We start from the raw sequence: 576,716 nt of genomic DNA, 5'->3' as shown, positions 1-576,716 counted from the left end.
ACTGTGCCACCAAGGTGCCCCTCTTTTATTGACTTTTTAAGTGTTTAAAAAATAATGATGACAATAAGAAAAAAGTATATAAAAAGGGAAATGATTCATGATGGTCATATACAATATTTGACACTTCATAGAACATTCTAGTTCTCGATTTACTCCTTTCCTGAATATCTTCCTCTTTATATTCGTCCATCCCCCAAGGCATGGACAAACAGCCAATCAAGTGCTGATATCCTGGCACTGGCTGCAGTGACCCACACAATGTTAAAAGCTGGCAGGGAGAAATAATGGATGAACCTGACTTCACTGAAGAGGCATGCCCAGCCCCAGAGAGGAGATGAGGAGAATGGGATTCTGGCAGCTCTATCAGCTGGGTTCAACACTGGGGAAGACGATGGGGTCCTTTGTAGCAAAGACTGAACATGTCCACAGCAGTGAAAAAGTCTGCTGGTTTCTCCTGCTTGGCTTTTCCCCATGGAGAAAAATCTCTACAAGAGGATCCCATTTAGCACCACACTGCTTTGGCCTAGGAGATGGGGAGATACAGGTAACAGGCTCCCCACACCTTTCTCTGGGAACTTCCTCAATTTTTGAGCTTCTTAGAGTTTTGGGTACTTCCTTTTTGTAGTCCAGAGCTTTCCCAAAGCTAATAACGCTGGTTCAAAGTTATTTATTGTTTTTTGTTGTTTTTATTGAGGAGATGGGCATGGGAACCTCTTGGCCAGCCATCTTGCTGATGTCACCCTCCATTAATGGTATACTATCTCACCCATTTAATAAACAGCTCTGATTAGTCAAATTCTAAATATGTGAGCCAGAGTACTTATTTTATGCCAAAGTTCTAGAGTTAACCAGTGTGGTTCAAATCTAGCCTCCATCAGTTATCAGCTGTGTGACTCTGGGTAAATTACTTAACCTTTCTGTTATTCCATGTCCTCATCTGCAAAATAAAGATTATATAAATGCTCTCCTCTAGGATTGCTTCAAGGGTTAAATTAAATCATTAATACGAAGTACCAAGATGCTAGTCAAAAATGCTAAACTTTAGTTATCATTATCATAAGTATGTTCTCATCTAAAATAATGGACTATGCATTAAAATTTGTCTGATAAAGCTTAAATTTAAATTTTATACTTCCTGTTAGGCATCATGAATGTCTTTTAATAAGTTTAAATCATTATCATAAGGGGAATAACATTTTTTATGTCCTTCTTCTCCTTCCTAATTTCTCAGACATTATCTAACTCCCCTATTTCTTACTCTCATCTGGTTTGTTGTAATGAGTCTCCAGCGAGGCCCTCCATGATACACCTTCTCTTTTCGATTCATTCTATGTGAATTTGCCTGGATCTTCTTTATAAAGTTGAGCTTAGCATCCTTCCTGCCTCCAGAATGAGGTTGGAATGCCTTAGCCAAGTCCCCACAGCCAGGGCAAACTCATTCCCTTGACTTTACCTTCCTCGACTTCTGCTTCCACACTGTACACATTGTCCACTCTGCTCCTAGATATTTCTTTTTTTCGAATAGGAAACCCCTTTCCCCTCCTTTTACCACCTGTTGAACTCAAAGCTCAGTGCAAGTATACTTCCCCATAAACACTGCTCTGGTTTCCTCAGGTAAGAAAAAAAAACATACTACTGTCTCTACGTCTCTATTTCATACTTACTTTCCTTTGGTTTCTCTTCATCTTCTTCCGTTCATGTTCCAGGTATTTGTGTGTATCACTGAGTATTTATATTGTTCAGGGAGGGATTGTAACATTCACACCCACCAGGGAATCTAACTCAAAGAGGCTAATGTTGGGTTGAGGGACTATAGACCTTACTGGAAAGAAAGTAAGGTATGGTATTGGGACAGAAGTAGAATGGATGAGCCAGAGAGGTCTGCAAGCCAAATTAGAATGACTAAGTTCTATTGTATATGCATTAAAAGGCAGGGAAAGTTCTCATTTTTTTTTCCACCCCAAGAAAGTTTTAATGACTTCTCCTAAGAAAATATGTTCAGTGCTAGAAACCATGTGCAAAAATTTGCACCTCCACTATTGGGAGTCCTGTGCTATTTGCACAACTTTTCCTACTTTTCAGCCTCTTGTTCTGGAACTCTCTCTAACTCTGGTCTTGCACAAAATTAATTTTGACATGCTCTTTTAACATGTCAAAATTTCTAAAAATACTTTTCCTCTGTTTTTGATTGCTTTTTTTTAAAAAAAAAGATTTTATTTATTTACTTGAGAGAGAGAGAGAGAGCACAAGCGGGGGTCAGGGGGAGAGGGATAAGCTCCCTTTGAGTAGGGAGCCATCCCAGGACCCCAAGATCATGATCATGGCATGGGCTGAAGGCCGATGCTTAACCAACTGAGGCACCCAGTGACTTCTTCAACCTATGACCTGGTCCACAAAGCATTTCAACTTTCCTTAAATGTATCTTATTACAGAAATTGTATCTTTGAGTTTTCTTAATTATATAATCTTACAGAAAGAAATCATCCCTCTCTTTTTGGTCAAGAGAAGAGAAAAGGAGAATATGTACAAGCAATAAGGGCAGGTGTTCTTAGAAACCCAAAACAAAATCAAGAACCTTTGTATATGGTTTATTCTTTCCCAGTGAAATTTCTTTATACATGTAAGGATTTTGGTTTTCCCTAAATTTCTTTTTTAAGATTTTATTTATTCATTTGAGAGAGAGAGCATGACTGGGGCAGGGAGAGAAAGGCAGAGGGAGAGGGAGAAGCATGTTCTCCACTGAGCTGGAAGCCAGATGCAGGACTCAATCCCAGGACACTGAGATCATGACCTGAGCCGAAGGCAAACACTTCACTGACTGAGCCACCCAGGCACCCCTTGTTTTCCCCTAAATTTTAAAAGAAGGTGCCACTCACTGGATTTAGAAAGGTGATATATTTGCATATTTATAAATATATTATTTTACCAGTTGTATTATTTTCTTATCATGGTTGTAACAACTTACTACAGACTTGGGGGCTTAAAATAACAAAACTTTAGGAGCGCCTGGATGGCTCAGTGTGTTAAGCCTCTGCCTTTGGCTCAGGTCATGATCTCAGGGTCCTGGGATTGAGTCCTGCATCTGGCTCCCAGCTCAGTGGGGAGCCTGCTTTCTCCTCTCTCTCTGCCTGCCTCTCTGCCTACTTGTGATCTCTCTCTGTCAAATAAATAAATAAAATATTTAATAATAATAATAATAATAATAACAAAATTTTATTCTCTTCCATTTCTGAAAATCAGAAGTCCAAAACCAGTTTCACTGGGTTAAAGTCAAGGTGTCAGCAGCCTTGTTTCCTTCTAGAGGTTTCTGGGGAGAATCCTCATCTTTTCTGTCTTCTAGAGGCTGCCTGCACCCCTGCCTGGCATCACTCCAAACTCTTGCTTCCACCATATCATCTCCTAGCTTCTCCTCTACAGTCAAGTCTCTCTCTTACAAGAATACTTGCGATACCATTTAGGATCTCATCACCTAGATGATGTGGAATAATCCCCCATTTCAAGGTCTTTAATTTTATCACATCTGCCAAGTCTCTTTTGCTGTATAAGTCAACATCCACAGGTTGTAGGGATTAGGACATGGATATATTTGGGAGACCTTAGTCAGCTGAGCACACCAGTCTTATTTCATAAGGGGAAATTTCTTATTGTTTTCATTGTACCCATTCATTTAAAAATTATGGAGTGCATTTTATAAATATATTTGAGGTGGGCACTTCGGTGGTTCAGTCAGTTAAGCCTCTGCCTTCAGCTCAGGTTATGATCCCAGGGTCAAGATCGAGTCCCACACTGGGCTCCCTGTTCAGTGGGGAGCCTGCTTCTCCCTGTCCCTCTGTTGCTCTCCATGCTCTCTCACTCTCTCTGTCAAATAAATAAATAAAATATTTAAATAAATAAACAAATAAACAAACAAACAAATAAATAAATTTGAAGCAAAACACTCTACAGTGAAATGATAACTTAATAATTGTTGTTTTGCAAACTTAGGATATCCATGGGTGAAATCTGACACTGGCCCTGACACACTGAGAACAAGGAGAAACCAAAGAAAGAGTCAGGCTACTGCAGAATGGAGGTGGTGGTGACAGGTTTAATAAGAAAAGAAACTTACACATGAGACTTGTCTTGAGTGGCTACAACACAAAAAGATCTCTGCGTCTATCTTCAGAATCTTAGAAGTTTATGTAGAGGTCAAACTGGGGTTCAGTCATATATACCAACCAGATGGTCTCAACGTTTCATTCCCTCAAGGCTTTGTCCTTGAAAATGACTCCTACTGTGGAAACAGTGGACAGAATGTATACTGCAAGGACAGGGGAGTGGGTGAGGAGCTTCCAGTTGCTGGAGTCCAGCTGACCTGTGGGTCAGCCAGCAGTCACGACTTCTCAATGACTTCCTCTAACAATAATAAAATTTCTTTGTGAGGGCTGGGCAATAATACATGGGACTATTCTTTAGAATTACTTTGGGGGCACCTGGGTGGCTCAGTCGTTAAGCGTTTGCCTTTCGCTCAGGTCACGATCCCAGGGTCCTGGAATCAAGCCCTGCATCGGGCTCCCTGCTGGGCAGGAAGCCTGCTTCTCCCTCTCCCGCTCCCCCTGCTTGTGTACCATGTCTTGTTGTGTCTCTCTCTGTTAAAAAATAAATAATAATAATAATAATAATAAAATATTTTAGAATTACTTGGAATTTTTCTGAGCTTCTCGTAAATTCTGCATCGTCAGTGTCATATTTACATTGTACATTACCTGAATGTTTTTACAAACCTACTTAACCTACTCTGAGTCTTACCTAATATCTGAGACTTACCTAAATATCTGGGCTCCCAATCCACTATGAACCCATCTTTTTCTATCTACACACAGGACTGATTCTCTAGTGCCAGACCTAGGGTCCACTTTACACTAATTTCTGAGTCCTTCCGCAAACCTAATTGACTCCATAACGCACACTCTGTCCTACACCCTTAGCCTTGGTTCTAGTTGGTTTGGCTGATTAATTCAAGGATCTTATTTTTAGCCACTTGTAAATGCAGCCTTTGAACATCACTGAAACCATCAGTTGACATAAAAATAGAGACAAAGGTGGCTTTGGCTTTGCTGATCTATCTCATTTTTACCCATGAATTAGGTGCAACTTCAGCATCGTATCTATTCTGTGTATCCATAACATCCAAACGGTTATATCACTTATGATAAAAGATAAAAATTTAAATCCAGAACTTTATTATCTAAATAATCATTTATTATTATTATAAACAACCAAATAATGTAATATATGTAGCATAAAATAGGAATCTGAAATGTCAAACATAATTTTGATATTGAGCCATTAACTCATCTTTACACATTAAATTCTTTCACTCTCCACAAAGCTCCCATGATGCTTATTTATTTCTCATAGACAATTATTATCCTGTGAAATGCAGAGGGGTTGCTTGAGGAAGCACTGGTGGAAACAGAGAATTCTGGCTCCTGGGCTTAGCTTGGCGAAGGTAAAATTATTTTAAGAGTCTCTTCTAATTAAAATGGTTTAGAAATGGGAAGAAGTAAGATGCCGGAGCCCTCGACAAGCTAGGGTGGTAGAAAATTGTCCCAAATGCTTTCTTAAAAACTTTGAGTAAGGCAGAACCATTAAGTATATAACACGTTTAGATTTAGGCAGAAAATCTGAGAAAAAAAATCATATTTTGAATTCATTGCATCCCAGTCATAAGTCTCTTTACTAGGTCAGACATAAATATATGCTTCCTTCTTCCCATTTAAAAAACCCAAATGCTTCTGCTCTCTACTAATTTGGTGTATCTTTCTGACACTTTGTTTTTCTTTTGACTGTTATTATTCATTTAACATATCTTAAATACAATGTTCCAGGTATGATAGACCAGAATCAAGTAGGCAAGCAAGGATAATTAACTCTGTGAAATATGGCATGATTTTCCCTATAATGTTAGTTCAAAAAAGTATATCCAATTCCTTTTACTTTATAAGCACTAAGCTAGAAAGTGTTGACATATTTTATCCTTCTGTTATTCTATTACTCATAGGTATCCTACCATATCAGACCATATTTGATCATTTGTTTTTGTTTTTTGTTTGTTTGTTTGTTTGTTTTTGTTTTTTTTGTGTGTGTGTGTGTGTTTTTTTTTTTTTTTCGTTTTCCCTGGAAAGATCTACATTCAGTGTGAAGAACTTGGAAAGCAGGAGATGCTGTTAGTGATGCAAAGGCCAGATGGGGAAGAGCAGATTAGTTATCATTCTGTGATCTGTTTCAAGGGAATGCCAGGCCAGCATGGTTGGAAGCTGCATATTGAATGATGCATTTCATACACTAAGTTCATTTAGTAAAAGATCATTTCTTCATGTTCAACTGAAAATAAGAATCTTAGTTAGGATGGACTGGAGGTTAACATGATGTCCTTGTTGAAGTGAAATAAGAACGAAAATATGAGAGAATTTGAGAACCAATATATCTCTAGAAATATCTGATTATTTATAGAATCCAATATGGATTGTTATTACACCTGAAATGCCTAATATCTGTTAGCTGGGGTCTTTCTTTATGGAGATGCAGCCACTTTCTTTGGCAAACCTGATTTTTCCAGTGTTCTGTAACTTAAGTATAAATAGAGGCGGAGAGATGCTACAAAGAGCTATGCTACACAAAACACTGTATAGATATAATCACACTTTATGGAATTTTACCAGTTGTGCATGCCAGTCAGACACATCTTATGTAATACATCGGATCTTAGCCATAGCTGTCATCATGGCTCTTAACCATTTACTTCTCCTCAATCTGTATAGAGAGCGGGTTAGCCTGGGTACCACTGGAGAACATTTTTCCTTCCACCTGTGCCCTGGACATGACTGAGTCTGTTGCTGAGTCTTCCCTTGTCCAGTTGAGGCAGGAGACCTGTGAGGCCTGCTCAGTGGGATTTAACAGACTGTAGGATGAACCACTGACCAATGAGATGAAGAATCTAGATCTTATGTCCTCTCCATGGACATACCAGTCTGAGACGAAGGTATTCCATTGGCTTCTCTATAGATGGTCCTATGAGATCAAGTCATCAGTTGTGCGTGATACCTAGCAGTGACCAGAGGGCTAAAGTACTACATCATAATTACTTTTCTACCTTTCCTGCCTCACTTCCCTTCCCTTTGCTTTTGATTCCCTGGGACTGTTCTTCTCAATTTAGAAGTCTCAGCATACAAGCCTTGGCCTCATGTTTTGTCTTCTAAGGAATTTGGTTTAAGATATGCAGCTGTGGGCAAAAAAAGTACCTGGTTGGGTTCCTCTCTTAACTCAACCCTTGACAGAAGTTTTGAATGAATCCAACGATTCTCTTCTCATTTTACATGAAATTCTAGGTAGTCTCCCATTTGTGCCTTCTGTCACTTTGGATGATTTATTGTATAGTTTTCCTGGCTTTGGGAAGTGGATACAACATTATTTCAAATAATGTACAGATATATTCAGCTGCTAATTGAACCCCCATAATAGATTATTTAACAGAATGAGACAATCATGGTATGGATTCTCTCATTTTGATAGGGCTAATAAACATGATATACAAGGTAAAAACTGAGTGGCTCCCCAGTTGAATAGAAGAAACATTTACTGCTCAGTCTTACCTAACAAAGGAGATGAAATTCTGCTGTAAATAGCTTCAGCCTGACTCAGGAGCTCTAAGATAAGCTGTGTAAATTGGACTCCATTAAAAATCTGAGCAATCTGGTAGAAACTCTCTGGAGATAAGAGGAATGGGCACAGGTGAGACTTGAGCACTGCAAATATCCATGCCTCTGATGCTTGGCCAGTACTTCTCTCAGCTAGCTGATGGATTCCAAGTTTTGGTTATATAATTCCATGTAACGTATAGCTTAATTTCAGTGAATCTACTGAGACCAAGTAACCAGGCATGAAGTCTTTTAGTCTATGATCCTCTTGGGCACCAGTTCTTAAATATGTTGGTCTTGAGAACTTTCGCACTCATAAAATTATGGAAAACTCCAAAGAGCTTTTGTTTATCTGGATTATAACTATTAATAATTGCTTTATTAGAAGTTAAAATTGAGAAATTATAAAATATTTATGTGTTAATTCACTTAAAGCAATAATAAACATCTGCCCATGCTGACAAAGGTAATATACTTTTAGGAAAATACATATATCTCTAAAACAAAAAATATACTGAAAAAAGTGACATTCATGTACATTTCTGCAATCTCTATAATGTCTCGCTTAATAGAGACAGCTGCAGTCTCATATCTGTTCTGCATTAAGTGTGTAATTGAGAAAAGGATAAATATTTCAGTAACTTTTTGCATAACTATGGATATTCATCTTTGGTACTACACTCAAATTGGCCAATTTTCTTAATTTTTTTACCATGTAGAATCTAAAATCCTATCAATGATCTGTGACATTGAAACACTGAAAATCATTTGATCCATTTTGCACTTTGAATGAGTCTTACCCATATATTATTTTATAACCACATGCATAGGTTAACTGGAAAATATTGGATCATTGACTTATGAGGATCTTCCAAATGTTGATATATTTTAATATACAGTATCAAAAATATCATACTTGTCAATATTAACCATGAATCTGATTTCAAAAGTATTTAAATATTGAGAAATGGTCAAATTCATAATGACAGATACATCTTTTCCATATTCTAATTATTACTAGAAAGCTTAGCTTTTGAGGCCCCTGGGTGGCTCAGTTGTTAAGCATCTGCCTTCGGCTCAGGCCATGATCTTAGAGTCCTGAGATCGAGCCCCACATTGGGCTCCCTACTCTGCTCGGTGGGAAGCCTGCTTCTCCCTCTTGCACTCCCCCTGCTTGTGTTCCCTCTCTTGCTGTGTAATTCTCTGTTAAATGAATAAATAAAATCTTAAAAAAAAAAAAAAAAAGAAAGCTTGAGTTTTATCTCTGATAATAAGTACTGTTAGTTATTTGCTGTGAATTGACAGGCTCACTTCATTCATTTTTGAGAAAATGTCTGCTGCATACCCAAATCTGCTAACCACAGTTTGGCTATTAGCTTTTTCAAATAAAATTGGGAGTGGGGGAAAGTGGGGCTAGTTCAGCTCACAACAGAACAATGACTTTAATCCCTTCCCTCAAGACAACATCAAATTTCAGTATATAACAAAAGTGCTGCACTTTCCCTCTCATCACAGAGATAAGCAAATTAAAATAGTATGTATTCAATGTCAAGATTTAATTAAAGCAATACCTTATACTGCTTTATCAAGGATATCCTCAAATGAAATAATGAAATTTGCCAGGTTTTGTTGCTGCTGCTGCTGTTGTTGTTGTTGCTAGTGTGTGATGGAGAAGAATTCAGTTATTACTACAGTTTGGTATCATTGTCTTAATTTGCACAAAGGCAACATTGCTTTTGCACCATCAGCATAAATATTAACACAGTAGAAAAGACAAGTTAACACCTTAAAGTCGTGAAAATAAGTTTGATCCCTTGGGAGCCCCAGCAGTCTCTTCCACTACCAGGCACCCACAGACTACACTTTGAGAACCTCTGTTTCAGGATATTTTGGAAATGGAAGAGGATCCAAGAAAGTACCTCCATGAGTCTGAGGTTTGGGCAGAGGAAGAAAGGGAGAATTTCTACTCGAGTCTTGGAAGCCACTAGACTCAAAAGACACATGAATCAAGAAACAAGGTAGCACCTAAGTGTGAGTTCTGCCCTGAAGTTTCCTTGAATGTGTTGCTGAATCAAAGACAGAGACTCAAATGAGAGGTCACAAACCCTAGGACCACGTTTAAATTATCTGATAAGGAGAAAAGTATTGATTAGGATGTCAGAGAGAGACAGGCTTAGGTAAATTTTGGGAAAAGAAAATGCCCTACAGCTATTTGTCTTGAGTTGTCCATGATGAAAAGAGGAGCGTTGGCTCTGTTTAAAAAACCAGTGACCATATGGCCTCAAGTGTCCTTCCAGCTTAATTGCTGGATACCTTGATGACTCATAAGTATATTCAGATGTACACTGCTTTCAGGAAATAACAATATGCACAAAATACCAATAGATAAAACAGGGGGCACCTGTCTATATTACAAAGTGGTTATTCAACATATCAAAGGATTCTACACACTGTTCCCTTCAACCCTAACCCAGGACTTCATCAATGCCTATAAAATAGGAGGTGCGCCAAAGAACTTTGGGCTTAGGGAGAAAAGCACTTACTTGAGTCGATTTCCTCCAGGGAAGTAGAAAAGTGACAACATTTCTGGTCAACACAGCTTCTTAAATGGAATACAGTGACATTAATTAGGTTCTGTAGCAGGAGAAAATAGTCAAGAAAACATAACAGTAATGTGCTATAATCAAATTCAGCAGTTTAGTAATTGTAGAAAAATTGAAACCACAAATCCCAAGGGACAAAGCTGTAAATAATGCACCCAGAAAATCTTAATAAATAATCTTGAACAATAAGATTTATAGCGTCATGCTTCATTACCATCCTCCAAAGACTCTAAACCATCTTTTATGATTTTCTTTTTTTAAATTTAGGCTTACTATGATAGAATCTATGAAGAGTAAAATTTACCCTTTCCAGGTAACATATACTTTGGCAAATATGTACAACCATGTAATCACTACCACCACAATCAAAACAGAATATCCTCATGCCCCTTGATATTTAATTCTTACTCCCCAGTGCCAGTGGGGGCAGCCTGTCACTTTATTTCTGTCCCTATGGTTTTCATTTTTCTAAAATGCCATATAAATGGAGTCATATAGCATGAGCCTTTTATATCTGGTTTCTTTCACCTAGCGTCAAGTTTTTGAAATTTATTCATATCAGTTCATCCTGCAGCAGTCTATTTCTCTTTGTCAGTGGGTAGTATTCTATTTTTAGTCCATTCAACAACTGATGGACATTTTGGTTGCTTTCGGTTTGGGGCTGTTATAAATAAAATTGATGAATCACTTTCAGGTATTAGTATAGACATGGGTTTTCATTTCTCTTCGATTAAAAGATAGAATTAGGATTTTTAGGTTAGATGTTAAGTGTATTTTTAACATTAGAAGAAACCTTCCAATCATTTTCCGAAGTGGCTTTATTATTTTTCATTCTGAGCAGCGGTGTCTGAGGGTCTTACTTATCTACAATCTCACCAGTGCTTGTTTTGTTTTTAGTTTTAGTCCTTATCCTGGACATGTGGTAGGACCAAATGCGGTTTTGTTAGACCTAATGTTGCACACTTCTCCATGTGCCTATTTGCCAACCATATCTCCTCTTTGGATGTATTTATTCAAATCATTGCCCATTATGGAGGTAAAGGGTGGATCACAGGGAGATGATCCACACAGCCTGAAGGAAATTGTTTTTATATCCAGAAATGAACATACCTCTGCTTCTATCACACAGTTAGTATGGGAGGGGACTCCATTTACTCAGTAATTGCATTGTTTGCTGTTTTTGTTGACTTCTCTTATCAGTGCCCGGGAAACTTCAAATTACTCCAGCTGTGGGCTCCTATACTTTGCATTTTCTGTGGAGCCTGGGCAACAGTGTTCTTCCTCCATCCTCGGGTTTAAGCATTTTTGTACACTTGTGTCAAGATGGGATTTGCTTTTCCATCTTACTGCTCCTCAAGTGCACTGCAGTCTTTTGGATAAAGGGAAATCAAAAGGCCAGTCCAGAGAGATGACACAAACACATAAATTCCACTTCCCAATGGGGAGACTGTCAAGAATTTGTGCACATTTTAAACCAGATACAGTAAATGTTACATTGCACTCAGTGGCAAAACCAGAATTTGAACACTGATCTCTCTTCTGGCCTAATTTTTTAATACTATGTCTACTTTCTTTATGGATATTTAATGTGTATATTGAATTATGCCCTTCCATATAAGAAGCTCAAAATTTGAAAGGGTTTAGAGAGTGCTACCTTAATCGCACATTAACATTCCTTTCTAATTACTTGGTTTTGGTAACACTATGTCTACGTGTATTCAATGAAAGCAATGCAACATCATTAACAATATTATTCCATTGAAAATATTGTATTATCTTACTCTCCTATACTGTTATCCTCCAGAGATTTATAAAAACTTTTCTAAAACAAACACACAAACAAACAAACAACTTCTCTAATAGTCACAAGTAATGAGCTATTTTTGGATTCATGTATTATCTTTCTCAGTTTTTGTGCTGAAAAGAAAGCTTTCATTTGAAAGTTATTTTGCATACTCCTTAAAAGTTAACCTGGTCACCAACAAACAACTTTTGGTCAGTTTTAGTAAAGGGGACAAGGAAGGACCTTCCTTAACATGAAGACTATAAACATTTTCACATGATAATTAAAAGATGGAATTCAAAGAGCACTGATTTGAGCTCAATGTGAATGTTTAAAGATAAACCTTTGCCTTCCTCTAGGAAGATAAATTCTATTGAGATTTTCTATCACTCCCAACAAAAAAAACTTTGTAAGACAAGGTTGTAAAAAGTTGTACAAAACTAAAAGCAAAGTCACTTATGTGTCATTAAGACTGATTATATGGTCTTTGTAGAGCAAAGATGAGACTGGACTTGTCATAACTTGCTATAGAAATCCAAGTGATTAAAGCATCCATTCCCTTTCTTAGATTACTACTTGATCATCCAAAGAACTCAAAACCACTCTTGCCATTTTACTCAATGATCTGAAGAGTATAAAAATTTCAGTAGCTGAATAGGATATTGTGCAACCTACTCTACCATTACTAGCCTATTATACAAAGGAATATAGTGTACTTTAGTGGAGGTTTTGTTGGTTTCCTGAGAATTGTGAAAAATATGCTTATTGCCCGAATCTCTGGGCATTCTGGTTGCAATACACTAAGCCACTAACTTCTCAGGCTTTCTGTTTCACAGCTGATACCATTTTAATGTGGATTCACAGCCAATTGAGATTAAGAAGTAAATACAATAAAAACCAAAACTGACCAAGAAAAAAATTAGAAGTCGATGTCTAGACAAAAACTGAACCCAAACAAATACTGGCAGGGATGAAAATAGATTAATTGCCTTTTCTAAGAGTAATTACATGGCTTTCCTGCAAGAAGAACTTTAGTTTTCTTTGGGCTGAAGGGTATTAATATGTGGATCTTTCCCATCTACAGGAAAAAAAAAAAAGAGTATCTAGACAGGAAAGGAACATTGACCAACTTATGAATGTTTCTTTTTATTTCTGTTCAGATTGTTTCCATCACACCCTAAATTCTTTTCTAAGTGATTTGTCTACATAATTTCACCAAAAAAAAAGGAGGAGGAAGGAAGGAAGGAAGGAAGGAAGGAAGGAAGGAAGAAGGGAGAGTTGCAGGTAGGGAAAGTTGGAGGAAGAGGAGGGGGCGGGGAGAAAGGGAAAGAGAAACGAAATCCTGGCATCATTCCATTCAGAGACATATATGTTAGAATACAAATACTTAGTTGACAAAATAAGGTAGATCAGTGAATACTAGTAACTATTTTTATTGCATTGGTTTCCTGTTTTTCCATTTGATCTTATTTTGTGTGTCCATTTCGATGTTGCCCTTCTCTATTTTGTGCTGCAATTTAGTATTGAATCTGTAATAGTAAATCCTTTTCTATAGTGATTCATATCTTTGAGCAGTGCACCAATGTGAACCTGGGGAAAAAAAAAAATGTTCAGGAGGGCACTAAGTGGGTTTTCAGTATCACCTATTTTAACAAGTCCCAAATCCAATAGTGTCAGCTTTCACATGTAAAGAAGTTTCTGCATAAAGAACTTTTATACATCAGAATATAGAATAAATCTCCAAATTATGAAAAATCTAATTAAAATAATATCAGGAATAAGATTTTCCCCAAATGTCTTCAATAGAGGACTGGACTTACAATGTAAAATTAATATGTGCCAGCAGACAAAGGAAAAATGATGTCACAATAGCTGGATTATTCTGAGGGTTAGGGAAACAAGATAGCTCAGAGCTCAAGTTATTTTTAATCTTCTCTATGCAAGTTTTGAGGTAGTTTAGGATGCCATGCTTTTAAATTGGCTTGGTTCATTGATATATGTGTAAGGTGAACAAATGGGTTTTAAGGAGAAATACAAGTTTTAAAAAATCTTAAAAATCAGTTGAGTAATAAAACATTGTTTTTTTGAAATTCCTACCCCATAAAGACTCCAACCTTATTTTTCCCCTGCAGAATGACATCAGGTGGCTTTGTGAGACAATGCCATAAGCAATGTAGGCATTGTAACTGAAATCCCATTTATGTAAAATAGCACTTGGCTCTCTTCTCAAATCTCTGATAATCCCTGATTTATAACACATTAAATCGCCTCCTTTAACTGACATGTTGAATTTTACTCATGCTGTGGGCTTCTGAATCTTAATTTTCTAGAACCTGCTGTTCAAATTTTAGAATATCAGAATCACCTAGAGAATTGTCAAGAATACAATTGGACCCCATGTGTCAAGGGTAACACCATGCATGTGCATTTCTAACAAGAAATCTTAGATGTCAACTGAGGCCGAACTTCATGCCCAAGGACTGCTTTGAGTATCAAAGCTCTACAACAGCTAAAGAAAATCTTCAGTTTTCAGTAAAGATATTGAGTCTTATTATATCCCAGATATAACATTATAATGGTAACAGCTACTATCTATTTTATTGGGAAGAAATACATTTCTTCCAGTGTGCATTTTCATTTTTTTTACATAAAAAATTTTTAAAAATGAATGAGAAACTCTTCATCACTCTTACTTGCTTAAGTACAAATCCTTATAGAAAGTTTTCTGAAATACTAGCTTGGTTTACATTTTGTATATACATTAAGATATAGGTATTCATACATAACTATGACAAATTAACTTTAGCTTTAGGAAAACTGAACAAACTTGCTCTATGAACAACATACTGTTAAAAAAATGCGACACTTCTGACATGTACATTGACATCAACTAATAAAACACAGAAAACCAGCTGAATTAATAGTTTTACAACTCATAGTTTCAGATATTTGCTCTAGGCTTTGCCATGTCTCATAGACCATGCTGTCTTTCTTCACCTTTTTTTAATCCAAAAGTCTTTATGAAGCACTTACTATGTACTAGATGCTCCTTAGATTTTTTGGGAGATTAAAAACTCTGACAGACTCTCAAGGAAATGCCCATTCAGGACAATATAGCTCCTCTATCCATGACCGCATCCCAAGCTGGGAAAAGTGCAGAGCGTCTGGCATGGGAATTTAAAAAAGTAATAATATTTAAAACTAGAAAAGTAATTACAGCACTATGTTGGAGAATATAGTGAACTTGAAACAGTTCACTTGAAACAGAGTGAGAACTTGAAACAGAACCTGGAACATAGGAGATAGTGATTAAGCCACTGTTAAATGGAAATGCCATAAGGCTTGGGTTTTTAAGGACACATGCAGGATCTAGACACAAGAAATGGAGAAGTTAGCTTTCCAAGTATACATAAAAGAGAATGGTGGAAGAAGGCCACTAAAAAGTACAGACTTATCTGAAGGAGTTAGCTCTATGGAAGTGTAATGTACGTCAACTAAAGATAGAGCTGGGGACGCCTGGGTGGCTCAGTGGGTTAAGTCACTGTCTTCGGCTCAGGTCATGATCCCAGGGTCCTGGGATTGAGCCCCAAATCAGGCTCTCTGCTCAGCAGGGAGCCTGCTTCCTCCTCTCTCTCTGCCTGCCTCTCTGCCTGCTTGTCATCTCTCTCTGTCAAATAAATAAATAAAATCTTTAAAAAAAAAAGATAGAGCTGGAAACTAGATATTAGATTGAGGGGGATGTCGGTTCTGCTCTGAGGATATTGGTCTTCATTTGGTAGAAAGTTGGAAACTCTTGACAGTTATGAATGGGTGATTTTCATGAAAGTTAGCCTCGCAGCATGCATAAAGTGGTTTAGGAAGAGAAAGAATAGAAAGAATAGAGGAGAATAGGAATAGAGAATAGGAGAAAGAATATAGAGAAATATAGAGAAAGAAAAGAGAAATATAGAGCAAGAAAACAGAGAATAGGAGAATGAATAGAATCTGAAGAAAAGAGGCTTTGATAATAGTAAACTGCATGATAGGGTAGAGGTGTGGGAAAGGTGGGATGAAACTAACGAGTGCTGTATGCGTAGGATCTACATTGTACAACACCAACATTTATGTGTGATGAATGAATGACCTAATGATCACTGCCAGGCTTCAAGCCTCTGTCACCAAGAGTTTTGAGCCTGATGTGATGGTGGTGAGTTAACTTGGTGGGCAAGTTTGAAGAATGTTTGAAGAATGGCTTAGTAGTCAAATTTATTCTCTGCTTTTCTAATGAATGAAAAAGTCTCCTATAATTTTTTCCTCCTATCTCTGCCCCAAATCAAGTTTCAAACATACAAACATACTGCAACTTTCTTCGACCAAGATAATAAAAAGCAATCATATTCATTAATGTTCAAATTTACTGGCTATAAAATTGCTACAGTGAAACTCCTGGCAAGCCAGTGCATTTGCAGGAATAAACAAGCACATTCTACTACTTTGTACTCATTGCCGATACTATGGTAAGCTGCAATGGCACGCTAGTCAGACTGTGCCCTGACAATCTGTTCATTCGGTACTCTCCAGAATCAGTGGAGTGGAATCATTCATATGGTGCTTGTCATTGAACATGAGAATGACATAAGTCAGCACATTGGCAAAGCCATCACCCATTCATTTTCCTTTTAGAGAAGTACTCTATTTGGCTTCTGTGCCTTTTTTTTTTTCCTTGATTCATTTTTTTCTACTTTATTATTCAAATTAATAAGATAGCTCAAGTACATCTAAAAGCAATAGACACATTTACTTGATTGTTGTGTAATTTTGATTTCCAGACATTAAGTGATACAGTTCAGGGTTTCTTAAGGATCATCGATTTGGTTGGGATTAAGGTGTAGTATTTGTGTCTTCTATGGGTATGACTAATTTATAAAAGAACTTGTGGACACTCAAAGGTAATTTTTAAGACTTCAGTATTTCAATTCTCCAGGTCAGACTATGACATTGCATTAAAATTTATGTTTTCTTTGCATTGAAGAAAAAAATTTTATATAAGAATTATAAACTTCTTGAAAATTCTAAGCATCTAAAGAAGAAGTAATTTTAAACTTCACCTCTAAGATAGTATAGATACCATAGAAAGAAGAGGACAAGGTGAGTTTGGAAACACTTTCAATGTAATGAAGCTGTTACTGATTATACCTTTTGTCTATGGATCATAAAGCACTGCACATAACAGCATTCTTTCTCAGTCCTCATGAGGTAGGAGTGTATTACCTGTATTTTACAGTTGGATAAACAGGAGTTCAATCAAGTTTAAAATCACATGGAGGGAGAGCTGGGAAAAGAGCCCAGAAGATCAGATTCCCAGTTAGTATCCAGAATCATTAGTGTTGCTCTAAATACACTCTTCTCCTTGGCTTGTCAGTGAACTGTGACCCCAGAAAATGGAAGAGAAGCAGAAAATGGAAGGGATGAAGAGAGAGGGACGAACTGAAGCAGAAATGAAGAATGATTATGAACTCACTTTATTTTTGTACAAGTATTCAACATGGAAAACATAGGCCTGTGAACCTACCTGGCAATGCCCACAGGCAACATGAACCATTAGCATCACACATGCATTCATTTATATATATATACATACATACACACACAAATACACACATTTTAGCATAAAATAATAATAAAAATACAGCACAATAAAGCCATGTCTGCTTATGTTTATTGTCTTATTCTGATACTTTGTGGTGTGATCTTAGACACATTATTCAAACATTGTGTATCTCAGTTTACTTATCCATAAAAACCAGATGGTATTTCATACATCATAAAGTTATGCTAAAAAAAAGTTCTTCATATGTAAAGAATGTGGGTTTTACCACTGTCTAGTTTTATCCAAGCACATATGCCCAAGGTTTCTTTCACCCTACCACCACTGCCTTTCTAGATTTCACTCTACCCTCCATTTTAGAACTGCAGCCAAGACTTAAAAACGGCCATGCTCTTGCTAAAAAGTTGGAGTGGAAAGTTTGGAAAAGCCCAGGTCACAGCGGGGAATCACTTCTGTTGAAGGATCCATAGGAGATATTTAGAAAGCTATTCATGGGAGATCTTAATGGGATCCCAAGGAAAGCACATGTGAAGATAGGCAAAGGGAAGCGTTCTCCTGAACCCTCCTGGGATGTTCCAATGGCTGAGATGCAGCAAGTGGCCCTGATAGGAGAGCAGTGAGGGGGTGTCAATGGTGATCTGAACCCTCTGCGGGTCTCCTCAGTTTCTTGCTCATTAATCTCCACCAATGTCACGCCCCTTCCAGCTCTCCCCACCATCTCCTGTCCCAGCCCAGCTAATTCCCATCTTGTTTTTCTGACAGTGAGCTAGCCTGGGCCCTCTTATATTCTCTTTCTAATCTATTGTGACGTAAACTCTGCCTTGATCCTTCGGGGCTTGTATCCAAAAACATTTTTCTTTGCTTAAAAAAATCAATTTATTTCAAATGGGAAACCCTGTTTTTCAGCATGTTATTCCCATCATGGCACCTAAGAGCCTGTTTTGGACATTTTCACAACCAAATTTAGTTTCTTCCTGATTTTTCCCTTTGTAATAATGCTAAGTCTCCTCACGGCAAAATGGATGCCACTGACCCAACTAGGGGAAGAATCAAGTACCAAGAAATGATAAAAAGTAAAGTACAATGATTAATATTTCAGAGCATTATTTTGTTTCATATGTGAAACACCTAATGCAATGTCAGCCACATATTAAAAATTTAATAAGCACGTGACCCTATTCCTCTAAGGTCTGGTGTAGTCTGATGTGAGTGAGCCTGGTAACGCTTTTTGCACATCTTTATGGTTCCTTATGTCATCTACAAACATTTTATTTCCTACTAAGGATTTACCCGTGTGCCAGCTGTGATGCTTGTTGCTGGGAAGTATTAAGAGATAATGCTATGGCCCCATCTCTCAAGGAGATCATAGTTTAGTGGCAGAGGCAGTCAGGCTGACATGACACGTTACTTAGCAGCACCGACTAAAGAGGGGTAATAAGAGATTTTAGGCAGTCCAGGAAAGGAAATAATGGTGAACAATGGAAGATTTCAGATTTGTCAGAGGAGGTGATGTTTGAGCTTGGTTTTGAGAGAGATAAGGCTTTCCAAATGGAGATAGATGAGAAGATCACATTTGGGCACAGGGATCCCCAGGGGCAAATGTATGGGGGTTCTAAAGCCATAAAACTACAAAAAATCAGTAAGTCCAAATAGGAATATAACAGAAGGAGAGGTGGGAGTTGGTGGGAGCCAAGAATTTGAGAAAGTGTGAGAGTCCTGATCTGTCAGAAGGGACAGTGGATTATTTTATTCCCTGTGTACATGCGGACCAATGCAAATGATGCTTTCACTAACTATCCCTGCCCCCTGACAAATAGTTCACCAAAAGCTGTCAATATCAAAGACTCATCATTTTCTCCCAATGTTTAAAAAGAATGTTAAGACAGACCACAGGAATAATATTAAAAAATGATTTTCTGCATTAAGTGTTAAAAAATCTTTGCTGATAAAGGTTAAAAATGTATTTTTTAAAGGACCATGAGAGGATAATTCTGCCTATATGAACATAGGCACAGTTTCAAACTTCTTAGGTAGAAAAATGAAAAGTGAATGTTGGTTTTTTTTCAGTGGTGAATTATGATTACTACAAGTCAAACTTCTGAATTTTTTGGTACCCAGTTTTAAGGGTCTGAGGCCCTTGAGGATTGTGGTTGGCTCTTCCTGTGTCTTCACTTCTTTGTGATGTCTGGCCCAGAAGCTGTGTCCTAGATGTCAGCACAATTAGTCACTGCACCACCATTGACCCAGGAGGTTGAGTCTGTTGGTTTTATATTACCCCTGCTTCTAGACTGTCAGAAATGGGGCTCTTGGACTCTGAAGACACACAAAAAGGCAGAAAGTAGGAATGCTTGCAGGTCGAATGGTACCGTCAGTCCTGTACTGATGAGTAAAGATCCCACACAGACTCTGCTAGTCTGCCACGGCTTTTTGTTGAGGAAATCCTTCAAAAAAACCAGAACTCCTATTCATGTACATGCCTATAATATTCCCGAAATCGAACAGAACTGCATTTAGATACTCCTTTTGGAATTATACATGTGTTTCTCTTCTTACAGTGGGTGTGAAAACACTGTTAAAAGAATTCTGTATTTGCCATTAGAAAGTACAATGTAATTATGACTTTTTCTTTTTCTCGTTGCTGCCTTTAGCCATTTATGAGCACAACTAGATAAACTAGTACAGTACTCAAGTAATTGAATAAAATCAATATAATCTTTTAGACTGACAAGCACAACTTTTCCTCACTTGATTGCTGAGTATGGTCACTGTGATGGAGGCTACCCATGTCCTAGGAGTCTCCCATCTACAGGCTTGGAGACTGCTTACTGCAAATGCCCTTGGCTCTGCCTGATAAGATATTTTCTTCCACCTGGGAATAAGGGAATAAAATCACCTGGTACACAGGATAATTTTCTATACAAATTATACATTCAGATTCAGATATGGATGCAAGATAAAGATACAAATGCATAAACATATATAGATATGAAGATAGCTTGAGATATATAACAGATGAAAGTTATGAGATATAGGATGATATTATATATAAGAGGATATTAGATATAAGATGCTATTAAACATGAGATAGGTTTATTATTAGTATTGTATTTTATCTAAAACATTTATGGGGTTAGCAGATACCAGCTGAGTAAGCCAAGTTATGAGAGACACCTGCCAGTTTTATACCAGCTTTATTTTCCTCTTTTATCCCCACTATAATAAGAGAACTTAATGTTATAATTGTTCATTTTAAAGTTATTGATTCATATTTTCCAAATAAGCATATTTTTGTAGAATTAATTTTTTTATTTGCTATCCAGTCTCAAAAATCAAGTATTCAACTTCTATGTCTTCTGAGAAAAATTAGAAATATACTTAGCAATTTCTAAACCGTACAAAATAATATGATGTAATCTCTCTCTTCTAGCTGTTGTAAGTAATGAATGGGTTGGCATATCATATAAAAAACTTAGATCATGTCTAGCACATGGGCATGTGTTATTGATACTGGGCTGGCTGTTACCAATGGACTGGAAGGTAGGATAGAGGAAAAATTCCTGTAGGTCAAATAACATAGCTAATTACTATAGTTATTTTTTTAAAATTCTGCCTTGAGTACTATATGAGGAAAAATCTTCATATAGGTGTGTTAAGTTCAGTGGAAAGAGCACCATGCTTAGACACCAAAACACTCTGGTTAAGAAGACAAAAAAAACTTTGCTTTCAGGTAATTACCCAGTAGGAACAGGGATTTGAACCCAGCTCTGTCAGACTCTACAGCCCAAGACTTTAGTGGCCACATTACTCTCCTTGCTTACAGAGAGAAATGGGCCCTGGGAGATCAGATTTCACTATCATCAGCTTCTGTATTTTGTGGATGCTAAGATAGACTCCTTGGGTAACCAACCACTGTCAAATCAGTACTTCTTGCTGGAAAGAAACTATAGCCAACAGCTGGTTGACTCCTGCATCATTAAGTTCCATTTCTCTGAAATCGCCATCCTTTTATTTTTATTGTGTTGTTTAGAAAACTTGAAGCATGCTAATTTAGCTGAAATAAGACAGAGGGGTTATATATTACATAGGATTTAAAGCTGTATTATTTGCTATCTTTCTTGCTGTCTTTTTCTTCCAGTAATAAAAGTAGAAGGAAATCCAGACTATGTATCTCAGGGAATGGTTTTAATTTACTTAACAAAACATGCTGCGGTACTGAATATTCACTAATTGAAAGTAAACCTCACGTTTATTTATTTATTTATTTATTTTAAGATTTTATTTATTTATTTGACAGAGAGAGATCACAACTAGGCAGAGAGGCAGGCAGAGAGAGAGAGGAGGAAGCAGGCTCCCCGCTGAGCAGAGAGCCCGATGTGGGACTCCATCCCAGGACCCTGAGATCATGACATGAGCTGAAGGCAGCAGCTTAACCCACTGAGCCACCCAGGCGCCCTAAACCTCACTTTTAAAAATGATCAGAGACTCAATTGAATCTAGAAAAAGGTGTATTTATACACAGTTGAGAATTTCAGAAGTTCTTATTTTTCTTCTCATTCTTATTTCTTTTTATGTTGGATTTATAGTTTGTACCTATGTGACCATATTAGTAGAAATTCTAGTTTTTCAAAGCTTGAGATAAATATTCTCACTCCTGATGGTCTACAATCAATGAAATGCAAATATAGTTAAGTGCAGGACAGATGGATTTCTGTATAAAAATAAAAAATAAGGAACAAAATACCTTACAGATAGAAATAGGGTAGAAGACATTATCATAAAAAAAATACATGCAGAAAAACAAAAAAACAGAAAATGTGTGAAATGCTATTAGATGATTCAAAGGTATTCATGAGTCTGGGAATCAACCTTAAAAACACTAGTACAGGAAATATTTGAGATTAACCAGAAACTAAAGGGGAATATTCATAAAAATTTGAAGTGCAACAAACTCAATATCCTTTTTATTTGACGTAAAAATTATTCCTCTTAATGGAGATTAAAACCAAAATTCAACATCGATTTCTTAAAACAGTGCTGAAATTCCCTCTGGCTACTACTCTCAAGTATCAGCCATGACCCAGATTAGAATTCAAGATGGATTTATCTATCTGTTTTATGCTCACACCTCAATATCTGGGTGGAAGCTATAGACTTGGTACCATGAGATCAGAACCATACCTACAGTGGTAGCATAAGTACTCACTTAAGTTTAGAAGCCAGACAGCTCAAATGCAATTTGCATTCAGCTCTTTCCCAGCCCTGCTATCCCTGACTATTGGATTGACTCATTTTATCATCTGGGTGCATGTCTGCATACAGACTTTCTCCAAAACATTGTTTTTTGAGGACAAGGAGAGCATCTTCTTTCATTATTACATCTTGTACAGTTCTTCCCAATAATATCAACTGCCATTTATAAATACCTCCTGTGTGGCATCTCATTTCTTTACATGTGTTATTTCAAGCCCTTGCTTCTCTGTACATCTTTCATCCCCATGTTTGTTAGTGATATTAAGTAACACACCCTGATAAAACAAATTTTCGTGATGACCTCATGCAGTATGAGACATTTTTCCATTTCTCACTTGGATTTCCAAGTGGTCTTTCTTGGATGGAGGCAATTCTGTCCCTTCCAAGAGCTGTTTAGAAATGTATGCAGTTGATTTGCATGATAACTACAGAATGACCTTGGTGTTTAATGAATGCGTCTCTCTGGGAAGAATAGTTTTATCCCAAATGCCAACTAGATCAAAGTAAAATAGTGGCAGAGGATCTTTGTTCATTCCTCATTTTTTGTAGGGAAATATTTTAAAAGAACTGCATCCAGCTTCATTTTGGCCACACAGCCTAATGTCAGCTAACAAAGCAAAACAAAACAAAAAAGCCCCTAGGAGAAACCAGAGAAATCGAGAGAGAATAGTTTCATCTGGATTTTTGGTTTCTGTCCTCAACATCATATCTTCCCTGAGAAATCATTTTCAGTCATTTAAGTGGCTTCTTCCTCCATTGACCCTATTAGTTAACTGATAATGCAAAAGATGTTAAATGTAATATGACTTCTCCTGACACTTCCCAACTGTGAACCAATTAAGAGAGTTCTCTTTAAATCATTGTTTACTATAGGAGTAATAAGCTTAGGAGCTCAAAATGCATTTTTATATACTTTACGGAATAAATCATTCACAAGTGATATTATGCCCGGATCTGTCTCCTTTGACAACAGAGTTGTTTGCAGTGCTATAGACTGGAAATGACACTGAAAGCATGCAGTGATTTAAGAGGCTGGCTGACTCATGCGCTAGCAATGGCAGAACTGATGGTGGGGCAGGGAGGGGTGGAGACACTGGAGATGAAAGAGAGCTTGGAATATCTGCATATTTCCATTGCCCGGTCAAGATTAAGCAGAATGGATTTAAAAGAAACTCTTGTGCATCCATTCATCCTTATCATTGAAAATCCATTCTTCTTTTTTTTTTCTTTTCCCTGTTTTGACGGCAGCAAACTTGCCATGGACTGCATGGATATTGTTGCAAAGAGAGCAAACAGTGCAAATGATAGTAGAAATCCCCCCAGCAACAGCAAAGCTTGGAGAGACAGAAGGTGATTGCGAAGGGAAGGGGTGTCTCCTAAATTCCTGTGAATTTGCCAACCAACTCCTATGCTCTATCGCACCCTCTCCTGGCTGATGGGAGAAACAGCTTCTGATCTTGATCCAGGACTCCTCCCATCAAGAGCCACAAGTCATTGCTTAGAGAATTTGGTACCCATGGACTCAGGTGTGAGACCAGCCTTGGGCAAAATGGTGTTAGCATGAGCTCTAAGCATTCTTCTCTCATCTTCTCTATCACATACACCTTGTTCTTGATCCTTGCTCCACTAGAATTTCTAGTTTAAGAAGAAAATCAATTAGAAAGCTCATTACTGCTCTTTGCCTCCTTCCTCCCAGCCTTTTATTTTTTTAATGTATTAGAAGTCACAGGAATAATGATTTTACTCATCATATTTATAAACTACAACATTCATCAAGCATTCTGTACTGGAGCTGGAGAGAGAATTTAGTGACGTTTATCACATTTCAGTGGTCTGATGTCAAGTACAACCAACATTTACTGAGAGCAAACGTGTGCCAAGTTCTGTGTTAGACATGCTTCATCATTAACATGACATCCTCTTGCTGTGGAAGAGTTTAATTCTCTCAAGCAGGTAGACAAGTAAAGAATTTTGAAACAGCAGAATGAGTGGCATATTAGGGACATGTTTACTGTACAGAGGAAGCCCAGGAAACCTATGGGGAATGGAGTATCCAATCAGGCTTTCTGGAGAAGTTTCTGTTTGAATGGTGCTATAAAGGAGTTAACCAGATAAATAAAGGGTAAAGGACTCCAGTAGAGGGGATAGTTTGCATATATGCAGAGGTAAAACATGTAGGGTGTGAGTGGGGCTTGTATGAAGTTCAGGGTTACTAGCACACTGTTTTTGAGTCTTTTGATCTGATCAAAGCTCATGCTTCATCAACCGGGCCCTGCAGAGTCCCTAAGAATTTTTAACATGGATATGACATCACAAATTTGTATTTTAACTAAAACATCTTAGAAGTGTGGGGGTAGAACCTGGAAAGAAGCAGAGAGGTTAATGAGGAAGTTTGGCAGTAATTCTAGTGAAAATGGTTAATGTCTGGAAAAGGGGGGAAATGCATAGATTTTGGAAATATTTAGGGTTTCATGGCATAGGGATTGACATAGAGAAAGAAAGGACTTAAGGGCAACTTCCAAACTTCTTACCTGAGTAGATATTGGTTCCATCAAGTGTGACAGGTAATATAAGAAGGCAAAGGGATTTAGGGAGAAAGATGATGAATTCAGCTTTGATCTTTTATAGTGGGGAGTCTCACATAATAGTCATATAAAAAGTGAAAAAGATGGAGGTGGAGATATGTATTTGGGTATCACTCTCTTTGAAAAATAGGTAATTGAAACCATGTAAGTGGACAATATTGCCCAGAAGAATGTTACAATGAAGAGAGAGGTATTTGCTAATATGACCACATTTGAAAAATGGATAAAGGGATGGAGGAAAAGAACCGCAGAAGAAGGAAAGAAGATAAGTAACACTTCATGGAAATCACCAAAGTTGAACATTTTGAGGAAGAAATGAATGATTCTATTCTATCTAAGTATTTATAGATACAGATGATATAAGTATTATAAATGTTGACTTTCAGACACCATTGATGCTTTTAGTGAGAATAATCAAAGTGGGTGAGTATGGGGGAAGGAGGGGTAAAATAACCTAAGAAATGAATGAAAAATGAAAAAATGGAAAAAAGCCAAATGAACTAGAAAATATCCTGTCAGGTGTAGATGACTCTAGAACCCTACAGGAGAGAAAGATACAACAACAGAAAAAAAAAAAGGTGTCAAACTTACAAGAGGTTTTGTCTTTTGTTTTCTGTTTGTGTGTTAGAATTGGAAGTGACCAGAAAATGTTTAGCACTAAGAAAAGAGAGTCAATCTAAAGGAATAGCTATGACCATAGACAGAGTTCCACTGATGAAGGAAGTTACCAGAGAGATGAGAGTGCTGGGTACATGAGTAAAAATGATGAAGTTGGCTTCAAACAAGGTGAAAAATACCTCATGCAACTGGAGATTAAGAATTAAAATGGAGGTGAGTGAAAAAGAAATTTGGGGAAGGTCAGAACATTAGATTGATTCATTTCCCCAAAGGCCTCCATTTTCTTGCCAATACCAATGCCAAGGTTTTCAAAGTTTGAGATGGTGATGGGATAAGAGAGTGCGCTTAAGGTCATCTGAAGTTTCCACATGCCTTTAAGTGAAGAGTCAACAGAGTTGAAGCCAGACTGTTCATCAGCAGTATTGAGGATCCATAGCAAAGAGAATCTATCCATTTCTAGAGATGCCAATTTAACCAGTTGAGTCCTTACTCACAGAGCGCTCAGAAATTCTGATTTAAGTCAAAGAGTAGATGGCTGCATTGATTCCAGACTTGAAGAATTGTTGGCTAGAAGTAAGTATAATGCTGCTGATAGAGCTTCTAAGAGAGTAAATTTTATGCCACCACACAAGAAGTTCAAATAGAAGACAGAAGAGAAAGTCAACAGATAGACTTATTCAGGGAGAGAAAATGGAGGGATTAGCACAGTGGCAGGCTAGAACCCAGGAGCCAGCAAGAATTGATTGTACACCTCTCCTTTCTACTCCGTTTCAATGACCTTATGTTGGTAGTTTGAAATAGTCTTTGCTGGGAGTATTTATGCCACAGAAATTGGCAAACACTCCAAACTGGGTGCCAGTTTACCAGGATGTCCCTGGATTAAAGGAAGGGAACATGAGCATTCACAATTTAGTAGGGTAGGAGGCCACCGTCAGAGTGTAAAATATTAACAATATTTGTAACACAGGAGGTAATGAAAAGCCAGGTTGTTCTTCTTTTGTTAGTTGATTTCATTTGTTTATTTTTAAATAGCTATAAGTAGAGGTTTAAAAAAAAATGCCACATAAATGGAGTTCAAGGCTATGGTAGTAGGCAGTTCATGAACACGATTGTTAACATTTCCCAGGCAAAGGTAAGTTTATTCAGGCTCCTATGTCATCCATTAGTTAGATGGGACAAACAGGGATTACGTAAATACCATCTATGAGGAAAAGGATGGAAAATGATAGTATGAACCACAGGCATTATTTGTGCAAAGAGTTTCCTCCTGATGTTGTTAACAAACTACCACAAACCTTCTGGCTTGAAACAACACAAATTTATTATCTTACTGTTCTGGAGGCCAGAAATCCAAAACACATTTCATGTGTTTTGGCTAAAGCCAAGGTGTCAGAGGACTATGTTCCCTTCTAGAGGTTTTAGGGGAGAATCTCTTCTGCCTTTCCACTTTCTAGAAGCTGCCTACCTTCCTTGGCTCCTGTTGAAAGCCAACAATATGCTGTTGAGGCTTTCTCATGGAGCTGCCTCTCCCTGGTTCTAATTCTTCTGCCTCACTGTACGCCATTTAAGGGCCTTTGTGATTACAGTGGGCTCACCTAAATAACCGAGGGTACTCTCTCCAGGTCAAACTCAATTGGCTAGCAATCTTAATCCTTTCTGTAACCGTAATCCCCCCTTGCCTTGTAAGATAAGGCACTCACACTTTTCCAGGAATTATGACATGGACATCTTTGGGGCAAGGGAATCATTATCCTGTCTCCCCCATAAGAGAAGAAGAGTAATGTTTCTGCTAGTTTTTCCTAGATTTGATATACCTAATAAAGATTCAATTTAACAGGCATATTCACAATATTGTGTTAGATATTAGGATGAGAAGGAGCACTTGAGAATGAATACTTTAAACCTTTATTGGGGATGTTACTTTATTTCACTTATAAAATATTTAAAATGAAAGGTTTAGTGGCAAAAGGAAGATGCCTTTTCTTAAAATGTGTTTTTCTGGACTCCACTGTTGAAAACTTGTTCCTTTAAAGGTTGCTAAGGAATTGCTAAGGGATATTGTATAGAGAAATCTAAGTTTTTCGTTACTTGTGATGATCAATGATGAAAGGAAAAAAGACATTTCTTTTTTCAAAGAGGGTTAAAAACTCACAGACCACTCCCAGCAGAGTGTTTGGTACCTACAAAGTGTCCAATAAATGTTGATTGAATCAAATTGAATGTAACTGAATGTCCTCCTCATGGAAAGATTTATTTTAATCAGGTTTTATTAATTTTTATTAATTAGATTTACTTATTACTTTATTGTGATACTATTACCTTGCCTGTGAATATTCTTTCTTTTCTTTTCTGTGGATAGGACAGCAGAATAACTGAGCAGAGAAAACAAAGGGAGACAGTTTCTCTTGGCTCAGGAAGAAAACTATAAATGCCTCCTCCAATGACAACACACAAGACCATTATTTTATTATGTCTAATTAGAGAGCTGCCCTCAGACCAGAGGTTCTTAATCTGTTTTGGAATGTGCATTAATTTAATGACACAATGAATATGGTTTATCTAACTCCCAGGGGAAAAAAAATGATTACATGTGCAAGAGTATAGAAAAAAACTCTTTCCCATTTATTAGTTACCCTTAATTTCATCCATTTGCCCTTGCTACCTCAGGACTTCTCATAACCCCTATTCCCAAGTGCATTCCCCTTCTCTTATAGCAACTTGAAGGTACTGTTTCACATTGCCTTTTGTGTGTTTGTATTAACACACTGTCTTTCACCTGACAAACTCTGCCCCTCAAAGCAGCAGCCATTCTAGGTGCTAACTCACAGGAGTTCCCACTACCAAGTGCCAACCAGACGTAGGATGTCACAGACCCTCCCTCCCCACCACTCTCTCTCATTAACATTCTGTCACTAACAGCCAAAATGTATCTGGCAGTGGGCCCTTGCTTCACAGTTATCCAGTGAAACAGTTCCTTTGATGTCTGTCTTCACTTCTCTTCAGAAGGCTTTCTCATAGAGCTGGCTCTCCCTGGTTCTAATTCTTCTGCCTCACTGTAAACCATTTAAGGGCCTTTGTGATTACAGTGGGTGTCAAGCACCGACCAATATCTAAGACAAACATCATTCTACCTCTGACCCCATCTTTTCCCAAAGCACCTCCAAAGACATTAATATCTCTTACTTAAAGACCCCAAAGATTCCATTCATTATGAAATTGAGTATGATATGAAACTTCCATATGGAAAGTATGAGAATGTGACATGGAAAAGTCCAAGGAGAAAGATTTACTGATATCTTAAAAAAAGATATGCTTCTATGGAGATGAAAAACATAAATTGAAAAACTTGGAGTGTCTCCTAAATTAGTGTGAAGGCTAATATTGGAGTGAACGATGTCAAGCAAAATCTCAATGATACTTAACAAAATCATTCTGAATTTTACCTAGATCTTTAGGCACTAATAGAAGTTAGCAATTGGGGAAAAAGTCATGATGAGAGAGAACTTTTTCTACCATATACATACAGATTTTAAAATGCCAAAGCTAAAACCTATCTCAAAAATGTGAAATTAATATATTATTATAAAATGTTTTGGCTTAGTTGTCCGAGTCTTTTGTAATGAGCAAGAGATAACCTTACAGGACAACTGGGTGGCTCAGTTGGTTAAGCCGCTGCCTTTGGCTCAGGTCATGATCCCAAGGTCCTGGGATCAAGTCCTGCATCAGGCTCCTTGCTCGGCAGGGAGCCTGCTTCTCTGGCTGCCTCTGCCTGCCTCTCTGCCTGCTTGTGTGTACTCCCTCTCTCTATCTCTGGCAAATAAATAAAATCTTAAAAAAATAAAAAAAGAGATAACCTTACTTCCGCCATATGAATTCCAGATGAATCATTGATGAGGAAAATAATAAATTGTTTTGTTATAGATACTGCTGGTGCCTTATCCCATCCTCTCAACCAACATGATTCGAATATCGTATGAACATTTTCTAAAGGTCAGCACCTGCATCAAGGATTTTCTCTCTTCCACCTGGTGATGGATGGAAATTCCAGAGAATAAAATTCAGTTCCTGCAGTATCTATTAGCCAGCGTGTAATAGGAGCTTGTAATCATTCCAGCTCTCAAGTTTTGTGGAGGGGTTAACTCTGAATGCTTCAGTTTCATAATGAGATTAAGCTTCATGTACCTACGCTAGTAACCTACCCCAAAATGCACACATTAGAGACTTTCTTCTCTCCCCATCTCACTTCTCCACTCTCTTACCAGTGTTTTCCGGGATCACCAACAGATCAATGACTCATTTTCATAGTCTATCTCATGGGAGCTTCCGGGGAGCCAAGTTAAGACACACATTCCCTCCCAACAAAGAGTATGAAAATGTACGTCATAAAGAAAGAAAAGCTATCAACATGAAAAATTTTGCCTCACAGTTATCAAAGAAATGATCATTATAAAAAGAACTAATTTTTTCTGGTTTTCAGATTGTTGTTAAGAAATAATCTGCATAGTACTAGAAGTCCTAGCCTCAGCGATCAGACAACAAAAAGAAATTAAAATCATCCAAATCAGCAAAGAAGAAGTCAAACTATCACTCTTTGCAGATGATTTGATACTATATGTGGAAAACCCAAAAGATTCCACTCCAAATCTGCTAGAACTTGTATAGGATTCAGTGAAGTGTCAGGGTATAAAATCGATGCACAGAAATCAGTTGCATTTCTTTACACCAACAACAGGACAGAAGAAAGAGAAATTAAGGAGTCAATTCCATTTACATCTGCATTCAAAACCAAATGATACCTAGGAATAAATCTAACCAAAGAGGCAAAGAATCTACATACAGAAAACTATGAAGTACTCATGAAAGAAATTGAGGAAGACACAAAGTAATGGAAAAATTTTCCATGCTCATGACTGGAAGAACAAATATTGTGAAAGTGTCTATCTACCTAAAGCAATCTACATGTTTAATGCAATCCCTACCAAAATCCTATCCATTTTTTTCAAAGAAATGGAACAAATAATCCTAAAATTTATATGGAACCAGAGAAGACCTCAAATAGCCAGACAAATATTGAAAAAGAAAGCCAAAGTTGTTGGCATCACAATTCCAGAATTCAAGCTCTATTATAAAGCTGTTATCATCAAGACAGTATGGTACTGGCACAAAAACACACACATAGATCAGTGGAACAGAATAGAGAGCCCAGAAATAGACCCTCAACTCTATGGTCAGCTAATCTTTGACAAAGCAGGAAAGAATGTCCAATGGAAAAAAGACAGTCTGTTCAACAAATGGTGTTGGGAGAATTGGACAGCTATGTGCAGAAAAATGAGATGGGACCATTTCCTTACACCACACATGAAAATAGATTCAAAATGGATGAAGGACCTCAATGTGAGAAAGGAATCCATCAAAATCCTTGAGGAGAACACAGGCTGCAACCTCTTCAACCTCAGCAGCAATCTCTTCCTAGGAATATCACCAAAGGCAAGGGAAGCAAGGGCAAAAATGAACTATTGGGCCTTCATCAAGATCAAAACCTTTTACACAGCAAAGGAAACAGTTAACAAAACCGAAAGACAACTGACAGAATGGGAGAAGATATTAGCAAATGACATATCAGATAAAGGACTAGTGTCCAAAATCTATAAAGAACTTAGCAAACTCAACACCCAAAGAACAAATAATTCAATCAAGAAATGGGCAGAGGGACATGAACAGACATTTCTGCAAAGATGACATCCAGATGACCAACAGACACATGAAGAAGTGCTCCACATCACTTGGCATCAGGGAAACACAAATCAAAACCACAATGAGAACCACCTCATACCAGTCAGAATGACTAAAATTACAGCTCAGGAAATGACAGATGCTGGTGAGGATGCGGAGAAAAGGGAACCCTCCTACACGGTTGGTGGGAATGCAAACTGGTGTAACCGCTCTGAAAAACAGCATGGAGGTTCCTCAAAAAGTTGAAAGTATAGCTACCCTATGACCCAGCAACCACACTACTGGGTATTAACCCTAAAGGTATAAATGTAGTGATCGGAAGAGGCACCCAAATGTTTATAGCAGTAATGTCCACAATAGCCAAACTATGGAAAGAACCTAGATGTCCACCAACAGATGAATGGATAAAGGAGAAGTGGTACACACACACACACACAGGAATACTATGCAGCCATCAAAAGAAATGAAATCTTGCCATTTGCAACAACGTGGATGGAACTAGAGGGTATCATGCTTAGCGAAATAAGTCAATCAGAGAAAAACAATTATCATATGATCTTCCTAATATGAGGAAGTTGAGAGGCAATGTGGGAGGTTTGGAGGGTAGGAAAAGAATAAATGAAACAAGATGGGATCAGGAGGGAAACAAACCATAAGAGACTTTTTTTTTTTATTTTTTTTTATTTGACAGAGAGAGAGGGATCACAAGTAGGCAGAGGGGCAGACAGAGAGAGAGAGAGGGGAAAGCAGGCTTCCCGCTGACAAGAGAGCCTGATGCGAGGCTCGATCCCAGGACCCTGAGATCTTGACTTGAGCCAAAGGCAGAGGCTTAACCCACTGAGCCACCCAGGTACCCAACCATAAGAGACTCTTAATCTCACAAAACAAACTGAGGGTTGCCAGGGGTAGGGGGGTAGGGAGAGGGTTATGGACATTGCAGAAGGTATGTGCTATTGTGAGTGCTGTGAAGTGTGTAAATCTGGCAATTCACAGAACTGTACCCCTGGGGCTAATAATACATTATATGTTAATAAAAAAATTAAAACTTAAAAAAAAATAATCTGCAGCATTACATGCTGATGAGAAAAAAAAAAACTGATAAAACCAGGGAAGATTTGGCAAAATATACAGTTTTAAAATGTTTATGTCCTTTTCATCACTGGGTCCACTCTGATCACTTCTTTACTAATTTATTCATGAATTAAATTAAATTAATTAAAGGGTAACTTAGGTGTGCCTGGGTGGCTCAGTCTAAGCATCTGCCTTTGGCTCAGGTCATCTCTAGGTGCTGGGATCAAACCTGGCATCAAACTCCCTGCTCAGCTGGGAGTCTCCTTGTCCCTCTCCCTCTGCCCTATGCATGCTCTCTCTCTCTGTTTCTCTCTCTCTGTCTCTCTCTCTCTCAAATAAATAACCAAAATCTTAAAAAAATAAAGTGTAACTTGCTTTATAGCATAATTTCTGCTATATTAAAATAAGAAAGGAGGGACATCCAATGACAGGCTCTCAGAGTGTTCATTTTGTTACAGGAAATCTCAAGAGTGAAGGAGGTTGGTCGGAGGAAAGAATAGAGAGAGGCTCCCTGCATGCTCTTACCCTTCTCCTTCAGCCAGGCCTCTTAGCTCTGATGCTACCCTGTCCTCCAAGTCCTGGCTTCAAACCTCACCATTGCTAACGTCTTGGCACCTCCTTCTCTTGGCCTGTTTCTGTGTCTTGACTCTCCCTGAGCTGATATTGAATTTCTGGCATTAGCCTACTTACTCTTTCCTTTACATTTAACTTGGACCTCATCCGATTCTCAGTATCACTCCTTTCACATTTCAGTGGTTGCCCATTCAATTTTGTGACTCATTATCACCCAAATTATTTCTCCATTTTAAAGAATGTTAAAATTGTTGTTCCATGTCTAAATATCACATGACAGGTGCACTATTTGTAATCCCTGTCCTCAATGGTAATGGAAGAAAGATAAAACTAAAGGACTTCACACACATATAGTCCAGAGTCTAAGAATTAACTTTTCTTAAATACAAGTATTCTTAAATACTAGATGTTGGTTTCACTTTTCTGCAAAAATTGATTCTAATCATGAAAATCACCAGTTTGTCTTTTACTCAAAAACTTTTTGTTTCTCATAAATACAGCTTTCTGTTTGAGTTTTTTAATATACAACAAATTATATGAACAAATAAAAATACAATGCTTTCTGCATTTTCAGAACATTAATTCTAAGAACTCCTAAAGATACTTCAAAACCTTTCTAGTTTTCTTATGTAGGGAAATGACATTTTGCTGAATCCTAAGTTTTGAAATGATGGACACGCTTGTGACCGCCACATACATACCCCAGGGATTCTTGGTCAAATGCTTGGTCAAATGGTCACGTGCCAAGTTGTTCTAGAATCTACAGGGAGCTTCAGATATGTCACCAAACAAGATTTATAAATATAATCTCAGTTGATCATCAGAGCTGCTGCTGAAGTTCCAGTCAAGGAAATGCCAGGCAGCTGGGCTCCAAGCTTCGACTCACATCTTGGTGAACAGAAATTTCTATATCCATCTGAAAGGGTGTTAATTCCATGAAGGTAAAAGAGGAAATAAGTCCTTTGTGAAAATAAAGGTTTTTTTTTTTTTAATTTATGGCTAGATATTAAAAATGTTTACTTTTCATTATATGTAAAAAAAATCTGTTGCATATAATAGTACATAAACTGTACAGTAAAGTATATTTATATTCCTGGTACAAATATATTTAAATGATCTCTTTGAATTAGTGATATATTTTGTGGGACCAAATTTCCATTCCAAAAGTGTGTCATTCCGACTTAAACCAACATGATCAAAAACCTCAATGTGGGAGCACCTGGGTGGCTCCGTGGATTAAAGCCTCTGCCTCTGGCTCAGGTCATGATCCCAGGGTCCTGGGATCGAGCTCCGCATCAGGCTATCTGCTCAGCAGGGAGCCTGCTTCCCTTCCTCTCTCTCTGCCTGTCTCTCTGCCTACTTGAGATCTCTGTCTGTCAAATAAATAAAAAAAATCTTTTTAAAAAAATTTAAAAAAGAGGTAAGCATCTTGAGAAAAAATGTTAAAAAAAAAAAACCCTCAATATGTCTAACGACTACATTTGACTTCATGCTTCAGTATATAATGCTCCATATATGTGCATTTAGATCTTCCACTATACCTATGATAAGACCATATGATTTAAGTGGCCTTCATACATAGATTAAAAATGCTTTGAGAGATATTTAATGTTATTTGTCAGAGGAAGTAATTTTTTTAAACTACTAGAAATAAAAAGGTATGAATGTCTTATGTTTACATAGATTTCATGCTTTCTAGGTATTTCCATTGAGCCATTTGCACTTCATGCTTTACAATATGTATAAATGTGTAAGCAAAAGGAGATCACGAATCCACAATTACACTTTCTAAATTGAACAGAGCAGAGTCAAGAATTTGTTAGAGGTAAAAACAAAACAAAACAAAAACCAATAAACTTTGTGGCTCAATGGGGACCTGAATAAGTGTGTCTTGGCTGCCTCTTCTTTGTGCTTTTCAATGCAGGTGACCTTGAAAGAGGTAACCTCCTACTGACAGAATTTTGTGGTTAATATGAATAATGAATATTTATTGGTTTTCTAGATAATATTTTAGCAAATCAGCTCTGAGTGAGACAGTTATTTACTTTACAGTGGAGATAACCTCTGTATGTGATTTATCATGCCTTATAATTATAGTTTGCATCTAATGAATTCATTTTCACCATGTACCATTGAGTTGTTTATTCACAATACTGTTTTAGCACAGCTATTCAATTAACTATACATATCGCTGGTGATTTCTAATGATTCTCCGCTTTTAGAAATGAAAAACAGTGGTTATTTGTATATTTTAATATATCAGCAGATCCAAAAAGGTTTACTAAATGACATTAGCCTATTTCATGCAAGACAGCAAGAAGGGAATCAAATGCATTTACGGTTACTTGAATAAAAATAAGTGGAGGCTCTACTCTTCGGCCAGCACTATGAAAAGTTGTTCAGCCTCTCTCTAGGAAATAGAATCACCGCATTGAACTCTGTACTATAAAATATAACAATACATCTACTGATAAACTGATCCAAACTTTGCAGAACAATTTTGCATGCTGAAGTTCATTGAATCTTCACAAGAGTGGAATAGTAGTCAACGGAGAGTGAGGGGAAGTCTGCCCTGATACAGTCAGTAAGAACCCCTACCATTTATTGGTGATTTTCTTGGTTTTGAATGAATTTCTGCAGAAATATGAAGCCAATATCCAGCGCTTTAAAAATATCTGCTTCTTACCTTCTGGAAAATGCATGCATAAAATCCTCACAATCTGTAGTCATAAACCCTTAACCAACTCCAGTATCATTTACAGCACTGATTGTAAAATATTGGAATGATACATGATACTTAAACATGGACTATGGTAGTGCATTCTTAAAAATGGAGCAATAGTCTGGGTGATAATGAGTCACAAAATTGAATGGGTGACCATTGAAGTGTGAAAGGAGTGACATTGAAAACTGGATGAGGTCCACATGAGACATTTGTGGAAGAATAGGTAGGTCAGTGCCAGAAATTCAATATCAGCTCAGGAAGAGTCAAGACACAGAAACAGGCCAAGCGGAGGAGGTGCCAAGACTTCAGCAATGGCGAGGTTTGGAGTCAGGACTTGGAGACCAGGGCAGCATCAGAGCTAAGAGGCCTGACTGAAGGAGAAGGGTCAGAGCATGCAGGGAGCCTCTGTCCATTCTTTCCTCCGACCAACCTCCTTCACTCTTGAGATTTCCTGTAACAAAATGAACACTCTGAGAGCCTATAATTGGATGCCCCTCCTGTCTCAATTCATACTTAGTACAAAGGATGTAATTAACCATAAGGTATTTTCTAATTACTAGATACTATTTTTGAATAGATCAATAGAGAATGAATAGAAGTAGTAATACTGAATTGAATGGCAGAACGTTTTTGAAAGTAAATGCATACATATATATATATATTTTCCCCCAAATCTCCTTAGCTAGAGGGGTGTACAAAACAATGTTATAGCACGGTAGATCCAAAACAAGCTTTGGAGCACATGGAGGGGAGGGGTGTGTTTTGTGATTTGTTTATTGACTTTTTAAAATTATTACGGAAGTATGTCTTCCCTTTGGTTCTCATCTGAACTCTTCCTGAAAGTGATATTTTTGTGGAAATAGTGGGTTTTATTGGTAATCCTGGGAAACGCTGGTCTGAGGGAAAGAAAGTGAGACAGACAAGTGAAGGGAGCTGATAAAGGGTAGGCTGCCACGGCAAATGATCCTTCCTATGGATGAGGGAGCTGGGATATTTGCACAACTCCTATCAGTCTGTGGTTGGGGATTGTTGGGGGCTGGGGGTTTAAGTCCCTGGCACTTCCAGCCTGTCCGGGGTGCAATGCCTAGGTGAGTAGAAGCAGGTCCTGGCTTCATTACAACAGTGTCAGCCAAGCAGAGTGGGGCAAAGCCTCAAAAGTGTCTGCTACCAGGTGGTTTGTTGTTTCTGAGTTTGCATAAAAACCTTTTCATTTTGAAGAATATTAATTCTTTGTTATTTTCATGGCAACTAGTTTTCTTAACTGCCATTTCTTTTTTATTTTTATAGAACTTTCCATTGTACAATTTTATTTTTTTTTAATTTTTTATTTCTTTTCAGCGTAACAGTATTCATTGTTTTTTGCACCTCACCCAGTGCTCCATGCAATCCGTGCCCTCTCTAATACCCACCACCTGGTTCCCCCAATCTCCCACTCCCCCTTCAAAACCCTCAGATTGTTTTTCAGAGTCCATAGTCTCTCGTGGTTCCATTGTACAATTTTAAAATAATGTGATCCTTTTCTCTTTCATTTTCTCTGTTGCTTTCCTACTTACATGTCTTTTCCTATTAAAGGATCTAACAAATAGTCACCAATATTTAAAATTCATTTTCTTAAATTTAGTGTTCAAAATACCAGGGAAAAATACAACATAAGAAGTGTACAGTATTCTGTCTATAAACATTGAGTATACACTAATATGTTAGGTGTTTGTTGGTTGCATAGTCTATAAATGCTTTCCATCTTTTCCCTTTCTAACAGAATTCACCTGTTAGCTAATTTGATGAGGCAATGTTCTCCTCCCAGGGATGGGAATGAGGAAGTCATTAACTATTCTTGTTCCTTGAACCCATTTTGCAGTTATGGTGAAGGACACAACAAAAAAGGAGAACCACACCAAAAAGAATTGCAGATGAATGGACCCAGAGACTTAACTGGGTTGGGGCTGTCACATTTTTTTCAACGACATCATCCAATAGTTTCCCCTCATTGTTTGTAGCATGTTTTAAAATTGAGGCTTAATTGACATATAATGTTATATTAGTTCCAAATATATAATGTGATGATTCTGTTTGGAGCAATTTTTATTGGTTTGCTTCTACTATCAACATGGAGTCCTGATTAAACTGAATATATATACTTTCTGTTAAGATCATATTAGGTCCACTTTTAGTTGGAAAGGAAAGTCCTTAGAGTTAGCTCTTTTTACTTGCATGCTACTTGACTCAAAGATACTTGGTAGGAATTACGTGAAGAAAAGTTTGAAAACAGAGATGGAAACACAGGATTTGTGGTAGTCTGTGACCAATGTTTTGGTCTGGCAAAGAGTTGATTTAATTGCACCACTGTGTAACCAAATGTATTCCATCCCTCCCCATTTTTCAGGGGTCAGCTCCTGCTGGTTTTCTATTGCTATATAACAAATTACTACAAATTTAGCAACTTAAAACAGCAACCTCAAGGTTCTGTAGGTCAGAAGTCTGACACAGTGAGACCGGGGTCTCTGCTCAGCGTATCACAGGCTAAAATCAAGGATCAACAGAAGCTGAAAGTTTCTCTGGAAGTTCCTAGGAGAAATCTGCTCCCCGGCTCATTCAGGTTGTTGGTAGAATCTGGTTCTTCTTTTAGTAGAACGAAATCTCACATTTCCTTGCAGGCTGCCAATCAAGGTCTCTCTTAGCTGGAGAAAACTCACACTCCTTGCCAACCCTGATCTTCAAGCCAGCCTAGTAGCACATCAAAGCCCCTCATGTTTTAAGTTTTTCTGACTTTCTCTTCTGCTGCCAGCCAGAGAAAATTGCCTGCATTAAGGGCTCTCATTGTTCATAAGGGAGAAACCCACCTGCACAACATCACCAGTAAACTCACCTGGATAATCTCCCAGAGCCATTATCACAGGCTGCGGAGATTAGAACAGGCAGAGTCACTTCCAGTGGATATTCAGAAAGGGTTGGGGCTATCTTGCTCCCCTCTGAAAGGTTCTTTTCAAGGTGTATTGTCATATGCACAACAGTCAGGTGTTCCGCTACTATCCTGAGGATCTTAGTGTCCCAGTGGCCTCCTTCTACTTTGCACTTGGCTACCCCTCAGAACTCCTGGCCCCAAAGCCTGGCTCCCAAGTCCACAAAAGCTGGCTGAATGTGAGAAAAGGCCACACTTCTCTGGACTCCCATATTCCTTCAGTCTTCCCAAACACCAACCAAGTTTCCCTGGGTATGTTAGAATTTACCGAAGGATCATTTCACTTAAGGATGAGGACCACTAAGAAGGGCATGCCTCACAGCATAGGATTTTCAAATACAGGTCTCGACTAAGATGAGACAAAGGAAGTGCTGAGGTTGCAGAACTGAAGACCCTCACCCTCAGATCAGCATGCTAAATCTGCACTCGCACAAACCTGAGTGCCTTCTGAAACTCTACACCCCTGGCATGTCACTCTCAAGGAAACAGTCACTCTAGCTTATCCAGCGCAGGGCCCTGGTTCCAGCCCGGTTCAAATCCTTAACGCAAGATATATGGCTTTACCAAGGAAACTGAATATGTTAAAATATTATTAAAGTAATAAAAGGAACATAAAATATGTGTTATAACAGATATGCTTTATTAGGAAATAAAAATATCAATAAAAATATCTTCTAGTGAACCCAATAATTTTTTCAAATATTAATCAACATGAATGACATTTCAAAATATCCACAAAAATTTTATATAATTTGAAAAAAAATTTTTTTTTGTTTGTTTGTTTTTTGAAAAATGTGTGATTTCTATTAGTGGCAAATGTTTAGAAACACTGTTCATTTTACTGTGTGTGGAGAAGTGTTTGTATTTACAATAGAAGGAAATGCTAACTTCTAATTAAATATTAGTCATGAGAAAGGGATGATGTTTTTCACCCAAGTTCACAGATTCCTTAAATCTTATCTAATGATGCCAGTACAGAACTTCTGTCCCAAACTCAATCCCAACATTCTGAATACTTAGAGATGTTGAGCAAGGGGACAAAAGGAGGAAAAAGAAATCATGTGTCCCCATACAAGAATAGACTTCAATTCGATTTGTAGAGGTTTCCTGAATACCTACTATGCGCATGACATTTGTCAAAGAAACATGGTCAAGAAAAACAATTTACTTAAAAAAAAATTAAACTCAAACAATTTTCTACCCAGTCATATTGTGAGCTTTGCAACAGGATTTCAGCTGCTCCCAGAAGGAGCCCAGTTTCAATCATTGAGACTTACGTTTGATCTAGTTTCCCTAACCTACTTCCAGTGGGCCTGGGCTTGGACAGAAGGGAGAGATGCCAAACATAAGATCTTTCTATAGGGCACTTTTGTGATAATTCAAAACACATAACCAATTCATTGAAGATTACCAAAATGTAAGATTCCTAAGCGGTAGTAAATATTTAAAGCTCTGATGGAAACGGAATTAGAAGCAGGAATTAAGTCCTCTAATCCTTTCACCTGCTCTGATGCGATGGGAAGGCTTAATAAGAGAAACCCTTGGATATTTGCTGATGGTGCACTTGTGCATTTCCCTTCCATTACTGAACACATGGAGAGAGTAATTTTTCAAATTGACATTCACTTTTGAAAATGCCTTAATGTGTTAAAATAAATCCAACAAATATAAAGAACCCATTATTTTAAGGGAGATGAAGAGTAATAAGCTGATTCATGCCATGAGAGTAATTTTATCTTAGCAAATGTCTTCTGCATATCATCTGCAAAGCTTTTGCTAAAAATAAACTTTTGAGGAATTAACCGAAACTGCTTTTTTCCCAACATGTAGAAATCTTCAAAATACTAGAACTAAAGGGGGAACTTGACCAGAGTACTAGTCACTATATTATTTTGCAAGTTGAGTTGCCATTAATTTGACAAGTTGTTTCACAGTTTATAGAAGTAAGACACAAGGTGGATGCATTCATCAGAACCTGGCGATTCAGGATTAACACCTTACTAATGGGGCTCATCTTTTGTGTCTTCATTATCAGAAAGATAGTAAGATGCTGACCCTACAGCCCTATTTCCAACACTGATCACCAGGATGCATCTCAACTATGGTCCCAGGCAGTGGTGCTGGCAGGGTCAGAAGAACTGAATCTGACTCTTCCTTTTACGAATTGGATGATCCTGAGTGAGGGCCTTATCCTCACTAAGTCTATGCATCTGCAAAGTGGAACTAATAGCTTCACTTCAAGGGCTATCCAATGAGTATCAAATGAAATAACCTATTTGAAAGGACTAATAAACGTTACATTGTAAAGTGAATTTTTTTAGATTTTAATTATTTATTTGACAGAGAGAGATAGAACACTCAAGCAGGGGGAGCAGCAGGCAGAGGGAGAGGAAGAAGCAGGCTCCCCACCAAGCAAGGAGCCAGATGCAGGGCTCAATTTCAGGAACCTGGCATCATGACCTGAGCTGAAGGCAGACACTTAAATGACTGAGGCTCCCAGGCACCACTTTACATTTTAAAATTAAGAGACTGATTGATATTTACCAAGTTATTTCACTTCTGGTTTCATTTTTCTACCCAACTTTTCAAATAAATGGTTTAGGGAAAACAAAATCTAAAAGCCGAGAAAGGACAGGTATTTCTCAAGTACTGTATATTATACCTAATGACATTTTTCAAGTATGGCATATTATACATCTAAAGAGCTTTGTATACATACTTCCAAAGACAAAGAAACTCACTTGAAAAGAAGTAAGACAGTAGGCTAATGACAAAGGTTTTGCTCATCCAAGTAAGAGTCCTAAAGCTCAAGAGTGGTTGTACTTATGGCCCATTGAAACAACCCAGCTACAAACACATGTATCTGACAAAGAAATGCTGTCCAAAACAAATATAGAGCTCCTAGAACTTAGTAATAAGAAGACACACACCAAATCTGAAATGGACCAGAGATTCAAACCAACACATCACCAAAGAAGATACACAAACCAAAAGTAAGCACAAGAAAAAAATACTCCATATCATTAGTCTTCATGAACATAAAAAAAAAATGAAATAATGCTACACATTTATATAAATGGCTAAAATTCAAACTCACCCACAATACCAAACTCTGCCAAGAATTTGAAGCCACCAGATCTCTCATACATTGCAGGAAAGACATGAAATCATACCCTTTCCACAACCTGCCTTACAACTTGCAACCAGCATTTCTAAAACTTGAAACAACCCAGGTATCACCAATGGAAGATGGGATAAAATGTGGGATAATCATGTAATAAGAAAGAGAAACAAACTACTGATACCTACAACAATAGGATAAAACCTTCATGCCTCAACGAAAAAGCATACAGACCAAACAGTTCTAGTCATATGATGGCCTGAAGCTAATCTATGGTAAAAGTAATCAGAACAGTAGTTTTTGGCTGGCATCGGGCAGAGATTGCCAGGAAAGAGGTATGAGGAAGCTCCCGGAGGTGATGACAGTCTATGAATCACACAGATGAATGCATTTGTCAAAACTCAGCAAACGTACACTTAAGATTTGTGCATTTCATGGCCTCTAAATTTTACATCAAAATTAAAAACTCAAAGTAATATGAAGCTGTCATTGACACATGCACACTGAAATATTTAAGGAAAAGCAGACTATCTGTAATTTATAAAATGCATCAAAGAGAGATTGGTGGATGGTTAGACAGATGGATAGAGAGGAAACGAAACAAGGATTGTAGAATGTAGAGTCTTGAAGTTTGCTCTACCAAGTGTTCACTGTGATTTGTTCTCTAAATTTTGCTGTCTATATATTTGAAATTTCTCATAATAAAATTTTTGGGAAAAAAAAGTAAAACACAGCTCTGCTATCATTTGTGAATACTCTTTTAAGAAACCCAAGATCCTTATTTACGTGATGTGGTATATCTTCTACCTCTGTAGCCTGAAACAGAGCCTTACACCAAAGAACAGCAGGGGGGAGTGCCTCTTACATTCAATTATGACCCACTTTAATATCTCAACTGCCCTTTAATTGAATATTCTTGCCTGAAGAAGTTAAAAGTCATGGAAACGGCAGTTCACTAGGAGCCATGATAATATTTCACTTAAAATGCAAGCTGAAATTACTCTCTGATGCTTCTTGGGATTGAGTGTAAAGTAGAGCGATGTTGGTTGAGCAAGACTGAGCCTTCCATTAAAGGAGTATGATTGCTATTATAGAGTTCAACCTCTCATGATTCTCTACTGCATATTTTGTGTCCAGTGGTGAAATTTAACAAAAGCTTTAACAATCCTAAATATACAAGACAGCCCACAAGTGAACAGAGGTTCAAGTGTGGGCGAAACTTCTTAGAAACGTGGTCAAGGTAAAAAAAAAAAAAAAAAAAATAGGGAATGACAGCGAGGAAGGAAGTTGCAGGCATCTCCTCTGGCCTTTTAATCACTTGCAGAAATAATGTCGTACACTCCCACTGCATTTTAGCTTTTTATTCCAGCCTTTCTCTGGACATTCGGTATGGTGGTTCATAATGACAGCCAGTGCGATGAAACTAACAGAAGATGTCCCACAGTGTCTGGTTTCATTTCAAATTTTTAATTTAAATGTCTTTCACTAGAACACCCACTCTTCTGTTCAAACAGGCTGGATTTCTCACATTTGTTTTACACCTGTCCAGATTTACACATTTATATTACCTGTGTTGTCTCCACACAAAATTGAATTTACTGTTGCTTCTTTGAGAAATATTTCCTCACCTTTTCCCTTATTTATTTCTTCCTCATTTCACAATAACAATTGATCCAGTTGTTTTCAGCTTAAAATTATGTTTTGTTGTTGTTCAGTTATTGGTGGGTTTAGATATGCTGTCCACATCAAGCATTGCAGAACCCACGTGTTGAGAACACCATGGGCAACTTAGGGTACTTCTGCAATATCTCCTTCCAGCAGCAGCATTTGGTGGGGGTGGTGTTATGTGGTTGCCATCCGGTCAGAACAGAAGTGTGTTGGTGACTGAACACATGATTCTTGGAATATGCAGGGACTATGTGGGTATTTTTGTATCTTAACAGAAAGGGTGACCCCCCACCCCAAAGGCAAGACATGCAGTTCCTAAGTCTCTAGGCTAAGTTCTTAGGCCCAAACATGCTCAATACTTACTCTTGGATGGTGATAAATCAATACAATCTAAGTATATTTCCTAAGGAAATATAAATAAGTAACCAAGGACGCAAAGGTAGATCTTGGGAGCTCAGATTTATCTTTAAATCTGCTGGGCTTTCCTCTAAGAAGCTTTCTACATATCCCAGTCTAAGAAAAATTGGGACCAAGAGTGAGTCCTTGATTATTGAGGCAAAGGTCCCTGCCCCCTCTTTTGTTAATTATGTCCATGGACTAAAATGCCACCAGCAAAGATAACCTACATGTACCTTTCCTTTGACGCTTGAACAAGATTCCATAAATAGGTACCTTAAGAACCCCTATATGGGTATCAGTTTAGTATTATGTCAGAATGTGTCCACTGTATCCCAGGAGCCAGCCAAGTGCCTGGCAAATTACAGGTGCCACTGAAGTCAGCAAGTATTTATGAAAGGCTCTGGCAAGAGCCTGGCCTGGGTTCTGGAGACGCAAATGCTCTCATGCTTTCCATTTAGGTCCCATTTCAATGTTATCCTGGACTTTCTACTTTACTTTGTAAAGCTTTCAAAAACCCTAGGGGTAAATGATTAGAATTAAGGGACGACATACTTTTATGAGATCATCCACTCCAACCTCCTGACTTTATAGATGGCAATTACCCTTTAAAGGCAAAATTGCCCAGAACAGATATTTTATAACTTTAAGAAAGTTAAGTCACCAATCCTGTCAGAATGGAAACGTTTTTCAGGCATAGAGAGTAATTCACATGTTTCTTCAGTTTAGACAGAGTGGAGGGGATTGGAATCTGTTATAGAAAAATACTTCATAAATGTTTTCTAAAATCTAATATTATGTGAGCAGGGTGTTATCTTGCTTATTACCAAGCCAGGAAAAGGTTGCTGCTTAACAATTCAATTCAAAATAATTAGCCTCTAAGAGGCTATGATTTAGAAATGCTGCTCCATAGCTCCCATTAACTTTAATTGAGTTTATAGCTCATATAAGGAAAAGGGGAAAAAATAGTTCTGCCTTTTAAAATTAAATTTAGGGTGAATTCAAGAATTATAGTTTCTTGTTGACCTGCTGCTTCTGCAATCGTCCCCACAATTTGTTTATGACCATTTTCGCATCATTAACTTTTATAAATCAATCAATCAATCAATTTATTTATTTATTTATCACCGGATATTTATTCTTTCAGGATTCCTAACTGGTAGACTTCTAAAATTATCTTTAAATGACTAATTATTTCCCAGTTGCCCTATTCCATCCTAAGTCAATCTTTGTCATTACTGTTAATGTTGCTGTTCCTTCTAGTTCTTTCTTCTCCTAGAGTCTCACCGTTGGTACTCCCACTTCCTGCTTTTTTCCCAAATGGAACCCTTGCTGCATATTAATATGTGAGTATAATTTTAAGTATAATTATCTATTGCCTCATTCTAGCTTTTTCCAAAGAGAGATTTGTTTGTTGTTGGTGGTGTTTTTTTTTTTTTCCACATAAAATATACTCAGTATTAAGTGCCACAGAAGAAAATCTAAATTGAAATCTGACCTTAACTTGAGGGAATTATTGAATAAAACAATTCTGGGAAGATAAGATGCTAATATAAGATGGAGATGAAACAAGTCAGGTTTGAGGAGAGGGTCTATTGTCACTTTTCATAATACACACTCTCTTCACCAAAATCCTGTAGACCTCTTGGGTTCTCAACATTTCACCTCAATGTTAAAACCTCCACTTCCATAAAATCATAAAAAAAAACCTCTAGCACATAGAAAAGTATAGAAAACAAAATCTGTTCCTTTGCTAGTTTATCCAATTTTAACATTCTTCCATTACTGCTTGTATTCATCTTCTATTACTAGATAACAAATTACTAGAAACCCAGTGGCTGAAAAGAGCAGAACTGTATTATCTCACAGCTTCTATAGATTGGAAATCCAGTGCAGTGTGACTAGGTTCTCTGCTCAGGTATCTCAAGACTGAAATCAAGGTAAGGGCTAGGTTGAATCTTCATCTAGACAATATAGGCAAAATAAAAATCTATTTCCAAGCTCATTCCTGTGCTTCTGTTCTTTGTGCTTCTGAGACATGAGGTCCGCCCTTCTTGCTGTCAGCCAGGAGCTGCTCTTAGCTCCTAGAGACTGTTGTACTTATGACCATGGGTCCCCTTCTCTTTGAACCAGCAATGGCACATTGCACCTTCTTGTGCTTTCAAGTCTCTGACTTCCTCTATTTCTGACCTCTAGACCCAGATTTAAAGGGCTCATTTGATAAATTCATCCCCCAATCCCACCAGATAATTTCCCTTTTTAAAGGTCAAACTGTGCCATTTAAGCTAATTTAATCATGGACATAATCCATAATATTCATAGTCTTGGAGATTATGCAGAACACAAAGAGTGATCAGGGATCTTGCGGATCATTTTAGGATTCTACCTACCACATGACTCCAGCAACTTCTCATTGGCTCCCAACCTTGGGAGTTTCCCAAAATGAAATCTGATACTGGCTCCTTTACACTGAGGATAGGGAAAGACTGAAGAAAGAGGCATCCCTCTCCAAATTGGTAAGTGGCAGTCAATAAGAATTATCAATGACAAAGCTTGTCTTGGGCACCATATGACAAGTAGATCCCCTCACCCACCTGCCAGAATCTTAGAAATTATATAGAGGCCTTAACTGTATTGAGGCCATCCAAATGGCCTCAATAACATCTTACACTGTCATGGTTATAACCTTGGAAATGACTTTCACTCTGACAATAGTTGACAGAAAGTACATCCCAAGGACAAGGGAGGAAGGAAGGAGACTCCAATCACCCAGGTACACCTTGCAGGTCAGCCAATGGTTATGTCCCCTCGATGAATTCCTTCAACATTTCTTAATTAATATATTATAAACCTACAAGAGCATACTACAAAATGGTTAAAACAGTGAAGTTCTAATGGATAAACATACATAATTTTTTTTAAAAATGGAAAAAGTAAGTTCAAGAGAATATAAACACCATTCATGTAAATTTTGTAAATGTTATAAAACATACATGAACAATAAATGAACCAAGCTGAGGGTATTGGTTAAGTCTGGGGAAGAGAGAAAGAGGTAGCAAGACCTGATTGCACTTGGTATTTAAGAGTTGCTGAATACAGTTTCTCTGTCACACTTTCCAGTACAGTGTCCAGAGCTCCCCATAACCGTTGAGTCTAAGTGAGCCCTGCTCTCACACCATTCTTTTCTATGGCCACAACTTCTACAAAGAAGTTGCCAAACTACCTCAGGACGGGCAAGACTCAGAAAGCCCAGTTATGTTGGACCCCAATTATCCTGCCCTTCAGTAGAGGGCCTTCCAGCAAACCCTTCCATTGATGTGCTTTTTACTTCATTTCATTTTTATTTAGCAATGAGTTGATGCTATCTTTTTTAGATAGATCTCATCCAGTTTCCTGCTGGTTTTGTTGTCACCTGCCTACTCCCTACTAATGAAGCAGAAGCTTCACTCTCTTGAGTACCTCATCCCCTCATTGTGGCTCATTCAGAAAAGAGACTCCCTCCTCTCTCACCGCCTTTTATTCAAGAGATAGTTTTGAGACCCTATTATCTGCCAAACTATCCACCATTCTTTTCTTTTTTAAAATTTTTAAAACTTTTATTTATTCTGTTTTTTTTTTCACACTATTAGTTATTTGGTACTTTTACTCTTCTCCCAGACAATTCAAGAGTACTAGAATATTTTATTATTTTTATTTAAAAATTTGTTTATTTATTTGAGAGAGAGAGAGAGTGTGTGTGTGTGCATGAGTGGGGGAGGGATCAAGGGAGAGAGTAAGAAAGAATCCTCGGGCAGACTCCCTGCTGAGCACGGAGTCCAACAAGGGGCTCCATCTCACAACCCTGAGATCATGACTTGAGCTGAACTCAAGAGTCAGATACTTAAGCAAATGAGTCACCCAGGTGGCCGTAGAACATTTTAAATGTCTCTTTTAGCACTTCTTCCTCATATGCCTCAGTTGTCATTTATTCAAACTCTCTATATTTGAAACCTAGGAGACGTTATTATTATTATTATTTACAAAGTCAAAATTCATTGGACTTATCCACATATTTTGCATTTTGCTTGTTCTTCACTTCATGCAGAGTATGGACTGCTAGTATACGAAAAAGAAAAGAAAAAGACTTTATATTTGCCCTTGTGTTTGAATGTTAATTAGGCTGAGTATAGACGAAATTGTATATTCCTTCAGAAACTGAAGACATTGTTTTATTGTTTTTTTACTATTCGCTATTGCACATTAGAGATCTAATGATAATCTGATCTTTCTCTTTTCTTCTTTGGAAGATTTTGGTATTTTCTCATTTTATATCAAGGTCTAAGATGTGTCTAGGTTTATTGACCATTCTTTAAGGGTTTGAGAATCCTGCATTTTATATTTATCTATGGAGCATATGCAAAATCAATGTAAATAAATATGTTAGATAGTAATAATGTTATGGAAAAAATAGAAATGAAGAATATATACATGTTAGGTGGTGGGTAAATTCTAGTATTCTCTATTATTATTTCACCATTTTTACTGAAAAGAAAATATTTGTTTTTCCCTCTATTCTCAGTTTTTAATTTGAACCTATGCTCCATATCTTACACTAACTCCACAGATATTTATAGAGTTTTCACTCTGTACTACATGGTAAGGAATACAATAGTGAAAAGATATACAGGGCCCTGTAGGCATAAGCAGACAATCCCAAATATCATAAGTAGACATTCACAAAAAGACAATTGCATAGGTGGGAGATCTGGGTTCTTTTTTTTTTTTTTTTTTTAATTTCTTTTCAGTGTAACAGAATTCATTGCTTATGCACCACACCCAGTGCTCCATGCAATATGTGCCCTCCTTAATACCCACCACCAGGCTCCCCCAATCCCCCACTCCCTACTGCTTCAAAACCCTCAGATTATTTTTTCAAAGTTCATAGTCTCTCACGGTTCATCTCCCCCTCCAATTCCCTCAACTCCCTTCTCTCCATCTCCCCATGCCCTCCATGTTATTTGTTACGCTCCACAAATAAGTGAAACCATATGATAATTGATTTTCTCTGCTTGACTTATTTCACTCAGCATAATCTGCTCCAGTCCCGTCCATATTGATACAAAAGTGGGGTATTCATCCTTTCTGATGGAGGCATAATACTCCATAGTGTATATGGACCACATCTTCCTTATCCATTCATCCATTGAAGGGCATCTTGGTTCTTTCCACAGTTTGGCGACTGTGGCCATTGCTGCTATGAACATTGGGGTACAGATGGCTCTTCTTTTTACTACGTCTGTATCTTTGGGGTAAGTACCCAGTAGTGCAATTGCAGGGTCATGGGGAAGATTTTATTTTTAATTTCTTAAGGAATCTCCACACTGTTCTCCAAACTGGCTGTACCAACTTGCATGCCCACCAGCAGTGTAAGAGGGTTCCCCTTTCTCCACATCCTCTCCAACACACATTGTTTCCTATCTTGTTAATTGTGGCCATTCTAATCAGTTTAAGGTGGTATTTCAATGTGGTTTTAATTTGAGGGAGATCTGGATTCTTAAGGCATTCTTGCCAGTATCTCTTGTTACCCTTTCTCACTTCATCATGAAAATGGACTTGGTCTTCAGTTTTGGCCTTCTTGTAATGGATACTCTGAGTATCTTGATATCTGAGCTACAGGTGGTCTAAAATACACTGGATTATTTTGTGTCCCCTTGTCATTTGTCATATAGTGAAGACTCAGAAAATAAAACAGAGCATTGCATTGGTTATGGTTTCTTAAGAAAATAACTCTAGACTCATTTTACCTAATTATCATTGTTGTACTGCCATTTCCTTTTCCTGTTGAATTAAAATAATAACCATCTCACTATCACTGGCATGTTCTTTCAATGAAAGAAAAAACAAACTCTTACAATGCTCATTAAATGCTGTTGGTAACTGAAAAGTAGAGCAATTCTGGGGACCAACCCCTTGGCCTGGAAAATCTGAATTATTTTGTATTTTCCTTGTCTTGCTCAGCTATCTACTAAGACATATAGCACCACAAAATTTTTGAATCATCATTTTACATCTGAAATATTATGCACAATTGTGTACGCATTTGTTATAACTAAATTATTCACTAGTGCTCCTGGGTACCTGGGTGGGCAACTGGCACAGTGCAGGCACTTAATAAGTTGATTGAATTAGTAACATATTTTTCAATGATTTACTTGCTTTCATATTTTTGAAGGTAAGACAAGCATCATTAAATATTTTTCATCAAATAAATAATAGAAAAATTATGCTTTCTAAATATGAGATAAGGCATTGTATATGTAACATATTAACAAAATAATATATGTATATATAATACATTGCCTAACATTTCATAGGTCCTCAGTAAATATCAGTTCTTTTTTTTTTTAACCTATTTGGAAGTATTTAATATATCAAAAACATAAGTTTTCTCACTTTACATTTTACTCCATTTTCCTTTAATTAAAATGATTCCTTTTCCTCTATGGATTATAGTTTTCCTATTTCCATTTATTTTTAAATCCCTTATATGCTTTCCAAAGCAAAGTCATCAAACTATAATAACCCATTTGCAAAACAGGGTAATTAACTGGGTTTATGTTTTCAAAATGATTTCTGGTATTCATGTCAATTTGCTTGTCTTATTCAAATTGAATCAGCTTTTATTCACAAAATGGCTATATAGAGGATTAGATTAAAGTTTCAGTTACTAATAGTGGTAGAAGTAGCCAAAACAGCTATGATTAAGGAACACAGTAAAATTAAAAAGATATCATTTTGTGATTGAAGAGTGTTATGTGGTTACTGCTAACTTCACTTACAATTAGGGAACAAATCATTTTATTCAAGTACACTCAGCAGGAATATCTGACCTAAAACTGAGGATTTTTACATCATGCAAAAATCATGGCATTTATGGGAAATCTTGTTTCTCTGTGCACTCACACAACTGATCAATCTAATAAGCAGCAGGAATAACTACCAAATTGGAAGAAACATACTTCTTGGTTACAATGTGATGCTTCTATTATATTTATTCTAAGGCATTATCATCATCATTCATGTTCTTTCCTTCTGATATTCAGCGTTTCCATTTTAAGATTCCATTCAACCACTAATACTCCATTATGAAGAGTCCTATTGGCTAAAATTGGCATTTATATAGGCAATAAGCTTAGCAGCATATTTTCTAAGTGGTGATCAAATTTAGTCTGTTTGAATGATACCCTTTGATGGCTCTATCCTGCCTATTTTGCTATGGATATTTCCTATTATGCATGATTAAATCGGCAAGCAAATGCAAACACATTTCCAAGACTCTTAATAACTACACTTATTAATGAGGATTGTTGCCATCTGCCCTTTCACAGACTTAGGCATATTAACTGTCGTGCACCTTAACTCACTATCTTATTTGTCATCACTTTTATTTGTAAAGAAATCGTTCATTATCTGATATAAAAAACAGTGACCTGCTTTCAAGTGACCTGCTATGTTTCAAGAACACCAAATAGATTGCTTCAGATAAGCTCCTGTCTATTACCAGAATATGATTGGAGAGACGAAGACAAAAAAGAAGAAAAGGCAACAACACAAGGGCTCATGAGGCATCTTTATCCATTGTCCACAGCTTAATAGGATTAGAGGTGGTAAGAGGGAATCTATGAAAAAAAAAAAAAAAGAAAGAAAGAAAGAAAAAGAAATAACAGGAAAGTTTTTACTTGAAAAAAAGCCAGAAGTGAAATTCAACTATACTGACTTAATAATCAACTACTAATCATTTAGTCATATTTTTAGTAGGTTGATACTAAAGCATTATAAGTCCTTCATGTGATAGATATTTTCTAACAACTATTGTATCTAGGAATTGCATAAAACACTAGAGATAAAATTATGACTAACCACCACTACTATCACAATAATAATAATAATAATTAACAACAATAACAATATAATGTCATATATTAGACCCTTCATAGTTGTCAAATACTCTGCCAAAACCTTTCCTTGAATCTCAAAACTTCTCAATTATCTAGAGCTAGCTGCATCTTACAAAAGAGGGAACCAAGTTTTAGCTGTATGATTCCATCTTTTCTTCAGTTTGCTCACCTGTGAAATGGAAATAATAATAATAATACTGCCAAATTCTCGGGATTGTCACAGTGATTAAATAAATAAGGAAAGTGTTTAGAAAAGTGTCCAGCATAAAGTAAGCATTATGTTAGGGTTTAAGTGTTCTGATGCTATCATATAAAGTGAGCAGGTCATAGAATCAAATATAAACATAAATTAATATTATAAATTGTTTTACTTGCACACACATTAATAGCAAAAATCTTAAGCCCTGAGTTGTTAATATTAGTAATCTCCAGATGGGTCGGTGAGGACCGAGTACAAGTTATAGCCTATTTCTTCTTAATGTTTTTGCATTTAGTGCTTAATGTATTTTCCACTTTTTATAAAATTAACATGAGCTTTTTTACTATCAAAAATGGAAATTTGGGGGGTTCCTGAGCCTGGGTGGCTCAGTCAGTTAAGTGTCTGCCTTCAGCTCAGGCCCTGATCCCAGGGTGCTGGGATCCAACCCCATATTGGGTTCCTGCTTAGCAGGGGAGCCTGCTTCTCCCTCTCTCTCGACCCCTCCCACCTCCCTCTGCCTCTCCTGCTCTTGTGCTCTCTTTTTCAAATAAATAAATAAAATATTTTAAAAATGGAAATTTTTAATAAAATAAACTGAAATTAACAGTAATTTACTTTTTTTCCTTGAATCTGAAAATAAGCAAAGTTATTTTAAAAGATTATCCTGAGACATGAACTAGGGCTTTGGGGGTTTTTTGTGAAGCAGTTTTTATAAACAAGTGTTTTCAAATCATCTACTCTCCCATTTGCCTAAGTTTATTTTTCTATCATAATATGTGAAAGGGTATTTTCCACATTATCAGATATATTGTTGAATGAAATAATATGAATTTCCAAAATAAAAGTTTTCTTATGAAATTAATTTTGAAAATAAATATATGCTCTTCATTACAAGTCATTTCCCCTTAGGTAATGCAAAGATGAAGAAAGTTCTATTATTTCATGCCTGCAAGATTCATATCTCAGCAACGACGGATATTCCAAGAATACCTGTAATAAACCAAAATGAAAAAGGAGGTTGATAGCATCTTTAGTTCACCTCTGAAGTGCATGCCAAGGCAAGATGAGTTCATATCTAAGGTACCTTCCTTACTGAACACATTGGATCTCAAGAGACAAAGTGAACCTAAATTCAATAAATACATTTTAACTGTTCGACCAAATATCAGGATCAACTTTCTCAATCCATCTCACACTTCAAGGCACTATTTCAGACTCTGTGGAGTCCAATAAACCATATTCCTCTTCCATAAACCTATAGTCAATTTGGAGCTTTAGGATTCAAATACATAACAGACCTAGCATAGAGAGGCAGTAAGTATGTGGTCACTTTCCACGCAAAGAAAATGACAAGAAAATTCATAAAAGTAGCCTGGTAATCTATCCAATACTAGAACAATTCCATGACACTTGATATTATTTCTTGCCAAAACATTATTCTTTTGTGTATGTTGTGCATATATGGCTATTATATCCCCCCATCCTCCTTTAACAATTAGGATACCATTCTTTTACAAAATATATGATCTGTGGCTGGAGTAGCTATGTTGAAAGCTAGCGAATGATCACTTACTTGAACAATTTTTCTTTTATAATGCTTTTTCAACACTTACTTTAATAGATTAATTTTGGGTACATAGGTTCAATTCTCTCAACCCAAAAAGATGGAGCAGTATAAATTTTTCACATGAAATCTTTTATTGGAGCTGGCAGTACATAATCTGGGCAGGCAGTTTAGCACATTTTTATTTGGCGATGCTCTCCAAATTTATAATAATATAGCACAGTTTGATTAGAAATTTAGGATGCAGGATGCAAGTCTACTCACAGTAACTCACTTGGCTCATAGTTAAACTGTGTGGAATAAGTATTATCCTATTACTCTCAGTTTATAGATGAGGAAAAGGTGGTTCTAGGAGATTACCAGACTTGTTCATGCTCTCAGACTGAGACACAAATTCAATTATTAGGGATCCAGTTATGATCACTGGGTAAGAAACTAAAAGGTTACATTCACTAGCATAATAGGAATTTAACCTTTTAAAAGAAAAAAAAAGTCTCCAATTACCCTAAATGTGTTTTGAAGCACAGTTGTAATGGTAAAGCTAGTAATTGTTGAGCTAGTAATTGTTGAGATACCATTGTTTTATAGTTCCCCCAATTTTTCCTTAAACTAAGAGACTCTTTTTTTTAAAAAAAAAGATATTATTTATTTTTTTGACACACAGAGAGAGATCACAAGTAGGCAGAGAGGCAGGCAGAGAGAGAGGAGGAAGCAGGCTCCCCGCTGAGCAGAGAGCCCGATGTAGGGCTTGATCCCAGGACCCTGGGACCACGACGTGAGCAGAAGGCAGAGGCTTTAACCCACTGAGCTACTCAGGTGCCCTAAACTAAGAGATTCTTAACTACAAAACAAAAACTAAGGGATGCTGGAGGGGAGGTGGATGGGGGATGGGCTAAATGGGTGATGGGTCCTAAGGAAGGCACTTGTGGTGAGCACTTAAAAAAAAAAAAAAAACTAATCTTGCATTGACTCTTTACCAAGAAATTCTGCAAATACATTGTCAGACCTTGGATGCTACAAACATGATTATTTGGAAAGCATTAGAAAACTCCAGGAGTGAAAGAAATCCCTAAGTCAGAATGGTATACTTGATATAGCCCTGAAAGACAGAAAATTGTTGTCAAATATTGCTACAACACCGAGGATTAACTGTTGATCATCTTAAAAGTAAGTCACATATTGCAAAGATTCTGCCCTCATTATGAACAATACACACCTAAGTATTGATCCTGATTATGGCCAACATGTAAGTGCCTTATTCAGAGTTCTCTTGGAATCTCTATGATGTCTTTTAATGTATCCTTATCTGCCGTGACATCGACAGAATGGGTGCTATCATCCTACAGTCCATTAAATGGGCCATGTTGTTTCAAGGTTCATAACCTTGGCATAAGCCCTCCCCTACCTGCACCTTCTTCTCCCTAATGCAATTAATAAACTCCCTATTCTTAAAATTCCAATTTACACTTGTTTTCCTTAGAGCAAACCCTCCCCATTGTTGCCTGGATTACTGCTGCCTTTGTATGGTCCCACGCCACAGTATACTGTTTTCTTCTTTATTCCTCATGACTTCATTCATTTATTTTTTAAAAAAGATTTTAGTTATTTATTTTAGAGAGAGAGAGCATGAAAGAGGGGAAGGGCAAAGGGAAAAACAGAATCCCCACTGAGCAGAGAGCCCAAGGTAGGGTTTGGTCCCAGGACCTTGAGATCATGACCTGAGCCCAAGGCAGACAAGGGACTGAGCCAGCCAGGTGCCCCACTTTATTCATTTGTTTATTCATTCCTTCAGTCAGTATTTACCTGAAGGTTTTCTTTATGCCAGTGGCTGTCCCAAACACAGAGAATAGGACAGAGAACACAAATGAAGGGCATTGTCCTCATAAAAATTACAGTGTTGAAGAAGACCTCAAATATATAAGAAAAGTAATAATTAAGATTATTAAAATTATGACAGTTATTTAAAGGGAATTAAAGGTGATGATGGGAATTGTGGCAGCATACATTGGATGAGGGGTTATATGAATAACATTTTTAGGAAAAACTATTCAAGAATAAACTTGAACTAAGAGATGTAAAGGATGAGACCTAGCCAGACATTGAAAAACTGGGCTAGGAGAAGTCCACTCGGAGTGGCCTTTAGACAAGAGTGATCTTGGCATGGCTGACGACCCAGAGAGCACCTGGATGGCTGAGGGTCAGTGAATGAGTGGCCCATGGTACGAAATGAATCTAGGATGCATGTAGTAGCTGGAACACACAAAGACCTATTGGATTTTTTAATTCCATTCTAAAAAATGGGAAGACATTAATAGCTTTCAAGGGAGTTTTTGTTTAAAAAATATTATTGGAAGGGCTTCCAGGTCAATTTTCCATAATCAAATGTATCAGAATAACAATCAGCTCCTTTTCCTTCTCTGTGTACTTAACTGCTCAGAGTCCTTCCTCCTCCAGTTCCATCCTCACTTTGGGGTCTCAAGATTTAGTGTAGGTTTTTCACCCTCTTCACTCTCATCTTGGAAATTGACTTGCTTCTCTCTTCTATTAAATACTTTTATCACATTTTTGTTTTCAGGATCTGTTTCCCAGGCTATGCTTTCTGTGGCACGTTGTATAATTAGTCCACAGCTATTCATTCTTTCCTCACCGTCACCATACTTCACTGCAAGAAAACTGTGTTCCTGCACTCCACCAGTCTGGGATGATTTTGGCCAGTGGAAAGTGAGCAGACATTATACCAGGTCCAAGCAGAAGTCTGAAATGCACTTACATGGTTTGGCACTCTTCAGTTTTGGAACACTTTTCTTGTATCACTTCTTTGTTAGTTTCCTCCTCTCCCCTTTTATGTTCTCCTCTTATTAGTAAGATCTTAGATCTTCTACATTGATTCCTTGGTTGTATTAACTCTTCTTTTTCTCAAGCGATTATCGTAGTTTTTTGTTTGTTTGTTTGTTTGTTGTTGTTGTTTTGCTTTGTTTTGTTTCACTTTCTGAGAATCTACTTAGTTTGTATGGCTACCCTTTTATTGAATTTAAATCTTGGTATGAAAAACTGGGTAGAGTGTGATGTCATTTACTAACATTCTTAGGACTAAAGGAGGATATTTTTATGAGGATGACTGGTAAGAGTTCTAGTTCAGGTATTAAATTTACCTACCCTTAGAGAGTGTCATGGATGCAAGAGTGTGGACTCAGATTGAAGGTTTTGGCAAAAAATATTAATTTGACTTTCATGAACATATACATGGCAGCTAAATCCAAAGGGATGGATGAAATCACTGGAGAGAATGTGGTTGAAAAGAACTACAACCATGCCATTAAGAGCTCCAACAATTACAGCATGGGTGAGAGATTAAGAGATAATCAGAAAATGAAGAGTTTCAAGCAAGCTAAAAGTGAGTGTTGCAGAGACCAAGAGATGAGTAATAAGTCAGAGATTGTATGGTGACTAACATAACACACACACACACACACACGTCAGAGATGAGTCTTCCATGTGAGATAGATAGACATCAGTGAGCCCTTGACACAAGCAGTTTCAGTGGAGTAGTTGGTAAGGAAACAAGATTTAATAAGAAACATAAGACAACTTCTAAGAAACAGTTTTGTGAAAGAGAGCAAAAAAACAAAATGTGGCTCCGAAAGACTTTAGTGTCAGTGGTTTGGGGCAAAATTTGTTGGCCGCTTTTATTACAAGCAAAGGAGGGACATAGAAGGACTAAGAAAAAAGAAGGTCCTCTGAAGACAGAAGCAGTTACAGTCATGTAGCCACAAATTAAGGAATGCTGGAGCCACCAGAAGCTGGAAGAGGCAAGGAAGGATCCTCCCCCGGGGCCTCCGAGGGAGCATTTCCCTGCTGTACCTTCATCTCTGACTTGGGGCCTCCAGACTATGAAAGAATACATTTTTGTTGTTTCAAGTCATCCAGTTTTTGGTCATTAGTTAGGGCAGCCATGGTGAAATAACACTGTCACATACAAGAAATTTGAAACTTTTGGGAAACCAGAAATTACTGAGTTGTTTTAGTTTTGTTGGTTCATTTTCCCTAAGTTCTGCTTAAAATTAATCAGACATCATCTTCTCAACACTTTACTATGAAATCTTTTGGATTTATCCCTTTTAGGTTCACTATGCTCCCTTTTCTTTCCTTCTTTCCTTCTTTCTTTCCTTCCTTCCTTCCTTTCTTCCTTTCTTCCTCTCTTCCTTTCTTTTATACATACCTTAGGGATTCATTATCTCTGGCCTGAAATTGCAATACCTTCCCTGTCTTCAGTCTCTCTAGCATTTCCCATTTTAAGCAGAGCACCCTCCCCTCAACATCACCACCAATTATATATGATTAGACTGTCCTTTCTCCAGTAGCTGAGAAGTGATTTAGTTTAGTACATCTCAAGGCAAAGCTAATAGAATAATGCTTTGTATTCCATAACTGTAGGTTTCTTTCAGCATAACAAAACGCAAGGTTGTCAGCCAATTACCCTAAAATTAGAATTCAAAATATGCATACATAACTTGCCCTCATCCTTTCTTCTTTCAGTCCCTCCCAGGTAATAGGAAAAGATGGAAGATGTGTGGGCTGTGTTGGATTTGTAGGGCTGCTGTAAAAAATTACAGCAAGCTCCATGGCTTCAAACAAAAGAAGTGCATTTGTTCATATTGTGATGAGGAGATGCTCTGGAGCTTGAGGTAGACCTGTCTCTGGGACACTAAACAGTTCACTGAGCTCCCTCATCTCCTCATCTGTGAAGTAAGAGTAAAACATCCCTAATTCATAAATCTATTAAGGGAATTAAAGGAGATAATCCAGGTAAATACTAGCTCAACAGATTGCAAACATTCTGTGAATACTAGTTATTGGTAATATTTAACATAGAGAGTGTTCCATGAATATTAGCTAGGACAATATTTTTTTGTGATACAGCAATCATCAGTTTGGACAGAGGTTGCATGGCCTTCTAAATGATAATGCCAACCCTCATTTAGAATCAGACAGAGCTGATTTGAATCTCAGCTCAACCAGTCTGCCTTGGATTACTTCCTTAACTTTTTGTAAGTACTAGTGTCCTCATATCTAAAATGGAATTATTAGTGGCACTCATAGAGTGCCTATGAATATTAAAAGAAAGAAGTCAGCAAAGGACTTCATATAGACCTTGCACCTAAGAAGGAATTACAAAACTATAATTATTCTAAAAATTGAAATTATTTTAATATAAAATATTACATAAATGATTTTTATATAAAGTATTATATAAATTATTTTAATATAAACATATAAATTATTTTAATAGAAAAATATACTTTAATATAAAAATAATCAAAATAATACCACCATTTACTCAGTTTCTGCTAAGAATCAGACCCTATACCAAGTCTTTTTGTACATTATTTCCTTGAAGTCCCCAAACAATTTGATGAGTCAAAGACTGTCTTTATCCTCAGTTCATAGTTGAGAAAACAAAACTCTTTAGTGATTTGTCAAAAGTAGCAGAGTTACTAAGTAAAAGAAAGAACTCAGGGTCAAACCCACAAGGTCTAACACACCACAACTTACCCTCTTAAACATTCAACCAACCATATATAAAGCATTTAATAGACTATAGAGGAATAAGCTGTCTGCCCCTGAGCACATTCACTGGAGAACTATTTCAGACACTCAAATCTTCATGCTTTATGAAAGGTCAGTAATCCAGAGAAAAGACATCTTAGTGAGAGGTTAGAACTTGCATCTGATACTTTGGGGCTTTGCAGAGATTGAGGATGAGGCAGAAAACTGCTCCGAGCTATAAAACCAACAAACTAGATAACCATAAAGAAAAACAAAAACAAAAAACAAATACAAAGACTCAGTGTCCCCAAAATAAAGAAACCTGGGTTCAAGGAAAGATCAGTTAGTGTAAAAAGCTGCAATTTATGTGAATCCTATTTTACTTCTCCAAATACATCAAATGATCTCTCCCCTCAAAAATATTCTCTGTGAACTTACGCACCATGGAATCTGTTATTTTATAAAAACCAAAATAAGACACAGTGTATCTGTGTATATGTATATGTAAAACATCAACAAGAGAAGTTTTGGAGTATTACAGTATTTTTGATTACAGGTTTCAAAAATTATTATTTATATATCTGCAGCCTAAAGGAGATAAAAGACAAACCAAATGTTTCTAGTTTTGAGTTTTTCTTAATAAAAGCCAATCAAATCTGATTTTTTGCTATTAAATGAAAGGAGACAAGCTTATTATCACATACATCAAAAATGTAAATCATGTAAATTTCTCCTTGCTGCTTTCCCTAATCCATGTATTCCCATTTTGAAATATATATTTACAATAGAAAGACCAGGTCATAGTTATTCACAAACTGGCATTTTCTTTCATCAAAGTTCAAACTTTTGTCACCATTATACTATGTAAGAAGCCCTGAGAATATTCCCTTTGTTAATTCCCTATTTCTAAAAACTAGAATAAGGTTCCCAATACTATTTGGCACCAGCCGAATGACCTCCAAGTACTTTCAGGCAGTTGATTCCAGAACCTTCTATTCAGGAAAGCCACCAAAGATATCAAGCAGCTGTACTCTGGGAAGTTGCCATGGCAACGTGTGAGCATGACCCCACAGATGCAGATGCAAGTATGGTCACATCCCCACAGTCAACAAAAAGGCAGCATACAACACTCAGCTGCCAGAGTATAGATTCAGCATGTGAGCCTGGAAAGAATATCAAAGGTGAGCTGTATACATGCTTCACAAACTGGGTTCCAGTAGCCTGGGATTATCATAAATCCCCTTTTTTCTGTACCTCAATATCCAATTATCCCAATATTCACATATAAGCAATTTCCATATATAACTACATATTTACTTACACATAAAATATATATCCTCCTATATTTCTTTCTCTATGTCTACCACTTTGGACCAAACCATTGTGAACTTTGACCCAGATTCAGTAGTCTCGGGTCAATTACCTGCTCTCTTACAATGTTCTCAGTCCTCACAGAGCTCTAAAGTTGAGCTTCTTCATCCAGATGCCGATTTCAAAACACCACTCTCCACTAAAGGAATCAGGTTTGGTCAGGGAAAACAAGGTGAACCTGAAGACATTTGTGCTCAGAATTAAGGAAGTGTTCAAATACTGATGGGGACATGCTGAAAGGCAAATGAGCCAGCCTGAAAGAGCGCTCACTGACCAAACATGGGATAATTTGAGTTTCAAAATGAATAACAGCCCAAATTATAAACCACTGAGAGAAACCAGAATCCATGAGTTCATGCTGAGAATAAATGAGTAAAGACATACATTTTTTTTAAAGTATGAAATAAAAAGAATCGATACTAATGTAAAAGGTATGAAAGAACTATAAAAACCAACCACCATAATAATTGATTTAGATAACTGGTATTAATGCTAAATTTTACTGAGTACAAGTTTATTAGAAAACAAGATATTTATGGGGTTTTTAAAAAGATATTATTCATTTGACAGAGAGAGATCACAAGTAGGCGGAGAGGCAGGCAGAGAGAGAGAGGAGGAAGCAGGCTCCCTGCTGAGCAGAGAACCTGATGAGGGCTCCATCCCAGGGCCCTGAGATCATGACCCGAGCTGAAGGCAGAGGCTTATCCAATGAGCCACCCAGGCGCCCCTATTTATGGGTTCTTAAAACATCTCCCATGAAAGAGAAAAATAACTTTTCAGTGGAGAAATCTAGCAGATATCACCCTAACCAAATAGTCAAAGTTAGCCTCACTAATTAATAAGACCAAGTGACATCATACATGTGCTTGGTGCTGCAGTGAGAAGGTTATAATTTCTGTATTATTCCTGTGAAGGGATATAACTTCTGTGGGATTCCTGCCAAAAACACATTACCTGAATCTAACCATGCCAAAGTATCAGACGATCCCAAATTGAAGGACCCTGAGTTTGCATCTCAACTGCCCATACTTTTTAAAACATCCATGTCATGAGGACAGAGACTGAGAGATCTGTTTCAGGCCAAGAGAGACAAAGGATATATGACAACTAAATGCAGTATTGGCCCCAGAAGGTATTCTGAGTCTGAAACTACAATTAACTTCTATAAAAAACAGTAGAGAGACAGTTGGAGAGATCAAAATATGCTGTGTGTGTTGTGATAGTAGTGCATGAATGTTACATTCACTGAATTTGGTAATTTCATTTCATTATCTAAGATGTAGTGTTTTACTTTGGAGATACTGAACTACCAGTGGTAAAATGTTAAGCAGTTTATGACATTCAGATGCTTCTAGTAGTAATAGTAGTAATAGCAATAATAGTTACTTATGTAAAGAGCAAAAGGAAACAAATATGGTCAATCACAAAGTTAGGACAAGCATATAAAGAAATGTATTGTACCATCCTTGCATTTTTTGACTTTTTTTTTTTTTCAAATTAAAAGTCAAGAATTTAAAATCCAATCTTATTAAAACATAAATCTTTCTGGTTGCTTCTTTTAAACTTCTTCAATCACTTTCCATTTCTATTTAAATAAAATTAATTTCCTAAAAGATTCTGACTACCACTCCAGCCTCGTCCAAGAGAAAATCTTGCAGTCACACTTGTTTTCTTTTATTTTCAAGAAAATGTTAAGGTATTTTATCCCTAACATGCTCTTTTCTGCATTTGCAGAGCTCGTTTCCTTCCCATCTATCTTATCATCTGTCTCTATGACTCCTTTTCTTTCTTTTTTCTTTTCTTTTCTTTCTTTTCTTTTCATTTACCTATTTTATAGAACTCCAGTGTTAATGAACATCAGCTCCTTGGAGAAGTTTTCACTGACTACTCCACTCCCATTCCCAGTTTTGACTATCAGAGTCCATCTCCTATTTCCTTGGTACTCAGCACCTCACCTATCTCCTTAGCACCACAGCACTTTCAAAAGTGGCAATTATTCTATTCAATACTCTCTTTATTGGTTTGTCATCATGGCTATTTGAATTTGTCTTTATGCTTGAAAAGATGAAGTGCCATGATCACTTTATGCTCCTCCTTATTGTTACACCAGTGTCTTCCACAGATCAGCAACACCTGAAGGAATGGGTGCCTTTAGATATCTGTTTGCCACCTGGTGGCACAGGAATGTGCAAGGTGAATATGCACAACCTTTCACTCATTCCTCTCTATTCCATTTTTTAAGAGCTCAGTAGTTGCAATGGAGCTTCTCTCTCCAACCATTGCTCCCTGGACCCTTAGACTAATGGTCCCCAGAAGGTTATTCACAGAGTTTCCTGTTCTGCCTTATAGATCAGCTTGAAAAATACAGCTCTAATGAGGTCACCCTTTAACGCTTGAATTCTCTACATGCAAAGTGATTTTACAGCCTCTAACATTAGGAACTAACCCATCCTGGGATGGTCCATTCCAGTTCTGAATAGCTTTACACATTGGAAAGCTCTTTTCTCTTGGTTCTCTTTCATTTGTCCTCATATTAACCATAGTGTTTAGCCCACTGAGAAGAAGTGAGTCCTTCTTTTATGTGATAACACTTCCCATACTTGTTGATAGTTCTCCTTTGTCTCTGAATATTTCCCCTTCAGTGTCTTCTCCCTTGGTCCAGTGAAAAGCATATCTCTTTTTCTTTGGGGGAAATTAAATGCATGTTCCTACTATATTGAAATTTTTTCTCAGATGTCTATAAGGCAAAAAATATATTTTATCTGTGGCCCTGCTCTAAATTAAAGCAAATATGAAAAGAATTTGATATTTGATCCTTCTCTTTTAAGTTATCCAAAAAAAAAATGCCTTCTATTAAAAAGCTAAGGCTATATTCCCTCTCTGAGATATTTTTTTTCCTCAGCTACATTCTCTTTTAAGTTTTTTTTATTGTGACTTAGTGTATAGAAAGTAAATAATTGTCCACATCTAGAAGGAAGACACTAACATTTTAAACACTGATTATATCAGCAATGCATTAATATGTCATTTCCTCCTGCTTATTCTACCTATCATCTAAGTATGAGTGTCCCCATTTTTCAGATTAATAAATATAGGGGTTAAATAATTTCTTCCTAGGCACACAGCTAAAAAGTGCTAGAGCTTTGATTGTTTACCTTCATTTCATATCAAGCTGATCTGAAGAAAATAAAAAACCAATTTTAAAAAATGTATTATAAATAAGTTAGCCAGATGCCCGTACTAAAAATCAGAAAATAGGATTGATAAGTTATAAACAGCTAAAACAGATGACTGAATATACTATGGAAAAGAATATCTAGAAATAATGTCTGACCACAGGTGAAATTTTAGCACATTCTTTCCTAGTGGTTTGAGGGAGAATCGATGTTGGTGGAGAGGATATGAGGAATGGAGATGATATAATGTTTTAGGTGGTAATAAAACATAAAAATGAAAGACAACATCTAATTCTTTTGGCAAGTCAGATCCTTTTACAATAGTGTGTCTAATATTGCTTATTGGCTTTTAAAAGATTCTAGAACTACTGGAGAGAGTCCAAGGAATACAAACAAAAGTAATGAAATTGACCAAAAAAAATCTAGTATAATAAGGCACTAAAATTACTTGTTAAATGAATACACAAATTAATGAATAAAATTGGCTATTTAACTGAAATAAAAAATACGAAAGGGTGACCTGATTACAATCTTCAAGAATTGAATGAAGTTGTTCTTTCCATCTGTGGGTATTTTAAGAGGTCCTAATAATGGAACTTGTCATTAGATTTTAAGAATAAGTTCTTTATCATCAAAATGATGCAATAGTGAAACAGATCTTCATGTAAGTGGTGAATATTCATAAAAAATTAAGAAAAATATAGAAAATCATTTGTTATAAATGATTTCAGCTTTTGAAGTCAGAAATGTATAGGTTTAGACTATAAGTCTCATTGTGACGCTCTCCACCTCTACAATTCTTTAATTCCCAATGTAACCATTAAAGCTGAATTAGAATTACAAAGCTGGAAAGAATCTTAAAAGAATATCTACCCAGCAAATTCTCAGTTCTTTCCATTTTGGTGATTTTGTATGGATCTGTTTTTTTGGGGGGTTTTTTGTTTGTTTGTTTGTTTGTTTTGTTTTTTCTTTCCTGTACTCTCTCTCTCTCCTTTTAGAAACAGATCAATTTTTTTTTTTTTTTTTGCTTACTCACTAAAGCTGAAAAGGACTAAAATGAGAAGAAAGTAAAAAGTACGAGAATAATTAAAAATTGCTCAAGCTTAATCTAAAAGGGTGAAGGAACATAACCAAGAAAAGAAAAGGGAGGGTATCTTATAAATTGTACTCTTTCTTTCCCTCTCATCACTTTTTGGAGCATGTCTACCTGTCCTTGGAAGCACCTCACTCAAGGACATGGTAATTGAATACACTCACAGTCTTTAAAATACATCTCTCTATCACTAAAGATCTCTACAGAATTCCCATGAAATATATTCCCTATTTCAAGAATTACTGCCAGCTAAAATAGCATATTAATAATAATGAGAGTAACAAGTAACTTCTGTGTTAGTCAAGGGCCTCTGAAGAGTAAAGGTCAAGACCGAAAGCAATGTGCAAGAAAATTTTAGGGAATACACCTATGAAACAAAATGGGAACGAAATGGGGAGATGTTGGGAAAGCCATCAGATCACAATGCATTTTGGATCCCAAGTGAAAGAAAAAGTGGAGGGTGGAAACACTTGAAACTGCAATGCATTTTTAAGGAAAATTCATCAAGGCTGTTGAAGAGTCCTTGAGCCAAAGTTACCAAAGTCAGAGGGAACCAACTCTCTCCCATTTCCCAGGAGTGGTCCTGCCTTAGCATCCCTGCCACATTCATTGGCACTAACACGGCAATAGATATCAGAGCCATTAGCTGAGGGCTTAAATCAGTTTCACTCCCAAGTCCAAGATCTGACGGACACATTTCCATGTCCACCAAGGCCATGGTTTCTTGTGTCCTAACTCCATGTCACTCACTGTGTTGAGTGTGCTCTGCAATGTCATTCGATCTTTACAGAAGTTGTTCAATACCAGCAGTGACTAAACGGTAAAGAATAGGTGTCAATCCATATCTGACTCACCACCCTGTGCTCTTAAAGCCCTCTATCTACCTCCCACTGGACTATTCTACCTCTCTTTATGGCATGCCACACTGATTACACTTTAAAAATTTCCAGAATGAGTAATCTAACCTATAATTTAGAGCTATTTTTGCTTGCTTTTCATTGTGATACAGAGGGAAAGAACAGTTCAATCTAACCCTTCAAATACTTCAAAAAGTAATCTTTAGCCATTTGTTCCCTCTGATGAATACCATAAATTCCCTTAATTGGTTTGCACAGAATTTGTGACCTCATACCTGCATTATCACCATTTACATATAGTTATATATTCAGTAGCACCTTTCAATTCTATTGTACTCACAATTCTGACTCATTGTTGTTTTAGATTTTTTTCTTTCTGGGAGTCTTGAACACAGTGAACGTTTACCTCATGTGTAATACTTTCTTCTTGCTGTCCTTGACTATTTTAATTTTGCCTTTTTCAAATATTATTTCAATTACTTATCTTATTTTTAGTGATTGCTTTTGCTTTTATCACTTAAAGACATCTTGATTACATTTGGAAGTTTTAGGACTGCTACTTGTGTTCATTCCTTCTGAGATTTTCATCTGGGGATAGAAGATCCAAATTTGCAAGCAAAGACTCCACCAACTAAATTATCTTCCCAAATATGATTCTCATTCTCTTCAGAGTGTGACTTCTTCAATTGCCTTGACTTATATGTGAAGTTGTTGACCATTTTTTTTTTTTTTTGAGGAGTTTCTCTGTACCTTGAATGCCTGCTTTCTTCTCCAAATCAGGTAAGTTCTCAACTATAATTTGTTCAAATAAACGTTCTGCTTCTCTCTATGTCTCTGTCTCTGTCTCTGTTTATCTTCTGGGTCCCTTAGTATTAGGACATTATTTTCCTTTATGGAATTACTGATTTCTTGAAGTATCTCTTTATGATCCAGGAGTTGTTTTTCTCTCTTCTTTTCAGCTTCCTTATTTTCCATCATTCAGTTTTCTATATCACTGACTCTCTCTTCTGCTTCATTTATCCTTGCTGTTAGAGCCTCCATTTTTTATAGCATCTCAGTGAAAACATTTTTAATTTTGCCTGAATAGATTTTAGTTCTTTTTTTTTTTTTCTACAGTAAGGGATTCTCTGGTGTCTTCTATGCTTTTTTCAAGCCCAGCTAGTATCTTCATAATCATTTTATATTCTAGTTCAGACATCTTATTTATATCCATATTTTATATTTAAATTCAATTAGCCAGTGCGTAGTGTACCATTAGTTTTTGATATAATGTTCAATGATTCATTACCTGTATATAACACCAAATGCTCGTTTATATCCATATTTATTAAATCCCTGTCAGTATTTCCTACTGTTCTATTTTTGTGATGAATTTCTCCATTTTATCATTATTTCCAGAAAAGAATAGAAGAAAGAGAGGAAAAGACAATACCAACAATAGGAAAAAAAAAACTAGAAGAAAATAAAAACAAACAAACAAAAAAATCAAACCAGAAACAAAAGAGAACAAATCTAAGCAAAGACATAAAGAATCTCTACTCTGAAAACTATAAATCACTTATGAAAGAAATTGAGGAAGACACCAAGAAATGGAAAAATATTCCATGCTCATGGATTAGAACACATATTGTTAAAATGTCTATGCTACCCAAAGTGATCTACACATTCAATGCAATCCTTATCAAAATATCATCAGTATTTTTCATAGAGCTGGAATAAACAATCTTAAAACTTGTACGGAACCAGAAAAGACCCTAAATCACCAAAAGAATGTTGAAAAAGAAAATCAAAGCTGGTGGCATCACAATTACAGACTTCAAGCTCTATTACAAAGCTGCTGTCATCAAGACAGTAAAGTACTGGCACAAAAACAAACACATAGATCAATGGAACAGAGTAGAGAACCCAGAAATGGACTCTCAACTCTATGGTCAACTAATCTTTGACAACCAAGAAAGAATATCCAGTGGAAAAAAGACAATCTCTTCAACAAATAGTGTTGGGAAAATTGGACAGCACATGCAAAATAATGATACTGAACCACCTTATACCATACAGATACCAAAAAACAAACAAACAAACAAACAACAAAAAAACAACTCAAAATGGATGAAAGACTTAAACGTGAGAAGAAATCCATCAAAATTCTAGAGGAGAACACAGGCAGCTACCTCTTTGATCTTGGCCACATCAACTTCTTGCTAGACATGCCTCCAAAGGCAAGAAAAACAAAAGCAAAAATGAATTATTAGGACTTCATCGAGATAAAAAGCCTTTGCACAGCAAAGGAAACAGTCAACAAAACTGAAAGGCAACCTATGCAATGGAAGAAGATATTTGCAAGTGTCTTACCAGAGAAAGGGCTAGTATCCAAAATCTATAAAAAAATTATCAAACTTGGGGCACCTGAGTAGTTCAGTCAGTTGAGCATCTGTCTTTGGCTCAGGTCATGATCTAAGTGTCCTGGAATAAACCCCACATCAGGCTCCCTGCTCCATGGAGGGCCTGCTTCTCCATCACCCTCTGCCTGCCACTTCCCCTGCTTGTGCTCTCTCTCCCTTCCTCTGTCAAAAGAGTAAATAAAATCTTAAAATAGAAAAAAGAATTTATCAAACTCAACACCCAAAAAACAAAAAAAAATCCAGTCAAGAAATGAGCAGAAGACATGAACAGACATTTCTCCAAAAAAGACATACAAGTGGCCAACAGACACATGAAAAAATGCTCAACATCACTCGGCATCAAATCAAAATCAAAATGAGATACCACCTCACATTAGTCAGAAGGCTAAAATTAACATGTCGGGGGACACAGATGTTGGTAAGGAGGTGGAGAAAGGGGAACCCTATTACCCTGTTGGTAGCAATGCAAACTGGTGCAGCCACTCTGGAAAACAGTATGGAAGTTCTTCAAAAAGTTAAAAATAAAGCTACCTTACAGCTCAGCAATTACATTACTAGGTATTTATCCAAAGGATACAAACATAGTGATCTGAAGGGGCACATGCACCCCAATGTTTATAGTAGCAATGTCCACAACAGCCAAAAAATGAAAGAGCCCAGATGTCCTTGGATAGATGAATGCATAAAGAAGATGTGGTAGATATACACAATGGAATATTATACAACCATCAAAAATGTAATCTGGCCATTTGCAACGATGTGGATGGAACTAGAGGGTATTATGCTAAGCCAAATAAGTTAATCAGAGAAAGACAATTATCATATGATATCACTGATAAATGGAATTTGAGAAATAAGGCAGAGGATTATGGGGGAAGAGAGGAAAATATGAAACAAGATGAAACCAGAGAGGGAGACAAACCACAGGAGACTCTTAATCTCAGGAAACAAACTGAGGATTGCTGGGTTGGAAGGGGGTGAGAGAGATAGGGAGGCTGGGTAATGGACATTGGGGAGGGTATGTGCTATGGTGAGTGCTGTGAATTGTGTAAGACTGATGAATCATAGACCTTACCGCTGAAACAAATAATACAATAAATGTTAATTTGAAAACAAATGACTTTCTTATAATTAATAAATAATATTAATATATATAATCTATATCTAATTAATATATCTATTTATATAGATCATTTTTAAACCAAAAAACAAATCTCTGAATTATAATGATAATCTAGAAACTGTTTTTCTACTATAATTGTAAAAACTGGCAGATTACAAAAATATTTTTATTCTGTTTTATATCACTTTTCTCTATATTAAATGGCCTAATTTTTATGTTTTAGTCTGAAAATATTTTTGTCATTATTAATAGATCTGCTATTTATAACATAAATCATAAATTGGCCAGAGTTCTTTTACGTATTTGTTTTGTACCTATTTTGATTAAATCAGCATGAGAATAATGCATTAAGATATTGCATGCATATATCAAAATGGTTTAAAGTCTCAGCATTTCAATAACATATCAAGTTGAATTATGAAGTACCATGTTTAAGTCACATAAAAAAAAAACTCATAGGTACATGTTCAAACCAGAAGTTATTTTATAAAAATTTTGTGTAAAATAAATATTGATCATATAATTCAACATGACTTTTGCATAAAGAAATAGTTTTAAATTCAGAATCAAAAAGCAAAAACCTTTGCAACTTCACAGCAGTGGAACTTAAGAATTGGCACAGATTTTTCTTCATATTCTCCACCCCATCCTATAATATGGAAATAACTTTAAACAAACTATATCTGCAATCTTCATTGATATTATAGCTTAGACATTGAAGTTAGGCATTGTGGATTTAAATTCCAACTCTGTCTTTATTTTGTATATTTATTTTTTATAATGTACTTTATCTTTTTATATCCTACTCCCTGCTTCAACTCACTTTCTCTTTCCTCATTTTTATTACTTAAAAAGAGTAATAAACTCTAATTTTGTAATTTGCCATTTGGGGACAAAATAAAGAGAAAAAAACACATGCAAATATGTAGTCTGAATTTTCTTCTGTCTCATAAATTTTTAGTTACATGATCCAAGATGATGAGTTAAAAGCAAATTTCATTAAATCCCAATCCATTGGTACCTCCTAGACCACTGATTTTCAGGACCTCATGGTCTTCTCCACAGCTCCATGAAATTCTCCAAATTTGCCTTACTCAACTCATGGATGAATATGTCCTGTGCAATCCCCAGATCCACTATTTAGTTCATATGACCAGCATGCTCTGTTTTCTGCCTCTGTTTTCCCATGTTCTCTGCTACTCCAGAGTTTGACTGCTATCTTCATGGTGCCTCATAGCTTTGAAATCTTCTGAAAAGTAAGAAGTTGAATGGACCTCATCCTCTGTGAACATGATATATGGGGGTCTTAATGTTGAATTATTTGCTCCTATCACTGTTATAATTTTTCCATATATATTCATGTCATCATGAATATAGTAATGGGAGAGACTGAGATATCATCAGCATCCCTATGATCACAACCACAATTTCCTTCCAACCGGGAGAACTATTGCTGAACCTGGTTTACCCTGAACTTGTTCTTTATGAACTTAAAGCAAACTTTCAATATGAAAATCTGCCATTCTTTATTTTAATATAGTTTTCTGTATGTGCCCACCACCATTTCTACTATAACCACTGTACTTAGCAGACACATTTGCACATGACTGAACTCTGATTAAAGACAGACATTTGGTGTTTTTATTTATTTTAATTCCAGCAAAATTATCATCCACTTAAATTAAAAATACAAACAAATATTTGGTGAGAGTCTGGAGCAAAGGATTACTTTTCTCTACAGAGTAGATGTAGATGTATCTAAATCTCAGTTCCATTCCAATTTAGATCTCTTCTAGAAAAACTTGGGCTGATAATTGATAATGTATATAAAATTCTGGGCATCAGAGCTAACATTTAATGGACATTCACAATCTGATTTTTGTCTCTTTGTTTCTAAGACTGTGAAGTTGTTTCAAATTATAAGGCACCTTTTCAGTTTCTACAGTTCATTCAGTGGTCCCTTATAGCTATGATCAAAAATAGTCAAGCATCTGTTTACTGAGTGAACAACAACAAAAACACTTGAGTAAAAGTGATAAATAGTATCTAAGAGAAGGACAAATAAAATTATACCAACTTGAAATTCTCACCATTTATTGCTATTTGCCTCATTTCCTAAGATATGCAATGAAAACATTCAGATAGATGGTACATTTCTAGGTTTTCTTATTTTTCACAAAATATTACATCAATTAGATACATATAGGTCAAACTGCAAAGCCAAAGCTGAAACAATGAATTCCAAAGCCTGACCCAAACTTAAAAAAAATAAAAATACACTTTTCAATTAATGACTGATGATCATTAAAAAGATGAAATTGTCATTTACATAAAACCACACAGATTCTGATGTCACCAAGATGGTGACATAGGTTGTTTCTAACTTTGCTCTCTTTCATAGAAGAACTAACAACTCTTCAAGAACAAGACACCCCTGAGAGAATCACAGAACATGGTGGCAAAGCTGAAGCACCCTTGTACTACAGAGATCAAGATAGATTGCATTAAAAGAGTAAGAGAAATGACTACACAGCCACCACATGTCTCCTCCCACAGACCAGACCAGCACCACAAGGAGAGGTCTCCCCAGGCCTCTGGTTCCTCCAGAGGGAGAAGAGAGCCCAGGGGAGACCATCAGCACTAACCGTAGAATTGTGGATCTCTTTACAGGAGTCGTCCTCTGATCTGATCTCTCACCAAAGCAAATCTACAGGACTCAATCACTGAGAATCTGACTGTGATGGAAAAGGGGGGAGGGATTTGCAACAATTTAGATCCAGGTAGACTGAGTTTGTACCTGTTGTGACCAAGTAGTAAACTCAACTAGCAATTTGCTAATCTGCGGAATCAAGCTGTGTGTTCAGTCTGAACAGGGAACATGGTGGAGTGCAGATGTGCTAGTTTGGGGTTCTCAAAGGAGTTTTTTCAGCCTTAGAACCCTAAAGGAGTTCCCGCCCAAGCAAGAAGCTGAATCACAATTCTCACTGTGGAGAGTAATTTCTGACCGCATTTGATCAGAAGGGCTGGTGACAACTCCTAGAAGTTATATGGCCCAGGGGCATTCCAGCTAAGAGGCAGGCAGGGCAAAGTCAGTACCAGATGTGGAATATTTCTGTGCTATGCATAGGCAGGGGGATTAATTCATAGCTAAGGCTGAGGATAACTCCTGACCCTTCCAACCAGAAATCCTGTTTGGGAAATTATTAGTAGCCTAGAGTAGCAACTCCCTCTCCTGTCAAGCAAGGAAGCTGAGATATAGTAGCTATCTGATGTAGAGAGTGTCTTCCATCCCCATCTGACCAGAAGGCTGGAGAAAATTCCTAGAAACTATTCAGCCCAGCAACACCCAAATGGGAAAGTACAGATGATAGTTTTTAGAGCAAAGCCACTACTCCTATTCAATCAGGGAACTTGGGGTGCAGTTCAGGTTGCATTAAGATAACAAAGAGCTTTACTGGCTTTAGAACCACTTCTTCTGATGCACATGGGCTGGGAATCTAATTTGTAGCCCTGTTTATCACTTAATATAGATTTCAGCCTATCAAACCAAGGGATCTAACTATGACAAGGTAGGGAACCTAACCTACCACATAGCCCATTCAACAGTCCTATTCAAACAGATAGCACAGCCTGTAGATTTCCCCATGTGCAAAGCAAAACTGGTGACCTCACCTCACCAGAGAATTCAGTATACAATACTCTGATCTGATTCAGGTCCTCAAATAATAAGCTGTTCAGAGTTTGGATCCTGTCCTGCTGCCTTCTAGGACAAGGAAGCTAACATAAACCCATCTACTATTGAGTATAATACCTAGTCCTGACCATTTAGTCCCAACCATTCTCCCAACTAGAGAATCCAGACAACTACAGAGCCCATTCTACAGCCTTACATATATAAATATAAAATGTATATTTATTTGGGTAGGAAACCAATCCATCAGTTCTAGCCAACTCTTCTCAGACTGTGGCAAACCCCCTTTTCTCATGCTCAGAGCTCAAACAGTAACCTTGCTCAAAACAGACCATATTAGCAGTCCCAACTTTGCCCAAGGACATTACAGGTAGACATACCCAGAAACCCAAACTGAGCTGACTGATGAAAAATTGTTTCTACCAAAGCAAGCCCTTAAAGTTGGAAACAGAGCCCAAATACTCAAATGCACAGATACCAATGTAAAAAATCAAGGATCACAAAATGTCAGATAAACATGACACCATGAAAGAGAATTAACAAAGCTCCCATAATTGAGCTTAAAAAATGGAGCTCTATAATCATTTAAACAAAGATTTTAGAATAATCCTTTTCAGGAAGTTTAGTGAACTACAAGAAAATATAGAAAAACAACTAAAAAATTGGGAAAATAATTCATGAACAAAATGAGAAGTTTGACAGGGAAATAACAACCATCAAAAAGCAAACAAATTCTTGGGGCACCTGGGTGGCTCAGTGGGTTAAGCCGCTGCCTTCGGCTCAGGTCATGATCTCAGGGTCCTGGGATCAAGTCCGGCATCGGGCTCTCTGCTCAGCAGGGAGTCTGCTTCCTCTTCTCTCTCTCTCTGCCTGCCTCTCTGCCTACTTGTGATGTCTCTCTGTCAAATAAATAAAATAAAAAAATCTTAAAAAAAAAAAGCAAACAAATTCTCGAGCTGAAGAGTATGGTAAATAAACCGAAGAATTTAATAGTTTCAAAATTAGACTCACGGTGCATAAGAAACCATCAACAATCTGGAGGATAAGACATCAAGATGATCATCTCAGGAGATACAGAAAAAGCATCTGACAAAATTCAACATCCATTCATGATAAAATCTCAACAAATTAGTCATAAAAGGAATATATCTCAACATAATAAAGGCCATATATGATAAGCCTTTAACTAAAATCATACTTAATGGTGAAAAGTTAAAAATACTTCCTCTCAGATCAGAAACAAGACAAGGGTGCTCACTTTCAACCCTCCTTTTCAAAATAGTACTTGAAGTCTTAGCTAGAGAAATCAGACAAGAAAAATAAATAGAAGATATCAGAATTGGAAAGGAAGAAGTAAAATTGTTGGCATGCAGTTGACATGATTTTATGTTTAGAAAATCTTAAAAACTCAACCAAAAAGCTATTAGATCTAATCTGTCAATCCAGTAAAGTTGCAGGATACAAAATTAACATACAAAATCAAGTGTTTCTATACACTCACAATGAATTTTCTGGGAGAAATAGAGAAACAGATCTCATCTATAATAATATCAAAAACAATAAAATATTTAGGAATAAATTTACCTAAGGAAGTGAAAGATCTCTACTATGGAAACTATGAGACACTGATGAAAGAAATTGAAGACACAAATAGATGGAAAGCTATAGTGTGTTTATGTATTGGAAGATTTAATATCATTAAAATGTCAGCACTACTAAAAGCCATCTATATTTTCAATGCAATACCTATCAAGATGCCAGCCATTTTTCTACAGAAGTAGAAAAAAGAATCCTAAGATCTATGTGGAACCACAAAGGACCTCAAATGGCCAGAGAATTCCTGGGAAAGGAGAACAAAGCAGAAGGCATCACAGTTCCTGATTTCAAGCTATTCTATAAAGTTCTAGTCATCAAAACAGTAAGGTGCGAGCATATAAGCAGACAAATAGATCAATAGAACAAGATCAAGAGCCCAGAAATAAATGCAAGCATATACAGTCAACTAAAAATTAACAAGGGAGCCAAGAATACTCAATGGAGAAAGCATAATCTCTTCAATAAATGCTCATGGGATAATTGAATATTTACATCTAAAAATATTAAACTGAGCCCATATCTTACACCACTCACAAAAATCAACCAGAAATGGATTAAAAGTTTAAATGTAAAACTTGAAACCATGAAGTTCCTAGAAGAAACTTTCTAAAATGAAACAGAAATAAAGTCCTCTGACAATGAATTTTTAGATATAACATGTAAAGCCAAACAAAATAAAAAATAAACAATGGACTACATCAAACTATAGATTCTACACAGAAAAAGAAATGATTAAAAAAGCAAAAGACAACAGAATGGGGAAAAATATTTGCAAACCATATATCTGATAAGGGACTAATATTCAAAATATATAAAGAACTCATACAACTCAATAACAAAAATAGATATATAAAATAAAATAAAATAAAAAATAGTCAAGGGACCTGAATAGACATTTCTCCAAAAAAGATACATGAAAGGATAAGAAGCACATGAAAATATACTCAACATCACTAGTCATCACAGAAATACAAATTAAAACCACAATGAGACGTTATCTCATGCCTTTTAGAATGGACATCACCAAAGAGACAAGAGATAACAAATGCTGGCATGAATGTAGAGAAAAGGAAACCCTTGTATATACTGTTGGTGGCAATATAAAATAGTACAGCCACTATAGAAAACAATATGGAGGATTCTCAAAACATTAAAAATAGAACTACCATATGGTCCAGGAATTCCACATCTGGTAATATATCTAAAGGAAATGAAAACACTAACTAGGAAAGATACCCACACACCTATGTTCATTGAAGTATTATTTATGATAACCAAAGCATGAAAACAACATAAGGGTCCATCAAGAGGTAAATGAATAAAGAACTTTGGTATATGTACAATGAAATATTATTCAGCCAAAAAAAAAACAAGGAAATCCTACCATTTACAAAATATGTGTGGACCTTGAAGGCATTATGCCATGTGAAATAAGTCAGAGAAAGACAAATACTGTATGACCTCACTTATATGTGCAATATAAAAGTAATAATAATAGAATAAAACCACTAGAAAATGAGATTTGATATTTTGGTTACCAAAAGCGAAAGGTGGAAGAAGGGAGGTCAGAGAAAGGTAATCAAAATGTACAAACTTCCAGTTATAAGATAAGCTCTAGAGATGTACTGTACAACATGATGACTATAACTATCACTGATATAAAACATACATGAAGATTGTTACAGGAGTTAATCCTTAGAGTTCTCATTCCAAGGAGATATTTTTTTCCTTTTTTCTCTCTTTGTTCTATCTATATGAGAAGATGTTAGCTGAACCTATTATGGTAATCATTTCATAATATATGTAAATCAAATCATCATGCTATATTCCTTAAAAAACAACGGTATAATAAGGAACACCAAAGTCTAGAAGAGCACAGAGGAAAAAACTCTACTGCATTAAGTGTGAAGTATTTATTCCTATTCATTAAAGAAGTTCCCCCACAAAAACATCGACACAATATGCTAAGATTAAAAAAAAAAAATGTAAGTTCTGTTTGTCTTAAAAATGAATTTTATTCTCCCTTTGCCAAACAAAACATCATATTTGCCTTGAGATTACATATTTATTCATTTTAAATTATTCAGAAAGGCAGGATATATCTTTGGCATATTTTCATTATAAGTGTCCAAATAACTTTGTCTTATAAGAAATGTCATTTTCAAATTAACAATTATAAAAGATGAAGGGATTTAATATTTCCATCTCAAAATTGATTTAAATATGGTGTTTTTTATGAAGACTTTGATATTATGATATCAAGTTTCTTATGTGATCATGATCTCTTCATATAGGTTAATCATATTCCCACAGTCACAGTAAATTTCATCAATCTTCTAGAGAAGGAGAAAAGTAATAAATATTATGACAACAAGAACATGTCTTAATATTCTTAGTAACCAGTCTCAGGCTAACATCAGATGACTTTAGGTCTCAGATCTTCTCACTGGCCTGCAGTAGTATTTGCAATTACGCTGATTTATTCTCTGTCATTACATGTTCAAATAAATCTAGAGTTTATAGTCGTAATTGCATTACTCGGTTTAAAACTGTGAAGAAGAGTTATAAGGAGAAGTCAAGTTATCATTTTTAGAAAACATCTGTGTGTTTATGGATAACAACTGGTGTTAGGGGGTACTTTACCTCTGTATAAATACCGTCCGTTTTTCAAATGAAGTCAAATATTTTTGGAGGCATATTTCACACTGATTTCTCCTTTTCTGTAATCCTCCTGAGTGTTATGGTGGTATTTTAGTGTTTTTAAAAGCAGTCTAAAAATTCACACAATTAGTTATATTCCACTTTAAATACTGTTATTAATAGACCCCAATAGCATGACTCTTGGTGTCAACAGTTATTAAAAGATACCAGTGAACTGATAATTGGGCTTTTTTTCCTTTTTTTTTTAGTAATTAGTTCCTGTTGTTAGCTAACTAAGAAATATAAACTATTTTTACTAAAAATCTTGAATAACCTCTCTCCACAATCCTGTACCCTGAAATAAATGATATTTCAGATGCCAGAACCCAACTTAGGTAGTGGCCCTGGGAGAGTCTCAGTTACTTTTTCAAATATTTTCAAGACTTTGAACTGTGACAGTCCAGATTTTTCTTCATTTTCCATTTCTGATGGCCTCTTCTAAAAAAGGCTCCCTATAACTGATGTATACACTTGCGCTGAAAGGAGGTACTTAAACCTTACTGGATTCTGCACAGAGAGTAGAATGATTTGTTATAGCCTCTCTGTTGTCCAATATCCAACATCCATGATGTTTTTGGTTTTTTGGGTTTTTATGTTGTTGTTTTGTTTGTTTTTGTTGTTGTCGCACAAAGAAACTTTTATTTGCAGCAAATAAAAGTGGAGGGGCTTCAGAAGCCATGATTCCCAGAAAAGGGTGAATATATTTCTTTTATTGAGGTTAGGATGAACATTTATCATATGTAGAGGCAGGCAGAAGATCATACATATGCCTTAAGGAAGGCACAGAAATAATGTATATACCTATGCATACATTGTATGTTATGTAAATTAGGTTGAGGCTCCTCCCTGGGTGGAGATGTTAGTATTATAATGAGGTAAAAGTTATTGTAGGTCATTCTAGAGGTCACTCCATGATCCATCTGCTAGATATTAGTCAAGTTTAGCTCAAACACTCTAGATGGTCTGGGCCAGTGGGAGACTTTGTGAGGGTGGTTGCCATCACCAAGGGGTAGCTTCAGGTTTAATTTGTCTGAGTTAAGGGGAAAGTAAGAAAGATCTGGAAGCCCACAGGTCATGTAGGTTTGATGTAGTTCACTCTATGTTTTACTTAATTCATGGGCTTTGACTCCATTCCCCTGTAATTCTTAAAAAAGCAAGAGGAAGTAGGACAAGTAGATACATCAATTAGATTAGGACTACTTACCAAGTTTAAGCTGGCAGCATGTTTTCAAATGTGAAAATGGCAGCAAAAACAGAAACAAGACAATGAGGGGTGCCTGGGTGGTTTAGTCAGTTAAGTGACAGACTCTTTATTTCATGGGGATATAGGGCTCCACACTCAGCAGAAAGTCTGCTGGAGATTCTCTCTCCCTTTCTTTCTCTCTCAATCCTGTCCCCATCTCTCTCAAATAAATAAGTAGATCTTTAAAAATAAAAAGAAAGAAACAAGTCAATGAAGAGGAGTCATCCTATAAATTATAGTCACAGAAATAATTTTTAATTAAAAATGATGACTATAATAGACCTTTAATATGAGTTATATATACCTAGAAAAAGATTGTTTTCCTCAAATTAGGAAGGCAAATTTAGTCTTCTTAAAGATAAATTTGAACTATTTTAGAATAATTGACTAAGTATCAAAAACTTGCCTAATTTTTAATTTTTTTCTGCAGAAAAATATCTGAAAATACTACTTTCCTGAAGTTAGTCACTTTTATCTAAGGCATTAAAAATTATATCTTCCAAGATAATTTAGTGGTGTTCATGTAGAAATTAAAAAATTTGCAATATTTATTTACTTTAAAAATATTTCAACATATTTTAAATATAATAACTTTTGGTTAAGCACTAACTTCAGGAGCCAGGGTAGGTATACCTTTTGAGCTATAAATTCTTTATTTTTCATTGTTATTCCTTAACCCTAACCCTGTGAGTAAATAAGGAATAAGATAAAGAAAAGATATTTGTATAAGACCTTTACATGAGGTTAATCATTGGAGAATATAAGGGCTGGGCAACTAGAATTTTTGTTTATATTTTATTCAACATTCATTCAATCATACATTCATTCTCCTATTTTATACTGAAATGTCTGCTACACCAGATGATATACTAGATGCTAAAGATTTAAGACTTAATGACAAATTGAGTCTTACAGCATACAATTATGATTACAAATCATCAAAATACATTATGACTAATGATGTAAAGATCAATGCTTAAGTGATACAGAACCAGAGTGGAAAGAACCATGTAATAGCTTTCAGAGAAAGACTTCATGAGGAAGGAAGACCTTGAGCTGAGTATTTTGAGAGTACATTTTGTGCACTTTGCAAATCATAGAGGTAAGCAAAGCTTAGTACAAAATTGGAAAATATAGAAATGTAAGAGGAGTAAGAAAACATAATCTTTAACAGTTTGATGTAGTTCACCCTATGTTTTCAATGTAAACAGATTTCATTTTTTGAATAGCAAAATTCATGTTGTATATGAAATATTTTAAAATAAAACGAGGCCATAAGAATGTTTTCATTTTGTTAGTTTTATAGTTTATCACTTTTTATAGTTTGTCATATTTTTCAGTTTTTTAAATCAAGGAGCAATTCCTATATGTCATACAAAATGCCAAAAAGCAACCTGGAAAATGAAAATCATGTGAAGCCTTTCTTTTTTTTTTAATTTTTTATTTTTTATAAACATATTATATATATATATATATATATATATATATATATATATATTTGTTGTTGTTGTTGCTGTTTCAATGTCTTTTTTCTTTTAATTTTTTATTTTTTATAAACATATATTTTTATCCCCCGGGGTACAGGTATGTGGATACCAGGTTTACACACTACATGTGAAGTCTTTCTAATGGTACAGTAAACTGTTTTTTTTTTCCTTGGTTTTGTTTTCTACATTTCATATGACATGTGGTAGTATATTTTATATAAAATCCCCCCATAATTTGTTGATTTCCAAAAATTTGTCTATTTTAAATTATTTAGGGTGGAACATTTTTGTTCAAATATATTTTTCGCATTTGGGATGATTGCTTGGAAATGTATTCCACAATGTAGAATTACTGGGCCACAGGTAAATAGGCACATACCATACAAATAGAACCATGGGTGGTAAAAGGGGGAAAAGAGGAAATGCATGCATCCTAGGGAGAGGAGAGTACATGCCTAAGTTACAGAGCTGTCAAAGAAGCTAGTGTACAGCCCTATTTTTGACTGAATCTCAGAATGAGCCCTCCTCCAGAACCAAAATGTGTTCCATTCTGTACAAGAGTATAAAATCACATTTACAAGTGTTGGAAACTGTTGCATCTTCTACAGACAATAGCACCGTAATTACTGATAGTTATTAGTAGCCTGAGCTGCTGAAAATGACCTACAAGCACAGCTGCAGTAATAGGAATACATAAAAATGTTCTGCTGATTACAAGAAGGCAAGAATTTTCTCTATAGTCTCAAATGATGATGAATAGTCAGGTGGCCTAATTAAGGTCAGAGAAAATGATATAATCTCTGAGGTCTCACCAACTCCAAAATTCCCTGTAGTAATAGTATCATCTAATGTTTTCCCCACTTTAGTTCTGCTGGACACCTGGTCCATGTAATTTCACCTCAGAATCTTTTGTGAAATGAGGTTGAGCATGTATAATAAGATAGACAGATAGATAGACAGATAGATACCATTTTATCAGCAGATGGGGTTTTTGAAATATTTTTATATGTATTTCTCCTAAGGAAAGGGAAAATTATTAGTTAGAACAATCAATTCAGAGCACCAGTGTGCCTTTTTTATTTCCCTAGAACTTAAATATGAGCTGGTAGCATCCAAGAAGCGTGTAGCTGTGATAAAGGATCCATTTTTTTTTTTTTTAATGCTGTTCACACTTTATTTGCTGGATGGTAAACTGGGGAGTAGTGACTACATTGAAGCAAATAGTTTTCATCTTACCCCACAGGCGACGCTTCTGCATTACCCTAGCATGGATTTGTATTAAGGAGTTTAATGAACAGAAGCTTCTATATATAGCATACGGTTATCAGGGAGTACAGACTGCATATGAACGCTGGTAAACTACCAGGCAGTCCTCTATCCTTAAATGCACTCAAAGGAACCCTGTTGTTCAAGTTTCACAGTTTCTAAGATTTCCTGCAACTTCGGTGAATAGACCAATTAAGACTTCCTCTGAACCCTATTCTGTTAGAGTTTCTGATAAAATAATTTCCATAAAATAAGGTGATCATTTACTCTATCCAATTATTGTCCTAGAATAATTATTAACAGTGCTCAGCCTCAGTAAAAAATTTGGGTGATAAATTGTATGTTCATCCTGCATATAAACATGGAGAAGAACTTCTATAAGATAATGGCCTAGAAACGTGAGGGTCACCTCATCCACTCTCTACATAAAGAAATGCTCAGTAAAATGTAGAGAATCAAAGTACATAGCTGAGTTCAAAACAAAAAAGCAAGATATCTAAATGTCAAATAGAGAAGAAAAAAAAAACTCACAGTCTTCAAAATAAGTAAGAATTGAAATTCTGTGGTGGCCACTGAGTCCCTCATGCCAGATATTAATCTAAGAACAGAGGTGTTGATGCCTGCAATGAAATGGGGTTTGGTATCGAAGATCCAGGATGAAGCTTCTTTCATTGAAATGTAACCTGGAAAAAAAGTTGACTTGCCCACAAATGATAACTGGAGAATTTCTACTAACTGGTGCAAATCTTTGGCACACAGACCATGCATAGGAACGACGTGTGACACAACATAGGTACTGACTACATTTACAAACTCATGTGGGACAGAAAACCAAGGAAGTAAGTGTAATACATTGTATCTAATGACTTCACACATCCAGACAGGACTATGAAAACTGTACCCATCAGAAGATCTCCACTGCTCAAAGGATGTGTCATTTTCAGAGGATAATTTTCATATAAACTAAGGTGAAAGACAAATATCACAAAAATTTGTGCAAGTCCAACACCAAGAAACATTGGTTAGAGACCCAGCATAGAAGACAAATGAACAGAGAAACTCAGTGAGGAACTCAAAAGAATCTCTGTAAATATTTGTAAAACTGTTCAGAAAGATACAATAATAGCAAACACAAAGCAAGAGGACATAGAAACAGATTCTTATAAAAGAAAGAAATATAACTCCTAGAATTTTTTTTTAATTATGGACATTATTAAAAAGTCAGAAAAGAAGAGAAAAAGTTAATTAGGCATGGCTGAAGAGATACTGAATTGATGAAGACAGACAGGAGAAATTTTAGTTTTTTTTTTTCCCAGTGGAATGTGAAAACTTACAGAAAAAGTAACATAAGAGTCAAAGGGAAATAAATCTGAATTTGAATCTTGACTTCACTTATCTATCACCTTCAGAAAGTCACTTAATCTGTATCTCAGTTTCCTCTTTTGTGAACTTAGAATAATTATGTATACTTATTGTGTTTTTATAAAGGTTAAATAAAATATGGGTAAATCATACAATGCATTGTTGAGTACCTATTAGCTACTCAAAAAGGGTTTTTTGTTGTTTTGTTTTTTGTTTTACTTTTTCGCTTCTCTTTTTAACAGCTGCTTACTGGACTCTTTCCTGAATACTTGGTAAATAAAACATTTACAATATAATGAGTATTTACTATGCACACCGTACTTTACATTCATTTATTCAATAATTAAACTCTATAACTTTGTATCATAGATAAATTCAGTTTATAGAACAAAAATCTGAGACAAAATAAATCTAAAGGCTCAGATCACAGTAGACAACAGAGACAGATATTTGACCCAAGACTCAACCCTCATTTTATTAACTTCGAATTCTTCTACATTTTTCTTGCAGGAACCATGGAAGATAATCTATCAATCAGTCAATCAGTCATTTTCTGCTGGTATAGCTTGGGCAGAGAGAAGTTACCAAGAGTATTGTAAAATTTCAGAGATTTTAGAGCAAGTCATTGTGTAGAAGGAGATTTCATAAATTCCATGAGCTTTCTTGGTTCCATTACTAACTTCACCCTTCTCTTAAGGACATGCAGCCAGAGATACTAAATGTGAATGGACAGCTTTAAATTAAAGGTGGCTTTCTTTCCTTTTCTTTTCTTTCCTTTCCTTTTCTTTTCTTTTTACCAATGAATAGAGGGATGAGTTGGGCCATTAATTATATCTGTTTTATAGTTCTTTTGATACCTGTGATAAGGAGGTGTTTTATAGGTTATGTTCAAAAGGGCAGCATTTTACAAAATAAAGTGAAGTAGCACATCATCACATAGGCTATTCTAAAGGAAAAACAGTTTTTATTTCTTTGATTAAAAAAATGAATCCCTAAATACAACCTTTTTTTATCTTGAATTCTATTTTTTTATGATTTTTAAAAAATTTTTTCAAAATATTTATTTTCAGAAAAACAGTATTCATTATTTTTTCACCACACCCAGTGCTCCATGCAATCCGTGCCCTCTATAATACCCACCACCTGGTACCCCAACCTCCCCCCCCTGCCACTTCAAACCCCTCAGATTGTTTTTCAGAGTCCATAGTCTCTCATGATTCACCTCCCCTTCCAATTTACCCCAACTCCCTTCTCCTCTCAAACACAACCCTTTTTTTTTTGAGAGAGAGAGAGAGAGAGCTAGAGCATGTGCAGGACAGAGGTAGGCATTTGCGGGAAGGAGCAGAGAGGAGAGAAAGAATCCTAATCAGGCTCCATGCTTGGTGTGAACTGGACACAGAGCTCCATCTCACAAATAGGAGATCATGACCTAAGCTGAAACCAAGAGTCGGCTTAACCTACTGATCCACCCAGGCACATCCTAAGTACAACACTTCTTATCTTACCACTTCTAGGAAAGAAAAAAATAAAAGCATTTGAATTCAATTTTTGAAAATTCAAGAGGAGAATAAGGAAGTTAATAGAGTGTGGTCCATAAAAAAGTACAATCTATGTCTTTTTAGTCCCAAAACCTTAACAGTGTGTGGTACATGATAGACAGTCAATAAAATTTTATTAAACTATGTCAAAATAAGATTTTATTAAATTTGTTTGGGGGATCTTTAAATTAAAATTTTCCCAAATGTTTAAAATAAATACCTAATTTTTCTCTTCTAATATTAGTATTACCTCACAGTAACATCAGAATATATATTCTGTCTATATTATAAATAGTTCTGATATGTAAAATTGTCAATTCATTTTGCCAGGGAACAGTAGCATGTGTGAGTTTTGACAATGATTTCCAAACATTGTCCTAATTGCAATAGTGCTAATATTTATGTATCTACTATTCATTGCCTTCAAAGGAAGCGCAAGACTGGGAACCTCAGATATATGAGAAAATGGTTTTTAGAACTCTCCTTATAATTGATCAGAATTGTTTCTCCTGCCGTGAATATGCTCAAGATTTGTTACTATTTTGGGGAAGTTACCTAGAAACTGATAAATGTAATCATCTAGTATAGCCTTTGTGCTTTGATTCTAGATGTTAATTTTTGTGATTCATTTGCTTCTTCAGTGAACAAATGTTCACTATATGTGAGGTACTGGGTCAGACACTAGAAATACACAGACAGGTAGGACCTGGTACCCAGCCCTAGAAGTCTATTGCTGATTGTGGGACAAATAAGGAAACAAGTCTCTAAATAGAATATGGTTTACACTATCCTATGAATTAGCACAGAATGCTCTCCAAGTGCCGGAGGGACTCATGAAGATATTGTGAGAGAAGTGACGTTTAGATCTAGGAGCAAAACCTGGAAATAAACAATGTGAGTAAGCTGTTTGTATAAAGAAAAGGAGGCGCAAACAGCACACACACATACACACATGGATAGGAGTTCAACTATGGCTGGTGTGCAGCTTTCATAGAAGCTCAAGAGGGCAGTGCTGTCCGTGTCCAGAAGATACTTGTCATGATACTATAGAGTTTGACTATGATAGTATCAGAGCAACTAGGAAACCTAAATCCATTAGGTTGGTGTGATGGTCAGTTTTATGCATCAACTTGACTACAGACCTGGTTATTCAATCAAACACTAATCTAGGAAAATAGTTTATAGGTGTGGTTGAATTCAATAACCACTGAATTTTAAGTAAGGAAGGTTATCCCAGGTAATCCAGGTAGGAGGGCTTCAATCAGTTGAAAGGCCTTAGAAGCAGAATTAAGCCTTCCCCAAACAAGTAGGAATTCCACCTGTGAACAAAAGCTTCAGCTCATGGCTCACTAAATGTGGGTTTGGTGTAAAGACAGAAGAAAGCAAAAAAGAGTAAGAAGCCAGTCAGCCACAAACAGTGGAGAGTTAGAATGCCTTTAAGCATGCAGCATAACGGTGTCACTTTAACTTTTAATAACAACTTCCCCCTAATAGCGGACATCCCTTCTGTCCATTCTAGTGTTCCACCATAAGGATGCCCAGTCATTGGCTTTACTTCTGATGTTAGTAACTGCCTCTCCTTTTAAGCTCTTTAAGAGCGCATCACCAGTCAAGGTGATGGCCTTTCAGGGAAGCTAAAGGATTTTTTATGCCCCTGACTTCCTGTCATGTCAGCTCCCCTTCTTCTAGCCCCTCTTATGCTATACCCAAGAGGAGAAGTAAGACTCTTAATGACTATAATTGAATACAGAGACTGGGTTTTCTGGACTTTCTATGGCTGAAACTTTTAAAGAAGTAAAATATGAGTTTAAGGTGGTGGGGTCCACCATCTTTCTTGATCCATGAGACTCATAATGTAGAATAGCCAGCTCACTCTCTATATTTTTCTTCTTCTAGCTCTTTTTATCCACTCAATGAGTGGTAAAGAAGTAGAATTGTTCCTAATTCAAGAATTTTTTCTTCAGGCCCACTGGGTGGCTCAGTGGGTTAAACTTCCACCTTTGGCTCGGGTCATGATCTTGGGGTCCTGGGATTGAGCCCCGTGTTGGGCTCTCTGCTCAGCAGGGAGTCTGATTCTCCCTCCCCCTTAGGTCCTCCCCCAGCTCATTCTCTCTTTCTTTCAAATGAATAAATAAATAAAATCTTCTAAAAAGAGAGGAAGAATTTTTTCTTCATACCTCTTTTGAAGGGGTGCTCCTCTCCCATGTGACCACACTTGGGGTTATTGCATTAGCCTATGAGGGTCTGGATTCCTGGGCCAGCTGTGGTATGGATATTGAAGCAAACAAGCTCTTCCTCTAAAAATAACTAACACTACTGAACAATCACTGTATGGCAGCCATTAGGCATTCAGGCTAAATGCTTCACTTGTATCTTCTCATTTAATCTTCATGGCAACCCTCTGAAGTAGAGATTCTAATTATTCTCATGGCAGGGAAGGATGGTGCTTGGTTTGAGGCTACTTGAACTTGCTTTGGAGAAAGGGAATGGAAAACTCCATGTAGTCCTCCTGAGCTCTTTTCAAACATTTAGAACAAAATCACTAGCTAATAATGAAGAGTGGTTTTTAAAAATTTTCTTATGTATGTTTTAGAACTTCATAAAGAGAAATAAATGCTCAGGAACTTCAGTTGGATGGTTCTACAGAGCCTGCCCAAATACCTCTCTGATGGTGGCCTTCACTGGTTTTTCAGTTCACTATTTCTAGCAACAGACAAACTTGCATTGAAAGGAACAGAACAGAAGTTTCAGGTTGAGATGGAGATAGAAATCCTGCCCATTGGTTAGTGGCCTTTCTGTCCCCCGGATTCTCTGGACTCTACATGTAATAAAGATATTTCCCAGAGGAACCTGGGATAGCTTTTCAACTTTGCATCTGATATCTATTTTAACCACAGATCTTTGAACATGCTGTGTTTATATGGGCTTGTCCTGTGTCTGTCTTTTTTTTTTTTTTTTGCATTTTATAAACATATATTTTTATCCCCAACATATATTTTTATCCCCAGGTCTGTGAATCACCAGGTTTACACACTTCACAGCACTCACCAAAGCACATACCCTCCCCAATGTCCATAATCCCACCCCCTTCTCCCAAACCCCTTCCTCCCAGCAACCCTCAGTTTGTTTTGTGAGATTAAGAGTCACTTATGGTTTGTCTCCCTCCCAATCCCAGATTCTTTCATTTATTCTTCTCGTACCCACTTAAGCCCCCATGTTGCATCACCACTTCCTCATATCAGGGAGATCATATGATAGTTGTCTTTCTCTGCTTGACTTATTTCGCTAAGCATGATACGCTCTAGTTCCATCCATGTTGTCGCAAATGGCAAGATTTCATTTCTTTTGATGGCTGCATAGTATTCCATTGTGTATATATACCACATCTTCTTGATCCATTCATCTGTTGATGGACATCTAGGTTTTTTCCATAGTTTGGCTATTGTGGACATTGCTGCTATAAACATTCGGGTACACGTGCCCCTTTGGATTACCACGTTTGTATCTTTAGGGTAAATACCCAATAGTGCAATTGCTGGGTCATAGGGCAGTTCTATTTTCAACATTTTGAGGAACCTCCATGCTGTTTTCCAGAGAGGTTGCACCAGCTTGCATTCCCACCAACAGTGTAGGAGGGTTCCCCTTTCTCTGCATCCTCGCCAGCATCTGTCATTTCCTGACTTGTTGATTTTAGCCATTCTGACTGGTGTGAGGTGATATCTCATTGTGGTTTTGATTTGTATTTCCCTGATGCCGAGTGATGTGGAGCACTTTTTCATGTGTCTGTTGGCCATCTGGATGTCTTCTTTGCAGAAATGTCTGTTCATGTCCCTCTGCCCATTTCTTGATTGGATTATTTGTTCTTTGGGTGTTGAGTTTGCTAAGTTCTTTATAGATTCTGGAAACTAGTCCTTTATCTGATATGTCGTTTGCAAATAACTTCTCCCATTCTGTCAGTTGTCTTTTCTTAATGTACTAGCAAGTACTCTGCATGGAATGTGGATACATCTTTTTTAAGATTAGACTGACCTTTATTATCACCAAGGAGGTAGAACATATTCCAAAACATAATGATGGAGATGGCTTCTTGTGTATGTTATGGCAAAACTCTATTATTTTGGATAGAAAAATCATTAAAAACTGAATGCTCATGGCTTGGCTCCATTTACTGATATGACACATTATTATGCTTAAGTTGTATTTTTAAAGTGTCTTCTGCAAATCCATTTGGAATGGCAGATTGTTTCAGTAGATTTTCAGAGTGTCAAAAACTCCTCTCTGGTAGATGTGTATGCTTGGTGTTCTACAAGTCATGGAGAAAAACTAAGAAGATAAAGAGAGGAAGATATAACCACCCAACTGGTACATTCAGGCTGGTTCCTATAGGCATGGGAGAACTGATTGTCCAATTTTCAGGAATTTTGCAAACTGATTGTTAAAATAGCTATTATTACAATTTAAGTAATATATATTCAAAATTAAACAAGATATTAAATAAAAAGGTAACAAATATTCCAAAGCATCATTTACTAATTATTTCACATTTTGCTAATATCTATGCTCTTGATGTCACTTATATCCATTGCCTTTACAAGGTGGGAATGTACTATATAATGGTGTGTTGCGGTGCATTTCTTCCCAATCAGACAAGTTACGACTAGCGGTGCATTTTTTCCCAATCAGATGCAAAAATTTTCATGTGCATCAAAAGTACTTGAAGGATTTGGTTCCTTGTCTGTACAGATATCACTGGGAATCTGAACAAGAGTTTCTGACTGATTTGATCCAAGAGAGGACCTGAAAATGTGTACTTTTAATAGGTTCCCAGGTGTTGCTGCTGTTGGTTCTAAGATGGGCTTTTGAGAAATATCAGCCTAAACAAGCCCAGGAAATAATCATCATTGTCTGAATTTAAAGTTGAAGAAACAAATTCAGAGATCAGGCATCACATTCATTTCTACCTAATAAATAGGTGTCCTAATTAGTTAAGACCTAACCATATATTTTTTCATACCACAGCTGATTCTTGACCACAAAGACACTCTAACATAGAAAACTGAAGTTACTTATACAGCTTAGTCATCCAGACAATAGTAAAATGTCAGTGTGACATTTTGATGACACAGAGACAGAATTCATATGCTTATCTGTAAATAAGTAAAGTTTATAGCCACTTAATTCATCATTTGTTGTGCCATCCCTCTATGTTAGGTGTTTTACACATATTGTAAGAGCCCTGACACTCTGCTATTTCTCTCCCAGGTAAATGAGGAAACAAAGGCACATAGATGTTCATGACCGCCCAAAAGATGTGTTCCATGACTACCATCCCAAGATTAAAACTATTTTTACATTGACCTGCCACAGAGTCTAATTTATTTTTATTTTATTTTATCACAAAATAATTCAAGCCCAAATACAGAATAAAATACATGATCAATCACTCAAAAGGACTTCCATCTTTGGTGGGTGCCCCTGCCCTTCTATCTTCTTCTGCGGAATCACCATGTTATTTCTCAGCCTTTTTTTTTTTTTTTTTTTTAACATGTCTGTGAATTCTTTTCTTACAATCATGAACTGACAGTTCGGTGATTCTCTAGCAGTGCTCAACAATGAAGCTTCCACACAATCAAGCATTATTTAAATGCCCAGGGGAAAAACATGTGGCATAAAATTCAAGTTTTCTTTTACCACTCAGGCTAATGATATCTCAATCTGCAATCAAATCCCAGACATAAAAGACCAAAAGTGCGTGGTGATTTTTTTTTTTTTTTTTAAGCGATAGGCTTAAAAGGACAAGCCTCAGGAAAAAAAAAAAAAAAAGAAAGAAAGAAAAATTAACACAGGTGCAAAACAGGGGCTGTTTGTTTCATATATTACTAATTCATATGGGGAATATTAAATGGTAAGATATCCATGTATTCAGAACCACAGAAAGCACTGAGCAGACAGAGAGGAACAAGGTGATAATACGGACCCATAAGTTACAACCTCATAGGTCTGACAAGACAGAGAGATCTCTGAATACCACACCAGTCAGAATCAGATACACGGAGCTATATGAAATGGGGCTGAAAATTAATATTGTTTTATCAAGATAGTAAAAATGTGTGTGGGCTTGTAGTTTTTATTTTATCTTATTTTTAATTTTATTTATTTATTTATTTGACAGAGAGAGAGAGAGGGCTTGAGAGAGAGAGCCCAAGCAGAGGGAGCAACAGGAAGAGGAAGAAGGAGAAACAGGCTTCCTAAGGAGCAGGGACCACGACTCATGCCTCCATCCCAGGACCCTGGGATCATGACCAGAGCCAAAAGCGGAAGATCAACCCACTCAGCCACCTACGTGCCCCGTGGGCTTGTATTTTTTAAACTCTTGTTGCTCAGTTTTCCTTTAAAGAAAAATAATAAGAGGTAGGTAATATTGTGACCTGTAATTAGAAATACATATTTGTTCCTCTTCCCATTTCTGGCACAGAGCTCCTAAAATGATTGGAACTTCCTAAATCATGAGAGTGATAAACGTATGTTTTGTTACATTAATGAGGTGACTTTCAGGAAGCACCTAAGATTAGGGACAGGTTGCCAGGTGATCGACTTTGTCATTAGAGGGTAGTAACTTTCAGTTCTAATCTTCTCTACCCCTTTGTCAATTGCCAATGTCCAGTGATTTTTTTTTTTATTTTTTGTTATTTATTTGACAGAGAGAGATGGCAAGGGAGGGAACACAAGCCAGGGAGTGGGAGTGGGAGAGGAAGAAGCAGGCTTCCTGCTGAACAGGGAATCCAGTGCTGGGCTTGATCCCAGGACCCTGTGATCATGACCTGAGCCGAAGGCAGATGCATAATAACTGAGCCACCCAGGCGCTCCAACCAATGGTCAATGATTTAATCAGCCATGCCTGTGTAATGAAATACCCATAAAGCCCAAAAGAATGGAGTTCAGAAAGCTTCCAGGTTGGTGAATATGTGGAGATGTAAACAGTGGGAGAGTGATGCCCTCATAGAGGGCAGCAAAGCTCCTTCTCTTTCCTCCATACTTTGCTTTATGCATTGCTCCAACCTGACTATTTCTGAGTTATATCCTGTTATAATAAACTGGCAATCTCGTAAGTAAAATATTGCTCAGTTCTGTGAGCCACTCTAGCAAATTAATCGAACCCAAGGAACGGTTGTGGGAACTTCTGATTTGTGCCTGACAGCTCAGGTGACAACCTGTATTTGAGACTGGTATGTGAAGAAGTGGCGGGGAGCAGTCTTGTGGGTCAAAGACCTTTACTTATGGCATCTGATGCTGTCTCCCAGTAGATAGTGTCAGATTTAAGTCAAAGTGTAGGAAACCCAGATTGTGTCTAGTAACTGCTTGGTGGTATAGGGGAAGCTCTTCTATTATAATTGGGTGCAGAAGCATTAATTGGTGTCATTCTCAGGACATAAGAGAAGCTGGTACATGGAGATGACAAGTATGAGTCCAGGGATATTAGAAAAGGCCTATTTTGCCAGAGTAGTGATCTCTAAACTTTAATCATGCCACTTATGCATTTCTACCTTACTTATTCCTTCCTCAGCTCACATTTATTTAATATATCTTATATTGCTACATTTTTCACTTTAAAAGCATTTAAAAAGAAACATTGTGTCTCTAAAATGAATTGAATCACAGTATGTCTCCACATCAATAGAAAAGCACTCCTAAAAATAAACACAATAAGAATTGGAAGGAATAAAATGATTTCCAAAAGGCTTCCGTATCTCAGCCTCTGGTGATAGTCATGTTCACACCCCCCTCCTTCATTCCAGCCCACTTCTCTGTTTTATGAAACTGAAAAATGACATTTGAAACTATGTTCCAGGTCAAATGTTGTTTCTTACTAGTAAAACTGTTTAAAATTAATTGTTCTCTTCTCATACCTCTTCTGCAATGCAGTAAACGTCCCACAAGTATCTTCTGTCCCACCAGCAGCTCCATATTTCAAAGCATTGAGCTGGAATAACGGGTTTGTGAAGCAGAAGTAAGAATCGCCAAAAATGAGCCTCAAAATTAAATACAGGACATATTATCCATGACCTTCAACTTCTGGTTAAAGATAAATCATCAGGTGTTTGCTTCTAAATATCCTCAATTAATCTCCACTTAGTATGTGTATATATGTACAAATTTCCTTTAAGAAGTATAATCACTGTGCTTGCACATGAACTTTACATTACATATATATTATTTATATATATATTTATATATTATATACACACATATGTATATATACACACAGATTTTAAACCATTCACTGTAGTGATTCAACACTTATATAAACACCAAGTGCACTTTTAATTTCTTGTCTTCTTGATGACAGCTATTCTAATAGGTGTGAGGTGATATTACACTGTGGTTGTGATTTGCATTTCCCTGATGCTGAGCGATGTTAAGCATTTTCTGGTATGTCTGTTGGCCATCTGTATGTCTTCTTTGGAGATATGTCTATTCAGCTCTTCTGCCCATTTTTAAATCAAAATTTTTTTAAATATTGAGTTGTATGGGTTCTTTACATATTTTCAATGTTAAGTCTTTAGCCGATAAAGCATTTGCCTATATCTTCTCCCATCAGGTAGGCTGCCTTTTTGTTTTGTTGATGGTTTCCTTTGCTGTGTAAAAGCTTCTTAGTTTGATGTAGTCCCGTTTGTTTATTTTTGTTTTTGTTGCCCTTCCTGAGTAGACAGATCCAAAAAATGCAGTTAATACTGATTTCAAAGAACTTACTGGCTATGTTTTCTTCTCAGAGTGTGACATTTAAGACTTCAATCTATTTTGAGTTTATTTTTATATATGGTTTAAGAAAGCGGTCAAGTTTCAATCTTTCGTCTGTAGCTGTCCAGTTTCCCAGCACCATTTATTGAAGAAACTGTCTTTTCCCTGTTGTATATCCCTAATTCCTTTGTTGTAGATTAATTGACTATATAAGTGCTGCTCTATTTCTGGGCTCTGCAGAACATCTATCACGTGAAAACGCGTGTCAATAGTTAGTCTTTCGATGTGAGGAGATAACTGTTACTTAGTAAATGATTAGATTAGGTCAATGTTTTTACTAATCTTTGAGCAAAACTGTCCTCTGTAGAAAAACAATTTTATAAACTGATATGATGGATTAATTAGCATTTGCTACATGAAAAATATGTCCCCATTTTTGTCCAAAGAAAGAATACCTTAAACTCCTTGAATTGATACACAGGAAGCATTTTTCTCATGTCCAAGTTCAGCTTCTACAAATGAGGCACAAAAGTATGAAAACGTGAGATATCTGAGTTGAGTTTTCTTGCTGTCAAGATTTGGTATATTTTCTTTAATGTCAACTGATTAAGTAATGCCAAAATAGCACAATGTGAGAAGTTTCCTCTAAGAAGTATACTCAACCGTGTGTTTGCACATGAACTTTACAGCTGACTAACTCTACAGTCCATAGAATTTCAGATCTTTAGTTTTATTCAAATTTCCTATGGAGTGTTTAGGTGATGGATGTGTCTGGGGCATTTCAACCAATCTTCCAGGCTCCATCTGCCAGGCCATCTGGATTTTGCATCCACAGAGAACTACTTGGTGAGTGATTACAGACTACAACTTAAGGAAGAAAGAAAGAGAAAGAAAGAAAGAAAGAAAGAAAGAAAGAAAGAAAGAAAGAAAGAAAGAAAGAAAGAAAGAAAGAGGAAAACAGTAAATTGTACCTTAATCACAAACAGAGCTAAAATCATTTTTGTGCAATCTTCAATAAAAGGGAAAAGTTAACAAGTAGGCAAGAGAAATGCATTTCATTTTTTTTTCCATCAGTCACATGAATTAAAATAACTGCCTGACCTTTTTCCATAAGATGTTTAAATGGCAGCTGTTATGGCTACAGTATACCATTTGATCAAAGCTCTTGAGGACAATAGTTTGTTTTGCAAAGGTCATGCTCCTTATATACTTGTGAATGTGTTCAAAAGGTTTACTAACTAAATATACAAGATTTTCATTGAGAATAAATTATATAACAGCTTTTGGATTAAATTTAAGCCATGCAGTCTACTGGGAACACTTGCAGAACGTTGAAAATCCATCTCATAGTTTGTGAAGAATACTGTTTTAAAACAACTTAAATTTATAGGAAATATAGGGATTTTTATTAAATGATTTGTTAAAATGATTTATGTAGAAACAAGACACTACTTAAATTTTATGTCGTACATTTAAAAAGTGGAATGACTTTAATAAAAGAGTGCATCTACTTCTGGCAGAAAATAAGATAGGAGATATTAAGAGTCTTCTCATTAATTTTTAAGACTTTATTTATTTATTTATTTATTTATTTATTTGAGAAAGACTGAGCATGAGTGGGGAGAGAGGGAGAGGAAGACGGAGAAGCAGACCTCCACTGAGTGTGGAGCCCAAGGCACAGGGCTTAACCCTAGGACTCTGAGATCATGACCCCAGCACTCCTCATCATTTTTTTAATAGCAACCTCTTCTTAACTCCTATCCTAAGAAGGAAGCCCCAAAACTGATAGCATATGTCACCATTAGAGTATAAATTCTAGAATAAATTATGTAGGTAACACTAATTATGTGGTCTTTGTAAAAACTCACTTTTGTTTTATTTTGTCACGTATACGGAAGTATAACTTGTATATGATAAAAATCTTCCTTTTGAAGTGTACGATTTGGGAAGTTTGAACTGTGGTCATGTAAGAACTACAGCAATCAATGTAAAAGTTATTTTTGTCAACCTGTAATGTTCCCTTCTGCCTGTTTGCAGTCAATTCTCTCTCCCCACATCAGCCTGTTGACTTTTTACTTATGTTTTCTTCAGTTTTGCCTTTTATAAAATGTCATAAAATGGAAACTTTCTGCATGTAATACTTTGTATCCAGCTATTTTCAATATGCTTCAGTAGTATGTTTCTTTTTATTGCTGAACACTATTTCCCCAAATTAGAAGCACAACAAATTGTCTCCATTCACTACTTGGACATTTGGATAGTTTCTAGTTTGGAGTGATTAGTCACGGTAGACATTTGCACACAAGTCTTTGGTCAGTGTAAATGTAATGCGTAACAGCAGTTAAAACCCCAGGGTTTTATTTTTTAAGTAATTGCAAGTTTATTCTGAATTTTATGGAAATGCGAAACACTAGAATTGCCAAAACATAAGTAAAAATTCAAAAGCCTGGTGTGGGGAGGAAGAATTGACCATAAAAAAATATCATTAAAAACACTTTTAAAATACTTTTCTTTTTTTTTAAAAGATTTTATTTGTTTATTTGGCAGAGAGAGAGAGAGAGAGATCACAAGTAGGCAGAGAGGCAAGTAGAGAGAGAGGAGGAAGCAGGCTCCCCGCTGAGCAGAAAGCCAAATGCAAGGCTGGATCCTAGGACCCTGGAGACCATGACCTAAGCCGAAGGCGGGGGTTTAACCCACTGAGTCACCCAGGTGCCCCTAAAATACTTTTCTTAGAGAATAAAGTAAAACACTCAGAAGAAACTTTAGATCAGGATACAACTTTTAGTATGTCACCAAAAAAACTTAGATTAAAAAAGATTTTGTATTAATATATCCCATAATTACCTATAAACACAATGAAGACCCCATTACTATATTTTTAGTAAAGATTTTTATTTTTATTTATTTATTTTTAAAGATTTTATTTATTTATTTGACAGACAGAGATCACAAGTAGGCAGAGAGGCAGGCAGAGAGAGAGAGAGAGAGAGAGAGGGAAGCAGGCTTCCTGCGGAGCAGAGAGCCCGATGCGGGGCTCGATCCCAGGACCCTGAGATCATGACCCGAGCCGAAGGCAGCAGCCCAAACCACTGAGCCACCCAGGCGCCCCAGTAAAGATTTTTAAATGATGCTTTTTATGCTTTCTATTTCTTATTTTCTTTTTTTCTTTGATAGATTTTAAATTAGATTTAGTATCTGAGTTTCTAAATGATAAATTCTCTATTTAACTTAAAATTCTGTGCTTAGTTTTTATAGAGGGAAAGTATTGGTTCTTATTCTTTAAAACAATTAACTAAACAAAATTTATGTTGTGAAATTTATGTAAGAGAACTAGAGTGAAAATAAAGTAAAAGTTATAAATAATAGGTGAAATATGAACTAACAAGGAAAAGAAGACTAATTGTCAGTTTTAATTGGCACTTTTCAAAAATGAAGTTAAATATTTTTTCAGAAATGTACTTATTTATCTAATCTCTTTCACACAGTGCCTGTCCTTTTTCTGTTGTAATTTTGGCAATGTTTTTGTGGGATTGGGATTTTCTTTATTACAATTTTTTTGACAGATTATTTTAAAGTAAAAGAGTCTAGAACAGTAAGTCTTCCTTCATAATTTTTATTGGTTTAAAGTTCTGGCTACATAATGCCAAGACAGGGGCACCTGGTTGGCTCAGTGGGTTCAGCCTCTGCCTTCAGCTCAGGTCATGAAATCAGCGTCCTGGGATCCAGCCCCACATCAGGCTCTCCACTCAGCAGGGAGCCTGCTTCCCCCTCCTCTCTCTCTTCTTGCCTATATGCCTGCTTGTGATCTCTGTCTGTCAAATAAATAAGTAAAATCTTTTTAAAAATATGCCAAAACATCTGGCTGAAAAGCAAAAGCTAAAAACAAGTTTAATGTGTTTTTTTTAAGTACATTTGAATAAAAATAGTAAAACTGAGAACTTTTAAAATAATGCTTAAATTTGTTGAGGTTAAATTTATACCAGATCAAATTTTAAAATTTTGATTCAATATTTTGCCTGCCATTGGATATAAAATTTCTTTGTGTAGCTTAGGATAAATACAAAGTTTTATGCTTAAATTTATGGATAGTTTTAAAGCATTTTTAAAGTTGTAAACTTTGTAACCAAAAATATAGTGTGGGTATATTATAGGTAGTTAGATTGGCCATGACATGGATTTTCTATATCAAGAAGATTCCCATTTCCTTAAATATATGAAATCACAAATTTGACTTTTATACGTTCACTCCTAGCCAAGATAGATAACAAGGCCTGGATTCACCTTTCTACCTTTGATGTAACCACATAGTATTTGATTAGATTCACATGACATGTCCAGAATGGATAAATCCATGGAGACAGACTGCAGTATATATAAATTATTGCCAAGAACTGGAGGTATAGGGGGATTTAGAATTTGGGAAACATTTCCTCCTTAATTTTCTAAATGATGTTGTGTAGAATCAGCACCATTTCTTTAATTGGTATAGGTTTTCTTGAGCAGGTGATGAAAACATTTTAAAGTTAAAGAGTAGTGATGGTCACACAACTCTGTAAACAATTAAAAACTACCAAACTTAAAAAAGGTGAATTTTATGTATATGAATAATATCTCAATGAAACTGTTATGAAAATACATGAAAAAAGAACCTGAGAAATGCAAAGAGAAACATACAAATCTGAAATTTTACTCAGAGATTTAATTTTCCTCTACCACTAAGTAATAGAACAAGTAGAAAATAATGAGTATATAGTAGAATTACAATATCAATAATTTGATCTCATTGACACTTACAGAATTCCCCACAGTTAGAAAAAATAAATACTACATGCTATATTTGCCAAATTAGGCCATAAAGCAAATCTCAAAAAATTTAATAGGATTTAAGTCATACAAACAATGACTAAAAAAGGGGCACCTGGGTGGCTCAGTGGGTTAAAGCCTCTGCATTTGGCTCAGGTCATGATCCCAGGCTCCTGGGATTGAGCCCCGCATCGGGCTCTCTGCTCGGCGGGGAGTCTACTTACCCCTGTCTCTCTGTCTGCCTCTCTGCCTACTTGTGATCTCTCTCTTTCTCTGTCAAATAAATAAATAAAATCTAAAAAAAAAAAAAAAGTATGACTAAAAAGATCTAAAGTGCAAATCAATTTCATAAAAATTTGTAGATAATTCCAAAATATGTGCAAACTAATTCCTTATGAAATCAAGGGTCAAGGAAGAAATCAAAATAGAAATTAAAAATTATTTTGAATTGAATTAATTGAATTATTTTGAATTGAAAATAAAAAACACAATATATCAAAATTTATGAGAGGCAGCTTTAACAGTACTTAGAAGTTTATAGCCATAAGTGCTCATATAAGAAGGAATAGTCTCAAATAATAAACTCAATTTCCACTTAAAAATACTAAAAAAAGAAGAAAAGGTTAAGCTCAGAATAAGTGGAATAACTGACATAATAAAGATTATAAAGGATACCAGTAAAAAAGAAAACAGAAAAATCACAGAAACCGAAGTGTTTTGTTGAGGTGATCAATAAAAATGATAAATTTCTAGCCTGATTACAAAAAGAAAAGAATAACACACAAACTAACAATCTCACAAATGAGAGAAATATTGTTTCTACACATATTAAATTCAGCAACTTGAATGAAATAGGCAAATTGCTTGAAAGAAACAATAGCAGATGTCTCCTAAGAATTAGATTACCTGAGTAGTCCTGTATCTGTTGAAGAAATCGTAATTATAGTTAAAATCCTTCCCACAAAGAAACTTTTTGACCTACATGTGTTTACTGAATTATACCAAGCATTTAAGAAAGAAAGAATGCCAATTCTGCATAACATCTTTCAGAAAATTAAGGAGAAAATGCTTCCCAACTTATTCAGTGAAGCCAACATTATGATATCTAAACAAAACAAGACGAAAAAAGACACTTGAAGAAAACTACAGATGGAAATTCTTTGTGTACATCACAGATTTGGGGCTCTTCTTAAGTGAGCTCTTTCCTTGAAGATAATATTGAAGGTGTTATACTTGTTTCCTGTGGCTTCATCTCTGACTGGTGAGGTCTGTCCCTTTTGCCACTTATCATCCTTTTTTTCTTGGCCCGCATGTACGCACACACACACATACATACCTGCACTGATCTAAGATTAGAAAACAGGCAGATATATTTTCTATATCTAGTGTCATTCCCTATCCATATCCACAGATCTTACGGTGAAAAGGGAACATATTACTATATCCAAATGCAGATCTGTGGAAGTATTTAATATTCACAAATAAGCAGATCATATCACAAAAAATAAATCAAAGAACTCTGAGCTAGTAGAAAGCCAGTGGTCTGTGCAATTATGATGATTGGAGGCGGGTGGCAGGAGGCGAAATTTCATCACTGAAGCTATTACAAGTTTAATGTGTCAATTTTTAAAGATCAGATCAAATTAGTGGAAATTCTGTAAACATGATTGTTAGCTGTTTCTAATTCATTAAAAAAGAGCAAGGAGGAGAAAATCATTTGGAAAGAGGTCTAATAATTGTCAGCAGGAACAGTTAATGCTCATATGTGACCTTCCACAAAATAACTATTGCATCATGCTTCCTGATACATTGGTTTGGTTTCAGCTATTAGATTAGCAATATAAAATAATTTCCTTCAAAGATAGTATGAGCTATTGATACAGAACACTAGGAACTCAGAAATATTGATGAGTTTCTAGTAATATCTACTCTCACTAGTATTTTTGCTGAAATAGAATTACTGGCAACACAATCAAATAGCTCTCAAGACTACCCATGGCATTGGGGTGAATAATTGTGTCTAGGTGGTTGCCAGAGTAAACAAAACAATCAAGTAGAGTGTTCTTCTCTAAAATAGCATCTGAAATTTTGACTGAGGTTAGATTTCCAATAAGCTTGGCTGGAACATAATTTTTACCTGCTCTCTCTTTTGGCAACGTCAACTCAAACACATCTTAGGCTTACTGGGAACTTATATTCAGCTTGCAGATCACAATACTGTAATCAAAAGTATTTGATAACATAATAAAAAATACAAGATAAAAAGTAAGCAAAACATACTTAACAATTATATCCTAGTAAAGATATAATTAAATATCTTTAATAAAATATAATTACAGGACTTATTATCTTCAAAATATGGAGTGATTTATCAATTTTAACCATATTCATTTATAAAACAATTACTAGTAAGATATAGGAACGAGTTAGTTCAGTATTCAAATGATTTTCACCCAGTGCACTTCTGTTCATTGAGCATAACTAGTTAAATGACTAAAAAATGACCAAAAACTAACTAGAAAAAAATGATTTTGCAAGATGCCCAGGTGAATGGAAGAAAAACTTGGTCCTCATCTACCAAGTTCAGAGAAGATAAAATGCAGATCAGCAATATTTGGGATTTTCTTTGTGTAATTTCTCCAAGCTCATGCATATCCCTTTCTACAGAATTTCTGAATTCCTGAATTGTAATGAAATTATCTTCTGGCCTCTCAACTATTTGTGCAGATGTGACAAAATTACATGAAGTGAAATTCAGTAATATGGATAAACAACCATGTAATGTGTGTACATTATCACAAAGTAGCACTATGTTACATAAACAAACCAGAGTCTCAGTGTACTTGCCTAGCTCTTTCCAGCCTTTACCAGTCATACATTCAGAGACAGTATCCTGTGTTTATATCCTTAAAGTGATATAGACATGCTCTAACAAGGTAGCTCATCTGGAAAGCCTTACAGATAAACATCCACCTAACATCTGCCTTAGAAACACTCATCAGGCTTCCCTGCCACAAGATCAAACCTCTTTATAGTTAATCAACTTTGTCTGCCTCTCTAGCATCCATTCCTACCTCTCCCCATAACTGCTTCCAGTTTGTAGCACTCTATTCATGTTGTCTAAGTAGGGCTCCCTTAGCCTCAGGCAGGACATAAGTATGATCAGAGGCAATCAGTGATTTCTATCTCTCTAACAGTTAGAAACCCAACAGAAACAGATGGCACAATCCAGTCAGGATACATTCAGGAGCATTTATTTACAAACAGACTAGTTACAAAGGGTACATAGGTTATAGAGAAACCATTAAAGATAATGTGGAAATCCAAGTTCATTGGAACTGCTACCACCCATAGACTCAAAGTATTTGGGGAAGAAGAGGATATAGGAAACTGGAAGCAGAGAGAACCATGGAAAGCAAGGACCAGTGGGCTTTTGGTGAAACGCAAAATGACACCAGCGGGGAAATAGAGAAGTAATTACCTGACCCATTCTTCATGCCAGTGATTTCCTGCCAAGACTCCCCATTGGCTGAGCTCAAACCAAATTCTGAGTGATGGGAGCCTGTTGATATAATCCAAACAGATCAGCCACCTACCGCTGAAAACCAGGATGTGAAAAGAGGCGGAGAGCAAAGAAAAGATAGTTAATACAATCTTCCTTGCTACAGTGCTTCAATGGGAGAGTAGAAGTCCAAGGCTCAACCAGATACTGTGATACAGTGAGCACAAAGTGTGGACCCACCATGTGGACTAAGAGAATCCAACCAGCCCATGGAAGGCAGAGCCCAGCAATGGATCCAGTTGATCTCGTAAAGTCCTGATCATATCACACGGAAGGACAGAACTCTCCACTTAAAAATTGCTTCTTTATTCCATAAGAGAATTTGAATTTTTTAAGTTTTTTTTAATTTATCTATCTATTTATCTATCTATTTATTTATTTTTACTTTCTACTGAAAGAAGCCTAACTGATATTCTATGGACATCATTGAGAGTCAGGCACAAATCTGAATTCACATGCCCTTTCACTTTCAAAAAAATTAAACCACTGAAGGGCGATCCTTAATTCCAGTTTATACTCCCAAACCTGCCCCAAATTTAACCATTTCCCTGACCTCTCCAGAAGTTCACCTCCAAGTTTGAGCTTTCTCTCAAAGTCAAACTTGTGCATGTTTTGGCAGACCAATCTCTTTAAAAAAAAAAAAAATTTAAGATTTATTTATTTCAGAGACAAAGAGAGTCAGCGAGCATGAGCTGGAAGAGAGGAAAAGGAAGAGAAGCAGCCTCCCCACTGAGCAGAGAGCCAAACATGGGGGCTCAATCCCATCACCCAGAGATCAGGACCAGAACCAAAACCAAGAGTCAGTTGCTCAAGCTCAGTGGAGCCACTCAGCTGCCCTCTAAGTTATTTTTACAAAGACTTTATGGAATACTTTTTTGTGATCTAAACATTAATTTTTATTTTATTTTTTAAAGATTTTATTTATTTATTTTTGCAAATGAGAGACCATAAAAGAGAGAGAGAAATAGCACCTTGGAGGGGGCGTGGGACAGAGGGAGAAGATGACTCCCTGCTGAGCGGGGAGGCTGATATGGGACTCCATCCCAGAACCCCAAGGTCATGACCTAATCCAAAGGCAGACACTTAACTGACTGAGCCACCCAGGCAACCTAGACATTAATTTTTAGTATTCCCCAAACCCTCAAAAATAATAGTTGATCAAAACCTGACAGCACTAACATTTCTTCTCAGTAGGAGTTTTATGACGACTTACCTACCATTTGTGAGGCGCATCACAAGAAACGTGTTCTAAATAAGAGTGCCAAACACTTGTGGATTATTTTCTTTTTCTTGAAAGGAAGTTTAATATTAACCCTATAGTAATGCCACTTATACTTCTTTGCACTCCAATATACTTTCTACAGAGGGAAAGAGATGGTGCTGAGCTGACCCAGGGGAAACTAAGGAAGTCATTCCCATCGAAAAGGACAGCTCGAACATGTGAGCTCCACACAAAAGTTTCTGAACGGAAGTGTCAGCGTTCCAGTCTTAGATTTTTTTAAATTTTCCAAAAGAAGTTGGAAATCTGAACCTTTCAATGAAGTATTATGAATTTTAAATGTTAGTAACAAATTCAATTAAAAAATATAGGCTGGCAAATAAACATGTCTGTAAGCCATAGAGTGCTAGCTACTGTTTTGTAACACTTTGTTCACAGCAATGCAGAGTAATGTATTATAAAATGAAACAAAAGAGATTTCCTGTCATTCAGACATATAAACTTCACCTAAAGAAAAACTATAGCCAGACCCAGTGTTAATTTTTCCCTTTAACATTATGGAATTATGGCTAGCAACCAATGTCTTCTTATGTACAAATCTATACTTTTTTTCTCTTAAGAAAAAACATTTGCAAGTTCTTAGTATAATTTTTTTAAAAATTGAAGCATGTAATTTTACTATGTTATTCTTTCTAAGGCATTTCCTTAGATATGCTTAGCTTTAACCCATATTTTTTTAAAAAGTCATGTTTAATTCTTGTTAATCTTTTTTTTAATTTTTTAATTAATATATAACGTATTATTTGCCCCAGGAGTATAGGTCTTTGAATCATCAGTCTAACACAATTCACAGCACTCACCATAGCACATATCCTCCCCAGTGTCCATCTTCCAGCCACCCATCCCTCCCCACCCCCAGCAGCCCTCAGTTTGTTTCCTGAGATTGAGAGTCTCTTATGGTTTGTCTACCCCCTCAGTGCCATCTTGTTTCATTTTCCCTTCCCTTCCCCCAAAGAACCCCCTCCCTGCCTCTCAATTTCCTCATATGAGAGATCATATGATAATTGTCTTTTTCTGACTAACTTATTTCACTTTGCATAATTAGATCTGCATTACTAGTTATTTTTAAATGGAGGATTTAAATACTATAATAATGACCAATAATAGGCACTTAATTGCATGTATATTCATAACAAAACACATTTATTGATTGGTGACTGGTCTTCAGTGTTAAAGATTAAAGTGACTGCAACTTTTGACATTATTTTATAAAGAACAGAAGCCCACAAATCTGTCTTCTCCCCAAATCTCACAGACTTCTTTAATTTATTTTTAATAAACATATCCCAACCCTAAGTTCAAAGAGGAATAAAGAACCCACTGGGACTTACCCCCATGCAGTTTGCTCTGAGCACTAACTCACTTTCTTTAAGTGGAGCTTAATTTCATACATTTCCCCATCTTGCATCCCTAACACAAATGTTAACTAAAAATAGGATTAACCTGCTTCTCTTACTCATTCAAAATGCCCAAATTTTACTTATTGTACTAGTATTTGCAAGTGTACAATAAAATTACATTTTTCATAAATTTGATATTGAAAGACTGAAAATTATTCCACATTACTATTTCTCATTATATATATATATATCTATATAGATATAGATAGATAAATAGATAGATAAGGATAATATATACAGGCCATATAATATATACAATATAATATAATTATATGTCATATATAAATTATATATAATAATATATAAATTATATATAATATAATATATAAGATATATATATTTTATATATAGACTAAGCAGATCTTCCAATTTTAACACATTTTCTTATACAATACTATTTTTAGAAGCACATTCAATAATACTGCCACTAGACTCATCAAAAATTTCATGATAGCGGATACAAGTTTCAAAAATTCTATTTGTGTATGAAAGTCTGACTTTACCACTAGCATTGTGTAGTCCATTGTTTCCTTGAAGAGATGACTCATTTTGTTCACTTCAGAGAAACTATCTATCCAATTACACATGTGTAATATTTTTCTTCTAGTCACTCATTCAGGTAAAATGATGTTTGGTAAGAAAAATTATATCTAACTGTACTGACAAATCAGTGGCACAAGTGCTCTGCCTTGAGACCACATCATACTTTTGCCAAGCATCAGAAATATTTTATGCCTACTTCCAATTTTGTCACACAGAACATTTGAACACAGAACATGTGTAATGAATAGTTATTTTCATTACTTCATTAAGGGCACTCTTAAGCAAAACTACCTCTTTTTCTGCCTTACCCATACTACAGTGCTTTGTTCTAGGTTACCAATTTTACTCACCATTGATTTTTCATCTACAAATGTCAACACACTAAAAAAGCCAAATAATACCTTACTATTATTATGAAAACAATAGTTTTTGCTTTCTGTGTCTCCTAAAGGAGTTTCAAAGACTCCCCAGAGCTTCACTGACTACATTTTGAGAACCATTAATATACAGAATAATTTTATTTTACATTTTTAATTTTATAAGAACGATTGGAGCGTATTAAATTTATGTGAAGGTGTGTACATTATTTCATCCTAATTTCTGTTATTCTCCATTAAAAGTGTAGTAAAATCTGCACTTCACATAGTTACCCATTTATCCAAAAGCTGGATTCTTTTCTACCAGGAACACAGTGATGTGGTTAAAATAAAAGCAATAGCAGACACAAAGTCATACCTGCTCATTCAGAAAAAATGCTCAGAGCTGCCTAATGAAGCTTTATTCCCAAGCCAGTGGAGTGAATTGTTTGTAACTAAGACTATTGGCTTAAGAGTCCTATATGTGGTATCTTCCATGGCAATATGAAAATAATTTCATTTTGTTTGTTGTAAATAGCAATAAAGAATTTCCTTAAGAAATTTTTAGAATTGGCTACACTTAAATGTGTCTGCTAAAAGCTTCAGGATAATATCAAATATAGTATAGCACAGAGATAAATGATGGAGTCAAATTACCTAGGGTCAAGTCCCACCAACTGCCTACCTATGAGAGCTGGGGCAGCTGTGAAATGGGGATAGTAACAATGTTTCCTCCTATTATTCGCATGAACATTATTATTAATAATAAAATTGTTTTCAAAAGACAACATGAATTAATGTATGTAAAATTCCCCAAACGGTGCCTGGAGTAATAAGTAGTAAATATTTCATTATTTTACTTATGAAATAATATTATTTATTTCATTTTAATTATATCAGGAAAAACTATGGAAGACTGTGAAATAGGCAAAAATAAGATTACTAGGTATCCTATCCAGTTCACTGCTTTAGATTATCTCAGCCTTTAATTATCCTTGGGCTATTTTAAAACTTTAGAAATCATAGAAACCTAACAGTAATGCAAAGACTCTTGTGAGCTAGAAAACAACTGATTATCACGCTGTGGTTATTGACTGATTTTACAACTCTGTGTCAAGTCATTGCAACATTCTTGATTGTCTATGGATATGCGCATTTTTAGAATTTTCCTTTGAGCGACTTGGAATGCCTTCCTGGTGCCCTCATTAATTAATTATAAAATCTTTGATGAGTGTTCATTTTATGCTTGTATGACCATCATGATTTTAACATTTAAAAAATTATTCTTTAATTCATTATTATTGCAAAGAAATCTGAGATTAATTAAAGTGGAAAACACATTATGAGGAGAATTAATGTAATTTCGGAATATAGTAGGACCAGGTGGCATCGCTTATTGCAGATAGTATTGAAAATCCTCAGAGAGCATTGTATTAATGGCACTGAGTTATTAAATCAAAGGTAGTTAGGGTAGACTTCTCACTACTGAAAAAGGTAGAGAAATGAATAAAATACTTTTAAGCGTTTTTGTTGTTGTTGTTGTTGTTTTAGTTGATAGTGTTTAAATATTTTATTTTAGGCTTAGTTATCCAGAATATTTACTTAGGTAAAACATCTCATTTATTGACAAAACTACATATTTAAAATGCTATCTACAAAAATTTGAAAACTTTTCTCTCTCTGGCCCTATCACTATATTTAAGTTGATTCTCTGGCTGTTGGCTGTTCTGTCCAAGGTTATAATTCTTGAACTGGAAGGAGAAAATCATCAGTTATTGTTCCACTCTCTTCCCTGGGAAGACTAAAAATCCACTGAATTCTTTGGATATTGAATTTCTCATCCATTTTATGATGGCATCTCATTTTAGCATTTTTTTAAATGACATTTATTTTATACCATATAAAATTTATAACTGATTAAGAATGTTTATCTGCTTTAAAGGGAGCTCCTTTATTTTTCCTTTTATTATGGCCCCTTTTTTTGCTTTATTTTTTTATAATTTTATTTTATTTTTCAGTGTTCCAGGATTCGTTGTTTATGCACCACACCCAGTGCTCCACGCAATACGTGTCCTCCATAATACCCACCACCAGACTCACCTATCCCCCCTAACCCTCAGTTTGTTTCTCAGAGTCCACAGTCTCTCATGCTTTGTCTCCCCTTCAGATTTCCCCAATCCACTTTTCCTTTCCTTCTCCTAATGTCCTCCCTGTTATTCCTTAATGCTCCACAAATAAACGAAACCATATGATAACCGACTTTCTCTGCTTATTTCACTCAGCATAATCTCCTCCAGACATGTCCATGTTGATACAAAAGCTGGGTATTCATCCTTTCTGATGGAGGCGTAATATTCCATTGTATATATGGACCATATCATCTTTATCCATTCATCTGTTTAACGGCATCTTGGCTCTTACAACATTTTGGCGATTGTGGCCATTGCTCCTATGAACATTGGGGTACATATGGCCCTTTTTTCCCACTACATTTGCATCTTTGGGGTAAATACCCAGTAGTGCAATTGCAGGGTCATAGGGTAGCTCTAGTTTTAGTTTCTTAAGGAATTTCCACACTGTTTTCACAAAGTGGCTCCTTCAACTTGCATTCCCACCAACAGTGTAAGAGGGTTCCCCTTTCTCCACATCTTCTCCAACATCTGTTGTTTCTTGTCTTATCTTGTTTCTTGTTAATTTTGGCCATTCTAACTGGTATAAGGTGATATCTCAATGTGGTTTTGATTTGAATCTCCCTGATGGCTAATGATGATGACCATTTTTTCATGTGTCTGTTAGTCATTGGTATATCTTCTTTGGAGAAGTGTCTGTTCATGTCTTCTGCCTATTTTTTGATGTGATTATCTGTTTTTTGAGTGTTGAGTTTGAGGAGTTCTTTTATTATGGCCCTATATTTCAAAATGCTGATACAATAAAACCAGAAAGTTAAAACTCAGTAATTTGGACATCTTAAAAATTTAGGCAGGAAAGGACTAAAATGGCATTGACTTTTATACATCTATTCATTTCAGAAGATGATTTACTAAGTATGTCTAGTATAAACCAGTTCAAACTATCTGTTTTATTCATTAAAGAATATTTCAAGGGGTTTAAGCATTCATTTCTACATAATCCTCATGATAACAGATAATTATTATTTACTAACTTAAGATATCCATTTTTAAGATAGTCTGGTGTTCTGGTATACACTAAACATTTTCACTCGCTTTTTGTAACAATATCCCATACTTTAAAGTAAACTTTCTGATAAATAAGCAAAACCTTGGGTGTTTCTTTGCATATATAAAATATAAAAATGTTTTTATCCTAAAATATCTGAGTGAAATTTTATTTGCGCAAATTTTTTAAACATATTGAATTGCCAGTTTTATAGCAAGAACTCAATAATCAATTATCTTTTTTTAAAATTTAATTTATTTATTTGACACAGAGAGAGAGAGAGACAGACAGACAGACAATGAGAGAGGGAACACAAACAGTGGGGAGTGGGAGAAGGAGAAGCAGGCTTCCCACTGAGCAGGGAGTCTAATGTTGGGCTCAAACCCAGGACCCTGGGATCATGACCTGAGCCAAAGGTGGACAGTTAACAACTGAGCCACCCAGGTGCACCTCAACTTTTCTTTACTACCATCATTTTATTCCAAGAAACAACTTAATTCTGCCCTCCCAGCCAAATGAATAGGGGAAACATATGCATCACCATGGCAGAATGAGGCCACAAAGTGGGAAACTTTCCTGATACATGTCTCCAGCTCTCACAGAATGAGAAAGCTTTAATACAGATTTGTACCCTTATGCCCAGTGTCTGACATACAATTATGTAAGTAGAAATAAAACTAAAACCTTCTGAAAAACTAGGGTTTAGCCAGCATAAAATTAAATATTTCCCAAGTGACCAGTAATCCTATATGGCATTTCTGAAAAGTATATTAATTACCTGCATTTGGGTGTGAAGCGTACTCAAATGACCTCCAGTCTTGAACTTGGACTGGTCAAAAGACTCTATGGATTGGTCAAACTCAACCCCTCCTACTTAGTAATTACCAATAAAAGAATGCAGAGAGAAAGAGACAGACGGAGAATGAGGGAAAACAATCCTGGTTTGGATGAGACACTAATGAGATAATGGGGACTTTTCATTGAATTATAAAATCATCCTCCAAACAAAAAGCTTGGTTTATCACTCTCTAATCACAAATTATGCAAGCTTGCTGCCAGTTAAGCATTCTTAACCTTGCGGGGAACTCTTAGAGACAATGATCTACTTGCAGAAGTACAGCAAGAGACAGGAGGGTCGCCCAGGCAGCCCTTGGATACAGGAAGTCCTGAAATCTATTGAACTGGAATTAGAGTTATAAATGAGGGAAACCTGTGCTGTTTTCTCAAGCTCATTCTGTGGTTGTGGATGACTGACCTCATTTAGACACTTCTTCATTCTTTTCATCTTCCCTTTAACAATGCTTTAGGTGCTGGATTTATTTAAATTTGTTGAGCTTTAGTATATTTTTATGGGTAAGAAAATGATGTCTACCTCTTTTCCATCTTACTAGAAAAGATGTGTTTGTTTGTTTTTTTCTCCCACAAATAATACATGGAACCATTAGGAAAAAATGAGTTGTCTTTCAAAATGTAAATTAGAAATTACTTCAAGGCTGGAAGCAAGAGAACTTTTTTGGCCCTATATTCCTATTACTTCCAGTAATACTCTTGCACTATATTTATATCTAAAACAAATCTCTTAAGCATAATGTATCTCCATAAAATAAAATCTGCCCTGAAGTCTCCCTGGAGTTGTGCTGATTATAAAGTGTGATGATTTGGCTAAAGTCCATATACTTATAACTGTAACATAATTGTATAAATTAAAATATTAACACAAATGATCATATTGGTTCTTACATAAAGGTTTTATTTTCATATGAATATGTTCTTTATGTTTCTGTTTCAGATATACAGGTATTCTAGTGAATCAAATAAGCTCTTTTGAGACATTTTAAGTTGTAATTATTCTAAACTATCCTTAAGAAAGTTTTCATTAATTCTGTAAGTTCAGGTTTATCTCCTCTAGGCCCAGTTGCTAAAGTCATGATGATAGGAAATTCAAATAGTAGTAAGTAGATTTTTATATGTGATGTTAGTTCTGGCAAGCTGCCTTCTGACTTTTTACAGGTCAAGTCTCAGAAATCTCATTTTGCCCCTGCAAACTGCTTTATTCACGACTTTGAAAATGCCAAGATCAAAAGGGGGTGCATTCAATTTAATTCAATTTGTTCAAGTGGACAGAAAAGATGTTCTTTTATTCAAATGACAAGGACATTTGATCCAGAAAATCTGTATTACTTCATTCTTGAAGAAGGGCATACACCTTGCTTTATGAATTCTGTTTTGAAAATTTCTTTGTTGATCAGTTTATTAATAGTCTGATCTAAATAACAGTCTAAAAATCAGGCAATTAGCAAGTCCTTTGTCCAAAAAGAAAAAAAGATGCATTTCATTATCAACAGCCCATGAGCATAAGAAACCATCTCTGGGATTCTGTTTCTCTGAAAACCTTGGGCAGGATCAATGGATGCCACATAATTTCTGAGATCTGAAAGAAAAAAAGTTTACAAAATGCCAAGAAATCTATCTAGTTGATTTATCAAAGGCCAGAGTACTATCCTCATTACCATATCTTAGGAACCAAATAAAGAAATCTATAAAATCATCTATAAAACAGTTTCCTAGATAGTACCTCTGCCATTGGCATTTTTCCAAAATCTAGAACAAATCTTAGTCTTTCTTTGCTCAGAAATGAGCTGTTTGTTTTAGTGGTACACACCAGTGCTTATGATGAAGCGCTGTGATAAAGAGACAAGGGGGCTTGAAAGCATAAAGTAAAGTAAAAGTTACATTAAGGAGTATGGGAGAGCATCATTCCTTTAGAGCAGGAGATTTGGGGAAATATGGGATTTGATACAAACATGGGACTCCAAGGAAATATGGAAATCCCATTTCAACTTACCTGAAATTTGGCACCTATCTGTCACCCTAATCAGCACCTGACATTTCAACCCCACTACGGAGAGAGTCCTGGATGTGGGGCAGGGCTCTCACCCTTGCTTACAAATCAATATCTCCTGGAGAGCTTTTAGAATGTGTTTCTGTCTGGGTCTTTGTGCATGGGCCCCAAACATTCCCAAATGCACCCTAGTGTCAGGAATCACTGATTTCAGGGGGAAATATAGGATTTTCAAACTGGAATGGCAAATTTAGGACATAAAACAATTCAGGAAATAGAATTATGAATGCCTTTTATCTCAGGACTTAACTTGACACATCCTAAATTTTGGATACCTTATTTTCTTTCTGGTATTTCCTGGTGAAAGAGGAGCCACATATGTACAATACTGCCATTCCATGCTCTCTTCTTTCCTCTTCTGCTAATCCAATCCAGGATGGCGTAGCAATAAAAACAATCATTTCACTCTTATGACACTGACAGCAGTCTTCATTTCCAACCAGTTTTCTAAGAAAGAGGGCTATAGTATTTGTTAATGAAAACATGGAACTTAAGTAAACTTGACCAGACAGACACTTGGAGTTTCCGAGTCTTTGAGATCTAATTAACTAATACTGCCTGCTGCCTTGCTGATTTCATCCTTAGAAATAGGAACCTGAGTTTCAGTGGAATGGCAAAACTGCTCTGTTGGTTGGGTAAGCAAGAATGCCATAAAGCAGAAGGCTTTACCAGCTCCAGGGTAAATAAACACCTCCTATGACAAAGTGGTTGGCAATTAATGGTCAATGGTGATAAAAGAGATCAAAGAACACTATTCAATCCTGTCTGCATCAAGAGACATGCTATTACAAAATACGGCTTCTGTCTATTCTATCTGTTCATCACTAAACATATAGGCAGTGTCAGAAGAATGAAGCACATAGAACTCACAATGATAGTGTGACTGAGGCAAATTATAGTATTTCCAAAGAATACATAAACTAATCCCTATAGAGAATATCTCTCAAATTCATATATATCATTTATGGCCAACCTAAAAAAAAAAGTATATATGTTGCCTTTTGTTAGTCTCTCAGTGCAAATTCAGAGGTAGTGGTGGAAGGACACCAAAACTTGAAGAAACTTATCCCAGTGATGACTAATTTTAAAGTTGGTGTGAGGTCCTTATGGCATTAAAATGATTTTATGATAAAAGGACACAAGAATACTTGAACTCTGCTCCAGAGCAAAGGTAATTATCTTCACTAAGTTGCCCATAGAGCTTAGCACAGAATGTCTGCAAAAGAAATAAAGGAACACTCTTTTTATTGTTTGGGCTCAAAGCATATGTCAGGAAGGCTGAGCTACAGAACATGACCCAAGTAAGAAGCTTTCTGTTACCTGAGTTCAAATCTGAATCTCAGCTGTCATCACACTTTAGAAGATAACTATATTGAAGAAATAGTAGAAATATATCTGAAACCAATGTAACTTTGTGTGTCAACTATGCTTCAATAAAAATAAGTAAATACACACATATATAATATACACATACACACATATATCAAGAAGGAAAGAAAAAAGAAAGAATAGGGAAAGCAAAATGTTAAGGAACAGTCCCTCTGTCAGTTTGTCTGGATTACGGAGAGAAAAGTGGTGAATTTACTTATTAAACTTTTTTCAGTTTGAATTAACTGTAGATTCCCAAACAGTTATAAAAAGTATACAGTGGTCCTGTGTACTCAGGATATTGACATTAGAATTCACCATTATACTCTACTTGTGTGTGTGTGTGTGTGTGTGTGTGTGTGTGTGTAGCTCTGTACAATTTTTTACATCTGCAGGTTCATGTATCCACCAACAGAGTTAGGATACAGAACAGTTTCTTCACCACAAGGATCCTTCATTTTACTTTTTTTGTAACACACCTCCATCCCTTCTTGCTAAGCCCACTTCCTGAATCCCTGGTAACCACTAATAAGTTCTCTACTTCTAAAATTCAAGATGTTACATAAATATTTTCATACAACATGTAACCCTTTGGGCTTGGCTTTTCACAGGTATCATAACAGCCTTGAAATTCATCCAAGTTGTTGCATGTATCAGTAATCTTTCCCCATACATTGGGAGCAGTGGTCTATGGTAGGGATATACGAAAGCTTGTTTAACCACTCATTTCTGAAAGGGCATCTCCATTTTGGCTATTGCTTATGGAGCTGCTTTGAACAATTGTTTACAGGTTTTTGAATGAGCAGACTTTTCATTTATCTGGACTATATGCCCATGAGTACAGTTGCTGGTTCATGTGGAATTTGCGTGGTTAGTTTTTAAATAAACTCCCAAACTGTTTTCCAGAGTGGCTATATTATTTTATACATATATTTTATAGCAATGTATGAGTGATACAGTTTCTTCACATCCTCACACCCATGTGGTGTGTTTTATTTTAGTCATTCTGATAAATAGTAATATCTCATTGTGGTTTTATTTTCCATTCTCCTAATAATGGCTAAAGATGTTGAACATTTTCTAGTGTGCATATTTCCCAACTGTATATTCTCTTTAGTGAGACATCTGTTCATGAGTCTTGCCCATTTTTTAAATTGGATTACTTGTTTGTAATTTTTGAGAATTCTCTGTATATTCTAGTTATTAGCTTTTTATCAGATATGTGGTTTGCAATTTTTAGCTTATTTTTTTGTCATTTTAATAGGCCTTTCTATAAGGCAAAAGGTTTTAATTTGGGTGAAGTAAAATTTATCAATCTTTGTTTTTTGTTTGTTTGTTTGTTTGTTTGATTTTTACTTATGAATCATGCTTTTGGTGTCAAGTCCAAGATTCTAAGGCTTTTGACTAGTCCTAGATCCCAAGACTTTCTCTTACCTTTTCAAAAAGTGTTATAGTTTTATAGTTTTATACAGTTTTATATCTCACATTTTTGAATTGATTTTTGCAGAAGGGGAGAAGTTAGATCAAGATTAAGTTTTTGGGGGCACCTGGATGTCTCAGTGGGTTAAGCCTCTGCCTTCAGCTCAGGTCATGATCTCAGGATCCTGGGATCGAGCCCCAAATCGGGCTGTCTGCTCAGCAGAGACCCCTCTCTCTCTTTGCCTGCCTCTCTGCCTGCTTGTGATCTCCCTCTCTGTCAAATAAATAAATAAATAATCTTAAAGTTAAGTTTTTTGTCTATGGACATCTCATGACTTCATAATTAACCATTTAAAAGACCATCTGTTCTTTCATTGTTATTACTTTTGCATCTTTGTCAAAAATCAGTTTTGCTTATTTGTGTTTACCTATTGCTACCTTCTTTGTTCTGTTCTGCAGCACAGGGACTGTAGTTGCTAATAAACATGGCCTGATGCCATGGCAAATGCTTACCAACTTTTCCTGTTGAAAATAGAATGGGATAGGAAAACATTAAGGGCTCTTGAATGTCATTCTCTGATGAAAAAATCCTAGTAATATTTGTTTTGTTTTGTTTTATTCTATTTTACTACTGCATTAACATACACAAGTGTAATTAAGAAATTTCAGTTCCTCGGGGAGGAGTCAAGATGGCGGAGAAGTAGCAGGCTGAGACTACTTCAGCTAGCCGGAGATCAGCTAGATAGCTTATCTAAAGATTGCAAACACCTGAAAATCCATCGGCAGATCGAAGAGAAGAAGAACAGCAATTCTGGAAACAGAAAAACAACCACTTTCTGAAAGGTGTTTTCTTTTTTTTTAATTCTTTTCTTTTTTTTTCTTTTTTCTTTTTTTTTTTCTTTTTTTCTTTCTTCCTTTTTGAACCTCTTTTTATCCCCTTTCTCCCCCCTCACGATTTGGGATCTCTTCTAATTTGGTTAAAGCATATTTTCCTGGGGCTGTTGCCACCCTTTTAGTATTTTACTTGCCCCTTCATATACTCTTATCTGGACAAAATGACAAGACGGAAAAATTCAACACAAAAAAAAGAACAAGAGGCAGTACCGAAGGCTAAGGACCTAATCAATACAAACATTGGTAATATGTCAGATCTAGAGTTCAGAATGACAATTCTCAAGGTTCTAGCCGGGCTCGAAAAAGGCATGGAAGATATTAGAGAAACCCTCTTGAGAGATATAAAAGCCCTTTCTGGAGAAATAAAAGAACTAAAATCTAACCAAGTTGAAATCAAAAAAGCTATTAATGAGGTGCAATCAAAAATGGAGGCTCTCACTACTAGGATAAATGAGGCAGAAGAAAGAATTAGTGATATAGAAGACCAAATGACAGAGAATAAAGAAGCTGAGCAAAAGAGGGACAAACAGCTACTGGACCACGAGGGGAGATTTCGAGAGATAAGTGACACCATAAGACGAAACAACATTAGAATAATTGGGATTCCAGAAGAAGAAGAAAGTGAGAGGGGAGCAGAAGGTATACTGGAGAGAATTATTGGGGAGAATTTCCCCAATATGGCAAAGGGAACGAGCATCAAAATTCAGGAGGTTCAGAGAACGCCCCTCAAAATCAATAAGAATAGGCCCACACCCCGTCACCTAATAGTAAAATTTACAAGTCTCAGTGACAAAGAGAAAATCCTGAAAGCAGCCCGAGAAAAGAAGTCTGTAACATACAATGGTAAAAATATTAGATTGGCAGCTGACTTATCCACAGAGACCTGGCAGGCCAGAAAGAGCTGGCATGATATTTTCAGAGTACTAAACGAGAAAAACATGCAGCCAAGAATACTATATCCAGCTAGGCTATCATTGAAAATAGAAGGAGAGATTAAAAGCTTCCAGGACAAACAAAAACTGAAAGAATTTGCAAACACCAAACCAGCTCTACAGGAAATATTGAAAGGGGTCCTCTAAGCAAAGAGAGAGCCTACAAGTGGTAGATCAGAAAGGAACAGAGACCATATACAGTAACAGTCACCTTACAGGCAATACAATGGCCCTAAATTCATATCTCTCAATAGTTACCCTGAATGTTAATGGGCTAAATACCCCTGTCAAAAGACACAGGGTATCAGAATGGATACAAAAACAAAACCCATCTATATGTTGCCTCCAAGAAACTCATTTTAAGCCCAAAGACACCTCCAGATTTAAAGTGAGGGGGTGGAAAAGAATTTACCATGCTAATGGACATCAGAAGAAAGCAGGAGTGGCAATCCTTATATCAGATCAATTAGATTTTAAGCCAAAGACTATAATAAGAGATGAGGAAGGACACTATATCATACTCAAAGGGTCTGTCCAACAAGAAGATCTAACAATTTTAAATATCTATGCCCCCAACGTGGGAGCAGCCAACTATATAAACCAATTAATAACAAAATCAAAGAAACACATCAACAATAATACAATAATAGTAGGGGACTTTAACACTCCCCTCACTGAAATGGACAGATCATCCAAGCAAAAGATCAGCAAGGAAATAAAGGCCTTAAACGACACACTGGACCAGATGGACATCACAAATATATTCAGAACATTTCATCCCAAAGCAACAGAATACACATTCTTCTCTCTTGCACATGGAACATTCTCCAGAATAGATCACATCCTCGGTCCTAAATCAGGACTCAACCGGTATCAAAAGATTGGGATCATTCCCTGCATATTTTCAGACCACAATGCTCTAAAGCTAGAACTCAACCACAAAAGGAAGTTTGAAAAGAACCCAAATACATGGAGACTAAACAGCATCCTTCTAAAGAATGAATGGGTCAACCGGGAAATTAAAGAAGAATTGAAAAAAATAATGGAAACAAATGATAATGAAAATACAACGGTTCAAAATCTGTGGGACACAACAAAGGCAGTCCTGAGAGGAAAATATATAGCGGTACAAGCCTTTCTCAAGAAACAAGAAAGGTCTCAGGTACACAACCTAACCCTACACCTAAAGGAGCTGGAGAAAGAACAAGAAAGAAACCCTAAGCCCAGCAGGAGAAGAGAAATCATAAAGATCAGAGCAGAAATCAATGGCATAGAAACCAAAAAAACAATAGAACAAATCAACAAAACTAGGAGCTGGTTCTTTGAAAGAATTAATAAAATTGATAAACCCCTGGCCCGACTTATCAAAAAGAAAAAAGAAAGGACCCAAATAAATAAAATCATGAATGAAAGAGGAGAGATCACAACTAACACCAAATAAATACAAACTATTATAAGAACATACTATGAACAACTCTACGGTAATAAATTTGACAATTTGGAAGAAATGGATGCATTCCTAGAAACATATAAACTACCACAACTGAACCAGGAAGAAATAGAAAGCCTGAACAGACCCATAACCAGTAAGGAGATTGAAACAGTCATTAAAAATCTCCAAACAAACAAAAGCCCAGGGCCAGACGGCTTACCAGGGGAATTCTACCAAACATTTAAAGAAGAACTAATTCCTATTCTCCTGAAACTGTTCCAAAAAATAGAAATGGAAGGAAAACTTCCAAACTCATTTTATGAGGCCAGCATCACCTTGATCCCAAAACCAGACAAGGATCCCACCAAAAAAGAGAGCTACAGACCAATATCCTTGATGAACACAGATGCGAAAATACTCAACAAAATATTAGCCAATAGGATTCAACAGTACATTAAAAAGATTATTCACCACGACCAAGTGGGATTTATTCCAGGGCTGCAAGGTTGGTTCAACATCCGCAAATCAGTCAATGTGATACAACACATCAATAAAAGAAAGAACAAGAACCATATGATACTCTCAATTAATGCTGAAAAAGCATTTGACAAAGTACAGCATCCCTTCCTGATCAAAACTCTTCAAAGTGTAGGGATATAGGGCACATACCTCAATATCATCAAAGCCATCTATGAAAAACCCACCGCAAATATCATTCTCAATGGAGAAAAACTGAAAGCTTTTCCGCTAAGGTCAGGAACACGGCAGGGATGTCCATTATCACCACTGCTATTCAACATAGTACTAGAAGTCCTAGCCTCAGCAATCAGACAACAAAAAGAAATTAAAGGCATCCAAATTGGCAAAGAAGAAGTCAAATTATCATTCTTCACAGATGATATGATACTATATGTGGAAAACCCAAAAGACTCCACTCCAAAACTGCTAGAACTTATACAGGAATTCAGTAAAGTGTCAGGATATAAAATCAATGCACAGAAATCAGTTGCATTTCTCTACACCAACAGCAAGACAGAAGAAAGAGAAATTAAGGAGTCAATCCCATTTACAATTGCACCCAAAACCATAAGATACCTAGGAATAAACCTAACCAAAGAGACACAGAATCTATACTCAGAAAACTATAAAGTACTCATGAAAGAAATTGAGGAAGACACAAAGAAATGGAAAAATGTTCCATGCTCCTGGATTGGAAGAATAAATATTGTGAAAATGTCTATGCTACCTAAAGCAATCTGCACATTTAATGCAATTCCTATCAAAGTACCATCCATCTTTTTCAAAGAAATGGAACAAATAATGCTAAAATTTATATGGAACCAGAAAAGACCTCGAATAGCCAAAGGGATATTGAAAAAGAAAGCCAACGTTGGTGGCATCACAATTCTGGACTTCAAGCTCTATTACAAAGCTGTCATCATCAAGACAGCATGGTACTGGCACAAAAACAGACACATAGATCAATGGAACAGAATAGAGAGCCCAGAAATAGACCCTCAACTCTACAGTCAACTAATCTTCGACAAAGCAGGAAAGAATGTCCAATGGAAAAAAGACAGCCTCTTCAATAAATGGTGCTGGGAAAATTGGACAGCCACATGCAGAAAAATGAAACTGGATCATTTCCTTACACCAAACACAAAAATAGACTCAAAATAGATGAAGGACCTCAATGTGCGAAAGGAATGCATCAAAATCCTTGAGGAGAACACAGGCAGCAACCTCTTCGACCTCAGCCGCAGCAACATCTTCCTAGGAACAACGCCAAAGGCAAGGGAAGCAAGGGAAAAAATGAACTATTGGGATTTCATCAAGATCAAAAGCTTTTGCACAGCAAAGGAAACAGTTAACAAAATCAAAAGACAACTGACAGAATGGGAGAAGATATTTGCAAACGACATATCAGATAAAGGACTACTGTCCAGAATCTATAAATAACTTAGCAAACTCAACACCCAAAGAACAAATAATCCAATCAAGAAATGGGCAGAGGACATGAACAGACATTTCTGCAAAGAAGACATCCAGATGGCCAACAGACACATGAAAAAGTGCTCCATATAACTCGGCATCAGGGAAATACAAATCAAAACCACAAGGAGATATCACCTCACACCAGTCAGAATGGCTAAAATCAACAAGTCAGGAAATGACAGATGCTGGCGAGGATGCAGAGAAAGGGGAACCCTCCTACACTGTTGGTGGGAATGCAAGATGGTGCAACTTCTCTGGAAAACAGCATGGAGGTTCCTCAAAATGTTGAAAATAGAACTGCCCTATGACCCAGCAATTGCACTATTGGGTATTTACCCTAAAGATACAAACGTGGTGATCCAAAGGGGCACGTGTACCCGAATGTTTATAGCAGCAATGTCCACAATAGCCAAACTATGGAAAGAACCTAGATGTCCATCAACAGATGAATGGATCAAGAAGATGTGGTATATATACACAATGAAATACTATGCAGCCATCAAAAGAAATGAAATCTTGCCATTTGCGACAACATGGATGGAACTAGAGCGTATCATGCTTAGCGAAATAAGTCAAGCAGAGAAAGACAACTATCATATGATCTCCCTGATATGAGGAAGTAGTGATGCAACATGGGGGCTTAAGTGGGTACGAGAAGAATCAATGAAACAATCTGGGATTGGGAGGGAGACAAACCATAAGTGACTCTTAATCTCACAAAACAAACTGAGGGTTGCTGGGGGGAGGGGGTTTAAGAGAAGGGGGTGGGATTATGGACATTGGGGAGGGTATGTGCTTTGGTGAGTGCTGTGAAGTGTGTAAACCTGGTGATTCACAGACCTGTACCCCTGGGGATAAAAATATATGTTTATAAAAAATTAAAAAAAAAAAAAGAAATTTCAGTTCCTCTCTTCCTTCAACATAAGCAAGGTTAGTGAATTATCAAGAAATTCCATTTCACACTCATATAATCACTTCCTAATACAAGCCCCTGTTCCTATGTATCCACTGAGTCCTGTTAGAAGGCATCACAATCCCTCAGTGTATCTAGGCATTATGACAAGTGATAGATCATGAAACTAAATAATTCCTATTCACACCTAGTTCTTATTTACTACTGTGCCCAGCTATATTGTATAAACTAGATTGCCAGATATATATCATAAATTGCAGAATGCTTAGCAGTGTAACTAAAATGCAATGAGGTAGGCAAAACCAAATTACCTAACTTGAACAATTTTAAATAAGTAAGTAGCCAGAAAATAAGAAAGCCAATCTAATTTGAGTGAAGCTAGATTACAAGGTCTCAAACAGCACAAAAGCCAGTCTTTCGCTGTTTCTCTTTTTCATTGTCTTTCCATTAAATCTACTGGAAACAATTTGATGAATCTGGCTTGCTTTCCATGCTCACTCCCTAGATCAATCCCTACAGATAATGCATGAGGTTCAATGTCTGGCTAGATTCAGGATGTATATTGAGATTGTCAGACATGCTAGAACAACATGGGATCAGAAAGAGAAAACTTTTTTTAAATTTATTTATTTATTTATTTAAGAGAGAGAGAGAGGGGGCACAAGCAGGGGGAGCAGCAGGCAGAGGGAGTAATAGGGTCTCCACTGAGCAGGGACCCCCCCCAATGCGGGGCTCAATCCCAGGACCCTGGGATCATGACCTGAGATGAAGGCAGACACTTAATTGCCTGAGCCACCCAGGCGTCCCAGAGAGAGGAAAACTCTTGAATTAAAAGGTAACTGAGTAGGCACAAATAATAAGTGGCTATCTCTAAGATGGATGAGAAGTCAAAACTAGCTCCCTTGTCCCACTTGCATCCAGTGGAGTCTCACTCAAGTGTATGCCTATGTCTAATTACTTCTTGAGAACTTACACTCCAGCCATCTTCTATGGGGAGTATTTTAGCTTCACTTTCCCAGATACCAGGGGGAGGGGGCATCTGCTTGCCTCTGACTAGGAAACACTCCTATATTCTTGCAAACTGTAGAAATGAGGACCCGAAGTCCTCAAGTTTTCTTTGACTTTCTTCCTTTTCTTTGGTCTCAGTCCTATTTACAACAATGTACTGGTTATTTCCCTTTGGACCCTGACTCTGTGGCTTCTGGCATGGGCACCTTAAGTTCATAAGAGGAAATTCTCCAAGCAAAGTTCAAAGCCAATGTATCTCTAGTCGTATACCACTCTTCCCAACTCTCACCTATACTCAGAATTTAATTTTTTTTTCTTGGACTTGAATAAATCATGACTTATTTAATTATAGCAAAAACATTCTTTTCTATGGTGTTTTTCCTGCACCAGATGGGTATGTCTCTATTTCCTCCAGGGTTCGATTTCTATCTCCTTCTGTTATTACCATCTCCCTTCAAGCAGATCTTAGCTGAGTTTTTTTAAAGTTCAACATACTTCTTCAATTAAATCCAATTTCTCTTCCACATTTGTAAGCTAAGTATTCATTAGATCAAAGTACTCTCTTCTTTATTTTTCTTTATTTTCCCCACAGTTCCTATTTTTCCTGCAAAACAAAACTTAAGTATTTTTGTTTGTTTGGTTGGTTGGTTACTCAGCTAATATCACTACTTGTGTTCTGGATAGTCCCTTCGCAAAGCCCAAGCAGTAATTCTCTCTTCACATAGTGGGCAATCAGTGCTAGTTTGTACAACAGACAGGCCCTGAAATCTCAGTGACTTACCACAATAAAAGTTCATTGATTGTTCAGATGATAATCAGAGGCTGGGTGAGTGTCCATCATCCACATTGTAGCATGCCATCTGGACCACATGGCCTCCAAGTCACCGTGGCAGGAAAGAAAAAGACTGAAAGACTTCATGGGATGGTTTTTAAGGACCAGTCTTTTAAGTGGCTTCCATAAATTTCCCCCACGTCATATTGGCTAGAAATTAATTACATGGTCTCAGTTTAACTTCAGGGGAGTCTGGAATAGTTGAATGAATACACTTATGAATAGACAAGCTGTACGACAAGCACTAATGGTCTCTGCTAATATTTATTCCCAATTCTTCTCATGTTCACATTTACTCCCTATCTCAGAGCAATGCTGATTGAACATTGCAGTGTGGCAGGTCTGAACTGCGATGTGATTTGAGTATAAAATACATGAGTTTCAAAAACAGTACAAAAAAGAAACCTCTCAATTTTTATGTTGATTACTTGTTGCAATGGTAACATTTCAGATATATTTGGTTAAATGAAATATATTACCTAAATTCATTCTGCCTGTTAATTTTTGTTTCTACTTAATGTGACCACTAGAAAAATTTAAAATCTCATATTTGGCCAATATTGTATTTTTATTGGATGACACTGCTCCTGCGATGTGTTTTCCCAGACATAGGCTTTTTAAAAATTGTGTTTAATTATGGTTTTGCAATGATTTTCTAGCTCTAAACCCAAGAGAATGACATACCTTCTTCTAATAAATATCACCATTCTTATTTAGTCATCTTGATTATTTCTTTCCCTTCACTATATATAAATCTGTGAAATCTATAACCTGGATAAGGACTTACCCAATAAATACACAACTCAAAAGCAAACTTTCACCACTGAATATATGTTAGTTATGGATTTGGCATATATGGCCTTTATTATTTGGAATCACATTCCTTCTGTACACAGTTTGTTGAGAGTTTTTATCCTGAAAAGGTAATAAATTTTGAAAAATGCTTTTTCTCCATCTTTTGAGATCATATAATTTTTGTCTTTCATGTTTATCAGTGTGATGTATCACATTTACTGACTTACGTATGTTGAACTATCTTGCATCCTTGATACATCCACTAAATCATACCACATGATTTTTTTAAGATTTATTTATTTGAGAGAGAGAAAAGGCAAACATGATGAAGGGCAGAGGGAGAGGGAGAGAGAACCTCAAGCAGACTCCACATGGACTGTTGAGCCTGACTCAGGGCTGAATCTCATGACCCTGAGATCATGACCTGAGATGAAACCAAGAGTCAGATGCTTAACCAACTGAATTAACCAGGCACTCCCATATGCTTCTTTTAATGTATTGTGGATTTGCTAGTATTCTCATGGGAAGTATTACATTTATATTCATTAGGGGTCTTGGCCTGTGGTTTTCTCTTCTTGGAATGTTCTTTTTTATTTATTTTTTATTAACATATAATGTATTATTAGCCCCAAGGGTACAGGTCTGTGAATCATCAAGCTTATACATTTCACAGCACTCATCTTAGCACATACCCTCCCCAATGTCCATAACCCCACCACCCTCTCCCTAACCTCCTTCCCTCTGGCAACCCTCAGTTTGTTTTGTGAGATCAGGAGTCTCTTATGGTTTGTCTCTGTCCTGATCCCATCTTGTTTCATTTTTTCCTTCCCTACCCTACAAACCCCTCACATTGCGTCTCAAACCCCTCATATCAGGGAGATCATATGATAATTGTCTATCTCTGATTGACTTATTTCACTCAACATAATACCCTCTAGTTCCATCCACGTCATTGAAAATGGCAAGATATCATTTCTTTTGATGGCTGCATAGTATTCCATTGTCTACATATACCACATCTTCTTTATCCAATCATCTGTTTTTTTAAACATTTTATTTATTTATTTGACAGATAGAGATCACAAATAGGCAGAGAGGCAGGCAGAGAGAAAGAGGAGGAAGCAGGCTCCCTTCTGAGCAGAGAACCTGATGTGGGGCTCGATCCCAGGACCCTGGGATCATGACCCAAGCCAAAGGCAGAGGCTTTACCCACTGAGCCACCCAGGTATCCCTATCCATTCATCTGTTGATGGACATCTAGATTCTTTCCATAGTTTGGCTATTGTGGACTTTGCTGCTATAAACATTCGGGTGCACGTGCCCCTTTGGATCACTACATTTGTATCTTTTGGGTAAATACCCAGTAGTGTGATTGCTAGGTCGTAGGGCAGCTCTATTTTCACCTTTTTGAGGAACCTCCATGCTGTTTTTCAGAGTGGCTGCACCAGCTTGCATTCCCACCAACAGTCTAAGAGGGTTCCCCTTTCTCTGCATCCTCGCCAGCATCTGTCATTTCCTGATTGTTAATTTTAGCCATTCTGACTGGTGTGAGGTGATATCTCATTGTGGTTTTGATTTGTATTTCCCTGATGCCAAGTGATGTGGAGCACGTTTTCATGTGTCTGTTGGCCATCTAGATGTCTTCTTTGCAGGAATGTATGTTCATGTCCTCTGCCCATTTCTTGATTGAATTATTTGTTCTTTGGGTGTTGAGTTTGATAAGTTCTTTATAGATTTTGGACACTAACCATTTATCTGATACGTCTTTTGCTAATATTTTCTCCCATCCTGTCAGTTGTCTTTTGGGTTTGTTGACTGTTTCCTTTGCTGTGCAAAAGCTTTTGATCTTGATGAAGTCCCAATAGTTCATTCTTGTCCTACTAAAGAATGAATGGGTCAACCAGAAAGTTAAAGAAGAATTGAAAAAAATCATAGAAACAAATGATAATGAAATAATAATGAAGTAATGATAATGAGAATGAAATAATGGAAACAAAACTGTTCAAAATCTTTAGGACACAGCAAAGGCAGTCCTGACAGGAAAATATATAGCAATACAAGCCTTTCTCAAGAAACAAGAAAGGTCTCAAATACACAACCTAACCCTCCACATAAAGGAGCTGGAGAAAGAACAACAAAGAAAGCCTACACCCAGTAGGAGAAGAAAAATAATAAAGATCAGAGCAGAAATCAATGAAATAGAAACCAAAAAACAACAACAACAACAACAAAAACTGTAGAACAAATCAATGAAACTAGGAGCTGGTTCTTTCAAAAAATTAATAAGATTGATAAACCTCTGGCCAGACTTATTAAAAAGAAAAGAGAAAGGACCCAAATAAATAAAATCATTAATGAAAGAGGAGAGATCACAACCAACCCAAAAGAAATACAAACAATTATAAGAACATATTATGAGCAACTATATGGCAGCAAATTTGAAAATCTGGAGGAAATGGATGCATTCCTAGAGATGTATAAACTACCAAAACTGAACCAGGAAGAAATAGAAAACCTGAACAGACCCCCAGTTAAGAGATTGAAGCAGTCATCAAAAAATTTCCCAACAAACAAGAGCCCAGGGCCAGACTTCTTCCCAGGGGAATTCTACCAAACAGTAAAGAAGAATTAATTCATATTCTCCTGAAACTGTTCCAAAAAATAGAAATGGAAGGAAAACTTCCGAATTCATTTTATGAGGCCAGCATTACCTTGATCCCAAAACCAGACAAAGACCCCATGAAAAAGAGAATTACAGACCAATATCCTTGATGAGCAGAGATGTGAAAATTCTCACCAAAATACTAGCCAATACATTCCAACAGTACATTGAAAGGATTATTCAGCACTACAAGTGGGATTTATTCCAGGGCTGCAAGGTTGGTTCAACATCCACAGATCAATTGGTGTGATACATTAATAAAAGAAAGAATAGAACCATATGATACTTTCAATAGATGCTGAAAAAGCATTTGACAAAGCACAACATCCCTTCCTGATCAAAACTCTTCACAGTGTAGGGATAGAGGGTATATACCTCAATGCCATGAAAGCCATCTATGGAAAACCCACAGCAAATATCATTCTCAATGGAAAAAACTGAGAACTTTTCTGCTAAGGTCAGGAACATGGCAGGGATATTGATTATCACCACTGCTATTCAACAGAGTACTAGAAGTCCTAGCCTCAGCAATCAGAAAACAAAAAGAAATTAAAGGCATCCAAATTGGCAAAGAAGAAGTCAAACTATCACTCTTTACAGATGATACGATCCTTTATGTGGAAAACCCAAGAGACTCCACTCCAAACCTGCTAGAACTTGTACAGGAATTCTTGGAATATTCTTATCCAGCTTTGGTATCAGGGTAATACTAGTCTCATAAAATTAATTTGGAAATGTTTTTCCTCTTCAGTTTTTGCAAGATTTTGAGAAGAATTGGCATTAATTCTCTAAATGTTTGGTACAATTTGCCAATAAAACTATCTCATTCTGGGCTTTTCTTTGCTGGCAGATTTTTTGTTACTGGTTGAGATATCTGCTCTGATTTGTCACCTCTGCCAGCAAGAATGCGGTCTACTGAAATCTACACACTCATTGCTGTGAGCCCCACCCCAACTTTTGTCTCTAGCTTATTCCCCCAGTGACCTCCATGAAGCAATATCTAAGTGAGCTTCCCAAGAAGCATCCCAGGATTCTGGGGCAGCTAGATGCTTTTGTTGGGATCTTCTTTTCCCACTGGAGAAACTGTAGGCCCAAGGGTACTCCTTGGTACCAGCCTGGGAAAAGGTAATGCAGCCAAGTGAATCCATTCCTTTTACTCTCCTCATGGAATTTTTCTATTTCGGTGGCCCAAGGGGATGCTTCAACCTCAGCCCCAGATTTGGAATCCTCACAAAGGCATCATGTCTGTGGATATATATACCGAGTTGTTCTTTCCATATGGGGCACCAAAGTTAGGAACCGCTGATTTTAACCATCTTGCTGAAATTATTCTCCTCTACCCATAAATCTTTATCTTGGAGGAGATGGGAAATGAATTAAGATATAAATAGGTGAAGAATATAATTTTATATACACTATTTTAATGAGCATTATAAAGCAAATAAAGAGAATTATGTTCTATAGAATAATTTGTAGTGTGCAGGAACAGGTAGTTTGGGGTGGCTTTGATTCAGATGGTCCAGAAAAGTCTCCCAGAGAAGCTTATATTTGATCTAAGAGTGGAAGATATAAAGGACCCAGGCATCTAAAGAGCCAGGGAATGTGTATTCCAAGCTGTGAGGGCAGCACTGTGCACTGAGTAGTCCCCAGGCAGAAAAATGCTTACAGTTTTTGCAAATGAAAGTTAGGGAGGTATTTGGTCAAGTGAGCATGGATCAGCAAACTTTTTCTGTAAAGGACCAGAGAACAAATAATTTAGGTTTTGTAGGCTGCATCTCTGTTGCAACTATCCAACTCCCATTGTAAGCACGAAAGCATTCATAGTTCTTATATATTCAAACAAAGCTTTATTTATTAAAGCAGAATATCACCACTGGCTGTAGTTTGCTGACCCTTAAACTAGAAGGATATGATAGAAAGGATTAAGGAGGTAGGCAGAAGTCAGAGCCAGTGAAGACTAGAAGGGAAGTAATACATCAACTCTCTCTCTCTGTGTAACAAACCACGTTAACTCTCTGTGTCTTAAGTCAGCAGCAATTGTTCATTTGTTCATAATTCTAAAATTTTGGCCAAGTTCACTGAGGGCGGTTCCTCTCTGTCCCACACACGCTTGACTGGGATAGCTGAGGTGGTCCTGGAGATTCTAAAACAGTTCACTCTCATGCCTGGTGGCTAAGCTGAGGCAGATGGAAGGGTTGGGGGCTGTCTGGGCTTCTTTTTTTTTTCTTAATAGTCTCTCAAATGCCAAGACCTCCTCCCCACATGGACTTCTTCTGCACTAAAGCACTAAACTTCCTTGGTGGTTGGCTTTACACAGTACAACGCCCCCTGGGGTGCAAAGCCTGGGTCTGGAACAGGTCCAACATCATTCTGTCATATTTTCTTGATCAAAACAAGTCATAAGGATAGTCCAGATTCAGAAATAAGGAAAACAGATACCACCTACTGATAAAAGAAATTGTGGAGAGCCTTATTTGCAGGCTAGGTTGATACACAAGAAGAAGTTTAGGGGATTTTTTTTGTTTTTCTTTTTCTCTCTCCTTTTCTTAGTTTATTTTTTAAGGTTTTTGTTTTAATTCCAGATGATATACAGTGTGATTTAGTTTCAGGTGTACAATAAAGTGATTCGATAATTCTATACATTACTCAGTGTTCATTGCAACAAGTGCCCTCCTTAACACCCATCACATATTTCATCCATCTCCCCACCCACCTCCCTTCTAGTAACCATCTGTTTGTTCTCTATAATTAAGAATCTGTTTCTTTGTCTCTCTCCTCCCCATTTGCTTTTAGTTGTTTGTTTTGTTTCTTAAACACCACATATGAGTGAAATCATATGCTGTTTGTCTTTCTCTGACTGACTTACTTCACTTACAATTATAGCCTCTAGGTCCATGCATGTTGTTGCAAATGGTAAGATTTTGTGTTGTCATGAGTGAATAATATTCCACTGTTGATAAACACCACATCTTCTTTATTCACTCATCTACCAGTGGACACTTTGATTGTTTCTATCATTTGAGTGTTGTAAATAATGCTGCAGTAAACACAGGGGTGAATATATCAAAAAAAAAAAAAAACTATATTATCAGCTTTAATTATCTGAACATTTAAATAATAGGTATATCAGAAACAAAAATGTTAACTGTCATGCTTATAAAACACCTATAAATGAAAATATTGGTTGAATACAATATTAGTTTTTTCAGTTATCTTCTCAAATAAACATGGCTAGGGGCACCTGAGTGGCTCAGTTAGTTGGGCAACTGCCTTCACCTCAGGTCATGAACCCGGAATGCCGGGATCAAGTCCCGCATTGGGCTCCCAGTTCCACGAGGAATCTGCTTCTCCCTCTGACCTTCTCCCCTGTCATTCTCTTGCTCACTCTCTCTCAAATAAATAAATAAAATCTTTAAAAATAAATAAATAAATAAATAAATAAATAAATAAATAAACGTAGCTATACAGTCACTCATCCATTTTACATTTTCAATTTTTAATCAGATATTTTTATGGATATTGTGTTATAAGCACTTTTTGTGTTTACTTATTCTTTTGTTGGAAGCATAAGTATCAACTTGACTTTAGTCCACTTTTAACTGTGATATCAATATTTATTTATTATCTCCCTCCCCACTTATACAAAAACAAATGTCTCAGGGGAAATTTACAGTGAACAATAAAGGGACATAGTTTCTGTAGTAGGTGTGTTTTCTAAAATGAAAATAAAAAGCATCAGACATCAAATCATTTGAAGAGTCATTAACGATAATGGAAATTATACAATGGCCTTATTTCTCTGCCATTGAAAATAAGGCAAAGAATTGTGCTCTAAGAGAATGATTTGAGAACAGTCTAAAAGTCGAAGGTAGCCAACCAGCTATGTTCCCTAGGTAGTAGAAGTAATAGCACAATTTCTTTCCTGTCATAGTATCAAGAGAATAGAATAAATGTGTTTCAAGCATCATCTGAAAGGGGAAATAGGAACAATTTAAAAACATTCTCATTAAGTTTAGCATGATTTCATTGTCCTTCAGCAAAACGTATTTCCTATCAGGGAACTCCATTTCACTATTCTCTTGAAACTGGCTTAGGGAGGGAGGCCTGAACAGCTTGAATAATTTCCTGCCAGCTATATGCTATTTTCTTACTATTGCTTCTCAGATTATGATATAAAAGCAGACTTGGTTGGCTTTACCTAAAATTTAGAGTGGAGGTATTATGTTTATGAATTGAACCAGGATCAGCAATGAGCGATTTTTAAGAGAAGCTTATTAAACTTTCTTTGTAAGAAAGGATTCTTTTTTAATACAAATAAGGGGTGCTTGATTTATTTACTTTGGACTTGGAGCAAGCTAGAGAAACTCATGCAGTAGGTAGAAGGAACTGATTGAAGGTTTCTACAAAGAATGAGAATGACAAGAGAAAAGGAATATGGCCAAAGGAGCTATAGGGGCAGTGTTTGAAGAATAGTTTGCTATATACATCCCTGATCCCCAATTCTTACTGAACATGGGTAACTTGTAACATTCCTTCTAAGAGGAATGCAGGCCAAACCAACAGAGTTATTTACACTCTCTGATTCACAAACAGCATCTCTCAGTATCCATGTACAAAATTTGCTATTAGTTCCAAGGGAAAGAAAGGAAAAAGTGATTTAAAAAAAAAAAAAAAAAGAGTTCCAAGGGAAAGAAGGTAAACATTTTTGGCAAGGACTCATGTAATTTCATATAACAAACTGCCATCCTGGTAACTCAAAGGCCATAGCACTCATTAATGCCACTCATTAATTATGGGACTTCCCATCAGAGGGCAGGATTGCCCAGAATGGCAACATGAGGTTGGCCAGCAGGTGATTTTATCTGTACTACTCAAAGAATAGTGCCCTTGCCTAAACTCTGTGCAGTTCATGAAAGGGGGAGAAAATGACACTGGAGCAGCAGGTAGAACGTGCTTGTCAATATACCCAACAGCATATACATGACCAGAAATAACTGAATGGTTACTTTAAAGAGTGGTTAAGTGTGTATGAGAGGACAATTGATGTGTTTCTAGTCCTCTAGCATCCATTTCTCTCTTAGCTAATAGGTGCATGATTTCACTTGGTGAATTACATCTCCTGTACATTGTGTGATGTCTTCTGCCCCTGATAAATCACGGTGACCTCCCTCAATGAAAACCAAAGGGAACCCTAAAGACTTTGACAAATCATAGTTCTTCCTGCCTTATAGAAGCAAGGGAACAGAAATATGACGAAAGTGATAGCAATTGGCCTTTCTTCCCAGCCACTTTGAAATTTGAGCATAAAGAATTAAACATGGAAGAAATAAAGGCAGTTGATTCCTCCAATGAAAGCATTAGAACCCTAATGTCAGATGATTTCTGTACTGAGATTCCCTATACTATTCCAAGTTCCTGTTTTTCCCAATGTTCTGCTTTTCTTTCATTCCTGTGAGTTTCTGTATATCCACCAATAAATTCACTTTATGCTAGAGATAGAATTTATTTCTTGTGTTTACAATAAAAACATAGAAATGGAGTATTATAAATTGTTAAAGTGAAATAATGTTTATAATTATCATGTGTTCAGAAAATCTGTCCAATTTTGTACAACATAGTTTTACTAAAAACCAGATTTTAGATGGATCATTGCTCTATCAAGCGAACAGTTTCACTGTGGTGTTTTATGGGTCTGTGACTGAATGTTTTTCGCTCTAGATTGGGTTTCTGGGCCAGTGTGTGGTATTGTATGTCAAAGACTCTGCCAGTGGGTCAAATACTGTCAGTCTTCAAATAATGGCCATGAAAGCATGAAAGACATATCTATACCAGGAATATGTACATCTCCAGTTGAGATGAATGACTGTCCATTCCAGGATCGAAGGAATCCAGTGTGATCAACTTGTCACAAAGTGGTTGACTTGTCACTTTGAGAGATGGTGCCATCTCCAAAGGACTATATTATTTGTTGCTCTCATTTATCTGCTGGACCTTCAGTAAAGGTAGTAGTTAAATAAGCTTTGATGAATGGGAGCCCAACTCTTATTCCATCAGTAGGTTCTGAGTCTGAAAAATGAACCATCAAAAATAGATTATAACTCTCTATTACCCTTAGTTTTCTTACTCCTTATAGTTGATTTTTTTTGACTCTATGTACTGAATAAGACTCTTGTCTGCCCATCTATTTTGCCCTAAGCAAAGTCATGTTCTCTCTCCATCTCAGTAGCTCTCTACAAGCAGGCCACCCTGGCTGCTGCTTTAGCTTGGCTGCCCTTTATGATACTTGTGCACAACTTACCTCTGAGTGCTAAGTGCCACCACCTGCCTCTATTATTTTGGGACTGTATCACTCCATTTTAATCAGGGAGCACAGATCTGCTACAGCATCTCTTTCCATCTCCCCTGTTCGCAGGAGACAATCTATAGTGGTGTCCCTCTCACCAACACATTCTTTATTGATAAATGGAGTGTTCCCTGGGCCCACCACAGAACGTAGTTGATTCTCTGGCCTTACACAGTATACCCTCCTAATGTGCCTACAGTCTGAGTCTTTTATTTCTTCCTCTATCATTTGCATAGCAGTTTTGCCTTTTCTCCTTCACTAAATGCAAGCCTTCATTTTCTCTAAACTTCAGAGAGCCAGTGGAGCAGCAAATTTGTGTTTTCCAGATTCCTTGCCAGGGTATAAAACTTTGTACCAGAGAAAGTGTTAACATTAACACCCCCTTACTAAACTTTGTATTCTGCCTCCCACCCATCCCCATGGTCCAGCACCTCAGGATCCAGACCCATATATATATATGCTCTTGGCTCCTGCTGTTATAGTTAACTGGTTCTCAGCTTTTTCAGGAAATGGCACTTCTACCACTCTAGCATAATACACTAGAATACACCAGTCAGGTTATCTTGTGATAACCCCAGTTAGTAGTCTATCATCGAGGAGAAGAGGTGGAAGCAATAGCTTCTATGTCCTCAAATAGATTAGAGAGGATTTAACTGGTAAGAGTGGACCAGACTCAGTGGATTCAAATATCTTGATGTTGCAACGTTCTGGTACCATCATTTCAGGTGTCCCCACCCCAGTTCTCAGGTTCTAGACCTCTCAAATCATGACCCTCACCTTGGCAACTCCAGACTTGCTAAAGATGAGCATGTAACCTTGTCTGAAGCTCTGTTACTCTTATCATTATATCCTGGTCCAATGCTCAGCTTTTTCTGGACTCCACCTGCAAAATGTGGGACTCTTTATATGCTATCAAATAAGCCTTTTGATTTTCACATTTTGACCTTAAATTGTTGATGAATCACCATCAGCCTTTCATTGTCTTTGCCCAATGCATCAGTGGTATTCCAATTCCATTGTTTCTATAATTGTTGTTTCCCCAAACCTCTCAAACCTGTGAGATTTTACAGCAACCAATATGTTGTGTTCCCTAGCATCTCTTTCCAGTTCACCACCCAGGGAAGATCTAACAATTATTATTACAGCAGGTCAGATGTCAGCAATGCTCCACCTACCAGTATTGCCTGCTGGCCAGGGTTGATCCAATTCTACATTCCTCTTTTTTTTTTTTAATTTATTTTTTATTTTCAGCATAACAGTATTCATTATTTTTGCACCACACCCAGTGCTCCATGCAATCCGTGCCCTCTATAATACCCACCACCTGGTACCCCGACCTCCCAACCCCCACCCCTTCAAAACCCTCAGATTGTTTTTCAGAGTCCATAGTCTCTCATGGTTCACCTCCCCTTCCAATTTCCCCCAACTCCCTTCTCCCCTCTTTTTGAATCTATTTCCTTAGGACCACTCTTGGCAATAAATATATGAGGCTGGGCTCCCCACACACGCACTCTAAGACAAGGGGCTGCATTCAGGACCTCCATAGGGCACAAGAACAACACGTATTAAAGAGGGAGGGGAGAGTATTTGGGAGAGGATGAAGTTAAATGTAATACATTTGCAAAAAGACCCCAGTAGTCTAGCTAGAATGACTCCAGAGGGTTGCTTGAGCTAGGATGGCCTTTCAGGGCGATCCAAAATTGAGGCCAGGGGTGGGTCTCTGTACCCCCTCCCCACATATTAACAGGTCTTAGATATGGGCTGCCCCTGGGATAGGGCTATAACTTTTGTGAACCAGCTTTCTCATGCCAACAATCCCCACAGCAATTGACAACGTCCTTGGGATGTATTTGGATGCCAATACAACGTCTATTACATGTGTACACATCACACTGGGGGAGAGCTATGGCTTTGAGGTTTTACCAAAAAAAAAGCTCGATTTGTATCTTAGTGTTACCAGTAATAAGATAAATGATTGGGTAAGACATTTAACTTGTCTTAGTCTTGGTTGTCTCTCTTGAGGAAAAGAGAGACTTACTTTCAACGTTATCATGGTCATCCTCATTTAACCATTCTTTCAGATATATTGTAGATTTACCTTGCTAAAACCCCACTAGTATCAAATTCCATCAGTATTTTAAGTGAAATAAAATAAATATATGGATTAGTTTGGAAAATAAATCTTTTCTCTTCTGGATTACTGAATTCCTTTCTTTATTCCCTCTCTGTGTCTCTCTCTCTCTTCCCCCCATGTGAGTTCTCACTCTTGCTCTCTCCATCTTTCAGACAGTGTCTTAGTCCCAGCTGCCATAAGAAAGTCCCATAAATTATATGGCTTATACATGACAACATTTTATGTCTCACAGTTCTAGAAACTGGACACCTGAAATCAGGTTGCCAGAGTGGTAGAGCTCTGGCAAGCATCCTCTTTTGTGCTGGGGGTTAAGATTTCATCAACTGGGCGCCTGGGTGGCTCAGTGGGTTAAGCCGCTGCCTTCAGCTCAGGTCATGATTCCAGAGTTCTGGGATCAAGTCCCACATCGGGCTCTCTGCTCAGCAGGGAGCCTGCTTCCTCCTCTCTCTCTCTGCCTGCCTTTCTGCCTACATGTGATCTCTCTCTGTCAAATAAATAAATAAAATCTTTAAAAAAATAAAAAAAGATTTCATCAACTGAATGAGGGGTGGAATATAAACTTCCAGTCCATTGCAGAGAGCCTACAAGTAAGTTTTGGTGTTGTGAATAGGCATTTCTAAAGATTTCTTTTAACTATTGTAGCGGTATATGTCCTCTTTTAAATTTCAATTTTTAATTTGTTGACATGGTACATTTTTATTTTTTTTTTGATGGGATCAGAAAAGTGTTCACATTTTCTAGGGAGAGATTTTCATTTATTTCCTTGGTAATACTACTTTGTCTTTTCAAACTATCAGGACTGATAGCAAGATAATATTTTCTTACATTTAAAAACTTCATCTGAAAAAAAAACTCATCTATACTGACATTTAAAATCTTCTAAATTCTAATTATATTTTATTTTGACTTTTTCTTTTACTCACTGGTCTATTTAAAGGTTCTTAAAGGATTATTGGATTTATTTCAAAAACAGCCTTCTTCATTTATTTATAAATTCAGTTGTTTTTCTATTTTCAAATTCTATCATTTCTAACTTCTTATCATTTCTTATGATTTCCTTAATTTTTCTTCCTATGTTATAAGTTAAATTTTAATAAACTTACATTGATTTTTTTTCTTGTTTAATAATAAAAGCCACTAACTCTTCTTAGAATTTAGCTTAATTTCCTTTGATGTATAGTACTGCCATTTTTATCATTTACTTATCAAGAAGATCATTCATTAAAATGGCATATTTCCAAATGGCTAAAGCTTTTTAAACATTTTAACTTTTATATTAATTTGAACTTCACATCTTTTTAGCTTTATAAAATTTATAAATTTCTAAATATATCAAAATTTTTTATGACAATACAGTACAGTCTATTTTAAAAATAAACATTTACTAAATAAAATATATAAATGTTGGTACCAAATTCCTTTAAATCCATTTTTCTCTAATCCATCGAAACTTTGGACTTTCATTGTTTCCATTATCTGTTTTATGGTACCTTACTTATCACACACACAAAAAATCATGACTATTGATTTTCTATTGAAGTTTGTCTCTTTTATCTTTATCGAATGTCATCTCTTTGTCCAATCAAGCATCTTCTTAACCTTGTCAGCCACTATCCACATGCTTTTCATTTGTGGTCGATAGATATTCATTACCTATTCTTGCAACAATTTTGCTGTATTATAATTTTTAAGTGTTCTTCATTACAAAGAACAGGAGATTTGTTGTTTTGCATTTAATACAAATTAATATTTTGTAACTGAGGGCTTAACCCATATTTATGAAAACTGATGTTTATTATTACTACTACAAACCTTTTCTTTCCTTCCAGGTTATTTTTTAACATCTGTATTTCCTAATATTCCCTTTTATGTAGAAATTTTCTAATATCATCCCACTTATGACAAAAGGTATCACTTTACTTGATCTATCATTTTCTTAATTTTGTTTATCTATTTGACAGACAGAGATCACAAGTAGGCAGAGGGCAGGCAGAGAGAGGGGAAGGGAAGCAGGCTCTGGGATCATGACCTGAGCCGAAGGCAGAAGCTTTAACCCACTGAGCCACGCAGGCACCTCTGATCTATAATTTTTTACAGAGATTCTAAAGTATTACCATATTATTCTTTAAGTAGTACATATGTTTAGATTTTTCAAATTAGACTTTCTGATGAAGAGGAAAAGTGACACACAGACATACTGATTTCTTCCAGTGAAAACACAAACATTTCCATATGTTTTTAATTCCTTATACTTTACCTCCTTACATCCGGAAGTTTTTCTGGGACCTTAAAGACAGTTCTGAAGGTTGAACATTAAAAAAATTTAGAGCATGACATTTACATTGAAAGCATCAAAGATTTATATATATCATAGTGGAATGTTTCCAGCAGATAGCAGTAATGGGTTTTGTGCTAGAAAAATCTGTCTATTATTTCAAATTCTTTAAGGATAAAAGTAAAAGGTTCTTATGCAAGAATGTCTTTTTTTGAATTCACAAGGAAGCACCACATGAACTATTCATGACTCTGTTAAATAAAATGTGAGGTATGTTTATTATAATTTTAAATAAGTCTTCTCTTTCAAGCATTGTTGCTAATATTTTTCTAAAATTTTGTAACTTCATTAAAAACAGTATAAAGAAAAAGCAGAAGAAATTTTGCTCCCAACAAAGACAGAGTAACAGAAAGCCAAGTTATTTTTCTGCCTTAAGCAAATAGCCAAACAAAATAGCAGTAGTTTCCAGAACTACTTTCAGACAAGTAGGTTTTGAGCGACAAGCAGCTCCTGTTAGTGATCCTTGGGGAGAAGAAGCAAACATGGGGAGCAGTCTGATAATCCCAAATCACTGTCTGGAGTGTCTATATACTGAGGGGCCTGAGGGAAAAGCCAAAGTAGAGACTAGGAGTCTCTAATTTGAGCAAACCAACCTAAGAGCTGGGTGAACCCAGGGCAGCTGGAAATTGTGTACAGGTTAGCAGGTAGAAGCAGCTATGGGGACAGAGGGCGGCTGCCCAGAGGGCTCTGGAGACATGTGGAAGGTTTCCTTAATTTTTAGCATGCTATTGACCAGCCCATGCATGTTAGGAAATTGAGAGGCCAAGGTAAGAACCACCAGATACTCAAATGCTGGCAAAATTCACACCCAGGAGACCTGCATCACAAGACAAGATGAAGGGAGTACTTCGTGCAGAAGGGCAATGATACTCATGCTCAGATCTTGGTTTCATTCTAGAAATGGCTGATTCTAGGACTGGGAAACAAATTGCAAGATGAACCTTGAACATCATGTAGTACCAGAAAGAGGAAGTGCTCAAAACACAGGAGGATGGAGGCATTTCCTAGAGACACTGGAACCAGGAACTAATCTGACAGAACTTCCAGTGGTCAGAATAGGAATGATCTGTGCAACAAAGTAATGTAGGACTGGATTATAAGCCAAAGTATAAAATAAATATACCTAAATCCAAACAGATACAAATAAATAATTGAGTAAATAAATAAATGAGAAGGGGAAACAAAGGCAAAACTCCCTTGGAAGAGAATTATAAATAGCATAAGACTTTATGTAATGTAGGGGTTATCATAAGAGTTTTCACATACTATGTGAGAACATTTGGGTCACTCGGTACCCTATGCATGGTGCAAGCCACGCCCCAGGTCCATGGAAATTTGGGTGGCATATGGATTTGCCAAGCTCCTTAGTTACCAAAGTAAGCTTAATCGAGTCAGAAGGAAAAGAAAGATTATTGTCATTTAAGTCCCTGGGCAGCACAACTGGAGAAAACAACAGTGCTCCTGAGCCAGCCTGAATCAAGGTATAAAAAACCAGAGAGAATAGCAGTGTTATAGAGTACTATATGATATTCTATAGGTTTACTTTCCTCAATTAAAAGTGAATGTTTTGAGGTGGTTCTTTTAGGCATGAACAACTTCCTGGAGACAGCTCAGCAAGGATCCATTTTAGTTGCCTTGAAGGGTGGCTGAGCTAGTAACATCAAGCTAACAGTCAATAATCTGCAAAATCTTCCCTGTGAAGGGAAATATAATTGGGAGTATATAAAACCACTGTCAAGAATCTCTGACCATATAACATTAAGAGGAGGCTCTTGGGAGCTATTGCTTTGAGAAACTATTGCCAAGGAGAGCCTCCACTGCCCCGAGGAGCTAACACTGGACATGGAAGCAATTGCTGGGCATTACTACTAGTGGCCAGCCATGAGAAACTGCCAAGAGGCACTGAGCACCCACCCTGAAGCCCTCCCAAAGCATATACTGTGTCTCAGTGTGTTGTCTTTTCAGCATCCTTGAAAAGCACCTCAAAGACATGTCAAATTCAGCAATGCCCTAAACCAAAATCATAGCCTACCCTTAAATCAGCCACCCTGCCTCAAACTGGCTGTATGCTAGTATTCCCTACCTGAATGATTGACAATATAAATCAAAAGTCCTCATAGTTTCATCATCTCCATTTCTCAAACCCAGTCTATATCCATGTCCAATTACTTTATGTCCTAGGTAACTCTTAATCTTGTCTACCTGTTATATCTTCATTGCCCTACCCAAATAGATGGCAATCAACTTTCTCCTGGACTAAAGCTATATTTTTCCCAAACTGGCTTTCTTTTGCATCCTAAACTCTGCACTCTAGTCAAAGATTAGCAAATGCAAAATGATCATACCGCACCCTTTTTAAACCTGTCAACATGTTCCCATTGCTCTTGGAATAAAAACAAGAATGTTTAAATTTTCACACAAGGCTTTTCATGTTCCAGACTTTGCTTATTATTTCAGATGGGCCAATAACAACACATCACTACCACCCCCTTCCAAAAACTTTCCTGTGTCAGAGAAGAGAATCCAGGCACTGCATTTCTAAGAGCACTTTTGCATGTGTAGAGTTTGGGGATGACAGGCACTTACACAAGATTCTGAAGGCAGAAGCCCATTGTTCTCATGTTGTGGCAGCAGAAGCATGAGTTGCTGTGAGAGTCACAGCAGCTTCTTCTTGAAAACTACATGCACTGCTGAAATCCTTGACAACGGACACATTTTTTCCCCTGTTTTTCAGAGGTGCTTTCTTCAGTAGCAGGTTTCCTGAACTTCTACAAACTTTACTGCTTCAGCCCTTCCAGTGGATGCATACATCCCTGTATTTCAGACCCACAAATATAGTGTTTTCTGTTTCCTTAACCAAATCCTGTCTGAGACCAGTTTTCATCCTGGAACTGGGCACAAACCTTAAAGATGGAATTCCAGGTTTGGTTTGCAGGTCTGATTCAATTTAAGGCAGTAATGACCTCATTACCTGTGGACATGGGTGTCATTGTTTGGTTTCCCCCAAAAGGGGACCCTGAAACAGAAATTTAAATGCAAATGGTAGGGTGCCTGGGTGGCTCAGGCCCTTAAGCATCTGCGTTCAGCTCAGGTCATGATCCTAGAGACCTGGGATTGAGTCCCACATCAGATTTCCTGATCAGTGGGGAGCCTGCTTCTCCCTCTGCTCCTCCCCACACTTGCGCTTCCTCGCTCTCTCTCGCTCTCTCTCTCTCTCTCTCACACACACACACACACACAAATAAATAAATAAAATCTTTTTTAAAAATAAAAATAAATAAATGCAAATGGTTAATCTAAGAGGTGGTGTCAGGGAACACTGGTTAAAAAACTGGAAAATGAGAGAGCTAGGAAAAGAAAAAATCCCTTATCTGGGCATCACTGCTGTGAACAACTGGGACTCAACAGTGCTAGACAACAGTGCAGGACTATTACTCCAACTGAGAGGGGAACCTGGACCTTTTCTCCACTGACTGACTATCTATTTTTGGTCAAAGAATACTTCCAGGGGCATGGATTCCCCAATCCACTTAGCTTGCCCTGAATGCAGATTGAGTGTGTTCCTGTGGCAGAAAGAGAAACAGAAACATAGGGCTCTCTGCTCCAAGGGGAGTCGGCTTCCTCCTCTCTCTGTCTGCCTCTCTTCCTACTACTTGTGATCTCTGTCTGTCAAATAAATAAATAAAATCTTAAAAAAAAAAAAAAAAAAGATTTCTCAGTTTCTTCAGCTGGAACTCTGTACCCAATCAACACTAACCTGCTCTTCCTCTTCCCACCAGCCTCTGGCAACCACCATCACACTTTCTGTCCCAGTGAATTTGACTGTTCTTTGTACCTCGTGTAAGTGAAATCATACACTATCGGTCCTTTTGCAACTGATTTATTTCACTTTGCGTGTCTTCACGGTTCATCCATGTAGTAGCCTGTGTCAGAATGTCCTACCTTTGTAAGGCTGCATAGTATTCACTGTGTATCTATTCCACATTTTGTTTATCTGTCCATCCATCAACGGGCATTTAGGTCATTTTCATCTTTCCGCTACTGCGAATAATGCTGCTATGTACATTGTTGTGCGAAGAACTAGTCATGTCCCTGTTTTCAATTCTTTTGCATCCAGTGAGCTTTTTACAACTGCTTGTTTCTGTGCTTTAAGCTTCAGTCTTTGACAGAAGCTTTCCTGACATTTGGTGTTCACACTTTTCATAGTTCTTTGCCCCCTCTTCTGTGTTATGTATGTCCCTCTGTACCTTGAATACATAGAGTGGTTTCTGTTTTTCTGGCTGATACAGCCACCTTTCATGTTTTGTGCTCTCTGCCACTCACTCTGTGCTACAGTGATCGTGGCCTTCATGTTCATTTTACCAGCATGCTCCCTTCCACCTCAGGGCCTGAGAACCTGCTCTTTCGGGAGCTTGGGTTACTTTTGATATACCCATCCCCTTGCAATTAACTCTTTATCTTTCAATCTCAACTCAATGCCACTTCCTCAGGGGAACATTTCTCATCTCCCCCTTATAGCTTTGAGTACCATGTCCTCTTCTTTTAGAAGACTTAACTTGGTTTCTGATTTTCCATTTTGTACTTATCTAATTAACATTTCTCGTATCATCCAGATGTTAAGCTCCACATGAATCTGAGCTCACTTTATTCCTAGCACCAACTTGCTACACTGAGTAGCAATCACTTTCTATGATTTCAAGTCATTTTGGATGCTAGTTAAAGCACTGTGAAATGTAGTAAATGCTGTGTTCTCTGGAGGGGGCATGGAGGGACAAAGTGGAGCCAAAACAGTTCCTTGGGCTGCTGTTTAAATCAACAGCTGAGAGCACACGTCAGAGCTAAGAACATACTCATTCCTATTGTCAGTGGCAAGCAGGGAATGACTCTGGTTAAGGGGATGTCGGTGTGTCTTTGTCTAGCATGATGGAGATTCGGGACTTGCATTTTAGACCTCTCTGAAGAAAGAGAGCACTGACTTCTCTCTATAAAACTTGGAGACTTCAGAAACACACGAACTCTGGAGCACCTACAGCGATAGAAAGAATTCAAACCAGACCCCAACATTTGTTAACAGGGAGTACAAATGGTTGGGAAGAAGAATTAAGTGTGTCTATTTCTTTCATATATTTTAAGCCTTTAGATCTCAAATTGCAGACTTCAGAGATCAGAAGGAGAACACAAGTGCACAGAAATGGAATAAAAGGAAAAGCACAAGTATGCCAATAAGAGACAAATTGTTTGTTTGCCTTAAGTATTTGAAAATGATAGATTGATTGTTTCTGCTCTCCTTATGTAAACTGCAGATAATTTTCAAAGATCACTCTCCAAATTTGACAAAGAGTTTCCAGTTTGAAATTCTGTCCAATATAAGTAAGGATAAGGAAAATACAACAATATACTCCTGACTTAATCATGTATGTGATTATGTTTACATGGCTTTATGCATATGCCCAACCAACTATAAAGCTGTGCTTAGACCAAACCTAAACCCTGAAAACTTCTTCTCTCCCAAACTGAGGACTAATTCATTAGATTGTAATTACAATTTTACAAGTCTAACCTTGAAGATGGGGGGGAGGTCCGATTTATTTCTTCTAGATGTCACTCTAAAGAACTTAATTGGAACTACTAAGCTACTAGTTTTTCTCCTTATTCACCCAAATTTCTGAAGTGACTAATGCTTAGATGACAGTGAAAGTTATTCTAAATAATGAAGTTAGTCACTATCTCACAAGAATCTTCTTAAGGAAAACAAACTATAATGATAAGGCCAGTACATGATGATTGAGATTTGACTCATGGCAATTCAAAGCTCTGCAAGGTTTCACTCTTATTATAGGGACTAGGTATCTGTGTTCTAGGTTATGGGTGGAAATAGGAAGAGAGTGTAGCACTGTGGGTATAGCTTGAGGGAACATCACATGAGCTGATGCAAGGACTAACACCAGAGTCAAAAGCCTGATCAATAAGAGAAAGACAGAGGCCACAGGTATTAGAAAAGAGGGGGGCACCTGGGTGGCTCAGTGGGTAAAAGCCTCTGCCTTCGGCTCGGGTCGTGATCGCAGGGTCTTGGGATCGAGGCCCGCATCGGGCTGTCTGCTCCGCGGAGAGCCTGCTTCCTCCTTTCTCTCTCTCTGTCTGCCTCTCTGCCTACTTGTGATCTCTGTCTGTCAAATAAATAAATAAAATCTTTAAAAAAAAAAAAAAAAAAGAGGAAGGCCAGAGGCAGCCAGTCACCCTTAGCAAACTGCAGACTGTCAGAACTTGAAGGAACACAGGAATGCAGGGGCAGCAGGGTTAGAGGGTCAAGCAACTAGAGGCAACCTGTAAGTGAAACAGTTGATGGTTCAGTGCAAGGTAGGCAAAGGAAAGATTCTGTAGAGCAGTGGTGACAAGGAGAAGATTCAGATTCGGTGGCAGCTGTTTCTGTTTACCTCTCACCCTGAGAGAGTTGCTTCTGAGTGGACCCAGCCTACAAAGTTGGAAGTGACAATAACAGAGAACAGCTGGTGACATAACGAATGTGTGTGGGGGGAACATGTACAGTTCTCTGGCAAGCAGACGTTTCCCTGAAAAACAGAGCTTCCCTGTAATGTTATCCTCAAGGTCCACATTAATGGTCTATGCTACAAACAAAATCATGTTATCATGAGTACCTATGTGCACATTCTCACGAACTCAAAACATCCTTGGAGGGAATTCAAGTTTGGCCCAATGCTTGATTCTAGCCTTCCATATTTCATATTATGGTATAGTTCCACTCTATGAATATGAAATCCTCAATGGAACCATATGCAATCATCTTGTAGCAAGCACATGACATAAAAGTTCTGTTTATATGACACCAAAAACAGGAAAAATGAATACCCCATCTGCCACCTGGCTCTAGGATAGAAAGCAATTGTTTATTTAGAACTACACAAAAACTATCTGAATCTTAGACTCCTTTTCACTCCAATACATTGTTGTAATCTAGATAGATCCTTAAATTAAGGTATGGAAACTGGATTTTTGAAAGACATTACTATTGAGAACCTCAAAATGGTTAATCTACTCTTGGGGATAGGTTAAGCTTATATCTATAGTGGGAGAAGTGAGGGGTGGTGTACATTCCATCTGGTCTCTGGGTTTCTGGCATTCATCAGCTTCCATAAAACAGTGTTGGTCATGATATATGAATGCACAAGGCTGCTAGCACATTTGGCCATTTTCCCATTCCTAGACTAACTCAGAAATGTTCAGAAACAAGAATAGGGAGAAGGTAGTTATGGTTGGACTGTCGAGGATGAGGATGTAACAATGAAATCACACAATTGTACCAAGTTGAGATTCCCCAGTCATAGTCAGAACATCCTCTACATGAATGCAGGTTAATAGCTTTGCTCTGTAACCAAGCTAAGTCCCTCTGCCCAATGCACAGCAAAACCAGTCTTTGAGAAGGTATCCAACAAGGAAAGAGTTTATTCAAGAGGCAGCCAAAGGAAGAGATGAGAACACAAACCTCAAATCTGCCTTCCCAAAGGGAGAAAGAATAAGGTTTTGATGATCATAAGGGTTGAGATTTCACACACATTAATTAAAAGGGTAGTTCCTCAATGGACTCAAAGTTATAAACAAATGAGAATACAACTGTGATGCAGATTTATCTATAGCAGATAATCTTATATAAGTGAAGTGCTTAGAATATGACTTAGAATATGACTTAAGGAAAAAATGACCTGGAAAAAATGTTTTTCCTTAAGACAGTTCTATTTTTAGATTGAGTGTCCTCCTAAGTTATGTGTAAGATAGCCATCTTTCTCTTAGATGCAGGTCAAACTAGACATTATCCAAATAGCATCAGCAGGGAACCCAGTTGGTGGAAGGAAGGCTTTACAGACTCCAGTGGCCTCCCATGCTATTTGGAAATCAGTACAGCACTGGTTGCCCAGTGCAGCTGTGGTTGCTATAGGGATGGACTCCTGTGAGTATTCCATCTGCTGCAAGAGGGACAGCTTGGAAGTCCCTCATAGGTCTTAAGAAGAAATGAAGCAAACAAATGACTCATCTGGTTAGGAAGACTGGTTTGACTAAGTAGCTATTTCAGCACATTTCAAGTTTATGCATGCTATGAATCTTTGGTCAAACCAGAAAAATCTTAAATTTCAAAATTAGTTGCAAAAATTATCCCATTTTCAATCAATTGCTTTGAAGCCATTCACATTACCGAAGCACAATGTGTTGCAACCTTTTTTGTGTTAAACTTAGCAAATGCACTTTTATTTAAGTGTTTAAACCATATTTTCCAGAACAATTAATATTAGCTTCTAAACAAAGTGAAGGGCTCATTTAACAGGCTCATTTTGGATAACACAGCAAAAACAGACTTCTGTGATGAGTCCATATGGAATGTCAGGGTCTCACACATGCTGGGAAAAATTAACTCAAAGTTGTCTGAAACTATTTTTAGCATTGTCTCTCATCACTAAATAGAGAGATTGATTTAAAAATCTGGACATGTACTAATATTACTTTTAAACTCTTAACATCTATCCAAACTCACAAAATTAAACAAGGTCCAATGTAGTGCATTTTGAAATATTAGGGGAAAATCCACGTTTCTTGGATTCTCAAAAGAAATAAAATATCCTGAACAGAAATTGGGCTGTTGGACACTGATATCATGAAGAATATAAAATATTTGAAAGTATGAGTGACAGTGGCTGTTACAGTGCATTTTTCTATTAAAATGAGGTTCTGCAAATTTATTTGGAGAAAATATAACATCTGCTGAATACTTTAGTTTTCATTTTACATAAATTTAAAATTATATGATATTGCTAATGCAGCAGAACCATGTTTAGATAAATTGGATCCTCAAAGTGTCTCCTATGGAAAGGCATATCTGAGTGAAATGTGATCTTTTGGAAGTTACCCCTGAACAGCCTAACTGTTCAAATGTATCACCAGAAATTAAATGTTATTCACACATTCTGTTACTCAAAAGGGTACCTCCCTAGGTGTACCTTACCAAACTCTCCCTAAACAAAATGACCTGTGTGCCCTGAAGGGTAGAGAGCTTAACTTCAGAGACTCACAAGAGAGGCAGAGGAAATATATCAATGGTCCAACATTCTTGATGAATAAAGAAAGACTATTAGCAAACAGGTAAGTTTCCATATAAAACTGATAACACACTCTTACTAATCCCGAATTGAGTGTCTTCAAGTGATTGCTTCTTCTCCTTCTCTGAAGCTCCCCTTCTGAGGTTCTGTCTTGTCATTGCTTTCACAACCATACCCTCCCAACTTCCACTGCCATCAAATTTTGACGCCATTTTTCTCAATTCCCCATGGAGTTCCATGTTAACTAATTTATGCTAAGCTGTTAATGACTGATAATGAATTCAAATAGCATCTCTCCACATGATGTATAGCAGAAACCTTGCTTTTTTATGTCATTAAATAAGAAATGATATATTTTGGGCATTAGGTAGAAGTGGCTGGGAGAGAATTTGGAGCAAGCTAAAGGTAAAGCAAGGGAGATTTGTCAATCCTTCTGATTTTTATCACATGGGAAAGGGTCTATTCTGTTTCGGTGCAGGACTGGATCTTTGCTTACCCTGAATACAATGTATTATAAAAAGACCAAAAACAGTGATTTTTTTTATATGAAAGTAATTTTGATATCATTAAATATTCTCTAAGCACCATTATACATACATTTTACATAAATGTAGTATACCTTTTATTTTATTCATTCTCTGAAAATTTGTGATCCACTGAAGATAGAATAAAGCTTAATCTGTTTAATGACGTAGAAAACCATAAACACAAGGCTTAGGATAACCAGGGACTGGCCAACTCATCGGTTTAACAGATTTTTAAATATGGAAGGGGAAGACTAAAGAAAGACGAAGTAGACTCACAAGGAAACAATTAGTGAAGACATCAATTTTGTAAGATTTTATTTTAGGCAAATATATTAGATCCCCTTAAAAATTCAAAACAACAAAAGTCTCTTAGTAGAGACTTGATACACCAAAGCAGAGCAAGCAAAGATTCATGTATCTCAAGATTCTAGAATCAGGGTCAAAGACCAGTTGGATATAAAATCTTTCCCCCTTCTCCTCCACTTCTTCCTCCTCTTCTTTTTCTCTTCCACTCTCTCTCAATCCTTTCTTTCCCTCTCTCTTCCTTTCTTCCTTCCCTTATTGAATAAATATATCTCTAAGGCAAACCATTTCAGATAATGAGAATACAGCAGTGAGCCAAACAAAATTTATTTCTCCAAAAGTGTATTATAGTTGGAGGGGACAATTAGCAATGCGTACTGTGGTGATTAGTGCTATGAAAATCATGGATCCAAGTAAGGATATGGAGTGTTGGAAGAGGTGGTTCCAGAAAGAATCTCCCCAGTGAAGTGATATTTGGAGGGGAGAAAAAGGAATTGAACCATAACATTAGGACGAAGCATCTGGGATGCAGACTGCACGGTACATTCAGAGACCCTAAGCAAGTATGACTGCCTTCTTGAGGAAGAGCCAGGAGATTGTAGTGCCTGCAGCAGAGTCAGCAAGGATAGTGATCAGCAATGAAAAGGCACAGGCCACTGAGGGATATATTGGGAGGGCTTTCTCAACCAGTCTAATAGTTTTTTTTAAGGAAGTGATAAGAGTTTTAAGCAGAGGGAAATCATGTGCTAGTTTACATTTTCAAGGGAATTTAAAATGTTTAACTACCATTGAATCCCGTAATACATGAATCTAACGTCTTACAGAAAAATATCAATTCAAATAATTACTTTCTTAAAATAAGATATGAAAGAGAATGTCACAATCTGCACAACCGGAAAGGTTCTGAAGAAATTATTTTTAAAAAATCAAGACCTAGACCTTAATAAACAGCCAAACTCAGACCATTTCAGGGTTTTGATGTTGCAAGAATCCATCAAGAAGGAATCTACAAATGATGACCTGATCTAACACTTCCATTTCACAGAGAAACAAACAGAATCCTTGAGACACAGAAAAACAAAGGCAGAGCTTAGTCAAATACAGAACTCTTCATTTCTACCTTGTTTCTCTTCCCAAAACATTCTATTATATTTTAAATGTCCTGAACATGCTAATAAAGGATTCAAATGTAAATATCCTGAACACATAGTTTGGAAAGCATGAAATAGACAGAAGTTAAATTGAAAGCCAAACTAAACAAGGTTGTTGAGGGAGGTCCACCAAGAAGGACATTAAATTGATCTAGTAGAACCCAGTTACTAGGTAGAGCATTTATTTGTTTACTTGTTTGTTTGTTTGTTTGTTTGAAATGGAACCAATCAGTAGAAGCCTGGAAAGCAGGGCTTTGGCTTTTAAGCCTTTCCCGGCGTCTGTACTTAATTAATAGCTGACACCTTTTTTTTTTAAGAGATGACATTCAAGAATCTGTATGGAGTAACCAATAATCAAATGCATGCATGAGACTACAAAGACCATGTCAAAACTAAAAGAAAAAAAACTGAAAGGAGAATACAATAAGGGCATGGTATTTGAAATATTTGAATACAATAAGGAAGTATGATATATTGATGCATAATTTTATTTATTTTCATTTAAAAGAAAAGCTAAATATATTGATGGGGAATAATTAAAAATCCATTCAAGAGATCAATAGTTGCAGCTATTTCTTTAAAATCAGATTTTAAGAAATCACCAGCCAAATCATAAGGAATAAGCATGAATTTTGTAAGCTTTTTTTGTAAGATGTATATTATGAATAAAAGATCAAATGTCACAATAAGCTATCATTTTTCACCTGAGTGCACATTCAGAATCTGAGCATAGGACAGCATAAAGAACATCCAATTATGGACATCAGCCAAAACTTCAAAATCACATTCAAGATTTCATTTGTGCTGATGATTAGACATGACAGTGAACCTATTGACTTCAAGGCATTGAAGCTGGTCTTCCAAATATTTAAAAGCATATGATTTTCTCAGAACATGGATTTAAAGAAAGGTCATCTAAATTTGCAAAATATCTTAAACTCATAAAGATGCAGGGAGTATATGCTTTTTCTAACTATTAATCTATTGTTTTTTACTGATTGTGAAAATGAAAATAAAATCAGAAATAGTCTAATGCTGGGGCGCCTGGGTGGCTCAGTGGATTAAGCCTCTGCCTTCGGCTCAGGTCATGATCTCAGGGTCCTGGGATCGAGCCCCGCATCAGGCTCTCTGCTCACCCTTCTTTCTTTCTCTGCCTACTTGTGATCTCTCTGTCTGTCAAATAAATAAATAAAATCTTTTAAAAAAAAAGAAATAGTCTAATGCTAATTACACAGTATTATACACTTACTAATTAGGTATGTACTAATATATTATGCATTATGTATTATGTGTGTACCAATTACATAGTATTTACTATTTTTCTAAGAATGGGAGGAAAACCCATTGTTTTTAGACCAAGAATTTACTCATATACAATCCTATGTTTGGGGGATAATGTGCTCAAGCATTTCAAGATTTCAAATAAATGTTAGTATAACTCTAAAATGGGAAAGCATTTACTAACTTTCAGATCTGTAGTCTTTTATGAATTATTTTAATGTGTATGGCTCACATATGTAAGTAGAGAAAGGAAATGATTTACAGATATCATCATAAAATAGGAGAATGTAATGTTCGTTCTGTATCATCAAGGTTTCAAGCTTATGTTTATGGCCTTGATTATATTTATACAATTATTATTATTACACTTTTGTTATAATATTGAATAAATCTGTATGGCTATTAAGTCTTAGAGTACTTTTGTACATAGTCTCCCATTTGATCTTTAAAACAAGACTTTTATTAAGAAATAAATATTACTATCTCCCTTTTCCACATGAGTTTCTCGAAGTTGAGTGAGTAATTGGTTGAGGGGAGAGTCAAAGTGAGAGTCATAAAACTGTCCTTTTTTGTGGTTGTTTAATGGGCGTTTTGTGATGACTGTAACTTATGTGGGAGTACAGATATATAATCCACAAGATCTTTATTTAAATAATTTATAATAATAGTTGGGAAAGATGTGCCAGAAATCCATTTGACTGATAAAGAGTATACTCAATAAAACCATTTAAAACCTCCAGTAATCACTGATTATAGCAAGATTGCAGGATATAATGTTAACATATGAAAGTCAATTGCTTTCCTACAGGCTAACAATAAACTATTGGAATGTGAAGTTAAAAACACAATCTCATTAATACAATAGCCCCCAATAAAAAGAAAAATAAAGGTGTATATCTAACAAAAATATAGAGGATCTACTTGGGAAACTATAAAAATGATCTAAATAAATGGAAAGAAATTCTGTGTTCATGCATTGAATGACTGAACATTGTCAAATTGTCAATTTTTCACTAATCTATAGGTTCAATGAAATCCTGGAAAACTATATTGTATATTCAGGCAAAGTAACTCTCAAATTTATATGGAAAGAGAAAAGATTATAACAGTAACCAAACAATACTAAAGAACAACAAAGCTGGAAGACTGACAGACTTCAAGACTTAGTATAAATCAAGACAGAATGGTTTCGGTGAAAGAATAGACACAGATTAAAGCAACAAAACAGAGCATTTTCCCTCTTAGTAAATGATTGTACAAGCAAATTAAAGTAACTTGGCAAATCATTATTTTTGCTCATTCTAAAAATCGCTATTTTTTTTTCACAGAAAAACGACACAAAAGAAATTCAGTGGAGAAAAAAAAAATATTCTAATCAGTATGCTACCCTTTCTAAAATATGAATTACTTTGTGGTTCATTTCTATAGTTCATTATGACAATGACTCTTCATTTCTACTGAACAACTGTTCCCATTCCCCTTTGATTTTCCTTGGGAAATTACCCCTTTCCCCACCTCATGTGATTTTAGTAACACCAGGACATAGAATGCCCACTCATTCCCTGGGTAGATGGGTGAGCATTTTAACCAAGTCTTGCCAATCATGGCACCGGTTGGTTCATTGAGTATAACACAAGCAGCACCAATCACAGAGCTGCTATTTCATATTACTAGCCTTAAGAGAGTTTGTCTTCCTTCCTGATCTCACATTTTGAAGATACAGACTTAGGGCTCTCCATAACTCTTCTTTCCTCCAGCATGGGAGAATGAGGTTAACCTGTGACAAGCAAATCTGAAAATGGGAAGAAAAACATTTTTCGTAATATTATTTGATTGAGCCATTGTATCAATCATGCTTAGACTTCCTGGCTACGTGAGACAAAATCTGTGGGAGTTTTTGTTGCTGTTTGTGGTGGTTTTGTTGTTGTTGCTGTTGTTTACTTAAGTCAGTTTGAGTTGAGTTTCTGTCACTTCCAACAAAAATTGTCCTTAACAAAACATGTTTTTCCTTGAAAATATGACTTTTAAATGAATAGTAATAGTAAGATAATAACAGAGCTATAAAAAGTTAATTATAGAAGAAATTCAGGATTGATTCTGTATAGTTAAATGGCCACTAAGGCGTACCTGTATTCTAATTGGTCAATAACTATGCCCAACCAATCATTTAAATATTTTGGATATCATAAAGTTAAAGAAAGAGAGACCAGAAGGACTAGGTATATGGAAACAGAAATGCTCAATGAAATAAAAAATGCTATAGAAATATTAATTGTTAATGATTTCCTTCAAATAGTCCATGGAATTTTGGACTTTTTCATTCCCTCAGTGTTTGATAAGGAAATGAATCTTTGAGAGGACTTAACATTTTCTTACCAAGTCTTACTTGTTCCAGATGAGTGAATTCCCCAAATGTTGGTGCCAATCAGATGAAGACAAGTAGGAAGCCTCTTTAATCCAATGTAGGACTATTGACAGTTTGTGGCTAAAATAGTCTAATGAATTTTCCTATATTCTGCTCTTTGAAACATAGCCTGATAATTTATCACTGTCCAAGTCATATCAGGGAATTTCATGCTTTCCATGAATCGACTTCTAATAAACAGTTCATTAAAGTCACCACCTACTTTCTCTTTCTGGATTAAGTATGCTATTAATATATTTTTTCATATTTGTATGTTTAATTTTGGTAACAGTGCCATATTTTTTAATGACTTCTATTTCTATATATATAGCTTTTTTTTTTTTAGATTTTTAAATTTATTTTAGAGAAAGAGAGAGTACAGACAAGCAGGGGGAAAGCCAGAGGAGAGGGAAAGAATTTCAAGCAGAATCACCACTGAGTGAGGAGCATGGTGGGGGGGCTCAATTTCATGACCCAGAGACCATGACATGAGCTGAAATTAAGAGCCAGAGGCTTACCTGACTGAGCCACCCAGGTGTCCCTGTACATAACTTTTATACATTGGTGTTTATATGTGTAATCTTCATATTTCTAAACTATAAGATAAAACCAACTACTTTTTTTCCTCCAAATGATCATTTTAATCAACTATGTATTTCCTTTGCTTCTTATATTTACCTATGACAATGTCCTTACATTTTGCTTTTCCTGCAAGTCTTTACATTGCACTTTTACCCTATTTTTACATTTCCATAATTTCTTATATGAAGTCTATAATAACCTTTATACAAATTGATATATAACCCTAGATTTTTAATGGTTATACAGGATAAAAATAATTTAATACTTTCTCATGAGGTTAGCACTATGTTTTCTAACATTCTTTCCTGTTTCTAATGACTGAGATATGATATGGCTCCCTAATCTTTTGTCCATGAAGATAAATACCATCTTTAAGAAATTAAGTGTATTTTCCTCTTCAAATATTATCCAGCTGTAAATATTTTTCTAATATATCTCTATCTCCTTGGGAGTCCTTCTGCTCAACTTGGAAGATTGACAATAATACCACCTGAGCCCTGTCTCATCAATGGTCAATACTCAGCTGGGTTTCAAGCTTAAAGAAACTGAAAATCAAACATATAGCTTTTAAGGTTTTGTATATGATACCCAATGGCAAGAGAGTGAATAAAAGCTCGTGATTTCACACATAAAAGCAAAATAAAATGAAATGAATAAAGGAGGTTTCAAATATTTTTTTTTAATTAGGGCAATATAATGATCCCAAATCTTAGGCACTCTAGCAGAAGCTTTGATTATCATAATCACATAGAAATGGGGCCATGGTGGGTTTGTGTATACGAATTTCTATTTTTCCTACATATGCAACCAATGGAGTCAGGTTCTCTTCCCACAACCACTCACACTGTTTTTCCCTGCAGAGACAGAAAGCAAACATTGAACCATGGGTGATTTATGTTCCAGGACCTTCTAGTTGAAAATAACCCCATGCTACCTTTAAGTCATATTGTAGGAAAATAAGAGATTTCTTTTTTTTTTTTAATTTTTTTTTTTTTATAAATATATTTTTATCCCCAGGGGTACAGGTCTGTGAATCACCAGGTTTACACACTTCACAGCACTCACCAAATCACATACCCTCCCCAATGTCCATAATCCCACCCCCTTCTCCCAAACCCCCTCCCCCCAGCAATCCTCAGTTTGTTTTGTGAGATTAAGAGTCACTTATGGTTTGTCTCCCTCCCAATCCCATCTTGTTTCATTGATTCTTCTTCTACCCACTTAAGCCGAATGTTTATAGCAGCAATGTCCACAATAGCCAAACTATGGAAAGAACCTAGATGTCCATCAACAGATGAATGGATCAAGAAGATGTGGTATATATACACAATGGGATACTCTGCAGCCATCAAAAGAAATGAAATCTTGCCATTTGCAATAACATGGATGGAACTAGAGCGTATCATGCTTAGCGAAATAAGTCAAGCAGAGAAAGACAACTATCATATGATCTCCCTGATATGAGGAAGTGGTGAAAATAAGAGATTTCTGATGTGAGATACAATAAGGCTACTCTACAAAATATTAAAATAATGGAAATTTTCCTCAATAATTAATTGATTAAATGAAAAATGGTTGTTCTGTATAAAATATCAAGATATAGAAGAGCATTTACAGGGGTGCCTGGGTGGCTCAGTGGATTAAGCTTCTACCTTCAGCTCAGGTCATGATCTCAGGGTCCTGGGATTGAGCCCCACATCGGCCTCTCTGCTCAGCGGGGAGCCTGCTTCTCCCTCTCTCCATGCCTGCCTCTCTGCCTACTGTGATCTCTGTCTGTCGAATAAATAAATAAAATCTTAAAAAAAAAGAAGAAGAAGAAGAAGAGCATTTGCATAGGGACCTTTTTTAATAGCACACACAGATTTTATGTGTCTTCTAAACTAACCTTTTCAAGAAAAGCCCTATGTATGACATTGTTTTTCTATTGCCCATATACCTAGCCTGGTTGAAAGTAGTCTAGAACTTGCCATTGGATGAATGGATGGATGAATGAATGAGTGAGAGTGATGCTACTCTCCTGTACCTTACTGTTAGTTTAAACTAAATTTCATCCATATTTTTGTACCTAATGCCAGTTAAGAATTCTTATAACAGGACAGCATGCCCAGAGACCAATATGCTAATGAGTCTGAGAAACCATTTTAGAGTGATTCAGAAAGTGAATATCATTATGAAGGAAAAAAATTTGACACATTAAACATCACAGTACAGGACACACTTTATTTTTTTTTTCATTAACAATGAAGGGAAAGGGAGAAGAAAGCATTAAGAGGCTCATCTTCAAACAAATAAAATATGAGATGTTCACAAGCAATCTATTTAAAAAGGAAATTGTCTTCTCTGACCTTTGCAGTGTCCATGAAAGAAAATATACTCGAGGCACCAGAAAGATTAAAGGTGTGTTTACTAAGAATTAAGACTAGTGGCAAAGCACAATTTTACTTTCAAACTTTGTTTTGTAAAAAGACTATTTCATTCTGACTTACAGAATATTGAATTATAAAATACTGCACCTGTCTTTGACCATCAAAAAGGTCACACAATGCAAAGGATAATAACTTATAAATATGGCATATTTCAGAGAGAAAAGAATATTTAAAAGATAATCAGCAAGTCTGACCTTTTGGAACTCCCATTCATTTTTTTTACAGTTTAAAAGCACTGATGTATACTTACTTGTCTTTTCACTTGTCTAGAATCTTTCTAATAGCCACAAGAGAAGAAAGCACTTCCCATCCCTTCCAAAACTAACAGACTTTGTCCTCTATCTCTGTGTGTTGATACACACACATGCACATGCACAGACTTTAAGAAATAAAACACTTAATTCTCTAAACTCAAAGTGATAGTGATATTTCTCTCTTCTAACAAGTCAAAGCTCCTTTAAAATGTGGATACACCTGCTATCCCACCCCTCATGTTTTCCATAACTCATTCATTCAATAAATGTTCATTTTGGACCTACTCTGTGCCAGAAATTATTGTATGTGTTGGGAAATCAGCAGCAAGCAGAGCAGACAATCCTGAGACATCTTGCATCCTTGTGTGAAGGAATTAGACTACAAACATCATGAATAAGTAAAGCATGTAGTACATCGATTCCATGGATGAAAAATAAATCACAGTAAGTATATCAAAGCTTTGAGTGAGGTAGCAATTTTTAATGAGATGGTTAGAAGATGAGCAAACACTTGATGAAGGTGAGGGATTTAGCCAAAGGGATAGGGGATAATAGAAGGATCTAGGAAGAGAGAAGAGCCAGTGTAAAAGCCATAGGGTGCAGTGTTCCTATTGAGTTTGAGAAACAACAGAACACCAGTATAGCCAGAGGACCAGGGCAAGGGGAAGTGTAATAGGAGATGAGGTTGGAGAGGGTAAGAGGGCACCAGAACATGAATAGCTTTGTAGGGTTTTGGAAACACCCATTGTAGAGGATTTTTAACACAGAAGTGGCATAATCAAACTTAAAATAGAACTTTAAAAAAAATTAAATGTTTGCTCTGTTAATGCTTCAGGTAGCATTTAATGCATAACTTAGTAGCTTAAACCAATAAATGCTTTCTCAGGTCATAATTTTAATGAGAAAATACTTTGTGCCTTACACTGTAGTAGGTGCTGTGAGCCTCCAGAAGCTGTATGAATTATAGCATTAGACCAAAAAAAAAAAAAAAAAAAAAAGGCTTAAAATTTGGATGGAAAAAAAAAAAGGTGCAGAAAAGTAAACCAAGTAGTAAATGACATGGGAAGGAAGTGGGACTCCAGCCCTGAGTATCATTATACAAATGACATGCAAAAATTCATTTTCTGAATTTAAGTCATTCCTGTGTGCAAATCAGCATAATGTTCAGATGCGATGTTGTGCATACCCTTTTATGTCTTTGAGAAACATGGAGGTCATCATGACAAGCTTTGGTGAACCTCCAAACAATGTCCTTTCTTTTTCCAAATCTGACATGTGGCCCCACCCTTATCCTTAGGAGAAGTAAGCATCAGAAAGTGTGAATGAAACTTCCCTAGTCGACCCTGCCATTAGTTTCGATATTAATCATCTCAGGAATGAAAAGGATTTTGTCTCCACAGACGACTCAAGCCCTTTTCAGGATGGGTCGTAGGGAATGCCATCTTTTTGCTGACTGCAGTAGTACTTTTTCCAGATATGAACACTTAGTTATGTCAGTATAAGTGAATTAAGATTTGAAACACTTTCATTAAGGCAACCAGATAGCTTCAGTGCCCAGTCAGTATCAAGTTCTGTTTCTAGAGGTTCCTTCACCAATACCCCCATCAGCACTACCCTGCAGGAAGATTAACAAAATAATAATAAAGGAATCTCTTAAATCCCTTTGTCCAAACTCCAAAGGCTTCCTGAATGACTTATAAACATTTCTCAAATATGCATCAAATATGAAATTATAAGACCATCTATTTTGGTTCACAAGCCATCCAATGAATAGTTCTCTCTGAGCAAAGAGAATAGTGGACAATATAAACCTAAAATGCTACAATTACATGGTAAATCATTGCTTTCCATCTTTTTTCATCTTTTAAATCCACAGGAGGGAGAAAGACCATAATAGGTGTTTTCAGAGGAGGTGGTTGCATTTCCTGGGTGGAACCCTCTCTGACTTCCAGCCGTGCTCCTATATATAGTCATTCTAGGAAAGGGGAAGGAATAGACAGACTTTAAAGCCTTAGGATACCACAATTTACAACAAACTACATCCCATTAAGCTGTAACACTCGCCACATTAGCATGAAATCCAGGGTCTTTTAGGTTAAAATCTAAAACAAGGTAATATGGTACACTTGAAAAATCCCAGCTTCTGAACCCAGGCATAGACTAGCTGTGTAAATTTCCCACTCTCTGATCTGGGTTTATCTCATTATAAATCAGCTAATCTAGCTGAGTTGTTGTGAAGTTCAATGATAGGATACAAAATGCCCAACACAAAGTCTAATATTAAATGGCAGTTGCAATTAGGAGAAATAATAACTGATATGTCTAAGTGGTAGGCATCATGTTAAATGCTATTCAAAGATCATCATATTTAACCTAGTAAGAACCTTTTGAGGTAGGTATACCTGTCATCCTTCGGTTGCAAGATGGAATCCAGAATGTCCAGTTAAATTGAAATTTCACATGCCAAGCAGTGTCTGGGACAACAGAACATTTAAGAAATTGTCGTTTACCTAAATTTAAATTTAACAGCATATTCTATATTTTTATTTGCTAAATCTAACAACCTTTTATTATTCCCATCAAATGTAGTCATAGAGTACTGAAGATACTTGTCTAGCATCACAAAGCTAGCAAGGTGCTGAAAAGAGATTTGACTCCAAGAGTGGCATGGAAATCCAGGGCCTGAAATATTATGTTATGTTATTATTATTACCAGTACCATGCTATGCAGTAGTAATTCAGAGTGCCTGCATTGTTCTGCTCTCTGACTTGGGAGACCAGAAGAGTGAATCTATGCTCTTCTCAGCCCAGGATTCCTGACTTACAGATTTCCAACAGGAATCCAGGCAGTGATACCAATGAATAGGACAGGAGAGAGATGTAGGGAAGCTTCTGCAACATTTATTCCTTACACTGACTTGATCAAGGCCAGCCATACAAGGAAACTCTTAATCCATGACCTAAAATTCCAATTCCCATCACCTACTCTCACTTTATGAGAACTACCAAATTTGCCCAACACCCACCACCAGGTAAGTTATCAAATAATAGATCCCAAACGACTCCCTATACTTGTCAATGAACATTGATCTGGAATATCCCTCTTCAATTTTAAGAAACACAGCAAGAGCCAAAAACTCTTAGCAAGTATTTTTTTTTTTTTAAATACATGATAGTGGGTTCCATCCCAGTCTGTGCCCAATACTAATGAGTGTAAAGTAATAAATGTATCTGGAAAGCTTTCTCAGTAGCTAAACTTGGTCAGCTGACACATAAAATGTGCCATCCCTGTGTCTTTCTGTTAAACCTGAAGCAAGCAGTCTTTGAGGAGGAGGCAAATTAAAGCATGATACTTTACTGAGGCTGCAGTAAATTGCTCTCTGACCTTTCTTTGTTTTCTATGCACTTTACTTTGCTCAGTAAAGCAGCCTATGGGAGTAACGCCTCTCACGTGGCTGGTGCAAACACCTAGTGGTAACAGGCTTCCTCTGTAATGGAGAAGGTGAGTGATTAATGTGGCTTGTTTCCTTGACCTTGAAGGAAAGAGGAAATCCCTAGTGTAAGGAAACAACACAAAACTTTCACCCACAGGAGGACCGCTGGTTCTGCCAATTGTGATTAGGTACAAACTAACAGAAAGGGACTGGATATGGAGAAAATGCCAAGAAAGCTTCAAACCTCATTCTATGGCTTGTTCGGTCATAAAGGCAAAATAATCATTTTTTTTTTCCAACCTTCTATATTATGTTCTCTTGCTACAGGTAAAATCACAAGCTAGAGCCAACACAAATATTCCTGTCTGTTTCCTATCATGGTCAGTGTGAATTATAGCAACTTCATGCAAATAATTGGCTTGTATTGAGATAGTCCTTGAACCTCCTAAAGGACTTCATAATTACAGAGTAAAATTCACAATGTCTGAGAAGCAAATTATGCACCAAGGTACACTGAGAGGTAGTATCCATTCTCAGCACTTGACAAGAAGTTGGCAGAATTGCTGTGGTCTGAGGTCTTTCCATACTGGTACCTGGGCCTTCTGTATAATCTTGGACAAGTCATTTATAGGAACTTCTCCAGAATGTGTATATCCATACACAACATGCATATCTTCCCTAATCCTCTGTGTTCAATGAGACTTTAAAGTCTTTGCAGATGTAATTGAGTTATGATGAGGTCATACTGGATTAAGGTGGCCCCTAAATCCGATTGCTGGCATTCTTATAAGGAGAAGGCCATACAGAGACACACAAAATAAGAAGACCATGCTAACATGAAGCCAAGATTGGAGCTGTGTGGCCACGCACGGAAAAGTCAAGGAAAGATCCATCTTTGGAGCCTTCCGAGGGAGGCTAGCCCTGTAACACCTTGATCTCAGACTTTTGACCTCCAGAGATTTGAGAGAGGTCACTTCTGTTGTTGTAAGCCACCCAGTGTGTGGTATTTTGCTCCAGCAGCACCAGGAAATGAATACAATATGCACCCATTCATATAAAATTCAGGTGAAAGGGACAATTCTGGGGAGGCATGGAGAAGTCATAAAGAAGAATAAACTGTCTCTCATCTACCATCTAATAGAAAGACTAGGTTAAATTAGCAAAACCACCAGCAACAGTACACCGAAGTAGCATCGTGTGCCAGATTTTTATGGGGCAAATTAGAAACATAAAGTATGAAATTACATTTTCAAAAAGAGGGGCGCCTAGGTAGCTCAGTGGGTTAAAACCTCTGCCTTCAGCTTGGGTCATGATCCCAGGGTCCTGGGATCGCATCCGGCTCTCTGCTCAGCAGGTAACCTGCTTTCCCGGCTCCCTCTGCTTGCCTCTCTGCCTACTTGTGATCTCTGTCTGTCAAATAAATAAAATCTTTTTTTTTAAATTTAGTTTTCAAGAAGAATGATTTAGTCAGCATATTGCAAGAGCTAAAATTTCAAGCACTTCCTTGATGGCTTGAACCTCACAGGGCTCCAAAGACCTAACCCAGAGCTCCCCGGCTCTTACCAGATATGCCTATCACACATGAGGAGAGACTCCTCACCCACCTAGTACCCATGTTTTCTAGACAGTCTGTATTTCACCTTCTTCTCAACCTAAGGAGACTCACTTTCCCACCAGCCCACACAGTTACTCAAACAAGGCAATCGCATACTCCCACAGCTACCTGACATTCTTGGTGCAGCAAAACCTGCAGGCTCACTCTGTTCCCCATGCAATCCCCATGTGGCTCCGTGTGGGGCTCAGTGTCCTTCTTCCCAGGGCTGTGAGTATATGTGACTCACAATTATATAATAAATTGTTGTCCATCTCAGCTGTCCAGTGTCACATGTCCTGGTCCCTACAAATCCCAGAACCCCAAGGCAGGAACATCTCCTTCACCAATGAAGTGAAGAAGAGGCAAATAAATCAGTAGGGAAGATCATTCTTTAGGGAAATAAGACTTCTAGGTGAGGTATGTTTGAGCAGGATCCTGGAAAAAAACAAAAAACAAAACAAAACAAACAAACAAACAAACCCACAACAACAACCACAACCAGTAAATGACCATTTGTGAAGAAAATATGAAAAATAGAAACTTAAATATGTACACAAAAGAAGAAATTAGCAAATTGAAAACAGAGGTGTCCATTCCAGTGATGGATAGCATAGACCAGCTAGAAGTGGTCAGACTAGAAGGGTGACAGAGAGCCCATTCATACCAATTCAAGAGAGAAGACACAGTAGACACGCAGGCCCAGTGGGGTTATTTTTCAAATAAAATGTCCCAGACCATATCCAGAGATGAAATATGTCTGCAACTAAGAACTATCAGAGAAAATTAATCTAGCTTTTTTCTATTGGGACACATGAGTTTCCTTTGATTTTTATGTGTTTCCAGAATTCTACAAACATCTATCCAAGATAAAACCAAGCCAGTTTTGAAGCTCTGCAGATGGCCATTACCTAAGCCCATGAAAAATGTGTCTGCAAGCTAGTATCATTTTTGCCCAAAACATGTTCTCATAAGACAAATAACAACAATAACAAAAACCCAAACCTTACACTTCTCAGTTTCTTTTCAAGATAAATTAGACAGCATTTCACTTATATTTCCTTCCTCCATATAACACTGAAATTTTCTACGGCTTTAACGAATTTGATTTACCTGTATTTTATCCAGGGATTGGGTCCAGTGCTATTGATTACCTTTGCTTTTTCTACATTTGAGGACAGTAAGGATTATAGTAGTTTCCTGATGTCAATTTTTGAGACCAGAAGGAAGATTTCTTAAAACATCCTTTTAGGCAAATGAATGATCGCAGTTTCTAAAAAGTAGAAAAATGGACTTACTTGAATATCTCTTGCATTCTGTCTCCCATTTTTCAAATGTGTTTTATGAGAATGATGAGGTGGTTACAATAGGAGCAGCTTCAAGAGAAGAAGAGAGAGTTAACAGAGCTGATTTACCCTAAATAATTACTTCCCAGATAATTTTTGAATATCAATCTTATTGAGGTATAATTTACCTCAAATAAAATAGATCCATTTTTTAGTATAAAAAAATAAAATTTCTAAGATCTGCCACCCAGAACTTGTATTTTTAGATTGTATGTGTATATGTTGTATATATATTTACAACCTCAGGAGTTTCACTTGCCTGCCAGTGTATATAATTACTCAAAAAAAGTATATACATACCACATGTATATATTATACCACACATATATATTACATCATTTATAATGATACAATACATGATACTACATTTTATTGTTTTAATTTTTTAATTATTTTTTAATTTTTATTTTAATTGAATTTAATTCAACATAATTTTATATATTATATATAATTTATATAAAAATGTATACATAAATTATATATAATATAATTTGATATATTGTGAAGAGCACAGTGCTGTCCCAAGTCAAATATAATTTTATCTTCAATTTTCCATCTTTGACTCTAAAATTTCTAACATCACAGAGATTATTCCATTTTCACATTATGAATTGGAGAAGTTATATCCCTAGAATTTTAAGGGAGGAGGGTCAGTCCTCAGCTAATATGATATTTACTCTCATCTCTCTATTCAGTAAAGCAAGGAGTTTTTTTAAGGCACAATGGACATTTTATGACTAGTTTCCACAATAGACCTGATCGGTTGGAACCTTATTATCATCAAGAACATGACCTAAACCTCATATGGTCTAACCTTTTTTTAATGCCCTATTACATCTCATATTTTTTCCAATTGTTCTCACCTTCCAGAGGTTATAATATTAATGACATGCGAGAAGAAGCTTGATATTAATTATAAACTGGTTTGAAAACTCCAGATTTGCTGACATTTGCATAATGGCTTTCTTTTGTTCCTTTCATTCCCAGATAATTGAGTTAGAATATCTCTGTTAAACAAAACAACCTTTCAGAAAGACAATTGGACTTCATTATTATTGGGTCCATGGTCAAAGGAGCGAGACTGATACAAAGTGAAAGTCAAGCAAAGCTTTATTTCGCGCCAAGCATCAAGAATCAAACTGACCAGCCAGGACTATCTCTTGCAAAGAGACGACTCCTCCCAGCCTCACAGACTAACTTTTATAGAGTAAAGGCCATGTGGTTGAGCCTGGCCACACACAGGTGGCCAACTGAATTACAATTCACCCTATAATAGTTATTTGAACTAGCCTATCACTCTGGTCAGAATTGGCGCCCAAAAGGCAGGGCCCACATTCTTGGGTGGTTAGGGAGGTGCTTTCCTGATTGGATGTCTCCACCCAGCTTGGCTCATCCTTGTATTCTGGGCTGTTTCCTCCCCCTGACCTGACACGTCCTGGTATATGGGCTCTGTTATCAGGGGCTGATCAGTCATATTTTTCTGGTTTCCCAGACTTGTTTCTAAGTAAGTTTCTCTGAGGGTGGGGGGGGGCAGGGTCAATCTAAGTTTACTGCATAAACAACAAAATGGCTCGCTCTGGCTAAGTAGGCCCTTCCTCACATTCCCCCCTTTTCTTTGGAGATTAGTCAAATCCTTGACTTTTTAGCCTAGTTCTATGTTCTTCTGTTGTAAGAGGTTATATTGAGCATGTACGATTAACATTTATTGTTCTTGGGTTTTCCATATTTTCTTTTGTACAAATGACTTTAGGGCATTTATAATGCAGGGTCCAAAAAGTAATATTAGTAATTATAAAACCAGGGGGACTGCAATTGCTGATCTTAGGGAAGTCGTCAATGGAGACCAGTTGAACAAACTTTTATAGCATCCCTATTGTGCACAATAGTACTCTGGTGGGTCCCCAGGCCCTTCCCCCCACCGCATTGGGGAGGCCCTGTGCTAAGGCACATGTAAAACTGTAAGGCATCCAAAGAAGGGTTAATAGGTGCCAGTTGGCATAAGGTTACATTAAATTGCACAGTTGGCTGATGAGTTAGCCATTTACTGCTTTGTATAACCTTTTCCACTTCTCCTAATTCCATTCGTTTAATTTCCCACCTATACTCTTCTGTCTTATGAGGTGACTTAGAAGCTCTTACAAAAACAGGTAACAATAGGGGCATCTGGGTTGCTCAGTGGGTTAAAGCCTCTGGCTTCAGCTCAGGTCATGATCCCAGGGTCCTGGGATCAAGCCCCACATTGGGCTCTCCACTCAGCGGGGAGCCTGCTTCTCCCTCTCTCTCTCTCTGCCTGCCTCTCTGCCTACTTGTGATCTCTATCTGTCAAATAAATAAATAAAATCTTTAAAAAAAAAAAAAAAACAGGTAACAATAGGAGCAACAATGAACTCATAGTCTTTTGAGTCTTAGCTTTATTCCACGGTCAGCAGGGTCCATCAGCGGCAGCTTCCATCTCTGGTGGGTGTCCTCGTCCTCGGCTCGTTTGACGTGACCTGCATGAATCCAGGCCCGGATGTCATCTACTTTCACTGCCATGGGGGTGGTAAGGATGACAGTAAAGGTCCCTTTCAGCGAAGCTCCAAGTTTCCCACTTGGTGATGGCATATCCAAACCAAGTCCCCAGGTTGGTAAGGATGTGGTTCCAGCTCTGTCTCTGTCTCAGTGTGGGCAGTTCGGACCTCTGGTTGGGCTAGACAGACTGTAATGCCTGTACAGACTGTACAGACTGACCAGTCATTTTTGCTAGGGCAACCTCTTGTAGCTGAGGGCAGAGCCGGGGGGGGGGGTCTCCCCGAACATTATTTCAAATGAGATCTCCTTGTTTAAGCAGGGTGTACATCGTGCTCTGAGGAGGGCAAAAGGAAGGAGATCCACCCATCCACCGCCAGTCTCCAGAATTAGCTTTGTCAAGGTCTCTTTAAGAGTCCGGCTCATTCTCTCTACTTGCCCAGAACTCTGGGGCTGGTAGGCACAATGTAATTGTCAGTTAGTGCTCACGGCTTTGGCCAATGCCTGTGAGACTGAACTCGCAAATGCAGAGCCATTGTTTGACCCAATCGTGAGAAGTACCCAAACCTCTAGTAGTTTTTTGGCTACCACTTCTGCCATCTCATGTTTGGCAGAAAAAGTCTCCACCCAGCCTGAAAAGGTATCCACAAAAACTAACATATACTTGTGTCTATATTTTCCCAGTTTCATTTCTGTAAAATCCATTTCCCAATAAATTCCTGGCTCCTTACCTCTTTTTCTCTTCTCTCTTCCCATTCTAGTTCTTCCCGCATTTACTGCCTGACATTGAGCACATCTATCAACGACATCCTGAGTCATACGCCATAATTTAGAAATGGGAAACTGCTTGCCCATAAGCTCCTTAAGCTTGCGTGTCCCCAAATGAGTGCCCTGATGTATTTGGCTTACTAATTTCTTCCTAGTCTTTGAGGAAGAATTAACTTTTCTGTTCTAGTCTCAGCCCAGTCCCCTTCATAGTCTAGTTTAACCCATTTTTGTAAATATTTCAAATCTTCCTCTGAAGTTTGCCTCAAGTTTTCTAGCTTAGGTAAACAAACATTTAAAGACAACCAAATCTAGAATCTAACATCCATAAAGGCATGTTATTAAAATAGAATTTTTCTCTCTAAAATAACCCTCATTTCCAGAGATAGCCAAATCAGGACTAAGTTATTTGAAAAACAAATCCAGTTTTAACAAACTTGGCCTAATTATTTATGTAAGTTCAGCAAGAACAGTGAATAATCATATAGATCTTCTAGAATCTGCTTTGCTGGAGATTCTTATAAGGAAACTCTAGGTTGAACTTTTAGTAGCCTCTCTGAGCCAGAAGCCAAGCCACGTACTTGCCATCAGATAAGCCTGCAATACCTGTCGATTTGGGTGAACTCTTCTTCCTGAGGTTCCCAAAGTATCCTGCCAGGAAGTGACATTCTTTACTCACCTGGTGAGGCTGCTGGGAACTCTGTAAGCAAGGTATCAGGCCAACGGTTCCAAAGGGCTTTACGGCTCCAGGTTTTATAAAGTCAACCTCAGTTCCTTTAAACTGTCTGGTCATATCTGAATCTTTTCAAATATGACATTCCAGTCAAACCCTTGGTAAAATAACCAGTTTCCAATGCTGTCCTGTTACAATGAGAACAGATTCTTGTTGAACTTATGCAAATGACTGATTGCCACGGAAGAAAGAATACTTACTAGGACTTTTTGGTTTCGGAGGGTTTAGATAGAAAAGTTGAATGCCTTGGTTTGTTTTGCAAATAAATATTTTTACATTTCTGTAAGTTATAGATAACTTAAGAAAAAGTTTCCCTAGTCTAGAGGAATAAACATTACAGAACCAGTAATGTTCAAAACATTAAGGGACACAACATTACAACCTTTCAGTTCTTCTAGTCCCATGTTACTAATTCTGGTTTAGTCTGAATGCAGCTCTTCCTTCTGTAAATTCTTACCCATGTCAGTTCCAGGATTTTAATATATCAAAGACCTGTATTTGTCCTGAAAGTCTCCCATATGAAGTTCTTTTAGGGCAGAATTCATCTTACAAGAGAATTAAAACAATTAAAAATGGCAAAAACTCAGAATAGATATGGTTAAATTACCAGGTGATGACCTTATTAAAACATTAAAACTTTAGGAAATGCATAGAATCTCTAGAATAGTTACAGCATTTATCCAAATGTAACCCAAGGTTTATTATTGGTTTAGCAGTACTTACTGAGTAACTTCATATACCAAGGAAAAGTCTTATGAGTCAAAGAGATCTCATTTATAACTCTGGGCTGGCAAAGAGAAAACTGTAACAGATCAATTAACTTAAGAAAACTTTGCCTTTTTAAACAGAGAGAAAACCAGTTTTTCTATACCAATGTCTTTCCTTTTGTTTTTAAGCATACAGTCTTAAGTTATGAGTTTTCTGGGTTTCCCTCCCATCGTGAATGATACCGCAGACAAAGGGAGGGGGATTTTTCAGATACTGTACCGCTTGCATCCCTCGCGGGAACTTAGGAGCATTTTAGCTAAGGTCTGTCCGTATAAACCCTGGACCAGGCTACTCCGTGGACTAGATGACCATTACGCCATATGACACCCCGCGAGACTCAGGGTGCAGCCCACTCAGACTCTGTAGCCGAAGCAGTAAAGCCACATAGACACATTGACACAGTCAGGCACTCTTCAAATTCAAAAAGGTTGGACTCCCCGCTCTGCGTTTCCCTGGTTAGTGGAGGTGATCAGTCTTGCCTTTGATTCTATAGGAACAAGGGTGAGTTTCTATGGTTACAGGCAATGGGGGATGGTAACAGGTTGTTTTCACAGTCTTTCAAGGCCAGGCCACTTTTCCAATCTCTCAAGGCCAAATGGCCCTTTTACTTGGAAGTATAATCTATGTGGAGGTATGTCAAGAGAGTGTTAAATCACCTTGGGGGCTGTTTTTCTTTCTTTCTTATTCAAACTGGATCAGGCATCTGGTCTTTTTCTTTTCTCTCTCTCTCTCTCTTTTTTTTTTCCTTAGTCTATCCTGACCATATCTAAATTTTTTTTTATTTTCTGAAGATTTCCCTTTACAAATCTTTTATAACTTTTCTTTGCATTTATATTTTGTCCCAAGCCATTTTCTTCCAAACAACCATTTCATTTAGGACAAAATTACCCTTTTTTTTACTTTCAACAAAATGTACTCCCATTTCTTAAATCTTTCTTACATATCATCTACTTTTCCACAGAGCTGTTTCCCTTATTTCCATCAGTCTTAGTTACACTTAGCAGAATGTTGTACTCTTAGAAACACCTTAATCAGTTATTAACCAATTGTGAATGGCCCCAGAATTTTTTAGATGGCAAATTTATCAATCAGTTAAGCACAAAACATGTTTACCAACAGATTTCAAAAGCACTAACCTAGTTGCAGCTGCCAGCGATCTAGCATTTTATCCCATTTGGTTAAGACCTAGATGTCCATAATTTAATTCCATTTGTCATCCAACCAAAACTTTAAAGTTTCAGGTTACCAAAGGCTTTGAAAGCTACTTCAGCAAATACCCCTTAAAACTTTGAGATGGACAATTAACCATCAGTTTAGTAATTTCTTTGCTAACAAATTTTAACAAATAACACGAGCTCATTTGACCTTCAATAAACTTCGAAGTTTCACATTTACTGCTGATAACTTAAAAGACATGTTTATCTTAATTCAACCAACAAACCTAACTTAGTTTAAATAGTGATTTACGTTCCTCCTGGGCCCTCGATCTTGAATGTTGACCTGAGACCCGGGTGGGAAGATCCGGAGTGGGGGGTGTCAGGTCTCGGGGTGGCTCTTCTTGTTTCCTGACAGTAAAGAACAGAAGAAAGTGCCGCCAGAAGGCAGAGGAAGGGTTCCCAGTTTTAGAGCTCATCAGCTCCAAGAGAGAAGCAGACGCCATGCTTTCCCGCCAGCAAGGGGGAGGGTCTAAGCAGTCCAGGTTGGGCCAGAGAAGACAGGGCATTTCCCCCAAACAAAGAGAGTTTTGGCAGCTGCTTGGGAATATTCCTTATGGTCTCTGTCTCGAGTTAGACTAACCCTAGTTGGCTCCGGTTATAGCCATTAACACAGGAAATGAGTGAGGGAGAAGCCCCACATCTATTAGGAGGAATGGAGAGATGAAAGAGCCCCCTTACTCTCTGTTTGCCCCATTTCTTTAAACACAACAAACAACACAGCAGACAACAAAAAGACAAGACAAAGACAGCCACAGACCCAGCAGCCCTTCTTCAACCAGATGTCAAGCCCAAAGGTGTGCAAGATATAATCCCAATTCAAAAACACAACCTGCTGCTGGTGGGGATTTTCTCCGTCCCCTAGATATGTTTGCTGGTGGGGATTTTCTTGGTCCCCTGATCACCTGGGAGGGCCCGTAACCCCTGGCGATCCCTCCCCAGACGGATGGGACATCCCCGCATCCACTCCAGCCCCGGGGAGCTGTGCTGCATCCAGCTTCTCCCCGGTAGGCTTTACCCTGGAGCTCCACAACCAGATAGACAGACAGGATCTCAAGGGGTCTTGAGATCTTACCTCCAGAGGCTTTTCCCAGTAATTCTAATGCTGGCTCAGTTCTTGTCAGTTTGATCGTGGATGAGCCCCCAATGTTGGGTCCATGGTCAAAGGAGCGAGACTGATACAAAGTGAAGGTCAAGCAAAGCTTTATTTCGCGCCAAGCATCAAGAATCAAACTGACCAGCCAGGGCCATCTCTTGCAAAGAGGGGATTCCTCCCAGCCCCACAGACTAACTTTTATAGAGTAAAGGCCATGTGATCAAGCCTGGCCACACACAGGTGGCCAATTGAATTACAATTCATCCTATAATAGTTATTTGAACTAGCCTATCACTCTGGTCAGAATTGGCACCCAAAAGGCAGGGCCCACATTCTTGGGTGGTTAGGGAGGTGCTTTCCTGATTGGATGTCTCCACCTGGCTTGGCTCATCCTTGTATTCTGGGCTGTTTTCTCCCCCTGACCTGACACGTCCTGGTATATGGGCTCTGTTATCAGGGGCTGATCAGTCATATTTTTCTGGTTTCCCAGACTTGTTTCTAAGTAAGTTTCTCTGGGGGTGGGGGGGGGGCAGGGTCAATCTAAGTTTACTGCATAAACAACAAAATGGCTCGCTCTGGCTAAGCAGGCCCTTACAATTATAATCCTTGGTGAACTAAGAGGTGTTAACACGGTAAAGGAATGTTTCTTTTCTCTTCTTTGGAACATAAATTCTAGAGTTTAGGGTTTCAAAGTTGGCACAGGAAATTAAAACAAAAGCAGACACTAAAACACTGTATTGCAATCTATTGGGGAATTAACCAGACAAGGGACAACAGTGACAGCCGTTTCTGTCTATGTGTCTGCTCATAAGGTTCCTGCAGTTCCTCCACCCCTAAGCGGATGTGGGAGAGAGAGTGCTGAGGTGGGACATGCGCTGATTTCACCGGTCACATTTGTTCTATCTTTCTAAGGTTCATGTGAATCCTGCACAGACCCTTTGGAACACAGCTCCCCAGAAAGACTCGAGCTCCCGAGCCATTCACGATGGTCACACTGCTTTCATTACTTAATCAAACAAATCTTTCTTAAAATTCTAAAAAGTGTGTATATATCTTGGAATAATTCTAGGTCATCAGCTCAAGGCTCACATTTATCAGTTCATTTCCTTTTCTTCTTTTAGAATACATTTCTTTTTATATCGCTGTCCTGTTGACTTTCTCATAAGAAACCACAATACCTTTTACCTTCAGCATTTGTAATTTTTCCACATCTTTGATTATCCTGTGTTTGTCATTCTTTTCTAGTGTTAGTCATTTGTTTTGCTCCTTCCTGGATGGCCCTGTTATTCTCATCCCGCTTCTAGACTTGTCAGAGTATCCTCCACAAAAGGTTTGTGAGGTCTCCTACTATGTTACTTTGGTTTAGCCGAATTACAGTTTTAATCGATTTTCATTTGTTTTTCTGATTTCAGCATTTCTTTTTGGGACTAGGAGTCTGGTTGATTTCAGGATTCATCATTTCCTTCAGACTCCAGCCTCACTGTCACCTTCCTTTCATAATCTGGTCAGCTGTCTTCTATATTTTTATACCATTTTATGTGTATTCTACCTTAATCCACTAATCTCTGGTAATGTTAGGCTATTCCTTCTCTTTTTCTTTTTCTATTAACAAAGATATTTGCACCACCTATTGCTATGCAACCTAGTAATTATTCTTTCTTCATTGTTTTCAGTCAGCATCAATTTACGTTAGGAAGTTAGTCCACTCTACCGCTGAAAGAAGAGCATGTAAATACAGTTTCCAATGAAAAATAGCATTATAAAATCTAAAACAGAAATCGAATATGGGTTTTAAAACGCTGAAAATAAAAAAAGAATACTAGAAGGGTGAGAAAGGGGAGACGAAACAAATGGATCCCATGAAAATGTGTTATTCTGCATCAAAATGGGATTTTGCTGTATACTTTAAAAATCCGTATGTTCCAACAGAATTAAAAAAAAAAGTCATAACGTATGGATAAATGGCCATATAATTTAAGATATTCGGCCTCTGGATTTGCAAGCCATACTGACCACACTTTTGTGGGCTTGCCATATGAAACATAAACCTTTACCATAGACTCAAGCTATTACCATTCGAATGAAGTGGCTCTGTCTTGTATTACCACTTCCCACAATGACAATCCCATACAATAAATTAATGGGCTATATTACTTAAGGTTTTGATTCATGCTTAATTATAGGTTCCCTCATTTAATTAGAAATTAAAGACAATAACCAAGCCTCCCTCTAAACCACTGTCTGAGACTAATGAATTTCCTATTCGTCACAGCGGGAAGCTTCCCTAATCTATTTCCTCACCCCCAGACCAGGTTGAGTGCCTTTCTTACATGTTCTCATAACACGATGTTTTTCTCCTTCATAGCCCTTAACATGATCATAATTATTTCAAAGATCGATGCAATTAGCAGCTGAACTCTGTCTTCCCTCCTGTCCCCTTCTAAGCCCCACGTGGGCACAGACCCGGACCCACCTGTATAATGCATGCCAGTGATAATGGCTCAGTAAATATCTGTGGACCGCATATGAAATGAAAGCCAGTGTTATATCCCAAAACTAGTGCTACAAAACTTCTATTACAGAACACTCAAAAGTGTTGTTGCTGGTCAAAACCAGCTGAAGAACTACCCGTCTGTGAATTAAATGTAAGTTCAAAACACATCCCACTTAACAATAAACACTCAACTGCAAATACTAGAGCAAAAAGTCAGCACTTAGGATATTTTACCTGTATGCAAAGTGTTTGGGAAGCTTAGGTAAATGCTTTTGAGTAGATAGAGTGAATGAGCCCATTGAAAAGAAAACAAATTCTGGCTTGAGAGTTTGTTTTTACTCATCACAGGGACCAAGAGTGTGCAATTAAAGATATTAATGCCTCACAGGGAAAGTAGTGTTATACCTTGAAATACGTGACTTTGGAATGGTGATCCCATTATGGAATACAAATCATGCCTTACAGCTGGTCACTCTACAAAGATGTTCTGAGAGAGATTCATTAGTTCTTTTGTATGCTTTTGCAGTGGGCCAAGCACTATTTGAGATGCTTTTCTCTCCCTTTTATGTTATGTGTGTATGAAATCTCAATATAGATGCTTATATAGTTCACTCTATAAAGCACAGCTGTGAGATTATTGCTTACTATTACATTAAAGAAAGAAACACAATCGAGAGGCCTGGATACAGTGAATAACTGATGAGAGCTATGATTGAAATGCCTTTTTCCACATTTCCAAATGTAGTAGCAAAAAGGAGGTCATTTGCATATGCTATGGGAGTGGAATACAATCTTAATAATTTGTGTATTTTAAACCAAATCTGATTTTTGCTATTATTATCTGTGTTAATCAAACTGTAAATTCATAATTTCCTGTTGTTATTACTCTAGTCTCCATCTCTTTATTTTAAAAAATTAGAAATTGAGTATCATTGACGTTATTTAAAATCAAATGTTGACATACACATTTCATTACTGAGCCAATTCCTCCACTTAACAAGATAGAGCCAGTTTTAGGAAGAAAGAGAAAGGAGAAGGAAAGGGAGGGAAAAGGCAAGAAGAGGGCTGAGAGATGGAGGAGAAAGAGAAAAGGAAGAAAGGAAGGAGGGAAGGAAAAGATCTTAACACTCTTAACATGCTAATTTAACGCTAAAGCTAGCCCTCTGCTGCAGCCTGCTGGCAGACTGGAGAACTGCAAGTGAGAAAACTGCTGGCAATAAAAAATTTATTATACATGCTTCGTTTTAAATTCAGCAGTCTCAAATAATTTTACTACACATAATCTAGTGGACTATACATAAAACAAAACATGTTGTTTCTCAATTAAGAAGTAAGCTAACTCTGCAAACGGATGTATAAGTATCATAATATACTTCCTTACAATAGGAGACAGATTAATATTCCAAATTAGAAAGTAATAACCAGATTCCTAGCCAGACTGCATTAGTTAACCGCTCACTTCAAAGAAACTCATTTTTTACACAGATAAAACCATGACGGGGACAGAGCACAGATGAAAATTACTGTATAAGGAGAGACTGTGCCGAACATCATTTTTGAGGATCCATATTCGACCGCAAGTTCTGAGACTACATCTGAGTGTTTAAAATATCAGAAGGCTTTGTAAAAAGGACAAAGTATCTATTGTAAAATGTCCAGAAATTTGTTTAGTGGAATTCCAGGTGGAAGCAGACAGGATGAGGTTTAGGGGTAAACTCTTTCTCTATTTAAGCAAGGCTCACTGGTGAATGCTCTTAGTCAAAACTCAAGAACTCACCCACGTATCAACATGGGTGAGGAAGCCATGGGATGTTAAATACATGTTTAATGATATAGGGGAATTTTTAATTTGGAGAAAAAGCTTTCTGTCAAGGATACACATACACACTCACAGAATTATTTTATGACACTATGTTATTCTTACTTGGTTGGAGGATGGGACTTTAGAGCTTCTGGAACGGGGAAAAAGAAGCATTGAGGTAGAGAGGCTAATATTGGTTGCAAAGATCTCCATGTAGATGATGATGACAAGGACAAAAGGCACTTTGGGAACAGTGACCTGACCCTGAGTTAAGCTTTCTTTCCTTACTGCAATTCTCTTATAGTATCTTCAAATTTTCAGTTCAGTTTTAATCACTTCAACTAGTTGAAGACTTGGCTTCCAGAATTAAAAATAAAATCCCTCAGAATAAAAATTTAGAATAAAAATTTTAATGTAATAGGTTGTGTACAACTTCTGAATTTTTCTTTGTCTCTCAACATGCAAAGTATGCAGGAAATTTTGAAATAAATGAGGGTGTCATGGATTAGAAGTTGAATACAGAATGACTTAATTTCAAGTGAATCATCTTTGGTGTGTGAACGGAGAAAAACCTCTCTTAGTGACAAAGAAGGAGTTCTTGGTGACTGTGGAGAGGGAACGTTTGAATGAGATTTTAAAATCTGCCTGTTCTAAAGAATTTTATTAAATCAATACCAACAATAATATCATTTAATAACTAAGTGGTATGTCCATGCTAGAACTAAATTCCTAATAATCCTCACATTTTATGAGGTGCCCTTATTATATTTATAAAGACAAAAACCAACCTCGGAACGGCAACACTCATGCCTTACCCATGGTATCTCCTCAGCAATGTTTCCTGTAGTAAGGTAGGAGCCATACTGGTTGGTTCTCAAAACAACAGGGAGTCATTCTGGATTTTCCATAGGACACTATCATCTCAAACCCCTTTTTAAAAAGTAGGGGGAGGAATGCCTGGGTGGCTCAGTTGGTTAAGCTTCCGCCTTTGGTTCAGGTGAGGATCCCAGGGTCCTGCAATCCAGTCCTGCATTGGGCTCCCGCTCAACAGCCTGCTTCTCCTTCTGACCACCCCCCTTATGAGCTTTCTCGCTCTCACTCGCTCTCTCTCTCAAGTAAATAAATAAAATCTTTTTAAAAAGGAGAGTGAAAAATATACACATAATATATATATTACATATAATATATAATAATAATATATAATATATGTAATATATTACATATATGTGTAATGTGTTATATTATATATGTAATATATTATATATGTAATATAGATATATATTATAGATATATGTAATATATATATAATTTCTTCCAACACCATTTGGGATAAGGATGTGATATATAAATGACTATAAATCTATAAATGGTTTATGGTATATCGACTAAAACACTATAACATGGCTACAGTTAAGCTTAAAAAAGAACTACATAACCAGTAGTCAAATAAATCAAGATAAAATGGTAAGAAACAATTCATAACCATTTTTAAACAATTAATCGTCAGCGAGGTATTATCATTATATAAACATGAAAAACAGGTGGAAGGAAATGGGCTAATAGTTTTCTGGTTTCTTCCTCAAAACAGTGCTTGATGTTATCATGTTTGTGTGATAAAGAAATGCACACAGAGGCATCCGTTCAGAATCTCCAGGAACCGGAAGCCAAGACAGGATTCAGCACACACGGGATTTGTTGGGAGGAGGCCCAGGAAGGATGAGGATGAGGACTCAGGGAAGGCAGGCAGGTCCGCAGACAGCCCTGCAATCCCGAACACCTGGGAAGGGGCGGGAAGGGAAGGAGGAGAGGTCCTGCGTCACAGGCTGCTGTGTCACCGTAAGAAAGTTTGGACCATGCTAACGGGGAGCCCTGGAGCTGAAGCCACCGCTTAGCATAGGCCTGTGTTTGGCAGGAAGAGGCCGTAGGTGTACCTTCTCTTGCAGTACCTGGCGAGGGAATAGCCCTGGGGAAGAGGGGCTTCAGCATGAACACAGTGGGGGATCCCAGAGGTTCCTGGGGGTTTTAATTCCATCCCCCAGGAGCCAGTCTGGGCCGTGCTGTCAGGGCCAGCGCAGAGTGCACATACCTCAGGAAGTTTGGGCTGTTTCTTCCAATGTCCTGGATCCTGGATCCATTTCCACCTGGATCACGGTCTGCCCCAGTTGCTCTGGGTTTTGTCATCTTTCTCCCACAGTTTAATTATATATGTGATTCCTACAGTATTTTGTGTGTCAGTGATTTTTTATTCTCTCCAGTTATTTTTTTCTTAAGATTTTATTTATTCATTTGACAGGGAGAGAGAGAGAGTGAGCTTGCATAAGGAGGGGGAGGGGAAGAAAGAGAAGCACGATCTCCTCTGAACAGAGAGCCCTAGGCAGGGCTCAATCCCAGGACCCTGGGATCATGACCCCAGCGGAAGGCAGTCACTTAAAGGCTGAGCCACCCAGGTGCCCCTAATTCTCTCCAGTTTTTGTCCTGTGACCTGGTCTATCAATTGAAATGGTATGTCGCTTACTAACAATGACAATTTTTTTAAATTCTATCCATAAAGACTTTGGGTGCGGGGTTGGAGAGAGGGGGAATGCCAAATGAACTTGAAAAGAAAAAATCCATAAAAATAAAAAGCGAGAAGTGAAATGGAAATAACCCTTGTTGGGGTGCCAGTGTAGCTCAGTCATTAAGCGTCTGCCTTCCGCTTAGGTTATGATCCCAGGGTCCTGGGATCAAACCCCACATGAGGCTCCCTGCTCAGCGGGGAACGTGTTTCTCCCCCACTCCCCTTTCTCGTATTCCCTCTGTCACTGTCTATCTTTCTCTGTCAAATAAATAAATAAAATCTTTTTGTAAAAAGGAAATAACCCTTGTCAAGGGCTTAGGAGCCCCTAGTGTAGGGAGGAAAGCATCAGTCCCCTCTTATATTCCAGCTCTCATATTTTTGGTTTGCAGGAAGTCTTTCTTTTACTTTTTCAAGTGGGAGAGAACTCCCATGCTCCTTGGAGTCTGTAATAATCTCCTGCCAGTGCTACTGGTTTTAAGAAAGTACATTACATTTCACAAATTATTGTTTCCTTAAATCTGATAAGGCAGCTCATTCGCATGCACACTGTTTCTCTTCTTCTTTCTGAATAAGGAATCATCCATAATGGATCTAAGCTTTCTAATATAAAACTCTTCTTAAATACCTTCTGTGTACCTTAAACGCTAAATGGAAAAAACGGCGTTAATAATTTTTTCCTCCTTTTAATTATTATCCACTTGAGAGGAATATTTTCTGCTTAAAATAATTTTAAGAGGTAGCCAGATGAAGAGCCTTCTTTATTAGTTGAATTGTAGCAAATAGAGAATAAAAAGAATCCTCGGGCAGATTTTGATGGAACAACTGGAGTGACCACTGGCCAGAGACTCCTCTCTAAGTTTACTGAAGAATAGAATTTGTTAATCTTGAGTCCTTCATATATTGGTTAAGGAAAAACAATGGTCCAGACAGAGGTTTTAAATTTGTATCATAGCAGATGTACTGCTTACACTACCTTTGGCTGCCTGATTAAAATGGATCAAGCAATAAGAGCAGGTTAATAATTCTCATCTACAAAGTCAGAAACAGATTATATCCGGGTCCATTGAAAAATCAGCTATTTCATAGCCTGAGTTGCTTCTCCTCACCTTCACCTCATGTTAGTAAGATGATTCTGCCCATGGAGACAGGCCATCCTCATGTCCAATGATGGAAGGAGGGAACAGAGTTCCCTCCTTACAATTCCCTCTTTGAACTAGTGAGGAAAATTTCTCACAGAAGAATCCAAGAAAACATCTGTCTTTTTTGTATCTCCTTCACAATACCTGGATCGTTTGGCAACACCAGTCCTAATTTCTTGCAAAGTAGGGTGAGAGTACCCCAATTCATTTGGCCCAATCGTGACTCATTTCTTTTGTCTGTGAGCATTGCCCAGCAATACCAGTGCAAAATGGAAGTTTTGGTATCAAAGAGCACTAAAGTTGGGCAAACAGCAATCAATGTAGGCAATGAACTGTGCCTCCCCCAGCAGAGAGCAAGTTTTAGAGTATCTTGTAGATGTTCCAAATATAAAATGCACAATATGTGAAACAGACGAAAGCAGAGGGCATCAATTTAAGGAAGAGTGCTTCACTCCTCTGAGCACTTCTTTTCCCTGCTGTGACTCCTCAGGCACCTCTGCTCAAAGCTTAGTACATTTGAAAACTACTGCCTTAGAATTTAAATAACCACACAAACAATTAAATGGAAACTACACTGTGACCAAGTGGGATTCATCCCAGAATGCAAAGATGGTTAATTTAGAAAGTGAATGAATGTATCTTGCTATATGTATGATTGAAAAATAGAAGGATAAAAACAAATTCTTAATTAGCATTCCTTAGTAGAATATATATAAATGAAGTCATCTTTGCAATGATTTTTATGCTTTCTATATTATATATATAACTAGTGACAAAAGAAGTTTTTGGACCTAAATGTTGAAAGAGAAGAAGAAGAAGAAGGAGAAGAAAAAGAAGAAAGAAAGAAACAAAAAGTAGAAGTATTCCTATGTATTCCTATTATGTTCAGGAACAAGAGAAGAATATTTGTTATCAATTAATCAGAAGACTGAAATCTACATTAAAAACAGTGTAAGTATATATACATATATATGCGAAAAAGGCAAGGTGCATATATATATATATACATATATATGTATATATATATATATGGAGAAGGCAACTCTGCATTAAAAAACAGTATAAGTTTATACATATATAGAGAGAAAAGCTCATATATATATATATATATGGAAAAATCAAATTTCATCATCTGTAGATGACATCAGATTAATATTCAGGTTAGTGCTCTAAGAATAAATTCCACCTAAACCATGCATTACCCATATGAAAGAATCCCCTTCCTTAGTCTTTAAGCTCTCTCATTTTATCATCTCGTTAGGCGCTCATAGGTACTCACTTAAAAAAAAACGAATTAATTGAATGAGTGGATATTTCTATAACAAGACCTACTCAACCAGCTGCTAATAGGCTGACTTCTGGGTAAGCAATAGCATTTGAGCTGAAATTTTTGGAGGTTCTTGCTACCATTGGGGCAGTGCTAGAATGATAGCAAAAGAGATGAAGGGAGATCATGAATTCAGGATATATTTTGAATATAGTTTCCCAGTTTGTCCCAAAAGTGTACTCTAAGACAAAGATTCAAGTGTAAGTAGTCTATGTGGGAGGTACAGGGCACACAAATGAGGCGGGGAAGTAAAACAGGAAAGGAGGGCAGTGAGTGATGGCATGTGATTACGCCAACGACTACAATAGTCAACCAGAGCTTACTCTCCTGGGGAAATTCTAGAAAACATTTCAGAGTTATTCTACCCAAGGAATCAGGATCTGGAGTACTTATCCACCAATCCCTAAGAGTCATTGGTTGAGACCTGCTGAGTGGGAGATGGGGAGGAGGGATGAATGGCAGTGCTAATTCCCCAGGTCCTCCAGCTACTTTTTGAGGCTGGACAGAGTGGATGTCTATGTTCAGGGAGAGCCCTCAGACTTAGAGAAGCAAATACTCTCGTTCTGGGATTTAGCGGAAGCAAGCGGAAATGGCTGAGATGCCACAGTTCTGGGAGGGGTGCAAAAGCCCATAGGGATTCGTGACAAATTGGACTGGGAAGTGTGGGGCCAAGAAAATTCCAGGGTTACTCCCTGGCTGCTTTGTGACTCCTGGGTTGGTTATGGTGAGATGGGGAAAAATTAGTAGATAATCAACATGGGACAAAGAAATTTGATAGAGGGACAGTCAAGTAGGGTTACATTCACATGAGGCAGCCCCCAGGAAACTCACAGACATTTTTATTGGCACTGTGAGAAGCCCCAAGGTTTAGTGAGGTTATGTGTGGTCTCCATTCTCATGACTGGGATATTATTGGAAATATCAACTCATTTGTAGCTACCGGGAAATGATACCTAGAAATATGACTTACAAAATAAAAAGATTGCTGCAGTTTACAATCCTCAGAATTCTATAAACTGTGCAGAGAAACTAAGCATGAGCATCCATAAAATCAACAGCAACAGGGGCACCTGGGTGGCTCAGTGGGTTAAAGTCTCTGCCTTCGGCTCAGGTCATGATCCCAGTGTCCTGGGATCGAGCCCCGCATCGGGCTCTCTGCTCGGCGGGGAGCCTGCTTCCTCCTCTCTCTTTCTCTGCCTGTCTCTCTGCCTACTTGTGATCTCTGTCTGTCAAATAAATAAAATCTTAAAAAAAAAAAATCAACAGTAACATTCAATCTTTTTGTTAAACTGTCATCAAACCACATGACAGTGGCCCTCAGGTCTTCTTGGCTTCTCAGCAATCAAATACTAGATTTGGCTTACTTAATGGTCACGATATAAAATTAGATTAAATCATTAAATTTAACAATTTCAGTTGACATTTTGTTGGGTTCACCATTGTAAAAAGAGGTAATCTTGAGGGTTGCAAGTCTGCTGTTTTACAACTTTTCAAATGAGGCAATAAAGCTCATGGGGTTGTCAACCCCGTCTGAAATAAAAACCATTCATAGGCTGAAGAAAGGAAAACAAGAAAAAGAAAAATCCTTACCCAGTCTTCCTAGTCATAAAACAATCCAAATTTTAAGGAAAATAAATTTAAAAAGAAATATGACAGAATTTTCTAGCAATATCTTCACCATAACCTTGAAAACACTGTCTCCAGTTACCATCTCCTTTCCTTCTCTTCAGTATATCAGCTGACAGCTAAAATTGGCCACCATCCCCTCTCATTTGACTCCTCTCTGACCCGATTCCAGCTTCCAAGTGGGGTAACACAAAAGCAAAGCCAGCACTGGGCATTTGTTTACTTCTTTGTGTCTCAGCACAAACGATGATACCACTAGAGAGAGTCTGGGGAATAATGTTTCTTTGTTATGGTGCAGCCTGCACACCTGCGGGGTCAGTGCCTGCATTGTTTTGTGAGTTTCTCCTATGCCAGACCAGATGAGAAAGCAATTCTTGTTATTGCTTTGTGATCCAATATACCAACTATTTTTATTTCCACAAAATGTGGGGTAGAAATGTGTACACAACTTAAGTGTGTACTTCAAAAATCTCGGCAGTTATTAATTTTTTCTGTTTTTACATTTTCTAACAGATGTTGATTAGGGAGATTCTGGACTGAAACATTAATCAAGATGCAGTGAAATCTCATCAGCAAGTGCTGGTTTCACCATTACACTATGAAAAATTACTTCTATGAGAAAATTGTTTGGAGAATTTAATGAATTTTCCACCATTCTACCAAATAATTTTTTTCCATTTGGTTGACCAAATAGAAAAAAAAAATTAAGCTGTAACAAAATTATCTGGAAAACAACTATTAAATAATTTGATTGAAAAAGTTGTTAATATGTCCATCTAATGATGCATTATATATTTTAGACACCACCCTGGCATATATGAGTACAAAATTTATTACCCAAAATAATGCAATTTCTACTGAAGCTCACTCGATATGAACCAATTATAGTTTACATGTTGAAGGCATTAGTGATAAATAAGAATACAGAATTACTGTATTTCTGTGGATAATGACATAGTGTTCTATAATGCCATTGTAATAGTGACAGGGTACAGTGTGGGGTTCCAGTGGAAATACACAAGAAGAATCTTCTGATCTCACCAGCAGTCAAAAATTAAATTTGGCTACCAGACTTGAGATACAGTCTTATCCACTCTTAGATTCTGCACATTTCTTTTATGGGTTTGATTTCTGTACTGTAAATTCCATGCCTCTCGGGAGCAGTGAAAATTAACAGTTGTCATTTTTTGGCAGTTGGGGACAGGCACCAGGAAATGCAATCTCCCATCATCTAGCTGGACTGCCAACATTTATACTGAGCACTTATAAACAATGAAACATCTATTTCATTTGTACCACTGTTAGATAGTCTTGGACCTTAGGGATTTCTGAATTACAGATGGGAAAGAAATCAGATTTCAACAGCTTTTGAGATCAAAATGTTGCTCTACATGGACAGAAATTCCTGCCTTATATTTCCATAATTCCTTATGAATGTTTTTAAAAAGCAATAGCAATTATTTGAAGGCAATTATTTGATTTTGTTAGGGATATCTGCTACCTATGTATACGTATGTCATACCTAGCATGACAATCTACTGTATTGGGAATTGCTCTGTTGTTTTTATAATCAAAAGCTCCATGAGATGCAGCAAGGGAAGGGATTTGGCATCAGAGAGAGCAAAGTTTAACTCTAGGTTCTGACTTTTAAGTGTTTATCCTTGAGCAAGATATTTAAACTTTCAAAATTTTAACAACCTTCCAGGTTTTTAATCTGTTCTTAGTACATAATAGATTTTAAAGGATGGCCCAATAACAATACGTGGAAGTATCCAGTGCACTGAAGGCATAAAGTCCAGTGTAAGGAGTGACAGGAGTCTATGTGCGAGTGGGCACGTCCAGCCCGCTACCATTTCTGCCTCTGGGGAGAGGACTGCCACAGAAACAGCTGTTGCAGGTAGGGAAGGTGGCCCTGCCACATAATCTGGAATGTAGAAGTTAGAACAGAGGGGCCTGAACTGTACCACACAATTCAGTTTATAGAAAGAGGGAAGAGTCTTTTTGAGCTCATTATGTTAATTTCATGTAAAAAAAAAAAAAAAAGCCTTGGGGATAGGCCTGCTGGAGAGATAGGAGTCAACAGTGGGGAAATGATGAGATAAAAAAAGGAATGGGGCTCTGCATAAACCCAAAGACAACCAGAAGTAGGCCTGGTGTAAGGGATGGAGGCAGCTGAAATTAAGGATCTCTCTGTGATGCAGTTCAATTTTTGCACTTTAGAAACAATATCCAATGATGTTTCCATTGTGTAATGTAATGCTCTGCCACTTGCCACCCTCTGGTATTCAGGAAAGGCTTATCAACCGCTAATTTCATGCTGATCTTCCAATAATGCAACCAGAAGGATTAAAGAGAAGGGGTTATGATCATGTGGGGCCAGAGAGAAGGATTCAGAGAAAACTGGGTCACCAGGAAAACACAGTGATGCAATGCCCAGGTGCTTCCAAGGAGACTAGGAACACCTGGAATTCAAAGTTCAGTGTCACAGACCACAGACATAATATGAAAACAACATTGGAAAATTTCTAGCAATACAAAATTCTTCTAGTCTTCTTTTATCAAGGTGAGACTCCTTATTTTGTACATTAAAAATAAACCCCCCTTGGGGTGCCTGGGGGGCTCATGGGTTAAGCCTCTGCCTTTGGCTCAGGTGATGATCCAGGGTCCTGGGATCGAGTCCGGAATCAGGCTCTCTGCTCAGTGGGGACCCTGCTTTCTCCTCTCTCTCTGCCTACTTGTGATCACTCTCTCTGTCAAATAAATGAATAAAATATTTAAAGTAAAATAAAATAAAATCCCCAATTCCAGAAGTTGAGGACATTTCAGTCTTAGAAAGAGTAAGTTGAAACTTACACAAATAGCTTGAGTTCGTTCTGAAGTAAGAAACTCTTAAAATTCTACAATTCAATTGATTTAATAAGCTTCATTTGGCGTTATACAAATACTGTTTTTCAAGAAGGAAACCAAATGACATAGAAACCCCTCTCTGCGCCAGGCACCTTGAGTTATCTCATTTTGTTCTTGAACCACTTCTACCAGCAGAATATTGTTTCCATTTTAGAAATCAGACTGCTAATACAGTGAGCGGCTAAGCAACTTGCCTCAACAAGTCATTCAGTGGTGGCAGAGCAGGGATTAAATCCTTGGTCCTTTGACTCTCCTGCCCCTGCCTGTTCCATGTCTCCCCAGCTGACTGGCAACTTCCCACACCAGGAAAGCAAGGCTAGTGCCTCATCATTGCAAATGCACACAAATACTTTTAGTCTATTATAATTGCTCCCAGAGAAGAATGAGAGTCTGACTTCATTTAAGCAGCTTTAATTCTCTAGGAGCTACTTAATATCACCGCTATATGAAATGTAATAAATTTTCCAGCTTAAAAACAGTGCTTCATCATTACCAAATGCATTAGAAAATATTTACTAATATCTGAATTGCACATAATAATGATAAATTTATTGAACACTTCTAAATGCCAGACACTGTACTAAGTACTTTACATAGATTACATCACTTAATGCTTACAAAATCCACAAGGTCGGTATTACTATTTTCTGCATTTTACATTTGAGGGCATTGAGACTTAGAGGAGGTAACTTGCCAAAGGTCATGCAATTTGATCAGGCACGCCAGGTGGTACCCTTCCACTTTTAATCAACATGCTAAAACTTCTCCAACATAAAGCTTTACCAGGTGCTGGGCACAAACTCTAACCTCTATCTTTCTTCTGTAAAGCAAAATTCACACCAAATAACAAGAAAATTATACATGATCAATACTCACAAAAACCCAGGAAACAGAAAAAAAACAAGAGAATGTGAGGCACCTTAGTTAGTACTGAATTCTGCTCTCTGCCATCTGTGTTCTTTCCCTCCCCAGCCACCACAGAAAGCAAGACAAGTGGAGGGGTTAAATAACTTCGCCAAGGTCAGCTACCCAGAGCCAAGTGTCCTGACTCTCAGGCCAAAGAAACTTCTAGCACAAACCTCAAGCCCTTATAGAAGTTAGGCTGCATCCCTGCAGAAATCCAAATAGCAAATTATGCTTCAGAATTATCTTATTTTGAAGGTAACTTTGTTTTAAAGAAATTTCCAGCAACATCCTTTTAGAAAGATTTGTCAAAGAAATTATTGATGGATGGGGTCATGACTTTCCTACATACCTTAATAGCATAATTCAAACTTTAGGTCTTGCATATGAAAATGAACAAGCTGTTTCCTTTCTTCTTTTTCTCCCCCACAGGTGTGACTTTATGATTCCAGACTCTATTATCAACCCAAGGCTCTAAAAGAAAATTCCATATGAAGTTACATATTTATTTCTAAATATGGGATAACTCTTTGATACAAGGTTTGATTAAAATCTCTCCATGGTACATAATCTTTGGCACTGAATCTTTGTTGCTTATTTATTTATTTATTTATTTATTTGACAGATAGATCACAAGAAGGCAGAGAGGTAGGCAGAGAGAGAGGAGAAAGCAGGTTCCCTGCTGAGCAGAGATCCTGACGCAGGGCTTGATTCCAGGAGCTTGGGATCATGACCTGAGCCGAAGGCAGAGGCTTTAACCCACTGAGCCACCCAGGCTTATTTAAAGCTTGTGTTCCAGAGGGCTTCATCTAGGGTCTGTGGATCATGGAGTCTCTTTTCATTAATGGAGCATCAGAGAGTTGTTCAAGTTGATCCCAATTGCAGAGCTTCTGCACGTGCAGTATAAAACCACCAGTAGTACAAGTATGGATATATATAGTAACTGTTAGGTATCATGATCACTAACTAAACTTCCAAACTTAGCAAACCTTGTATTTTATTTCTTTGCATCTCCTACATTTCTTAGCAATTACAATCCAATCCACACAGTAGGTTATATATTCAGTTAGTGAAAAAATAAAAGATACCTCAATTAGATGAAGATATTTGGTGTCCCTTGGAAAAGTAGACCAAGTACCCTGTCATGTCAACACGGTAAAGACTGCTAATTGTCATCTCAAATTCATTCTCTCCTTCATCCAGAGTAATAAAGTTTAGACTGCCAATTTAGAAATAATGTTTATCAACCATCCCCAAAGAGATATGTAATCAGATGACTGCATTAAAGCCAATCGGACTGAATACAAGTGATGTTTGCAATGTCTGGGTATTTTTCCATTTAAAACACAAGCCACTTACCTTAGAGTTCTTCTCTTTCTCCTTTGTTCTATGAAATAGACACAGTTAGGACCCAGTCTCAACTATGCAGGCGAAGAGAATGTCTAGGGGATGGCCAAACAACAAAATGGTGGAAGTTGGTCCTAGGAGTAGAGCCACCCTCACGATCAAGACCATTCACCTCAAAGAAAGATATAGTTGCTCTGTGTTTGAGGTCCATTTGTTATGTGAACTTAGCTTCACCTTAACTTTAATGACTGCTCCCATCAATAAAGGGTTAACTCCTGATTCCTGTGCCCAAGGAGGCTTGTACAATACTATTTTTATTGTTAAAAATTAATTATAATCACCTTGTGTAAGGTTTTGTTTTATTTGGCATTGTTAAGTAACTGCATTCCCTACCATATGTGAGGGATTAAAATGAAAGCAGAATGAACTATATAAAGTTTATGCTGTCATAAATTCACTTTTTCAAACCACACTAAGGCTTTTACTGTCAACTGATCTTCCTACTCTATGTTAGTATAACAGGAAGGCTTTTCTTTTTTTAAAGAAGAGAACGGTACTCAGTAAATGCACTTAATTTTTCGTACTGAAGTCAAACAATTATTTGGACAAAAAAACGAAAGGGAGACCTGTGATTACTTCTAACTATTAATGCTTATTTTTAAAAGGTAAGTTCAAAGTGACAGATTTTATTGAGGCAAAAGCACTTGAAAAATCATCATTCAGGTTGAATCACACAGAAGGTCTGAAAACTATGCATATAAATCAATCAATGCACCTACCAATTTAGGGAAACTGGAGTAGGACAGAAAAGTTCTATCAGTCTGCAGTGCTGAGTTTTGTTAGGGGTAAAAGTTACCACTTTTCTGCCCATTTGCCTAAGAAATTACTTTTGTAACTCTATACATTTTAAGAAATCAGCTGGGTGTTATGAAAGTAACTAAGCTTCAACAGTCTCCAATATTGATGTCATTCAGTGGTAAACATTCTCCAAGAAAAAGGTCTTGCTCCCATGGGTCACTTCAGGGTTAAAGTGACTTGTTCCATGTGTGAATTTCAAAGGAAAATATAAGGTGTGGCTCCACACACAAAGTGCCTTGTCAACAAATCCTCCAGGGTTTTGTTTGCTTTTTACCTCAACACACGAATTAGTTCACATGACTTTAAAATAATTGCTCACTAGACAAACCAACACAGTTTTGAATTCAGGAGTTCTCAAGGGGACCCCTCAGGTTCCCACTCCTTGAGAATCTCTGCCTTAGGCTAAATGGTAAGTATTAAATAAATAATACAACAATGGAGGTAAGGTGAGTGCAGGTTGAATTAATTTGCTGGCTCATTGATATAATCAAGAACTCAGATACTTTCCATTTTTACCACTGTGCCATTCTGAAAGGCTGTGCCTTTCCTTCTTGGCTGGTTTCCTCATGGTTCTAGAGCTGCCATAGTGCCAGAATTCAATAATAAAGACCAGAGACAGAAGGAAAGTTTTATTTCATGAACAGTTTTAAGAGTTAAAAATAATTTTAAGATTTCTGTTATGCTCACTAGCCCAAAATGAATAATGTGTATTCTCTCACCAATCAACTGGATGGAATCACCATGCTTAGTCTTCACACTCACACACACACACACACACACACACACAGATATAGATACAGATATCTTTCAATATGTGTATTCCCTACAAATTTACAATTCTACTTTCAGATATTTTTTCCTAATGCAAGTATCTGACATGTAGATATTAATGCTTTTTGATATTTTACATGGCATTTTTATGTTAATGTGTAATTTTAAAAAATTGGTGGCCCAATCATAAGAAATTGGTTGAATAAATTTTTTGTGCCTCTATCAATGGAATGCTTTAGAATCATTAAAAGTGATGATACAGAATTACACTTATTAGAATGGAAATCTGCTCACAGCATATTGTTATATAAAAAAGGAAATTTATAGAACATGGTACATAATGTGAGCCAGCTTTTATAAAATATATCCCATGAGGGGTGCCTGTATGGCTCAATCATTTATGCATCCAACTATTTTTTTTTTTTTTTTTTGGCTCAGGTCATGATCTTAGGTTCCTGAGAACTGAGCTCCCCAAACAGCTCCATGCTCACATGGAGTCTGCTTCAGACTCGCTCCCTCTCCCCCTCCCCCCACCTCCTGCTTGCATGCTCCCTCTCTAAAAAATAAAATAAAAATAAGTTAAGGATAAAATATATATATATATATATCTAATGATGTGAGTAAAACATGTCAGAAAAATCATATATGAAAATAATCTTAGTGGACATCGTTGAGTCATCATATTACAGGTCATTTTCATTTCCTTTTTCATACTTTTCTGAATTATCTGATTTGTTGATAAATGCATATTGTTTAATTATAAACACATTATTTTATAATAATTTAGCAAAGCTATTTTATCTTGAAATAAGTGGATGCAATGCAGAAAATTTTCTAGTTCACTAATATCATTTAAATATATTTTCAAAGGCATTTTAAGAACTAATTATTTTCAACAACTTCCTTTCCTTCTCAACAGAGAAAAGATGTTACAAGTTTTTAAAAAATTATTATGTATATACAATTGTTATGTAATTTAATGGGACCAATTTTTATTCTGCATGGTTTCACAGTAGTATCAGTGTAAATAGAAATCATCAATCACATTTGAAAGTCTTTCTGGTCCACATTTCCTTAAATCAAAATTAAGATTTGTCTAAGTTCTATAAAAACTGCAAACTATGCCTTCAGTCTCTCTGTATCTTCAGATAGAAAGCATAGAAACCACAATTTTACTTGAGGTCATGTGTGAACAGGCAGCTGTTTGTGGAATTATGAGTTTAATATCAAATATAATCTTTATTTTTTATTTGAGTGTAGTTGACATATAATGTTCCATTAATTTCATGTGTAAAGAGTGATTAGACAAGTTTACGCATTATGACACGCTCGCTGCAAGTGTAGCTACCATCTGTCACCATCCAATGAAATGGCAATGCCATTGACTCCTTCCTTCTGCTGTGCCTTTTATTCCCATAATCTTTTCACTTAATTTGAGCACTTGCAACACCCTATTCGAGACCTGTTGCTTTGATGTACCTATTTAGAGATAGATAGGTCTATCTGCAGATAATGTCTATCTGCAGTTTTACTCTTGATTTTTCATGTCTAGTGCTAACATTGTCTAGTATTATTCATTCATTCATTCCCTGAAATGACTGACTACCTAACATGTCCTGAGTAGAGGATGGGCCCCAAGGTACAAAAATAAATGAGAGAAGTCCTGCTCAGACAAATGTAAGAGATGAGGCCGATGACATCGTCTTTTTGTTGATGCTTACCTGAAATAAGTAAGCAACAATGCAATAGGAGCCAGCTCGTGGAAGGAGAGGCTGATTCTCAAGGAAATAAATGTCTGAGTGTCTACTTGCTCTGTCAAGTGGGAAGCAATGCCCGCAGCTGAGACCCGGCAAGGATTATGGAAGAGGAGGCAGGCTCATGCCGGGACACAGGAAGAGAGGGATAAAAGCAGGAGATACTCTCATGGGGAAAAGTCAAAGAAATGAACCAGTAATAAGAAGACAGCTGAACTTAAATTCACCATAATTTCAAAACAACTATGGGGATAAATAAGTGTGATTATGCCAGAGCAGAAAGCATGAAATGAAAATAGAAAGCAAAATAAGAAGACAAGGACAGACTTGGAAACAGCGGAGTTTGTAGAGATCTGTGACACTAATACCATTTCTGAGCTCAGTGCAACAAGTAGAATCAACAATCATCAATGTGTCATTGTACGACTCTCTGTCCCTTTTCTACTTTGTATTTGTGCTCACATCTTCATTGATGTGTCAATAATTCATGCTAGCATTTAAATGGAAAGCTTAATTTAAGAACAAACCATGATTATGTGATGTGTCATTAAATTAGAAAGTGGTGGTTAAACTAAGATAAGTAGTGAAGACAGTAGGCAAAAATACCTGCAACATTAATCACACAATAGACTGATGTTTTGCCGAGAATATAAATGTTACCTTAATGTATTCTGGTAATTATGGATAAGAATTAAAAATAGCACTATGGGGCGCCTGGGTGGCTCAGAGGGTTAAGCCTCTGCCTTCGGCTCAGGTCGTGATCTCAGGGTCCTGGGATTGAGTCCCACATCGGGCTCTCTGCTCAGCGGGGAGCCTGCTTCCTCCTCTCTCTCTCTCTGCCTGCCTCTCTACCTGCTTGTGATCTCTGTCTGTCAAATAATTAAATAAAATCTTTAAAAAATATATCACTATGTTCCTACAGGAAAAATAATTAAATGTTGATATTAAAGTTTCAAAAGTGATAAAAAGAAGACACTTTAATAAAAATTCAAAATTTCAGACTTCTAAAGCAGTTGTTTATTTGGGTACAACTAATATAAAATGGAGATAAAGTTTTATTTTGGTGCTATATTTTTGTGTGCCCTGCATTTTACACCCCATGCTCGAACTTAAGGAATCCTGAACTTCATTCCTGTCAACGAATAAATGAGAGACAAATAGCCTGAAATGAAATGCTTATGTATCAACAGGGAATGGACCATTATGTAATGATGTAAGAATCCATAATCTTTAGCCCACAGATAGTAAAGGTCGTGTTTTGAAGGAAGATCCATTCACTCACAAAGTGACTGAGTCTATTAGTAAAGTGAGTTTTCAGAAAGCACAATTGTAATAAAACTCTCTTCTCATTTTGCCATGTTTTCTAGATAGTCCATGGAAACGTGAGCATATGCCACCTCATACTTGATTGAGGAAATGACCCAGTTAGCCAAGGACAGGACTTCCATGCCTCAGGACGTGTAGTTTTAAAACCAAGACAGCCCTGGGCAGATCAGAACAAGTTGGTCACCCTACCTAAAGCTAACCACCTCCCAGTAAAATGACCAGCTCTTCAAACTCCCAAAAGATAGAGTATTGGCATCCTTTAGCTGGATTACCCAACAGAGCACCAGCAAAGAAGGGAAGCCAGAGAATACAAAAATGTATAAGAAATTATTTGGGGGGTTAAATAAAAAAGCACTGAGGTAGTCAGTACAGAAAATCTTAGAACTTTGAATTTGTTGGACTTCCTTATGCTATTTACAATGTGACTTGATTTCACTTTGACTTCGAGATGGATGGATGGGACCACCAAACTCTGGATGTGATCATTGGACTCAGTCAAGATAGAGTATGTAAAGGAACAGCCAGAACATTTCCAATTACACATGATGTCATAATCTTCCTTTGAAGCAATGGGGGGTGATTTCAATAGAAAGAAACATAGCAATATGTGTAATAAAAAACCAGAGAACATTTCTTTCTCAAATTACTGTTCTTTCCTCAATTCATTGATGAGCATTTAAAAAGAGTACTTTGACGCAATAATAAGTGCTAAATTGGTAACCTACATTTTCTCTCATGCTTAAGCCACAAACATCAATCTCTAAAACAGTTAAGCTTTCCAAATTGTAGGTAAAGTGTAAGTTGTATATTATTGATTATATCATGATAACAGTTTTAAAACCAAAAAGTCATTTCCAGTTCTGTTCTTTTGAAGGATACACATGAACTTATATTAGTTATGACTTAAATGATTAGAATCTTTCTTGGTCCGAACACATATGTAAGTTTTTTTACAGGTTTTTAAAATGATAAATAAAATTTTATTGTATCTTTGAAGTGTTTTCTTCCCAGCTGACAGTCACTAATTAGAAAAAGTTGTAGATGCTCTCTCATTTATCACAGTCACTGTTAAAAATAAATAACATGAATTTGAATCTAGCTTGTTTATGGTCATTATTAGCTCAATTATTTTAAAAATCTAGTTATTCACAAACTCTGGACTCACAATACTCTGACATTTAACAACCCACCATTCTTGATCCTTGTCTGCATTAACAGTACCTTTCTCTTATTTTAAATTTTCAAATATTTCTAAAGGTTAATTACATAACAAAGCCAGATATGGTTCAAGAAAATTTATCACTAGAGGTAAGAGTCTGGTGCAAATCCATTATAGCGTCTTACAAACACACACACGCACAATAGTTAATTGTCTAAAATTCAGACAGTAAACAACCTAATATGTTAAAACTCTGAGTTCTAGTCCCGATTGTGTAATAAATGAGCCTTATGATTTGGGGAAAACTTAAACCCTCTGGGTTGCATTTTTAATTTCTATCTAATAATAAGTAAACTTTGATATGTATAAAAATATTAGTATTTTTATAATTTTTAAATATACTTTTTAAAAACATATGTAGTTTTTAAAAGGGAAAACTATGAGTAATATTTTTTAAAGGAAAACTCTTTATAATACATAAACATACACATAATTTATCAATCTATTTAGTCACCTAATTTTATTTGTGTAGACGGATTGCTGGAAGGCTTACTATTAGATGCTGACACATTTGTTTCTGAGTAAGGGATGGTTTCCTTTTATTTTTATCCTTTTTTCCCCCTTTTTTATTTTTTCTGTTTTGGGATGGTTCAGAATCACATGAATATTTTATAATGACCATCTTTTTTCCACTAAAGCAATAAAATTTCTTATCTAAGATAAAATTTCATCAGCCATAAAAAACAATTAATACTTAGAAAATATAATTCTGATCAAAGTAACACCTACAAAGAATTGAAAAGCCAAATAATGACAAAAAGCATATAATGAAATAGAGAAGTTTCTTGTTTCTCCTCCTTACTGGCTCTTCTTTGAGGAGCTCACTGCCTCCTCCTTCCTCCCATGGGCGACCACTCTCCAGTCTTTTAACATCCTAACATCCTTCTAGTTTTTACCTCTGCTGACTCAACTCAGAGGAAAAAACTTAGTATTATTTGTAGTCATTTATTTAGCATTTTAGTTGAGTCATTTCCCTACTCAATTCTCGTCCTCCCAAAAAATAGGTATTCGTTTTTGGCTAAAATCCTATTTGGATCCACTTATAGTATAGAAAATTCCAAGAGAGTCTATTCCTATTCTAACCACAAGAGGAAGCTAGGTAATCCACAAAACCGGAATAACTGTGTAAACCTGTCTGAGAGCTGACCTCTCAGGGCAGCCAGAAGACCAGGACAACAAAGGGTACAAGGCCCTCCAAGAAGAAATGTCAGGGAATATTTCACCTGAGACAGAGAAGAATAACAAGAGGGGGCAGACATAAAAGCAGGTAAGAAGAACAAATTGAAATTTTTTAAAGGCTGCAGGCTAAAGGGACAGTTTAGAACCCCCAGTAGTCTGAGTCATGCTCTCTCTCCAGCTCTCTCCCACCAGAGGGCAGGGAAGGAGACAAACATTATATGGTTGACATTCTTCAAAACTATTACACACACACGCATACACACACCACTTTTTATTTTAATTTTTTTATTTATTTTCAGCATAACAGTATTCATTGTTTTTTGTACCACACCCAGTGCTCCATGCAATCCGTGCCCTCTAAAATACCCACAACCTGGTACCCCGACCTCCCACCCCCCGCCCCTTCAAACCCCTCAGATTGTTTTTCAGAGTCCATAGTCTCTCATGGTTCACCTCCCCTTCCAATTTCCCCCAACTCCCTTCTCCTCTCTATCTCCCCATGTCCTCCATGCTATTTGTTATGCTCCACAAATAAGTGAAACCATATGATAATTGACTCTCTCTGCTTGACTTACACACCACTTTTGATCAATAAAGCAGTTAAGACAGCCTCACTCAGGGTGGGCCTACATTTTATATGTATCACACGAGGAATATTTTAAAAATAAAAAATGCTAAACTTGTAGTGAAAAGGGTTAGAAAGAATGAATGAACAACTGGGGAATTTTAAAAAAAAACTACAAGAAAGGGTCAAAAAGTCAAATGGAAATGCTAAAAATGAAAATCATGACATCAAAGATGTCAAATTCCTTAGATGGGCTCACCAGCCCACTGGACACAACAAAAGAACAAATCAGTAAACCTGAGGGTACATCAAGATGGAATTATCCAAACTGAATTATAAAAAGAAACAATGTGAAAAAAATGTGTGCCGAAGATCTATGCACCAATATTGCACAAACACTGACATAATTAGACTTCTCAAAGAGGAAGAGATGGAGAATTGAACAGAAGAAATATTTGAAGACCTAATAATCAAGACACAATTTTCCAAAATTAATGGAAGACAAAGGCCACAATTGTAAGAATCTGGAAAAAGAGCTTAGGCATAAGATATAGATATATAATAATAGAAATAGATATAATAAATATATATATTTATTTAATATATATCTAGATATATAGATATATATATATCTATATATCTAGATATAATACGTATATTATTATAAATAAATATATATCTATAAATAGACATAATAAATAATAGAAAAATAAACACACATATACCATCACAGTCACCTAAGTAAGAAATAATACATATTTTACATAGACTCATCCCATATTAAAGAGGAAGAGAGAATATTTCCTAACTCAGGATAATCCTTCTAAAACCAGAAGACATCACAAGGTTGGGTATAAAATTACAGTTATTCAAGATGAGTAATTTGCAGTGATTGGCTAATCTGCATAGTGCCTATAGCTAACAAGATGACACTGTGTACTTAAAAATGTGAAAATAGTTTTACCATTAAAAACAGAGAAGGACCCAGGAATATTTCTGGAAGTGATAGATATGTTTATTACTTGCATTGGTCACCTGAGTGTGTATATCGGTACTAAAGAGAAGGAAAATTTCGTCTCTACCCATCAAGTTCTTCCAACTGGACTAAGAATTAAATTTACATGAGACATAAAGTTTTATTACATGTGCACAGAGGCCCAATAGTGAAACTGAGACATAATGAAGTGACCAAAGTTTTTATACTTTTTAGACAAAGAGAGAATATATTTGTGAGGAATTGACAGGACAAAGGAAACTTAACTTTGGGAAATTTAGTTAGTAAGGAATTCTGACAGGACTTAGGCTGTGGTAGTAAATTAGTAAAAAGTAGCAAAAGTTTTTATACAGCTTCCTCAGCCCTGAATTTTCTTTCTCTGGTGATAAGGATGTCTCTTTACCTCCTGGTACAGGAAGGCTACCTCTCACATGGGAGATTTGTCTCTTGCTGCTCGGGGGACAGAGTAAAGTCAGAGTGTCCCTCTTGAATAGCTGTCTCTCACATATCTCTTATTTAAAATAATCAATATGCCAAAGTGGCACATTTTGGGACAACCTGCCCTTGGCCCCTAGAGTGTAAACCCACCAAGTATATAACCAAGTTATATGCACTAATTATGTGCAGTTTGGGGAAAGGAGACATTATATGAAACCCCAAACAAACATTAACTGAGATAAAACATATGAGTCCTTAAAATGGTATGTGGCATATAATAGGTCCTTAATATTAATTATATTAATATTATACCAGTTTTCTTGGACTTAGAAATTGTCTTTATTTTGTTTAGTTTCTTTAAATATACAACTAAATCTTTGCACATGCTCCATTCATTTTGTAAAACTTTTTCTTACTTTACTCTTATCTTCTATAGTATCCACTGACTACAATTCCAGAAATTTGGGGGGATCTGAGGGGTAAATAACCTGACTTTTTAACAGTTCTTTCTCCATTATTTGTTTTGACTTTTGGTTGATATTTGGTCTGATTTTTATTAGGTTTCTCTTATTTCTTTCTTCAAACATGTGGACATGTGAATTGTGTACTCATATTTCTTATTACCCCTTTACTTTTCTTAACTTTACTTTTTCGGTGTTCTAAGGTTCACTGTTTATGCATCACACCCAGTCCTCCATGCAACATGTCCTCCTTAATACCAACCACGAGGCTCTCCCAACCCCCCATCCCTCTCCCCTCCTAAACCTTCAGAGTCCACAGTCTCTAATGGCTTGTCTCCCCCCCCCAATTTCCCCCAACTCCCTTCTCCTCTCCATCTCCCAATGACCTCCATGTTATTCCTTATGCTCCACAAGTAAGTGAAACCATATGATAATTGACTTTCTCTTCTTGACTTATTTCACTCAGCATAATCTCCTCCAGAACTGTCCTTGTTGATACCAAAGTTTGGGGATTCATCTTTTCTGATGGAGGTGTGATATTCCATTGTATATATGGACCATATCTTCTTTATCCATTCATCTGTTGAAGGGCATCTTGGATCTTTCCACAGTTTGGTGACTGTGGCCATTGATGCTATAAACATTGGGGTACTTTTGTATGACTTTCAAGAAAACTAGAAGGTGGACCCTTTCATTGATTAAAAATGTCTTTTCTCAACCACTGCATTCACAGATGAAGGGGGGAGGACTGAAAATCATTCACAATCTCACCATTCCTACCATGAATGCCTAGGACATCAATACAGAGTAATGATGATATTGGTATGGTTTTACTGAGGTTTTCATTGTTGTTGTTGTAACTTACCACTGCTTCATATTTTGAAGAACCACTCAAAAAATCAAAAGGGTCCTCATTTGTACCTCTCTGACATGACTATCCCCCTACCTACATCACCCTGATGGTAAAAAAGAATTTCTGACTATGGTTATTATAGTTATACTTATGATGAAAAAAAAATGAGCATATATCTTAAGTCCCTTTCAATCATTATTATCAATTCTAGCTCTTTTTCCCTTTCTTCAGACATCATCCTGCTATGATTTTGTATGTTTAATGTGTATCTTTTGTAGTCTTTCTCAAAGATGACAGATAGATACATAGATAGATACACAGATAGATATCTGCATATGATACATATATATATAATGCATAGTGCCTCTTTTATATATTATAATAATTATATAATTATAATTATATTATATTAAAGGATTATAATAATTCCTTCTCCTTGTATATGCCTTCTGCAACCTGCTTTCGCACTCAAAACATGTATTTTCAATGTGTCCATTTATCTGCATATTTGCCATCAGTAAGCTATAGCATAAGACTGGGTGGATGGTAAAAAAAATTCAGGTAGAGAGTATGTTTGATCTCCATCATTATATTTTGCCAACAAATCAATGTATTTAAAAATCTTAGCCTATGCCCATTGAAACACTATTTCTAATAACAAAAGGCTGAACAAATATGAAAGAATAAACCAACCCAAAATAAACAAAAAGTCACCTTGAAAGAGAGGGAAGAAAGGGAGGAAGAGGGCAGGGTTGGAAACTTGATCTCTATAAACACGTTGGTTTTCTAGTTTGATTTGGTAAAAATAAAAAGCTGTTTCATGATTTTTTTGTTTCATAATTTTTTAAATTAAAATCTAAAACAAATAAATGAATCAATCTGAATATCAAATCAGGGCATGAGCACATAAAGAAAATTTTTTTCAAATGATATAAAGCACATATTTTGACTATTCATCCCTTGGGGGATATGTCCTAAAGCCAAAAGAACTATGAAAAGTTCTTTCAATAGTTTTTGTTGGAAAAGATTTGGGTATTATTTTGAAATTATTCTACATACTTTGCAAGATTAGGCAACTGGGAAATTGTTTTAGACTGAGTTCCTAGAAAGCTTAAAGCAAAATATTTTGTGTAAACATTCAATCTGAGAGTGCAATCCTGGGAAAACAAGAATGAGGGAGTGGGGGAATGAAATTAGAAAGGAGAGCATGAATATAAGAGAATGTATTCCAAAGTCAGCCAAAGCTTTAGGACATACTACCTTCTCGGTCTTGCAGAATATCTTTAAGAAGTCATTGCCAAACAGGGTGCCTGGGTGGCTCAGTTGGTTAAGCCCCTACTCTGACTCAAGTCATGATCTCAGGGTCCTAGGATTGAGCTCCACATTGGGTTCTCTGCTCAGTGGGGAGTCTGCTTCTCACTCTTCCTCTCCCTCTACCTGTCTCCCCTACTCCCATCCCTGCTCATGTTCTCTGTCTCTCTCTGTCTCAAATAAATAAAGTCTAAAAAAAAAAGTCATTGCTAAGCAAAAGTAAGTGGAATTATATCAAACTAAAAAATATTCTGCACAGCAAAAGAAACAATCAACAAAATTAAAAGGTAACCTATGGAAAGGCAAAAAATACTTGCAAACTGTCTATCTGATAAGGGGTTAATATCTAAAACATATAAGGAACACATACAACTCAACAGCAAATAAAACAATCTGATTAAAAATAGGCAAGGTACTTGAATACACATTATTTCCAAGGCATACAAATAGCCACAAGGTACATGAAAACATGCTCAACATCACTAATCATTAAGGAAAGCAAAATCAAAACCACAGGGAATGGCACACCTTTAGAATGGCAATTCTCACACCTGTTAGAATGGTAATTGCCAAAAAGACAGGAGATCATAAGTATGGATGAGGGTGTAAAGGAAAGGGAACCCTTGCCCACTGTAGGTAGGAATGCAAATAGGTACAGCCACAGTGGAAAACAGCATCCACAAACAATTAAAGATAGAATTTTCTTAAAATCCAGCAAACCCACTTCTGGGTGTATTTCCAAAGACAATGAAATCACTTTCTCGAAGATATCTGTGCCCCTATGTTCACTGCAGCATTACTCACCACAACCACAACATGGAAACAACCTAAGTGTCCACCAATGGATAAATGAGTAAAAAAAGCATGTGTAAATGTGTATTTATAACATAAATTCTACATATATATGATACATGCATGCATGTATATTACATGCATTATATGTGTGTGAGAAATGGGATAGTATTCAATCATACAAAGGAAATTCTGCACATAGATGGACCTTGAGGGTGTTATGCTAAGTAAAATAAGTCTAACAGAGAAAGACAAATACTGTATGTTCTCACTTATATGTGAAATCTTAAAAAGAACTCAAAGATATAGAGAGCAAAATCGTCATACCTTGGGGGTGGGAGAAGCATGAAAGTGTTAGTTAAGGGCTACAGAATTTCAGTTATAAGATGAATAAGTTCCAGGGATCTAATGTACAACATGGCAACTACAATAACAATATAGTATTATATACTTGAAAGATGTTCGAGAGTAGATCTTAAAAGTCATCACCACAAAATAAAAGAGTAATTATGTGAGGGGATGGAGATATGGTAACCTTATTGCAGTAATAATTTTGCAATATATATGTGGATCAAATCATCACATTGTACACCTTAAACTTATATAGATTATACGTCAACAATATCTCAACAAACCTGGAAAAGTGTATATAAATAAAATACAGAAGAAGGTATTGGGAAAATTGAATCTTTGATAATACGAGAGGAAGGGATAAGAATTTCTCTTTATCTCTCATGGGTCAAAGTCATTCATGGAGACTTCACACTTCCTCACTTCCTGTTGGGATTAGCAAATTTGACAGGATTTCCTATCTCAACTGCAACAGGAGAGCTCTGGAGCAGTAGGCTATAGGAACAAACACAAGAAATACCCACCTATAAAGTAACAAGAAAGATTAGAGCTCTCTGGCACCATGGCACTTTTGGTCTTTAACAGCAGTGAAGGCAGCAAGGACTTGACTCAGTACCATGGCAAGAGTAAAAGTGGTTTCTAGGGCCTCTCCAGACAAAATTCAAAGCAGGTGCACAGACATGTGATGGTGCCTACAATAAATATGGCACAACAATTACACTGATGGCATCAGTACTAGAAGTTTCAGCATAACAGGAAAAAAGATACTGGTGTAAAACCAAAAATTTTGAGTACAACCTTCTAGTTTATAACTGGAATTGGAACTGTTAAGATTAGCTTATGCCTTATTTTTCTGTTTCTAAAATGTATGTATATCCTATCTCTGTTTATTGAAGGGACTTGAAAACAATGACAACCAAGGGACAACTAAGGGGTCCCTGGTGCCCCAGATTTGGTCTCTAAATGTTATCTCTGAAAAAGGAAAAATAGTTTCCTGAACTAATAGCTGATTTTTGGATGTGGGAAAGGAGATGTATAAGATGAGCCTAGAATGCTATTGGAGCAAAAATCAAGGAAATTTTTGAAGATTATTGATATTGGTACAAAAGGAGAAAAAAGCCAATTTGTAGCAGTATTTTCTGGCTAAAGTTGGAACAGTTGAAATAATTAAGTGAATCAAAATCAAAATCCATGAGTTAATGATATGCAGGAAGTAAAAAACATGAAAGATTCATTGGTCATCTTTGGAGGTTGTCAGCATGAAATAACCCTTCTGAGGATTGGTAAGTAAGGAAAAAAAGTCAAGCATTTATCTTGACCTTACTTTTTGAATTGCATTTCAATGACCAAGTAATTAATGAAGAAATGTCTTTCAGGATATATTAATATCACCTAATAAATGCTGAAAGAATGATATCATTAGAAAATTCACCATTTTGTAACCCCATAGTTAAATAATGGGTCTAGATCAAGGCAATTACTGATAACTTTTAGGGGGAAGTTTGACAGGGAAACTTCATAATAGATGAAACTGTTGGCTAACAATGATCCCACTAGCAGTATTAAAACTATCAAATATACCTATTGCTTCTTTTGATATGATGTAATAGAAAATACAGAAAGCTACCCAAGAAGTATTCTTGCCTCCAAAGTTACCCTAAATCTAATCAAGGTTTTAGACTGAACTCCTAGTTAACAGGAAGTTTAAGAAATAAAGGAACATGATGATTGACACCACAAAAATGTAATTAGCCAAATTCAGAATCCATTACAAATAACATGGCTTCCAGAATTAAGAAATGCCATAAATAAATAAGGGAGAAGGGGTAACTCAACATACAGGCTAATGGAAACTTAAGAGTTCTAACAGTTGAATGTAGTATGGGGATTTGCATTAGATTTCCAGTCAAACAACTATTAAAAGTTAATTTTAAGACAGTTGGGAAATTTGAGAGGGACTGTACATTAGTAAATATTAAAATTCTATCCTTAATTGTTAGGCATGATAATGGTGGAAAAGTTAAGCACTTTTTAAAGGAGACTTTCTCTGTGAAAGAAACCTAATTTCTGTGTAATATGATATGACACCTGAAATTGGCCTTAAATACACCAAGGAAAAAAGTAGGATTGGGACAAATAAGGCAAAACTGGCAAAATGTTGTTAGCTGTTGAAACTGGAAATGACTTATTATTCTATCCTCTCTGGTGTTGTGTAGGTTTGAAAACTTCTAAAATAAAAATTCAATTAGAAAGTTTTAAATGGAGTGCCTGGGTGGCTCAGTGGGTTAAGCCGCTGCCTTCAGCTCAGGTCATGATCTCAGGATCCTGGGATCGAGTCCCACATCGGGCTCTCTGCTCAGCAGGGAGCCTGCTTCCTCCTCTCTCTCTGCCTGCCTCTCTGCCTACTTGTGATCTCTCTCTGTCAAATAAATAAATAAAATCTTTATTTAAAAAAAAAAAGAAAGTTTTAAATGTAGGGACGCCTGGGTGGTTCAGTTGTTAAGCTTTGCCTCATGTCATGATCCCAGGGTTCTGGGTTCGAGCCCCAGATCCGGGTCCCTGCTCAGCGGGAAGCCTGCTTTTCCCACTCTCCCTGTTTGTATTCCCTCTCTTCCTGTGTCTCTCTCTGTCAAAATAAATATAATCTTTTAAAAATTTTTTAAATGTAAACATATATATTGAAATTATTTTTGTAATACATGTTCTTTTCAGATTGAATGTCCTTATAATCCATATGATGATAATCTTTACATACAAGGGTAATGTGCAGTTAACTCCAACCCTTCCATAAGAAGGCTTCCATAGGAATCTTGCATAATCCTCCATACAGGACAAAAGATAATGCTTATTTCAGCTCCATCTTCATTGAGGATACATATCCTGGCTTGTAGGAGCCAGTCCTTTTTTGGGTAAGTTTATGCAATCCTTATTCATTCACTCTCCAACAGAAATTGAGGTTGATGTGGGCATGATGAAAATCCATAACCAACAATAGCACAACCTATGCTTCACTTTGTCAGCGGCCTCATATGTGGAGCTGTCAGACCATAGCTGGAAAAGAAAACATAGCTAGTATGGCTGTTTCCTCTACAGGTAATGATAGTATTAAATTTCAGTGCCTGAGGGAATTCCAACTTGAAAAATGCCACTATGACTAGCAATACTGAATGAACTTTTTCTTATTACTCATCAATTCTACAGAAGCATGTGCAATTGTAAAGTCACATTTCTATGTCTCTGAACAGAGGTAAGCAAAAATAAATATCCTTAAAAATATATTTATTTAAAAAGTTGTACCAGATACTAGTTTTCAGCCATGCATGGTCTTATCAACTATCCAGTTCAATGACAACGACTGGTCAGCCATGCAAGGTTTTACCATGTAATACCACACGTGTCTTGCCATTTGGTCATTCTCTACCATTTGGAAATCATTTGTAAGTGGTGTCAAAAGAGAGGGAGATGAAAATGGAAGATTTGTTCTCAGTGACTCGGTTTAAAACAAAATTCAAATAATTGTTTATTTCAGTTCTCTTCCCAGTTACACAAATTTACCATTTTGGCAGAATTAAAATTGCATATATTCACTATAATTGAAAAGAAAGAATAAATATTCAAAGTCTAGAAAGAATTTTCTAAACATGTGCTCAGATATTTGATCCCTGTTTCTTTTTTTTTTTTTCAGATTTTATTTATTTATTTGACAAAGAGAAAGATCACAAACAGACAAAGAGGCAGGCAGAGGGAAAAGGAGAAGCAGAATCCCTGCTGAGCAGAGAACCCAATGCAGACCTTGATTCCAGGACGCTGGGATCATGACCCAAGCCTAAGGCAGACACTTAACTAACTGAGCCACCCAACCACCCTGATCCCTGTTTATTTTATTTTATTGTTTCTCTTCCATAGAAAGGGATATAATCAATGTTGACCAATCATTCTAGCAGTAGATAAGTATCAGTTCCAAAAGTTTTAATGCATACTAAAAAAGAACTTTACACAAAAACCTACTTTTTACTACTTTTTTCATTTTTTATGTTCAGTTGACCACCATATGGTACATCATCAATGTACTTTTAACAAATAATTGAAAAGTGAGACCTCAAATATTTAGGGTTACAAATATGTACAAATTTAATTACCCTCTGAACAGCAAGAGACAAAAAAAAAAAAAAAGAAAGAAAAACTTGATTTTGAGGTGACTTAGTCCTTATTGAACATTGGAAATCTCATCATTTCTCTATTTCAAAGCATAGTAAATGAGAAGCTAATATTGAAGTCACTGCATTTGGGAAGTGGAAGGAATCTTAGAGGAAAGCATCAGGTTCTGTCCAAAAAACAGGGCACTCATATTTGTTGTTCCATAGAAAAAAAAATTAATATGTACAACCGGTTCTGTAGGTATATAAAGAGCTGAACAAACCAAGGGGGAAGGTAAGAAAACCCTGAGCAGAGCAGCTCCAAATAGTTTTTTTTTACCATTAAGACTGCAGAGCCAAGGAAAGGAGATAAGGTTGAGCCTAGGAAGTGACCTGCAGAGGCCAGCTCTGCAGTGTGGGGGCTACCTGGTGGTGTTAGAGCAACTGAGACATACAACTCTAGCTAAGAACCACACAAAGTATAATTAAAGGGGAAGTTACATGCTAATCTCTGTCTCTTCCTGGTCTCCAGTTTTCCACCAGCATTTCTTCTCCATAAAACCTAATGAGAAGTTAGCTGTCAAAGGAGTTGGGAACATGTAATATTTACAGGCGAGACTCCTCTAATACAGCACAGAGCAAGGGAAGCACAGAAGATGAATCCAAGGATGAAGAAGAAAATAACTGGCAGAGATGCCAAAGAGCTTGGATTCACATCCTGGGCTGTGGCACCGCCCCTATGATGTAGGGTGAATTATTGAACTTCACCAAGTCTCATTTTTTTGAACTGTAAGATGGAGACAATAATAACCTGAGTACCAGTGAGAATTGAATGACAAAAGTAAAAATCCTAGTTGACATAAAAGATCAGTGGCAGTGAGCACGGGCCATGACTTGGTAGTTCACTTCAGCTATTCCTGACACAATAGTTGAGTGAATGAGGGATTGTACAAATTATATTATAGACCAGGTATTAGGAAGCTATTTTAGATAACTGAATCTCAACTCCAACTTGGCCATCAACTTCCAGAGGGACTGAAATTCCAGCTTACAGCCATCCGAAGAATCTACAGTTTTCACTGATAACAGATAAGCTGTCGTGTAGGGATTCAGCCAAGCAATCTATGCCATTGAAAATAAGACACTTCATAGGAAGTTCAGGTTTTCAAAGAAGTGAAAATCTCAGTGTTGTTTTTCTCCAGATCTGAAAGAGAAAATGCAGTTTACGCTTCTTTAGCAAAATTGGCATGCATTTGAACTTGTGAATAATCATCAAGGATTTTATTTTCAGAGAAAGGAAATGATCAGAAAAGTATCCTGATACATAACTACCTGCTTCCTGATTAGAAGGCCCTTATGAATGAGAAAACACTTAAAATGGAATTTCAATTTTATTTAAAACCATAAGTGACTCTTAATCTTACAAAACAAACTGAGGGTTGCTGGGGGGAGGGGTTTGGGAGAAGGGGGTGGGATTATGGACATTGGGAAGGGTATGTGCTTTGGTGAGTGCTGTGAAGTGTGTAAACCTGGTGATTCACAGACCTGTACCCCTGGGGATAAAAATATATGTTTATAAAAAATAAAAAATTAATAAAAAAAAAAGTAAAGTGCCATTTCTAGGTAGCAGATTAAAAAATATGAGTTTGTGTTCCCTCTTACCCAAAACACCACTCAAATAACAGGAACATTCCAGTTCTTTTTTTTTTTAATTTTTTATTTTTTATAAACATATATTTTTATCTTTCTTTAAATTTTATTTTATTCATTTATTTATTTGAGACAGAGCACAAGCTGGGGAGGGGGAAGAAAAGAGGGAGAAGCAGATTTCCTGCGGCAGAATAGGGGCCTCCACAGAGGGTGGAGCACCAGGGTTAATCCCAAGACCTCAAAATCATGACCTGAGTTGAAGATGGACGCTTAACCCCCTGAGCCACCTAGGTTCTCCCAAACATTCTAGTTCTAAAACAGAAAAGTTGAAACACCAATTGCTTGTGCCTACCCCACTCGCAGCAGAGAGAGAATGAGATAGAGAGATTGAAGAGAAAGAGAGAGAGATTGAGGGAGAAAATCAAAAGTAGAAATGCATATTCCATTTAAAATGACACTGGATCTGTAACTCCAAATGACAATATACAGAGAATCAGTGACAAATTCAGTAAAAGAGACACTCGGATGTGGGAAGATGTTAAAAAAAGACAACTGCGCTGCAGATCTTAGACAAAGCCAACAGCAAAATTACCAAAAGTGTTATCAGCAATCCTGGAGTGACAAATACTATAGGTTGGCTAACTTAGCAACCATGCCAACATCCTTTGCTATCCTCCAGCGTAGAGGACAGAAAGCAAGGGACTCAATCCTTCACCTCTCAGAATAAATAAAAAACAATAGAAAGAAAGCAATAAGAGTATCAACCAATAAGGGCTATAGATACAGCTTAAAAGTCTGATTTATACTGAGGTGGTTGATGGTTGAGAGAGGAGGAACTATACATAAGAGAGACTGGGAAGTGGTTACGCTCTGTGCTGGAGAAAGATAAAATTTGACAGATGGGAGTGGGAGTAAGAATGGGTCTGAACACCTGGCTGTTAGTGCCTGAAGTCTGCCTACTGAATGGCTTCCCCTACTGACCCACTCCCACTTCCCCCAAAGGCAGAAAATGAGGCTGTCCCTGTGGTGTTGAGTCCCCAGGAGGGAGTCCTCGGCTTAATGTGCAGCTTTCCTTTTGCTTGCAGAGAGCAAATTCTAATTGTCAAGAAGACCCACCCCTGTTTACAGAGCTCAGAATCAGCCTATGGAGCACAGATCAACCTACACGGAAGCAAAGGTTACCCAGATTGGCCACTGAGACATTCGACATTAAATACGGAAGGACAAACAATGATCCACAGCAGACACATGAAGAATGCCAGAAACCGGAAAGGAAGAACCCAAGGTAAATAAATAAAAGAGCCTAAAGGAAATAGATGAATCAAATCAGGGAATAGAATAGATCAATTAGAAAATTATTAAAACAAACTACAGTTACTGGAATATGAAGTTAAAGATACCTAACATAATATGTGTTATGCATACACAATTGACATATATTAATAGATTTCACTATACTTAATGTAATATAAAGTAAACATATAGATATGCTTTTTTTCTCATGAAATTTTAAGAACATGGTTGCCCAGGTTTTGAATCCTAGTTCTCCTCCTTACAAATTACATTTAAAACAATGTAGTGATTTAAAATGCTAACCTGATATAGCTATTGCAAGGATTAAGGAATTCCTCTGTGTCCACATTTATGACTTCACATCTTCAGCTCTATGTAAGTCTGCTATATTACCGAAGCATTTATGTCAACCTCCAAGACAAAAACAAAATGGCAGAGAATGGGAGAACAGGTCAACAACATAAAGGATTGTATCTGAACATCTAACCTCCAATTAATAAGATGATCTTGCTCATTGTGAAATATTTTGAATGTTCCCCTCCCCCAAGGAGAGTGATAGAATTTAGGAGACAGAAATGAGAACAAAAAACAGAGGAGAGGGTAAGAGTACTGATACCTTCAGCTTCCTTGGTAAGGTGACAAATGTCCATAGAACAAGGCATCTTAAAAAAAAAGAAGAACAAGGCAGGTAGGTTATTCTATTTTAAAATAAACAGGTAACCAATAGAAAGCCTGCAAATATTAGAATTATAGAAAATTGGAGAGTGATGGGTAGTAAAACTACAACTTTCATTTGGAGGAGTTGAAAGCCCAAGAAGTTATAGCGTAAACACAATCACTGTGAAGTGAGAAACCTCCCAAGAGAATAAAAATTGGAATGATTAAAATGGTTTGCCTCTAATTAATGGAGAGAGGTGGGAAAGTTGAGGTGGGAAACTGGTTTTTTGTTACGAGTTCCTCTGTATTCTTTGCTTATTTTTCCTTGCATCTCTATTATTTGATATAAAGTACTATAAAAGAGAAACATCCTTTTGGCTACAAACTTTTGACAGCAAAGTGTGGGTCTTATTCCTTATCTTTTCCATCATAATTTTCTTTCTAATCTTGAAAATGCATCTTTAAATGGTTGTTTTCCATTTCCCTCCCAATGCTATCATTAAAATAATAAGCAATTCTGTGGGTAAAGAATAAATCATTCAAGGGTTGAGACACTGGAATGAAATGATTAAATCACCAGGGGAAAATTAAGGCTCTAATTTAGCTGCTATAATATGCAAGAATATCCAAACTTTAAAACCCTATGAATTTTTAAAAATTGTTTATGGATTTCACTGAATTAATTACAAAGTATTGCTCTTGATGAGAGAAGTGAGTCTGTGTTATTTTTGTCTTATTTTTTCAACTCAAGTGTAAATGTTGAGGGATTAATAATTGAGCAGATACAAATAAGACTATTCGAAATCCACAAAATAACATGTTTATGTTAAAATAACACATAGATGTCCCTTCCCCTTAATAGGTATCTTCCTAAAATGGATCTCTCTACCCTCCTCCATTTCTTCTTCAGATATACGACCCACCCCACCTCCACTCCCCAACGTTCTCTAATTCTCAAGGCTTCCAGTGAGCTAGTCTTTGTTTGGTTCCTTGTACTCTTAATGTCTCTCAGCATGAGACACAACTGGCCAGCCCCCACTCCTCCATCCTTCTCTCAAGACATCCAGCATGATTCAATGCTTTAGACAGAATGACTCACAGGGTACATTCACGGTGATTCACCCATTTCCTCAACTTCCAGATTCCTGCTTGATCAGACCACAATTCCATAGTTCCAGATCTTTCCAGATTTTAAGTTCCTCAAATATTCAACTTTGCTTCCCTTCCACTAGTGACTAGAACAGTACTGGATAAATAATAGATCCATAAGATATGGCTTTTTATTTTAAGCTTTATTTTAAACAGAATCCTGATATCTGTATTCTAGATCAGTATTACAGTCCTGGCCAACCTAAAGAAAATGTGATAACCTCTATTTTGGTGCAATTGTTTTCTCCTATTTTGATTTGTTTTCCTTTACTTGTAACTTTTCCCAGTAACCCTAACCTTTTCAAAAACATGTTATTTTTGTGGTGTATTTTTTGTTTCAAAACATCACCTAAAGCAATATGCAATGCAAGTCCAAAACTCCAACATATAAATTATCTTATAATAGTCTAAACTTTTAAAATTTGTAATATACATTCTCATCATACCTTCAAAAGTCTCTAAGATCACTTGCCATAAAAGACTGGTATCTAGTAATGTTATTTAAATGAAATAAGTTTCAGAAATCCTTACATTTCACACCAAATATCTAATTTGTATTCTGGCAAAGACAAGCTTTGGCTTATCTTCTTTAGCTTGGAAAGAATGTGACAAAATTATCATTTAGGAAAACTAGCCTTTTTGGTGTTAAAATATCTGTCTCTATATCTCTAACTAGTGTAATGAGGAGTTTTGGTTCGGGGTCTAAACAGGAAAAGATTTCATTTTTTCTAGTCACTGTTCTCAAATTGTGCTAATATTCATCCCCCCCTTTCCCACTGTGTGCTTTAATGACATTCTGGCAAGATTCTGTCATTTTCCACTTAATTTCGCTTATTTGAAAAACCTTATTTTCAGCAGTTAAGAGTCAGGACTCCAGCAGCTTATGGTTAGGGCTGGTGGGGGCGGAACTGGGAGGACAGTATAGGTAAAAGGAAGGACTTCTTTGGACCTACCTCTCCTTCTTCCCTGTTCCAGGCACAAGCTAGTCCCTCATGCTGGGTTGATAAGGAGGCAGTGGTGAGAAGGTAAGCTTCCCTCTCCTGACTGAACAGAGAGCATGCCTCTCCTTTGGTCAATTGATACCAAAGTCCTTCATGTCGCTGGCTCCCAAATGTTGCCCACTCTTACATGAGGGGACTCTGTAGAGGCTGCTATGCTAAAACAGGTAGCTATGGCTCTGGATAGCCCTCTTCAGTTTAACACTTCTTAACCCCCCACCGAAAAAAATCTACGCACTGTTTGTGCATGGGGGGCTTTTCCTTATCCAGCAAAGGACTTCTTGCATGAAGGACCAGAGTAAAGACTAAACAAAGCCCAGCCATCGGTAGTGTCCACTTGACTTACAGTGAGCTTATGTTTTCCTGCCATGTCACTCCCAAATTTCTCCTTTACAACCTCACTCTTTCCCTGTGTTCTGAGGATGCAAAGAAAAGTCAAGTCTCCTTGCTGAGCAACAAGGACCATAACTGAACCCAAGTAACCAACAAATCGGTGGTAGGCTGGAAGGAAGAGGACAGGTTTTTTACGTTAATGGACTATGTTTTCAAAATGTTCAGGCTCACTGGAGTGTAGAGAAAAGTTGATGAATGGGGATAGACAAAAGAGGAAGTGAGTTCAATCAGAGTCCCAAAAAGTAGCCATCCTACGGGGATATGATGAAAGTAGTCATCCTAACAGGATATGATGAGCAAATAATGAGGCGGATAAGACAATAATAAGTCATGAGAGGAAAGCCACAGTTAGGGTAAAATATGAAAGCACAGCTTGCAGATGGGAACCCAAACCAGACAGGTGAGTGATTAGAAGCTCAGGACATAAAGCATTTCTCCAGAAAAGGAACTGAGCAGGAATCCATGCTGGTGGAAAATCCAAAGTGTGAGATTAATTAAAAAAAAAAAAATGCCTCTAAGAAATCAGAACATGTCTATAACACGAAGGCTATATACTAGGCAATAGTGCCTGCCTCGAGTAGCAGTCTCCCACATGATTCTAGCTGGAAAAGGAACCACATCCAGGATGTGGCTAACTCAGGAAGCACAAGAGAGACAAACTGCCGTGCCTGCTGTTCCTGATAGCATGCGTGGTGTCATCAAATTTTCCAAGGTCATTAACAGAAACAAGGTGAAAAAGAGAACCCTGCAGAGGGGCATTGTTATCACTCATAATTACACATTTTAGATGTTTCAAACTATCAGTGCATTACAGCAAGGAAATTATGAGGCTAAATTAAGGGTTTCTCCTGAGGAGAATGAAGATAATGAAGTCTATGTTGAATATAAACCAAAACCAATTAGCTCTCCAGCACTGCTACGCAGATTATAAATTCTACTGATGCAGTTTGAACCAGCAAAATAAAAAACTCTATAAACTTATTTATTAACACTAAAACAAGTCAGTCATAAGACAAACAAGCTCTCTTAATATTTAATGGCACATCAAATAATAAATCCTTTATTTACTTTTGTGTTCTGATGATAAAATAGGCAAACCGCTAATAATCAGATCTCCAGTGACCACTCCAAAGCTTCATAATGATCCCCCTTCCCCTAATATAAGTCTACCACAAAAGGGAAGCAGGAGTCTCTAAATTTTTATAAGAGATAATTGTGACTTCATTGACAAACTTAAGAGACACCTCCCAATTTATGGGAACTACTTTCCTCAGCTCTTACTTTGCAAGGTTTTTAAGGGGCCCTACTACAGGATGCAAGGCCAGAGCATATGACCTTGGACTAGACCAGTCAGTATATTTTTTTATGCTGTTTGGCTGAGGGATGTCATTGTGGCCCAACATAGCCAGAGAAGGAGTGAATACTTGGACTTCTATGGGAACTATCCAAAAAGACTGTTCAACTGCACTTCCCGCTGGAGGAGTGAAGTTAAGGCACCTGTGGTCTACTTGCGACACCAGGTTCCAAACCCTATTGCTAACGGAGCCAATATGGAAAAAGAGCTGAGAGATGGAGAGAAACATGGTCTGAAGCCATGGACTTTTCAGTTACAGAAGTCAATATTTTCCTTTTTTCCCTGTTCAGTTTAAGTTGGTTATTCTGTTACCCGTCTGAGGAAAGTATCCTCATTAACATGGTTTTCAATTCTCGTGAAAATGCCTAGCAGACACTACTTTCACTTATCCCATTTACATAGTACCTATTATCCATGGACATGGTCAAACCCAGTTAGGGTTTGTCATATGGACTAGACAACAACATAAGCCGGTATGGGGTAAATGCCAAATGAAACCCACCAGCAGTGTGGTGAGCACCAAAGTAACAAGAGAGTGCAACATAGTGCCTGTGAGACAGCACGGCCTTTCGCCATCAGAGCTGTTAAAGTTAGCAAGCCTAACTGTAATGTTTATCTTTATTATCCATGAGATTTTGTGCTTTCTGTATTTGGGGATAAAAATAGATCAACTATTAACTCCCACACTGTGTATGCATAAAAATCTGACAATATCACAACTTACAATTTAAATCCTCTTAACTCAAGGCATTTTAAAACTTCTAAAAATAACCTAAAGCAAAACAGAGAGCAAAGGAAAAATGACATATAGTAAGGGACTTGGGTTTCCCTTCCTTAAATTCCACTGAAATTTTAACTATCACAAATGGGAAAACTATTTCTTATAACCTATTATTCTGAAAGAATCATAGATTCAGAAGAAGTTGCAAAAATAAAATAGTGTACAGAGAGATCCCACATATCTGAGCCTCCCACAATAACGATAAACTGTGCAACTAGAGTATAATGTCAAAACCAAAAAATTGATAACCCCCACAATCCAACTTAATCGGATTTCATCAACATTTCATGCATGTGCTTGTGTGAAGGGGGTGGGGGAGGGTATACCTCTATTCTGTTTAATCATCTGTGTGGATACAAGACACAGAACCATGCTGTCACCATCCTCTATAGCCACAACCACACCTACTTCTGTCACCAATCCCTGGCAACCACCAATCTGTTCTTCATTTCCCAATTCTGTCATTTTAAGAATTCCATGCAAATGGAATCATACAACACATAACCCTCGAAACTGACTTTGTTCATTCAGTATAACTCCCAGAGCTTCATCCATGCTGCCACAAGCACCATTGGTTGCTTCCCCTCTATAAGCCATATTCCCTGCTACGGAAGCACCTCTGTCTCTTATGTCATTCACCCATTGAAGGACATGTGGCTTCCTTTCAGTTTGGGGCCATTATGACAAAGCTGCTATGAAATTTCATATGTCTTTTGTTGCCTATTTTTGTGAGAAAATGAATGTTCATTTCTCTGAGATAAGTGCCCAAGAATGCAAGTGGGGAAAGAATTTTGACAGATTAAATCTTTTAATCATCCTGAAGATCTCCCTGCTCCTGCCTCTGACATTCTTGGGCTGTAAAAGGCAACGTCAGAGCTGGCCTCTTTAAGTTCTACCAGACGCAACATCTAAACCTTGGCTGAGCTGAGGGGGACAGCCTGTTTTTTCTGATTTTGAACTCAGTATACTGAACATTTGCTGAACCTACTGCCTAGTAACGAACAGCTGAGAGTGGAATGATCAATCTTCGCGCACAGAAAAGCTTGAGGTGCCAGCTAGGCCCACTTTAGTGGCTAGAAACAGCCACCAAGCTGGGATTCTTGCTTCACAGGCTGGTAAGTAGTTCATAACATCACAGGCGGGTACGGTAATTTTGAGGTCTCATAACCAAACCATCACCTACTATTTGAATTCCCAACATAGTTTAGGGCTGGTACCTCATAAGCCCAGCTCTTTCTTTGTCTTGTGTTACATCTCGCAAAACCCACACTCATGAGGAAAGGAGCAAGTCACTGACACATGACCATTGTTGAATTGCCAATGAATTTCCATTCTATCCCCATATTGATACTGTTTGTTGTTCCACTAAGAGACAACAAATTCCACTTGCATTCCAGAGGAAACACATTCAATAGGCAAGGGAAGAAGAAAATGCATTTCTTGAAGTGTGCATTGAGTTTCTATTTACTTTATTAAAAAGGCAGAGATGGTCTCTCTCAATCCTTGTTTTCTGTGCTTGTGTCTGATCATAAGCACATCCATCGTGGGCCCCTGTGTGAGGACCCATGTGGGGAACTCTCCACATTCAGATACATCTGCCCAAGTCCCAAATCATGGAATATTCTCAATAAGAAAGGAGGAAACATGGATTCAACCACTTCTTCCACAAGGGATTATTGAACACTTAAGATGTACGGGCCCCAGGATAAATGATAGTAATTCATAATGGTGAACACAACAGATAAAACTGGCCTGTCTGCAGATTAGACAGGGCTCCATGTTGAATGCTCAGATATCCAGAAACAGGAGGACCGAGTGCTTTGGCTGCATGGAGAAGAAACACAAACTTGAATTAGGAAGGTGAAGCCTCCTGGAGGCCCGGAAGGGTTAGCTGACTCCTGGGAGATGAGTAGAGAATCGCTAGGTGAAGGGAGAAAGATGGGGTGGGAAGGAGACACATTTCAGGCAGAGGATGTAGAAGACCGGAAGGAGGAGCTTTTTCAGCAATTGCTGGAGCAGTTGCTGCAGGACAAGGAGTAGAGTGGTCGGGGAGGCGGGTGAGAACAGATTAAAGTCTGTTACCCAAGGAAGGGATTTTTTTGGTTTTGTTTTCTGTTCCTTTTTTTTTTTCCTTTTTAATGGTTGCATTTTTTTGTAAACCATTTTCCTTAAATATATCTTTAGTATTCTATAAAAATAAAACATATTTACTGAAAAAATCCAAACAAGATGAAATATTGTTCGATGGTCAGTTTTTGGTTTAAAAATCAAAGATGTAAAGGACAAGGAAAAAATCCACTGGTCAAGTTCTTTCAAAGCCAAGTCCCCTGGGACTCTGAGCATCCTGAACTCTGCATGCCCTTCCACATCCCCAGATGCACACTTCCCTTCCCACCTTCATCTGCCTTCCACAGCACCAGTTCTCCTCCCCCTCAGCATCAATTGCCCCTTTCTGTGTACTCCCAAAGCACTTGACCCATTGTTATTAATTAATATAATATACTATAATAGTAGAAACTATATTAATAATTATTTGCCTAATCCAATTATTAATAATGATGATTATTGTGATAATATAATAATTAAATGTTTTAATTGATAAATTCATGATAGTTGTATTAGTATTACACACATTATCAGAAACTATTACAATGACTTCTTGGTGTATCAGCCTTTACTGATAGCTGAACTCCTTAAAGAAAGACTAGATATGTATAGGTTCTGGGTTTCTATCCAATCACTCCTTCATTTATTCATTAATAAATATTTATTGAGAACCCACTATGTGCCCAGCAATGATCTCCGTTCAGGGCACGTATCAGGAATATGTAGTCAATACTCCCTGCCCTCTTGGAGTCTACAAGAAGTATACAGTTCATAGCAGGAAGCTTCAAAAGGGGTCTTTTTCCAGGAAAGTAGCCAAGAGAGCCTTCCAGTTTTCCACCATTTCTGGGAGGAGTTTCTTTGAGGAACTTAGAGTCTGCAGACCAGTATTCTCTTCCATCTACACAAAGGTCCTTTAAAAACTGATGGGCTCAGGGGCACCTGGATGGCGGGTCAGGTAAGCTCCCAACTCTTAGTTTCAGCTCAGGTCCCGATCCCAGAGTCCTGGGATGGAGCCCTGAATTGGGTTCTGTACTCAGCACAGAGTCTGCTTGAGATTCTCTCTCCCTCTCCTGCCCCTCCTGCTCATGTGTTTTCTCTATATATATCTAAAATAAGTAAATCTTAAAGAAGAAAAAAAAAAAAAAACCCTGATGGGCTACCTCACAGGAATAGCTCTCCAATCCCCATCAAACACCCCCTCCCCTTCTGTTCTTCCCCTGTGAGAAGTGAGGGTCACATCTCTAAGGCACTTTTAGAGTTTGCTTGGTCTGGGGCTAAAATGGGCAGTGGGAGATACTAGCACACTTTTCTCCTCAGCTGTAAATTGCCATCCCTCCTAGCAAAAAGTCTGTGCCCCCATATAAGTCTTTAAACTTGCATGCCAAATTGATCAAAGTTCTTTGGATTCTTTCGAGCAGCCATTTTATTAGTGACCTTGTCTACCCATTGGGAGGCCTGAAACAAAAGGGGTTTTAGTGCCCGTGAATTTAGAGCTTAGCCATTCTTTCCCATTTTAAAATGTCTTTAGATCAGTGCATGGACCAGCACACCAATCTCTCTTTTGACCTTATGAAAACTTAATTTTAGAGGCCTAGTTGCCATTCTGGGCTACTAGCCTTGTGAAGGGCCCATGAATTTACCTCAGTAAGCCTACCTAAATTCTAAGTCTCCTGTTTGAGAATTTGGGAGCTCACCCCTTCACTCTAGGCTCCTGGATCCTTATGCAATTTCATGTGACCCTTCCCCAGAGCTCCATATTGTACTGGGAGAGACAACCTTTGCTCAGACCTAAAGCAATGGGTGCCAGCTTCCCTTATCCTAAATAACAAGAGAGATCATCCAAAATACTCCTATCCCAGATGAATCTTCTCCAAGTGGGACTGCATTCTGGATCTCCAGATATCAAGTAGATAAAATAGTTTTTTCTTCTTTAAAGTCCACCTCATCATATACCCTACTACGATTTTCAACCAGTATTTTTAAAATCTGTCTAATGATAACAATCACCTAGGGCACTTTAAAACAGATTCCCAAACCCTTCTGTATTTAGAATATGGTTTACTAAGTTTACATGGGATCAAAGAACCCAATTTTTTTAACAGGCCCCAAAGTGATTAGTACCACCATGCCAGTTTGGGAAACTATCTTAACTAGTCATGTGTTGATTTAAAGTATTGGTTTAAAGTTTCTAATGAGGATGGACGTTTCTAATGAAGCATGTTTATACAGGGTACATTTGAGTTTAAAACATTTAACAGTTCAGATTTCTCTTCAAGATACTGATTTTGTATATACACCCGAGGTGAGATTGCTGGATCATATGATAGTTCTCTTTTTAATTTCTTGAGGCATCCTCATACATTTTACATAGTAGCCTTACAATGTACATTCCCCCCAACCATGTACAAGGTTTCCCCTTCCTCTATATCCTCATCAATGTTCACCTTTTGTCTTTTTAATAACAGCTATTGTTGCAGGTTTAAGCTATATCTCCTTGTGTTTTTAATGTGCATTTCCCTGATGATTAATCATGTTGAGAGTTTCTTTATATATCTGTTAGCTATTTGTATGTATTATTTTGAGAAATGTCTACTCAGGTCCTTTGCTTATTTTTAAATCCAATTATATGTTTTCTTACTATTTTCTTATATATTTTAGATATTAACCCCTTACCAGGTGTATGTTTTATAAATACTTCCTTTGGTTCTGTAGGTTGTATCACCACTATGTTGATTGTCTCCTTTGTGATGTGGAAGCTTTTTAGTTTGATGTAATCTCATGTATCTATTGAGGAGAAATTTCATGACATATTTCCCAAGTCTTCAACTTTTGAAGTGGGGATGTGACAGAAAGTGCAGGGAATTTATATTTAGGAAAACTGCATTGTTGTTGTATGACTTTATCACCAAACACTAGCCTCCAAGAGTTCGTGGTTCAGTAAGAAAGCAGAAAGTAAGCAGCTATCACTGTAAAATGTGCTAGGTGCTAGAATGAAAGTATGCCCTGGTTTTACAGTGCTCACGGGGCAATTTATAGGTTGTGAAGATCAAGGAAGGCTTTTGGGAAGAGGTAATGACTCAGTTGACTCATTGTATCTACTGAACCTCATTTTTTTTTTTTTGCATTCCGTAAAATGGAAATAAAAGCTTTATTGCACAGGTTCGTTATGCATATTTAATAAGTTAACCTAACACATTTTGGGTACTCAACAGGTACTAAACAACCTCCCCTTTTCCTTTTGGTTAAAAAATCCTAAAAACCATCATTGAAAAGGAATACAGAGAACATAACATAGAGAAAAATTTCTCCAAGTATAATGAAGTATGAAGCAATAATAACTAATGTACCTTAACCTTTCACTCTAAATATAAAACAAAATCTCCCCAGGTGCTGCTTTCTCCATTTGGTCTTCATTTAATTGTACATTATTTCAGAGCAAGAATCATCTCTTCTATGTTCTGTGCAGTGCCTTGCCCTGTATCCAATATGCAGTTGGATGGGACTAAGTACATTTTATTTAAATTAAATTGACACACATGCACAGTCTCTGTTTTGCAAGTCATGTATAATCATTAGTCCAATCAAGAACCCTGTGTGGAGGTTAAATTCCTCTCATTTAATTATCCTGGGTTTATAATCCATGGTCAAGGAAATCCGGAGATTGAAGCCCTCTTGTTGGCTTAATCAGTAGCTAATGAAGATTTAAACGAAGTCTTCCTGACTTCTTTTCCTTTAACAGAGATGCCAGATCATTTTTCCAGTTGATGCCTAATTTATTAAGAAAAATCATTTAAAGGACTTAACAATTCCTAGTCTGCCCTGACAGACACATATTACACATATTTCTGAAGTAGACCTTAGATTGCTTTATGTAATAACAATAGATTATTTTAAAATTTGCATACTGAAAAACAAGAATAGATTTTAAAGTTGCAAAAAAAAAAACCTTTAATAAGATAAAGTCTGTTTCTGTTGTTTAAAATTAAGTGATTGATTTGTTATTTTTAAGCTTTTGAAGTAGCTGAAGATTTCATATAGTTGGGGATTTTTGGTATCGTCTGATGTTTTTGTTTGTTATTTTTAGTTTTTACATGTGATCATAGTTGTAAAAGAGTCCACTGAGGATAAAAGAAACACATTTTTTTATATTTTTAAATGAAAATTTGTCAATTTGTTATAAAGCAAACACACCTTGGATGAGCTGGAGCACACAGTACACTTGCAATGCCTTGAGGACAACCATCCCTGAACATTAGAGCTGATAGAGACCTCCAGACTCCCCCAGAAGTCACCAGGGTTACTTGGGATATACACATCCTGCCAATACAGAGTTCTACGAAGACTTGATTGGTTCGGAAACTTAAGTTTTGGAGGCTCCGTATCAAAGAACTCCAGATTTCTAACTTCTCATGAAAAGTAGCCGGATCTGGCAGTACAATGCTTCATTTGTGCACAATCACTCTTATCTGCAGCTGAGTGACAGTTACTTTCTTCAGAAGGGGTATGTGAGAGGGCATCAAACACTGTCTTGTTTCCCTCCTTTGCTTTTCCTTGCTGCCCTGATGGCAACTGGAATTTGGAATGCCAGCCCTATTCTGACCCACGCATGTTGTAGAAGAGGAGATTTATCCAGGGTAAACAGATCAAATTCGTTCTGTGGCCCTAATAACACTGCATAATAAACAACCCAAAAGCTCAGCAGCATAAAACAATAAGCATTTGTTTTGCTCACGTGTCCAGGGATCAGCTGGGCTCTAGTAATGTAGGCTGGGTTTGGCTGGGGTGGTTTGGCTCTGCTCCAGATGTCACTTGTTCCCTTCCACCACCAGCGAAGAAACTGGGACAGCTTCTTCTCACGAAAATGGCAGAAATGAAAAAGGGCAAGAGAAACACACAAGCCTTTTTAATGTCCAGAGTCATAACTAGCAAGGTCTCATGCCCATCTCTCTCAAGTGTACAAAGCAAGTCACACACTGAACTACATCAAAGAATGGGGGAATGGAAACTGCCCCGTTAATGGGGAAGACTTCAAAATCACAGCACGGATGGGAGCAGGGACAAGGTTAAATAATTCAACCCAGCAACCCAATTGACTATTGAAGGAGTCTTCAATCACACATTGCACAGTTTCCATCAAGCCTAACTTCACTCATTCACTTTCCATTTCTGCCCAGGAGCCAGAGGATCTGGGGACAGCTGGTCTAACCTCACTATAGGACAAGGAAACTGGTGCAGAATCCCAAGGAGAACATGTCTCCTAACCCGCTGTCCTTCGCGTTTCGATTTGATGATGAAGCGCTATGGTCTTACCTGAGCGAAATGACATGGTCACTCATAGTTTTGCCAATAAAATTTCAGATTTTGAAAGTTATATTAAAGCCTAAAAGGCAACAGAGAACTGAACTACAAATCACTCATTAGGATGAGTTCTAAGTTCACAAAGCTATCTGTTCTTTAAGAATTCTTAGAGTCTAATTTCACCTTATAAAATAATATAGAAATATGGCCCTAGAGACCTCCATTAAGGAAGCAGAAGCTTCCAACAAATTAAGAAGCATTGTTTATTTTAGGTTGGAAAATCTCAACAGGCTCCCCTTTACTTTCAGAATTGTATTTTGCCTTGTTCTCTGCTTCTAAGACTTGATACTTTTTAAAAAACACTATATATACTCAGAAAGCCAATAAACCACTGAATTTCTAATGAATGGAGAAAATTTAAACAAAGTTTAGTAAATGAACTTTAAAATGCTAATTTTGACTGACACCCAAAAATTACCATTGGGATTATTTAATTTCTTGCAAGGGAAGCTCCGGTCAAACACAGGCTCATTTTTATCTGGACCGAGGATTCCCCAAAGGCCTGCAGTACAAAAGCCCCAATCTGAAGGATTGCCCCAGAGCTCTGTTAGCTGAGCCTCAAACCAACCCCAAATGGCAGGTCCCAATGCCTTCCTAGCCCCCACCTGTATAGTGTTAGCTTTCTAGAGGCATTGTTGTCATCCAGGCAAAATCTACCTTCCACCATGCAAAATGAAGAGGTACACATGTGGAAATCAAAACTTCAAAGATGCCAGCAGTTCAAAAGCTCCAAAACTCCCAGAGCTACTTCCAGTCTAAAAGTTCACAATACAACCTCCCTCCCTACAACACACATGTCACAGTGTTCAAATCCTCTCCATTCTTTGACCTAGGACCCCTTCTCCCTAGGTTGGTGTTATTTCTGTGGAGGAAGGGAAACTGTGAAGGAGAAAAAAAAATAATAAGTGGGAGTTTTCATGCCTCTCCCCTCCTTTGAAGCCCAGAGTAAATGGTTTTTCTCTTTCTAAAATTGTTCCTATCTATAATGAACATATTTTGATGACAGCTTTGCTGGTTCAAGCCTTTCCCATTAGCCAACCAGCTGCATAATGGCTAGATGCCTCCATGGCTCTTGGTCATGTCTTCATACACGATGAGAACTTTGTGTTTATCATGACTGTCCCCCAAGGGGAGTGAAATGAATAGAGATACTATGTTTATGTAAAAGCTAGATATTAAAGAATTCCATAAAGAGCATGGACCTCCATGGATTTTAACATATCCATCAGGATGAGAAACAGAATTTAAAGATAGAGCACTTTATTATATGTTTTCATGGATTTAAAGTCACTTAAGTCCACACAAGTACAGCCATGCTGAAAGTTTTCATTTTCATTTTGTGAATGGGGTGAAGGGAGCTAACTGTTGAGAGAGATGACATCACTTTCTCAAGGTCACACTTAGGAGCTAGCAGAGCTATTGTCGTGGGGGTGGAGCCGTGGAGCATGAGAAGACCTTGGGCACACTAAGGCCTCTTTGTCCTTGATTGAATACTACAGTCCTAACTCTTTTCAGTTCTCTTTCCAGTGCCTGTCAATAACTCATAAGAAATACAATGAAAGTTATCTTCCCCACAAAATAGTTGATTTCACCATTACAAGCTTACAGTGGTGCCTATTTGTATCCCTGTGATGGTTTCTGAACATATTTTAAAGATATTTGAGAAAGCATTAATACTGCCAGGCTTCACTTTCCTTCAAGAATCAAATCAAATGATGCCAAGAAGAATAAAATCCAAGACCAGAATAAGTTTCCAATGTCTTGGTTTTAGATAATTCCAGAAGTTGTGCCAATGAGTATAAAACCTGCCTTCCTTATCCAACTGTGAAAGAGATAGACAAAGGAGAGGTTGAGAATGTGTGTGTGCAATAGACAGGCTTCAGAAAGGCTTGCCACACATGCTTCAGATTTTCATTTCTTCCTTGGCCAGGGTGACCAGGGAAACCAATGACCAAACTCTCCTGGGCATAACTGCAGTAAAACTTTCACTACTGCCTTTCTTACCTTTTTTTTTTTTCTTCCATTAAAGATTAAAAATATGCTTTTGCAGGGAGAGTAATAAAATCTAAAATTTTGCGAATTCAACACTTTGTCCTAGTTTGGGGTTTGATAGGAAGTCTATTCTAAAATCTAGTAACTGTCTGTATATCTCTTACACTTACTTAGTGTGCTCTCTGAACTTCCTTGCATTATCTGGATGCAATAAACAGGCTGCATAATAAGAATGGAAACACACCATCATAGCCATGCTGCTGTGTAATTCCCACCCTTTGAGTGTGGGCTGGCCAAGTGACTTGCTTCTAACCAGTAGAATACATCAAACATGATGGGATGTCACTTCCATGATTACGTAACATAAGAGAGTGATTTCCATTTTGCTTGCAGACTCTCTCCCTTTTTGACTTTGACAACGCAAGAAGTCATATTGGAGAGACCCATGTAGCAAGGAACCGATGACTATGAGTGAACAGGGGCTCTCAGACCAACATCCTGAAAGAAACTGAATCCTGCCAATAATCATGTGAGCTTAGAAGTAGATATTTCCACAGTACAGCTTTGCAATGAGGCCCCAGTCCTCATAACATCCGGATCGCAGCTTTATTAGAGATTCTGAGTCTGAGGAACCCAGCCAAGCTACAGCTGGATCCCTGGCTCACAGAAATTGGAAGATAATAAATGTGTGCTATTTTAATCCAGTAAATTCAGGAGTAATCTGTTAACACAGCAATAAATAACTAACACTTAGCCTTAAATACAAGGTACATATCAACTATCTTTTGAACCTAAATACTTTGTGGTTTTTCTATACTGGAGTTTCTCTAACACTCCCGAGAAGAAAAACAAAACTAGTGGAATTGAGTAATAGATGGAAAAATGGAGACACCTGGGTGAGGCAGAAATGTTTTAAAACATTGACAGCAGTAATAATTGGCTTCAAAACTTTTGTTTAAATCTACTCTCTGGATATTGAGCTGCACTTGTGAAATGCAATGTGAATTTTAGGACCAACTCCCTGTTAATTTGAAGTGATATTAGTGGGTCTCTGATATAAATTTTTTTCTGTAAATAATGTTATTGAAAAATAATCCTGACCCTTATACTCCTTGAGAAAAAGAAATGGAAAGATTAAAGCAAATATCCCTCAATCTTATTCAGTCACAACCTAGAAATTCTACTCCTCCTTAAAGTTAAAAGTATAGATAAAAATACCTTGTTGGTTAATAACCTATATAAATCAGGATGAATAAACCCAAAGCTGTTTGAATTCTTACCTATGGATTCAATAGATGGCTCTGGACCAGCTTGTGACAGAAAATTGTATGCACCTATTCTCAACTTTGTGGTTAGTGTCTCCATGGTAGCTTGAATTTGGCTGTAAAAGGAGGATATGTGAAAGGCACAGCAGCGAGGCAGAAAGAGACTGGATCCTAGAGAATACCTCTGAATCACAAAGTTACATCAAGCCTAGAACCTGGTTTATATCTGGACCTACATCCAATTGCTGAAACAACTTTTGCAAATTTTAGTTGAATTTTCTGTGTCTTTTTCTTTTTAAGATTATTTATTTATTTATTTATTTGACAGACAGAGATCACAAGTAGGCAGAGAGAGAGAGAGAGAGAGAGAGGAGGAATCAGGCTCCCTGCTGAATGGAGAGCCTGATGTGAGGCCTGATCCCAGGACCCTGGGATCATGACCTGAGCCAAAAGCAGAGGCTTAACCCACTGAGCCACCCAGGCGCCCCGATTTTTTGTGTCTTAAACTGAATACATCTCAACTGGTACCTATCTGAAAGGAAAAATTGAAGATGCACTCTACTTCTTGGATAAGTTCCAAACCACTACTTGCTCTGTGCAGCCTGCCTTATTAATTGCCTATTCTAGGATAATAATGTCATTCTAGTTCACAGTTTTGATGAAAAACATTAAGGATACTTATAAAACATGGAATCAGAGTTGTTTCAAAAATAATAGACATATTTTCCTAGCATTGAAAAGTCGTAGAGTATTGGCTTGGCACAGGTATTTTCAGATTTTTTCTTCATTCGTGATACTTCAGTACTCTCAAAGAAATGAGTAAACAACATTCAGGACTAGACAGAGCAAATATATCCCTTTGAGAAGAGAAACTATAGAACTTGGCCTTGCCATGCTTTATGGAAGGAATTTATGAAAATGATAGCTGTCAGTCTCATATTCTAAATGACAGCATGATTAGTGACTTTCACTGTTACGCAGCTGGCAAAAAAAGCAGACTCTTGATCCTCCTCCAAGAGAAGACAAAGGAAAGAAATTTCTTATAGGGAGTTATATTAAGCAAGAGAAAATTTTGAAAAATAATTAAGAATACGTTCTGAAATGACAAAATAAAACCTAATGGTTGGGTTTCTCCCAAAGCCATAAGCATACACAGGGGGAGTAAAGAGATATGTGGAGGTAGATAGGCTGAAAAATGTCCTCCCCCCAACCACAGTCTTCATCAAAAGATACCCATGTTCTGGGGTGCCTGGGTGGCTCAGTGGGTTAAGCCTCTGCCTTCGGCTCAGGTCATGGTCCCAGGGTCATGGGATCGAGTCCCACATCAGGCTCTCTGCTCAACGGGGAGCCTGCTTCCCCCTCTCTCTCTGCCTACTTGTGATCTCTGTCTGTCAAATAAATAAATAAATCTAAAAAAAAAAAAAAAAAAGATACCCATGTTCTAGTTCCCAGGACCTGTGAATATTACCTTACTATAGGAAAAGTGTCTTTGCAGATATGATTACATAAGGGATTTGTGAGATGGGAAGGTTATGCTAGGTTATCTGGATGGGCCCTAAATGCCTTGGCATGTTCTTGTAAGAGAGAGGCAGAAGATTCCAGACAGGGGAGAGGAGAAAGTGAAGCGCAAATGGACCAGAGAGAGCTTTGAGGATGCTTCACCCCTGGTCCTGAAGATGGATGAAGAGGACGGGAACAAGGAAAAGCAAGAAAAGCAGTTCTAGAAACTGGAATAGGCAAGGAAGTGGAGCCCTGTCAAACCATAAGTTCAGCCCAGAGAAACTGACTTTGGACATCTGATCTCCCTGAAACCTAAAGGGGATAAATGTGTGCTGTTTTAGCTACAACTAGAAACCACATTAAGTTTGTGACAAACAGCCATAGGAAACTAAGAGATATATAAAAATAAGTTTCAAATGAGTTTTTTCTAAAGGCCCTTTTACCACACCTTGAGATTGACAGCACTTTACTCTTCAGGATCCCATCAAGTGACTTCACCTTACCAGAGGAGGTCACTAGTCCCCTGGTTGGGCAGAGAAGTAATAAAATGTTTGCCATATGTCATTCTAAATCCTCGAAAATATTTCTTCATGTGATAGCACTCTCTGCCTCGCTGGATTTAAAACAATGAATCAGAAAAGGTGATTTCTTCAATAACATCTTTCTATGTATTCATCCTTGATTTTTGGTTCTTGACAATAAGACATGTGAACTATCAATTTTACAGTGTTGTTGATGTTTACTCTTTTTAAAAAATTTCTTTATTTGAGAGAGAGAATGCACATGTGAAAGTAAGCAAGCAAGTGGGGGGTGTGGAGGCAGAGGGAAAGAATCTCAAGCAGACTCCCCACTAAGTGGGGAACCTGAGCTGGGCTTGATCTCAAGCCCCTGAGATCATGACCTGAGCCCAAATCAAGAGTCACGTGCTTAACCAACTGAGTCATCCAGGTGCCCCTCTTGATATTTATTCTTAAACCACACTGGTAAATATCTGAATCATGCCCTAAATGATTCGTTTCATTTTCAAAGGTTGTGATGCAGCTATCATTCTTAAATGATTGAATTCTGAAAGTTGAGAATATCTTCTCCCATGACTCTACTTTTGCTGTTGAATGGGAGCTTTGCTTTTTTACTCCAAAGGGGGTGCCAAACTCTTGATTTCTGACTCCCAAGAAACAAAGATACAAGCCACCCCTAACTTCACAGGAGACAAATTCAGTTTCCACTACAACACTCTTTTAAGACTTAACAATTCTCCCTGACCATGCTTACCACAATTACAACTAATAATTAATAATCAATTATATGTTGTCTTTCTCCCTCAACTAAGATGGGTCCCAGGACAGGAGGATATACCTCCTAGAAGGTAAGTAAGATAAACTGTCTATACCTAGAAGGTAAATGTATCTCATGTGCCTTCTAGCTCCAATGCCTACCATTGCCTTGCTCATAAAAAGTATCTATTGAATGAATGGATACATTAAATATATGGTATTTTTTTATTGTGCTGTTATATGACTATTATTTTATATTATTGCATAAATAAGGATGAGAAATTTACATCATATAACATATACCCTGCTGAAAATTATGTCAGTCTTAATAATACGTTTTAAAATAGTTTATTTTCTTTCCTTGAATATTATAAGGAGGATAAGGTCAAATATATTGGGAGTAGATATTAAATACATTATCAGGCACCTGGGTGGCCCAGTTGGTTAAGCGTCTGCCTTTGGTTCAGGTCATGATCCTGGACTCCCAGGATTCAGTCCCTCATTGGGTTCCCTGCTCGACGGGGAGCTGCTTCTCCTTCCCTTCTGCCAATTCCCCTGCACCCTTGTACCCCCTTTAGAGGAAACTAAAATTACTATAGTTGGAACTGTTTGAGAAAATGAGCCCTGGGGTACTAGTCTGCTCCCGCAACCTCCTCCCCATCTCCTTTGCACTCCTGCCCCACCCTACCCTGCCTCCTCCCACCAACCTGCCAGTGCTAGATAATAAGCAGGGTCTGTTGGTTTGTTCAGGGAATACACCAAAGGAAATCATTGGCTTGTGCTGTGATTTGATGGTTTGAAGTAAGATAAGCAGAGAGGAAATTCCAAGCCAAGGAGATGACTTTGAAATAAGCTGCAGAAATGAGTAAAAATCACAAAGCAGATTGAAAAATGCATAGGCTTCTGGGACCATATATCTTAGTAAGGATGTGCGCCATAAGCTATTGAGAAAACTTCTATACTGTACTAGCTGCTTCAAGACCTATTTCCCCTTCCTGCCCCAAGGAGTATATAAAATACTTTTAATCTTTCAGAGCTGGCTGTGAAGAACAGCTCCCTTCATGCTATTGAGGGGGTGGGGCTGGAATTGCTCCACACTGAAAAAATTGGACGAGAAACAGCACCCTGTGTTGCAAAAATGACATGAGATTTTTGCGGGAGTCCAGTCCTGTGAGGTAAGGAGCTCAGTAACTGTTCTCATGCCTCTCCTGAAGTCTGACCACTTCTGCCTCCTTTTCAGTCCTGCCGTGTACCTACCTCCTTTGTACCATGGCTGCCCTTCTCCCTACCCCACCAGCTCCAATTCTCATCCCAGTTAAACCATCTTTGGAAGACCTTGTATAATTTTAGAATTATTTCTTCTTTGAAAGTTAGAACTGCTCAGTGATGTCGTTAGACCTGGAATATTTTTTTTTCCTTCTTTCCTTCTCCCTTTCTTTCTATTGATTCTATGAGGCCAGCATTACCTTAATACCAAAATCAGGAAAAGACATTATAAGAAAAGAAAACTCAGACCAATATCTCTGATAAGCATAGATGTAAAAATCTTCAACAAAATATTAGCAACTATACAGGAAAAAGGAAAAACTATGGAGACAATAAAAAGTCACTGGTTACCAGGGATTAATGGAGAGGAAAGGATAAATAGCAGAGCACAGAGGATATTTAAGGCAGTTAAAGTATTCTATATGATCTATTATCATATACTTGTGGATACATCTCATTATATATTTGTCAAAACCCATACAACACCAAGTGTGAACCCTAATGGTAACTGTGGTCTTTGAGTAATAACTATGTGCTAATGGAGGCTCATGGACCATAACAAACGTATTATTGTAGTGCAGGATACTGACACAGTGGGGGACGCTGTGAGTTGATGGGGACAGAAGATATACAGGAACTCTCCATACTTCTCGCTCAGTTTTGTTGTGAACGTAAAACTGCTTTAAAAATAAGTTGATTCGGGGACGCCTGGGTGGCTCAGTGGGTTAAACCTCTGCCTATGGCTCAGGTCATGATCTCAGGGTCCTGGGATCGAGTCCCGCATCGGGCTCTCTGCTCAGCAGGGAGCCTGCTTCCCTTTCTCTCGCTGCCTGCCTCTCTGCCTACTTGTGCTCTCTCTCTCTGTGTCAAATAAAGAAATAAAATTTTAAAAAATAATAAGTTGATCCATTAAACATCTGACTCTTAATCTCAGGGTCATGATCTCGGGGTGGTGAGATCAAGCCAGCTCAAGTCTCAGCATGGATTCTGCTTGAGATTCACTCTCCCTCTCCCTCTGCCCTTCCCAGTCGCTTGTGCTATAATTAAATAAGTAAATAATCTTTTTAAAAAGTAATCTATAAATTAATCTATAAAAATGAATGTATATTTTGATCACTTCAAGTTTGTAGGCCTTCTGTTAATTATGTTGTTCAAAACTACATCCTCATTAACTTGGTGTCTGTATATTACAAAATAGCACACACACTCACAATCACATAGTTCAACTTGATTTTCCAGTTATCCTCACTCTCGATTATGCATCCCATCACCACTGGAAGCAGAGGTTTGTGCTGTGACACTTTCTCCAAATTTTACGGTATTCCCCTTTTCCTTCAAACAAATCTATTCATCCTCTCAAATTCCTACTAGGTCTTCAAGACCTTCCTTTAGGGTGACTTTTCCTAGACTGCTTTCCTGAGGGCTTAGTGGAGATGGTGACTTCCTCTCTGTGGATTATTATATGCACTGTATAGTATCATTTCTCTCCTCAAGGGCATAACTTTTCTACAGCAAGCACCAAGAATGTTTACTTTAAATAATATGTATGAAACAAATGTTGGTAGCATACATGGATGATAAAATTCATTTTGCATAATTATAATGGGAAAATGAGACATTTTGTCTATCTCATACCTGAATCCTTTCTCCCCTTGATGTTGATTTCAGATTTTTCTCTTTTCTGCTACTTATATTTCTCCTACTTAAATACAGAATTATATCATTTCTAGCTTGGGTAACTAATAGCAGTTCTTGCTTCCTGCTCAGGTTAGTAATAAAAGCCCATGTGGAGAGAGGAGCCACGGGGCAAAGTACCAGAGTGCCTCAGCAGACATGTGAGGCTGTCTCAGATGTTCCAGGTTCAACAGAACTCCTAGCTGAACACAGCCACATGAGTGTTCCCAGTCAATCATGCAAAGACAGAAGATTCTAACCACCCCCAGAATCATGATAAATAATCAGTCGTTGTGTTTTCAGTCTATAGTTGTAAAAATAGATATGGGAAATACCATTATGTCCCTTGAGGTGTTTGAAGCCAATAGAAATGTCATTAAAAATGTAGTTTTACAAAAGCATTGGGAAGGGAAACCTGAGCTCAGAGGCCCCTCTTGTACTATCAAGTCGAAGGATATGTGTATACCTCAAAATTGTGATCCAGATGCCAGAAAGCTTTGGAGGCTGTTACCACAACTGCCACTGAAACCTCAAAGCTGGTGACTGGCTCTGGATCTTTGATTCTGTCCTCTCTGACTGTCTCTACACATTCACATTCCCACCATCTTGCTTTCCGGTCACCACAACATCTGGAAAATGGCCAGCAATGTTACCAGTGCCTCCAAATCTCACACTAGTGTTTCTAACTGCATGCCTTGTGTCATCTCCAGGATCCTGAAATCAATGGAGTTCTAAAATGTAGATTTTAAGGATGACTGGGTGGCTCAGTCAGTTAAGCATCTGCCTTCAGATTGTGATCTCGGGGTCCTGTAGGGGTCCTGGGAGAGAGTCCTGCATCGGGCTCCCTGCTCAGCAGGGCATCTGCTTTTCCCTTACCCTCTGCTCCTTCGTGCACTCTCTCTCAAATAAATAAATAAATAAACAAACAAGTAAATAAATAAAATCTCTTTCGAAAATGTAGGTTTTAGCTTTTTAGCCTCAGAGGTCAACAGAGAAATATAATGAATCATGAAGGAAGTCTAGTATCCATGGTCACAGCCCTCTGACCCTGAATTTAATCAGTAAAACATGTAGGAATGACATAGGATTGGCAGCCTGATAAATGGGATTTCCTATCCTAGTAGGTGTCCATCCTTGGTCAAACTACTTAACCTGTCTGAACTTCAGTGTCCCCAGCTATAAAAATGGGAATACTCATAACTGATTCAGAGGGTTTTAAAAGAACTCACCACAGCTTTCACAAAGTTCCCGGTAAGATGCTTGGCACATTGAAGGTACTCAGACACCCATGCCAATTATTAATGGAGAAAGAACTAGTAAACAGAAAACTACAGGATGCAAGGAATATTATTTGATCTTGCAGAAGGCACAGCTAACAGATTGCGAAGGGAGAAAGGACTCCTTAAGAATGTGATTTCTGAACTGAATCTTGAGATATGAGCAGGGCCAGGCAAAAAATGGGGGAAAGGTAATTCTAAATATTGATGTTTCTCTCTGGTCCCACAGCTGTCGAAAACTGACCTCTGTGCTTCAGACCCAAAATATAACTTGAAGACAGTCTGGGATAAAGAGGAAAAAAATATCTTTATTGCTTTGCTGGGCCAAAGAGGCTGCAGCAGGACATGACTTTCAAAGACTGCAAGCCACCCAGAGGGAGGGGCTGAGGGTGGTGGGGGGTTCTAGGCAAATACAGGATCTAGCCAGTTCTGACAGGAATTGTGTATATGGTACCAGCCTCCTTTATCGTGTCTGTAGAGGGGTACCAGGTTCTTGAAACAAAAAGCTAAGAAAGGAGGAGAAAAGTTTGGCAGAAGAAAGGAAAAATGTTACATAGTTTAAAATCGAGATTTGCTGAAGCATGAGAGCATCCATTTTGATTTTTGTCCAATTTTATGCTTTTAGGTGATCTATACCCATGATCCTATAGGTATGACCAGGACTCCAGTGGCTTTATAAATCTAGAACATTTTATCAGAACGGTATTTAATTTAACGTCATGAGCCTCTGACTTTTCTCCCTTTTGTCTTGCTTCAACATGATACACTGGAATAGAGATTGAACTAGCAGTATATGTGGGTAGCATTCTTACCTTTGCCACCAGGTAGATTTCACTAACGATCTGATCTTAGGTACAACCCTTAGTTTCTGATGGTCTGCTTCCCCTTCCGTAAACAACACCAGCAGAACAAGAACAAAATAGCCAAACAAACATGACTTAGATGACCGTTTCCAGCTTTGGCAGTCTCTGAAATGATTCAATCCACTTACACCCAAGAGTGGCTCAGCAGCTATTACCAGTTGACTTATCATCTGTACATCAGATGCTCCACCCCTGTGCTGAATGAGAATCCAACAAGAGAATACATATTCAACAATTGAAATAAAGCCTATTAAGGAGATTTACATACTAACCAGTAGGTCTGCTTCAAACTGACCAACATTGGTCAGAGAAATCTTAGAACCAAGGAAAGCAGAGAAGGGTAGTAAAAACCTGGTGCCTTTATGGAATATTTTATTGGGCTTTAAGAATCATCCTCATATGCTTTCAAATAGTTCCCATCTAACATTTCTTTAACAGAAGACAGGCTACGTGGCAGGTTAGAAGGGCCTCTTGTTAATGTGAGCTTGGAGCTCTGTCCACATGATAATGCCAGTTGCACCCTTAAAAAATGCACAAAAAGTACTTTGATCATATTAGGATATTTTAAACCAGTTGTCTAATAACTCTCCCATTGCTTTGAACATTTCTATGAAAGCAGCGATTTTACTTCTTTTTGTCCCTCTAGCAAATAAACAAGTAAGGAGAAAGGGGACAATATTCATTATTATCTTAACAACAGCAACACATTTTAAAGCCTACACATGAGAAATTGGTAGAAGATAAAGCTATGAAAAATCCTACTCTAGTCTCATATTAATGAATTCTTTTTTTTTTTTCAGTATTAATAAATTCTAATGATCATTCTGGGAAGAACAAAAGCCCACTAACTTTCATTTGAATAGACTAGTCTATTGAAAACACTAGTCAGTCTGCCATTTTTGCTTTGGGCTTCAGAAACGCACGTGCAGTTTGTATTGCTTTCCTTCCTCAAAAAGGGAGCTCTGTGCCATGCTATTATATTTTTATTTTACTTCTTTTTACAGCAGCAAGAGCAGAGGCGAACAGAGCATATGCACAGGAAATGGTTAGTGCAAAAGCAAGCTCACACGGCAACCACAGGCCTGAGAAAGGGCTGGGACTACAAAAGATAGTTTTTCTCAAAAGAAAAATTTCCTGAAAGTAAAACCACTTGTTTTTATCAACTAGGTCTGCCAAAAACATTTTTCTCCGACAATCTTCTGTCCAGTTAATCAGGGTATGGAATTAATGCTTTGAAAAGCTATACGCATAGATTTGAGTATTAATATGCTTCTTGTGATGTTGCCTATTAGGAAAAAACGCCTTTAATATCTCTTTTGGAAAATAAATAATCACTTGAGATTTGTTAAGTATAGATCTAGTGTATCATTCATTCTGTTCACTAATGTCATGATTTCTGAGTAATGTTAAGAAGGTACAGTAGTAAAAACAACAGATTATATAGACGCACATATTTCACAAAGAATTCTCCCCAATTATATAAATTGCCTAATGGATTCTTTTATTATATATTTTGCCATAGTGAACTCTTAAGTTTTATGTATTAAAATACTACTTTTTTTACTTCTTTAATATCTAGGATTCCTGTACTAAGAGGAATAAAACTTAAGCAAACTAATAAAACCCAAAACCAGTTTCTTGAAAAGACTAATACAACAGATCATCCCCCTTGAGAACCCAATTAAGGGTAAAAAAAAAAAAAAATCCCTGATTAAGAATAAGAAAAAACTTTAGATAAAAAGGAACAAATTAAACATCAGTAAGAAAAAACAAAACCTGTGGAACTCTGGGTCTCTTTAACCAAATCCACTACCAAATGGGAGGGGGGGAAGGGCTTTGAATTAAAGGTTTAAGAGAAATGACAACCAAAACAGTGTCTTCAGTGATTCAATTCTGGATTGATGAATCAGCTATCAATAACAGGTATTTGGGGAAATAGTTGGAGACATTTGAATGAATTGAGTAATAAAAGTTATTAAAAGAGTTTTGTTAATTAAGTTCAGTATATTAAACAATATTGCTGTTATGTAAAAGAATCCCCTTACTTCTAAGAGATAAATGCTGAATTATTTAGAATTGAAGGGTCATGACTTGGTTGATTTAAAATGATTAAATTTAGCTAGGTGTTATATGGGAGTTCATTGTATTCTTTTTGATACTTTTAAGGAATGTTTAAAATCTTTTTATAATAAAATTAGAAAGAACACATATGAGGGGAAAATAAATAAATTGATTCTCCATACAATCCTAAGGGAAATGTTTCTAAAAATGGGAAAGTGGGTGATACCCTCCATTAAATATCAATTATGAAGAATTATAGGAAGATGCGTAAATCCTGAGGAGGCCAATTACAGTAGAAGAGATTTGAAAGTGACTACAGATCTCCAATTAAAAAATGCTCCAGGACCAGAGGATTCCACAGCTGGATTCTATGTCAACCTTTGGAGAACAAATGATCCCAATGTTATTTAAATTATTAAAGGCCATGGAAAGGAACAGGAATTGAACCAATCCACTTTAGGAAGCAAACAAACCTTCCCGACAACAGGTAAGAGAAAGTAGCCAATCTCACTCATGCATATAGATAGAAAACTCTCAATGAAATGTTAGAAAACAGATTTGTTTTTATGTTGCTTTCTTTAAAAAATAAAAGAAATAATTATAATTTTGTTATATATCAAGGTGCATTTTGTGACAATAGTGGATGCCTGGTGTTATTAATATCTCAAGATGCCTGGAAGAGTAAAGTAAGTACAGAGTTTAATTGTACATGTAAGAAATTGAAACGTTCCCATTCTATATTTACTAATCATTTTCTTCATCCTCATATCAAGTCAAAATCTGCCTCTGAATAATGTTTGCAGATGGAGACATACATGTCCCAGGACATTAATTCCCTAAGGCTAGACTACAAATTAAAGCCAAAGCAGGAAGGAGAATTCAGAGACTGGTTTCTGGTTGAAACTGATCTTTTCTCTCAACCGTGTGCCTCTCTTTGACATATGTGGCCCCCCCACCCCGACAAGGATTCCAGTGGATTAACAGTGCTATAATGTCCTACTGCATGTGGAATGTGCGCACAATACATAGCCAGGCAGAGAGCTTCACGTTCACATTCAAATCATTTCCTTCAGTGTAATTTTCTCCCAAGGAGTGATCTATCTTGTAAACATAGTAACCAATCCATATCAAATTTGATGCCATCGCCCATAAACAACATGGAGGCACTCAGCTTTGTCAAATGGCTCTGGCAAGGACGAATGGATCTCCACATATATCACACTTTTCAAATCCTATTTTTCTTGTTGCTTTATAATATTCCCTTGGTAAGGTGAAAAAAATTTATACCATATTAAATAGTATCCAAGGGAAAAAATTGAATTGTTTTATTTTTTCTTAATATTAAAGAAGAAAGAAGTGTTTACAGCAAAGTATCTTCTATCTTGCTGAATAAGATAAGTTGTATCCTTTTAATAGACAAATTCAATTAATTTAATTTACCCACCCCAATTAGAGTAAGTACAGTGTAGGGTAAATAACCTGCTTCCTTGAACTTCTTTTCCTATTATAAACAAATAGGATAAATATACTTTTCCCTCAACAGGAAATCATGAAGGAAGGCTTGATACCATATCAGAAAATCATTTTAACTTGAACATTTGTATTCTTATATCTTTGCCCTTTTACTAATAGCAAAATACTCCTCCTTCTTATTTCCATGTTATTAAATTCTCTCTCAACTTTCTCTCTATACAGCGGAGGCAATAATACCTGCACATTATCTGCCCTTTAGGATGAATGATTTGAGAATCAAATAATATTATGGGTGTACTTTGTAAATTGTGTGAATTAAGCAAACGTGAAGTAGCCAAGCCTCCAGATAAGCTGATGTCCAGGCTGACCCCCAGGATATACTAGACTTGTTATCACTTTAGAAAGGAGGCTTAATGCCATGGAATTAATGCAAGAGATAGTTTTTTCTACAAAATACAAAGTGAGTATCAAGACTTGAACTGACACCCAAGTCTTCAGATTCCTAAACTAATCACTTAATTTTCACATATGACACCACAAATAAGTTGATACTTATTTGGTTATGAAAAATTTCCTTTCTTTAGTCATAATACCAGTGTAATCAGCCTTGGGCAAAGTCAAAGAGAGGATGACAGGTGAGAGTTATGGACAAGTTCATTTTAAAGAATCAAGGGAAGGAAGGATGGAAGGAAGAACAGGAGGAAGAAAGAAGGGAAGGGAGGAAGGAGGAAGAAAAAGGAGGGAGGGAGGGTGGAAGAAGAAGAAAATTCCATGTTAATGTGGCCATTCTTTGTCCAATATTAGAGACATAAGAATATAAAACATAAAATGCAAGCACAAGTCCTATCTGATAGATTCCATCTCTAAAATCTTACCCCCTCCACTGCCAACTAATATTTTATAAGTCAGTTTCTCTATTTCAAATTAAGCCATTTGGAGGTATAGACCATGCATTTTAGCTCTAGGCTTGCATAGTTTTGGGTGAGATCTTGTCCATAGTCGATAATCCATAAATGTCTGTTGAGCAGGTTTATTTCTTTCTGATTGAGTGGTTGGTCCATGTCAACCCAAATAAAGAGAAGAATGAGAACTTGATAATACTTGATTGCAGGCTACACTTCTAAATACTAGAAAATACAGAATATAAAAGCTTAAATTTGAAGTCATGGAACAAAATTTGCTGCCACTGTCCCTAAAATGTCTCCTCTGTGAACTTTGGGTTCCTTAGTGATCCATCTAGACTTACACACAACAAGACACAAGATCAGTAGGCTGAGCAACCACATTTTAGAATATCTTAAAATTCAGGGGCACATGGATGATTCAGTCGGTTAAGCATCCAACTCTTGACTTTAGCTTATCTCATGATCTCAGTGTCCTGGAATCAAGACTCATGTCAGGCTGCAGGTTCAGTTGGGAGTCTGCTTGAGGATTCTCTCTGTCTGTCTGTCTCTCTCTCTCTCTCTCAAATAAGTAAATCTTAAAAAAGAAAACAATATATTAAAACACAAGTTAAATAATATATTGTGAAACTGTATTCCAAGCTGCAGCATACTATGTTATTATTGGATGTTAATATTGAACATTTTTACATGACATTGGATGAATGAATATTATAATATACAGATTATATTATTGTTCATGAAATTCCAGAGTCATTGATTTGGGTGAACACATTGTTTTCAGAATGCCTGGATGTCCATGATCTTGCCTGTACAATGGCATTCATTGCTCAATGCAGAAGTTCTTATGAGAATCAAATGTATTCATGTATGATTAAATGTATTAAATAAACATATCAAATTGTTACATGAAATATTTAAAAATTCCCAACTGTTCTACAACTCTAGTAACAAAACCATTCACTGTAGTCTCTGTGCTAGGTACTTTTTAAGAAATTTGAACTCATCTCCATAAGCCATGTCACACAGGTACCCACCATTATCCCTGCTTTTCCAAATAGGGAAACTGGGATTTAGAGAGTTTCTGTAACTTGCTGAAAGAAGAAGTAAAATTGTGATTTGAACCCAGACGGTTGGAGTCCATAGCAAGTGCTTGTAACCACTACTCTCGATATCAGACACCACTGAAGATTCACTTGTTTCATTAACTGACTATTCTCTGAGAAATGGGAATCAGGATGGGTATGTTTCTGTATTGGTATCTCTTAAAATGAAATGGTGCAGGTACAGAAAGCAGAATGCAGCCGAGTGAGATGACTGAAATAAAGTTGAGGTAGGGAAGATGAAGTCCAAGCAGAAATATGAGCCAAGAAACCTAACAGACTTCAGGACTTTTTTTTTTTTAGCTTTGAATTTTTATTGAATCTGTAACTATGACCCTTTTCTCACTCCTAGTTTAATTTCTTTATAAGATATCATTCTGTTTGTTTGTAAATAAATTATTACAGTGTCACACAAAATTTAATAAGCACACAGTGTGTATAGTATAATACAGGGTATATAATGTTATAATATATGTACACAGTTCTGTCTCCCAGCCAGCAAGTTCCCTTTGCCAGAAATCACAATTATAATCTGTTACTTGTGCAACCTTCATCACAATTAACTTAGGAACATTTCATCACCCCCAAAAGAAACTTTGTACCCATTAGCCATCACTCCTCATTTTTTTTTTTCAAACCAATGTAGCCTTAGGCAACCAGAAATCTACTTTTCTGTGTCTAGATTTGCCTATTCTGGATGTTTCATTAAAAAAGGTATCTGAAATATGTGGTCTTTTGTGGCTAACTTCTTTCCCTCAGCAAAATGTTTTCAAGGTTCATCCAGGCTGTACCACATAACAATGTTTCATTTTTTTAATGTCAACAAATATCCCATTGATGGGCACACCACATTTTATTTATCCTTTCATCAGTTGATGGATGATATCTGGATTGTCTCTACTTTTCTGTTGTCAGGAATAATGCTGCTGTGAACATTGTTGTAGAACTCTTTGTGTGAATAGATATTTTCATTTCTCTGGGAGTGAAATTACTGGGTCATATGGTTACTCCATGTTTAACATTTTGAGGAACGGCCGAACTGTTTTCCCAAGCAGATGCACTATTTTACATTCCTACCACCGATGTATGAGGATTCCAATTTCTCCTCATCTCCCAACACTTTTTTCCCCCATGTTTTTCATTATGGCCATCTTCATTGGTGTGACATCTCACTATGATTTGGATTTCCACCTGCCAGGTGACTAATGATGTTGAGCACTGACCATTTGCATATTTACTTTGCAGAAATGTATGTTCACATCCTTTGCCCATCCTCCCAATAGGTGATTTGTCTTTTCCTTCTGTTTCACTGACTCTCTCCTCTCCTCTTATCCATAGTCTTCCCCATTATCAACATTTCCCACCAGACCAGTAAGCTTGTTACAACTGAGAAGCCTACAACAACACATCGAAATCACCACAACTCTATAGTTTACATTAGGGTCTTCATGGTGTTTTCATAGATTTGCCTTTACAAAACATCTTAGCCAAATCTCTCCAGGGAAGTGAGAGATAAGTGACCAGCAGAGTCAGAGAGTTCCAAATGAGCAGACCTGCAAATCCTGTTTTTACAGCAAAGAATGTGTGTGTCCATGCTGTGGCCAGGGGGAGACATTCAGCTCTCCATTTTAGGATAACTAAAACCTACATGACTGTCACAGGCTGAAGAATGACCCAGTGATTACTGTTATCAACATGTCCCAAGTTTAAAGGCCACTTACAGCTACCTTCCTTCTAATGTGACCCACGGAATGGACATCATACATGGTATGGACAGAGGAAATAGACCTGGTTCCTCAACTTTATCAAGTCTCACACCCATGCTCCCGGTGATCCCTTGAAGCTAGAGAAAGTAAAATATGTAGTAATAAAGCATGAGTGATTTTTCTGGTGCTTGATATGGTTGTGATTGAAGAATGGGTCATGTGGGATGTTGCTCAATGTTTTGGATCAGTGCAGCAAGATGCTATATGTGGGACACATTCTGGAGTATTTTTGATACTAGGGCCTTCCTTTCCAGCATACCTTTCTCTCCTTCTTCTGTCTTCCCAGTCCTCAAGCACTGTGAGCTCTGGGATGGCACCAGCCCATCGAGGGCCTCGGGAAAGTCATCCCTAAACCAGTATTTATTGTCTACCATGAGCAAGGCAGTGCTCTGAAATCAGGGACAAAGACTAGACATCTCTACTTGGAAAGTTCAAGTTTATTTAAAAGTACTTGACACATTATCTCTCTAGAAAAAAGGTGCATTTAAGGGGATCAACACTGAGCACCCTTGTCAGAGAAGGGCTTGGTTTAAGGAGTTACTCCCACAGAGATCTACATTTGTCACCACACAGGCAACCACCTACTTTGCTTAACCTTAAGGGTGACCCCATTCCCATGTTGCCTAGCAATGTGAAAGCATATAATGTAAGACCAGTACTTTGTTATGAAGGGTACTGTAAAACCAACTAATATTTCAGATGGCTCTTCCCCAATCTGACCAAGCCTCTGCCTATCTTGATTTCTAGAATGTGCTGAAATGATGCCCAATCAGTACCTCTGATTAACTGAATCCCAGAAAACAGAAAGCCAACTCAAGAATAGTTTTTTCATTTTTTAAATTTATTAATTTATTTTTTTATTAACATATAATGTATTATTTGCTTCAGGGGTACAGGTCTGTGATTCATCAGTCTTACACAATTCACAACACTCACCATAGCACATACCCTTCCCAATGTCCATAACCCACCCACCCTATCCCTCCCCCTCAACACCTCAGCCACCATCAGGACTCAAGCACATTTATCAGCTGCTCAAGAAGTTTTTATACCCAAGGGCAACACTGTGTTAAAACTACATATTGGCTTTGGAAAAAATGTCAGGGTCACAAATTTATAAAAAGCAGTTAAGAAAAACCTAGAATACTTAGGAGTGGTTGTCCTGGATCTCTTCAGACTAGTATCTTATGGTGGGGGGGCGGCAAACTGCTCTTCTCCCCAGCCAGCCCCCAAAACCACCCTGGGTGTGACTCAGGAGAATTCTTAGTAGACTTTTATCAGCTGACTGGAGACAAAGTGCAGACCAAAGGGATGCGTGGTCAGAGCAGGAGCAGAAAAACAACACAAGTGTAAGTCATCCCCGTATCTGACTGCCCCTACCTGGTAAACCCACAAGTCAGTTCTAGTCCCCACAGTCTATCAGATACACACCCCAAGTCTCTGACACCACTTTACCCTGGTTTACTATTCGTTAGCTCTTATTATGCGAAATGTCCTTGATCACATATTTGAATTCATTTGTTTAACATGGTAATCTGCTGCCTCCCACCCCTAACCCCAAAAATGTACCAGCCCTACACAACCTTAAGGAAGGCCTGGTAAGTTCCCCCTCCTTATCCCGGGTTTCCAGAACAATGTGAACTGGTACATGGTGGGCGCTTAATGAATGAATACCGGTAGAAAGCATTTATGACTTTGGAAGCTTAAGAAGACTTATAAAGCCTGGCTCTGGCGATGCAGGAGAGATCCCAGGCACCAGACGCATAATTAGCCTCTGATCTCCTCCTAAGGATGGAAAGACCAACTCAGCTGAGCCCGCGCCCATCCGCCTGCCTAGGAAGGTAGGGGGGTAAACCGGCAAAAGCGGCCAGAGACCCAAACGTGCGAGGAGCCTCCAAATGGGGGCGAGAGGCGTGGGTAGGCCCCGCCCGGAGCCCCGAGGCTGCCGCCCCGAGCCCTCCCCCGCGGCCGCCGTCCCTGGGGCGACAGGGACAGCCCGGGCCGGCCTGCTGGAGCCGCCCCACGCGCGCCCTGCAGCCCCCGCTGCCGAGACGCCGCCGCAGCCAAGCCGGGGCCGCTCGCCGAGTTGGCTGCGCGCGCCCGGGGAGCGCAGAGTTTGCAAAGTCGTCGCGAAGCTTCGGTGGAGGGAAGGGGGTGGGGGAGTGGGGGTGCGCGAGAGAAAAACCCGCCTCTTGCGAGTAGAGCGAGGAAGAGGGGGGGAGAGGCTCCGAGTTCCGCTTCCTGAACGGCGGGTGGGTAGAGAAGGTTGGCGCGGGGAAGGCCGGCGGGACGCGCGCTCCGGGCCCCCGCGCGAGCGGCGCGGCAGGCAATGGCCGGCGAGCGGACCCGCAGGTTCACCCGGAGCCTGCTGAGACCCGGGCAGGCGGCCGAGCTCCGGCACAGCGCCGCGTCCGCCGCCGCGGTGGCCGTCAGCAGCCGGCAGCAGCAGCGGGTGAGTGTGGCGCGTTCTCCGCGCCTTCCCGCGCTCCCGGGGCGCCCCGGGCCCCGAGCCCGGCCTCCCGGAGCGCCCATGCGCGTCCCTCCCGCCCCTTCCCGCGTCCCCTCCGCGAGGCAGCGCCGCCGACGCTTCCTGTCCAGGGGCGCGCGGGGGGACCGGGGACACTCAGAAGCGCAGAGCGTGGGAGTCGATGTGTGTGGGTTCGGGGGCTGGGGGGGTGGCAGGAATGCCTCGAGAGTCACATCGGCACTAGGTTGTGGGGTGCGAGCGACCCGAAGGGTGGGGGATCCGCGCGAGCGGAGCCGGCGGTCCTCAAGTCTGCGCTCTCCCTCACCCCTGGCGACTGGTGCGCCCCGAGGAGAGGATGTGACCTGAGGTCCTCGCTCCGGCTGAAGCTGGGAGCCCCGCGTTAACGCTATCGCGGAAATAAATGTCCTTCGCACCACCCTCCGTCCACGCGGTAAAAAAACTACAAACCACTCTATGCTCCTCCAGAAAGGGAGCGGGGAACTGTTTGGAGGAGACGTGGGTCATTAAGTATCCAGTGGTTTCTGGTTTTTTCTAAGATGTTCGCGGGGTTCTCCCGCCGAGATCGCTTTATTGGTTACTTCCTCCTTATAACGCCTTCTAAGTTCTGGGTGATTTCCGCGGGAAATCCCTGGGGCAGCAGCCAGCCATTCCGTCTGATGCCCAAATCCTATCCCTGTGTTTCCAGATGCTCATAAGTTCCAGTAGGTGTCATACTCCCGGGTGTTAAGTGTCAGGAGGAAAAAAAAAAAAAAATCAACTCTGGTGGGAATGGGGAGAGAGTGGGAAGAGCGCTCCAGTCAGACGTGGGCTCAACAGCCTCACTCTTGGCCTGCCTCTGCTGGACCGGAATCCCACGCTGTGGGTTTCATTTTCCTTATTGCCAGGAAATATCATTAGGAATTAAACGGCTTCTTTTAAGGGTGTCAAAGAAAGTGTTACTCTTGCCAGTCACCCATGAAGAGGGAGCCAAGAGCTGCCCAGAGCCAGTTCCCACAGCCAGGACTTTTCTCTAAAGCCAGAGGTCGGAAAGTTGAACAGAACGGAAGCTAATTGCCTGGCAGAGGGATGAGGCATCAGATGCCCAAAAGGGCGGGGGCGATGGGAGTGTAGCCAGGGTTGGTGGCCAGGGTGCCTTCTCTTTTACTTACCACTGGCTGCACTCCGCAGTTACCCAGAGGTGATTTCAACTGTTCACCAACCCTGTGCCAAGGGTTGCCCGTGGTTGGATATCAGCATGCACTATTTCGGGGCAGGAAGGATAAACTGTCAGAAAGGACATTGGGGGGGGGGGGAGGTTCAATTTGAGCAAAAGAGATCATAAGAAAATCTTCAAATATACATAGAAAATAAATTTTACTTTGGAATGATCAGTCGGGTTTGTGGATTTGTTGTTCTCTGCCATTTACTGTACAGGAACTTCATTGTGCAGTCGATTTGTTTTATTGAATCTCTGGACTGATCTGTTGGAGAAGTGCAGAGATATAAGTAGCATGCATTTGGAATAAACAGCTTTAAATGTTGTTTTTTATTTTTGTTTTGTTTTTAAGGGGATTCCCTGAGTTCTGTGCAAGAATTTCTATAAAGAATTTGGATTCTAGTTAGGAGCCCATTACTTTCTTTGAATTTATGTCAGGCTTGAGATCCTAGGGTATCTTGTCAAAATGAATAAGCTCAATGTATTAAAAAGAGTCTGGGAGGGGGTAACTCACTGGCAAAGGTGTCCCTCCTCCCTCCCCTCACTTCAGCACCTTGGCCAACACTCCTGAATTAGCTTTTGCCAAGACATTTCACTGGATCTTACACATCTAGTCAGGCAGTTTGGGCAGCGATTTTGGCAGCAAGAAGACACGTGCTTTGAATTTCATTCTATCAGGGAACTCTTTAAGGGAAACAGGAAGGTGATGAGTTCTCTGAGTTGGCACCCACACTCAGTAGGATTCTGTGGGGGCAGAGCATCTCTTCTGAACCTAAAACCTTCTAATTGGACGATGTGTGGAGACTAATCCTAGCTTATGTGATCCAATCCCTTAAGATCCTTTATGTTTGTTGCTTCAAGTCCTCAAATCCTGGTTGTCAAGGGAGAATATTAATAGGATAGGGAAAGAAGATTATGGATAGCCCACTTCAATACAGTCAAGTAGAATTGTGGATATTGGAGCAAGCTGTCATATATTGAAGAACATTTGAGAGATAATAGAAGGTTCTATGGAACCTTCTAGTTTACATGATGCTAGATTCACATGATGCCCTTTCTATAAACCCTGTTTGGGGGGCCAAAATCCTCCAGAATGTTACAGAGAGATTGTCGTAGGGTTGAAACTCTGCTCTATCCAATAAGAATAGACAAGGTTGTCAGATTAACAAGGTAGTTATGAGTTGCAGACTCTGAGAATGGGATATGTGTGTATATACACACTCTTACACACATGTACATAGGACAGGGAGGCTTCAAAATGTGTGTGATTTATGGAGAACACAGGGCAAAGAGATGCTGAGTGACAGCAATTGACTAGGGGGCCAATTTTGAGGGCAGTTACTGAAGTAAGTAGAGCTATAAACCGGAGCAAACTTGATTTCAGTTTTAACCCAAGGCACTATGGCAGACTCATGTGCAGACAAGATACCTCACCAGGGCCAACTTTATTTTAACCCCTCTTAAGAGGAGGGGATATCTGCATTCCCATGTTCACTGCAACATTTTCACAATAGCCAGGATACAGAAACATTCCGTAATGTCTGTAGAGGCATAACTGGATAAAGAAAATGTGCTCTATATCCCAACTTTAAAAAAGAAAGAAATCCCACCATCTGAGACACTGTGGATGAACCTGAGGATGTTGTGCTGAGTGAACAAGTCAGACACAGGAAGACGAATAGTGCATGAACTTAATTATATGTGGAATCTAAAATAGTAAATCTGATAGAAGGAAAAAGGAGAATGGGGGTTACAGGGGGCAGGAGGTAGGGAAGTGAGAGGAGGAAGAGATGATGGTCAAAGACTACAAAGTTTCACTTACACAAGATGAAGGATTTCTGGAGATCCATTGTGCTGCTTAGTTAACAATACTGGGTTAAATACTTGAAAGTTGCTAAGAGGATAGATTTTTAGTAGTATTTTTTCAACACACACACAGTGGTAACCATGTAGAGATGATGGTTAATTTATTTAACTTCATCCTGCTGATCTTTTCACAATGTAAACATGTATCAAAACATCAAATTGTATTCCTTAAATGTATACAATTTTTATATGTCACCGCATTTTAATGAAGTTCTTAAAAAGGAAAAAAAATGATAATAATACATAACAGTTATGAACAAAAGCCATATATTTTAATAAGAAAAATATTTGCTCCTTAGTTATTCTAAAATTTTTCCATGGAAAACAAATGAATCACAATTCATGTCAATGCCCATCTTAAGATCGAGTAGAGTTTAAGTAATTTCCAGACACCCCATTCATGCTCACAAAGCAAGCCTTTTGAGAGCAGAATCTCAGTTGAAAAATGATTGGAAACATTTCTTCCATGTCAGTGGGGGAGTTTTATTCAGTGTTTTATTACTTTGGTTGAATATACATACGATGTTGGTTGGCCTCAAAGTTATAATGCCACTAATTAGAAATTCTTTACAGGAAACTATTCTTTTAGAATGTATGAGGTGTTTTTTTATTTTTGTTTGAATTATTTAATTTAGAGAATTTTCTATAATTCATGCTATAAATCTAGGATTTGCACACTTTTCTGCATTTATATTCAATAGCATTTTAAAAGAAAAATACTTTTAAGGAAAGTAGAGATGACTTTTCTGTTAACACCACATTAGGGCTGTCACTTTGAGAGATATAGATCTTTATTTATGGAATGTGATGGCGTGAGTCAGAGAAATGGAAGACTCTGAGGAATAAATAATCATCTGGTCAATTTTTGCCTGAAGCCTCTTATATATTTCCCAGATGGGAACCACTTTATTTATATGTGGTCTTGAATGCATTTATGACATTTACTCTGTTGTTACACAAAAATTCCTCTGTGAGTCATTGTTGCATTGTAACTAACTTTATTAGCTTCTTTTATTTATTTTTATTTATTATTGAAGTAAAATTGACACACAGTGTTATAGTCATTTCAGGTATGCAATACAGTAATTCTACAGTTCCACACATTACTCAGTGCTTTCCAATGACAAGTGTAGTTACCATCTGTCACCATACATAATTACAACACCATGGCTATATTCCCCATACTGTACTTTTCACTTCTGTAACTTATTTCCTTTATAACTGGAAGTTTGTGCCTCTTATTCTCCTTCATCTATGTCATCCATACAACAACCCAACCACAACCACTCCTCTGGCAACCACCAGTTTGTTCTTTGTATTTAAGTGGCTTTTGTCTTTTTTTTTTTAATATAATTTTTTATTTTTTATAAACATATATTTTTATCCCCAAGGGTACAGGTCTGTGAATCACCAGGTTTACACCCTTCACAGCACTCACCAAAACACATACCCTCCCCAATGTCCATAATACCACCCCCTTCTCCCAAACCCCCTCCCCCCAACAACCCTCAGTTTGTTTTGTGAGATTAAGAGTCACTTATGGTTTGTCTCCCTCCCAATCCCATCTTCTTTCATTTATTCTTCTCGTACCCACTTAAGCCCCCATGTTGCATCAACACTTCCTCATATCAGGGAGATCATATGATAGTTGTCTTTCTCCGCTTGACTTATTTCGCTAAGCATGATACGCTCTAGTTCCATCCATGTTGTCGCAAATGGCAAGATTTCGTTTCTTTTGATGGCTGCATAGTATTTCATTGTGTATATATACCACATCTTCTTGATCCATTCATCTGTTGATGGACATCTAGGTTCTTTCCATAGTTTGGCTATTGTGGACATTGCTGCTATAAACATTCGAGTACACGTGCCCCTTTGGATCACTACGTTTGTATCTTTAGGGTAAATGCCCAATAGTGCAATTGCTGGGTCATAGGGCAGTTCTATTTTCAACATTTTGAGGAACCTCCATGCTGTTTTCCAGAGTGGTTGCACCAGCTTGCATTCCCACCAACAGTGTGGGAGGGTTCCCCTTTCTCCACATCCTCGCCAGCATCTGTCATTTCCTGACTTGTTGATTTTAGCCATTCTGACTGGTGTGAGGTGATATCGCATTGTGGTTTTGATTTGTATTTCCCTGATGCCGAGTGATATGGAGCACTTTTTCATGTGTCTGTTGGCCATCTGGATGTCTTCTTTGCAGAAATGTCTGCTCATGTCCTCTGCCCATTTCTTGATTGGATTATTTGTTCTTTGGGTGTTGAGTTTGCTAAGTTCTTTATAGATTCTGGACACTAGTCCTTTATCTGATATGTCGTTTGCAAATATCTTCTCCCATTCTCTCAGTTGTCTTTTGATTTTGTGAACTGTTTGTTTTGCTGTGCAAAAGCTTTTGATCTTGATGAAATCCCAATAGTTCATTTTTGCCCTTGCTTCCCTTGCCTTTGGCGTTGTTCCTAGGAAGATGTTGCTGCGGCTGAGGTCAAAGAGGTTGCTGCCTGTGTTCTCCTCAAGGATTTTGATGGATTCCTTTCGCACATTGAGGTCCTTCATCCATTTTGAGTCTATTTTTGTGTGTGGTGTAAGGAAATGGTCCAATTTCATTTTTCTGCATGTGGCTGTCCAATTTTCCCAGCACCATTTATTGAAGAGGCTGTCTTTTTTCCATTGGACATTCTTTCCTGCTTTGTCGAAGATTAGTTGACCATAGAGTTGAGAGTCTATTTCTGGGCTCTCTATTCTGTTCCATTGATCTATGGGTCTGTTTTTGTGCCAGTACCATGCTGTCTTGATGATGACAGCTTTGTAATAGAGCTTGAAGTCCGGGATTGTGATGCCACCAACGTTGGTTTTCTTTTTCAATATCCCTTTAGCTATTCGAGGTCTTTTCTGGTTCCATATAAATTTTAGAATTATTTGTTCCATTTCTTTGAAAAAGATGGATGGTACTTTGATAGGAATTGCATTAAATGTGTAGATTGCTTTAGGTAGCATAGACATTTTCACAATATTTATTCTTCCAATCCAGGAGCATGGAACATTTTTCCATTTCTTTGTGTCTTCCTCAATTTCTTTCATGAGTACTTTATAGTTTTCTGTGTATAGATTCTGTGTCTCTTTGGTTAGGTTTATTCCTAGGTATCTTATGGTTTTGGGTGCAATTGTAAATGGGATTGACTCCTTAATTTCCCTTTCTTCTGTCTTGCTGTTGGTGTAGAGAAATGCAACTGATTTCTGTGCATTGATTTTATATCCTGACACTTTACTGAATTCCTGTATAAGTTCTAGCAGTTTTGGAGTGGAGTCTTTTGGGTTTTCCACATATAGTATCATATCATCTGCGAAGAGTGATAATTTGACTTCTTCTTTGCCGATTTGGATGCCTTTAATTTCCTTTTGTTGTCTGATTGCTGAGGCTAGGACCTCTAGTACTATGTTGAATAGCAGTGGTGATAATGGACATCCCTGCCGTGTTCCTGACCTTAGTGGAAAAGCTTTCAGTTTTTCTCCATTGAGAATGATATTTGCGGTGGGTTTTTCATAGATGGCTTTGATGATATTGAGGTATGTGCCCTCTATCCCTACACTTTGAAGAGTTTTGATCAGGAAGGGATGCTGTACTTTGTCAAATGCTTTTTCAGCATCTATTGAGAGTATCATATGGTTCTTGTTCTTACTTTTATTGATGTGTTGTATCACATTGACTGATTTGCGGATGTTGAACCAACCTTGCAGCCCTGGAATAAATCCCACTTGGTCGTGGTGAATAATCTTTTTAATGTACTGTTGAATCCTATTGGCTAGTATTTTGTTGAGTATTTTCGCATCTGTGTTCATCAAGGATATTGGTCTATAGCTCTCTTTTTTGGTGGGATCCTTGTCTGGTTTGGGGATCAAGGTGATGCTGGCCTCATAAAATGAGTTTGGAAGTTTTCCTTCCATTTCTATTTTTTGGAACAGTTTTAGGAGAATAGGAATTAGTTCTTCTTTAAATGTTTGGTAGAATTCCCCCGGGAAGCCGTCTGGCCCTGGGCTTTTGTTTGTTTGGAGATTTTTCATGACTGTTTCAATCTCCTTACTGGTTATGGGTCTGTTCAGGCTTTCTATTTCTTCCTGGTTCAGTTGTGGTAGTTTATATGTTTCTAGGAATGCATCCATTTCTTCCAGATTGTCAAATTTATTGCCGTAGAGTTGCTCATAGTATGTTCTTATAATAGTTTGTATTTCTTTGGTGTTAGTTGTGATCTCTCCTCTTTCATTCATGATTTTATTTATTTGGGTCCTTTCTCTTTTCTTTTTGATAAGTCTGGCCAGGGGTTTATCAATTTTATTAATTCTTTCAAAGAACCAGCTCCTACTTTCGTTGATTTGTTCTATTGTTTTTTTGGTTTCTATTTCATTGATTTCTGCTCTGATCTTTATGATTTCTCTTCTCCTGCTAGGCTTAGGGTTTCTTTCTTGTTCTTTCTCCAGCTCCTTTAGGTGTAGGGTTAGATTGTGTACCTGAGACCTTTCTTGTTTCTTGAGAAAGGCTTGTACCGCTATATATTTTCCTCTCAGGACTGCCTTTGTTGTGTCCCACAGATTTTGAACCGTTGTATTTTCATTATCATTTGTTTCCATGATTTTTTTCAATTCTTCTTTAATTTCCCGGTTGACCCATTCATTCTTTAGAAGGATACTGTTTAGTTTCCATGTATTTGGGTTCTTTCCAAACTTCCTTTTGTGGTTGAGTTCTAGCTTTAGAGCATTGTGGTCTGAAAATATGCAGGGAATGATCCCAATCTTTTGATACCGGTTGAGTCCTGATTTAGGACCGAGGATGTGATCTATTCTGGAGAATGTTCCATGTGCACTAGAGAAGAATGTGTATTCTGTTGCTTTGGGATGAAATATTCTGAATATATCTGTGATGTCCATCTGGTCCAGTGTGTCGTTTAAGGCCTTTATTTCCTTGCTGATCTTTTGCTTGGATGACCTGTCCATTTCAGTGAGGGGAGTGTTAAAGTCCCCTACTATTATTGTATTATTGTTGATGTGTTTCTTTGATTTTGTTATTAATTGGTTTATATAGTTGGCTGCTCCCACATTGGGGGCATAGATATTTAAAATTGTTAAATCTTCTTGTTGGACAGACCCTTTGAGTATGATATAGTGTCCTTCCTCATCTCTTATTATAGTCTTTGGCTTAAAATCTAATTGATCTGATATAAGGATTGCCACTCCTGCTTTCTTCTGATGTCCATTAGCATGGTAAATTCTTTTCCACCCCCTCACTTTAAATCTGGAGGTGTCTTCGGGTTTAAAATGAGTTTCTTGGAGGCAACATATAGATGGGTTTTGTTTTTTTATCCATTCTGATACCCTGTGTCTTTTGACAGGGGCATTTAGCCCATTAACATTCAGGGTAACTATTGAGAGATATGAATTTAGTGCCATTGTTTTGCCTGTAAGGTGACTGTTACTGTATATGGTCTCTGTTCCTTTCTGATCTACCACTTGTAGGCTCTCTCTTTGCTTAGAGGACCCCTTTCAAGATTTCCTGTAGAGCTGGTTTGGTGTTTGCAAATTCTTTCAGTTGTTGTTTGTCCTGAAAGCTTTTAATCTCTCCTTCTATTTTCAATGATAGCCTAGCTGGATATAGTATTCTGGGCTGCATGTTTTTCTCATTTAGTGCTCTGAAAATATCATGCCAGCTTTTTCTGGCCTGCCAGGTCTCTGTGGATAAGTCAGCTGCCAATCTAATATTTTTACCATTGTATGTTACAGACTTCTTTTTTCGGGCTGCTTTCAGGATTTTCTCTTTGTCACTGAGACTTGTAAATTTTACTATTAGGTGACGGGGTGTGGGCCTATTCTTATTGATTTTGAGAGGTGTTCTCTGAACCTCCTGAATTTTGATGCTCCTTCCCTTTGCCATATTGGGGAAATTCTCCCCAATAATTCTCTCTAGTATACCTTCTGCTCCCCTCTCTCTTTCTTCTTCTTCTGGAATCCCAATTATTCTAATGTTGTTTCGTCTTATGGTGTCACTTATCTCTCGAATTCTCCCCTCGTGGTCCAGTATCTGTTTGTCCCTCTTTTGCTCAGCTTCTTTATTCTCTGTCATTTGGTCTTCTATATCACTAATTCTTTCTTCTGCCTCATTTATCCTAGCAGTGAGAGCCTCCATTTTTGATTGCACCTCATTAATAGCTTTTTTGATTTCAACTTGGTTAGATTTTAGTTCTTTTATTTCTCCAGAAAGGGCTTTTATATCTCTCGAGAGGGTTTCTCTAATATCTTCCATGCCTTTTTCGAGCCCGGCTAGAACCTTGAGAATTGTCATTCTGAAGTCTAGATCTGACATATTACCAATGTCTGTATTGATTAGGTCCCTAGCCTTCGGTACTGCCTCTTGTTCTTTTTTTTGTGTTGAATTTTTCCGTCTTGTCATTTTGTCCAGATAAGAGTATATGAAGGGGCAAGTAAAATACTAAAAGGGTGGCAACAGCCCCAGGAAAATATGCTTTAACCAAATTAGAAGAGATCCCAAATCGTGAGTGGGGAGAAAGGGGATAAAAAGAGGTTCAAAAAGGAAGAAAGAAAAAAAAAAAAAAAAAAAAGAAAAAAAAAAAAAGAAAAGAATTTAAAAAAAAAAGAAAACACCTTTCAGAAAGTGGTTGTTTTCTGTTTCCAGAATTGCTGTTCTTCTCTTCGATCTGCCGATGGATTTTCAGGTGTTTGCAATCTTTAGATAAGCTATCTAGCTGATCTCCGGCTAGCTGAAGTAGTCTCGGCCTGCTACTTCTCCGCCATCTTGACTCCTCTGGCTTTTGTCTTTTTGTTTGCACATTTGTTTTGTTTTTTAAATTCCACATATAAGAAATCATAAGGTATATTTGTCTTTTTCTGACTTATTTCACTTAGCATAACACCTGCTGGTCTATGGCAAGATTTCTTCCTTCTTTTTATGGCTGAATAAAAGTCCACTACACACACACACACATACACACACACCACATCTTCCTTATCCATTCGTTTGTGGATTTTTGCTTAGATTGCTTCCATATCTTGGATATTGTAAATAATTCTTCACTATACTTTGGGGTGTCTCTGTCTCTTTGAATTTGTCTTTTCATTTTCTTTGGCTAAATACCCAGTAGTGGAATTAATGAATCACATGATATTTCTGTTTATCAACATCTTTTAAAGAGGAAACGTCCTCCCAGAAGTGATTGTACTTACCCAGTATGGGCATAAGCAGAAAGCATAAAGGGTAAGTGGTTGAGAAAGGACACTATTGACTTCTGTAATCACAAAAATTCTATAACCTCACTTTCCTTTGACATTTTGTAACTTCTGCTGTCCTCCAGTGATACTACTTTTGATACTCTGGGAAGCTCTGAATAAGAAGCAGAACCTCTGAGAGACCCAAGATCTTTGGTTGAGAACTAATGTCTGTAAACATGTTTATAGGAGCAGAAGGAAGAATTTCCTCTCCTCTGAACTTTATGATATGTAAATGGTTAAGAGTAGGAGGGGCTTCAAACACATGAGTGGGAGATACTAGAATTTCCAAAAAGTAGTATGCTAGGAATGAGAGTGAGTGATACATGCAAAAAGTGATACTGAATGGAAATAGAACAGTTGTGTCACTGTCCTCAGCTCGGGTTCAAGCAGGATGCAGAGTGAGGGCCTGTTTGTTTGGCGCCCACAGCATAGTCTGGTTTGATTTGGTTTGGTTTGGTTTGGTTTTGACAGGGGTCTTCATGACAAGGGTGTTTACACTTTAGCAGAAATCATAGTCTCACAGCTTATGTTGATGGTGTTCCTTCATGAGGAAGGTACCCGGCATGGTGAAGAAGTCAACACAAGCTTAGTTTACAACATCAAGGTTGAATGTTATTGATTGTACCAACTACTGTTTTTTCTTACTTCTCAAGCACATTGCAGAAGGGACTTTGAAGATAAACAGTAGCAAAAGGGGATCCAGACAACTTCTAGATGGGTCCAAAAACAAAGTAATGTGTGTGGTTCGTGGCTGTCTTCTCCTTCACAATTTTCCCTTAGCCTCACCAAGAAAGAGACTGGCAATGCATGTGTTAGGATAACCCACTGAAGGAGAACCCACGAAGTGCCTGGCATGCAGGTCAGTATGTAATTCTCAGAGCCATCCTGAGGATGTTATTATTGTTACAAATTACAGAGGAAGCCATTGAGATTCATAGGGTTAAAGACTTCACTTTAGGTTAAGGAACCTCTCTTGCACCCTGAATAGTAACTAGTAGAGCATTACCTTCCAGTTCTGTAGTGGCTTTCAGCAGCATCTCTAAACTGGAAAGCATGAGGAGTTGAATTTGCTTGATGTTGCACTCTAATTGTTAGCTCTACCTAAGAAAGAGGAGCTCTGTCCTTCCCACTGATAATTCAGAATATCTATCACTGCCCATTCCAGCTTTCCTGTGGGGTTAGAAGCCAAAGCAAAAGCTGTTCCAAGACCCATAATAATGTTAAACCCTGGGGCACTTGGGTGGCTCAGTCATTAACCATCTGCCTTCAGCTTAGGGCATGATCACAGGGTCCAGGGATCAGCCCTGCATTGGACTGCCTGCTCCGCAGGAAGCTTCTTCTCCCTCTCTCACTCCCCCTGCTTGTGTTGTCTCTCTCACTGTGCCTCCCTCTGTCAAATAAATAAATAAAATCTTTTTAAAAACGTAATAATTTTAAACCCTCTTACAGCAACCAGAGTTCAGTTGTTAAGTCCTTCAAATTAAACTTGTTCCTCCATCCTTATGCTATCAATCTGGCAAAGCCATAAGCACATTGTGAAAGAGGATGGGGTTATTTCTTCTCAAGTCTACCTCTGTCTAGAACAGCCTGTGTCTCCATCTCAATCACTTTGCCCCACTCCAGCCAGTGCCTGAAATTTTCCAGTGCCTCATGTGTCCTTGAGCATGTATTTTCATTTATCTAGGTTGTGTTGTGATTCTTTTTTCATGCACTTTTTTATTCAAAGGAGTGATTTGAAGTGTCTTACAAAGATGCATATAAGGCAACAATGAAAAATGTAGTGAGTAAAGGTAAATAGCAATAATAGCAACAACAAAAAAGCAGTAGTAGGAAAGTTAAACATTGTCAAGAGTAGGTTAATGGAGAAGTGTTAGTGAATACAACTCATAGCCATTAACTCCTTCCTACAGTCTTGCTAAGACTGTTTCCTAGTGGCCAAGTTGAAAAGGAAAATACGATCAGCCATGAGATTAAGAGGTCTGCAATGTAAAAGAAAATAATTTGCTCTGTACATGTTCAGCTTTAACTTATACTGAGACTCAAGAGACAAGACATTGTTTCCTATGATTTTCATTCAGGACAATATAGATTCCCACCACCTAGAATGTCCATGGGCCAGCTGCTTTGGAATCATCTGAAAGCTTGTTAAAAATGCAGAATCCCAGTCCCCATGGCAAATCTACTGGAAGAGAACATGTATTTTAACAAGATCCTCTGGTAATTTATATGCATACTACCATTTGAGAAACACAAAAATTAAGCTACAACTATAACCATAATTTTGCAGTATATTGTCAGTCAGGCAATTGGGTGAGGGTCCAATACAAGAGAGTTTCTTCCATGACTCTTTGGAAGAGTTGCCTGAGGCAAAAATAAAGTTTAGCTCACCTAGAAATGTATGAAAATGGATTGGTTCCTTGCTGAGTGACTTTGGAAATTGCCTTGATAGTTTCCGTTATAGTTTCTCCTTCATGTCACATCTTAACTGTAGTGTAATCTTGTGCTTCCAGGCTAAGCAAAAAATTCCATAATGTATATAAAATAGGCACAATCTGAATCTGAAAAAGTCCTGACCCGGGTTACAGCCCTAAAGACCAGCTCCAGGGTGCAGCTGGTGTTACCCTGCTTACCAGAGAATTTTAAAGCAGGAACACTAACACTCATGAAGGACACTCAATAATGACTTTTCGTTGTTGCTTTATAAGATTTACTATCATTGAAACTGTTAGTGATTTGAAAATAATTGGTTATACCAGGACATCTGATAGCTAGAATCAAAATCATGAAAGGTTTCTCTCTCTCTCTCTCTCTTTTTCTCTTCTAGTCACTGAGTCTCAGAGAAACGTGATGTCTCTCTTTCTCATAAGAATGTTCTCAGGATGGAATTCTCTGGAGTTAAGGTCTAGATTTCCCCACATGTTGTGACATGGTCCAGGATCCCTTTGACTGGCTGTCTTTCAGCCTGTTTTGGGATACTCTTTCCTCTCTTCCACTGTTCATGAACAATTTGAGCAATCTGGCCAGTTTGGGAGTTGGTGCAGGGAACCTCAGAGCGTGTGAATCTGGAGAGCAGAATTCCAACCCTGGCCCTTTACCGGGTCATGCCTCCTTTTGCAATCTCCCGTTTTCTCATCTGTGAAATTAGAAGATTACACAATTAAGTCCTTCTGTTGGCCATTCCTTAGCTCTTGAGTTCTGATGGCTTCTCCTTCTCCTCTGTTGGGTTTTCAGATGTCACCTTCTCAGAGGATCTTCCTGGGTCACCAAGTGGAAGCTGGTGTTCCTCAGCCTTCCCTCCACTGCAACCTTCTGTGTTCCATTCCCGGAACACGTGTTCCATTCATTTTCCTCATGGCTCCAACCACTACCTGAAGTAGATCTTTTTACTTATTTAATTTCTAGTTTCTCTTTCCCAAACTTCCTCTTTTCAAATATATATGCCATTGAGAAAAGGAAAGGTGTCTGTTTCACTACTTTTATACTTTATTTACTATATGAAAGTCGGGGGGAGTCTCCCTTTTCACTGCAAATGAGGTGCTAAAAGCAGCATCAGGAGAGTGGGCTGGTTGTGCACCAGTGAGTGATTGTAATGGAATTATGACTTGCAAATGGCCAGTTTGTCGGTGTCTGCTAATGATGTTCCTTGAGTCATCTTCTTCACAGTGTACTCAGAAAGAGAGTGGGCGTATCCTATGTGCCAGGGACTTGACTCATACAATCTCTGTTAATCCTGATGACAAGTGCACAATAAATGATTTTTATTCCTATTCTAGAGACGTGGTGGGAGATGCGTTAAGGTCGGGCTTGCCCCAGATCAAATGACTAGTCATGGATGGATCTTGGAGTCACAGGCAGGTAGCTCAGTTGCAGAGACAATGTTCTCCACAGCTGCTCTGTCCTGCAGACCAGTTGCCAAAGGCGGGTGGGCAGGCAAGCCCCATTACCCATGCAGTCAGCATCCAAGCGAGAGAGAGCAAGGATAGAAAAGGAAACCCCAGAGAACTTGCCACAGGAAGAGGTTTTGAAAAGGAGCTTCTTAACAAGAGAAGACCTGTGGCTACTTCTGTTCTGCTCAGCCATGCCTTATCCATGACATCTCAGCAATGCAGGACACCAGGAGAGACTCCTGCTTTGGACACTGTATCTGTACTCAGTCGTTTCCCTAGGAATGACCAGCATGCAGTGGGTTAAGCTTTGCAAACAAAGCTTCCTTCAACTCTGAAAGGGGCATCATTTGATTCTTCTCTATAGAAATCCATTTCTGGCACGATAAGCATGGAATAATTGGGTTGCAGCATTACATCTGCTACATTGTCTTCTGTAGTCTTGATTTTGATGCTCATGTTTACAAATGAGAAGAGTTTTTTCCACTGAAGTGAGATTTGTTTGCTCTTATCTTTTACTGCAATATCAGTCAGCTGGAAAGAAATGCTTGTGTTTGCTGGACGCGACATGTTGACCTACATTAAATGATGTAGAAATAATAAAATTTAATGAATGTGACTGAGTTAGTGGCAATACAGAAAAATACTTGCTTTTGAAAATGTTAATATTTTGCAATTGGATTGAAGTAGAAACGCCTCTGAGACTAGAAGAATTAATGGACCCAAATTAGGCAAAGTTCCTTTAATTGTGCTGCTAAATGTGAAAATAGTCAGTTTTTCTAATTCAATTTCAACATACCACCTCTCCTGACATGGAATTGGGGAAGCTTGGCAGCTCTTTAAGCTAAAGACCAAAATGGCACAGAGTTTAACAATAGGATCTGGAGGGTGGTCTGTTTAAAAAGATGACACCATTTATGATGGCACAATGAGCTTTTCTTTATATAATTATTCTAGCAATTACCAATTTAAGTGACTAATTAAGTTTGTCAAAATGGCCAATGGCTTTGGACTTTCAAATTGCACATTCTATATAAAGAACATAGGCATGAACATTTGATGTGGCAAACAAGCAAACAAAAAAACTTAAATAAAATTTGCTACTCAGTGAAATGTGATAATTAAATTATTTTTGAACAGCCATTATTTATTCAATTAGCTCTTAGAAGTCCTTTCATCACTGTTCTTTAGAATGAGAAAATGGAAATTGTTTACAGCTGAGTAACTTTCATAAAAATGAAGTGATATGAAAGCCCAGTGACTTTTTTGAAGAAGAAAATTCAAATAGGGATATCTAATATTTAAAGTTATTTATGTTTATTCTTTTACATTATTTATTTACAAATCAGACATTTAAGGGTGGCTCAGTCGGTTAAGCGGCCGACTCTTGATCTCAGTGCAGGTCCTGATCTCAGGGTCGTGGGATTGAGCCCCGCGTTGGGCTCTGTGTTCCACATGGAGTCAGCTTGAGAGTCTCTCTCCCCTGCCCATCTCCCTGCTCTCGATTTCTCGCTCAAACACATAAATCTTTAAGAAAATAAAAATAAAAATCTGACATTTATTCAAAAGAGAATTTATTTTCCAAATGAAAAGTATTCCCATTTGCTTTAAAGCATATCTATATACATAACCGTAAGGTCTCTCTATATGTGAAAATGTTAATAATAAAATTTATTGGCATATTGATATGGACAGAGAGGTTCTTTCAGGACCTTTCTGAGTGCTAACGTGAAAGGTTCATTTATCAATTTCAATTTTTGAAGTCAAAACCATTATGTGGCTGCTATCCAATCAATTTGAAAAAAAAAAAAAAAGTATCTTTTTGTTATTAGGAAGCAATGGCTTCTAGGCTGTGTAACCTTGACCAAGGCTTTACGCTTCTTTGGGTTTCAGGTTTCGTGTCTTTAAAACAAGAAGGTTGGACACTGAGACCTTTAAAGATGTTTTAGTCTTAAAAATCTAGGGAGTTCTCCTTTTAAAGTTTTTCATACAGGATTAAAATATACTTTTTCTCATCTTAATAACATCATTATTGATTAAGATACCTGATTTTAGCAACTGGAGGAACTGGCTCAAATAGGCTACAAGCAAATTTGTTTTTCAGTGATGAAAATGGTAGAACCTGGCTATTGGAGGACGTAATGGATGAAGTGGCCATTCATATACCCAAAGGACTGGCCAAGGGGGACGAGAATTGGCAAAAGAACAGTCAGCAGTGACAAAGGCGTGTGAGACAGGTTCTTCCAACCTGGGGAGGGGGGACTCCAGTGCAAGGTTGCAGTCTCATTTCCCTCTTTGCCTTCCTGCTGAGAATAGAAAGACCCACCTGCATTAAGAGAGGGAGCTTTCCAGTTCTAGCACCCTGGTCTTTGGCTTACAGGCCTGGCCAACCTCCTCCCAGCCCTTACATGTACAGAATATAGGTGAGCGGTAGGGAGAGTTTGAACTCTCCCCCAAGCTTCCCAGCTCTCTGCCATCAAAAAAGCAAGAACTCTCTTGCTAGTTCTCTGTTTTTTGGTTTTAGTTTTTTTGGGTTTTTGGGTTTTTTTGGTCTCTGCCTCTATCACTGCCTTCTTACACCTAAGAAAGGTAGCATTGTCTGTCTCTGCCCTAGTATGATTTCATAGGCATTAGAAAAACAGCAGACTCTTCTTTCCCAGATTGTTCATCCAGAAGACTGATCCAAAACAAGGTCTAGGGTATTTCATTCATTAGTTGGAGATCAACCTTAAATACAAGAGATCACCATTGACTTAAATTCAGGCCAAAGGAAAATCCATTCCTTGGCAGGTGTACCTTGGAAAAGGCCTGGATCCCTTGGGACAAAAGGGCGTAGGAATGGGAGACCAGTGGTCTCATCACTAACCACAAACTAGTGATTTCATCACTTTATTTGTAGCTAGTTAACACAGTTAACCACGGCTTACATGACCCTGGTCCCTGTTGCCTCTCCTGGTCCTCCTGGGCCTATGTGTGGTCTGTAACTTTCCAACACCCAAGAGGCCTTCAAGAATAGGCAGTGTGATTATTGTTTCCATGTTTCTGGGACAGCAAAATATCTGGCACATAGTAACTAAATGCTTATGAAGTGTAAGAAGGTATGTCCCCCTTAGACACGGCAGAAGTACAGGTTGGGTGTGCAAAAGGGAATCTGAGTGCCTGAATTGCCGTAAAGAAGGTCCTGGGTCCTTTAGAGAAGAAACATTTAGGCGATTGAGTATCAGCATATAGTAGCTGTTCCATGGGCATAAATTGAATTGAAGTAAACTGAATGGAATCAAATTTAAGATTCCCAAAAAAAGGCTATTCAAAGACCCTCCCCCCAAAAAAGTTAATTATTGTTTGGCATAAATATGTACTCTTGAATAAATAAGATTCAGCTGAGCAGGTGTTATCATTGTTCCAACGCCAGCTCCTTCCCTTGTGGGCACCTCTCTGGCACACACAGACCTCTCTGTTTGGCCAGCGACCCTGTGAGCAGTCACAAGTCTGGGGCAGAATGAGGCTCTGCGCTGGGTGCAGAAAAGGATGGATTAAAATTCAGGAGGCGTGGGCGACAGAACTTTGACAGCAGTCCATTTGCAGTCCCATGATGAACAGTGGTTTATATATTCAAGAAACGCTTCCTTTACCACCAAAGCTATATGATTTTATCAGTGAATGTTCATGCTATTTTAGTTCTTAAAAACTCTGTTTTTTCCTTTAGGTCAGGGAGCTTTCCTAGCACTGTATTAAGATACCTTAATAACATGCTCCATGGGTTTTTAAAAATTCCAATTTTCACTTAATAGTCTCTTTTTACATATGTACTTTTTAAAAATATTTTATTTATTTATATGACAGAGAGAGATCACAAGTAGGCAGAGAGGCAGGCAGAGAGAGAGAGAGAGAGAGAGGAGGAAGCAGGCTCCCTGCTGAGCAGAGAGCCCGATGTGGGACTCGATCCCAGGACCCTGAGATCATGACCTGAGCCGAAGGCAGCGGCTTAACCCACTGAGCCACCCAGGCGCCCCTACATATGTACTTTTTAAACTCACATGACTTTTATTAAATTTAGTAACTCAAAACCTAGAAGATAATGAAGAAAAAAGCTCATGATAACAATTAGTAGCAACTCTTGGTGTGTTTATTTGGAGCATTTTTCTGTTGATAGAAGTATTCTCTGACACACATTTAAGCTAACACTGAACATGTAAATGTTTAATGGGCATTAAGTGATTCAAGCTCAATTTTGTCCTGAGGATTCTTTCTTCTGGAACTCATGTCTACCAATCCCACATGAAATCCATGTTCTGAGTGAGGGAAGAGAATTGGTACTGCATTTCTTGGCATCCTATAGCTATAAACATTTAGAACTGAAGGATAATTTAGTCTAAAGCAGAAAAGGAAACTGAATCACAAAGAGGTTTCAGTGGATGTGGTCAGGGTCACAGAGCAAGGCCACAGATGATCTCAAACCCACTGACTTTTGTCCTTCAAGTCATTGCACCATCTGCAGCCATCAGTATAATTTACTACCCTTAAATGAAAGTCCAGAATTTTGCTTATATCTCCACTGGCCTCTCCAGTAAAAGTGATTAAGCCTTTTACCCAAATAGAGCACTGCTTGCAGAGAACTTTATATAGTACACGTGTGGTTTACTTCTTGAGCGTATGAAGTCAGTATTACCTGTTGCTTGTCGAGACTCTGTGATTTACATTTGGCGACAGATTGAAACTGTGTGCCTCTGGTGTGTGAGTGTCAGGAAGGGTGCAGTTGTGTCCTTGGGCTTGTGTAATTCCTGTGAGCTGGCACAATGTCTTTTGTTGCTGCCTCCAGTGACCTGAATGATGGCATGTGATCTCTGGTGTCCTAAAAAGTGATCAGAACTGGACTCAGTCTGGGTCTCTGTGACTTTGTAGAGATACAAACACGGTCACTGGATTTCCATGGCTGCCATAAACAAGGTTACCACGTATTTCACACAGATGTATTACTTTACCATAGTGCAGGTGAGAGGTCTGGTAGGGTTCACACTAGACTAAAATCAAGGTATTGGCAGGGATTTATCCCCTTTTTGCAGGTTCAAGGAGGAAAAATCTGATGCTTGTTCACTTGGGTTGTTGGCAGAATTCAGTTCCTTGAACTGAAGAGCCAAAGCTCTGGTTTCCTTGCTGGATGTAAACCGAGGGCCATTTTCAGCCTGTAGAGGTCACCACATTCCTTGATCATGGCTCCTTCCATCTATCTCCAAGACCAAAAGTGGTGGACCAAGTTCTTCATGGGTTGTATCTGTCTGCCTTTTTCTTCTGCTGAGCTACTTGGGTAATCCAAGATAATCTCCCCATCTTGGTGTCTTTAACCTTAATATCAGTGACAAAGTCCCCTTTTCCATGAGAGTTGGCATATTCCAAAATTCTGAGGATTACAATGTGAGCATTTCGGAGGAGTCTACCAAAAACACATCCGGGAGTATTATTAAAAGGAGCAAATCCTCTCCAAGTACTCTTTTCTGATTCTACTATGAAGTGGAGGAAACAGTCTATCGTAGGAGATCAGAATTGAGTTCCAAAATGCTTTCTATTTCTGTGAACTTGATCAAGCTAAAAAACCTTAGTTTTTCTCCTTGTAAAGTAAGGATACATATAGTTTTCATGAGGATTAAATGATAACACATGTATAATTTCCTTAAGCTACATTCATGTTCATTGTCATAGATGCCGCCCATCTAAGGAGAACATTACCCATCTAAGGAGAACAGTACACATCGACTTCTGTGCCCTGGTTCCTAGGAATGGGCATCACTGTAACTTAGCAGACAAGAGACTATCACCAAATATGACTGTAATGGGGTCTTCTCTGGGCATTCAAGGGAATCTGAACTCTGTCTGAAACCTGCTCCATCTCTGCCCAAGCCTCATCATTATGAGAGTAGCTTGATCTGTAGGAAATCTCAAGCCTAGCAGACCCTGAACTTCCTTCTCCATATTCTATCTAGTATCATGTACTGAGAAGCCTGGTAGGTGGGACTACATACTCTGCAGGTCAGAGCCAAACAAGCCGCCTACAATTTGGGTACATTGACTTAATGATTATGACTCAGAAAGATAGGCTGAAACTATCCTTTATCTTTTATCATTTAACCTAATAGCTAAATGAATCATTTAACATATGCAATTTTATTCAAAATAGCATCTTTGATTCACTAATAAGGAGAGATTCAAACTCAGTACATGCATTGGTCCAGAGAATGGATCAAGTGTTCCTTAATATATTGTCAGTTCTTGAGATATCTTAAAGGAGAATGGACCACTTACTGTTGGGGTTCACCAGGGATCCAGCCTTAGACTTTCTTCTCTCTGTGTTTCCTGAAACCCCCCCACCCACAGGATTCATCTACTCACACAGGTTCAGCTCTCACCTGTGCACAGAAACTCCCTGTTCCTTCTCCACCTTGTGTTCTGCCCCTTCCTGGCTCAGCAGCCCCTCAGTGACTTCACACTCAACATTTTCTTGCCTCATAAATCAGTTTTTCTTTTATCCTGAGATCCATATCTTAGTTGATCCAGTTAATCTCATACCAAAACAGTACTGAATCCTGCCCCCTCCCTACTACCTCACATCTGATCATACTCCCTGTGCAGGCAGTGCTACCTCCTGAATCATGCAAATATCTCCCTGACTTCAGTGATCTAGGTTAGTCATTCACAATTTCTTTCCCAAGTCGTCTCTGGGCAATATCGTTGAGGGTTTTATTCCAGACTTCTAACTAGTCTCTGATCTACTCACACTAGCTGTAATCCACCTTCCACACTTTGCCTCTATTAACTTGTGAGCACGCAGCTTGAATCGTGATTCATTTCTTCCTGAATGCTGATAGTGAACATGATTACTGCCCCCAGGGATCAGATCTCACCTGGTTACAACCTACCTTTCCAGCCTCGATTTTTATTAGAGTCTATCTTCAACTTCTTCCGCACTAAGTCTGCTCAAGGTTCTGGACATTTCCCACGAAAGCCATGCATGTTACCGGATGCTCGCAGCAGGCTGCCTTTCTTTCTTGTCTTGTTCAATCCCTGTTGCCTTCCAGATCCAACTCATTTCTTCCTTCACCTCTTACCCTCTCCTGAGGCCACTGACAGATAGTCCCTTCCTCTTACACATTTCCATAGCACTTCCTGAACATGTGGATTATTTTTTGTTGTAATTATTTAGTTCTTGTCTCACCTCATCAGACAGTTACAGCATTTTATTATAATATAATAAATGATTCTTGGTTGGATGGATGGGAGATGCATGTGCATTTTTATAGCTCTTTGACGTGTATTTACCACTCCATGTCATTTTCAAAAGTGAAATGCCTGGCAGATATTATATGCAAGAGGAGAATATGGCATTATCTTTCTCTTCCTTTCATAGATGCCTAAATATTACTTAGCTTTGGAAATAATAGCCCAGCATTCAGATCCAGTGCTTTCGAGAAAATGGAACAGGTTCAGAGATTTTTTTTTTTTAAAGGACCCATTTTAATTATTGCCATTCAATGATGTGATGTGACTCTAAGGTAACATTGCATTTCAATCTGATTTCTCTATATTTTAAAGTGCACACCCTATCATTGTTCATTGGAATTTTTAGCTCCTGAACATTTCTACTGGTTCTAAACTCTTTTCCTTGTTGCACAATACATTGTACATTAAATTTTTATGAATTATCCAGTTGCTGGAAGAAATACAGAGACATTAAATTGCACCATTGTTAACATGGAAAATCTTTGGTTTAAGAGCTCCAAACCCCAGCATCCTCTTCCTGCTCACGGGTCACTTTTGAGCACCTGGCATGCAACATGCACCTGTGAGCCGTAGGCTTTTGTGTTATTCTTCCCCAGCCCAGAGAGCTCTTTTCACCATTCTTCCTCAGCTCCTCACTCCCTCAGCTCCTCACTCATCATTTCTTCAAGGAATCCTTCCCTGATCACCCACCAGACCGTGGTCACTCTGCTTCTCTTCATCCCAAGCCCCTCCGTCCCCTGTAGGGAACCCCTGCACACTATGTGCTTATCAGTTCCCTGCTTTGCTTTCCCTTTTACTTTATTTTGAAGAACATTCAGATTTACAAAAAAGGTCTGTAAATATATTTTTAGTGTAAAACAATATAAAGAATCTCATATACCTTTCCCTCAGCTTCCTTGAATATTACCATTTTATCACAATTAAAAATAATAATTTCTTTCTCACCAGTCTTTCTGTCTCATTTTCTCTTTCTTATTCTCTCTCTCTCTAACACAAACACACATACTATTTCTTTTCTGAAACATTTGAGAAAAATTGCATACATACTGCCCTTTTAGCTCAAAGTAGCTCAGGTATATTTTCTGAAAGCAGTTCTCTTGCATACCTATAATATAATGATTGAAATCAAGACATTGACATTGACACAATAATAATATCTGGTTCATAAACCTTACTTAGGTTTTGCCAATTGACCTACTATATTTTTTCCTGGTCCAGGATCCAAGGATTAAACTGCATTTAGATATCATATCCCTTTGGTCTTCTTTGACCTAGAACTGTTTTTCAGGCTTTCTGTGCCTTTCTTGAACTTGAACTTTTGAAAAACATAGGCCCGTTGCTTTGTAGAATGACCCTCAGTCTGGTTTTAGACGGATGCGTTTTCTTGATGACATTCCAGCTACGCTGTTTGGGGCACATATCCTCAGTGCAACCTGTTGGTGTATCCTCAGTGCAACCTGTTGGGTAGACATGATGTTAGTTTGTCCCACTACTGGTCACTTAGTTATGATGGTGCCTGCCAGGTTGATCTTCTATAAAGTTACTAGGTTCCTGTCTTAGTCAGCAGGCACTGTTAGAACAAAATACCATAGGCAAGGTAAGTTAAATAAACATTCACATCTCTTAGTTATGGAAGCTGGAAGTCCAAAAGGAAGGTGTACACAGGTCCAGGGTCTGGTGAGGACCTCTTATTCTTTGACAGAGGGACATCTTGGTATATGCTCACAGAACAAAAAGCAGAGAGAGAACCAAGCTCTGGCATCCCTTATAATGACATTAACTCCATTTGTGAGGGCTCTACCTTCATTATCTAATTACTTCCCAAAGGCCCCATCTCCAAATACCAACACATTGATGGATTTGGGGTTCAACAAATGAATCTGGGGGACTCAAGTGTTCCATCCTCTGGAACTATCCAGTTCCCTCTGCAACTAACCAGTAACTTGTGGGGATATCCTCTGAGACTCCCCTGCTTCTTCGCAGAATTTGCCACTAATTTTAGAATCTGGAGATACTTTCCTGAAACAGCTAATGCAGTGGCTGGACTTTTAGGTTTTTTCCATTTTGTTTTGTTTCCTTATTGGCTCTTACAAATCCAAGTGGAGAGGATTCTGGAGGACTTGCCTTCCTACAACTTTAGCGATGCTGCCAGACTTTTTCCCAAAACACTGTGCCCTGTTCCTCAGTCATGCATGCTTCCTTGATACACGTATTTCCAGACTTTTTCATTTTTGTTGGTTTCCTGGGTGTAAGATAGCAACATCGTCTTGCTGTTTTCAGCTGCATTTCCTGTTTTGAAAGTAGAGCATCTTTTTATATGTTTACGAGCTATTTTTGTTTCCCTTTCACACTGACAATTTAGCATACAGTTGGGAGATTTGAGGTCCTGTCAGCAAGGGTTTCAAAAATTAATGGTAGGATGATGATTAGAAGGGTTTTTTGTAGAAGGAACTTTGTTGAATTTATTTAAGTTGCATTTTGAAGTTTCGCCAGCATTTTCTTAGCACCACATTGGTAATTAGGAACAGCACTGTCCCATCATCCAGCTTCTGGCCTTCTTTACTCACTACGTGAGTGTCCTGTATAATATCCTCATAATGAGATTCACAACAATAAATGCAAGCAGGTGTCTCCATATAGGAAAATGCCAAGTATTTGAACTTTGCCCAAATCCAGGCACAAAAGGGTTATTTGGGCCACAGAATGTTCTGGCCCAAAGCACTCTTTGTGTAAGTGTTTCATTTAAATCGAACTGAATTATACAGCCTAAAAATGTCTAGTTCATTCCATTTGAGTCACGGTAAACACCCAGAGTGGAAGGCAGAGAGCAATTTCAAAGTCTCTCTTTTCCCAGGCACAAATTCTCGTGGCAGCAGGTAAGTTTTTAGACGATTCTTTTTGATTTTAGGTTAACAGCTAAAGTCTATGCTTGTAGGAAGCTATGTGGCTGGGCACATGAGTTTGACATAGAAGAATAACTCATTTTTACTGCCACAGGGTTGCTACCGCTCAGGGTTGCGACTCGAAACTGGATGTGGGAATGCAATTGCAGGGGTTCTGGTGGGCAAGTGTAAAGCATCAGAATTTATCAACAGACACCTAGAGAAGCCGAGAAGACAGCTCAGCGTGACCCATCAGGAGAGACAGGTGAGGCATGGCCAGGTGGCTTGCTCAAGGTAAACTTCCGACTGACTCAAGTGTCCCGAAGGAGCTGCATGGGCTTTGTTATACTGACATAACTGTTGATGTTGAGGAGCGGCCTTAAGAAGACTGAAGAACACACACACTCAAGTTTGTGTTGGAGGAGAGCTGGGAGGGAAATTGAGCAAAGAAAGCCACCACATCAGATCCTCAAGACTCTTTCTTCTGTGCTCTCTCCCAACCGAATTAGGGAAATCAAACTGCAAATTCAAGAATCCTAAAGTGGATCAATATATGGGATTGTTCCAGAACTTGCTGCAGGCATTTGCGGTGTCCACCTGGACCCAACACAGGATGAATTTCCACCCCAGAGGGTGCATGGTCTTGTCTTTGCGGACAAGTTCCTCCCTGAGTTGATCTTTCCCCCATATCTCTGCCACTTCATAAACAAACAGACTGGTTAAAATACACAATCAAGGACAGTTTTGAATGGGGAAATAATAATAAATCGGCATCCTGGAATGAGGACATAGGGCCCTAGATTGGTGCAGGGAAACATTAGTATCTACTTAGCTTTGGTAGAAACGAAATAAGGAACTCATGATTCAGTCTACTGCCTAGTGGTGTTGTCAGGTTCTCTGATGGCTGGAGGATATGCTGCAGAGCAGGACACTTATGGCGCCCACCACGAAGGTTGTTCAACATGAGGCAAAGCTCTCCAACTCTCCTCCCCTTTAGCAAACTGCTTTTTTTTTTTTTTTTTGCCCAGCTGTCCCCAAAGTGTAGTTCCGGAAACAAAATGCTGATTGTTACTTCTCTGCAGATGTGTTTAAAAGCAACGAATAGGGGTTCCTGGGGGGCTCAGTTGGTTAAGTGTCTGACTCTTGATTTGGGCTCAGGTCGTGATCTCAGGGTCCTAAGATCCAGTCCTGAGTTAGGTTCCATACTCAGCAGAGATTCTGCTTGAAGATTCTCTCTTCCTCTCCCTCTTCCCTACCCCACACTTGTGTGCACACACTTTCTCTCTAAAATAAATAAATAAATCTTAAAAAATAAAATAAAACCAATGAATATAAGTAATATATTTCTATATCACACTGTGCATTCCATCACATTTATGGAATTATTTTCATACACATGCAAGAAGGGTGTGTGTCTGAAACCCAGGGTTCTTGGGAATCTAAACCAATTTCATTGTCCTTACTAGGAGGAAATACTCTAGTGTGTGACAGAAACTGGATTTCTGAGGGTGGAGATTGTCCTAAATGATAGCAAGTGCTGCCTCATTCATCTCCTTTTGAGATGTTTGACACACATTTTTAGAAAATTACATCATCTCATCATTGTCATTAAGTTGATAAATTGTCTTTTAGAGTCTTAAAATAGCTACCTCTACTCAGAGGAGAGAAGCCCCCCAGAATATATACCAGCAGTCAGAGTCACTTTTGTCCATCCAAATAATGTCATAAAGTATGATTTTTTGGAGATTAATCAGAATAAACAAAATGTAGGAGGAAAGAAGCTTTTAAAATATTCTGTCTTGCTGGGTTAAGTTGTTTGGCAGAAAGCAGATTTTTGCTTCAGGATTAGCTCATTATTCCTCCACTGTTTTGCCAATGTGCTCACCATATTTTATCATGGTCTTTGCTGTGACTCATTTGTTCTGCTCTATAGGCTGTATTGACAACAGACGAACATAAATGTGTGTCTTATTCTCAACAAAATAGCAATGGCATATGGTTACAATTTTTATGACTCCCCTTTAAAAATATTATATACTTTGATAGTGATTCAAGACTATTCACTTATGAATCATTACTAACGTGAGTATTCTAGAATGAGAGAGAAAAATAACATGAAATTGTCAGCCGTTTCAGATTATGCAAAGCCGTAAAGGGAAGTGCTCTATCGATCTAGGCAAAGAGTTACATGTATGTTGAGTGGGTATCTGTGACTGACTAGATCCACAAGGAATCAGGTCCAAGAACAACATATGGATGCAGATATGCTTGTAACTGACACCCGTGTCTTCGGGCTGTAGCTTGTTGGTTCAGCTTTGTCAGTTGGTCACACAGCTTGACTGAAAGCATGGGAACTTGCCTAACTTATATTCAGATTTTGGCTGCTGATCCTGAGCTTAATAGTCATGAAATCAGTAGGCTGTGCTTTGCAGAATAATAACTGAACATTAAAAACTTTTAATCTTTTTATTCAACTCTCACATTCCAGCCTGATACCCAATGCCAGAGGCGAAGGCTGTGTCTGCAAAGGAGCTTCCAGCGATGAGAGGATAAACCCTCCGCATCGAAATGGAGGATCTGGTGTCAGATGAATGTGCAGCAGGCCACTGTGTCTGACAGAAAATAGTAGGCATTGAACAGCTGGAACCAAATGGGAGCCAGGAAGGGGGAGATGCCAGGACAATCAAAAATGGGTATAAAGAAGAAAACCAGGCAGGAGCATGGGACACTGAAGTGGGTTGGCCTGAGGATTTGTATCTTGGCCAGGGGGAAAAAAATTAAACCACAATCTCTTGAGCTTTGAAGTTACCAACCTCCAAATTCACAGTCGTCTTCTTTTTAGCTAACCATGAGAGTCTGTTTCCGATCTTGGAAACCCAGAGCCTGTACTAGTTGGGGAATGTGGTATTTCTCCATATCTGTTCACATCATGTGGTCAGGGTGACAGTCTTAACTGGTTCAAATCCCACATATAACAGCAGAGACCCCCGAGGCTCTGGAGGGGCGTGCAGGCAGACGACCTGAGGGACAAAATGTTAGACAACCGGTCTCCACTGGGGCCCAATCCATCAGGCTGTTTTCTTTCTTAGGTAATCACTAGCATGTTCTTAACAATTCAGAAAGAAAGGTTTAGAAAATGTACAACCATTCAAAAATAGATGGTTGCTAATTGGTAACAGAGCTTTACATACATTTACATGACATCTTGGAAAGGCCTAGAGCTCCCCCAGCTTTAATGTCTGCTGGAGGTTGCCCTTCTATGAAACTAGCTAGAAGCTCTGTCCTAGAGAGAGAGCCAGGGTTAAGATGAGGTGCACATTGCTCATTTCCCTTAGACCCTAATTCAGTCCTACGGGGATCAGAGAGTCTCTCCACCCCAATCCCTGGGTCCATGTTTCTCCTTGCCGGCTCTTCAGAAGCAGAGATAGACAAGTCAGTCCCAGTGGTTGATATAATACACAGGATAGAATAAAGGAGACAAATACTTTGTTAAAAATAACGCTTATGAAAAATGTCTCTTCATACACTATTTTTCTTTGAAAATGATGAATACTACATTTGGAAAGAAGGTGTCACATTGGTATCGTAATCCTAAAAGCTCACTTTTCTGTTATGAAAAATCCAGTCAAACAGGAGTTGTGGGCATCTCCAAGCTAGGAGGCCACCCGCTCCCATGACTGTGAATTCATGTTATTCCAAGAGTAACTGACACTGAGAGGCAGGGAATGGGGGCTGGCAGCCAGACGCTGGCCTCTGTTCTCTGTTGGCAGAGAGAAAGAAGAACAGATGCAATTATAAATAGAATTATGGCCCAAACCAGGATTACTTGGATAACTCAGTCAACACAGGGTTTTGTTTGATTCAATTTTCTAGATGATTTCATCAATGATTAACCTAACTTTGTTAGTGGAGATCTAAAAGGAAAGCCAGCTTAAACATATTCAGCAGGGCCAGCATTTACTTTTTGCTTTTTTTCAACAATAGGAATAGCTCCAGTTATTGGCTTCTTTGGCTAGACAGTACTATCCACATTTTTTTTTTGACAACGCAGAAAAAATTACTAAAAGACTGTTTAGAAATGTAAAAGAAAATGGACAAACTGGAAAAGTATTCATGCTGAATAATTAATTTGGCTGTCCACCCCAAATGGCATACCAGGTCAAACTGCTGGATCCGTCAGTCAGTCTGTGTCTGTCTCTCTCCATCTTTCTCTCCACAATATCATTTTATTTCTCTTTCCCTCCACATAAGTTTTTGCATGAATAGTGAGGTTTATTTTCCGCCCTCCGTGGCTCGGCTAGTTTCAAAAATAAAAGTTGAATGATTGATTGCACTCTAAACTGACCTCTTTGACTTATCAGAATGCACAGCCTTTGGCAGTGTACATCAAAGACCCAAGCTGGATGGAATAACATATCCATTCTTGTCATTTCTTAAAAATGAAGTTACTGGATCACAGATTTGATTAGGAAATTCTTTCAAAAGTTTGTCTTAGTTTTAGTCTTTTTTGATCTTGGGCTTGTAAACTTAGAAATGTCAGTACGAGGATTTCTCATTTGGAAAAGAATGTATATTTCAATAATGCCACCTTCTAGATTCCTAATAAAATATTTGCCTTCTCATATCAACCAAAACGTGAAAACTGCTCTTTTCTGATCAAAAGCTTCTAAACAGATACGAATTATGATCTATTAATAAAAGTGGATCTTGTTTGAAGAAATCTAAGAAATTTCCTATCTGTTGTAAAGTTCAAATAAAAACAGAAAATCTTGATATGTAGCCAACTATTTTAATTTTCATTTTTACTTGCATATTTTATGTCAAAAAGGTCATAGTAAGATATTTAGAAGGCATGGGTCCCAGGTGGCTCAGTCAGTTAAGCATCCCAATCTTGATTTCAGCTTAGGTCATGATCTCAGCATCCTGAGATGGAACCCCCCACATTGGGCTCCAGGCTAGGTGTGGAGTCTGCTTGAGAGTCTTTCTCCTTCTCCCTCTGCCCCTCCCCCACCCCACTTGCATTCTCTCATGCAAAAAAAAAAAAACAAGAAAAAACAAATTATATGCTTGGGAGAAACCTTTTAGCAAAACCTGTCCTGTCCAAGCTACCTGAATCTAATGAAGCAGCCATGATAGCCAAGATTATAAACATAAATACAACATGATGTTTTGTGTCTTTATAGTTTGCAAAGTAATTTAAGATGTGATTATCTTAAAATAATCCTATCTCATTTAAGCCGCTCAGAAACTCTGTGATGGGGACACTGAAGCTTAAAGAGTTTGAGTGAAATTTCTGGCCAAAATTTTCATATTTTAGCTGATTATTTTTCTTTCTAGTGAGTGGCATTTTGTTGCATTTAGTTGACATTTCAAGGATTCCCCTCCACCTTTTCTATCCCTACCGAGGGTAAAGATTTTTTAAATCTTTTGAATAAAAATAGGAACGAAACAGAAACAAAAAGCAGTAAAGGGGATTTGAAACAAACAGTTATGTGTCAGGGATATTGTTTCTGAGCAATGGATACCGAATGTACTCAAGGCAGGCATTGGAGACCAGGCTCAACACTAGAAACCAGGGATTGGAATGGAGAACCTGTGCCTCTAAAAAGCCCTGGGAAGAGCTGCCACCCATCCCATTCCTGAGAGCCATATTCCCAAAACACAGCCTCCCAGCCGTGGCCGACCTACCAGATCGCCTGGGTCTTGGGTCTGTCCAGTTACCTCGTGATGGAGTCACCAGGCCAGGAAGGAAAGTGGGATGGCCCTATCCTCTGGCTCAAGATTCATCTGCAGACTAAGATTTTAGCACATATGAGTAAGACGAATGCTGAGAGAAGTGCCCCCTTCGGTCAAAAACCAGAAGGTGAATGTGGTTCTGATTACGTGTAAATAATAACGCAAGCCAGAAGAGCTTTGAAAATACACTAAAACACGCCATCATTGAAGAGTGGTGCTCTAATAAAAGTTCAGTCACATAAACTGCCATGTTGCATTATTGTGAAAATAATGAAATAAATTTTGGCTGTCTTCCAGGTCCTGTTGAAAAATGGTTTCTATTTTTGTATCTTTATTGAATATATTAGTAAGCTTTTTTTTTTTTTAAGCAGGTGATTATTACAAATTTTGTACCATGCAGTAAGTGAAGAAAATCTCAAATAATTATAAAGTGCTCCCCTCTAAACGATATCTTCCCCTCACTCCCTTTTCCCCAGGAACCAATGCTTTTTATTCATCTTTCAGATGAGAACAGGCAGATGATAGAGATCAATCACCAGTTATATTAAAACCACATTGAAGTATTTTGCATCCCCTTTTAATGGAGTTTACTTTAGAATCTTTAAGAAGTAAAGGAAGAAGTAGTGACCCTAGAAAGAATGAAATGACAAGAGCAAATGAACCAACTGGAAATCATAGAAATGAAAGTGATGTCCCCTGAAATTAAGGAAATAAACTTCAGACTAGACCCAGTTCAAGAGAAAACTAATATATTAAAAAGACTGAATTCCCACAAGACAAAATTCAGAGAAATTAGGAGATTTAAAAATATGAAATATAGGGACACCTAAGTGGCTTAGTCAATTAACCGTCTGCCTTCGGCTCAGGTCATGATCCCAGAGTCCTGGGATTGAGTCCCACTTCGAATTCCTTACTCAGAGTGGACCCTGCTTCACCCTCTGGCTGCTTCTCCCTCTGCTCGTGCTCATTTTCTCTGACAAATAAATAAATAAAATCGTAAAAAACAAAATAAAAATTTAAAAATATGAAAAAGAAAAAACAATATATTCAGATAAAGTAAAATGAAGAGGAGAAATAAAATGGTGAATTTCTAAACAAACAAGAAAAAAATTTAAAACATCATTTCAACTGAATAATAGAAAAAAACAAAAAGCATCATTAGTAGATATCTTAAAATAAAATTACGGGGACGCCTGGGTGGCTCAGTGGTTAAAGCCTCTGCCTTCAGCTCAGGTCATGATCCCAGGATCCTGGGATCGAGCCCCACATCGGGCTGTCTGATCCACGGAGAGCCTACTTCCTCCTCTCTCTCTCTCTGCCTGCCTCTCTGCCTACCTGTGATCTCTGTCTGTCAAATAAAAAATAAATAAATAAATAAAATAAAAAAATAAAATTACAGATATTAATCTAAACACATCAATAGTCACTTACAATAAATAGGATCCGATTAGTCTCCCCCACTACAAAACAGAATATACTTGGTAATTTTACCAATACTATAATGTATTATAATATAATGTCATATAATATTATGACATTTTTTGAATTTTAAAAAATGCTTTCTGAGGTGCCTGGGTGGCTCAGTCATTTAGTGTCTGCCTTTGGCTCAGGTCATGATCCCAGGGTCATGGGATCAAGCCCCACATCAGGCTCTCTGCTCAGCGGGAAGCCTGCTCCCTCTTTCTCTACTTGTGTTCCCTCTCTCACTGTGTCTCTCTGTGTCAAATAAATAAAATCTTTTTAAAAATGCTTTCTATTTTTTGTAAGGAAATTTTCTTCCACTTAGTTCGAATTTTTCAGCAACTAAGCTTTTTCTCAATACAGAAATACCCAAAATGTCATCTCGAAAATGTTCATTGTCTCCAAAAGATAGATAAGAAAATCACTCTGGCTCCCATAATATCTAGCTAGCCTGGGAAGGAGGTGATATCATTTAAAAGATTCCCAGGGGCAAAATGTGGGTTTAAAAATCTACATTTTGATGTAAAGATATTTTATTTTGCCGTAGACATTTGTTTCTGATGAATTTTTAAGTTGTAGTTTTAAAAATAACTTTTACATGTTATCTTTCTGCAATTTTTAAATATTATCTGCTTCTTATGGTTATGAAATATCATAGTTACCCTAAAAATGCTTTTCTCATATATCTTTTGGAGACATTGAGAAATTTTTGAAATGATATTTTGGGTGTCCCTGTGTTGAGAATAGCTTAGCTGCTAAAAATCCTAATTAAGTGAAAGGAAATTTCCCTACAAAAACTAGAAAAGGAGTTTATCCAAAAATGTGAAGATGGAGAGGTGATGCCCAAATATGGTTTAATCCTGCAGCTTGATACCATATAAATCATATTTAAGGAGGAAAGAGTCCCAAGTACATCTACAATTCTGAAATGATGATTTCTCAGTGACAGATGTCTTTAAAATCACATCATTATTACCTTGGAAGATTCTTTGTAAAAGAAAAACTTTTTTCTGCAAGGAACCGTGAGGTCCTGGAGGAAAAGGGTGGCATTCATTTCCATTTGGAAATTAAACAGTGGTTTCATTTCTGTGCATTTTGGGGAACCTCAGTCTGGGCTCCCTGCCAGGCCTAGGGGGTCTCCTGTGGGGTAGGACTGAGCCAGTGTCCTACAGATCTCCCTGTGGTTCTGTCATTGGGCCACCAGTGGTACATCACACCCTGGGCTTGCACAACCAGCCTATGAGTAGACTTCAACCAGCAGGCATGAGTCTGAGAAAAAAAAGGACAGTTGCACAATGTGCTGGTAAGAGGAAATAGACAGGGGTCTTCCCTAAAGGTTTAAAAATTTTGGCTGTTTGGTAAGTGACAGTTTGCTAAAGGACACAGAAAGGAGAAGGGAGAAAAATATGTAAGATTCTTAAATGTTTAGGGACGCCTGGGTGGCTCAGTTGGTTAAGCAGCTGCCTTCGGCTCAGGTCATGATCCCAGTGTCCTGGGATTGAGTCCCATATTGGGCTCCTTGCTCCGCAGGGAGCCTGCTTCTCCGTCTGACTCTGCCTTCCACTCTGTCTGCCTGTGCTCGCTCTCGCTCGCTCTCTCTGACAAATAAATAAAATCTTTAAAAAAAAAAAAAGATTCTTAAATGTTTAGAAAACTCAGTATCAGATGCCTGGGTAGCTCAGTCACTTAAGCGTCGGACTCTTGATTTCTCAGCCTTGGTCATGATCTCAGGGTTGTGAGATGGAGTCCCAGGTCGGGCTCCCTGCTGAGTGCAGATCCTGCTTGGGATTCTCTCCCTCTCTCTCCTTCTCCTTCTGCCTCTCTCTCCATTCATGCTCTCTCTCTCTCTCTTTCTCTCTTCTCTCTCAAGAAGTAAACAAATAAGTAAGTAAATAAACTTTAGAAAACTCAATATTTCTTGAGCACCTATTTACTTGTCCTCGCCTGCTAATTGCCTGCCCTTCCTTCTCTCTCCCTCTTTCATCCTCCCCTTTCCTCTTTTTCCTCCCTCCCTCCCCCTCTCTCTCTCCTCTCTCTGTCTCTCTTTCCCATGTGTACACACACACACACACACACACACACACAGCCTTGCAGCCTGTGCTGAATCTCCTATCTCAGTTCGAGGACATCGTTGGTGGTCCTGAGGAGTCAGTGGTTGAACGGAAGAGCACCCCAAGAAACAAGAAGTTCTCCTTTCAAACACTGACAATAAACACATGTAGGATGCCACCCTTTTTTTTTTTTTAAAGATTTTATTTATTTATTTGAGAGAGAGCAAGCAAGCGAGAAGAAGCACGACCGGGGTGGAGAGGGAGAAGTAGGATTCCCTCTAAGCAGGGAGTCTGATTTGGAGCTCAATCCCAGGATCCTGGGATCATGACCTGACCTGAGTTTAACCAACTGAGCCACCCAGGTGGATACCACCTAGGATACCATCCTTGGTTCTTTAATAATGTCAGACACAGATAGATTAGGTTGCCTCAGACCAAGCACAATGACACATTGGAGAGTTTATGATCTAAGCAATTTGAGACTCTAGCTTAATTGATGCACACGTCCCAACTCTCCACTTTGGCTGCAATGATGGGACCTCCATAATGTTATTCATATCAGAATCATGAACCTTCTGTTCACAATCTCGTCAGTTACAAACACAGATTGGTGAATGGGGTTTTACTATATTCCTCCCGGAACAGTTTCTAACAGGTAATACTTTAAAAAACACTAAGCCTCAGGGGTTTCTGGATGGCTCAGTCCATTAAACATTAAGCTGCTGACTCTTAATTGCAGGTCAGGTCATGATCTCAGAGTTGTGAGATTGAGCCCCATGCCCGGCTCCACGCTCAGGCAGGGAGTCTGCTTAAGATCCTCTTTCTCTCCCTCCCTCTGCTCCTCTACCCCTCCTCCCACTCACTCTCTAAATAAATAAATAAGTAAATAAAATATTTCCTAAAAAATAAAATACACTAAGCCTCACCACACTTTTCATACCAGCACAGCTAACACGTCGAGCACCAATATATGTCCTTTCGAGTGAGCGATCAGAGGTCTTTATATTCAGGAGGTTTTGCTAATGCTGGTTATCCCACATGTAAATGATCATTTTCCTCAATTTTTTTTTTTTTGTATACTGAAAGTTCCATATATTTGCAGTAAAAGGGAACGCGATTTGACTTTAAAACAAAGAAATTACCTGCCTACTTTCCTTGCTGTGAATGAACTCAGAGTATTCATCGAGACTGAGTCATTATTTAACTCTGCTGTAGCTAGTAGGAAACTGAGTGTCTGAATGTTTTGATATGCAATGAAGGCTCAGGAACAATAGAGTGTGTGTGACCTGAGACAACTGACAGAACCTTTTTCCGAGCTTCAATTTGCTCTTCTGTCAAAATGGGGACAATATCACACTTGCCTATTGGAGCTTTTGTAAAGATTGATTTTGTTTAAAGCAAGGATTCTTGACATTTTATCTTTTATACAGTGCTCATAATTTGTAAGCAAAATTATTATTTGGCTGTTAGCATTAGGTATGAGCATTCAGTGGGATAGAGGCTTCGTGAATGGGGAGCCCCTTGTCCCCTCTAAGGGGCTGTGCATTTGGGTCTCCTTGCTCTGTCTCCTTCTGAGATCTAACGTGAAAGCCGACTTCTCTTGGCACTACAATGGTGTGAAAGCTGAGTACAAAACTGAGAAAACAGATGTTGTTACACAAGTAGATGAAAGGATTTGGGACTTGTCTTCCTCTGTTTTATTTCAAAAATAAAGTGGACGCAGATAGAATTCAGCGGGAAATTAGTATTGGAATAAAATGAACTTGGAAGTCTATTTTGGATGAATTATGTCGTTCACGAGTCCAACTATTTTCCAGAGCTCCTCATTTCACAAAGAGATAATTAAGAATACGTTTAGCCTTGGGGTCGTGTGAAAGGATCATGGCTGATTCCTGTGCATTGCTGTCTGGTCCAGAGCAGAGTCAAGCAACCCAGAAGGGGAGCCTTGGGCTTTGAGTATAACCTGTGTGGGTTGAGCGGGCCTCACCGTACTTCTGGTGAATTCATAGATGACATTTATGCCCCATTATTGTGGATTTCAGATTCTGAATGAGTGGGGCCTCATTTTGAGAAATCTTCGGACACATCCTCTATTGAATGGTTACTGATAGCTGACAGTACTGTGTACATCATTTTCAAGTGCTCCTTCCTCCAGAATGAGCTTGTGAGGCAGTTGATTTTTCTTCTCCTGGGTAGTGCAGGTGAACTACTTTTCATTGCGAGGCCAGTCTGCCCTGAGCTTCTTCCAGTGAGTTGTTCTCCGTGGGGTTCGTCTCAAAAGCCGCTTAGGCTATATTGACTTTACGTATAAAAGCTCATGCTGTGGTTGAAAACAGCTAGACTTCCCTTTGAAAGCCTGACATTTTGGGTGCCTTTTTATAATGCCTGTGCCAATTTGCATATTGACATGGACTTCCAGCCAGTAGCCAGATGTCCCTGCAAGCCCTAAAGGCTTTCTCTCGCTCAGCTCCACCCCGCTCTGGACTTAACTCCGCTGATCATCTCTGCTGAAGGGCAGGAAGCCTTCTGTCTTCTTTACTCTTTAAAGATCAGGATTAAATGAATGCATTTCATTTTAAAAACTACGTCATGACCATTTTGTTATATGGGAAAGCCATACATATACCAGAGTCATAACTGGCGACCTCTGTTTACTCTCCTGTTGACTGGTGACCTTAATCTCAGGATTTGGCACGGTTTAAGAGCTATGTTAGGTTAATTTTCAGTTGTACTTTAAGCTAACTTGATTTTCCAACCTCTTTCTTCTCTGGCTAATGACAGGAAATCACTTTAAGAAGCTGAAAGTTCTGGGGATGCCTGGGTGACTCAGTTAGTTAAGCAGCTGCCTTCAGCTCAGGTCAGATCCCAGGGTCCTGGAATCAAACCCTGTGTAGAGCTCCCTGCTCAGTGGGAAACCTGCTTTTCCCTTTACTCCTGCCCTCTCTCAAATAAATAAATAAAATCTTAAAAAAAAAAAAAAAAAGCCGAAAGTTCTGGTGTGAATATGTTTGTGTGGCCAATATGATACTTTTGTTTAAATTTCCTCCCAGAAGCAAGGAAGGAATATGTTTCCTGTGGCTTCCCCACTTCCCATATAAACCCCAAGTTCTTTCTGGCAGCTAGTGCAACATCGTCTTTTTTTTTGTTTCGGTGTTAATCTTTTTTAGCACAAACCCTTCTATAAACCCAGTCATTTGACAAGACTTGCGTGTTGTGTAAGAATCTGGACTATACACACACATACGCTATGACTGATACCATATCAATATTTTTCATCACCACTTAACTTTATCAGAAAAAGCATGTCCTGCTGTTAGGCAGAGTGAGTCACAGTCAGGCTTGCTTCTAAAACTTGAAGTATTTCACTGCTTTCCTTCAAAGCATGTGACTCGTCAGCTGAGAAGACAGAGGGCTCTTTCCTCATGTTGGGTTTGATTTAGCTGTGAGGATGCTGGGGTCCGTGGGAGCCTGTAGTGCTGTATCGCTTACTAGCTGGTCTATTTGAATACAAGCTCGATGCTTCTTTGCAAGAAACGTCTCACGGAATTTAGTGCTATGAACTTACTGTTCCTGAGCCTGGTTTCTTGATGCTTCTCCTTGTCTAAAAAGAAGACAGAAGTGTCTTCTTTTTATTATCTGTTTTTCAAGACTGAACCATTATTCCCAGCTCCATTCCATTCTTTAAAAATGTTGATTGCTGTTCCCAAAATTTAAAAAGTAGAACTAAATAAAAAATCAAAATGGGGACTCCCAAACCTGTATGAACCGTCTGACTCATACCAAAAGGCAGTGCCTGAACTGGTATTGAAACAAGTAAGTACTTGAAGCCTCTTTCTGGGCATCCCTAGGCTTTCTGTAGCAGTGGTTCCCAAAGCGTGTGCCCCACTACCCCTTCCCACAGTAGCAGAGGCATCACCTGGGGACTTGCTAGAAGTGTTGGTTAGCAGGTCCCACCCATCACCTCCTAATTCAGGAACGCTGGGCAGGGTCCAGCAATGTGTTTTTTTGGCAAGGCCTCTGGGCAGTCCTGGTGAGTAGGAAAGTTGAGAGCAGTCGACTTGATCATACCCTCCCTGGATTCCCCTTCTGAAACTTTCTTTTGCTTTCCTGGTCCTCCTTCCCTTTTTCAAATTTCACTCTTCCAAAGAAACTGCTGTCTAGCATGTACAACAGTGACTGGTGCCTCTGTCTGAGGCACTGGCTGTGTGTGCCTTACTTCTAGTTGGACTCTAGACGATCCTGTTCCCTGTCCTGGGAAATTGCATTTACCTCCCTTGTTCTTCATGCTTCCTTCTATCCAGGCTTTTGGGGGGACCCCGCCTCTGCTGACTCCGGTCTTGGTGTTCTGATTCCCTTTGGCCAATGAGACACACATACAGAGGCTGAACAAACTCTTGGGTTCCTCTGCTTCCTATTTTGTTCCTCCGTTTTTGTCTTGTGAAAACGCCTGGGCTAGCTTCTGGAGGAGGTGGCTTGTGGAAAAGAGGGGAGTCTGCCAGGGGTTCTCAAACAGCCGCCTGGCTGACCTGTGCCTGACTGCAGACACAGGAGTGAATCTCCAACCAACTCATAGCCTCCTTAGTAATTAAAAAAAAAAAAAAAAACAAAAAAAAACAAAACAAAACGGTATCTTTGTTTGGGAAGCCACTGAGTTTTGGGGTGGTTTGTCATTCAGCAAGAGCAAACTAACAACTACACCTGTTAAAGCTGTCTGACTGTCTCAACTAAGAGGAGGAAGCCAATACAGAGGTCCTTCTCAGGCTCTTAGAAATCATATCCATCCAGCTGAGGGACTCGACCACATCAGGAAGTGTGAGGAACCCAGGCATACTGTTGAGTCAAAATGAACATTCGTGGGTGGGTCTTTTATTTTTTTTTTTTTAAGTAAAAATACTTTTATTCACTTCATTTCTGTTTATAGAGTTCTTAGAGACATTACTAAATTAAAAACAAATTATAAAATTTATTTACTTCCCAATTATATGAACTGTTGACTTAACTTACTTTTGAATTGTGGGTGGGTCTTTTAAATGGCCAGTTTGAATTAGTTGTTGTTGGAGACTTTTCTCTTTTAAGCAAACTCTGAATATCGTTTTCCTGACTTTTTTGAAACCCCAGGAGTTGCCATTGTCCCTGGGTCCATCACACCCTTTAATCCATATTTCTTCTCTGTAGACATTCTGCTGACTTTGCCAAAAGCCACCTGGGTGAAATGAGATTTGCCGGGGTAGTAATCTACCGGGGTAGATTAAACCGATCTTTTATAGGAAAGATAATTGCAAAAGTAATCTCTTATTTGGCTGAAGCAAATAAATGAATGCAGTGGATATTTTCACTCCTGATTTTGAAAACTTAAAGAGGAAAGTTCCCTAAGCATACTCACTGAGAAGTTCAGCTAAGATTATTTTTTTTTCAGACTGCTTCCCTGCCTAGGTTTCTCCCTTTAAATGGCTTAACATCCACTGTTTTTAACATTGCCATTCAGGGATTGGCATTTTGTGTTTGGTTCACAGAATAGTATTCCTTAGCTAAAAGTTTAATACTTATTTGAATGGAAACTTTTCTATGGTGACATGAAATTTTAGCTGGACTAAACTGTCTGTGACCCATTACTTAGGAATGGACTGGGTTTTTCAAGCAATTCTCCCTAGAGGGCGCCATATCCTCACATCCCGACTTGGTCCTTCTAACGTTGGCTGCTGGCCTCGTAGCGTCATGTGAGGCTGAAGTCATTTAGATGACCACATTGGAATCTTTTAGCAAATCTGTCCGCAGTGGAGCCTTCATTTTAGCATGATAAATGCATACTTCCCGGCGTGCATTTTGTTTAAGCATTATAGCGAGGGAGACATTGTTGATGCGTGGAGCCAATGATGTTTATTTGGCATGGTGGTAATTGTTGAATTCTGCTTAGTACCTCTCTGTGTCAACATGCAGTGGCCTGAGGAACACTCTGGACATCGGGAGGAGTACCAGATAGAACATTAAGAATGGACTCAGGGGTGGGCGCCTGGGCGGCTCAGTGGGTTAAGCCGCTGCCTTCGGCTCAGGTCATGATCTCAGGGTCCTGAGATCGAGGCCCGCATTGGGCTCTCTGCTCAGCAGGGAGCCTGCTTCCTCCTCTCTCTCTGCCTGCCTCTCTGCCTGCTTGTGATCTCTCTCTGTCAAATAAATAAATAAAATCTTTAAAAAAAAAAAAAAAAGAATGGACTCAGGGGATCTATGCTTTCCCTTTGAGTACGTCGACACAGAAGTTACGGACCTCGTTGCACTTCTGTTTCTTTTCTTTGTAGGATTGGTGAACTGGTCTTGATTTTTTTTTTTTTTTTAATTCATGATCCTACTAGCTCTGTGATACACTCTTTGGTACATAATAATAGTTCTGTGCAGTTCGATAGAGGAAGTGATGCCAGTGTTCCTAACTGCTAATTCTAAGGAAATTTAGGTAGTTACCCAGTGAAATTTTGGTCAGCCTAAAGAAGAAATCTCAAATTTTGAGAAAAAAAAATACAGCTGATTGTTGAAAACTATAAATCCTAATAGGTACATTTTAATGTATCTTTTAAAAACAGCATAACATCAGCATAAGGTATTGGCTTAAAATACTGGCTCATGGGAGCAAGTGTCAGTTACCCAAAATCTAACACTGTGCTTAACAAAGAATCTTCACTCAAGAAATAGTTGTTGCCTCTGCCTTCGGCTCAGGTCATGATCCCAGGGTCCTGGGATCAAGCCCCACATCAGGCTCTCTGCTCAGCAGGGAGCCTGCTTCCCCCTCTCTCTCTTTATGCCTCTCTGCCTACTAGTGATCTCTCTGTGTCAAATAAATAAATAAATAAATAAAAAGAAATAGCTACTGAATGAATGGCAAGATGGCTAATTCCATTTTTGGCATAAAATTTATTTCTAGAATATTCTTTATTATGTGGAGTTAGAATTTATCCCTCTGGGCTTCAAGCACTGGCTTTAAATGTACTCCTTTGGGTTATATCGAGCGTATTGTTTTTGCTGTACATGCAGAGTTATTTTTATTTTCCCATCCCACTACTAAAATAGATGATAAGAATTTCTCAAAGCATGAGATGCATATCACTGGCATGCTCTTAATTAGGCATAATTCTTTTTACATGGCCATTTTTAAGGTTTTTATAAGAATTCTCATGCCTGATATAGTCTTATATTTCTTTATTTTTATTTATTTTTTTAAAGATTTTATTTATTTATTTGACAGAGAGAGATCACAAGTAGGCAGAGAGGCAGGCAGAGAGAGAGGAGGAAGCAAGCTCCCTGCTTAGCAAAGAGCCCGATGTGGGGCTCGATCCCAGGACCCTGAGACCATGATCCAAGCCAAAGGCAGAGTCTTTAACCCACTGAGCCACCCAGGCACCGCTGTATCTCTAAATCTAATCACCATTCTTTAGAACTTCCTTATGCACGTTGTGCAATGTCCTCAGTACTCTCTTCTGAATGGGTCATGGTTTTCCTATATCCTTCCTCCTCTGTCACAAAGACCTGAACACCATTTTTAAAGTTTTATCAATGCCCAGAAAACCTGGATTACCATCAGCTTTATGCTAAATTTGGTTTTTCTGCAGTACAACATAACTACGTGTTAGTTTATACTAATACCCAAGTCTTTGTCATGAAGGTGCAGGTAAATCACATCTCTATATTATCATGATTTTTTAAAAAACTTAAATCAAGGGGCACCTGGGTGGCTTAATGGGTTAAGCCTCTACCTTCATCTCAGGTCATGGTCTCAGGGTCCTGGGATGGAGCCCCGCATCGGGCTCTCTGCTCAGCGGGGAGCCTGCTTCCCTTCTCTCTTTCTGCCTACTTGTGATCTTTGTCTGTCAAATAAATAAATAAATAAATCTTTAAAAAAAATAAACTTAAATCAAGATCTGCTTTAACCTTCATTCAAGTTGGTCTTCTTAGACTTAGCCTATGTGTGGGAACATTTTGGGATTCTGGATATGTCAACCGATTACTTACTTCTGCTCTTAACCTTTGTGTCAGCTACAACAAACCAGCCCCACAACCTTGTCACATAATCCATTCATACATGTGTCTAATTCAACAGAGCCAAGAGAGAGCAGTTAAGATTCACTGCTAGAAACCACCCTCCAACGTGTCTACAAAAACATCTCTGGGGTCTTGTCAAATGCCTTTATAAAATTCATATAATCATCCTAGCTCTGGCTCAGGTAAAAGGAGACAAGATTATTGTGACCCAATTCAATGTCAGTGATCTGTAGAGACTCTTCATGACCAAGGTTCCCTTTCCCAAGAGCTGACTAACCATCCTGTTAAGGTGCTTTCTAGCAATTCGTTGGAAATAAACATAAAGCAAGATGAGGGATTACAGAATCTGTTTCACTTTATTTTTTATAAATTCTTTGATGTATTTGTGCATCTCAAGTCTTCTGGCCTGTCCGTATACTCTCAAATCCCCAACTGCAGGTGAATGAGTCTTGCAATATACCTCAATGTAATTTCATGGGCTTGGAGTTTAAATCCTCAGGGCAGCAAGGCCTCCGTTAAAACTGGGGGATTTAGGGGCACCTGGGTGGCTCAGTGGGTTAGGCCTCTGCCTTTTGCTCGGGTCATGATCTCAGGGTCCTGGGATGGAGCTCTGCATCGAGCCCCACATCGGGCTCTTTGCTCAGCGGGAAACCTGCTTCCTCTTCTCTCTCTGCCTGCCTCTCTGCCTACTTGTGATCTCTCTTTCTAATAAATAAATAAAATCTTTAAAAAAAAAAAACTTGGGGATTTATTTTCTCCTTTCCAAGGTTTGCCTGACACTTTTTGAGCACAGATCATTGACATTGAGAAGATACAAACAGTATGAGATGCCAATTTTTATATCCATCAGTGTTTTTCTCCAACCTTAAGTGGCTGGTGTGTAGCTTCCTTGATGCTTTCCTTTCTCTGAACAAAAATTAAAACTATCTATACAAATAACAAGTACCCCCAAATAAGTCATGTCAGACAGTCAGTGCTTGATGGGTATAGTAGAGAAAATAGGAAGGAATGCAGAACAGAGGAACGGCTGTGATCACAGAGCCTCAGCAAATACGGTTTTTGAGCTGGTCTTTGAGAAACCAGTGACATTTTGATTGCAAGCACTGAGAGGGACTCTAAGTGCAAAAAAATGGCAGGAGCAAAATGCAAATGAATGAGTGCTTAAATATTTTAAGACATGGCAAGGCAACTACTAGCTTACCTAGAAGTTAAGAGTTGAATTAAGCAAGGCTTTGCTCCTCGTTTGAATCATCTGATAAACTTAAGGAAAGTTTGGAAGTGTTCAACTGGAGTTGTGATATAAGTAAATTTGTACTTAACCCAAAAGAGGAACTTTGCAGCGAGAAAGGCCATTAGGAGATTTTACAGTGAAACATGCCATTCCAGCAAAGATTGCAATAAATGGAAGGTGTAGAAACAGTCCGTACAGTCCAAAGGTACAGAGAAAAAAATGAAGCTGCATTTTACAGGAATCACATTTTTAAAGTGTACATAGATTGTATGTGCTGTGTTTTGGAAAATTATCTTATCTCCCTTCCTACCCTCCCCCCAAAATTAATATTCTTTCCCAAAGTGTGAACTGCATACTGCTGATCCTACCCAAGATTATTTCAGTGGTTTCACACGCAGCTTTCAATAACATCGACCCCTCCCTCACCACCCAAAAAAACAAAAGCCAAAAAAACCATTGACTCACATTGTTAAAAGATGCTTTCTGTTTTATTCTTTTTCAATACTCTTGATTACACCAATGATAAAGTCTCAGTTTGGATTCAGTTTTGCTTTTCCACCTGCCTCACATTTGCTTTACTCCCCCTTCTTACAAAAAGAGCGAGGGCTTGGGCTTAGACGTTGGTAGACAGAATTAGTGGCATGGGGGAATGGGTAGAATTTGGTAGGTGCAGTCATATAGCAGTGTTGACTTAGTTTTGTCCTATTTTTAAATTACTTTTCATTCTACTTTTCACAACGGACACTATGTCACCTGTGATCAAGGCATATAGTTTTAATTAAAAAAGAAAACTTTATAGAAAAAAATTAAGACACTCATCCAAAGGATTTTAGGTATACACGCAGGGGTGGAGTCATTTGGCAAAAACCAAGTACCATTCAATCAACACTGTTGTACTGAAGGTCCAATTGGAATTGCCAGAACTTTGCATGTTAAAGATCTTTTCCCCTCGACTGAATTTACCAGTGATTGAAATCCTGTCCTTGCGTCCATGAGAGCCTGCCTGGCGGCAGATGGAGAATCACATGGTGTTTGCTTCCTCTCCACGAGGGGGAGTAGGCAGCCAGGGCCCATTCTCCTCAGACATAAAACCGCTGCTTTGACTACTAGAACTTAGAGTTCTGTGGCAACTAACTGTACATCTCTGATATAAGGTAATAAAAATTCTGTCTCAAGACAGAAGCTTTTTCTGAAGAGAACATGAAGTCCCATTTCTCTGTTCACTTCCACATCGACTCTAATATATCTAATGACCTCTTTTCTAAAATTAGTTTCATGGAGGGCGTGATTGATTTCAAGCTCTTTATAGATTTAATTTAATGTTCATTCCCTCTTGTATTGTTGCCCAGCTTGAGTAAAGATGATCATCTGTAAGATTAGAGAAATAAAGCAAAGCCAGGACTGCACCTTCGAGGGCCAAGTGCACAACTGCCTTATCCCCGAGCTGGGAAGCAAGGCCACGTGAGGTATGAACTGCTAATGGATAGACCCTAATGGCTTTTTTAATGCAAACAATTGATTCTGGAGGCAGGAAGTTGCTGGAAGGGTCTGCTTTGAAACTCTGCATCAGCATACCAGGCCTTCTTGTTTTTTCACTTAGGAAAATAAATGCTCTCTGGACTTTTAAGCCAGACTGGTGGTTTTATGCTTAGAGCCTGTATTCTTGAGTCAGAAAGATGAGTTCAGACATGACTCTACGGTATATTAATGCCAGCTGTGTGGCCCTAGGAAGTTATTTACCCTCTCTGAGCTTGAGGTTTTTTAGCTTTAAAAAGGGATGCATCTGTTTGCTAAAGCTACCATAACTAATTACCACAAACTGGGTGGCTTACAACAGAAATTTATTCTTTCATGCACCAGAAAACTTAAATCAAGAAGGCAGCAGGTCTGCACTCCTTCTGAACATTTTAGGGGTGAATCCTTCCTTTCCTTGTCCAGTTTCCAGTAGCTTTAGGAATTCCTTGGCTTGTGGGTGTATCACTCCAATCTCTGACCCATCTTCACATGGCCTCTCCTCCTCCTTCTGTGTCTCCCACCATGCTTTTCTAAGGACACTTGTCTTTGGATTTTGGCCCACGCAGATCATCTAGAATGGTCTCATCTTAAAATCCTTAACTTAATTACATCTACAAAGACTCTTCCCAAATAAGGTCACATTCACTGGTTCCAAGAATGGGGAGGTAGACATGTGTTTTTGAGGGCATCATTTAACCCACTACAAAGGATCATATATGTGTACATCACAGGTTAAATGAGAAAATGCTGGACGTGCTCAAGCAATGTTATTCTTCATCATTTTTATGATTATTAAATACTCCCTTGATTTTGGTTTGATATGATACTTGCACTTGGTAGACCTAACTGACTTTAACAGTGTTACTGTAATTAGACCAATGAGGAGAAGATATAAGACTCCAGTGGCCTTTGAGCACTTCATGCAAGAAAACATGGCTTCTTCCCCAAAGGTGGCTTTGGAGTCATGGACCTTATATTATCACAAAAATTCACATTATAAAACTTGAAAGGGATTTTTTTTTCTGGTTTTAGCAGACAGTGAAGGCCACTTACAATCAAGAATGCTAATGCTATACCAACATATACCAACAACTGCATTCCATAAAATTTGGAAAAATGACTATTAGATAAAACTTTCACTTGAAACTAAAATAAGTGAAGACTATTTCTGTGGCTTTGGCTGTGTCACTTTTGAATAAAAGTTAACAAAATCAATGAAGCCTAATTTCAGGATTGTGGGTCTTCTCTCTGATTCTAATTAAGAAAGTTACCCTTCCAGTGGTAAGTCTCCTCCTAAGATTCATATCCCGGTGGAATGGTAAAGTAAAAGCCAACCTCCCACTATCAGGGAGTTCAAACTCTCCTGGAGGAGGTATGCTGCAGACTCTACCTTGAAACTCTAACCTCCTGAAATCCCTTTCCATTCTTACCTAGAGATGATATTTTCATTTTCTCAGATTTTTCACATTCATTCTTTCGTTCTTACCTGTCCACACCAAGGCAGACCATACTGATATGGTTCATACCAATTCTTTGATGTGCACTGAGCATCTAACAATACTCCAGGCACTTTCTGGAAGGCATGGGTAACAAGATGCCATCTGCCAGTTTCTTTCCTTCTGCATAGGCTGTTTATGTCCTTCTGCCTGAGCTTATGACCAACTCTTTGGAATGGGCTGGTGTGGCTATTGTCATACTGTGATAAGGAGTCACTAAAAACCTTTCTATATCCCAGTACACACCTAAGTTAAGGACAACTAGATAGTTAGCCAAATCTCAGCCTCATAGGGGAAAGAAATGAATGGAAATAACTCTCTTTATTGTCTGTCATCAAAGGACTCTAAGAAGAAAAAGCTGGTTTACTTCCATTTAAGCTCATGTGGAAAAAGCCTTGTGTTGTTATTTGCACTCGTGGGTCTGTGAATGCTCTTCTACATCATGCCATTTAGAAGCAAGAATCTGGAATACTGATGCTATGATTAAATGATACTGAGGAGGACAGCGTGGTCATGTTTATAAAACAATATGGCAAAAAGGCTGAATGTTTTCACTTGATGCCTCTTTCACAACAGACACCAGGGGGCGACACTTACGCAGGCATATCCCTGAGATCATGTGGGTTTGGTTCCAGAGCTCTGCAAGGAAGTGAATATTGCAATAAAGCGGGTCAAATGAATTTTTTAGTTTCCAATTCATATAAAAAGTTATGTTTGCATTAAACTTCAGTCTATTAAGTGTGTAATATCATTATGCATATATATATAAAAATAAGCTACATTTTACATAAGAGAGATATATATATTTCTTTGGCACCTACTTACTGGTTTGTTGATACTTGTTAGCAAATACACAAAAAATCTCTCTTATGTAAAATGTAGCTTATTTATATATATATATATATAGCTATATATATATATAGCTTATTTATATATATATATATATATATATATATATATATCTTATGTAAAATGTAGCTTATTGCTAAAAAAAAATGCTAACCGTCACCTGAACTTTTGGTGAGTTGTTAATCACTGATCACAGATCACCATAACAAAATAATAACAAGGCTTGAAATAGTGCAACAGTTATCAGAATGTGACACAGATGAAGCAAGCAAATGTTGTTGGAAAAATGGCCCCAGTAGACTTGCTCGGGGCAAGGTTGCTACAAAGATTACATTTGTAAAAACAAACAATAAAAACCAGTATCTGTGAAGTTCAATAAAGTAAAGTAATGCCTGTATTTAGAGATTTCGACATTTAGCAGCGACGCGGCATCTGCCTCCGAAAGCGGGATGCCATCATGAGGGGCATAGTTTTGTATGTTTGAGATACTTTTCCTTACTTCACTTCCCAGGTGTCATTTATTCTTCTTTCATGAGCCAGCTCAAATACTTCAGCTTCTGAGAAACCATAGCTAACTCTTCTGGCCCAATTAACTACCTCTGTCTTCCCTGCCATAGACTTTGAACACAAATGTGTTGTAGGAACGCCGGCTGTATACAATTGCGAGCCTCTGTAAGCCCCACCCATGACTCACCGAAAATGTTTGGCACCTACTTACTGGTTTGTTGATACTTGTTAGCAAATACACATACTGGGAAAGACTGCTGGGTCTACCACTATTACTTCTGTTACTAGCTAACCAATTCCTTCAGTGATAATGACTTTAAAGTACTGGTATCACTGATAAGATATCACTGCCCATAATAATCCTTCGTGGCCCATCATTCACCCAAACCAACACTAAATCATTTGATAAGTTAACTCCTTCAATGTCAAATCAACACACCAGCTTCTAGTAATGATCTTCTTTCTAGTACCTCGAGTTTTCTTTTGGCAGCCTTTTTTCTGAAGGAAAGACAGAAGCCATGGCTAGCTCATGGAGTCACCCTAGTTAACCCCTTCATCTTACCCTACTGCTGATACCTGCAAGACTTTGGGAACATGTTGAAATTCTGGTGGCCACCTAGCAGGATTGGCAATATTCCTTTCCATGAGCTGTGCACAGGAAATAGTCAATACAGATTAAATGTGGCCTGAATTGTTATAAAAAATTTAGCCCATTTAAGAAAACAAAAAGTAGGCCAGGAGAGGGTAAAAGGAGATCAGTGGGTATTGTTTCAGTTCTTCAAGGTTAATGAGCTCTAGGGATCCGTGGTACCGCATCGGTGCTACAGATAACAATACTGCAGTATACGCTTGATAATCTAAAAGAGTATATCTCATGTTAAATAGAGTATATCCAAATACCTCATGATAAAAGAGTATATTTCATGTTAAATGTTATCACCTTACACCAGTTATAATGGCCAAAATTAACAAGACAGTAAACAGCTTGTGTTGGAGAGGATGTGGAGAAAGGGGAACCCTCTTTCACTACTGGTGGGAAGGCAAGTTAATGCGGCCACTTTGGAAAACAGTGTGGAGATTCCTTAAGAAATTAAAAATAGAGCTACCCTATGACCCTGCAATTGCACTACTGGGTATTTACCTCAAAGAGACAGATGTAGTGAAAAGAAGGGCCATCTGTACCCCAATATTCATAGCAGCAATGGTCACAGTTGCCAAACTGTGGAAAGAACTGAGATGCCCTTTAATGGACGAATGGATAAAGAAGATGTGGTCCATATACACTATGGAGTATTATGCCTCCATCAGAAAGGAAGAATACCCAACTTTTGTAGCAACATGGATGGGACTGGAAGAGATTATGCTGAGTGAAGTAAGTCAAGCAGAGAGAGTCAATTATCATACAGTTTCGCTTACTTGTGGAGCATAAGGACTAACACAGAGGACATGAGGAGATGGAGAGGAGAAGTGAGCTGGGGGAAATTGGAGGGGGAGATCAACCATGAGAGACTGTGGACTCTGAGAAAAAAACTGAGGGTTTTGGAGGGAGGGAGGTGGGGGGTTGGGTGAACCTGGTGGTGGGTATTATGGAGGGCACATATTGCATGGAGCACTGGGTGTGGTGCATAAACAATGAATTCTGGAACACTTAAAAGAAATTTAAAAAGATATATATATATATATATATATATATATATATTTTTTTAAGTAAAAAGAAAAAAAAGTTATTACCACAGTGAAGAAGAAAAAAAAGAAGGGAGAGGAGAGAAAATGTGGGTTGTTTCTTCCTTTGTGAAATCACTTAAGTTTTGGTCCTCCAGAGGTGGAAAGCACAATTTCATTAATGACTGTAAGAAAGAGAATACATATCTCCAGATGCTAGGAGTTCCCCAAAGATCATGGGTTTTTCCTGTGTTGTTAAGAAACCAGCACTAGAAACTGTAGTGACTGTGCAAGTAGTTGTGTGTGTGTGTGTGTGTGTGTGTGACTTGAGTGATCCTAGTGCTTTATTATAAATGATAGGACATAACTTTTGTGGCCTCAGAAAACTCACCACAAATGTATTTATGCATACAAGGTGAATGAAATGAAAAGTCACATTCTCTTATCCTTTGATATATCGTCATCTGCTAATTTGAGGTCACTTACCAATTCCACAGTGACTGCTTCAGTGCTTGGTGACATCAGTCAAGAAAAATGATCATGGGGAACCTATTACATCTCACACAGTAAAGCTTTCAATACATCCCTGAGCTTTTCCAAGGCTTGGCATGAAGTAGGATAACTTGCAATGTTTCCTGTGGCATGTTTTTAGGTTGCAACTCTCCAGCTGGGAACCTTAGGAAAAGTTACATATTTGGGCTTTATTTTTCCTATCTGAAATTGCCAGTGTCAAACCAGACAATGCTCATTTTAGGCTAAAGAATCCACCAAAAAAACCTTTATGGTGTTTATAGATCATAATATTTTTGAAAAGGGAATCACCTTTTATTTGCGATTTACAACACAGTGCAAGCTCCAAAGGGCTAGTTCTTTGGTCTTTGCGTTCATTGCTCTGTCCCTAGGGCCTGGGGTAGAGGCTGACAGAGGCTGGCCTCTGGTAAATATTTATTAAATGGAGAAATATTCATTAAATGGAGAAAACATCTTCCTTTTCTTCCCTCCATTCCTTCATCTCATGTTCACTAGGAAGGAGAGGGAGGGGAGAGGAAAGAAAGTTGGCATATCAACACCTCATTAAGCTGAACCTCCTTTCCTAGAATAACCAGGCTAAAGCCCCCCTGAGGAAGGTTTTCACAAGGAACGTCATACCCTGAATGAGATGTCAAGAGCAACACTTTTGTGAGAGAATGAAACACATCCGAGAACTTCACCCATCTTTTTTCCTTATAAAAATCCTATCCCAGGGCTGGTTGGTGACCCTTGGATGGGGGGTGCCGTGGCAGGAATGTGAACCGTCCGTCACTCGGGGTCAAGAGCAAGCGGAAGAAGAGGAAGGAGGGAAATTGGGTCTTTCTTGGCCTGTGAGAGCAGGCGAGACTCGCTGTGGCCGTGAGGATTTCGGGGCTGAAGGAGGTTTTATTCTTATTTGTTTATTTAATATGTGGGAGAAGTTTTCATGTTGCTAAAGGGGAAAAGCCAGTGGAGGGGAGAGGAACGGTCCATGGAGCAAGAGGCTGGAAGAGAAGGTCCGACGAGGGGAGGCTTCCTTTGGTCTGACACCAAGGGAGCGTTAGGAGGATGCGGAGTAAAGACTTCAAAAGAACAACAATAATACAAACAACACCAAGGCGCCGAGCCAAGAAAAACCAGAGGCTTCTGGACCACTTTAGTAAGTTCGCTGGCTACTTATTCATTCATTTCTCTTCATCTGCTTGAGCGGACTCAAACAGCGGAAGAGGCACATATCAAGGAAATATATGGAAACCTTAACAACCGGCAGAACTCTAATAAAGAGATCAGCCTTTTTCAGATCACTTCATTTCAGATCCACTCTAGGAAAGAGATTGCCATTCCATTTCTTGGAATACCTTGAGATCGAAAGTGCTAAGAACGATGGTCGGTGGGGTGGCACTAGGAACTGAAACACAGGAACGTGTTTACGAGTCACGAGGAGAACCGAGGGTTCAGAGCCTCACAGCCTTTTGAATCCACATGGTGGTAAACAGAGGCAAGAGACAGCTGGAGTGATGTGTTTGTTGAGCAGAATGTTGTCCCTGTCCCACGCCTACACACTCACATCCTGCTCGCTCTTCTGGAGCCTTTTTGGGATCTCCAATCTCTTTTGGACACCCGTCTTCCCTCTGGGGATCTGTCTTCAGATCCAACATCCCCTCTGTGGCTAGGGACCACATTGCATGTCAGGAAACGACTCTCTCTCTCTCTCTCTCTGGCTTTCCCTGGCTTGCGAGCAGCTCTGGACTTTACATCTTGGGCTCTCTGTTCATGAGATTAGCTTCTTAGGACATCAAGCCCCAGGTCACACAAGTGTTCTCAGCACCGGCGCCTCTCTGACTCACGACCGCCATCAGCAGGTGTGTGTGTGTGTGTGCATGTGCATTGTTGCCCATCACAGGTGGATGGTAACGAAAAGGGAGGCAACAGAGACCACCCCAGTGTTGGAGGGGGAAAATGGGCAACTAAAAGCAAAGGGGGAGTAGCATGGCAAAGCTGGTTCAGAAACGAAGCTCCAAGGGCAGTGTGGCATTAGTGGGGAGCAGATTATCTAGAGGGGAGCAGACTCTCTAGAGAGAATGTGAGCATAGGCTTTTGGGGTTGGAGTAGATTTTAAGCTGGAAGTGAGGATTTAGGGATCTCGGGTATAGAGCAAACCAAGGTCGTGGGAAGCCACATGAACATGGGGAGGGAACTCCCCTTTGCTTTCCATCTGCCCCTCATCTGAAGTCAGTGTGGCTGGTGAAGCTTCAGATCCTATTCCTGTCCGTCTCTCCAGCTTCTCTACAGGAGCGCAGCCTGATCTCCATCTGCTTCTGCCCGCTTCTGCCCCTCCCCACCTATCCTGGAGAGTCACCTCAATACCTCCGCTCATGTCGGTGGCATGCATCCCTCCCATCCTGAAATGTGATCTGCCCACAAGCCAGCCAGCCTTCATGCAGAGCCAAGTTTGAAAGCTGTTCAGAGTTTTTTACTTTTGCATTGTTCAGATTGGACCCCTTGACTAGTGGCCCCACTTACGCTGCTAACACTTACGGACACTATTATGCCCAAATTTTGGCTAATTAATTTCACATGGATTGGCTTATTTGAGTTTTACAGCAAACATAGACATTAGAAAGTATTACCGAAGTCACCCTGCACCAGTATTGTCTGTGCATGGCTCCTATTTTTGCCTGCTGTCTTACCGTAATTCTTGGTAGCACCCTCTCTCACCTTCAGAGGGTTCTGGTTAGGACAATTATATGATCAGCCTAACTATTACTGCACTTACTGTCCTCAGCTGACAGATGAGACACAGAGAAGTTAAGTCTCTCCCCCACTGTCACATAGCTGATAAGTGTCTGAGCCAAGACTGGGTCACAAGTATCAAACCTTACAACGCCAGCATGGAAATCACTGTGTTTGGATCCATGGGTACTACTAGTCCCTTTGAAGTTTTAATGGATGCCTCGGCCTTAAGGTTCATTTCTACGGCTAAATTAGTTCTGCTATTTAGTTTTGATATTTCTAATATTCTGTAGCTTATCATCTCTCACTCCCGTCCCCACTCGCAGTGGCCACCAGGCCCCAGGGTGCCCAATTGGAGATACCAGCTAGAAGGGGAGCTTTCTCCATAGAGGGCTGTAATAGAGAGAGGTGAGGTGCTTGCTCGAGTGGCTAGGAGACATAAGAGAAATTTATTTTTAGGAATGGAAGATGTGGGAAGCTTAGTGCAAAAGACTTGAACAAGATTTTTATTAAAAACAAGAAATGGTTAAGCCAAGTTATGGCCTAGCCATGTATTTTGGACAACTTACCAGTTGATTCAAGTTATGCCACAATTGATTCCAAAGAAGAAAATGGTATCGATTTCATAACGGTCTAAAATGCCTGAGAACAGCTGTGCCATGTACAAGTTCATCTGGTATCAATAGACTCGGTTTTTGTAAAACTTGAAGTATGAACAATCAGTGGTGTCCTTTTCATGCTAAAACAAGTTTATAGCCAAGAGTGTAAGCAATACCTATTTAAAAACCTTCAATCTGGGGCGCCTGGGTGGCTCAGTGGGTTAAGCCTCTGCCTTCAGCTCAGGTCGTGATCTCAGGGTCCTGGGATGGAGCCCGACATCGGGCTCTCTGCTTGACGGGGAGCCTGCTTCGCTCTCTCTCTCTCTGCCTGCCTCTGCCTACTTGTGATCTCTCTCTCTGTCAAATATATAAATAAAATCTTTTTAATAAATAAATAAATAAATAAATAAATAAACACCTTCAATCTGATGGCAACACCTTTATCTCCAAAAAAAAAAAAAAAAGGTAAAAAATGCAGCCACCATGACTTTTCACATCTTGCAAACAAAGAATTGTCTGAACGTCACACAGTTTATGTCGCGTTCCTCATCCATGTATCAATATCCGTTTCCCTCTCATAACTGAAAGTCGCGTGCCAGCAGTCTCCCCTGATTGCACACCGTCTTGTCCAGAGTTTGTCAAAGTGTGTCGGTCAGCCTTTAAACAGAAATAGTAGTAATCTGAAACCATGGCTTTACATCAGTACCAGGTGATCTCACCTTGCCGCAGTGTTCCAGAGTAGCTGTTGGCATACCAGGTATATACTTTTCTTTTTACGTTTTTATTGAAATTCCAGCGAGCCAACACACAGTGCAATATTAATTTCAGGTGCACAATATAGTCATCCAGCACTTGCCTACATCACCCCATGCTCATCACGACAAGTGTCCTCCTTCATTCCCATCCCCTAATTCCCCCCTCCCCCACCCACCTCCTCTCTGGTGACCAGCAGTTTGTTCTCTATAGTTAAGAGTCTCATGTCTTGGTTTGCCCCTCTCTCTCTCTCGTCCACCTTTACTTTGCTTCCGAAATTCCACATATGAGTGAAATCATACAGTATTTTTCTTTCTTTGACTTATTCCGCTCAACATGATATTCTCTTGTTCCATCCATGTTGTAAATGGCTAGAATTCATTCTTTTTTATGGCTGCATAGTATTCCATTGCATATACACACTGCATCTTCTTTGTCCATTCATCCGTTAGTGGATATTTGGGATGCTTCCATACTTTGGCTATCATTGATAATGCTGCTAGAAACTTCAGGGGGCATGTATCTCTTTGAATTCGTATTTTTATATTCTTGAGGTAAATACCTAGTAGTGCATATATACTTTTATGTGTATTGCCTCTCTTAATTCTGACAACAGTCCTTTGTGGTAGGTTTGAAATCGGGGATTTTATAAGTTGCTGAAGTTTATCAAGCTAGTGAGAGGCAGACCTGGCTCATAACAAGGCTGAAGTTTTCCCTAGTCCTACTAAACTAGTACATTACATGTACTGCCTCTGATGACCAAGTTAAACTTGATTTTCTATCTTTTGTCACCATGAGCTCCTACGAAGGTGGTCATAATATAAACTGATAACTCTTAAAAATAAATTTTATACAGTCAATGAATTACAAACTGATCTGAAATGTCAGTACCTTTATTCGTAGATGTGTAGTAATAAGCTGTGCTTTAAAAGTCAAAGTATATTCATAGGAAATTCCTTCTCTTCATCCCCCTGTCGGGTAGGAGTTAGACCTTTATTAAGATTGCATTAGGATATTTTGCATTCCCTTTGAGGAGTGTAATAGAATTTTATCCTGACCACACATGTATTTCTAAAGCTCTAAGGGCACGTGAGGTTGAATTTGAGAAATTTCGTGTATGGCCAGGTGCAAGAGCTTTTCAAAGCTCTTAAACACCACGCAACACCAACACGTTGGCTGAGGATCTCAGCCATAATCCAGCCTCCCTAAGGAAAATCACCATTCAGACCACGCCTTTGCCCGCCGGAGGCTTGGCCACCGGAGCTGGGCTACTTTACTTCTTGCTCCAATAAGGACTGTCTAGTCTGGACTGGTGGGAAGATGGTCACAGGCTGGGTGGAGCATTTGTAGCCTATCCCTCAGTGCAGGGCAGGGCTTTGTTTTTCTTGTTGTGTGGGGGTCAGAGTGGGCTAAGGGGAGGGAGGGTCACATTCTGTAGTCGAAATTCAGTTCCTTTCATTATGAAATGTGAGTCCCCCTCTTGTTCCTTTCTGCTCTGGAATAGAAAACAGGATGACAATACTTTGCCTGAAGGGTAAACATGAATATCCTGTATTCTGTCTTGCATTCTTCTGTTCTCAAATGCTGGGAGCTCAGAGATTTCTTTTTCTACAGGAGGTTTTCTGCCTTGCCAGGACACTAACGCCACCCAGCAGTGAAAGGCACTTTTTGGTCACTTGACATATAAACTGTCAACTATGGAAGTTCCCGAGTTGAATTCACAAACAGTAGAGCTTTGCTATTTGTATGGCCCAGGCACAAGGTTAAGTGCTTCATTCAGATTATCTCATTTATTCCATCATTATATAAGGTACGCATAAAATTTAGCATCCCCTTTTCCCTGAAATGGAAACAAAGCTCGAAAGGTCATTTGCTTAGGGTCACAAATCCAGGTAATGACAAATTAAGGTCTGTTACACAAAATGATCACATCTCCAAAGAACCACCTATGAGTCCTATGGTTACCATCCCAGCAATCTGCTCCTACTCCGTAGAGCTCTGCGTTGTACCCATGAGAGCTCACTGCCGTGATGATGCTGTCAGTTGGTTGGATCAGGGCAGGGAGGCTGCGGGATGACGTCCTCCTGGCTTCTTTGGCAATGACTTCAACTCCAAGAAAAGGAAATGAGTTTGGTTGGACCTCTTTCCTCCTGCCTCATTTCCAATATTTCCCTTGCCCTTCTAACTCGTCAGAGTGTTTCTAACTCTTTTTCATCACTGCTTATGATGTGCAGTATTGCCTTAAAAAAAATAAAAAGTGGTGAGAGGGGTGAATGTGGTATATACCAGCAACAACCCTTCCTATCCGCCTCTTCATTCCAAAGTCCAGACATCAGTTGGTAGTCTTCTCTCCAAATCTTGTGGTTAGATGAAGCCATTAGACCTAGACCTAGAAGGAGCCTGGGACGGTCTGTCCTAACTCTTGAATTTTATGGACAGGCACACACAGATCCAGAGTTAAGAGAGGTGACAAGACTTGTCTGAAGTTGTAATTCGGGTCAGATCAGACCAACTCCAACCACTGTTTTTCCCATCAATATCAGGCTAGAATGCAGGGTATAAAGGTCCTCTAGCAGAACTGCTATAGCCTCATTTGTCGGGAGCAGAAACCGGAGGTAATGGGAACACAGACTTGAAGAATCCATATGGTGCCATTTAGGGTTTAAAGAGAAGCTGGACATTATCTTATCAAGCTAATCCTTTGACTACAGCCCTGCCCTTCCTACTCCTGCTGGCTTTAAATCTTGCTTTGTCCTTGTTTCTTGGAAAACACTGAGCCTGGGTGCGGTTGTAGGGATCCTAAAATGCCTTTCCCCAGAGTCCTGGTGAAAAATGCGGAGCGGAGATTAGCTCAGGTTGACAGCACCCTTTTCATCTTTAATGATTTGGGAGGCACATTTGCAAATGACTTAAAACACTGCCATTTTCATGTTTGGAAAGCAGTTCGTGATTATTGTAAACTAGATTTAACTTGGAATGTTTAGGATGTGGGCGGCTAATTCCTGTCACAATTCAAAGGGGGGAAAAATGAACATAGAAAACAAAATGGAACAAGTACTGAACGTACAGTTAACGGCTCATTTATTCAGCCTCTGCTGAGAATATTTTTTACATAGTCAACTTGTGAAGATAACCAAATTTACCCCCATTTAATCATAAACTTTCAAAAAATTGGAAGTGGTCAGTGGAAATGAATGTAGCATGTTTCTTAGCTTCCTCTTCCATCCGAAACTGTGGTCACTGGGCATCATTTGACTTTCTCTGATGCATCAGCAGACTTGCTGGGATCACTCATTATTGTCAGAGCTTGAACACCATGCAAATTACATCCTTTATGGTGTTAGAGCCCCCAACATCATTTGCCCCAGATATTGTGGATATTGATTTCTTCTTTTTATTTTTGTCAGACTGTCTTTCATGTGTCCCTTTCTTTTGTGGCAGGGCTCATAACCTAAATTAATCTGGCCTGACCACGTACCCTGGACTCATGGGCTGGTGAAGAAGAAACAGTGATACTTCCTGCCTCACACAGCTCTTGACCTTGACATTTCAATCTAGTGCCAAGGATGTCTTCTTTGTTTGAGTTACTGTTTACATGTGACTGTATTAGCCTCAAACCTTGATTTGTGTGACTATTACTCACCCTCATTGGCGCCTTCTTAGGACAATGACATTTATATTAGTTTCATTAATAATAGTGGCAAAGGAATAACTAAATGCCATTTATGCCAATATTTTATTTTATTTTTTTAAGATATATTTGTTCATTTATTTATTTGACAGAGAGTGAGAGAGCACAAGCAGGGGAATAGCAGGCTGAGGGAGAAGCAGTTTCCCCCACTGAGCAGGGAGCCCAAACTCTGGGATCGTGACCTGAGTCGAAGGCAAACACCTAACCAACAGAGCCACCCAAGCACCCAGCCAATATTTTATGCATAGTGTATTTTGTTACAATAACTCTGCAAAAGAGGTCATCCTAATTCCACTAGACAATTGAGAAAAATAAGACTCAGAATTCAGACTCCATTCTCCTCAGCTCCAACGTTCATGGTTATTGCTCCAACCTTCTAGAAACCAGACTAGAATAATACACCCTCATTCCTCTCCCCCAACACAAGCCCCCATCCCATCTGGTGGCTGAGTCTTGGTGGGCTGGTTTAATGGCTGGGCCCACCACAGTCCTTTGAAGAAGTCAGACAACTGTCTATACTCCTGACTTCAGCAGGCACATCCTTCCAGTTCTAAGTGGCTATTCCCTATTCCCTCTGGACTAGGGCAGGTCAGAATTATACTGCTTCTGGTCAAAGGCCACTGCAAGCTTCATTCAGAGAGCTCTTTAGAGTCCTGCATAAGGTGGCTGTAAATGGTGAATGTATGAAGACTCCTTCTGCAGGCTGCACCCTGAAGCTTCAGAGACTCATGAATTGGGTGCCTCTCTTCCTGGCCCTGAAAAAATTTTTGTTGTTGTTGTTGTTGCTTCTCAGGACTTGGTTGTGATCAGAATAGTTGAGATTGTAAAATGAATGGTCTCCGAGTAAGAGAGGTATTATTATATTATTTCAAATTTGTTTATTCAATGAAGGGGACTGAGAAGGGATTATGGGAATTGTCTCCCATTATCATGAGAGCTCACTTCAAAGCACAGTGGAGACATACGCACCACCCCCGGTTGCTCCATCGTGCAGGGAACATTGTGTGTCCCTGAGCAAGAAGGAGTCAGGAGACTTTTTTAAAAATACAATTTGTGGAAAGGGTAGGGGAAAAAGCAAGCAATATCTGAAATTTTTTTTTCTAATGTAACTAACTGATGTACACTGAAGACTTCCATGGGTCTCTTACTGTGACAAGCACTGACACAGACATTAGATCCTCATGAATACTCATCCATTTAACAGAAGAGAAAACTGAGGCTTCACATTTTGCTTAGAGTCACAAAGGTCCTAAGTGGCTCAACAGGGATTTGAAATTGGCCGACTGCTTCCTAAGCCTTTGCCTACCTGCTGCCCTACACTGCCTTCTATTAAGGATATGAACAGTTTATTCTGACCCTAGAAGAGTTCAATCAAACTTAAATCCCGAGAAATGTGAGCTATAACATTAATGGAACATTTAAACTCTCCTCGCGGGCTGCAGAATGCTGTTGATGGGGAAGCTGCCTTAGAGAGCACCGAAGGATCATTTCCTGATGCCTCTAATGCACCAGCAAAACTCGTCTGCTTTGAGCTGCGCCAGTGCCCAAGGTAGGAACAGGAGGATAAAGGGGAACTTGGCAGTAGCTCCTGGATTTTAGAAATGGAGGAACAGTGCACTTGTTTCCAAAGTGATTAATTGTACAACTCAATAGACGTCATCATGTGGGAAAGATGCCTTCTGTGAAGAGGGGGCGCTCTCATTAAGTGAGAGTGAAGAACAAGACACTGCGAGAAGTGAGCCCTTCTGAAATCACGGATATGGGGAAAAGAGGGCAAGGGTCACTATCAACATAGATTTGAAAAGAGGCACCAGGAGAGGCAGAGACACAAGCTGATAAAGGCCTTAAGGAGGATCCCATCACTGGGTTGTGTTTGCAATTTTCTTAGCTAAGAAAGCACTGATAAACGCTCTCCTTACCATTGGAGTTTCTATGCCTGAGAGGGCTTACCCATCTGGAAATGATGCAAGGAAAAAGATTCTCACTAATCCCTACCCTGGAAAACGGCCAAGCCTGCTGACCAGGTTTTCCTCAGTCTGAGGGGAGTACATCTGCAGTTGCCTTTAATCTGTGGGGGCTCTTCTCCTTTAGGGTCACTTTCGCTTGGGAACAATTTGTGAGCCTCTGGGAAATTTACAGAGAAGCCCAATAAGATTCAGACTTGATGATGATCATGATAGTGGGCAGGAGGAATTAGAGGGGGAGCTGATTTTTATCACATGTTGACTGATTCATTCCTTCCGCAAATCACCGAGTTCCGGTGGAAAAAGATGCGTTACCACCTAAGGAGCGCATGGGGCTTTCTACCCCTTGTCTTAGCCACCACTCTTTCCATGAGTCTGCAGAGATGACCTCTGGTGGTGGGGAAGGTTTGACAAAGCTCTTGAGGTAGCTGCAGTCCGACCAGCTTGCTAGTCACCACCCTCCCCACCCCCATGATGCTCACACTAGCCCAGACCTGCTGGTGGCCGGTTCCCAGTGCCACAGTGACGTGTCCAGACTGTCAGCCTCCAGCAGACTCGAGAATGAGTGGCAGCCACCTTCCTCTTTGACATGTCCAGGCACAAAGGACATCCTGGGATGATGGCTCCATTCTTGCTGGATGTAAAGAAACCCCTTTTCTGGGCAGGGATGCACATTTCGCTGCTAACCAACATCTTACATCAGGTAAGGATAGATGATACATGAAGACATTACAAAGGGGCCCAATCACGTTTCCATATCACCACTGTAGGTTTTTATAGCCAATTTGAATAGATGAGTGCCAATGAACACTTCACACAACAAAAGTTTTTAAATTCTTTTCTTACCAAATTCATTACATTTATAAATGTTTTAAATTCCCATCAAAATACAATTTAAAGGACCACCCCCAAACAGTCTTCTAAGACTGCGAGCTACTTTCTGAAAGTCTCATGCAAGGAAACATTACAGATTTTCCTATGAGAAACATACCAACCCTCAAAGGGGATTTTCTAAGGTTACCTCACTACACCCTGCCACGTGCTGAAGTTTTTTCTGGTTATTTTCCACCTTTGGAAGACACAAGGCTTACTTGGCGTAAGTGGGACATTTGGACTGGTTAAAAATTCAGACTCTGGAGGAGCACGTGGGTGGCTCAGTTGGTTGAAGCATCTTCCTTCAGCTCAGGTCTGATCCCAGGGTCCTGGGATTGAGCCCCACATCAGCCTCCCTGCTCAGCAGGGGTCAGCTTCTTCCTCGCCCTCTGCCCCTCCCCCACACTCATGTGTGCACACACGCGCTCTCTCTCTCTCTCTCTCATAAATTAATAAAATCTTTTGGCGACAAACCATGAGAGACTGTAGACTCTGAGTAACAATCTGAGGGTTTTAGAGGGGAGGAGGGTGAGGGGATGGGTACGCCTGGTGGTGGGTATTAAGGAGACACGTGTTCCCTGGAGCACTGGGTGTTGTACATAAACAATGAATCTTGAACACTGCATCAAAAACTAATGATGTATTTTATAGTAACTAACATAACACAAAAAAATAAAATTTTTTTTACTATATGAAAAAAAATTAAATATAAATAAATAAATAACAGTCTACTTAAAAAAAAATTTTTTTTCAAAAAAAAAAATTCGGACTCTGTAGCCAGACTGGCTAAATTCAAATTCTAGTTCTGCCACGTAGTATGATTCTCTGAGCAAGTCACTTAACTTACCTGTGCCTCAGTTTCCTTAGCCGTAAAATGCAGATGATCAAAGCACTACCTTGTAGAGTGAGGTGTAAATAAAACAATACATGTAAATTTCCTGGCATATAATAAGTACTATAGAAGGGCTTGCTTTATTATTAGTATCATCATCATCATCATTATAGACTTCATGGTAAGCACCAGACATAAAGTGAACCAAGTATGTATAGCCCCAGCTCTTACAGAGAAGGACAGACATCGCTTAAAAATTAAACCCATCAGGGGGCACCTGGGGGGTCAGTTGGTTAAGCATCTGACTCTTGGTTTCAGCAAAGCTCATGATCTTAGGGTCATAGGATCAAGCCCCATGTTGGGCTCCCTACTCAGTGGGTAGCCTGCTTCTCTCCCTCAGCCCTTCTCCCTGCTCACATTCTTTCTCCCTCTCTCAAATAATAAATAAATATTTTTAAAAATAAACCAGTCAGAATTTAATGTTGGCTTGTGTGTTAGGGGGAAAACCCACAGGACGCAGTGATAAGGATTGAGGTTCAGGGCTTTCAGGTAAAGCCTGTCAGGGGAGGCTTCTCCAAGGCACTGTCATGTGTAAGCTGAGCCTAGAGGCTGAGAGGGAGAAGACCAGCCTCTGCTGTTACCATTAGGGGAGGCAGCATCACACCTGTCCCCTTAATGATTACTATGGGTCAGGCTCTGTATTGATCTTCTCAGTTAAGTGTACGCATATAGAATTAGCTCGATTTTATAGGGAATACTATTGAGACTCAGAGAGGTTAAGCAGCTTTCTCAAGGTCACACAGCTTACACCTGGTGGAGCATTGGCCCCAGCACTCACCATAGCACATACCCTCCCTGATGTTCATCACCCAGACATTCACTTGCAGTCTTTCAGAAATACTTCCAGAAAACTCTCTTCTACTCAAAATGTCCCAGAGCTTCACCCTTTTCTTGCTCTTGTAATCAATATGTTCCCTCGTATATTGCCTTGTTATGTCATGTCATTTGGACCTGGGGAAGAAGGTCATACTTCATTCAGACTCTTCCTATACGCCTATACTCCAAATATGGTGGAAACCATGTTCTACCGGCCTGGGACATGCAGGTGAAATGAGAAGCAGGTCCTAAGTGGCTTCAGAACCTTTTTGTTTGGATGCAGGCAGAAAGGTAGGTTTAATTTAACCTGGGGTGGGGAGTTGAGAACCTATCTCTGGGGGGTTGACAATTCACTTGAGATGTGATTGTTGGAATGTAATTTTTGTAGACAAGGTCTTCTACTCTCAAAATTCCAACCATACATTTCTGTTCATAAGTGAGATCTAGTCACGGCCCTATTCTCCTCTATAAATAGTGACCAGCAGCTCATAATAGCTTAAACATGAAGCTGGGCAGCATCAGGGGTATCCAAGAAGCAGCAGGGAAGTTAATCTTCACTTCTCTGCTGAAGTATTTTCATCTGAGCTTCTGTTTGTTTTTATAAGACAACATATTATTATCAGCAAGAGCTGTCAGTGAGCTTGACACAGGAAAATGACAGAAAACTTCACTCCCTCCAAATAGATCTATCACTGAGCCAGAGCAGACTCAGAGGCCTCAGGGCACATTTTGGGTGGGAGAGGGTGTCACTTCACCTCCACGGTTTCTAAGCACACTCCAGTCCAACCTGGCCTACATCTCAACCTACATTTAGACATATAGCTCTTGCATAATTTAATGAAGCTGAGACAGTCCAACACTCTTAATAGGCATCATTTATTTAAATTAAATATGGATTTTCCTTTCTTGTTGTCAAAAGATCTTTGAATGTTTTCTTCCAACAGCAGAAATATCAACATCTAGAATCAGATGATTCTTGGTCCAAAAGATTTTCTAAAACAGCTCTAAAAATAGAATTCATTTGTCAGGACTTTTTAAAAAGAGATGTATGGCTGGGTGATTAGTTGTCGCAGAGAAGAGTAAGAGTGACCCTAGTGTTCAGGGATACTCTGGAAATGTTTTCACTTCTGCTCCTTCATTCATTCTTCCTTTTGGTTCTCTCTTCTCTTCTCTCTCTCTCTCCCTCTCTCTCTCTCTCTCTCTCTCTCACACACACACACACACACACACACACACACACATCCTTTACTCTCCAAAGCTGCTTACTTTGTCTTCCTACAGTTAACTTTCTATCCATAAGTGTAAGTGTAATCATAATCTTATCAATAAGTATAAGTGTAACCTTATCAATAATCACCCCCACTCCCTTCTACTTTCTGTCTACACTAAGGCTATTTCATAGATAAGCTATCATCTCTGCTTTGAAGCAAGAAAGCTTTTCACTGTACACGCTTTTAATATTTCATGAGTGCTGAATAAATGAACACATTTATAAAATAACATATGTGTATACACACACACACACATATATGATGTTTTATGTGTGTGTGAAATCTAGTTCCCACCACTTATTTGGAAAATTCAGTCTTACAGATGTTAGTGACATTATGTCCTTATTCATGACAGTAAGTTAAAAAATCTTGCTTTCCACATTTTATATTTAATAAACATCTTGGTAAATCATAAAATAAAACCCAGTTAGGAGAAGGAGGTAGACGAACCCAAAGAGAGTCTCTAAAAGTTATCTACTAGGGAGGCTATGCACATTTGATGCTTGAGAGCCAAATTAATGATTTGTCTTATTAATACTTCAAATGAAAATAGCAGACATCTGTAAAGGATTTCCACCTTGTTTTTATTTATTTTTTAACTTAGAATTTTACTTATTTTTTGTAGATAATTTTAAAAATTTATTTAATTTATTTTTTCAGTTTCACCTTGTTTTAAAATACTTCCTGTGTAAAGGGGTGCCTGGGTGACTTAGTCGGTTAAATGTCAGACTCTTGATTTTGGCACAGGTCATGACCTAAGGGTCATGAGATGGAGCCTTTCTCTGGTCTCCCCATTCAGCACAGAGTCTGCTTGTCCCTTCCGCTCTGCCCCTCCCCTGACTCACAGTCATGGATGTGTGTTCTCTCTCTCAAGCAAATAAATCTCTAAAAATATATATTTCCTGTGTATAAACATGAATGCCAAATATGAGAGGCTAGGAGTCCAGTCTTCAGGTTCATTTTTATCTCTTCCTGACCCACCCCATCCCCAACTTAATTTACTATGCAAAACTTAGAACTCAGAATTCAACCCCTTTCTGGCAACTTTGTTACACATTTAAAATATTTCATAAGAAAAGTTGGGCTTATATGTCTGCTATTCCTTGTCTTTTGTCCTGATGGTCCCTTGCCCATTGGGTAACTATAGTATGCACTGAATTCCCAAGAAACTAATTTTTGGAGGCTGCCTTTCCCTGATGATGGAAATTGAAAGAAAAAGCGAGACAGAAGATTGAAAGCCCCACAGCAGTCCATCAATAATAGGGGTGAATCCCTCAGAGGCAACAAGGGGATCGATGAAAACAGGACTCTAATAGCTAGAAAGCATCTCCTTTGTTTTCCCCAAAGACTTCAGCATCTGCCAAAACATCTGACTCCAAAAGCCACCCCCGAGTAGAGCCAGATTGAGAGAGAGGAGCCTGGATAGAAGTCTGGGATGTGGACTTTCCTGTCCCCTCCAAGCCTATGGTGTCCAGCAGAGGATCTCTTTCCCACTGCAGATTAAAGCTAGTGGAATGTTTAAGGATCTACAGTCAGTACCTTGCTGCATCCAACCTGCTCGTTCCTGAGCAGATGACCAGACCCTAAGGGAACAACTGGAAAGTCCCATGGCATGGGTGTGGTAGTGGTGGCGCAAGCACACTAGGAACCTGGAGAAGCAACTGTATCATATTGGAAAAGACACTTTTGAGGCACCTGGGTGGCTCTGTCCTTAAGAATCTGCCTTTGGTTCAGGTCATGATCCCAGGGTCCTGGGATCAAGCCCTGCATCAGGCTCTCTGCTTGGCGGGAAGCCTGCTTCTCCCTCTCTCATTCCCCCTGCTTGTGTTCCTACTCTCACTGTGTCTCTTTCTGTCAAATGAATAAATAAAATCTTTGAAAGAAAAAAAAATCATAATCATTTCATAATCATGGAAGCCCACTTCCTGCTTTGTCTCTGGTGGACACTATATATATATATATATATATATATATTTTTTTTTTTTTTCAGGGCACACAAGCCAGACAGGCTACACTGTAGCCTCTCTCCAATAAATGTCCCAGTTGTTTGGAGTAGCAATGGTTTAGATTAGCACCCGGGCACTCTGACAAAGGTCCAGAGGGGTTAGGGGACTTGCCAGCAACATTAGCATTTTTTTCTTCTTTTTCCAGCAGCACTAAAATATGTTTGCTCAAAACAGAGGGAGATGAAAAACTACTGGCAGCCAGTACCTCTTAAAAGAAAAAAAAATGTTTTACTTCTCTGGCAAACATACCAATTAAATAATGCTGTGTTGTGACAGATTACTGAGCAATTAATGCCTAATTGAGCATCATGCAAGACGCTTCTGTGAGAACGACTTTGCTGGAGCTGGATGGCCACGCCTCATAGCAAAACAAACCTACTGCAAACTTCCTGCAAAATACCCTTTGCACTGAAGAGCGCAGAAACCAAAGAAAACATTTCTACTTTGAATCCCTGAGAGTTACACTGGAAGGATTAGCTTGACAGAAAGATCCCGACATTGAAAATCCTACTGGGGATTTCTTACTTTCCTCATTTGTAAGCAAAATCCATTTGCTGTGAGATATTTTTAGTGCAAGCATCCCCTGTTGTCCTATTCTCTTACAGTATACCATTAGATCTTGAAGCCATTCCAAGCAGGTCACGTGATTTCTAAGCATCTCTCTGGTTCCCTCCTAAGTGACTAGTCTCCCAGGAGTCAGGGAATACTAGACTCTTAACTACCGAAGACCTCAAAGTCCTTCCTGAAGCCTTGAATTCTTACTGATAGGATGTGAAAATGCTTTACAACTGCCTTTTCTCAGAGGTCAGCTTGGCAGAACTCACCAAGTGACTTCAGTGATAAAGATATTTTCAGCCCCACAAACCGCCTATGTAAATATAAAAATGTATTAGGCTGCAGAACTGCATGTGTGGGAACAGAACAACCATACTATTGAAAGGGACTCACAGGGGTAACTCTGGTGTCACTCACGTGGGCTTGGTTAATGTGTGCATGCTTTTGGTAAGTCATTCTGATTCGGCGGGCTCGGCATCTCGGATGAGCCAATTTCATTTCTGGAACTTAGGAGCTATGAAAAGTCAAACCCCCATCACTTTGTGAGGTGTCTAACAAAATTTCCTTGCAGAAGTGCTTACACTTAAAAAGAAAACAATCCTTTTCAGTCTTTATGGGACCCCCCATTTGCCTTGGGAAATTGTCAATGTGGAGTTAGATTTTCAGTTGCTTAGTCTGAAAAAGAGTGATTTGTTTGAGTGTCTGAGGGAAAAAGATATATTTATTCAGACCTCTGAAACTGGAATCGGAGAGAATCATTGTAATGAACAGGAAACATGTTCTTGAAATGAATTGAGAAATAACTCTCCGGGCGAAATGCTCTAATATTCCTGAGCGTGTTCAGTTTCAGTGGATCAAATCTTTCCCATCTCTGCATCCAAGCTATTTGGCGGTGATCAGATGATCAGAGCTCAAGGAAGTGATTGGAGAGTGAGCTGGCTGCAGCTGCAATGTAGGCTGTTTTCAGGCACAAGGAGCCACTGTTTCTCAAACATAGCATCAACATAGAAGTTATTTTGTGGCTCCAAGATGCAGCAATGGGCTGCTCTGCCAGCATTGTTCTGCTTCAAGCTTTTCGTTCTGTGGTCCAGAGGAGCTGTCCACACATTTGTAGACGACGCCAAGAGGAACCATCCCACGAAATTTTGCCTCTGGAAAGTGACGATGAAATGAGTAGACCCAGAACCCTCATCATCATGGTATGGTATTTGTGGCGAAGCAGCCTTCGTGGATGGAACTGTTATTATAGAGATGAGGTTGCAATTTAGGGTTTGGGGTGTTCAGCTTGAGATAAAGGAATGTGGGACCTAGAGTTTACTACTGTGCTTTACAATGTGGGGGAAATCTTTAAAACTACTTCCATCACTCAGAGCTGATTAGCCTTCTCTTAGATCTGTCACGAAATGTGCAATTTATTGGTCTGTTAGAAATTCTCTTCTGCCTCACATTCTATGTGCTGTTATTTGCTTCTGTGCAGAGAAAAAAAGAAAACTTGGGGAGTTTGGTCTCAGTGGATTGTATTTTGTGTCTCTAATTTGAAAGAAGAGCCCCAAGCATAGTTTTCGATTACATGTAACCAATCCAGTTGTATAGGTGTCATGAGCTAAATGGCTTAACTTCCAGGTATTTGGAACTTTCATCTCTGACCCGGCAATGGGAATGCCTTTAAAAATGCTTAAGTTAGGCAAAAATCAGAATAAAGTTTTTTGAGAATTTTGCGGAATGCATGGTGTTTAAATCAGAAGGCTGTCTCTTGTCATTTGTCAAATAACATTAACATTTCTGTCTGTGCTTTGCTTATACAAGACAATATTACTCCCTCTTTGTGCACCTATTTTATCAGCAAGAAAAAAGTAGAGGGTAGCGTCTTTTCTTGAGGTTCAGGGAGAGATCTGCTTAGTCACTGGAATCGCATGTTTGGATGGAGGTGGTGTGCTAATGTTTCAAAAATTGGGGAGATGTTGCATGGTTTCAGCACAATCGACTTTTTCCTCTTAGATTTCAGCATTTAGCTATCCAGGATGTAGTAAATAATGAATGGAAAGTACCTGTTACACTAAAAGTTTTTAAATGAAAGTCATTTGATTTGGGCTGTGCCTCTCTGAGTGACAGAATACTAAAAAAATAAATACAAATAACAATGCCTTATTTTTTCAAAGATCTCTTTAATTTATATAATAAGTTTATGGACATTAAATAGAATGAGGATCAATTTACTGGTGAAGGAAACGGCTTCAGAAAGATTGAATATCTTATTCACATCACACAGCTACTAAATGCTACACCCTCAAGTCACACTTAGATCAAGGATTACAAAAGGCAGTATAATTTCCACTCTGTTCATATCTCTAAGGAAATAAGGACATAACTGAATTTTTATGAGAAGTCTGATGGAAATCTCCGACTGCTCATACGGAATCATTGTGCATCCTAAGAGTTTCCTCTGGGCCTCTCTAAATTCATGCATTCAACAGCTATTAATTGATGACCCACTATGTGCCAGCCACGGTTCTAGGCATTTGGAATCCACCCATGAACAAACCCACCAAAGATCCCTGTCCTGAGTTGCAAAATTTTACCTTGACAGTACATTTCCCAAATGTTGTTGTTATGGAAATGCCGTATTAGCATTGTCATGTTTAGTATACAAATTTGAATCAATGAAATTATTCCTTATATTCCAAGATAGCAGTTCAAAAACTTTAATGTGCTTTAAAATCACCTAGGAATTCTTATGTGTGAACAAATACTTGGGCTTCTGGACCCAGAGACTCTATATACGAAGGTGTGGAATTCAGCCTGGACATCTGCATTCTTAGCAAACACCTCCAAGCACTCCTTTTTTTTTTTTTTTTTTTAAGATTTTATTTATTTTATTTGACAGAGAGAGGAGGAAGCAGGCTTTCCACCAAACAGAGAGCCCTATGCAGGACTTTATTCCAGAACCCTGAGATCATGACCGGGGCCAAAGGCAGAGGCTTAACCCACTGAGCCACCCAGGTGCCCCCTCCAAGCACTTCTGATGGAGGAGCCCCATGGATGACATCCAGAGAACCACGGCTCTGGAAACTGATAATCTGCACTCTTGACCTCTTGTCCTTCTTTATACGGATAAGCTAATAATCTTCTTACTCTGGCTCTAAGCTTCTGAACAAACTCATTTTTTTTTCTCTTTCATTTTTGTGTCACCCGTTAGACACCGTTGCATGTGTGTTTGCATGTGACGTGTGTGAGAGGTGGGTGGGGAGAGGGAGGGACGATGAGAGAGAGAGAGAGAGAGAGTATAGACTTGGGAGCCAGAGCCTCTAGGTTGGAATCTTGGCTTCATCACTTAGCAGCTATGTGAGCTTCCCCACATTATTTAACACTTCTCTTCTTCTCATCTGTAAGATGGAGGTAACATTCCCATCAACCCAGAGCTGGTTTGAGGGTTTAATGAAGTAAAATATATGTTAAGTGTTTAGGATCACGTCTAGATATATTGGTTAAGATGTTCGTTAAGGGAGATATTCAATAAGTAAAAAAGTGACATTTGGGGAAAGACCCAAAGTAGGTAAGGAAGTGAATCATGCCACTGTCTGCGGGAAAATGTCTAAAGCAGAGGATGAGCCAGGATGGAAGTTGCTAATCTGGGAAGACACTAAGGGTGTCTGGGGCACAGTGAAGAGGCCAGTGGGGCCAAGCAAGCCAAAGAGAGGTAGTAGAAGGTGAGCCGTTGAGGTAATGGGGGACAGATCATGAAGCCCATCATGAAGACTTGGAGGGAGCTTTCCCAAGAGTGAGAAGGGAAGCCAATGGAGGGAGGTAGCCCAGAAACCAAGAACCTGGGCCAGAATGTCAGGACTTGAGCCCTGTCTTTCCGACGTGCCAGCTATGTGATCTTGACAAATGACTTGCCCTCCCTGTGACTTTGTTTCTCCACTGATAAAACACAGAGAGTAATAGTCTGTACAGTGTAAAGTTCTTGTGAGAATTCAGTAATACTTACAAAGAGCTTATATCCATGTCTGGTAGATTGTAAGTGCTCTCTGATCTGCAAGCCTGTTCATCTAGATGGCCTTGATTGGGAGGGGGACAGGATCTATGGTTGCAGAGGGTCCAGGGTTGAACCAGGGTCACCATTAATCCTGAAGCTATCACGTGATCCCAGCAGAGGCCTGAATGGTAGTCGTTGAGGTTGTGAGATGTGGTTGGAGTCAAATACATTTCAAAAGTAGGGCCAATAGGGTTTGTTTACCAATTCAACAGAAAGAGTGAGGACTCAGGGATGAATGTGGTATTTTGGTTTGGGTTTAGATTTGTTTGTTTTTTGGCCTTAACCACCAGAGGACTGAGTTGCCTTTCAGATGGGGAAGACTGCAGGAGAAGATTTGGCGAGAGAATTTAAATTCACTGTAAGACATGTTAAGTTTGAAATGTGTCCATATAATGTCCTTATATGGAGATTTCAGATAAAAAATTGGGTATACAAGTCTGAGTTCCGAGGCACAGTCTACAGAGGAGATATAATGTCTGACACAACATAAATACCAATTAAATGATTGATGAATCAATAAATGATCTCTTTTCTAGTTTTCTGTAGTACTTACAGTGTGTATTTGCAGTTAATCGCATCTTGAACTATTCATTGAACTCTTAATTATTTATTTTTATATAGTATTCATGTATTTTTCTTATTTTACTGGTAGACAGCAAATCTCATATAGGTAGGAGCCAGGTCTGCTTTATGCCTGCCCAGTTCAATTCATTTTATAGACTAAAAACTGAATATAAGGATTGTTGATTCTTTGAAATTTTAAGTAATTGATATCAAAAGCTCCATTGATAAGGCTGTCTACTTAACTCTTCATTGAAATATCCAGAAGTAAGTTAAGGATGGAGAAAGCTACTACAATAAATAAATAAATACAAAGTTGTGAGTGTGGATACTCTTGGGAAGGCTTTGGCACTCGAGATGTTCATTTTACAAAAGAATCTCACTCCTTTAGTCCAGGTTCTGAATTCATACAGAGATAAGTTTTGGGCTGTCTTTGACTGTAGTTTGGCTGTGTGCTCCAAAGTGGAAAGGGAATGCCTTGGGAGACATCAAAATAAACTATTGTAGGTCTTTCGCATTTACAAGGAATGCATGAATCCTAACCTCTGAGAGTATTAAAATGGCCTATTAACACGCAATCAAGTTTAACTGGGGAAAAAAATAAGAAATTCTTTCAAAGCTGATGTATCTCTCACTCAAAATTTTTTGCTCTGATGGGAGAAGTAACAAATCTTTTTGTCAATTATTTTTAAATTTACTCTATATTTCATTTCATTAAAGGTCTCAGACACTAATGAAGTTGATGAAGATCTGCTGTTTCTTAGGCAGTTGGCCTCCATTTTAAGTCCTGTTCCCCCTATTCCCCACTCTGCCCCCGTCTCTTGCAAAAGAGTAACTCTCTGTTCACATACTGGAGGGTAGGCTTGACACCAGAGGAGGAGGGCAGGAAGCTAGTGCCAGGCAGGCCTCTCTCTCTCTCTTTCTCTCTCTCTCCCTGTATAACCAGCTCCTACACACAAGATTCAAGGTCTCAACTTAAAAGTCAAAGACTTAAAATCCATGAGAATTTTAAGTAGTAGAAACCATTACACATAAATTTGGGAACACCAAAGATCTAGTGTATAGAGCAAGTCAGACATGGCTTTGTTTTTCATGTTAGTTAAAGACAGGGGGAATCACTTAGCCTAAACTTGTGGTGAGTCAAAGAGGCAAAGAGGTGAAATCTCTTCTGTGAGCCAAGGATGTTCACTTATGTGATAAACATTTCAGAGCCAGGGAATTTCAGTTACTGCCCAGAGATCTGCATTCCCAGTCATTGGTTGGTGCCCTGGAATGCCAGCTACGGTGCCTGGGTCAGATCCTGCCCTCAGTTTGTTTTTGTAGGGCTTGTGAACTCAGAATGCTTTTCACAGTTGTAAAATTTTATAAAACAGAAAATAAAGAAGACTATGCAAGAGAGACCATAAAGGGCTCCGAAAGGTTGAAGTAGTTACCCTCTACAGGAAAAGTTTTCCCTGGTGGATGATGTGGGTTCAACCAGAAAGGAAACTCACTGGTTTGTACCTTTGATTTGCAGTGTATTTGCTCTTCTGCCTAACTACATACAAAGGAACTCAGGTTTTTCCTGGGCACTTTCCATTCCTCCGAATACCTGAAAATTGCTATGATTCAATGATGAATTCGAGGTTTAGACTCAGAAGGCCAGTATCAGTCTTAAGTCTCTCTGGATGTGTTGATTCATTGAGCTAGATTTGTTAAATGGAGGATACTATTTATCCTATCTGTTGGAAGAACTGGAATGTTTATTTTTATGAAATCATTTTGTAAGCTAGTGAGTGTTATGTCAAAGCCAGAGGCTTATAGGTAGACTGACTAACTTAGAGCACTAGAGATCCACTCTAGTTCGGTGTGTTGATGAGAGATCTTTATCTTCTGGTTGACCATTTTAAATCAGGGTTTTACTGGGGAGCCTGGATGGCTCAGTTGGTTAAGTCTCCCATTCTTGCTTTTGTCTCAAAAGTCATGAGATGGAACCCCGCATCAGGTTCCATGCTCAGTTTGAAGTCTGCTTAAGATTCTCTCTCTCCCTCTACCTCTGACCTCCCACTCATGTGTGCTCTCTCTCTCTCTCAAATCAGTCAATCAGCATTTTACCTTATTTGTTCCACACCTATCCCAAAATGGTGGTGCATTGCTCAGAAGAGTGTGGTGGGGGGGGGGGGGGTATGGCCGAAAGAGAGACATCAATGAGGGTCCTATGAATAAAGGACCAGAGAGAAATATACTCTGGGAATTATTTCCAAGGAAATAAAATGATCTCTTTTCTTATTCTCTAATAAATATACTAGTTTAATAAAACTTGATTACTGAAGGGATTTTAACATTTGCCCAGTGTCATCTTTTTGAAAAAATATGTGAAGAAGAAACAGCTTCCAAACACTTTTAAATCTTGAATTAATGTTCTGATTTCATTTCAGTGGGGTTGAATCTTGAGTCTACTAATATAAGATTCCCCAGGGAAAGGAAGCTTGTGAGAGGAGTGTGATTTTAAAAGGTCTGCATAGATGGTGTAATGTGGATCTTAAAAGCACAGAGAATCTTTAGCAGTTATTTTTCTTCGTGACCTAGTTTTGAGTTGAATTTCAAAGGCGCAGAAGATGGACAAATGAATTGAATGGCTTCTCCATGGGTATAAGAATTAATTGAATGTGATCAGTCTTACCAATTAGCAACACGAATCTTTGAGGCCAAGGCTTACTAAATTCAGATTACATCTGGTATCAGCTCATCCAAAGGATCTTGCATCTTTCCAGTTCCCTGAATGTGATGCAAATTTAGAAATAATAAGGAACAAAGAAAAAATGTATGACATCTAAAAAAGTAATGTTTAAAATTTAAAGGCACCACAATGGCAAAGAAAAGCAGGAAAGCAGGTGTGGTGGGGTATGCAAAAACTTTCACCAAAACACAATTAGCGAATTTGACCATAAAGAGATAGGTATAAATATATATTAAAAATATAGAGAACATTATACTCTTAGTGGCTCTGAGTGCTTTCGGAGAGGCCATACCTTGAAGATTAAAAAAAGTATATTACCAAGGAAGAATATACAGGCATATGACTAGAAAAAGCATAGACTCAACAAATCAACAGTCATAAAAAGTCCCTTAGCTTTTAAAAGTAATCAAATATACAAAAGCCTGGTTATATTTGTTTTTGTTTGTTTCTTTGCTTTCCAGAAGAGTGCATTTAAAGCTTATCCCCAAGTACCAGGCTTTGATATAATGAAATCTTGTGAACACTGAATACTACAGTTAAGGACAAAATGCATCTTTTGGCAAACTGATGATGAATACAGCATTTTCCCATGCTTCAACAAGTTTCTTCTGGATCATTGTTGTAGTCTCTCAAGTTTTATTTCCACGGAGCTGATTTTTTTACTTAAATAGGGGCAAAAGTTGAGGATTTTGAAGTTCATTTCCAATAATCTACTTTATCCTGCTGAAATGTATTTCATTCTTTAATACCATGTTCAACACATTCAATACGCTCCAGTGAATTCATCACGGTTACATGGCCTAAACATCAAAAATTCAGTAGACAACTGAGCGACCGCTGGCCCTTATGTCTGACAGGAGTGAATCTCAGCAGACAGCCGCTGCTGTGCTCTCATGGAGCTTACAGTTTGCCGGCAGACAGAAAGAACTGGAACAAATGTTCAACTGTAACCATAAGTGTTTCACATGAAAGTTGGGTTCTACCTTACCACTTTTATCTTTTGAGCATCCGACCTCATCAACACAGTCAAGGAAGGTTTCCCATAGGAAGTGGCAATGGAGCTGGAACTTGAGGAGTAAATAGATGCTAAGAAGAGAGAGAGAGGATCCCATGTGTAACCTTGACTTTATTTACTTGTCAAGGGATAAAAACCAAACAACATTTGCTTTCTGTGTGATCTCTGGATTAATTATTTAAATTCTCTATGCCTGGGATACCTGGGTGGTTCAGTTGGTTAAGTGTCTGCCTTCAGCTCAGGTCATGATCCCAGGGTCATGGGATCAAATCCTGCCCCAGGATCCTTGCTCAGTGAGGAGCCTGCTTCTCCCTCTCCCTCTGCCTTCCAGTCTCCCTGCTTGTGCTCTCTCTCTTTAACAAATAAATAAAATCTTTTGAAAAAATAAATTCTCTATGTCTTGGCTTTCCATAAAATGGGAACAAAGAGGGTACCTATCTCTGTCTGTTTCCTATTCCTGCTGTAACAAATTACCACAAACTTAGTAGCTCAAAGCAACACGCATTCATATCTTACTGTGCTGGAAGTCAGAAATCCAAAATGGGTCTCAGAGGGCTGAAATTGGCAGGGTTGCATGCCTTTCTGGAGACTCTAGGGGAGAATCTGTTTGGGGTTTTATTGTTTATGGTTTTTTGCCTTTTGTTTTTTGGCCCTATCCCATCTTCAAAGCTAGCAACAGCATGGTATCTTCAGACCTCTCTCTCACTCTGAGCCGGACTCTCCTATCTCCCTCTTCCACTTCCAAAGGATCCCAGGATTACACTGGACCCACCTGGACAATCCAGTATATTTTGTCCATCTCAAAGCCAGCTGATCAGCACCCTTAATTCCATCTGCAGCCTTACTTCCCTCCTTGCCATGTAAATAACAAATTCCTAGATTCTGGGCCTTTGGACATGGACACCCTTGGTGGTTGGGGAAGGGGTGTTGTTATTCTGCCTATCATAGTATTTCATAGGATTATTTTAAGAATCCCATGAATTAATATAAGTAAAAGACCTGTAGTAGCTCCTGGAACCTTGTAAGAAGTCCCTTTTTTAGCTGTTATGATTTCCTTTATTGTCTTGTCGAAACAAAGAAAAGTTCACAAATGTAATATACTCCATGGAGTTATTTTAGGAAAAAGAATTAAACTGCTTGAAGGAAACCTAATTTGTGCTTCATGGAATGTAGGGAAATAGAAATTTAAAGTTCGTTTATTTCCTGGAGCAATGTGATGTTTACTGAATAGACTATTCACACAAATAGATGGTTGAAGAATGTTTGTGTGTATTTGAGATTTTCTTCTGTGTTATCCACCAACTGCGACTCTTCTGACACTTAACTTTGAGTTTTTTCTTGTTTCCCCTTTCATCATTTATAAAGGAATATTGCATCTTTCCCATTCTCCAAATCGTACCACATTTAAAAATGATAAGGAACAAAAAATATACACATGATCTTAAAAGAAATTACTAGAATTTAAAACTGCTACAATAATAAATAAAAGGAGAACATGAGGTGTTACTGAAAGAGTAAGAAACTGATTTTAAGTTCAGTAGGGAGATTTGACATTATTAACTTAAAGATGCAGAAACCTGTATCCTCTGTCAATTTTTTTCTTTCAAGATTTTATTTATTTATTTATTTATTTTTAAAGATTTTATTTATTTATTCGACAGAGAGAGACCACAAGTAGGCAGAGAGGCAGGCAGAGAGAGAGAGAGGAGGAAGCAGGCTCCCTGCTGAGCAGAGAGCCCGATGCGGGACTTGATCCCAGGACCCTGAGATCATGACCCGAGCCGAAGGCAGCGGCTTAACCCACTGAGCCACCCAGGCGCCCCAAGATTTTATTTAAATTCGTTAGTTCACGTCTAGTGTAGTATTAGTTTTCTTATTTGTCATTTTAAAGTTATTTCAACATTTTTAGATGTCAGTAGATTTTCTGTTACAGATTTATAACAGGTAAAAAACTTAATAATTCCAAATTATGGAAGTTCAATTCTTCTAGAAATAGATGCTCAGGGAAAGGTTTGATGAATAAATGAATGAATGCATGTATACCATATCTTATGGGTCATAAAGCTGACAAAATAGAAATCTAGCAAGTGAAAACAAAATATGAATTTATTTGGTAAGTTATCAGCAACCCTATCAAACCCTGCCTTTATCAGTGTATGCTCTATTGCCTCTGCATGGGTGTTTGTCTCTTTGATTAAAACAAAACTAAACTACTCAAAATAAATCATTTAATTTCTTTAAAGCATGTAGGGAGAGGCAGTGGAAACAAAAATATCCACTAATAAGGAGATTTGAAGTGAATTAAAAATGTATGTGCATTGATACCTCTGTGTTATCAGTGTTATCAGTGGCCTTCTTTGTTTTCATACACTTGAGGGGAACAGATTGACTATCCCACAGAATATCATCAAATTCTCCTTTTTATGTCAGAGAAAGTAGGAATGGAAATAGTGCTCACAAAATAATAGCTCTTTAGTGAGTACTTCCAGCTCTTTGTCAGACAATTCACTAAGAACTTCACACAGTTATCTTTTCTTGTTGCCACAACAACCAATGGAGGAAATTGTTTTTATTCTTGTATCATTGAGGAAGATATTAAAGTGTGGCTTTGTACAACTGAAATATAATGCAAGCCACATAATATAAAAATTCCTATGAGCTGTATTTTTTAAAAATTTTAATGAAATTAATAATATATTTTATTTAACTATGTCCAAACTATTATTATTTTAACATATAGTCCATTTAAAATTATCAATGAGATATTTTACATGTTTTTATAGTAAGTCTTCAAAATTCAATATGTATTATTGATTATAACACATTTCGATTTGGAGACCAAATATTTATCCCAAGTACTTGTTCAGTATTTAGATTTCATAAAGTTTACTAGTTGAAAGAGTAAATTCACATATCTCAGTTATTTCAAAGCTATGGACATTTTCAAATGACTAGAGAGCAGCAGTTCTTAGAGTTAAATCAAAATTAATTAAAATTAACTATCATGAAAAATTCACTTCCTCAATCACACTAACCACAATTCAAGCACCCAGCAGCCACCTATGGCTAGTGGCTGCTGCCTTGTACAGTGCATGTAGAGCAATTGCTGACCTTGCCCAAGGTCACCCATTCAGTAAGGACTTTAACTGGGATTTGAACCAGAGTCATTGCCTGTACCCATTACACCACCTGCCTCTCTGAAAACACCAGAGTGATGAGTGGTGCATGATTCTGCCTGCCTTTATCAGTGTATGCTCTATTGCCTCTGCATGGGTGTTTGTCTCTTTGATTAAAACAAAACTACACAAAATAAATCATTTAATTTCTTTTTTTTTTTAAGATTTTATTCATTCATTTGACAGAGAGAAATCACAAGTACACTGAGAGGCAGGCAGAGAGAGAGAGAGAGAGAGAAGGAAGCAGGCTCCCTGCTGAGCAGAGAGCCCGATGCGGGACTCGATCCCAGGACCCTGAGATCATGACCCGAGCCGAAGGCAGCGGCTTAACCCACTGAGCCACCCAGGCACCCCAATCATTTAATTTCTTTAAAGCATGTAGGGAGGGGCAGTGGAAACAAAAATATCCACTAATAAGGAGATTTGAAGTGAATTAAAAATGTATGTGCATAAATGTCATCCCTATTAAATTGGCAAATGAGTCAAACAGACAAAAGCACAAAAAATAAAAGTGAAAAACCACCCAGGCTAGAGATGAAGTCAGGGACCAGCCCAGTGTGGCTCTCGTCAACCCTCTAACTTCCCTGCGGCCCAGGCATGCCCACCTCTCCATGCCCACCCTCCTCTCCCCTCCAGCAGCCTAGGCTTGCTCCCCTTTCCCACTGGACCTGCCTGCCCTCCTGTCTCTGTTGACTCAGGTCTGAGATCATGTGCCTGGACATCCTTCTGCTCAGTGTCCAATATTGCAAACTGTTTGGGTCTTTTCTTAAAAATCCAGGGTTTTCCATATAGATTATACAGAGAAATGAAATATTAGGAATTGGCGATCATAGAATTTTCACCTCACTTGAAAGCTGGAAGTCAGGGCCAAAGAGACAAGTTGACATCTGTGATTTGTATAAGAGATGGTGGTAGAACAAGGACATTGCCTGGGTCTCAAAAGGAGAGACACACACTCTTTTTAACTACATACTATTCCATCCTCATAATCCAAAGATGATGTAGTTCCAGAGTATATGCACAATTTCAGCTAAAACCACATATATGCTGACTGCAAAATACTAACATCAGTAAGAGAGTCAATCTTATCCAGTTTCTGCTTTTTTTCTGATTGTTTTAGGGGAATAAATCTCTGCAGGGATGAAACAATTCTACCATTCTATAAATAAGGGACTCTTGCTCTAAACTAGTCTCTCGATCTTTCTTTAAGAATTAAATACAACAAGAAGGAGTTCCAGTTAATCTGTAGAGTTAAAAATAAAATAGGCAAATCACTTCCTTGTAATCTCTTTAGATTAAAGAGTTTACAGAGTTCTATGTGCGGAACAGAAGTATATTTCTGAGTCCCAAATGCTATGCTATAACAGAAACAGAATTGTAAACCTGGGCTTCGGTGTCAGACTTGTGTCATTTGAAAAACTTGGGACTATATGAGAATTCCTTGGATTCTTTGAAATTCAGTGGCCTGCCCTGTAGCATGGTAATGGATCCTCACAGGGCTGTTCACCTAAACGAATAGTAAGAAAAAGCACGCAGCGTAACGCCCACTACACTGAGGCACTGTGCCTCTTTCTCATGTGTAAAATGAGCAAAATACCTACTGCCCACCTGCCTTGTAGAAATTAATGACTACTTTACGTGAAAACATGCCCTGTTTATTATTTTGTGTTCATTCTAAGGAGACGTTTTGGTATGCATGACGGTTCTTTACTTCTCCACCCCATAAGGAAGCTAGAATATTAAGAAACTCATCAAGTTAAAAAAAAAAAAAAAAAGTTATTCAGAAAGGGGACTCCGTGAAAAAAGCCTGTGAACTAAGACATTCTGCAAATGAAAGCTCCTGGAGGAAATCAGTGAACCAAAATGCAGAGATGGGGATCAAGGACAAAGAGAGATGTAAGTGAGGAAGGAGCTCACTGAGCAGGGAGAGAAATGAAGTGTGAAATGCGTTTTTTTTCCGCTTTCAAATAGAAGTAGCACTGGGTTGTTAAGAGGTCTTTTTGTAAGGACTGCTTTAAAATGAGTCTGCTTTTGTACTCTAAAACAAGGGGGCATTCCCATCTGTGTCACTTCTGTACTCTAATGTTTATTCCCTTAAATCTGTCTGGTCTTCATAGGCGCCATATTTTGTTCCATTTTGCCCACACTGTTGTGGGCAAAGAATGTTGAAAAAGAATGCTGATGGGTTTTGGGTTAAAGATGGTATATAACCAGGACGTTCTCTGAGCTCTGAGACTATTGAATAGAGAGTGGCAGGTCTCTAACTGAGGGAACTGGGGCGGAATCATCCTCAGGGTCTGACATCCTCAGGCAGGGGAGGCTTTTGTTGGGACAGACAGGCACATGAACCAATGAACATTTCTATAAATGTTGTCTTGACCAACAGCCCTGAAACTCATTTGCAAAGAAGTGGGGAAGAGAGAGTCTGATCCCAAGTATGTCTTTTTGGGCACAGTTAACAAGAAAAGATATTACAAACTGTGCATGGATTCATCACAGAACACTAAACACCTTTGGGATCACCTAAGCTATCTTTCAGGTGCTTTTCCAATCTCTTATTGAGGAAAATATATTTCACTACAGATGTGTTTAAAATCACTGAAAAAATCATCAAGGCTTTAGATGACTTCTTCAAAGATGGAAGGATTGAAAGGGGAAACAGGATTGTGGAGATTTTCACTATGTAAATTAAAAAGTACCAGAACAAGCCTCTGCCTTCAGTGTGGGAAAACTGCAACTTCTTCAGACAACTGCTCATTGAGAAAGCCCTCTGGGGAGAGCAGAGAACACAATCTCAAACTGAGACCAGGAGAACTAAAGAAATGGCAGCGGGAGAGTTTTGTACTGGGGTTCTGCTGAAGACACTGAACCTCCCTGCAGGCTTGACCACCTGCCTTTGGCAAGACCTGCTTTCATTTTACCCTCCCAACCTTCTAGCTCAGTATGATTGAGGTTTGTGTGGGTAGATCTGGACGTACATGTGCGTCTCTGGTTCCCTTTGTTCTGCAATCAAAAAAACTTTGTAACCTTGTGTTGCATTTAAACACAGGGAGCCATTGTAACCATACAAGCATAGTTCATGATTACATGGGTGCGGGCCTTATGGCACGAAGTTGGGTATGGACTCAGCTAGCCTGGAACCGAAGTTTTGAATGGAGCCCTGTGTGTATGGAAGAAGTAATCTATTATCTTAATTAGCCACCCAGCACTGAATCTGTTATTTTACTTAGAACCTTGTGAGGATAAAGCCAATGAGGACAAAATTTTTGTGGTAAAATTCCTAAATCTTGGCAGGCAGATTTTCATTTAATCTCTTATCTTCTAGCAATAAATGTCGATTTATCACCATTTTACAGAAAATACCAAATCCTCAGTACCAAGTGGATTCAGTACCAAGTGTGCTCAAGACCACAGAGGAAGCAAGGAATCAAGACTGAATAAAGCTTCTTGGTTCTTCTTTCTTTGTACTTTTTAAATTGTAAAGGAAGTAAACACTATGCAAACAGTATTACGTACTGCATGTCAGTAATAAGATAAACAATGAAAATGTTTCAGGGTTTTTCTTTTTTTTTTTTTTTTATAAAGATTTTATTCATTTATTTGACAGAGATCACAAGTAGGGAGAGAGGCAGGCAGAGAGAGAGGAGGAAGCAGGCCCCCTGCTGAGCAGAGAGCCCAATGCGGGGCTCCATCCCAGGACCCTGGGATCATGACCTGAGCCGAAAGCAGAGGCTTTAACCCACTGAGCCACCCAGGCACCCCTGTTTCAGGGGTTTTACTCAGACTTCTTCCATACATTCCCTCACTCCACTGCAACCCTACAGTCATTAGTAACACCTATTTACTGTTTTCTCTTTTTTTGGCAACAAAATATGAGATATTGGCATTATATAAGACTGGTGAACCACTGAACTCTATCTCTGAAAATAATAATACACTAACGTTTAGTTGAATGTAAATTTTAAAATTAATTAATTAATTTTTAAAAAATAAATGAAAATAAAATTTTTTCATCCCTCCCCCCAAAAAAGAGAGATCTTTCTAATCACAAAGTTAAACATGATCAAGACCCAGGATATGTGGACACAGGACAAAATTTTTATTTAATTCTCTATTATAATTTGATAAGGAGACCTATTAAAGTTACTGATATAACCTACTTTCTGTCATAGTCACCAAATAAAATAGCAATTTCAGATAACTCATTATAAAATCATATTTAGGGTACATCCTAGCAGATGCCAAGCCATTGGGCAAACACTAAAATTTTTACTTATGTAGCTCATCAAGTCTATAAGGCAAATTTTCTAATATTAGAGAAGATTAGAAGGTAGGTTGAATTTTATCTGTTTGACCCTAATAATTCATGTCCAACAGACTCGATCATTTCATGAGCTCTTACTTGCCTAAGGACCTATAAGATTTTAGAGATAATGGAGTATCCAAATATATCAATGATTCCTGCCTCATTCGTCATAGATTTGGTTAAATGTGAGCCTTTATTTTTTACTTGAATATTTGCTTTAGGATGATATTTAATTTTATATCCATGAGCTAGCTGGCATTGAAGTGTTTATTCATGTTTTTTTTCATAACCTCAGTAAAACATAATTGGCCCATAAATCCAGCAAGTGTTAAGGTCTAGTCCAAAGAAACTTGTTATAGAACCAGTTATTATATTCTTTGTCACATTTGCATTTTTTTAAGATTTTTTTTTTATTTATTTGTCAGAGAGCGAGCGAGCACAGGCAGACAGAATGGCAGGCAGAGACAGAGGGAAAAGCAGGCTCCCTGCCGAGCAAGGAGCCTGATGTGGGACTCCATCCCAGGATGCTGGGATCATGACCTGAACTGAAGGCAGAGACTTAAACCACTGAGCCACCCGGGACACCCCAACTTCTCAGGTTTAAAGCCTATATGGTCAGGGGATGCCTGGGTGGCTCAGTCGGTTAAGTATTGAACTCTCTCTCTCTCTTTCTCTTTTTAAGATTTTATTTACTTATTTAACGGGGGGGGGGGGAGGTTGGGTTGGGGGGAGCACATGACCTGAGCCGAAGGCAGATGCTTAGCTAACTGAGCCACCCAGGGATCCCAAGTGTTGGACTCTTGATTTCAACTCGGGTCTTGATCTCTGGGTCCTGGGATCAAGCACCCAATCGGGCTCCACACTCAGCAGGTAGTCTGCTTGAGATTCTCCCTCTTCTCCCTCTGCTTCTCCCTCTGCTCACACTCTCTCTAAAATAAATGAATCTTTTTTTAAAAATTTAAAGCCTATATGATCAGTTTTATGATTCACATAGCAGAGGCAGTCGTCTTATTGATGTCAAGAAGGAGGAAATAAACATCTAAGATTTCTAGAAAGTAGGAGCAAAGCCACATTTCTCTTTTGTTGCTCCAAGAACTATATTCGGGAACTTACAGTTGTAGAAAAATGAAAATTCAGTGTTACATAAACCTTAAAGGGCCATGTAATAGTTAACTTTGTATTTCAAGACAACATGTGTTGAATGGTGCCGAGGCAAATAGGCCATGCCTTCGAATCTGGCTATAGTGAGTCTTAAGCAGGGAGCTGGAGATATGACCCGGCATCATCCGTCTGTGCTTCCCTAGCTGCCCACGTAATTTTTAGGGCTCAGGAATATGCAGGCTCTTCAGAAATGTCCTTTTAAAGAATTTGGAGGGAAAGAGCAGGCTGAGAGTGGATGATGTATAGGCTCGGCCCTCATTGTTTGCCAACTATCAGAAAGGCGTCAGAGAGTCTGTTGTGCCCACTTACGTTTTCACAGGGTAACGTTAATCAATTAGCTTAATTCTGCCATAGATAGTAAGTAATTATATTCACTGGAAGCCACAGCGACATGATTAATAATACATTCCAATTTTTAAAATTAGCATTTCATTTGGCACTTAAAGATGGCTCTTTGAAAAGTTTATATATATATATATATATATATATATATATGAAATATGGTTAGATCAAAAATTATTTCTCTGAAATACTCCTGTGAGAAGAACATTCTAGTTTTATATGCTGCCTGGGGCCCTTCCTGTGCATATGAATACAATTCAAGTTTCTTCTTTAAGCCCTTTGAAATACATTCTTGAGAAATGGTGCTTTAGACTTCAGACTTAACATATTATATGGAAGTTTTAGAGCAGACAGTTAAATTCTTAATAATCATAGAGCACCTGCTACATGAGAGTTCTGATACTATGCTCTCTCAAGGATAGGAAAGTCATTAAGAAACTATGGATCTAGGAAGATAGCCCCAGCAATAGGACAGTTGGCTTGTACTAAGTGAATACAACCTAAGGAGAAATAGGTCATTGCCACAAGAGTAGCATGAAACAAGTGCCATAAGATTTCATCAGAGGGAAACAGAAGACAAGAATCCATCCAAGCAGGGTTGCATTATGGATTATATAAGGATCATATTGGGAGATGAGGGCAGAAGAGCAAATTGCAGACTTGAGTCAGAACACTGAACTTGCCATGGAAAAGTGCTTAGCAGTACCTCTTTTTAGGCATGCAATTAGCAAACATTTACTTTCATAACTCCTATATGCCAGTTTCGGCTCCATCTTCTATACAACAGGAAATTTGAGCACTTTTAGGATTCTGGCTAGGTTTCAAACTCTCCCACTGTGAAGTTAAAGCAATTGGCATTGAATAGGCCATTTATTCCATACACTAAGAAGGTTGAATGATTATATTTTGAGGAAAACGCACAATCCAGAATCTGATTTTTTTTTTTTTTTACTTGACAGAAAAAGAGATCACCAGTAGGCAGAGAGGGGAAGCAGGCTCCCTGGGGAGCAGAGAGCCCAGTGCGGGCCTTGATCCCAGGATCCTGAGACCATGACCCAAGCCGAAGGCAGAGGGTTGACTCACTGAGCCACCCAGGCCCCCAGAATCTGATTATTTTTTTTAAATCTGATCTTAAAAAAAAAAAATCAACCTAATAATTACTAATATTGTTCTAAACAATTAAAAAGTTGATTAGTAAAATTTCTTGTCTTGTTTCCCTTTATCTGATGCAGTAGGATTGACATGACCCATCAGGGAGAAGTACCTTTGCTGTGGACATTCACACTAGAAATAACTTGGCAATCAAAGTGGACAGCCTTATGTCCATCCACTTAATTCTGAATTTCTCCCTCTCCTAGTCCTAAGTCCGTGAGGTATAGATAGGTTTTTATAATATTGCTATTCTTCCCTCTTAAGAGAAAAGAAAAAGAAGAAAGAAAAAAAAAATAAAGGCAGAGATTTCTGCTTTCTTGAAGGCATATTTGTGAAACAGGAAATTTATTTTTTTTTAAAGATTTTATTTATCAGAGAGAGAGAGAGAGCACGCGAGCACAGGCAGACAGAATGGCAGGCAGAGGCAGAGGGAGAAGCAGGCTCCCTGCCGAGCAAGGAGCCCGATGTGGGACTCAATCCCAGGACGCTGGGATCATGACCTGAGCCGAAGGCAGCTGCTTAACCAACTGAGCCACCCAGGTGTCCCTGAAACAGGAAATTTAAATGTTAATTTGTTGATGATATTCACAACCAATAATAGTCTTTCTTAGAAATATTTGAAGGCCAAGTTTTAAACCTATGGAAAATCATGTTTGATTCCTGGATCCTCGGTTCCTATGTTCCTAGAAGTCCTCAAGAAAGAATTACTGATGAATCAAGCATTATCTATTTCAGAGAGATTTTGTTTAAAGATCAAGCTATCTTAAAGAATCATTTGCATTTAGAAAATGAATGACATATTAAATTTTGACTCTTTATCAAATATCTCTTGTATTTATAGCTACTTATCATTTAAAGAGTTTTTCTAATTTATTTGAAATTCAGTGACGTATTTTTCATTACATCTACCTGAACACAGGTAGTTCTCTCAATTTTACCAAGGAAAACACCCACAAGAGGTTTTATGTCTAACGCTCAGCATCCTGCATTTTAGTCCTTTCAAACATAAACTTGAAATGGATACTTTGAAAATGTAATATGGAGGAAATACCTCTTTGAATTTCACCCAAAATTGTAAAAGCATGATGATTCTGAACCAAAGAATGTTTAGGTCCCTAAGACCCATCTAGCTGGATTTCACACCAACCATACACACATATCTGAAGTGCCTCCTTGCCTTCTTGAACATCCCTGTCCCATTTTCCTCGGCTATCAATAGGTGTGAATGTTATATTATCTCCCAACATTATTTAGACATTAAAGCTTGCTTCCCAGGCATTATGAAAGTAATAAATTTTGGATTAAGATGCTAGATACCTTCCAGAGCCAAATAGTTCTTTCATGAAAAAGAACCTATGGGAGTGACCTGTGTTCCCAACATGCAAGCCCAACCTTATTAAATTTTATAGTAATAGGATTAAATCCAAGCTGGAAAGTTGCTAATTGTTCCCCTTGTTAATCATATATCAAAATAATTCAGGGGAAAATGGGCTTGCACCTACACTGGAGAATTACAGAAATTCACTGTAACTTTGTCTTTCTCCCTTCTCAACCCCTCCTGTTGTTAGTGTTATTGTTTTTGAAATAAAAATATCCCATTCAATAGTTACACTATTTCAAGCTATTTTAATTATTCGTCTTTCACAGTTTGAGAGAAGCTGGGAATAATGCCATATTCCTCCTATATTCTTCATCTTTTCCCCAATTCTCTACATTTTTTCATTCTTCTCTTTTTCAGAGGGCAGAATTTGGTGTATGGTCCAGCTGACTATTGGAACAGTGAGGCTAAGCTATAAGCATTTGTCATTTAATACAAAAGATGTCAGCAAACAGAGTCTTGGCATCATATTTGGACTATACTCCTAGGACAGTTCAAAAGTTGTGTGGTTTAATGTTGACATCAGAGGCCAGAAAGGTAGTTGACTGAGATAGATGGGGACATTAGGGGTGATTCTCTGCCCAATTCTAACCATTCTAGCAGGGAAACCCTGACTGTGGAAATGATGGAAAAGCCAAGAAAATGGTGTAGGTACTTTAGAGGGAGGATTCTTGCAATAAGCCTATTCCTAAAAAAATCTTCTCTGAAACTAGTAAGAAAAGTGTCACTATAACTACATGTTGCTGGAGAGTGTGAAGTATGGCAGAATCCTCTCTTGACCATCTTTCAGTGGGAAGAAAAATGCGGCCATAGCCTATCTGGAAATAATACTATGAAATCACTAAATTATTTGAAATTCTCCTGCAGTCTTTCATCACAACTTAGGTGATTACCAGTACAGGGAGGCTGAATTAAGAAAAAGCAATGATATTCTCATAATGTTCCAAGGATAAATGGAGAGAAGAAATGGAAACATTTTTCCATCTTTCATAGCTATACTCTTCTAACATATAGAGTTTGGGAGTTATCAAGTGTCTTTAAGATTATTTATAATCTGCCATCCTTATTTTATTGAACAAGGTGCTGACTTTCTTATCCAGATCTGATATGTTCTAAAAATGCATGGTGGGAATAATTTTAAATGTATAGATAAATAACTTAGAAATATCATGATAACCTCTTATATAAAGGCTTTTATGATTTTTCATCATTAATATAAAATTGCTACTTAAAGAATGTTTGTTTCCTCTTCTATTTTTTTAAAAATTTTACTCATTTATTTGAGAGAGAGAGCATGCACACACAAATAGGGGAGAAGGGCAGAGGGAGAAGCAAACCTCCTACTGAGCAAGGAAGCCTACGCAGGGCTACACGGCTCCATCCCAAGACCCTGAGATCATGACCTGAGCTGAAGACAGATGCTTAATAGACTGAGCCACCCACACGCCTCTGTTTCCTCTTTTAAAACAAATATTTTGTTACTTCTTAAAGGTTTTTTCTTGGTGTCATTTTCCCATAACTTACATGAAGAGGTGTACCATGCCATTAACTGCCACACCAGTTTTTCACACAAGCCCCAAAATGGTTCTGATTTTGAAAGGTTAAAGAAGAAATGTAGTGTACGCTCATCCATTTTATGGCTTAACTAATGCCAGAAATGTTCTCTTGTCAAATCACTCAAGGAGGGGATGTTCTGGTAGGAATGTGAGAACAGAAGCACAATTTTATTACTACATGGTATTAATAAGATATTGGTGCATATTCCCATTTGGAGAAACCCCAGGAGTAAATCATTCATCCCATATAGACCTGGATTAACTGCAAATATACTGGCCATAGAAATCTTTAGGCTTACTTGTTAAATGTAGAGATCCGGATCATGTAAGTCTTAGATCGGATTCCCAGGTACAACAGCCTTACTGAAAGATACGATGTTGAATGTGACTTCAAGTCAAGGGCTTTCAACCCAAACACTTTTGGCACATACAGGCTAGACAAGGAGACAGATAGGAGCAGTGGGGATCATGGTAAATTAAAGAATACATGGCCCACACAAAGGGTATGGCCACTGTTCCATTTGGGCATTGTTCCCATGTCCCAAGGTAGGATCACTATCATCAGATCTTGAATTTTTTTTTTTTTAAGAGAAGCCAGTGGCCAGAGATTTTATGTAAAATCTTCTTTTTAAAATGCTATCAACTAATTCCAATATTTCAACACATGAGTGGGCAAAAAAACCCAGAAAACATTAGTGACAGGAAAACTTCAGTGGAGAACCAAGTTGAGTCATTGGCTGTCTGATTGTCATTCTCTTGTAAGTTTTTATGAGAGTTTCCCTTTAATTCAGCATTCCAGCTTGAGCCAGTGAGGACTCCACTGCCTGCAACACATGACAGCATGTTCGAGTGATAGGAGAGGCAAACAATTCTGACGTTAATGGAAGGGTATGGTTAAAGATCATACTTAGATTTCAAAAAACGTGTACTCTGACTCTTAATTCAGAAAGATTTCCACAGGTATAATTAAATAATACTAAGTCAGACTATCCTTTCTTGGCTATAAAAATATCAAAGGGGAATGTGGTCATGAATATCCGACCCTTAACTTAATTTTCAGCAACATAATGCAAGCCGAAGACATGGAAACTAATGCATCGAAAGCAATAAATCCTTGCAGAACTCTGCTTACAAACCGGACCAGAGTCTCCCCACTATTGCAGGGATGGAGGAAGGATTCAGATGTCCCATATTTTCACCATAACTGGGTCATGAATTATTTTTCATGCCGAGAACCGTGCTTATTCTGTGCTTTCTACACAACCATGAAAATCTGTCCCTGCCTTATCCTTTTAGGCCGAGATTTCACAGAGGCCCAAGAAATCAAAAGCCATGTACATAAATAGATATTACCTTTTGCCCAGTGTAAGCAAATTATGTCAGTTATTTAAGGTATGTGTCTCCCTTGCAGCTGTGCACGAGTGTCTTGGTTATGCTGCTCTGAATTGTCACTGCGGATCTCCCAGGTGGATGACACCTGGCGCCCACTCTGGGGCAGGAGCAGAGCCCAAAATGGCAGAGATCCAATGATCTTACCCCCAAGGCCACAGTCGCCCTGGCAACCAGCCACCATGCTGCCTTCCTTTTGTTTTAGCACCAGTGCAACCTCGCATCTGTCCCAGTTCAGACCTCTTCACATAAACTCCTACAATTTCCATCTATCCTGGAAAAGATGCCAGTATCATTTTGTCTTTCGAAAATATTTTAGGAAAAAAAAAATTATTTTATACTCCGTCTCCCCGGGTGTCTCACTGCATTTGCAGCGTTGCAGAGACCATTCCCCAGACCGTGTGTCAGGGAATATAAGGCATTCTGCAAGAAAATGCGTCTGTGCAAAAATCCATGTGGGAAATATTGGCTAGTACACCCGCCTCAAGAGATTCACACTGCATGATGGAAATGGAAAGCCCTGGGCCGTTCTTTAGGGAGGACGCTGGTTTGGCTTTGCTCAACCCACTGTTTCTCAGGTTTATTTGACATTGGATGTCTCTTTAAAAGAAGAAGCACTGACTGACGCATCAGGAAGCTCTAGAGCACAGCTTGGGAAACATTAATGTTGTCAATTGGGTAGCCTGTTTAAGACTTCTGAGCCTGGGAATAACATGGTGGAACCAGGAATGCTCAAGAGAAAATATATAATCTTTCGAAGTTAGTGATGGGCTGGTTATGTAGATGAGGAAGAACGGAAGTTGAAAATGGGTATCCTGTCCCTGATTTTATCACCCAGGTAGATGGTGATATTAACCTGAGGATGAGGCCATTTGGAATGGTGTGTGGAAAGAAAGGTAATGAGCGTATTCTTTTATGCGTTGGCTTGCTTGATTTTAGTGCTTAAAAGAATGCTTGGGAAGGGCACCTGAGTGGTTCAGTGGGTTCAGTGCCTAACGTTGGCTCTGGTCATGATCACAGGGTCTTGGGATCAAGCACTGCTTCAGGCTTCACGCTCAACAGGGAGTCTGCTGTCCCTCTGCCTCTGCCCTCCCCCAAACTCATTCTCTCTTTCTCTTTCAAATAAATTTTTAAAAATCTTTAAAAAAAAAAAAGGGATACTTGGGGAAAATGAGATTTCTATCTGTTTGATTTTTAGTATTCTTTTTTTTTAAGATTTTATTTATTTATGACTGAGCGAGTGAGAGAAGGAACACAAGCAGGGGGAGCTTGAAAAGGCGAAGCAGGCTACCCGCTGAGCAGGGAGCCCCATGTGGGTCTCAATCCCAGGACCCTGGGATCATGACCTGAGCGGAAGGCAGACAATTAATGACCGAGCTACCCTGGTACCCCTGGTTTTTAGTAGTTTCTAACGCAAACCTTCCATTGCAGCACTTGCCAAACCCTCTCTTTTCAGTTCTGTAAAGACAAAGAAATTGTTTTATTTTTACAGTGATCCTAAATACTTAGCACAATATCTTTACGTATTTTCCGAGTAAATAAATAAATGGTTGTAAATGTAACATGGTTGCAAAGAGAGAAGGGCTTTGCCTCAGTCAAGGGGAATGAAGTATGAAGATGGGGAAAGCCCATCAGACTGAAGGCAGAACTCAGCAGGTCTTAATCAGCACAGGAGGGAGAAGGTCCCAGGAACCACAGAGTGCAGGATTTGGGGCAGTGTTTGATATAAATCACATTTTCTGCCTTTGGTTCCTTCTTCTCAAAGCTCCAGCCCACGCAGAGTCAGAGCCCCTCTTTGACGTGTTCTGGAAGGTAAAGGAGAGATGAGATGTCCCCCATAGGAAAATCAAGGAATATCAGTAAAACAAGTGGGTGTGAAAACAGTGCCAAAATTCTTTTCAGTGCTCTGTTTGCAAAAGATGTCAAGGACAATATCATCTAGTGAGAAGGCACAGCTGTTTACTTCTGACATGAAATCTATCTGGGAACTGGGAGCAAGGGACAGGTAGCATCTCTCTGGGTTTGCTATCTGGACTGGATATGGAGAAAGGCATCTGATTGCAGCTTATCTTTCTTTTCCAAGTGGCACTTGAGGTAAAATATAAAATAAAATAAAATACAAAACAAAAAAAACCCTCATTTTCTCAGCCTAGTCATTAGTCTGAAAATGGATAATACAAATTGTTTTATTAAACACACACAGACACAGCCACACACACACACAGAATTTTAGAGATCAAAAAAAAAGCTTTAGGACAATGAGGTCCAGAGTGGTGACTGCCTTGCCCACGGTACTTGGGCTATCAGTAAATGGACTGATTCTGGAACACAGGCCTCCTGTCAACCATGCTCTTCTCACTGTGGGTACACATGTGCTTGGCCAGAACGAAAGAAATGATTTACAAACAACAGTCTCCACTCAGTAGTTACAGGCACCAAAAGATAAGAAGTGAACACAAATCCAGAACTGCATACTGAAAATATAGCCCTGAAGGTCGATCAAAGCAAGAGGGATGCCAATCTTCAATGCCACCAAAGGTCTTTTGATACAATCTAGGTAATGGCTCTCTTTCCTAATCTGTGACACTCTTGAAAAAGAGGGCGAAGTTAGATTAAATGTCTCCTCGTCAGTGTACTGCAATACCTCGCTGTGGCCTTGGAAAGTTGTGGAAAGAGAGGGACGAAGACAGAGAAAAAGAAAGTGCAGTGCCCTTTTCTCCTGTTCACAACATCAAATTGGTAATTATAATGTTGGTATTTGCCGCATGCCAGTAGCGGACCCGGCACAGTGCAGACATAAAGACGATACTGTTTATTGCTCTGGGAATTTACAATCCTGCTTGGGAAGAAAAGTAACCGTGAAAAGATAAAAAAGTGTATGATAGTGGTTAAGTCTTGGCTTTCTTAACTTCCTTGGCATTTGGCTCTTTTGTGTGGGATGAAGGAAGATGACAGAAATAGGATAATTGGAAGCTTTTGTAGTTGTACACAGTGGGGATTCTAAAATGAAATGTGCAGGGTTGCCAGGCACAAGGAGAACAAAGGAGTCAGTTGTGAAGGATCCAGTGTGCATTGGAAGAGGGGCCATTTAGCCTAATTGTCCACATCTAGGCCAACAGGGTCTTATGGCCACTCCCTTCATTTTGGAGTGTCTTTTCCCTTTCAGTGCCACTTTTTAAGCTAGTATCCTTCTCATCATCAACACTCCCCCTTTCTGCTATTCAGTACACAAACATCTGCAAACATCTGCTCCCTGAACATGGTGGCAGCTGGCTATGATCACTTACCCCCTGAACGCAACTGCCTCCTCATCAAACTTACAGCTAACAACCACCGAGCATTTATTCTACTCCAGGTACTGTGTTCAACTCCTTATAAATATCCTTTCATTAAGCTTCACAGCACTCACTGGGGTAGGTGCTGTGGTTATCCTTGCTTTACAGGTGAGGAAACTCAAGTTCAGAGAGGTTGCGTAACTTGTCCAGAGGCCCACAGCAAGCACACGGGGAGGCCAGGAACCACATAGAGACCCACAGACTCCAGCCCAGTGATCATACCCACAAGTGCAAATACGACACTCCCAACCTTATCCTTCACGCTGCTGAAATATGCTTGCATTTTGGGCTCTACGAAATCCAAGTTAGTGAAGAGGATAATGTCTTCAGATCTTTTCCCAGCAAGTGATAGCTGTGCTTTGATAAGGACAGCCTAGAACAGAAACAGAAACCCAGACCCAAATGAATTCCAGGAATGGGATTTTGAGGTATGGAAAAGTGAGACAGGGGACTGACTGGAAGGCCAGTAGCCCTGAGGTTCTTCCAAGCAACTGACTGCCAACTTGGCTTTCAAGAGGAGCTAGCCCTGGTCTGGAGAGCAACCTCTGTTATCTGCCAGAAGGTCACTGGACCTGAAAGCCATCATCAAGGAAGTTAGGATTTTCAAGCAGGAGTGATTTTTCCCTCCTCCCCTCACCCTCTAAAGGACATTTGGCAATGTCTGAAGACATTGGTGGCTGTCACAGTAGATGGGGTGGGGGATTTACCAGCATCTTGTGGGGAGAAGCAGAGGTGCTGCTAAGCATCCTGCAGGACCCAGGACAGCTCTCTACAGAATGATCCGGCCCCAAATGTCCTTCAGTATTGCAAATTTGAGGAAACTTTATTTGGACAATAACTAAGGGACAAGTATGATCAGACTTACAAAAGCCCAAGAGATGGCCAATAAAGAGGAAATGAAATGAAATGGGAACCATCTCTGGCCCAGTTTCAATGGCTGGTTTCACTCCAGAGTTTTTTCTCCTTGGTCCCCAAAACATTCAGGGTGATGTAGCTGGTTAGTTAATTCTGCCTGACTGAGTATACATAAGGGAAAGAAAATATTTGATTTTTTTTAAGGATTCTTTTACTTATTTGACAGACAGAGTTCACAGTAGGCAGAGAGGCAGGCAGAGAGAGAGAGGGAGAAGCAGGCTCCCCACTGAGCAGAGAGCCCGATGTGGGGCTTGATCCCAGGACCCTAAGATCATGACCTGAGCTAAAGGCAGAGGCTTTAACCCACTGAGCCACCCAGGTGTCCCAATATTTGATTTTATAAATAAGATTTTAGCCCAGTGTAAAGAACATTGCACTGGGACGTGGGGCCCCAGAGGGCACTATTATATGATTTTCTACCTAAGGAAACTATTTAGGTGGACCAGCTTCCAAGTCATGGTTTCTCAAAGTGTAGTCTGCATAGCATCTTCAAATGAATCACCTGGATGTTAGTTACAAAGCCAGATTACTGGGGCCCCACCAGGCCTCCTGAGGTCCTGGAGAGGGTTCAGGAATCCATATTTTTAGCAAACTTCCCATGTGATTCTTGAACACACAGAGAATCTCTCTTAGGGTTCGTATAGTGGTAACTTTCAAAGTCCTACCATTGCCCAGGCTTGGCTCATATCCCCATGGCTGTGTGGCCTCATGTTCTGGCTCCTATTCTTCACTTTACACCTAGTTTCTGTCTTCTTGTATTTCCATAGATTGTTTGATGTGTACCACCATCTCTCACGGGGACTGTGGATGGACAATCTGTCTTAATTGTCTATCAAAGATTATCATTCATACCTGGCATGGACCAGGACCTAGAAATATTTGACAAAGAATTGGAGCCTCTCTGCATTTGCTCTCATTCTTATCAACCAGATTAAATATTTACTGGTGCCCCTGTCAGAATTGTCCCATGTTTGTTTGTTTGTTATTTCAATCCTTCCTGGGTGCCTGACAAGAACAGATAGAGGAGGGTTAATTTGTCCTTTAACTGGGGACCTTGACCTATCATACATCAAAAGGTCAACAATTTACCACAGTGCATACAGCTATACAGGCAAGCCCAACAATTAATTCTCTGCAAAATAGAAAGAAGCCCTTGATTGGAAAAACCGAGACTCTGCTATTATTCTCCAATATCTACCATGCAAGGCATTAAGTGGTTAAATCAGTCTGCTATTAGCTTTGCCTCCTCCTGGCAGAGGCCCTAGGAGATAAGAATGCACGGCGACATCATTAAAGGAATGGTTTGTGGGCAGACTGGTTGCAGAGAGGTTACGTAGGCTATCAGTCAGATGGACCAGCAAACAGTGTTGGTCTGAGTAGTTGGTAACATGTATGCTCTGGGTTTGGCATTTACATGACAATTTGTCTCCTTATCAAAATTGCTTAGGTAAGAATGCTTCATTGCCTTCTCTTTGTAAAGACACATCTTCCTGCAGTAAAATGACCACCGCAAGAATAAAATACATGTGATGCTCATGTTATATAAATTAACAAATCCTACCGTTAGAGAGTCACAACTTCGAAAGACCTTGGCCCTCTCCATAAAACTTGTGTACAATGTGATTTTCAGGGTAATTATTAAACAGGGTGTGATAGTCATCATGAAAGCAAGGTCATTAGCAATTGGAATGACTATAGGAGGCCAATTTTGGGTGCTTGTTTTATTTTAAAAGAAATGACTCTAGTTTGTAGTTAACTTTGCCAGCAATGGGAAGCCAGCATGGGATCCAAGCCAGCCAGCAGAGAGAATGCCTGTCTCTGGGGGAAAATGCTGTTGGGCAGTAGTCCCTATGATCAAAGATAATAGCATTGATTCAGAGTCCTTCTACTTCCATCTTCTGGGAGGCTATGTTTGAATGTCTTCATCTGATCATTTGAGAGGGAAATCATCTGCTTCAATCCAGAATACCTTTCAGTCTTCTTTAAAAGATAGAAGAAAAATTGTCCAGTAGAAAGTATGTTAATTTGAGGTGGATTATTTTTTTAAATAGGAAAAGAACATTAGGTGAAGAATTAGCCACATGACTTTTTATAAGATCATTAAGATTCCAGCTATGTGTGTGTGTGTGTGTGTGTGTGTATAAATGTATGAAACATAAGCCTAGAGCATCAAATAATATGTTTGCTCTTGTTACTGTCATGCTGTTATGCTCTGGCTTGGAGCATGGTGGCAAGAGAGTGTAAGTTAAGGCATGGTCTCTGTAAAAATGAATGCTTGCCTCTTAGGATTTCCCAGCTTTGTAACAGACCAATGAGAGTGTTTGAGTGTCTTAACCATAAAGCAGAAAAAACTTTAGGATGAGTGATAAACACCTAAATACCCAACAGGACATTGAGAAGAGGGCAAACATTAAAGCTAATCTTCCTCATTTCCTATATAATGTATTAAGATAGTTATTGGCAAGGAGTATGAATACCTCTAGGCTGCAGTGTTTCTCCTGGTAGAAATTTGTGAGTCAATGATGAAGTCCACAATTGAGAAGGAAAAAGCTATCACCCTTTCACTGATTGCTATTAGATTCTAAGATGGGCTCACGAGACGTTGCAAGCAATGAGGTTTTTTTAACCCCCCTTCACTCCCACATCAAATCCTGATTAAGTGGGAAACTTTACCCCCAAGACCTATTTAAATTCAACAATATAAACAATATCATTACAACCTGATATATGTTTGAAGGGCTATGAACTGAATACTATAAATTATTTCAATGCAGTAAAGATCATTTATGCCTACATACATGCACAGACACACAACATGCACACAGTAGCGCACATACACTCACACAAACACACACACAACTGCTGTCTGTTTCTATTTTTGCCATGTCTACATTCTCCCTCAGTGGTTCACACTGCATGGCACCCTTTTTTCCACGAAATTTCTCAATATTTTATACTAAAACAAACACTGAAAAAAAATTTAAATGAATAAATAAATAAAACAAACACTATTTGAAGTGGAAGTTAGAGGATAGAACTGTTATAGTCCACAGACATTGCCCCTGAAAGATTTACATTAGAAATGGGCTTTGTAAAAAAAAAAAAAAAAAATATATATATATATATATATATATATATATATATATATATATAGAAAAGAAATGGGTTTTGTTGTGTTCCTATGTTTTAAAGATTTTGTTTCTTTATTTGAGAGAGAGAGACCTTGGGCCAGAGGGAGAGCACAAGCAGGGGGAATGGCAGAGGGAAAGGAAGAAGCAGACTCCCTGCTGAGCAGGCCCCCCCTCCCCTGTCATGCAGAGCTTGATCCAGGAACTCCAGGATTCAGGACCTGAGCCAAAACAGATGCTTAAGGGACGGATCCATCCTGGTGCCCTGTTGTGTTCATTTAAACCCCTCAAGGCTCTCTCAGGGTGACTCTGAGCTGTTCAGCAGGAAGTAGCAAACCTCAGTAAAGAGTGCTGCTGCCTGGGGCCAGGCTCAGGAGAGACCACAGTGAAGAAGGAAGTAGCTACCTGGGCTTTACTTCCTCTAAACAAGCTGGACGGCGGTGAGCTGAACCAAGAGACAAAGCCTTGTTTTGTCCTATGTGACCAAAGCCATGTAGCACACAAACCTGCAGGCAATGGGGAAACCCATCAGAAATGGAAGAGGAAAAATAAAATGGCTTATCTAAATACCCTCTAACAATGGAGGAGTAACCGCAGCACATGGTGAAGAACTTAGCAGGGAGAAAAAGTTGGAATAGAGATAACATGGAATCCAGAGGCATCATGAAAGCAGGTGGAAGTACACAGGAAACTGCTCTACTGGTTGCTCAAATTAGGCTTTGTGGATTCGAGCATGACATCATGTGTAGCTGTCTAAGACTTAACCACCAAGGTTTCAGTTACTCTGTACTCTCAACGGTACTTTTCGGATCATTTTTATCAAGTTGGCTCAGATGCAGTGTCAATGAAACCCAAGTTTCTGTCCTCTGGCTTCTTAGGTTCAGTGAGGATATCATTTGCCCATCATACAGCCTATTCAAATATTGTGCAAATAGAATTAAACATTGTAAAGGTGACCTCATAGGGGTGCCTGGGTGGCGCAGTTGGCTAAGTGTCTGATTCTTGGTTCTGGCTCCGGTTGTGATCTCAGGATTGTGAGATCGAGCCCTGCATCCAGCTCCATGCTCAGTGGGGCGTCTGCTTGAGATTCTCTCTCCCTTTGCTCTTCTCACACAGGCTTACTCTTTCTAAAATAAATAAGTCTTTTGAAAAAATGACCTTGTGATTTGTTGCCTTAGCTTATTGCTTCTGTTTTCTGTGTTTATATATCTGATTACTTGTCCGCCACTATTCATCTTCCAAATTTGTCTCTGCTGTCTCTCCTCAGAGCTGTAACTGTTTTTCTCACTCATATCTCACTGCTGGCTTTTCCCCGGAAGGGAACTATGAGGCAATTTTCTGTCTCCTCTCACTCATTTCTTAGCTCCACTGCAACCAGCATCTTCACTGCCACCAGTGGAAAGGACACTCAAAAGTCAAATACTGTCTTCACATAAACCTTTTTTCTCAGTACATTCATGATGTTAAACTTGTTCTTAAAAAGATCAAGCCCAAAAGCCAAGCTGTAATCCAGAATATGACTCTGTGGAGGTGGTTTTCTAAAGATGTCGTCCCAAGACTCTCTTGTTGTTCAATCAAGTCCTTGTCACTAGCTCAGAAAGAGAGGACGAGCCAGAGAACGCAGGCAGCCTCTAGACACTAACAGTGACCCCTGGTTGTCAGCAACGAGGCCACTACAGGGAACTGAGTTCTATCAATAACCTGAATAAGCCTGGAACCAGGTTCCCTAGCATCTCCAAAAAGGGACACAATCCTGCTGACACCTGTGTGAAGCCCCAAGCAGAGAATCACATTGTACCACACTGTACCCAGATTTCTGACCTGTGATAGCTATGAGATAACAAATGCATATTGATTTAAGCCACCACATGTGTGATAAGCTGTTCCAGGAGAAAGAGAAAACTAATACAAACAGAACTTCCTCAAATATCTATCATCTTAGCATTCAAATTCTTATTTCTTCTAAAATATGGTTAATAGTTCCCATCTTAACTAACTTCCAAGTATCCAGACTCTTATCTATTGAAAATTGCAAACTTACTTTCTCTGTCTGGGCACTATGGAGCCAGACTTGAAATATTATACATACACACACACACACACACACACACACACACACACACACAAGTATTCATATATTTTCTATGTATATGTATATGCATATATAGGTAAGTCCATACATAAATACAACCTATATAGACCTAATAAATACTCACCATATTCAATAAATGTTTATATATATATACATATAGGAATTATGTGCATGTATGTAAAATACATATATTTTCCTCAATGCCAGGTACTAACACTTATTATTTCATGACAACCTTATAAGCTGTATATGTACCGCTCCATTGAATATATATTTAAAAACAGGCGGACAGAGGCCAAGTAACTTGCCAGAAATATCTAATAGATGGCTGAAGAGAATTCAAATATAGATCTATCTAGATCCAAGACTACAAGGTCCTTTTTTTTCATCTTGCTTATCTTTCATGCTGAATCTTTTTGGACATTCTAGGTCCTACATCCATCTCTGCTCATATACCATGTAGCACCTTCCTTGAACTCCCCACCCAGTGCATCTGGGTGCCCCACTTCCCTGGTCCTTTCCCCCCCCCTTTATCTCTGTGCTTTCTCAATGTCCTAAATGGCCTTCCATTTATCCTATGTAAAAGAATTTCAAGACTGTTCTCAATGCTGTGCTACTCTGTTCTCCAAAAATTCAGTTTACTTCTAGACTTTTCAATTTTAACTCTTCTGGTGACTGTCAGCTTCAAATCTCCAGCACTGAGTCTTTCATGAGTTCCAAGCACACATACAACAACATTGCTGGACATCTCTGTTTTCCTGTCTCCTTCACCCAAACTTCGTCATGTCTACATCAGCACTGGTAAGAAAAGAGGTCTTCTCTCTTTACTACCCTATGTCCCTCAGTCATATCATCCATCTCCTTGATGGCAAACTCAGAAACCTGCTGGCAACTTCAAACCTCCCTTCTGGTTAAAAGCTTGGGCTCTGGAGCTGGACTGCCTTGGCTGAAATCCCATATGTTTTACTTACTTACTTCAGACTTTGGACAAATGGCTTAACCTCCCAGGACCCAAATATCTTCCTCTCTAAAACTGTGGTGGTGATAACAATAATAATAATAATACCTAGCTCACAGTGCCACAGGTTTAAGGAGGGTGTTATAAACTTGGGTCAGCATCCAGCACTCAGTACTTGGTCAGTAAGGATCAACTACCATTGATTTTCCATTTAATTGTCAGGTCTCATTTATAATCTCAGTGAAATCTAAGATTGTTTATGTTGCTATGTTTTCTACCCTCCACCATTCTGTTATTACCTGGGTTAATTTTGCTGCCAAATGAATCTTCCAAAGGCAGTACTTTAATTGTAATTCAAAAATCTTCATGTTTCTCATGCCTTTCAGGATACAATAGAAATCTCCTTATCTTGGCATTCAAAGCCTTCCATGAACTGGCCCCTGGCTTCTATTTTCAGTTGCTTCTACCACTCCTCTTCTTCTCAACCATGGTATAGACAGGATGGACTTCCTACTATTTCTTAACCACTCTATTTTGACCTGCTTCTTAGCTTTTGTATTAAGCAGTCATTATGCTTTCTACCTACTAGACAATATGTTGAAAATTTTAAGTGCCATCTCACTTATTTCCACAAAAACTCTGAGGTGACTATTATGCTATCCTTAGTTTACGAAGGATGAGCAAACTGAGCTGAAGATATACAGTGAGGAAGAAATGGACCTAGGGTTTGAATCCAAGCTGATTCCAGATCCCATGATTTTAACCATTCTATCTTATGTCTTCATCATGCTACATTCCTCTTTCCTGGAACGTTCTTTACCCTTCTCCCACCTATTTGACTCCCACCTATTAATCAAAGTCTGCCTTAGGCTCTGTCTTTACTATAAAGCTTTCCTAGATTCCATCAACTCTAGTGAACTCCTTTGTCAGGAGCAAGCTTCTTAAGGCTAGCTTCATATCTCACTAAGCCAGCAATGCCTTGAGTGTAGTGTCTAATAAGTTCTGATGTATTGGTACCAGATCTCTACTAATGAGCTTGACAATGACTCCTGGTGATTGAGCCAACCAATTTCTAATTTCTGTTTATTCTTACCCTTTGTCCTAGGTAGGTTTTTTTTTTTTTTTTTAGTTTCTAACACATTTATGAAATTAAGCAGGAAAGGAATTTATTGGGATGGTATGGAGTATTACAGAATGCTGGAGAAACAAACTTGGTCTGAAATCAAGGAAGGCACAGCCCAGTGCAGGTCTCCAGTGGAGCCGTCCCATGCAACAGCACACTCTATGCTACAGGATTTCCTCCTCCTTTGCAGTCACCCCAAGTCATGCCTATCTGACATCTCCATCTGTGGCCTGGCAATGTCTTGTTCTGCCGGTATTTAAGAGAGCTTCAGTCAACAGCTAGGCAAGGGGACAGATGAGTCATTCTCACTTTGCAGAAGTCAAGAAGTGGGAGGGACTCCAGGATAAAGAACTGTGGTGCCTAAAGAGGAATAGAGGAGAGACTAAATGCAAATTTTAGAAAGAGAGGAAGCCACACAAGAATTGCTCAATATTACTAAATGCTTCATTACAAGACAAATTCCTATCTCCTAAAATCACAAGTTGGGGATTTAGGCTACCATGGATAATAAGGTTCATGGATGGACTTCAGAGATTTGAGACCTCCAACTATGCACGCACATTTTCTGAATACTAACATCTTTCTGGGAGTGAGTCTGAAGATTTTATTGGATTCTCAAATGGGTCCATAATCTAAAAATGGTTGCAAAACACTATTTTCAGCTCTTAAAATAGAAGCATAATCTTACCCCAGGAAATCAGGTGACCAGAGGCAGACTCTGATAATGTCTTAAAAGAAACAAGTTAAATCTGAAAATTCTGCATGTCTGTGCTCATCTAACAGATGCCAAAGAATTACTTAGAGGGTAAAATCCTTCCGGAGCTGAAGACATATATTGCTAAATATTCAGTGACCATGGAACAAAAGGGCTAGTCTGCGTGGAATCCCTGTTTGCCCAAGGTAGTTTTAAAATGATGATACAGTTTACGTCCCCGCTTCTTATTTTTATAGTATCTTGTTATTTTTCTCATAGTTCTTGAAAGACGCTTCGTCCACACTTTGACAAGGAACAATCACTACCTCTTTCTCCATCTTATACAAATCACTGCCTGACAAGGTAGAAATAGATGATGAGTGCCTCAAGTCTGGGGTGTACGGAGGTGCTTCAACTAAGTCTGGTTATTACTGGGGCCCGGGAATGGCCCGGGTTAGTTAACAACAACTGTGATGCAGGGGGAGGCTTATTAAATAAGCAGATGACATCTACTTGGGCCATTGTGGTTTGGATGAGCTGGTTAAGTGAGAGTTTTCCTGAAGATCATCACCTTCAGTACAGAATCGAGAACTGTGTTTGCAAAAGTGACTTCTCAGAAAGGCGTTCCTGAGAAGGCCTTTTCTTTTCTTTTCTTTTTCTTTTCTTTTCTCGGGAAAAATGTCTTATTCTATTTTCTCTATGGCCAAAAATTTTTTTATAAAAAATAAATAAAGTGTTGGGGGAGAAGGAGGCTTTCTGAGGAATAGACACTTGCTGGAAGACCTGAAGGAAGTTAAGGGAAAGCCACAGGATATCTAAGAGCACTCACTTCCGGGTTGCTCATTACATCATTCAAGGCAGCCACTGTGCACCTGCACCATTAAATGTGTTGAGCAAATGAATGAGAAGACGGGGCTCTGGAACAAAAGTCTCCACAAAAACCACACTCTATTTGCTCATAGTCCCACATTGCCCTAATACTCCTTCTTTCTGGCTTTAGCTTGATACTTCTTCCAGCTAGGGCATGAGCAAAATGTGTGAGCTAGTTAACAGCCTGGTTATTTTTCTTTCTTAAAGGTCAAAATTTCCAGCGTATTGAGAACTCTTTGCAAAGAAATTGCTCTCCTGGTTAAGTGTCTTGTCTGTATCCGCAATGTACCCATACTGTGCTTTATACAGGGGTGCCTTTGACAAATATCTTAAGAACTGACCCTCCCTAACATAAAAACAGGCATAATTACTCTCTTCATAGGACTCCTCCTTTAGGACTCTCATCCTAGGAAGTTGGCAGGGCTTTCTTCTATCTTGGGGGTCATAGAGATCAGTCCTCAGGGGAAATACTCCTTCAATCATCTTTGTGACCCACATAGTGCTTCGTGGACAAGCAGTGGTTCCTTTAGCATCTTCATCAAACTTGTCGGCAGCGCTATTGACTAGGTCCATGCTCCAGGTGAAGAAACAAAATCTTCAACTGAACAGCCATCTCACACAGTCTTTTTTGACTCAATCTTTCAAATGTTTCATCTTATCAGTGAATTGCTAGTCCTGTGGTCTTCAAATATTTCTTACCTCATACACTTAGTAGAAAAAGCTTGACCACACTCCCATAGTCTATGTTTATTTATACAAATTAATAGAGTTCTTATCAATAACTCAAATTTCAAAACACAATATACATAGGGGACTAGGTTCACAGTTAAGCATAATAAATTTAAGTCCCTCATTCATTTTTTAATAAAGATTTTATTTATTTATTTGAAAGAGAGAGAGAGACAGCGAGAGGGCATGGAAAGGTGTAGGGGGGTGGCAGAGGAGTGGGAGAAGAGGGAGAGGGAGGGGAGACTCCCCACCAAGCAGGGAGCCTCACACGGGGCTCCATCGCCAGACCCTGAAATCATCAATTGGGCTGAAGGCAGGCGCTTAACTGACTGAGCCACCTAGGCACTCCAGTCCCTCATGTTTTCTTTTATTAAACTTAATAGTTGTATACTGAGAAACTTCTGAATGCCAAGCACTGTTCTCATCACAGAAGACATGGTACATGAAACTGACAAAATCTCCACTCTGTGGAGCATAGAGTCGAGTGCAGGACGACAAACCATGAGTAACATAAATAAGTAAAATATCTCGTAGTGTCACATGCTAGAAAGTGTCATAGAGAAGAATAAAACAGGAAGGAGAATTCAGGTAGGTTTGAAATGAGAGTTGTAGTTCGAAATAGCCACCCAGAAAAAGTGAGTACAGATTAAGGAATTAACTATTTGACTATTTGTAACCATTTGGCATAGGCAAGGTGTCCATGTCAATATTTATTATATTAAATAGCAGTAGAGTACAATTTATTTAGATAACTAATATGAATAGAATTCTCATTTCTCCTTGTGCCCTAAGTGACCCTCTTGGAAGACCACTAACTGAATCTACACTCGTATGAGCAATACTTGAAACAGACTCCTCAGATCCCAGGTATATTATGACAGCTTCTCTTTGGGATCCATTCAGAGTGGTGAAGTCTGGCAGCTGTTTCAGTGGCAGACATGGAACCCTATAGTAAATCAGCACTTTAATTCAGTCTGGACTTGGTTCCATGGGTGATTTTACATCCCATGATTTATTTACCTGTGAGCTAAATAAATGTCCAGATAAATGTCTTAAATGTCCAAAGCCATTTTGTGTTTTTGCCGTACTCTAAAGCAGGTGACTAGGGAGAAGACGCACACAGAAGCATATCAGAACAGCTAGTAGTGACAGGAAGCGGTAACTTGTTGGGTTTTCTTTTCCTTTTCTGTTGAGTTATGGTAATATAGCATGAGCATTTCCCTTTTCACCAGAGAAGGAGGATTTGTTCAGCCTGGTGAAGCTTCAGAAGGAAGGTGTTTTACGAAATTTGTATTTTTTAAATATTTTGTGACTCAAATAACAGGAAACAATGAGCTTCAGAGGAAAGGTTTTTAAACGGGAGGCCAGTGAATTTCGGAAGAAAAGAAGAACAGTAAGGAGAATAAATCAAGAAGAAATCCACAGATTAGGCTCTGTAGGTATCTAAATGTCAATGTTTGTTTCTAATCTTTTCTTCAATACTCTAAAAACAGAGAGAGATTAGCCGTGGGTGGTGGGTGTTCTAACGTAGGTGCTGGGCAAGGTCCTAGATGAACAGAATATTCTATTTGGTTCATAAACATCCTCTTTTATTTACATGATTGTTTTTGAATTACTTAATCTTTATTTTAAAATGTATTGATAGAGAATTTAAAAAGTTAAACTATTACTAGAATATTAGTAGACTATTTTCATTTTTAAAGAAAGCTTATAATCTCCTCAATTATGACCTCAATTGATGACTTGTATGTAACTGTAGGTTTTTTTTTCTTAAATTACTGCTCTATTTTGATCATATATCACTCGTTTGTTTTAAACTTCTTCAAAAGAATGATCTAAATTATGAAAGTGTACATAAATCTTTGATTAAATGAGCCAAGTAAGAAAGTGAAAAATAGTAAGTTTTAAAGGTTAAAAATATTTGGTTTCTTTATGGTTAAAAATGTTTCTGCCTTATTATTGTTGCAAACAAAATGAGTGCTCTGGAAATGTGTACTTATTCTAGAATTCTAGACATCTATGTATAGGAACTACCGTGGCTGAATATCAGGGCCTCTTGCTGGGGTACATCAGTGACTCGCACGTAACGTGGAAGGTCCATGTTATATGGTAAATGGCTGTGACAACATCATGAGGCCGCTCTTCTTACAGGAACGTTCATTTTACGGAGCGGTTCAGGGTTTGCTTGCTTTCTTCAGGGTGGGGGTTCTCAGCCTCAGCACTATTGCCATTTTGGATCCAAGCTATCCTGGGCCAGGCTGTCCTGGCCATTGTGAGATGTTTAACAACATCCCTGGCCTCTGTGCACTACATGCAAACACTCACTCCTGGTTGTGACAATCAAAAATGTCTTCAAATGTTGTCAAATGGCCCCTGGAATAGGGAGGGTGAGTGCCCTGGTTGAGAACTCCTGCTCTAGGGGTAAAGAATCTTTTGTTCATATAAACATCCTTAATCTAGAAATAGAGCAGCTTTTTAAAAATTACATAGATAATAATGATTATTTATGGTCATGTATTGAATATGAATAATCTAATTAATGAGTAGTCACTCAGCCCCTGATAGACCAAAGTCAGGTACAAGAATATTAGTGATTCTGTTTACACGGGCAATGTATTTGGTGTTACGGACAATGTATTTGGTGGTAATTTAACGTGAAAAGAATTTATCAGAGGTCTGGCTCACAGGACTGGTGGCGTGTTGTTGTTGGTCGGTTTCTGTCTTCAGTATCTCAGTGGTGTATGTCTCCCTTTGGGAAACACAGCCAAATGAGCCCTTCAGCCTTGTTCCCATATCACTGCACCCAGCATTTCATAAATGGAATACACAGAGTCCTAAAACCAACCTCTTGGTCCGGATGTGTCCACTGTGGATCCCTACTTGTGTCTTGTCTACTGGCTTGCAAACCCCTCATCCACTATTTACTATGAGCCTGTTAAAAAGGATAAGTGCTTGAACGTTTGGTTGGTTTGGGATGATTAACCTTTAGAACAGTCAAAAAATATATAATTTCCCAGTTGCCTTTAGAAGTTCTGCGGGTGACGTTACTGTGAGATTGACTTCTAGTGACCAGTAAGAGAGACAACAGGCAGGAGAAAATCTGCCTATCTCAAAGGGACCACACACACAGCCTGGCAGTAGGACAGTCCCCAATGTCTCACCATATAATGAAGCTAATCATTCTAGGAATTATCTTAATTGAATTTGAAGGTATTGCTACTGAGCACTATGGGAAATGCAGCCAGTAAAGAGGGAGTTTTCCCACCGCATTCAGTAGCTATGCATTCACATTTAATTAAGATCATTCATACTGTGATTAGCTTTCTTCTGTGGAAGGCACTGGGGACTTTCCGCCACTGCGGCCTGCCTTGTTCTTCCAGAGATAGGCGTATCTTCTTTCCCAGGTGCTCTCTTCTGTAGAGCAGGGGATTGCTCAATCCACCCGAAGTATTATACAGAGATGTGGGTTTTATTTTTGGAAAACAGAATTCAGAGAAGTGAAACACATCATTAAAATGCTGGGGGGTCATTCTATCTGTGTCTCACCTTCCCTCTGTATGCCCTTGGGCCGATTACTGAAAGCACTCTGAACCTTAGTTTACTCTTCGATAAAAATGTTCACAGCAATACCAGTCTGTCTTAAGATGGTTCATTGGAATTCAGTTTGAGCATGGTCACCACGAAGATGATTAGTGGGGGGTAACAAATGTTATGTTGTGTTAGTAAAACCAAGTAGAGTATTTCCATTTCCAAGGGCAAGGGAGGGGGGATATAATTGTAGTGACATTGCCTTCTCAGTGATGGTGACTGAAGCCACTGGACTGTAGAGGTGACACCTTCCTCCTGGGAGCCTTGGAAAAAGCTGGAGTGACAGAGTCACTCAGGAGACAAAATTCTGAACTGCATCAAAATGGCACTCAGGGGGTCCCAGATGGCTCTATGTGTTATGCCTTAGAAATGACTAGTGGTTTTTTACCCACACCTTATCCAAAGTACCCAAAGCCAGACTATACTTTCCACAGCACTATTATCTAAGCTTTCTAAAAACGAAGCCAATATCTCTAGGCAAGCTTCAGAGATGACTTGATAGGAGATAAGAAAGAAGCAATTCAAATAACAAAATACCCAACACATGAGGACAAGGCTTAAGGTTATGTCAGGGAATATAAAATACTTTTTTTTGAATTTTGGGGTATACTCATAGTGTAGTGAAAGGAGAGAAGATGATTGTGGTAGGTAATTATGATGGATTATCTGTTTTTGTTGTGATCATGTGCATTTTGAATTTGACAAACCAGTTATTGTTCTAAGGCAAATTTAGAATTGGTTTCATTCCACAGTAATCTGGAATGCTTAACTAGAACACAGTGATTTCCTAAAAGGCATACAGCCCAAACCTGATACTCTCGTAACACACAGACCCACCATTTTGTTTATTTCATTTCCTTCAGATGCTGTTTGAAGCTGTTTATTTAATTCTGTTGGAATTTTTTTTTTAATTTATTTATTTGACAGACAGATCACAAGTAGGCAGTGAGGCGGGCAGAGAGAGAGAGAGAGGAAAAGAAGCAGGCTCCCCGCTGAGCAGAGAGCCCGATGCGGGACTTGATCCCAGGACCATTGATCCCAGGATCATGACCTGAGCTGAAGGCAGAGGCTTTAACCCACCGAGCACCCAGGCGCCCCTCTATTGGAATTTTTAGTTGTTTTGGAATTTTATCAATCCAATTTGTAAGGGTACTATCTAGAAAGCCCTTGATATATTTTAATCCACCTGTTCACAGTTGATATACTGTAAGAGACAGCAACTGCATCATAAGAGAAATTCAAGGAAAATGAAACTTACCTGTTAGATCATCAAGTAGAACTATTCTCTTAATTTGTGGAGTGTGTATGGTACTCTATGGTTGTTTTTTTTAAAACTGCTTGTCTATTTTTATTTTTTTTTTAACCAATCATTCGGTATGATCTCTAGTGCATAGGAAGTCAGTAAAAAAAAATAGTTTCCTCCCTAAGTTGCATGTCCTAATTTGGAAAGATTAAATACACGGTCAAGTTGAATTATTATATCAATTATCTGTACAATCAGGAAAAAGATGCAAAATACACCTAAATAAATGTAAGTTGTTATCTTTACGTTGTTACTGGCTTGTGGATTATTAATCTGCAGGATTTGAAAGTATTTGGAAAACTTTGTATACATGTGAAAATTCTTGCTCTGGTCTTTCGTAATAGCCTTTTAGCCCTTCAGGAGAAAAGTGAAAACTATAGAAAGAAAATCTAATAACATCTTTAACATATCTCTCACACACATCATTTTATAAAATATGTTGTGCTATTGTCTTTTAAGTCCATTTTTAATCTATTCTTACACATTTGTGAACAGCCTTTCTCCCTAGTTATCTATGCTACCTTTTTACTGTTACCCCTCATTTATATAGACATTCACAATATTTCATAATGAGCCAGTTAGCTGAAAGGAAGCACAGGCGAGGGTCTCAGTATTATGGGTGCAGATAGCAATGAAACAGGACCAGATTCCAGGTTCAAACAATGGAAAGCAGTGCTGAGAGTTATAAATAGATGATTGGAGAAAGCAAAAAAAAAACTGAAGTAATGGGGGGGGTGGAATCTGAATTCAATCTGACCATGTAAATAGAGAAGTGTAAATTGAAACTTGATCTGACCCAAGAACCTAGGAAGGGTAGCAAGGGTAGCAAGAAGGAGCAGCCAGCTCATGTGCCAGGTAGATGCAGAGACGACGCTTTTAAATGGACCCAGGAGAGGTGCTTGCGACTTAAGCAAAAGTGAGCTTACTCTCCTCAAGACCAACTGCCAAGAGAAGGAGAGGCATTAAGCCAGGAGGAAAGCGAGTTAGAGGAGAACTGCCAATGTGGCAGAGTCAACTTCATGATGATGCCCTCTATTACATCTGAGCAGGAGGTGGACCGATTGTCAGGGAGGGCCATGCACAACAAACGGGAAGTAATGCCATTATCCTGATAGCTCTTCTTCTTTCCCAGATGGTGGTAATGGCACAAATCTTCATGAACGTAGAGATTCCCCAATTAGTGACAATTTCCGTTGTGGTTTTTGACACATTCATTAGCTAGCATTCAATGTACATTTCCTTAATATATCTTTTATTTCCTTTTCTTCATCCTCCTTACCCACTTACAAATATTATTTGGTCCTCTTTTGACTATTGCCTTCCATGAGGTGCCCAGGGACCTCACACCAGCCTCCAGATGTCTTTCACTGCAAAAATTCTCAAAGGGAACAGAATTAGTACTCAAAACGATGACTGTGTTTCAGCAGCTTCCCTGCAGTGTCAGGGCATGTGGGGGGGAGGGGGGGATGTTTTCTGTTTTCTATTCCTGCAACGCCATGACCTTGGCTGGTGGAGTGGGGAGGACCATAGGTCTTTCACACTGAGCTGGGTTGAGATATCAGTTCCTGAGGAAGTCCCCAGAATCCACATTTCTGGATCTATAAAATAAAGCAATAATGATCTCTTCTAGGTTTCATAAGGATACTCAGTGAGAGAAAGTGTTAACTACTTATCATGGTCCTAGGTGAGACTGATAATTAAAAGGATCCTGCTTACGTGATGGTCCAGGGCATGTGATCCTAGCAAGGTACATTCAATACTTTCCACCAGCATCCTGAATCTTGAGCAGAAAGAGGCCAGAGTCCCACACAACTGTCCATTAGTTGCACACTGAGACCCACCAAGACTGGCTCTACTGGGGGTGGGGAGAGAAGTCTGCAGAGGCAAATAAACTGCTAGTACAAAAAGAAAGCAGGGCAGATGTTGCCTGGGCAAAAAAAAAAAAAAAAAAAAAAACAAAAAAAACAGATGCCCAGAATACACATTCAATCTCAAGTAACCAAAAGTAAGAAAGGAAATAAAAGAAGGAACTAACTGTCATTATGGAGAGATTTACTGACCATATAGGACACATGCTGTTGACAGAACTACTTACATTTTTGTGTGTGGCATGTATGTGTTTATGTGTATGTGTGTGTATATATGTATATATATATTTGCACACACACATACACACACACTCCTCACACTCGTCCTGAAAGTTCATTGGTGTGATGGTTAACATATTAAAATAGTGTTAAAGGTTAAGCCAGTGGCAGCTTTCATCACAGATTTCATATAAATTAATCTAAATTTCCCAGCAGTTGGCTCTACGACATTACTTTGTCTGCTATCAGGCAGACTTGTAATTGGGTTGTGATGTATTTTTAATGATATTTATTATCTTTCAAGTGTTTCTAGAAAACTGAGTTAGACATATAATTAAATTCGATCCAGATCTTCTTGGACATTTTCTACTTCTTTATAAGCACCAGTGTTAGATGCAGAAGCAACCACTCTTATTTTCTTAACCATCATTTGCTACACAAAAATGTGAGAATTTTGTCGTACTGCTAAAAGGTATATATCATCAAATTTCCTTATTAAAGAAAATAAGACTGTAAAGGTCAGTTTGAAAGTACACCTTACATCAGAGATTCTAAAAAGCTCATTGGTGTGCTTAGTTATCCCAATGACATTAAGGGTTAACAAAATGGAATGTTCTGATTTTTCTAACTGTAATGTTTGTGTTGAATGTGACGACTTTATCTTTCTTTATATTTGTAAAGGGCTTTATAATTTACCAACTTTAACCTGCTTCATTTCACTGAAATGGACTAAGACATTTTAAATGTTACTACTGGTTGATTTCTTCTGCGATCTCTGTCCCTTTTTGTTACCAAGGGAACCATTTCCAAATTCAGCTTAATCTGAGCCTGCCCAGCTGTACAGTTCGTAACTTTGATTTAGCTAGTGTTTTTCCATTCTCATGAAACTGTGTACTTCAAGACAGAGAGAAGGTTAAAAGGTCAGTATGAGATGGCTTATTCCTTACTTAATCATTTCCTTTTTGGTAAGGAAAACTAGTCTTGTTTTCTGAAGCTCAAACATTTGAGAGGTTGTCCAGTAAAACTCCCTTTGATGAAAGGCTGAATTAATCTGTCACACGACCACTGGCTGACAGCTGTGGACATGGATACAGCTGTGTGGGCTCTCTCCAATTTTCTCATTTATTTTAAACACAGATAGTGTGGAAGTTGGTTCCGTTCCAATTGCACTAAGGCCAAAGGGTCCTGGATTGAGTTAAGGTCTCAAGAATCCATGTGTCATTTGTATTTTTATTTCCTCTAAGAAATTCAACCAGTTATCTTGATAATGCTTAAATTAGTTAACAGCTGTGTTGTTTCAGATTTGTTTTAGAGATCTTGAGATTGGAATTCTTTTTAGAGTTTCTCTAAAAACCCTGTGGATCTTCATTGTTAGCTTTTTGCTTGTCTGTATGCCAAGATGTGAAGAGGATGTTTAAATAATTGGAATGTCATGCCTTGATAGAGTCTACTGTATTGGTCTTGAAGTAAATATCAACTTTTATTTGTTTGTTCTCCTGGATCATTAGTCAAAACGAATGGTTTTGTAAACTGAAGAAGGCACTCAGATGTAAATTAATTCTGTCATGAATATTCAAATTAGAATAAATGTACCGATATCTGGAAAGGACAAGGCTGATTGAGGAAGACTGAGAAAGTCTCAACTAGCATAACAGAGGGTATGCATGTTACAGAAAGGATATAAAAGTTCTCAAAGGCAGGGTGGACAATCTTTTTTTATAATAGTGTTCCCTGAAAAGATCAGATTTTTTGAAAAGGAGGACCAAAGGAATAGTACTAGTTCAGATCAACAAACTAGAGTGACCCTTACCCCAGTGGTGAGTAACCAAGGCTTAGCTCCGTAATTATACTTAAAATTTAGAATACAAATATGTGGCCTTCCAAAATGAAGAATTTACTGTTGTAGTGGTTCTCCATTCTTCATCCCATCCAACCACTTTCCCTGATTAGTCCTTAGCGATCCTATTGACTCAGAGTGCCAACAAGCTTGACCTGCATGAATGTAGCTTAGAGCTACAGAAAGAAATTCTGTATCTACAACCTGATTGTACTCTAGGTATTTATATTTGAAAAGCCAATGAGTTTAATACTAAACTCATTTTAATTCAATAATGTTTTAATCCAGAAGTGTAAATAACTGAAAATATTTTCTAGGCTATCTCTCAAGGAAAGTAAAAGGTAGAATTTCAAAGTTACCTTCATGTGTTGATATATGTGATTTAGGTAGATTTCCTTTTTTTTTTTTTTAAGATTTTATTTATTTATTTGACAGAGATCACAAGTAGGCAGAGAGGCAGGCAGAGAGAGGGAGAGAGAGGAGGAAGCAGGCTCCCTGCCAAGCAGAGAGCCCGATGCGGAACTCGATCCCAGGACCCTGGGATCATGACCTGAGCTGAAGGCAGAAGCTTTAACCCACTGAGCCACCCAGGCGCCCCCCTTTCTTTTGCCTTTGAGGGGTAGAGCAGCCAGACTTCAAGAAAGTCACAGAAGAGACATTGCCCTTTTTTTTAAAAAAAAAGTCAGTGTTTTCCTTATGTTACTACTTCTTTTGCTTCCACAGAATCACTAGAAATTAAGGGCTTTTTTTTTTAAAGGAAATTTATATAATATATATAGAAACATGTACCACAGTTTCTGGTACATGAAGACAAATTTAGTGTAATGAGTTTAACTGGTTGGTTGGTTTGACTTGGTTTTGTTATGTGCTTTTGACTAAAACGTGTGGGGTAATTTTCAGTCCTTTTCAGTAAAGACAGTTCTCTATATTTGTCTGGCATTTAGCGGTTCACTTACTCCCCTCCCTCATACTTCATCTCCCTGATCCTTGTAATAACACTGCTGCAAACAGGAAGTTGCCCTTTGACTCATTTAAATCAAAATCACTCAAGCACAACGTAAATACCTTGTCCCAGGTACATAGCTTGTAGGTAAAACACTGTGACCCTCCAACTAGAGATCCTGACTTCTATTCTTTTGCCACAATGACCAATGCACAGAGATGTTTAAGTAACTTAGCAGATGTCTGAGGTTCCCTACAGAGCTCAAAATACTTTAGTTAATACATTGCTAATTGTTCTTCTCTTTTTTGCTGACATTCGATTCTAGGACCACATACATAATCTGTAATTATTTTCCCCAGTCTTCTTTCCCCAGTGTTTTATATATCTTTTTTAATTACTTGAAGCTGTTCCTGGTTGAAATTCCATGTGAAGTCCCCTCTGTGACTTTTTTACTGTTCCTCTCTGATGGATCTTCCAAGGGTAAACAGTTTTAAAATCAAATAATTCCCCAGTGTTTCCATGGAGGCATGATAGTTTTGAAAGACCTAGTTCATTTTTTAACCACAATCAAAGCAATACATGTTTGTTACAGAAAAATTTGGAAAATTTGAGAAGGCAAAAGAGTAAAATCCTAAATGTCATCTCCCATCCAAATATAAATAACTAATAGCATTTAGATCTATATCTCTAATCTTTCTTTAAATTGTTTAGATATTGTGCAGATTAGGTTTAAATTCCAGTGTACAATATTTATTCCCACTTTTATTTAATAATAATACATAAGCAATTTTGCTTCTTATTACCAACTTCCCAAAAGTTCAGTTGTAATGTCCATGTACTGTTTCTTAGAATGGATATACCATAATTTCCTAATCATTCCCTTAGCCTCAGTGATTTATTATTTCCCATTTTTAGCTGGTCTTGTCCTTCAGACCTCACTACCTCTTAGAGACTGAAGTGTTTTGGATTCAGTCTTTCAAATCACAATATATGTGCATCTTGAATCCTTGTTTCTCCTTTTGTAGACATGCTTGTCTTCTTGGACATCTTGATCATGGACTGCAGCCTTCTCACATTTTCCCCTCAAAAGCCAAACATATTCAAAACGTCATTACTACCTTTACTAAAGAATTGAAGAGTTACAAGGAGGAAACAAAGGAAGATACTACACAATCATTCATTAGTGTGTTTTAATCCACATCCTATTTCCAATGTCCTTTCCAAAGCCCATTACAGCAGCAAGCCTCTGTCTACTACACACAAGTCTGAAAAATATCAATCACTGGTTTTAATTTTTTTTTTATTTAAATTCAGTTTAGTCAATATACAATATATTATTAGTTCTGGGTAGAATTTAGTGGTTCATCAGTTACATGAACACCCAGTCCTCATTATATCAAGCACCCTCCTTAATGCCCAGTTACCCCTTCCCCTCACCAACCTCCCCTCCAGCAACTCTCAGTTTGTTCCCTATAGTTGAGAGTCTCTTATGGTTTGCCTCCCTGTCTGTTTTTATCTTATTTTTCCCTCCCTTCCCCTATGATCCTCTGTTTTGTTTCTTAAATTCTGCATATGAATGAAATCATATGGTATTTGTCTTTCTCTGACTTATTCTGATTAGCATAATACCCTCTAGTTCCATAAATGTCATTGCAAATAGCAAGATTTTATTCTTTTTGATGAGTGAGTAATATTCCATTGTATATATACACCACGTCTTTATCCATTCATCTATCTATGGACATCTGGGCCCTTTCCATAGTTTGGCTGTTGTGGATATTGCTGCTGTGAGCATTGGGGTGCATGTGCCCCTTTAGATCACTATGGTTGTATCCTTTGGATAAAAACCTAATAGTGAAATTGCTGAGTCATTGGGTAATTCTATTTTTAACTTTTTGAGGAACCATTGTTTCTGAGCAACAGCTCTAGTGTCTTCACTTTGGGGATATGACCTCCACCATCCTGCCTGCCTTCCTTATCCCTCTTGGATTAAGGTCAATATTTTTTCTCCATCTTGTTCCAAAGATAATATTGCAAAGACATACACTTACACGTCTTGGCTTGTATGTGTAGTTATTTCTTTAAAATACGGTCTCAAAAAAGGAATTCCTGGGTCCAAAGATATAAACTTTTTTACTCAAATATTTATTGAATGCCTCCTCTTTGCTCTTTATACACATTAAATTTGCAATTTAAGTGCTTTAAATTCATGACTAAGGGAAATTTAAACTCACAGACTTTACTTAACGCTTACGGAATTAGTACTATGGGTTTGGTGCTAGTCTAAAAGTGTAACCTATATTACCTCATTTAATACTATAACATAGCTCCTACTAAGATGTCCATTTTACAGATTAGAAACTAAGGCACAGAGATTCTAATTAACATGTCCAACATCCCATTGCCCATAAGCAGCAATTCCAGAGCTAAAACACCAAGGGTTCTGGTTCCAGAGTAAAAGTTACACTCTATTCATCTCAGCATAAAACACTTATAATCACACTCCACTTTTTACTTTGGACTCCCCTAAAATAAGGCTGGGTGGTCTAGTTTATTTCTTAGTTAAATTGTACTTCTATTCTAGGTTGATAATTTAGTTATTTTACTTGTCATTGTTAGACACTTTCAAATGCTGAGATCTTCAGTCGTCATTTCTTCACCCATTTGATTTTGAATTATAATTATGAAATTAATTCAGATCCTTGCAACAGTATACTATGTCCTTGAAATTTGCGTCTTTAGCTAAGGCACAATCTGCTCCTTCAAACCAAATTAAACGACTCTTGACAGCCTGGGTTATTACTACAATGGCAGGTTTATCGACTCTAGGAGTAAGATATTGTGCTGACATTCCATGAGAAGTTGTAGAATAAGTAGAAGGAAGGAAAGCCTTTGTTTTTGTGACAGGAGCCCATTATGCTGCTGAGAAGTTGAATTGGAGGAGAGCTGAGGATTTGAGAAAGTAGATCAAACAAATCCCTCAATATTTATGAGAAGAACAGGGTCCCTTACCACTGCAGTGCAACACAGTTCCGCTGCATGATAACAGGTATTGGTGGGTGCCTTTTCCCATGCCTGGAGAGATTTTAGAACAGCTAATGAAATTCATTAGTCATCTGAGAGAGAGCAAGAGTAAAAAGCACTATAAAAATCCAATCCAATTCAGGGTAATCTTGGCACATGCCTTAGCCCAGTTGGTGTATTTCCAAAAGAAAGAGGCACATTAAATTCAGGAGGGACAATCCAACTGTTCTAAAGCTATAAATCAATGCTACTTAGCTCTCATTTTTGCTCAACATCTCTGCAAGGAGCCATAGTGAGAAATTAACTGATTCCACCATGCTCATATACATGTGTCTCTTTGACCGAAACACTGAGCAGACAGCTCTCTTGCTCCAGAGAGAACTACTCGTCACATGACCTGAACCCTCACCATCACAGATGCATAAAGCCTTCATGCCAAGCATAGCCAAATCCCAGGCCCTAGGTGCTACGGGGTATATCATTGTTATTTTCATTTTTAAACCTCATATCCACAAAATTATGAAACACTGGATGTTTTGCATGCTGCACCTTGACTAACACATTTCCTGGAAAGATAGAACTTTACTAATCTGTCCCTCAGAAGTCAAAAAATTAATGCATTATTTGAAGCAGCTCTGCTAGGTTTTGCAGCCCTATGACAAAATAACCTAAGCGCAACATTTAAACAGGAAAAGCTTAATAAATGTTATTCGCTGATTGGCTGATATGTCCTAGCCTTAAATGATGTAATAAAAATATACCTTCCAGCAGAAGTTTTTAGGCTATGCCTTTTATTAGGTGCATCAAGGAAGGTGGGGATGTAATATCTCTACGGTTTTATTAACACCCTGTGACTTGCGAGCTCTGATTTTCCCATTGTACTAATTGAGTTGGGGCTAATTCTAGGTAGAGTGTGGGCCACCTGAAACATCTTCTCTGAAGGTCTTCTTGACTCCAGCTTGATATTAATGGTCACATTGCAACTAAGGGAGATAAAATTAAAAGGAGAGTGAGAACAGGATGGTAAAAGGCCCCTGAAAACATATTCTGTCATTTGCTTTTAAACCCATAAGTTGCAACACATACTAATAAGAAGTGACACTCTCACAGTCCTGTTCATGTCGAAATGAGGACAGCGAGAAGAAAGTCTTGGTAGTTACATTACGGGCTATTGGTATGTGAGCACTGAAGGCCAACAACATCTGCAAACTGGAGAACCAGTGAGGGAAAGGGACATAACCAACGAAATCTATGGTTCATTTGCTACGTTTCATGCACAAACACAATTTTAAAAGAAGAAGGGAAAAAATAGAGGTTCCCAAACAAGCTACATATTTCAGACTTGAAGGTCTGAGGGAGCAGCATGTGACATTACAGGGTAAGAGATCTTAGAGGCAGAGCATTGAGGTCCGTAGCTGAGCTCCACTGAATCACCACTACTTGAAGACATTCAAAGCCAACTAAAAATAAACTAAAATAAAGCCAAATCTAACATCTGGAGCCTGCATTTGCCTCATGAGCCATGAGTCTGTGGTCCTTGAGATCAACCTTGGCCTGGGAAAACAGGGAATCAGAACTTAAAACAAATCTACATAGAAGAATCAAGTCAAAAGGCAGGGGTTCTAGGACTTTTTTTTAATTACCTTATTCATGCCATAGTGTCTCTGTGTCTTATGCTACGAAACAGTGAACATTTCACACAGCTCTTTCCCTAAAGAGGTTGTGTGGGACAAATAAACATCTTTCCTCCAAAAATTACATGGAGTCCTGTGTTTTTTGTTTGCTAAGTCTGGCAGTCTTAACTCGACGGGCCACTCCAGAGAGAATATTCACCATACATCATCTTTAGTTTACTTAAGCATTGTAAAATGGGTTTGTTCTGTTTTGTTTTAATGCTGAAAGTACATGGAAGTTCTTTTTAGTGGTCCACGATGTCACATCTTATTTTTGATTTTGTTTATATTTAGAAAAAACGTCGACTGCTACTTAGAGGAGCCAGTCAGCAATTATTAAAATGTTCGTGGAAGTTTTTAGGGCCTCACCAGCAGAGATCTTCCAAAGAAGGTCTTAGAAATCAAAACTAAACCTCTGTGCTCTGCAGACTAGGGAGGGGTGAGGACAACAGGAAACTGTTGATGGCATTGGCGTGCTAGAGAAAAAAAAAAGGTTTTTTCCATTTATGAGATTCCTCCTTAGCCTCCAAAGTTCATGGTGATCACTCCAGCTCCTTACAGCCCCCAAATAATCTCAAAGACCATCCCTTGTCACTTAAGTTGTACAAATATTTCATCAAATGGCAAGGGAATTCAAGACTGTGTCCTTGATTTTCTGTTTTGCAATGTTTTATTCTGTATTTGGGGACCCATTTTTCTCACGTTTGGCATAAACACATCAGCCTTGTAATGCTACCATCACACCTTTTTCCCCTCTGGCATTTGTCATTTGGTGTTATAGGCCATTTCTTTGAGGGAAGTGCCTCTCATCTTGGCTTCCAGATTTTAAGGCGATGTGATCATCTGGCTAATTTTTCAGACTCTTCTCCGTTTCTACCACAATGCATCCATAATAGTTGCATTGTTCAACCCTGCTAGAGAATTACCCAGCTTCTCTCTGTTGTGGCAAAGAAACAGAGAGCCAAGCAATTAATCCTGACACAGGATCCATGCTTCAGGGACAACGAAGACAGCCTGTGATACTTTGCTTGCTAATAGGGAGCCAACATTTTAAAATAGATCCAAGTAAATCTCACAAGGAAGGATCTAATTCAGCAAAACTGTTGATGATCGTAATACTACAGCAAGAAAGCAGAGGACTTTTCTTCAAACTGACAAAGATAAAGTTCACATAATTCAGCGGGTATGTTTGGCTGAATAGCATGAGCTTTGGGAGCTCAGTGAGAACAGCTTGAATTACTGAGCAAGAAGTCAAGTATTTCAGGATCTTTTCATATTATTTCAGATCTGGAAATAATAGTTATGTGGCTTTGCCCTAAATGCCTGGAATCTCTGTGACTCTACTGGAAGGACTGCATCATGTCAAAGCCTTGGTAGCTAAGAAGCGAAATTCAACCACACGTTGAGAAGAAGCAAAATTATATGTGTCAGTGGTTAATGTCATATTTTCTTTTTCCACAGCAGGAAAAGCCCAGGCTCCTTGAGCCTTTGGATTATGAAACTGTCATTGAAGAACTTGAAAAGACCTATCGGAATGATCCCCTTCAAGATCTTCTGTTCTTCCCCAGTGATGACTTTTCAGTAAGTGTTATTTTTCCAACCATCTAAGTTTGGGATGGCCCCAGAGATGATAAAAGATCCTCTCCAGTCGGGTCACTGTCTTCCCTTATAGATTCAGGTTGGGCAGTACTCTTTCCTGGGGCTACCCTACATCATAGTCACTGTAGTGGGAAGCCACATCCACCAATAGAGAATGCCCGAGGTCTTGGCATAGCTGAAAGTTCCACAGTGGCCTTTGGGGTGGGAGATGCACAGAGTACTGCTCATTCCAGATGGTACCCGTGTCCATACCAAAGTCTGGGTACCTAGCCTCCCAGAGCATTTTTTCTCTCACCCATTTCTAACTGAAAGCTTCTGAGCGAGTTAAACCAGCCAAAGGCAGAGGGAGGAATCTCTTGGCACAGAACATGCAATTCTTAAAAATCACCCTTAATCTTGGCTGTCCTTTGGTAAGGAACTGGTAAGGCTTGCGGGCAAAGAAAGAGAGGCCAACACATCTTCATGGAAAGATTTGTGATCTGAAGACGGTGCTCTCTGGCATGTGGAATGTCCTGAAGATCGTAGAGAGAATGAATAAAAGGGCAGTTCATTGTGGAATTGGAAACAAACACAGTAAACTTATGGCTGATGAGCACTCACATGTCTCCAGCATTCCATTTGTGGTCATCTCAAACATTTTTACATTGTTAAAAAATATCTGTGTAAATGGAGATCTCAATGAGCAGATGGTGACCTTTCATGTCTTTTCCTAAAAGAATGGTGTTCAGATATCACAAATAAATATCTTAAAGCCAATGAAAAGGTAGCTCCAGGGTAACCCTGGGAAGTAACCACTGTCCATGGGAACCTCTGCTGAATTTCTGGGGCCTCATGCTCATGCTTCTTCAAACAGCCTCACACTCCCATTCTTTCCTCTTACTTTTGGGGCAGATCTGGCTTCTGGTTTCTAAGGTGAATTATTTTCACCTTCTTCCATGGATTATTAAAAAAGAAAGTAGATGGAAGTTCACCATGTTCTGTTCCAAGTATAGAGAATGATGGAAGAAAGGAGATAGATTTATAGGAAGGAAAAAAAGGAACTATCCCAATTTGTTTTTCAGATTTTTACACGGGTCCTACTTTACTGGTTGACACACATTAAGAGAGGCGGATCTCATGCAGAAATGTCATTTCCGTGGTTTAGACCACCAGGGCTTGAACTGCAAGCACAAAGTTGAGCCACATTTTATTATTATTATTTTTTTTTTTATTTCCACACCCTCACTTTCTTTCATACTGAAGATAAAACTTTATGAATAGACTCTTTCTGTCAGACAATACAAAAATCCTTGAAACTTGGAGACATTTTCTTCTAGCTCTGTCATCCAGATATATGACAAAAGCTACTCCAAATTCCCCTAGTTTCAGAAGAAAGTGGATGGGATGTAACAATTGCACTGAATTTAAATTCATATTCTGGCATTTTTTTCACAATCATTTAAGTTAAAAATTGTCTGATTACTCTAGGACCTTTGTCTTCCTTAATCGTGTGAACAGAGCATATAATAGCATACATACTTCTTTGTTTTCCAGAAGTGAATATTCCAGTAAATACACTGAATTCTTTCCTTTTCCGGTCCTTTGCTCAACACCCTCTGTGGTCACCCCCCTTGCCTTCAAAATGAAGGGAAATCATGTTTTTGAGCAATGGTAAGGATTACCTGGGATGTGTGTGGACAGACTCTGCTCACCCAGTGGGAAGTGGTAATAGAGTGATCACCCCCATCCCTGGGGCATCACAGAATGGAAGGAGGGGAGAAGCTCCAAACTTCCCACCCTCCCTCCAAAAGCCCCAAGCCTGGTTATGCCCTACAGGTGAGAGAATCCAGCTCACTTCCATGTTTGCATGTTACCAAGCACCCTTACTTTAGGCAGACCTGATTCATTACTGGCTTTATTTAATCAATATTTATTTTGCACCCACAAAGCACTGAATATAGAACTGCACTTCTCAGATAAGTGAGGCAGGCAAGAAAAGAAAAAGCCCTGTATTTAAGGAGTGTGTGCCCTAATATGGATGAAAGTAACAGTTGATTAAGAATCCTGGCTTCTTATGGTTGAGACATACCAAGAAACAGGGGCTTCAACTGTTATTTAATATATCTTACAGGAAATTATTTTCTACCAAGACAGGATTCGGGCAGTGTTTCTCCCTACTCACCCCGCTGACCCAAACCACCACATCCTTTTTTGTCTAGATCCCCAAAAGTAGCTTTTAACCAGTCTTCCTGCCCTCTTCCTTTGTCCTCATTTAAAGGAAGTTTTAGAAATACAAATCAGGCAATGAATGCCACAGCTCTAGTTAAAAATTTCCAATCGTTTCCCGTTGCGTTCAGTGTCAAACCAACATGTCGCCATTGTCCCCAGCACCTGGTTCTGCATGACCTCAGAGCCTTTATCTCCCCGCCCTGTTTCCCTTGGTCACTGCATGGATACCTAGCATTCTCTATGGTTCCCTGAACTGGCAAAGCTCATCCCCTGTGTCAGGGCCAGTCTGCTCTCTTGCACGACGGATTCCTGTTTTTCATTCATAATTCAATTCAAATGCTACCTGTCCAAGGAAGCATCCATGACTCCAACCATGTAGTGTCCCTTTATGACACCACATTTTTCTTTTCTTTCTAGTCCTGCCAAACCTAGAAGGACCTCAGTTTGCTTTTTCTCTCTTCTATCACTCGTTCCTTACCATGAGGATGTACCCTCGAGCAGGATGGAGATGTGTTCTGTTTTGATCACTGGGAGATCCCCCTCCCCCAGCAGCTAGAGTGGCACTTGGCACAAAGCAGGTGGAAAATTAACATTTATTTCATGAATTATCTTTCAAAAACATGTGGATTGTTATTTTAGAATATACCTTTAATTCTTTGAGTACTTTTAGGAACCAAAAATTCCAAAGTGGAATTTCAGTATAAAGAGAGTGAAGTAATTGGTTTTGGTTGATGAGGAGGAAAGTGATCATTAATGTGATACTTTCCTCTTCGACACAACCCAACATATCACCTTAGGAAAACAGCCCTAAGATCAGCTGATCGCTAAGATCAGCTCCAGAAGCTCATTCAGCTGGTACAGTGCCTGCCACATAGCCACTATCAACAGAGGCTGATTTCCTTTCTGCACCCCATAATGTACCTGCTTTCTGTTACTAGGCGTGGGAGAAATCAGTTTTTACCTGTATTTTAAGTACCCAACACAATGACAGGGTCGTGAGCTTTCGTGAAGATTATGGAACATTGACTTAAAAATCGTCTTCTTCCTGGTAAAGAAACTGAAGTAAAAGTATTTCCCATTGTCTTGGCACATCCAGTGCGTGGGTCCTGGGAGCAGGCATTGTGATCTCTGGGACATTTTGCATCATAGTGAATCACTAAGAATAAACGGCCTTAGGTATATTTCTTAGCTCTTTCATTTAAAAAACATGAGCTACTTCATTTATTGTATTTGGGACTCTTGCTTTTCTTATCTTTCTTTCTGAAGCAGTTAGTAATAGAAACTTAGGACCAAAAAAATAAGAAACTCAGTCACCAAATTGTGGCTTCATAAAATAGGCAAGGAGACTAAGAAAGGAAAAACAAGAACTAAAGAACAGTTTCAAGGACACAGTGAATCATAGTGTTGAGTGACTCAGTTTGAGGAGAAACTGATTAAAAAAAAAAAAAAAATAGCAGAACCAAAAATGAGAAAGCCAGGAATGAGTTTCCTATTGAATAACAGACACAGAAAGCCTGATGTGGAATCACCTCCGGACTTAACAAAAGCTTAAATAAGAAAGTTCAGAGGTCTGTAAGCTATCACACCGTGGAGGGCCACTGGATTGCCTGCATTTCAAAACTGCCCATGCCAGGAGAACTGCACTATTTCAACTCAGCACCATGGCTTACTTTCTGTGAGTTAAGCTGCATGTATCAAGGGCAACAAAATGAACAAGAAACAGGGCTTACACTTGAAAGGTTATGCTTTTGACACCAAGAGGTGCCACTTTCGAAGTCAAAAGTCTGTGTTGTGCATGGGAAATGACCTGCCTGAAGAGTTACATGATATTCTCAAATCCCCTCTTCATCTCAGTAGTTCAGAATTAGTGTCTCTGGGTTACCTAGTGTATCCTGCAGTTCCCATTGGCTTATTATTATTACTGAGTGAATCATGAATTCTTGATGTACCAATGGCTTTTTCTTTCCATAGTATGTTTTAAGCTATAAAAAGCAACTGGTGTAAGGGGATTTCTGGACTCAACCACATGGCTCATTTTGTTGCTAGGAAGCAGAAAGACCCCAACATCTTTTAAATTGAAAAGCAGAAAGGTCCTGAGTCATTAGTGGTTTTTTTTTTTTTTTCCTTCCTCTTGCTTTACTGAGACACAGCTCAACATTTTATAAAACTCTCAACCTCTTTTCAGTTTTTGGCTTCTGAGACTAAAAAGTAGGCTTTAAATGGCTCACAGTGTTGATGAAAGAACAATTGTAATTGCAATTTAAAAGGTAAGTGACAGTCTTTGTCAAACTAGGTTATTTCTAAGTTTTAATATTCCTCTCATTTGTAAGCTAATGAGGTTGAGATTTTCAAAGGCTCTTGTTCAAGGATGTAGTGTATCTGTGAAGACAGAAATCAAACACGAGCACCTTGACTTGTAATTTACGTTTCTGTTTATGTAACAGAAACGCTACAGAAATGTAACGTTTTACACGTAACAGAAACGTTACAGAAACGTTTACGGTTCTGTCTACACAGCATGCTTATGGCCAGCAGCTCCTTAGAGAAATAAGATGCATTATTTGGGGAAATATTAACTCCCTGAATCCCACAATGGGTACCATCAGAAAATTGGTGTGGTAGTGAAGAATTCTAGAGGGATTATTTCAGTTGAGTAAGAATATATGGCGACTTCTCTGGGCTTGATCAAACTAGGAAGATAGACACAAAAAGTGTACATATAGACTGGTACATGAATGTTCATAGAAGCATTATTCATAAATGTTTCCAAAGAGGAAACAGTGCAAATGTCCATCGACTGAAGAATGAATAAATATACTGTGGTCTATCCACACAATGGAATATTACTCAGTCATAAAAAAAAAAAAGAATGAAATAACTGATTCATACTACAACATGGGTGAAACTTTGAAACCATTATGCTAAGTGCAGAAGCCAGTTACAAAAGACCACATATGGTAGGAGTCCAACTGAAATGTCCAGAAAAGGCAAATCCACAGAGACAGGAAGTTAGCAGTTGCCAAGGCCTCAGAAGAAAGAAGAACGGGAAGTAACTGCTAGGAAATATAGAGTTTCTTTTGGACATGATGAAAATATTCCAAAGTAAAAAATGATGATGGCTGCACTATCCTGTGGGGGGGGAATATATATATATATATATATATTATATATATAATATATATACATATAATCACTGAATTCTACATTTTAAAAGGGTGAACTCTATGGCATGCCAGTTATGTCCTAATAGCACTGTTATTTTTTAAGAAAGGATTTTTTAAACATTAATGTAAGGGTAATATAGATGGTCAGAGATAGGGTGCAAAAAAAATCACAATACATGTCTATATGCAAGTACTTCACTCTTCTAAAGGAATAAACAGGTGTACTAAAGAAACAATAAAGAACATGGTAAAGCATTTAATTTATTGTTACTTTTTATTTCTAATGCATATTTAATGTGTCTTGCTTATATATCAGCAATATGCATATAATATTATATATATATATATAACCAGAAATATATGTATATATATGGGGGGGAGAGAGAGATGTTGAATTAATCACTAGCAGAGATTTTGAATCTAAAATATTCCAGAATGGAGCTGCCGACTTCATGTATGATACAGACAATAAATTTTAGATTTCAGAGCAGAGAAAATGTATGTTGGATAAATTAGAGAAGATTTTCAGGAGATGGCACTTAATACTAAGCCTCAGGTTAGAAAAGAACAAGAAAAAGCAAGGACTTTTCTGAGAGGAAGAGGAGCATGGATGGGGCTTGTGCAAGAATGAGTCCAGTGTGGAAGAAGGCATGTGAGCAGCCCGATGGAAAGATGCACGTTGGGTTGGCTGTAAGCAGGTTAGCTGGTGGCAGGCCTTGCCCGTCATGGGACCATGTCCACAGGCCTCACATCAAGGAGGTTCGTTCTCTGTGCCTCCTTGGAAAGAGAACTCAGACCATAACCTCTGAGTACTTGCCAAGGGAAGGTATATTAAGTGTATCGTTGGAGCACTGTGTTCTATGAATGCTCACATTTTCCCATATGTAAAATGTATCATCCCTACCTCTTCAGAGGATACAAGACACATTTTGGAGCCTGCAAAATGAATCTCTCTCTCTCTCTCTCTCTCACACACACACACACACACACACAAAATGAAATGACTTGCTAAGTGGTTTACCAATCTAAGAGTAAAAAACTTGAACCAGGTCCGCAAATGTCCCTATTTATATTCTTATTACTTGAGAGATAAAGAGAGAGAGCAGAGTGGAGGGGCAGAGGGAGAGAAAGTCTTAAGAAGACTTCGCACTAATAGAATTCTCACGTTGGGCTCCCTGCGGGGTTGATCTCGTGACCCTGGGATCACGACCTGAGCCACAACCAAGAGTCAGACAGTGCCACCCAGGTGCCCCCTACTTAACTTATTAAATACTGTGATAAGTTCTAGCTTGACTTGGCTAGATGATGACAACTATCCAGTTATGGGCAACGGCTCACTTTTTGTGCATTTCCCATACAATTTAACTTCAACAAAACAAGAAAGTCTTCCCCTTAAAGCACAATGAATGAGTCAACAATGATGAAAGGTTCAGCATAGGGAATATAATCGACAGTATTGTAATAGTGCGGTATGCCGACAAATGGTAGCTACGCTGAGCACAGCATAACGTATAGAGTTGTGGAGTCACTATGTTGTACTTGAAACTAATGTAAAATTGTGCATCAACTATATTCAAATATTTTAAAAATAATAAACAAATGAATGAATAAAGAGGAAATTATCTAGAGGGTGAGCACAACGAAGGTAAAATGATATTCTCACATACTTAAATAAAACAAAAACCACAACAGTACTCTTCTGAATGTAATAAAAGGTGTTTTTCAAGCAACTTGCAAAGGCTTCTGTTCAAGTACAAGTGTCTGCTCTACCAGAATATAAGGCCATATCAGTGCCTTGAAAAATTTAGGTGAAGATCACTTTTACACACATTTTTAGGTGGAATTGATTGTGAAATGTCTTAACTATAAGGCTTGTTGAATTCTCCAGTTTCAGACTGATTAGTTACTATAAACACCATCATTTTTGTTCTTTTTAAGCAGCTGGGATCTACAGTACTGTCCGAGGAGGCTTTAGCTACAGGATAAGAAAAGCAGCTTTTTTTTTTTTTTTAATACTTTGAGCAGTGGCCATTGGCCAATTGAGAAATGGCCGTGATGTGCTTCAAACAAAGTCTTCTGTGGTCACTTCAGCCAGCAGAATGGTGGCTGTGTCAAAGCCGCGGAGACTACCCGCTAAAGGGTGGAAGGAATCAGAAAGTGTCGTGGTGGTAGTTAAAAATGTCTGAGTATCATGGACCTGAAATTACAAACATTAGAGCTGCATGCCTCATTGCATAAATAAAGTGACAGTTTTTATTTCCAAACGCCTAATCTCTGGACAGTAAGCCTCTTATAAAATTCTACGACCAAGAGGAGCTCGGCTGAGTTCCAGTGCTGTTTCGGATCTGTTTCATGCAATTGAGCTCCTCTAATTGTCCACCAGAAGGTCTGTAAAAAAGAACAGGAAGTCTTCTGTGGCCAAGACAATTTGTAGCGGTCTGAAAGCATCTAATTCTCAGAAAAGAAGTTCTTTGCAACCATATTAATACCCTCAACAAATATGACTGCATACTTCTCTTCTTATTTGATCAATTTATCTTTGCTTCAGTGGAGACACATTCAAGAATCGTGAGTGGAAAGGCCACAGTTCTTAAAGCTGAAACCTTATGGAGGCCTTCTTTTTCAGCCAAATTCTCCAGAAGCACAGCAAAATATAACTGAGATAACTAGCATGTCATAGGCGTTGATTATACATGTATGCCTTTTCTTATACCTGTGTATTCTGCACAAATGGGAAATAATGCAAATTGTAAAATAATGGTTTAGATTTATCACACGATTACATGAGGGTGATTCAGACTCAGTTATCTTATTAAGAACCAATATCATTTCATAACTAGAGGTCATCAGGAATCACCCCTAGCTATTATACCTATGGTTCCTTTTATAAAAGCCCCAACCTGAATGAATTTCCAATCTCATACATTGCATGAGGGGCTCTATCTTTACTGTATGACGTTCATGAATCAAGTAGCTATGTGATCATTATTACTGGAAACCTGAATCCAGATATCAGAAACTTACTACTAAGGAAACAAAAATTTTCTTAAACCAGCTCAGTCTTCACAAGGTGGTATTATACCATAGTGATCTTAGTGGAGCACCAGATACAGCTACAAAAGAAGTCTGCATTTGAGTCGTGTTACTCTACTCTCAATCAGACATACAGTATTTGAGAGCAACTATTGTTTTTTATTTATTTTTAAATTAACACATAAAGTATTATTTGCCCCAGGGGTACGGGTCTTTGAATTATCAGGCTTGCACATTTCACAGCACTCACCATAGTACATACCCTCCCCAATGTTCAAAACCCAGCCACCTTATCCCTACTCCCCTGCCCCCAAGCAACTCTCAGTTTGTTTCCTGAGATTGAGTCTCTTATGGTTTGTCTCCCTGCCAATCCCATGTTGTTTCATTCTTTCCCTCCCTACCCCCCATGACCCCCAGCCTTCCCTCTCAAATTCCTCATATCAGAGAGATCATATGATAATTGCCTTTCTCTGGTTGACTTATTTTGCTTAGCATGATACCCTCTAGTTCCATCCACATCATTGCAAATGGCATGATTTTGTTTCTTTTGATGGCTGCATAGTATTCCATGGTATGTATGTGGGTGTGGGTGTATATATATGTATATATACACATCACATCTTCTTTATCTATTCATCTGTTGATGGATGCCTAGTTCTTTCCATAGTTTGGCTATTGTGGACATTGCTGCTATAAACATTCAGGTGCACATGCTCCTTTGGATCACTACATTAGTATCTTTTGGGTAAATACCCAGTAGTTTCATTGCTGGGTAGCTCTATTTTCAACTTTTTGAGGAACCTCCATACTATTTTCCAAAGTGGCTGCATCAACTTACATTCCCACCAACAGTGTAGAAGGATTCCCCTTTCTCCACATTCTCACCAACATCTGTCACTTCTTGACTTGTTAATTTTAGCCATTCTGACTGGTGTGAGGTGGTATCTCACTGTGGTTTTGATTTGTATTCCCCTGAAGCCGGGTCATGTTGAGCACTTTTTCATGTGTCTGTTGGCCATTTGGATGTCTTCTTTGCTGAAATGTCTGTTCATGTCTTCTGCTCATTTCTTGATTGGATTATTTGTTCTTTGGGTGTTGAGTTGAAAAGTTCTTTATAGATTTTGGATACTAGCCCTTTATCTGATACATCATTTGCAAATATCTTCTCCCATTCTGTCAGTTGTCTTTTGGTTTTGTTGACTGTTTCCTGTGCTGTGCAAAAGCTTTTGACCTTGATGAGGTCACAATATTTCATTTTGCCCTTACTTCGCTTGCCTTTGGTGATGTTTGTAGGAAGAAACTGTGGCTGAGGTGAAAGAGGTTGCTGCCTGTGTTCTCCTCAAGGATTTTGATGGATTCTTGTCTCACATTGAGGTCTTTCATCCATTTTGCGTCTATTTTTGTGTGTGGTGTAAGGAAATGGTTCAGTTTCATTTTTCTGCATGTGGCTGTCCAATTTTCCCAACACCATTTGTTGAAGAGACTATCTTTTTCTGTCAGACATTCTTTACTGCTTTGTCAAAAATTAGTAAACCATAGAGTTGAGGTTCCATTTCAGGGCTCTCTATTCTGTTCCATTGATCTATGTGTCTAGTACCATACTCTCTTGATGATTATAGCTTTTTAATAGAGCTTGAAGTCTGGAATTGTGATGCCACCAAATTTGGTTTTCTTTTTCAACATTTCTCTGGCTCTTCAGGGTCTTTTCTGGTTCCATATAAATTTTAGAATTATTTGTTCCATTGTTTGGAAAAAATGGATGGTATTTTGATAGGGATTGTGTTAAATGTGTAGATTGCTTTAGGTAGCACAGACGTTTTCACAGTATTTCTTCTTCCAATCCATGAGCATAGAAAGTTTTTCCATTTCTTTCCATCTTCCTCAATTTCTTTCGTGAGTACTTTATAGCTTTCTGAGTACAGATTCTTTGCCTCTTTGGTTAGATTTACTCATAGGTATCGCATGGTTTGGGTGCAATTGTAAATGGGATTGACTCCTTAATTTCTCTTTCTTCTGTCTTGCTTTTAGTGTTTGGGAATGCAACTGATTTTTGCACATTGATTTTATATCCTGACACTTTACTGAATTCCTGTATGAGTTCTAGCCATTTTGGAGTGGAGTCTTTTGGGTTTTCCACATAAAGTATCATATCATCTGCAAAGAGTGAGAGTTTGGCTTCTTCTTTGCCAATTCAGATGTTCTTTATTTCTTTTTGTTGTTTGATTGCTGAGACTAGGACTTCTAGTACTCTGTTGAATCACAGTGGTGACCGAGGACATCCCTGCCATGTTCCTGACCTTAGGGGAAAAGCTCAGCTTTTCCCCATTGAGAATGATATTCACTGTGGATTTTTCACAGATGGCTTTGGTGATATTGAGGTATATAACCTCTATCCTTACACTGTGAAGAGTTTTGATCAAAAAAGGATGCTATACTTTGTCAAATGCTTTTTCAGCATCTGTTGAGAGTATCATATGGTTCTTGTTCTTTGTTTTATTAATGTATTTTATCACATTAATTGATTTGTGGATATTGAACCAGTCTTCCAGCCCAGGAATAAATCTCACTTGGTCGTGGTGAATAATCATTTTAATGTACCGTTGGATCCTATTAACTAGTATTTTGATGAGAATTTTTGTATCCATATTCATCAAGGATATTGGTCTGTAATTTTCCTTTGTGATGGGGTCTTTGATTTTGGAATCAAGGTAATACTGGCCTCATCAAATGAATTTGGAAGTTTTCCTTCCATTTCTATTTTTTTTGGAACAGTTTCAGGAGATTAGGTATTAATTCTTTTTTAAATGTTTGGTAGAATTCCCGGGAAGCTGTCTGGCCCTGGTCTCCTGTTTGTTGGTAGATTTTTGATGACTGCTTCAATCTCCTTACTGGTTATGGGTCTGTTCAGGTTTTCTTTTTCTTTTTCTTCTTTTTTTAAATTTTATTTTATTTTTTCAGTGTTCTAAGATTCATTGCTCTGGTTTTCTATTTCTTCCTGCTTCAGTTCTGGTAGCTTATATGTGTCTAGCAATGTATCCATTTCTTCCAGATTGTCAAATTTGCTGATGTATAGTTGCTCAAAATATGTTCTTATAATTGTTTGTATTTCTTTGGTGTTGGTTGTGATCTTTCCTCTTTCATTCATGATTTTATTAATTTGGGTCCTTTCTCTTTCTTTTTGATAAGTCTAGCCAGGGGTTTATTAATCTTATCAATTCTTTCAAAGAACTAGCTCCTAGTTTCATTGATTTGTCTTACTGCTCTTTTAGTTTCTATTTCATTGATTTCCGCTCTGATCTTTATTATTTCTCTTCTCCTGCTGGGTGTAGGCTTTCTTTGCTATTCTTTCTCCAGCTCCTTTAAGTGTAGGGTTAGGCTGTGTACTTGAGACCTTTCTTGTTTCTTGAGAAAGTCATATATTGCTATATAATTTCCTTTCAGGACCACTTTGCTGTGTCCCAAATATTTTGAACAGTTGTGTTTTCATTTTCATTTGTTTCCATGAATTTTTTAAATTCTTCTTTAATTTCCTGGTTGACCCATTCAGTCTTAAGTAGGATGCTCTTTAGCCTCCACTTACTTCAGTTCTTTCCAATTTTCCTCTTATGATTGAGTTCCTGTTTCAAAGAATTGTGGTCTGAATATATGTAGGGAAGGTATGCACTAGATTTAGGGTGTATTTTCATCTAGCAGAAGAAATTGTATCCCAAAATTTTAAGGGGGAAAAAAAGTGTTATAAGAAATAAGTTTAAATACAATGAAGGGATAAAATATGACTATAAAAGTGGAATTTTTAAAAGATTTTTAAAAGGTACTGATAAGATAAAAATAGTTAAAAACGTTAAAATAGGAAAGAGGAAATTTCTTTAAAAAATAGAATAAGAAAAAAACAGAATTTAAAAATTTTAACTTTAAAAGACTAAAGGGTTATGGGGAAAAAAACCATGAATTCTATGTGTTGTTTTCCCCTAGCTTTGGAGTTCTGCAGTTCTCATAGATTGGTGAACTTGGTCTTGGCTGGATGTTCTTGCTGATCTTCTGAGGGAGGGGCCTGTTGCAGTGATTCTCAGATGTCTTTGCCTGAGGCAGTATTGCACCACCCTTGCCAGGGGTCAGGCTAAGTAATCTGCTTGAGTTCGCTCTCAGTAGCTTTTGTTTCCTGAATGCTTTCTGTACAGCTTTGGAAGACAGGAATGAAAATGGTGACCTTCCAATCTCTGGTCCCATAGGAGCCAAGAGCTTGGGGCCCCACTCCTCAGTGCACCCTCAGAGAAAAGCAGTCAATCCCTCCCATCTCCATGGTCTCTGCAGCACTCTGTACTCACCTGGCCTGTGACCAAGTGTTTCTATCTCTGGCACACAGCCCCGTTTGGAGTCTCCAAACCCAGCAGATTCCTGCAACACGCTCCCACACCACTCCTTCTGGAGGAGGAAGGAGGGGGTCTCCCTGGATCTGTTGCTTGTAGGGTCCCTGCTCAAAGAGCAGCGGTCTGACTGTGACTTGAATCACGGTTTAAGGTAATCCCGAGCTGAGAACTCACTGCTCAGCTCGGTTTCTGCAGCCATCTTCCTCACTCTGGTACATGGGAGCTCTGCCACACTCAGACACCCCTGGTTCTTTCTGTGGCCCGAGTGTCCTGAGATCACACTGTCCCCGACAGGGCTCCACCTCCTGCTTGACCTCTGGAGTGACTTCCCTCAGTGGAGCAGACTTCTAAAAGTTCTGGTTTTGTACTCAGCTGCTCTCTCACTTGTTAGGCGCCAGCCCCTCCCCACCACGGTCTATCTTCCTGGTGTTTTGGATTCACTTCTCCACACATCCTACCTTCCGGAAAGTGGTCGATTTTCTGTTCCTAGAATTGCTGCTCTTCTTCTCTTCAATCTTCTGTTGAGTTTGTAGGTGTTCAGAATGGTTTAGTAAATCTCTAGCTGAACTCCTGATGATATCTCAGTCTCAGACTCCTCTACCATCTTGCTCCACTCACCTCCAGCAACTACTGTTTTTTAAAGCAAGGAACTAAAAGGAAACTGCACAGGATAATGAGAAAGAAGAATGGTATTTTTGTATAAAAATGTATTGTAAAGTAATGACTGAAATATATAAAATTGTTTTGACTAGAGAGAAAAAGATCCTTAATCTTGCCAGTAGATTATAGTATGTAATGTTCCCCAGAAACACCAAGTTGGTGACACTGTGTATCTGAGAATTATCTATTCAAACAGGAAATGAGTTCTCCCCAGATGATTGAAAATCTAGAAAGAATCTCCAAAACTCAATTTTAGCATGGATTTTAATTTTTTACTTCAAACTTTCAATATAATTTATGTACTCTTCATCTTCTAAGGAGTATACAACATAAAAAAAGCAACTTGAAAGAGGCAATTCAAAAGGAATAAAAAATGTAAAATCTAAATAATAAGTCCTAAATTGACCCTATCTTATTTCACATGGGTGTATCTACACTTGGCTTATATTGATAGCTATGGCCCTGTACCACTTCTGAACTCTGTTCACACAACTGCAGTGAAATCCACTGATCAAGGAAACTCAGTCTACAACTGCATTTTAGGATGGACATTGATTATTATCATATGATGTATCTAGAATTTCATTTTCTCATTATTTTTTATCCTCTGATGTTTTTTTAAGATTTTATTTATTTATTTGACAGAGAGAGATCACAGTACACAGAGAGGCAGGCAGAGAGAGAGAGAGAGAAGCAGGCTCCCTGCTGAGCAGAGAGCCCGATGCGGGACTTGATCCCAGGACCCTGAGATCATGACCTGAGCCGAAGGCATCGGCTTAACCCACTGAGCCACCCAGGCGCCCCTATCCTCTGATTTTGATAGAGTCACATGACATTCTTCCTCTTTCACAGTGTCTAAACCCATGCTCCAAAGTATACACATGCAGACATGCACACACACACATACACATACACACACACACACACACACACACATTCAGCATACCCATTCATACATGCACAGACACACACGTGCTCACACAGCACACACACACCATACCCACACTCACACTACACATACTTATACACACACTCAAATATAGCATACACACACTCAAATATAGCATACCATCATGCATCATCAATAACCATGCACCCATACTCACAGACACACTCCTGTACTATGCCTAATCATACACACTTATGCAGACACATACCAGCATACCAGACAGACACACACACACACATACACACACATTCATGCACAGAACCCACATATCCATACACACTCAACATACTTAAGAAATAAATATTTAAATACCCAACTGGACACGAGATTATAGTAGTGAACAAAAGAAACCAAAGTTCTTGCCTTCAGGGAGCTTATATCAAGGGTGAAGCAAAAGGGTCATTTGAAGAAAACATGAGTCTTGGACTGGAAGAAAAGGTCTGATGATGCAGTTGGGGACCAAATTCCCTGAGCCCCTTCCCTATCCAACTTCTCCAAAACTCAAGAGGGGTTTTGAGATTCTCATCTGTTTCATTAATTGGTCTAGAAAAAAACCCCACTTCACCTAGAACAATTAAAATGAACTTTAGTTCCTGCTTTAGAAATGCTGATGAATCATTTGAGGATTTGGGGATATGCAAACGGAAAAACCCCAAAGGTTGGTGCCATGTATGGTAACAGACCCATCACCCCAGGGCCTCTGGAACCACCAAGGAGTACAGACTAAAGAAAGCTACAGGCAGGTGAGAGAAAACTACCATTTTTAGGGTCTCCCACACTCCCCACAACTTGATGGAGCTGAACACTCTATATGATATAAAGAAGAAACAACCTATGAAATTCTGTTTTGGATGTTTTATTTTAAGAGATCTTTTATACTTTTAACATACGTCTATTCATTTAATGCAAAGTTGTTTGCTGAGCACTGAAGGTAAAAACATTTCACTTATTTTAACAAAAATCATGAGGCCAAAAGCACGAGTTATTTTTTTCTTCAAGATCCAGGTTTACTGAATGCCCTTGCTTTCCTCCCACCCTTAAAATTGTGACCACACACACACACACACACTCACAGCTTCTAAAAATGGATTAACTTTACCTTCAAGAAATTATTTACACTACGATTAAAATCATGATGCTTTTATAAGTTTTCTCTTCCACTTCAAATTTATTTTAGGAGTATAACAACAACAAAAGACATAATAGAAATAAGCTGGTCAGAATACACAGATGCCCCAACTATTGTTTCCTACAGCGAAATGAAATAGCCTCAAAGTATGAGCTCCACTGATAGAGAGTAATTTAATAGTGCTGGCATTGACAAGCTATCGGAGGGCTGGCTCTTCTCTCCTAGAGATTGAAAGTTTCTCTGTCTTCTTTTACTGTTAGGTAATAAAATTGAAGACACTTTTCTATTATATTTTTGGTATGATGGTCTGCTCCGTGCTTCTAAGTTGGAGAAACTTAATTTCTCTTTATCGTTCTTCCCAGACGGCAACGGTGTCTTGGGATATCCGGACTTTGTACTCCACAGTACCTGAAGACGCAGAGCACAAAGCAGAAAATTTACTGGTGAAAGAGGTAAATGTGAGCTTCCAATCATTTCTTTATAAAGCTCTGTTAAAAGTTGTAATGAGCTCAGTTCAACTTCCTATCATCATTGCCTCCCTTTACTTTTCAACAGAGAATTCCAGATGCTATGATTAATTGATGTCTTCCAGCTGGTGTCACCTGTAGATTCTTTGCATTTTCCTGTTAATCATTTTTCAGTATCTGGTGACTCTTCAAGCTTTGGACTTTTTTTTTTTTCTTTTGTTTTTATATTGCTTAAACTCCTCACATTGAGGAATAGTTCTGTATTCTTAATGGAAAAATTTAATTTTATTTTGCTTATCTAGACTGAGTTGTTGGCAAGGCCATAAGATGTGAGAATTTTGGATAACAGAGTTTCTATTTTGAGAGAGAAATATTGGCTCAGTCTGTTAAGTGTCTGACTTCAACATAAGTCATGATATCAGGGTCCTGGGATCGAGTCCCACTTTGGGCTCTCTGCTCAGTGGGGAGCCTTTCTCCCTCTCTCTCCTTGCCCTGCTTATGCTCTCACTATCTCTCTTTCAAATAAATAAATAAAATCTTTTTAAAAAGAGAGAGAAAGATACATCTTTTTTCAGTACTAATTATGGAAATAGTTCATGGTGAAACCCTGTGGTTATGATAAAAATCTGTTGGTATAGCATTTGCTCGCATTCAGATGGTATAAGAGAGACCTACAAAACTGCTTCTTCTTCTAACCAGACCTAGAACGCTTTACGGCAGCTCCTTAGAAGATGTTCCTGGAGTAAATAAATGACGCTAATCCTTCCTTTACAGAAAATGCAATGGGAAAATTTAGCATAGGCCAAACTGAATTCTGACAGAAAATGGTGTATCCCAGTTAGTATTTAATTAAAGCTATATCCCATAGCAAAACCCTTTCTCAGCTCTTAAACATATGTGCATGAATATAAGCTAGCTTTATTAACATACATATTAATATCAATCTGTATTAAACATACATACTTTATATTATACACTTCAGTCCAAATCTTCTGCCATAAATTTATGGGTCTTTTTTTCCAGTTCCATATTTATTTCCCAGAGTTCACACTAAATTACACTACATTCTAAGGAGTTAAAAAAAAGGAAAAAGAACAGAATCAGATAACATCAGGCTATCTGGGTATACTATTTTCGTATTTACTGATAAAAATAATAAATGTGACGTCAGTACCAAAATACTTTGTTTACATTCATCTTAGAGGAAGTTTTAATATCTGGTAGGGCATCACAGTTTAAAAAAGAGTTGACAAATCATTTTTTACACAAAAAAATCAGAACCGCTAAGACAAGGTCTACAAAAGTTCTTCAGCAAATATGTAAATAGGTGCTAACTTGGGATATGAAAAATTTATGATATTGAATTCCTAACTGGGAATATTTAATCAGTGCTTCCTGAATGTTCTTCCCTAAAACATTGCACTTTTATGTAAAGATCTTTAACTTGCTGTTAAATTTATTTCCAGGTACTTTATAGTTTTATTGCAAATATGAGAATTTTTTTTAAAGATTTTATTTTATAGAGCAAGAGAGAGAGAAAGGGATCACAAGCAGGGAGAAAGGGTAAAGGGAGAAGTAGACTCCCCGATGAGCCGGGAGCCCAATGCAGGACTGGATCCCAGGATCCTCGGATCATGACCTGAACCAAAGACAGATGTTTAGCTGACTGAGCCACCAAGGAACCCACAAATGAGAGAATTTCTTTAAAACAAATTCCTTTTCTTACTGTTCATTGCTGATATTTTTGAAAATATATTGACCTTTGAATATGTATCACCAGCTCACTAAATGTCCTTATCTTAATAGTTCTTTTGTAATTTTAGTGGTTTTTTTTTCATTTTTACTTTATTTTTTTGCAGATAGAAAGACACCATTTATGGTTCTTCTTTGATTTTTTAAGTGTGTATGGTATCATCTGCAAACAATTAAAATTTTCTTTGTTCTTGCCTTGTTTTATTATCTGATATCTCTGAAACAATGTTGAATAATAATGCTCATATTGGACATCCTGTCTTAATTTTGATTTTAGAGGGAGGCCTTTAGCATCTTTGATGTTTTAAGAAACTTGGTGTTATGACAGTTCCTGGCATAAAAAAATTGTCTAAGAAGGATCTTTCCTGGTCTCTTTAAGTGCTTCTAAAGATTGTCTTCCCTATAGTATGAAATTTATATGCAGTCTTCTGATATAATAGCTTTATCACTTGAATTTAGCTCTGTAATAAAATTAATAGGTTTCTGTCCTGTGGATTCATATTTGTATTTCTGGTATAAACTTCCTTGTTCAAATTGTATTATTACCTTAATACTTTACTGAATTCAAATTGCTAATATTTTTTTTTTTTTTTTTTTTTTTTAAAGATTCTTTTTTTTTTTTAAAGATTTTATTTATTTATTTGACAGAGAGAGATTACAAGTAGGCTGAGAGGCAGAGAGAGAGAGAGGAGGAAGCAGGCTCCCTGCTGAGCAGAGAGCCCGATGCGGGACTCGATCCCAGGACCCTGAGATCATGACCTGAGCCGAAGGCAGCGGCTTAACCCACTGAGCCACCCAGGCGCCCTCAAATTGCTAATATTTTATTTCATACTTTTGCATTTATATTCATGAGTGAAATTAGCTCTAATTTTCTTTCCTCACCTTGGTATTAAACCAATGCTAGCTTTAAAAATCTGCGACACTCTCCAAATTTTTCTATCTTCTGGAATAAACAAATAAATCAGTGAAATGAAAGACAGTATCTAGAAACATATCCAAATACATAGCCAAATAAATATGTAATTATTAAAATAAATATGTAAATTATGTAGTAAATTACATAATAAATGACTAACATGGCATTTCAAATTCTCAAATATCTCTCAGGGATAGATAATTTCATGAACACCACTTGGTTATTCATTCTGGATGAAAATAAAGTTAAGGTTCTATCTCACACTAATACAAAAATTAACATCAGGTCAATAAAAACAGTTTAAATTTTAAAAACAAAAATATTAAAACTATAGGAGAACATTTTTAATCAGAAATTTAGGGGAAATGTACAGATTTAAGAAAATAAAATTCTTTCATTTTAATTTTTATACAATTAAAAGTGCCATAAATAAAGTCACAAGAAAATATTTATTTTTTTAAAGATTCTATTTCTCTATTTGACAGACAAAGATCACAAGTAGGCAGAAAGGCAGGCAGAAAAAAATAGAGTACATCTTAAAATGCTGCTAGAATTGGAGGTAACCCAAGTGTCTCTCTTAAAATTGTCTCCAAAAGTTAAAATCCAATTTTATTCTTTAAATCACTCATTAGTTGCCTTAAAGATGACATCAGATTTTATTATTATTACTATTTTACTTTGACAGTGAAGATATGCAGAATGATCAAAATCCCCTATTACTTTGGTTTACGATTCCACTTGCTGGCCTTGTCTGTTCATCATAGAAGCCAATTAAGTTCATCTGATATAGGCCATTCATCACCACTTGTAATAGAACTACTGTGGATTTATAAACATTTCCACAATTTTAGGAAATTTTCATTTCATGGTCTTTTTACCTCTTTCTGTGTACACTGGGTATTTGTCTATTTCTAGGTTTTCAGCAGTCTGCTTTAGGCTGTGAAAAATCACTCACATGAACCAGGGGTTCTTAGTGGTCTGCTGTGGGTCTCTGGTACCTGAGGCTCGGAGACCTTGGATTTCATGGCCAACCTGCTGCAGCCCTTGGCTCTTCACACTTGCTTGTTTTATTATCTGGCATGCCTTCAAGGTGGGGCCAATCAGCTCAAATCCTGAATCTCAAGATGGATTCAGAAAGCCTATCCCCAGTCTCTGCATCTAATCATGGTGTCCAGTTTAGCTACTTTCCCAAGGAAAGGACAACCAACCTGAAAAGAAGACCAGTACAACACTGGAGACCTCTGAAGATATTCTAGGTGTTCTTAGAGGTCTTTAGTTCCATTTTACTTTCATGAATTTCTGTACCACAACTTCCAACGGCCGGCATGACCCCTGTCTTTCTTGTAGTTTTCTGAGAATGTCAACTTTGGGGGAGAAGAGATTGGCCCCCAAATTTGCCTTTGTTTTGTTATTTCTCCCGGCGCAAAGGTTCTCCCCTTTACCTTTGTTCCTACCTTTCAGCTGTTTGCAGCCTGCGGTTATTTCTGCTTTTCTCACTTCTACCCCCGGCCTCTCCTTTCTCCCAAGAACTGCTCCAAGGAGAAGTCAAGTACAGTGTCTTTTACCTTCGTTCCCAGATATCTGCCCAACTTTTCTGTTGCAAGTTTCAGGACCGAACATGTGTCTGGGCAACATGAATGAACCTCACGCTTTTCTCAACTGCATGGATCTAAAGTAGAAAGAGGAAAAGAAGAGAAAGAAGAGGAAGCCTGGGAAGAAATTATCTCTTCCCTGCTAATTTTTCTCCATCACTACCTGTGAGAACTGCCCCAGTTTGCTTGGTTTTAAGGATGGAAATAAAGGAAAGCCTGTACTTCCCGGATAGGAAGAAGACAAACTCCAGCTACAAATATCATGTGATAATAATAGACCATGAGTAGTCAAGCCTGGAGACAGCAAATAAAAAGAAATGGCCACCAGAGAGCTGGGTTAAGACTGAGGAATTATGCTGGCAAGAAGTCTTGATCCCCGTAGATAATAGCAGCTAACCTTTATCGACGACTTCCTTTGTGCCAGATACACTTCTAAGCTCTGTACTTGCAGTGATTATAAACATATGTTGTTGTAGCAGCAGCAATTTGTAACGACGACGGAATTTTTATAGAAAGATTAAGCAAATATTCAGCATCACAGAGCTGGGACAGATCCAGCATCCCTACCCTTGCCATGCAGCCACAGTGGCCTCTGGCCTCTTAACCAGGATGCTAAGTGCCCAGAAGATGCTTTACAACAGCTTCCCTCTGGAAGGACTACGCCCCTCAGTCCCCTTCCTGACAGGCCCACTCATTTTGGCCAGGTAACTCTGATGCCTATAGTTAATGGCTCACACTTCGAGAAACGCTGGTTGGATTTTTGAAACTGGATTAAGCCAGCACTGAAATGAATTCATTGATGTTTTGTAGAAACACGTGTTTCCCTTACAGCCTCTGCTTCATTGCACTCAGCAACCTTTGTGGTCCTCTCTGCACTAAGTGCCCTGTGGCTCCCCACGGGGTGGCGAGGACAAATACTGTGGTTGCTAGGCAGCAAACGGGCATGAATCTAATTTGAACACATCCAGTTCAATACTAATTTTGAATTATCTCTCACTTCGCTCTACCTTGACAATTCTCAGCATCTTTTGAAAGGCAGCGAGCATTCTTTTCTTTTTTTAATCTGGAATGACTTCATATTTTTAATAGGAGTTTAAATAAAATGAACAGTCTGTCCCTTTTCTGTTTTATCTGTTATTAATTCTCTTCCTTGTCAATTCAATAGAAGTCTAAATATTCCCCAACAAGGTTTATTTCACTAAAGCACTTCACAAAGCTATGATAAATAATCATCAAGCCATCAGTGAACATGGTACATATATGTATACTTTGATATCACATTCTGTGTGATAGGTCTTACTACCTCACTTTACAACCTAGAACACAAGTTCTAGGTTGATTGATTAACTTGTCCCACTTCACACAGAGCCATAATTAAGGCCCTGGTCTCTCTGACCCCCAAGCTCCATGTCCTTACCAATTTGGTTATCTCTGACCCCTTTGAGAAATTCCTTTAAACCACTCATTTAACAGTCTGACCTGATGAGGATATTTTCACTGTTCACAAATGTCCTTCATTTTGATAAACATTTAACTTTCCTGCCTCAGTTTCTTTATCTTTAAATAAGCATATGAATAATTCCAATATTGTGTTTCTAAAAATAAATATAGCAATGATATGAAAACACTTGGAGAATAACAAGTGGGGAGCAGCGTCTTTATCAGATTCTCATAAGTGGCTTAAAATCAACAACTATAACCATTAAAAAAAAAAATCGGGGCGCCTGGGTGGCTCAGTGGGTTAAGCCGCTGCCTTCGGCTCAGGTCATGATCTCAGGGTCCTGGGATCGAGTCCCACGTCGGGCTCTCTGCTTAGCAGGGAGCCTGCTTCCTCCTCTCTCTGACTGCCTCTCTGCCAGTACTTGTGATCTCTCTCTGTCAAATAAATAAATAAAAAATCTTTAAAAAAAAAAAAAATCATTTCCGTCTTAAAGCAAGCACCACCCCCTCCCACTGGGGATTGGGAGAGCAATTAAAGGGCTCTATAAACAGGATGCAGACTTCTTAAGCAAAACTTCTATGGCAAAGTTTTAATATACACATAAGAATAATATAAAGCCAGTAGCTTAGAAGACTAATTAAAACTAAGCTCTCAGTTGGATCTCTCTTAACAAAGAGAATGAAAGCTGAGAATTGAGAATTGAGATCCTGTGGCCCAATAGGGAGCAATGGTCTAGGGACCACTTCAGCTGAATGACTGAGAGAAATACTGACAAAGTACTTAGCTGTAGCAAGTTACTCTGCCAACAAGGCCTTCTCCAACCTCTGGAAACCCATCTGCTGCAGGAGTAGAATAATGATGAAGTAAGAAGTAAATCACAAATTCAAGAATCCAAGCCCCACTTTGGTCAAGACATATAACACTTGGGGATGTTAAGAGTCATGGAAACATTAAAAGAATAGCAGCAAATATCTATGTCTACATTTATTTGTTTGTTTGTTTGTTTGTTTGTTTTTGAAGTGTGGAGCCCAGTGCAGGGCTTGAACTTGCAACCCCAAGATCAGGAGCTGAGCTGAGATCAAGAGTTGGGTGCTTAACAGACTGAGCCACCCAGGCACTCCCCATATTTACTTTTATATATGAACACACACATGCATGTGCACACACATGCACACACATACACACACACACAGATTAGGTACTATCCTCATCCAGAAAGTATTAGGTTGTTGGGACAAGAAAAGGTTCAGATTTTAAGTAGGTTCTAGACCAGAAATACTGGCTTCTCTAGGAAGAAAAAAATGATGAAATAAGACCCAAGACTGAACAGGAAATACAAATCAGATTCAAAGCAGATGATAAATGTAAAAATCTCTAAGCTTTGGTAGAAAATCCACACTAAAAACCAACAAAACAAATGGTTGAGATCAGAGAAGAAACCAGTCTCACAGATGCATGGAATGTTCTGCTGAAAGCCAGGTCTGGGGCGCCTGGGTGGCTCAGTTGTTTAAGTGTCTGCGTTTGGCTCAGGTCATGATCCTGGAGTCACGCAATCAAGTCCCATATCAGGCTCCCTGCTTAGTGGGAAGTCTATTTCTTCTTCTGATCCTATTCCCTCTAGTTCTCTCTCTCTCTCTCTCAAATAAAATCGGTCTTAAAAAAGAAAAGAAAAGAAATCCAGGTCTGTGGGATGGCCACAGGACACACACACACACACACACACACAGACTCAGTTCTTAGCTTGCCAATATCCACAGAGATTATCTCAGAAGGGAATATAATGTATAGTATTTCCAATACTTATTTGACCATGAAGAAATTCTGTCCATCTTCCCAAAGTCTTTTAAAAAACATCTTTGAGAAATGCTGATGTGAATCTGAGGGAAGGAGATTATCAGAAACTAGGGACAGAGTACAACTCAACTGAAACAGAATCTTTTAGGTGAAGGGGTACCTGAGTGGCTCAGTTGCTTAAGCGTCTGTCTTCTGCTCAGGTCCTGACGTCAGAGTCCTGGGATTGAGTCCCACCTCTGGGTCCCTGTTGAGGAAGGAGTCTGTCTCTCCCTCTCCCCCTGCTTTGCCCTGCACTGATGCTCGCTCTCTCGCTCTCTCTCTCTCGCTCTCTCTCTCTCTCTCCTTCTCTCTATCTGCCCCCATCTCAAATAAATAAGTAAAATCTTAACCAAAAAAAAAAAAAAGAATCTATTGGGTGAAACTTGACATGCATTTCATTAAGGCAGATGGTGGTGAAGAGAACAGGAATATTAAAGTTCCCAAAAGATCAAATAAGTTATTTCTTTCTTTTCATGGACAAACCTCTTACCATTTGTATGAAAAGTGTCTGAATTTGTCCAGAGGGTAAACTTGGAATGCTAGGACACAATCTCAAATATACCCCACATATCATTGTTCTATGGACTAGGCTTCATACAGCAAATCACAAGTATATACAAGGTTAATTTCCAAGTTTGTAGTAAATAATAATGTTCATAAAGTTCAGAATAGCACCTTTTCCAGCCTTAAAATTTCTCCTCTCAACCCCTTACCTAATTATTGAATTATTATTTTTTTCTTGTCTGAGAAGTAAATGTGAACTCAGTGGCTTAAACAAGCTCCTCCTTTAGAGTTCAGTTGGGTGAAGCTGGTTACTCTGTCTTTACAAAGGGTTAAATTCTTCACATAGAACATTCCTCTCCCACTGATTCATGCTGTTACTATGGATCCCATACAAAGTGTCTGCCGTGAAAGGCCTTGTCCACTGCATGAAAGACTGGACTGGGCTTATTATTCAACAAGATAGCACTTACTAAGTTGTTGATACCGAATGGACATAACACAGTCCTCGAATTTAAGGAGCTCACCACGAGGCAAGAAATAACAGACCCCCCCCCATTGGATTTTTCCAATGCAATCTAACGAGGATCCCTGGAGTAGTACCATAAAATAGAGAAACAAGGTCAGGTTGACATGGTAGAAAAAATTAGCCAAAAACACACCAGAGAATGGGTTGGCTTGCTTGTGCAGGGGGATGAATAAGACAGAAGAGAAGCTGGACTCAAAGAAGAGTACTTATTTTAATAGTCCAGCTGGGCTAAAGACCTACACTAACATATGGCAGTGCGATAGTGGTGATAGTAAAGACACGGAATTGAGAGAAGTTAGGGACTGGAAAGAAAGCAAGGAAGAGCAATATGGCAGCGACTCCTCCCACATGTCAGCGTGGGGCTATTAGTTGGATAGCTCTGTAGTGATTTAAATAAGACGCTCAGAAGAAAGTAGAGATGGCTCAAGCAGGAAAGGATGAAGCAAATGAGATAATGTCACTGGCAAACATGCATGTAGAGACAGAGATGCCCCGGAGGAAGAGAAATAGGTAGGTCTCAATGTAGGGGGAAAGAAAGGAGGGGAGGGCCGTTGCTCTGCACTTGAAAAGTAGAAGCTTTGAGCCTGCAACAGTTTACCAGGAATGCCATGGGGACTTGTCTGGAGCTGACAAGGTCCAGCTTGGGCTAGGTCCTTGGGCTGGGAAGGTCCTTGGGCTACACTCCCATGCAGGGCACTGGTAACGAGGACCCTGCTTAGGAGGTGGAGATGGAGTGGACAGGGAGATGAAGAAAGTAAGAGGAAATTGATTTCTCAGAATTAAAAAGGAGTCCATAGCAAGCATGAGTCAATGACATAAAATGCCAAAAAGTATCATAAAAGAGAGGACTCACTGGACTTGGCAGTTCTTTTTTTTTTTTTAATGCTATTCTAATTTAATTAATTAACATATAGTATATTATTAGTTTTAGAGTTCGAGTTCAATGATTCATCAGTTGTGTTCAACACCCCAGTGCTCACCACATCACATGCCCTCCCTAATGCCTGTCACCCAGTTACCCCATCCCCCACCATGTCCCCTCAGCCTGTTTCCTATAGTCAAGAGTCTCCCATGGTTTGTCTCCCTCTCTAATTTCATCTTATTTTATTATCCCCTCCTTTCACCTATGATCCTCTGTTTTGTTTTTTAAAGTCCACATATGAGTGGAATCATATGATAATTCTTTGTCTGACTTATTTCACTTAGCATAATATCTTCTAGTTCCATCCATGTCATTGCCAATGGCAAGATTTCTTTTTGTAATGGCTGAGTAATATTCCATTGTGTGTGTGTACGTAGCTAGATACATAGGTAGATAGATTGATAGATAGATAGCACATCTTCTTTATTCATTCATCTGTCTATGGACAGCTGGGCTCTTTCCATGACTTGGCTATTGTGGACATTGCTGCTATAGACATTGGGGTGCAGGTGGCCCTTCGGATCATTACATTTGTATCTTTGTGGTAAGTACCTAGTAGTGCAATTGCTGGATTGTAGGGTAGCTCTCATAGGCTGTTCTTTAACAGAACATTTTCAGAGGCTGTGAGAGCAACCTGATTACAGTGGGTTAAACTCTGAAAAGATGCGTTATCTTATCAAAGGTGTTAGTACATTGTTATCTCTTTATCTACAAAGCACCTTGAGAGTAAATCCAATAAAAGTACTTGAACTCTTCAGTCAAAATACTCTATGCATACTAAAGTTAAAGATAGCTCAGTAGGCTGTTCCATTATATAATAAAATAGTGCTTGATTTGTTAAGGGAAATTTTATAATTAAATTTTATAATTAAAAATTATAAATTTTTAAATTTTATAATTTTATAATTAAATTGTAAATTTATAATTATAATTTATATTATAAATTATATTTAATATATCTGTTAAAATTAAATTTATATAAATTTATTTATTTATTTAATAATAAATTATAAATTAAATAGAAATTTATTCATGTATAAATTATATAATTTATGCACATATAAAATATAAATGTTAAAATATAAATTTATTTATTTAAAAAATTAATTTTATAAGTTAATTTATAAATTAAAATTAAATTAAATTTGTAATTATAAATTTATAGTTAAAAAATAATACTATCAAATGAGTATAATATCGAGAAAGAAATTTCTTCCTCTGAGGCACCTCTTCTTCCTTTTCCACCATTGGGACCCAGATAGATAGCATTCAACTAATTCAAGATAAAATTATAAATATTCAAGGTAGAAGTTGTATCCTATTGAGAAGAAAAGAAGATATTAAAGAATTTGGATCCCAGACATGGGAAAGAAAATTATGGGGAGAGTTGGATTGGCTATGATTTAAAATGTAATTTATACTGCCCATTTTTTGTTAACTAAAAGAAACATATCTAACTAGAATGAAATGTATCCTGTTTCAAAAAAATAAGGAATTCCATTTCTCACTTTTATAATTAAAATAATTTTATGTGCTTCATGTTTAATTTTGAACTGCATGTTATGGGCATTGATAAAGAAACCATTCTTATAGTCAAAGTGCCTTTGTACTTTATGCAAACTGTTTGAATCTCATATGTAGGATAAGATGCACTCAAACTTACCCCGAAATAAGAATAAGTGTTTTAATAATGATTTTGGGCTTTTTTTCTTTTTTAACAGTACAAATTAAGTAAAAATGAATGCTGTTTTCTGATTCTGAATCATTAGGCAGCAAAGGGAATGATTCTAATGCATTCATTCACTTTCCACCAGAGCACAGTAAGCATGATTTCCTCACTGTTGAACAACTCCTTTGATAAAGCATCAGAACTACCTGCACAGTTTTAATTACTGAAAACTATCGGGGAAAATGTAACTAAAAAAAAAAATCTCCAGATTAGAAAAAAGCCATAATCCTTTTTTTTCTTTTTTGTTTTTTTAAGATTTTATTTACTTATTTGATAAAGAGAGAGACGACAAGAGAGGGAATACAAGCAGAGGGAGTGGGAGAGGGAGAAGCAGGCTCCCCTTCTAAGCAGGGAGCCCGATGTGGGGCTCAATCCCAGGACCCTGGGATCATGACCTGAGCTGAAGGAAGATGCCTAACGACTGAGCCACCAGGCACTTCTATAATCCTTTCTTAATAAAATTAGTATGAATAAAAAAAATGTTGTTTCTGTATTGAAGAATGGGGTCCTTAGTTCACTGTAAGTCTTTGTTGGAGGTTACGGGACTTTTCATTTTGTCTGTGCCTTTTAAAAGTGAATTTACAAGTTAAGCTCTATTTATTTTGCAACTTCAAGTAATGGGAAAATGAGATCAAAATCTATTACTGTCCTATATTGGACCTAATCTTATTTATGTATAATACTTTTGTTTCTGTCATGGTCAGGGCAAAATGGATCACCCATTTTTTTTTTTTTTTACACTGCGTGGATAAAACTAAAGATACTAAACATGCAAAAGTTGATAAAAGTAAATTCAAATGCATTTATTTTTTAGTAGCATTGGGATAAAATGTATAGAAAACCCTGATGAAAACAAAATAAGTTTAAAGACCTTGAAGAAATTTATTGTCTTACTGTCTCATCACCAAAATCCCTAGAATAATAGTCTAGCTTCCAAATATAAAAATCTCTCCTGGTTCTAAATTGGCTTCCTCTTCTACAATAAAAATCATTCCATAATGTTGAGTGACAAGTGGATAGAAACACAGAAGTACAAGTCTGAAACCCTGGCATATAAAAATGTTTAAAATGAACCCATTTTAAGTTTGAACCTAAAAATTCCAATCACATTGAATTACAACCCAGATTTCATGCCTTACATGAAAAGAATGAATCTGATCATAATATTACAAAGGTTTTTAGTACTATCCATTATTCATGTCTTGACAAATTTCTTGTGAGATCTCGCTGGGAAATTAGAATATATGTTCCCAGTTCAGGCATAGGTATGATTTATGAAAGTTCAATTTTACAGTTTGCTCAACTGCCTTAATACAACACAGTTTAAAAAAACAAACCAAGTATTTTGATTTGCTTCCAATTTAGATAACAATTTAGGCTGCTCTATAATTCAAAGTAACATAATAGCTGAGAAATGATTCTCATTTATTTTGGCATTTGATAGGACATTCTGTTTTACATTGTACATGTATATTTATATCCATAGTAACACTGTCTAGTATCAAGCAATATTTTTAAACTCCAGACCCAAAACCCATTATTGTTTGGATTGTACCATGATTTCTGAAACTGAGTCATATCTATATTTACATCGCTTATTTTTGTCCAAACATATTTCCTTCTTTCCCAAGACTGTAGTATAAGTGTTAAAAAAATCATCGTGTTCTACTTATTTTTGTACAGCAAAAATTAATTATTTCCTCTTAAAGGAATACATAGATGTGATCCAATTAAAGAAAAAAAATACTTTCAGTGCCTTTTCTCTTTTTTTCTAAAATATCAACATATTGAATGACCCCATGTCCTGGTTGCAGGAATAGTCTTGTGTTCTACCTGTGAGCCTGACTAATAGCTCCTTCTCTCATTTTGTAGTGTCTCAGTGTGGACAATAAATTATCCAGCCACTCTTTCAGTACATAATTTGCCTAAATTCACATAATTTCATGATGTTACATTTTCAACATTTATACAATAAGAATAATTACTTCTAAATTTAATAAAGACTGGCATGAATGTGAAATTACCACCATCATTTTACAAATACAGAATTAATCCCAGTGGTGACTCAGGTTCAAAACTAATACTTTTTGTGGTTACATACATCTTTCTGGCAAGATACTGGCCGTGTGATTAAATAAACCTCTATCTCCAGAAAGAAAAAGAATTCGGCATCTGAAAAGCCATTTATTACCTGCTTATTCCTCTATAGCCAGAATCTAATAATCAGCCCTTTTAAGAGATGGACAAATTATGTTGCCAAACCCAAATTGCTATTTGAGGTAAGTAACATAATTTGAATTGATTCTGATGATTCTCTAAAGAGAAGAGGAAAGGAAAAATTGAAATATTTTCTTTATAGTATTTTAGGGTGTCCTTTACAATTGCTCAATCTTTTCTAAAGTATTTAGATTTTTAGAACTTTCACAGTGTCATGTTTAGTTGTTTCTAAAAGAAAAAAGGACATAGGTAATACATTCGTTCAAACAAATATTGAACGTCCACTATACATAAAAATGCCATGCTAGAGATGATACGTCCCCTGGTCTTTCAGCTGGAGGGTAACCTCAATTACTAGAGCTCACAGTACAAAGTCAGGACCTTGATGCTTTCAGTTCACAGACAACCCCATCGCCACTCCAGTGGAATGATGGATTTGGGAGCCTCATGAAGAGTATGATTCAGTGGATCTCATGTGGGACCCAGGAATCTGCATTTTAATTAACAATCCCTAATAACTAATGAACACAATGCACTTTAGGAAGCATTATCGTAATGGCATAAAAGCCTTCGAGCATGTTGACCTAGCTCAGCTTTTTTGTGTCTGAACGCATAACAGCAGAGATAGCAAGCATAAAAGCTGAACAGGCAAACATAATAAATTAATAAAATGTGAATTGGGGCATTGCTGTTTAGAAAAATTTACCAGCTCAGCACACATTTGCCAGATATTCAGTCTTCCTCTTTGAAGTAGGTGTTGGCAGTCTGCAAGGATAAGGAGTTGGCATTTTGAAACCCGTGTCCTGGGCTAGGGAGTTAGTAAAGGGGAAATGGAACACTTGCTGTAACAAGCAGAGTGGTAGCCTGGAACTTTGAATTTGCAACAGGTCCTTTCAGCTTAGTTTTTGGACAAAGAGGGGTTGTAGTCATGATTAAAATAGTTCTTAATGAGAATGACTGTTTGGGCTGGAACAAAGAATAGAGAATAATTTTCTATGCATAACATTTCCAAAATGCCATTACTATGCAGGAGAAACATTTATGTGTTTGTAAAATGCACTAGCTGTCTCAGAATCCAAGAAATCACAGAATTAGAAGGATTTTTAAGGATCATCTACTCCACCCCCTCCCAATCTTCATCTGCCCACCATCAGATATGTGAAACATAGCAAATAAATTCAGAAGGAATTTGGTTAAAGCAGACTTCTTTGATAATCAGAGTTAATATATCTCTCCAAAACTGTACATCATAGATCAAGAAAAACTAGATGCTTTATCAACTCTTGTGAATGTGAATTTTACACTGAGTCAAACATGCTGGGAAAACTGGTTATTTTCAAAGCAAGTATTTATTAAGTACTTAACCTATGTTAGATGCTTTATGGGAAGTTTCTTATTAGATCCTTATGAAGTTGGTATTATTTAGGCAGATAAAGAAATTGAGAGATACTAAGTTACTTAATTGAAATCCCACAGCTAACACCAAAATGCAAAACCAGGTCTGTCTGATTCCAAGACAGAAGCAAAAATGCCACACAAACATCTGGAATGATGGTCCACATGTGCCTACAATTCTATCTTGTGTAGGACCTTTGGCAATGATCTGAGCCTCTCCTTGCCTCTGTGATTTATAAAATAGATATAAAATCTCATAGTGATCTCATTAAAATCCTATGTAAAGGGGCACCTGGGTGGCTCAGTGGGTTAGAGCCTCTGCCTTTGGCTCAGGTCATGGGATCGAGCCCCACCTTGGGGTCCCTGCTCAGGCGGAAGCCTGCTTCCTCCTCTCTCTCTGCCTGCTTCTCTGCCTACTTGTGATCTCTCTGTCAAATAAATAAAGTCTTTAAAAAAAAAAAATCCTATGTAAAGCACCTAACACCTAATAGTGTGGAATCTAACCATTGGGTGCCACTCCAAACCAGAAAACAAGTACTTCTTTGCTACTATAGTAATATAAGAAAGTTCCACATTCATTTGGGGTTGGTGGGATTCAGGACATACATATCTCAGATTCAGTTAAGCCTGTGACACATTGTGTATCATGGTGACACATTATCATGTGAAATACACATGAAATATACATGTTTATGGGAACTAAACATAGATACTTTCAGTGGTAAGAAAGGGTAATGAGTAAACCAGTGCATCTTTGTCCCATTAAAATCTTCCGATTAGGGAGGGTAGAGATGGATATTATGGGACAGAGATTTCTCAATCCAATCTAATATTCTGGTTGTTCACTAGCTAAATCTGAGATCCTAATAAATGAAATGATTTGACCAAAAGTCACGTTGAAAGTCAATATTAGTAGTTTAGTTCCAGAACAAAAAGAAAGCTGTGTAAATCCCGGTTCAGAGCTGTACCATCAATTTACCTTTTTCTTATAACAAATGCACTTTGTTTGGGCAGGTTTGTTTGTTTGTTTGTTTGTTTGTTTGTTTTTACCAAGAATCCTTAAAATACTTTGAGCACTCTATCCTAAGAAAATAACCACAAATGTGGTCAGACTTGGGAGAGGATAGGAAGACCAACTGCATGAACAAATACTCTGAATACTTGTGTTTTTTTTTTTAATTTTCATTTTTTATGAAAGACTCATTTTTATTTTAAAAAACCGCATATTTTCTACAATGGCACAAAATTTGTAGAGCTATAATAACCATCTCACTCTGTCCTGTTTTGAGAAGACTTTCCTCAAATGCTAACATCTCTGCAGTACCCACCCTAAACATTCTATTAAATTGTCCCCCTTCCCCAATTCTATCTGTACCCCGTTCTGCTTTTTTTCACATGACAGTTGCCATTTTCCAACACATACACAATTTACTTATTTTGTGTTTATTGACCAGCTCTTCACAAGGCATAAGTTTCAAAAGAGCATGCCTTTTTTTCCCTTGTTCACCGATGTATTCACATCACCTGGAACAGCCTAGTAAGCGTTCAGTGATGTTTGCTGAATGAATGAATGACCTCCCAAACTAGGAGACTGGACTAGTAAATTTGGATACGATATTTTATTATACCTATTTAAAATGGCCATAAAATTTAGAAAGCCAATGTAAAAGTATATAGAATATGCCATTAAGTGAATTTAAAAAAAACAACATTCAAGTTCAAATATACACTCAGAGGGGGACCAGGTAAAACTATATACCAGAAAAAAAAGTTTGAAAGGGAATGCAAAAAGGGAGTAGGTTTTATGCTTTTTGTTTTCCGTTTCTAAATATATTTTGTTGCATTTGGGAGCTATCGCCAGGAATAGGGAAAAGGCAGTAAGAGGAAAAAGAACTGTGATCATGAATGCTCTGTCCCCATGACCGTGGGATGCCTCATGCCCATATGCTCCTTGCCTGAATCCTTGGCATCTTTATCTAAATGAAGATAGAACTTTTTAGCCAAGGAGCCTATCAGGGCTTAATTTTCCTCTTCTTTCCAGAAACATGCGATTTGCAGAATTGGCTCAGGAATCGCAAGTTAAGTGATTTCATTTTAGCCACATAGGTTTAGCTAAATGTTCCCTTTCCCCTCTCCCACCCCCATCTCCTGAATTCCCCTTGCAGTTATCCACGTCCATTTGTCTTGCCGCTTTTCTCCACTACTCTCTGCAACGTTCTCCTACTCCAGTCTTGGTCCCAGGTTCATGCCTTGTTTAGCCCCTATCCCCCATTTGCGGGTGCTTCCCGGAACAAATAAAGTCATGGCACCGAGAAAGTTCGAGGCCAGAGAAGTCCAGAGCTGCTGAGGACACCCAACTACTCTCCCCTCGCCCTGCCTTTCTCTGCCTCTTGAGCCAGTTGCCTGCACCCAGTGCTCTCCATCAACCTTTCTGCCGCAACTTCAGGGCCCTTCTCTCCCACTTTCTGTTTCTACAAAGACAGTGCCAGTGTTTCCTTTGCTTGTAGCACTTCCATATCCCAAGTGTTTTCTCTCATGCATAACTCCTTGCCTGTCCCCTTCCTGGGCCCAAGAACCATAGATCTTTATTTCTCACATTGCGGGAGACATTGTTCCTCATTTTCTCCACTGGAGGAGACAAGATCTCGTTGTAATCGTCATGTCAGCTGCTGAATCCCCAGGTTCATGTAGTTTTAGAATCAAAAGGAATCTTAAAAGCCACCTAGGGAGGGGTGCCTGGGTGGCTCAGTGGCTTAAGGATTTGATTTTTGATTCCAGTTCAGGTCATGATTACAGGGTCATGAGATCCAGCCCCACCTGGGGCTCCATGCTGGGTGTGGAGTCTGCTTAAGATTCTCTACCTACCACTCCGTCTGGCCCCCTCACCCCTCTACCCCTCACCCCCCTTACCTCTCCACCTCAAGCATGTTCTCAAAAAAAAAAAAGACACCTAGTGAAACCCCCATTACTATGGTCATTACATTGCTAGGTGCATGGTAGGTATTTGGGAAATATTTGCCATCGGTAAGTACTGGAAAATCATCCATTGACATATCAAGTTTTGATCTTCTTTTTTCATATATATTTATAAAAATCAATGAGTAATCATGGAGAAGGCCAGCCCTGAGAAAACACTGAGGTAAAACTGAAAAACTGAGTTCAAATTGACAACACCGCTGACACAGAGAAGAGAAAAGATAAGTTACTGACTCAAGAATGGGCAGAAATGGGCTAAAAGTACAATGAAAAGATTACATAGAAATGTAAGAACTGTTAAATAATGGGAAGTTGCTAAGAAAAGCTGAAAAATGACAGTGCTTGACGTTAGCAATGTATCTGGGATGATTCATGGGGTGATTAAATTAAGCTTTCCTTGATGGCATAAAATAGAATAAATATGTTGAGTAGTTCCTCGTCCAAGAGTCTGGGAAAGGTCCGAGCTCTGTTTCACCTGAAAATACAAAATGGTTATAGTGAGCAAGCCCCTTACCTACCTTAAAATTGCTGACATAGTCACCTTAGTACTACCCCAGAGATTACGAGAACTATATTCGCTGTGCTTTTTGCCAGGGCATCTGATCTTTTTAATGATAATTTTTAATTGTCATTTTTTTTTTCTTTCAGGCTTGTAAATTTTACAGTTCCCAATGGTATGTGGTCAACTACAAATATGAACAGTACTCTGGAGACATCCGACAGTTACCCCGGTAAGAACCTATCAAGAGTATTCCTTGGGTGTTTCCATATACAAAATATGATTTCTGCTTAAGTTCTACCATTGTTTATAAATACATGTGTGTTAATCTAGTGTCCAAGTATATTTCATAAAATTTAAAAATAATTGTGATGATAGAACATTTTATTCAACAACATACAAACATTGTGTTGTATATGCGCAGAATCAATTGTGAGATAGAAATTATTCTTATTTAATTTTTAAACAAAGTCTTACAGTGTCATTATATCACTCTTTTGTGAGCTGTCATTTCAATAGCAGGTGTAACAGGACTAGAAAGGAACAGCTTGGACCAAAACATTTTTCTGACTATATTCTGCATTTAATGTTCAGATTTGCCACTGGTTTCATGTGTTTTCATGCTGTGATATCAAAAGTCATGAAAATAAACAACTTCCACAGAAGTGGTATATGTTTAAGAACAGCAAAAAGGGAAAATAAATAGTTATTTTTTTTTCTGTATTCTGGGGAAAGAAAGTGTTTAGGAGAAGATGTCTTTGTTTTGCACCTGTTCAAATGTCGCCGTCACGGACAAGCTTGCCTGACCTACTCCTGAACTAAAGTAGTCATTTATTCAGGTTCTTTGTCCCCCGGTAAAGCAAAAATCCCCAAAGGGCAGGGACTTTTCTTTGCAGAATCCCCTACAGGCTGAGAGAATTCCTGGCCCATGGTCGGTGTGCAATAACTACTTATTGGATATATAAACTAAGCAAATGGCAAATTTTGAAATACAACGTTCCTGTCTGGGATTGGAGTGGCTCAAGTGAAACTGCAATGAATCGGAATCCCCTAATGCATTGGGTCATCCAACTACAATAACGCAAATAGAGCAGAAAAACACTTAGTCAAAAGGGAAGTTGTTATTAGCCCTTCTGTCAAGTGGATATGTCGAGAAGATACACATTACATCTAACTTTCTAGTGGACACACGGTTTAGATTTGGGCACTATTGGCCCAGATTTCCTCTGCCCCCAGAAACAACTATTCTAGGCTTGGATACTTGGAAAGTCTGCTCTTAACTCCTGAATACAGAATTTGAAGGAGCTACATGGAATAGCTCAAAGAAGGTGCCACCTGAGCTCAAATATGAAGGAACAGGAGCTACCAGCACACGATCTTGGAAAGGAGTCCCAGAGGGAAGAGCAAGGACGGGCACCCTGGCTTGGGAACCAGCATGGTCTCCTGAGCAGAATGGGGAGGCTGGAACTGATGGTTAGAAAAGCTGGAGTAAAACGAAACCGTGGAAGAAGACGAGAGCTGGAAGGTGCTAGAAATGAGCTTGGATTCACTCTCAACACAACAGAAGCCTGGGGAAATTTTAACCTAGTGTGATGCCATCCAGTTTTCTTCTTTAAAAGATCACCTGAGCTACTCTAAGAAAAATGGGATTGTAGCAGTGAGTATACAAAAAGGAAAAAACAAACAAACAAACAAACAAACGCGGAGGGGAAAGGGGCCATTTATTTTTCAGTTGCATTACTAAGAGCAAAACAGTGTTCCTCCAAAATAGCAAAATCTTTTTTTTGCAAACCAGTGAATATTAACTTTAACCAAGTCTCTGAACATCCCTTTAAATTCAGGTCTCTCCTGATAGATAACCGTCCTCTATAAATCAGGTCGTTCCTGATAGGTAACCACCTCTACATTCATGCTAGGCTTTCCTGAGTGCTAGGCTTTCCTGAGTAATTACTGTATTTGGAATGTCTGCACATTAGTCACACACTTTTTGTAGGCACAACTGAAAAGCAAAGCATTTTTTAACATCGAGACTTCCTCTTTCTAAAAACTGTTAGGAGAAGCGGTTACAGCTTGGAAGCTGAGTCCAAGTGGTTGGAAGACCTTATGTGAATTAAGAGATTGTAGTAAGTGACATTTTACTGCCCTCCTAAGTATATGCCTTCCTGCTGACCTCAGGACTATTGAAATCATTGTTGTTGTTGTTGTTGTTTTTAAGACTTTATTTGTGTATTTGACAGAGAAAGCACAAGCAGGGGGTTAGTGAGAGAGGGAGAAGGAGACTCCCTATTGAGCAGAGAGCTTGATGCCGAGCTTGATCCCAGGACTCTGGGATCAAGGTTTGTTGAAATCTTCAGTGGCTTTGTCCCCACACACCATGATGACCTCAAGCAAAATAAATAAATGAAAGATTTCACCTTCATGGTATTCATTCTCTATTAAAACAACAGAAGAAACACCTCCCATGACAACACAGCCTAGATATCACCGTCGAATTGGAATTCTCATGGAGCATGAGAAGAAACCTCAGGAGAAATGAGACAAACATAACCGAAATACTGTTGAGAATTTCCCTTAATTGACTAAAGAAAGTGGAAGTCGATACCAAGAAGGGGAAGAATAATATTGCCACAAAATAGGAGATTTTAATGAACTATGTGTATTCAAACTGAAAATAAGAAGTTCCGGAATATTATCCTCACACCTCCCCTGAAATGATGAAGACTGTAACACTGAATAGAAAAATTATTTTCAAAATGATTTTACAAAGCCTAAGCACTCCCTATCAAGGACTACACATATTTAGGTCAGTAGTGGAAACAGATCATTTACTTGGCCTTCGGAGGCTACTAGAAGTAAATCATGTTCATGCCTCCTAGATTAGGATAATTCTCCTATGTCTGCTACCAGTTTAAACTGATCATTTCTTTTTATGAGTTGCTGAGGGTCCAAAATAAAAACTTGCAATTATGGCAGAGTGAAAAGAGAAGCATGTGTTTATATCCCTAATTTTTATTCTTTAAACTTTAAATTATGTTATTATTAATTCTTAAGAACCTCGCTTTTTTAAGTGTCTGTTCATAGGAAGATACTGGAGAGAAATATTATTTCAGGCTAGAGTGTAAAATGTAAGCCTTCACATAAAAAAATCAGCACTGAATTTGGGATTTGCAGGAGACAAGAAAGAAAAAAAAATACATGATGTCAGAGAAGCCAAGAATATACCATGTGGAAGGGACAATCCTTCAATAAAGGGTGTTGGGAAAACTGGACAGACACGTACAAAAAAATGGAACCAGGCCCTATCTGACACTATCCACAAAAATTAACTCAAAATGGATTAAAGACATGAATATAAGACCTAAAACCATAAAACTCCTAGAAGAAAATATAGGTGGTAAGCTCCTTGACATTCGTCTTGACAAAGAGGTTTTTTGGATCTGACTGCATTCAAGCAAAAATAAACATGTGGGACTACATCAAACTCAAAAACTTCACAGCAGGGGCGCCTGGGTGGCTCAGTGGGTTGAGCCGCTGCCTTCGGCTCAGGTCATGATCTCAGGGTCCTGGGATCGAGTCCCACATCGGGCTCTCTGCTCAGCAGGGAGCCTGCTTCCTCCTCTCTCTCTCTGCCTGCCTCTCTGCCTAATTGTGATCTCTCTCTGTCAAATAAATAAATAAAATCTTTAAAAATAAATAAATAAATAAATAAACAAACTTCACAGCAGCCTGATGATTTACAGAACTGTACCCCTGGGGCAAATAATACATTATATGTTAATAAAAATAACTAAAAAAAAGTCATATCAAAGGAGACCATCAGCATAATGAAAAGGCAATCTACTGAATGGGAGAACATATTTGCAGATCATGTATCAGATAAGGGATTAATATCCAAAATATACAGAAAACTCATACAACTCAATAGCAAAAAATAAAATAATCCAACTAAAAGACAAGCAGAGGACATGAATAGACCTTTTTCCAAGGAAGACAGACAGTGGCCAACCAGTACATGAAGAGTACTCATCATTAGGAAATTCAAGTAATCATCAGGAAAATACAAATCAAAACCACAGTGAAATATCACCCCATATCTATTAGAGTGACTAGTATCAAAAAGACAAGAAATAACAAGTTATAGTGAGGATGTGTCAAAAAGGGAACCCTCATGGACTATTGGTGGGAATGTAAACTGGTGTAGCCATATGCAAAACAGTGTGGAGGTCCCTAAAATATTTAAAAATAGAACTACCATGTGACATAGTAACTCCACTTCTGGGTATTTATCCAAAGAAAATAAAAACACTAATTCAAAAAGATAGGTGCACCCCCATGTTCACTACAGCATTATTTACAATAGCCAAGACATAGAAACAGCCTAAAGATCCATCAATGGATGAATGGACAAATAAAATGTGAGACAGGTAGTTAGGTAGGTAGATCGATGGGTCAATCACTGAGGTATATGGCCACTATTGTGATCCACAGTTACCAAGAATAAATGCCTGTCCAATTGGTGTTTTGTAAGAAAGAGAAGAATGGGTACATCACGCTGGCAGAAGAGGGCAGAATATGAAGTTTAGAAAGAGAGAGATTAGTGTCAAGGTCAAAGGGAGACTAATAAATAATGAGCATATAGCATAGGACAACCCCTGAGCTCAATGTCAACATTCCAAATACAAGTTTGGTTTTGCTACCTCTCCCTGTTTTTCCTGCACTTTCCTTTATGTTTCCTTGGGATGTTTTGTTAATACTCTCTTCACTGTCCTGCCATTATTTTAAGAAACCTGGAACATTCATGTTTTCTTCTCTGCAGACAGATTACGTGGAGTAACTGCTCTGAAATCAACCTTATGAATCTGCTCTGAATCTCAAGCAATGTGTTGCATCTTGCGGATTGAGAGAGAGAGGGAAGAGTTGTGTTTAGGGACTTTATTTTGCCAAGTGCAAGGAACTACTCTTTGTTCAGGAATGTCAAGATATTGTTAAGGAGAAAAGGGATATTTTGGGGTATGACAGGAAAAATTTCCCACTGGTCTTAAAATAACTCTGTCCTCTGCTACTGGGTCTGTCTTCACATAAACTTGACCTTAACCCAAAGAGGCAGAACAAGTTAACACTAAGGGCAATGGGCCCAGGTATGCTTGAGTATCTTTAAAGCTCTGTAAGAAGGGGAAAGGGGTACAGGTATACCAGCGTCCTTTAGAAGAGAACAATGGCTACAGTCTTGCTTGTTATGCTGATTAAAGCTGGTTTGGATTAATTTATCCTACATACAGGAAGTAGCATTTTGGAAATAGGGCTTCTAATCCCACCTCTTGCCCTGTGTGTTTACGTGAGTAGCTGTTACGGATTTTGCTTTCTTCTCAGTACAACAGTGAGACTAGACTAGACTGTGGAGTTCTGGCATTTGTTTACAAATGTCTGATTACACACATATATAATTTAATAAAAAGCAGTATGCTGTTTAGTACATATTTAGACTTCAGTACAAACGTTCTGTTATCTTAGAAATTTTTGAGCTTTTTCGAACTTGCAGATAAGTCATGGAGGAAGAACGTTATATTATGTATATATGAATATGTTTCTGGAATTTGGAATAATGCACACCCATTTGAGTAAAGTTAATATACATCAATGAACAGACATTTATCACTTGCTTACCATGTGCCAGAAACTATGGTGGAGATAATCTTAGAATACACATTCCCTACCACTGTTCTTTCAAGTTCTGGCTTTTAAATAAGCCTGTTACCATTTACAACTACTTACCTATGGGCTTTGGAATTTTATATCAAGACTGCACAACCCACACAAAATAGATAAATAAATCAGGACTAGGGCTGAAGGAAGACCCCAGATAACATCTTTAATACCCAATACCAACGACTATATACCCCAGAATAGCTTTACTTTTCTTGGTTATTCATTTTGGTAGCAAGTAACTTACATTAATTTGAATTTATGAGATAAATTCACAATAGTAATAAGACCATTTTTAGAAACCTGTTTAACACATTAGAGGTGCATCTTAGGATATCAATCGCCAAAAAATGTGTTTTAGCATCACCAAAATGCCTTCAAAGAACAGTTTTAAATGCTACCATTTTGCATTCTTTCACTATGTCATCTCCTTGGTTACCTTGCCTATTATGATGCAATCAGCAAATGTGTATTGAGCTTCTCTACAGAAGGAAAAGACAAAGCTGGGGGAGGTGTAGGTGGAACTTCAGTGAAGGCCCTGGCTTTAAGAAATATGTCATCTGCCTGCTTCCTCCTCTCTCTCTGCCTGCCTCTCTGCCTCTACTTGTGATCTCTGTCTGTCAAATAAATAAATAAAAATCTTTAAAAAAAAGAAACAAGTCATCTGGCATGCCTTGGTGGTTCAGTCCATTCAGAGTCCAGCTGTTGGTTTTGGCTCAGGTCCTGATCTCAGGGTCTTGATCTCAAGGTTATGAGATCTAGCCCCGTGTAGGGCTCCAAGCTCAGTGGGGAGTCTGTTTGAGCTCCTCTCTCCCCCTCTCCCTCTGTCCCTCCCAATCATGCGCTTTCAACTCTCTCTCTAAATTAAATAAATCTTTTTTTTAAAAAAAGCAGAAACATGTAATTGGTGGAGGGTAAGACAGGTATGCAAGTAACAGATTTGGGTAAGCATCGCAACAGATGTGTGTCTGGCATCTACAGGAAGAGAGTCCTCATTTGTAGAGTCTAGGATGCCTTTGTGGAAACTACTTTGGGGGCATGAACACTTTTTAGACTACAGTGGAATATTATTTAGCCTTAAAAAGGAATGGAATCCTAATACATGCCATAACATGAATGAACCTTGAAAACATTTTACAGTGAGTGAAATAAGCCAGACATATACTGACACATATGGGATGATTCCACTTGCATCATGTACCCAGAGTAGTCAAATACATAGGGACAGGAAGTAGAACAGTAGTTACCAGGGGTGGGGGAAGGGAGAGATGGGCTGTGGTGAGGATGGTAACAATAATGTGAATGTACTTAGTGCCACTGAACTGGACACTAAACATAGTTAAAATCGTAATTTTCCTATTCTGTACTTTTTACCACACTTGGAAAAAATTCTCTTGTCAGGGAGAGAGACTGTGGCTCTGATCTCAGGCTTTTCCATTTTTAATAATGAGGTCAGTGTTCTTTCTTTGCTCCACCTTGCCCAGCTGTGAGCCGGGAACGGGCATGTTCAGGTCTTTCCCAGGGAAGGTAAAGAATATTTTGGACCCATCTGAATGCGTTGAATCCCTGTGTGAATCCAGTCTGGTAATTTTATGCATGCTTTAATAAAGACTCATTGGTCATGCCCCTTTCTATATAGAATACCATCAACATAGGAAAATATTTGTGATAGGAATAACTGAATGAGCACCCTGGGATTTTTTTCTCAATAGATTCTGAGGTTGCTTCTACACAATATAAATCACCCTGAAAAACAGAAGTGTTCCACGCAAATTCTGCATGTAGGGTTTTCTAGCTAGGTGTCAAGGAGCGCCTGAACCTTGGATACTGTTGATCACCCCTTCATTCAGCCCTGAGTTGTGAAATACAAACAAGCCAAGGGAAGTTTATTTTTGTCTTGTTTCACCATTTATAGTACCAGGTGCACACTCTTGCTGCTGTGGGCTGGTCAGCCTTCCAGTGCTGCCAAGGAAATGAACCAAGGAAATGAACACAATTGTATTCACAGTTGTGAACACAATTCCACGAAGTTAGGTGAGGGTGTTCTTTGGTGGAGACTTCGGTTAGGAGAACAGCGCACCCTAGTGGCCGGAGCACAGACTGGTTCTCAGGAACGTGGTTTTTCAAATGTTCATCTCCATAGCCTTAAGAGGTACCCTTAACATCGCTACTTCATATTCCACTGCAGAATGTGGACGAAGAAAAATAGAAACCACTAAACCTTTAAAACTGTCCTGCTTTCCTTCGTCTCCTTCGAGAAGATATGTGTCAATCTGAATAAATATTAACTCCGTGGTTTGAAAATAAGAGGTTTCTTTGCCTGAAATAAGATGTAATGGTGTAGGGGAAACGTTAATACTTCCAAAGGAAATAGGGCACTCACTTGATTACGTTATTTTACATAAAAAGCGCAAGAGTTGTTACCCAGGGAATAGTGGAAAACGAAAGCCATGTCTCAAATGACAAATCAGAAACTGTTTGTTTGTTTTTCATACCAGAGCAGAATACAAACCAGAGAAACTTCCTTCACATTCCTTTGAGGTTGACCATGAAGATGCTGATAAGGATGAAGTAAGTACATTGTTGAAAGTGAAATGTTTAAAATGGGAGGATATTTAGTTCCTGTCTTTCACTAGAGCATTTCACATTCTGACCAGATTAACACATTCTGACCAGATTAGCCCTACTTGCATAAGGACTTTTCGTCCAAATGAGTCACATTTGTTTTGAAATGGAACAGGATTATTTAAGATGAACCAACGAGAGAAAGAGGAGGTTCATTTTTAAGTGCAGGGTCTAAGATCTGGGATTCACAAGATTGCAATCATGCCAACGGTGCTTCTTCTCCAGGATACCACCTCCCACTCATCATCTAAGGGTGGAGGGGCAGCGGGAGGAACCGGAGTTTTCAAGTCTGGGTGGCTCTACAAGGGGAATTTCAACAGCACCGTGAACAATACCGTTACTGTTCGGGTAAGGAGACATCAAGACTCATCTTTGTTTCTGCCAGTTTTCTTGACACCCCCTCCTTCGGTCACAGCACAGAGGAGAGTCATTTGCATTAGGTTTATGTTTCGTGTCATATTTTATTTATGAGAAAGGAGGATGCTGTTCTCTAGAACAGTGCCCTAGAAATGTAGCCCTCCTGAAGGAATTGGAAAAATTCTAATTTCTCAAATGGTGCACGGCAATTGGCACTACCTCTGTGTATCTTTTCCTTTATTTAGTCCTTCAAAAAGCGCTACTTCCAGCTGACTCAGTTGCCAGATAACTCCTACATCATGAATTTTTACAAAGATGAAAAAATATCCAAAGAACCCAAAGGCTGCATCTTTTTGGATTCCTGTACAGGTGTGGTACAGGTGAGTGGAAATCCCTCCTCCTCCTTGGTTTTTTTTTTTTCCCCCCTCTCAGGTTTTTTAATCTGAGTGCATTCATCCAGTCATCAGTCATTCATTCCATAAGAGTTTACAGAGTATCTGATATGACCCAAGAACTGGTCTAGACCTTAGGATTCAGTGGAAATTAAGGCAGCCTCACTTTCTGCTTTCACAAAACTCACTTTCCATAAAAGAAGAAAAACAGAAAATAAGCAAAGAAAAAAATCAACAGAATGGAATCCATTGGTGAAATCTGGAATAAAGTAAATAAATAGAGCTGTGGAAAGGAGAGAGACAAATGGCAAGGTTGGAAAGCAATGTTAATGCTGCAGAAGTGAGGAAAAACATTTTCAAAGAGAAATTATTTGATCTGAAAACTAAAGAATGACTAGGGCAGCAAGTGCAAAGGTCCTGAGGCAAGAGCAAGTTTGGTGCATTCAAGATGGGGGGAAATGACCACCTGTGTAGCTACAGTGTAGAGAGCCACTAAGCTAAAGAATTCAGTAAGATAATATGTAAACCATATAGTTCACTATACTACATAAGTACTATATTATTGGGTAATAATGAGAGAGTAAATTTACAGTGTACACATACATCATCTTCCTTCTGAAGGAGGTTTCCTTCAAAGACAAGGATTATATTGATTCCCAAGAACTTAATTTCAGAAACAAGACACAGTGCTTTTAATAGACAATGCTGTTCTGCGAACTCTTGGTCTTCAAACTGTCTTTCTTAGTATTCAATGTGACGAGGACCACCGTGGCAAAGGAAAGCAGAATAATTCCATAGACCTCTTTGGGACATCTTGCTTTCATTTATTCTTTTTGCTCTGATGAAATAAGTATCCTTATTCCTTCTTGCATAAAAATTAAAGCAACCAAATGTTATAGCAAACTCTTCTTGAATTTCACAGGAAGATACTGGCTCATTGAGCTTGAGGACTGTGTTTCTGGTCCCAGGCCACTAGGAGCAGATCCTTCTCTTCCCACCAAGCCACAGGCATTCACATAGCTTGCTCCATAGTTGGGATCATGTCTTGGATTAATACCAGCGGCGCTTGGATCTGCAGATGCAAAAATGGAGTTTTCTCTAGTCGCTTAGGCCTAGCCTTTTTCTGGATGGTTTATCTTTTAAAATCTGGAATTCCTCCAGAAAGTAATAATGCTGAACTTTAAAAGGAAAGAATTAATTAAGTGTTGCTGAGCACTAGGTTGGAAGTGAAAGATAATTGCATTTTAATGCAGACACCAGCTTTCCATATGGAAAGGGCAATAAGGGTCTAAATGGAGGGTGAAGATCGTTTTCCATTGTTGATCGCAAAGGAAACTCTTTGGCTTTAGAAATATCAAGTAAAACTTGAACAGTAGGTTAAAGATCAATAATTACATTTTATAGACATTGAACTAAAATATTGAAAATTGAATAAATAAAATTTAAATATTTTCTTTTCTATTTTTTCCTTCAAAGCTTGCTCTAGCAAATGCGTTATCATCTTTTAGAAAGTATCACTGTGGGCCGGGCTACATATTAAGCTTGCAGAGATACATATTGATATGATATTTTTCTTCAAAGAATCCTACAACTCCATGTTGTACCTTGGTATTCAAATACCAAGTATTCAAATACCTTGGCATTCAAATCTGACCTTCACTATTGGAACCTCTTCTCCATTTTGTCTTGGGCTGTGGTTCGGTCTCTGTTTAAGTGATGCCTTGGAGCTGGAGAGTGTCTCCTAGGAGAAAATACAGCTTGGGGTTCACACGGGTTTAGCGTTCAAATCCTGGTTTCAGCATTTACTGCTGGAGGCTTTGAGTAAGTTACTCAAGCTCTGAGCTCAGGTTCCTCATCGGTAAAAAGGAAAAAGGATCTAGGAGACAGTGTGTCCTCAGCCATTCTTCCCTAGTCTTATAACTAAACTAACGTGATTTCACTCCTTGGTGAGTCACAGGTAGAAACACACCAGGTGAGTTGTAATGCAAGAGAAACTTCATTTGCAGCAAATATGAAGATAATGAGGAATAACTTACAAAGTTGTGACTCCCCAGCAAGGATGAGTGGGTTTACTTTATTTAAGCTTAGGCTGAATGTTAGAAAGGAGAGCCTTGTCAATGTAGAGACAGATATAAGATCATGCAAGTGTCATAAGGGAACATGCCTCTACAAACAATGTATGTTATGTAAATGACATTATGCATTATGTAACTAATACATATTATATATGTAATGCATATATTACAATTACATAAAATGTAATTACATATTACATAAATTACATAAAACAATACATATTACAATGCATAATACAATTATGTAAATATAAATATACATTTTAATATTATAATGAGTTGTCGGTTACTCTAGGTCACTCCAAGGTCCATCTGCACAGGGGGGGTTGGGGGGTCAAGCTCAAACTGGTCTGTGCTTTTTGGGCTCCAGGAGTTCTTCATACAGGCAGCTACTACTTGTGGAGTTGTCTTGGCTTCCATCATGGGATGCTGTGTCCTTCAGGTCTTTTGCCTGAGTTAAGAGATGCCAGAAAAAGGAGCTTAAGGAAAAATGTGGGACAAGGTCAGGGGTATGAGCAAGTGAGCAGTGAAGGTCAGATCTGGCTGGTGATAGTCTTTTCTTTAAGTATAAAGGTCACAACTTTGAGAGATAGTCACTCAATGGTGGAAAGGCCTTCCTAGAAAAACTCAATTCACCTTCCTGAAATTTCTACCTAAATATGCTTACTTATTCATTTATTTTTTGTTCATTCATTCACTCATTCAACAAATTTATTTAGTCCCTCTGACATACTAGGAACTCTGCTCAAGCATTGCAAATTTTCTGCTGAAGTCATAATCAGAGAGAGACACAGGCTCATTCCTAACTTATACAGTGTCACAAAAGCTATAAAGGGCACCTACTGTTAATTGTTCTAGGAGCACATAAGAGTAATGAACTCTTTTGGGTCAGCCAGCGGGATTCCTCAAGTAGATTTTACACATTAAAGCACAAATGAATAATCCTACTTCATTTTCCAGGAGAGAGCCATTCAAATATTTGGGAACATCCATTACATCTTTTAGAGTTCAGCTCTATACCTCCTCGTTTCTATTCCTCTTTATTAAGACCTTGTAGCCTTTTGTAGGGGGAGGACCTCCAGCTTCTTTAGATCACTTTGGGAAGATAGACATCTGGGTTACTTATCCCCTTGTATCTGGATCCTGGTTCTTACATATTTGCTTATAGCTCTTTTTGACTTAGGAGTTCTTACAACTGAAAGGAAGATTCTCAATGATGCACTCACTGCAAGTTTAGTCATTGCTATCACAAGCTCTCAGGTACAAAACGTCCCTGAAGATGAAACACATACACACAAAAACACAGAACAAATGAATAATAGAATGAGTCAGACTTATTTTGTCAAGAATCATAATCCATTTCCCTTGAATAAAATAGAAAAGAGGAACAAAGACCTTACCTCAGAAGTGATACCTACCATCTGTCATTCTAAGAAAGTCCAGACTCCTAAGAGTCTTAGTAAAACAAGCCATTTTCATTTGTTTCATTCACACTCAATCTATATCATTGTGTTCTACGAATAGCCCTTGGAATTCTGAGAAATATATTTTAAGGGTGACATCAAGTAGAGAAAGACTCGTAACCAGTAAATCTCTCAGAGATTTTTGGTGACGTTTATGAGTGGAAATTTTCTGGATCCTAGTTAAAAAAGAAAAAAAAAATAACAGTAGTTTTCCACTGTATAATATCATCAAACAGTAATATTAGATCTGTTTATATGCTGTGCATTCCCAATCTGGAGCAGAACTTCCAGTTTTTGCTGCTTCCATTCTGATCTGATATGAAGGGATATTCAAGCCTCTGTGATCTTATCGTGTTCCTTCAAAGTCTTCATACTCATTCATCTACTGGCCTACCCATCCATCCACTCAAGGTCCTACAGTTATGGAAGAAAATGAATGAATAGTCCAAGAATTCCATCTGCTAGGTTTCCTACCTCAACATTAATAATGACTGATGTCACTTGACACAGGCTTAAATGGGACTGAGGCTGCCAAACACTGCTCCTTTCCTCCCAGTGCTAAATCTGCCACTTGTGGATATAGATTCCAAGACAATTGCCTTGAGTCCCCTGGGTGGCTCAGTCAGTTAAGCATCCAGTTCTTGGTTTTGTGTCAGGTCATGATCCCAAGGTCATGAGATCAAGCCCTGTGTAGGGCTCTGCACTTAGTGCAGAGTCTGCTTGAGATTCTCCCCCTCTCCCTCCCCTTCTGTCCCTCCCCCAACTCACACACACATGTGCTCTCTCTCTCTGTCTGTCTCTCAAATAAATAAATAAATGAAATCTTAATTTAAAAAAAAAAAGACAATGGCCTCATGGGCTTGACCAAAGTCTAGAAACTCAGATCCATTCTGCAGCTCAGACAGCCCGCCACACGAGGGAAGTAGGTCAAGGTGCACGCAACAGGGCACAGCGTGGACTGTGCAGATCTATATTGGGCTCGTCCACAGAAAGGGAATCAAATTAGGAGGGGAAAATGGAGTGTACCTGCCAAGGGAAACAAATCTAGAAACTACGTATGACCTATAAACCTCCCATTAACAAAGTCAGGCTCTGCAGAACATCATTTCCGATGAAAACAATAAAAACCAGAATGACACTTATACTTTTCTTCATCTATATGCTATTTGACAACAGTTGATGAAACATGCATGGTTATTATCCCACTGGATTAAAATAAAACTCACGGAGCTAGAGTGGCTTTCCCAAACCACAGAGCTAGTAAATGGAAAAATTAGGTTTGAAGTAGAGGAACGTCCAAAAGCACCAAAAGATGCCCAAGGGGGCACCTGGGTGGCTCAGTCATTAGGCATCTGCCTTCGGATCAGATCAGATCCAATCCGATCTGATCTGTGGGGCTGATCATCGAGCCCCACATTGGTCTACCTGCTCAACAGAAAGTCTGCTTCTCCCACTCCTACTCCCCCTCCTATGTTCCTTCACTTGCTGTCTCTCTCTCTGTGTGTGTCAAATAAATAAATAAAATCTTTTAAAAAAAAATTAGGATGCCCAAGGAAATGGTCAGTCATCCTACATCATGTGGGCATGCCTGCATACATACATCTATTTTCCTGCAAGCCACATAGACAGAAGAAACACTAAAAAGATAAGCTCATGCATCATTTTAAGCCATGAGGTTTAAATGCAGGGTTTATTTCAGCAAATATATATTGAAAATTTTGCTGTGCAAGGCTTTGTGGGAAAGCCAAATATGGATCAAATGCAGCTCTTGTCTTCAAAGAGCTCCCAGCCTATGGGAGAGGATGTGCAAGAAAAGAAAAAAGAAATACACACATGCAGATACAGAGAGGGACATATCTCAATAGATTCTGAAAACATATGCAAGAATATAAATTGCATGTATCATGGCATGAGGCTTTATGATGTTATATATAGTCATATACATATATGTAAAGTATGCTGTATTTCTGCTTATTTGTTTACTGGCATTCTATAACACTAGTATGTAAGTTCAGTGAGGGCAAGTGCTTTACTTGAAATTTTCTAACACTATGTCTCTGGTACATAGAAGGTGCCTAGTGCATTTTTGTTGAGTGAAATTAAATTAATAAACATGCAGAGAATGGGAAAGATTCTATAAATGGTATCCACCAACCCCAGTAACCTGTATGTGACATATGTGTTTCTTTTTAAAACCGTTCTTTTCTTCCTGCAAAATTCTGCAGAAGTTGCTAGTAACACATTGGAACAACGGCATGATGGAGTATTTTGTTTGGATAACTTCCTTTGACATTTGGTTCTCCATCGCCTTTGGTGGCTCTGTTGGAGTATCTATTCTGGAACCTTTCCAGATGAATATTGCAGAAACAGTGTGCTACCACTCATGAGACACATCAGAGCATGTTAGGGCATATTCGCAGTTTCCTGTTCTTTTTTTTTTTTTTTTCCTTTAAAGATTTTATTTAGTTGACAGAGATCACAAGTAGGCAGAGAGGCAGGCAGAGAGACAGAGGGGGAAGCAGGCTACCTGCTGAGCAGAGAGCCGATGCGGGACTCAATCCTAGGACCCCAAGATCATGATCTGAGCTGAAGACAGAGGCTTTCACCCACTGAGCCACCCAAGCGCCCCAGTTTCCTGTTCTTTATCAAGCTGTGTAGATGGACTGTGGTGGGCTTGAGTACACAAAGTAGTTGCATCTACCACAAAGGACACTGTTTTCAGGGATACAGGAAAACTGGGGGAAGAACAAAAAGAACGTGAGTATTTCTGGATTACCGCTGTAATGACGTAACAGTTGCATTTTGAGATTATTAAACTGTCTCAAGGATTTTCTATTTTTGTCCATTCTTTTTTGTTATTTTGTATGCCATTATCTTAGAGATCACAGAGAGTGAGATAGGAAACCACTTAGGGCATCATAATCTTCCCCAGCATAAACTCCTCTACATTGCAAGTAAGTAGTTCGATTTTGCCCTAAATAGAAAAAGATGATTTGGGTTTTGAGCAGCTGCAAATGGAATATTTATTTCACTAATAAAAATCTCTTTTTGAAAAACAAGGGCTTGGGGCGCCTGGGTGGTTCAGTGGGTTAAGCCTCTGCCTTCAGCTCAGGTCATGATCCCAGGGTCCTGGGATCGAGCCCCACTCGATCAGGCTCTCTGCTCAGTGGGGAGCCTGCTTCCACCTCTCTCTCTCTGCCTGCCTCTCTGCTACTTGTGATCTCTCCCTCTGTCAAATAAATAAGTAAAATCTTAAAAAAAAAAAAAAAGAAGAAGAAGAAGAAGAAAGGAAGAAGAAGAAAAACAAGGGCTTGTTAGACTTTGCTCAAATTTTTACAAAATATTTTTTTTTAAGATTTTATTTATTTATTTGACAGACAGAGATCACAAGTAGGCAGAGAGGCAGGCAGAGAGAGAGGAGGAAGCAGGCTCTCTGCTGAGCAGAGAGCCCGATGCGGGGCTCGATCCCAGGACCCTGGGATCATGACCTGAGCCGAAAGCAGAGGCTTTAACCCACTGAGCCACCCAGGCGCCCCCAAAATATTTTTTAAAATATTGCTGAAGTTGGCAACCATAATCAATTTTTTTGAAATACAGAATGCCATTTAGAAAATCAAGTTCTGTCCACGTTTTGTCATGTTTTCTATCTAGAATTCTTTTAGTTCCTTGTCATCTGCATTTGAAAGCAGGTTGCAACTCAATCCATTTTAATTAATATAATTAATGTAAACGTTTTTACATAGCTTTGCATCTCCCTGTCCACATTACTTACAGCATGAGATTAATTAAGCAGATTCTTTCATGTGTTTGTTTTCAAGACAACACTGAGATTTGCTTGCATTTTGCTGTACTTAGCAATATTCTAGCCAAAGCCATGTCCTGAACTCTGAGCATTCTGACTTCTTTCTCTTCTTGTTGTTTTGTAAAGGAAAACTGTGTCTTCTTTTATACTTGCTCTCAGCCAAGTTGTCTTTGCCCTTAGACCTTCTGTGTGGGTGCAGAATGCACATAGCTTTATGGACTTCCTTCATCAGAACTCCAGACACGTGTGGCAGGGTGTGCGGAGGGAGTCTGCCCACACCACCTGCGAAGACCGTAGCTTCTAAGAATTGGCATTCTGAAAGAAGCTGTCTAAATGTTTGCTTTTGCACACTAAACTCTAGGGCCATAACTGTCTTTCTGGCAACCTCCACTGTGTTTACACTACAACCAAAATGATCTAAAAATGCATCTCTGGCCTTTTATCAGTCAAAGTCAGCCTGTCTTCTGCTCTTACAGAACCCAGAGGGTCCTAGGAGAATAGCAGTATTCTCATGTTGCAATAGGATTCCTGTTCTCAAGAAGAATTTTTATACCTTCATTTTATACCTCATCTTCAACACATTCACAGATCTTCCAATTTCACATTTGTGTAATTCACTGGTTGTCTCCCCTGTTCTGGCAGGGTAGAGACTGTCTGTTTTTGTCCAGCACAACCCATGAACCCGATAGACAGCACTTTATGAATGAATGCTATCACAGCACTGAGCACTGAGGGTAACCAGCCAGCCTCTGCCCTTCTCCAGCTCACAGACTATTAAAAGAGCCAGCCAGCAAGTGAGTCATTACAAGGCAAAGAGATAATAATACTTGAAGATAATACAGAAAAGCATGAGCTGGAGCCAAGAGTTTGTCCTTGAAAGAATCTAGAAAGTGGCACTTAAGCTATGAAGTTCTACAGTGAGAATCACTGCTACTTTTTAAGCTAATTCTTTCTCCTTCGGGGCCTGAATTTTTTATTTTCTTGAGCCATATGTGTTCCTCCTGTCTGTTCTCAGCATGTAGAGAATCTATGACATCCCAGGCCATGACCGTTTGGTATGCCCTTGGTTTGCCAAGGAGGGGGCAGGGAAGGAGAATAGCATCTTGGCTCCTGGGTAACCTCAGTAGGTATTAGAGTACATAGAGGTCATTTCCCTTCTCTGCCACTTGTTACCTGCAGAATCCCAAACACATTTTAACTTATCTCCCCAAGTCTCCATATCATTCTATGTTAAATGGAATAATACAATTTGTCTCACAGAGTTGTTACAGGACTAAGTGGAATAATGGCTGTGAATGCCCAGCATGGTACCTGGCATCTAGATAACCAGTGTTTAGTAAGTGTCATATTTGTGGTAGTAATCATGATACTGTGGAAGTGGAAGGGAACAAGTTATTTTAGGATAGTCTCTGAGAACATTGCAAAGAAGATATTAACAGAAGGTTATTAAAAATTGTTTTTTTCTTGCCACCAAGAATTATCAAAAAGAATTTTTTACTTTGATATTTAGCCATAATCTCACAGTATGGCAATACTCTCATCTTACTATTCGTCTCCTGTTTATATTTTACTTGGTTATGTAGCCTTCACTCAGTTAAAATTGTGGGTGCCCTAATGGTTTCCTAGCAGTATGGGTAAGAGATCATTACCTGTATCAGAATTACCTGAAAGTGAATTAGAAATGGACTAGGAAAGTGCTCTTGTAATTTGCTCCTGTATTCCCTCCACTCTCAGTGGGCTTCTCCCGTTGGAACAGTTGACTCTTTTGGCAGATTTCAACTTGGATGCCCCTTCCAGGGAAGAAGTAGCTACTCAGAAGTCTGAAGTAGCTACTCAACCCCTTAGCCCATTTTCATTCTCTGAACAGCACAGATCTCTGTTTTCCAGTTTGTTTATTCCTTTCATTCACTGTTCCCTACAAATGTCAGTTCCCCAAGAAGAGGAACCAATCCTATTCCATTATAAAAGGTGACTATTTTGAGCCCACTTGGTCCTGAACCCTCCTCTACAATAGCACAGGGTATAATGGTGAGCAGAACCGGCCCTGCCCTCCTACATGCAGCCATGAGGGAAACACATGTTGATCAAAACAGACAAATGAAAATGAGTTAGTATATCATTCCAAATTGGACTAAGTGCCCTGGAAGACAAGAACCTTGTCCTAACAGAGGAATTTGGGAAGGTTTACTTGAGGAAGTATAACTTCATTTGAGATCCGAAGAGTGACTACGATTACCCTGAGTAGATGAGGGGCAAACATGGTGCTGATTGTGTGCAAGCATACGCATAGGGGAGGGGCTGCTTCGGGCCTTGTGACAGCAACACAGCTTGTGACAGGAGCACATTCAGGAACTAGAGCAAAGCCTCATGGGTTCATCACCAAAGGCAAAGTAGAGATGTGAGGTTGGAGAAAAATCTGGAGATTGATGGAAAAGCCAGAGCCACAGAAGGAAATGGAGTGCCCTGTCACGTGGATGTCATGTCTTTTAAAGCCATTGGACCAGATGAGAGAGAAAAGGAGTCTGAGGCAAAGCCAAAGTCAGAATTAAATGTCACCAAGTTAAGGAAGAGCCAGTAGAGATGACCGAAAGTGGTGGCCAGTGAAAAAGAAAGAAAACCAGAATTGAGTGTGGTCATGAAAACCAGACACAGACGGATTTCAAGAAGGAGCAATTGGCCACCATGTTAATTCAACTGAAAAGTCAGGAAGATGCAAAGAAAGGAATGTCCCTTGGATAATATAGCAGCATAGAATTTGTTAATGACCATGACAAGTGCTGTCATGGGGTATGACAGGGCCAGAAGCCCAAATGGAGTGAGTAGTGGACAGAACACAGGAATGAAGAAGTGAAGGTAGAAACTCAAATCAACCATCTGAAGTTTAGAGTATATTCCCACAGGTATCGGAAGAAGAAATTTTGAAGCACCATGCTCATCCAATCAACAAAAACCTAAATAAAATATCTATCTGTATAAAAAGCCGTGAAAAATAACAAACAAAACAATTCATACCTAGCCAAATTTTTCTCTTGATCTTTATGTTACTCTCCTGCCTGGAAACGCTTTGGAAGCGTGACCCCATAAAAAAAGGTCTTTCACTCTCTAAGACTTATTATCTTGTGTTTTTTCTTTCTTTCTTTCTTTTTATACCACAGAATAACAGATTAAGAAAATATGCCTTTGAATTGAAAATGAATGACCTAACCTATTTTGTCCTGGCGGCGGAAACAGAGTCAGATATGGATGAATGGATCCACACCCTGAACCGCATCCTGCAAATCAGTCCCGAGGGGCCCTCTCAGGGGAGGAGAAGCACAGAGCTTGCAGAACTGGGGCTGGGTGAGAGCAGATGCCTCCACTTCTACTTCCCTTCCTTTGTAAAGTGTGACCCATGCATCTGCCTTCATTTAAACTGCTAGTAACTGTGGTAGTTGTCAGGTCCCGCTTATCCATCCCTGAGCTATTCGCTCCAGAAAATCACACCTAAATCTTGACTTTTAGTGAATAGTGAGGGTCACCACACACAGGTATGATTTTGAGTTTACTGGCAATGATTTGAGGATAGAAGTCATTTGTCAGTAGTATTAAAATGTACCCAAGTGTGATGGGAGGTTCATGTAGATGGGGTAGTTGTGTTTCATAGCATTTAATTTAACTGGATTGAATTAACTAAGATGATATTATATAAAGACAAATTTATATTACATCCTTTTAGTTGAAAGATATTTTTAAAAAAAGGAAGAAAGATATCTTTCATGAATGCTTTTTGACCATACTGAGATCAGCTTATATGTGACAGTTCCATAAAGTTTGCACAGTACTCAAGATCTTTATAAGATAAAAAAACTTTTCTTTTTCCCATCCTTATTACATCTTAAGATTCTAATTCATTCTACGCAAAGAAAAGAGAGCAAGAGAGAGGAAAGGACAGGGGATGAGAAAGGTAGAAAAACAGGTCTCTCCCTGCGTCGTAGACATGTGACCTATGAAAGACAAATTTACCTTCAGAGTTGGTTGCTCCTCCCAAAGGAAAACTATTTTAAGTCCTTTTGCCCAGCACTGTGGGATGTTAGAAACCAGAGTCTCTAAATTCTAGTAGTCTAAATATCATATGAAAGAGGCATGGGGTCATGAGGAAGAAAACTGAGGTTGACTTTAACACAACTACTATATACTGTGGTGGGTGTTCTACATTCATGATTTACTTAGTAATGATCAACAAGAATATCAATGTTTACAGAATTTTAGAGAGTTTAACTAACCAAAGCTAGAATGCAAGTTTGACATTGATGGCCTGAGAGTCAGAATTATCAAAAATGTATACACGTATAAAACATTTCAGTATGCATTGATGAGGTAAGCCATGACAACCCCAGGTATAAAGGTAGTATTAGAAGGATCAAGAGTTCTTATGGGCTCAGGATGGTGTCATGGAAAGAATCCCAAAATGACCATCAGGAGGTCTGATTTCCAGGTCCAGATCTTATAAGTGTATAGAGTCCTACAGCCAAGGTACAATGAAGGCATCTGCTCACTAATATTCACCCCGCATGCAGTTTTGATATGTCACAGCCTAGAGTAATGTATGATTAATAAGTATTACTTGGTAACTTCTCTTGGTGTATCTTTTCAAGATTCGCTGGATAATTCTATAACTTGTGAATGCACGCCAGAGGAAACAGAGTCTTCAGAAAACAGCCTACACCCAGACTTCGCAAAAGTAATAAAGCTGACATTTTGCTATGCAAATAAATTTGAATTACTTATTAGTTATTGCTTTCGTGAAAAAGATGGAAATGCTGTATTTTAAGATTTAGACTAAGACAAACAACACTTAAAAGCATGTTTTGATAAGATTTGCTGAGTGTTGATGGAGGATATTAAAACAGTGTAATAATAAGGAACAATTTCTTGCCCATGTGGATGGGGCCGAGCTGTAAGTATCTGGATACTTAGCTACCAAGAGCTAACACAGTTTTCTCCGTAGTACCTCACAGAAACTGAAGAGACTGTCAAAACAACTCGAAATATGGAGAGGCTAAATCTGTTCTCACTGGATCCAGATATAGATGTAAGTCAGAATTCTTTCTAAGCAGATGTGAACTTGATCCACACACGTGTGTGTTATGATTAAGAATTCTTTTATTTTCTGTGATGGGTGTTCGTTGAGAAAGACCTTCAACATTTTCTTTCAGACCTTGAAACTTCAGAAAAAAGACCTTTTAGAACCTGACTCTGTGATCAAACCGTTTGAAGAAAAAGCTGCCAAGAGAATTATGATCATTTGTAAAGCTCTCAACTTAAATCTTCAGGGTTGTGTTACGGAGAATGAGAATGATCCGATCACGAATGTAAGTTTCCTCCTGTTACATCCTATAAGGATCAGCCAACATCACACCCACTGTGCCCAAAATCTTTTCTGTTGCTGATAATTCCAGGCACTGAGTTCATACCCTCTGTTCTCTGAAGGAGTATGAGTGACAGTATTTTCCACATCAGGAAAGTGCACAAATTCTGAAGTGGAGTTGTGAAAATATTCCCATAAAACGTTCTTTTTGCTTTAAAGAAGAAGCATCAAAGGGATTTCATTTTAGGGCCCTTTCAATTAAATCACGCAGTGGTTCACAGTTTCCTATGATATTATTTGTACTTGAGATGTTTTTTTTTTTTTAAGATTTTATTTATTTATTTGACAGAGAGTGATCACACGTAGGCAGAGAGGCAGGCAGAGAGAGAGAGAGAGAGAGAGAGGAAAGCAGCTCCCTGCTGAGCAGAGAGCCTGATGCAGGACTCTATCCCAGGACCCTGAGATCATGACCTGAGCTGAAGGCAGTGGCCTAACCCACTGAGCCACCCAGGAACCCCTCAAATACATAAATCTTTTTTTAAAAAAAGAAGAAAATAAAAATCACACCTAATCCTACTATCAATAATAATCAGTGTTATTTATTGGCATGTTCCCTTTCATTATTTTGTAATGCTTTCCATTTTAATTTTTCATGAATCATCCTTTAATTATCATCTTTCACCTTAAAGAAGAAAATTTATTTCTAGATCCATGATATGAGCCATATTTGCTTTTAGAAGACAGAACAGATACAAGTTTTCTCTGCTTATTGAGTACATGCAATCCCACACACATCTCTATATGTAGGATGCTTGTTAGTTGTGACTGTGAGTGGCTGGCAGGGGGGATAAACTCTTCCAGGAAACTTTCATACCTGCTGCCCTTGGGTCTACAGGCAACACACGAATCCTCTGAGCTTTCTTTACCCTGTGTTAGCGGGAAAAGCTATGGACCTCAGATTTAATGAGGAGAACCAAGGGACCTGTGCCTCTTTGGGGTCAGAATGGCCGACCTTCTCCCTGATGAGTTCTGCCATGCTGGGCAAGTGGCTTGCCCTAACCCTTGTCTTCTGTAAATAAGATAGCAGTAACTATTTCGGATTATTGTGAGAATTAAATGAAATAACATACGGAAAGAACTTAGATAATACTTGGTGGACAGAAAACAGTGATTGCGTATTAATTGTTATTTCAATATGTGGGAAAAGGCCTTGAAATTTGTGAATACTATTTTGAGTGTTCCTTGTGAGAATCTTGTTGATAAATGAGATAAAATCGAAAGGTGTCACCAGTAAGAATCTTGCCCCAGAATGAAACTTCCTCCTATTTTATAACTGTAATTGTGCACTAGGTTTTTGGATAAATGTGATCATTCTGGAGGTCACATTTATTTATTTCTCAGCCAATACTTAATCAGTATACCTCCTGGGAGACAGACTTGTTCAAGAGACTGGGGAACAGCAGGGAACAAAATAACAAACCCTCTGCCCTCTTGAAGATCAATTCTTTTTGGAAATAACAAACAGTATATTAAAAAAAAAAAAAAAGGACAAGTAAATTTACCCAATAATCACATCTTGTTCACAGTTCCTTAAAATGAATCAGTACGACAGATGCAATACAGGGGAATGGGGAGACAAGTTCTTCTGGGTGGGGTGGTCATAGGAGGCCTCTCTCAGGAGGTGATAGTTGAACAGAGACATAAAGGGTGAGAAGGATAAAGGGTACAGGTCAAGGAAAAATATTCAAAGTAGAAGAAAGAGTAAGTGGGAATACCCTGAAACCACTAAGTCTTAGCAAGTTCTAGGAACACGAAGCATGTACTGAGGAGAAGAGTAGACCAGGACAATATGGGAGGAACAGTACCAAGTAAAATAATGTGAGGTACAGGCTGCAGTGAAGAATTTGGATTTATCCTGAGTGGAGGCTAGAGTGATTTAAAATACTTTCAAATGGTGTGGTTCAATTTCTGTTTGTTTGGCTTTTTTTTTTAAGATCCCATCAGAAAAAAAAAAAAAAATGGATTGGAGGAAATACGAGTTGACTAGGGAGAGTAGATAGGAGGCTATCACCATAGTTCACTGAATGCTTTAGACTAGGACTGCAAGAAAGAAGGAGAGAAATGGACGGATTTGACTGATGTTGCATAAACTGAATCAACAGGTTTCTCTAATCCATTGGATATAAGGATAAAGGGAAAGGATGAGTCTCTGGTTTTTGCTGTGAACACTTCTATGCATGATGGTGCCATTTACTAAGAAGACAAAACTAGATGAGGACAGATTTGGGGGATATTGGCCAAGAATTCCATTGTGGGCATGTGAGGCTGGATATCCAGTAGAGATGTACATTGGGCAGATTCAAAAACAAGTTTAGAGTGCAAGGGAGTGGCCATGAATGAGACATAAACTTAGAAGTCAGTGACCTGGAGGGACATATTTGAGGATTTCTGTGTGCATAGAAAAAGGGCCAGAAACAAATATTTAACAGATGAATAGAGGAATGACCAAAGAGGCCTAAGAAGAAACGGCCATTGAAATAGAAATAAACCAGAAGAGTGGGTCCTAATGCCAAGGGAGAAAGTGTCACCCGTGTGGAATGGGCTAAGGACCTGAGAGTAACAGCAAGCCAGAGAAGAGCCCCGCAGTTGTGACCACATGGAGGATGCCAAGGACTATGGTGGAGAAATTTCCATGGAATGAAAGGGTTAGAAGGAGGATCAAAACATACTTTCATTCAGGATTAAAATTAAAAAAAAAATAGAAAGACTAGAAACTTGTTTCTTGAAACTACTTGGAAATATCAAGAAAACAGAACCCAATTCCTACTGGCATTTAACCATCTTGTTAAATAAAAATAAATGTTCTTCAGCTTTTGGTTTTTGGTGTTTGTTTGTTTGCTTTTAACAAGGCACAATCTTAAGTGTGATTAAAAGATCCAGTTTAGAAAGTGAAACTTGAAGATAATGCGTGTTTCTTTCCAGCATGGGCAAATGACTCCTTCCATATGGATTCCTTTCCCTATACTAGAACTCATATACAGAAGTGTAATGTTTGTATTTGGGCCAGTCTTGCCAGGCACAAGAACATGCCCGAGTTCAGAACCCGCATCAGAATAACCTTTTATGTCTTTAAATCCAAAGGGACAAGTTGATTTGAGATGGTTTGAATGCCCATATTGGTTTTCATTTATTTTAAAGTTGATACAAATGTTTAAAAAATTAGAAAATGGCTTGGTAAAAAAATAATTTCATCGTGCTTATAAACAATAATACAAAAAACTAACAAAATAGCCTCACCTAAACTCCACAGTAATTTTTTATGTAATGGCATTGTCTTTAAACATTTCTGTATATTATTCAGTGACATTCTTTTGTTAATGTAACTGTTTTTAAACTCATCATTTTTAATTCTGTGAGCGTATTTTTAAGTTAATCGAAATATTTCTCCAGGTTGCCGAAGAACCAGCTCCTGTAATTAATGAATGAGTTTCTGAAAAGACTCCCTCAAAGAACTTTTCCATGATGAGGAAACAATATTTGACAGCATGTAATCTTTTAGTCAGTCCATTGAAAACCAAATCCAAGTTGATGGTTTCTAGTATAAAATATTTCTTTGCAAATAGCAATTGATTCCAAAAATCTGAACAAATAAACTTGCTTCACAGCAGAGTTACTTTAAAATTTTATGTCCTTCATTCTTTTAAGAAAATACAGAATTCTAAACATAAGAAGCCTATGACTTAATTTGTTAGGCTTTCAAGTGTCTGATTAAACAAATCCTTATTGAAAAGCCAGTGATTCAAAAAGTAAGATTTGACATTTAAGTTGAAAAGATGGATTGGAAGAAATAAATGAATCTCCGTATGAGCTTTAATTTCTTATGGATTATCAAAGTGGGTAATTTATTTCCATTCACCAAGCAGAAATGAAAATCAAAATGCCCCAATTCATGAAAAATAATAGGTTTTTTTTTTCCTTTGACCTTCAATGTGTTTTGGAGCTCCTACCTGAGTTATTTTCATGTAATTTTTGCATTTTCAACTCTTGGTAGATGACCACTATTACAAACCAAAAATTTTTCTCACCTAAATTAAAATGGTAAAATATAAAACTTTTACTTTTTAATTAGCTTATTTTTAAATAATTTATTGAATTTCATTTTATATGTGTAGTTCTGTTTCTAATAGTAAGGGACCTGGCAAGTACTGCTAATACTAAGGAATTACACTAATAGCCCTGTAATAAGCTAGCCATCTTACTGTGTTTTGAAGCATATGAGATACCTATTAAACATTCAGTACAATCCGCAGCATGAGTCTGTACAGTGATGAACATAATGTGATTTTTGTATGTAACCTGCTTGTCCACAGAACACCTGCTGGTAGGCATCCATTCAAAATTAAGTAGCATAAGCAAAAGTAAAAATGTTTTTCGTAAGTATATTCCATTTTTAGAAGCCCATAGTTAATTATGCACAATTAAATCTATTTGCATGTTTATAATTATATGTGTGTATATGTACATATGCATGATATGTATTTAATTACATGTGCATATATTTACTTCAGTCCTTGTTTCACTTAATTTCTGTTGCATTTGATGGTTGTCTAGTTGAAAATCCCTTCTTTCTTGAATCTTTCTTTGATTTCTATGATACTCTGCCTATATGAAAATTGCTGTTTGCTCTCTTTAAATCTCCCCTTTTACTCCCCAGTCTCTTTAATAAACTGCTTTCTCTTCTCCATCTCAATCCTTTGCATGCTGATATTTCCCAAGATGTCATTCTGATTCTCTTCCCTTTATCTCATGGCTAGACAAGAGCCCACATACAAAACTGTCAAGCCCAGTTTCCTTGGCTGAGCTCAAAACTCAACTGTGATTGGAATGACCTGTAGATGACTCTGTACGTACCATCCAGCACTCACCTCTGTACGTTTGTCGTATATATTAGTGAATGACATTGACATCCACTTAGTTTGTTATGTACTCAAACCTAGGACTTTTCTTTTATTCATGTGTGCCCCTGTGAACACCTCTCTCCAGCCAACCAGGACACCCAGTGGACTTCTGCATCCTTTGATTGTATCTCCTTAATATTCCTCGAATGCATCTCCTACAAATTCATCCTTTCGTGTTCTTTATGTTCTTTCATGAATTTATGGCTTTGCACATGTCATTCAACCAATCATAGATGTCCCTTCTCATCACATTTTTACCGGAGGTCCTGGGATTAAGCCCCCCACCCCCATGCTAACTGGGAAGCTACATGCTCAGCTGGCTACCTGATCAGCTGTGAGTTGGCTTCTCCCTCTCCCTCTGCTCCTCCCCTCCACGGCTTCCATGTGCACTTTCTCTCATTCTCTCAAATAAATAAATAAAATCTTTAAAAAAGAAAAACTCAACCAAGAAACTTCCCTCTGCTTTCCATCTTCCATTCTCTTCCCATTTTGTCTTTATTTCGCATCTTCCCTTCTCTTCTTAGCATGGCAGTGAGAGGTGGAGGGGCAGTCACACAGAGCCTTGGAGCATACAAGAACTCCACATGATAAGGGGCAGAAAGCCATGTGAAGGCACAGAATCCTTGCACATGGTCTTGCCAGGATCTGGAACATTTGGCAGAGTGGTACAGAGCAGGCAATTAGAGGAGGCAGCTGTGATTGGGAGACTGATTACTTTGAACCAGTAAGTAAATTGATTGAACAAATAAGGAAATACGCCAATGATAAGAAGAGCCAAATCTTTCACTATTAAAGGAAGGAGTTACATGAAATATGAATAGGGGAAAGGCTCAAAAGAAGTCTTTGGATTTGAATTGGAAATATAAGTTTCAACATGAACTGATGAGTTTTTAATAAAGATTCATGTACAAGTAGAGATAAAGCAATCATTGTAGATGTGAATGTTACTTGTAGGGACACGTGCATGTGTATGCATGTGTTTGTAGATGTGTCTCTGCATCCCAGTAAAAATGAGCTAATGAGCCCTGAGATCTTGGTTTCTAAATGTCACCCTCACAAAAAGGAAGCAGAGCTCTATGGAGAAATGACTGGAGCAATGGAAGTATAAGATGAGCATAGAACATCTTGTTGAATAAAGAAGTGTCCCCCAGAATTATGGGGATCCACCAAAAAGACACAGGAGCTACCTCTAGCCAATGCTGGGACAATTTGAGCACTATTATAAATAATGATATAAGAGATTTAAATCTGTTGAATAAAATAGTAGTAGTCCATAAGTCTATACTTGTATAAATAAATAAATAAGAAGGGAAAGCTCATCACTACAGTAGAATGCCAATGAATAAAGGGAGAAGGAATGATGGAACTAGATAACCACCATTGGTAGCCATCAGAGTTGTTGATTCTAGTGGGAGTGACCCATGGTAGATTAGGTTTGATGAGTATCAGGACATAGGAGTAGTCTTAGAATATTTCTTTAAAACTGCTGATCACTTACCACTTGAGATATATTATGATATGAAAAATATTATGTAGTTTGCCTACTGCTTTCTTAAATAAGATACTGATGGGACAACTGCAGTTATAATGATTTTATATCAAAACCACTGGCTCTTTGTTTTTCCTGCAGATTGAGCCTTTTTTTGTGAGTGTGGCACTTTATGACCTCAGAGACAACAGGAAGATTTCTGCCGATTTTCATGTGGATCTAAATCACACTGCTGTCAGGCAGATGCTCTCAGGGTCTTCCGTGGCTTTGGAAAATGGAAACATTGACACTGTCACTCCTAGACAATCAGAAGAACCTCACATCAAAGGCTTTCCAGAGGAATGGCTGAAATTTCCAAAACAGGTTGCACTTATGTTTACTTGTGATGGCACCAAAAATGCTTGTTTCATTGTTCTCACCAAAAGATTACATCAGTTTCTGAAATAAAAATTCCCTTAAAGCTGTCCCTTAAAAAAAAAAATGGGAATTTTGTTAATGTCTTCAGTATGCTTCCTTAGATTCTTACTAGCTGTTTTCCTCGTACATAGGCTATATTTTCTGTAAGCAATCCACATTCTGAAATTGTTTTCGTGGCCAAAATCGAAAAAGTACTGATGGGGAACATTGCAAGTGGCGCTGAACCTTATATTAAGAATCCGGACTCCAACAAGGTAATGCATTAACTTTTCCATAAATAATTTCAATTCCTTTCAAGATATAAAATCACCTTGCCTTGAAGAATTATCAAACTTGGTAAAATGTAAGTCTTGAAATAGACACTTCTTAGTAAAATGAATGTCCATTAGGAAAATTTGAAAGTTTTTATTCTTGGTTTATGTTTTTGACTGACTTCTGATAATCTATTAGTAGAAATAAACTTAAATGTGAATGAAGCTTTAACTCCAAGGATCAAAGTGTTAGCAATAATGAAAAGTTAGGATTAATCTGATTTGAAAACAAGTGGATACATAGTTAACTGATGATGAAATAAGTGAAAAAAGATAGATAATTTTATTCTAATATTAATTTAATATTAGAATATTAGAATTTAGTATTAATATTTCTAATAATAATTTTTTTAATTTTTTATTTTTTATAAACATATATTTTTATACCCAGGAGTACAGGTCTGTGAATCACCAGGTTTACACACTTCACAGCACTCACCAAAGCACATACCCTCCCCAATGTCCATAATCCCACCCTCTTCTCCCAAACCCCCTCCCCCCAGCAACCCTCAGTTTGTTTTGTGAGATTAAGAGTCACTTATGGTTTGTCTCCCTCCCAATCCCATCTTGTGTCTAATAATAATTTTATTCAAATTATTCTAATATACCTAAATGAAGAAAGAGGAAATAGTAAAAGTTCTTTGAATGGTGGGACTACAAGACATTTTTTCTTCCTTTTTTCTTTTTTTTTTTTAACTTATTTTATTTTATTTTTTTAGAGAGACTGGGCGCATGAGGCAGGGGGAGAGGGAGAAGGAGAGAGAAACTCCAGCAGACCCTGCTGAGTGTGGAGCCTGACGTGGGCCTCAATCTCACTATCCTGAGATCATGACCTAAGCCAAAATCAGGCGTCAAAGGCTTAACTGACTGAACCACCCAGGCGCCTCTTCCTTTTTTTTTTTTTTAATAACTATATTCTCTTTAATAATCAAATGTTACTATTTAATAGAAGATAAATGTTAAATGTCATTTTTCACACAAAGGAAATACATTGGGGAAAGAATGCCTGAACATTAAATTTGAGCATGTGTAAGCTTTTAAGGTAGTGTTTAGCATAATTATGAGATTTGGGGCTTGGCAAACTATGACACGCCAGCCAGATCCCCCTGCCACCTGTTTCTATAAATAAAGTTTTAATTACACAGTCACACTGATCCACTTATGGATTGTCTGTGGTCACCTTCCCACTAGAGAAGCAGAGCTGAGAAGCTGTGACATAGACCATGTGGTCCACAAAGCCCAGTATATATACTGTGTGACCCTCTGCATAACACAGACTGTGAGTGCAAATTTGAAAACACTTTCCATTCAATGTTTTAAGGTCTTTCAAGTCTGAAAAAAAGGAAAAAAAGTTGGCATTCCAAGACAGGGGTACAACCTGTATTTGAAATTTCTGGAGTGAAAATTCCAGAACACAATTCAGTAGGTCCAACACAGAGGACAGTGTTTGGTTCTTTACAAGACAGAGTCTTCAGGCCAGTGAAGCAGAATTTTAGAGTTTCAATGTAAGATAAGATAAGTATGTATTAGTATTTTACTTGGACAGTTTGTAAAGAGGTGTTCTAAACATATTTTTGTTTCTTTTTCCCTCAGTATGCACAAAAGATACTAAAATCCAACAGGCAGTTCTTCAGCAAATTGGGAAAATACCGCATGCCTTTTGCTTGGGCAGTGAGGTAGGTTGACAGCTACAATCAACAGAAGAGTTGTGCATTTGTAGTCTCCATTGAAAACTTCAGTTTGAACACCTCTCTGTTACCTTGTTGTTGTTGTTGTTGTTGTAAGATTTATTTATTTATTTGATAGAGAGAGAGACTTGCATGTCCACAGGGAGGGGGAAGAGCTGAGAGAGAGAGAGAGAGGTAGACTCCTTGCTCAGTGCAGGGCTCAACACGGAACTCGATCTTATGACCCTGAGATCACGACTTGAGCCGAAATCGCGAGGTGGAGGCTTAACTGACTGAGGCACCCAGGCGCCCCCCGGTATTTTTAATATACCAACACCTAGAAGAATATTACTGTGGTCATCTTCATAAACAGTGCTCCCCAGAAACATGTGTTTTACAAGACAATTTAGCAAGACAGTTTAAAATATATTAAAGCTGCGACATGAGTGCAAGTGTGTGCGTGACCAGATACGCTATGCCTTCTTGGTAGGATTGAAGTCATTACTTGTTTATTATGCATATTTGGTTCAATAAACACTTGACATTATATCAATCCTGAGAGTTTGGTGTGTATAAAATTCAGATGGAAGCATGGATTTCTTATGCAGCTGCACATTTTCATCTATGTGCAGGGCACAGGGCTATATCTGGATGTCCAAATGAAACCATCAATTTGGTCATCAAAACTCTCTTTGATTTCACTAAATTTATCAGTACCGGTTCATGCTCTGATAGAAATGCTGAGTTATGTGGACACTGTGGGTAGAATCTTCCTCCTGGACAGATAACCTCTGCATAAAGAACAAGAATTGCTTATGGATTTGGTTAAAGATCAATTCCTATTGTCCTCCTCAATCTCTTGGCCTCCTTATGTCTGTAGGAATTTCTTTTTTTTTTTAATTAACATATGATGTATAATTGGTTTTGGGGGTACAGATCTGTGACTCATCAGTCTCATACAATTCACAACACTCAGTATAGCACATACCCTCCCCAGTTTCCAACACCCAGCCACCCCATCCCTCCAACCCCTCTACCCTCCAGCAACCCTCAGTTTGTTTCTGAGATTAGGAGTCTCTTTTGGTTTAATCTCCCTGTCTGGTTTCATCTTGTTTCATTTTCCCTCCCTTTTGGATGATCCCCTGTCTTGTTTCTCAAATTCCTCATATCAGTGAGATCATATGATTGTCTTTCTCTGATCGATTTATTTCACTTAGCATAATACCCAAAGAGGATCATAAGGGAAGGGAGCGAAAAAATAAAACAAGACAAAATCAGAGAGGGAGACAAACCATAACGGACTCTTGACTAGAGGAGGCAAGCTGAGGATTGCTGGAAGGGAGGGAGGTCGAGGATGGGACAACTGGGTGGTGAACAATAAGGAGGGAACATGAGGTGTTACATGCAACTGAAGAATTACTGAACTCTACCTCTGAAACCAATGATACACTTATGCTAATTTAATTGAATTTTAATAACATGAGATTTAAAAAGAGGAAAAGCCCGTCACAGGCATAAGAGAAGTTAGCAACATATAAACCAAAAGAACATTAAAAAGTTAATTAGTGCTACAAAGTAAGACAGCCTTAAAAGTTTCCATTTGAGTATTGGTGACATTGTCCCCCAGTGGTGGTAACTTTAAAATCCAGAAAGAAGACAGAATTTGCTACTTTTGCCATTTTTTTAGTTCTCCCAGTACCCAGGGATGAGTATAATTAGAGTGAATCCACCAGTATTTGTTATCCTTTTGAGGTTTTTCCTTCACGCTGGGGACAGGTGGATGGGAAGGGAAAGGCAGAAACGTCAGCAGACAGACTTACACCGTCTCCAGGAATGAGTTTGCCCTCAGCATCTCTGTCATAAGGGAGAAAGAGACCAGGCCCAGGAGTTGGACAGATGTGGTCCAAATCAGGCCATCACTTAATGAGTGGTAACTTCAGGCAAGTTTCCTCTCCAGGCCTCAGGGACCCCTTCCACAGAATGAAGCTGACAACACCCACCTCATGGGCAGTGGGTGTTGTCTCAGATACAAAAGCATTTGACATAAAGTAGATCACACATAACTCTCTGTTTCTCTTGTGTGTCTCTCCCTGCAGAACAGCTAAGGTCATCATCTAATGCATGGAACAGATAGTATTTGAATATACTGAATCCTCTGTGTTGCATTTCATTGTTTTTATTTCTCTACTTATTCATATTGATAAGTATTCTTGGTTCCCAAAAGAAAACCCATTGTGGCATGTAGAGGCAAGGTTTCCCCTGGCAAGAGTGAAATATAGCCAAATTACAAGGGTGAACATATGTTTTCTTAAAGGATCCAGAACTTTTGTGAGGTTTTAGAAGCAGGTGTTTGAGAGCCAGAGCTGGTTTTGACATCTCAATTCCACTTAGTTGCCAAGAAAAGTTAGGCAAGTAACCATAGTCTGTCCTTACCTCTGTTTTAATATCTAATTTACTGTTGTAGGAATTAATGAGCACAGATATGTACCCAATAAAAGACAGCCATGGTTAGAAGGAACTATTCTTATATGATTATTATTAACTCACCTGTAGAGACCATATTTTCTGCAACAAATCCCTCTTCCTGGTAAATTTGGGGCCGTGAAGAATAATGTGGGGAAAAGAAGGGAAAGAATGATCACTTACCATAGAGCAGTAAGGAGAAGAAGTAACAATTGTCCTGTGCAGTTGCCTAGTAGACTATGCTGGAAGAATGACAGGTGAAGTTTTTAGGGAGACTAACAATATTACTGGCTATTGGAGTAATTATGTGCAAAACAGGAAAGCCAACAATACCACAAGCTCATGTTACATTAATGCCTGATGAGTGGTTTGGTTGTAGGTTGGGAAACAGGAGACACCACCAATTTGTGGGTATAAACATACAGCTTGCATGTTCATAAACCTCTCTGCCATCTGAGAACAAATGGTTAGCAGCGCAGTCCTGAAGATTTCATGTTAAACCACTTGGAACAGCTAATCGCAACAATAAGTACAAGATTCAGCCAAACAAGATTTTAATCTACTCTTCACACTGTGGAAATTGCTTCAAATGAATGGTGACTGAATCAGAGGAGGGTTTGTGGTCCCTCGAGCCGTTTTGATATAAACTAGCCTGCTGACATATTTCAATCCTCTATCGGTACTGCTGGTTGTCTGGCCCGGTTTCTTCCTGCTAATATTCTAAATTGCAGTTTGCCTAACAATAGAGTTGTGAGTGTACCCTAAAACATTTTGGCCCTTAAAATTTAGCTGAGGACCACATTTTTACCCAGATCCAACCCACCCCTCCCACCACTGCATGCACAGATGCTCTTCACTGTCAACAGTTTCACTGTCAACAGTTTTTCTGAAATGAATTTGGTGTGTTTTCTTATTTTGGGCACCAGCTGTAATGCCATTTTATGGTTTTTAAAAAAAGTTATTCTTGGAGGAGATAAAGAGAACATATTCAGATGGCTACAATGGGTATTTTACGCTCTTTGATTCGGGTTAAAGTTGACCTTTACCAATGTGTCTTATTGAAAAAGGGAACTCTTTCCATGCATAATATGCCTATAATCATATGTGCCCAAATACATGCCAGGATTCTGATTTCTTTTAATTCCTCATACACAATATTCTGAGTAGACCAGTGCACAATCCTGGATTTTCTTTAAGACTGAACAAAACTAAAAGAACAATTTCCCTCTTATATCTATATATTTACAGAAGGCATACGCTGCCACAGCATCCCCAACATATGTTGTCCAACCGCTGAATCCTTCCAAGTGACAAAAACTCAGGTGCATCCCCCAGGGGCACCTTCCATCATTTTATGGCTCAACTGATTAAATAATTCATTTTTTAAAAATATGTTTAAACTGCCTGACAATTACTTTTATTTTATCTTACATTAACCACAAAAAAATATGCCCTATTCTTTTGATGGGTCACAGCTATTCATGCTGCTTAGGAATGAGGCTCTCGGGGATACCTAAGCTGCTTTTCCTTCAGGCTAAACTGTGCATTTTCTTCAGTAATACCCCATGTGTCATGGTTTTGAGACCCTCACCTTAAACTGATCATTGTCCAACTGCAGCAGCTGGAATGAAGCACAACATCCCAGTCATTCTGAAGCCATCTGTGTAAATGAGTCAGTTCTCTGTTCTCTTGCCAGTTAGCATATTTATTGAGCAAGGCCAGTGTGTATGGCTCTGTGAGCAGTATTTTTCCACGGTGCTGTGCTCTTCCTTCTCTTTACAATGTGTCCAATGTCAGTGAGCTCTTTCCAAGACAGAGCTGTGGCTAAAAGCAAAAATGAGTTATACAACTCACATCAATTGATACATTTGTAGGGACTGGTTAATTACACACACACACACACACACACACACACACACACACTACTCAAGCTCAGTTCAACCCCCTGCTATGTTGTAAATACATCAAGTTGGTTTCAACACACCATGCACACAAAAGCTTTAAATAATAATTAAACAAAAATACTCTTTGAGTTAAGTATTTTCATTCTGCTTCCCCAGTGTTATTTGAGAGGGGATCTTTTTCCCCTTCCCTGACTACTTAACAGAGAAAAATGAGCAGAAAGGTTGAAGCAGTCTAAAAATATCATTCGGGCCCATTTTCTGTATTATTTGACTCTAATGCTCTATGAGCAGATATCTATCTAAATGGCCACTTCAGCCTGTGTATTGAGATCTTTGATTAATTTAAAGAGTAACAAAATAGTCAAGTTCCTTAAGTTAAAAGAAATAAAATTTCAGCAGCTCTCTAGCATTAAACGAAAAATTAATTATACACAGATCTCATTTTTTCAATAGGCATGGAGCATGATTAGTTATAAGGAAGAAACCCTAACCTTAAGTATGCTATTATATTGCCTGACATTACTATACTATTTGGACAAAAATAATTTATGTGTTCTGACTAAATCTATCTAGTTCCAATGAAATGGACCAGGGAAGAAAATAAATTACATTCATTAATGTAATACAAAATTCTGACTCAAGTATTCTTCTCTTGATCTTTGTCTCTGTCCTAAAATTTAGGACATGGGCATATTTATCTCCAGGAAACTGTTTCAAGAGTCTGGTCGTCTAGTCACACACACACACACACACACACACACACACACCTTATTCTTTTTCCACTATTTGTAAATTCTGATGGCACCACCCAAACTGAGATGGCCTTGGCTTGCCCAGAAAATAATGAAAAAAGGACTAACCTGTTCTTATTCTTCCCCTAATATTCCAAGGTTTGATATGTTACTAATTCCTAAATAAATGTGGTTATAATATAAATGGGCTGCTGTCCCTGTAGATACTGAATTGAAAATAAAGAATTAAAGATATCAAAGATAGTATTTGAATGAAACTTTTGCCTAAGAAGTCTTCTTGTCTTTTTTAGTTCATTATTTCCTGCAGTTTCTTCCATTACAAATGGGAAATTGAATCATTTGTCACCTTAAAAACACAACTTGGTAAACAACCTGAACAACATGCCAACCTAAACAACTATTATTTTCTTTCAGATCAGTATTTAAGGACAACCAGGGAAATGTGGACAGAGACTCAAGATTTTCACCATTGTATAGACAAGAAAGTAGCAAGATTTCAACAGAGGACCTGCTAAAACTAGTGTCAGATTACAGAAGGTAGGATTTTTGAATACTCTTAAAATTTACATGAATCAGCTACATTGCTACTATTGATTTATTAACTCTGCATAAACAGTATTTGATTACCTGATTCTCGAATGTCCAAACTCTTCTGGGAAGTAGATGCTTTACAGATGACCTCAACTTATGCCTGAATAACACAACAAAAGTGAAGTTGCTAGAATTATAGGTAAAGAGTGTAAAACCATGTCAGTTAACTATTATTGCCATGTAACAGGTCACCCCAAAACTTAGTGGCTTTAAAGAGCATCACTTACTTTCTGAAATCCATAATTTGAACATGGTTAGGTAAGGAGAGCTTGTCTCTTCTGCACATGGCATCAGCTAGCAGAGGTCAAATGGAGACAGAGGATCCACATTCAAGATGGCTCACTGAATGACTGGCAAGTTGACATGCACTGTTCACTGGGAGCTCAGGTGGTGCTGTGGATTAGAGACCCTGGTTCTTCTCCATGGGAACCTCTCCATGAAATACTATGGCTTCCTCGTGGAAGGATAGCTGGCCTCTAAGAGTAAGTTTTCCGAAAGTGATCACTACCAGTTTCTTAAGACCAGGACCCTGAAACTGTCACAGTGACATTTCTGCCATAATATACAGTCAATCTATCACATAGCCTAAATTCAAAGAAAGGAAACATAGACATGTCTAAATAGGAGGGGTGTTAAGAATTTTAGAGCTATGTATTAAAATTCCACAGAGAAATTCATTGCTGTGAATTCCATAATTCATAGTATTTCTGTCATTCAAATGCTTTTGGAAAAGACAATGAAAGTTAGTGCTAAAAGAAGAAAAACTTCATAAAACCCACAGCATTTCTTAAATGTATTACCATGCGTTCAACATCTGGTGATGATAAGATCTCTCAAGATAAGTGATTGACTTTAAACTGTTACTCCCCTGACACCCATAGGATGGAAAATTTAACAGTCAGCTCTCATGCTAGGAAGGGGTGGGTTGGACCCACCACTATAATTATTCTACCTGTTAGGTCTCCAATAAGGGGTAACAGTTGAAACTGTTATGTTTCAAGAACTTTCATCTTACTACAAAAGAACGATAGGTCAGAAGTTTTGGTAGACAGGGAGAGAACTGGAGTGAATGTGGGGACAGGGATAGGTGGTAAGAGGGTGTCTGCACACATTCATGAAGCAGAAGAATGGCAGAAGAACCAAGGTCAGGGAAAGGCTCCTTGTCCGTGGTTATTGGTGAAGAGGGAACAAGCAGACTGTCCACTTAGCAATTGTAGCCAAGACAACCCTTGTCCTCAAAACTTCTTAAAAGTCTTTAGAAAAGTCTTTAGAAAAGACTTCTTAAAAGTCTTTAGAAAAATCACTTTAACCAATTCAAATACTAGAACTTTTTGTTAAAAAATGATCTATTTACTATTGTACTTGTTTGGCCATTTATATAAATGCTATCTGAAATAAGGAGCAAATAAACCTAAAACATTCTTCAGAATATCTGTAACTTGATCCCTTACTGATTTCTATTAATATAAAACCAGCTCAATGAAACCATTCACAAGGTTGTTTCAGGTTGTACTGTTTACTCTTATCAAAGCTCAGAATTACAGATGATTCATTTTCTTGACGACTAAAATAATTCAATGTGTGTGTGTGTGTGTGTGTGTGTGTGTGTGTGTGTGTGTTTCTGCTCCCTACTTTCACAGGGCTGACAGAGTAAGCAAAACACAGACCATCCCTGGAAGCCTGGATATTGCTGTTGACAACATTCCTTTGGAACATCCAAGTATGATGATGATGTCACGATTTACTTGTAGAGTTCTGAATAGTTAGTGGTCTTTTTGGTTGGTTGATTGGTTGGTTGGTTCATTGGATAGTTGGTTAGTTATAATACTTTGTGAGTTTTTTCTCAAATTTTGGGATAAATAGAATTCATTATCCTACAGAAATTTGGGGCTTTTCTTTTTCCATTAAGACAGACTATCAGTATGATAAGACAGGAACCATATTCACTGTAAACTAATATATATATCTCGAGTGTACCAGGCACCCTGCAAGGTATTAAATAATGTCCTTTAGTCCTCAAAACCCTGACGGGCTGTACATGAGGAATGTTGGGTTCAGATAGACTCATAAACCAGTAATCATAATGGGAGAATTTATATTCTATCCAGTTCCTCTGACTCAATATACAGGGCTGGTCCCCCCATACTGTGTGCCAAAGGGCTGCTCTGAGCACCATGGGTAGCCACCCAAGTGGTCACGTTGTAATTATCGCTAGAATATTTTTAGACTCTCTTATTACATGGGGAGCATGTATCTTTTTTAAGTCAGTGAAAATTTGAATTTTAAAAGGAGCTTTTATTAACTTATAAATAAGAATTTTAGAATTTATTTCATAAGTGACAAGATGGATCTATTTTGTTTTTTTACTTCTGATTCTGCCTTTTCTGTGACTTTCTCAGTGATGCAAAGAATGAATAAAGGCATCCTAAAATCAACTACAGACAGAGAGAGGATAATTACCATAGGATATTTGAATTACCATTAGCACTATTAAGTTTTTCATTTTTATAATTTTTTTACAAATAATTTTAATATGAAATAAAATAAGCATTTTAACCTAAGCCATGGCTCCAAATCTCTTTTATATTGATTGGTGTGGAAAAATAGAGAATAAACTAAGCCATTTCCTCTACCTGATTTGTGAGATGTGTCTGTCTTTTATTACCTACAGAAAGAAAAATAAAGAAAAAAAAAGCTAGAATATTCTCTTTGAAATTACTATAGGATGTTAGAGAAATTGGAACATATAATAAAAATATTATAATTGATTTCAGGCGGGAAAAAATCCCTGTAATCTGATTCCCAAGCATATTTAGCTGACCGTTTTGCTTTTTTGAAACAGGAAAATTCCAGATGGGGTAAAAGAAAGTAGAAGGCCTTGCTGCCTTCCAGTGACCACAACACAGCCCCAAGCTGTTCAGTGACAGAAGTTTTGATTTATGAACTTCAGATTGTCTTTTTTATTTTCCTTAGGCCGTTCCTACAAGGCTAGGTTTTTCAAGATTATCATACTTAGTGAAATAAGTCAATCGGAGAAAGACAACTATCATATGATCTCCCTGATATGAGGAAGTGGAGATGCTACATAGGGGGTTAAGGGGGTAGGAGAAGAATCAATGAAACAGATGGGATTGGGAGGGAGACAAACCATAAGTGACTCTTAATCTCACAAAACAAACTGAGGGTTGCTGGGGGGAGGGGGGTTGTGAGAAGGGAGATGGGGTTATGGACATTGGGGAGGGTATGTGCTATGGTGAGTGCTGTGAAGTGTGTAAACCTGGTAATTCACAGACCTGTACCCCTGGGGATAAAAATATATGTTTATAAAAAAATTAAAAAAATTTTTAAAAAAGATTGTAAGAACTGGAAAGAAAAATAGAATAAATTATACCAAATAATCCAGAGGGGTCTGCAGGCCTGTATTGTGAAATCATTCCATGGGGGAAAAGTTACTATCAATTCATTAGGTACTATCCATAATAGACTGATTGGACAAAGTTTTGTCAATAGCTGTATTATTTTTATAATGTTAGGTAAAGGTCAGTGGGTTAATCCTTATCTTATAATACCTGATTAGCTTGTTCAGAGAATCATCAGCTAAAATTTAGTTTTCATTATGAAGCTTAATGTAAAAAGATTGTAATTATATATCCATCCAAAAGATTTACCCATTTTTGAGACATCAATTTTGATATTAAATGGCTTGATTATCTATCATCTCTACCTCCTACGAATTCTTCATGCTTGCATAATTTAACATAAATTCCTTTGCAAATATGGAGTTTCTATTTTGAGTGAATTCATTTTAAACTATGTTAAGTATTGTTCACCTTAAACAATCCCATTAAATGACAAACTCTTATTTTCTGATTTTTAAAGACTGTGTAACATCGTCCTTTATCCCTGTCAAGCCTTTCGATGTAACAGCTCAACTAGAACCCACAGTGGAGGTGGAAGAATTTATTTACGACTCAACAAAGTACTGCCGTCCTTACAGAGTCTACAAAAATCAAATTTACATTTACCCCAGGCACCTCAAGTACGATAGCCAGAAATGTTTCAACAAGGTATGATATGTTTCTGAGACCTGTGCTCTCTCTGCACCCTACTGAGATCATATTAAGACGGATTCTTGAAAGTTCAAATACAAATTATTATAGGTCAACACTGTGGAATAAAAATCCATTTGCAGATCGTGCTTAATAAGGGGCCGTGATGAGTTTCACCTTCAAAGTGTTTAAGGAGGCACAGTTTTATAACATATTAATAATCTTTTCTCAAGTCGGCCCCAAATTATTTTGTTCTAGACTTCTTTTTTTGTAGTTTCTTAAGATACTCTGAAAATAGCATATCTGCTTCCTTTTGATGTGAGTTTTTTCTTCCCTTTTAAATAATATCTCCAAGTCCTTCTGCTATTTCTGAGCACTATGGATACTGTCAGAAGAAAGTGTTGGGTATTCTACATTTTTCAGATTTAATTAGAAGCTACTTATTTTAGACACTTGGATTGGGGGTGTGTGTGTGTATGTATGTGTATGTGTATGTGTGTGTGTGTGTGTGTGTGTGTGTGTGTGTATGGTGTTCTTTACAGGAAATTACAATTTCCATTTTCCCCTCTCTGTAATTTCAGGCTCGAAATATAACCGTGTGCATTGAATTCAAAAATTCTGACGAAGAAGGTGCCAAGCCCGTGAAGGTGAGCCAAGTCCATGACAGGATACAGCATCCAAGGGGGAAGGCAGCGCTTAGGTTCTCCTCACCACCAAGGAGCCTTTTATTTGAGTGTGACTGAAGGAGGAGCAAGTCAATACATTTGTGTTAGATTTCCTAAAATGAACCTGATGTAATAGCCATCATTACCTGGTTTTATTAGAAATGTCAGTCTCATAGCTTTGCTTGGCTTTTCATGACTTGGAAAAAAAGCAAACCACTCTAGTGTGAAATAAATGCAAAGATTCCCCTCTGCAAGACTGCCCTTTTCAAAGAGCCCGCCTCTCAATTCAGCATGTTTCATTTAAAATGTCCCATCACAGCCGGCCCTCGAGCGGCCTGTGCCGAGGGGCTGCAGCATACTGGCTAAGGGGCTGGGGCAGCGGGCTCATGGGATGCTCATGTCCACGGAAGGAGCACGTGGCCCAAGAAGCTAGAGAGATGGCTCTGAAAAGTGTGTCCCTGCTGTAAATCACGTGATTTAATGAAACCCGTAAGACTATAAGGTTTGTATGAACTGTGCTTTTTAACCTCCAAAAGAGCAACTGGATGTCATTTTTTTCAGAGTTCATCTCTGATATAGACTGTTTTTATTTTAGAGACTTCAAACAACATAGAGTAATCCATAAGAAAGAAAGGAAAATTATTTTTAGTGCACCTGTGGCCGGATCTTCCCAGTTTCAATGAATCAGAGGGATGGAATAGTAAAGCACAAAGCCGATTTCTAATTAACCCCTTATCTGAGATAATCTCTTAATGCACTCTGTCAGGTACCAGCCATGTTCTCTGTAGCAAGAAGGTTCATAGCATAATTCAGAAGAAGGAGCCTCAGTCAGAGTGATTGAATGAATCACGCAGGGGAGAAAGAGTTCTTTAAAATGGTCTTGAGCCACTGTCAGTCTCCACAGGTTCCAAGTTCTGCAGTAACATCAGTTAGCATTGGGAGAGAAAAATTAAAGCAAAATGGAATTTTCAAACAAACAAAGGCAATGACCAGAGGACAAGCACAGCAGGCCCGCTAGTGCAGTGTTTATGGGGAAAATTCTAGCAAAAAGGAATAATAGCTGCTGTATGGGTGTCCTATGTCAGTGCGTTCTAAAGGATCATACAAAGATACAGAAGACTCCAGAAGAGGCACCATGAGCCTTGGGCTAAGGCAGCTTTGAAGCTGCATGCCTAGGCTCTACCCTACAACATCCCCTGGCTTGGTTAGAGGCTGGCATAGAAGAGTAATGCAAAATGGTGGAACCTGGAACCACTCCTATCCTTCTAGTTCAGCATTCGTGGTTGGGAGCTGGCTTTTCAGGAGTTTGGGTCCAACCAAACCTCGTAGTCACCCAGGACTGACTGCCTTGAATTCTAAGCCAGAGCTGGATACCACAGGCCCTTTCAAGAATTCATCTTGCAGGAATCAGTATTGAGCAATTTACCTCTTATCTCCTGGACATCAAAAGTTAGCTAACAAACTGATTCAGGTTGGTGTAAGGGCTACATGATGAATTAAAGCCTTCAAACTTTCTTTGGCAGCCAACTTGTATAAGAAATACAAGGAGCAAGTGGAAGAGGTTCAAGGTTAATTAGATATCAGTGAAGCTTGGCAAGTTATCACAAAATTCATCTTTGTTCCGGGATTGCTAACTGAAGAGTGGTGACTTTTTTTTTTTCTTTTTGTGCTTCGGGTTAATTTCAGACACTCATAATCATTCAACTTTTTAAACAGTGTATTTATGGAAAACCTGGAGGCCCTCTCTTCACCTCAGCTGCCCACACAGCAGTTCTGCACCATTCCCAGAATCCAGATTTCTCCGATGAGGTAAGGGCCACACCTCCACTGCCCCTCTAGGAGCTCCTAAATAGATGAACGAGTGGGTCAGGTCATGCACAAAGATAAACACTGTCTCTGGACCACGTCTCAGGTTGAGGGCAGGTGTTTATTGAAGTAAGACTTAGAAACTATATTAATTGACAGTTGCTCTGAGAGTTCTGTGGCAAATCCAGATGTTTCAGTGCTGGATCCCCCTTCAAAAATACTTATGTTTTTATGGTATCAGTCTTTTCAGTGAGAATTTTTTTTCTTTTATTTCATTAATCAATATAATAAAGATTGTGTTAGTTTTACCAATCAATAGCCACATTTCATGTCATAGTGGAAAGAACATAGAGTGTGAGGCAACACTATGCCTCATGATGTAGGTGACCTTGGGAGATGTTGGATTTCATCATCTCTGACTGTGGCATGAGACATGACCTGCCCTGGCCGACTCCTGAGACTCTCTTAGTATGTGCCAGACACCATGCTGTATACTCCATATAGGCATCATCTCAACCCCCACAGGGTTCTCCAGAGAAGCAGAGCCAATAGGAGGATGTATATGTATAGATGGGTAGAATTATTATGAGACATTGGCTCACATCATTATGGAGACAAGAAGATCTCCCGTCTGTAAGCCTGAGACCCAGGAAAACGAGTAGTATTGTTTGAAGACCTGAGAGCCAGCAAGGCTATGGTGTAAATTCCAGTTCCAGTCTGAAGGCTGGAGAACAAGGGGCACCAAGGGTAGATGGAGAGCATCAATGTTCTGGTTCAAGTAGTCAGGCAAGGAGAGAATTCAACCTCCTGCCTTTTTGTTCTATTCAGGCCCTCATCAGATTGGATGATGAGCACCCATGCTGGGAGGTGGGGGAGACCTCTGCTTTACTCAGTCCTCAAATTCAAATGCTCATCTCTTCCAGAAACATCCTCAAAGGCACACCCAGAAATAGTGTTCAACTGGTTATTTGGGCATTCTGCTAGCCCAGTCAAACTGACATAAAATTAACCTTCCTGTTTTCATGGATAAGGAGACTGCAACTCAGAGAAGTAACTTTGCTAAGGGCATACTACTAATAAGAGATCATCAGAATTCAGACTGGGCCACAGGACTCCAGGGCCTCAAGCTTCACCACCCTGCTCTAAGATGTGTGAAAAAAAGTAGTTGGGCCAATGGAGATTACTCTGTGCATGTCAAGTTGTCAATATTGCAACTCAATATTATAAAGAGCTTCAGACAAATAGCATTAGTGATTAAATTTAATTTATGACTATAGAGCTAAAGTCTGAACCAATGCAACCTGCTGATATGGTGTCTGGGATTAAAAATACCACATCTTACCATGAGTTTCCTGCTCCTCTGATAGTAAATCACCACAGTTTAGTGGCTTAGAAAAACCCATGTTCACTATCTTATACTTCTGGAGGTTGTAACTCTGAAAAGAGTCCCACAGGGTTGAAATCAAGGTGTCATCAGGCCTGCATTCCTTCTGGAGGTTTTAGGGGAGGCTCCTTGCCTCATATTTTCTAGCTTCTAGAAGTTTCTGCAGGCCTTGACCCTCTTCCAGAAGTTTCCTAACCCTAATGTCTGCTTCTCTTCTTGCATCTCTAACTCTGACTTTCCTCCAGTAAGGACTTTGTTATTCCATTGGGACCCCATAATCTTTCCATTTTAAAATCCTTAATTTCATCACTTTCAAAAATCCCTTTTGCCCTGTTCACAGATTCTGGAGATTAGGGCAATGAGGACATCTTTAGGGAGCTATTATTCTGCCATCATACCTTATTCTACATCAATCATTTCAAAACTAATTAAAAGAACTTCAGTGAAACCACAGACTTCCCTTATCTCTCTCCTCCACATCTATTTAATGCTTTTAAACTTTTTTCCCTATAAATTCAGGACAGAAGATGAAAAAATATTAAGGTAAAGGGCCATCACTATATTATAGAATATTTACTGTATCAATTGACCCCTTGGAAAAGCCCCTCTGAAAGATGTATTCACTGTAGACATAAGATTTTTTTTTTCAAAAAGAAAAAAAAGAGAGAATATTCTCACTATTAACTCTGGCTTTTAATCTTTCTTGCTCACATGTGTTTCCCAGAATTCTTATAAAAACCATGGACTTTTCCATAGGAGAACATGCATGTAATGAAAGCCCAGTGAACTCTGCAGTGCATACTGAAAACTAAGGTTACATTAATTGCAAAAATTGATATGAATTACTTCATGATGCTTTTACAATGTAAATATTTGCAGTATTTAAGTGAAGGATGCATTCATAGTTAACTGGAATTCTTGAGAATTTATTGCATTCCCGTATGCTCTTTATGTTAGCTAAGAAAAAGGAAATTTCTACCTGGTACATGGCTGATTATTGTATATTCTTAAGTGTACATCAGCCTTTGTTACCAGGTTAGAACACTGGGATATAAAGAATGTGTAAACTTGTAAACCACTCTAATTGAGAAGCTCTCACATTTTACCATTCACCAGAATCACCTGGAAGGCTTGCTACAACACAGATTACTGTAACCCACCCCAGATTTTTGGATTCCAGATGTCTGGAACAGGGTCTGAAAACTGGCATGATACTCATTGAACAAGTTTCCAGATGATGTTGCTGCGATTCCAGGAATAACATTTTAAATATCAGTGTAATAAATCCTTTCCTGAACGATGTGAAAATATGTGCTGGATAGATAGATGCAGAAGGAGTCTAATAAAGAAGCTGGCAGATAATCTTCTTGGTTTTCTAACACCTTATTGCTTGACCATTCTGGAAACTACCTAGCTGCTCACATGGAATTGAAAGCAGCTTACATCCATGGGATCCTGTTAGTCCTGCATGAAGGACTTACCGAAAAACACAGTTTCTCATCCTGGAAGATTCTATTACTGATTAGACTGCAAAACTCCTACTGAGTCAAAGCACTGTGCCCTCTCTCAACACAATTCCTACCTTTGTGTCATCCTCACAACCTGACACATGACACACAATGCATCATACTTTCACAACATATGTTTCAGAGGTTTGGAAACTGAAAAGCACTATACAATATAGAGGGTGTCAAAACATTTCTTTTTAAGAACATGGAGTAGGCTCCTCATTACATCTATTTTTACCATGTATCAACTTTATGTTTTATATTTATTCAGAAGCATCCTTCATGTAGCTACAGCATGATGTCGTCACAAAATAGCTCATTGCTTGGTTAACACAATAACACCCTTCATCTATTTTTTGTTCTTTTTATAAAGAGACATCCATGCTTCAGTTACATCATCCCCTGCTGCCATGTTTCTGAACACTGAGCCTATAAGTCACCTGAGATCTTATGAAAATGCAGATTCTGTGTTCACGTGTCTGGGGCAGTGTCCTAGACTATGCATTTCTAATGAGCTCCCAAGCAATGCTCGTGCACTGGTCCTTGTGCACAAAGGACCAGGCAATGACTCAGTTCACTCAATGTATGTTCCTTGATGATAGAATCAATCTATGCCTTTTTGACACCCTGCAGGTAGTTGTGTGTGTGTGTGTGTGTGTGTGTGTGTATGTGTGTGTGTGTGTGTGTAATCCATCCTCTACTAACATATATTATCAAATGAGAAATACCAGTCATTCTAAATTATCATCACCCAACACAATAAAGAAATAAAAATATCAGCCCCTTAACACATGACTGCTAGCAGGACAGATATTCACTGAGAGTGAAATCAGTCCTTCTAACACTAACTAAGAAATGTGGTCCTCAGTTTCAGGGAAAGAATTTTTAGAAGACCAAAGTGTCTATGGTTTGTCTTACCCTGACCCAGGGCAAAAGAGTTTCATCCTAGTCTGGCTATTATCTCTCTCCTTGCAGGTGAAAATTGAGCTCCCGACCCAGCTCCATGAGAAGCACCATATTTTGTTTTCTTTTTATCACGTCACTTGTGACATAAATGCCAAGGCCAATGCCAAGAAAAAGGAGATGCTGGAAACTTCAGGTACTGACAGGATGCGATCTGAGACAGCATTACATGTCATCTGTGTGACTTGAACTGGAGAGTATTGTAAAGCTCCCATTTATTAAATTTTTTAATGAGGTTTTCTATTCATAAGTGACAAATAATGTTGCTTTTACCCCTCACCATGGAGGTTTGTACTCAGAAGTTTTCTCTTTGTTCTTCCTTTGCACAGTTGGATATGCTTGGCTTCCCCTGATGAAACATGATCAGATAGCTTCTCAAGAATACAATATCCCAATAGCAACAAGCCTGCCTCCTAATTATTTAAGCTTTCAAGATTCTGCAAGTGGAAAGGTATTGAATGATGTATAATTTAAGAGAAAAAAAATACATGAGCTAAATGGCATGAGGTTACCTTCTGTCTGCTATTTAAATGAACCCAAAGACTGTAGTATAAGCAGCCACTATCGTTATGAGTTGAGTACCTATAATATTTTAAAGGTCTTGTTTCATTTCTGGCCAGTGGAAATGTTCCATTAGAATGGCCCCCTGATATCACATTGGCCTCCCTCCCCAATATTGCCCAATGTAATTGTTTCTTCTGTTTTGCCTCTCTAGAGTCATGTAAGGTGAGTGGATCTGGATGGCAAATTAACATAAGCTAAATAACCTGTTTATTTTCTTTTCTTCAGTTGCCACAGTGACAGTAACATACTCTTTTTTACAGCACAGTGGGAGTGACATTAAGTGGGTTGACGGTGGCAAACCACTCTTCAAAGTATCTACATTTGTGGTATCCACAGTGAACACTCAGGTCAGTGTGTTGTCCTGAAATCTCAGCATTTGCTCTAACACGGAGAATCATCAGGGGGCTCTTGTATTTAGACAAGGGGACTCACCATTTCCCAGGTTGTCAGAGGGGCAGGTGACTGAGAATTGCGAAGGAAGAATGTCTGCAGCATAACTTTATGCCTCTCTGAGGAGAGCTAGAACGTCCCAACTTATCAGCCCTAGAACACCAGACGCATCTGTCTCAGGATGATACCCTCCTGGAAATACAGTTTGCTTCACTGACAACACCCAAGTATTAAAAATGGGAAAGGTCGAAATGAAAGATGTTTTATCTTTACCTTAAAACTAACCCTGAGGGATGCCTGGGTTGCTCAGTATGTTAAGCGTCTACCTTGGGGTCAGGTCATGATACCAGGGGCCTGGGATCGAGTCCCGCATCGGGTTCCTTTCCCCTCTCCCTCTGCCACTCTTCCTGCTTGTGTGCTCGTGCTCTTTCTCACTCTCTCTCTATATCAAATAAATAAATAAAATCTAAAAACAAAACAAGACAAAAACTTAAGTCTGATTCCAGGGCCTACCTGGTGCTCCTGATGGACAGGCCACGAGGTCAGCAGAACTGCCCTGGAGAGCCTCCTCAGCCACATTCTTCCACAGTGATCCTGCACAATTTCCCTCACTCCTGCCATCCTTATTTTGTCAGCAGGAAAATGGTGACAGTACTATCTGCCTGACGTTGTGGGAAGGATCAAAATGAGAAATTGCATGGGAAAACATCTCAGGAACTGAAAAATGCTCTACAGATGTTGCTATTGCTGTTGCTAAATTACCACAGATGCACATCTTCCACTGCAAGACAGCTGATTTTACGTCAGTGCAAGGACTTTCATGATACAAATTATAAAGTACAAAGCAAATCATTAACTACACACACTGTATTTCTCCTCTCTTAAATTCAGTGTGTTGCTAATACTCACTTGCTGAGAGAAAAGACATCTTCCAGGTATTACACACATATTGGTTCAGAATTTCTCTCCGTAATCTCTGGGTCCTCAAGCCAGATTTAGCCCTCTTCCCCAGTCCTCTACCCAAACTCCTCAAGTCCCACAGAATGGCCCTTCCCCACCCAATCCTGCCTTTGTATACCTCAAAATATCAATCTTTCTTCCTCACCCATCCAGCTGCTTTCTTTCCAATGGGCCAGGTGTTTCTCTGACATCTTTCTCTGCCTCCGCTGCCACCACCCACGTGCTCTTTGCCCTGATGGGACACATTCGTCCTTCATCAATCCCAGGATTCACCTCAGTGACCAAATGCCCAGGCCGTCTCTAGTGCCATGCCCTCCATCTGCTTAGCTTCCCCTTTCAAAACTCAGCCCTCTTTGCCAGGAAGGCAATCTCTCTCTCTTCCTCCCCTCCCTGCATTGGCCTGGTCAGCTCCCACTGGTCCGTCAGGCATTGGCTCAAATGTCACTTTCTCAAAGAAGCCTCTCCTATTTGCTGACCCCTCAGACATGCTGTGTCACCTTGTTGTGTACCCACATGGCCCCTGCTTTCCTGGGAAGCACTTACCTATGATCAAGTAGGTGTGTGTCAACATGGCGGTATGGTACCTGTCTCCTTAGCATCATGGAAGGACCACAGAGGAAGGAGCTGGGTTTTCCTAGCCCTCCACGCTGTCCTCCACGCCTGCCAAGGGCCTGGCACATAGTCAGCTTCCAATGAATAATTGTCAAATAGATGAATAAGTGAAATGAAACTGAAAATATAACACAAACACACACCTCAGAACTGAGAGAAACCCAAATCACAGATATCCTTCCAGAATCAGCACATTCCAGAGAAATACCCAGAGTGCGTAACTTCACTAAAACTCTTTGTCTCACTTTCCGACTATATAATTCTGACCCTTAGCTCAGAACTTAGAGAATTTCTAAGGTGCCACCCTCTTCAGGAAATAGCATTAAAGGGAAAATTAGTTTACTCAGGCTTTTGTAATAAATACCACAACCTGGACAGCTTAAACAACAGAAATTTATGTTCTCATCAGTCTGGAGTCCAGAAGACCAATATCAAGGTGTTGGTGGGGTTGGTTTCTTCTGAGGCCTCTCTTCTTGGTGTGTAAGTGGCTATCTTCTTGCTGGGTCCTTTCAAGGTCTTTCTCTATGCCAGTACATGTCTGCTGTCTATCCCTGTGTCCAAATTTCCTCCTTAATTTTTTTTGTAAGTAGGTTGGTCTTGAACTCATGGCTCTGAGATCAAGATCTTAGCTGAAATCAAATGTCAAACACTTAGCCAGTGGAGCCACCCAGGTGCCCGTAATTTTCCTCTTTTATGGAAACATCAGTCATTTTGGACTAGGTCCACACTAACTGCCTCATTTTAATATAACTATGTCTTTAAAGACCTTATCTCTAAATATGGTTACATTCTGAGGTCCTTGGAGTTAGGACTTGAACATGTGGAATACGAGAGAACACAATTCATCCCATAACAAAGGGTACCAATCAGTTTTATCTCATCAGGTTAGAGTGAACTTCCTAATTTTTTACTAGCTCAGGCATTCTAAGTCTGAAAATATCCCTGTGCAAATTAAGAGTACACCTTCTCATGTGTGTTAAGAAATATATAAGAAAAATACATCAAAGTCTGTAGGAAAAAAAAAAAAAACAGACAATTAAAAAATGAGGGCGGGAGAGCCAAGAGAAGTGCTTCCCAAGCCACTGTCATGTGACTAAGAAGAAAAGCACACACTCGACTCTTTGATAAAGCACCTGCTTATCGAGGCATCTGTCCTCCAGAAATACTTGCCCTCCATCAGCAAAATTGCTATACAGCTTATGTGTCATCAGATAAACATTTTATTTGCTGTTTCAGGATCCCCGTGTGAACGCATTTTTCCGACAGTGCCAAAAAAGAGAGAAAGATATGTCTCAGTCACCTACCTCAAATTTCATCCGCTCTTGTAAGGTAACATGACACGCAAATAGTTTCCGTGTTTCCAGGGCAGAAACAGGCAAAAGAGACCTTGACAGTTTCCAATGAGTAACAAACTAAGAGACAATTTTTAAATGCCTTATCAATTCAGAGAGTGCATGGTTATTTCTCAATTCCTAAACTGTTTCTGCCTGTTGTTTACAAAACAAGCAAACCTCAGGGTTTTTTTCCCAAATTAAAATGATTGAAAATCAGAATCAATTGATTTTAAATTAGATAATTGCATATCAGTTCCTCGCAACTATTTCCCAATGCCACGTGGCTTGTTAAGTGCAATGGAGAATAAAGCCAGAGAGAGGTGAGCTAGAGGATTCGTATTTGAGTTCTGAAGCACATCAGCAGAATGTGCTTTAAATTTAATCAGTGCCCTTTCTCTCCCACTAACTTACCACAGAACTTACTGAATGTGGAAAAGATTCACGCAATCATGAGTTTTCTGCCTATAATCTTGAATCAGCTCTTCAAGGTGCTGGTACAGAATGAAGAAGATGAAATAAGTACAACTGTGACCAGGTATCTCTCCCACGATCTTAGGAGATGAGATCTTACTGTCTGTGAGTGCACAAAACTGTGATGATAAGGAAATGGCCACCCACTTGTGCATGCTTGCATTTCACTTGAACATATGTCTCAGATTTTAAGTATTTTTTCACTCTTGAGTTCTTGACTTCAAATCTGTTATCATTTGGATAAAGATTTGGACCTCTTTTTTAAACTTTCTCTTTTGTTTTTTAATTAGGATTTTATTTTGAGATCATTATAGATTTGCATGCTATCATGAGAAATGATGCAGAGAGATACCCTGTTCCCTTTAGCCAGTTTACTGAGGGGTACCATCTTGCAAAACTGGAACGTGGTGGTACTACAAAGATATTGACATTGATAGAAACAGAACATGGAACATTTCCATCACCACAGGGATCTCTCATGTTGCCCTTTATACAAAATTACTTCCCTCATGTCCCCAGCCCACCCCCCTTAGCCCTGGTAACTACTAATCTGTTAAAATTTTAGATAGATACATAGGCAGACAGACATAGATGATAGATAGGTAGATACTTAGATAGACAGACAGACAGACACATAGATAGGAAGGACATCTGGGTTTTTTTTTTGTTTTTTTTTGTTTTTTTTTTTTTAGTTTGGGGTAGATTTTAGGTGTACATAAGTTTTTATTTCTTTGAAGTAAATGCTTAGTGCCATTGCTGGGTTATGATAGTTGCATATGCATTTTTTTTAAGAAAATACTGAATTGTTTCCCAGAGTGGTTGTACCATTTCACATTCACACTAGATTTTTAAAAATTTTTAATTGTTATCTTTAAATTTGTCTATACTACATTCTTCCAACATTACTAATCTGTCTAGTAACTTTGATGAACCTAATTTTCTCTCCATAGAGATACTATTTTAAATTAGTTAAAAGCATCATATATGTCTAATGTTCATTTAAAAAAAATTTCATAAAAAAAAAAAAAAAGCAATCACAGAACTCTGGAAAAAAAAAATTACTCTCAACATTGAAATGTGCCCAGAACTTTCACAAACCTGTAAGCATATTATTAATCTCTTTCAGAATGAAGGTCTTTAGTCTTGTTTTTAAAGTAGCACTCTGAAGCTCTGGAAAATTAAAGTATGTCTAACAATCCCACCACAGCCAGTTCTAGACCCAGATTAAAAGTCCCTAGTTGTGCCTTCAAATGAGGCTCTTTTCAGCGTGAATACACTGGTCTTCCTGAATAAGACTCCTTAATGTTTTAACAGAGATGTGCTGAAATTCCCAGACATTCCAAAATGCTACAGCCATGGAGCAGCTGGATGTATTAACATGAAAATAGTACCACCACTGCTGCTAGAAACACTTCACCAGCTAAGATGGAAAATAAAAAACAAAACCCTGAATCTCAACCTAATGGCTTTTTACAAAAGTATAGGTACTGTCGCCTTTTTGGAAGGGAAGTCCTCTTTAAAAGGACTGTGACAATTAGAGATTAAAAGTTTTAAGTTTTAATAAGATACCAAAGATGATCCTTTCTCAAGAAGACAGTGTCAACCAACATAGCAGCCATAAGAGTCTCCAGTGCAATATTGCTGGCATAGATACTCCTCGTATCTTAGTGTTGAGAGATTTCAAGGCTGGAGATGGTTAATGGGTAATGTAGATATTGGGGCATCTGAAGGGGAAGTCTGAAATTGGTTTCTGCATTCATTCAGTACCTATTAAATTCCCAGTTTATGAAGCACTCCAGTGCCCAACCAAGTTGTATTTTCTCACCTTTCCCAGAAAGACCACTAAACAGTTTTGTTTTTCCAGGGTTCTGACCGACATTGTGGCCAAATGCCATGAGGAGCAGCTGGACCACTCCGTCCAGTCGTACATTAAGGTACAAAGTTGCCACTTGGACCCTGGGTCTATCCCCTTGTGCTGTGTGATTGTCTCGTTTCCTGTCTGCAGTAGGTGGGACCTTTCTCCCTTTAACTGGATGGGGCCCACCACAATAATATCAAGCATTCCCCTTAGCTACTTAGAATTCCATCTCTTTGCATTGATGGTCAAGACATATTATTTAAATGTATAATAACATGTACCTGTGCAAATGAATATTTATACGGGAGGAAAGAGCAGAGAAAGAGAAGAGAAAATGAAAGAAGTATTGCCCTCTTGAAGTTCACATTACAAATAAATACAATTCTTGTGTAAAATTATGGAATATTTTCCCTGTTGGTTTGTTGAATGCTCTGTGTTTCTTCGGTAATGTTTTCTTAGCTCTTTTTATTGTTTTCTCAGGCATTATTTCATTTTCCCAGTTACTGTATATTTGTACCTGCTTCTGGTATGTTAAGTCCTTTATCCTCGGGCATGATCCACTAGCCCATTCCATCCCTGTGCACTGCTTCCAGCGTCCTTTGTCAAGTGTTCACTCAGACATGTTCATATTCTCATTTCCAGTTGGCCTATGAACTAATGCCAGTGAACTTGTGATGATGTTTGCACATTAGAGTTCCTGCCTAAATGTCATCTTCTTGAATGAAAAGAAAGAATCCATCCAGAGATAAATGAGAGAGTCTTGTATTACTTTATGCTGCATAGAGGAGCTCAATTTCTATTTTTTTCTGTACAGAGTAAACCTTTTTGAGACACAGAACTTTTTTAACTCAAATAATTTATTCCATTAATCTATACCAATAAACATATATTCCTATGATTTAGACATCTAGAAAAGTGACTAGAGGAGAATGTGGGGGTTTCTGTGCTAGAAATGAGTGAAAAACAAAACAAAACAAAACAAAACATCCCATGAAATTTCATTCTGGAGTGAATCCCTCTGAAGGACTTTTACATTATGGTTTTATATCTGCATAATTTCTACTTGCCTGAAATGTTAAGTATCTTCCCAAATACTCAAGTATGAGCGTGTGCCCTTCCTTAAAATAGCCCATATGCCAAAAATAGTTCCTTCACAATAGTTTCCCTATAGTATGATTTTATCCAACACAATGTACATTTCAGTTGCTGAAAGACAGTTGACCTACAAATGCTTCTTTATTTTTCTCTCTGTTTAAGACAGAACGGTAGCATACTTTAATCCAGTACTGATGAATTTACATTCAACAGAATCATCTATGGAACTTTCTCTCAATGCTTAACTCACGTTTTCCATTTCAATCACCAAAGGATCTAAGAAGAAAACAATTCCCCAGTCCATATTACACAAAGCCATCTTCATTTCAACACAAGTATTTACCTCGTCCCAATGGAATCATTGAAGATTACGTTAAGAACCCACCGATGCTATGACTGTTTTTGTGACAGCCAAAGAAAGTTCCTTATGAGAACCTTAAATCAGCCCTCAGGCTCATTCTGTGATGCTCTTGAAAAGGTGTATTGGAATGCATCCTGGTATGGTCTTCATTTTTAACCAGGATGTTTGAAATCTCTTGATGTGACAATTTGATTTTGCAATATAAGAGATTGCTTATTTGGTTTGCTTTGAAGTGGGTGAAATCCAGAAATGTATACCTAAGTGGGTTTTGAAGCTTATAACAATTCCTAAAGGTATTTCATAAAAATATTTTCACATATCTAAAGTGGACACACCCTAATAAATATTATCAACCGGAATTTTACTCCAGAAAGAACATTAAACTAGAAAGTGGGAAATTAGACTCTAGTCGGCTAAATAGTTAATTTGAGTAATCAGTCTCTCTGCACCTTATTTTTTCTCCTCTGTGAAGTGAGAAGGGATGAACCTAATGAACATCTAGCTCTATGAGTCTATGATTGACCTCCTGTTGCAGTACATGATTAACAGACTAAACCTTGACTAAAGAGTCTGATTTTTTTTAATTCCCTGTGGAAAAAGTATTTTTTAACATGTACATGAATATTAAGGCCTATATCTAGGTGTATAATGAAAACTGATGGGCTGGTACCAATACATGCTTTGATGTCCTTGAAAGATGTGATATATTCAATGGAATTTATATGCATTCAGGAGCAAACTAAACACCATTTCAAGTTCAGTGGTGCTAAATGCTGCTAACTCACCCCATTTACAATATCCAAAATACACACATACACCATGTCTTTTGCAAAGATGTGTGTCTCAAGTCGATCTAATTAAATGCCATGGTTTATTGCAATTCATGGCACTGACATGTTCCAGCCAAAATTTTAAAATAAGAATATCTCACAGCTAGTTTTCATGCTGTTGGTGTTAAATAACTACACGGGACCAGGTAGCTGGTAATTAAATTACCCTCAGATGAGTTACAATTCATGAGGGGGAAAAAAGTCATATTACTCTTGATTTGGGCCAGTTTCGTTATCTCTTAGCTTTGTCTTTCTCCTCTGCAATGAGCTTGGAGAAGTCAGGCTCCATCAGAGCAACTTAGGTGTCTATGAGTTGCAAAGTTCAAAGATACGATTATAAATCCTAATGTGAATGGGCTCCTGCTTTGAGTTTCTTGCCTTCCTTCACTCTTGATTATAGTGAAGTCTGGGTGGTGAAGATTATGAAGAAATAACCTTTCTTGAGGCAAACCCAACTCATAAGTAAACCAGTATAATCAGGGATAAGCATTTTATATTTAAGATATGTGCATAAATGGGTACCGATACCCTTAAAATCTAGGAAGAAATACTGAAAATTAAAACCATTACATACATTCAGAAATGCACCCCAAAACCAGTCTTTCAAGAGAAAAAAAAAAGTGAGCAGCATTTGTTATCTTACTGATGGCCAATGTTCATGAACCCTTTGTTAGCTGTGTCTGAGCATGAGGTGAAAGAAACTGGGCGTGTGGGGAGCTCACCTACTGGCCTCTGGAAGGCACCTGCTTCCCCACTTGGCTATTTGAGTGGGTGCTCTACCCTTTCAGGATGAAGAAATGCTACCATGCCACCTGTTACCAGTGGAAGGAAGGAGAAGGGGAAATGTGTCCTGAGTAGGTGGGTCAAAGCCCTCCATGTTTCCTTGAACCTGCTAAATTGCTCTCTGGCTCTTTCCTTTGATTTCTGCAAAAAGAGTTTCAAGGAGAGCTTAGGTGAGCCGAGCCCTCTCTGTGCAAAGCCCTGAATAGGAATGGTTGTGTACTACTCTTATCATTGGGCCTTCATTTTTTTCATGACAAAAATCTGGCATGAGCAGATAATTGTGAAATACGAGTTAATCATGTAACATAATTTTTGATGCTTTTTTTTTTTTAAAGTCTTTAACTTTTTTCATTTTCTGGGTTTCCTTCAGTTCGTGTTCAAGACCACGGCATGCAAGGAGAGAACAATACATGAGGAACTGGCTAAAAATGTGACTGGTCTTTTGAAATCAAATGACTCAACAACAGTAAAACATGTCTTGAAGGTAAAGAATTTGAAACAATCCTTCAACAGCTAGCACAAGAGATCGCATGCTCTCATCCCTGGAAGATAATAAGACTCATTGATTTCCATAGATCATTTCTCTTATAGTTTCTGGGATTAACGTCATAAACTGTATTGAAACTGTAGTATATAAAAACATTAAGCAAAAGAGATCTGTGTCAAAGGAACAGAAAATATACAGTGGTCCCAAGTGAAGTCCATTGGCCCACAGACAGAATGAGTAACTATTAAGAATCATCTGAAACACTACGAAGTGCTAACTGTAGCAAAAATAAAGTTTGTGGTGCTTTTAGGCACCGCAAGAGGAAATGTATCAACAAAAGGATTAGTGAGGTATTAATGAATATACTAATGGAGAGGAAACAGACAAAGCAACCATGGTTTGACTGCAGAAAGTTGAAACACATGCATTTGTAGGCACATAAAATGGTGAGAAGCTTGTAAATAGATGACTAAATTATTATAGAAGAATGGACTTAGTCCCTAGTTAAATTAATTACCTATCATGATTTGACAGAGGGATGATTGATTAGCTGGAAAGAGAAGGTGGGATCAATAAACATCAACATGAGTTCCCTAAACTCAAATTATTCTAAGCCAAGCAGTGTGTTTAAATTAGTCTTATGAGTATATTCATTTTGTTCCTGCAACAAAGATGTTCCAAGTGCCCCCCATGGGACAGACAGCAAACTCAGCATTTGGCGGGCATCAGAGAATAGAATAAAGACCTCCACCCTTGGGAAGTTTGCATTCTACTGGAGGATAAAAACAATAAAGGGCAAACATAGTAACAAAATTAATTAAATCGTGTATTAGAAAGTTGAGAAGTGCTATAGGAAAAGAAAATGTTGAGCCAGTAAGGGGAGCTGGGTGCACTGGGGGTACAGAATGAGGTTTGCAGATTAAATAGAATGGTCAGGATAGAGCTCTGGAGAAGGCAAGCTTTAAGCACAAAGCGCAAAGGAAGAGAGGGGGTTGGCCATGTGGAACTGGCTTGGAGAACAGTAAAGGTAAAGGGGAGACATGTATAAAGTCACAAGGCAGCAGCGTGCCTGAAATGTCGAAGGGGCGGCCAAGAGGCCAGTGTGGCTGGAGCAGGCGGGGGTGGGAGGTGGGGGGCAGTGGTAGGCAGGTAGTTAAGGCCTGGTGGACCATTGCAAGGACTTTGGCTTCCACTCAGTGAAAATGAGCTACTCGAGGGTCTTGAGCAGGAGTGTGACGTGAGCAGACCTGATGGTTGTGTAGGGAACAGACTTTAATGGGGTGAGGATGGTCTTGGGGTGCTCAGGGGGTTTGCTTGCCAGAGAAGCAGGCTTCTCTGTGGAGAGTCAGCCCTCAGTTAAAAGATGAGGTGAAGGGAATTTGGGAGAAATTGGACCTTCAGAAGACTTTGCTGATGTTGGACCATGCATTCCAGAAGGTATGTCAAGAGGGAGTCAGGAGCTAGGAAGCAGTGGGCTGGGTGCACATGAAAAGGAATATACGAGACCAACAGATATTGGAGGACAAGAGGGGAGCAGGGTTTCTCTTATCAGACATGAAGTGAGGGAAAGGTTTAATTTCATTAACCCTGGTGGACTCAAGATAAACGGTAGAGGCAAGCCAGAGTGCTAAGAGGTGGAGCATGGTAAGTATTAGCTGAATTAAGAGGCAAATGTGGGGACATTGGGGTGAAAAATATCATTTCTGACAAGATGGGGTTAGGGGATTTTAACAATGTGCCTTGTGTTAATTATGAGTTCCATTTCCAAGATCAAGTGACCCCTTCCTTAAGCCAGAGCTGCCTTGTTAGAACTCAGACCTCCTCTGCCTCTCCCCTCAGACAGAATTCTGGAGTTAGGACTGTGTACTCAGGAGTTCTTAGCAGCATAGTTTGTCTCAACTGAAATTGGATAGAATTCAAATGCCCGTCCATGGTAGAGCAGATTGCGTAAATTGCGGTCATGTGTGTAATGCAGGGACAATACTAGACTTCCAGCTACGTGGCTCAACCGAAATGAATTTCAGGACAGAATCTGTTGAATGAAAAAGCCAATCACAGAAGAATCCGCACAAGATGATTCCATTTATATGGAGTTCAGTGGCAGACAAAATTAAGTACTGCTTCCATGTATGAAATTGGTTGCAAAATTACCAAGTAAAGTAAGGGGATGATTGGCATTCATTTGAACAGAATTCAAAATTGATATCTGTGGTGGAGAAAATGGGAGGGAGGCATATTCTTTAAACTGTACATAGACAACATATACTTTCCGTATCTGGGTAAGATTGACCCTTAGACCCAAGAAAGAGGGACCTTCATGCAGGTACATGTTTTGGTTTTCTCTAGCTACACACCTCCCCATAGGAAGAGGTGGGAGAGAAGCCAAGAGAAATGCGCACTTGGAACCCCTAACTCCCTTTCTAGACCTATAAGGATCCCCAGGAGGCTCCCGCCTTAAGGGCTTACTGGCATATTCCTGGTTCTGCAAAGGCCTCTTTCCTAAGTCCATCCTTCAGAGGGGAAATCGTGATGCCAGAGTTTAACTCCAGGCTGGAGGAAGAAGCACCTTAAAGTGGGAGTCACTGGTCTGTGGACAGCACTCACTTGTGCAGACTGGACGGTCATGTGTGCAGCTGGCCCATCCATTCCAAAATACATTTTAAAATCAATATTTATAACATTACATGCTTTAGAGCACGGAGTCATCATTATTTTGCTGTAACATAATAAATTTCTTACTGTCTTTTTGTTTTCTAATAGCACTCCTGGTTCTTCTTTGCAATTATCCTAAAATCGATGGCTCAGCACTTGATTGACACAAATAAAATTCAGGTAAGATCATAGGTAATACAATATTATCCAACAATTGTGCTGATGAATACGCTCTCATTAGTTCCATTTTTATTTACTTCGTAAACCTTAGCAATTTATGTAAATTGCTTTTTAAGTGAGAGAAGTGATTGTGTGTGTCAGTACAGGTCCTTCAGAAGCCAGGACAAAATTAGAAGTGCAGAAAGATGAGGGGGAAGGACAAAAGGAGCAAGAAGCTCTTTTTTTTTTTAAGATTCTATCTATTTAAGAGATACAATGAGAGGAGAGAGGTCAAAGGGAGAAGCAGACCCCCCCCCAGCTGAGCAGGGAGCCCCATATGGGACTAGATCCTGGGACTCTAGGATCATGACCTGAGCCAAAGGCAGGTGCTTAACCAACTGGGCCACCCAGGTGCCCCAGGAGCAGAAAGTTCTAACACCTGTGGGAGAAGATGGGGAAGGAAGGAAGGAGGGTTGGCCAAAAATCACTCTGCAGTGGGGAGATTTCGGTTAGGCCAGTGGGCAATCTGAGAGCAGAGAATTTTCATTGGGAGACTCCTGCATGGGGCTGATGGTCTGGTCTGATGTCTCTGCAAGCTCAGTTATGAACTTGAAGCAGCCTCGGGAGAGCATGGCCTTGGCATGAGCACTTGAGTGGATCCCAAAGGTTAGCAACTATTTATGTTCTTCCTAGTAGGTTTTTGTCTTGAAGGAACATCTGAGCTGTACATATCCATGGCTGCCACAGTCCTCTGTTTGGGCCACATGCTCCTGAACCTGCTCTTCCACAGTATATCTCAAGGCCCTACCTGATCTCATGATTTCCCTTTTCTTCTATTTTTTACCCCTCACCCTTGGCCAGCACCTCTGAAGGCCTTGATGACTTACCACACTGTGGTGAGACCCAGCCCTCAGACTGGTCCAGAGTGGTCTCGGCCTCTGGTAATCACACTCTACCCAGACTATTTGTAGTTATGATTGGGTAAGGAGGAATAAGAAAGACTCAAGTGGATTGACCAGCTGAGTTCCACAGAGACTTCTCTGTACTCCCACAGTGGGTGAGACCAAGGGGAACCTCTGACTCCACCCCTCTGCCACCAAGAGAGTAAATCAGAATACTGTTTTGGGCGGGGATGGTGGTGAACAGCGATATCATCTTTATTTTCACTCTTGGTCAGGAAGGAGCAGTTTTGGACCTTTCCACTAGGCCTTTTACACTAGAAAGTTCCACACGCCAAGCATCCACTGTAAGGTTACTTCAAATGCCAATTGTGTCAATTATGCATAATGTATAAATACACATTTGCACCAGGTAAATAACTGTTGGGTGGATCTTTGAGACCAGTGGACCCACAATTAACAGAATTATAATCAGGACTCTTATTGGTCCCTCTAAGTTCCCACTCTAACAGGGTAAATGTCATGATTCTTTTGGCCTTCAGATATCAGTATCAACTCGGATCTTGTGTTTAATAGTGCTTGAATTATGTGAGTAATCCCCTCTCCTTAATGTGGTCACCTGAGTAAATGGCTGTAGGGTCCCTTGTAGAAGGACTGACAGATTCATGGTGGTATATACTTACTGAAGTATTGCTGGGGTTGTCTTTTAGAGACTCCCTCTCTTCTTCAATCAGTGTGTACCAGATCAGAACATTGACTCGGGTCCAGGAACAGGGAAAGGCATCATGAATATTTTTTGGAGCAAGCATCCTCATCTTCTAACAGTCCATTCCTGCCCTCTTGGGGGATGAAACACTGTCATTGTTGGTTGCTGTCTGTTTTTCCCAGAGGGAACCCACACATTATTAACTGGCTTTACAACTCCATGAGAGTCTAGCCCCTTTGGCTGCCCTCCAACCTTGCCATCTGTTAGGATAATCACAGGCTTCTGGTTCCTAGAGGTTAAATAGCATCACATGGCCCCTGCTACTTTGGTGAACATCATCTCCATGGCCGTTAGTGAGACAGCACTGTGACTGCCTGTCTCACCTGCAGATGGGAGACCCCTGATCTTCTGAGGGATGTCGGTCCCAGCAACTTCTTCATGGCTTTGGTGTGGATGGTGTATCATCTGGACCTTACTATTGAACTTGACCATCCAGTGGGCCTTCTGATGTCAATATATGCATTCCTATATATCCACTTTCCTCTGCCTCTTTATTCCTTCCTCTGTCATTTGCAGGGGCACCTCAAGCATTCTCATTTTCCTTTGCTTAGAATGTGCTATCTCTAGGGTTCTAAGAGCCATCCTAATAATGAGAACAGGATTAATTCATCCCAAGTCCCGATAAAGTGCCCCATGTCAATGAGTTTTAACTTACTCACTCTCCTTTATGGCCCCCTTATCAAAACACATTGAACATTCAATCTCAAAGGCATTCCCATGGCTCCTGCTTGGCACAGGTCAGCTAACTCTTAGATCTTCTTGGGGCATATTCTCTGTCTTATTTTCTCAGGCACAGCAGGTTCATACCTGGGTTAAGCTGGGACTTAACCCCAGTTATTAGCCTGAGCTCCAGGGGAGAAGGGACATCTCCTGAAGGATTTGCCTACTGCCTTGCAGGGAAAGGTTTTTGCAGGGTCTCCCACCTGGGAGAAATGTGATCTCCTAGTAGGGAGGTGTAGGGCACTTATACTAGTGCTGAGGGCTCAGGGAAATGTGCAGAGCCACCATGCTGAGGTCAACCACCCAGATTTCCCCAGACATGCCTCCACACCACAGGTCTCTCCAGCCATGGCTTGACCCAAGCATAACAGATCTGCCTTGTTTGGACATTTAATCATCTCCGGAGCTCCTTAACTTATCTCTAAGGTCATATATTTGCTTTTCAGCTATGTCCACTCTCCCTCCTCCAGAGATAAAAAACCTCCTGTCTGGAAGGAAGAGAAAATCTAATGTGAAGATAAAAATGATCCCTATCTTTCTGTTTTTAAGCAGTGTTGGAGTTAGGAAACTTCACCACAATTCCTTGCCCTACCACTAACTAGATGGATGATAAAAAAGACATTTAATATCTCAGAGCCTGTTTTCTCATCTGTAAAAAGAACGGGTTGGACTAAAATCCTTTCATTCCCACGAGTACATGTCTACTCAAATAGGTCACAGACATGCTTATGAACAGTTAAAAATAAAGCATTCATCATGGGCCACGTCTTTGTGTCTAACAATTTATCTTCATCGATTCCAGTTGCCTTCTCACTGCCCCCTGCAGGAGCAATCCCACAGTCCAGTTTTCTTCCAGGGACCATCACCTTCCAGATTTCTAACCATCTCCCTGCATCACAGTAAGAAAGACCTGATATGATCATTTGACCGAAAAACATTCATAATAAACACCTCTGAAGCTATCTGCATTTCCTTTTCTTTCTTTCTTTCTTTCTTTCTTTCTTTCTTTCTTTCTTTCTTTTTTTTTTTCAATTGGGAAGTGTATGGTTTTTCCCACCATTAAAACAGTTTTTGTCATTATGGAGTGTGGGAGATTTGAGGAGGTCAGAAAAGATGCCTGGTTAAGTCCCCTGAGAGGCAGATAGCACCACCCGATGACCTCTGCTGCCTTGACCAAGGCAAGCTTATGTTTACGAGGAACTATTGGAGGCCTTCTCTGCACTCCTCTCTAGTGGCAAAAGGTTCATTGTACTGGCTAACCTTTTGCTTCCCATCAATGTCTTGGTCCTGAAAAACTGCCAAATGCCTGAATGTCAGCCCATGCATTCTATGCCTGCTCCTGGTGACCTACACAGTACCACAGTCCAGATTCTCCCATCCTGTTTTGGCTTTTTTGCTTGAGCTTAGACTATGCCATCCCCTTGCCCCCTTTCTTCCTCTGTCTTGAGACAGAAGTCCACAATCTTTGGAGCAGAAATTCTCCCACCTTGAGCCTTGGAGATATACTTCTGGAGAACAGTTAAAAATACTACTCGTGTATTTACCAGTCAGAGCACCTTTATGTTAGGAGTGGGAGTGGGCCAGAAGGGGAGTTTGAGAGGAAAAGAAAAAGAGAGTGTAACAGGGAACATCAAAGCCCAAGGTATCAACACGTGTCCTGTGTGAAGACAATGTCAGTGCTGGTCTGTTTTATGCATCTTAGAGAATTAACAAAAGGAAAAGAGGAAATCTAAAAATGTGCTTTGATTATTTAAAAAATGAATGTTGCTTTCGGGTAGAAGAATTGTTTACTCTTATTTCCCAAGGTATACAGAGCAGAATGAAAATGATGCATATGACTAAATTCCTTGGGTTTATTTGTTGTTAATTTAATTTAATTTTCACACTAAGTGTTAAGTATGCATGGAGGATAACCAGAATATCCCAAAACTCTATATAGCAGTGCCCTGGTAAGTTGACTTTAAAAAAAAAAAAAAATTCAGTGCACAGAAGCACCTGAGGGCCTTGACTTAGTTGAAAAGAAAAGAGGAGAAGAGAAGAGAAGAAAAAGAAAAGGGAAGGGAAAGAAAAGGAAAGGAAAGGAAAAAGAAAGAAAAGAAAAGAAAAAAGAAAAAGGCAGTTGTAGACCAAAGCAGCCTCCCATAGTGGAACTTATGTATGTTCTAAGTGATTGCTATAACTTCATCCTTCGTGGCTTTTATTCAGCAGCACGGAAGGCTGGGTGCAAAGAATCTTAGAATTATGTAGTTCAGTCTCTCTCTAAATTTTGTGTTTCTATCTATAGTGAAAATGTAAGTCTAATTTTAAAACCAGCTTGTCAAGATGAATCAATTTTGCCTATCTTGTCCAAAGGACTGGGTAAACTCATGAACTACAGATAGATGGGAAAACTTAGCTGCCTGAAATTCCCCCACCCTGTGCAGGAGGTCCAACAGGAGGAGAAGATTCCTGGACCTGAGGGGTGCTCCTTGGGGACCCAGAGAGTTTAGGTCCAGGCTTGTATCTGGAGACACATCTCTTGATTAAGAGTTCTCGCTGGCACCTGCTGCAGCATATGCTGGGACTGTGAGGTTAGGATCACCGTGTACAAACTTGCAGCTACAAGATGAAGAAGGGTTGAGGATCTGATGTAAAACACGATGATTATAGCTAATAACAGTGTGTCGTATGATTGAAATTGCTAAGAGTAAAACTTAAATGTTCCCACACACACAAAAATAAAGATAAATATGTGAGATGATGGATATGTTAATTAACTAGATGGAAGGAATCTTTCACAGTGCACATGTATATCAAACACCTGGGTGGCTCAGTTAGTTAAGCATCTGTCTTCAACTCAGGTCATGATCTCAGGGTTCCGGGATCAAGCCCCGAGTCTCCCTGCTTCTCGAGAGCCTCCTTCTCCCTCTCCCTCTTTCGGTCTCCTCCCCTCCCCCCTACTCCTCTCCCTCTGACCTCACCTCTGCTTGTGCTCTCGCTAACTCCCCCTCTCTCTCAAATAAATAAATATAATCTTTAAAAAAAAAACACACACAGTGTATGCTTTAACTGTCTTACGGTTTTATGTGTCAGTTATACCTCAATAAAGCTGAAATCAATTTTTCAGAAAAGACTACCTGGAACTTACTAGAGAACATTTCAAGCCAACATCTGTACTCACTCAGTTACTCATTCATTGAACTTTTATAGTTGGGGCATGCCTAGTCTTAAAAAAATCAAAATAATTGATTTTAAATTAAATAGAAACTATGAGGTGCCTGGGTGGCTCAGTCGTTAAGCGTTTGCCTTTGGCCCAGGTCATGATCTCAGGGTCCTGGGATCGAGTCCTGCGTGGGGCTCCCTGCTCAGTGGGAAGCCTGCTTCTCCCTCTCCCACTCCTCCTGCTTGTGTTCCCTCTCTCATCTCTCTCTCTGTCAAAGAAATGAAATCTTTAAAAAAAAAAAAATAGAAAACTATGTGTTAATGTAAATCTAGAATAATATCCATTATAATTATTTTTTAAGAGGGAAGGGAGAGGAATTAAGATGTGAGAGGTCATAGAACATGTGACACTTCTACACTGTTTGAATAGTTTGCAATTAATATGTATTTTACTTTTTAATGAAAAAGTGAAAAATTAATTGGGCAAAATAGAAGGAAAGATGAAATGGAAATGATGGAAATCATTATCTTGAAATTAAAACGGCTTCCATTTTATTATCACTTTCAAGTTTCCAAAAGCACTGTCTTTGTTTGATGTTATACAAAATGAAATCCGTCTTTCAGTTTCTTTTTTTTTCCAGGCTTAGGATTTGACATGCCACATTATAAAGAAATGATCCATTTTTTTCCTTAGCTTTCTCGGACTCAAAGATTTCCTGAATCTTATCAGAATGAGTTGGACAATCTTGTCATGGTCCTATGCGATCACGTGATTTGGAAATACAAGGATGCACTTGAAGAAACGAGAAGGGCAAATCATAGCGTTGCCAGATTTCTTAAGGTACAGTTCTAAACGTTTGCCATTCCGTTCAAGCCTTCATGATCTTGGATGTGAGCTACTCCAAATGTTAATCAATTCACAACTCCATTTATGATAAAAAGTCAAAACTACCACTATTAAGTGAATATTTCTACTGATGCATAATACTTTCTAATACTTTTTTTTTTCCAATTTGGAATCACATAGAACAAAAACCAAGTTTCAATAAAAGTAACCATTTGACTGACTATTGTCAAATCATAGTATTTCTAAACACTGATAAAGATAAAAAATGAGGTTTTTAAAGGAAAAGCTGAACTGTGGCAAATGATCTTGGGCATTTCTGCCCTTGATTGGCTATAGTTCCAACCGTGATGTCAAAGAGCTGCTTTGGGAACTTTCGGTAATTTGACATTTTTGTTATGCACTAATCACATTTTTTAAACAATCAAAGATTGAGAAATTACTTACTAAACACCATACACACACACATGCGCGCACACATAGTATTATAGTTATGTTTCTTCGGATTAGAAATGGAATTGAGAAAAAGAAATATGCTTAGTCAAAAAAAAAAAAAAAAGCAAATGTAGAATGAGAGTATATCATTAAAGAGCTAATACATAGAACTAGGAAGTTGTGCCTGGGTGGCTCAGTCTGTTAAATGTCTGCCTTCAGGTCATGATCCTGGGGTCCTGGGATCGAGCCCTGCGTCAGGAACCTGCATCTTCCTATACCTCTCTCGGTACCCCAACCACCTTGCTCTTGCTCCCTCTCTCTCTCTCTGCTCTCTCTCTTGAATTAATAAAATCTTTAAAAATATATATATCCAACTAGAAAGATAATGTTTTTCAAATCTTTTTCTAAAAATACATCCAACTAGAAAGATAATTTTCTTCTTTTATTCCTTCTTTTGCCTAACTATTGACTATTATAAACTTGACGAAGCCACTTTTCTTGTATCTTTATGATGCCCATTGGAACATACTGGATAGGTGTAAGAATACATAAATTAATGCTAACTATATAAAGAAAGCTAACAGGCCATGGATGTAGGTATAAAATTAGTCCAAATTATCTTTGGTGAGTTTTAATCCAGTTAAATCAAATTTTAATGTATTAAACATCATTTCAAATTATACACTCTATGTGGTCTCATCTAAAATTCACTGTTTTTCTTCAAAAATTTGTCTCTTCTTTTTGCTTTTTTCCTGATTTTGAAAGAAAAAGGAATGGTCAGAATTAGTGATGAAGAGGGTAAAAAAGAAAAAAATAGTTTTCTACCACATTTTAAGACCTATGGGAATAGTCTGTTATTATGCCAATAGTTTATTTGAGGTGTTTGATAGAAGAAGAAATTTGAGAAAAAATGATACTTTCCAATTTGTAAGCAAATTATGTTTAAGAAACATCTGCAGTATTCTTCGCTAAATTGCAAAGAATGATGAATGAGCAAGTCTTTTAAAAAGAGAAAAGACCTTTTATCTACCCTCCTTGGTTGAAATGCTCTATACTTGGAATAAATGTGATTCCCTTAAAACACATTCATACAAAAGTTGCTTCTTGTGGTACATAAAATGACACTGTCTCACTTGGGAGCAAATAAAAAAAAGTCCAAGATTGAAAAGGACAAGATGGAGTAGAAGGCTAACATTGGTACCAGTCGTTTTGTGAAATTTGTGGGTAAAAAGCATGGACTGACAATAGATAAAAACAAGCATAATCTCTACATCTATAGTCTTAAAAGTCTATAAGATTATATACATTATGTTGACTGCAAATCAAAAATAAAACTGTGAAGTTTATAAGTGGAAACCATTTAATATATTGTACATTATAAAAGTCCACTCTACAAGCATGGTTGTCTTTTTTTAATTATTTATTTAAATTCAAGTTGCCAACATATGTTCGGTCATTAGTTTCAGAGGTAGAGGTCAGTGATTCATCAGTTTCATCTAACAGCAAGTGCTCATGACCTCATGTGCCCTCCTTAATGCCTGTCACCCAGTCCCCTATCTGCCCACCTATTTCCCCTCCAACAACCCTCAGTTTCTTTGAGTTTCTCATGGCTAGTCTCCCTCTCTGATTTCTTCCCATTCTGTTTTCCCTCCCTTTCCCCTATGATCCTCTCTGCCAAGCATGGTTTTTCAAATTTTAGTTTCAATGGTATTTATTTGACACTGAAAACTTCTTTTAAAACATTTTGAAAGATTATTAGATGAATCTTTTGAACTAGGAGAGGAAAAGGGAAAAGGAAAGAGTGATTTTTTTGAAGTATAAAACTGAATGTAGTCATTTGGCACAATGCCTGTGAATTGATGAACTTTGAGCTTTCAGCTGTTCGACATTGCTCATTCCTGCTATTGGCATTATAAATATCTCATATTCCCAGAAATATGATAATGGTTATTTGCTCAGTTTGGGCTTCAAATGACTTTTGCCTCTTTTGGTTATTAAATCCTACATTAGTAATCAAATAACCATGAATGAACTGGCTTTGGAATTTCACAACTGGAATATAATTTTCACACCATAGTTGTGCCAAGATTGCTTTCCAAGAATGGAAAGAACAGTATCTCTGGTGTGGGCATATAAAAATTCCTAGGTGGGAATATGCCTTCCTTTATATCATATTATGGGAAAGTAATATTTTTTATTAATATATAGTATGTTATTTGCTTCAGGGGAACAGGTCTGTGAATCATCAGTCTTACACAATTCCCAGCACTCTCCATAGCATATACCCTCCCCAGTGTCTATAACAGCTAATTTATCCCTCCCCTCCGATCCCCCAGCAACCCTCAGTTTGTTTCCTGAGATGAAGAGTCTCTTATGGTTTTTCTCCCTCCCTGGTCCCATTAGGGCAGGGTGTCGTGGGGGGCAGGGAGTGGGAAAAATGAAACAAGATAGGACAGGGGAGGGAAAGTAATATTTTTTAACAAGTAAACCAAAACCTTGTCCGTTTCTCTTATTGTTCTCTCCTGAAAGTAGATAGGATACAAATGGACCCGTGAATATCTACGGAGATTTTGTCATTTTTCTTTTTACTGCCAGTCTGGGTCACAACTTCAGTTACCTGAGTGAACCCATCTAGATACTCTTCTTATATAGGCATTACCAGGGAGATGGCAAAAGAAATTTCAGTGTGATTTCTATTTTCCTGCTCAGGCAGACATTGTCTTTTGACACATGTGCCTGACTGATCACTTTCTTTCAGTTAACTTTGGACAACATTTGGAAATCATCTAATATAGGAGATAGTCTTGGTTTGTAGCAAAATATGTTTAATAAACATCTGTGATATTTCTCTGTAAACATCACAAGAAGGTGAATAAGTGAGTATCTAAAAGGAGAAGGTCACTGTATTTGTTTATTTGACTTAAAGGTTCTATGATTTTTAATAAGTAAGTGTTTTCCACAGAGTTTATCCATGTAAAAGTTGCTGTGGGTAGTACCTAAGCTAATATCTAGCACAGGATTGAAAGCAAGTATCCAAGATGAGAAAGAAAATAGTAGGACCAGTTGTTTTGTAAAACATATAAAGAAAGGGCAAGGACTCTCATCTGGTTCATTTTACTGTTTGGGGTTTCATACCCTTCACCAAATGAATGATAGACTAAAATTATTATTGTCCTCACAATTGGTTAGATAAAAAATATTCTTTTATTACAACAATATATTTTTGCACATAATTTAGAATATTTGGCTTTTAGTTTATTAAACCAAACTGAGAATATTTTGGTAGAGTATAAGTTATCCTCCAGATCAGGAATCTGCAAACTTTTTTGGTAAAGGGCCAAATACTAAACATCTTTAGCTACACAGGATATATAGTCTTTGGCACAAATACTCAACTTAACCATTGTAGCACGATAGATCCATAAACCATTCACCATAGACAATATGTAGATGATTGAGTGTGGCTATGTTCCAATAAAACTTGATTTACAGAACAGACAGTGGGGACACCTGGATAGCTCAGTCTAAATGTCAGACTTGGGATTTTGGCTCAGGTCATGATCTCACAATGGTGAGATCAAGCCCCTTGCCTGACTCCGTGCTCAATGCGAAGTCTGCTTGAGATTCTCTACCTACCTTGGAGCCCCCCCACACACACTTGTACCCTCTCTCTCTCAAATAAATAAATCTTAGAAAGGAAGGAAGGAAGGAAGGAAGGAAGGAAGGAAGGAAGAACGAACAAGCAATTTGGGCTGATGGGCCACAGTTTGCCAAAGCTTGCTACGAATTATTTTTTATTACTATAAACTTAATATAAATTATTTTTAAACAAAAGCAAAGAGACCCCTCTAGACTTCAGCAATAGGCTGAAGAGCTACTGCACTTGGGCCAAGCAATGAGGAGATGGACCCATGACAGGAGAGGTGCTTGATGAAGCTTGACTTGTGGGAGGGCTCTCTGCAGTCAGAAGGCTGATTCTGCTGATCTTACATCCTGGGATATATATCCTTTTTCCTCACTGCCCCTTGGAAAGAGGATGACAAACTTACATATAGGTCTTTCTTCAATCTCAAGAAACCCTAAATGGGTTTTCCGAGATTCCCAGGGCAGGGAGCCTTCTCCCCATCTTCCCTGTCACTAGGCTCGGGTTTGACCTCCTTCAAAAACTATCACATCTGCTCTGCAGAATAAGGACTGTCACCCCTGTTTGGGACAACTGCCACTACTCTGGTTCAGTGACAGAACTCACCAACCCCTTCTCCATTGAGTCAAAAGCCCTTGTGTCTTTACCATTGACTCCCCAGGGTTCTTTTTCATCTGCTTTTTTATTGAGATGTTTCTAGAGCCCACAGTTGTATTGGATGGTCCCACAGTTGTATTGGGTGGTCCTCCTCTCTCTGTAAGGTCAGACCCAAACCCCTTTCCAACAGAAAGAAGACAGCAAAGGGCGGTCTTCTCTGGAAAAACTCCACATTGGGGATATTTCGAGGTTGGGGACTAACTCCTACAGCTGGAGAACCTGCAAGTATTTGACATACCTGCTGGGACCCCATGTTGTGCAGAAACAGAAAAGCCCCTATTTTCTGCCTTGCCTATCTCTTTATATCTCTTTACATCTTCTGAGCCTGTGACTGTGACTATGCTCTGGTGTCTGCCTCTCCCCACTGCTCTACTGGCAGTTGGGAGGACACTGGATCCATTTACCTTTTAGTGAATGGAGAGTTATTGAAAGAACTTAAATTCATATTAAAAATGAAAATATAAATGGGGCAGCATACTAACATAGTAGGGAATGAGTAGGGACATAATAAGAAGAAACCAAAGGACAAGGGAAAGGAAAATAAAACAAAAATATAAATGACATCCCTAACAATTAGAAGAACATTGCTAGAGAAAATAGTTCTTTATGCACAGATGTCTTTCAACGGGAGACTTTCTACTTGGTAAATATACTATCTATGACCAATTTTACATCCTGTCCTCTCTGAGAGAAGAGATTTGTTTTTAAAATTGAGAAGAGGTCCAAAAAATGTGCAACCATTGCAATGGTACATGTCAAACTCTAGAGACAAGAAAGAAACCTTCCCTACTAAGTGGTACAGCAGCAGCAAGGTTTTCCCATGTACGTCCTCACATCCATGTGGATGATGGAATCAAACCCATGCACACAGTGATGACCTCGCCAGGGTCTGGCATCAGTACATATGGTCTGTGCCTCCTACTTCACATTTTCCCAGCACAGTCATTTGGCTAATGTTCCTCAGTTACTGCTTACATGGCCATTGGTCTTTTGGAGGGAGAGTGTTATGCCAACTTGGAATGTGTTTGCCTGTCTCCTCCCAACCTACTTGCAGTTTAAGACCCTCCTTGACAACAGAGTAAGAGATGGAAATCTCAGTGTCTCTTACCTTCATTCCACAAATTCAAGCTGCCTTGCCTGGAAAGGAAACTACTGGGTTAAAGGAAGCCGGAGATTTAAAAAGGTTTTCCTGACCCGCCTCTACGACCTCTGTTCCTACCCAGTTATTGTACAGCAAAGGATCTTCACCTGATAAACTATGTAGTCAAATTACTAAAAGAACAGTAATAAAATGTAACTAAGTGATTTAAAAAAATAGGTAAGTAAAAGCTAAAACCTGTATAGAAAGGAAAGGGCTATAATATTTCATTGCAATATTTTAAGTGGTGTTTTATAAAATTGACAAAGAGGGTTTTGTAACTTTCTGGCATGTGCACACTATCTCATATTTTAATTAGTTGCCATACGTGGATGAATGCTTAAACATATTGTAGAGTTCTTTTAAAACATTTATTACACAACACATTTAGTTAAATGTCATTTTGCTTCAATATATTTAATCACCTTTTCTAAAATCTTTAATGACCTTTAAAGCAAAAATGTCTGAATTTATGATTTTGTATTTTTTAGCGCTGTTTTACATTTATGGATCGGGGCTTTGTATTTAAGATGGTTAACAATTACGTCAGCATGTTCTCCTCTGGTGATCTCAAGGTAAGAACCAAGTGAAGGACTGATTGCTTTCTAAACCACTGCATTATAAATAAATCTACTAGTCTCTGTGTTTTCCTGCTTAAAACATTAGCCTATCCATTCTCTGCATCAACAAATAGTTTCTATCCCAATGAGAGGCAACCTTTTAAAATGGTCCATCTGTTCGTCTCCCACATCCTTTCTTAAAAGGGGACTGTGGAGTGTGGAGTCTGGAATGAACATGTAGGTTTCACTTCTATTTCCTGTGGGCGGTGAAAGGAGTGATTCTTTTCAGCTGCAGTTATTGTGGTCAGGTTTGCTTGGGATTGACTTGGTTTTAGCACTGAAAGTCTCACTTTTCTGAAATCCTTCAGCCTAGGGAAAAATGGACAATTAACCCCCTTTCCCAAGTAGGGAGAATGTGTTGGGAGATAGATTGGGAACAATGCTGTCTAGAGAGCAGTGATTCTCAAAGTGTGGTTCCCAGACCAGTGATCCCAGAGCTGACTGTGGCAGATGGGACTCCAAAATCTGTATTACAATAAGGCTTTCAGGTGATTCTTATATTCTTTCAACTTTGAGAACCATTGAGCTATAGTAAGACATATGCTGGAAGGAATTAAGACTGGATATGGGCCAGATCATGAAAGCTGTACCAGTTAAGTCTCTCTGGGTTGCAAGCAACAGAAAGTTATGTAAGTTTGAGCAGAGGGAATGTATTAGAAGCATAAAGGCATCAGTGAAAGAGCTGGAGAGCTGAGCTTGAGAAGGAACAGGGGCCAGGACACAAGAATAATTGCAAAGGAAGAACCATGTGGCTAAGGCTCACTACTGCTTAAAAAATATGTTAGGACCATTTTCTTCCCCTTAACCCTCTGCTTAAAATTTACATTCCAGAGAGGAAATGTGTGACCAACCTGCTTCGGGTCACATGCCTGCCTCTTAAGGAGGGAAGACAGGTCACCAGAACTAATAGTTCCCCATTAACCTTTGCCCATTGGGAAGAAGGAAAGTCCCCAAGGGGTAATTTTCAAGGTATTGGGAAAGAATAATGAATGTAGAGAAGCCAAAAATAAATAATGATCTTCTTATATCCATTCATGCCATGCTTAGGAACCTGAACATTATCTTTAGGGCAATGGAGATTTACTTTTGACTAGGGGAGTTATATGATTATATGCCATTTGGATTTTGAGAATCCATTTCCCTCTGTATATATTTTTTGAAAGAATATTCTTTGCTAGTGCTCCAATTATGCATGAAATTTGCCAAATATCCTTTTAGATATAATTCCAGGAGGCCTAAATTATTTATTTTTTTCAGAAACCAAACAGAACATACTCAATGAAAAATAATTAACATACAATTTAATTATGCTCTTATTCACTTTGATGCACAAAGGATTAAGTCAAATACTATCCTTGTTTGAAATGAGAGTATTTTAAATTATTAACTGAAGTTGCCACAAAATATAATTCTAAAATATCCGAGCAAATGGAATATATTTTATGTTGTTGGCTGATATTAGTGACTACAATGAATACAACCTAACTGGATCCTAAAAATTGATTACTTGGTCTGCACAATGAGGAGAACAGAATATTTATGAATTGTTAATTGTTTCTTCTTATGTGATTGTTTTTAACACATGTATTAAGCTGTCTTAGACCATGTCTGAATTCCATTAATCACTGTCCTAATCAAAACATTATTGAGAAGACAGGCCTGTTTGCAAGGGCAGGAAAGAGGTGAGATTAAATAATATAGTCTGAGAACAAACGGCCTACAGAGAGATCACGTGGGCCATTATCTTCCTTAGCACTGGATAAGAAGGGTTGATTACAGTGACCTGTTCCATGAGCTCAGTGTAGTTTTAGAGTTCTGTACCTGTGGTGAGACACAAGCTCTCTCAGAATAAACATGGGCTGATAGAAGCTTAAAGAAATAGAAAATACTACTGGGTAAGATCATATCTTCATATCTCTTAGAAGCTCAAAAACAAAAGTCCACAAAAGTAACTACATCTTTCTAGGTATAAGATTCAAAGGCAGATTTTTTATTAACCTTCTTGGTGAGTAAATAAGTCATTTAGTTTGCCTCTTTTTCAGACCTTATGCCAGTATAAATTTGATTTTCTTCAAGAAGTATGTCAGCATGAACACTTTATACCTTTGTGTCTCCCCATAAGATCAGCAAACATTCCAGGTAATGCCCAGAATTTGCACCCGTTCCTACAAAATGAACATTCAAATTTGTTTATTTGTTTTTACCTTTGTTTACGTGTTGCTTTTTTCCTACTTCCTTGGTCTTGTTTGTGCCTCAATGATTATAAATCAAAGAATTTTAACCTACAGTAATACTTTTACTATACTGTCTCCAAAAGAAAACTTTCCTTTGATTTTGAAAAGCAGAAAATTATGGGGAGGAGAAGTTACACTTTGTGAGTACAAATTCAATTAAAGGTCTCAATTAAAGTGTCTAATTATTTAAAATGCAATTCCTCAAAATGAGTTTTATACAAAAACAAAACAAAAACAAAAAACTTTTGCCTTAAAAAGGAGAAAAAAAAAGGCAGGCAGGAGGGCGGCACTGTAAATACTCAGCATCTGTGGGTTAGAAAGAGCCCCTGATGTCTGTGCAGGGAAGAATGGGGCTCCTCGATTCCATATTTGCTAAAGTATAAATGGTGTACAGAAAATGTTTTCATTTATGACTTTATTAATATATATGTTATATATACCAATATAGATAGATACCAAAATGACCATCACACATCTAGCCATCAGAAACTAATCGAACATCAAGATTCAAAGAAAACACTAAAATGATTTAAGGACTTAAAATATTCTTTTCCTATTTTGCAATACATGCAAATAGGCAATTATTGTGTTGTACACCTGAAACCAATATAGTGTTATAGTCAATCATGCCTCAAAAAAAGGAGGAAGGAAGGAAGGGGGCGTGGGGTGAAGGATGGAGGGAGAGAGGAAGCAAGACAAAATGCTTTGCTTCTAATGTGTGAGTAAATTATCCACAGGGCACAGTTTTGATATTCATGGAAAGCAGACACTAAGACGGTAAAGAGCCTCCTCACATGTATTGCAACTTATACTATACGTATTATACAAAGCTAGTATTTTGGAGGGAAAATAGAGTAAATTGTGCATAATATTTTGGAGGGAAAATAGGGTAAAGTACATTATCCAGCCTATGAAAGTGTTGTCATTTTATTTTAATGTTTCAAATTCTTATTTAAATTCTAGTTAGTTAGCATACAGTGTAATACGGATTTCAGGAGTAGAACTTAATGATTCATCACTTACCTACAACGCCCAGTGCTTATCCCAGGTGCCCTCCTTAATCGCTGTCTCCCACTGAGCTCATCCCCGCCCACCTCCCTCCAGCCGCCCTCAGTTTGTTCTCTGTAGTTAAGAGTCTCTTATGATATGCCATACCATAAACGTTTCGTCATTTTAATCTTAAATATAAGCTACTGAATTCTATTAAGGAATTAACATAAGCTATTTAATTAGCTATTCCATTTTTTTATTTACAAAGTATATTTAATCTTAATGCCTTTATAGAAAAAGAGGTAGAAATGTCACTTTCGACTTTTGTTTTGTATTCCTTTTTATTGTATAAATTAGTGTCAAGTTATTATGGGGTGAGATGTGCTGTTTAAGATACTCAAGAGGAGCAAACCTGTTATATATTTTAATTCTAATTGTTTACTATTTGTCAGTAGCTCAGGAAAAGTCCTAATAGTCTCTTTATAGATCTAATATTATCAACAATGAACATAAAAATATATGTTTTGTGGTGTGCAGATTTCTGATAGAAAATAACAGGTGCTCAAGTACAAGGCCAAGAATTAAAATAATTCTCTTCATGAAACAACCTATGGTATTCGTTTCCAAGAAACAAAACTTTATTGAAGAGTCCTACTTATAGTTTAGGAAAATATATTTTAATTTTTCAGTATAAATTATCAATTGTTAATGAATATGGTGTATACCTGAGTATGTGTACATCTAAGCTTTTTATTTATTCCCATTAAATCCAGATCCTTTGACACCTTCAGAATCAACTCAAGAGTTACATGCATCAGGTAAATAATTACATTTTATATTACATTATCTAAGCATCAGTAGCCATACCATAATCTGATAATATTGATAGATGCTCATACTACATATAATATTGATAGATAATATTGATAGATATGCATACTACAAGTTTCCAATCTCCAGATGCCAAAAAATAGCCATATGTTTATCATAAAATCAAAACAGTCAATAAGCTGACTGAACATTGGTTACAGATAATTAAATGCTTTACCCACCTCAATTCTTTCTTATTTTTTTCTCCAGAGTTTTACTTCTTTTTTTAAATTTCCCAAACCATCTAAAATTTTCTTAGGGTGTATCATAAATAAAATTTCCAGCTATATGCAATAACATGATTGTTCAGTGTAACTAGCTTCATGTGATATATTTCTGTCAGTAAACCATGGTCTGGTTTTTGAGCTCATTTCTCAAGATTGAATTTATCATTTTTACTTGAAATAGATTCATAACTTAGAACAGTCTGGGCAGAACTTTTCTCTAGCCCTAGGCTGGGAATTACAAAGTTGTGTTCTACTTTTGGCCCCTCATGAATACTCACTGTTACACAGAGAAATGTTTTTAACCTAACTATTCCCTTGGACCACAATTTCTAGAACTTTCACATTCCCTTTTCTCCCACCTCCAGTGGCATCGTCCTAAACTACAAATCTCCACATTCTTCATTTGCCCCTAGTCAGTGATGAACTGTAATATTTCAGCAGTTCATTACATCTAACATGTAACCCCACAGATTCACTGAGATAACCCCTATAAAGGGTGTGGCCTCATGTTGGCACTCAATACGTGTTCTAGAAGTGGGCGCTAGTCCTGTTATTAATCGTTACATTTAGGAAGCACATTGGGCAATTCCGAATAAATCCATATTTAGTGGAAATTTTAAGATTCCAATTTCTCCATAATTCAGGCTCCAGATTTTGCAGACCCTTTGATGTTCCTCTTCTTGCTCTTTCACATTCTTCAGCCAACTTGCCCTGGTCATTTTTTTTCTACTACGGGGGTCCTCCTACCCCAGGCCACATGCATCTCACTTCCCCCCTCCCTTCCCTGGGGTCAAACTTCTTTTATTATAGCCCTTATTCCACATTTCCCCCAAGGAATAACTCATTTACATCCTGTTGCCATGTGAGCAAATAAATAGGCACGGGTCTGATCTCAAAGCCTTTGGTGACATAATCCTTTCTATACAGAATTCAGTGCCAAATAGTGGAGGGTCCTAGGCACTAGCTAAAGAATTTGTGTTTAGGTCTGTCCATCATCTGGCCCCAAGTGCCCCTCAAGTCTCAATTCCCACCACCCCATCTTGGCTGCTGTGCTGACTTGTACACCCCCAAACTATAATCCCCATACACTGTGCTTTCAGAAATCTGTGCCATACGAAACTCTGTCCCCTGGTCCTCCCAACCTCTTCTCTTTCACACCCTACCCCCCCACCACCACTGGCTCCTGACCCTCTGCCTCTCCATACCTTCAACAGCCTCAAAGGCCCATCTCAACATATTCCTTCCAGTCACACTTCCTGATTCTTCCAGACAAAAATTCAATCTTCTCTTTTCAACTCCTGTAACATTGTAGATATACCACTTTTATAGAATTTGACCATGGTCAGTGATTATTATTGGTAGTAGTGTACACACAATACTTCTGGGATGTTCCTCTCTCTCATTTCTCATCTCTGTAGTAAGACTGCATTACTGAATCCTTCCCTGGTGGTGAGAGGGTTGGTAGCTGTTGGATAAATCTTTCTGAATTATAAAGTGATCATTTGATTTTCAATAACATGATCTCTTTGCTTTCCTCACGAAGATATGCCTGAATATTCAGTCACGAATGAATTTTGCCGCAAACACTTCTTAATTGGAATTCTACTCCGAGAAGTTGGCTTTGCCCTGCAAGAAGACCAAGACATCAGGCACTTAGCTTTAGCTGTCCTAAAAAATTTAATGGCTAAGCATTCATTCGATGATCGATACAGACAACCAGTGAGTGATTTTCTTTTCTCCCTTCCCTAAACACCATTTAATGGCTCACTGCATTAAATGCATAGCAAACCTACAAGTCTATTGATTTTTATGTGAATAATTTCTTTTGACTACCTTTCCCCCTAGGAGAAGCAGGCCCAGATAGCAAGTTTATATATGCCCCTCTATGGCATGCTTCTGGACAACATGCCAAGGATTTACCTTAAGGACCTGTATCCTTTTACTGTCAACACATCTAATCAGGTGAGTTTACAAAATGGTTCAAATGTTGATTTTAATTTGATTTTGTTTTGTATTTTTGCCCTGGAGAGCCATTTTCCCTCAACTGTGAGCAAACTAAGCATTTCGTGCTAGCCATTTTGAGATGTTGGCATCAATGTCATTTGGTCCACATCGGTCCCTGAAGCCTTCCACCTCATCCATCATTTTCCTCTCTTCTCTGTATCACCTTCCAGTTCTGTCCAGTTTTTACCAGGCTCCTCTGTTACATGCATGGCTCCATCCTCAGTGTGCCCCTCCTCCCTCCCCTGACCATTCCCCTACATGAGCTTCATGACCACCTGGTGTTCGTGTAGCCAAGTGCTTCAGTCACACCCAGGAGTGGCCTGTTTGCCATGCCTCCTCCACTGAGCCACCATAGTGGCTGCACAGCAAGCCACCTGAGATCGGATTCCTCTGTTCACATCGCAGATGAATTAACACACTACGGAAAGCAAGATATTACCACCTCGAAGTTAGGAGCTATGCCTTTGGGAAGCTGTTTAGAGGAAGACCTTATTCAAATCCCAGTGATACCAGTTTCTAGCAATGTAACCTTAGATAAGTAATCCAGGCTCTTTCAACCTCTACCATCTTCTTTATAGAATGGAATAGAATTACTCCATCACAGGATACTTATAAGGATTAAATGGTCTAGTAGAAAACACTTATAGAGACTGGCACGTAGTATTTGGAATTAGTTTTTAGTATTAGTAATATACCGAAGATAACCCATGATTATAATGATATGTAATCTATAGCATAATCCATAAAAAAACAGTAGCCATTCCAACCATTTAGTTTATATCTAGAAGGTAGTTTCCACTACATTTTAAAAAAAGAAAAAATCACATAAGAAATCAAGTGGTTACTAGGGGTATGGATTTGTCGAAGAGTATGGTTGTGACTATCCATTTCTACTACCTGCTTTTGCAGAAGACCTTTGCTGGAATATAAAAAAGGGCAAGTCAAATAGCATCAAATCAAAAGTGTAACAAAGAAAGCATGTGTGGGTTTCCAATGTTGAAATATGGCAATTCCCATTAATCTCTTCTGTGCTTGAAATGCAGGGGTCTAGAGACGACCTCAGCACCAGTGGAGGATTTCACACCCAGTCAGCTATGAAACACGCAAACTCTGTGGACACATCATTTTCTAAAGATGTTTTAAACTCCATAGCAGGTACTTAAGACCTTTGGGGAACACTTGTGTTTCACTCTCATCCATGTTTACGTCACATATCATCATGTTTTTTTACCCACTCCATAATTCAATGTGCATAATTTCTGTATGTCAAAGTACACTATAGTTATATAGCTAAAGAGTTTCTTTTCCCATTTATTTAAAAACCATCCAGGGCCTTCCTCTTCTACTTAGCATTCAGTTTTTCTTGGCTCAAAGAGCAATCTGCTCAGATGTTGGCAAATTGCTTCATTCTGGAAACAATCTTTAAGTGTTCATTGCGTACAACCTGTAAAATATAATAGCCCATCAACTTCAAAATTTACTTCTAAGAACTATTTTGGAAATGTCATCTTCAATTCTTATAAACTGTCAAAACTTGAAAGCTTCTTCCCCAAAAGCCACCTTATGCACATTTTTTAAAGCATTTTTATAAGAGAAACTTTCTTTTAAAAGTCTTTTAAGAAATCAAAGGAACAAGCAGTACTTTATTTCCATTTATAATGGCCTAAATTTTCCTAAATCCTTAAATGCCAGTGTGGTCTTCATGACCATTCTTACAATGTGGCATGTCTTTAATGGCAATTCCAGACTCCGTTATGTCAGCCTTGCCCAACACTGCCACCACCTCCATGCTCCATATCTTTTTGGGTCATCATGTGTGTGCCCATTGCATCTCATTATCATCTGTGTGCTGTGGCTTGTGTTTGCAGCATTTTCATCAATAGCTATTTCTACAGTAAACCATGCTGACTCCAGAGCCTCCTTAGCAAGTCTTGACTCCAACCCAAGCACCAATGAGAAGAGCAGTGAGAAGACTGACAACTGTGAAAAGGTGGGGCTTCTTTCCCAACTATGCAGCACCTTGCGAGTCAGCAGTCTCTCACTCTACCTCAACCCTTCTTGGTTCTTCCACTTCTAGGTCCCTAGACCCTTGTCTTTGATAGGATCAACCCTTCGATTTGACAAGTTAGATCAAGCAGAAACCAGGAGTCTTCTCATGTGCTTTCTTCACATTATGAAGACCATTTCGGAAGGTAAGGAAAGCTCTTGAAAATTACAATTTTTTAAAAAGGAAGAAACTTTGAGTTTCCAAGAGTCTCATGCTCCATGGTGTTTCCTTTCAGAGACACTGATTGCCTACTGGCAAAGAGCACCCAGCCCAGAGGTATCCGACTTCTTCAGTATCTTGGAGTAAGTTATGGACTTGATTTGTTAACATTTTTTTTTTGAAGCTTCAAAATAGTCTAGTATGCCATCCTTCATTCTAAGGACCCATTTGCTAAACTATCTATAACTAGTAATGGATGAAATATTTAAAGAAAATGTAATATTTTTCTTCTAATGTACTTAAATTAATGGCTTGTATAAATAAAAGGGCATGAATAATTAGAATGTGACTTTTTTTTTTGCCTTTCCAGTGTTTGTCTTCAAAATTTCAGATACCTAGGGAAACGCAATATAATAAGGTAATAACTTTAAAATTTCAATCGGTTAATCTGGCCTTTTAAAAAATTATACCAAGTAGTAATTTATCCAGTTAGACTTATAGATATATGTTAGAAATCTTAAAATGCACATAAGGATTGTAAGGTTGGCCTCACAGTAGACATAGGAGTTTGATGATTACCCTGTACCCATAGTAGGTCTAGGACTAGTTAAAGCTGTTAAGAGAATACAACACAAAACATACCTTTCTGAAAGGAAACCATATTTCCTACATAGTCTGAACTAACTTACCTATCATTTGTATAGATGTAATGTAGAAGATTCCTATTTAAGAAAATACATCCAATGTGAATAAGTCACAGGAATAAAAGGTACAACATAAGGAATATAGATGAGGTACACTTTTGGTGACTGCCACAAACATACAGACTTGTCAAATTAGTATGCTGTACACCTGAAACTAATATAACATTGTGTGTCAACTATTCTTCAATCAGAAGGAGAAAAAGAAAAAATATAACTCCCAGTAAGCTAAAGAGAAAAATGAATCTGGAATAACTATTGTGTTAGCATCCTTTTCTCGTGAGAGACCATGAAGCCCCCAGTACCTTCACTAAACCCCCATCTCCCATTGCTGGAAGAAAATATGATTCTGTTTTTCATAACATGTGAACTTATTTCCTTGTTCAATAATCAACCTGCCAGTTGCCATTCTGTATTAATAAATAAATTACTAATACTGAGCTATGATTAAAACATGTTTTCCTTGCAGAAAAATTGCTGCTGCATTTAAATTTGTGCAGTCTACCCAGAACAATGGAACTCTCAAGGGATCTAATCCTTCCTGTCAAGCATCAGGTCCCTTGTCACAATGGTAACATCACATTTGCTTGATATTTGTAATCATATTGTGTGTATAAATGTGTGTATATGTATGTATACATGTGTGTATATACATGTGTATGTATGTATATGTGTACACATATATACATATGTATCAATGTATTGTATATATGTATTTGTGTGTATATATATATGCATAGATACATGGATATGGATGTGTATATGTGTATGGGGGTATGGATGTACACACATGAGCATGCGTGGATGCACACACATGTGTGTATATATGCATATACTTCAAACCAAATGCAGATTTCAAGTAACTCTGTGTTTTTCTGAAAAAACTTCTCAGGTACTGCCTGATCTGCCCCGCTAGCTTGTGAAGACCTAAGAGGCAAGGATTATGCTTTATTTATGTGCACTCAGGGCACAATGCCATGCATAGGATGAGGGTTAATAGGTACCTTAATTTAATTGAACTCAAAAAGACGTAATTCTAATATATGACTCGTTTAAGGTTTCTTAACCTCCTAGTGACAAAGTAAAATGAGAGGTTGTATCCCCATTCCTCTCAATAATTGTAATATGTCAGCAGCATCTTTAGAGCTCAAATTGTTTTCTAAAGGGTCAAAGGCAGGGAGGATTTAGTTGGATCCATAAGCTTATGGTAGGTTTCCTAGTCATTACACTGATTTGACTAGCATATAGGACCTGGAGTCATCCTTTATTAACCTACCCTGTGGGGGAATTTTGCCCTGAAATCCTACTTTAATTCTCCCCTGGGTCTAGTAAGTAAGAATTCTATGCTAAAATTTTCTCCAGTTTGATTTATTCTTCCCAGAGTTACCATAATAATATATAATAGGAAAATGGCTGTATTTTAGAAAGAATTTTAGAAATAAGAAAGTGGTAAATAACCAATAAATCATGGAGTAAATTTTGCCTCTTCATCCATAAGATTCCTTAAAGTGGTCCCTTGTGTGAAAGTAAATGAGAAAATGTAATAGGTGTGTTTCGCAAATGGTAATAGAATAGAGAACTATAAACAACGACTTTTTATGTTTAAAGACTATAGTCATGTACCTGAGGTCACTGTCGTTTTGTTGATGTTTGGTCAGTTAGATTTCAGGCTTCTTCCTGAATGATCTAGACAGGTCCTGGCCATTCCCACCTCTCTCTTTCCAGAAACCAGGATTTTTCCTCCAGAATTTCCAGACTAAAATACACTCAAAACCTAGAAATAAACCAGTCCCAAAGGTCCAAGCCATACAGCCCAGGACCCATTATTTCTTGTAGCTAAGACTCCTCTGGCTCTTGAAAACCAAAGTTAGATCTTCTGGGCCTCAGTCCATCTGGAGCGTTTGATTTGGTCAGAACCAAATGAGCCTTGAAAAGTGTCACCAAGAGAAAACCATTGCCATATCTATAGGCTTGACTCTTCAGGGTTTTTCCTATTGCCAGCTTTCCTCAAAAAAATGTTCTTATTATCTTGGCCAAAAGATAGCTTAAATGAAAGTTAAGAATGGGAAGTGTTCCTACTTCTGCATAACACTGGCTCATTCCCCAGGTGGAAGTGCCAAGGAGACATCAAATGAGAGCCACTGCCGGCCATTGTCTTTGGCCTGGAAAGTACCTGCACTCAGGGACCCCCTAGTTCTCTCCCTTACCAGGACAGAATCCCATGAACTTCCCATGGAATCCCATGATTTCATTAAACAGTAATGAATATGCTTGTTCAGATTAAATTCAGTATCTATTATTCTTCTATCATACTTTGGTATTAATTATCCTTCTGAACCTTTTTTTCATTTAAAAAAAACTTCTCCTAAAGTATTCTTAAAACCCCTTTTTATCATGTTATCTATAATCAATATTTTTATGCAACATCTCTATTTAAAAATTGTTTATGTTTTACTCAATCTAGAATACTTGGTTGAACACCTATATGTCATATCTCTCGTACATTAACCATTTTTTCCTATTAATTTTCAGGATGCATACCACGTCCAGTCATGAAGGGCATAAGCAGCACAGATCACAAACCTTACCTATAATTCGAGGCAAAAATGCACTTTCAAACCCCAAACTCTTACAGATGTTAGACAACACCATATCCAGTAAGTAAACAAGAAATAATAGGAACATGATGGTGATCAGTGTTTCTATAGATGTGTGGAAAATATGAAATGCATTATAATGTTTCAGAAATGTAGGAAATGTTTGGTGTGCCACCAAGATTACTGCTTTTCAGGCTTGCTGTAGCCCAGAGAATTTTTTTTAGAGAAAAAAAAAATCACCAGAGAAGGAGATTTAAAAAATGTTGTGTCCTTATAAAGAAGAAAGGAAAAAGGCGAATCACTAGGTATAATCTGCTGGGTATAGCTCTTCTGGTATCAAGTGACTTTGCTATTGTCAGGCTTATGGGGCCTCTGGCAACCAGATTATTGTCTGCTCTTCAAGAAGAGCAGAAAGTTGCCCATGTACTAGAAACAACATGTGTGACATCTTGAACACAATAATGCACACACTCCAGCTTGTGAATGAGGAAAAATGGACCCAGTGTTTTTTGTACCGTGTACATGTTAGTGATTCTGGGCATATGACCAGAATTACCTGTTTGAAGACATGTGCCTTCACCTATAAATACCTTTAGTGCCTTTAATGGCCATTAATGCACACTGTCCACAGAGACTGTATGTTTAGTCTATTAGCCTGGGAGCATAAAACTTGACCCAGACTGAGAATGAGAGAAATGTGACTCTGTCAGTGCCTGTGTCAATGGAAAAGAATTAAGAACAAATGGTAAATGGATCACTCTCGTCTACAGCTGACATATGAAAAGGGCAAAACACACTGTTTAGTCAGTTTGAGTTGTTACACATTAATAGTCTGCGTGGCTTAAACGACAAAAATTTATTTCCCATAGTTCTGGAAAGGTGGGAGGCCCAAGGTCAAGGTGCCAACAGATTTGATGTCTGGTGGGGGCCTTCTTCCTGGTTTGCAGACAGCTACCTTCTTGTTGGGTCCTCACATGACAGAGAGATAGGTGGGCTTTCTGGTGTCCCTTTTTATAAGGGCACTAACCCATTCAGGAGGGTTCCACCCTCAAGAGCTAATTACCTCCAAAGATCCCCCTCCAAATAACATCATATTGGGTTTGGGGCTTCAACATATGAATCTGCGGGGGTGACACCAACTGTCTATAGCATCCACTAAAGACTCTGTCTAGAGTTTTTGATTCAGCCAATAAGGTAATTGAACAAACAAAAACACTTGATTTAATCAATTACTTAACAAAATACCAGTAAACATTGAATATGTTATAATAGAAAAAAGTCCTTTATGGGATACAAAGAATTTTCTTAGACATTTATGCATGTTCTACCTTATATTTTGTAGGCAACTCCAATGAAATAGACATTGTGCACCATGTGGACACAGAGGCCAATATAGCTACCGAGGTTTGCCTGACTATTCTGGACCTGCTATCCCTCTTCACCCAGATTCACCAGGTAAGTTGATTCTAACATCTTCACAACATAAAATGGGAGATAGAAAAGTCGTAGGAAGTCAAGAGCCTATTTTTTTTAAAGATTTTATTTATTTATTTGACAGAGAGAGCGATCACAAGTAGGCAGAGAGGCAGGCAGAGAGAGAGAGAGAGGAGGAAGCAGGCCCCCCGCCAAGCAGAGAGCCCGATGCGGGACTCGATCCCAGGACCCTGCTGAGATCATGACCCGAGCCGAAGGCAGTGGCCCAACCCACTGAGCCACCCAGGCGCCGTCAAGAACCTATTTTTAAAGTATTTTATGAAATCAACTAACCTTACATAAATCAACATAAGCGTGAGTGTAAAAAAATTTGAAAGATGAGACTCAGAATTTAACAGAAGTTGACTACTGTTCAAATGATATACGTACGTACATACGTCACTATTGTCAAATAATAAACATTTTTCCTTGTTCCTCCTGCTTCACTCTCAGGCAAGCCCAGCTAAGGGAAGTGTAATTCTACTTTTTCAGTCTTGAGGGGAGAGACAAATGACAGCTAGACCCAACATCTTTCCGTGTGCTTATTTGTCATTTATGTAGCTTGGGTGAAATAATACCACCACATACTATTAGAATCACTAGAGTTAAAAAGACTGGCCATACCAATTTTTGGAAAGTGTATAGAAAAACTGGAAGTCTCTTCCACTGATGATGGGAATGCAGACACTCTAGAAAACAGTATAGCAGTCTAAAACGTTAAAACTGTGTCTGTCGTGTGATCAGCCATTCCAACACTGAGAATTTATCCAGGAGAAATAAAAGCACTTGGTCACACAAAACTGTGTACACAAATATTCATAGAAGCCTTATTTTTAATAAATGCTGAAAACAACCCAAATATACATCAACAGGTGAATGGATTTTTCTAATGGTCATATATCCATATACTACAATACTGCTCACTCATGTTCAGCGAAAGAAGCCAAACAAAAAGTTAGTATTGTATGTCTCCATTTACATAAAATTTTAGAAAGATGAACTATAGAAATTACATGTCAGCTATACCTCAATAAAGATATTTAAACTATTAGCTCAGTCTAATGAGCTTATAGATGTTCAGGGTTGAACTCAGAAGAGTTGGATCCACTGAATAAAGTCTGCACCAAACAGAATGATTATGCCAAGAAAGCTCTGCTTTCAGGTGAAATGTCATCATGGGTCATAGGAAAAGCAAACACCATATTTTAATTATTTATTACTCAGTGACAATGTCAATCAAATCTCAGACATCACCAAGGCCCTATCAAAACCGACGAGGACCAGCCTCTCTGAGACCTCATCTGTGACCTCATCTTCTACACTTCTCCTCATCGCACCCCATGCCCCACGCTCAGGCTGCTCGGCTCTTTTTTTTTCTTTTCAACCTTGAACTCATAAGCTTCTTCCCAACTCATGTCCCTGGTACTATCTGTTTCTCTCTCCCTAAACAGTCCCTTCAGATCTGCCCATAACCAATTCCTTTAGTTCATATATCAGTTCATTCATTAAAGAGGTCTTGACGAAGTATCCTGTCTAGAGTAGCCCTATCCCCAAATTACTTTTTATTATATTTTATCATTCTGCTCTATTTTCTTATTTCATAATTTTTTTCAATCACTGCTGTATAAGTTTCAGTGGGAACATAGGTCTTATCACCTTATTCACTACAATTTCCAGCACTTAGAATTGTGCCTACCACATAGTAGGTTCACAATAAATATCTTTCAAAAGAAAACAGTTGTCCTTTCACTCATCCTAAATAACTTCTTTGTTAAATTTCCAGAGGCAGCTCCAACAATCTGAATGTCAAAATTCAATGATGAAGAGGGTCTTTGACACCTACATGCTCTTTTTCCAAGTCAACCAGTCAGCCACAGCACTGAAGCATGTGTTTGCCTCCTTGAGATTGTTTGTATGCAAGGTAAGCGTTCTCCTGGTTCCAGTGAAAGCTCAGGGAAGGATGATGATAAATGCATATTAATCCTGACATCTCTCAGTATGGAGGAAAGGATCCCTGTGTTTCAACAATGTTGGGTGAATCGAAAGCATTTCAAAGCTCTTAATCTCTAGTTCTGGGTTGTCACTGGTTATTGATGCATGGGAGACTTACAATGTAGAAAATGATTATTTCTAGGGAAAAAATATTAATATAGACTTAAATAAATACAATTCTATCCCTTCCACTTGCAGATGGAAGAAAAAGACAAGGTTTAAAAAAAAGGTGGATTTTGTTCTAAGGAATTCTAAAATTGAGCATAAACAGAGCGACATGAAAGCATGGTCCACCCTTAACCAGTCCTTCTATTTCCATAGTTTCCTTCAGCATTCTTTCAGGGGCCAGCTGACCTGTGTGGATCATTCTGCTATGAAGTTCTGAAATGCTGTAACCACAGGTCACGGTCAACACAGACTGAAGCATCAGCACTTCTGTACTTTTTCATGAGGAAGAATTTTGAATTTAACAAGCAGAAGTCAATTGTCCGGTCTCACTTACAAGTAAGTGCTGTCAAGTTTCATTAATGCTGTTGTGAAAACCACTCATCTGTTCCAGCACTGATAAAAGCCTCCTGGCTGCAAGGCAAAAGCTACCAACTCCTCTACCAGACCCCTCCTTGAAGACCCTTGGCACAGTCAGCTCTCACTCAGAAGAAGAGGGCAGAAATCAACAAAGTCCGTAACTCCACTTGGACTTTTCCTTTCTTCTGCCAGGGAACAGAATCAAATAGAATACACAACTCGGGAGACCAAGGCTATCTCTAGAATGCCAAACCCCACCAGATTCTCCTTGCAGAAATGTCTTTCTTTAAGGTATCCCAAGATTCCTGCAACCTTCTTATATAAATATTTAAAATTATAGGAAACGCCCTAGACGACATGACCTTCTAAAAATTTAATGCATGAAGATGCTATTCTTGGGACCCACAGGGAGAAATCAAAGATGTATTCATCCAGTCCAATGGATTTCTTTAAAATTGCTATTTCTCAGTTACCACTTTTGAAGTTCCATTGTTCTTTTCTCTTCTAGCTCATCAAGGCCGTAAGCCAGTTAATAGCTGATGCTGGGATTGGAGGCTCTCGGTTTCAACATTCCCTTGCAATTACCAATAATTTTGCCAATGGAGACAAGCAGATGAAAGTAAGAAATGCTTTGTGGGCATTTTCAAAGACTTAGGAATAAAATTAAACCGAATTCTTTTGTGAAATATCAAAATCATTTAAAAATATAAGTTCTGTATTTTGTTTATTGAGACTTGAGCTGAGTGCTAATGTTGAGTTTGCTTGTTTGAATTAATAATCAGTTCTAACACTGTCAGTCTGTCATCTGTTAAGTGGAATTTGCAAGATGTGTGATTGAATGGGATATAGCAAAAAAACTAACCACAAACTTCCAGAAATACAGTCATTTTCTTATAATCTTACTCTTGGCCAAATTTATTGAATTGTTCTTTTAGAAATTTCGGAAGACTTCTTTAGTCATAGTACTAAAAAGTCCAGGGATAGAGTCCAGGGCATGACTGAGCCCAGGGATTAAAACAATGTTTCAACATTAATTTGAAAGGATAGCTGTACCCCCATGTTCATAGCAGCATTACTTACACTAGCCCAGGCATGGAAACAAGCTAAGGATCCATCAGTGAATGAATGGATAATGCAGTCATGGTGTATATATTCAATAGAATAGCATTAGGCCATAAAAACTGAAGAAATCTTACCATTTATGACAACATGGATAGACATTATGTTAAGTGAAATAAGTCAGACAAAAAAGACAAATACTGTATGATCTCACTTATGTGTATCTTAACACTTATGTGTAATCTTAACAAAAAAAAAAAAAAAAAAAACCTGAAAATCATGGAAAAAGAAATCAGACCTGTGGTTATTAGAGGCAGGTGGTAGGGAGTGGGGAAATTGGGGGAGGGTGGTCAACCGATACAAACCTCTCATTGTAGGAGAGATAAGAACTAGGGATGTCAGGTACAACATGATGACCGTAGCTAACACTGGTCTATGCTATACAGCAAAGTTAGCTTAGAGAGAAAATCCTGAGTTGTCATCATAAGGGGATTTTCTTTTCCTTTTTCCTTTTTTTCCTTCTTCCTTGGTATTTCATCTACATGAGAAGATGGTTGTGAGCTGAACTTATTGTGGTACTCATTTCCTGAGATAGATAGATAGATAGATAGATAGATATCAGATCACCACGCTGTATGCCTTAAACTCACCCAGTGATGTATGTCAGATACTTCTGAGAAAAAATTTAATAAAAAAAGTTTTTTTAATTAAAAAATCATTATGTTAAAAAAAAATGATCATGTTTTCAGGTCCCCTTTCCATATTGCCTGGATGTTTGCCTCTCTTTGCTTACTTCATTTACAAGTGAATGTAAATGCTCTCCCCACGAGCTTACTCTTTCAGAAATCCTGAGGACATTGGAATATTCCATAAGTGGAAAAAGTGCCTCAGATCACCTGGGTGGCACAGTTGACTTAGTGTCTGTCTTCAGCTCAGGTCATGGTCCTGGTGTCCTGGGATTGAGCCCTGTGTGGGACTGCCTGCTCAAGAGGGAATCTGCTTCTCCCTCTCCTTCTGCCCCTCCCCCTCTCCCCCAGCTCACGCTCTCTCTCTTTGTCTCAAATAAATAAAATTGTTTAAAAAGAAAGAAAGAAAGAAAAGAAAAGAAAAAACACTTCGTTCTGTAGTGCCAATCAACGTCCCAGACTTGAATCTCTTTGTTTAAACCTTGTATCATTCCTAAACCAATCACTGGCTTGAGGGATTGAAGAAGGTGATTGGCCAGGCCAGTTTGGTGGACTACACATCCGTGCCCCCAAATGAAGTAGACCCTTTCAAATCACATGAACCAGAGCCAGAGAGGTGAGAGCTTCAAAGAGCAATCAGGATGCTCTTACTAGAAGAAGCTAGGTGAGCAGAGAAGATGGAGTCTACTGCAGTTCTTATGTTCAAATGTGTACAACCACAATCAATATGTAGAATCATATCTAAAGAAAGTACATATTTATGAACAACATAGAGTGTGCACCAAACTATGAAGCCAAGCCATGATTAATAGCATAACTTCAAGTAACCTATCTTAGGGATTAAGAACAGATAACGACCCAGGTGCTCTGTTTTCCAAAGAACAGCAACTTCCCAGCAGAGGTGAAAGATCTGACGAAACGCATAAGGACTGTTTTGATGGCGACAGCTCAGATGAAGGAGCATGAGAAGGACCCTGAGATGCTGGTGGATCTCCAGTACAGTCTGGCAAACTCCTATGCAAGCACCCCCGAGCTGCGGAGGACATGGCTTGAAAGCATGGCCAAGATTCACGCGAGAAATGGAGACTTATCTGAGGTAATTAGCCAAGGCTCGGTCCTCCACTGGTATTGTCCTCTTTATCAGGACATTTAATCATCAGGACATTTAATCAGGACAATTGAATTTTCATTTACAGTAGGCTACCATATTTTTCCATGTATCTAGATATGACCCAATGATATATGATGTGCATTAAGTTGGCAAGTAGGATTCAAGAATGCCCAACTCCATGTAAAGGATACCAAGTCAAGGCCAGAGTTGTTAGTATCAGCTGTAATTGTAGGATACGCAATGCAGAAACGAAGGATGAAAGCCTAAGACTAAGGAGGATGGTTGTAAGGATGTCTGGAAACTGAGTTATGTAAGTTAATGTTCTGTGTTTTAAAACGCCTTCCCTGTAATTGGACTCGGATGGGGAAGTTTGCAACTGTGGTGAGTAATCTCAGGCTGGGGTAATCTGTCCTCATTTGCAGCTAGCCTGAACTGGTGTTGGAAATATTAATGCTCCCATGAGCCATGTGAGGAGAGTGCACTGTGTGAAGGTTATAAATCAATACCTAACTTTTTTATGTCCATTCAAACACTGGGCGGAATTTTATGCAGCAATTCACAGCCCCCAAGTGGTTTCTGGACACCAAGTGGGAAACTTCTGCCTTATTCTCAGAAATATACCCCTTTGGGGAAGAGATTAATTTATCTGGGATGGTCCTAACACCTGAAGTTTTTCTAAACACATATGAGGGATCCTGGGATAGAGATAGAGCCAATCAGAAACCCCGGTTGGAGGCAATTTGGTGGGACAAGAATGAGAAACTCTAGTTTCCTTGGACAGCCCAGAAAATGGAGAAATAATTCCACAACCTTCAAAGGGAAAAGCTGAAGTCATTTGGAGCCCTCAACAGGTCAGGCTTTAAATAAATAAAATCCTTTTTTAAAAAATTGCCATATAATGTGGTTGGCGGGAGCATACATGGCTCATTAGGCCGTACTATTTAATCAAGTACCACCTTGTGTGTTGACCATCTTAGAGGCAGTAGATAGTCCAAAGGGGCCATTACCAGTAGTAGGAACAGTAAGAAGGTAGCTTAATTTTACCCCCAGTTTAGGGCCCGATGCTATAGCTTATAGTTTTAATAAGGAAATAGAACTGTGGATTTAAAAATATATACATTAGACTTAGATATTCAGGAAGGAAGATATTTCTCTTGAAAAATTCTTCAGGTCAGTTCATTCACCCACTTGAAGACTATACCCAAATGAACACAAACAAAATTTCCCAAATACCCATTTTATTCTCGATGGTGAACTTTTTAGAAATCAAATTGATTCCTGTTTTTGATTCTTTTAACTAAAAGGATTCCTCCACATATTCTCACATGGAATATTGACTCACCCCGGAAGATTCATCCTGATTAGACGAATAGTGAAATCCATACTGTGTTTTCCTCTGAAACGGTTTTCTTTTTTTATTACAGGCTGCGATGTGCTACATCCATATAGCTGCCCTCATTGCAGAATACCTGAAAAGAAAGGGTAAGACGACCATGTGCAGGGATAAAAGTCTAAAAGTTGACATGTTGAAACCTAAGTTACAATTAACTTATTAATTTTACGTTGTATTAATCTCAATTGTGTTTTATTAAGTAACATTAATTTTCACAGACATTTCTAATTATACAGTACTTATGAACTTTAGCTCTCTCGGGCCATTATCATGTTTATTTTATGTACAAGAAGGCTAACTCATCAGCCTCTTAGTTCAAAATGAGAATGTTTCATTGGTTAATGATTAATAGTCTCATAAGCTTGTATTAACACTAACATGTAACAATGTCTTAACCTCATCTCGCACTACCATAGGTTACTGGAAAATGGAAAAGATTTGCACACCACCCCTGCTCCCGGAGGATATCCACCCTTGTGATAGCTACCCATTACTAACAGCTCCTGGTGGAGGAAGTGAGTGGCCTAACTCTCCCACATAAACTCCTTTACCCCCATGGAACAGTGCAAAAGAAATTCCATTGCTGCTTAAAGTCTACTTTGATAGAACTGTGAAATGTATTCTTGAAAGAAAAACTATCTCAGACCTTCACAACTACCACTCATAAAAGCTCGAAGCTCCTACCATTCCGAAATCTACCCAAATGTATGAAGTTTAGAAATGAAAACTTCTCAGCATAGAGAACTGCATCTTATCCAATATTTAGGATTACGAGTCATAGCCATATTTGCTACCAATCTGCATACTAGTTTGCCCTTGGGATTTTATTCTAAAATTGTTTAAAATTGCAAGAGAAATCTATTTTAATTTTGAAATGTAATAAGAAAACTCATTCAAAACAAGGAATGCCAAAAATGTATATGCAGGACTCTATATTCATCATATTCCGTTTTCTTTTTTAAAAGCCTAAACCGAAAAAAATAAAAAATAAAAAAATAAAAGCCTAAACCGATTCAAAAAACTTGCAACACATAATAATTTATAGTATTGATTCCCTTTAATGAAGAATATGTCATCTTTAAAGTTTGATGAAAGGTTTTGTAACAATAACTGAAGAATTACTTTTTGTAAAACATTTAGCAATATAGCTAATCCATTTAACTTGTTTTCTCTTACAAAAGTTTGTTCAAACCCAAAGGTTATGGCCTGTGATCTATTTCCTAGTGCTCTCTTAACTTTCAAAATGTAGTGGAAAGCTCAGTGTAAGAAAAACAGAAACAAATCCTTAGATACTAAAATCAAGATAATTGAGCAAACGGTAAATAGACTCCAGTTACAATATTTTGGAAGCATAATTAATCCCTTGTTCTTTTAAATATGCATATATTTTCTAAAGAATCTCAGTGGCTTTTCCAAATAAGGCATTTGACCAAATGACTAAAATGAAAGGTGAGACAGTGAGGTCACTTACTTGAGGAGGAGACCAGACCTGGCATCATGGCTCCTGTCCATACTAAAATGCAGGGATCTTCCTGCTTAGTTTCACACTTACGATTTAGCTGCCTTTTTATCTGCACGTCATCAAACTCATCACTGTTTTGTCTAATGTACCTTCTTCCCCATCTATTTTGTATCATAATCAGATACCATACAGCTCCATAAAGATGATTTTAAATTCTAACAAAAACAAAATTGAAAAAATCAGATAAAACTAGGGGTCAGTTTGAGAAATTGTGGAAACTTACATCCCAAAATATTGTGTGAATCTTTAATATTCAAAACATGTTAAATACCCATTTCCAGACCTAAGGTAACATTGGACTCCATTGAGTCCATCTCAATATCCATTGAGAAAAGAACGTATTTGTTTAGTAAGCTCTAAGAAAGATGATTTTTATGATGCATTAACATATATTCATATCCATTGGTATATATCTGAAGTCCTCAATATACTTTTATATTATGATGTTTCTTAATCAGAGGAATAAAGTACCCCCTTCAATACAATGTACACATAATAAGAATACAGGCAAAGAAAAACAACTCCAGAAAGTACAACTGTAATAATCATCATCCTGCAAAAAATATATCATGACTTTCTCTGCTATATATCCCTACTAGTGGGTTGTCATATATTTTAATATATGTTTAATTACAGAAGGAATATTGTTATGTTAAAAAGTAGGGAAGTAGAATTTTTTTTTCTTAAAGATTTTTTTTATTTATTTGACAGACAGAAATCAAGTAGGCGGAGAGGCAGGCAGAGAGAGAGGAGGAAGCAGGCTCCCTGCTGAGCAAAGAGCCTGATGCCGGGCTCGATCCCAGGACCCTGGGATCATGACCTGAGCCGAAGGCAGAGGCTTAACCCACTGAGCCACCCAGACGCCCCGGGAAGTAGAATTTTTAATGCAAGGATTAAATTGCAAAAACTATTCTAATTATAATTTCAAGCACATTTGGGGAGTGATCATTTTGTTACATAGCTCATGAGCTGATAATTAAAAATGGAAACCTCACAGAAGTATTAGCTATAATTTTAAAAGCACGTGTTCCATGTAAGGGACCACACTGGGCTTTATACTGGCAATATCTCCATTAGTTGCCTCTTATGTGTCTTTGAGTTAGGTGCTATTAGGGCCTCCTGTTTTCAAGTGAGAAAACCAAGAGAAGTGATACAATCCGACCCAGGGTGCATGGTTAGCTTGTGATGGGATCAAAGTTCAAGGGCTGGTCTGTCACTCCAAGCTGTGCTCCTGACTACTCAAATGTCCCACTGTTCAGTTCCAGTCCTTCCTCCGGGGACATGGCCCATGACCAACTATCTTTATATATTATCTGTAGAGCCAGATCTTTTCCTTCTTATCTTGTAGTCACAGTGCTAGGAAATTTTAAGAAAGTTTCTAGATAATGCATAAGAGTGAAAATTTGCAAGAAATGGGCATTATTTCCATAATGCACTGATCATTCCAGGTGTTTTCTCAAATATTAATGTTTTGAATCGCTTCAACCATCCTTTGAGATAGATATTAACATCTTCAGCCTAGCAAATGGAGAGAAGCAGGCTCAAAGTCTGGCTAAATTAGAATATTAGAACCATATCTATCTTCAAATTCTATATTCTGTCCATGATTCCATGCCAGCTTCTAAAAGAAAATGTCATCTGAAAAATTATACAATTTTATAAAACAGGATGATTGGTTGCCTTGGAAAAGAATATTTATCAACAGAATTATCTACCCATCTCACTGACTGTGTGAGTTTTATTGTACTACCACTTGTAACGTCATGAAGAAAGGCACTATCTTTTCCAAACAAGATTTGAATCAAAATAATAATGTCACATTTTGTTGGTCCACTCAAGGCATGTTCTCTATGGGCTGGCCAGCTTTCCTGAGCATTACACCAAATATTAAAGAAGAAGGAGCAATGAAAGAAGATTCGGGAATGCAAGACACACCGTACAATGAGGTTAGATCAATATAATCTAGCGTACAGTAACTGAGTAAAAAGATGCATTGAACTGTTACATTAAGCTAAATATGGAGGAGAAAATGTTATTCAGAAATCAGATTACTGAAGAATAAGACTTAGGTTAAGTGAAAGGCGGGCTAAAATTAAGCTGAGATTAATAGACCTCAAATTCCATTGATAAAGCATAATTTTCAATGAATATTTAAACTAAGCTTTATTTCTCTAAGACGGACCCAAATATATAATGTCATCCCTTCTATAAGATATGAAGTCATTGGTCCTTTGGTAAATGTCATAAGGGATGATGAAAATTTTGTGAGCTGGCCACAGCTTTTTAGTGCATTAGAAAGTTTGTTTGTAAATACACTTGAACAGAAAGCCTAACTGGTTTCTGCAAAAAACCTTTTGATTTGCAAACCATGGTTATTATTTATTAATTCAAAATAAGCTTTCTAGTGTTAATCTACATAGCAACAATTCTGATAAAGAAAACAGAGCTCCCTCATCAAGTAAATAAAATATTTCACCAGCTAATTGCTTAAATTTTAATGTTACATAGATTGGGAAAAAAAAGGGTACAGAAAGCAAGTTTTGGGGTGGATTTTTACTTAAAATTCATATAGTTAATGTTGATTTCGTATACCTTGCAAACAAACAGTAAATGCAACAATATATTTGTTAACTATTTCAAATAACATCTAAGAATCTTTTCTTCAAAGACATTGTTGAAAAGATTCCTACAATATTATCCACTTGCTTTAGTGAGGATATATTTTGATTCAGCTGAATATTCTTTAAACCACTAGTATAGGTGAGGCACTGAGTTCAGGGTGGAGGACCAAGATAAATAAGACATAACGCTGACTTTCAAAGAGCTTAGAATCTTGAGAAGGACAAATTTTTTCAGGGTGGGGACTAGCCAGCCCAAGACCCAACAACTATAAATCTAGGCAATTAAAGGGAAACTTTTTAAGTGACAGTGACTGGGATGCAGATGGATAGGACATACATGAAAAAGCTCTCCAGACTGTTACACGGGATCTTGGCATTGATGGGACTTGAAGATGCCAAATGAGAAAATAAGGTTCTTGTAGCTGCAGCCACAACATAGGTAAATGTGCGGAGGTGCAAAAGTATTCGGAGAGTGAAGTGGTACGGGATGCTATAACCAAAGTGCAAAGTCGGTGGCAAGTGGGGGGTTGGACTGACTGTGGAGCTCCTTCAGTGCCATGCCAGAGAGTTTGGATGGCCATTCAGAGACACTGGAGTTCCTACAAAGGTCTAGGGCGGTGGAGAGCTTGAGATCAGATTTACGTTTTAGAAAGAAAGATTCCTGGAGAACAACACATAGGATGGACCAGAGTGGAAAACAGATTACTAGAAGACCACTATGGGGTCTGGAAGTAAAGGAAGAGGGGTTTGACCTAAGGCAGGGACCATGGAAAGGGAAAGGACTAGACAGAGCTGAAGGTATTTTGTAGATTCAAATTAGCAGATTTGAAGGATGAATTCAGTGATGGAAAGAGAAGAATCCAAGAAGATACCACCATCCCTTCCAGGATGGTGTAAATGCCAGTAACAAAGGGGACATAGCAGCCCTGCTATAAAGAAAACTGACAGTTTAAAGGTTTTGAAAACAAGTTTCAGGGGTGAACCACAATGTGTACACTGTGTTTACACAATCGTGTAAAATCTCATTTTGGTTTGGGGAATTACAGAATATCCTGGTGGAACAGCTCTACATGTGTGTGGAGTTTCTTTGGAAGTCTGAGCGATATGAACTCATTGCTGACGTCAACAAACCCATCATCGCTGTCTTTGAAAAGCAGAGAGATTTCAAAGTACGTTTTCTGAGGCCAGACTTTGGTCAAAACATCCTGCTTTAAGTTGGTGACTTACTTACAATGTTCAAAAAAGGGAAACTCTGTTTTTTGTGTCAGCATCACCTTCATGAAACCCTTTGATTTATGGTTTCAGAAATTATCAGATCTCTACTACGACATTCATCGGTCATACCTGAAAGTTGCAGAGGTGGTCAACTCAGAGAAACGGCTGTTTGGTCGCTACTATCGTGTGGCATTTTATGGGCAGGTAAGTTCAACAGAAGCTATGTGGCCTCTACATTCTGTTAAACAATGAAACTTTGTCTTTGATTCTCTATGAGACATCAAACTCCACATGCCAATGGATTGAGAAAATGCGGGTGTATCTGGGTATGTCTGAGGGGATGTATGGATGTGAGGGTCATATGTTTTTCCATGGGAATGCAGTGAACTGGGGAACAAATGGGCAGAGAGATCCAGGGGTCTTAATACAAATCTAGTTAAACCATGATTTCTAACTTCGTGGAGAAAGAGAGCATTTATTTTTCAGCATCATCTTCTTCCCAGTTAACCCCAAATATCTAATTAGAGTTTCACATCCTATGTTAAAGTGGAATTAAATTGAACATGTTTTGAGGAATGAAATTCATAACATTCTGGGAAATAAAGAATTCCTAGGGCCTCCACCATGTCAAAGTCCTTTCACCTTACAGTCATGCATTTTCTTTTCTCCTCCTTCTCAACTACCACTGATTCCAGGCAGAACACTGTATTTTTTTTTTTTTCTATATTGTAGGTCAGTATAACCGTTGCATTGTCTTGCCCGGCTTCCCACCTTTGCAGTGAACCAGAATAATAATATTAGTGAGCCAAAGCATTAGCCAGAAAATTAAGTAACATATTCTCTATTAATTATGAATGTCTCTGAGCAGTGCTTTAAGTGGAGCAAACCCAGGCACCATTCTGCTTCTTTTCAAGAAGGCTTATAACATGATGACAGTGCAGCAGGCATACCTCGGACTCTGACCTGGGTGCATGAACATTCCATCCTTTTATTTTCATATGACTCTGCCTTGTTTCCTTTCCTACCTTTCCCTCACATAAGACAGTGTTGCCGATAGCTTCTTTTTCTCCTCAGAATGTTCAAAGGCAGTAGCTGAAGAAGTCAAATCCAGCATGGTCATTCCATATTGCTTGCCATTAAAGTCTTTAGAAAAACATCTGTTTTCCCCTAATTGCCAAAGGCAGCTTAAAAACTAACTTCTGAATTAATAAAGAGTAGCTGTTCTCTACCTGGAAAGAGAAGTATTACCCATTATCCACTTACCATAAATGAGTTCATCCAACTCAGATTTTCCTCCTCACATAGCAGCACCAGGATTGCAGAGATAGCCAAAACTAGTGGAGACAGTCCACAGATACAGACTAAATGTAGATATGTGTGGGGTCTACACATGTCTACATGTGTAGTGTACCTTGAAGTGATGGTGTACCTTGCAAGGAGAAAATGGGGGAAGCTTCAGGGGAGGATGAAGGAGGTAAGGGAATGATATCTTGAAAATCATGAAAAAAATAAGCAATATTTGACCTTGGTGAAACATTGACAAGAAAAGTGGCGGAACAGCCCATTGGAAAGGAAATGTGTGTGTTGAGGGATGGCAGAGGGAAAGACAGGGTATTCAGGGAATGGTCACAGGCTAACTGAGCAGCAAGGAAGTGACAAATAAGATTCAAATCTACAATCCTTCCAAAGAAAAAGTAGTAAGTTGACACGAATAGTCCAGTCTTGAAAGCCCAATTGCCCACCTGATGGTTTCTCCAGTCGGTCTCTAATATAGGGATACTAAACAGGTAGAAACAAATGTTGCTCTTTTCCTACCAGATTTTAATGCAGACATTTACTCTTTCCTTCTTTTGGTCTTGATGGTTCCAGGCTGTGGTAAGTGTTCTCTTCTCTGTTGGCATGCTCTAATATCCTCACACTTCCCTCCATATAGTCATACTGAACCTTAACTTTTTGTGTGCAAATCAACGTTTGGTAAAAAGGTGAGATTATCCTGCTTCCCTTCATTTTGGAGTCATCCGGCATTTCTTGAACTAAATTGTATTTATTCCAGTTATCTGAATTACAAAAATGTATCGTTTACTTTTCACGTATATTATCATTCTACACAAAGGTAAATGTGGTTTAAAAACCTGCATAAACACACGTGCCCTTGTGTGCACACCCAGATAAATATGAGCACCACATATTTGCAGTACGTGTAAGACAGACTTAGTATTAGAGATATCTGCTCATTTCAGACCACTGGGAACTGCAACTGATGAAGACGGGCGTGGTGGTCAGAGTTTTAGAAGTTGGAGTTGTTGCCATTGATAGGCACCTTCCCAGGCTCCTGAAAGAACCTTGTTCCTTTCCACATAAGTATTGTGGAGAAACAGGGCTCTCTGTAGTGATGAGAATTCTCAGCCATGATGGTCTTAATGCCCAATGCAAAAGATGACCAGTGGACTAAACCTTAAGCCAGTAGGGCAGATTAGGTCTCCTAAAGATTCAGAGAGAAGTGATGTAAGAAATTCTGGAAAGCCAGCAGAGGCAGAAACACGCCAGCACCTAAAGCTCTGTGACACCAAAGAATCTTCTTCCATTTTTGAACCATGTAAAAGTGCCTGTAGTCATATATTTTTTTAAAGATTCTATTTATTTATTTGACAGATAGAGATCACAAGTAGGCAGAGAGACAGGCAGAGAGCGAGGCAGAAACAGACTCCCTGCTGAGCAGGGAGCCTGATACAGGGCTCTATCCCAGGGCCCCGAGAACATGACCTGAGCTGAAGGCAGAGGCTTTAACCCACCGAGCCACCCAGGTGCCCCTATAGTCATACATTTTTTACCTACAAAAATTATTCACCATAATTCAACATAATTATTGCTAATTAAGCTGGAAAAACAAATCACTTTCATTATCCACACATTGCCTGTCCACATTTGGCTCTGCTCATCTGACCACAACATACTTTTTTGTAATTCTTTAAGCCCTCCCCATGTCCATACCAAGATTTTCTATCTTCATTTATAAAATGGGGGTCATGGGTCCTTAACTCACCTACTAAAAGAATACTTGAAAACCCTTGTACTAAATAGACTGGGGGGGGAGGTTGGGGGAAGAACTGGGAAGAGCTACTTTCAAATGATCTAACTTTGTTCTTTTTGCAGATTTCTCAATAACGAGTGCTAATTGCACATTTGGCCTTTTTTTTTTTTTAAATATGTGCCACCAATATTCTCAATTGTCTTTTATTAAAAATTCCAACCTGAGCTTAAAAATGTTGTTAAATCTGCAGACCTGAGTGCAAGCCAAGGCATGGTACATTATAAGCTCAAACTCCAGCTGCCTTTGAACAAAAACTAACGAGTCGTCTTGATACACAGCCATTTAGAGCCTCAGTCATCAAATGAAATTCAAATACCTGTCCCAGGATACCAAATGGAGTATATGAACTATGATATTCAGCAGAAGCAGACGGTGCACATCAATTTACACTTGATGATAAAGAAATACCAACTAGATATGAACATTTCCCTGAACGTGTACAGAATGAAGGTTCCAAAGATCTAAGATAAAGTCTTAACTACTTGATTAGCATAATCCCCATAGTCAGAAATAATCTCTTTTCATCATGGTACTTTATGTCTCTGTAAAATTCATTTTTAATATCCAAATTGGCATGTCTCACAATCATGTTGCAAAGATTATGGGAATATAATATGCAGTTGGCTCTTCACCTTCACTAGGCCTTTGGGTATTTTAGTGTCCCATGTGGATTGTGCTTTCTTTACATGGTATTGGCTAGAGTAGTTAATATTATGTCTGTAATGAGCCAGACAATAGAAGACAAGTTGGAAACTGTTCTTTCGTGGCAGGAGTCTTAAAATTGCAAGTCTTGCATAGCTTGAATTTTCTAATGCGACACCTGGCATCATTGACTCTGGGAATAATTTTACACAGAGCAGCCCATATATAGCACCCTCGAAAGTGTCCCTAAAGTATTCCTTTCCAGAGTAATGAAACAACAGTAGTAATCAAACATCAGCTGTAATCAATGAAATACTTAGACTCTGATATTTAGCATGTAAGGAAGCAAGCGAATGCCCATTGCATAACTTAAAACATCAGATGCTCCCAGAATGAATAAATCAAAGGCTGTGATAAATTTTCTTCTGTTGACCAAAGGATATAGAGTCCCCGATTCTCAGTTATGCCTACATGGGTGCAGATGTATCTCAGAATCTTGATAGAAAAGATTAAGGGGAGGAGGGAAGGTGCATGTATAGTTTAAAAACAAAACAAAAACCCTTCTCCATTCTGGATTGTGATACATCCTTGTGGCTCCCCACCTATATGAAAACCATTGATATAAAATGTGCATTTTAATACGTAAAATAAGTATACAAAATATGTATAGAAAGAAAGACTTATATTTATATGAAAACATTTCTTGGAGCTTCTCTTCTCATAGTATTTAGCCTATTTTTAATACTTTCTGACCCACATTTAGACATAAGGTTCCTTTTAAGATGCGTTCCTTTGTGAATTTTGAATTACTTAAATACAATGGCAGGGGCACTTATAGTTGACATCCCAATGATGATTCAAGGTCATTTGCGAAAACCTGCAAAAACACCTAAGAGGGAGTCCAAGAGTCTATTTTAGTTGTCTTCAGCTTACTGAAGTGCATTTTTATCATAATCTATTGCCTTCCAGTTTCATAATCTATGCATGTTAACTCTACTGATTCAAAGTCCTTGTTTAACTGGAATATGTGCTATTTCCTAACGATAACTGATCAGAACATTTATCACATTGTACAGTGACATTTAGAAAATCAAACTAGCAGGGGAAATGTACATTTCCCACTGCTCTGAAATGCAATCTACTCATAACCTTGGGATTAAAACAAAACAGGAACTGCCCATGGATTTTCATCATCTAGGTCTCTCATTATAAATCATGTATTTCATAGAGCTGAAATTGGAACTTAAGACAATGTCCTGTGGCTCAGTGGGCTGTGCTTTGATTGATTCCCTAGGTGAAAAGTAGGCGCACATTCCAAATATTTTCAGAGCTGCCGTTGATCCGGCTCCAAAAGCTCTTCCACGATCCCAGGAAGACAGCCGATTAAATTTTTAATTCTGCTACTCCAGCTCCTTTCTCCTTATTTTGGAAGACAGGCCCAACAGGTTGATATTTCCAGGCTACATACATAATAATCACAATTTTTTTCTGAGTAATCGCTTACCAAAATATTGAAATCAACACCAGTAGACTTTTTACAATGAGGAGAATTGTAGAGTTCGTGCAAGAGAAGCTGAGGGTATGTATTTTTAAGCACTCGAAACAGTGAAACGGTGTTCCCCAAATGTTAAACAGAGCTCAAATTGCTCTAGTGACCCAGAATGTTCTCTGTTACCGCTTTCCTTCTCATCACAGCCAACACACACCAAGGGCCTATTGTGTACCAGGCACTGTTCTTGGGGTTTTCCAGTAGAGTTCTGAGTCTGTACCATTTCCCATCCCCCAGATCAAGGAGCAGGGTTGAAAGGAGGTCACAGTTCATGACCAAGGCCATGCGGTCATAGTAATGACAAGAAAATCCTGCTTCCCACCCTTCCTTTCTGGCTAACCCTGGATTCAGAAATCTGTTAGAGGAAAAAAATTGCAGTGAAATGTCCCTTTGTGCTGGTTTTCACACCGTGGTGAGAAAATCTTTTCCTGGAACTTGGAGACATTTTTCTTCCTGAAAAGGAAGCTGTCAGTTTCTATGGCTCTTGCCCTGTGGAGGTGCTGGTTGATGGCCTCAGAAGCCGTATCTCTCTCATGTGTCAGTCTGTCAATTTAGCTACTAACTTCTGACCTTGAATCAGACAAATCTTCACAAAGACAGCAACAGAGAAATCATGGCAGACTGGAAGTCATGTGGGAACTGAGCCAGACCTCACTTACCCCTACCAAGTCTTGAGGAAAGACCGCAAGGTGCTTTTCACGCTCACGACACTCCAAGTCACTTCTTAAAGCAGTTTGGGGTCAGGACACTCAAATATTCAGCTGGTTTTGGTCATGAACAGTCTCAAAGAAATCGTTCAATAAAAACATCTTGATTAAAATCCATAGAATCTTTTCTAGCTATACCTGGTGCAAATATACCTTTTTTTTAGATGTATGCCCTCTGAGAATTATTTCATTCACCTGTTTATTCATTCGACAAATGTGGAGTGAGTTTTCCCTAAAGACCAGCACTGTGTTAAACACTGAACGTGCCCTGTTGAACAAAGACCCTTCTCTGGCTTTAAAAAACCCAACATCAATTTTGGGAAACGCTTGACAAAGCCTGTGCTGGTGAATGTGCCTTGATTTTCATCTTCACTTGCTGCCCACTTAGGATACAAAGTACACAGCTCATGGTGGTCACACCTGGACAGATGTGCATTTTGATCATTATTCTTAGATCACCTCACATGAGCCAACAAGATTATCTATGTTTGTTGTTACATAAAATGAATTTTTTTTAGTCAAAAATGATAAAAACAAAGAAAGCACAGCTAAGACTTTTCTGATCTGCAGTATCTTCACTTGGCCCTCGAAAGCCGTTTCCATGAGGTAAATTCTGCAGTCAGGAGAAAACCGTATGCGCTGGGACTCTTAACTCCCAACTTTACCTAGTCTTCTGAGGTCACATGAGTCCCACAGGAAAGATGCACCTGTATCTATTCAAAAGGAAGGAGTTATGAGTGATCCTCAGATAATGAAATCCTACCTTCCCACAGTTTCAAATCAGACAACTATAATTAGTAGAGGCTAAAACCTACTTGCACCTATGGCATAAAAATGACGGCGTGGTTACTATTTTGAATCCCAATTCTAGCTTTGCAAGAATGTAAAAGATCTATTAGTAAAGTCAACTGAGTGATGAAATTGCGTAAGTTGCTTCGGGCCTCTAAAAACACATTACAGTCATTTTAAAAATAGTACTTGGGAGCATACCATATGTCATTTCTGTGATGACAACGATCCAAAGTATGTTAGCTTTGCATCTAACATGACACGGGACTCATATCAATGCATAGCATTAGATACCGTTCCATGACATGCAGGGTTTCCTATGCTAGTTTCCTATGCAGAAGACCTTATTTAAAAAGGCCAAAAATTACTTCAGACTCTGTGTTCTACCTCAGGCTGCCACAAGAGGGCATTCTTCTCCCAAAATATATGCAAGCAGGGTTTACCACTGATTTCTACAGAGAAAACCATGTGTACGATTATCTCACAAGGGTCTTTAGCCTGTTCAGCAGTGTTTCATTAACGACTGATTCTAACATGATATTTTTTTTTCTTTACTTGACATATTCTGATTGTGAATTTTATAGGGTGCTAATCAATGGCTTGGATGACAACGGAAGACTGGGTGTATTGTTTAAGTAGAGTTTTTGTTTTGCTTGTGATTTGCGATTTGAGTTCCCTAAAAAAGTTGGTGGTTCATTATGTCTCTCCCTTAGGGCTTTTTTGAAGAGGAGGAAGGTAAAGAGTACATTTATAAAGAGCCTAAGCTGACAGGCCTCTCTGAGATTTCCCAAAGACTGCTCAAGCTCTACGCAGATAAATTCGGAGCAGACAATGTGAAGATAATCCAGGATTCCAATAAGGTAAAGGAAAGGCCGTATTCACGCAAGTGTGAGGAGTTGACTTAATTTTTTCTAACTGTAGTAGTTAAAATTTTCATTTTCTGCCTGACTGTGCAAAGTAAACCACCTCAACTATTTTGGATGTTTTCCTCATTTGTTTATCGGCTGGTTGATTGGTGATTTCTTTTTTCTTTTGTCAATGTTATTCAAGTAACGTATAGGTAATCATAGAAACAATTTACTAATTTCTGTACTTATGCCATAGGTTATTTGTTTGCATTTGAACAGCAATCTAAGGGTTAAAGTGATTGGGCCCAATGGTGGAGTTGCACAAAACAGCACAATGCATGTATTCAGTCATGGAGGTCTTCAGGAGTCATACCAATTTTGAAATCTGTCCTCTGTGACAGTGGCAGACTTGTATTAACCTGAGAACATTCATTTTACTTCCTCATGGCTGCATGAAGCAACGGCTTACATACTCTGATTAGATTAGTCAAAACTGAATCTTCTAGTGTGCTTTCATTCATTTAGCCAACTTTTATCAAGCACCTACTACATGCCAGGCCCAGAACTAGAAGCTGGAACACATGGAGTCTCTTCCTTCCAGAGCTCACAGTTCATATAGGGTTAAGAAGAAAAGAATATATGCGAACAGTTAATTAAATAAAGCCAGTGAAGTGCCACAAGAGACATGGTCCAAGTCACATGGAGAAAGCTCAGGGCTCCCTTAAAAGCTCATTCTTGGCTGGGCAGTGCTCCACAGAGGAAGAATGTTTGCTCTGGGAATTGCAGAGTGAGAAGGTGTCTGCTGGAAGCAAAGGGCATTCTAAGAAGCCCAGCACAGGCAATGCCAGGGAGGAATGAAAGCGGGAGGTGTGTTTAGAGCCTGCCAGGTCTCAGAATCACAGGTTGGAGAGAAGAGCGTGGCAGAGTGAGGGAGCCGGAAAAGCTGGTTTGTGCCCAAATGTAGAGGCTGTTCCTAGGCCACAAAGGAAAAGGTCTTTTTGCGCCTCTCCTCTTTTACACAGCTGGTATTTGGAGGGATCTGGGCCTGAGGCTACTGGATCCAGACTGAAGTTGTGACAATGGGCTCATCATTCTCTCCCTTAGCTGGAAGGGTACAATCCCCTTCACCGTGAAGGTGGACAGAACTGGAACTACCCTCATGGTGGCTCTCTGAAATAGGGGGCATAGACAGAGTTTCTAGTGGGACAAGAAAAATGTGTCAGACCACTGGAGTCTTCATTCCACCAGAACACCTCCTATCAGCTGGGGATCCCTCTTGGGGAAACTAGGTAGCCACTCTGAATCTCTCTCTTTTTTTTGAATCTGTAAAGTGGTTACAATTATACTCATTTTACAGTGTAATTTTTAGGAGCATTACAAAGAAGTTCTCAAGCTTCCTCAAGTCTCTGGAATCAGATAGGCAGCAAGCAGTTAAACAGATGGAGAAAGCTGGAGGAAGTTGGAAAATTCTTCCAGAAATCATTAGGAAAGAGGATGAGACTCATCTCTTCCAACCTTGAAAAATAGCAAAAACCATTCCCTGGCTGTTCCTGGGACCCCCAGCCTGCCTGCCTTGTTGTTTGAGAAGGCTAGTCACTGCAGCAGAGTCAGTAAATACATTATCTAGGATGATTTATTGCAGATAGGAGAGAAAAAAAAATAGAGAAACTGAAAATAAAAATTCTGGCACTCATGAAATAGGTGAATCAGTTAATCCCCTAAACAGACGAAGAACCTCCTTCCACATTACAATCCCAGAGCCCATGGCCCCAGTCTAGGTATGTCGTTGAATCCTGGTGGGACCAAGAGGTACAGTTCTACTCTCAAGAATCTCATATTCTAGGAGTACCTGGGTGGCTCAGAGGGTTAAAGCTTCTGCCTTCAGCTCAGGTCATGATCCCAGGGTCCTGGGATCAAGCTCTGCATCGGGCTCCCTGCTCAGCGGGGAGCCTGCTTCCCCCTCTCTCTCTGTCTGCTTCTCTGCCTACTTGTGATCTCTGTCTGTCAAATAAATAAAGTCTTTTTAAAAAAAAAAAAAAAGCAAAGCTCATATTCTAGACAAAGGTAGGGGTATTCATTACAGAAGAGAAAGATCAAAGATTAAATTATATGCCCTAAGCAGGTACTTAGGTGTCCAAGAACCTCAGCTCCGTGGAGGGCTGGCTCCAACCCACCTCTGCCGCCTCTGGACCACCGTCCAGCCAGTTCCCCTTCCTGTCGCTTCAGTTGGCCCAGCTCTGAAGCGATCCCATCGCCCATCTTTCCCCCGTGGGGACAGGGACAGGCCCCTCCCTTGGGAGTCCAGCGGCGGGAACGCAGAGCCTGCTGGCTTCCAGGACTCCCTGGGGCTCACCACTCTTCTTTTGCCATAATGTGTTAACCCAGGTAAACCCCAAGGATTTGGACCCCAAATATGCCTACATCCAGGTGACCTATGTCACACCGTTCTTTGAGGAAAAGGAAGTAGAGGACCGCAAGACGGACTTCGAGATGCACCACAACATCAACCGCTTCGTCTTCGAGACGCCGTTCACGCTGTCGGGCAAGAAGCACGGCGGCGTGGAGGAGCAGTGCAAGCGGCGCACGGTCCTCACCAGTAAGTGCCGCCGAGCCGAGCCCCTCTTCGGGGCTGCGTGGCTCTCCGGTGCTTCTGGGCTTGCTGACAAGGACCGGGACGCTAAATGAGACGTGTGTGCTGGGAAGCACCTCTTTCCCCTCCTTGGGAAAGTCGACAAGGAGAGAAGTTCTCAGTAGAGCTACTTAATGCACCTCTTCCCCTGAGACGTTCCAGCCGTCAAGGTCATGGTGTGCGCATCCTGGGAGAGGCACTGGGAACTTCCCCCTGCCCTCGCCCTGAGCCAGCCCCTGGGGATTACAGGGTTAGCAGCTCTCCGGAGTGTGTGCCTTGGGACCAAATTCCAAACCACTCTGGAATTCAGGCTTCTCATTTGTAAACTGAAGGCAAGGGATGACCTCCCGGGTTCCTCTCCGACATCCTCTTACCTATTCGGTAAACATGCCAGGAGGGCATGAGAGGGGCTGGACACTCTCCTGGGAATTTAAATAAATGAACCCCGAGTCTTGCCCTCAATGTGTCCACGGTCTGGTAGGAGAAAACCAAGTAAAGCAAGAAATCCAGGCGAGCTTGGCCTGAGAAAGAAAAAGGGAAGGCATAGGAAATCCCCCTGCGCAGGGGGCGGTCTCCTAGGGCAGACCAAAGAGAGCGTTGAGCAAAGGTGTTCTGGAGGAATCTTGAGAGACAGCAGTCCTGGAGTACGCAATAGATACAATAGCAGTGTCCCAAATTATAGGAAACATTCATCTTCCGTAAACTTTTCCGGAACTTTTATCATCAAAAAATGAGAACAAAACTATCGTACTATATGCTACTGAGTACACATTTAAGCATTCTTTAGGGTGGTTTAGTATAGTTTTTATTTGAATTAGAAGTTTGGGGTGGGGTTCTGTTTCAAGACTCTAAAAGCCTAAACCCAGCCCACAGATGAGTAGTCGTTGGCTAGCGAAGTGTAGAAAAGCAAGTTAGGTGACAGCCGCTGGGCCCCAAGCTGAGATGTGAGACACCACAGTACACTGGAGGAAAAATAACTCACATACACAGAAACCATGCAGAGTGGAAGATGCTGTATGCCAAAAAAAAAAAAAAAATTTCTGGACCTACCGGGGCCACCCCAGACTCACCTCAACCTTTACCTTCTCTTGCATGTCTTTTGTGCAGCGAGTCACTTGTTCCCATATGTGAAGAAGAGAATACAAGTCATCAGCCAGTCGAGCACAGAACTGAATCCTATCGAAGTGGCGATTGATGAGATGTCCAAGAAGGTTTCTGAGCTTAACCAGCTTTGCACGATGGACGACGTAGACATGATCCGACTGCAGCTCAAAGTCCAAGGAAGCGTCAGCGTGAAGGTAGGCGCTCTCGGAGCGGAGAAGCGCTTGTTATAGCATGAAGCCTGGTATAAAACACCCTAGAAATTCTTTACAAAAGGGCTAAGAGAGACTTTTTTCTGTGTGATACCATCCAGCAACTTTATCTGAGTCTTTCAAATTTTGTTTCGCTGTAAGTACACATGGATGGTGCTAAACACCAGGAGATAAACCCTTTTTTTTTTTTTTTTAATTTTAGCCTAAATAAGATTTCTTCATCCTCAATCCTCCTTTCCCATCTTCTCTGGATAAACTATGTTCTATATTCTAAAATCTAACCAATGAATTAATTAATGAATAATAAATGTGGCTTTCTCATAAGTATCTGTAAGGAAGAGCCTTACAGAAGTGTTCCAAAACAAAATTCTTAAAAGAGTATTAGTTCATAAGATGTGTGTCAGTATTTATCTGACTGTCAGAGGCCTGAGAAGCAGCAGATGGCCTGCTCACAGTGGGGGATTAAAGAATATATAACAAGCAGACTGTTTGCAAAAGCATAAGCAGTATTTAGAAAAATCAACAAGGTGGGCGCAGGTCCTAGCTAGAACGTTACCCCCTTGATCTGAAGACAAGGGGAGAGAAGAGTGAATGGGAGCAGAGACAGAGCTGGGAGAGCCAGCTGGTGAGACAGACAGACAGCTGCCTCTGCTAGAGAGAAGACCACAAGGAGGAAACCCTGGGTCCCAAAACACCCTGACCAGCTGGAACTAGGGAGAGACAAGCAAGGCACTCACCGTGGGCACAGAATTTAAATAGGCATCAAAACACTCAGTACCCACGATAAAGTAATATTAATGCACGTTTTTTAAAATAAAAAATGTCAAAAAATTTATAATGAACCAAGTGTTCACATTGTAAATAAAGGCAGGCCAGTAAGTATGCCCTGTGCAACTACGATGGAGCCCAAGGCAAAATCAGGAATACAGATCCTGATGATCTGCTCTCCGCTTCTGCTCTTCTCTTCTTCTACCTCTTGTCTGTGTCCCCCATGGCTGACTCAGCATAGCAATAATAATAAATCTTTTAAAGTCAGAAGGCAGAAGACCCATTGCTATACTCCAAATGGAACAGCTTCCCTCAGCACATAGGTGTGTCGAGGAAAGTGAGCATTGGATTAGGAGAAGCAAAGGAGAGAATCCATAACGTTTACTCATTCTGCCATGCAGGCAATCCCTCCCCCATAAGGGCCTTTGAAGACAACTCTAATACAGTGTTAGCTTCCTTCTTCTGTGACCGTGTTCCTTCCAAGCTCTACAGTCACAGCAAAAGGCTACAAACACTAAAGAATATGGACTCCTTCACGAGTGTGAGCCTACTCGTGTGTGTGCGTGAACAGGACCTGGCATTGCGCATTCACTCAGCAAATCTGATAAATGCTTCCTCCAGCCAGTATCTAGGCCAGACTGTCAAGTGGAATACAGTCAAACAGAGTTTCCCAGGACGGCACATACACCACCACCGTGGAATGTCGCTTGTTAATAGTTCAGTGTTTACTGTAATGTGAACAGAAAAAAAAAAAATAAGGAGCACATCAAATATTTGATTTCACAGATGTTAAAATTAAGTGGATTTCAAGTAAGGAAAAATGAGTCGTGTTTTCAAAGATAGTGAGAAAATAACGGTGCAAGCCGAGTGCAGATATGACAAAAACGGAAAACGATGGGCAAGTGACAGTTTGCGAAGGGTGGCCATGGAGTGCAGCACTCGGATTCGTCCTTCTGGAACTTACTACTGAGTTAGAGGACAGCAGCTGAGACAGGTAGTGCATCATTAGGTCACCAGGCTCTGTGAGAGGATTGGGGTGCTGCGTGATTGGTTCTACTCCTCCCAGCGGTGGAGAAGGCCCCATCCAAGGAAGAGACAGGATGGTCCTCAGCCAATTCTCTTCTCCCCAACAGGTTAATGCTGGGCCTATGGCCTATGCACGAGCTTTTCTTGAAGAAGCCAATGCAAAGAGATACCCTGACAACCAAGTAAAACTTTTGAAGGAAATCTTCAGGTAAGTTTTTCTGTGTTGGAACGTACCTCCACCAGGTAGCAGAGTCTCTCAGCAGCTTGACTCGGAGCTGCCACTTTCTGCGGCTAATTGGTCATTTGCTTTTCGCTGTCACTAAAGGCAATTTGCAGATGCATGTGGGCAAGCCCTTGATGTGAACGAGCGGCTCATCAAGGAGGACCAGCTGGAGTACCAGGAAGAACTGAGGTCCCATTATAAGGACATGCTTAGTGAACTCTCCGCAATCATGAACGAGCAGGTAAGACTTGGCTTGAGGTGGTCCAAGATGCCACGTTATAGAAACTGTCCCTAGTGCCAGAAGAACTGTAAATGTCCCTTTTCTTACATGAACAGCATGAGCACAGAGGTTCTCACTCCTCCATGTCCAAGATTCTTTGCCTCTCAAAGCAGAGATCAGGTTAGGGGAGAAAAAATCTATAGGGGGAAAAAAAAAAAGATGAGAACCCAGGTAATTTCCAAAGTTTCAGTTATGTTTATCCAAACTCTATGCAAAGTTGGCTTTCTAAAATAGATGGAACACCAAGGAACACAGGATGACATTCCACTAGGTTTGCTGCCACTCCTGTCACCCCAATATACACCTCAGCAACGCCCAGGTTGTGAGGTGGAGTTCTACAGTTCTGCCACCAGGGGTCTCTGCACCATACTCGAGAAGAACCCTAGGTCTTAGGTCAAGGCTTTGTAAGGTCCAGACTGCACTTAGAGAGACTGGAAATTCCTGAAGATGTGCAGAATTGGGTAAAACTTAATCCTCTGCCCCACCAGCAGGTCATCCACATCTAGCATGTTCCATAAGGGTATGCACAAAATCTGGATATTCATTAATCACAATACTTTTTGAGGTGCAGAAATCAAGCGGAAAAGCCAAGGGCCACTCTTTGACTTTCCAGCATCCATCAACTCCCACACCTGGACATCCCGACCTGGACATCTTACTATTCATGGTCTTCTCCAGGAGTTTGATGTGCTCTTTACAGAATAACTGAGCAGGAGAATTTGAATAATCTCCTAACAGTGCCTCATGCACAGCAGCCACTCATTAAAGATTAGTTCCCCTTCTTTTCTTTAAATGGCCTGGCACTATCAACACTATTCACAAAGCATAAAATGTATCTCATGCATGTTTTCTTCCCAGTGCATTTTTCTCATTGTTTCTTTTGTCTTCTTTTCTGTCTCCTTTTACCCACATTTTAAACTCTCCAAAGTAGTTAGGGGAAGAAACTGATAAATTGATTTATGTTGGAGATCATTAATCTCCCTGGATAGGATTCCTCAATGAGGGATTATTGTTAGTGGTTTGGGATTTTGAAGGGGAGATGGGAATTAAACACTCAAGAGAGATGCCTCGGTTGCATGGAGGCCATCATAGATCTGCGAGTGAAATAAAAGAACGAGCAGTGGACCTTAAAACTGGAAAAGGTAGTGAAGAAATGTTTGTTTCCAACTATAAATTACGTCTGACCTTGAAACTTCAGGCAAAAAAATACTTTTCTCTTTTTTTTCCTGGCAGCTCTGTCGCGGTCCGTGTCTGTACAGCTTCTGTTCCTCTGTGTCTAGTATTTCCCTCAGTACTATAAGCAAAAGTGGTATGTTTTTCTTTCCTTATGTCTACACTGTCCTTTGTGGCCTTCTGGTCTGCCTATCTCTTCCTGGTTGTTCATATTCCCCCAGACACCTCCACGGTGCCCAGTGTTCTCTGAGTGTTTATTTAATTAGAACAATTTTATTTCCATTTCGAGATAGACTGATATTTTTTTAAAAAGCTTGTTGATTAAAGTTAAAAGCTTATCTTTTATTTTATTTTATTTTTTTAAGTAGGTTCCATGCCCAACTTGGGGCTTTAACTCACAATCTTGTGATTGAGAGTTCCATGCTCTACCAACTGAGCCAATGAGACACCCCAACAACTTAGCTTTTAAAAAGAAAATTCATACTCAGCCAATTTGTAAAATATATTTGAGGTCAGTTGTATCTGAAACAAAGATTCAGTATACCTCAAATTGCAACAACAACAAAAAAAAACAAAAACAAAACAACAAAAATCTTCCGCACAAATATAAGAACCAGCTGATTAAGAGGAGAGAAAAATAATTCTTTTACAGGATACCTTTACTAAAAGAAGCAAAGTTTAAGTTTGTGCTTCGTGGAAGTTGATTCAAAGAAAAGAAATGTATGGATTGCACAGATCTTATTATTCAGTAAAAGAAACAGATCTGTTGGCAGGAAAGATAAACTTTCCCCTGGTCCTGGGGATTTGTCACATTGGTATTTATATATGGGACAATGACAACAATGTATGTTACCTTCAAAAAAAGTTTTCCTTAAAAATGATTTACTCTATTATATGGGTTTTCCATATTTCCACCTTAAATTAAAATGAGGACAAAGTATTAACTTCTAACTCTGTAAAAGAGATTCTAGAAGAGAAACTAGTTAATAATCGTCAATCATAAGTATAAATTATCCATAGCAAAACTATAAGATATCTAAGTGAAATTAGCTATTTTCATTGGTTGTAATGAACAATTTCCTAAAATCAGAAAGAGCTAGCCAATGATTAAGATCTATAAAGTCCCTAGTATTTTAAAACATGGGTGTTGTCTCAGTTCAGATTTACAACAACAACAACAACAAAAAAAAATTGTTTACTTCTTTTCTTAGTTTTTTTAAGTGAAAAAGCATCTGGCTGTAATAACTGAATTCAAACTCTAGTGGAGGGAAGGGTTGTCTAATATTAGCATGATCTTGTAATGCATTAATTCATTCACATACCTTTATACTTATGACATGTTCTGGAAGATAATTACATATATAGTTACAGTGAAGAGAGAAATTCTACCATTGAACTTTTAAAAATAGAAATAGTGTTAGAGTAGATAGACATAGAAAGAAAGAAAAATAGCAATGGAATTAATTATGCAGTTGACTCCAAGAGTGCCCAGAAAAGTCCTAGCTAAGAGGGTATCCGGAAGCCACCTACTTAGTGAAAGAAACTTCAGTATACGGAAGGAGATGGACTAGGATAAAGCGGATGCTAGCGTGTAAAATGGAGATATTGGGATGAAGCAATTCGAGTTGCTAAAGTGACAGGCAGACAACAACTACCTTTATAGGCAGCCAGAATGCCACTCTATTTTATAAGTAGCCAAAAAACATAAAACCTCCTTTGATGGAGGCCAAAGTGATACATGTAAGTAACTGGAAGAAACATAAATATAAGACGCTCATTTGGAATGTGTTTCAGCACTGACAGTGATAGCATTGTGAAATCAACAGCCATAATGAATCTCAAATATAAAATACAGAGAAAGGAATGGGTCCACTCTGTTATGGTGGCAAGCAGGCAAGATGCAAAGGCATGTTGCTTCGGGAGTGTCAGATACTCTACGAACACTTTATTTCCCAAATTATTTAAGCAGAACTTGTGGCATCTATCATAAGGAGGATTTATGGGCAGTCTCGGATACCCAGATGCTTCGTGCTCTGTGCAGGTTGAAGTGTTAACCTGTCTTGGAGGGTTAAAGCTAAACCACAGTAATATGTCAACTAAGAGGAAAAATCTTTTGACATATCCATTAAGTCTCTCCCTTCCAGAGATACATTTTAGAGGTGCCTACCGTTTCTACTGTAGTTATCATATTTACATATCATTATTTGCACAGATTTGACAGGAAGTTATTACTTTAGGCACGGTAATATTATTTTCAAAGTAAAATGAAGGCAAGGTGTATTTTTTTCTTATATTTCCATTAATGCAAACATTTAAATGAGCTTTTGGGTGTTTCCCCTTTTTGGTATTTTGACAGTATAAGTTGTAAACTTTTAGAATAAAATGAAATTCTGGAAGTACTCAGATACAATCCTAAAGTCATTATTTATAAAGTTATCTCTGATAGTCAGAGGATTGTGAAGCTATTTTAAATCTTGCCAAAATGCTTCTGACATGGGCTTGCAAAAACTTCCAGAACGATTCTGATAAGCTCATTTTCAACGACTCACAGCGGTCCTTATGGGGGTGGGGGAGAAGCACTGTTCTGGGTTTTAATTTTGTGCCAATATTAACACGAACCTCTTTATTTTTCCTTTTGATTTGCCGTGTTGCATTGCATCCTGTCAAGATTACATACAGGGACGACCCGTCAAAGCGCGGAGCGGAGCGAACCTGCCCTCTGGTAATTAGCAGGGCCGCCCTGACTGTGCCCACCGTCTCCATCTCAGCCAGTGAGGAAGCTTGAGTGGCGGTCTGCTGCATCAGACACACCTCTGAGGGAACCCCCTGAATTTGCAGCTCATCTCGGGGAAGAGAGAGATTTAATTTATTTGAAGTTTTTATAGTGTTAATAATTTTTTTTTTTTTTTTTACCTTGCTAGCTTGAAAACTTTGCCCGCCTCCGGTTTTGCACATTTCTTATGATTTGTTTGTTTTTTCTTTTTCCTTGAGCAACGTTGATCAAGCCAAGCTGAACATTTGCCATGAAATTGCAATGAATGTGTAGCTCAAAAGCAAACCCAAGTTTGCTGCCAGTTATAATGTGTTCAATACCAAGTCCTAGTACACATATTTTAAAGGTCAAAGTGAATGTTTTTGTAACATTTAAGCACATTTCAAATGTAAATAGAAGATTGTAAGATATATGGTTTTTACCAAATTTAAAAGAACCTTTTTAGTTAATACTTATGACAGTGCTAAAATTGTATGAATAACATTTCAGATACCATTATATTAAAATATTTGTGTATGTGTACAAAAGTGTTGATAAATACTAACCTTTAAAGTTTGTGAAGTTCCTTTATTTGTAATATATGTGCTCTTAAAAGCAATGGGATGTGAAATTATATAAGTATTTTGTTGTTAATAGAAATAAAAAATACAGTCACTTTGCATTTGGTTCCCTCTTGAAGAGTGGGTGGAGTCCCTACTAAAAGTGTTTCATCGGACTGGACATCTGCTGCATGCAATCCCACACTCAGTACGTATGGTGCCTCCTTAAGAGGTTAGGGAAAGGACTCTACACTCAGACAGGCTGTTTCTCCAAAGATCAAATCGACATGCCAGAGGTTTCCAAATCTACATTAATAGGATGATTGGGGAAGATAGAATTAATCAGAATCTTGAGGGCTGTAGTATTTAATAGGGCTCTTCACAAATATTCCATATAAACTTGCGGTGGGATAGCATGTTCCTGCCTCTTTTGATGTTAAGAGTTGGCCATGTCACTTGCTTTTGAAATGTAAGCAGAAGTGACATGTGTCATTTTCAGGCGGATACTTAAAAGCCAGTAAGTAGTTCTGCCCAATCCCCTCACTGAGGCCCTCACATGGAAATGAGGCCTCTATCAGCCCAAGTCCCCAAGAGACCACAACGAGCATACACACACACACAGACACACACACACACATACCCCACAACTAGCACCACTCCCCACCAACCCTGTCAAATTTACAGTCTGAGTCAGCAGCACATTTGGTTGTATTAAGGTCCCAAGATTCAGGGATTGTTTGTTACCACAGCATTATGAGCTCATCCTGGATGAATTGTGACTGATGCTCAACTGTGTTTGGGAACCACTAACACATTCCACCTCCTCCTCCAGCCAGCTCTCTACCCCAAGCAACACCAGCAGCAGTACAGCTGAACTAAGCTGCCTCCAGATGCAGAAGGCAAGCTCAGGATGAGCATTTTACATTCACCCCCGGCAGCCATTCCACAGGTCCGGCCTCCAGTTAGGAGACTTTGGCTGAGTTCATCTTTCTCTTTCAAAAGTCCATTGGCCACTATCCGCAGAGGACCACAAAGGAGGGTAGAGCTTAGAAGACATATTTAAATACTGTGAACACAGAAGTGATAAAATCGTATTTGAGATGAAAACTCTGATCACTCAAGATTCAAGTAACTGCTCTTTTCTCAAAAAGAATGCACTGCTTTGTCTTTAAAATAAATAAATAAAGCCCTGTGATGAGATGACCTCTGATTCAAAGTAACACTCCCTGCTTCATTCTGATTCCAACTTTCTGGGTATTTGTCTGGCGGGATAGAATCTTGGTCATCTCATCTAACTTCCTCATCATTACTATACCAAGAACCCAGGAAGACTCTTCCCCTGCTACTGTTCCCACCCAATTTCCACCTTTAGTCTCAAGAACTTAAGCCCCTCCCAACCCACCCATCCCCCTGCCCCAAGGACACTGTCAGCAATGGGCTACCTGTCCAAATCTGAAAATACAATCTATAAGGAAGTAATCGTATATAATGGGTCTTTGGGCCACCTATGACTAAGTCCACTTAGTGTCCAACTCTTGATTTTTATTCAGGTCATATCTTGGGGTCCTGGGATAGAGCCCCCTGGCAGGCTCCGATGGAGTCTGCTTGAAGGTCCTCTCCCTGTACATCTGCCCCTCCTCCCTTATGCTTATATACACACACTCTCTCTCTAAAATAAATATTTTTAAAAAATAGATATTTTTACTTTTGTTAAATGCCCAATATTCTATTCACAAGGAGCAGTATGTTCAATGACTTCATTGTGGTTTGCTCCAAAGTGGTTCTGAGATCAAGTCATTGAAGATTTTTATTTTTTTAACAGAGAATGCAAGAGGGAGCGAGAGAGAAGCACACTCTCCACTGAGCAGGGAATCCAATCTGGGGCTCAATCCCAGGACCCCAAGATCATGACCTGAGCCGAAAGCAGACACAACCAACTGGGACACCTAGGTGCCCCATATAGCAATAGCCTAAACACAATTGCTCTAGAGACAATGAACTGAAACCTCTCTGCCTTAGCAGCATCAAAACTCACCCTGCACAGTCCCAGAACCTTGTATTCCTGACTTCTTTAGACCAGATGCATCAAAAATTGGCTTCTCGGAGACTGAAGCCAGCACATCCATATTTTTTTTTAAAGACTTTATTTATTTGTTTGACAGACAGAGATCACAAGTAGGTAGAGAAGCAGGCAGGGGGGGGGTGGGCAAGAAGCAGGCTCCCTGCTGAGCAGAGAGTCCCATGCGGGGCTTGATCCCAGGACCCTGAGACCATGACCTGAGCCGAAGGCAGAGGCTTAACCCAATGAGCCACCCAGGTGCCCCAAGCACATCCATATTTTATCTGTGGCACACAATGTCTTTAGGTTTTTGCAATTAGATATCAACACTTAAATACTCAGAGACAGATAAAATTCCAGCTTCTTAACATCTGTTAAGAAATCAGGCTCTATGGCAATGCTGGATTCAATTCCCACATGACAACAATCAGTTAAAACTGAGGTACTGTTGACCCTTTACATGTGCCTTCCAGCTTGCCAGAGTTGGCACCAGGTCCTAACTGACTTACACCTGATCAACCCTCTTACCTATTTCCTGCCTAGACCTAGGCACATGCAGACCTCTGTTCAGATAAGCTTTTTATATGTAAGCATAGTGATCACTAGATGTGGACAGTAAATCATCTGTTTCAGAACTGGGTAGGACACAAGTTAAAAGGCATATTTCTGAGCTCTATCAATCTTCTGAAATAGAAGCCCCTAGGAGCCATACCAAGCTCCACATGACTCTTAGGCACACCAGGGTATAAAAATTCCACTGAGTCCTCTAATTAACTACCCTTAAAAATGTACTTTGCAGAAGACAATGCCTTGTATACCAGTGACCTGATTTTCAGTTGCCAAGACAGTGAATTCTTATTTTATATTCTTTTTATCTTTGTGTAACTTCTCTCAAAGCAATCTACAGCATTTTACCTAAATTAATAACTCCTCAAAATAAGCTCAGTAAAGAAAAAAATGATAGTAAATCTCACAGTTCTACAAATGGAAATGGAAAGAGTAAAAATAAAAAGTGGGATCATTTTCATTATTTACCCTGGAAAGTATCCAACACAGAATATGTGGAGGTAGTGCTTGGGCTCAGTCCTGGCTCTGTCCACCATCCATTCATCATCTCACTCAGTAGCTACCTCTCTTCCCATTCTCATTTTAAAGTGCAAAATGCCCAGCCTGTTAAAAAAAATTAACATGTCCATGAATTTTTGGTAATAATTACCTTACAAACAAGTGTCTATTATCCAAACCCACACAGTATGTCCCTATTTTAACCGGGTTCTCATTCATTTAGAGACCAATATAAATGGGTCAATTAGCCTGTTTCCTTCAGAATGACACACTGTTTTCTGAAAAATGGAGAACAAATTATAGGGAAGTATCAACTTTCAGAACCCTAAACGCTGCTCTGCAAGACTTTACCATATGTGTAGATTGATTTTTCATCTTACAGTATTGTCAAACTTCAGAAATATAAAAAGATATATGTATATATAAAATCAGTACTCTTATGAACAGTTAGGAAAAGAAACAAATTTGAAAGCAAATGTGACAAATGATCCCAAATTACACTTTAAATTTGCTCACATTACAAGTGTTCTCCATATCCTCCACTCCTACACTTGTATTGGTGAAAAATTATGTATATGTAAAAATAGATATTATATGATGAAATGTGATATTTTGTTCAGAAAATGATGAAGTACAGGCATGACTAATGTTCAGGATTCTCTGCAGGAAACCCGTTTCCCTCCTTCTAGTTCCTTTTCGTGCCTATTTGCCTACATGTACCCTTTACTTAGATCCACATTGTTCTGCTCACTTGGGGGAAAAAAAACAAAACAAAACTATTTTGTGTTTCCTTCTGACAGAGGGATCCATTTCCCTTTTCTCCAACCACACAAATCCAACCCATAGACATCAGGACTAGCTGAATTCATGCCTGTGGTGGATGCTGTGACACCACACCAGTTCCACCCTTGAGGACTGAGATACCCATTCTGCCAGCTGCTCAGAGGTCTGGCAGCTAACAGCTCTCCACTGAGTCGCTCTGGCCCAAGGTCACATCACTGCCCAGAGGAAGCTTACACTCAAGGATTGGTTGATGGTGGAAACCGCAAAAGCCTGGCTTCTTTGCTCCAAACCAAGACAACTCTGAAAGGCCATCCCAGCTCCCCGGCTCCTAAATAAGAGGTCATCTGTAACCACATCATGATTGAACAACTCCTCATCTTCTGAAGAGGATTCCCAAGAGGCACTGATTCCCAATACATTTCCTACATGTACACCTCCACATAGACTCTGTTTCTTCTGGAATAGATCAAGTCAACAGCTTTTCAGATGCTTTGCTTATGACTCTTGCTCACCTGGATTTCACATCCTCTGCTTTTCAGTGGCCAAATTGCCCTAAATCTCCCATTTTTCTTTTCTTAATTATGTTGTCGGTTATCATTTCATGCGCACCTGTGTTCTTCCCAACCATATCATGCCTTCCTTGCAGACATATTGTGTCTTAATATTCTTTGTATTCTTGGCAGTTCAAATTACTGACCTGAACTTCAGAGTTCTGGAGCCCGGTTCTCAAACTTTTGTCAGGATGAAACAATTCCAGAAAAAAATGCTAGGGAAGGGAATGAGGAGCAGAGGAATGAAGAGCAGATTGTGAAACGATAGGTTTGAGGCCAGAAGTCAGGTGTCCTCAAATCTCTTTTTTAAGGGAATATTTTTGAAAATATCAGAGTTTACTGCTTTTTTGGTTTCTTCTCAGCTTCAGCAGAATTCTGCTACTAAAGTATTTGGCACTAAATTTGTAGACACATAGGAACAAATTAAAGCAAAAGTATTAATGACATGATGTTTTTCATTTGGAAGCTTTCCAGTTCCTCTTTGTTTCCAGTTCCCTTAGATTCGTATGCCCACCCCATCACCCAATGTTGCCTCACTATGGTCCCTACTCTAGCCCTCCACCCAGCCCTATCTTCCTCAGGCAGAAACCCCACCCCTTTCCAGTCTGTGCTTGCCTTCTTTCCTAATGGGTTCTGATTCAAATGCCAATTCCAATCAAAGGTAGGTTGTTGCCTGGGATGCCTGGGATGCGGGGATGGGGAGAATTATTCAAGGCCACCTTTGCTCCCAGGAGATATGCTCCACTAGCTACATGATGGGCACAAGAGCCAGGAATGGCAGCCTACCTGCTGTTCTTTGCCATCCTTGCATGAACCCTCTTCAAAGGCTAACGTCATATTATCTCAAGCTATAGTGCCACTGTCTGATTATAGGCAAGAGTGATACAGTTTCCTAGGAATATTAACAACAATCATTGTTGTTAACAACATGATTAATCCAATCCAACGACAATCGTAAACCCCAGAAAGTGAAATTCTAAATGTTGGAATTGTAGGTCTTCAGATATTCTGCCACTAAAGCTCTTCCTCACCCACACTCTTCTCTACCGTATCACTGCATAGACAATCATCTCTTCCATGTAGGCTGAAATCATCCCTGAATGTGTTCATTTAAATCAGATCTAGGTGAAACAGTACATGAGTTACAAAAAAACCATCCCTACTAATTGCCTGAAGTCTCAGCTAGGTATGTCCTTGGGCCAATCACGTGAACTCTCTAAGAGAAAGATATGATCACCCCTGAACAAGTTGTTATGAAAATTAAATGAATAAAATAGATGTATGGGTACTTTGTTGAGTGTTATCCATGTATGTCTTATGCTAGTCACTAATTGAAAATTGTCAGATATCAACCCTACCAACTCATGCTATCTTCCCACATTATCCCAATGCAATCAGTATCTGATTCTCCTGATTCTCAGACAACATTCAAGGTATGATGGCCACTGAGAGAGCCACATGTACATAATGCTAATGAACCTTGAAGGCATGAGAAAGTTTATGGGGGATACTGAATTTTTAAAGAGAGTGAAAAGGAGCTCAAGACATCATAAGAGCTACATTTGAGAGTCCCCTTGCTATGTTTATTGCAGCTCCACCCTAGTTATGTCTTGAATATAATGAGAATATCCACGGTCTACTTAGAGAACACAGTCCCATCCTGGCAAGGAGCAAATTTGCCTGAGATGCAGAAGTGGTGAGTGTTGATTTGCCTATGGGACCGGGAGAGGAGCAGCTATGATTAGGGAACAGATAGGCAGATAAACGAGTTTGAGCTCAAACCTGGGTGATTAGGTGTTGTGGGTAAATTATAGAGACGAGAAGACATCAATCAAAGAGAGAAATTCCCACGAAAGCTCTAAACTCTTCTGCCTTCCTCTTGCCCCTAGATATTACTATAGGGAATGCATGTGCTTTGGGATGAGAAGGAAAGGAAGAATAATTTGATAGAATGATCATAAATCATAAGTCTCAAGAGAGATACTACAGTAAGCACATAAAGTTGATCTTACAAGAATAAGGAGTTAAAAATAGATCAAAACGTGCCCAAATGGGGTTCATGAATGTTGCTTGGAGAAGGTAATGGTGATTAAGCCTGAGTAATTGTGTGAGGGTTTACAAAGAATAACTTTAAATAACACTAATGTCAAGGATCCTCCAGAGGAATCTGTTTGCCATTTTCTTACATCATTAATATTAATACCCAACTATAAAGTCATTGTTCCTTGGATGTATTGCTAACGTATAAAGGACATTTGCTTTTGAAGCTGATGACTTTGTACTGTAACTACGAAATCCAGTTTCTAAGTTATAAATAAGATAGCGAGTGATAGTTGCAGGATATTTTATTAAACAGAATGCCCCACTGACCAAAGAAGTTTGTTCCATAATACTTACAGGGAGGTTAGTAAGTCCCTTTGGATTTCTAAGGGACTCATCTTCTGAAATGCTATTTTTCCCTTTGAATGAGCAATTTAAAAATAAAAGAAAAGTAACATTCCAGAAACCAACTTAAATCACTTCTTTAGAAAAGAAATTTTTACTTTTTAACAAAAGTCAAGTAAACTAGAAATCTAGCCAGGAAGGCTCTGGAGTGTTCTTTGGAAATATTTCCTAGCGGTGACCCAAGGCCATGGCAGAGGCCTTTTACCACCTCAGCTCAAAAATATTCCTTTGGATCCAGGGAGTCAAATGGCCTATCACATTCTGTGGAGTGGTTTTCAAAGTTCAGACTCTCCTGAGCAGCTGAGTAAAATAGGCATTGACTCTCCTAGGTTTATGGAATAGTTATTCCTAAGCTAGAGGATTGGGAAGTACATGGCCCCTCACTCTGCCTTTAACCTTAAAAGAGCTGAAAATAGGATTTCTTTCTAGAAAGAAACTGTTCCCATTAGGATTTCAAGCTTAAGAGTTGCAAATCATGATGCAAAAGATCTTTACTCTACCTTTAAGAGTCCCTGATTCAGAAACCACGGGTATTTAGAGTTACTGCTGGACAAAGTGGTGAAAAAACAGTAACAGGCTGATGAAACCAGTATTCACTGCATCCTGGAGTGTCATTGGCATTTATAACTGTGCTAACAGAGCTTCTCTCCCCATCTTTTTTTTTTTTTTTTTTTTTTTCCTATCTTACTGTTGGTCCTGCTTGGAATGAGTCAGAACCTCAAGAGTAGATGGGTAGGTGCCACTCCCCAGAAATGGGGATTTCCTAACATCATACATTGGCAAGAAGGAAATAAGAGGCTTAAAAAATGCATGAAACAAATAAGCCTAGTCAAGCAAAGTAAGCCAACACCTCCCTGACTCCCAGGCTGATCACCAGCCCTCGGGAGTCTGAGGTTTTCCACTTGCAAAAGCGCCTGTACGATGAGACATCTGTTTGTTGCTGGAGGATATCATGGCAACATTATTTTATACTTCTTAAAATAACTTCCATTTGGCATTATTCATAAGTACATCATTAGAAGGTGGATTTTCAAATCAAGCGGTCAGTAAAATAACAAGATGCCTTAATTTGAAGAATGGGTTTTAGTGTTTTGGTTACTATCAACTTTTCCAGTCCCATCAAATGTGCAGCTTTTCTACTCCTTTCAAGAGAAACTGAGAAAGAGTGACTTTGGCAAAAAATGCAGGGCTCCCAGGGGACTACGCAGCTGCAACCCATTCCCTCTCCTAGAAGCCATAGAAATAACTCATGGTTGGAGTTACTGAAAGTTGCTCCACCGTTTCACCTCAGAAACAGCCTTGAGTGCAGTGAGAACTATGGTTCACTTTCTCATTCACTTCATCCTTCATCAGAATTAGCAACTTCTTAGATTATGTATTTATCATATCAGATGATGTGTTTTTTGAAGCTGAAAGGTTAGCGTATTCGCCTTTTGTAAATTAAGAAGTAACATTCTGGGGCGCCTGGGTATCTCAGTTGATTGGCATCTGCCTTTGGCTCAGGTCATGATCCCAAGGTTCTAGGATCAAGCCCCATGTCAGGCTTCCTGCTCCCCTGGAAGGCTGCTTCTCCCCCTCCTACTCCCCCTGCTTGTATTCCCTCTCTCACTGTCTCTCTCTATCAAATAAATAAATAAAATCTTTAAAAAAAAAAAAAAGAAGTAACATTCTCCTTGTCAGAATTCCCCACTTATATTTCTGTACTGTGATATCTTAACATTTGAATATGCAATTAAAATGGGATCTGAAAGACTTCCTATAGCAATCCATTGTCACTGGTCAAAGACAAACACCTTCTCCTGGCCTCTCATAGCTAAGATGCTGCTTGGTTCAAGAGAAAAGAGAACACTCCATAAAAGGAAACAGAAAACAAGTAGTTGAGTCAAAACATGAAGATAAAGATAACATTTGTCATGCTTCCGCAGTCCAGAGTCCTAGCGACGTCCCTGGCATAGAGAAGGGTCTTGAACACTCGCTGGATGTGTAGGTGAATGAATGAATGAATGAATGAAGCAAAAAGGTATCAAAGTTAGACTTCCTTGAGCAACTTCCTACCAACTAATGACTCTAATTTTCCACTGGAGGGGGAAGTATTAAATCGGAATGACATAGTGGTTTTAGTTCGGGTTTTGGAGCAGATCTAAAACCCCTTCTCCACCACTAATCATGTGTGTGATGTTGCATGAGTTTCCTTACTGAGCCTCAGCTTCATCTGTAAAATGGTCATGATGAACACACTGATTCCATGGGGTTGTAAAGAGGAGTAAGTGAACTAAAGAGCAGAAACAGTAGCATATGGCCTGGGAACAAGAAACCCTTGATATCTGTGAACTAGAATTTCTGGAGAGGAAAAAAAGAACTTAAAAATTCATTTAAGCCAGCATCATTGTTAATAGTATCATGAGGCAATTTCTAACAAATGTATTCCTATGAAGAGAGAGTTCTCTTTTGGTCACCTCTGGTGCTTAACCACTTAACTTTTATCTTATCTTTTGAGGTATGACCAGTGAAATGTTAAAGGTATTGAAAGTCTTTTTGGCTAAAGACAAATTCCTTTGCAGTAAATCCAACTTTAAATCAAACTTCCAGAATACTACTGTACTAAAAAAATTTGGCAAATAAACATTTCAATATACAACTTCAGTGCGGTATTTTTTGAAATGCCCATTGTCTCAAAGATCGATGGACATCTATAAACAGCAAAATAATTATTGCATATTTGGTTTACAGCTATGGGTTATGGACTTTAAGTTGTAAGAAATAGCTTATGAAAAACAGAAGTACTTGTTTACCTAACAAAAAATTCCAGTGGCAGATCTGATTTCTAAGACGCTAGGTCTTCCGGAGTCTTTCGCACTTCAGCTCTCAACTCTTTCTTTTTATTGACTTATTCTGAGGCAATCTTTTCCTCCATGGCTGCGAAGTTAGTCACTAACAGATCCAAGACTACAGTTTACCAGCTTCAAAAATGAGTGGAAAGAAAGCACTTTTCCCCAGATGTTATATATCAGATCACCATTCAGTAAATATTCAGGATCTTCCCTTTGACTTTCATGCGTGCTTTCAATATCAACACTGGCCATGTGATTTGCTTTGTCTGATGGAATATTAATAATATGACTGATATGGGTGAGAGCTGCCAAAATCTCAGCCACTAGGACCTGATCTCTTGCATTCCGCCTTCATTTACTAAAGGACTGTATTTTGAGTTGAGTAGCCCATGGAGCAGAGCTGGGCTGAACCTACAGCTTGGAGCCCAATCCAGCCAAACAGACTCCAATTATCAAATACCAGCCAGTGGTCACAGTTATCACCTCTGTAAAAGAGAAATCAATACACATTGTTGCATGCAACTAAGATTTGGGGTAGTCATTCACACAGCGTTTATGAGGCTTTGGATAACTCGTGCATGTGAAACTCCAAGATAATTCTCAGGTTTTGATCTCATTAGATCAGAAACAGACTGAGGGTTGCTGGGTGGAGGAGGGGTGGAGGGGGTGGTGTGGTTATGGACACTGAGGAGGGTATGTGCTATGGGGAGTATTGTGAAGTGTGTAAGCCTAACGATTCACCAACCTGTACCTCTGGGGCAAATAATACATTTTATGTTAATAAAAACAATTAATTTTTTAAAATGTGGTCATCAGCATCTCCTAGGAGCAGCACAATATTGTCTCAGAACTTACTTAAAATGGGTAGGTCCCACCCCAGACCTACAGAATCATAAACTATGAAATGAGGGAGGGGACCAGCCTCCAAGCACTCCAAGTGATTCAGATTCATCATAAACCTTGAAAATCACTGACCTAAATCATATGTGCATCCTTAAACCAATCATAGTGCATAAATGACCAGGCCTAGAGCTAGGGTATGGATCAGCAACACCAGAATTATCTAACCCAGTGGGGCAGGGCCTGAGGATGTGCATTTCTAACAAGTTCCCAGATGATGCTGATGCTGCGGTCTGGGGAGCACACTTGGAGAATCGCTGTTCCAAGGCCAGAGTGCAACAGGAGTGGCTCACTGGGAAATCAACATGCTAGTAACAAAAGAAGGAAACAAAACAAAGATACCAGGCAGGAAACAGATGTCAATCACGGCCACATTCTTATTAAAAGCATAGAGTTCTTGGGGCACCTGGGTGGCTCAGTGAGTTAAGCCTCTGCCTTTGGCTCAGGTCATTATCTCTGGGTCCTGGGATCAAGCTCCACATCGGGCTCTCTGCTCAGAAGGGAGCCTGCTTCCCCCACTCTCTCTCTGCCTGCCTCTTTGCCTACTTGTGATATCTCTCTATCTGTGTCAAATAAATAAATAAATCTTTTTTAAAAAAATTAAAAAGAAAAGAGTTCTTATAAAAGAGCTCAAACAACCCCCAGTACTTTCCAACAATTCTTCAGGGACAGGGAAATCTGAAGCCAAAAAAAGAAATCTCATCTGTCTTTTAGTTCATGAAGTTGATTGAGACATAACTGATTTTTTTTGTCTCTTCAATTTTGCTGAAATTCAATACAGATCTGAGAAATCAAATAAAAGACAGCAGTTTTTGCTACAGAAAGCCATGTATCATTTCAAATGTGATGTGAGTTGTCACACAAATCTTTCCTAGTACAATTCACTGAAGATAAATATAGTGCTTAAAGAGACAGTGTCTATACATCAAACAATTGAGTCATTTTGATCCATTCTAGTGAAACCAAGTTTCAAGCTTATAATTTTGAGCAATCCAAGATACAAAACAAAGTCACAGACTCTGGTTATTGCTGCTACTTTTAGTATGTTCTTGAAATCCAGAAATCAAAGAATTTTAGAACTTGAAGAACCTTAAAGATCATTAATCCACATATTGCAAACCACCAGACAATGGACCACATCCCACTCAGAAATGTGCTTTACTTGTCCTACATGGCAGTGTTTTTCTATTAATTAAAATTATTGGCATATTATTAGTGCAATCACTGTGGAAAACAGTATAGATTTTCTTTAAAAAATTAAAAATAGAATTACCATATGATCCAGTAATTCTGTTATTGAGTATTACCCACAGAAAACAAAAATCTTAATTTGAAAAGGATATGCACCCCTATGTTTATTGAAGTATTATTAACAATAGCCAATATATGGAAGCAATTCAAAGATCTTTCCATAGATAAATAGATAAAAAAGATGTGATATATATAGACACAATGGAACATCACTCAGCCATCAAAAGAATGAAATCTTGCCATTTGCAACAACACGGATGCGAAAGGATGTAATGTTAAAAGTGAAATATGTCAGTCAGAGAAAGACAAAGACCGTATGACTTCGTTTTTATGTAGAATTTAAGAAACAAAATAAATGCACAAAGAAAGAAACAAACAAAAAAGCAGACTGTTAACTATGGAGAACAAACTGGCAGTTGCCAAAAGGGAGGTGGCCAGCAGGGAATTGGTGAAATAAAGAAGATTAAAAGTACACCTACTTAAAAAAAAAAAAAGCCATATTTAACATTTTTTCAACTTTTCTTGATGAGTTTGAAGGTCTAGCAATACACAATGTGGACAAAAGTGTGTGTTCCTTCCTGACATGGTGCCTCTGCCCTGAGACGTTTCCTCCTTCTGAAGACATGTGTATTCCTGCCCCCTAATGTGACACAGATACTCCTTGCTCTCCTGTTTCAAAACCAGCCTGCTTCACTCATTTCCAAGGCCTGCCTGGGACCTGTGGGTACTTTGGTTTGCCATCTCTCATCTAGACAAGGCTTTGTTTATCTACAATGAGAACGCTGAAATTCATGGTAATGACCAACTCTAATTTACATTCTCTTTTTAGTGACAAACCAAATTTATATAATCAGTTTTTCACAATTTTAGAAAGTAACTTCTCTAATAGATATTTATTCACCAAAGAAAATGGGATTGCAAAAGTTCACATTTAAATTCTGCTCAGTAAATACTGGGATAAGTGGTTCCTTTCAGTATACGGCTAATTTCAGAAACCTAAGAGGAAAAGATGCATGAACCATGTGACAAATGATATAGGCTACAACAGGTGTAATGTGAAATGAATCTTATTTGGATTTTGTTCCCTCCATATTTTCAACTCGTTTGGTGAGAGAGTGACTTTTTCCACTAAAAAGTAATTTTTTTAAATTACTGACACCCATAAGGATGACTACTATTTAAGAAAAAAAAAAAAAGCCGAAAATAACAAGTGCTAACAAGGATGCAGAGAAATTAGAATCCTTGAACATTGTTGGTAGGAATGAAAAATGGTGCAGCCACTATAGCAAATAGTGTGGCAGTTCCTCAAAAAACTAAAAATAGAATTACCAGTATGATCTAGCAATTTCACTTTTCCACTCCTCAGTGTGTATCCAAAAGAACTGCAAACAGGATTTCAGAGAGATATTTGCACACCCATGGTCATAGCAGCACTATTCACAATAGCCAAGAGATGAAAGCAACCCAAGGATCCATCAACAGCTGAAGAGGTTTTTTTTTTTTTTTTAATGTGGTATACTATATATATGTATGACAAAATATTATCCAACCATAAATAGAAAGGCAGTTCTAACACATGCTACCACATGGATAAGCCTTTAGGACATTATGCTAAGTGAAATAAGCCAGACACAAAAAGACAAACACTGTATGATTCCACTTTTATGAGGTATCTAGAGTAGTCAACTCACAGAAACAGAAAATAGAATGGTAGTTGCCAGGGACTACAGAAGGGGGAAAACAGGGAATTATTGTCTAATGGGCACAGAGATTCAGTTTTACAAGATGAAAGAATTCTGGAGCTTGGCTACACAACAATATGAACATACCACTTCTGAATTGTACACTTAAAAATGTTTAAAATGGTAAATTTCATGGTTTGTGTTTTTTAACCACAGAAATATACATTTTTTACAAAAGCAACTTTTAGTCAAATCCACTAGGGGTTTTTTTTGTTGGGTTTTTTGTTTGTTTGTTTGTTTGTTTGTTTAGGATCTAGTGTAATTATTTCAAAGGTTAGAATGGTGGGATCCAAAGATAAAATAGAAATATGTGTCTCATCCTGCATAGGCTGACTGAACTGATACCTCTTGGGAGTGAGGTGAGAATTTGAGATTAGAATTTCATCTCATTTCAAAAATACAACAAATTTCTTCATTAATGTCCCACATTTACTTTAAAAAACAATGTGACTTTAAAAAGCAAGAACTTGATATAACTAATAAAAGCCAAATACAGAGAAAGTAGAAAATATCTTAGAACACTAAACCCATCCTTATTTAGGGATTAATAATCTACTTTGAGGTTTCAGTACCTTTCTTGGTATAAATTAATTACTACTATTCTACTATTAATTACTACTATTCACTAATCCTAGAAAGCATCGTTCTTGGAATTAACAAGAACAATTAACTACTCATATTGTCCTAATTCTGTGTCTAAAAGGATCATCAGCCACTGAAGAAAGTCAAGATCAGTGTCAAGGTCCCATCAGGCCATCCTAGTACAAACCACCCTCTGATAATTTTGTGATTGTTGATCTAGTTCTGTATGTTGAATAAGGATATCCATAAGCTGCTGATATGCATGTCATTTTGTCTCACTAACTTTCCACATTTTCTCAGTGTCTCTAAAGACTGCCAAGGAAAGAACTACTATGCCAGATGCTCAAAATGCAACTCAATAAGGTTGAGTTTGATTCACTGGAGAAATTTCTTTTGGCTCCTCTCTTAGATACAGCCTCTCTTCTCTGTGAATACTATTGAGCTGTAAATAGTAAATGTTCAGGCCTATGAAATGGAAATTGGAATCTATCCAGGAAACAGATTAGTCAGTGCTCCAGGGCTAGGCTATTCTTAAAATACAAACTACAGACTCATCTGAAAATTATTAAAAGAGTCACATTTGTCTGTGTCTGGAAGCTTAGCCATTCTGACAAATGTTATCCTGATGTGATGATACTCTCATAAATGCTGTGAGAGCAGGGGAAGGGACATGGCGGGAAAGTCATAGGAAACAAGCAGACTGGTCTGCTCTCGAGAAGTTTATGTGCTAGTCACAGAGATAAATGCTATTTACATGATTCCAGAAAATGCATGATCTTGTATAATCAAATGTCAAAAAGTTGTGATGTCTGCTACATTTATTAAAAGAATTCCGAGTAGAAAATAATAGTAATAATAATAATAGAATTTACGGAAGGAAAAGACCTAAGCATTTTAGAGGGTTAAGGAGGATTCCTTGAACTTCATAGAGTTCCAAAGGGAACTTGAAAGAAAGGTGTCATATAATATGTAAAAATAGAGAGCAGACCATGCCCATGCTCTTACTTCGATTCTACAACAAACATTTCCTATCTTTGCTTTAGCACACATCTATCCATCTGTGCCTTCTTATAACCATCCATACATCCGTCTCATTTTTAAAATATATTTTAAGGTAAATTTCAAACATCACTTTTAACACTCCTACAAACTTCAGCATGAATATCATTAACTAGAATTTAAGATCTGTTCATTGGTTTGAGGAGAGAAATTTGCACAAAGTGAAATGCACAAATCTTAAATGTACTCTTCGTCACATTTCTGACAAATGTTTTCTCCTCTTTCAAGACATATAACATTATATGTGTCATATATATATATATATATATATAAAAGTAACCTCTCTTTCAAGACATATGACATTACTCCCACTCCAGAAAGCTCCCTCATGTTCCTCCCTGTCAGAATTCATCCCCTAACTCCCTTGAGGTAACCACTGTTCCAATTTTTTTATCCACAGATTAGTTTTGCCGATTTTAGAACACTATATAAATAGAATCATATGCTATCTTTTGGGTAAGCCTTCTTTTATTTATCACAATGTTTTTAAGAGTCACTCAGTTTTTTTCATATATCAGTCATTTTTTCCTTTTTAGTGCTGGATAGTATTCTGCTATAAAGATAGGCCATAATTTGTTTTCTATGCTCCCACTGATAATCACCTGGGCTATTTACATTTGGGGCTATTATAGATAAAGCTACTATAAATATTTATTTACAAATCTTTTCATTTCTCTTATATAAACACCCAAGAGTGGAATTAATAGGTAAAATAGTAAATGTACATTTAGTTTTATAAAAATTGCCAGACTTTTATTCAAATTGATTTCCATTTTATACCTCCCCAACAATATATGAGAGTTCTATCTGTTCCACAACCTCACCAGCATGTGGGGTTATCAGTCTTTTTAGTTTCAATATTTTAGTGGATGTGTCTTTTTGCTTTTCTTTTTAATGATGTTATTAGATCCTGGGGCCAAAAATAAGAAGGAAAAAATACCTTTACAGCTTATACCAGAATCTCATTTACAATAGAGAGCAGACAAAGAATAAAACTGGATGATGGGGTGCAGCAAGTCTTCATGGTATATTTTTAAATTAAATTTTGCTCTACAAAACTCCACGGATACCCATTAAGATTATATTTGCTTCTGAGGGCATGGTAGGGAAGGATATCCTAGAAATATTCAGTTCCATAATTTATATCTCTTTGCTTCAAAACAAAAGCTAGCAGAGAAACTTTTGCCAAGGACCATTACAAAAATTGCATCTCATCAGGCAGTAGTGGGGGAAAAAATGAGAATAAGATTCAGTCATTAGGGAACATTACTTTTTATATTTGCCCATATTTCATGCAATCATTCTCAAAGTTGTAAAAAATTTGGGAAAATGAAGACACATGCAAGCCATCTAATTTTTCATTCTATCTTTCTGTTGAAAAAGAAAAAAGTGAGAATGTGCAATGATCATTAGTATGCTCTGTTTAAATAGCAATTTTACATCCTAGGTAAATGCAAGTAAGAATTTTCCTAAAAATGTTGGAAGAAACAGGCCCATTTACCAGGTTTACTGGTAAATTTTTCTTTGCAAACTTTTTAAACTTCGGTATTTTTCTTAAATTATAGTACAGTGTCTGTAATTTTATGGTGACCCAGATTTTGGGAAGATCTAGATGACCCCCATCCTGCTATTTCAGTCTTCTCAAGTTTGCTTTATGAGATTAGACTGATGCAGTTACTAAAAAAGCAGATTCCCGGGCTTTTTTCTCCAGGAGAATCTGATTGGTAGGGATGAGATGAGGCCTCAGAATCCATCTGTTTGGTTTTCAGATCAGTATCCTAGATTTTTTTTTTTTTTAAGATTTATTTATTTGAGAGAGAGAGAAAAAGAGAAAGGGCGAGAGGCGGGGATGAGACAGAGGGAGAATGGGAGAGAGACTCTCAAGGAGACTCCCCGCTCAGCCCAGAGCCCAGATGCAGGGCTCCATCTCAGGACTCTGAGATCACAACCTGAACTGAACTCAAGGATCCATTGCTTAACCAACTGCACCACCCAGGCACCCCACCGCAGATTGGCTCTGATCCTTGACCAAACTTTGTCTATCACAGAGGTCTCCAGGGACTATAGGTAACACATCTGGACTTCACCATCGCATCATTTCACTGCTAGGAAGTCCAAAATCATACACCAGCAGCTTTGGTATCTGGTGAGAGCCCATTTCCTCAGGAGCAATGCCTTTTTGCTGTGTCTTCCCATGGTGGAAGGTACAAACTAGCTCTCTGAAGTCTCTTTTTTTAAGGACACTTGCGGCTTCTAGTCGGCGACAAGAGATGAATTAGGCACAAGCAAGTCAGTTGCAAGAGATTGGCAGCAGCGGACAACAGTCGAAAAGGACTGCTGCCAAGAGTAACTGCATTGTCTCACTTTTATTGGATAGAAACAATAGCCAACGGAAGGATTGATGAAGGTCAAACGTTAATCCCGTCTTGCAAGGAGGAGGGTAAAGTTTATAGTTAAAAAAGCACTTTCAAAGGACTCATCTAACTAACAACGGGAACTTCTGGGAGGAGAAAGGAGCGATCACAGAAAAGGGAAGCAGGCGGTTTTCGTTCCACCCTGAGCTGACCGGGCCTTCCCGGGTGCTCCGCTTCCCTGAAGCCGGCGGCCTTCTGCCCTGGGCGGGGCCGGGCATCCCCAGCTGCCCAGCTTCACGGTCGTACATCATCCTTCTCCCCAAAGACCTGTTGTCAGTATCAGTGTTTCTTAGGGCCATATCTAAATGTGCTTGGTAACTAGTAAAATCCTCCAGGGGTTACAGTTTAAGTAACAAATTGTTCCGAGGGGCAGCAGCAGACACTTACCCCAGCCCTGAGGGTTCTACCTTCATGACCTGACCACCTCCAGAAGGCCCTACCTGCTAATGCCATCACCTTGAGGGTAGGATACCAATACGTGAATTTTACGGGACATAAACAGTCAGACCACAGCAGCCAGGTATGTTTATCTACAGTATTTGGTTTAATCTAATCTACCTTGAAAATCTCAAATGGTATCTAGCTTACAATAAGCCTTTAATAAATTTTTGTAAATTGGAGTGCCTGGGTGGCTCAGTCAGGTAAGCATCTGCCTTTGGCTCGGGTCATGACCCCAAGGTCCTAAGATGAAGCCCCGAGTTGGGCTCCTTGTTCATCAGGGAGTCTGCTTCTTCCTCTGTACTTCCCCTGTGCACAAGCACGCACTCTCTCTCTCTCTCTCAAACAAATAAATAAAAATCTTAAAAACCAAAAATATAATTTTTTGTAAATTAATATGTACATTTAGGGTCCTGCTAAGATCCATGTATGTGCACGTAAAATCACTTTGTAAACCAAAAATTCCCCAGTTAGGTATCTTACTGCTATTAGGCTACTGTTAAAAATATATATAGCTTCATCTAAAGATATAAAATTATTTTTTACACAGAATGTATTTGATGTCAATAGCAGTGTTAATTTGCTCTTCCAATTTTGTTATATTTATTAATAAGTGAAATATTATATAACTATTACATGTAATAAGCTCCTTATAGATGAAAAGTCAGTAGTTTAAATTCTCAGTTAAAAATGTCAGAAAATCTGCAAATAATTAAAATTTTTGTGGGATTGTTTTCATAATCTCAACATTAGATGAAAACAATCCATTTACCAATCTGAGGAAGAATTGGAATTTCATGGTTCTTATCATGTTGCTCCTGCTTTTTGGCATTTCAGTAATTCTAGTTATTGATGACCTCAATCTGAACATCAAGTTCTTTCCACCCTCTTGACTAACACTTTACCACAAACAATACTTAGCTGAACATGAAAGCTGAGTTGAATTACTTTTATTTTCATTCAGTAGCTTCTTCCTGCTCCATATCTGTATTTCCATTATGCTCTCCATGAGTCATATGACCACAGTGCTCACCATGAATAAACAACCAAAGCTGAACCTCATTAGCCATATATGCAGAATTCTAATGTAGGAGGTAGGAATTAATTGAGACCTTTCCATTCTGTTGAAAATTTATAATCATTACTTCAAAACTTCTCATTCCATAAGCACATACGACTGGACACTATTGCTGGTATAAGTATCAGCACCAATAAGAGTAATAATCACTTATATCATTTGAAAACATACTGTGGGGCACCTGGGTAGCTAAGTCAGTTGGTTAAATGTCTGCCTTCAACTCGGGTCATGATCCTAGGATCCAGGGATAGAGCCCCGCATGAGGCTTCCTGCTCAGAGGGGAACCTGCTTCTTCCCTTCCCTCTGCCACTCCCCCTGTTTGTGCTCACACACACTCTCTCTCTCTGTCAAATAAATAAATAAAATCTTTTTTTTTTTTTTTTAATGAAGATATACTGTGTTCTCTGCATTGCTCTAAACACTATTTACACCTCACAACAACCCTACAGAAGGATTATTACTGTCCCTATTTTACGGCAGAAGAAACACACATCACACACTTGATCAAAAATACAAACCCCAGCACTCAACACCACGTAGACACGTTTGTCCTCAACTTATTCTGCCTCAGGATGGTTTTAAGGACCTTGTTTCCAAAAGAAGCAAAGATGAACAGTAGGTGTCCAAGAGAAGGTATTGCATGGTTGATGTGGTAGAAAAAGAGTTGTTTCAAATCCATTTTTAATACATAGGAAAAAAAGCAAATCATGAATTTAGAGGTAACCTAGAAACCAAGAATTATACTTTTGCATATTAATTTTGAGTAAATATTTTCATACAGTTGGTGGCCCCATCTGAATGGCAAGTTTTTTTTATTTCTTCCGTGGCTTTTATGTACATTTTTAATTGAGATAGAATTCACATGCTGTAAAATTATACATGCTACAGTATGCATAAATCTTAAAAACACTATCTTTAGTGACACAAAATGCTACATATGTTATGATCCCATTTGTATGAGGTGTCCAGAATATAAAAATCCAGATACCAAAAAATAGATTAATAATTGTTAAGGACAGGGAGGGAAGCAGACATGGGGAGTGACTGCTGACAACTAAAGTGTTTCTTTCTGGAATGATGAATATAATCTAGAAAAGGACAATGATGAGGACTGAAATGTAATTTAATGTTGATGACTTGTAAATGACAAAGGCTTGAACAAATCTGAAAGTGGACCAAAATGGTCACTGGCCATTTTGAGAACACTACCTTTAATTTCTTCATCCTTTTAGGGAACACCAGTGAACATTCAGTAGGTTCATGAACCTAGCGACAGATGGGAAAGTGAGCTGTAAGAAAACATGAATGTGCAGAGTTCTTCTTGATGGTTAGACAATAACAGATCTTAAATGTTTGTATACTGTGATCGGTGATCTCAGTATTTAATTGCTCTATGCATTTATTTTTAAAAACCTGAAGAAATAAATAGAAGCCGAACAAGATACCCTATTTCTGTGTCACTTCATTACCATTCAATATCCCCAAACCATTGCCTTTCAGATTAATCATTACCTGAGTGACATAAAAAAAAGCAAGTCTGAAAACCCAGCATAAAACTTTTCTGTCAAGAACACAAAAAAGAACAGAGGACCTCCAAATATTAACCAAAAAAAATTTCTTGATGGACTATTTAATTTGAATGAAAGTCAGAAAAAAATGGCAATAGCAATATAAATACAGAAACTTCAATGGAATAAAACAAAAGGACACTTACTCGTGTCCTTTAGTTCTGATACTTTTTTTTCCCTGATACTTTTTTTAAAGCCCACCTTCTGAAACATTGCTATTCTCTAGAATCATAGAAATCATAGAGGAGGGCCAGGTCCCTGAACAAGGTTAACATGTTTTCCTGCTTCATTCCCAAGAGCCTAGAGCTAGAGACAGCCTCAAAAATGCTTCAGTGGATGAATGGCTGTCTAAAAACAAACAAAAACAGATGGCCATTTGCTTAATTATAAGCACCTCCAGAAACCAAGAATTTGAATTGAACATAAGCAAGAATAAACTCTTAAATACTTGATGGAAAATATTTTTTAACAAAATCATGAATGCCATCAAAGACTATATATTTTTATTGTTAACTTCAACCTATATGTTTCTGTACTCATTAAACCAAATCTATCATAAAACCCACTGAACCAGATCTAATACAGTTCTCATGTAAAAACTAGACCAGAGTGAAGTAAAATCCAATCACATTTTCAGTGAGTTGTAATTCTGGCAAGATCAAAAGAGAACTACTCACCCCTGCCCATCATTGTACCTAAAAGTCCCATAGTCAAATGGCTCCTCTGCCCTGTGAACCCTTTTCCATGAGCTGTCATGAGAATTACTACTATCATAAGAGGTCCACCTCAGGCCACCATAATGGCAGTGTAGTTGGGAAAAGAAGGGGCATAGGATCCCTATTTCAAGACGTCCCAACCCAGCCAGACTGCATAAAACCACATACCAATGACCTCACAGAGATTCCATCTGGAGTTAAATAGTCAAAAACTTGTGTCCAATCCAAAGTATTTTCCGTGCTTATAGAAGAATCAGCCACAGGGTCCATTTTTGGGACATGAGCCATTTTCTTAAGCAGGTATTCTTAGTTCTCTCTTTATTGGCAAAGTACCTTCTATTTATTTTTTTAAATATATTCAGAGAAAATTACTATTCATTCCTTTCTTTACCAAACATGCCCTAATAGTATAAGGAACAAAGAATGCTCTTTGTTCTAATACAATGGCAGTAGTCAAAATAGCACAGTCTATTTTGAACAGTCTCTAACGTAAACTAGTAAGAGAACAAAAATAGTTCATTTAGTCTCCTCACTGAAATAAAATTTTTTCTTCAAATCACACACAAATCACAAAATTCAGTGAGACAGTTCATCCTCAGATAAACCCAAGGATATCTTGCCACTTAAAAATAATCAGACACAGTACATAGTATTTCTTGAAAATAAAATTGTCACTCCAAAAGCAAGACCCTTCCAAACATGTCATAACAAGATCATTGTTGGCAAGCTTGGGATTGAAAATTATTTTACTAAAATATCCTGGGTAGGAGAAATTCCTTATATGACATTACATGTTAATAGATCACAAAAATATTTTCTCATAAATCATCCTGTCTCTTCACATTCATTACCAGTTACTTAATATCTGCTCTAATCTATTTTCCATCAAAGCCCAAAAGACCTTTTTAAAACTTAAAAGACTCCAAATGAAAGCCCGAGTCATCCATCTGGCAGTTTTTTTGTAGGGTTCTCACGTTCTCACCCTTTGTGCTGTGAGAGATCTTCCCTGACCATCCTCAAAGAAAAGTCTCCTTAAAGAAGCATGGCTTCTTCCTAATACTGATTAACACAACCACTAACCATAATGCTAAGTACAATTTATGTTTTTTATTGTCTATATTTATTTAGTTGTCTCTCTTATTCAAGCATGAAACCTGTCTGTCTCCATGCCCAGCATAGTACATTCGATAGGTAGATGCTTAAAAAGTTATTTCCCAAAATGAAAATGAACAGACGAGGGAATAAATGAATTGCTTCAAACTCTCAAAAAGAATGACACACAGAGCATCTTAGCTTGTGATAGAGATACCTTTCCAAGCTCGGTGGAGTGAGGTCTGGAGCCAATGACCAAGAAAGAATTCTTGAGACACCTTTGGTGCAAAACGGTGGTTTATTCAAGTATGGGGACAGGACCTATGGGCAGAAAGAGGGGCTGCCCCGGGGCTGTGAGGGGTGACAGGTTATGTACCATGGGGGGCGGGGGGGGGGTAAGGAAAAGGGAGGTTTCAAAAGAACTTTCATATGCTAAAGAGGACCTACAAGATACCGAATACCAGAGGCCTTGCCATCTCCAAGGTCGTTCTGCTTTTTAGCAAGTTATTAAGAATAGTTGGGAGATTCCTAAAAAAACGTCACATATGTCCCACCCAGGAGTGCGGGGGGGGGGGTTGCAAGGTGTCAGCTTTTGCTTTGTCCTCAGTCAACCTTCTGTTCCATCACTACCGCGCCATTGAGTGAAGAACTTCAGTAACTTGTTCCCTTTATACTAAGCTTCTAGGGATTCTGCCAGCCTGGAATTAAGAGCACTGAAGAACCAGGTGATGGAGTTTTAGAATATAGGTGAGGTTCAGTGGGGTGGAGTCCTGAGCCAATGACCAAGAAAGAATTCCTGAGACATCTTTGGTGCAAAATGATGGTTTAGTAAAGCACGGGGACAGGACCTGTGGGCAGAAAGAGCTGCTGCCCCAGGGCTGTGAGTGGAGGCAGGTTATATACTATGGAGTTGGGAGAGTTAAAGAAAAAGGGAGGTTTCAAAAGAACTTTCATATGCTATATAGGAGGCCTTGAGGCTTTGCCATTGTCAAGGTTTTTCCCTCTAGTAAGGTATTCCCAAAGAATGTCACATATGTCCCACCCAGGAGTGGGGATAGGGGAAGGTTGCAGGGTATCAGTCTTTTGCTTTGTGCTCAGCCAGCCTTCAGTTTCCTCATCACAGGGATAAATATCCTGCCCCCTACACACACACTACTGTCACCAGTCGGAAAACCAGAACAGTCTCAGCAGCAAGGGGTAATGTGTACTGACACTCACTACTTGCCTCCACTGAATCCTTCCATCTGGCTGACTTATGAGAAAAGAGAGAGAAAAGGAATAAGGAAGTCTTAGAGAACAAGTTTTGTCAGAGGTCCGGTGTGTAAGGAGCATAATTATTTCTTCCCATATTCTACTGGCCAGGACTCAATCACGTGGTTCCGCCTAACTAAAGGGGAAGCTGGGAAATGTAGTTTATATGTGAGCCAAGAAGGAAAAATAAATACATTTATAGATATTTTCCTCTGAAGATTGTTCTAGTCAAACCCCACAAATCTTCATTTCTAACGGTCCTAATTTCATTTTAATTTTTTTTAAGACATAACTGTTTTTTCATTTCTATATGGTGAATTCTTTGGGATAAGGGATAGAGATCACTCCTTTTGTCCATATTTACTATCTTCAGAGACCATGACTCATAATCGCCACTATTTTATTTTTAATTTTCAGAGGTTTCTTATTTTTCTAAATGTTCTCTTTATATATATATATTTTGGTTTTTTTCATGAATGCTATTCTTCACATATTTTCCGGGAATGTTAATTACAGTTAATTAAATTTTCTTTTCCCTCTACTTGTCTCTATTTCCTACAAGGACCTTTATTCCATTGGTTTGTTTGACCTCCGTCTTTCTTGATAGATAATTCTCCTGATTGTTATTTTTTACTACCCATTCATATGCAAAGTGAGGTACTACTACAAGCTGACATAAACTCAGTGTATATGAGATTGGGGGATGGAGTGAGAAAAGAGAAATTACCTCTCCATGGGTAAAACCATCAACTGACAATGTCTATAGATCTTGGGCTGATCAATGTCCCAGAAACCAGAGAAAATTAACTAATAGTTACAAGCATCTTTTTAAAAGGTTCTAGTGTTGGGTCCATGGTCAAAGGAGCGAGACTGATACAAAGCGAAGGTCAAGCAAAGCTTTATTTTGCACCAAGCATCAAGAATCAAACCGACCGGCCAGGGCCATCTCTTGCAAAGAGGTGACCTCTCTCTGCCTTACAGACTAGCTTTTAAGGGCAAAGGCCATGTGGTTGGGCCTGGCCATGCACAGGTGGCCAATGAGATTGTAACACACAGAGAAAGCTGCACAATCATGCTAGGTCACACAAAAGTGACCAATTGAATCAATTGAATTACAATTTACCCTATAATAGGTATTTGAACTAGCCTATCACCTTGGTCAGAATTGGCACCCAAAAGGCTCCCAAAGGGTGGGGCCCATACTCCTTGGTAGCTAGGGAGACAGTATGCGCCCCCACTGTTGGATACCTCCACCTGGCCTGATCCACCCTTGTATTTGGGCTTTGTTACCTGGGAATGGTTTCTGGGACTTGCTTTTAAGTAAGTCCCCTGGGGGTGGTGGGGACAGGGACAGTTTAAGTTTTACTGTATAAACAGCAAAGTCATTCAAAGTCATTGTTTAACGGGATAGAATCGCTCTGGCTAAATAGGCCCTTACACTAGAATTTTCACCATTGGATGATGGTGAAAATGGTAATGCTCACTTAATCCTCCTCTTTCAGTATGGTATTCACACTTTGAACTTGGTGTGCCCAGTTCAGAGTCCCTTCGGTTCATTCTCACCTAAGAATAAATCTCCAATGTTAAATTAACATGCGGGAAATCAACTGGATATGTAGCACAAGGAGGGCACCTAGGAACCCAATTGTTTTAACCATTCTCCTTCCTTTGGCCTTTCAGATATCTGCACATTTATAGGTACCTAACACCAAATTCTCAGGGTTTTCATGATGATTCATCCTTTCAGAGATTTTACCCAGGCTCCCATGCCCTCTCTCTCTGGTTGGCCAGGTCAATTACCACTTTTCTCTCTGATTTCTAGTTTCAGAAAATTGTTATTGTCTCTTTGTCCTTGTAGGGTCATGCCTTCCTTTCCTTTCTCTTTAATGAACCTGTGAGAGGAGGTAGAGAAAAACATACACATTCTGTCTGCTATGCTGAATTTGAAGACCCAGCATATCATGTTCTTTTTCTCTATTGTTAGATTGTCTGTGTCTTTTAAATCTTTCCATTGTAGCCAACACTGAGCTAGATAGTACAATCCCACACATAATCCCCAACCCAAGCATCTGTGTGAAATTTATCCATCCATAATTAGGGCAATATTGATATGTTTAGAAGTATTCTTTTAGTTGTTTTTTTTTTTCTATTAACTAGCAAGTGTGGTTTTTTGGTGGTACTGTAAATTTTTTTCTCTAGTGGTTTAGAACCCTATACATACTCTTTCTCTTTTTTCAGTACTGCCTTTACATTTTTTTAATAATTCCTTTTTTTTTAAGATTTTTATTTATTTGTTTGACAGACAGAGATCACAAGTAGGCAAAGAGGCAGGCAGAGAGAGAGAGAGAGAGAGAAGAGGAAGCATGCTCCCTGCTGAGCAGAGAGCCTGATGCGGGGCTTGATCCCAGGACTCATGACCTGAGCTGAAGGCAGAGGCTTTAACCCACAAAGCCACCCAGGTGCCCCCTGCCTTTACATTCTTGACAGAACTATTAAAATCTATATTCTTCTATAGTTACATGAAATAAATCAATATTTACATATTTTCCTAAAGAGGAAAAGAAACTTAACACTCAATCATTTTACCAATTCCACAATACATCAGGTCATAAATTATGGGACTTTAGTTCCAGATAGGTTACTATGAATTGCTTTCCATATTATGCATCAAAGATTAATTCTGTGTTTTACTGATTTTGTTTACCTGTCAATTTCTTATATATCAGATCTTACTCTTTCTTTGATTCATTTTTCAGTTTGCTGTAATATATCCTTGAGTAAATCTTTCAGAGAATGTATGTGGCTGGTAAACTTTCTGGGTTCTAGCAGGTCTTAAATTTTCTTCCTCTTGCTCTTACACTTAAATGTTGTTGGGCTGGGTATGGAATTCTAGGATCAAAAATATTCTAATTCAAGACTTTGATATTTATGTCTCCTTTTATTCTAGTGTCCAAGTGCTGCCAATGACAAATATTTTGGGAGCAGGAATTGTTTTTGTCCATTTGTTTTCTGCTCTGGACACTTAAAGAGTTTTCTTTTCATCTTAGAGATTTTGATAGTAGACACATTAAGATCTATCCAGATATGAGTCTTTTTAAAAAATTCATCCTGTTCAGCACTCAAGAAGATGTGCCATTCTTCAGCATGTCAGATATATTTTCTTCAGATATATTTTCTCCTCTTTTTCTAATCTCTATTGTTGTTCTATTAGTTATCTGTCACAACATAACAAACCATGTCGAAACTTCAAGACTTAAAGCACTTCATTATTTCTCATAATTCTGTGGACTAATTGAGTGGTTCTTTTGTTGGCCTTACCTGAGGTCACTCATGCTGTTGCTTTCAGCTGGCGAGTCAGCCCGGGCTGGGCTCAACTGGAACACTCTCTCCATCTGGGCTTCTTCATACCATGGGAGACTCAATGCAGCATTCTAAGAAGACACACATGGAAACTTCAGGGGATCCTAGAGTCTAAATGAAGTCACACAGCACCTCCATCATTTTCTATTGGTCAAAGCAAGTGTCAAGAACTACCTAGATTCAAGACTAGGGAAGCAGACTCCCTATATCAATGAGAGGAGCTGGAAAGAATTTGTGGGCATATTTAATCTCCCATAGTTGCTTTGACTTCTTTGGGACCTCTTACTGGACAGATGTGAGACTCCTGGATCAATTCCCAATGTTTCCAAACTGTTCTCTCATTGGCCTAGAAAATGGGTCTTTGATTCACCTAATCAAAGTACACCCAAGAATCTACTGCAGTAGTGTACATTCATTATTCACTCCTCATGAACAGAGGGACTTGTAGCCAGAGTTTTTGAAAAGGTAAGGTACCCTAGCAGGTCTGTGAGTAGTTCTATGTTTTTGTGGATCTTAGAAAACCGAGAAACTGTTACTTCTTTTGGGGGGACGTCAACATTCTCTGTAGTGTAGCCACCTCAATAAATTTTCACATGCTTATTTTTTCAAAGTATATCTTTCTATTGTGTCATCTCTCATCTTCCTGTTAACCACATAATTACGTTGTTGTAACAACCACAAACCTTTCAATACATACAAAATAGTTTTTTATTTGACTTGAAATTCCTTTCTGCCTGTTCTTTCATTTCACGGATGGGAACTAGTAGCAAAATAAAATAATTTAGCTATATTTTCAACTTAAATGGTAGAGGTAAATGGACAAATTACTTTTTTTAAGATTTTATTTATTTATTATTTTACAGAGATCACAAGTAGTCAGAGAGGCAGGCAGAGAAAGAGGGGGAAGCAGGCTCCCTGCTGAGCAGAGAGCCTGATGTGGGACTTGATCCCAAGTCCCTGAGATCATGACCTGAGCCAAAGGTAGAGGCTTAACCACTGAGCCACCCAGGTGCCCCTAAATGGACAAATTATTACTGGTAAGATTAGATCTAACCTCCAAAATATTTGGGTACTCCCAAATGATCAAGATTTTATCAGCCTCTAATTAATTGTATAACCTTGAACTTGTTTGCATGTCCTAGATTAGTGACTAGCATATAGGGAGGAATTAAGAAAATGACTTTTGATAAAATGGCAGAGTAAAATTTGTGTTCATATGCCATCCTTTTAATCATGGTTACCATCATTGAGGACTTACTATGAGAAAGATACCCTCTAAGATTCAAAACATATGCATTCCATTAATTGCCTCCAGAAACCTATGTATTTAACAAGTATTTATTGGCTACTACTATGTGTCCGGCACTCTTCTAGGTTATAAAGATACAGTAAAAATCAAAGCAGACCAAGAGCCTCCTTTCATAATGCCTATATTCTGGTGAGAGAGGTACACATGCATAAAGAAATAAACAAATGAATATGATGTCAAGTAGAGATGGTCTCAGGAGGAAAAAAAAAAAAAAACCAAGGTGGGAGGTAGAGTGTGATAGTGGCCACTGTCTTAGGTAATAAAAGCCTTTCTGAGGAGTTGATCATTAAACAGAACACTGAATAAATGACTCTGAGATACCATGACCTGAAACTCCAGGTCTCTATGATACAGAAGTGACTCAGATATTTGTGAATGCATCCAAGATCCTTGTATGAATCAGCTTAAGCTGCCATAACAAAATGCCAGAGGCTAAGTAGCCTACACAACAGAAATTAATTTTCTCACAGTTCTGGAAGCTGGAAGTCCGTGATTTCAAGGTGCCAGAAAATTTGATTTCTAGTGAGAGCTCTCTTCCTGGCTTTTAGACAGCCACCTTTTTGGTATGTCCTCAAATGGCCTTCCTTTGTATGCATGGAGAGGGAGCAAGATGTCAGAGAGACAGAAAGAATGAGAGAGAGGGAGAGAAAGAAATCTCTCTAGTGTTTCATCTCATAAGGACATTCATCCTATCAGATCAAAGACCATCCTTATGACCACAATCAGCTACTTCCTTAGAGGCTCCATTTCCTACTATAACCACACTGAGGGGTTAGGTCTTCAACATAATGGATTATGAAGGGACACAAACATTCAGACCATATGAGTCCTACATCTAGAAAGTGACAGAGATGGAATTACAACTCAGGGCCATTTCTCTGCAAAGCTAACACACTATCCATCACGGCACGAGATAGCGCTCCATAAGACAGGATTGCTCTTAGAACCAAGTAGGGCAGTGAATGGGAAAATCCTCTGTAACTATTCATGTACTACAAGAATTAAAACAGAATTAATACCTCCGGGAATGTTGCTGTTTCTTACAACATAAACATCTTATAAAGTGCTGTAGTTTCATCTTAGTGGGGCTTACTTGTGTGGTGAGTAATTGTAAAGAACTAAGAGCTAAAGAATCAACACAATATGGGTCCCTGGATGGCTCCAACATTAAGCATCTGCCTTCAGCTTGGGTCATGATCTCAGGGTCCTGGGATTGAGCCCCGCGTGGTTGGGGCGGGGAAGCCCTGCTCAGTGGGAAGCCTGCTTCACCCTCTCCCACAATCCCTGCTTGTGTTCCTTCTCTTGCTGTGTCTCTCTCTGTCAAATAAAACAAAAAACAACAACAAAAAAAAACTTAATTATAAAGAAGAATCAACACAATAAACGGATGAAGCACACAGAATAAGAAGTGTCCAAACACAGCAACTCTGATAATTGATTACTTTTTTTTTTTTTTAGTTTCAGAATGCTGACCGTCTACCAAAAGTCATTACAAAGTTGGCTTCTTCCTTCCCTATTTATTTCTTGTCCTTCATTCCAAACCTAATTCTCTGTACTCCTGTCCAAGATGCTGGCTAATGAGAAGCATAATGAAAATACCCAAAGGGGATCTAGATTAACAGAAGAGCTTCAATCTTTCCTTTAAAAAAATGTTAATAAGCAAAAGGTTGGCACCATAGAGGCGACTGAAGCAACAACCTCCCAGGACTGAGAGAAGACACATACTGCCTAGGTAACAACTATCCTCCTTAGAGCTTCTATTTTCAGAAGCTCGTCCTAGACAACAGCTTTGTAATATTCTGCAATATGAGCCAATGGAATGTGACCATTTGGAAGAAAGAAGGAATGCCTTTTCAAAAGTAAGGAGGCCCTGATGCAGACATTGTAGTCTGTTTAACACTGTTAGGATTAGGAGCATCATGCTATGCAAGACACTAAATGAAATCAGAAATTTTTCAAAGTCCCATCTCATTGATAATTAATAGTAGCCAAGGTTCAGCAAAACCACAAGACACAGATTTCTTTTCATCTGTAAAACAAGATAAGCAATATAACCCCAGACACATTTCTAGCAAATTGGCTTCCCAAAGCAGATATGTTTCTAAATGGGTAACTTTTTTTGTTATTTGCGTAACTTTATTCCTCTCAGGGATAGAACTTGTGAGTCATGGCCTCCTGGAAAGACGGAGCGCTCTGCCGACTCCTTGTGAATCATCTCACAGAGCTGTACGTGAGTGTGGATGTTCATATGATCACCATCAGGTGACGATAAGGAAGCATATCAATGCTCACGGACTGTTTCCAGGATTTTTCTAGCCCAGCACACCTGAAAAACCAAATGGGACAGTCCCTCTGGGTCACGGCAGTTCCTCAGACAATAACGTTTGGAGAAGAGAGAGAGCTTGGAAATACGAGTCCACAGACACACAGAGGCAGCCTAAACTAAGAATTATTGTCTAGAGAAAGTTCTCTTCAAAAATAAAAGGCACTGAAATCAGTTAGGGAATACAAGTCAGTGGGAGATACTTCTTTTTTTATTGAACTGTTTGCTCTTCCAGCAAAATTTTGAGGAAATAAAAGGAGTAAGAGAGAGGAAGAGCACCAAACAGGTCTCGAGAAAGGATCTGACCCACACTGAGGCCTGCTGCTGGGTGCAGGAAGTGTGCATTTTTCAGATAGTCCTTCTGTAAGATTTTAGGTGTTGTGTGTGTGAGGGTGTACACACATGCACACACACAGACACACTTATCACATTGCTTGTGATAAACAGCATAATCAGGAGTTGTACTGTTGAAGGATCTCCCAGGACGGTGGATAGGTTCTGGGTCTAGACTGTCCCATGCAGCCTCCATGCAGCTATGGATCTCATCTCGGGATCCTTCATTATCTTAATTGTATCAGCAAAGACCCTTTTTCCAAATAAGATCACATTCACAGGGTCCAGGCACCGAGACGTAGACATTGATTCTGGGGAGCCCATTCGATCCATTCCAGAAACCACACGAGCCTGGGACCCGTGGGAAGACCCACCCAGAACTCCCTCAAGAGGACCTTTTGTGGGAGCATTATTGCCTGGCATTCGCAGCTCAGCTGTCACAGCTCCAGATCTGCTGTGACAAACATGTCCAAGCCCCACGTCTCTGAACTCTTCCGGGTCCATGCTGAGCCCGGCAGCGGCGGGGGGTGGAGGGTGACCCATGCTGGAGATTTTTGCCCAACACGGGCTTTCTCTAAGGAGCAGCTTTTGCTTGCAGACTCCACACGGACCTGGCCCAGATTTTCTCAATGTCATGCTGAAGTCAGACACACTTCTTATTCAACCCTTCCTTCCCCCTCTCCCTGACTCTCCCTGTTGGTTTCTGCCCTCTTTCCCCTTTAGCTTTCACAACACTTCCCCTAAGAAATCTCCTGTATGTCTAACCCTTCTTGACATCTGCTTCTGGGAAGCACAAGATGGGCACAGTCAAGTACTGGGGATGCTGTGGGAACAAGATAGTCCCTGTCTTCATGGGGCCTAAAATACAAAGGCGGAGGCAGATATACAAGGAACAATTTTTTTTCTTACTATTTTGACAAAAGCTACCAGGGAAGTATATGGAGTTCCCTGAGAGAATGTGTTGCGGTCTCTAAGCTGGTCAGGGGATTCCAAATAAGTATCTGCAAGGAAGACATACTTAAGGTGGGACCTGAAGGATAAATAGGTTTCAGAAGAAGATGTAGAAGGGAGTTTTCAGATCAAAACCAGCAAGATGTGTCAAGACTCTCTAAGAGAAGAGGACCTTTGGACATCTATAAAGGTGCAGGTGGTGTGAATGTGGCAGTGAGAGAAGGGTCACATGAAGATGGACAATGAGAGGTAAGCAGGGGCCTGGTTATTTTATTTACTCTTAACAGCAGACATGTGAACAGACCAGAAGTCACTATGAATCATGAACAAGATAAATAGTGATAAAATCATACTCTGATGAATAGAAAAATTGCTTCCAGAATTAAATTTACCACAAATTTACTAGCAGCAGAAGCCAAAAAGCAACCAAAAGGTGTATTCAAAATACAATTTTTTCTTCTGAACAAATAAATTCCTTTTATGTAGAGTCCATACAAATACAGGTACCTTCAAAAGTGCAATGTTACTGGAGAAATAAAAGTTGAATCACACAGAGAACAAATCTTGCTCATATTCCTTCACAGATGAAGGATGTTATCCAAGCTACAATGTTTACACTATCTGATTCCATCAGTAATGACCAACATAGAAACAAAGTGGGAACAAACTGGAGAGATCCCGGGTACTGAAATCCTCTCACCTGCCTGAGAGTGCTGTAGTGCTCAGAACAATTTTGTGATCTTGTAGTTGATAGACAGTGTTTAAAAAAAAAAAAAAAGTGATGATGTCCAATGAGGTTCAAGAACTTTCAGGAATCCTTACCAGTATTGTGAAATTTTATATCCCAGTAAACCCTTATTCACAAGTTAGAACAAAATAAAAGCCTATCTAGTTATAAAAGCATAGTTCAGATGCCCAAAGACCCTCATTTAAAAAAAAAAAAAAACTGGTAAAAAAAAAATACACTAAATCAAGAAGAGAGAGGAATCCAAGGAAAACACAGAACAAGTCCAGAAAAGTCACAATATATTGTTAAATTTAGTAATCTGATGACGGCAAAAAAAAAAAAAAAGCATGTTTTTAAAAAACACATTCTAAATAACAATCACAAATAAGAAATGTTTAAGGGGAAGGTAAAGAATGTTAGGTTTTGTGGTGGCCAAGATTAGGAAGTAATATCAAATAACTTTTCACATTATTAAAAAATATGTCTTTAAAAATTGACAGTGTAAAATATAATCAGTACAGAGCTTTCAAACCAGCAGCAGAATAACACACATTTTGAGGACTTTCTGTATACTAGCCACTGCTGAAGGGCTCCATGCCATCCTTACAACCTGCCGTGAGAGGACCCGTCTTAGTCAGCATTTCTCTCCGATAGGCAGCCAAGGGTACAGAGAAGTGACAGACCCGAGGTCGTATTGCTAAAAAGTGGGAAAGCCAGAACTCAGTGCCAGAGAGTGCTTTTGATGTGGGACACAGAGGCAGAAGAATAATTATTAAATTTCCTTACCTACTGACAAGCCCTTAAAACAGGCAGAGTGACCTCCACCTTAAGGCTTTGCTAAAGGCAAAGGACAATTTTAGCCTGACAACCCCCTACCCCCAACCAGTAAAGTAAGTCTACTTTAACAATTCCCTTAGGAAACTTTACCTCTAAACCTCCAAGATAGTGTCGACAATCATTACCAAGCATATGGCCCACTGATATATATCTAAAGGGTCTCACAAGAAGATTTTATTACTGGTAATAACCTTTTCCCCAGAAATAGCTAGCCCCTCAAGGTCCTAGAAACCTTGCTTCTAAAATTCCTTAAAGACTTACATCATCCCTAATCCCTTCCCGAACTTACTCTTACTCGTATATAATAGACCACTTCTCACATCCCCGGGGCAGCAGCTCTTCCTGCCCATGGGTCCTGTCCCTGTGCTCTAACAGACCACCATTTTGCATCAAAGATGTCTCAAGAATTCTTTTTTGGTCATCGGCTCCGACCCTCACCCCACCGAACCTCACCTATGTTCTAGAACTTTATCACTTTCAGAGACTGTGTTCCTTTCTATAGTACGACATAAAGGTGATTTTATGAAGTCATCTGATGACAGAGGTAAAGGAAGAAAAGGAAGCCAAGGGGAAAAGAATTGCAAATAGAGAATTAAGTAGAATTGAGTCCAAATACATCAATAATTTGGGTTTCATACATTTATCATTTGGAAAAATCATCTGAAGCCACCTGCTCTCCCCCTTTACCCCTTTACCTGCCTGACTTTCTAGTACTTTCTCCCATATCCTATCCGTTCAGATGGCTCTGGGCTCTGTGACACCAGCACACATGACAAGAATATGGTTGCCTCATTGCCTGTGTTCTTTCCACTCACTATGCCAGACACGCTGCTTCCTCATCAGTGTTCTCCCTCCCTTCCTCGGATCACCTTCACAGGGACACCTTTCCTAGCTGCTCAGCTTTTAAAATGAATTTAAAATCGAACTCTCACTGCCCTCACCTGGCATTCTGTGTGCCTTCTCCTGGCTCTATTTTTCTCCATAGCTACACCCCTTCTCATATGCTTTACATTTTTCCTATATATTGTGCTTCTTTGCTCTCCATCTGATTAGAATATAAATTTCACTCAGGTAGGGAGTTTTTGTCTGTCTTGTGTTTTAGTAAAAGCCCAGTACTTTGCACAGGGCTTGGCACATGATAAGAAGTAAATATTTTTTGATGGAATGCATGTGATGATAACAATAGAAATGACAAAACATTCAGAGCTACATGAAAATGCAAGTATTGCATAATAAAACAAATCAAGACTTCAATGGATCGAACTAAGAAACCCCATGGAAGTACTTAAAAGGAGATCTGAATAAATGTCATAATAAAGACTTAATGCAGAAAAGATGTTGATTCTTCCCAAATGACCCATAAGTGACAAGAAGGATTTTCAGAAAGTAAAAATATAATGGCTCAGCAGAAAGGAATAACTTGTTGATGGTGACACAAGTATGAAGCTTACATATAAAGCTTGCAAACCTTGCAGCAGACCAGGCTCTCTTCCCCACCCCTTCCTCCGCCTTCCCATCCCCCTCCTCGCCTGAGAAGCCCTCTCCCTGCAGGGCTGATGCTGCAAAACAAAAAGAAGGACCAACCAACACTATTCGATTTTAACATTTGATGTTATTCAACTACATTTATTTGAAATTGACTCATTTCAAAGTACTTGTTGTAAATTCATTTACTCTTCACAGTTATTCATGGAGATAACTGTACTTCTGTTTCGTTTACAGGTACAGATACAAGCTCAGAAAAAAAAGGAGTGGCTTGATCTTGCAGTGAAAGTTTATCCAGTAAAGATCTTTACAGGTTATCTTGCCTGGAGGCATAAACTTGGGACTCAGCAAACGTTCATTAACGCAAGTTGATCTTGGAGAGCTGTATTACTTTTCTGACCCTAAGTTTCTTGGTGAGAAAAAGGAAAGACTCTGTTTCCACACATTTAAAACTGAGACAATCTACTCATTCTCTCTAGCACGTTTTGTTGGGGCCGCACAGTATTGAAAAGTTGAATTAGTTGTCTAGCTTTAAAAATGTGGAGATCTCATATAAAATCTGGATTCTCAGCTTTTTGGGGAATCCAAAGCACTGCATTCCTTCATGGCAACAAATGTCTGGAGGTGAATAGTTGCTGAACTTGGCATCCTCATCCATTGACTTTACCGCCTCTCTGTGTAAGGCATTTGATTTATAATTTCTGCGATGCCCATAATTTGTGAATAAGATTTAATAATGAATTAGTGACAGAGCAGAAGTTAGGACTTTAGGACCCATGATCTTCCCCGTCGATTATATCAGTGCAAATTCTTTGCGCACATGCCAGTCTCAGGGAAATGCTGAAATTCTTTCGCCAATTAGAGACTCACCAGAGTTCCGCAGTCACCTATCAGATGCTGGTTGTTCCTTCCCATGCCTGTCTCCACAGCAGTCTCCTCATGCTCACAAAGCCAGCCAATGCAAGATCATCTCACATCAGGTTGCACAGAGGCAGCTAATCTCTTTCATGTGAGTTGACCTAGGGCATCTTTAAACATCCCTCTCACAGACTTAGCATTTCATGCATGCTGTACCCATCAAAAACTTCTCATCTCCTCCTTCCTTTCCACATGGCTGCTCTGGCACTGTGTGGTACTCAAATGTCAAAACAATGGCGAGATGGCAGACTGTCAAATAGGCTCCTGAGTCTGGGCTCATTGCAACACCAGATGCTTCCGGTCACCTGGGAAATCACTCTGACAATGGCTACATATCAAGTTCAAGGTCAGAGTGAATTCTCAGCAGATCGTGCAAAAGTCAAATTTCTCAGCAGCTGTTTAAATAATTTAAAACAGCAGGATGTATGCCTGCCTGAAAGCAAGACGTAAGATTTCACGTAAGTGACATTTTTCTCTTATGTTTTAGAGGGGAAGGCAATCAGGTGTTTCTACCTAGGACGTGTGGTCTAGTGGTAATGATGCAGTTAAATCCCAGAGTTCTAATCTGACCTTGCTCATCCTCTATCACTGACTAAAACTGAAGGTTCTGACACATTAAGGAAGCCACATCAGCCCTACACACCATATTCTAGCAAGGCATGATTTTATGTCCAGAAAAAAGACAGGCTGGGTCGTCATTTATTCAAGGAGGATCGAAGGCAGTACCAACTCTGTTGTCTGGAAAATAGACATCCTAATGCAGCTCATCTGCTTTCTTAAACTTTTTCCTTAGATGTAGGAAAAGCCAAAGATCTACTGCATTCCCACCATGTGGACTCATGCTGGAGGGGAGTGGTTTATCAGCTGATGTAGAAGATGAGGGAATTCACTACGTGGAAATCTGGGGAGATCAATCCCAGGGACAGCTAAGACCAGGGTCCTAAGGCAAAAATGTGTCTGGAGTGTTTAGGGAACATAGAAGGCCCATGTGACTGGGGTGGAATGGAGTGTTGGAGCAAGGGGAGTGGCAGATGAAATGAGAGCAGAACCAAAAACCAGAGGGCTAAGACTTTGAGCATCACTATAGGAATTTGCCCTTTACTCCCACTGCTCTGGAGGATGACTGGAGGCTACTGTGCAGAAGACAGACTAATACCAAGTGCATTTAAGTATGTCTGAACTTACTCAGGTGTGCAAATCCACTTTTTCAAATAACTTTATAAATCTGAACACAAACCAAGTATTTCCAATGAAAATTTAGTGTCTGAATTATGATGGGCTGTAAGTGTAAAATGTACACTGGATTTTTAAAGACTTAGCAAGAGTGGGCGCCTGGGTGGCTCAGTGGGTTAAGCTGCTGCCTTCGGCTCAGGTCATGATCTCAGGGTCCTGGGATCGAGTCCCGTATCGGGCTCTCTGCTCAGCAGGGAGCCTGCTTCCCTCTCTCTCTCTCTGCCTGCCTCTCCATCTACTTGTGATTTCTCTCTGTCAAATAAATAAATAAAATCTTTAAAAAAAAAAAAAGACTTAGCAAGAGCATTAATCATGTAAAAAATCTCACTAGCAATTTTAATATTTATTTGCATTTGAAATGTAACTATTCTAGATCTATTGTGTTCAATAAAATATATTAACCTTAATTTAATCTGTTTCTTTTTCTTCTTAAATGTGCTACCAGAAGCTTTGTAATTGCTCCCAGGAAGCTTCTTATAACATAATTTACCAAGTCTACTGCAGGAGAGTGTGCAACAGGTGCAGGGTTAAACCCTAGACCTGCACTTTAGCAAGTACTGCCAGGTGATATTGATGGATTCCTGCTCTAGAAAAAAGACCCAGAGTCTTGATTTTGTTGGCTCAAGAGAAAGAGCAAAAGCCCCATCAAGGAGTCATGGTGGCAGTGGTCATAGTCCTTCCACACATCAACAATCTCCTGCTCTGCCATTCTTCAGACTGGATCCCCAAGCCAATTTATTGCCTGGATTATTACTTGAAAATAAATCACATATAGTTATAGTCCTATAGTCCTATATATAGTCCTATAGTCCTAGCATTTACATAAAAATATACCAATTCTAAATAGCTTTCACTCATACATCAAATTTCAAAATCACTGACAACTATTAAAAACCAAAACTAGGGGCGCCTGTGTGGCTCAGTGGGTTAAAGCCTCTGCCTTCGACTCGGGTCATAATCTCAGGGTCCTGGGATTGAGTCCCACATCCGGCTCTCTGCTCTGCAGGGAGCCTGCTTCCTCCTTTTCTCTTCTGCCTGCCTCTCTGCCTACTTGTGATCTCTGTCTGTCAAATAAATAAATAAAATCTTAAAAAAAAAAAAAACTAGTTTGGGAAAGAAAAAAATTTCCAGTTCTCACAACCATTTGGCTTAATCACAAGTTAAAAAGAAATCCCAAGAAAATGTGATGTTAGTTCATTTTATTAAATTTCTTTCATATTACCTACTTTCTTTCCATTTCTTAATTTTTTCCTTATGGAAGTCTTACAGTAACTATATATATATATATTTTTTTTTTAATTCAGATAGCATACAGGGATAAATAAAAATCATCCAAAATCTTCCCAGAAATAGGAATTGTTTTCCTTTTGGGGTGTTTCCAATCCATTTCACATGGTTTTGATTTTAGTCTATATACAGTTGGATATATTACTTTTTTACTCAGTGTTTTCAGGTTCAGAATACTATTCTGTATTATGTCTATTCCATATTTTATTTATTGATTCTTCTTTTTTGAACATTTAGATATTTCCAAGGTTTTCCTATTAGTGTGCAAAGAGCATCCTTTTATAAAATAAAAATATAAAATATAAAAAACTTGAAATGTAATTACTTTATTAGGTAGAGTTTAAAAATAGAACTTAAAAGTCTACAGTTAAAAAATTTTAAAATAGGGCGCCTGGGTGGCTCAGTGGGTTAAGCCGCTGCCTTCGGCTCAGGTCATGATCTCAGGGTCCTGGGATCGAGTCTTGCATCGGGCTCTCTGCTCAGCAGGGAGCCTGCTTCCTCCTCTCTCTCTCTGCCTGCTTCTCTGCCTACTTGTGATCTCTCTCTGTCAAATAAATAAATAAATCTTAAAAAAAAAATTTTTTTAAATATCCCTACTACTTGCTTTTAAATTGCTTATCAAAAAGAAACCTATCAATCAATAAGTATTGTCAGTTGATATATGTCAATAAACAATTGTTGTTTTACATTAATTTTATTCATTTATCAAAACCTTTGTTAATTTATTGGGCCCCTCCAAAAAAAAAAAAAAGAAAAAAGTATTTCAGTATTATAATTTGTGAAATTACTAGTGATACTGGGCTTTTTTCACATTTTTTTTTGCCATTTGTGTTTCTTCTAGGAATTGTAACTTCCCATCTGCAAATTTGCCAATGTTCACTGTTTTCACTTTCAGAGCTTCAGACTATACTGAAAAATTTAATAAGGCAAGAACCCAATAAATACTCTGCTTTCACATACTTCAAAACTATTGTCTCCAGATGATCTTTAGAATGGGTTCATCAGTTTTGTTTTGTTTTTTTAAGTCCCATAGAGATTTCAATTGAGCTTCCATTAAACCTATAAATTTGAAATAATTTAAGACTTCTTCAAAATATATAATCTTCTTACTGGGATCGTAATCTCCATTTTCTCAAGTTTTCCATCTCCATAAAATGCTACATTTTTCTTCATTATATACTTTACAAACTTTTTAAAAGATCATTTCTGAGTTTTTATATATGGGGGGACCTTTTGTCAGTGGAGTACTTTTCAATTATATTTTCTATACAGTTATTAATTGTATTTAGGGAAACTATCGATCTTTAAATGCTTATTTTGCAACATAAGGATAAATTACAAAATAAAATTTTTTATTCTTTTCCTTGAACTTTCTAGATACACAATCAAATTGTCTGTATACAATGATGGCTTTCTTGTCATTTCCAACAGTTATACAAGTTATTTTTATTTCCTGCTCTGTTGTGCTGGATGCAATTCCAAAAATGATTTTTTTTTTTTTTTTTTTTTTTTTTTTTTTTTTTTTTTTTTTTTTTTTTTAAAATATTTTATTTACTTATTTGACAGAGAGAGAGATCACAAGCAGGCAGAGAGGCAGGCAGAGAGAGAGGAAGCAGGCTCCCTACTGAGCAGAGAGCCCGATGCGGGGCTCGATCCCAGGACTCTGAGATCATGACCCGAGCCGAAGGCAGAGGCTTAACCCACTGAGCCACCCAGGTGCCCCAAAAATGATTTTTACTAACCACTTTCATGGCATAGTTTCCAAAAAACACTTTATAGAACCTAGGGCAGTGTATTCTACGTTATTCTGATCCTTCGGGAGAATGTATTCAGGGCAGACATTCTAATTCAAGAGGCTTATCAACAAATGGAAACATGTTTGAAAGAGAGTGTCTATGATGGACCTAAGGCTCTTGATCCCACCTTAGATCACAAATAGCTGAAGAAATTGGGGAGGTTCATTCTGGAGAAGAGACATTCATTGGAACATGATGGAATAAGAGTTTTTATTAGAACAAGGATTAGATGTGTTACATAAGCTCTCCAAAGAAAAGAAAAAGAAACAATATAGATAGAGGCCAATTTTTGGTCATTGTGGATAATTTTAATTAAAACATAAACAGCAGGGGCACCTGGGTGGCTCAGTGGGTTAAGCCTCTGCCTTCGGCTCAGGTCATGATCCCAGGGTCCTGGGATCGAGCCCCACATCGGGCTCTCTGCACTGCAGGGAGCCTGCTTCCTCCTCTCTCTCTGCCTGCCTCTCTGCCTACTTGTGATCTCTGTCAGATAAATAAAGAAAAAATCTTTAAAAAAAAAAAAACATAAACAGCATACCTTGATAAGAAGGGGATCCCCCCTAAAGGAGAAATTCTCAAATATAGGGTCAATAATCCATTACAGAGATGTTCTGGAACAGAATTTAACATCTGATAGGTGGTTCAACTGATAACCTTTAAAATCCAAATTCCATATTCCCACTACCCACTGCTACAGCATGTAGAGTGCCTGGCACAGAAATGTTTACTAGAATTCATTTACATACAAATAGAAGTAGTATAAACAGCCTCATTATTTTTAGACTGATTTTTTAATAAACACATCCCAAGATTAAATACATACAAAAATGTGTATACATATAAAGGGAATAAGACTTTCTCTAATCACTCCTTCAAACTGCAGCCTTGGATCAATCAACAAATATTTATTAAGCTAGGCAAAAAAAAAAAAAAAAAAAAAAAAAAAATCGATATATACAGAAAACAGAAGGAAATGAATGTGCAGAGAAAACAATCACCATGAAAAATTTTCTAATAATTTTACCCTATTGCAGAAGTGCATATGTTTAAACATTAATTGAATTTCCAAACAGATACTGCTATCAGAGCATATGCTATTTAAGATTCATACTTTTCATTCCCCAAAAAGAAGCCTCTTCAGGAAATAAGTAATGAAAGCTGTTAATTGTTTCATGTCCTTCTCATTCAACATTAATGTTCAACCTATATCTTCTTACCTTTCCAAAATATCCCTGGGCAACCTTTGCCCAAGCAAACAATCTAAAACCAAATAATAGCAAAAATGCTTATAAGATAGAAACCTACTGAAAAGTGATAAGTGCCCTTATCTTGAGGGATTTAGGTATAACTAATTATCTTTTATAATAATCTCTATAATCATATGTTCCCTATGAATACTGTTACCCTCAATCAACAAGTGTCAAGATTAATAACTTGCCCCAAAAGTACAGAATTATGACATATTTTATAGAAAAAACAAGGCACAATTCTTATGTGCCCATTTTCATTTAATAATGACAGTTGATGATTCTATAAAACATTTGATTCCAGAAGTAGTATCACAGAAAACTGAGTAGCTGGTAGGTTGTGAGTTCACAACAGAAACAAGGGATTCTATTACACCCTGGAAATTTTCGGAATGCTCCCTTCTCTTCAGTCACATAGCAATATTCTAGAACTGTGGATTGATATGAAATGAAAGATACAAAGAAAAGCTCTGTTCTGAAAAACAAACCCCAGAATGAATAAGTCATGGAGATCCTTTTCCTCTCTGACAGTCTAACTCCCCAGGTGCTGAAAGATGGCCCAGAGAAGAGTGACATCTATTGTTCAGGAAGGTTTATGGGTGGGATCCACCAGTCCTGCTGAGTAGACTGTGCATTCGGTCCATGAGCAAAAGGTGACCTCTCTCCCCAGAGGAGCAAACCAGGGCCACCCGAGAAGGGGCAAATGGAAACTAACATCCATTTCATAAGGATTATCCAGGAAATGCGGGCAGAGATCAACAAGCTGAAGAAAGAGAATCAAGTCCTCCAGATGAAGCTGGCCTCAAGTAGTCAGAGAACCCCAGGCCCCAGCGGAGAATCGGAAGATGAAAGGGAAGAGGAAGTCACAGACCTTGGTAACCTCGAAAAAGCATCTGAAAAATCTCCAGCAACCCTTCACAGTGGTGTTTCCGTCGATGCAGCACCAGCTGTGCTTGAACATCAAGGTACCGAATATCCATAGCTCTTCTGGGCTGTGCCCATCTTTGCAAAGCCCTCCTAAACATTAGGTTTATGGTGCCTCTCACATAACTGCAGAAGTTGGCTTTGGTAGTGGTGAGTTCCATCCTTTTTCTCCTGGTAGATTACCTCTAAATCCCTAGGGGGAAAAATCCTTAGCATCTTCAAGCAACATATTTTAGCAACATCAAACACTATTTCCAGATCTTCCTGGAAAGGTGGGAATGGCAGGTTTGTGAAAATCAGTCACATAAAAAACAATGTGTTTTCTTCCTTCTTGACCTCAAGCCTTTAAATGTCCCATCATAGAATACTGAATGGGTGTGTGTCAAAAGCTATGCTCACTTATTAAGTTACAATATTGCACAATAGCTAAAGGTATGATTATGACAGTCAGACAATTATGGTTGCAAGTGATTGTCATTCATTATCCACTTGACCCAGAGATACTTAGGAGACATCTTTCACCTTTGTTTTCTACGTCGGGAAGTGTTAGAGTACCTACCTGACATGGTTACGGTACCTATCTCTCTGTAATAATAGACTGAGTGCTTAAGTTGACACCTGGCGAGCACACAACAAATGGCAGATGTTGTTTCTGATCCGTGTTTTATAAAGAAATTTCCTGCCCTGTGTGAATGTGTGTTGCCCATAATTCAACATCCTGTACAGGTTGAAGGCTTCAAGATGCAGCGTCAGGGTTGCTGGAAGAGAGGAGTGGAGGAGGGATGGGTGGCCGGGCGATGGACCCTGGGACGGGTATGTGCTATGGTGAGTGCTGTGAATTGTGTAAGACTGATGAATCACAGTCCTGTACCCCTGAAACAAATCATACATTGTAGGTTAATTTTTTTAAAAAGATGCAGGGCCAGTGTTTGATATATTCTAAGAATCAAATCTCTCACCTTTTGTGGGAGAAGAATATTGACTGTTAAGACTCTACACAAAGTCAGAAATCAGCAGGGCAAAAACTATGTGCTGCATTTAAATGATCAGTGCTTGCCTACATGCAGCAGGTTCAAATAAAATTGCTATACGTAATTAAATAGTCAACTCTCTTTTAATATCCTCTGTCAAAGGCTTCAGGCAATGCCATTTAGAGGTTCTGAGCAGCTTGGCAAGGGAACATGTCCTATTTGCCAGCTGGTTTCCTCTGTTCGAGAGGTCTCTCTCTAGCATGCGACCCTACATTTCAAAGCTGAGAAGAGATTCCCATCGGGGCTTTTTCCCTTTTTGTCAAGTGCAGCTCTGGATCTGAGTAGTTCTGTCTGCTGGATATTTAATAAAACTAAAAGGGTAACTAACAAGGAGGTTAGACTTTCTCCTGGTTTAAAAAAAAATAAAAAAGGAAAAAGAAAAGAAAGATAAAGATATTTGTAATACATCCTTACCCTAAAGTTTCTCAACCTCTGCAATCTTGGACATTTTGTACTGACTATCTCTGTATTTGTATGGGTCTGTCTTCACTATAGGATGTTTAGTAGTTTTTCTGGCTTCTAAATACTACATGCCAGTAATACCTGCCTCTCACCCTCTAGTCAGGAAAATGTCTTTGGAGATTCCAAATGTTGCCCAAAGGACAAAATTTCCCCCAGTTGAAAACCACGGCCTTACTCCAAGAGCAAATGACACTCTATCAAATTTATTTTCTATAAAACTTATCTTGACAAAAAACATAAGTTTTGTCTTAGTATATATTGTGGCTATTTTACAACAAGAAATACACCAGTGAAAGAACAAAAAGTATAGCATACGCTTTACACTCTTAGGGCCTGAATGCCATCAAGCTTAGGAGAGTTTAGACTATTAATAAGAGCTAAGCACACAATTGATAGCATACTCCTTCAACATATGGATGGTAACTCCCAATAAGAACGTTAGCACTAACTTTTAAAAGGACTGGTGAGGGGTGCCTGGGTGCCTCTGGGTTAAACCTCTGCCTTTGGCTCAGGTCATCATCTCAGGGTCCTGGGATGGAGCCCCACATTAGGCTTTTTGCTCAGCAGGGAGCCTGCTTCCTTTTTTTTCTCTCCCTGCCTGCCTCTCTGCCTACTTGTGATCTGTGTCAAGTGAATAAAGAAAATTTTTTAAAAAGGGGGGGGGTGCCTGGGTGGCTCAGTGGGCTAAAACCTTTGCCTTCAGCTCAGGTCATGATCTCAGGGTCCTGGGATGGAGCCCCACATCAGGCTCATGGAGCCTGCTTCCCTCTCTCTCTCTGCCTGCCTCTCTGCCTACTTGTGGTCTCTCTCTCTCTGTCAAATAAATAAATAAAACTTAAAAAAAAAAAAGGACTGGTAAAATTGGGGGGACTCTAGTTAGTTGTATCAGTTAAACACAGAAAGAGACATGATTTAAGTTTGTGCTTGGAAGCCCATTGAGTTACTTTACATGTATTTATCTGTGTCTTAAATGCAATATACTATCATTAAAGTAAGGGACATAAGTAGGAAGAACATTGGCCTGAACATGAGGACACCAGATAGCAGTCCCAGTTTTATAATACTTGGTCAATGCTGAGTAGGACACATACATATATGGACATATTTATGCTACAGCCCAGGAACACAGCTGCTTGGGGATATATAGATATAGATAATAAAGGGATATATATATTATATGCCTGTAATAAGGGGATGTCTATATTATGTATCTATAGTATATATGGGGACATATACATAGTAACAAGCAGAAGAGCACCTGCTTAGAAAGAGTCTTTGCTGGCTAAATTCTCATGGAAGCATCTGTCATAGTGGATAAGCACTTGGTGGATATGAAATCCAACCAGCATTTTCATGGATGCTGTCCTCATATATTTTTTTAAAAAATGACTCTTTAGAGGGATCCCCAGCATCACTGGACCTCCAGTTCTCTGCAATGTATTCACGTCCTTTGCTGGCAAATACACTGCATTTGGCAGCAAGTTCTGAAATTGTGCTAATGACCCCATGATGCTGTGTTGAATATCCTTTGCCTTTTATTCATAAGAAACTAAAGGATACAGACTTCAGTCTATACTTGTGAACCAGAGCGACGAACAAAAGAGCCAAGTTGCTAGTCAGTCAAACTGGAGCACAGATTCCAAATAAGAATAAACTTCCCCTTGCCATTATCAGCACAATTTCTTCAGTTGTAATTTCCTACCATTCACTTTAAACAGAATACTTTATAATCCTTCCAAACAGAAACTTTTATGATTGTCAATAGACATAAATTTGTTCTTAGACAATTATAGAAGTTATAGATGATGGCCAACGTAGTGTTTAAAGATAATTTAGGAACAGTATTTACATGCGGTTAAACACTTCGGATAGATTTGAACTTAAAACACCTCTCTCTGCCCCAAACTCTTGCCTGAAAGCAGATCTTCCACTCTTCCAAACCATAAAAAGCCAAGGCAGCCTCCACATTTTGCAATGGCCTTAATAATCTGCTGTCTGCATTCTACAGATGTGGGCAGCAAACTTAACTAAGAAAAAATTGTGTTTCTAGCACTCTTAAAACCCAAACATGATGCAAGCCTTTCTTAAACACCCATGGTAGTTCATGCCAAGGCTGTGACTAGAAAGAAAAAAGATTCAGTAAACATTCCTTAAGTGTTCCAGAAAATGAAAACCAACCCGAGGTCAGGCTTCTTCACCCCCTGGATGAGAAATGGATGTCTGGTCAGCATTAGTATGGTGTCACAGGGATTCAGACAAACTACACTCCGTAAAACAAAGCTCTTTTAATCGAAGTGCCTGAGTTACAAGGAGCAGAGAATACTCGATTCACATCAAGAAAAGAGTTTATTGGCAGACATTTACAGACAAAAATTGAATTGAAAGCCCTCACAAACAAGGCCATAAATCCCTCCATCTCTCTCAAGAACACTCTAGTTTAATATTGAGGCACCTTTGCTTCTTTCCACAGACATCCTGTGCTTTCGTCTCTCAGTCAACAGGCCTCCTCATAGTGACCATCTCAACTAAAGTTTAAAGTCAAGACACACAAATGTAGCCCAGTTAGCAGCAGCCAGTTCAATTTTTGTGATGAGAGGCTATGATGAATATGTTCTTCTACAATCTTCTAGAAGGAGAGAGAAAAAATGTCCAGCATTGTCATCTCCAGAATAGCCATGTTCTCCCCATTTTAAAGTCTTGTTTTATTATTTCTACATGTCCAGGTCTCTGTTCTAATGCTGTATCCTTACAAAGATATTGCCAACCACACTGTTAATAGAGCTTCCAGACCTCCTCTTTCATGTCTCTATCCCCTTGCCTTTACCAGCCTAACTTGACCTTCCGGGATCTGTCACTACCTGAATTTTATCACATAATGTTTGTTTATCACCTGTCTGCACAAAAAGATAGTAAGCTCTATGCAGGCAAGAGTTTTGAATGGGCCACTATCCCCATCTCTATCTCATAAAAAAGTGCCTCACATTATTTGTCAAATAAATAAATGACTAGATGTAGTTTATGTGAAAAAAATTAATCAAAAGTAATAGTTTTGCTTAGGTCATTTTAATGAAGTACTACTAATATAATATGACATCTGTGGACATCATTAAAAGTGAAATTTTCATAAACTTAAATTTTATGTCTCTTACACAGGCAATGTCATGATTGTTAGACGCTATTCCATCTCCTCACCAATTCATTCATTTGCTGCAAATGATCCCTGGAAACCTGAGGAAAGACACCCAAAGAGTGGAATTCTAGGAGCTCAGGGAAGAATTAAATCTCTGGCATGTTCTTCAATTAAGAAGCAAGACAATGAAGAAAATCTGTTTGCAGCAGATTCTTTAACCAGCACTAGTTCCAACCAAAGAACTTCTCCTGATCATGTTTTTGATAATGTAACCAGGTAATGTATAATCTGCCTCAAGTTAGAATGATTATAGGCACGTGTTATGAAAGCACTCAGGCATTTCCATTGATAGGCAAGGTCTTAGGTCGAAGAAACAAAACCAAATAGTGTCTTAGGCCAAAATAATTTCCATCTCACATGTGTATTTAGGGGGTCAAAAGAAAGAAATATTTTTTGAGATCAACTGTCACTGCCTCTATGAGCAGAAGACTTCATCGGTCTGCCCTTAGTCATCGAGCACTAATGACTGTACTCTGAGCTGGCCGCCAGTGATACAAGATTCAGCAAAACCAAAACGTTACGTTTAAAACTTTCATTCCATGACAAAGACACACCAATGAACTATCACTCTAACAAAAATACTTCTCAAGGAAAAGACACACTTCTTATAGGAACTGAACACAGAAATCTTCTCTGAGAGACGACTGTTCTTGAGGGGGAAGTGACCCAGTGGCTTTTGGGTGGTATACAAAAATCATTACTCAAGAGGGCCAAGAGACAAAGAGAAAAGGAATTTGTTTTTCAAAATCCAGGAGCTGATGTTTGGGGAGGTAGGCTCAGTCTGTGAAAAAGAGAGATTTAAGAAGACATTTGAGAGATGGGCGGGAGTCTTCTAAGAGGAAGGTCAGATGGTGACGTCAGGAGTGGATAGAGCCAAGGGCCCCTTTCAGAACAAAACTGTCACTATCAAGTCTAACTTATCCCCTCTATAAGGCTAGAGCATGACCTCCCCTCTCCCACATGCTCCACCCCAACTTCCAATTCCCAGTTAGGCCCTGACTTTTTAGGGAGAGTCTCTACATATTTGTCTCCTTCAAGGAGAAAAAGAGGCCTGGGTTCTCATGAAGAAGAGAAAATGGAATAAATGGGGTGCAGAGAGAATAAAGAAATCATCACGCTCAGCAGTGACAGGAAATCAAATCAAGAGATAACCGTGATAGCCCTTCAGGGATTCTCTTCAATATTGGAAAGAGCACTGGACCTACCACATGATACAGGACACAAAGGCTGAGCCAGTTTCATTTGGATTTTATAAGACAGGATGAAAATTGTGTTTCCCTTACAGAAAGTGCTATTACAGGAACAGAGAGAGTAGCCTGTGTCCTGAAGGACAGCTGCATATAGTCACGCAGGGGAAAATGGGAAGATCACCTCAGGTAGAGCAGGAAAGACAAGACAGAAGGAAGCACGACTATGGGGAAAACCAAAGTAGTCAAGTGAGTGAGGGTGAAGGAGGGAGCACAGACCATCATAAGAGGACTTCCAGGCAAGGCTCACAAGTGTGTGTTTTGTCCTGTACTTACTGGAAAACTAGTACAAAATGTCTTTCTGAAAAGTTTTAAAATGCAAAAATATTCAGGAATGAAAGTTACAAAGATCACTGTTTTACTCTGCAAGAATTTTGTCACTTTTTTTCAGATATTTTTATATATTAAAGGGAAGAGATGTTACTAACAGAGAGAAAAATCCTATATCTCTTTTCCCTGGTCCTGCCAATGAGCACGTGGGACCATGAGTTTTTGCTTCTATCCTTTTGACCTATTTTTTTCTATGCCTTCATTCTATTCATTCATTCATTCAACAAATAATCCTGGAGGCATGTTATGTGCTGGGTAGGAAAAAAAAAATTGTCAGAAGTCCCTGCACATTCCTTTGTACAATGATAATCCATAAATAAGACAATACATAAAAGTATATCATTTGTATTAGATGGTGATATGTATGAAAGAGAACATCAAACCAATTCAAAGAGAAAAAGAAGGGTCAGAGAAGCAAGCATTATTGAAATTGTATATATGGTCGCTAGGAAATACCTCACCATCTGAGTGAAAAGGGAAAGCATTCTGAGGATTTCTGGGTAGGGAAAACTTTCCACGAATTGAGGACAACAAATGCAAGAGATGCTGAGAGGGGGTGCATGACTGTGTTTGAGGAAGGGAAAAGAGGCTGGTGTGGCTGGAAGAGTGAGCAAGCAAGAGAACAGGGGAAGATGAAGGCAAAGCCCTAGGGGGGACCTTCTACTCCCCTCCAATGATTCTAGATTTATCCCAAGTGCACTGAGTACATAACATATTCTTTTCATTAAAAAAAAATAAAAATAAAGATAAAGGATCATGTTGGGAGTTCTTCTTTAAAAAGATTGTAGGAAAAAATACAGAAAATAAAAAGACCAGGTTTAAGGCTAAAAAATATGATCAAGGAAAGAGATGATCATTTCTTGGCCAAGGTAGTAATGGTGGATGTGATTGCTGGATATACTTTGAATATGGAGCTCCTAAGATTTATTGGCAGAGCAGATGTGGGACATGGAAACAAGAAGTGTATAACCAATCACTGTGTGTCAATGACCATGTGTTTTGTTGTTGTTGTTGTTTTGTTTTTTAAGATTATATTTATTTATTTGTCAGAAAGAGAGAGAGAGGAAACACACAAACAGGCAGAGAGGCAGACAGAGGCAGAGAGAGAGGCGGGCTCCCCACCGAGCAAGGAGCCTGATGCGGGACTCAATCCCAGGACCCTGGGATCATGACCTGAGCCAGACGCAGCAACTTAACCCCCTGAGCCACCCAGGCCTCCCGATGACCATGTGTTTTTAGAGGGAAGAAAGAGGAAAGGCAAAGATGTATCTTTTGCTAAAAAAAAGATATATATATGTGTATACATATATATACACTGAATGTTCATCATAAAAAGGAATGTCTTTTGTTTTGAAAAATTATATATATATATTACATATATATAATATATATATATGTAATATATATATATCTCCAAATGCATATATATATATCCAGTTATATAATGGAAATAAATATTCAGTATAATAAGAAAATTGCAAATTACAAAGTATAAATGCAAGATTCAAAGTAAAAAAGTATAAAAAGGAAAATCTTCCATAACTTACTGTCTGAATAACCACCAGGTAGATATCTTCCATAACTTACTGTCTGAATAACCACCAGGTAGATTTTGATGCGCATCTATCTTTCCAGTCTGTGTCTGCCTATTTTGAAATTGTGCAGTGCACATTATCATAATGTTTTATTTTTTGCACTTAATCCATTACATTCTCACAAACCTATCATGTTGAGAAATACAGTATTATTAATTTTCATAAATTTCACATTATTTTCTGTGATTGCTTGGGAGCCTAGCCAACATTTATAATGTATTATTTTTCTAAAACAAAATGTTTTCCAAATTCCAAGCTGCCAAGGAATAAACTATTTAGAACACAATCTATTGGTAATTTAGAATCTACTTTAATGGGAAAGACTGAGCCAATTGCAGGTTTCTGTGAAAACAAGAAAGTCAGTAATGGCTTGAAATCAACAGCTGGGTTGGCATAAAACCCAGTCAATTGCAGAGAACTGTTGACAAAAACGAAGCGTGTATTTTTTTGTTATAGCGTTTTTTTAATTTTGTCTTTTACATCCTCGGTGATTAACTAGTCAAGTAATGTGTCATTACATTAGCCCACTAATTTTTTTGTAAATTCATTTACTTTCTAATAGTTCTTAAAAATTTTTTCAAAAGATTTATCAAGAACCAATTTGTTTGAACTGGCTTTTGAAGCAGTCAAACATCGTACCTAATTTGCTTGTGAGCCTTTTCATTATTATACCAAGAAAGTGTTTTACAGAATAATGCCAATGTCAATATTTCTAAGAACAAATGCTCTCCAAAAACCAGAGACAGAATTTTAATTTTTCCTGATTTTCAGAGAAACTAGAACCTAGAAATCTAATGTCCTGCATTTAAGAAAAAGCTTAAGATTAAGAGAAAGCATCCATATGGAGAATAGCATGAGACACAGAAATGTTGAATCACTATGTTGTCTACCTGAAACTAATGTAGCATTGTGTGTCAACTATACTCTAATTTTTAATAAATTATAAATTAATATAAATATAAATTAGTAATAAATCACTAATTTAATTAGAAATGCTATATTATTCATTTTGCAGATAGAAGAAACCAGATACATTAAGTTCATACACCATTGACTCTTGAACAACACAGATTTGAACTGTGCCAGTCCACTTATGTATGGATTTTTTTCAATAGGTACAGTACAGTACTGTAAATGTCCTTTCTCTTCCTTATGATTTTCTTAAGGAACATTTTCTTAATGATTGCCCTTCACTTTCTTTTCTCTAGTGTATTTGATTGTAAGAATATGGTAAATAATAGATACAACATACAGAATATGTCTTAACTATTCATGTTATTGGTAAGGTCCCAAGTCAATAGTAGGCGATTGGAGGGGAATCAAAAGTTATGTGCAGATTTTCCAAAGCCCCAGGGCTGAGTGCCCCCAATCCCTGTGTTGTTCAAGGATCAACTGTACCTTTTCCTTTTCATATCAAAATGTTAAGAAGGCAACCTCTGAAATCAGATGGCTAAAATCTCAACTGCATCATTGGCCTTAAAAAAAGTTATCAGTCTGTTTTATATAATAGTTCATTCTTCTGTAAAAAAAAAAAAATGAAAAATTTAAAAAAAGGAATCACAATAACATTTACCTCAGAGTTTTTGTGAAGAATAAATGAGATAGTCAAGTGAGAGCTAATAAATGACAGAGCAGTTATTATTTTATTGATTCCAACATATGGAACCACTGACCTTCCTCCCAAGGGAGGGAGCAGATGTGTTCCCCTCGATGCACACCACTATATGCCACTCAGTGAAATGATTGCCTTATCTAATACAAAGAAAGAGGAACAGAGAGAGGACAATATTGGAGAAAAGGCAAAAATTTCAAACACTATTCTTTTTACTTTTTCCTGAGAACGGTATATCCTAATTTATGTCAAGATTCTATATAACAATTAATCCCTGAGATGACATGATTCATTGCTGTCTTTCCTCTCTCCCCTTTACTGTTTAGGTGTGATGGATATTCCGTTAATTCAAAGTCTATAATTGCTGACTGATCTGGATTATAAAATAATTGCCTCAAATTTCTGCTTCATTTCACCTGAAGATTTCCAATGTGAAAGACCCTTCACCTGAGACAATATGATATTCTTTAACTTTAAACATCAAGAGAATAATCTTCCCTCAATTGTTTTAAATTTAGGTTTCATCAACATCCTTCATTGGGTTTAATCAAAAGCCAATTCCAATATATTTTTTGTATTATTGTTGAATAACTAAACAAAATATATTATGATATGTTTCAAATGAGTTTTTAACAGTTTAGGCAATCTTTGGTGGCTTAGAAAAAAAGTAGATGTTTAATATAAAGGCTCACTAAAAAGTCTTGCATATCTTCTTCTTATTCTGCTTTCTTTAGGGACAAGATAAAGACAGTCAGTTTCCAGTTACCCATGGACTTGTCTTCATATTCCAAAAATTCAAGTTCTTTGAAGTGTTCACCAAATCGGACCACAAACGAGCTAAGTACCATTGCAGAATAGGCTGCGTGGGGTGATGAAATTTAAGAAACAGCTGATTCCCAAAAATGAGAACACTTAGGCCCCTCTGGGTCAGTGTCCTCCTCTACAAAGAGCTCTGGAAAGATTCCCAGTAAGACACACAAAATGCTTGGCATCAGGTCAGTGGACTTGTGAATGGACTTGGCCAAGAAATGGAAGTAATTTCTTTATGTCATTGTCGAATACTAATGTTGATTGCTGTACAGTGACTATTGCAGTCTCTCTATGCAGCAATGAGCAATTAAACATAATTAAATTAAATTGCATGGTAGTGTTCAGTAGCTGCCTTCTGTCATCAAGCAATGCCACTGTTTACATTATAAGTGTCCCTCTCCAGATGAACTTACAACAAATATAGGGGGAAAAAAGTTCTTGTTTTGATTAATGATATAGAAGCAAGAATAATTATCCTTTTAGTTAATTCTTGGTTGATATTTCACTGATACTAATTCATTTCATCTTTTAATATCCTATGTCACAGGCATGGGAGCACAAACACAGCAGACTCCCACAGCATCCATGGTGGGCTCAGAGCAATTGTGGGTTCACTAATGACAAAGCTTAAACCTGCTTGGAAGGAGAGCAAAAAGGCTTCAGATGATCATTATTTAGGAGTTGGAAATCTCAGAATTCCTTCAATTCCTGAACTTCTTTTCAGAATATTTCCCCATCTTGGTTTACAGCAATCATAGTCAAATACCAATACCCTTTTAAAACTAATATCTTGTATACTAATATATTAAAATATTCAGAGCATTAAAATGCAGACTCCTGGGGCACCTGGGTGGCTCAGTTGGTTAGGTTTCCAACTCTTGGTTTTGGCTCAGGTCATGATCTCAGGATCCTGAAATCGAGCTGGCACTGGGCTCCAAGCTGAGTGGGGAGTCTGTGTGAGATTCTCTCTCTCACCCCCTCTGCCCCTTTCCCCACCATGTGCATGCTCTCTCTAAAATAAATAAATATTAAGAAAAATAAAATGCAGATTCCTTCTTTCCATCCAAATGCCAATACTCTTTTTAAAAAAATACATTAAAATAGGCAGAGTATTAAAATAAAGATTCTTTAGTCTCACCCTAGACAACTGAACTGACTATAGAAGTAGGGGGACCAACAGGGAGCAAACCAGAAATTCCCATTTTAAATAAGCTTTCTCAGCTGATTTCCACTAGACAGTAATGCTTACAATTCACTATTGTAAATACTAAGAAGCACACTCCAGGGCTCCCAAATCTGGGGCTAAGTTGAAGTGGAAGTGGTGAAGCAATGAAACGGTAAGAATGGTACAATCCATTTCTAAGAAAGGATTTTAATAGTCGCAGACAGGCTCCTAGAAGGCAGATGGATGAATCAATGAATACCCTGAGGTAAAAGCCACATAATGGGTCAAATGTTTCTTTTATTTATGATATTCATTTAAGATTAACAATATTCTCAACATTAAAACAGATGTACCGTAGAGCAAGGCTATAACCAGAGGGGAAAAATACAAATGAGATTTAAAAGCACATTCATCTGGGAATAAAGACACATACTCAATAGATAATTAAGATAGTAACCTATGAGATTCCTGGCATTTTTAGTTTTTAGTTTATACACAATTTTATTTTTTGCCATTTACATAATACTTTTGTGTTAACATGAGTTAAATGAGACATTTACCAGTTAAAAAACTAAATAAATAAATGACAACCACCCAAATTAAAATGTAATAACTGACAAAACTGTAATGACAAATTATCCCCAATACCAAGTTTAATGACTAATATGTGATTGGCATTTCATATATGCTCTGTGAACTGAGCTGAATTAACATCTATAAGATTCCAACACTGCCCACTAAAAAACACCCATCAAATGTTAAACTTTGATATTAAATATTTAATATTATGATTAAAGAAACAAAGAAGAAACAAAGCCCACTTCTTTCTTTTTATTTTTTATTTCTTTTCAGCGTAACAGTATTCATTGCTTTTGCACCATACCCAGTGCTCCATGCAATCCATGCCCTCTCTAATACCCACCACCTTGTTCCCCCAACCTCCCATGCCCCGCCCCTTCAAGGCCCTCAGGTTGTTTTTCAGAGTCCATAGTTTCTCATGGTTCACCTCCCCTTCCAATTTCCCTCAACTCCCTTCTCCTCTCCATTTCCCCATGTCCTCCATGTTATTTGTTATGCTCCACAAGTAAGTAAAACCATATGATAATTGACTCTGTCTACTTGACTTATTTCACTCAGCATGATCTCTTCCAGTCCTGTCCATGTTGATACAAAAGTTGGGTATTCATCCTTTCTGATTGAGGCATAATACTCCATCGTGTATATGGACCACATCTTCCTTATCCATTCATCCATTGAAGGGCATCCTGGTTCTTTCCACAGTTTGGTGACTTTGGCCATTGCTGCTATAAACATTGGGGTACAGATGGCCCTTCTTTTCACTACATCTGTATCTTTGGGATAAATACCCAGTAGTGCAATTGCAGGGTCATAGGGAAGCTCTATTTTTAATTTCTTGAGGAATCTCCACACTGTTCTCCAAAGTACAAAGCCCACTTCTATTTCCTGACTCATTATACTGTTTGATAGTAAACCTTCTGAGATTTTTAAATATGATGAACCACAAAGAATATGAAGTCTATCCCAGTCATGTTCTCACCAATGATATTTGTCTTATTCTATGCCTCAAACTTCTATAAGTCAGGAACTCAAATGCCTATTAGAGACTGTAAGAAACAGAAATGAGTGGGGGCTCTGGAGAATAGACCCCATCCAAAAGGAGTTGCAAGCTGACATTTGGGTTCAAGATATTGACATATGAAAACTCTGAACTCACCTTCTCCATGGAACACACTTAATTACACCTATGGATGGAAAATTCTTCCTGAAGAAGAATTGAAGGCTGACTGAACATCCAAAGACAGAGAGAATGGCAAGAGAAGAGTAAGAGACATGGAGACAGAGTAACAAAGGGAACACCCAACCCAATGCCATAAAGAGCAGTGAGGAGGGAGACTACTGAGGGCCTTGGAATAGATCCTTCTATGCTTGGGCACAGAAAAACAAAAACAAAAACAAAACAGAACAAACAACAACAAAAAACACGGTTTAGAAGAGGAGCTAGCATGTAAAAGAAACAATGCTAGAACTCTGCCAAGCAGTGAAAGACTTGCAGGAAAGTCCTCCAGGTCAGAGGGACTAGAGAACAACACAGTTTACATTCCCACCCCACTTTAAAAACCTAGACTGAAGCAGGGTCTATACACCACAACCAGGGAGTCCAATATTTTTCATGAGCTCATGACTTCCAAGAGCCCGGGACCCTCAAGCCCATACCAGCTGCTCTGTGGTGCTGGGGCTCAGAAAACAAGCTGTGGGGTGTTTTTTTGGGGGGGGGGGTAATTTTTATTGTTTTATCCTGTTTTATTTACTTTTTAAAATTTATGTGTTGTCTTGCATTGTTTTTATTCTTTTATTTTTGGTTTTATTCTTTTCTTTCTTGATCTCTTTTTTTTTTCACCTCTTCCTTATTTCTTCTTTTTTCTTTTCTTCTTTTTTCTCTCCTTTTATAATTTTCTTTTATGAATTTTTTCTGACTCACTCTGTAAAAAGCCATGATTTAAAAGAGTAACTAGCACATACAGTCAAAGCTCAAGCAAAAGCCATCAAGCACACACAGTCTGCACATGGTCACCATGCAGGAGACCATTCCTTCAACTTTAGAAGTGATAGCCATTTCACATAATCCATTGAAACAAACACAGAACGTCAAGCAAAATGGGGAGAGAGAAGAATATACTCTAAAAGAAAGAACAAGGAAAAAATTTCAGTAGAGAAATTAAATGAAACAGAGATAAAAAAAATATGCCTGATAAAGAATTTAAAGTAATGATCACAATGATACTTATCAGACTAGAGAAAAGAATGAAAGAACTCACTGAGACCTTCAATAAAGAGATAGAAAACACTAAAAGGAACTAATCAAAGCTGAAAATACAGTAACTAAAATTTTTAAAAAACACACTAGAGGGAATCAACAGTAACTTCGAGGACACAGAAGAATGTATCAGCAATCTGGAAGTAAGGATAATGAAAATCACACAAGCTTAACACAAAAAGAGAGAAAATAATTTTTTAATGAGGATAGATTAAGAGATCTCTTGGACAACATCAAGTGAACATTCACATTATCAGGGTCTCGGAAGAATGAAGAGAGAGAAAGGTGTAGAAAACTTACTTGAAGAAATAATAATTGCAATCTTCCTCAACCTAAGGAGGAAAATAGACATCCAAATCCAAGAAGCACAGAGAGTTCCAAACAAGATGAACCCAAACAGGACCATACCACAATACATAATAATTAAAATATCAAAGTATGAAGACAAAGAGAGAATCCTAAAGCAGCAAGAGAAAACCAAAAAGTTACCTAAAAGAGAAACACTATAATAGTATCAGCTGATTTCTCAGTAGAAAGTTTGCAAGCCAGAAGAGAGTAGCATGATATATTCAAAGTGCTGAAAGGAAAAAAACCTACAACCAAGAATACTCTACCCAGTGAGATTATCACTCAGATTTTAAGAGGAGATGAAGAGTTTCCCAGACAAACAAAATATAATGGAGTTTATCACCACTAGACCAGCCTTATAAGAAATATGAAAGAAACTACTTTAAGTGGAAAAGAAATGACCATAATTAGAAAAAGAAAAATATGAATAAAAAGATGTAAAATGCAACAACATATACATAAACCATAGAGAAGGGAGTAAAAAGGGAAGAGAATGGGGAAAAAAAAGAAAACAATATTTTTTTCATTTTCTGTTTTTCTTCTTAAGAATGTGTTTGAATTTAAATGACCATCAAATTAATATGGCCTGCTATTTACTTAGGGTGTTAAATATGAACTTCCTGGTAACCACAAACACAAAAACTTATGATAGATACACAAATAAGTAAAGAGAAAAGAAATTCCAAAATACACTAGGTACTCATTGGTCACAAAGAAAGAGAGCAAGAGGAAAAGAAAAAAAACAAAGAAGAACTGCAAAATAATAAGAAAACAAGTTTTAAAAATGGCAATAAGTTCATGCCTATCAATAATTATAGGTAAATGGCCTAAATGTTCCAATCAAAAATATAAAGTGCCAGAATGGCTTAAATAACAATAACTCATCTACATTCTGCCTTTAAGATACTCACCTCAGAGCTAAAGGCTCATACAAACTGAAAGTGAAGGGATAGAAAAACACCCACCATGCAAATGGAAGCAGAACAAAACAAAAACAAAACAGAACAAAACAGAAACCTGGGGTAGGAGTAGTTATATCAGACAAAATAGACTTTAAAACAATAACTATAGTAAGTGACAAAGAACGGCATTACCTAATGATAAAGGGATCAATCCAACAAGAAGATACAATAATTGTAAATACATGTGAACCCATGACTGAAGTACTTAAATGCCTAAAACAAATATTAATGGATATAAGGAGAGAAGTTGATGATAATACAATAATAGTAGGGGACTTAACACTCCACTTACATTAATGGATTCATCATTCAGAAAGAAAATCAATAAAGAAACAATGTCTTTGAATGACACATTGGACATGAGTATAACAGGCATATACAGAATATTCCATCCAAAAACAACAAAATATTCATTCTTTTCAAGTGCACATGCAACATTCCCTAGAATAGATCACATATTAGGCCTCAATAAATTTAAGAAGATCAAAATTATGCCATGCATCTTTTCTGACCACAACAGAATGAAACTAGAATTAAATCACAAGAAAAATAAAACTGGAACAAACAAACAAACATATGGAAACTACACATTATACTAAACAGCAAATGATTCAATGAAATAATCAAAGAGGAAATCAAAAAATACATGGAGACAAATGAAAGTGAAAACACAATGGTTCAAAATATCTGGGACATAGCAAAAGCAGTTCTAACAGGGAAGTTTATAGCTATACAAGCCTACCTCAAGAAACAAGAAAAAACTCAAATAAACAATCTAACCTTATGCCTGAAGGAACTAGAAAAAGTAAGTGATGTAGACTTAAAAAAAAAATAGAAAAAATCTATGAAACCAAGAGCTGTTTCCTTGAAAAGATAAACAAATTTGCAAACCCTTAGCCAGTCTCATCAAGAAAAAAGAAAAAGGACCCAAATAAAATCAGAAATGAGAAAGGAGAAATAACAACTGATATCACAGAAATATAAAGGAATATAAGATAATACTATGAAAAATTATATATCACAAACTGGAGAGCCTAGAAAAAAAGGAATAAATTCCCAGAATCATGCAGTCTCCCAAAACTGAACCAAGAAGAAATAGAAAATCTGAATAGATTGATTACAAGTAGCTAAATTAAATTGGTAATCAAAAAACCACCAAAATATAGATGTCCAGACTAGAAGGATTTACAAGTGAATTATATCAGACACTTAAAGAATAGTTAATACCTATTTTCCTCAAACTATTCCAAAAAATAGAAAAGGAAGGAAAACTTACAAATACATTCTATAATGCAGCTTTACCCCAATACCAAAACCAGACAAAGATACCAAAAAGAAGAAGGAGGAGGAGGAGAGAGAGAGAGAGAGAGAGAAAGAAAGAAAGAAAGAAAGAAAGAAAGAAAGAAAGAGAAAGAAAGAAGAAAGAAAAAAGGAAGAAGGAAAGCTCCAGGTCTATATCCCTGATGAATATTGTTGCAAAAATCCTCAACCAAATATCATCAAGCCTCATACAACAACAACACATTAGAAAGGTCATTCACCACAATTAAGTGGAATTCATTCCTGGGATGCAAGGATGGTTCAATATTTACAAATCAATCAACATCATACACCACATCAACAGGATAAAAGATAAAAATCATATGATCATCCCAAAGATGCAGAAAAAGCATTCGACAAGGTTCAATATCCATTCATGACAAAAACTCTCAACAATGTGGGATTAGAGGGAACACACTGCAATAAAATATGAAAAACCCACAGCTACCATCATCCTCAATGGTGAAAGATTGAGAATCTTTTAAAATTAATTAATTTATTTTAGAGAGGGCGAGAGCACAATGTAAAAGAGGAACAGAGAGAGAGAGAAAATCTCAAGCAGACTGCACACTGAGGGCAGAGCTGGATGCTGGGCTCCATCTCATGACCCCGAGATCACAATCTGAGCCAAAATCAACGGGAACACGACAAAGTATCCACCTTTGTCACTTTTATTCAACATAGTATTAGAAGTCCTAGCCACAGCAATTGGAAAAGAAAAAGAAATAGGGGCATCCATATTGGTAAAGAAGTTAATCTATCATTATGCAGATGACATGATATATGTATCAAAAATCCTAAAAATTCCACTAAAAACTACCAGAGATAATAGGTTCAGTAATAGCATGATACAAATTTAAGGCCCAGAAATCAGTACCGTTTCTATACACTAACAATGAAGTCACAGAAAGAAATTAAAAAAAAAATTCATAATTGTACCAAAAAGGATAAAATACCCAGAAATAATCTTAACCAAAGAAATGAAAGACCTGTACTCTGAAAACTTTAAACACTGATGAAAGAAACTGAAGATGACACAAATGGAAGATATTCCAAGCTCATGGATTTGAAGAATTAATATTGTTGAAATGTCCATACTACCAAAAGCAATCTACAGATTCAATACAATCCCCATCAAAATACCAAGAGAATTTTTCAAAAAAGTGGAACAAATAATGTTAAAATTTGTATGGAACCACAGAAGACCCCAAATACCCAAAGCCATCCTGAGAAAGAACAAAGCTGGATGTATCTCAATTCCAGATTTCAAGATATACTATAAGCTGTAGTAATCAAAACAGTATGGTACTAGCACAAAAAAAGACACAGAGATCAATAGAACAGGAAACAGATCCCAGAAATAAATACACATTTATATGATCAATTAATCTATGACAAATGAGGCAAGAATATTCAATAAGGAAAAGACAGTCTTTTCAATAAATGGTCCTGGCTGGGAAAACTGGACAGCTACATGTAAAAGAATGAAAATAGACTACTTTCTAACTCCATACATAAAGATAAACTCAAAATGGATTAAAGACCTAAATGTGAGACCTGAAACCACAAAAATTCTAGAAAAGAGCACAGGCAGTAATTTCTCTGACATCAGCCATAGCAACAATTTTTTAGATATGTTTCTTAAGGCAAGGAAATCAAAAGCAAAAAATTAACTATTGGGATTATTTCAAAATAAAAATCTTTTGCATAGTAAAGGGGCATGTGGCTGACTCAGAGTGGTATGTGATTCTTGATGTCAGGGTCATGAGTTCAAGCCCCACACTGGCTGTAGAGGTTACTTAAATTAAAAAAAAAAAATTAAGCTTTTGATGGCTCAGACAGTAAGCATCTGACTCTTGGTTTCAGCTCAGGTCATGATCTCATGGTGGTAAGATTGAGGCATACATCAGGCTCCATGCTGAGCATAGAGTCTGCTTAAGATTCTCTCTCTCTTTTACATCTGTCCCTCCCCCAACTCTCCCTCTAAAAAATTAATTAAAAAAAAAAAAAGCTTTTGCACAACAAAAGAAACCATCAACAAAACCAAAAGACAATTCATTGAATAAGGATATTTGTAAGTGATATGTCCAATGAGGATTAGTATGCAAAATATATAAAGAATTCATACTACTTAACAGCCAAAGAACAAACAATCCAAGAAAAAATGCACAGAGGACCTGAATATCCATTTTTTCTAAAAAAGACATCCAAATGGCCAATAGACACATGAGATTATGCTCAACATCACTCCTCATGAGGGTAATGCAAATCAAAACCACAATGAGATATCATGTCTCACCTGTTAGAATGCCTAGAATCAAGACAAGAAACAACAAATGTTGGTGAGAATGTGGAGAAGGAATCCTCCTGCACTTTTGGTGGGTATCTTAACTGGTGCAGTCACTGTGAAAAAGTATGTAGTTTCCTTAAAAAATTAAAACTAGATCATAGGGCAGTTCTATTTTCAACATTTTGAGTAACCTCCATGCTGTTTTCCAGAGTGGTTGCACCAGCTTGCATTCCCACCAACAGTGTAGGAGGGTTCCCCTTTCTCCGCATCCTCACCAGCATCTGTCATTTCCTGACTTATTGATTTTAGCCATTCTGACTGGTGTGAGGTGATATCTCATTGTGGTTTTGATTTGTATTTCCCTGATGCCGAGTGATATGGGGCACTTTTTCATGTGTCTGTTGGCCATCTGGATGTCTTCTTTGCAGAAATGTCTGTTCATGTCCTCTGCCCATTTCTTGATTGTATTATTTGTTCTTTGGGTGTTGAGTTTGCTAAGTTCGTTATAGATTTTGGACACTAGTCCTTTATCTGATATGTCGTTTGCAAATATCTTCTCCCATTCTGTCAGTTGTCTTTTGATTTTGTTAACTGTTTCCTTTGCTGTGCAAAAGCTTTTGATCTTGATGAAATCCCAATAGTTCATTTTTGCCCTTGCTTCCCTTGCCTTTGGCGATGTTCCTAGGAAGATGCTGCTGCAGCTGAGGTCGAAGAGGTTGCTGCCTGTGTTCTCCTCAAGGATTTTGATGGATTCCTTTCTCACACTGAAGTCCTTCATCCATTTTGAGTCTATTTTTGTGTGTGGTGTAAGGAAATGGTCCAATTTCATTTTTCTGCCTGTGGCTGTCCAATTTTCCCAACGTTTATAGCAGCAATGTCCACAATAGCCAAACTATGGAAAGAACCATTCATCAACAGATGAATGGATAAAGAAGATGTGGTATATATACACAATGGAATACTATGCAGCCATCAAAAGAAATCTTGCCATTTGCGACAACATGGATGGAACTAGAGCGTATCATGCTTAGCAAAATAAGTCAAGCAGAGAAAGACAACTATCATATGATCTCCCTGATATGAGGAAGTGGTGATGCAACATGGGGGCTTAAGTGGGTAGGAGAAGAATCAATGAAACAAGATGGGATTGGGAGGGAGACAAACCATAATTGACTCTTAATCTCACAAAACAAACTGAGGGTTGCTGGGGGTGGGGGATTGGGAGAAGGGGGGTGGGGTTATGGACATTGGGGAGTGTATGTGCTTTGGTGAGTGCTGTGAAGTGTGCAAACCTGGTGATTCACAGACCTGTACCCCTGGGGATAAAAATATATGTTTATAAAAATTAAAAATTAAAAAAAAAACTAGAAATGCGTTATGATCCAATAATTCCACCACTGGGTATTTACACAAGGAAAATGAAAATACTAACTCAAAAATATATATGCACCCCTATGTTTATTGCAGCATTATTAACAATAGCCAAGACATAAAAGCATCCTGAGGGTTCATCAATAGATGAGTCAGTAAGGAAAATGTGGTATATGTATACCGAGTGGAATATTACACAGCCATAAAGAAGGGTGCGATCATGCCATTTGAGACAATATGAATGGACCTAGAGGGTAATATACTAAGTGAAATAAATTGGACTGAGAAAGACAAATGCCACATAATTGCACTCATAAATAGAGTGGAGAATCTAAAATAGAATCTAAATAAAATCTAAAAATGTGAATAACGCCCCCCCACCAAAAAATCAAAATTATAACTATACATACAGAGAACGAACTGATGGTGGCCAGAGGTAAGAAGAGTAAGAGGCTAGGCAAAAATGGATAAAGGGGAGAGGGAGAAATAAGCTTCCAGTTATGGAAGAAGAAAGTCACAGGAATAAAAGGCACAGCATAATGAATATAGTCAATGATATTGGAATAACAATGTACTGGGATAAATGGCAACTGCACCTGTGGTGAGCATAGCATGTTGTATAAACTTATCGAATCATTAAGTTGTACACCTGAAACTACGGTAACAATGTGTATTAACAATACTCAAATTTTTTTGAAAAATGCTTACCAAAAACAAAAAACCAAAGGGAAGTACAGCTATTCCCCTTTGTAATGCTCTGTGGGAAAGCACTCTTTTGCCACATGCCCTATATTCCAAAGGTGTTAAAAATCTGGATTTTTATGCAAAATATCCCAGTACATAAATACTAGCAATGTGTTCAATTTTTAAAACATTGTGAAAATAGGGGAGCCTGGGTGACTTAGTCAGTTGAGTGGCCAACTCTTGATTTCGGCTCAGATCATGGTCTTAGCATCCTGCAATAGAGCCCTGCATGGGGCTCTCTGCTCAGCGGGAAGTCTCTCAGCTTGAGGATTCTCTCCCTCTCCTCCCTCTGCCCCTTCCCCCACTGTGTGCTCTCTCTCAAATAAATAAATACTCTTTTAAAAAATTAAAATAAAGAAATAATGAAACATTGTGAAAACCAAACACCATATGTGTGGGGACCATTGAGGATACCATATTTCAACCTCTGACTTATATTTAATTTCTTAAATGTAGAAATCCAAAACGAGAAAGTGGACAAGTAAGGGAAAAGAGAGTAAGAGAGACAAATGAAGAGACAGATTGATAACTATAGAGAACAAACTAATACGGGTACCCAGGGGAGGTAAGCAGGAGGATGGGGAAAACAGGCGATAAGCACGGACTGATGTATGAAAGTGTTGAATCACTATCATCTACACCTGAAACTAATATTACAGTCTGTGTTAACTATACTGGAATTAAAATAAAAACTTAATTTAAAAAAATGCAAGAAAGTGGATCTGGAAAGCTATAATTTGGGAAACAGAAAGGGGGAAAGAAGTTTAAGGTTGGGAAAGGAAGGCAAGATCGTGGGAGTAAATCTACTTCGATAAAAAGTTTCAAGTTCTGCATTATCACGAAAAAGTGTAGCCTAATCCAGAGTCAATACATAGTTGTTCACAGAACCAAAATATAATATGAGAAAACATAAGCTGTGTTTTGTTTTAAAAGTTCTGCTTTATTCATTTTGGTTTATTTTACATATTTCACTTATATGGAACTCTTGGGGGTTGGAGAATAATATATAAGCAAAAGCAAATAATCTAGTTGACTTTTCTTTTTTTTTTTTTTTTTGGTAAGGAAAGAAGTTTCTGAAGTCACAGGATCATAGAATTTTCCAACACAATTGTAGTTCCAGGCCAGAATTTCAAAGAGTAAGTATAGCTCAGGGAAGTTACTCCACCAATCTGACGTGACAGAGTTTAGAGCAAAACCCGAACCAAACCCCGTAACTGCTGATGCTTCCTGTAAGAGTTCCATGCTATCCCATGAATGTGTTGAGGTATTCTTTTTTTTTTTTTTTAAAGATTTTATTTGTTTACTTGACAGACAGAGATCACAAGTAGGCAGAGAGGCAGGCAGAGAGAGAGGAGGAAGCAGGCTCCCTGCTGAGCAGAAAGCCGGATAGGGGGCTCGATCCCAGGACCCTGAGATCATGACCTGAGCTGAAGACAGAGGTTTTAACCCACTTAGCCATCCAGGTGCCCCGTGTTCAGGTATTCTTAACAAGTGAGGATGATTTCAATGTTCTCAGTGTCCGGGGTACTGAAAGACCAAATGAGATCCTGTAGAGGGATATGTTGCATAACACACTAAACAAATACAAGACATGGTTCTTTTGCTCCATTGAAAACAAAGACTCTCAACATATGTCTAATTTTAAACCCAAGTGTTAAGTTGGTAAAAATTCACCTGTGAAACTTCTAGCTTTTGTGTTTCCTGGCTTTTGATAGTCTCTCGGTTAAATTGCTGAGTCATCAAGCAATATGTGGACAGCACCACGCATCCCTGGCATTCAGAGTCCTGCACTTTAACCTGTGAAGAAGAGTAAGAAGAGGAAGGGAGGCAGAAGAAGCAGGAGGAAGAAGGAAGAAGAAACTGCCCCATGATGGATTGTTAGTGGTCACCGACACTGCCAATAATGGCAAATTAATAACAGTGGGTGAGAAAAGCCAAAGGGTAAAAACTACATCAATCTGTCATCAAAGTATGCCAGCATCTGTCAGAGCTATTTCCTTTCATAACTATGACCTCCTGCAAACTTCCTTTAACAAATAAGCATGTTGAAACAAAGGAAGACTTAAACAATGTTTTCAGAATCCAATGGAAAGCCCTAGCCATTTTTCTAGCATCCCAGTTCAGTCTGCTCCCAATTCCTGGAGCTACTTCTTCTTAAGCTGTGAATCTGAAATAAACTTCATCATCAAGATAGTTGTCAATGGGGACAATGGGAAAAATGGAGTTCATTTTATTCCTTGATCCAAATTCTGGTTTGTCCTCTAGAAAAGAGATCTTAGAAATCTCTACTAATCTTGGCAGGTACAACCATTGAGCCTGGTGTTTTTGCCACTAAAATAAGTTCCTTAAGAGACTGAGTTATGTCACCTACAGCAATACTTAATTTTTAAATATGATGCAGGGAAATATTCTTTCATTCCAACTGTGTTTGACAAAGTGTGTGCATAGTTGGGGAATACTCTTTCTCATTAAGGAATGAATAAAAGCCCTGCTGGAGCTTTAGCTCTTCTTTGACTTCTGCCTTTATTAATGCCACGAGACAGTCAAAATATTTCATGACTACTATAATCTGCTCACAATTAGTTTTCTAAAAGGTGAGAAATGAAAGACTGAATTTATCTAATCTCATACATACATACTTAATAGTTTGACATTATTAAAACTACTTGGAAAGTTGAACTTGACACGCAATTCACCCTGAACTGAGACAGAGATTAAGCTTGTTCCTGGCAAGGTTTTACTAAAAGATAATTCTCTGTAGCACTCGGGTTTCTATTCAGGAAAAATCTCAGTTTTCTTTTTCTTTTCACTTGGATTTCTCTCCTGCAGTCACCTCAAAATTCTTATGCTTGACATGTATGAATCCGAGGACCAACTAAAAACCCATTCTTAGCAATGATTAAAAAATAAACTCATTCTGCTCTCTGCTCAATACCAATTCATGAAGATCATATAGACACACACCTTTGTGAAGTGTTCCAAGAAATACAACACTCCTCTTATCATCCGTAATTTTATCTGTTCATGAAAATTGTCCCTAATTCCACCCAGCATTAATTAAGCCCATATCTTTCTCCTTCCTTTCCCCCTTCATCTTGAGGATATTTTGATTCACACTAAGAACTCCCTTCTCATGGAAAGACAGGGGGTGCAAGCAAGATTTTCCAGGAAGGAGAAAATTTTACTTTCTAAAACACACAGAAGATTCTTGATTTTGAAATCCCATGTTGTCCAACAAACCCCTTTCTTTAAAACAAGAAAGCATTCAGTGGTGAAGAATAGGAGAGTGGACCAATAGCTCAGAAGTAAATAACTCTTTGGCCCACTCGCCATACCATGTAGTACACTAGGAAAAGTAATTTACTAAATGGCTCATGGTCACATGTAACAGTTAATTGGGCATCCAAGAAGTGAGCCCCATTACTCCCTTCCCACTGTATTATCTCATCTAGCATGCATGATTTTATATAGTCTACTATACCTGTGGCCTTTTGCATCACTCTCACTGGACTTGGTGATGACCAGCCATCCCATCAGCAAACACAGCCCCTTCCACACTTCAGTTGACATCAAAGCTGCCCTAAACTAACTAATTCAAGTGTTCCTCCCAAATATTTACTCCTTTCCTTCTTCAAATACTTTACATTTCTAGAGCTTCCCTGAAGCTAGTCCCAGCCACAGAATCTAGCATTTATAGTAGGCCCTCAAGAGGCCATTCGAAGAAAAGACAGCTGGCCCAGAAAACTGGGGCTCCAAAATCGGAAAGTGCCTCAGTCTTCTCAGCCTTCCCTCCCCAGTCCCTGCAATTTCATGTTAAGCAATGGTTCCTGATCCTGGCTGCAAAATAAAATAAACCAGGGCGCATTAAAAATCTCAGGCTGCAGCTTGAACACATGACGTCAACATACCTGGGGGCAGACCTGCGCAACAGTGTTCGTAAGGCTCCCCCAGCAATTCCCGTGCGCAGGCAAGGCTGAGAAGCACTGCTGCAAATATGAGGGGTTGCTAAGACCAACCTTGCATGTCATAGACCTTGAAGAAGGAAGTGTGCATACTCACATGATCTTAAGTCTCTTTAAGCCTCAGTTACACATCTGGGAAAATGGAGATATACTGACGTTCGGTGGCCCGTGGAGATTTAATGAGCTAAGTATTGTAAAGCACCTATGACAGTACTAGCTGTCAGTAAGAACTCACAAGTCACAGTCATAGTGGCAGTACTGGTAGTATGTCCAAGACATGGCATTCTCCAGCATGGAAGAGTTAGGTAAAGGTTTATGCCCACTCCCTGCCCTGCCCACGGTGCTAGTGACAGGTCACACCTAGAAACCACATCCCCCAAGTCATGGGCCAGTACCTTTTCCACCACAACTCACTTCTGTCCTTGATGGACAGTCCTGTGGCTGTCCCATGGCTGCAGAGGATTTATGCAGTAAGACTGAAAGTGATCTCATGTTCTTACCCATAAGAAATACTATGGTTTATTTTTAATCTCCTCTTGATTGTATCCTTGAGGAGTTCCTTTCTTGTTGGGAGCAACTTTTTTTTTAATATTTTTTTTTATTTATTGACAGACAGAGATCACAAGTAGGCAGAGAGGCAGGCAGAGAGAGAGAGGGAGAACCAGGCTCCTTGCTAAGCAGAGAGGCTCGAGCCAAAGGCAGAGGCTTTAACCCACTGAGCAACCCAGGCGCTCCTGAACATGGGAGCAACTTGAAAAGATTTCAGTTAAGTCAGAGCCATCTCTCATCAGTTGCATTCTTCTGCAAAGGGATTTGCTTCCTACAGGGACTGTGATTTACAGAGCTGTTGAGCTGAACTACGGTGGAGCCTTGATGAAGTTGCAACTGCCCTGGTCAGAAGATATCCAACCAAGTTTCCACACAGACAAGGTATGCCAGTGAACCATGACATCATACTCCTGCTCAGCAGAACCTCAGAACAAAACGTGGTGTAATTAATTGAATAAGCTCCTAAAGGGACTAGGTCAATGAAATCTATTTATGGAGCAAAAATCACTTCGAGAGAGTATTAGTTACAGGCAAATAAGTAATTTTGATTTTTTTAAAAAAGAGGTTTGCATTCAGAGCTTTCAAAAGATTACAAACCTTTGGGGTAATGGACTTTTCCACAGCTACTCACGGAATTACATTTTGTTTGATATCCTATGACACTCTGTGCATGATACTTTATTAATGGTGCCTCCAAATATTTAATAAAGGCACACCTTCTCAACAAACATTTCACTTGGGGCAGAGTGCCCTGAACGCCAGCTCTCATCCTTATCGACCATGACAAGAGCATCCAGAGGTTCAAAGGTCACTTAGCTATTCAACAGCATATCTCAATATCCACACAATTCCCTGCAATGTGTCCTTTAGCTATCCTGACTTGAAGGTCAGTACAAAGAACAGTGGACAGACAGGCCAAAAACCATTCTGCTGTATGAGAAGTTGTTCTTTACTACTAAAAAACAAACAGAAAAGTCATTCTCCCTTCTTGACTGAAGAGTGAGGTGTGAGATGAGAAGCTTTGAACCAAAACAGGAATCTTGTCACCATGAAGAGATTAGTCTGAAATCAAAAGAGAAAACCACACTGAGGATGTGAAAGAGAAATTTTAGAAAGAATTTAGGACCTAGAATATGTCATTAGCTGCTAAATTCAGGACCCCTGAAACCACCCTACTTCCTATCATCACTCTGGGAAATCCTTATTAGTTTCCTATTCTGGCCATAATAAATTACCATAAACTTGGTGACTTAAAACTACACAAGTGGAGGTCACATGTCCTAAAAGGGGCTGTGTTGTTTCTGGAGACTCAAGGGGGAGAATCCATGTCCTTGCCTTTTCTAGTTTCTGCTACATTCCTCGGCACAAGACCTCTAGATCTCTTCATGGCCAACAGAGTAGCATTTTCAAATCTCTTTCTCCATCTCCCTCCTCCTCCCTCTTTCCTTCCCTGCCTCCTCTCCTTCTTCCCTCCCTCCTGGGCTTCTATTATTACATTGCCTTCTCTGACTCTGACTTGATGAAGTTGCAATCATCCTTGTGAAGATTCACCCCGGCCCTTCCCTTAGGAGACCCTTGTGATTACTTTGCTCTCCTGCCCAGTCCAGGATAATCCTATCTCATATCTTTCACTTCATCACACCTACAATTCCTGTTTGTCATGTACTATAACATATTCATAGATTCAGGGACATGGACATCTCCCAGAAGAGGGGTATTATATCCAGCTAACCACAGACCCAAGGAAAGGCAGATTTCTTCCGGCTCTATTATGAAAGAGAACAAGAAGGTGGACAAGATTATAAATGTATGTTCTTGCCCTAGGGCAAGATTATAAATGTATGTTCTTTTCTCTTCCATGGGAATGAAAATTTTTTCTCATCTTCTTTTCCAGTTGTGTTGCAACAGAATGTGTTTGCCAAATCAATGGCTATATACTATATGGCTGTGAGATTTATTAATCTGTTCTAGCAAAGATACCTTACCTTGTTTGCTCAACTTTTTGGAGGGCCTATACTGGTAAATTAAAGGACCACCAATCTAGCATCTTTTATATCCCTCAAGGTGACACTACTCTGTCCAGGACCCTTTGATGCAATATTGGTTTTTATGATTTTTGTTTTTGTTTTTTTAACTTTTTCAGTGTTCCAAGATTCATTGTTTATGCACCACACCCAGTGCTCCATGCAATACATGCCCTCCTTAATACCCACCACCTGGCTCACCCAACCCCACCCCAACCCCCTGTACTGTCTTATCCAGGGATAGATAGTGTCAGAGCCTTCTACTTGAATTTCCTCACTCCAGAAAGATCTTACTCCATAAGCCAGCGACCCAATGTGAGGGTACAG

The 576,716-nt window shown here is 38.4% G+C and overlaps 2 protein-coding genes and 1 long non-coding RNA gene across 15 annotated transcripts; 2 read left to right on the top strand and 1 right to left on the bottom strand.

The window, feature by feature from the left end:
- Window positions 1-237,312: 237,312 nt before the first annotated feature.
- On the top strand, window positions 237,313-506,106 carry DOCK10 (dedicator of cytokinesis 10). 13 transcript variants are annotated; one of them, XM_045078793.1, is made up of 58 exons: window positions 237,313-237,529; window positions 355,687-355,803; window positions 371,694-371,783; window positions 390,250-390,332; window positions 398,302-398,374; window positions 398,654-398,776; window positions 399,031-399,165; window positions 409,673-409,856; window positions 411,152-411,237; window positions 411,505-411,588; window positions 411,713-411,868; window positions 418,453-418,674; window positions 418,860-418,982; window positions 420,633-420,715; window positions 426,240-426,362; window positions 428,057-428,136; window positions 430,296-430,483; window positions 431,047-431,112; window positions 432,847-432,939; window positions 436,804-436,927; window positions 437,121-437,242; window positions 437,616-437,702; window positions 440,554-440,646; window positions 441,068-441,186; window positions 442,987-443,056; window positions 446,420-446,533; window positions 449,297-449,368; window positions 455,568-455,714; window positions 462,082-462,165; window positions 464,253-464,349; window positions 466,208-466,252; window positions 468,075-468,250; window positions 468,377-468,493; window positions 469,579-469,690; window positions 470,404-470,525; window positions 470,613-470,727; window positions 470,818-470,884; window positions 471,112-471,159; window positions 471,912-472,013; window positions 473,975-474,099; window positions 475,382-475,494; window positions 477,296-477,433; window positions 477,826-478,008; window positions 478,538-478,648; window positions 480,655-480,870; window positions 482,310-482,367; window positions 482,695-482,793; window positions 485,640-485,746; window positions 487,468-487,590; window positions 487,727-487,840; window positions 489,506-489,511; window positions 495,128-495,274; window positions 497,648-497,858; window positions 498,999-499,189; window positions 501,106-501,206; window positions 501,324-501,462; window positions 502,735-502,810; window positions 505,343-506,106. In XM_045078793.1, exons 1-58 carry the CDS (start codon window positions 237,407-237,409, stop codon window positions 505,402-505,404), a joined length of 6,585 nt encoding a protein of 2,194 aa, XP_044934728.1. In that variant the 5' UTR covers window positions 237,313-237,406; the 3' UTR covers window positions 505,405-506,106. The 13 variants fall into 13 exon arrangements, with proteins under 13 accessions (XP_044934728.1, XP_044934727.1, XP_044934729.1 ...); XM_045078792.1 differs by having other exon boundaries at window positions 355,684-355,803; XM_045078791.1 differs by lacking the exon at window positions 237,313-237,529 and adding an exon at window positions 304,124-304,331 and having other exon boundaries at window positions 355,684-355,803; window positions 470,431-470,525.
- Window positions 501,456-540,070, bottom strand: LOC106006865. Its single transcript, XR_001181177.2, has 3 exons — window positions 539,941-540,070; window positions 533,130-533,242; window positions 501,456-501,638 (listed from the first exon to the last, which is right to left on the bottom strand). It is a non-coding gene; the product is annotated as an uncharacterized LOC106006865 (long non-coding RNA).
- Window positions 540,071-548,098: 8,028 nt separating this feature from the next.
- LOC101675133 (putative coiled-coil domain-containing protein 195) lies at window positions 548,099-559,029 on the top strand. The gene is made up of 3 exons (XM_004762918.2): window positions 548,099-548,582; window positions 553,188-553,440; window positions 558,743-559,029. Exons 1-3 carry the CDS (start codon window positions 548,321-548,323, stop codon window positions 558,864-558,866), a joined length of 639 nt encoding a protein of 212 aa, XP_004762975.1. The 5' UTR covers window positions 548,099-548,320; the 3' UTR covers window positions 558,867-559,029.
- Window positions 559,030-576,716: the final 17,687 nt, after the last annotated feature.

Source organism: Mustela putorius, unplaced genomic scaffold (assembly GCF_011764305.1).
Source record: "Mustela putorius furo isolate JIRA1106 unplaced genomic scaffold, ASM1176430v1.1 tig00000275_pilon_pilon_pilon, whole genome shotgun sequence".
Lineage (NCBI taxonomy): Eukaryota > Metazoa > Chordata > Mammalia > Carnivora > Mustelidae > Mustela > Mustela putorius.
Note: the sequence above shows the minus strand (reverse complement) of the source record. Positions and strands in the feature narration are given on the sequence as shown.

What these genes read in the sequence shown, in the direction of transcription:
- DOCK10 (XM_004762924.3), top strand. Translation starts at nt 304,170, where the DNA reads ATGGGCTGCTCTGCCAGCATTGTTCTGCTTCAAGCTTTTCGTTCTGTG. An exon ending in GGCTGAAATTTCCAAAACAG is followed by an intron (nt 418,675 to 418,859) that starts GTTGCACTTATG and finishes CCTCGTACATAG; the next exon opens with GCTATATTTTCTGTAAGCAA. An exon ending in AACAGCTCCTGGTGGAGGAA is followed by an intron (nt 482,794 to 485,639) that starts GTGAGTGGCCTA and finishes GGTCCACTCAAG; the next exon opens with GCATGTTCTCTATGGGCTGG.
- LOC101675133 (XM_004762918.2), top strand. Translation starts at nt 548,321, where the DNA reads ATGGAAACTAACATCCATTTCATAAGGATTATCCAGGAAATGCGGGCA. An exon ending in AGCTGTGCTTGAACATCAAG is followed by an intron (nt 548,583 to 553,187) that starts GTACCGAATATC and finishes TCTCTTACACAG; the next exon opens with GCAATGTCATGATTGTTAGA. An exon ending in GTTTTTGATAATGTAACCAG is followed by an intron (nt 553,441 to 558,742) that starts GTAATGTATAAT and finishes TGCTTTCTTTAG; the next exon opens with GGACAAGATAAAGACAGTCA.